Source organism: Dendrobates tinctorius, unplaced genomic scaffold, assembly GCF_039654945.1.
Source record: "Dendrobates tinctorius isolate UK_male_01 unplaced genomic scaffold, ASM3965494v1 ptg000114l, whole genome shotgun sequence".
NCBI classification, from domain to species: Eukaryota; Metazoa; Chordata; class Amphibia; order Anura; family Dendrobatidae; genus Dendrobates; species Dendrobates tinctorius.
In genome coordinates this window covers 11,303,525-11,880,240 of record NW_027361782.1, presented here as the reverse complement: position 1 = coordinate 11,880,240, position 576,716 = coordinate 11,303,525, and the positions used below count along the sequence as shown (strand labels likewise).

Sequence of the window (576,716 nt, the reverse complement as noted above, 5' to 3'; positions counted from 1 at the left end):
AGTCCGGCAGCAGGTTGCTGGACGTCGCCGTCTGTCCTGCGGTAGCACAGACCTTTTGTTGCCGCCCAGGGCAGTGATGGCCTCCAGCAGCTTCTGGTGTTTCCGCTTCGCATCCTCGTCATCCTGCGGAAAGGAAAGAAAGTCGTCACACAAGTCCACTGACCCCCGGAGGGTCTCGTGGTTCAGAATGACAGATTATTGAAATTTTACGGCTACACTCTATGTAATGGAACAAGGAAAAGCATCTCCATGTTGAATTAATGGGAGCGAGGGTCACTGCGTTATCTGATAATCCGGAATAGGCCCCCAGACACCTCAGGATGGAGACGTACAGTCAGGGCTAGGAGCGCCCCCAGCAGACAGAGTGCGGCTCACATGTCTGACCACACATCGGTGTCCGTACCTCGTCCTCGCTGGCGCTCACAGGCTGCTCCGTCACAAACAGATCCTCCTCGTCTACGGATAGGATGCTGCAAAACATGGCGACACTTCCGATCAATAATAGCGGGGTCCAGGGTGAGACCCCCAACACACACCATTCAGGGGTGAGGGTGAGACCCTGGCCCCAACACACACACACCATTCAGGGGTGAGGGTGAGACCCTGGCCCCAACACACACACACCATTCAGGGGTGAGGGTGAGACCCTGGCCCCAACACACACAAACACACACCATTCAGGGGTGAGGGTGAGACCCTGGCCCCAACACACACCATTCAGGGGTGAGGGTGAGACCCTGGCCCCAACACACACACACACACACACACCATTCAGGGGTGAGGGTGAGACCCTGGCCCCAACACACACACACACCATTCAGGGGTGAGGGTGAGACCCTGGCCCCAACACACACACACACACCATTCAGGGGTGAGGGTGAGACCCTGGCCCCAACACACACACACACACCATTCAGGGGTGAGGGTGAGACCCTGGCCCCAACACACACACACACACCATTCAGGGGTGAGGGTGAGACCCTGGCCCCAACACACACACACCATTCAGGGGTGAGGGTGAGACCCTGGCCCCAACACACACACACCATTCAGGGGTGAGGGTGAGACCCTGGCCCCAACACACACACACACCATTCAGGGGTGAGGGTGAGACCCTGGCCCCAACACACACACACACCATTCAGGGGTGAGGGTGAGACCCTGGCCCCAACACACACACACACCATTCAGGGGTGAGGGTGAGACCCTGGCCCCAACACACACACACACCATTCAGGGGTGAGGGTGAGACCCTGGCCCCAACACACACACACACCATTCAGGGGTGAGGGTGAGACCCTGGCCCCAACACACACACACACCATTCAGGGGTGAGGGTGAGACCCTGGCCCCAACACACACACACACCATTCAGGGGTGAGGGTGAGACCCTGGCCCCAACACACACACACACCATTCAGGGGTGAGGGTGAGACCCTGGCCCCAACACACACACACACCATTCAGGGGTGAGGGTGAGACCCTGGCCCCAACACACACACACCATTCAGGGGTAAGGGTGAGACCCTGGCCCCAACACACACACACTATTCAGGGGTGAGGGTGAGACCCTGGCCCCAACACACACACACTATTCAGGGGTGAGGGTGAGACCCTGGCCCCAACACACACACACTATTCAGGGGTGAGGGTGAGACCCTGGCCCCAACACACACACTATTCAGGGGTGAGGGTGAGACCCTGGCCCCAACACACACACTATTCAGGGGTGAGGGTGAGACCATGGCCCCAACACACACACACCATTCAGGGGTGAGGGTGAGATCCCCCCCCCCCCAACACACCATTCAGGGGTGAGGGTGAGACCCCCCCAACACACACACACACCATTGAAGGGTGAGACCCCCCCCAACACACACACACCATTCAAGGGTAAGGGTGAGACCCCCCCCAACACACACCATTCAAGGGTAAGGGTGAGACCCCCCCCAACACACACCATTCAAGGGTGAGACCCCCCCCAACACACACCATTCAAGGGTGAGACCCCCCCCCCAACACACACACACACCATTCAAGGGTGAGACCCCCCCCAACACACACACACCATTCAAGGGTGAGACCCCCCCCAACACACACACACCATTCAAGGGTGAGACCCCCCCCCAACACACACACACCATTCAAGGGTGAGACCCCCCCCCCAACACACACACACCATTCAAGGGTGAGACCCCCCCCCCAACACACACCATTCAAGGGTGAGACCCCCCCCAACACACACACACACCATTCAAGGGTGAGACCCCCCCCAACACACACACACACCATTCAAGGGTGAGACCCCCCCCAACACACACACACCATTCAAGGGTGAGACCCCCCCCAACACACACACACCATTCAAGGGTGAGACCCCCCCCCCCCCCCCAACACACACACACCATTCAAGGGTGAGACCCCCCCCCCAACACACACACACCATTCAAGGGTGAGACCCCCCCCCCCCAACACACACACACCATTCAAGGGTGAGACCCCCCCCCCCCAACACACACACACCATTCAAGGGTGAGACCCCCCCCCCCCCAACACACACACACCATTCAAGGGTGAGACCCCCCCCCCCCCCCAACACACACACACCATTCAAGGGTGAGACCCCCCCCCCCCCCAACACACACACACCATTCAAGGGTGAGACCCCCCCCCCCCAACACACACACACCATTCAAGGGTGAGACCCCCCCAACACACACACACACCATTCAAGGGTGAGACCCCCCCCCCCAACACACACACCATTCAAGGGTGAGACCCCCCCCCCAACACACACACACCATTGAGGGGTGAGGGCGAGACCCCCAACATACACACACCATTCAAGGATGAGACCCCCAACACACACCATTGAGGGGTGACGCTCACACACCCTGCCCCCCTACTACACCACAAGTCATAGAATCTTAGTCCCAACACCCCCCGGACCTGCTTCGTTTCTGCGCTTCTGTCGCAGCCGCTCGCTTTTTCTTCCTAGTCGGGTTCATTTCTCCTGTGCGACAACACGTGCACCTCACGCCGTAAAGCGCTTCCGCTTCCTGATCTGCCAGGATTGTCGCGATACCCACGGCATGCTGCCCTCACTGTGCCGCGCACCACGTGACCACGAGTCGCGCGTGCGCGTACACACAAGAGCGTGAGAGGCTATGCTAAGACCGCGCGGGGGCGCCAAGAAGCAGTGAGAACAGCGCTCGTCATTCCATAACAGGCCGGTAGAGGGCGCTGATGTCACGCGGAGGAGAAGTCCATAGACTCTGATGCAAATGAATTCTGAAATAAATCCTGTTCACATTGAACGTTTTCTGCAGTAAATAAATGTGATTTATCCTCTGATAATTGATGATCTGAACATTACACGACTCCTCTGCGTCCAGGAAAATCCGAGAGCAGAGCACAAGATAAACAGACATGTTGCGGGCTGGAAAGACGCATCGCATGTCCGTTTATGCAGGGATGTCACAGACGTCTCTGAACTCATAGTGGAGATTGGATTTCTTGACATCCCATCCACTATGCTGTAACATCTGGACGCTGCGGATTGGACGCTGTGGATGTACACAGCGTCCAACCTGCAGCATTTACTGACCGTGGGAACATACCGTAAGTGTATTATTATCAAGATAAATGTACCCGTACGATGTATTGGGTGCGGTGATGGTTCAGTGATCACAGAGGAATCATCTGCATTCAAAAGCCGGCAGCGCTGCCGATTCCTGACCGTGGGGACGTAGCCTTATACTGTGGAGCACGGTGTATATAAGCGGCTCAGCTCGGTCACACGGCGTCTGGAGATGTGCGATTTTTCACGTGCAGACACAACGGCCTCCATTGATCCTGCTATCTGACCACTGAATCTGCTCCCCGAGGCCTCTGGATCCTCCAGTCATTGGTGGAAGTTTATCACAATTTTTTTTAATGTTTGAACTTTCTGTTTAAAAGTTTAAAATGTATAAAACTAAATGTTTTGTGTATTTTTTAGAACTTCCTAAATTTTTACTGATCAGCGGTAGTAGCGTAGTTACTGGGGGGCAGAGGGGGCCGTTGCGCTGGGCCCAGTCACATGCAGGGGCCCACTGGGAGACATGGCCAGTATCTGAGGCGACAGGGAGAGATTAGCACAATGCCAGCTCCCCTGCCTGACAGACTGCACAGCGGCAGGTTGTAGAGCCTCTCTGTGCAGTGTAAGATGCTGCTATCTCACCGGAGGAACAGCTGCCGGCCAGTATTAGTATAAGAAGGTATAGCAATGGCACAGACAGACTGCCTGCAAACTTCATGGTGAGTGGGGATGGAATTTATTAAATTCATCCACCTTAGGCATGTCATGGTCACTGTGGGATGAATGTGAGAGGATGGGGGTATTGTGGGGGAGGGGGTACAGAGGACAGGGGGTGAATGTGAGAGGATGGGAGTATTGAGAGTGAGGGGGACAGAGCACTGAGGGTGTATGTGAGAGGATGGGAGTATTGTGGGGGAGGGGGTACAGGGCACTGGGGGTGAATGTGAAAGGATGGGGGTATTGTGAGGCAGGGGGGACAGAGAACTTGGGATGAATGTGAGAGGATGGGGTATTGTGAGGCAGGGGGTGAATGTGAGAGGATGGGGGTATTGTGGGGGAGGGGGTACAGGGCACTGGGGGTGAATGTGAAAGGATGGGGGTACTGTGATGCAGGGGGGACAGAGCACTTGGGGTGAATGTGAGAGGATGGGGTATTGTGAGGCAGGGGGTGAATGTGAGATGATGGGGTATTGTGAGGCAGGGGGGAAAGGGCACAGGGGATGAATGTGAGGCAGTGGGTACAGGGCACAGGGGGTGAATGTGAGAGGATGGGGGTATTGTGAGGCAGGGGGGACAGGGCACAGGGGTTGAATGTGAGAGGATGGGGGTATTGTGAGGGGGGACAGGGCACAGGGGGTGAATGTGAGAGGATGGGGGTATTGTGAGGCAGTGGGTACAGGGACAGGGGGTGAATGTGAGAGGATCGGGGTACTGTGAGGCAGCAGGGACAGGGCACAGGGGGTGAATGTGAGAGGATGGGGGTATTGTGAGACAGTGGGTACAGGGACGGGGTGAATGTGAGAGGATCGGGGTACTGTGAGGCAGCAGGGACAGGGCACAGCATGTGAATGTGAGAGGATGGGGGTATTGTGAGGCAGCAGGGACAGGGCATAGGGGGTGAATGTGAGAAGATTGGGTACTGTGAGGCGGGGGACAGGGCACAGGGGTAAATGTGAGAGGATGGGAGATTGTGGGGGGGGGCAGAGCACTGGGGATATTGTGGGGGAGGGGGACAGAGCACTGGGGGTGAATGTGAGAGGATGGGGGTATTGTGGGGGAGGGGGACAGAGAACTGGGGGTGAATGTGAGAGGATGGGGGTATTGTGGGGTCAGGGGGACAGAGCACTGAGGGGTGCATGTGAGAGGATGGGCTGTTGGGGTGTGGGAGGGGGACAGGGGGGAGGTCGGGGGCTTTTCTTTACTAGTGAGCTCATTAATACTTTAATAATAGATTAATGTTTCAGTGTTAGTATAACAAGATATCACAAGGGCACAGACAGACGGCCGTATAACTCATGCGAGGATCACACCACAATCCTCAGACTGGCTGGTACTGCTCCTGATATGAGTGTGATGGATTGCTATGCAGCTGTCACACTCAGGTGTGGAGAGCTGACAGTCAGTCCGAGGATTGCGATGCGATACTCGCACAAAAAATACGTCCGTCTGTCTGACCCCTAACAAGTATAAACATACAGTAACCATGAGCTGCATTCTATTTAATAATTTAATTATAAGCAAATTATTATAAAGTTATTAAAGGCTTGGGATAATTGTTTGCAGTCACTCTGAGGCTGTGTGCACACGTAGCATTTTTTTTTCGAGTTTTTAAGCGTTTTTACCGACAAAAACGCTTAAAAAAAGTTTACAAGAAGCATCCCATTCATTTTAATGAATTCTGCACTTTTTGTGCATATTGATGTGTTTTTTTCAGCGAAAAAAACGCATCGCGTTAAAAAGCGCAGGATACTCATTAATTTTGCGGAAAAATGCGCATTTCCAACTGTTTTCTATGAGACTGGGGACGCGCGGAAAAAAACGCATAAAAAAACACGTGTTTTCTGGGAAGGAGTCTGGTTTTCTGTCAGGAATTTTCTGCATACATGTGCAAATACCCTGAGCCTACAGACTGCAAAATCATGATATGGTGCACCTGCTGTCATGAGATCCCAAGACCACTGGTGCGATCAGGCGGTCATGTGACCACGATTGCTATTTGCACGTGTTGACTAGATTAGTTTGACTTCACTCTATAAAAGATAATTGGAAGAAGCCGAACCGGTCATCACACCACCCCCTGCTCACATCAGCGATGCTGGGGCCATTAATACTGTACATAGGGGGACTCAGTTAAATATTAAGTGGCCATTTAAGAAGCATTACTATTTATAGGGGCACCAGTAGGGTAACTACCGGGTGGCAGATGGTGCTGAGGCGGCTTTCAGTCAGTGCCGGGGTGAGGTTACAGCCGCCACTCTCTATACACAGAGCGGTGACTGAAACCGTGCCAGTGCAACACCTGTGATTGGAAGAGCAAGACTGCCAGGAGGAATAAAGTTAATTTACTCCCTGCAGAGGGGCTCTCAGTGCAGGCGCCACACGGTGTCAGATCGCTATTAACTATTACACTATGTATTGGAGAAGCAGTGGGGACATCATTCTATGTATAGGGGAACTCTGGGGGACATCATACTGTATATAAGGGAGCTGTGTTCCTACCATACTGTGTATAGGGGAGCTGTGGGATCATCATACGGTGTATAGGGGAGCTGTGGGATCAACATACTATGTATAGGGGAGCTGTGGGCCCATCATACTGTATAAAAGGGAGCTGTGGGCCTACCATACTGTGTATAGGGGAACTGTGGGATTATCATACTGTCATACTGTGTATAAGGGCGCTGTGGGATCATCATACTGTGTATAGGCGCTGTGGGATTATCATACGGTGTATAGGGGAGCTGTGGGATCATCATACTGTGTATAAGGGAGCTGTGGGCCCATAATTCTGTGTATAGGGGAGCTGTGGGATCATCATATAGAGTAGAGGGGAGCTGTGGGTCCAGCATACTGTATATAGAGGAATTATACATGGGGAACTCAGGGTACATTATTAAATGTTAAGTGGGCTCTTAAACATTATTGTTATAAGGGCTCTCAGTATTGTGACCATCACAGTTGCACATGGAGTATTGTTACCACGGCTGGTTGGGTGCGGAAAATCTCCAGGAGTGGACCCTCTGGATCGTGGCACCGAGGGGCCCCAGGCGAGCTGCCAGGTGGAGCCGACCCCTATACAGGGATCGCTAGGAGCAGGCCCAGGGATTCGGGAACCACAATAGCCAGTACAGAGAGGGGCGGCTCAGAGTGGACTGGAGTAGGAACACGAGACTGTAGGAGATAGGACCAGAGTGGGGTTGCGGGACTGGAGCATAGACAGCAGGACGGAGCAGGATAACTGGTGACAGGACCGGAGTAGGACTGCGGGACTGGAGCCTAGACAGCAAGACGGAGCAGGAACGCGGGAGGCAGGACTGGAGTAGGACTGCTGGGCTGGAGCATAGATAGCAGGACAGAGCAGGAACACGGGAGGTAGGACTGGAGTAGGACGGCAGGGCTGGAGCGTATATAGCAGGACGGAGCAGGAACACAAGAGGTAGGACTGGAGTAGGACGGCAGTGCTGCAGCATAGATAGCAGGAAGGAACAGGAACCATGGAGTACAGGACTGTGAGACTGCGGCAGGAACCATGGAGTACAGGACTGTGAGACTGCGGCAGGAACCACGGAGTACGGGACTGAGAGACTGCGGCAGCAACACGAGGAAGCAGGACCTAGTGTGCTAGCAAACACAACGATCAGGCACCTCCCTCAAAGCAGGACAGCCTGATATTCCCCTGTCTGGACTGCCATTGGTCCAGTGGTGCTTCCGGGTCAGGGCATTGCCGGAGCATAAGTGACAGGAGGGAGACGCGGCCGCGGCCTATGGCGCATGCGCATTGCATGCAGAGACGCCGTCGGTCGCGGACCTGTCAGAAGGGACCATCGTGGATGTCGGACAGCAGGGGGCTGTGGCGCGGGAGCGGAGGCCCGGTGAGTATGCAGTGGCAGCGTGACAGTACCCCCTCCCCTAAGCCGCCCTCCCCTGAGGTTAGCAAAGAATCTCTTGATGATACGGGGAGCATTGATATTCTCCCGAGGCTCCCAGGATCTCTCCTCAGGACCAAAGCCCTTCCAATCAATAAGAGAAAGGGTCCTACCTCTAACCTTTTTCATGCCGATAATGTCCTCCATCTCAAAGATATTATCGGCACCAACCGGCTGAGAAACAGAATCAGACACGGAGTGGAAGCGGTTCAGTACCACAGGTTTCAGGAGAGAGACGTGGAAGGTGTTCGGGACCCGGAGCGAAGCAGGCAACCTCAATTTGTAGGAGACTTCATCAACACGTCCAAGAATTTCAAACGGACTGATGTAGTGTGGACCCAATTTGTAAGAGGGCAGTTTCAAGCGGATAAATTTGGATGAGAGCCAGACTTTGTCCCCGATGTGATACGGTGGGGAGTCCAATCTCTTTTTGTCGGCATAATTTTTCATCCGGTCAGCGGCCCTCTTGAGTGACGTGTTGGTCTCAGCTCAGATCTTGGAAAATTCAGAGGACAAGACGTTGGCCACGGGTACCTCGGAGGCAGGGGTTACCGGAAGGGGAACACCAGGATGTCTACCAAACACAATGAAAAACGGAGACTTGGCCGAGGACTCGCTATTATGGTTGTTATAGGCGAATTCTGCCCAGTCGTTCTGGTGGGTGTTGGAGAAATGGCGCAGGTACCCAGTCAACGTCTGGTTGGTACGCTCCACCTGTCCGTTGGACTGTGGATGGTTGGCAGAGGAGTAGTCGAGGGAAACGTTCATGAGCTTACAAAGTGCCCGCCAGAACTTGGAGGTGAACTGAACCCCCCGGTCAGACAAAATACGTTGCGGTAGTCTATGGAGTCTGAAGATCTGGTGGATAAAAACTTTGGCCAACTCAGGAGCCGAAGGGAGACCGGACAGAGGGATGAAATGGGACATCTTAGAGAAACAGTCCACCACCACCAGGATGACTGTACAGCCAGAAAAACGGGGTAGGTCGGTGATGAAATCCATGGCTATGTGTTCCCAAGGAACCGCAGGGACAGGCAACGGGAGCAATATACCGGATGGAAGTCATTGCGGCACTTTGTTCTTAGCACAGGAGGGACAAAAGGCCACAAAATCAAGCACATCTTCGCGAAGCGTCGGCCACCAGTAGTGATGCGTGATAAGGGCAAGTGTCTTCTTGGTTCCGGCATGACCGGCCAATCTGGAAGAGTGTCCCCATAGAAGGACCTTTCGCTTGAGATTTTCAGGCACAAGGGTCTTGCCGGGGGGTGGAGAAAGCCAGTTCACTGGAGCCACCGTGATGATTTTAGTGGGCTCAATAATGTGCGAAGGTTCTTCCACTGTTTCGATTGGCTGAAAGACCCTGGATAGGGCGTCGGCCTTGGTGTTCTTGTTGCCGGGGCGAAAGCGGAGCTCGAAGTCAAATCGGGCAAAAAATAAGGACTATCTGGCCTGACGAGGATTGAGTCTCTGGGCAGACTGGAGATAGGCCAAGTTCTTGTGGTCAGAGAAGATTACAAAAGGATGGACAGCCACCTCCAGGAGATGACGCCATTCTTCCAGGGCCAATTTTATGGCCAACAGCTCACGGTTGCCGATTGAGTAGTTGCACTCAGATGGAGAGAAGGCCTTCGAGAAGAAGCCACAGAGATGCAGACGACCAGAGGCGGATATCTGGGACAGTACTGCCCCGGCACCTGTTGAAGAAACGTCCACCTCGAGTACAAAGGGTTGGTTGCTTTCAGGATGGTGCAACACCGGAGCTGTGGAGAAAGCCCATTTTAGGGTCTGGAAGGCCTCCTCTGCCTCAGCAGTCCAAGAATTGGGAGCTGTCCCCTTACGAGTGAGGGCGGAAATTGGTTTGGTAAAAGCAGAAAAGTGAGAAATGAATTGCCTGTAATAATTGGCAAATCCGAGAAACCGTTGTATCGCTCTTACTCCAACGGGGCGAGGCCATTTGAGAATTGCAGTTAGTTTCTCGGGATCCATCCTTAATCCAGTGTCTGAGATTATGTATCCCAGAAGCGGCAGAGAGGTTTGCTCAAACAAACATTTCTCAATCTTGGCGTACAGGCGATTCTCCTGAAGACGCTGTAACACCAGGCGAGCACTCTTTCTGTGGGATGCGAGATCCGGAGAGAAGATGAGAATATCATCTAAGTACCCGACCACACAGGAGTACAAGAGGTCCCGGAAGATGTCATTGACGAACTCTTGAAACACCGCAGGAGCATTGCAGAGACCAAAGGGCATGGCCAGGTACTCATAATGGCCGTCTTAAGTTTTGAAAGCCGTCTTCCACTCGTCGCCAGCGGGAATTCAGACCAGATTATAAGCTCCCCTAAGGTCTAACTTGGAGAAGACCGGAGCCCCTCTGAGACGGTCAAACAGCTCCGGAATGAGTGGAAGAGGATACCTGTTCTTGATGGTGATCTCATTCAAGCCCCAATGCACGGCCGTAGAGATCCGTCCTTTTTCTTGTCGAAGAAAAACCCGGCTCCCACGGGTGAAGAGGACTTCCATATAAAACCTTTGGCGAGGTTCTCCCGGATGTACTCGGACATGGCTAAGGTCTCTGCAGGAGAGAGAGGGTAGATTCTGCCCCTAGGAGGGGTCGAACCAGGGATTAGCTTGATTGGGCAGTCAAAAGACCTGTGTGGAGGAAGAACCTCCGCTTCCTTCTTATCAAAGACATCAGCATAGGAACTGTAGGCTGAAGGAAGGCCCGCAAGGTCAGGAGGTGGCCGAGGAGCAGCCGCAAGACGGACTGGAGTCAGGCAGCGAGCTTGGCATGGGTGGCCCCAGCGGATTACCTCCCCTAAAGATCAGACTAGGCAGGGCCGCCATCAGGGCATTACTGCCCTGACTGGCGTATGGGGTCCGCATCGGGCCCCGTCTCATCTGCTCAGCGGGCCCCTATGACACGCTAAACCGGGCCCTTAATGGCGCAGCGCTGCGGCAACTGAATGCTATTGACATGCGGGCCCGTCGGCCCGCACGTCAATAGTTAACAGCCACCAGCCAATCGGAGGCTGGCAGCTGATGTCAGCCACAGCACGCCCGTCGCCGGCGTCTGACATCACGATCAGTCGCCGGCGAGTGCGTGCTTCAGCAGCGTGGAGGAAGCGCGAGCGTCGCCGCTGGAGTGCGGCCAGGTAAGAACTTTTTTTTTTTTTTAATTGAAAGCGGCGATCCAGGGGGCCCAGGACAGAATGCTGGACATGATGAGGCAGATTGCTGGACAGGATGGCAGAATGCTGGACATGATGAGGCAGAATGCTGGACATAATGGGGGCAGAATGCTGGACATAATGGGGGCAGATTGCAGACATATTGGGGCAGATTGCTGGACATGATGGGGCAGAATGCTGGACATGATGGGGCAGAATGTGGGACATAATGGGGGCAGAATGCTGGACATGATGGGGCAGAATGCAGACATGGGGGCAGAATGCAAGACATGATGGGGGCAGAATGTGACAGTGAGACACAGGAGGGGGCAGAATGGACACGAGGCAGAATGTGACAGTGAGACACAGGAGGTGGCAGAATGTGAGGCACTGGGGCAGAATGTGGCAGTAAGACACAGGAGGGGGCAGAATGTGGCAGTAAGACACAGGAAGGGTGCAGGATCATGGGGCAGGATGGATACAATGGAGACAGATGGGGAGATCATATGGGGCACAATGGATACTCATGAGGGCGGGATGGGAGAACATATGGCTGAAGCCAGAATGGGGAATATTATTACCATAGGGGCTAATTAAGGGATATTATTACTGCAGCAATGTCTTTATTTTATTTTTTGAGTATACTGTTTTAAATGGGGGGATGGTCCTGTTACTGTGTAGAGTGACACTATGTCGCCTTTTTTTCTTCATGTGATGTAATGTAGAAGTTGGGAAAAAAATAAGTAATGTGTTCTGCAAGCGGAGCTCTAGATAACTGTGCTATTTCCTGCAGAGACGAGTCCTAGCTGGAAGACGTGATGGACATGATAGCGCAGATTGCTGGACATGATGGGGCAGAATGCTGGACATGATGGGGCAGATTGCTGGACATGATGGGGCAGAATGCTGGACATGATGGGGCAGAATGCTGGACATAATGGGGGCAGAATGCTGGACATAATGGGGGCAGATTGCAGACATAATGGGGCAGAATGCTGGACATGATGGGGCAGATTGCTGGACACGATGGGGCAGAATGCTGGATGTAATGGGGGCAGAATGCTGGATATGATGGGGCAGAATGCTGGACATGATGGGGCAGAATGCTGGACATGATGGGGCAGAATGCTGGACATGATGGGGCAGATTGCTGGACATGATGGCAGAATGCTGGACATGATGGGGCAGATTGCTGGACATGATGGGGCAGATTGCTGGACATGATGGGGCAGAATGCTGAACATGATGGGGGCAGAATGCTGGACATGATGGGGGCAGAATGCTGAACATGATGGGGGCAGAATTCTGGACATGATGGGGCAGAATGCTAGACATGATGGGGACAGAATGCTGGACATGATGGGGGCAGAATGCTGGACATGATGGGGGCAGAATTGTTATGAATGAGTCACCGGAGGAGGAAAAAACAAAAAGGAAGCTAAGCCCAGAAAACCGGAGAGATTGGTAACTAGCGGATTGCAGACCCCTGATCCTATCCACGACAACTAGCAGTAGCCGTGGAGCGTGCCTACGGTGGTCCTAGACGCCTTGTCACGGCCGGAGATTTAAATAAGCCTAAAGAAAGAAAGGGAAAATCTAAACTGCCCCAGAGCAGACCCCAAAGCAATAGACAGCCCCCAAGATGTATTGTCGGTGAAACAAGATGAAAACACAGACACAGATAGAAAAATAGGCTGAGCAAACGATGGGGCCCTCACTAACTAGAAAGGACAGGTAAGAAAAGCTGCTGTCTGCAATCACGCAAAAAACCCTGCCAAAAAAATGTCCAACATGTCTGATAGAAAAAGGCCCTGAAGTCGCTAGACTTCAAATCACTATATCAGCACTCAGGTATATTCTGAAGACAGAGCAAAAGAGATCAACTGATCAGAGACAAAATGGGAATTCAGCCCAGTCCCAGCCAGGGCTGGCTGAACACAAAAACTAAGTAAACCAGACAAAACTCATATGAACAATAGCAGAGAAAACTTAGCTTTAGAAAGGCAGGAACCAAACTGGAAACCAGAAGCCACAGTCAGGAAAAATCAGCAAGAAACTAGGGAGTCGGCTGCCTTAAATCCAATCAGAAACTCCTGATGTCCAATCACAGTCCTCTTCCTCAGGTGGCCGGTCTCTGCCATTTAGATCAGCTTCATTACCTCCCTTAACCAACAGAGGGTGTCCAGAGAGAGAACTCACTACTCCTCTGTGAGCACAGCCAGCTCCATAACCCTCACCAGAAGCCAGAGGCAAACCCGAAAATGAGCTCACAACACAGAATGCTGGACATGATGGGGCAGATTGCTGGACATAATGGGGGCAGATTGCTGGACATGATGGGGGCAGATTGCTGGACATGATGGGGGCAGATTGCTGGACATGATGGGGGCAGATTGCTGGACATGATGGGGGCAGAATGCTGGACATGATGGGGGCAGAATGCAAGACATGATGGGGCAGAATGTGACAGTGAGACACAGGAGGTGGCAGAATGTGAGGCACTGGGGCAGAATGTGGCAGTAAGACACAGGAGGGGGCAGAATGTGGCAGTAAGACACAGGAAGGGTGCAGGATCATGGGGCAGGATGGATACAATGGAGACAGATGGGGAGATCATATGGGGCACAATGGATACGCATGAGGGTGGGATGGGAGAACATATGGCTGAAGCCAGTATGGGGAATATTATTACCATAGGGCCTAATTAAGGGATATTATTACTGCAGAGATGTCTTTATTTCATTTTTTGAGTATACTGTTTTAAATGGGGGGATGGTCCTGTTACTGTGTAGAGTGACACTATGTCGCCTTTTTTTCTTCATGTGATGTAATGTAGAAGTTGGGAAAAAAATAAGTAATGTGTTCTGCAAGCGGAGCTCTAGATAACTGTGTTATTTCCTGCAGAGACAAGTCCTGGCTGGAAGACGTGATGGCGGTCTGTGCTGGATGAAAGATGAAAAGCAAAGATGAAGGACTTCACCTAGATACATCACTGGCGAGTTAGTGTGTTACCTATACACTGACACTATATACTGTATTCTATATACAGAGGTCCTGTGTATAATGTCACCAGCGATCACTGTATTACCTGTACATTATATACAGAGCTCCTGTGTATAATGTCATTGATCACTGTATTACCTGTACACAGACACTGCATACTAAGTACAGATCTCCTGTGTATAATGGCACTTATGGTGATGGTATTGTGTTTTTTTATTACTGATCAGCATTGTAGTATTCAGTCACTATGTGGTGGTAATATGTGGTCTGGACATGGTGTTGTGGTATTTGTCCCTTGTATGTGCTATTATTTGGTCACTTTATGGTGGTAATATGTGGTCTGATCATGGTGCGGTGGTATTTGTTCTTTGTATGTGATATTCGGTCAATATGGTAGTAATATGTGGTCTGGCCATGGTGTGGCGGTATTTGTTCCTTGTATGTGGTATTATAGGTCACTATGTGGTGGTAATATGTGGTCTGGACATGGTGCGATGGTATTTGTCCCTTGCATGTGATATTATTGGTCATTTTAAAAATTGAAAAATAAATAAAAATATACTGTACCTAAATTGTATTGCATATTTTAACAAATATTTAATGGGTTACAGTAGAGTAGGGCTCAGCCAAAAGAGTCTAAAGTGTTGTGATGGCAGCTTAAAAAATCTTTTGTCCAAAGCAAAAGCTGCCGGCTATATGTGTGATCTGGTGATGGGAACTGTTAATGTGTGATTGGTGAGAAGTGGAGTTTTTCCAAGAGAGCGGTGGGACTGTGGACAGTTTGAGGAGTGGAGGCGGGGCTGGGGTGGAGCCTGAGCGGAGTCTAAAGTTGGCCCCGAAAATAATGCCAGTGTGGGGCCCCAAAATTCCTAGTGGCAGCCCTGAGTCTAGGACTGGCTGATGAGTCCTTTACCAAGGGAGACCGAGTAGAATCGCATGGGAGAGCTTGGGCAAAATGTTGAAAGCTATCTTCTCTCGATGTAAGGCTCCGACTTGTAACTCCACTTCCTCAGTGACCAAGGTGACAGTCTCCTGTAGTGGTTTGCCATCCACTGCGGCAATCAGGCGAGGATAACATAGGGTAACCATGGGAATTTGGTACTTGTCCACCTCATCACGCCGGATGAAGTTACCTGCCGAGCCCGAATCCACGTAGGCCACCTCGGACCCACGTCTCTGCCCTGAAACCACAAGAACAGAAATGGAAAGAGGTTGAGAGGAATCAATAGCACCTAGGGAGGCCTCTCTTACCTGACCTAGGTCGAGGAGTTTCCCGGTCTCACAGGACAGGTGCGGACAAAATGAGACGAACCCCCGTAATAGAGGCATAAGCCTTGGGCCCGTCTCTACCCTCCGACGCAACTCGGCCAATTTGAGGCGATCCACCTGCATGGGTTCGACTGAGGAGGGAGAAGGGGACCCGGCTGGATGGGGACTAGCGGACTGGTTGGAAAGGGAAGGCGGTCTAGTAGACCTCCTGTCTCTCGCTGATTCCCGGGCGCTCTCCTGGAAGCGCAGGTCGATGCAGGTGGCCAGTAAGATGAGGTCCTCTAGGGTGTTCAGGGTATCCTGACCCTCGAGTTCATCCTTTATTCTGCTCGAAAGACCGTGCCAGAATGCCCCCACCAATGCCACGTTATTCCAACCCAGTTCAGAGGAGAGAGTGCGAAAGCGGATAGCATACTGCCCGACCGTGAGGGAACCATGATGAAGGTTAAAAAGCGATTTGGTAAGGGAGGCTAACCGACCCAGCTCATCGAAAACCCTGCGAAAAGTATCCAAAAAGACTGGAAGACTCGAGACAATGGGGTCATCCTGTTTTCAGAGAGGGTTCAGCCAGGACAAGGAATCTCCCTCCAGGTGGGACATAATGAAGGCCACTTTGGCCCTGTCAGAGGGATATTGCTGAGGCAACCGTTCAAAATGGAGGCTACACTGATTTAAGAACCCCCTGCAGAGCTTGGGATCGCCACTAAACGGAGGCGGTTTGGCAATGCGGGGCATCAGGAGAGTTGTAGGCACGGAAGGCGGAGTCGGGGTCGTGGCGGCAGACTGAAGGACCGACAAACGGAGGCTATATAACTCAAAATATGGGCTTGAGTCTCCCGTTGCTGGCCCAGCTCCTGTTGAAGATTGGCTAGTTGAGTGGTATTTCCAGGATCAGCCACCTGCAAGGCCGACAAACGGGTGTCCATAGACTTCATGACAGACATGATGCGTCCCTGATTCTCCTGTAAAAAGAGCAACTCCTTTTGGGCAGCAGCAGAAGTACCGGCGGAGTCCATGGCCTGATCGTACTGTTACCACGGCTGGTTGGGTGGGAAAATCTCCAGGAGCGGACCCTCTGGATCATGGCACTGAGGGGCCCCGGGCGAGCTGCCAGGTGGAGCCGACCCCTATACAGGGATCATTAGGAGCAGGCCCAGGGGTTCGGGAACCACAATAGCTGGTACTGAGAGGGGCGGCTCAGAGTGGACTGGAGTAAGAGCACGAGACTGTAGGAGATAGGACCAGAGTGGGGTTGCGGGACTGGAACATAGACAGCAGGACGGAGCAGGATAACTGGAGACAGGAATGCGGGATTGGAGCCTGGACAGCAAGACACAGCTGGAACGCGGGAGGCAGGACTGGAGTAGGACTGCTGGTCTGGAGCATAGATAGCAGGACGAAGCAGGAACATGGGAGGTAGAACTGGAGTAGGATGGCAGGGCTGGAGCGTAGATAGCAGAACAGAGCAGGAACACGGGAGGCAGGACTGGAGTAGGACGGCAGGGCTGGAGCATAGATAACAGGAAGGAACAGGAACCACGGAGTACAGGACTATGAGACTGTGGCAGGAACCACGGAGTACAGGACTGTGAGACTGCGGCAGGAACCACAGAGTACGGGACTGAGAGACTGCGGCAGGAACATGAGGAAGCAGGACCTAGTGTGCTAGCAAACACAACGATCAGGCACCTCCCTCAAAGGAGGACAGCCTGATATGCCCCTGTCTGGACTGCCATTGGTCCAGTGGTGCTTCTGGGTCAGGGCATTACCGGAGCATAAGTGACAGGAGGGAGGCGCGGCCTATGGTGCATGTGCATTGCATGCAGAGACGCCGTCGGCCGCGGACCTGTCAGAAAGGACCGCCGTGGATGTCGGAGTGGAGGCCGGGTGAGTATGCAGTGGCGGCGTGACAAGTAGTATTGCTTTTTTGGGACAAAATTTGGAGGGCACATGCACAGAAAGTTAATATTTTCTAGGGGACAATTTTACCATCTAGAGAGCACAAAGGAGGCATTATTACGATGTAAGGGGCACAATGGTGGCATTACTATGTGGGGCAGTAAGAGGAGCTCTGTTTTTGTACCACACAGCAAGTGCAGTAATAGGGACACATACAGCAGCAGCAGCTCAGTATTGGGGTATCAGCAAGATGCGGAGTTTGTGCAGGTTGGGAATAGATTTGCACATGGAAACATGAGAAGCAATGGGATGAAACTGAAAGGGAGAAGTTACAGATTAGATATTAGAAAACCTTTTTTGACAGTGAGGGCGAGAAATGAGTGGAACAGGCTGCCACGAAAGGTGGTGAGTTCTCCTTCAATGGAATTGTTCACACAGAGGCTGAACAGACATCTGTCTGATATGGTTTAGTGAATCTTGCATTGAGCAGGGGGTTGGACACGATGATCCTGGAGGTCCCTTCCAACTCGAACATTCTAGGATTTCATGATTCTACATGTGATCAGTGCTGGAAATGTGAGAAGACAGATGTGTCTTTGTTGTAATCTCTGCAGATGGGTTCTGGATGCAGAAGTCGACATGTCGGTTTGGGCCAGATGGAAAAGATGGAAAAAGTGAATGACTCCACCAGAAAGAACGTCAGCAGTCAGTCACCATCTATAACTGTGCAGTAATCTCTATATGTCCTGCAGAACTGGTATCTTCCACTATATGTCACGATAAGGTGGTAATATCAGTGCTGGTCTTTGTATAGACTTTTATTTTCAATAACAGGGCGGTCATCTCCTGAGGTTCCCCTATACCACCATAGTTATAATCATGATTACCTGGTTAGGAGCCACAGGCGGACACAGACAGAAAGGCCCCTGTGCAAGAACAATATATGATCCCTTTGCAGCCCAAGAGCTCCTAAAAATGCAAAATTGCTTCTTGCTTCTTCGGGGGGGTGTGAAGAAGCAAGAAGCAAAATGCGCGTAGGGGGTCCCGCAGTCCACACTACAGATAGGTTGGTACTTGTTTATACACTTATCATCGACTCTGAGGCATTTATATATCTCTGGCTCTCTTCCCTCCAGTATCTATTGTTTTTTTTCATATTGGCTGACTGTCTTTCTACCTGCGGTTATCAGATTCCTACTTGAGGATTATTTATATATTATATATACTATATATTATAAATAAAATTTCTGCGACCGCTTTTTATGCACTATGCACTTTATGGAAGATACTGTGTGCCGCTCAATGGCGGATCTTAATAGGGGCGGATGGGGCGGTCGCCCCGGGCTCAAGGTTTTTTGGGGGCCGGGGGCCCAGGGGCAGGGGCGGGCTGGGCCGGGTGGCAGAGAGGTAAATGCCACCCGGACCGCTCCCCCAGCACCTGTACAGGGCCGGCCGTGCCCTGTGCTGTGACGCCGCCGGCAGCATACAGCCGCCCGCGTCACATTCTATGAGGGGCCGGGAGCTGTGCACGGCCGTCACCTTGACGGCTGCTCAGCTCCGGCTCCCTCCGGCTGTACTTCCGGGTCAGATGTCGGGCTTGCGCAATGACATCATCGTGCACGCGCCGACATGTCCCGGAGGATGCTGAAAGCAGAGGTGCTGCTGGGGAGCGAGCCGGCTGTGAGGTAAGTATGGGGAACTTTTTTTATTTTTTTTTATTTATTAAATGAATTAAATGGGGGAGGGGGTGAGTGGGGGCTGTACACAATGAAGGGGGGTGACTGGGGCTGTACATGATGAAGGGGGGGTGACTGGGGCCTGTATATGATGAAGGGGGGTGACTGGGGGCTGTACACAATGAAGGGGGGTGACTGGGGCCTGTATATGATGAAGGGGGGTGACTGGGGCCTGTATATGATGAAGGGGGGTGACTGGGGGCTGTATATGATGAAGGGGGGGTGACTGGGGCCTGTATATGATGAAGGGGGGTGACTGGGGCCTGTATATGATGACGGGGGTGACTGGGGGCTGTATATGATGAAGGGGGGTGAGTGGGGGCTGTATATGATGAAGGGGGGTGAGTGGGGGCTGTATATGATGAAGGGGGGGTGACTGGGGGCTGTATATGATGACGGGGGTGTGACTGGGGGCTGTATATGATGAAGGGGGGTGAGTGGCGGCTGTATATGATGAAGGGGGGTGACTGGGGGCTGTATATGATGAAGGGGGTGACTGGGGGCTGTATATGATGAAGGGGGGTGACTGGGGGCTGTATATGTTGAAGGGGGGTGACTGGGGGCTGTATATGATGGGGGGGTGACTGGGGGCTGTATATGATGAAGGGGGGTGACTGGGGGCTGTATATGATCAAGGGGGGTGACTGGGGGCTGTATGTGATGAAGGGGGGTGACTGGGGGCTGTATATGATGAAGGGGGGTGACTGGGGCCTGTATATGATGACGGGGGGGTGACTGGGGGCTGTATATGATGACGGGGGGTGACTGGGGTTGTACAGGATGAAGGGGGTGAGTGGGGGCTTCACAGGATGAAGGGGGGATGAGTGGGGGCTTCACATGATGAAGGGGGGTGAGTGGGGCTGCATATGATGAAGGGGGGGTGAGTGGGGCTGCACATGATGAAGTGGGGGGTGAGTGGGGCTACACATGATGAAGTGGGGGATAAGTGGGGCTGCACATGATGAAGTGGGGGATAAGTGGGGCTGCACATGATGAAGTGGGGGATAAGGGGGACTGCACATGATGAATTAAGGGGTAAGTGGGACTGCACATGATGAATTAAGGGGTAAGTGGGACTGCACATGATGAATTAAGGGGTAAGTGGGACTGCACATGATGAATTGGGGGTAAGGGGAACTGCACATGATGAATTAAGGGGTAAGAGGGACTGAACATGATGAATTGGGGGTAAGAGGGACTGAACATGATGAATTGGGGGTAAGGGGCACTGCACATGAAGTGGGGGTAAGGGGGACTGCACATGATGTGGGGGTAAAATTAACTGCACATGATGATGGGGGAGTGGGGCTGCACATGAAGTTGGGGGGGAAGGGGACTGCACATGATGAAATGGAAGGGGGGATAAGGGGCTGCAAATGATGAAGCGGCACTGCAGATGAAGTGAGTGGGTGATAGGGGACTGCAATGGATGAAGTAAGGGGACTTCAAATTAAAGTGGGGACATTAAAGTGGATCCCCTATGGCCAAGATCACGTTGGGCGATTTTGTGCGTATTGGCCGTAGGCCTACAGCTTATGTGCAACGTCTTTTTAGGCCATGTCCACACGTGGTGGAATGGTGGCGGGTTTTCCATATGGACCCGCAGCAAACCAAGTGCTGCGGTCCGTACGGCTGTCAATTCCCGCACGGGGACCGCAGCGCTCAGGTGGGAAGGGGGGTACAGGGGCCCAGGTTTTATGAACAGCCCCGGGCCCATAGTCCACTTAATCCGCCACTGGTGCCGCTGCATCTAAAGGATAATTAAGAGGGAGTCGGTTCTTTCATTTGCCTTTGTTTAGATAATACTATTTGTACCATTATCCTAATCTATGTGTGGTAACTGGGTGTCGCTTATTCCCTTATTTTGTATTCTCTGTACCAATTTTTCTACATATTGTATTTTAGTCTATTAAGTATAATAAAAAAATCTTATATTTTATCTATTGCTCTTGATTCCATTTTTTTCTTTGGTCTGTGTAAAGCACAGGTCGAGCAGCGGCACAGAGCACAGGTCGAGCAGCGGCACAGCACAAGTCGAGCAACATTACAGGTCAGACAGTGGCACAGAGCACAGGTCATGCAGCAGCACAATGCATAGGTCGGGCAGTGCTACAAAGTAAAGGTCGGCAGCGGCAGTGAGCCTAGGTCGGACATTGGCACAGAGCACAGGTCACACAGCAGCATAGAGCACATGTCGGCCAGTGGCACAGGTCATGCAGCAGCACAGAGCACAGGCCGGGCAGTGCTGCAATGCACATGTCGAGCAGCGGCACGGAGCACAGGTCGAGCAGTGGCACAGAGCACAGGCTGAGTAGCACTACAAAGCACAGGTTGAGCAGCGGCACAGAGCACAGGTCAGACAATGCTACAGAGCACAGGTTGAGCAGCAGCACAGCACAGGTCGAACAACGCTACAGAGTACAGGTCAAGCAGTGGCACAGAGCACAGTTTAAGCAGCGGTACAGGTCGAGTAGAGGCAAAGAGCACAGGTTGAGCAGTGGAACAGCACAGGTCAAACAACATTACAGAGCACAGGTCGGACAGTGGCACAGAGCACAGGTCACGAAACAGCACAGAACACAAGTCGGGCAGTGCTGCACAGCACAGGTCAAGCAGCGACACAGAGCACAGTTTAAGCAGCGCACAGCACAGGTCGAACATTACAGAGCACAGGTCGGACAGTGGCACAGAGCACAGGTCATGCAGCAGCACAGTGCATAGGTCGGGCAATGCTACAAAGCACAGGTCGGCAGTTGTAGTGAGCACAAGTCAAACAGTGACACAGAGCACAGTTCACGAAAGAGCACAGAAAACATGTCGGACAATGGTACAAAGCACAGGTTGAGCAGTGGCATGAAGCACAGGCCGAGCAGCGCTACAAAGCGGCATATAGCACAGGTCGAGCAGCGGCACAGAACACAGGGCAGACAGCACTACAGAACACAGGGCAAGCAGAGGCAAAGAGCACAGATTGAGCAGCGGCAAAGCACAGGTCAAACAACGTTACAGAGCACAGGTTGGATGGTAACACAGAGCACAGGTCATGCAGCAGCACAGTGCATAGGTCAGACAGTGCTACAAAGCACAGGTAGGCAGTGGCAGTGAGCATAGGTCAGACAGTGGCATAGAGCACAGGTCAGGCAGTGGCACAGGTTATGCAGCACAGAGCACAGGTCGAGCAGCGCTACAAAGCACAGGTCAAGCAGCAGCACAGAATACAGGTCAGAGAGCGGCACAGGTCGGACAGTTGCGCAAAGCACTTGTCGGCAGCAGTAATGAGCACAGGTCGTTCAGCGACACAGAGCACAGTTCGGGCAGCCTAACATTGTACTATTAATCAGAGCCCAAACCTCCAGTCCTCATTGCAGTTGTAACAACCCTGCTGGCATCGCTGCATGGCCTCCCGCCCCCACTCACCAACATACTCACTGCTCCAGGTCATGCTGTGATTTCTCTCTGCCGCCAGCTCCTTGCCTTGTCTCCTGACTGCAGTGTTCATGTTTCCTGACTGTGTGTATAGGGGGTCGGTGTCTGAACTCTCTGCTTCTTATGGAGTCAGGGTGCACCTGGCTAATGTGTCCCTGACCAATTACCTAGAGCCTTCTACTATTTAGGGCTGCCCCACCCACTGAACCTTGCCTGTGCAATGTCTAAACTCAGTTTTTTTGCTGCTGAGTAAGCCAGGTCCTGTTCTGTGTTTCACCTTCTTTGGAGGCTACACACTTAGCTTTGTCTTGTGCCTGTCTGTCTGCCCTCCAGGAGGCAGAATATCCTGGTCTCTGTGCTATAACTCCTGACCTTGTCTTGCCTAGTACTTCCGTCCGCCCTCCAGGAGGCAGAATATCCTGGTCCTTGAGTTTTTGTTCCTGTACCTTGTCTGAACTCTGTCCAACCCCTGCCTCCTTGTCTTTGGCTTCTTTCCCTGCATTGTCTTTCCCTGTGTCCTCCCTGTCCATGTTCTGCACCCTTGCAGCTCTGCCTGCTCTGCAACCTTGCAGCTCTGCCTGCTCTGCGCCCTTGCGGCTCTGCCTGCTCTGCGTCTTTGCGGCTCTGCCTACTCTGCGCCCTTGCAGCTCTGCCTGCTCTGCACCCTGGCAGCTCTGCCTGCTCTGCACCCTGGCAGCTCTGCCTGCTCTGCATCCTTGCAGATCTGCCTGCTCTGCATCCTTGCAGCTCCGCCTGCTCTGCACTCGTGCAGCTCCGCCTGCTCCGCTCTCTTGCAGCTCCGCCTGCTCTGCACCCTTGCAGCTCTGCCTGCTCTGTACCCTTGTAGCTCTGCCTACTCCACACTCCTGTGGCTCTGCCTACTCAGCACTCCTGCGGCTCTGCTCCTAACCTGCTTTGTCATACTCCACTCTTTCCTGTCAATACCCATACCTGCTACTTCTGTGTGAACAGGTCCAAACCTGTTCTGTCATACTCCACTCCTTCCTGCCTATACCGGTACCTGCACCTGCTGTGTGAACAGGCCCCTACCTGTTCCATCTCATACCACCCCAGCCTGCCCTGTGTCAGTCCGTGCCAGCCTGCCCTGTGTCTCAAACTGTGCCTGCTTGACCTGTGTCTCAAGCCGTGCCTGCTTGCCCTGTGTCTCAAGCCGTGCCTGCCTGCCCTGTGTCTCAGCCGTGCCTGCCTGGGTACCAGCCGTGCCTGCCTGCCAGTCGCACCTGTCCAAGTGCCTTGTCCCTGAGTGGGATCAGCAGCTACAGCCAGACACCACCCTGGAGTGGCACCTGGCAGCTACCTGCCGCACAAGCCTGACCTCACCAGAGGCTCCAGCAAAGACCGAGGTAGCTGTCGTAGTCACACCCCTTCCAGGGTAGTCTGGATTGTGGCACAGTGGGGCCACAACCCCCTGGCTTGTGCCAACTTGCCAAGGCGCAAGCGTGACAGCAGTGATCAGAACACAGTGGTCACAAAATCATTCTTCAACGCTCAGAAAACTAGCTCAGCTCTGCTCAGTCAGTGTAAAGCCTCATTCAGATGCCTGCTACATATAAGGCTTTACTTCTACATCTGCACAGTTCATCAGAAGAGACGACTTTGTCCTGTGCTATGTCCATTGAAGTTTATTGTTGAGATTGCAGTAACCCCTGACAAAGTCAACTCTTCTGATGCGCTCTGCGGACGCAGGAGTAAGCGTCATTCAGACATCCGTGCATCACAGACTGAGGCTTTACACCCAGGGAGAAGATAGTCTAAAGTTAACCTGTGTGATACAGTGATCAGCTAACAGTATTGGTGCTGCCTGCTGTCCTTGGGATCAACATGCGATCCCCAATGATGCCTCTACACTGTGTTACTAAACTTCATTCTCCATTATCCTGTTGCGAACATGAAGAGGGCACAGGGCTGGTTTGTTGTGGGCTGGAATTAAGTTCCTTGTGCCCTGAAACCTCTCTTCTAAACAGGGGTCAGGCAGATGTTGGGTGCTGTGGAGTTTTTTCTTTACTCACTGTTCCTTCAAGGGTTCTTCCTACCTCCTCGTCCATGGGATCAGGTCCGGCTGTACCTTCAGACCAGACAGGAGACTGTGGGTTTGGGATAACAGGTTTGGCTTTACTGTGCATTTCGGTTACATAGGGCTGCAGCATACAGAATAAGATAGAGTCCCTGTTTAGTGATGTCCCTTTATTTGCTGTCCTACCAGTCTTCATCTCTGTCCTGCCTGACTTGTCCCTAGCCAAGTGTTCTTGCTGACCCTAGGCAGGACCCGTTTTAGGCAAAGTGGAGCCCTAGGCAAAAGTTTAAAATGGAGCCCCAAATGCTAACATATTTCACATCACACAGAAGCATTTCGGTTGTATTTATGTGCGCTGACTTCAGGCCACTAAACGAGTGTGATCGACATTATTGAAGTCGCTCGACACTTGTTTCCCGGCCTTTTTTCACAGGCTGAGAAATAATAATGGGACAAAACAATCACTAATAGATCAATCTGTCCCCATATAGTATCATGTTTCCACCGGGCGATGTGCTGCTGATTACAATGATTTTTATTCCGGTATAAACAATCTAATCACTCTATGAATATGCAGCATTTTGCTTGATTAGTATAATACACCCCATAGTCCTCCATATAGTATAATGTGCACCACAGTCCTCCATATTGTATAATGCACACCCCATAATCCTCCATATAATATAAAGTACCCCACAGTCCTCCATATAGTATAATACACTCCCTTTAGTCCTCCATATAGTATAATACACTCCCTATAGTCCTCAATATAGTATAATACACTCCCTATAGTCCTCTTTATAGTAAAATACACTCCTCAGTCCTCCATATAGTATAATACACTCCTCAGTCCTCCATATAGTACAATACACTCCTCATAGTCCTCCATTTATTAAAATATACTCCTCAGTTCTCCATATAGTATAATACACTTCTCATAGTCATCCACATATTAAAATACACTCAGTCCTCCATATAGTATAATACACTCCTCAGTCCTCCATATACAGCACTGGCAAAAATTAAGAGACCACTTCCAAATGTTTAGTTTGTCTAATTTTTCTCTTCATAGGTATATTTTTGAGTAAAATGTAAATTGTTCTTTTAGTCTACAAATTTCTGACAATATGTCTCCAAATTTACAAGCAATAAATTTAGTATTTTTTTCTGAAAATGAGAAATGGTCAAATTTAAAAAAAAAAAAAAAAAAAAAAAAAAAACAGTGCTTTCAGACCTCAAATAATGCAAAGAAAACAAATTCATAATCATTTAGAAGCAACAATACTAATGTTTTGACTCAGGAAGAGTTCATAAATCAATATTTTGTGGAATAACCATGATTTTTAATCACAGCTTTCATGCGTCTTGGCATACTTGCTACCAGTCTTTCACACTGCTTCTAGTATAAAAATTTAAGCAGTTCTTCTTTGTTTGATGACTTGTGACTATCCATCATCCTCTTAATTACATTCCACAGGTTTTCAATGTGGTTCAGGTCTGGAGAATGGGCTGCCCATGACAGGGTTTTGATGTGGTGGTCTCTTAATTTTTGACAGAGCTGTAGCATATTATACTCCTCATTCCTCCGTATAGTATAATACACTCCTCAGTAATCCATATAGTATAATACTCTCCTCAAAGTCCTTCATATATTAACATACTCAGTCCTCCATATAGTATAATACACTACTCAGTCCTCCATATATTATAATACACTTCTCATAGTCCTCCATATATTAAAATATACTCCTCAGTCGTCCAGAATACACTCCTCATAGTGCTCCATATAGTATAATGCACCCCATAATCCTCCATGTAGTACAATTCACTTCCCTTAGTATAATGCACCCCTTAGTTCTTCATATAGTATAATGTATTCCTCATAGTCCTCGATACAGTATAATGCAGCCCCCATATACTATAATGCAGCCACCCCACTGAGAATAATGCAGCCACCCCTCAGAATATAATGTAGCCCCATCAGAGTATAATGCAGCCCCGCCACACAATATAATGTAGCACCCCATAGAAAATAATGCAGCCTGCCTCATATAGTATAATGCAGCCCCTCCATAGAATATAATGTAGCTCCCTCAGAGAGTATAATGCAGGCCCCCATAGAATATAATGTAGCTCCCTCATAAGGTATAATGCAGTCCCCCATAGAATATTATGCAGCCCCCTCATATAGTAAAATGGAGCCCCCCATAGAATATAATGTAGCCCCCCACATAATGTAATGGAGCCCCCCGATATAGTATAATGCAGCCCCCCAAAGACAATGTAGCCCCCTCATATAGTATAATGTAGCCCCCTCATAGAGTATAATGAAGCCATAATGTAACCCCCATAGAATACAATATAGCCCCCTCTTATAGTATAATGTAGCACCCTCACAGAGTATGATGCAGGTCCCCCTCATAGAATATAATACAGCTCCCCCTTAGAATATAATGTAAACCCCACAGAATATAATACAGCCAACCTACCCATAAAATATAATGTAGCCCCATCATAGAGTATAATGCAACCCCCCTCAGAATACAATACAGCCCCCCATAAAATATAATTCAGCCCCACAGTCCAGTACTCACTCACTAATTAAAAAAAAAACACACACACAATCCTCACCTCTCATTCCCTGCGATGCTCCCGGCTCGGCTCCGGCCTCAGCAGCTGCACTGCCCGGCAAACAGTGGGTGTGTAAGGGAGGGACAGGACTGTAGTCGTGACCTGTATTCTGGTGGTAGCTGCGGCCAGTCCTTCCCCTACATGAAACAATACTCTTCTCTTCGGCATACCTGCATCTCCAGATTCAACTTCACCCAGGCACTTCCCAGGTCATAACGGTCCCTCTTCTAGGTGACCCCCATCAATGGAGACACAGTCCAAGACAACTTTAACACTTTCTTCACTTAGGATTTCGCACGTTACATCCACAGTTGGTACATCATAACATTTGCCTGCTTCTTCATCTTTCCCTGGCTTGTTGTCACTTCTGTGCAGTACACGCCTGGACCTGGTAAGACATGCAGTGGCCATGGGTAGCGTGGGCTATAATGACTTAACGTTACGTGGCTGCAGAGTTGTCTGGGCCTATAGCCTATGTGAACACTCGGGCGCCCTCACCCTGTCTCTCTAAACCACTCTTCATCACTAACCCTAACTCTCAGTAGCCCCTCCTATAATTAACCCTCTATGAACATCCTATCAGGCCTAATCAACATAATTACACCTACCCGGTATTTGGGGAAACTATGTACTAAGAGTGCCCTCCTCTACTGTCCCAAGAAGGATACACTAACTTTCCCTAACTGTACATGTACAAAGGACACATAATATATATATGCAATGCTATAATACAGGAATACAAAGCAATATATAACAGTCTTCTATATAATGGTAACACATTCAATTAGCAATATGATAAGCAATGAGCGGTAATACATAATTATACATGTAGCAGTACCGCAGGCAATCATGAAACACATCTGTAAACATCAAGAACCGGAAGACAATCAGCAGGAAGGGAAACATGAAAAACATTATATCTTACCCCCTTACACTCCTCTTTTCCTTGAATTTGGTCATCCTCGACCAAGGCTCGATACAAAAACCATCAATAATAAAAACTGCAAGAAAACCACAAGTCATTTGGTTTAATATAAGCTGCGTCCAATACGCACCGCAGTCCATGGTGCACACGTACCACTCCAAGTTCTCAGTCTTTTAGGAATGCAATGATAGGTAGCACTAGGAGAGATGCTCCCCCTTCCTTTGAGGGGAGTACAGACTTTCCAGAGGTCTTCGGTTAAAGAAACAGTCTCTCCATTTTCCAGCAGAATGGGCGCAACAGGTGCAACAAAAAAAAACAAGAGTCCATAGGCTACATATATCCTGCCTAGCTCGCAGTCCTCTATGCCGAGATCGCACACATACAGCAGCCCTACCCTGCCCCAGGCTCTATTTGATTATGCACCTGTGTCTGGACCTGTTTCACCCTTCATCTGTGGTTGCTGGTTTGGCAGTGTGGAGGTTAGATGTGAAATGTCCATGTCCGGACCTGGTCAGCCTTTATCTGTGCTCGCCCTTTCTGGCACCATGGGAGTGATTCAGAAACTCTTTAGTTACATTTTGTACTTAATGTAGTCTTGCTTTTAATACATTTAGGAGGCCGTAATGGCACAGCGAATATTAAAAACGTAGAGTAGGACTGCCCCATATGAGAATGCCTTGTTGTGGTGGGGTGGCTCAAAGAATTGATCAATTGTTTGCTACATGTCTCATTTTAAAGTACAGTAAGAAATCAATATGTGCATATGCACTTTACGTATTCCGTTCTGACCATAGGCAGCTGTGGCTTCTCCCCTTTTTTATTTGATATTGGTTTGTGGCTGACCACCACTGTTTGCTGTGTGCGCTGGGTTATACATGCCTTTCTTTCTGTCTTTATTGTGATTGATCTAGGCTGCTGTACACACATACAGCAGCCCCACCCCGCCCCAGGCTCTATTTGATTATGCACCTGTGTCTGGGCCTGTTTCACCCTTCATCTGCTGTTGCTGGTTGACAATGTGGAGGTTAGATGTGAAATGTCCATGTCCGGACCTGGTCAGCCTTTATCTGCGCCCGCCCTTTCTGGCGCCATGGGAGTGATTCAGAAACGCTTCACGTACATTTTGTATTTAATGTGGTCTTGCTTTTAATACATTTAAGAGGCCGTAATGTCACAGCGGATATTAAAAACGTAGAGAAGGATTGCCCCATATGAGAATGCCTTGCCATGGCTGGGTGGCTCAAAGAATTGATCAATTGTTTGCTAAATGTCTCATTTTAAAGTACAGTTAGAAATCAATATGTGCATATGCACTTTATGTATTGCGTTCTGACCATAGGCAGTGATGGCTTCTCCCCTTTTTTTATTCAGTATCATAGTAGTTATATTCTTGTACGTAGGGACTGTATTATAGTAACATAGTAACATAGTTATTATTAAGGTTGAAGGAAGACTTTAAGTCCATCTAGTTCAACCCATATCCTATCCTAACTTGCCCTAACATGTTGATCCAGAGGAAGGCAAAAAAAAACCATGTGGCAAACAGTAAGCTTCACATTGGGAAAAAAAATTCCTTCCCGACTCCACTTACGGCAATCAGACTAGCTCCCTGGATCAATGCAATATCAAGAAAACTACTGTATATACCCTGTAATATTATACTTTTCAAGAAAGGCATCCAGGCCCTTCTTAAATTTTAGTAGGGAATCACTCATTACAACATCATATGGCAGAGAGTTCCATAGTCTCACTGCTCTTACAGTAAAGAATCCGCGCCTGTGAGTATGCTTAAACCTTCTTTCCTCCAGACGTAGAGGATGCCCCCTTGTCCCCGTCACAGGTCTAAGAGTAAAAATATCATTAGAAAGGCCTTTGTATTGTCCCCCCATATATTTATACATTGTAATAAGATCACCCCTAAGCCTTTGATTTTCCAAACAAAATAACCCCAAGTGTAATAACCTGTCTTGGTATGGCAAACCTCCCAGTTCCCTAAATAACCTTGGTCGCTCTTCTCTGCACCCGCTCCAGTTCAGCTATGTCTTTATTATGCACCGGAGACCAGAACTGTACACAGTATTCTAAGTGTGGTCGCACTAGTGACTTATATAGAGGTAAAATTATGTTCTCCTCATGAGCATCTATGTCTCTTTTAATGCATCCCATTATTTTTTTTGCCTTTGCAGCAGCTGCCTGACACTGGCCACTAAATGTGAGTTTGTCGTCCACCCATACACCCAGGTCTTTTTCAGTGACAGTTGTGCCCAGTGTTTTACAGATAAGCACATAATTATACATCTTGTTTGTTCTACCCAAGTGCATGACCTTACATTTATCCCCATTAAAGCTCATTTGCCATTTATCAGCCCAAGCTTCTAGTTTACATAAATCCTCCTGTAATATAAAATTGTCCTCCTCTGTATTGATTACCCTGCAGTAGTTATTATAGTAGTTATTATAGTAGTTATATTCTTTGTAGTGCAGGGGAGTTGGTGCAGTGCGACAAACAGGCAGTGACCACAGGAAAGTTCAAAAAACAAATTCTCTTTAATGTTCAGTGTACTCACAAAACAGAAAACAAATGGTATCCTCCGGATCGTAGCCGGAAACAAGACAGTCTGTATCCGTATCCTGTTGCCGTGGGCGACTGCACCGCCGAGTATGCTAAGGTGTGCCAGGGCTCCGTGTTGCTTCACACAGGCTGAAACTTTGCAGAGCCACCTGCTCTGCAGTTTGCAAACCACGACTGATACATCCAACCCTTGCTGCAGGGTTTATTCAACGAACCTGTGGCCATGGGCCACTTGGAAGACCTAGCCGGGAGGAAGCGGACCATCCCACTACCATCCAGTAGTATGCTCCAAAAGTAAAAGCCCATGGAAGGTTTTTTTAAATCTGTATTGGGCAAATAACTTGTCCAAGATGAACACTTACTTTTATTTTGCATTGCAATCACAGTTATGCCTGTTAGGGTGCATAGGAGAGAGGAATAATTTCTAAGAGAATCCTTGAAGGGCTATCCATAAGGTTCCCTGTTGTACCTACGTTCTATTTGTTACACAAGGTCCATAAGGATCCTATTTCACCCCCGGGACGTCCTATTGTCTCTGGCATAGGAGGGCTATGCGACCCAATATGTAAATTTATAGAATATTATTTAAAACCACAGGTTGAGACTTTGCCCTCCTATGTCAGAGACACAACGGACGTCCTGAGACGTGTAGATGGCTTGTTTCTCGAACCAGATATGCTACTTGTGGTAGCAGATGTAGAGTCTTTGTATACGAGTATGTCTCATGAGGATGGGATACGAGCTACTCAATTCTATCTCGAAGCAAGTAATTTGGATGTTGACCTGAGGGAACTGGTGTTGGAGTTGTTGCGATTCATTCTCACCCATAATTTTTTTACATTCAAAGACAGATATTATTTACAAACACGTGGTACCGCAATGGGAGCGGCGTGTGCGCCCTCGTATGCAAACCTCTTTCTCGGTTTTTGGAAGAGGGGTTTGTTTTGCGATGGAGCACATGTGTGGGGAGGAGGACCCCCATATAGTGTTTGGGCCGGAACCAAGGGGACCGCCATCAGAGTTATTGAAGGAATCACATCAGGGGGATTACAAAGGGAGACATGCGACTGAGGTTGTCAGGGCAACAGGGGGCGGGGCTAGGGTAAAAGGAGCAAGGGACGCGCTGAAGTGGCAGTTGGGGAAGAGAGCGAGTGAAGGCAGGATGCAGGGTGACTTGCAGGGGCACCGAGAGGAGCCTGCGAGGAAAGAGCTGGACATTTACCGACAAGAGAGACGTGAGAGACTGTTCCCAGAGACTGCTCCCCGCTCCCGTTCTGAGAGAAGCATCCCCGCTACCCCTCGCCTTGGCGAGAGAGGAACCTTACCTCAGGTTGTGGCCGTGAGTACCCGAAACCAGGTCACAGAGGCCTGGGCACTTCCCCCCAGCCTTCCCCCATCACGCCGACACGGCCGTCACCGGCCTGAAGATACGCCACCTCGTCACAGGCGAGATTAAAGGCTCGCTACCCTGGCTTTGGGAGAGACTCTTTGATAACAGACGGCTACAGGTCATCTGGGGAACTGCGTCACCACCGCGCGCCACCTCCATCATTTTCTTCAGGGCCTGTTGCGCCCCAACGGCATCGCTTTCTTCAGGGCCTGTTGCGCCCCAGCGGCAGCGCTTTCTTCAGGGCCTGTTGCGCCCCAGCGGCAGCGTTTCCTTCAGGGCCTGTTGCGCCCCATTGGCAGCGTTTCCTTCAGGGCCTGTTGCGCCCCAGCGGCAGCGCTTTCTTCAGGGCCTGTTGCGCCCCAGCGGCAGCGTTTCCTTCAGGGCCTGCTGCGCCCCAGCAGAAGCGCTTTCTTCAGGGCCTGTTGCGCCCCAACGGCCTCGCTTTCTTCAGGGCCTGTTGCGCCCCAATGGCATCGCTTTCTTCAGGGCCTGTTGCGCCCCAACGGTATTGCTTTCTTCAGGGCCTGTTGCGCCCCACCGTCATCACTTTCTTCAGGGCCTGTTGAGCCCCATTCCTTCCTGGGGAAGCGAGACTTCAGGACAGCTGCCTCAGCGACCTCAACGCAGCCACGCTCACGAAACAAGCAGTCCCTGGAAGGCTAAGTGGCTTTAGAATTTGAATAAGATTGTTGAGTCCCTGCGTGGACTGTTTGTTTGGTTCACAATTGTATGTTTCTTCAAACAAGCCCAGTGGCTAAAACTAGATAAAAATTATTTTGCAAACCATCAGTCGTCTAGTGTCTCGTCATGGCATCCTGCGAACCTGCTCAACCCTACACTTGGCGTAGTTGGCAGGATGCAGTCTCCGAGCATAGACGGTGGTGGTGCAGGTCAGGGGGAAGCTGTAGACTCTGTAAATAATGAGGGCCCCTGTACTAGCATTTCATTGGGGGCCATGCTGAACAACCTGCCTAGATTCTCCGGCTCCAATACTATGCTATGGAGCTGGACAGAGCGAATGCGGGGGCTCTTTCGGATGCACCCAATGATCCCTGACCTGGAAGCTGAAGTGGCACTCATGGCCCTAGATGGGGAGGTGTGGAGGTCAGTGATGTTGAAACCTCCGGGGCACCGCAACACTTTTAAAAAGGTGTTGCAGATAGTGGAACAGACCCACGGGGACCCCACTAATGTGGGAGAGTTAAGGACCCGTCTGTTTAGCCGGATGCAGGCAGAGGGGGAGACGATTACTCAGTATATGAATGTGCTCCAAGAATTGCATATGGCTATTGAAAGAAAAGATGGGGTAGGGGTAGGACCTGTTGACATTACCCTACGTGACCTAATGGTGACTGGACTGCGAGATCCACTGATAAAACAGGCATTACGGGAACAGATCAGAATGAATCCCCAAATAGACTTTTCAGAAGTGGGAAGTCAGGCACGGGTTCGGGAGCAAGAGCAGGGGATGCCGGTCCCCGTGGGGAAGGTCCGAGGTGTGGAGGCCTCCTCGAACACAGTTGAGGAACCTCAGTGGGTGTAGGAGATGAAGCGAGAATTGAAAAATATTAAGAGCTAGTTGGCTGAAGTAAAGAGAAGAACCGAACCGGAGACTGGACGACCCAGTGTTAATCCCGGTCCCTGGGGATCACGTTCTCCGCGGGGTGGTCTATCTATACCGGCCCGGTGTTATGAGTGTGGAGAACCAGGCCACTTCGCCCGAGAGTGTCCACGGCGTGGGAGATAACCACCCCGGCGGCCATTAAACTAAAGGGCTCCGGGCTGGGGGGACGCCGCTCGGAGCCGAAAACCACAACTAGGGGTGGTGGAAGTCCCGAAGATTTGGTAGCAAAGTGTCCGGTAGTTTGGGCAGAAGTAGAGGGCCGGGTCGTCCGGTGTCTGGTGGACACGGGGTCACAAGTAACCACTATGCCCGCAGCGTACTTTCAACGAAACTTTCCGGAGGCAGCAAGGCCTCAGTGGGGGCCCATGATTAGACTAGTAGCCGCTAACCAACTGCCGGTCCCGGTTGCCGGGGTAGTGTGGGTGCAGATGACGTTGTGCGGTAAACCCCTCGGCCGCAGAGGTGTGGTGCTGACTCAAGGAGAAGCTGATCAACGACACCCCGTCACCCTAGGCATGAATATTTTAAAAGAGTTTGGTAACCTGTTGCTTAATGATCCCACGCAAAAGACACTGAAGCAGTGGGGTTCTCGCACAGCTCAGGGACAGGTATTCCAGCAGCTGGTGCGAGGTGCGCGGGTGCATCGGGACTGCCAGGAGGGTGAGGCTCTGGGCAAGGTCATCACGTCAGCGGCACCCCTGCTTGTGCTGCCTCCTGGACAGACAGTGGTGGCCCTGCCAATTCGGGCCCCAATACCTTTAGAGGGCGTAGAGGTGCAGGTGGAGTCGTGTCACTCAGAGCACTTACCTCCTGGCATACTGGTGGCTAGAGTTGAGCGATACCGTCCGATACTTCAAAGTATCGTATCGGATGGTATCGGCCGATCTTTAAAAAAAGTATCGGTATCGCCGATTCCGATACCGGAAGTCCCATTCAAGTCTATGGGACTTCCGGTATCGGAATAAGAAAAACCCTTTCCTGCCCTTGTACAGCCTCTCTGGGGTCTGTACGGGCCTTTCGGGGGGCTGTGCCGGCCTGCCAGGGGGTCTGTGCAGGCTCCGGTGGTCTGTGCCGGCCTGCCGGGGGGCTGTGCCGGCCTGCCGGTGGTCTGTGCAGGCTCCGGTGGGCTGTGCCGGCCTGCCGGGGGGCTGTGCCGGCCTGCCGGGGGGCTGTGCAGGCTCCGGGGGGCTGTGCCGGCCTGCCGGGGGGCTGTGCCGGCCTGCCGGTGGTCTGTGCAGGCTCCGGGGGGCTGTGCCGGCCTGCCGGGGGGCTGTGCCGGCCTGCCGGTGGTCTGTGCAGGCTTCGGGGGTCTGTGCAGGCATCGTCCGATGGGACTACAAGTCCCATCGGGCGATGCCTGCTACCATGACAGTGATTGACACATTAGCCAATGATGGGACAGTAATAGTCCTATCATCCGGCTAATGTGTTGAATGTAAAAAAAAAAAAAAAAAAAAAAAAAAAAATTACATGCTACATACATACAACATGCATACTACATACATGCTACATTCATACTACATACTACATACATGCTACATTCATACTACATAAATACTACATGCAACATACATACTACATATATACTACATACATACTACATATATACTACATGCATGCTACATACATACTGCATGCTACATACATACTACATGCTACATACATACTACATGCTACATACATACCACATATATACTACATACATACTACATGCATGCTACATGCATGCTACATGCTACATACATAACACATATATACTACATGCATGCTACATACATAGTACATGCTACATGCATGCTACATACATACTACATGCTACATACTACATATATACTACATGCATGCTACATACATACTACATGCTACATACTACATATATACTACATGCATGCTACATACATACTACATGCTACATACATACTACATATATACTACATGCATGCTACATACATACTACATGCTACATACATACTACATATATACTACATGCATGCTACATACATACTACATGCTACATACATACTACGTATATACTACATGCATGCTACATACATACTACATGCTACATACATACTACATACATACTACATACATACTACATACATACTACATATATACTACATGCATGCTACATACATACTACATGCTACATACATACTACATATATACTACATACATACTACATACATACTACATGCATGCTACATACATACTACATACATACTACATGCTACATACATACCACATACATACTACATACATACTACATGCTACATACATTCATACATATATACTACATGCATGCTACATACATACTACATATATACTACATGCATGCTACATACATACTGCATGCTACATGCATGCTACATACATACTACATACATACTACATGCTACATACATACCACATATATACTACATACATACAATACATTCATACAATACATACATAGACATACAGTACATATAACATAGAGTAACATACTTACCAATACTTGTCACATTGTTCCCCGAAGCCATTGTCTTTTCCGGAATAAATATTAACATAACAAACCACAAAAATACTCACCCACGATCCGAAGCAGTCCACGAGTGTGTCCCACGACGATCTTGGGTAGAGAACTGCAGCATCAGCTGATGCTGCCGTTCTCTACGGGCTGCAGGAATCCAATGACGGAAGGTAGGTATCCTTCCGCACTGTATTCCTCCGCCACTTAAAAAAAAAAAAGTCCCTAGTCTCACTTTATGCCATTGCTGTGTGGGAAATTCCCACACAGCAATGGCATAAAGTGAGACTAGGGACTTTTTTTTTTTAAGTGGCGGAGGAATACAGTGCGGAAGGATACCTACCTTCCGTCATTGGATTCCTGCAGCCCGTAGAGAACGGCAGCATCATCTGATGCTGCAGTTCTCTACCCAAGATCGTCGTGGGACACACTCGTGGACTGCTTCGGATCGTGGGTGAGTATTTTTGTGGTTTGTTATGTTAATATTTATTCCGGAAAAGACAATGGCTTCGGGGAACAATGTGACAAGTATTGGTAAGTATGTTACTCTATGTTATATGTACTGTATGTCTATGTATGTATTGTATGAATGTATTGTATGTATGTAGTATATATGTGGTATGTATGTAGCATGTAGTATGTATGTAGTATGTATGTAGCATGCAGTATGTATGTAGCATGCATGTAGTATATATGTAGTATGTATGTAGCATGCATGTAGTATATATGTAGTATGTATGTAGCATGCATGTAGTATATATGTAGTATGTATGTAGCATGTATGTAGTATGTATGTGGTATGTATGTAGCATGTAGTATGTATGTAGCATGCATGTAGTATATATGTAGTATGTATGTAGCATGTAGTATGTATGTAGTATGTATGTAGTATGTATGTGGTATGTATGTAGCATGTAGTATGTATGTAGCATGCATGTAGTATGTATATAGTATGTATGTAGTATGCATGTAGTATGCATGTAGTATGTATGTAGCATGTATGTGGTATGTATGTGGTATGTATGTAGCATGTAGTATGTATGTAGCATGCATGTAGTATGTATGTAGCATGCATGTAGTATATATGTAGTATGTAGTATGTATGTAGCATGTATGTGGTATGTATGTAGCATGTAGTATGTATGTAGCATGCATGTAGTATATATGTAGTATGTAGTATGTATGTAGTATGTATGTGGTATGTATGTAGCATGTAGTATGTATGTAGCATGCATGTAGCATGTATGTAGTATGTATGTAGTATGTATGTAGCATGCAGCATGTATGTAGCATGTATGTAGTATGTGTGTAGTATATATGTAGTATGTATGTAGCATGTAGTATGTATGTAGCATGTAGTATGTATGTAGTATTTTTTTTTTTTAACATTTAACACATTAGCCGGATGATGGGACTACTACTGTCCCATCATTGGCTAATGTGTCAATCACTGTCATGGTAGCAGGCATCGCCCGATGGGACTTGTAGTCCCATCGGACGATGCTTGCACAGACCCCCGGACATCAGCACAGCCCCCCGGCAGGCCGGCACAGCCCCCCGGCAGGCCGGTACAGACCCCCACAGGGTGCACAGACCACCGGCAGGCCGGCACAGCCCCCCGGCAGGCCGGTACAGACCCCCACAGGGTGCACAGACCACCGGCAGGCCGGCACAGCCCCCCGGCAGGCCGGTACAGACCCCCACAGGGTGCACAGACCACCGGCAGGCCGGCACAGCCCCCCGGCAGGCCGGTACAGACCCCGGGCAGTCCACACAGCCCCCCGGCAGGCTGGCACAGCCCCCCGGCAGGCCGGCAGAGACCCCCGGAAGGCCCGAAATGACGGCGCATCATGATGCGCACACACCGCGCATCATGATGACGTCAGGCCGTCAATCAACTGAACTTCCGATTCCGATGCCGAATTCCGATATTGAAAAAATATCGGAAGTCGGTATCGGAATTCCGATACAGCAAGTATCGGCCGATACCCGATACTTGCGGTATCGGAATGCTCAACACTACTGGTGGCCCGTTCCCTCGCTACGGTGCGAAAAGGAACCATCCTGGTCCGCTGCGTTAACCTTGAAGACTGAGATACCATTCTGAAAGCACGGACTGTACTGGCAAAACTAGTAAAGCCTTTAGAAGAAGTGCTGCCCGCTCCTGCAGTTCAATTACGAGTACACCCCGAGGATCCTTGGAAGGTAACAATACGAACCTTACAGGCCCAAGAAGTCTCGACGCAAGAGAAGGGCCGAAATATTTTGGAGCAGATGCGGGCCGAGCTTTCTGGACTAACTGCGGCCCAACTTTCACAAGTAAAAGCATTGCTGGGACAGTACCATGAAGTTTTTGCTAGCCATGAGGACGACTTTGGGTGTACCACCGCCATCACTCATGAGATCCCCACAGCAGGAGCGGCCCGTATCCGAGAACGATATCGACAGATCCCGCCACAACTCTATCAAGAGGTGAAAACTTTGCTGGCTCAGATGCTGCAAAAAGGGGTGATACGGGAAAGTCAAAGCCCTTGGGCGGCCCCCATCGTGTTGGTCCGGAAGAAAGATGGTACACTACGATTCTGTGTGGATTATCGTAAATTGAATGCTTGCACTATTAAAGACTCATACCCACTGCCCCGCATAGAAGAATCTCTGTCTGCATTGGGCAAAGCAACATATTTTTCGACCCTGGACTTGGCCAGTGGATACTGGCAGGTGCCCATGTCAGAAGAGGACAGAGCTAAGACGGCGTTCATAATGCCCATGGGACTGTTTGAGTTTAATCGTATGCCATTCGGGCTGGCCAACGCCCCCGGGACCTTTCAGCGATTGATGGAGCGATGTCTAGGGGATCTCAATTTTGAGGCCACGTTGATCTACCTGGACGACATCATTGTCTATGCTGCCTCCTTCGAGGACCACCTGAAGCGGTTAGGACAGGTACTCAGCCGGCTGCAAAAGTACGGGTTGAAGGTGAAGCCTCAGAAATGCCACCTATTTCACTCTCAGATTGAGTATCTGGGTCATGTCGTTTCGGCAGAGGGTGTGAGGCTATCCCGGGAGAAGGTTGCTGCTATCCAGGAATGGCCTACCCCCGAGACGGTGAAAGACGTGCGGGCTTTTCTGGGGTTAGCTGGATATTACCGTCGTTTCGTAAAGAATTTTGCATGTCGAGCTCGAGCCCTGCATTACCTGCTGAAGGGGGCTCCCGCTGGGGCCAATGGGCGAAAAATCCAGTGGCAACACCCTCAGGAGAAGGCCTTCCGAGATCTCAAGGCTGCACTCTCGGGTGCCCCAGTGTTGGCTTATGCGGATTTCTCTCAGCCGTTCATCCTGCACACTGACGGGAGTCTTCACGGGCTAGGGGCTGTGTTGTCACAGGTTCAGGATGGCCGGGAGAGGGTGATCGCTTATGGAAGCCGTTCACTCCATGACTCTGAGCGTAACCCTGACAATTACAGCTCTTTTAAGCTCGAGTTCCTCGCAGTGGTGTGGGCTATGACGGAGAGATTCGCAGAGTACCTAGCGGGCTCCGAGGTGGTAGTGCGAACTGACAACAACCGACTGGCTCATTTGGAAAACGCCAAGTTGGGGGCTTTGGAGCAGCGATGGGTGGCCCGAATGGCGAAGTACAATTACAAGATTATTTACAAAAGAGGGGCCGAGAATGTTCATGCAGATGCTCTCTCCAGGATACGACATACAACTCCCGGACAGAATCGAGACGAAGAATTAGAAGGAGAGGAAATACCGTTCGCTCTTACCACTGCCGTGCTCACCAATGTTGATGCAAAAGTAACTTCCCCAGAGGCCCACAGGGGCATCCTGGAACAATCTCGGGATAAGTGGATACAACACCAACAAGAAGATGAATAAGTTGGACTTCTCCGGACATGGGTCGCCGCTGGTCAATTACCCACTGATACCCAACGACAAACTTTGACCCAAGACCTGTCGCTGATGCTGCGACAATGGGAGAGACTGATTATCCGAAAGGGACTACTGTACCATAAAATCACTTCGCAAACAACCTCAACGACTGTTTGGCAGGTGGTTACGCCCGGAGCCCAACTACACGAACTGGCTCGAGAGGCTCACGAAAAAGGGGCCCACTTTGGAGTCAAAAAGACTTTGCAATGGTTACAACAGAAAGTTTATCACCCACGCTTGTCGGCTGTTGTGGACGAAGTTTGCCATACCTGCCGCTTATGTGAATTGGCCAAACCGCCAGCTCAGAGGGCCGCAACACAGACGATTGTGACTTCAGCACCCTTTGAGCTCCTGACGGTGGATTATCTGCACATTGGTCCCGCATTCCAGGGATACGAACATTGCCTCGTCATGGTGGATCATTTCACCAAGTTCGCTGTGGTCACCCCTACTCGAGACCAGACCGCGGAGTCAGCTGCCTCCGCAATTTGCAGAAACTTTATACAAGTGTACGGCTGTCCTCAACGTATACATTCCGACCAGGGAGCATGTTTTTTGGGGAAAGTTATGGAGGAACTACATCATCTTTATGGGATTGATAAATCCCGGACCACACCATATCACCCGCAAGGGAATGGGGCTTGTGAGCGTTTTAATTGGACATTGATTCAAATGCTACGCACTCTGGAGAGTGACAAGAGAGCTCGTTGGCCTGAATATGTTTCTGAATTAGTATGGGTTTATAATAATCGGGTACATCGAGTTACGGGCTATACTCCTTATTTCCTGCTGTTCGGACGAGAGGGTAAAGGGATCACGGAGGTAGAGTTGGACCGCGAAGAGCCTCGGCCCTGGACCGGAGTGTCGTCTTGGGTCCGAAATCATCGCCACAGGCTGCAAACTCTTCACCGAATTGTACATACCAAACTTCAAGACTGGGAACACCCAGGGAAGAATACAACCTCCCCTCCCCATCTCCAAAGCGGGGACCATGTGCTTGTACTAGATCAACGCCCCCAGAATAAACTGGAGTCACGTTGGGAAGAGAGTCCTTATCGGGTACTACGCCGTATCCATCCAGAAGGACCTGTGTACGAAATACGGCCCGAGCAGGATGAAACACTGCCCACCCGCATTGTGCATCGTAATATGTTACGCCCGTGTATTTCCACCGACCCGAAGCAACTGGAACCTGTCCCGAAGACATCCGAACCGGAGTCCATATGCTGGGACTCGGACGACGAGGATTTCCCTCCAGTTCCCAAGGGCCCTTCACCCAATAATGAGCCAGTTGACACAATTAACCCACCGGCATCATGCAGCCCACCGACGTCCACCCCCCAGAAGATTCCACCGCAATCAAACTTAGACGCTCCGAGCGGTCAACAGCCGGCAAATCCCCCCGAACAGTATGAACAAGACCAGTTCGTATGGCAACGAATATTGACACCTTTACAGGCCAATCTCAATAGACTAACTCCCTCTCCCGAGGACTGGCGAGCTTACAGGGTGGGGGAATGTGGGGAGGAGGACCCCCATATAGTGTTTGGGCCGGAACCAAGGAGACCGCCATCAGAGTTATTGAAGGAATCACATCAGGGGGATTACAAAGGGAGACATGTGACTGAGGTTGTCAGGGCAACAGGGGGCGGGGCTAGGGTAAAAGGAGCAGGGGACGCGCTGAAGTGGCAGTTGGGGAAGAGAGCGAGTGAAGGCAGGATGCAGGGTGACTTGCAGGGGCACTGAGAGGAGCCTGCGAGGAAAAAGCTGGACATTTACCGACAAGAGAGACGTGAGAGACTGTTCCCAGAGACTGCTCCCCGCTCCCGTTCTGAGAGAAGCATCCCCGCTACCCCTCGCCTTGGCGAGTGAGGAACCTTACCTCAGGTTGTGGCCGTGAGTACCCGAAACCAGGTCACAGAGGCCTGGGCACTTCCCCCCCAGCCTTCCCCCATCACGCCAACCCGGCCGTCACCGGCCTGAAGATACGCCACCTCGTCACAGGCGAGATAAAAGGCTCGCTACCCTGGCTTTGGGAGAGACTCCTTGATAACGGACGGCTACAGGTCATCTGGGGAACTGCGTCATCACCGCGTGCCACCTCCATCATTTTCTTCAGGGCCTGTTGCGCCCCAACGGCATAGCTTTCTTCAGAGCCTGTTGCGCCCCAGCGGCAGCGCTTTCTTCAGGGCCTCTTGCGCCCCAGCGGCAGCGTTTCCTTCAGGGCCTGTTGCGCCCCAGCGGCAGCGCTTTCTTCAGGGCCTGTTGCGCCCCAACGGCCTTGCTTTCTTCAGGGCCTGTTGCGCCCCAACGGCATCGCTTTCTTCAGGGCTTGTTGCGCCCCAATGGTATTGCTTTCTTCAGGGTCTGTTGCGCCCCACCGTCATCACTTTCTTCAGGGCCTGTTGAGCCCCATTCCTTCCTGGGGAAGCGAGACTTCAGGACAGCTGCCTCATCGACCTCAACGCAGCCACGCTCACGAAACAAGCAGTCCCTAGAAGGCTAAGTGGCTTTAGAATTTGAATAAGATTGTTGAGTCCCTGCATGGACTGTTTGTTTGGTTCACAATTGTATGTTTCTTCAAACAAGCCCAGTGGCTAAAACTAGATAAAAGTTATTTTGCAAACCATCAGTCGTCTAGTGTCTCGTCACTGCATCCTGCGAACCTGCTCAACCCTACACATGCCTCTCCCAATATACTTGGATGGTTTCGCTTTATAGACGATATATTGTTTATATGGCAGGGTACCATTGATGAGTTACATTCGTTTATGGGGGGGTCTGAATCGCAACGACTCCAACATCAGACTTACCTATAATTTCCATCATGAGAAGATATCTTTTTTAGACATTGAACTCAGGGTGCACTCTGATGGTTCTGTTTATACGGATATGTTTCGCAAAGAAACTGCGGTCAATGCATTACTACACGCCTCGTCTGCACACTTGAGTTCAACAATTAATGCTATCCCAGTAGGCCAATTTCTCCGGGCTCGGAGGATTTGTTCATCAGATGTTTTATTTGAGCGACAGGCCATTGATCTTGGGGACAGATTCAAAGAGCGTGGGTACAGCAGGCGGAGCATCAAGAGAGGTTACTCTAGAGCGAAGAAATCCGAGAGAAGGGATCTTTTAGTCCCACGGAATAAGAAAAAGGAATGTGATGCTGGGATAAGCTTTATTTCCACATTAAACCAACAGTGGGAAACCATGCGGGCGATTTTAAAAAAACACTGGCCGATACTTATGACAGACCAAACTCTTAGTAAAAATTTACCAGTGGTGCCTCTGATGACGGCCCGTCGTAGTCGAAATCTTAAAGACATGCTAGTTAATAGTCACTATGTGACTAGATCTCCAACTTTATTTGGAAATGAAGATAGGAGGAAGGGGTTTTTTCCATGTAAAAATTGTCTGGCATGTAAGAACCATGTACGGGCCACATCACTCACATCTTCGGACGGCTCTAAGACTTTTAATATCAACGTGTTTATTACATGTACAACTACACATGTTGTATATTATGCAAAGTGTACTTGTAATTTAATATATGTAGGGTTAACATCACGAGAGTTACGAGTAAGGACACGTGAACATGTCAGGGACATTACAGCCGCTCGTGATGTGGATGATGTTAGTGGGCTTAAATCGCTTCCCCGGCATTTTAAATTGAGACTGTATCCATTTGGGTATCAGACGTGGGGATGCAGTGCGACTCCTTACGCAGAGAGAATGCAAATGGATTGCAGTTCTGGATACTGTAGCACCAAAGGGCTTAAATGAGCAAATTAATTTCTCCTCCTTTTTATAATATTTGTGTTTTTTTGGATTTATTTTATTTTGTATGTTTTGTGTCTCTTGTAGTTATTTGTCATATGAGAATGAGTACCTGTGAGTATCCTCCCTTTTGGACCCCTTGACATCTAGCAACTGGATCAGGAAGAAGATTTTCTCAAATGCTGGAGCGTCTGGATCATATATTCATGACTTTTTTATATATAATTAAAATATAGTTTTGCACTTTATATTGTATTATTCACTTTTCCCATGTGTTTGAACATATGGTATTACACAGTATAACACAGTGTATGTGATTATTCCAATCTCTTGGAATGATTTTAGCACTATAGTATCTTTATAACTATAAATATATTTTTCTCACGGTTTATTTTTATACACCTACTTCACATTTTTTCACTTATTTATTTGTGGAATAGTTTTGTAAAAAGATTTTTCCACACATATTGTGGTGTTTTTTACTTTTAGTCATTTGTGCATATATTAGATTTTTTATTTCATGTTCATATGGATCTGGATGTCATTCATGGTGCATTAGTGCGTTTATATTATTCCTAGAGTTTAATATTGTACACTTTGTTCATTAGTGCATATGGTTTTGCACTGGGACTGTCAGTGTGCAATGTTGTGAGTTCATTTTTCCCTTCACCATTGAGGTCTGATGAACTCCCTCCTCTAGTGAAGGAAGGTAGTGAGACTGATTACCAAACACCTGGGCAGCTAGATGATGACTGGGTGGCTGGAATTGAGGACTGGATATAAGGCTGCCGATGCCCTTCTTCCTGGCTGGTGATTTTCCTGCTGGATTCTTGGAGACCAGTCTGATTCCTGCATCTCAAAGCTAAGTTTTTCTGCTCTGCTTTGTACTCTTCAGTTTTGTATTTTGTTTTGCCTTGTTTTTTGGGAGTTCTGCCATCCCCGGCCGGGGGTGAGCTGAATTCCATTTTTGTCTCTGATCTGTTGATATTTTGCTCTGTCTTCAGAATATACCTGAGTGCTGATATAGTCTTTTGAAGCCTAGCGACTTCAGGGCCTGTTTTTCCTATCAGTCGGTTGGCTCATTTTGATAGGGTTTTTGCGGATGGCAGACAGCAGCTTTCCTATCCTGTCCTATGTAGTTAGCTTGGGCCCCATCATTTGCTCAACCTATCTTTCCATGTGTGTTAGTGTTTTCATCTTGCTTCACCGTCATTATATGTTGGGGGCAGCCTATTGCTTTGGGGTCTGCTCTGGGGCAGTTTAGTTTTTCCCCTTTCTGTCTTTAGGCTATATAGTTCTCTGGCTGTGATCGAGGGGTCTAGGGCACCGTAGGAACCCCCCACGGCTACTGCTAGTTGTTGTGGATAGGTTCAGGGGTCTGCAATCCGATAGCTGCCAACCTCTCTGGTTTTTCTGGACTTAGCTGGTATTTTGTTTTTTCCTCCTTCGGTGACTCATCATAACAGTGCAAATTCTTTATACTGTTACCTGACATGCGCCCTTTAATTATGTTATCAGGTTTATTTGGTAAATCGCACCTTGAGATTGTCAGAGCTCATGTCCCGAGACGATCGGCGCGTCATTTCCAGGCGCCGCTATGCAGTGTGGGCGCTCTGGTGACGTCACCCGTTGTCTTGGTGACCTGTATTTTGAGATTGTCGGTGCGCATGTCTCTTGTATAGAGATGACCGGCGTGTTATCTCCGGCGCCGCCTAATGACGTGGGCGGTTCAGTGACATCACCAGTTGTTCTGGGTGAAATGCACCGCCATATTGGCGCTGTCTGCTGACGCGAGTTCCGGGTCCTATCATGATGACATGCGCCGTTTATGTTGATTCTCTACAGCTGCGGTGGGGTGATATAAGGGAGAGTGGGACAGAACATACCATCACAGCCCCCTGACGAAGCCCACGCGAAACGCGCATAGAGGCTACACGTGCGACATACTTATCAGCTGTGGGAAGCGATTTTGAATGGTTTCTATTTATGTGGCCTCCAAGTTGAGATTTTGAGCTATTATGCTGTGACGGAATATTACTGAGAGGGGGTCACTTTGTGGGACGCCTTGGATATTTTAGATTAAGACTTGAAGCACTGGCACTTTATTTATATCTATATATCCATTATACACTACTCCATTGCTATTAGTATTGCTGCATGTGTGTTTTTTCTGCACCTGAATTCTTCATCATATGGAGCTCTATAATTATGTGACCCGTCTTTATGTGTTTCTTGTTTAAAATCATGAGTCTTTGAAAATAAAACTATTTTAATTATTCTTTTTGGTGGATGTCTTTACTCCAAGTGGTTTTGTATACAAGTTATTGGGAGTTATTCCACAGTTAGTGCATGTTATGGGGTGGTCACCACGGGTCAGGGCCACCTATAATTATATGTTCACTGCCCTTGAAATTTTGTTTGCTATTATCATTGTCTGTGTTTTCACAGTTTCCATCTTAGGACAGATGGACTTTCGCGAGCGCGAGAAAGCGTGGCGCACACAATTCGACAGAGTATTTGATGAGGGCTCAGGTGCTGTTAATGATTGTAAATCCAAAAATGGCGGAGAACTTTTTAAAAAATATAAAGAATTGTTGCTCAAAAGAGCCCGGTTATGGTGGAATAAAGCATTCCTGGAAAAATACATCACGTGTGGTCTGATTCCGAGAGGACTAAGAGTTCAAGTCTTCCCTTCCTTTCCTGTTAATGAGGAGGTTTTTATTAAATCATGGGAAGATGCAGCATCATTGTGTTCAAAAACATTTATGGAATTATTAGCGAAATCTAATCAATTAAAAATGGATGAACTTGATGAAGAACTCAAGACAGTTCAGGATGAGATGAATCAACAACGCACTCCTGAGGAAGTGTTGAGATATAAAAATGAATTGGATGTGGAGTCACTTAAATGGGAGGAGATAGTGCAAAATAAGACAAAGAAATATCAGCGTAATGTAGCTGATTCACAAAATGGCCAGATGTACAGGTGGAATAATAAAAACAATTCAGCTTTTAGATCACGGTCTAGAACACGTTCTGTTTCCTTCTCATCAGTCTCATCGACTGAGGAAAGGCCTCAGGGTTCTGATCACTCAAAAATTCCGTGGGACAGAAGAGACTTTTTCAAGGACCCTCGTTCGGGTAGTTTTAGGAGTAATCCTAAACGTAAAAATCTATCCTCTCCTCCTGCTGATAAAAAAGCTAAAACTAATGCTCTACAGGTAATTAATCTATCATCACATGTTTTGACTAAAACACAGATAGAAGTCCTTGAGTTGGGTTTATCTTTTTCTCCATGTAACAATTTTAATTTTTTCACAGCACTAAAGGATTTACATCTATTTTCTCGTAAGCTGGTGTTGAAAAAGCTTCACTCCAGAAATTCTGATGATGTGGGAGGGGTAATAACAGAACAAGAGGCCCTGGAAATATTGGAGGAATTGGAAAGAGAATCTACTACCGGTATTTCAGGTATCTCTTTTCCTCAGATCTGCCCTAGATCTACCACATTTCCCCTTTTGTCTATTTGTCCACAGGTAGAGGTCTTCACACGATTGGTGATTGAGGATTTCCGGAAAGTTAAGAATAGTAGAACTAGAGATAATTTGACGTATCAACAGAGAAAGGCTCTGAATGATTTGAAAAAACTTGGTGATGTAGTAATCAAACCAGCGGACAAGGGGGGGAATGTGGTGGTCTGGCCGGTAGAGAAATATGAGAGGGAAGCATTTAAACAACTTAAAAATAAAGATACGTATGCTCAGTTGTCAACAAACCCACTTACTTCCTTTAAAAGCGCATTAATGAGTATTTTGGAAATTCCACAGGAGAGAGGAATAATTTCTAAGAGAATCCTTGAAGGGCTATCCTTAAGGATCCCTGTTGTACATACGATCTACTTGTTACCCAAGGTCCACAAGGATCCTATTTCACCCCCGGGACGTCCTATTTTCTCTGGCATAGGAGGGCTATGCGACCCAATATGTAAATTTATAGAATATTATTTAAAACCACAGGTTGAGACTTTGCCCTCCTATGTCAGAGACACAACGGAGGTCCTGAGACGTGTAGATGGCTTGTCTCTCGAACCAGATATGCTACTTGTGGTAGCAGATGTAGAGTCTTTGTATATGAGTATATCTCATGAGGATGGGATAAGAGCTACTCAATTCTATCTCGAAGAAAGTAATTTGGATGCTGACCTGAGGGAACTGGTGTTGGAGTTGTTGCGATTCATTCTCACCCATAATTTTTTTACATTCAAAGACAGATATTATTTACAAACGCGTGGTACCGCAATGGGAGCGGCGTGTGTGCCCTCGTATGCAAACCTCTTTCTCGGTTTTTGGGAGAGGGGTTTGTTTTGCGATGGCGCACATGCCTCTCCCAATATACTTGGATGGTTTCGCTTTATAGACGATATATTGTTTATATGGCAGGGTACCATTGATGAGTTACATTCGTTTATGGGGGGTCTGAATCGCAACGACGCCAACATCAGACTTACCTATAATTTCCATCATGAGAAGATATCTTTTTTAGACATTGAACTCAGGGTGCACTCTGATGGTTCTGTTTATACGGATATGTTTTGCAAAGAAACTGCGGTCAATGCATTACTACACAACTCGTCTGTACACTTGAGTTCAACAATTAATGCTATCCCAGTAGGCCAATTTCTCCGGGCTCGGAGGATTTGTTCATCAGATGTTTTATTTGAGCGACAGGCCATTGATCTTAGGGACAGATTCAAAGAGCGTGGGTACAGCAGGCGGAGCATCAAGAGAGGTTACTCTAGAGCGAAGAAGTCCGAGAGAAGGGATCTTTTAGTCCCACGGAATAAGAAAAAGGAATGTGATGCTGGGATAAGGTTTATTTCCACATTAAACCAACAGTGGGAAACCATGCGGGTGATTTTAAAAAAACACTGGCCGATACTTATGACAGACCAAACTCTTAGTAAAAATTTACCAGTGGTGCCTCTGATGACGGCCCGTCGTAGTCGAAATCTTAAAGATATGCTAGTTAATAGTCACTATGTGACTAGATCTCCAACTTTATTTGGAAATGAAGGTAGGAGGAAGGGTTTTTTTCCATGTAAAAATTGTCTGGCATGTAAGAACCATGTACGGGCCACATCACTCACATCTTCGGACGCTCTAAGACTTTTAATATCAACGTGTTTATTACATGTACAACTACACATGTATATTATGCAAAGTGTAGTTGTAATTTAATATATGTAGGGTTAACATCACGAGAGTTACGAGTAAGGACACGTGAACACGTTAGGGACATTACAGCCGCTCGTGATGTGGATGATGTTAGTGGGCTTAAATCGCTTCCCCAGCATTTTAAATTGAGACATAACTGTAATCCAAATGATCTGAAGGTATATGGGATTGACTGTATCCATTTGGGTATCAGAGGTGGGGATGCAGTGCGACTCCATACGCAGAGAGAATGCAAATGGATTGAAGTTCTGGATACTGTAGCACCAAAGGGCTTAAATGAGCAAATTAGTTTCTCCTCCTTTTTATAATATTTGTGTTTTTTTGGATTTATTTTTATTTTGTATGTTTTGTGTCTCTTGTAGTTATTTGTCATATGAGAATGAGTACCTGTAAGTATCCTCCCTTTTGGACCCCTTGACATCTAGCAACTGGATCAGGAAGAAGATTTTCTCAAATGCTGGAGCGTCTGGATCATATATTCATGACTTTTTTTTATATATAATTAACATATAGTTTTGCACTTTATATTGTATTATTCACTTTTCCCATGTCTTTGAACATATGGTATTACACAGTATTGCACAGTGTATGTGATTATTCCAATCTCTTGGAATGATTTTAGCACTATAGTATCTTTATAACTATAAATATATTTTTCTCACGGTTTATTTTTATACACCTACTTCACATTTTTTCACTTATTTATTTGTGGAATAGTTTTGTAAAAAGATTTTTCCCACACATATTGTGGTGTTTTTTACTTTTAGTCATTTGTGCATATATTTGATTTCTTATTTCATGTTCATATGGATCTGGATGTCATTCATGGTGCATTAGTGCGTTTATATTATTCCTAGAGTTTAATATTGTACACTTTGTTCATTAGTGCATATGGTTTTGCACTGGGACTGTCAGTGTGCAAATTCTTTATACTGTTACCTGACATGCGCCTTTTAATTATGTTATCGGGTTTATTTGGTATATCGCACCTTGAGATTGTCAGAGCGCATGTCCCGAGACGATCGGCGCGTCATTTCCAGGCGCCGCTATGCAGTGTGGGCGTTCTGGTGACGTCACCCGTTGTCTTGGTGACCTGTATCTTGAGATTGTCAGTGCGCATGTCTCTTGTATAGCGATGACCGGCGCGTTATCTCCGGCGCCACCTAATGACGTGGGCGGTTCAGTGACGTCATCAGTTGTTCTGGGTGAACCGCACCGCCATATTGGCGCCGTCTGCTGACGCGTGTTCCGGGTCCTATCATGTTGACATGCGCCGTTTATGATGATTCTCTACAGCTGCAGTGGGGTGATATAAGGGAGAGTGGGACAGAACATACCATCACAGCCCCCTGACGAAGCCCACGCGAAACGTGCGTAGGGGCTACACGTGCGACATACTTATCAGCTATGGGTAAGCGACTTTGAGTGGTTTCTATTTATGTGGCCTCCAAGTTGAGATTTTGAGCTATTATGCTGTGACGGAATATTACTGAGAGGGGGTCACTTTGTGGGACGCCTTGGATATTTTAGATTAAGACTTGAAGCACTGGCACTTTATTTATATCTATATATCCATTATACACTTTTTACTCCATTGCTATTAGTATTGCTGCATCTGTGTTTTTTCTGCACCTGAATTCTTCATCATATGGAGCTCTATAATTATGTGACCCGTCTTTATGTGTTTCTTGTTTAAAATCATTAGTCTTTGAGAATAAAACTATTTTAATTATTCTTTTTGGTGGATGTCTTTACTCCAAGTGGTTTTGTATACTACGGCACACATGTTATGAAGAATCCAGAAGAGACTTTGATTTCTTTAAGAATTCTTGTTGAATGCATACAAACAGCAGCAGGTAAAAAAGACTTTCTTCAGATAGGCTGAAAGCAGATGTGCTTCTAATGAAGCCAAGATGGAGAATGAGACACAGGGGGAAGAAGAAGGAAGTGACATCACACCCAGAAGAGGGAGACAGAAGGGACAAACTTGATGGAAAGGGAGGATTTCAGCTATGCAAAACACAGGAACACATAGCAACAGTAAACAATATGAGAGACTGCAATACAGCATTTAAAATGCACAGGACAGTCTGTAAAATGTCTCATTCATAGGATAAAACAGCACCACTCCTAGGCCTACCTCTGAGGCATCTGTTTGCACAATGAAGGTTTTCTTGAAGTTGGGGCTGATGAGGACGAGCTGTCCACACAATGCCAACTTCAGGGACTGGAATGCTTCCTCCACTTGAGGATTCCACCTGATCATAACCAATTTCTTACTTTTAACAGGTCAGTCAGGGGTGCTGATCTCCCCGCAAAATTGGGTATAAACTGGTGGTAGTACCCAATGATGCCGAGGAACTCTTTTACCTGCTTGGTGCGTAAAGGCTTTGGCCAGTTTTGGTTGGCCTCAATCTTGCTTATTTGGAGTTTAATAATCCCGTGGCCAATCACATATCCTAAGTACCGGGCTTCAGTGAGTCCCACAGCACATTTTCTCCGTGATTCTGAGAGACTCCAGTACTACTTGTACCTGGGATAGGTGGGTATTCCAGTCAACACTAAAGATGACTATGTTATCTAAATATGCCAACACATATTTCTGATGTGGCTCTTAACACTACGCAACATCAAAAAACTGACCGTCACATCCAAACACAGATTGGGTCTGAACAGGTGCCTACCTAGTGTCGCCAACTCAAATATAATCAAACAAATAAGGCAGAACTCTGTAGCTCTATAGCATGCAAAAATGAAATATGAAAATTGAATTGCATTACTGCACTAGAAATATGAAAAATTGAGAATGCTTAGCGCCTAAATTAGCCAATTCTTGTGGCAGCTCTAACAGGATGTCCGTCAGCCTCTGGAATGTGGCTGGAGTCCCATATAATCCAAAAGACAGGACGACATAGTGGTAGAGACCCCCTGGTGTTATAAAAGTGGTCTTTATTTCGCTGATTCTGTCAGTGGGACCTGCCAGTAACCTTTAGTGAGATCGAGCATGGTGAAGTACTGGGCCTACCCTAGTCTCCCAATTAGCTCGTCCACCCGGGGCATTGGATAATGGCCAAATTTTGACACCTCATTTAATTTTCTGAAGTTATTGCAAAATCATAATAACCCATCTGGCTTTGGTATTAGCACAGTGGGGCTAGCCCACTCACTCCGGGACTCCTCGATGACTCCCAACGGAAGCATTTGCTTCACTTCAGCCGCGATGGCTTGCCTCCGGGCTTCTGGCACTCGGTACGATTTCATCCGTAGGCTCAGTGACAATGTCATGCTGTATCACCGAGGTCTGCCCCGGCAGCTCTGAGAATACATCTGTATTCCGTTGCACCAGAACCCAAGCCTCCCATAGGTCGCATCCTTGGCCGGTGACAGAGGGTTCCCTGTTGGTACGACCGGAGTCGCCTCCATAACTAAACATTACCGGTCCTTCCAGGCTTTTAGCTGGTTTACAAGGTACAGTTGTTCATGTTTCCTCTTTCCGGGTTGGTACATGCTAAAATTCACTTCTCCCACCTTCCCTGTATCTCATATGGCCCTTGCCACTTGGCCATGAGTTTACTATCTGTGATGGGAGGTATTACCAATGCCTGGTCTCCTTCTTTAAAGTTCATGACTATGGCCAGGGCCGGCGTTAGCGGCAGGCAGACTAGGCAGCTGCCTAGGGTCCATGCTTCCCCAGGGGCCCCAAGCCAGTGGCGTGCCACTAATAGTGGAACACCACACAGCTGATATGGGGCCCATGAGTTAGGGGGGGCTAGCCCGGTGCCAGCTGAAGCCCCCCCACCCCACCATGTGCCGCATTCAACTGTATCATCATCACAGACACCGATACAGTTGAAACCAATGATAAAGGAGAGAGTGTCAGCTGACGCTCCTTCCCCTCTGCCTCTGACACTGCAGGTGCTCGATGACGTCACTTCATCACGGAACCGCTGTGTGCCGTACTACATGAAGGACTATGGGGATGCATTATACTATATGGTGAACTATGAGGAGTGTAATATACTATATAGAGGACTATGAGGAATGTATTATACTATATGGAGGACTGAGGAGTGTATTATACTATATGGAGGACTGAGGGGTGTATTTTTATATATGGACGACTATGAGGAGTGTATTATACTATATGGAGGACTATGGGGATAGTATTATACTATGTGGAGGACTATAGGGCACATTAAATTATATGGAGGACTATGGCGTGTGCATTATACTATATGGAGGACTATGGGGTGCATTATACTAAACAAGCAAAATGCTGCTTATTCATTGAGTATTTGGCTTGTTTATGCCAGAATAAAAATTATTGTTCTCAGCAGCACATCGCCCAGTGAAAACTGCAGATATGCTGCTGATAACATGATGATACTGTATTGGGATAGATTAATTGATTAGTGAATGTTCTGTCCCCATCATTATTACTCAGCCTTTGTAAAGAGGCCGGGAGTTGGCTCCTGTTCCCACATCTCCTTAGCTAGGTCCAGCAGTCCCCTCCGATGCCTGCCATACAATAGCTCAAATGGGGAAAAACCTGTGGACGCCTGTGGTACTTCACGGAAAGTGAACATTACATAGGGCAACAGCATGTCCCAATCCCTCCCATCCTTGGAGACCACCTTTTTGACCATGGCTTTGAGAGTATTGTTAAACCTCTCTACTAACCCGTCGGTCTGTGGGTGGTACACCGACGTGCATAGCTGTTTGATCCGGAGCAGCTTACATAGCTCCTTTATCATCTTGGACATAAAAGGAGTCCCCTGATCTGTAAGGATCTCATTCAGTAGCCCAAGGCGACAAAACATTGCAAATAGTTTGGAGCAGGGCTGCCACTAGGAATTTCGGGCCCCATACTTGCAAAATTTTCAGCGCCCCCTTGAGACTCCGCCCAGGCTTTCCCTCAGCCCCGCCTCCAACCCTCGAACTGTCCACAGTCCCACCGCTCTCTCTTGGAAAAACTCCACTTCTCACCAATCACTCATTAACAGTTCCCATCACCACATCATACATATAGCCAGCAGCTTTTGTTTTGGCCAAAAGATTTTTTTTAATCTGCCTGCCACGACGACAAAGTAGACTCTTTTGGCCAGGCTCTACTCTATTCTAACCTATTAAACAGTTGTTAAAATATGCAATACAATTTAGGTATATTTTTATTTATAAATACTACCACACCATGACCAGACACCATATTATCACCACATAGTGACCAATAATACCATCTGCAAGGAACAAATACCGCCACTCCTTGTCCAGACCATATATTACTACCACAGTGACCGAATAATAGCACATACAAGGAACAAATACCACCACACCATGTCCACACCACAAATTACCAACACAGTGACCAAATAATATCACATACATATAAGGGACAAATACCACCATACAATGTCCAGACCACATATTACCACCACATTGTGACCAACTACATACAAGGAACAAATACCAACACAACATGACCAGATCACATATTACCACCACACAGCGACCGAATAATAGCACATACAAGGAACAAATACCGCCACACCATGGCTGGACAACATATTACCATCACATTGTGACTGAATAGTACAATACTGATCATTAATAAAAAAAATACTATCACAATAAGTGCCATTATACATAGGACATCTGTACTTAGTATGCAGTGTCTGTGTACAGGTAATAAAGTGATCACCGGTAACATTATACACAGGAGCTCTGTATATAGTGAAAGTGTACAGGTACTACAGTGATCACCGGTAACATTATACACAGGACCTCTGTATACAGTATACAGTGTATAGTGTCAGTGTACAGGTAACACACTGACTTGTGCTGTTCCATCTAAAGTTATGATTATGTGCTTTATGGATTGTGTTATGTTACCATTCTTTGTGTTCAGTTTTGTATTTGGTCTGCTGCCACCTGCTGTCCTTTTTCTGTATAGCAGACTGCAGCTAATGAATTTTAGTACATGCCTTCCATTTCCAGGTCAGGTGACTCCTTCTCTTCCTGCCGGTGGCCATTATTAGTTTCATGCTCTCTGGGAGAGACACGCTTACCAGGCTGTGAAAGGCATCAGTTTTTTACCATAATTTTACATACAAATCCGTTGCTCACCTTGCTGCATTTTGCTGTACCACCTTGGTCGTTATACCTGCATTTCTGGAGAAGTACTGCTGTCACGTTCCCTGTCCTGAGTGACACGGCCAGCAGGCCGGTAACTGATACAACAGGACGCGGCACGTGTAATTGTCCTATGTGACGTGGCCCGCAGGCCGGTAACTAATACAATAATACAAGGAAATAGGGAAAACCTGGGTAACAATAACAATGGTGGCCCTGCGCTAGGGAATGGGGAAGTGGAGGCCTCCTGCACTCCCATGAGACAGTGTCTCTACACTCCTAACGTTCCCTAGGCCGGTTCCACACCGGGCGCCGATCAGGAACCTAAAAACCCTGACTCGCCCTGCACCTAAACCCTCACTAGGGAATTGGTCGGTGCGGAAACTAATCCCACCACTGCACTAAACACACATAAGGAAAAGTGACAAAGCAGGGGAACACCACTTAGCTTTGCTCTGCTGCTAACGCTCCCAGCAACAGAGCCCACCACCTGTGTGCATCTTTTCCTCCACCGAGTCCAACATCTGGGTGCACTGTCCAGCAACGGATCTTTTCAGCACCATTGTGCAGCCTTGGAGCAAACAGAGTCCACACCTGCGTGCAGCTGTCCCGAAACAGAGTCAAGCAAATGAGTCCAATTTTCTGCCAAAGAGTCCAACATTTTGAGTCCAGCTTTCCGCAACCGAGTCCAGCATTCTGAGTGCAGCTCTACACCATAGCTGCCTCTCCACCAAGCAATGCCAGCCCTCCTTGCAGACACCATAGCTGACACTCCACCAATCCATGCCAGCCCTACTTGCAGACACCATAGCTGCTACTCCAGTACTCTGACTGGGCAGCCAGTGACTCTCCTTCAGCTCCATTCTTTACCCAGGCTTGCTTGCAAATGAGAAACTTATCACCAACAGTGATTAACACACCTGATACTCTCTTATAGAGCTATCACACCTGTTACATAATTACGTGCACAAACTAAGGTAACCAAAGTGCAATGACCCTAATGGCCACCGGGGGCAAAACCACCTTTGGCACACAGCCAAGGGAAAAAAAAGGTTACTTTATGCATTTAATCTGTCAGATCCAACCTGGATCGTGACAACTGCATTACCAATCATACACTTTATGTCCAGATTTCCAATAAACAAGTCTGGACTTCACAATATCTGGTGTGTATCATCTCTCCGGACGCATGAACAGCAAAACAGCAACAATGGTCCTGTCTGCTCTGCATTGAGGAAACGGAAGGTAGGAATCTCTCCCAACCCCAATCAACTACACCTCCATTCACCTCATGTGGGGACAGAACATGACTCACCAGTGACGTCTCTAGCAGAAGTCCTTCATCTTTGCGTTTCTTTTTAGTCCAGCGCAGACCACCATCACTTCTTTCAGCCAGGACTCGTCTTTGCATAAAATAACACAGAGCACCACTTCCAGAGCACATTCCCTATTTTTTCCCTTTCTCCTACACTGCACATCTGAATAGATGTTCACCCACCATTAATATATAATTGGCTATTATGCAACCCACCATTCCAAATATAAATTATAATCCGCCACTGTACCCCCACTATCTGTACATAGCCACTTTCTCCAGTTAATATATAAATTAATTAGCTTCAGTATTCTTTCCCCCAATTCATTACCAGTCACTTTATCCTCAATGCCCCCATGTACCTCCCACTCTAACTCATACCCCAATTCATTATAGTTACATGCCCCTTCCGCCCCATTTCAATGTCATGTCTTCTCTCTCCCACCCTCTATTCATCATCAACTGCTCTTCCCCACATTCAATACATCAATTACTCCCCACCCTCAAAATTCATCATTATTTGTTCTCTCCACTCCCTGCCTTCAATTCACCATTTGCTCTCCCCACCCCCACCTTCAATTCAATTGCTGTCCCCCATACCTCACACTCACTTCATTTGCAGTCCCCATCACCCCCACTTCATCATTTGCAGTCCACCTTACTTCATCATTTACAGTTCCCTTCCCCCTTCACTACATCTGCAGTCCCCCTTACTTCATCATTTGCAGCCCACTATCATTTCATCATGTGCAGTACCCCCTCAAACACACTTCATCACCTGCAGTCCCCATAACACCCACATCATCATTTGCAGTCCCCATCACCCCCACTTCATCATTTGCAGTCCCTATCACCCCCACTTCATAATTTGCAGTCCCCATCACCCCCACTTCATCATTTACATTCCCCCTTACTTCATCATTTGAGCCCCCTATCATTTCATCATGTGCAGTACCCCGTCAAACACACTTCATCATCTGCAATCTCAGTCCCCCCTCCACACCCATTTAAAAAACAAAAACGTTTTTATACTTACTGGGGTGTCTAGTATTTTCAGCAGTGAACAGCTAGAATGTATGGGCTAGAGTCAGGACCTGCCGGGAGCCCATACATTCTAGCGCATTCACTACTTAGACGGCTAGAATGTATGGGCTGTAGTCAGCTTCTTTTCCTTTAGTAAGCTGTTGATCCTCCAGCAATATACGATGACTCGTGTCCACAAAAACAGCTGCAATTTTATTTTCTAATAGCAGTGTCTAGCTCCATTTCATTGAAGCAGCAATGCCATCTGTGATTAAAGGGAATCTGCTACCTATTTTTTCGACTATTAGCTGCCGACACCTCCATCAGGGGGTTATCTACAGCATTCTGTAATGCTGTAGATAAGCCCCCGATGTAACCTGAAAGATAAGAAAAATGAGTTATATTATACTCACCCAGGGGAGGTCCAGTTTTGGTCCGATGAGTGTCGCGATCCGGTCGGGCGCCTCCCATCTTCTAACGGTGATGTCCTCTTCTTTGCTTCCCATCATGGCTCCTGCGCAGGTGCACTGCTCTGCCCTGTTGAGGGCCCTGCAGAGTAATGTAGAGTGTGCAGGCCCCGGGGAGATGTCAAATTAAGGACGAACTGGCGGGTCGGGCTACTCCAACCTCCCTAGAAGATTTAATCTCTCTGGCCACACGTATTGACCTACGCTTCCAGGAGCGTTCCCGGGAGTCCGTTCAGAAGAGGAGGTACAATCGTCCGGTTTCGTCCACCAATAGATCTCTCAGCCCGTGGTCTTAGGCGTCCTCTTCTGTTCCCGCGCCTGAACCTATGCAGGTGGATCAGGTCAAAATGGCGGATCAGCGTCGGAAAGAGAGGGTTGCACAATTCCTTTGTCTTTATTGTGGTAGTGCCTTGCACTTACTCCGTTCCTGCCCCGTGCGGTTGGGAAACTCCTCCACCTAGGTCAGGTAGGAGAGGCCTCCCTGGGTGTGTGTGATTCCTCTCTACCCTTAACCATGTCTGTCCAGATAATTTCTATGAATAGTCGCTACTCTGAGTTGGCTTGACCTCCGTAGGGCCTACAACTTGGTCCGTATCGGTGCCGAAGATGAGTGGAAGACCGCATTCAACATGTGGGATGAGCACTACGAATAATTGATCATGCCCTTTGGCCTCTGCAATGCTCCCGCAGTGTTCCAGGAGTTCATAAATGACGTCTTCCGGGATCTCTTGTATTCCTGTGTTGTGGTGTACCTCGACGACATTCTCGTTTTTTCTCCGGGACTGCCGTCCCATAGACGGAATGTTTGTCAAGTGTTATTATGTCTGCGAGAGAACATTCTCTATGCCAAGTTCGAGAAGTGTATCTTCGAGCAGATATCCTTGCCTTTTTTGGGGTATATCATCTCTGACTACAGTTTAAAGATGGCTCCCGAGAAGGTGTCCGCCATTCTCAACTGGCCTTGACCCCTCGAGGTGAAGGCCATTCAAAGTTTCCTTGGTTTCACAAACTATTAATTACAAGCAGTTCATGCCCCACTTCTCCTCGTTGACAATACACCTCTCGCCACTTATCCACAAGAAAGCTGATCCCAGTGTTTGGTTTGCGGAGGCTGAGGATGCCTTTCTGACTCTGAAGCAAGTCTTCACACGAGTGCCGGTACTTCATCGCCCAGACGCTAACAGACCATTAATTTTCGAGGTGGATGCCTCCTCCATGGGGCTATGCTGTCCCAGAGGTCATTGTCCAATTGATTGATCATTTGCGGATTCTTCTCCAAGGCATTCTTTACTTCGGAATGCAATTATTCCATCGGTGACAGAGAACTACTGGCCATCAAGTTAGCATTGGAGGAGTGGCGGTATCTTCTGGAAGGCACGGTACATCCCTTCATAATTTTCACCGACCACAAGAATGTGGTTTACATTCAATCGACCCAAAGACTCAACCCTCGGCAAGCCCGGTGGTCCCTGATTTTCGCTTTACCTTCTGGGATGTCTGCTCGGGGAGGCTGAATTGAAAGCACTCGCTGAGGAATGTACAATGGAGGAACATTTACTGATAGTGCCACGCATTCGGCATTTTCCATGATTGCAGTCCCTTATGGAAGAGCAGAAAGTTTGTTGGTTCCTCTGGTAAGCCCATTAAAAATGCAGAATTGGTGGCCCAGCTTCTCAGAGCATTGGAGCTGCCTAAAAAATGTTGCTATAGTGAAAGTGCAAGCTCACACTAAAGAGCGCACAAAGGAAGACGACGGTAATAACCGAGCTGATATTGCAGCCAAGGTTGCTGCTTTGTTCCCTCTTCCCGCAGGAACATACACTGTACATGTGTCGGGGAGGTGGATCTTCAATTACTCCAGAGCCTGCAAGAACAGGCCTCTGCATCAGAAAAGGCAGAATGGCAAAGGCATACAGGTGCGAAGGAAGAAGATGGTGTCACAATCTGGTTCAGGTTGGAGCCAGTGTTATTGCAACCACTAGAGGGAGCAAGGCAGGAAGCGTAGTCAGGTGAAGCCGAAAGTCAGTACACTGGATAAACAATACTTTAGCAATGGAGCAGGCAGATAACGAAGTCAGAGGAAAAGCCAGAAGTAGGTACACGGGATCAGCGATACTTAGCAGATGGAGCAGGCGGATAACGAAGTCAGAGGAAAAGCCAGATGTCGGTACACAGGATCAGCGATACTTAGCAGATGGAGCAGGCGGATAACGAAGTCAGAGGAAAAGCCAGAAGTCGGTACACGGGATCAGCAATACTTAGCAGATGGAGCAGCTGCAGCAGAAGGAGCTTGACTACAGGCTGGAAGCACAATAATCACGCAGTGAGGAAGTGTACTGGCTGAGGTTATATAGGGTGGGCAATTAGCAATCAATGGGCCAATTAGGAGAGCACAGGGTGGAGCTGATCAAGAACAAGAATCACTGGTATCTGGTTTCGCATGGGATCTTCCAAGCAGCCGCATAGCTCAGATGGCTGAGCTGCTGGCCAGCAGACAAGAGGTTCCAGGTTCGATTCCTGACAGTACTCCCCTCCTTCCAGGATGACCTCTGGACATCTCAGGGGCTGGCTTGTCTGGATACCTCTGATGGAAGATTCTTGTTAGCCTAGAAGCATGAACATTTTCCTCCGGTTCCCATGAGTTTTCTTCTGGTTCTTCTGGAGGAGGCTGAGTTCTTCCTGGAAATGGATTTTCACAGAATGGTTTGAGCAGAGATACATGAAACACTGGGTGAATCTTAAGACTGCTGGGAAGTTCCAACCGGAAAGCAACTTTGTTAATTTGTGCAGCAATTTGGAAGGGTCCTATGAATTTTTGTCCCAATTTAGAAGATGGCACGTGTGTTTTTAGGTTTTTAGTGGACAACCAAACCTTGTCATCCACGTGCAGATTAGGAGGTTCTCTACGGTGTTTATTTGCTGCTTTTTTATAGTCTTCTTGGGCCTTTTGCAATATCTCAATTAATTTCTCCTGGGATACCTTTAATCTGTTGAGTCGGTCAGCAACAGCAGGGGTAGAAGTTTCAAAAGGAAGATTAGGAATACATACTGGATGCAAGCCATAGTTAGCATAAAAAGGACTTTGGGCTGTAGAGCTGTGTTTAGCGTTGTTATAGGCAAATTCCGCTGTTGGTAAATAGTCCACCCAATCATCTTGAAGATATGAAATGAAGCAGCGGAGGTATTGCTCGAGAGTCTGGTTCGTCCTCTCCGTCTGGCCATTTGATTGCAGATGGAAAGACGTAGAAAGATTCACAGTGACTCCCAGGGCTGTACAGAAGCTTTTCCAGAATTTCGATGTGAACTGCACCCCTCTGTCGGAGACTACATTATCAGGAGTCCCATGCAGCTTAAAAACCTCTTTGATCATTAACTCAGCAGTTTGTTCCGCAGTAGGAATTCTTTTAGTTGGGATGAAATGGGCCATCTTTGTGAGTCGGTCTACCACAACGAGAATCACAGTCATCTTTTTAGATGGAGGTAGATCCACGATGAAATCCATTGAGATTGATCCCCAAGGTCTGGATGGAACTGGAAGAGGTTGTAGAAGTCCTAAAGGAGAGGAACGTGGTGTCTTGTTACGTGCACATGTTACACAGGAGGACACATATTTTTTCACATCCCTTCATTGCCCAGGCCACCAAAAGGAACGAAGTAGTAGTTCTTGGGTTTTCATGACTCCGGGGTGTCCTGCAAGCTTAGAATCATGGACTAATTTGAGGACTTCGAGTCTCACCGATTCTGGGATATAAACCCTGTGGTTCAGCATCCAAAATCCCTTCTTGAAAAAAAAATTGACATCTTTAGGAGGATGGTTAAGAAAAGGGTCGTTGTGGTAGCCATTTTTAATCTGAGCAAAAAAAACTTTAGAGTCCAATTGTCACGGGGGCTTAGTTCAACTAAGGCTGAAATACCCGGGTCCCCTGTGGTGTCCCTTTTACTAGGGGAAACCCTGTCTGACCCTCAACCCAGGGTTTTTGCTGAAGGTGCAAATGCCTGAGCCTCCGACCTTTCCTTATCTCCTGCTCAGCCCTGCACTTAACCCTCCACCCTCCACCCAGTGAGGAGTCACACCACCAAAGCTCCCACACAAATAATGACAGACAGGGAGAGCTTAAACTGCACTGCGCCGCACACACACAGGAATAAACAGTAATGTGAACAGGGCACAACTAAACACAAATATGGGAAGGAGAAAGGATAACGACGGATCATACGACACCAGATATGAATCTCTCTCTCTTGAACACCTCCACTCCAGACCGGAACCACTTGGTATGAAACACAAGCTATAATCGGCGACGCCCATATGCCAGTATGACTATTTAAAGACCGTGGGCGTGACTAACCTTCCAACCTGGTCTCCAGCAGGATTAACCCCCGAGAGCCTGAAGATCAAACCGGCGCCACTGAGGCTATAGTGGCTGGAGGTGGAACTACCTCTGCCTGCCGGATGCTGTGGTGTGAACAGCGTCCGACATGACACCAATATTCCCAAAAAATTTTTGGGGCCCAGAATAGTACTGTCAGTATTAGAACTCTCCTGAGGTTCAGAACAAATCCTGGACAGGGCGTCAGCTTTGCCATTTCTCGAACCAGGCCGATAGGAAATTACAAAATTAAATCTTGAGAAAAACAAGGCCCACCGTGCCTGTCTTGCAGACAGTCTTCTTGCTGTGCGTAAAAACTCTAGATTTTTGTGGTCAGTGAGGACGGTCACCGGATGACTGGCACCTTCCAGGAGATGTCTCCACTCGGAGAAGGCGACTTTTATGGCTAAAAGTTCTTTATTCCCAATGTCGTAGTTCTTTTCCGCCGGTGACATGGTATGAGAAAGAAATGCGCATGGATGAAGCTGCATCTTATCTCCAACTCGCTGAGACAGAATGGCTCCCACTGCAAAATCCGAGGCATCCACTTCAACAACAAATGGCAGTTCCGGATTTGGATGGACTAGTAGTGGTGCGGAAGTAAAAAGATTTTTTAATTTGTCAAAAGCCTCCTGTGCCTCTGTAGACCAAAAAAAAACTTGGGTTTTCTTGGTTAGCAAGGTGATTGGCAGAATAATTTTTGAAAAGTTTTTAATGAATCTTCTGTAGAAGTTGGCGAAGCCAATGAAGCGCTGAACGTCTTTCAAATTCTTTGGGGGTGGCCAATCCACCACAGCATTGATCTTACCAGGATCCATGCTCAGACCTTCTGGGGAGATGACATATCCTAAAAATTGGATCGTGGGTTGTTCGAATTCACATTTCTCAAGTTTTATGTAGAGATGATTCTCCTGTAGACGTTCCAAGACTAACTGGACTTGCCTGCGATGCTCCTCCAAGGTATCTGAAAATATAAGAATGTCATCGAGATAAACAACAACAAATTGATCCAAAAAATCTCGAAACACATCATTAATGAAGTGCTGAAAGGTGGCTGGGGCGTTGCTAAGGCCAAAAGGCATCACTAGGTACTCAAAATGTCCGTATCTTGTTCTGAAGGCGGTCTTCCACTCATCTCCAGGGCGAATCCGTATGAGGTTGTAGGCCCCTCTCAGGTCCAGTTTAGTAAAAATTTTAGCAGAGCGGAGTCTTTCTAATAACTCTGGAATTAACGGAAGTGGGTAGCGATTTTTTACGGTAATTTTATTAATTTCCCCGTAATCGATACATGGCCGCAGAGTTGAGTCTTTCTTTTCAACAAAGAATAAGGGTGCCCCAGCTGGAGATGTAGAAGGTCGGATGAAGCCTTTCTCTAAGTTTTCATCCAGATACTCTCTCAGTACCTTCAGTTCTGGTTCAGAGAGATTGTAAATTCGCCCGAATGGAATAGTTGTTCCAGGAAGCAGCTCGATGGGGCAGTCATACGGACGATGTGGAGGCAATTGATCAGCTTTTTTCTTGCTGCAGACATCAGAAAATTGTTGGTATTGTGGTGGTAGTTTATCTTCCTTCGTATGAGAAATCTCAGATACTTGGATTTGTTTAGGAACAGGTGGATCACTATGGCAATTGTTCTTACAGTATTCTGAAGGGAAGGTAATGGTCCTTGAAGCCCAGTTGATAGAGGGGTTATGAGTTGAGAACCAGGGAACTCCTAGGATAACGGGAAATTTTGGAGAGGAAATCAGATGGAAACTGACAGTTTCGTGATGATCAGGTTCCATACAAATCTCAAGTTCAATCGTCTCATGAGTAACAGGTCCAGAAGATAAGGGTGATCCGTCCACCGTTTCCATTTCGATTGGTATGGATTTAGTTCTGCTTGAAATATTATTATCCAATGTGAATTTTAAGTCCATAAAATTCCCTCCTGCTCCAGAATCTAACAAGGCCGAACATCGTACTGTTTGGTTGCCCATTATGACCTGAATGGGAATGACAAAATGAGATGATGATGCACACATCTTGTTTTTCTCCTGCGTTACTGATGAAATCTTCTGCATACTAGGATATGGCTGTTGGGAGAGGTCTGTATCGCTTGCAGTCATGTCGCTTATGAAGGCTATAGTCCTTTTATTAGGACAATTGATGGCGAAATGACCTGAGCCCCCACAATAGAGACATAAATTTTCAGCCCGTCGCCTCTGCTTTTCTTGTGCTGAGAGCGGTTTTCGAATAACATCGATTTGCATCGGTTCAGACACACTTTGTGTCTTTTGTTCATGGTTAGACGAAGAGAAAGAAAAGGCAGGGTTATTTTCCAGTACTCGAAGTCTCTCCTTTCTCCGCTCGGTGAGCCTCTGGTCTATTCGAACACATAGGTGAATAAAGTCTTCCAACTGATCAGGGGTTTCGCCCCTGGCAAGCTCATCCTTTACTGACTCTGATAATCCTCGTCGAAACTGACTTCTCTGGGCCGCTGAGTTCCATGTGGTGTCGGCCACCCAGCGACGGAACTCTGATGTATATTCAGCGACCGAGCGTCGTCCTTGGCGTAAATTATGCAATTTGGTTTCTGCTGTGGCACAACGGTTTGGATCATCAAAAACTTGATTCATAGCTGTGATGAAGGAATCTAAGTTATTAAGGATGTCATAGTTCTTTTCCACATATGGTGAGGCCCATGCAAGAGCTTCATCAGTCAGGAGATTAATCAAAAAAAATACTTTCTTCCTATCGCTGGTAAATGGAGCAGGTTGCATTTGGAAGTATATCCGGCATTGGTTGAGGAATCCTCGGTACTGCTGACGATCCCCACTGAATTTTGCAGGCAGCGGCATTCGTGCGTTTGATTCTGGGCTTGAATTGCGCATGTCAAGAAGTTGCCTTTGTAGTTCAATTATTTCCTTTTGTTGGCCTGATACTACTGTTTGTAGCTTAGAATATTTTTCTTGGTAAGTGGTACAAAAACTTTGAAGTTCAGAAACTTGTTTTGTCAGGGTGGCTACAACAGACTCCATTTTGGCGCGTGATTATTCTGTCACGATCTGGTTCAGGTTGGAGCCAGTGTTATTGCAACCACTAGAGGGAGCAAGGCAGGAAGCGTAGTCAGGTGAAGCCGAAAGTCAGTACACTGGATAAGCAATACTTTAGCAATGGAGCAGGCAGATAACGAAGTCAGAGGAAAAGCCAGAAGTCGGTACACGGGATCAGCGATACTTAGCAGATGGAGCAGGCGGATAACGAAGTCAGAGGAAAAGCCAGAAGTCGGTACACAGGATCAGCGATACTTAGCAGATGGAGCAGGCGGATAACGAAGTCAGAGGAAAAGCCAGAAGTCGGTACACGGGATCAGCGATACTTAGCAGATGGAGCAGCTGCAGCAGCAGCAGCAGGAGAAGGAGCTTGACTACAAGCTGGAAGCACAATAATCACGCAATGAGGAAGAGTACTGGCTGAGGTTATATAGGGTGGGCAATTAGCAATCAATGGGCCAATTAGGAGAGCACAGGGTGGAGCTGTTCAAGAACAAGAATCACTGGTATCTGGTTTCGCATGGGATCTTCCAAGCAGCCGCATAGCTCAGATGGCTGAGCTGCTGGCCAGCAGACAAGAGGTTCCTGACAGATGGATTGTGGAGAGCGGACGGTAAGTATTGCTTGCCTAGGGCATTGTTCCCTATGGTCAGGGGCTGGCTGGCACTTTTCAGCCTGGGGGCAATCACAAGCAGGTGGCCCTCCAGTTGCGGTGCTTTTGCCCTCCTTATCTCTGGCCGCTGCATTAAAGCAGCAGAGATAATAGGCTTTAACAATAGGCTGGTACATAAAGTAGATATGGGAACAGAACGGAGCTAGCTACATATATATGGGAGCAGAACCAAGTTTGCTGCCTACATAGATACTGTAACAGAAGCAAGCTGACTACATAGACACGAGACCGGAACCAAGATTGCTATGTAGACAAGGAAACTGACTGGAGCTTACTACAGAGATATGGGAGCAGAACCAAGCTTACTACAGAGAAATGGGAAAAGAGCGGAGCTTACTACTACAGAGATATGGAAGCAGACCAGAGCTTACTACAGAGATATGGGAGCAGAACCAAGCTTGCTGCCTACATAGATACTGTAAGAGAAGCAAGCTGACTACAGAGATATGGAAGCAGAACCGAGCTTACTACAGAGATATGGGAACAGAACAGAGCTTACTACAGAGCTATGGAAGCAGAACCAAGCTTACTACAGAAATAAAGGAGAACTGAGCTTACTACAGAGATAAGGGAGCAGAACCGAGTTTACAACAGAGGTAAGGGAGCAGAATCGAGCTTACTACAGAGATATGGGAGGAGAACCAAGCTTGCTGCCTACATAGATACTGTAACAGAAGGAAGCTGACTACAGAGGAATGGAAGCAGAACAGAGTTTACTACAGAGCTATGGAAGCAGAACCGAGCTTACTAAAGAAATAAAGGAGTAGAACCGAGCTTACTACAGAGATAAAGGAGCAGAACCGAGTTTACAACAGAGATAAGGGAGCAGAATCGAGCTTACTACAGAGATATGGGAGCAGAACCAAGCTTACTACAGAGATATGGGAGCAGAACGGAGCTTACTCCAGAGATATGGGAGCAGAACCGAGCTTACTAGAGAGATAAGGAAGCAGAACAGAGCTTACTACAGAGTTAAGGAAGCAGAACTGAGCTTACTATGTCAACTACAAGATACAGAAACAGAACCAAGCTTATGGCATACATATTGAACCAGAATCTAGATTACTACATCCATACAGTATCAGAACCAAGGTTACTGCTTAGATATGGTACCATAACTGAGCTTACTTACAAACATACAACTCTAGAAACACGGACATTTAAATACACAATATGGCAGGGGCATTGCCAGGGTCCTTAAAGCTCAAGGGCCCAAGCCCCAAAAAGCATGTCTCCCCATAAGACCAACCTTTAGCCATTTAAAATAGCATGTATATATAATTACAGTATACCACTGTTGCTACCCAAAAACACACAATGCAAAGACCAATATCATCAATATTACTACTATAAAAGGCCAAAACAATACGTCTGCACAATGCCCACTACCATCACCACCACACCGCGAATACATAATATAATATGACCATTACCTCTACATAACAAAACACTTTAATCAGACCAATGACACCACCATACACCCTCTACTACATAATGACCGAAACACATTAAGCTGTTACTAAATAAATAAAAAAACAGCTACTAAAAAGAGCACTAGTCCCACCTTACAGGAACCGTATATTGGTAGATACTAGTCCTGCAGAACACATACATGATTACAGTCAGGGCTGCCACTAGGAATTTCGGGGCCCCATACTGGCAAAATTTTCAGGACCCCTTGAGACTCCACCCAGGCACCACCCCAGTTCTGCCTCCACACCTCGAGCCTGCCACAGTCCCACCGCCCGCTCTTGGAAAAACTCATCTTCTACACCACATCCTCAATCTATTAACAGTTCCCAGCAAACACCAGATCACATACATAACCAGAAGCTTTTGTTTTAGCCAAAAGAATTTTTAAGCCACCACCACAACAAGGTAGACTCTTTTGGCCGGGCCATATTCTACTCTTACTTATTAAACATTTCCTAAAATATCCAATACTCTTTTTAGGTTTATTTTTATTTATTTTTCTTTAAGGGAATGAGTCGCATATATTTTTTAGAATGACCATTAATACCACATACAAGGGCCAAAAACTGTCACACCATGACAAGACCATATATTACCACCACATAGCGACCGAATAATACCATATATAAGGAACAAATACCTCCATACCATGTCCAGGCCACATATTACCATCACATAGTGCCAAATAATACCACATACAGGGAGAAATACCGCCACACCATAACCAGATCACATACTACCACCATATAGTGACCGAATACTACAATACAGATCATTAATAAAAAAATACACAACACTAATGCCATTATACACAGGAGCTTTGTATACAGTGTACAGGTAATACAGAGCTCATCAGTGACATTATTCACAGGAGCTCTGTATACAGTGTCAGTGTCCAGGGAATACAGTGATTACCTGTGACATTATACACAGACGCTCTGTATATAGTGCACAGTGAACAGGTTATAGTGTCAGTGTACAGGTAGCACACTGACTCACCAGTGACATCTCCAGCTGAAGTCCCTCATCTTTGCTTTTCTTTTTTATGCAGGGCAGACCACCATCATTTCTTTCAGCCAGGACTCGTCTCTGCATAAAATAACACAAAGTTACCTTGAGCACGGCTTCCAGAGCACATTCCCCATTTTTCCCCTTTCTTCTACACTACACATCTAAATACAGACGTGCACCCACCATTAATATATAATAATCCACCATTCCAAATATAAATTATAATTCACCACTGCGCCCCCACCAACATTAATAGCAATTTCCCCACCTAATAAATATATACATTAATTAGCCCCTGTACTCTTCCTCCAATTCATTACCAGCCACTGCATCCTCAATGTCCCCCCCACTATGTGCCTCCCGCTCCCCCAATTCATTATATTTATATGCCCCTTCCGCCCCAATTCATTGTCATGTTTTTCTTTCCCACCCTCTATTCATTATCAACTGCTCTACCCCACATTCAATACATAATTTACTCCCATCACCCTGAAAATTCATTATTTGCTCCCCCCAGGTCCTCATTTGTTCTCCCCATCCCCCACCTTCAATTCAATTGCTGTCCTCGTCCCTCATTTCATCATTTGCAGTCCCCCTTCCCCCTCTCTTCATCATTTGCAGTCCCCCTTCCCCCTCTCTTCATCATTTGCAGTCCCCCTTACCCCCTCACTTCATCATTTGCAGTCCCCCATTCTCCCCCCACTTTATGTGCAGTCCCCTTTCGTTCATGTGCAGTCCCCTATCCCCTCCCTCACATCATTATATGCAGCCCCCCTCCGTCATTTGCAGCCCCTTCCAACATTTGCAAGCCCCATTCCATAATTTGCAAATTGCAGCACCCCCCTTCATCATTTGCATCCCCCCTTTCATCATTTTCAGCACCCCCTCCATCATTTGTAGCCCCCCTTCATCATTGGCAGCCCCGCTGTCATCATTGGCAACACCCCCTCCATCATTTGCAGCACTCCTCTCCATCATTGGCAGCACCCCCCTCCATCATTGGCAGCACTCCCCTCCATCATTGGCAGCACCCCCCTCCATCATTTGCACTGCAGCCCCCCTCCATCATTGGCAGCCCCCTCTATCATTTGCAGCCCCACTATCATTTCCAGCACCCCTCCATCATTTGCTGACCTGCTCCATCATTTCCAGCACCCCCTCCATCATTTGCAGCCCCCTCCATCATTTGCAGCACCTCCTCCTCATTTGCAGCCCCCTCCATCATTTGCAGCACCTCCTCCATCATTTGCAGGCCCGTTCCATTATTTGCAGCCCCCTCCATCATTTGCAGCACCTCCTCCATCATTTGCAGCCCCCTCCATCATTGGCAGCCACCTCCATCATTTGCAGCCCCACTTTTTCATTCCAGCACCTCCTCCATCATTTGCAGCCCCCTCCATCATTTGCAGCCCCCTCCATCATTTGGAGCACCCCCTCCATCATTTCCATCACCCCTCCATCATTTGCAGGCCTGCTCCATCATTTCCAACACCCCCTCCATCATTTGCAGCCCCCTGTATAATTTGCAGCCCCCTGCATCATTTGTAGCCCCTCCATCATTGGCAGCCCCCTCCATCATTTGCAGCCCCACTTTATCATTTCCAGCACCCCCTCCATCATTTGCAGCCCCCTCCATAATTTGCAGCACCCCTCTATCACTTGCAACCCCACTATCATTTCCAGCTCCCCCCCATCATTTCCAGCACCTCCGGCTCCTCCATCATTTGCTGGCCTGCTCCATCATTTCCAGCACCTCCTCCATCATTTGCTGGCCTGATCCATCATTTCCAGCACCCCCTCCATCATTTGCAGCCCCCTCCATCATTTTCAGCACCTCCTCCATCATTTGCAGACCCGCTCCATCATTTCCAGCACCCCCTCCATCATTTGCAGCCCCCTCCATCATTTGCAGGCCCGCTCCATCATTTGCAGCCCCCTCCATCATTGGCAGCCCCACTTTATCATTTCCAGCACCTCCTCCATCATTTGCAGCACCCCCTCCATCATTTACAGGCCCCTCCATCATTTGCAGCCCCCCTCCATCATTTCCAGCACCCCCTCCATCATTTGCAGGCCTGCTCCATCATTTCCAGCACCCCCTCCATCATTTGCAGCCCCCTGTATAATTTGCAGCCCCCTGCATCATTTGCAGCCCCCTCCATCATTTGCAGCCCCCTCCATCATTTGCAGCACCCCCTCCATCATCTGCAGCCCCCTCCATTATTTCCAGCACCCCATCCATCATTTGCAGCCCCCTGCATCATTTGCAGGCCCCTGCATCATTTCCTCCATTATTTGCAGCCCTCTCCACCATTGGCAGCCCCCCTTTCTTCATTTGCAGCCCCCTCCACCATTGTCAGCCCACCTCCATCATTTGCAGCCCCCCTTTCATCATTTGCAGCCCCCTCACCCATTTAATTAATTTGATAAAGAAGAAAAATGTTTTTCATACTTACGTCACCAGTGATCCCCAGCAGGCACAGCTGCAGCTCCTCTTGTCATGGCAGAGGCTGTACCTGGAAGGAGCCCATACGTTGTATCATTTTCAGCAGTGAATCAGCTAGACTGTATGGGCTGTAGTCAGGACCTGCAAGGAGCCCCTACATTCTAGCTACAGCCATGTCACATGACCAGAAGTCCAGGGAGGGTGGAGGGAGAAAGTCGGAGCTGCGCAGCTGTCAAGGTAAGACAGCTATGCACAGCTCAGAGAAAGCTGTCGGCCCACGTGTGCGCCTGGGGGAGCGGCCCGGGGGGCATATGCCTCCCTGCCACCTGGCCCAGCCCGCCCCTGCCTATGGTGTGCTCCCTCTCCCACGGATTAACACATCAATCCAAAGATGGAATGGTAAGGCTAGTTTCACACTTGCTTTTTTTTGCAGCGCGTTTTTCCCGCAAAAAAACGCATTGAAAAAACGCATACATAAGCATACAACTGCTGCGTTTTTTTCAAGCATTTTTATGAGCATGCATGAAAAAAACGCAGCGTTTTTATGCGTTTGTATGCGTTTTTAGCGCGTTTTTACCGCGTTTGCGTTTTTTTCCAACATTTTTAGGTGGCCCCTCACACTACCCAAACCATGACTTTACTAACCCTAACCCTGACCCTAACCCTAACCCTAACCCTGACCCTAACCCTAACCCTAACCCTGACCCTAACCCTTAACCAAATCATACTTAACCCTAACCCAAACCCTAAACCCTAACTAACCCTAACCCTAACCCTAACCCTGACCCTAACCCTAACCCTAACCCTGACCCTAACCCTAACCCTAACCCTAACCCTGACCCTAACCCTAACCCTAACCCTGACCCTAACCCTTAACAAAACCATACTTAACCCTAACCCTGACCCTAACCCTAACCCTAACCCTAACCCTAACCCTAATCCTGACCCTAACCCTGACCCTAACCCTAACCCTAACCCTGACCCTAACCCTTAACAAAACCATACTTAACCCTAATCCTGACCCTAACCCTGACCCTAATCCTTAACAAAACCATACTTAACCCTAATCCTGACCCTAACCCTGACCCTAACCCTAACCCTAACCCTAACCCTGACCCTAACCCTAACCCTAACCCTAACCCTGACCCTAACCCTTAACAAAACCATACTTAACCCTAATCCTGACCCTAACCCTGACCCTAATCCTTAACAAAACCATACTTAACCCTAATCCTGACCCTAACCCTGACCCTAACCCTAACCCTAACCCTAACCCTGACCCTAACCCTAACCCTAACCCTAACCCTGACCCTAACCCTTAACAAAACCATACTTAACCCTAATCCTGACCCTAACCATGACCCTAATCCTTAACAAAACCATACTTAACCCTAACCCTGACCCTAACCCTAACCCTAACCCTGACCCTGACCCTAACCCTAACCCTAACCCTGACCCTGACCATAACCCTAACCCTAAACCCCCTTAACTAACCCTAACTCTAACCCAAACCCCTAAATTCCATGGTTTAAAAAAAAAAACGCATATGCAAAAAAACGCATACATGAGCATGCCAGTGCGCACATATGCGCATCCATAGGCTATAATGGCCATTTTTAGCGCAAAACGTGCGCATATGTGCGCATGCGCTTTTTTGCAGGGCCAAAAAATGCAACATGCTGCGTCTGGAAAATCCCAACGCACACCCCAAAAAAACGCAGCGCATGAAAATCGCATACATGCGCTGACCAGCACCCATGTTAAATATAGGGGAAAAAACGCATGCGCAGGTGTGCGTTTTTTTCCAGCGCTAAAAAACGCAAATGTGAAACCAGCCTAAGCAAGGTAAAAACAAGTTGGGTTGCACCAGGGTTCCATTATGCTGCTGCAAAATTTGTACAGGGATGTGTAATCTGCGCATGCCATAATGTAGGAAAAACGGTGAAGGTGCCACCAAAGTGCACCCCCAGGCCATTGTACCCTTTTCAGCGACTGCAGATTGACTTCATTCAGCTTCCAAGAGTAGGCAACTATGAATACGTGCTGGTATGTGTGGATCTTTTCTCCAATTGGCCAAAGGCATGGCCCTGTGCTCATGCAAATGCACGCACTGTGGTTAAAAAGCTAATGTCAGAAGTCGTTTGCAGATTTGGAGTGCCAGAGGTAATTGAAAGTGACCGAGGTAGACATTTCATGTCACAGGTGTGCCAAGGAATCACCCGAGCCTTACGGATGGAGCAATCATTTCACACTCCCGATCATCCTCAGAGCAGTGGCAGGGTGGAAAGGATAAATGATAAACTGAAATTGAAAATAAAAAAAGCAATGGCAGAAACAGGTAAACCATGGACTGAGTGTCTTCCCCTTGCATTGTACACTGTAAGGGTAACTCCCAACAAAAAGACAAGTTTGAGTCCATATGAGGTATTGTTTGGGAGTCCTCCCAAGACAGGATTGTACTTTCCTCAGCAGATGCAGGCCTCTCATTCAAATATGACTGCCTATGTGGGTGCATTGCAACAGGTGTTGCAGCAAATTCATACGCGTGTTTTCAGTTCCCTTCCAGATCCGACCTCCTTATCAGGCTTGCATGACCTTAATCCTGGAGAGTGGGTGGTAACGCAAAAGCACCTGAGAAAAAGTCTAGATCCTCACTTTGAAGGACCCTACCAAGTCCAGCTGATCACGCCCACATCTGTTAAGCTGGTTGGAAAGTCTGCCTGGATTCACGGATCTCACTGCAAGAGATTTTACAAGAACTAAAGGAGAATGGAATTTGGGAAGTGCTATCCATTCTTGCTTCTCACTGTGATTATCTTTTCAATGTAAAAAAGATAATGATGTCTTCGAACCATGGGATAGTGATGTGTCAAAACATTGGGCTAATAAATTTGTCCAGTACCATAACTATATTGCCCAGGCCAGAAATCTATCCAATTGCTGGATTTGTTCACATGCCCCAATTGCTGCAAAAACTATGCAGTATTTTGTAACTCCATTGACAGAGAGAGAGGCAGTTCACGTAGATGGAGAGACCAGAGAAGGTCAGTATGGAGATGGAGCTGCTGAGATGTCTAGAAGTATAAATACTGACCCAGAATGCCAGTCATTACGATATTATAGGGCAGTCAGTACAGATTTAGACAACTCTTGGTGTCTTTACACTGCCACTACCCAGTTGGTTTCAATAGCAATAGCTTTCCTTAATGAATTTCAGTTTATAAACATAGTATGTGGGAGCAATGCATTTAGGTGGATTCCTAAAGGAGCTGAAGGTGCATGTACACTGGCTAGATTAGAGCCAGCCACCTGGGTATGGAATGAGAATGACTTTCCTTATAAAAAATTCCCTAGCCACATAATAATAATAATCTTTATTTTTATATAGCGCTAACATATTCCGCAGCGCTTTACAGTTTTGCACATATTTTCATCACTGTCCCTGATGGGGCTCACAATCTAAATTCCCTATCAGTATGTCTTTGGGAGGAAACCGGCGTGCCCAGAGGAAACCCACACAAACACAGGGAGAACATACAAACTCCTTGCAGATGTTGTCCTTTGTGGGATTCGAACCGAGGACTCCTGCGCTGTAGTGCTAATCACTGAACCACCGTGCTGCCCATGATAGCGAAACGTAGTGCACCCTCTCCATAGCCACCCAAACATTTAATGCACACTCCATGGTATCTTAAAACTGGGATGGTCCTCACTGGACCTCTGGGAGTTATGTTCGGAACTCTAAGAAATGCTCAGATGATAGAAGAATTGGGTGATATCTTTGATAATGTGACTATTTATTTGATGCCATTAATGAAGAATCTGCATATATGAGACAGCTCATAGTCATAACAAACCAGCACTCTGTGGTGCTTGACTATCTCACAGCATCTCAAGGGGGATTCTGTCAGGTAGTGGGACCCGCCTGCTGTCACCATATAGATCCGTCCGGACTGATGACAGTCACTCATGACATAGAACAAGCTAGGCTGATAAAGGAAGGAATACAGAAAGTTAATTCCCTAGATGACCTGCCCCTCCCTGAATGGCTCGCATGGTTAAATCCTTTGAATTTGTTTAAAGGAATAGGCGGATGAATATCGGGTGTAATTCATTTCCTAATTCACGCAGTTTTTGTGATATTGATCATTGCAGTGATGATAAAGTTATTTGTTATGGTTATAAAGTTCTCGGTTCTAATTGTAAATATTTTCCAGGTAAACATAAAGCTAGAATCAATACTGACTCTGATATAAAGCAAACCCAAGTGATGACTACCTTCATAACCACTGTTCAGCGTGAATGTATATTCTGCAACAAGCAAACTTCAGTATACTTGGCTGATTGTATGCATTGTGGAAAACCGCTGGTCTGAACAAAGACAAAGACTCTACAAAGAACTACAACAATGAAGATTTATATGCATTATGGATTTTTGAAATGATTAACACTTGTATCTATATTGTAACTATATGTATCACAATAAGTATGTATTCACCATATACAGTATATATCTTATTAACATATTGCACACAAGACAGACATTACTCCCTTAATAAAATCTGTACTCCTCTGAGATAGGGCAAATCAGTAGAAGTGAAACAGGGAAAGGAGGTCTGATTCTCAAGTATAATCTGAATGGATGCACAACAAAGCTGGTATCCCATGATATACATAGGATAAGCCATGTATTTTGTGAAGTAGGGTTATCTTGCAGGCCTCAGAAAAAGGCAGGGTGAGATAGAAGGTAGACAGAATGATAAAAAGAGGGGAGTTGTTAAAGAAATGGTTAATCTTAGTTCTCTGAAGCCTAGAAAAATATCAGAAAAACAAGTCTTCGTATCCCATGACACCATTTTAATTGTTATCATCTGTCTACGTGGTTAGATGCTTCTGCCAGTGGTCAGTTCCAAATTCCCTTCATCTATATTTGAATAATGTCTAAATATGCCGAGGCCAAGTATCTTCTTGGCCAAAAAGCACTAACAGGATATGGTTCCACGAATTGTTAAATTGACCTAAGGGAAATGCCAAAACCCCCACATATTCCCGTCACCTCCAATTAAAATAATCTCATAACTCATGACATAGTTGACATATCATTATATAACTTATCTTTCTTGCCAATTATTGTACAACCGTATCTGTATTTTGCCAATTGTTACACAATGTTACGAAATTGTCCATACTTGTCCATTTCCTCTTCTGGTTTACTATAAAAGATCAAGCCTGCCCCTTTAATAAAGGAGATTTACTTGATAGACAAGCAACCTGTGTCTCTCGTTTTATTTCTCCCAATCCTAGGTACCTAGGCAAAAGCTCCTCCTGAGCTATACCCGAGGAGACATAGAAATCCCTTCTCCGACACCAGTGATACTCACCTTGCTTCTCGCCAGCTCTTCCGGGTCCTCAGCCACGCTGGGGATCCCACTCTGCACGCATGCGCTAGGCCGCTTAGGTTGCGGTCGCACGAACTCCCGACTTCTTTATGATGCTGGGATGTACTGACCCAGAAGCGCTGTCCTGCCTGGGCTGTGTCTTCAGGGGATATCAGGTCGCTTCCTGCTAGAGGAAGTGCCTGATTATTATTGTGCCTTTCAGTGCCTTCTCTAGGTCCTCTTAGGTTTCTGTACGTCAGGTCCCTGTACCTCTCAGGGTACTGTCCCCTCCGGTACCTTCATCGTTATTCTGTCTTTGTTCTATGCTCTGTCTATGTACTCTTCCAGTGCATGCTCTGCTCGGCTCTGTTCCTGTACGCTTCCAGTGCGTGCTCTGCTCTGTCCCTGTACGTTTCCAGTGCGTGCTCTGCTCTGTCCCTGTACGCTTCCAGTGCATGCTCTGCTCGGCTCTGTCCCTGTATGCTTCCAGTGTGTGCTCTGCTCTGCTTTGTCCCTGTATGCTTCCAGTGCGTGTTCTGCTCTGTCCCTGTACGCTTCCAGCGCGTGCTCTGCTCCGTCCCTGTACATTTCCAGTGCATGCTCTGCTCCATCCAGGATCCAGTACCCACTGTGTGAACCATGCCGTGTCCTGATTCCCGGGTCTCTCTGTGGCTGCTCTGCCCCATCTGGTTCTCAGTGAGTACCCTGATTCTTCGCAATGTCCTCGAGCCGCCCCTCTGGCACTAGCTATTGTGGTGTACCTCCCTCCCAGGCTTGTCCCTAACGGTCCCTGTATAGGGGTTGGTTCCACCTGGCCAGCTCGTCTGGGATCAGTCGTCACCACGATCCAGTGGGTCCACACCAGGAATCATAACAGTTATAGTAGTTATTTTGTTGTACATAGGGGACATATTAGAGTAGTTATATTCTTGTACATAGGGGCAGTATTATAGTAGTTATATTCCTGTACATAGGAGCAGTATTATAGTAGTTATATTCTTGTACATAGGAGCAGTATTATAGTAGTTATATTCTTGTACATAGGGGGCAGTATTATAGTAGTTATATTCTTGTACATAGGGGCAGTATTATAGTAGTTATATTCTTGTACATAGGGGCAGTATTATACTAGTTATATTCTTGTACATAGGAGCAGTATTATATTAGTTATATTCTTCTACATAGGAGCAGTATTATAGTAGTTATATTCTTGTACATAGGAGCAGTGTTATAGTAGTTATATTCTTGTACATAGGAGCAGTATTATATTAGTTATATTCTTCTACATAGGAGCAGTATTATAGTAGTTATGTTCTTGTACATAGGAGCAGTGTTATAGTAGTTATATTCTTGTACATAGGGGCATGATTATAGTGGTTATATTCTTTTACATAGGGGCAGTATTATAGTAGTTATATTCTTGTACATAGAGGGCAGTATTATACTAGTTATATTCTTGTACATAGGGGCAGCATTATATTAGTTATATTCTTCTACATAGGAGCAGTATTATAGTAGTTATATTCTTGTACATAGGAGCAGTATTATAGTAGTTATATTCTTGTACATAGGAACAGTATTATAGTAGTTATATTCTTGTACATAGGAGGGCAGTATTATAGTAGTTATATTCTTGTACATAGGAACAGTATTATAGTAGTTATATTCTTGTACATAGGAGGGCAGTATTATAGTAGTTATATTCTTGTACATCTGTGTAATAGAAGTGACTTGTGCTGTACTGTAATTCAGAATGTTCCGGTGCCAGAGACTGAGTCACTGCTCGGTTTTCTCACAATCATCATTCTGCATTTAGAAATCCTTTAGTGCTGCACTGCAGGGTATAGAAGGAAGTTACTTCTAGAGGTTGTCCACTACTTTTTAATTGATGATCTATGCTTAGGATAGATCATCAATGTCGGATTGGCTGGAGTCCGGCACTTAGCAATTAGCTGGTATAAGGTGTTAGGGTCGGCGGCCGCCGGCCAGAACTGCTCAATTTTTGAGCTGCTCCGTTTTCTGATAGTGGCTGCGGCAGGGTACTGCACATCCACCTATAAATCAAATAAATAAGAGGCGGATGTGTAGCACTTGGCCGCAGTCACTCTCACAGGAAGGAGCAGCTCTGTAATTCAGCATTTCCGACTGATGACCTATCCTTAAGATAGGTCATCAATTATAAAGTAGTGGACAACCCCTTTAAATATCAGTTGGGCAATGTAGGAATATTGTTGTCATTTCTGCAGTTTGATTTGGATCTTTTTGATTAATGAATAGAATTAAAGAATTATAGTAAAGACTGACACAAATACATAATGAACAGGAGAGGGAGTGTAACCCTAAGGGTATGCTTCCGCGGTCTGGATTACATCAGGATTAGCTGCGGATTGAACGTTGCGTACAGCCACAGCGTTTAATCCGCAGCATCTAGATGTTACATCATAGTGGAGGGGTGACATGTGCTGTACTAAGGCCTCTTTCACACTTCAGTTGTTTGACGTCAGTCAAAATCCGCCGTTTTTAGAAAAAAATGGATCCGCCTTTTTTTGGCGGATCCGCCTTTTTCCCCATAGATTTAGCTGCGGATTTTGACGGATGGTCGTCCGTTGCATCCTTTTTTTGACGGATTCGTCATAATTTTGGCGTCCGCTGTGTGGAGTGGACAGACAAGGAAACGTTTTTTGTCGCTGCCCGCCATGCGTTATAATGGACGCCTATGGGCGACGGCTCCGGTGCAAACCGTTAATTGACAGAATCCGCCAACGGATTCCGCTTTTTTATACTGAGCATGCCCAGAAGAATTTCCTTTCATGAAATTTAACCCCAAAACCCGTTCTGGCAGCAACAATATCTCTCTCTCTCTCTCTCCTTTTCCAGAGTCCTATTGCTTTAAATTTCAAACATTGGTGGCTGAAGCGGATCCGCCAAAAAATGGATCCGGTGCATCCGCTTGTTGGATCCGTTTTTTTACACTTTGTCGGATTTCAACTGACGTCAAACAACTGAAATGTGAAAGAGGCCTAAAACGCGGGTGACACATCCACGAATCCGGACATGAGGCGCGTCTTTATAGAACGCAGCATGTCTATTTATAAATAAATAAATAATACAGTCTATGTATAGGATGCAGTGATTCCGCATGTGTTCAATGAACACTTGCGTAATCACCGCGCGAACAACAGGGGGCGGCGCTTTGAGTGGAGCGGGCTTTCCGCTGAGTCCAAAGCACAGGGATTCCGGACCGTAGAAACACACCCAAACACATTTGTGATCCAATGCATGTAGAGAACTGGGTGACTATCTTTGGGGTCTGCTTCAGCTTCTGTCACTGGGGACAGCATGTGCAGAATATGGGTTTCCTTTACGTGTATTTTTTTTTTTCATTTTATATCTTTTTGGCAGGAAACCTTAAGTTTTTAGAAAAAGATCTATGATACAAGACGCTCATATGTCCTATAAGTGATTTCTCCCGCACTGCGTGATGACTGCCGGATACGATAACCTTCTGTGCTCCTTAACCTCCGGACAATGTAGCCGCATCAATAAAAGACTCTAATAATCGTCAGTCTTCCCAGCCCCTTTATAGTAAATCACAAGGCGCAGGGACTGAAGTTTCAATTAGTTTTTTTCAATGAGATTTTGCCACAATGAAACGTTCATCTCATTTTTCATTCTAGATTCCTTCATGTGGCGTCCGGACGTCCATCACAGTGAAGCCGTAATTAACTGCGGTGAAGAATTTCAATAAATCAAATGCACAAAGATCTTTTCTCTGGTGTTAAGTGAGGATTTCATGTGCGGATTAGAAGGTCGATGAGATTGGAGGACACTTAGGAAAGAAACAGGTTCTAGGATGACTTCAATGGGACATGTCGGTACAGGGAGCGCTGCTACCATGGCGGGATTTTTACATGATTATAAGACTTTAAAATTAATGAGACAGGCTACACAAATATTGTAAACGTACACAATATTCGCTTAAGAAGCTTTTCCATATTTGCAATTCCTATAGCAACCTTTTTCCATAGAAAATACTGTGCGTGACCTCATCCTGCTATACCGCTATACAACTCCACCATAAAATTCCACCAAACCCTTCCCAAACTCTGCAAGACCACATGCTACTATACAGGTCTACCATAAAATACCGTCAAACAATTCCCAAACTCTGCATGACCAAATGCTGCTATACAGCTCTACCATAAAATACTGCCAAACCCTTCCCAAACTTTGCATGACCACATGCTGCCGTACATCTCTTCCATAATATGCCACCAAATCCTTCCCAAACACTGCATGACCAAATGCCGCTATATAGCTCTACCATAAAATACCACCAAACACTGCATGACCACATGCCGCTATACAGCTCTACCATAAAATACTGCCAAACCCTTCCCAAACACTGCATGACCACATAAAAGGACAATAAAAAATTATATCAGAGACAGAGCTATTTTAGACAGAAGATTGGGTGCCACAAGGAAAATCAAGTATGATATTGCAGGTGCAGTATAGTTATGGAGAGCCTAGTAAGAGGTCCTGTATAGTAACATAGTAACATAGTTAGTAAGGCCGAAAAAAGACATTTGCCCATCCAGTTCAGCCTATATTCCATCAGAATAAATCCCCAGATCTATGTCCTTCTAAAGAACCTAATAACTGTAAAATACAATATTGTTATGCTCCAGGACGACATCCAGGCCTCTCTTGAACCCCTCGACTGAGTTCACCATCACCACCTCCTCAGGCAAGGAATTCCAGATTCTCACTGCCCTAACAGTAAAGAATCCTCTTCTATGCTGGTGGAAAAACCTTTTCTCCTCCAGACGCAGAGAATGCCCCCTTGTGACCGTCACATTCCTTGGTATAAACAGATCCTCGGAGAGATATTTGTATTGTATCCTTATATACTTATTCATGGTTATTAGATAGCCCCTCCGTCTTCTTTTTTCTAGACTAAATAATCCTAATTTTGCTAATCTCTCAGGGTATTGTAGTTCCCCCATCCCCTTTATTAATTTTGTTGCCCTCCTTTGTACTCTCTCTAGTTCCATTATATCCTTCCTGACCACTGGTGCCCAAAACTGTACACAGTACTCCATGTGCAGTCTAACTAGGAATTTGTACAGAGGCAGTAAAATGCTCTCATCATGTGCATCCAGACCTCTTTTAATGCACCCCATGATCCTGTTTGCCTTGGCAGCCGCTGCCTGGCACTGGCTGCTCCAGGTAGGTTAATCATTAACCAGGATCCCCAAGTCCTTCTCCATGTCAGATTTACCCATTGGGTTCCCGTTCAGTGTGTAATGGTGATATTGATTCCTTCTTCCCATGTGTGTATAACTTTACATTTATCATTGTTAAACCGCATCTGCCACCTTTCGGCCCAAGCTTCCAACTTATCCAGATCCATCTGTAGCAGAATACTATCTTCTCTTGTATTGACTGCTTTAAATATCATCTGCAAATATCGATATTTTACTGTGCAACCCTTCTACCAGATCGTTAATAAATATGTTGAAAGAAGAAGTCCCAACACCGACCCCTGCGGTACCCCACTGGTCACAGCAACCCAGTTAGAGAATATACCATTTATAACCACCCTCTGCTTTCTATCACTAAGTCAGTTACTTACCCATTTACACACATTTTCCCCCAGACCCAGCATTCCCATTTTGTGTACCAACCTCTTGTGTGGCACGGTATCAAACATTTTTGAAAAATCAAGATATTCCACATGCAATGACTCACCTTGGTTCAGTCTATAGCTTACCTCTTCATGAAATTTGAATAGATTGGTTTGACAGGAGTGATTCCTCATAAACCCATGCTGATATGGCGCTAAACAGTTAATCTCATTGAGATAATCCAGAATAACATCCCTCAGAAACCCTTCAAATATTTTACCAACAATAGAGGTTAGACTTACTGGCCTATAAATTCCAGGTTCACTTTTAGAGCCCTTTTTGAATATTGGTACCACATTTGCTATGTACCAGTCCTGTGGAACAGACCCCATCGCTATAGAGTCTCTAAATATAAGAAATAATGGTTTGTCTATTACATTACTTAGTTCTCTTAGTACTCGTGGGTGTATGCCATCCGGACCCGGAGATTTATCTATCTTAATCTTATTTAGCCACTTTCGCACCTCTTCTTGGGGTAGATTGGTGAACCTTAATAAAAGGTTTTCTTTGCATTTCACCTAGCATTTCATTTTCCACCGTGAATTCCGTGGAGAAGAAGGTGTTTAATATATTAGCTTTTTCCTCGTCATCTACAACCATTCTTTCCTCACAATTTTTTAAGGGACCTACACTTTCACTATTGATTCTTTTGCTATTGATATGTTATATAAAGTGACAGTGCACCAAGTCCATTTAACAAACTCAGAAAGACTCATGCAGCTGTGTTAATGCAAGTAAAATAGTAAGTATTACATGTATTATACATAAATTGCACATTTCATGTGGGCTTCCTCAGAGGGATGTTGTCAGGAAGGCCTCGTGAAATGCTTGTTGGGGCCTTGTGTGCAACACTGCAGGGAAAATGGGTAAGAGCAACTACCTCTTGTGAAGCTCATGCTGCGGTAGTCAATGCTTATTTGCTTTAACACTGTGATTTATGTATGATACATGTATTACTTACTTTTTTACTTGCATTGACACAGCTGCATGAGTCTTTCTGAGTTTGTCCTGCGCGGCTGCCAGCGACGGCACTATATGTGTCGTCATTTACACCACCTTTATGGAGTAAACTTTGATGAATTTGTTGGGCTGCCCTCCTGCTAAGCTCTGAATCATTTTCCAAAAATTGAGAAGCCGGCACAAAAATAGCAAAAATGTAAACTGCAGGTTTGTGGAGCAAATCTTTTCATGAATCCGGCCTCTAAAAGTCGCGCCATAAAACAGTAAATCTCCATAGTTCCATTAATGGGGAAAAAAATGTTCTGTCTTCAAATGCAAAAAGTAAAAATTGTTCAGTATTTGACCTGTTTTATATTAACTTTCGATTGTGCTTTGTCCTTATTTTTTTTCCTATGAAAATCTCTACTTGCGGGCAGTGAAGGGACGGTATCTTGCTTACAAAAAGATGTTAAAAATGCCTCTGAAATTATTTAGACACGACAGAATAAAAAAATCATTGACATTTAGTGGATATTGTGCCAGAAAGGTGGCGCCAAATTATTGCACGTCACACAACGCACAGCAATCAGAGTTCAGCTCTGCAGCATTGCGTCCCCTAGTGACTGCAACAATGAATATGAAATACTAGATGGTGGCCCGATTCTAACGCATCGGGTATTCTAGAATATGTATGTAGTTTATTTATGAAGTTTTAATAATAATGCAATAATGCACCCCCCAATCCTGATATGCATGGTCCTCTCACCCCCCAATCCTGATATGCATGGTACCCCTCCCCCCCATCCTGGTATGCATGGTCCCCTCACCCCCCAATCCTGATATGCATGGTCCCCTCACCCCCCAATCCTGATATGCATGGTCCCCTCACCCTCTTTCCTGGTAAGCATGGTCCCCTCACCCCCCTTTCCTGGTATGCATGGTCCCCCTCAACCCCCTTTCCTGGTATGCATGGTCCCCCTCACCCCCCTTTCCTGGTATGCATGGTCCCCTCACCCCCCAATCCTGATATGCACGGTTCTCTCACCCCCCAATCCTGATATGCATGGTATCCCTCACCCCCCAATCCTGGTAAGCATGGTCCCCTCACCCTCCGATCCTGGAATGCATGGTCCTCTCACCCCCCAAACCTGGTATGCATGGTCCTCTCACTCCTCTTTCCTGGTAAGCATGGTCCCCTCACCCCCCTTTCCTGGTATGCATGGTCCTCCTCACCCCCCTTTCCAGGTATGCATGGTCCCGTCACCCCTCTTTCCTGGTATGCATGGTCCCCCTCACCCCCCTTTCCTGGAATGCATGGTCCCCTCACCCCCCTTTCCTGGTATGTATGGTCACCCTCACCCCCCTTTCCTGGTATACATGGTCACCCTCACCCCCCTATCCTGGTATGCATGGTGCCCTCACCCCCCAATCCTGGTATGCATGGTCACCCTCACCCCCCAAACCTGGTATGCATGGTCACCCTCACCCCCCTATCCTGGTAAGCATGGTCCCCTCACCCCCCTTTCCTGGTATGCATGGTCTTCCTCACCCCCCTTTCCAGGTATGCATGGTCCCGTCACCCCTCTTTCCTGGTATGCATGGTCCCCCTCACCCCCCTTTCCTGGAATGCATGGTCCCCTTACCCCCCTTTCCTGGTATGCATGGTCACCCTCACCCCCCTTTCCTGGTATGCATGGTCCCCTCACCCCCCTTTCCTGATATGCATGGTCCCCTCACCTTCCTTTCCTGGTATACATGGTCACCCTCACCCCCCTATCCTGGTATGCATGGTGCCCTCACCCCCCAGTCCTGGTATGTATGGTCACCCTCACCCCCCTTTCCTGGTATGCGTGGTCCTAAAAAATAGTTATATACTGACCTTCCGACAGCTCGCAATCTCCACTCCATGCCCCCGCCTCGCGGTCCCAGTAATGCTTTGCGCGAAACACCGCTGATGACGTCGCGCTCTCGCGAGAGTGACGTCATCTCCGGTCTAAGATGCAAGGCATTACTGGGACCGCGATGCCGGGCACGTGGAAAGGAGATTGCGGGCCGTCGGAAGGAGAGTATAACTTTTTTTATTTTAATTCTATTTTTTACATATGCGCTGCACATCGACTGTGCCTGGCGGCCGTGACCTATCAGCAGCTGGCGCAGCTTACTGTTACAAACAGCTGCGCCTGTCGCTGATTGGTCGCGGCCGCTAGGCCGCGACCAATCAGCGCCGCGGGATTTCGGTTACAGACAGACAGACATGATAAGACGATTATATATATAGATAATAAAAAAAGTGACATTTTTCTCCATTGGATACAGCTCCTTCTCTATCTTTAAGGGATTGATGACCTTTAGTAAAAAAATATAGTAATATTAATAATTTAAGGGGCACCTCAGCAGCTCTTTCTTCCTAGAAATCTACTATTTTACATGATAAATTGGCCACTAGGTGTCAGTATTTTTGTGCTGTACTACAGAAGTGTTATTACTAGCTGTTGTTAATACATTCCTGCAATACTTTAATTTTTCTGAATTTCTAATTTTAGATGATTATTCTCGCTTTCTCCTCGCCTATTTTGCCTGATATAGATTTTACTCTACTTTTCGCTTTATTCAGCAAGAAGTGTGATTTCAGCTCCTGCTGCGCTCATTATTCTACAGTGTATGTAATATCGTGAGCAGTAGGACTAATTTACCCATTTGGTCAGGTCAGTTAGCTTTATAAGAGCCTCCCACATTGTTACACGTGACATAATATACAATGTATCAGCAGGTAGCTGGAGGCTGATTCACACGTTTGATTCAGTGTTTCCAGTTTAAAAATATCCAAACTATCGGCTTCGCCCCACATGGAGACATGACTGCAAAGTGGACACACAATGGAAAAATGTGTCAAACTGGCTTCTCCTGGAACATATTTACAAAGCTTGAAAATGTCACAGAACAGGCAGGAAGACTCGCTCGATCTCGTCTCCAGGTTCAATCACGTAGGTAATGATGGCGTTAACTTCATGGTAATCAGCTGTGATTTATTCCATTCCTTGCATCGCGTTTATAGGAAACTAGCTGAAGAGCCCGGTGTTGCCTGGGCATAGTATCCAACTGTGGTTAGTTATAACAAATTATAATGATTATATTGCACATAGAAATTTAATCCTATCCTGTGTGATACTGACTGCTGAGCCGTGTATCTATTCCTATCCTGTGTGATACTGACTGCTGAGCCGTGTATCTATTCCTATCCTGTGTGATACTGACTGCTGAGCTGAGTATCTAATCCTATTCTGTGTGATACTGTCTGCTGAGTTGTGTATCTAATCCTATCCTGTGTGATACTGACTGCTGAGCCGTGTATTTATTCCTATCCTGTGTGATACTGACTGCTGAGCTGTGTATCTAATCCTATCCTGTGTGAAACTGACTGCTGATTTGTGTATCTAATCCTATCCTGTGTGATACAGTCTGCTGAACCGTGTATCTAATCTTATCTTGTGTGATACTGTCTGCTGAGCTATGTATCTAATCCTATCCTGTGTGATACTGACTGCTGAGCCGTGTATCTAATCTTATCCTGTGTGATACTGTCTGCTGAGCTATGTATCTAATCCTATCCTGTGTGATACTGACTGCTGAGCCGTGTATCTAATCCTATCCTGTGTGATACTGTCTGCTGAGCCATGTATCTAGTCCTCTCCTGTGTGATACTGACTGCTGAGCCGTGTATCTAATCCTATCCTGTGTGATACTGGGCTCCCCCTGCAATCTGTGTCAGAGGGTGGTCTGTGTTGGCACGGTAATAAATTGTGTTATTTCCAGCTTTACAGAAGGACGATAACACCATAGAAATGATAAGAATAATAGGCCTCAGTTACCACAACTGTCTACAAAGAAAACTGTTGCTGATAGCAGCCAATCACAGCTCATTTGTCATCTTTTAAACAGCTCTGGGACAGCGTGGCGAGTTTTGAGTGGCGACTTTTGTGTTTCGACTTTTATGTGGCGAGGTTGGTGTATGTGTGGTGAAATGTGTGCTGAGGCTGGTATATGTGTTGAAGCACGTGGTAGTGTGTGGCGCATTTTGTGTGTGTGTTCATATCCCCGTGTGTGGTGAGTATCCCATGTCAGGGCCCCACCTTAGCAACTGTACGGTGTATACTCTTTGGCGCCATCACTCTCATTCTTTAAGTCCCCCTTGTTTCACATCTGGCAGCTGTCAATTTGCCTCCAACACTTTTCCTTTCACTTGTTCTCCATTATGTAGATAGGGGCAAAATTGTTTGGTGAATTGGAATGTGCGGGGTTAAAATTTCACCTCACAACATAGCCTATGATGTTCTCAGGGTCCAGACGTGTGACTGTGCCAAATTTTGTGGCTGTAGCTACGACGGTGCAGATGTCAATACATACATACACTTTTTCCCCATTATGTAGATAGGGGCAAAATTGTTTGGTGAATTGGAACGTGCGGGGTTAAAATTTTATCTCACAGCATAGCCTATGACGCTCTCGGGGTCCAGACGTGTGACAGTGCAAAATTTTGTGGCTGTAGCTGCGACGGTGCGGATGCCAATCCCGGACATACATACATACCCACATTGAGCTTTATATATTAGAATAAGTCATTGGTGTCAGATATTAAAGGGAATCTGTCACCCCTTTTTTTGGCTTTGCAGCTGCTGGGATAGACATCGGGGGCTTATCTACAGCATTCTGTAATGCTGTAGCTAAGCCTCCGATGTAATCTGAAAGAGAAGAAAACACGTTATTTTATACTCACCGAGGTGGGCGGTCCGGTCTGATGGGTGTCGCCGTCCTGTCCGGCGCCTCCCTTCTTCATGCGATGACGTTCTCTTCTCCCATCCTGTAATGGCTCCGGCGCAGGCGCATTGCTCTGCCCTGTTGAGGGCAGAGCAGAGTCCTGCAGTGCGCAGGCGTCGGGAGAGGTCTGGCGCCTGCGCACTCCAGAATTCTGCTCTGCCCTCAACAGGGCAGAGCAATGAGCCTGCGCCGCAGCCATTTCAGGACGGGAGAAGAGGACGTCAGCACATGAAGTAGGGAGGCGCCGGACCGGACCGCAACACCCATCGGACCAGACCTCCCACCTCGGTGAGTATAATATAACGTGTTTTTCTTCTCTTTCAGGTTACATCGGGGCTTATCTACAGCATTACAGAATGCTGTAGATAAGCCCCCGATGTCTATGCCAGCAGCTAATACGGGACAGAAAGGGTGACAGATTCCCTTTAATACTTCAAGTAAGTGTAATTAAATTATCACAATCAAATAGTTTGAAGATTACAACAGTAAAATTGCTGGATATGTGCCAGATTATTAAATACAATAGATTATCAGATCAGGAACACCAGGGGCCCAAATTAAAATGTAACCACAAAATTGTGCTGTGAAGCTTTTATCATGCTGCCACAAATGGAAAAGTGCCAGATTATTGGAGTATGGGGATTATCAGAATTCACTGCAGTTTCGAAGGGGTGTACTTAAATCTAGATGTGGGTGCGGAGTGGTGGCAAGTAGCCCAAGATTAACCAAATTGTGGATCAGAGATAGGCCTGACTGGCTCACATAATGGATCTGGTCCTTTTATAGTGAACTTGGCTCCTCTGGACTAGACCCGGTTCCTCTGTGGCAGTGTAAAATGGTTGAGAGCGGTAATCATGGCCGAGCTGCTGTCCGGTTACGCTCTAGTACTTTACAGGAAAATTTTGTCCCAGTCGCAGTGTGATGTCAAGTGTGGGGTACATGATTACATCACACTCACTTGTAGGCCGCAGGCCTCTGTTGCCTCCATCTTCAGGAGCCGCCGCGGACAACTCAGGGGCACCATGTTCATTTTAACAAAAAAAGTTTACTGGACAGTTTAAGTTCATCAGATTGTAACATGTGCTAAAGGGCACAACATTTCTTGTTCCTTACTTCCTTAGCACAACACATGTTCATCCCTACCATCTGTTCCTCCTGTACTATCCCTATGCCCACTAATTTCATCAGCCCCGGGGGTTTACTGTCCATACTCACAGGCCACCCGGAATACATCACCTTCCCTTCACATAGCCCCGCGTCCCTCTTCCCTTTGTGTCAGAGTATACAAGGCACACTATTGCCCCTATGCTGGGCCTTGAGCTCCTGACATTGCTGGAATGTCCAGACAAAATTCAAGTACAGCCTCCCACGATCTCGATCCACAGGTCCATACTGGCCCTAGCAGTCCACTGTACTTTATCTTGGCTTTGTAACTGTACTTCCCTGAGTCACTACCAGGAAGTGCCTGCTCTTCACTAGCATTAGCTCCCTTCCACTGTGGGCTAGCCCCCCAACATTATTTATACCTTATCTTGTACCTTCAGCTATCTATAGTTACTTTCCATTAACAGACTGCATTAAGTCTATTATCCTTATCTATATGCTATATACACACTATCCATATTATATTTTACATTGCTATATTGACAGTACTTTTAAAACTCTATTTCACACTACACACTAGATACACAGAAACGTATGACACTATTCACATTACATAATAATGACGTGATTGGTATCTTCAAGGGCAGGAACATGACAGTCACTGTCCACACCCTCACATTCCTCTCCTCTTTGAACATAGTCGTCCTCGACCATTCTGGAACCTGCAACACAATAACGTGTTTCTCAAACACATAAAACCAGAGGTCTCTTTCTCCAGGGCTATAAAGTGCCCATCGCCGGAAATGCATTGACCCCACAATACGTAGTCCCAGTTCTTTTATCCAGTATGCCAACATAATAACAACAGCCCAACAGTCCACAGGCACACATCAAGTTCTACTCCTACACAATGCTTAGATTAGGTGGTCCTCGGTTAAACAGCAGAACTGATGTCCATCTGAGTCCATGTTTCCTTTAAAACAGTGGCTCTTAAGCCCAAACAACAATGGCTCATCATCATCAATCCATGAGTACAGTCTTGGAATGTCCCTCATCAAACCTGAAGATGAGGACTCAGTTCACAAAGATCTGACCTGGCTGGAACATTGGTTTGTCTGTTTCCTCCTCTCCCCCTTTTAATGCACAACAGTCTCTTTAATTTGCACAGTGCCGCCTCCTGTGTCAGACTCGCAGTCCCTCGGAGTTGAGTTCATATTGGCAATGTGCACAGTCCATTGGGACAAGGGTTTCGGTCCCTTTGACAGTCCACAGTCCCTCAATGCCGCAGGGGGAAATGCAAATGTGTAAAACAAACTGGGGAAGGGAAACACAAAACCTCTTCGGCCATACTGGCCAACACAGGAGATCCCAGCCATTGTTCACTGTTGGACCTTCTGCCACAGGATCGCAGAACAGTTTCTCTTCTGTATGCAACTAGCACAACTGCCTGTTTACAAAGCAGACTCCTCTTTTCTTTTCTGATTTCAGACATTTGAATTTTCTCCTTAATATTCAAGGAACCCTGGAGACCGCCTCCATCTGCTCCATGGAGCTTGATTCCAAAGCGACTGGTCCTCTAGTGGCCCGACCTTGGGTATGGCCGCAGCTCCAGACATATAGAAGTGGGCTACGGCACCCTGCATTATTTGTACCATTGCCTGCTCTTGAGTGGGAGGTGGGGACCCCAGGGACCATCAGATGTCCTGGAGGTGGTAGGTTATACTGAGCCACCTCTATGACTCTCCCAGGCCTTTCCATTCTGTAGGAAAGGCTCATCAGTCTCTTTTCCTTCCCGGATCATGCCTACACTGTACCACTGCTGACATCCCTCCATCTTCAAGAAGGTGACATTGATACCGGCCGTCAATTCTGCAGCCTTCGGGGTAATTGCTCCACATTGACCACCCATTGGTTGAAGGGAATATGATGGTGAGTCCAAAATTCATCTATAAACCCCAACTTGCGCTGAGGGTCATAGGTGACAACTTCTCACTGGGAGGCCAGCTCACAATAATTAGTAGCTAGCAGACCTACTAGCATGTAACCGGCTCTGGTTCAGGTCTGTCTTCTCTCCTCTGTCCAGCCCAAGCACCTTAAGTCGCTCAACAGCTGGTGAATCCTGGGTCTCCCGTCCTCAGGAACCCTGTTGGTGAAGGCCGCGTCCTTGCTTCGGGCCTTGGCTGCCCAGCGACATCGATCAGCTATGGTCCGTAAGCTCCTGCTCCCTCTGCTGCTGCACCAGCCTTCTCCGCTTCCTGCATTCTTCCCATCACACCTTTGAAGCCTCGTTGGACTCCGCCATTGTCTTACCCTGCTGCGCCTTCGCCGACTCCTTACCCACAAATGACGTCATCTCTTCTGGCTTCTCAGACCCATCATGGTTCCACCTCTTCCTGTTTGGTGCTACTTCCGGCACACCTGTCTGTTTCTTCAGAGTCTGCGCCTTTGCTTTCTCGGTTTGCTCCAATGGGCATGGTTTCTTTTTCTTCTGCAGCGCCCATTGGGGTTGGGCACCGCTCACTACAGGCTCATCTCTCCCGCCAAGCCACTTCACCGGCCAGACGGATTTTTGTGCCTTTTAGATCTGTCGACACTCATGATAGATGGAGCTTTCTCTGCCTTGTGGGCACCATCCGCCATCTTGGGCCCATCTGCAGTTGCGATCTTTGCTTTCACCGGATCCCTCCCCCCATGCATTGTCTTCATTATGCATGGCTGGATCCTGCCAATAATGCCAAATGTACAGTGGCCGAGAGCGTTAGTCATGACTAAGCTGCTGTCCGGTTACGCTCTGGCACTTTACAGGAAAACCGTGTACCAGTCCCAGTGGCCTACCAGGTGTAGGGTGCATCACACTCTGCCTCCAGGCCTCTATCTTTAAGAGGTGTTGCACACAACTCAGGGGACACCAAGTTCACCTTAACAAGAAAATTTTTGCTGGACAGTCCAAGTTCATCAGATTGTAACATGTGGGATAAGGCACAACAGTTCTTGTTCCTTACTTCCTTAGCACAAATCTTCAGCTCTACCATCCGTTCCTTGTGAAAAATCACTATGCCCACTGGCTCCATCAGCCCCAGGGATTTCCTATCCAGTTCAGCAGTACATCCGGGACCCATCACCTTAGCTTCACAAGGCTTTTTTGTCCCTCTTTCCTTCTACAGCAGAGGACACGAGGTGCCCTATAGCTCCTTTGCCGGGCCTTGAGCTCCTAACGTTACTGTAATGTTTGCACTCGATTCTAATACAGCCTCCCACTGCCATGAGCAGTAGGGACATGCTGGCCCTAGCAGTCCACTGTACTTTAACTTGGCCTTGTAACTCCACTTCCCTATCTGAGTCACTACCAGGAAGTGCCTGCCTTTCACTAGCACTAGCCCCCTCCTACTCTGGACCAGACCCCAAACATTAACTGTATCTTATCATGTACCTTCAGCTGACTGTAGTTACTTTCCTATAACAGATTGTACTAAGCCTATTGTCCTTATCCTTATACTTTGGTATGTAAAAGTTTGGGCACCCCTGGTCAATATTACTGTTATTGTGAATAGTTAAGCAAGTTGAAGATTAAATGATTTCTAAAAGGTCTGAAGTTACAGATGACACATTTCCTTTATATTTTAGGCAAAAAACACATTGCCAAAAAAGTTAAAGAGAACACTAAAATTCCACATCCTAGATATCACCGAATGAAATATTCCAGTTGCAAATCTTTATTCGTTACATAGTGCAATACATTGAGAACAATAAAACATAAAAATGATCAATGTAAATCACAATTTTTATCCCATGGAGATCTGGATTTGGAACGATGCACAAAATCAATGTGTGGAAAATCAAATTAAAGGCTGATCCAACTTCTGTGTAAATGACTAAAGACAGGGAGATGATTCTTAGTAGTGTATGTGGCCTACACGTGCCTCTATGACTTCCCTACAACACATGGCGATGCTCCTGATGAAGTGGTGGATGTTCTTCTGAGTGATCTCCTCCTAGACCTGGATTAAAGCATCAGTCAACTCCTGGACAGTCTGTGGTACAATGTGGTGTTGGTGGATGGAACAAGACATGATGTCTCAGATGTGCTACATTGGATTCAGGTGTGGGAACGGGCAGGCCAGTCCATAGCATCAATGCCTTCATCATGAAAGAACTGCTGACACACTTCAGTCACATGAGGTCTAGCTTTGTCATGCATCAGAAGGAACCCAGGGCCCAGTGCACCTGCATATGGTCTCACAATGGGTCTGAGGATTTCATCCCGGTACCTAATGGCAGTCAGGATACCTCTGGCTAGCACATGGAGGACTGTATGACCCTCCAAAGAAATGCCTCCCCTGACCATTACTGACCCACTACCAAACTGGTCATACTGGTGGATGATGGAGGCAGCAGAACGTTCTCCATTGGGTCTCCAGACTCTGTCACGTCTGTCACATGTGTTCAGTGTGATCTTGCCAGTGTCAAATCTGCCAATCTTGGTGTCCTCTGGCAAATGACAATCACTCGGCACGGGGTTGGGCTGTAAGCTCAACACCCATTTGTGGACATCAGGCCCTCATACCACCCTCATGGAGTCTGTTTCTGGCAGTGTGAGCAGAAACATGGATGTTAGTGGCCACTGGAGATTATTTTGCAGGGCTCTGGCACTGCTCCTCCTGTTCCTCCTTGCATAAAGGAGGTAATGGTCCTACTGCTGGATTGTTGCCCTCCTAAGGCCCCCTCCGTGTCTCCTGGTATAATGGCCTGTCTCCTGGTATCTGCTCCATGCTCTGGACACTGTGCTGACAGACACAGCTAACCTTCCTACCACAGCTCATATTGATGTGCCATCATGGATGAGCTGCACTACCTAAGCAACTTCTGTGGGTTGTAGACACCACCTCATGCTACTGAACAGTACCTCTAAGGATGAGAGCATTCACACTACTGAGCATCACTTCCTTGTCTGGAGGCATTTCCACTGAAGTTGGAGCAGGCTATGTGCACACGCTGCGGTTCCGCTGTGGTTTTGGCTGCTGCGGATCTGCAGCAGTTCTGCAGACAGTGTACAGTAGCATGTAAATCTATGTGATTTACATTCTGCTGTGCACATGCGGATTTTTAACAGCGGAAAAGCTGCGGTTTTGAATCCGCAGAAAGAAATGACATGTGACTTCTTTTCTGCGGATTCTGCTGAGGTTTACCATCTCCTCCATTGTAGAGATGATAAACCGCAGAGAAAATCGCAGGTCATATTACCTGCGGTTTTACCTGCGGTTCCGCAGATACAAATCTGCAGACCAATCCGCAGCGTGTGCACATAGCCTAAGTCTGTATTTTGATTTTCCACTTTGACTTTAAGTACCATTCCACATCCAGACCTCCATGGGATATTAATTGTGATTTACATTGATTACTTTTATGTTTTATTGTTCTCAACGTATTCCACTATGTAATGAATAAAGATTTGCAACTGGAATATTTCATTCAGCGATATCTAGGATGTGGGATTTTAGTGTTTCCTTTATTTTTTGAGCAGTGTGTATACAGTTGTGTGAAAAAGTATTTACCCCCAATATTGTGGGAATATCCCTTCAAAGCTGTGCACTCTGGGAAGGAAGCAGTCAACTCAATTCCCCTGTACCTGCTATCAGTAGGGGATGGGAATGTTAACCCTGTAGATTCTAGAATACACAGTTTAACCTGGACAGTGCATTTTAGGGTGCAAAGGACAAGGGAACACCACAGTGGAGAGTGCCACCATCACTAATCATAAATGATGAAACCGGTAACTGAGCGCAATGTGATGGAAACTATGAGTTATTATCCCTGACGTCGGTGTCACTGGTCCTGGGACAGACTGCGGTCTAGAACTGTGTGCTTGATCTGCAGGCTTTGACATTGATCGCCTACCCTAGGGAAAGGTCATCAGTATCAGATCGGTGGGTCGAGCATGCGGCCCCCTGCCCATCAGCTGTTTGCAGATCTGCTGATGACTAAATGTAAATATTAAAGAAAGCAGGGTAGCAGAGCGCCCCACATTGTGTAGTGTCCGTTCTTGCTACTGCAGCTCAGCTCCCATTGGAGCAAGTAGGCGCTAAGCGGCAGCACTGACAATGGCCACTACACAGTGTGCGGTGCTCTGCTGTTCTGGGTCATATAATGCTCATATCCAGTGGCTCCAGAGCTGCAGTCTGCTGACAGTGAGGATGTCAGGTGAAGGATCTCATATAATGAAACACAGGACGGGGTATTCCCATAAGTGATGGAATATCGCTGAATAGAGGGGACATAGCACTGAGGGTCTTACAGGTAGCAATACACTATCATTTTATTAGATGAGAATACTCCTTTAATGAGGGTAAAGTTAATCCAGTACATCAGGAGTGGGTGGTCTGCTCCCTCCTTCGCTGGTTTCGTCTTGAATGCTGAGATCTGAACCAATAATTTCCCCGACAGATTCCAATATTTCACATTATCAAGAGCCACAGCAACCACAGATGGCGGCCATCCTGGAGATATTCTATAGTGAGTGACATCTATCAACAAGTCTAATATGTGCTAGAAGCGAGGTGCTTGCAGCGGACAGTCAGCTCTTGGGCCCAGGTGAGGTGCCTCTAGTGGACTGTCAGCTCTTGGGCCCAAGTGAGGTGCCTGCAGCAGACTGTCTGGTCTTGCGCCCAGGTGAGGTGCCTGCAGCGGACTGTCAGCTCTTGGGCCCAGGTGAGGTGCCTGCAGTCGACTGTCAGCTCTTGGGCCCAGTTGAGGTGCCTGCAGTGGACTGTCAGGTCTTGGGCCCAGGTGAGGTGCCTGCATCTGTCAGCTCTGGCCCCAGGTGAGGTGCCTGCAGCGGACTGTCAGGTCTTGGGCCCAGCTGAGAACGTGCATGCATCAGGCTGTCAGCTCTTAAGATCAGCACAGGTGCTTGCTGCGGACTGTCAGCTCTTGGGATCAGCACAGGTGCCTGCAGCAGACTGTCAGCTCTTGGGCCCAAGTGAGGTGCCTGCATCGGATTGTCAGCTCTTGGGCCCAGGTGAGGTGCCTGCAGTGGACTGTCAGGTCTTGGGCCCAGCACGTGCCTGCAGTCGACTGTCAGCTCTTGAGCCCAGATGAGGTGCCTGCAGCGGACTGTCAGCTCTTGGGCCCAAGTGAGGTGCCTGCATCGCACTGTCAGCTCTTGGGCTCAGGTGAGGTGCCTGAAGCGGACTGTAAGCTCTTGGGCCCAGCACAGGTGACTGCAGTCGACTGTCAGCTCTTGGGCCCAGGTGAGGTGCCTGCATCTGACTGTCCGCTCTTGGGCCCAGTTTAGGTGCCTGCAGTGGACTGTCAGGTCTTGGGCCCAGGCGAGGTGCCTGCACCGGACTGTCAGCTCTGGGCCCAGGTGAGGTGCCTGCAGCGGACTGTCAGGTCTTGGGCCCAGGTGAGGACGTGCATGCATCGGGCTGTCAGCTCTTAGGATCAGCACAGGTGGTTGCAGCGGACTGTCAGCTCTTGGGATCAGCACAAGTGCCTGCAGCAGGCTGTCAGCTCTTGGGCCCAGCACAGGTGCCTGCAGTGGACTGTAAGCTCTTGGGCCCAGGTGTGGTTCCTGCAGCAGACCGTCAGCTCTTGGGACCAGCACAGGTGCCTGCAGCGGACTGTCAGCTCTTATGCCCAGGTGAGGTACCTGCAGTGGACTGTCAGCTCCTGGGCCAGCACAGGTGCCTGCAGCGGACTGTCAGCTCTTGGGCCAGCACAGGTGCCTGCAGTGGACTGTCAGCTCTTGGGCCAGCACAGCTGCCTGCAGTGGTATGTCAGCTCTTGGGCCAGCACAGCTGCCTGCAGTGGTATGTCAGCTCTTGGGCCAGCACAGGTGCCTGCAGTGGACTGTCAGCTCTTGGGCCCAGCACAGGAGGTGCCTGTGAGTCTCCCTCCCAGGGCTGTGGGGTACTCGGTACCGGGCCGGTCTATTAAAGGGGAATGTCACAGCAGCGGTGACCCGGTCCGTGGCCCTGGGCGCCCATGTAAAACGGATTAAGTGATGGAATAAAGTTTATGAGTGGATGATTCATGACGCCACCTGTGGTGTTCGGCAATGAAGATGTTAAGCCGACGCTGCAGACAGATCCTCTGGGACAGATGGTGTGGTGCAGCAATGACGTTGTGGCCCTCCACAGGTAGGGCTGTAGTCCCAGGGCAGTGAGGATAGGTGTTGAGGAAGAGGGTGTAGTGTCTGGCACAGAGATGTAGCAGTGCTGACAGGGTTGCAGGAAGAAGGCAAGGACACAACAGGGTGCAGTTTCTTTACCTTTATTTTGCTTGGCAAATGCAGTCCAGGGTCCAGATTACAGATGGCACAGGAGCTGGCTAGCCTGGAAGCAACTTAGGAATCTCTCTATGCAGATGGGTTGTGTATTCTCCTTCCTAGCGCTTATTTTTAGGTACTTGCAGTACTGTGTTACACTGAAGTTCCACTTGCTTATTCTCTTTAGAACTCCCTCGTATGGCAGACAGCTGTAGCCTTCCTCTTCTGGCTCACACGTCACTGTTGTGCCTCCGAGTCTCATGTGGGAATAGAGCATTTACAGCTTCCTATTCCTCCGGTTTCTGTTGCAGGACCATCAGTGTCCGTACAGCCTTGGAGACCGGGCTCCAGATCATGAGCTATAGCTGGGAATGAGCCTGAACTCTCTGCTCAATCTCCCAGCTCCTCTCCTCCACATCCACACACATTGCCCTCCTCACATGAACTCCCAAATCTTCCTTCCTGGCCCCCAGAGAGTAGCTCCTCCCCCAGGTTTGGTTCAGAGCTCCCTCTGCTGACCTGGAATGGAAACTGTGTTGTGTGTTGTGGTTAACTGCCAGAGAGATCCCTTATTGCTTCCAAGCATGACATCACACTCTCTAGGAGGAAGGCAATGCCACAGTGGCGACCATACTCCTGGGGGCACCACATTCCCCCCTAGTGCAATTCAGTACTCCCGGACTGAAGAAAAACATGTAAACATATAAACAATTATAAATATAACAAGATTTCCAAAAGTGAAAAATACAAAAACCAAAGCTCAAAAATAGTCCTGATGACGATAAGTCCAAGCGTCAATGTCCATGGTGCAATTCCTGAGCAAGTTGGTAAACTATTTACAAGTAGAGTTTTGACCACATATAGTCCTGTGGTCCAATTGTCCATTGAAACAAAATAAAATAACCAAAAAGTCTTACTGAGTCTCTGTAGGCACAAAACTTGAAACGTTGCATATTTACAGATTGATATTTACAAAACTTATCTATATGCGGAACCTTAGGGGTGGAATACCTTGGGTATTACGGACAGACCTACGTAGCACTGGTGCGGGTAAACTGGGTAGTAGCCATCTGCGAACTCTTAGACTCACTATGGGCATGACAGATTCACCACTGGCAGGGCAAAGGTTCTCTGACTCCACTGCTGGTGTAGCATCCGCTGCCTGAACTTCCTGATTTTCAGAGTTCTCTTGAGTCTCTGCTACTTCAGTTGCAGTAAGCTGGGGAAAGATTAGGACAGGAACTACGATGGCTTGATCCTTTCTTGTCCAGTTTGCAGGAAATTCTCCGAGTACAGTGCTGACCTTTTCTTCTTCTTCCTCTATGGGCTGAAGGTTGTTTTGTTCTTCCATCCTTTCCTTTAGCTGGTCAGGGCACAATTTCAGATGATCCCTCAATACTGCTGATGAGGTTTCTCCTCCATCCTTACTGATAAGGCACACTTTGGTGTTGTCGAAATTTGATGGTAACACGGTGTAGGGTTCAGCTTCCCATTGGTCATCCAATTTATGCATCCTTCTTTTCCTCTTTAGGACTTGTTCTCCTGGTGACAAGGGAACTGCAGGTGCATGTTGATTGTAGTTCTTTTCTTGTTTTTGTCTCGCCTGAGCTAGACTCTTTTCTACACACTCTTGTACTCTACGGTACTGCTGCTGCCGCTCCGTATCCCAGTCAGCATCTGGTGATGTCACTTCAGGTGTCAGGACTCCCATATCCAAATCAATAGGCAGCTTGCCAGGCCTCGCTCTCATTAGGTAGGCTGGAGTGCAGTTGGTGAAATTCACAGGAATGTGATTGTAGAGGTCTACCAGATCTGGCAACTTCTCTGGCCACAGATTCCTCTCTTCCAAAGGCAAGGTCTTCAGTAGGTCGATCACCACCTGATTCATCTTTTCACACATGCCATTGGTCTGTGGATGGTACGGTGTTGTCCTGATCTTCTTGCAACCGTACAAGTTACAGAATTCCTGGAACACTTCTGCCTCAAAGGCTGGACCTTGATCTGTAAGCACTCACTCGGGATATGCATGTGGTCGACAAAAGTGCTGTTGGAATGCTCTGGCTGCTGTCCTGGCTGTTTGATCCTTGACAGGCACGACTACCAGGAATCTCGAGTAGTGGTCAATGATGGTAAGAGCATAAACATAGCCTGAACGGCTTGGGACCAGGGCGACCAACTCAAGTGGTTGTTTGGTTATTATTGGCTGCAAAGGAGCTCGCTGACTGTTACGGTCCTTTCTACGCAGGTTACATTGTCCACACTCCCGGCACCAATTTTCAATGGCCTTCCTCATACCAGCCCAGTAGAATCTCTCTCGGAGCAAGACCTCCAACTTCTTCCATCCGAAGTGTCCAGCTCCATTGTGGTATGCTTCCCAGACCATTGATGCCTCCCTCTTTGGGACTACCACTTGCCAGACCAGCTCATGAGTGCGGGCATTGATACTCCTCGGACACAGCTTTCCCTCATAGATGAACATCCGGCCTCTTTCCTTCCACAACTGCTGGGTTTCTTCAGGAGCATCTGGATCTGGGCGTGAGTCAGCTTGTGACAGTAGCTCCTTTACGAGGTGGACTGCGGGGTCGCTATCCTGCGTTTCTGCCCAGTCATGATGAGGCAATGGATTTAGGGTGGCCTCTTTCACGATAGACCATCTGTTTCTCACTCCTTGGGCACATTGGGCCGCAATTGGCCGGTGGAAGGCAGGTAACTCTATTTCTTCGAGTGCCTCAGGGTCTTCTCCTGCATCTGGCAGATTGGGCATTCTGGACAGCGCATCAGCATTGGCATTCTTGTGCCCCGCTCGGTACTTGATGGTGAATTCATAGTTAGACAGCCGGGCCATCCATCGCTGCTTCAGTGCACCTAGTTTTTCAGTTTCCAAGTGAATCAACGGGTTATTGTCCGTGAAGATGGTAAACTTGGCTGAAGCTAGGTAATGCTTGAATCGTTCAGTCACAGCCCAGACTATGGCGAGGAACTCCAGTTTGAAGGAACTGTAGTTGTCAGGATTCCTTTCAGTGGGACGAAGCTTCCTGCTGGCGTAGGAGATCACTCTTTCTTTGCCATTCTGTACCTGTGACAGTACTGCTCCCAGTCCCACGTTGCTGGCATCAGTATACAGAACAAATGGTTGGTCATAATCTGGGTAGGCCAGAACTTCATCTCCTGTGAGAGCCATCTTCAGTCGAGTGAAGGACCTCTCCAGTTCCTCATTCCATTCAAATGTAGGACTCTTCTTCCTGGCTTTCTTGGGCTGGCCCACTAGAAGATTTTGCATAGGGGTGGCTATCTCAGTGAAGCCTTTGATGAACCTTCGGTAGTAGCCTACCAACCCGAGGAATTGACGTACCTCATGGAGGTTGCTGGGCTTCTGCCAGTCTCGGATGACAGTGACTTTGTCTGGATCCGGTGCCACAACTTCTGCACTCACTACATGACCGAGGTACTGTACCTTAGGCTTCAGGAGGTGGCATTTGGATGGCTTCACTTTCAGGCCAAAGTTGGACAAGGCCTCAAACACCTCAGCCAGGTGCTTCAGATGGTCTTCATAAGCCTTGGAGAAAACAATTACATCATCAAGGTACAACAGGACTGTCTCGAAGTTCTTGTGTCCAAGACAGCACTCCATTAGCCGTTGAAATGTCCCTGGGGCGGTGCTCAGCCCGAATGGCATGTAGTTGAACTCGCAGAGACCCATTGGTGTGGTAAATGCTGTTTTCTCCTTGTCTGCCTCTGCCACGGGAACCTGCCAATACCCACTAGTGAGATCTAAGGTGGAAAAATAGTTAGCAGTTTTAAGTGCAGCTAATGACTCTTCAAATCTGGGTAATGGGTAGGCATCTTTATGTGTAATGCTGTTAATTTTTCTGTAATCAACACACATTCTCATGGGACCATCCTTCTTTTTCACAAAGACTATTGGGGCTGCCCAGGGGCTACAACTATCTCTGATTACCCCAGCTTCCTTCATTTCCCGTAACATACTATTGGCACATTGGTATTGTGTTGAGGGTATAGGCCGGTACCTTTCTTTAATGGGTGGATGATCTCCAGTGGGCATATGGTGCTGAACCCCTTTTGCCTTCCCAAAGTCTTGGGGGTGTTTACTGAATACCCGCTCATACTCCTGAGTCACTCGGTAAACCCCACTCTTTTGGTATGAAGGGGTGGAGTCAGTTCCCACCTGCAGCTGCTGACACCACTCCTCCAGCTTCTTTACAGAGCCATTGTCCTCCACCTGGTCAGATGAGACCAAGGGCTCTGCTGCCCGTATTGCATTGTTACTGACAGTAAGCAGCTTAGCAACTGTGGCATACCGAGGTATTGTGGCCTCCTCCTCCCCACAATTCAAGGGGCGGACAGGTACTCTCCCTTTGCGGACACCAACTACCCCTCTGGCTGTCAGGACAGTGGGCCGGCTATCAGAGTACACTGGCTCTTCCAATGCTTGGTAATCTTTTCCTCTGAGGCCTATGGCTGCCCGACACGAAATCAACATTTCACATCTGGGGGGGTATCGCAATGGGGAAAGAATCACTCACTCTGACGCTGCCAATTTCTCCGCCAGACAGTTCTACCTGCTGTCTTTTCATCAGTGCCTTGATCTCCTTCTGCAGGACTCGTTGTTCACTGGAACCAGCAGTCTTGGCCACCTGTTGCAACAAAACAATAACCTCGGCAAGACAATTTTCAGTCACATTAGTACCTAAATTCATCATTGGGTTACATTCTCGTCGATCAATGTCTACAACTATCACACCTTAAGATTTTAACTCTACTCGCCCCACTTTAATGGTAATCTCTTTACATCCTACTTGCGGCAAAGACTAACCATTGCTGGCAACTACTGTCAGTTCATCACTTGGGCCACGGGTAAGTTCAGAGTCAGCCCAATACCGCTTGTAAAGGATATATGGCATAGTTGTCACCCGAGAGCCAGTGTCCAGCAAAGTGTTCATGGAGATGCCGTCAATCACCACTGGGAAGACCGGTTGCCCTCCAACATACTTGGCTCGCCAGTTCTTTGGGCCTTGTGGTCCTACTCCTGGGGGTTGGCCCTCTGCCCCAGGGGTTGCTCATTTAAATAACAGAACCTTGCAATGTGGCCTGCCTTGTGGCAGTGACGACAGATGGGACGTCGGTCCAGGTCATAGCAATCGTTGTCTCTCCCTCGGTGTGGCGGGATCCTCTTCTTCCGTAGCCATGGGACATCCTCTGGACTGGAAGCCAGCTGGATCTTCTCCTTTGATGACACCTGCAGGGACTGCACAGTTTTGGCAAGTGCAGCCATATTTTTGGTCAGCTCCTGGACCCGAAGACGCAGTTCGGCAGAAGGGTCTTTGTCCAAAGTCTCTGCATCAGCCTCCACAGGGCTGAGAGGGAAAGATGCTGCTTCTTGATGGTATGTGATCGCTGGGCGCCTAAGGGGCACTGGATGGCTGACATTTGGTTCATGCAGCACCCGAATAGCCCTGTCTTTGAAGTCTGCAAAGTTTAGGTCAGGGTTTTGTAGGGCTATGATGCGCAGCTGTGCTCTGTGGGTACTGGATAGGAGGCCCTCAATAAATTGCTCCTTTAACAGTCTGTCTCCATCTTTCACACTGTCTGGGTCAATCTGCTTTATGGCTCGCAGCGCCTCCTGTAGGTTAAGTGCATAGTCCCGTATACTGTCCTGCACTCTCTGCTTACACCCAAAGAATCTCATTTTTATTTCAGCTGCAGTGCGAGTGTCAAAGGTGCTTTTCAGCTTAGCCAGGATCTTTTTAACAGTCTCTTTATCAGTGTCCTGCCAGGCTTTTACTTCCCTCTGTGCTGCACCAGTTAGCTGCCCAATAAGGATGTTCACTTTTTGGTTTTCAGACAGAGGATACACCTCAAACAAACTGCACAGTCTCTCTTTAAATTCACTCAGAGTATGTGACTCACCTGAGCACTGCGATAGCCAGGCCGCTCCCGGTATATAGGGAATAGACAGCGGCATTATGGGGACTGCTGCGGTGGGCGCTGATTCTTGTGGCGCTGTGGAGGCAGCGCTGGCTGCTGGATGCAGCGGCGCTATGGGAGCCGCAGCTGCGCTGGGCCCTGCAGCTTGTGGCACTGTGGGGTTTGCAGTGGTGTCCACCGCTGCGTCTGCTCTTGCTTCATTCTCTTCCCCCCCTAGATAACGTTGGCCAGGCCCTGGGTTGCGCTGGCTTACCGGTTGCCGCCTTGCAGGCTGGATGATCGGGGGATGCCGGGACTGCAGGCCTCGGCTTCTCGCGCGCTAGCCTCTTCCCGCGCTGCACTTTACTTTTTTCGCGCTCTCCGGCTGGCTCCACCCATGACAGCCCGCCCCTTTGGTTTCCCGTGCGTGCCAAGCAGCGGGGTAATGGCGGCGATGGCGCCGACAGTCTGTGGCACACAACACAGTCTCTGGCACACAGGATCGGGGGACACCGGGCTCCGTTAATCCTGTTTGCCAAAGTGGGTCGCCCTCCCAGGGCTGTGGGGTACTCGGTACCGGGCCGGTCTATCAAAGGGGAATGTCACAGCAGCGGTGACCCGGTCTGTGGCCCTGGGCGCCCATGTAAAAGGGATTAAGTGATGGAATAAAGTTTATAAGTGGATGATTCGTGACGCCACCTGTGGTGTTCGGCAATGAAGATGTTAAGCCGACGCTGCAGACAGATCCTCTGGGACAGATGGTGTGGTGCAGCAATGACGTTGTGGCCCTCCACAGGTAGGGCTGTAGTCCCAGGGCAGTGAGGATAGGTGTTGAGGAAGAGGGTGTAGTGTCTGGCACAGAGATGTAGCAGTGCTGACAGGGTTGCAGGAAGAAGGCAAGGACACAACAGGGTGCAGTTTCTTTACCTTTATTTTGCTTGGCAAATGCAGTCCAGGGTCCAGATTACAGATGGCACAGGAGCTGGCTAGCCTGGAAGCAACTTAGGAATCTCTCTATGCAGATGGGTTGTGTAGTTTCCTTCCTAGCGCTTATTTTTAGGTACTTGCAGTACTGTGTTACACTGAAGTTCCACTTGCTTATTCTCTTTAGAACTCCCTCGTATGGCAGACAGCTGTAGCCTTCCTCTTCTGGCTCACATGTCACTGTTGTAGCTCCTCCCCCAGGATTGGTTCAGAGCTCCCTCTGCTGACCTGGAATGGAAACTGTGCTGTGCTTAACTGCCAGAGAGATCCCTTATTGCTTCCAAGCATGACATCACACTCCCTAGGAGGAAGGCAATGCCACAGTGGCGACCATACTCCTGGGGGTGCCACACCTGCACCGGACTGTCAGCTCTTGGGCCCAGCACAGAAGGTGCCTGCAGCGGACTGTCAGCTCTTGGGCCCAGCACAGGTAACTGCAGCGGACTGTCAGCTCTTGGGCCCAGCACAGGTGCCTGCAGTGGACTGTCAGGTCTTGGGCCCAGCACAGGTGCCTGCAGCGGACTGTCAGGTCTTGGGCCCAGCACAGGTGCCTGCAGTGGATTGTCAGCTCTTGGGCCCAAAGAATCTAATTTTTATTTCAGCTGCAGTGCGAGTGTCAAAGGTGCTTTTCAGCTTAGCCAGGATCTTTTTAACAGTCTCTTTATCAGTGTCCTGCCAGGCCTTTACTTCCCTCTGTGCTGCACCAGTTAGCTGCCCAATAAGGATGTTCACTTTGCTACAGGTGCCTGCAGTGGACTGTTAGCTTTTGGGATCAGCACAGGTGCCTGCAGCAGACCGTCAGCTCTTGGGCCCAAGTGAGGTGCCTGCATCGGACTGTCAGCTCTTGGGCCCAGGTGAGGTGCCTGCAGCGGACTGTCAGCTCTTGGGCCCAGGTAAGGTGCCTGCAGCGGATTGTCAGGTCTTGGGCCCAGGTGAGGTGCCTGCAGCGGACTGTCAGCTCATGGGCCCAGCACAAGTGCCTGCAGTCGACTGTCAGCTCTTGAGCCCAGATGAGGTGCCTGCAACGGACTGTCAGCTCTTGGGCCCAGGTGAGGTGCATGCATAGTACTGTTAGCTCTTGGGCCCAGGTGAAGTGCCTGCAGCGGACTGTCACCTCTTGGGCCCAGCACAGAAGGTGCCTGCAGCGGACTGTCAGCTCTTGTGCCCAGCACAGCTGCCAGCAGCGGGCTGTCAGCAGGCCCAAGTGAGGTGCCTGCATTGGACTGTCAGCTCTTGTGCCCAGGTGAGGTGCCTGCATTGGACTGTCAGCTCGTGGGCCAGGTGAGGTGCCTGCAGCGGACTGTCAGCTCTTGGGCCCAAGTGAGGTGCCTGCAGCGGACTGTCAGCTCTTGGGCCCAAGTGAGGTGCCTGCAGCGGACTGTCAGCTCTTGGGCCCAAGTGAGGTGCCTGCAGCGGACTGTCAGCTCTTGGGCCCAAGTGAGGTGCCTGCATCGGACTGTCAGCTCTTGGGCCCAGGTGAGGTGCCTGCAGCGGGCTGTCAACTCTTGGGCCCAGCACAGGTGCCTGCAGCAGACTGTCAGCTATTGGGCCCCGCACAGCTGCCAGCAGAAGACTGTCAGCTCTTGGGCCAGCACAGGTGCCTGCTTGGGCCAGCACAGGTGCCTGCAGTGGACTGTCAGCTCTTGGGCCCAGGTGAGGTACCTGCAGTCGACTGTCAGCTCCTGGGCCAGCACAGGTGCCTGCAGCTGCCTGTACGCTGCTCCCTCTTCTTTTCTCTGCACTGTTTACATTCTTCTTATCATTTCTGGACGAGACTTTGACTAGAAGATACCATGAAACAGCTTCGGCTCTAGGACCCAGCAGCCTGATTGGGTTGACAGACTGGCACAATACTCAGCCAATCAGGATGCAGAATCTGGATAAGGGGTGGGTAGTATATACAAGTCCGACCAATAGACTAAGCGTCATTCGCCAGATCGTGACGTCAGAGGTAGCGAAATTAAAGAAGCCGAGATTGCCCGGCGTGAGGACAAGCCCGCTGAGCAGAATGGCCCTTATCATAGAATAGTGGCCCCGGAAGGACTGCGGGCGGGGGCCCCAGCGCTGAGCAATCCGCTCTGGATGCGGAGCAGCTCTGGAAGGAGCAGGACCTGCAGGTGAGGGGATGTGAGACATTGCAGCCTCACACCAGATGATACATTGTCACAGGGCAGAGTGATACATTGTATCAGGACTGAGGCGCAGGGTGTGTGCGGAGTCTGAGGCCCAGAGACCGAAGGAGATCTGCCAACCAGACTGGGGGAGTGACTGGATCCTGAGCAGAGGTCAGAGGGAGGTGCGGCAGTGTATAGCATGGCGGAGATCTTTGGGGGTCAGCAATGTTCAGCATGGGGGAGATCTATTGGGGGGGGGGGGGGTGTTCACTGTAGAACATGGGGGACGATCACGTTACAATACAATGTGTGGGAGGGGGTAATTACAGTACAGCGTGGGGGAGATCTGTGGGGGTGTGATCACTGTTCATTGCGGGGGAGATCTATGGGGGTGATCACTACAACGTGGGGGGAGATCTATGGGGGTGATCACTACAACGTGGGGGGAGATCGGTAGGGGGTGATCACTACAACGTGGGGGGAGATCGGTAGGGGGTGATCACTACAACGTGGGGGGAGATCGGTAGGGGGTGATCACTACAACGTGGGGGGAGATCGGTAGGGGGTGATCACTACAACGTGGGGGGAGATCGGTAGGGGGTGATCACTACAACGTGGGGGGAGATCGGTAGGGGGTGATCACTACAACGTGGGGGGAGATCGGTAGGGAGTGATCACTACAACGTGGGGGGAGATCGGTAGGGAGTGATCACTACAACGTGGGGGGAGATCGGTAGGGAGTGATCACTACAACGTGGGGGGAGATCGGTAGGGAGTGATCACTACAACGTGGGGGGAGACCTGTAGGGGGTCGGCAGTGTGAAGCATGGGGTGAGCTATAAGGGTCAGCATTGTACAAAAAGGGGGGTATCTATAGGGGTCATCAGTTTACATCATGGGGGTCAGCAATGTACAGCATGGGGGAGAGCTATAGTGTGGGGGTCAGCAATGTACAAGATCAGGGAGATTTATGGGGGGGTTAACAAAATTCAGCATGGGAGTGAGCAGTGTACAGCATAGGGGAGTATACGGGGGTCAGCATTATACAGAATCAGGTGATCTATGGGGATCAGCTGTGTACAGCATGGGGATGATCTATGAGTGATCAGAAATATGCAAGATCAGGAAGCCCTATGTTGGGGGTGGGCAGTGTACAGTATGGGGGAGATCTCTAATGGGAAAGGGTTTGGCATCAGTGGTGTCCGGTGTGGGGCTGTTTATCCCTTATTCATGGAGGGTGGGTCATATATAGGAACTGGGGATCATGTACAAGGCCGGGCAGTAAGCAGTATATAACATAGGGATATGCTCTGTTTATTGTGTGTGGTCTTACACTTGGGCTGACTACAAGCCATAATACACCACAGTACTATACTCTGTTCTTGAAGGGTCATATATAGGGGCTGGCAGTATATAACATAGGGATATTCTCTGTTTATGGGGTTGGGGACATAGACGGTGCTGACTACAATCCGTAATACACCACAGTGCTATGCTCTAGTCTTGGGGTTCATATACAGGGACATTCTATGGGGGATCGTTTACAAGGCCTGGCAGTAAGCAGTATACAGATCATAGACAATGTATTAGCGGGGGGGTCTTTCTTTCTCTGTTGTGGGTGGTAGTAGATCACATCCAGTGTGTGTGGATGCAACCATGCTTTACTTCGGCGGGGGTTAGCAGATCACATAGAGGATGCCAGCACAGGGGAGCCATGCTGTGTCTCTGGATGTTGAGCTGTGACAAAGGGATGGGGTGGGCCATCTCTGTTGTGGAGGCTTCCTCCCCCACCCCTGTAGCACAGGATCTCTCATGCATTGTGCTAGGCTTTGCTCCAGACATGGGGCTTGGGTGTCTGGACGGATCAGGGCTGGATGTGGTGCTGGTCCAGGCCCAGCTGTGCTTCTGTGCACCAGACCTCGCTGCGCCATGAGGGGAGTGGTGGTCTCGCATGCATTTCTAGGAGAGTGGTGGATGTTTGATGGATAGTGGAAAATGGATGTCATGGTGTCTGTTCCTCTGTGTAATGAGAGGTCACTTCATGTATGAATGCAGTAAGGACGGGGTGGAACTATATGTTTAGCACAGGGACTAATCTTTCTTATGCCACAAAGGGTAAATGCAAATCCTAATAAACAAATCTGTCCTGCAGGAGCCCCCAGTTATATGTTCAGGGTCTTGCCCCTTCCTTCGCACAGTGGCTGGTGGACATTGTGCTGATGCCAGTGCCTGAATGTGTTGACAGCAGTTATGGGCAACCGGCTGAGTATACACAAAGAGCAGTGCCAGTATACAGCAGCCTGGCATGCTACCGAGGACACTGCAGCCATGAAGGGCATGCAACAGGCACATACAGGACTGCGTCTGCTCCTGGGGGCCCATGTGACGGCTATCCTGTGCATTCACCCCCAGCCGCCTCTCATAATAAAGGAGCCGTCATCGAGAACTGATCGACATATTCATAGATCTGATGGGTAGAGCCGACCGCTGGTTCTTCTCAGATATACTGTACTTGTCTCTTTTCCATGTGTATGTTATAGAGGAGGGTATATTGGGGTCTCTGAGGACAAGGAGGGTCCACACCTCCTTGTGTATGTTATTAAGGAGGGTGTATTGGGGTCTCTGAGAACAAGGCGGGTCCACACCTCCATGTGTATGTTATTAAGGAGGGTATATTGGGGTCTCTGAGGACAAGGAGGGTCCACACCTCCTTGTGTATGTTATTAAGGAGGGTGTATTGGGGTCTCTGAGGACAAGGCGGGTCCACACCTCCATGTGTATGTTATTAAGGAGGGTATATTGGGGTCTCTGAGGACAAGGAGGGTCCACACCTCCATGTGTATGTTATTAAGAAGGGTATATTGGGGTCTCTGAGGACAAGGAGGGTCCACACCTCCTTGTGTATGTTATTAAGGAGGGTGTATTGGGGTCTCTGAGGACAAGGCGGGTCCACACCTCCATGTGTATGTTATTAAGGAGGGTATATTGGGGTCTCTGAGGACAAGGAGGGTCCACACCTCCATGTGTATGTTATTAAGGAGGGTATATTGGGGTCTCTGAGGACAAGGAGGGTCCACACCTCCATGTGTATGTTATTAAGGAGGGTGTATTGGGGTCTCTGAGGATAAGGCGGGTCCACACCTCCATGTGTATGTTATTAAGGAGGGTATATTGGGGTCTCTGAGGACAAGGAGGGTCCACACCTCCATGTGTATGTTATTAAGGAGGGTGTATTGGGGTCTCTGAGGACAAGGAGGGTCCACACGTCCACGTTTATCCAGAGTCCTTTGTCAGGTCTCTGGAGTATTGTGTGTCCCATGAGAACTACGTCACCATTTTGCATCGATCATAGGAATGACATTTATGGGCTTTTCCATGACCATGCCATACTCTCCTCTTCTGTCCGCAGCCGCACTGCTGAGGTCCATGCTGATCTCTTCCTGCAGAGATCACATACTGTACATCATTCATATAGCTGCTGCCAATCACTCATCTCAGTGGCATCGATGGCATGTGACCACACAAGACAGCGATTGGCTGCAGTGGTCATAAGAATAATGTATAGCATGTGATCTCTGCAGGCAGTAAGTAGGACCACAGTGGACTCCCAGAGCTGCACCACTGGCGCAGAGATGGTTAGAAGAGATGATTATCGCTTATCTTTGTATTTATCTTATTCCCTTTTCTTGGCCACATCTTTGAGTCTCAGATTGTGATCGGCCTAAAGTGCTGGGTACCATGATGGGCTGGGGAACGAGGGGGACCTGCACCCACCATCCGCCATTTATTTACAATCCTGGTGTTTTTCTCACTCCCTCATACACCCGAACCTCCCCATCCTCGGGGGCCAAGGACCATTTGGAGTAATGAGCTGTTGGGTTTGAGCAGAAAGCGCCACAAATAAAAATACAACGTGCTGGATATGTTAGTGCAGCATTGAGAAATGAGGAGCAAATCACCAGGGGCAACATACTGTTTCTGCCCTGTAGGATATAGGCATATAGTGTGGTCTGTGTGCCCACTCTTCTGTGGATCATGTATTGTCGGAGTCATGGAGGGTTGATGTCCGGAGGAGGCACTAGGCCCCGTCTGCAATTGTCCCTGGACAATGTCATAGCTCAAGAAAGAGGAGCATCGAAATTTCTTTGGGGGCTCCCGAACCTCTATTGTACATCCCAGCCTATTTCCCCTGAAGTCTTTCGTACAAATCCTTCCAATAATTCATGTTTTTGCAGCTGTATAAGCCCAGGATTTGGGATTTGAAGTGCAGATAGATGTTGGACCGGAGGCACTGAGATGCGCCAGCCTCTAGATGGGCACAGCCTTCTATATGAGAAACGTGGCATCAGGGTCCTGGCACTTTAATTCCATCGGTCAGGAGCTTGTTATCTCCCCCATACATGGCCCAGTTGTCAGATCACACAATCTAATTGGGTCATGTATGGCCTCAAGGTGTTCATACACATAACATGCGGCTCAACAAGGAATGTAATCCTGCTGATGGTGATGTCGATAACATAGAGCGCCGATGTCTAAATAGTATATATATTTCATTTACAGCAGATATTGCATCTACACACCCATGATAAAATGTCAGGGTTCTGTCATGTAAAAGAAAATAATTTCAGAACTTTTCCACCTTTTAATGTCGCCAATAAAATGTGCAAATTCATCAATTATTTCACCTTAAAATCGTTTTAAGGGGAAATAAACATGACCAAGCCACAATAATGTGGTTGCATAAGTGTGAACACCCTCTTATAATCGGGGCTGTGGTTGTGCCCAGAATCAGCCAATCACATTCCCCCATGTTACATAGTAGTCAGCGCTCAGCCGCCGTCATTTACAGTGATTCTGATTAACCCCAGACAAAGTGTCACTGCTCTATGGACAGGAACATGTCAGGAAAATCCTCCTAAACAGCTGACAACACAGCAAAGGATCTCATTATGGAGAGTTTCCAGTCAGAAGAAGGTACAAGAAAATGTCCCAGGCATCAGGTCTCCCATATAGCACTGTGAAGACGTCCTCCTGAAGGAGCTGAAATCTGGCACAACAGTGATATTACCTAGAACTGGATGTCTGTCAAAAATCAAAGAAAATTGGTTCAGGAGGCTGCCAAGAGACTGACAACAACATTAAAGGAGCTGCAGGAATTTCTGGCCAGTCGTGGCTGTGTAAAGCCTTCATATTTCTGGCCTGTGGGCAGGATGCAACATGGGAAACAAGCAAGCCCAGCTTCTCCAAAGGAGGATGTAAGTTCTGGAACGGCCCGGACCTGACCCCGATCTGTGGTGACTTGAAGAGGGCACTGAACGCAGGCTATTCCCCCACAATCTGACAGATGTGGAGCTGCTGCAAGGAGGTCTCGGCAAAGATAACAATAATAATTTATAGCTCCAACATGTTTCGTGTTCCAAATACCACCAATTGTAGATGTGCCCGACCCAAAAATACTGAACGCTGCCAGAAATTCACAACAAAAGATTAGTGTTTCAATTGAATTGTACAGATTATGGGCGACATTAAGGGTGTGTGCACACGCTGCGGATTTTGCTGCCGTTCTGCAGTGGATTTGGCCACTGCGGATCTGCAGCAGTTTTTGCTGCGGTGTACAGTACCATAATATCCTATGGATATTAAAATCCGCAGTGCAGATGGTGCGGATTTTTCCGCGCGGTTTCTAAACCACAGAAAGAATTGGCGTGTCAATTCTTTCTGCGGATTCCGCTGCAGTTTGCAATCTCCATTGTGGAGATGAAAAACCGCAGGCTAATCCGCAGGTCCTTTGACCTGCAGATTTACCTGCGGATTTTACAAAATCGCGCGGCCAAATCCGCACCCCATTCCGCAGCGTGTGCACATACCCTAAAGGTGGTGTCCAGACTGAGGCTACACTGTATGTGACTGCAGACTTGTGATCACGCACCGCGTGCTGCGAGGATTCTCTGGAGCTGGCGTTCATGTGACCATAAGAATGCGATTTCCATACTCCCGACCACATTCTAGCCTTGCTCAACACACTTCCTTTGAGCGAGGTCACGTATGCATTATCTGCAAGTGACCGCATAAATGAAAACACTTGCAGTCACGCACCCGGCGCCGGGGAATCCTCACCGAGTAATGCACATGCTGTGAGGGTTCACAAGTCTGCAGTTACGTAGAGTGCAAAATGGAAGCCTAAAGCCAGACAACCCCATTAAAGTTGGAAAAAAGCTCTGAAATGATTCTTTGTAGGATTTTTTTTTTTTTTACATGACAAAAATTTGGTACTTTATTAGGGGTGTGTAGACTTTTTATCAACTGAATATAAAATTTACTTAAAGATTGGTCTACTATATACGTATAGGATGTAATTCATAATCAGTCATGTTTACTCCAGAGCTGCACTCACTATACTGCTGGGGCAGTCACTGTGTACATACATTACATTACTGATCCTGAGTTACATCTTGTATTATACTCCAGATCTGCACTCGCTATTCTGCTGGTGCGGTCACTGTGTACATACATTACATTACTGATCCTGAGTTACATCTTGTATTATACTCCAGAGCTGCACTCACTATTCTGCTGGTGCAGTCACTGTGTACATACATTACATTACTGATCCTGAGTTACATCCTGTATTATACTCCAGAGCTGCTCTCACTATTCTGCTGGTGCAGTCACTGTGTACATACATTACATTACTGATCCTGAGTTACATCCTGTATTATACTCCAGATCTGCACTCGCTATTCTGCTGGGGCAGTCACTGTGTACATACATTACATTTCTGGTCCTGAATTACATCCTGCATTATACCCTAGAGCTGTGCTCACTATTCTGCTGGTGCAGTCACTGTGTACATACATTACTGATCCTGAGTTACATCCTGTATTATGCTTCAGAGCTGCACTCACTATTCTGCTGGTGCAGTCACTGTGTACATACATTACATTACTGATCCTGAGTTACAAACTGAATTATACTCCAGAGCTGCACTCACTATTCTGCTGGTGCAGTCACTGTGTACATACATTACATTGCTGATCCTGAGTTACATCCTGTATTATACCCCAGAGCTGCACTCACCATTCTGCTGGTGCAGCCACTGTGTACATACATTACATTACTGATCCTGAGTTACATCCTGTATTATACTCCAGAGCTGCACTCCCTATTCTGCTGGTGCAGTCACTGTGTACACCCATTCCTTATCTAGGCTGTAGTGTTCTTTGCTGCAGCACTAAGCTCTAAGTGACTTTGGGGCCTGAATTCACAACTTGTGTGTTCCTGGTTTTGTCGGTTGTGTGCACTTTGCATTGTAGGACGGATTCCGCACGTATAGTCAGGACATATACTACAATCTGAGTCAATGGTCCAGCTTTCCCTGCTTGTTCAGTGTCTGCACAGATCTTAAGTGTGCAGCCCAGGTTGAGTTTACCATTGTGTTCCTCATTGTGGAGGTGTCTTGGTCTGTACATGTATCAGATGGTGATTGACAACCACTATTGACAGAAATCCTTTAGGAGTTGTCACACATTATGTTGTGAAGCCACATTGCAGACTGCAGCTTTCCAGCCATCACTGCTTCCTTTCCTTCTGCTCTGTCAGTCTTCACTGTAGATCATTCATGAATCAGGAGGCCCAGGATGAACAACTCTGTATCTTATTGGCGTGCTGAATATACATTGTTATTTATGTGATTGCTGTGAGTTTGGGACACACTGGTCTCCTGGAATTTATCCTCGTGTAATCTGCCTTTGCCCGTCCTCGGGCTCCGCTCCTCGTATTCTGATTTTTGATCATTAATCTAGAAGCCTGGAGTTCCAGCTCTGGAGCGTTAATGAGCCTCCGCCTGAGATGCTTCTGTCTCCTACTTCATGCCTGGGAAGTTCTCATGTGTTACTACCGGATACAATGCATCTCCTTATAATTCCCTGTCATTCCTCAGGAGAGAGCTGCCGGTGTCTGCGGAGAGGCGGAAATGGAGGCCACAAATCCTGCCCCAACCCAGTAGCACCACAAAGCCCAAACAGCCCTATCACTGTCCATATCCTCAACAACCCGGGCTCTAAGGATGTTAACATGTATCAACATGTCAGAGCCCCAAATAATAATAATAATAATAATAATAATAATTTTATTTCTATAGCGCCGACATATTCCGCAGCACTTTACATTTCAGAGGGGATTTGTATAGACAATAGACATTACAGCATAACAATAATCACATACAGTAGATTATAACAAATACCAAGAGGAATGAGGGCCCTGCTCGCAAGCTTACAGTCTATGAGGAAAGAGGTAGACACGAAAGGTGGGTGGTAACAGTTGCTTTTATTGTTTGGACCATCCCTAGTGTAAGAATCGGGTGTTCCTGTTACTGCATGAACCAGTTAACAGTCTAAATATGTAACGTTCCTGACACAGAGGGCTATTAACTGCAAAAAGCATGTGAGAACAAAATGCGGTCCAAAGAGCTGGAAGTTAAAGGGTTTGTCCAGAATTACAGACATGTGGCTGGTTTCCTCTGAAAATGGCGCCATCTCTGTCTGCAGACTGTGTCTGTTACCGCAGCTCAGCTCCATTGAAGGGCATTGAGTAAAACTGCAGTACCACACAAAACCTACAAACATGAGTGGCACTGTTTTTGGAAGAGAGTTGTCATGTTTTCTTTTTAATCCCGGACAACCCCTTTTAAGTAACAGTGTTCCCGCTTTTGGGTGCAGGGCTTTGGGTGAAGTTCTCCATCATTTCTCTACCCTAAATTCATTGCAGACAATTATTTATGAAGGTCGAACCCAGAATGCAGATAAGGCCTCATTCACATGTCTGTTTTTTTGCATCGGTGTCTGTCCGCTCCTACGTCTGTATTACAAGTTCTACTACAAGATTGACGCCTTTTCTGTGTTTTGGAGATGCTCCTGGTAAAAAAAAAAAAAAAAAAAGTCTGAAAAAAGCCTACAATGTAGTGTGATATACGGATCTGTGATGTATAGAGGGAAATATACAACGGGGGAGAGTGCTGCTCCCCAGGGGGGACTGGGGTGGATGTATGGTGCGACGCGAGCACTGGCGCTGGGGGACTGTAGGGTGGGCCCAAGGGGGACTGTGGTGGGCGGGTTAGTGCTGGCTCTTCAGTTTCTGGAAGTGACATGCTTCTGTCAGCTTCTCCCATTATGGCACCTACATGACTCTTTTGATGATTCTTCCTAGTCTCTGGACTTTTTCTTTGCCTCTGCTGGTGTCCGCGAACATTTTTTCCTCATGTGTTTCTATGCGTCTGTGATCACAGATTAGTTGTGGAGATTTCCGGGATTGAATATCCGTTTCTCCACTACATTACAGATGAGTGACACTGTTTCACAATTTTGGCAATAAATCTGCTCTGTGTGTACGCCGCCTAACTGGATGCGGTGTAACAGGCCACAGTATACCCCGACTCCAGACTATAACCGGGGATAAAGCTGCCCGAGCCGTTTCATACACCCTTGAGATTAGCAGTGTTACAGTTGTGGCCAAAAGTATTGACACCCCTGCAATTCTGTCAGATAATACTCAGTTTCTTCCTGAAAATGATTGCAATCACAAATTCTTTGGTATTATTATCTTCATTTAATTTGTCTTAAATGAAAAAACACAAACGAGAATAAAGCAAAACATTGATTATTTCACACAAAACTCCAAAAATGGGCCAGACAAAAGTATTGGCACCCTCAGCCTAATACTTGGTTGCACAACCTTTAGCCAAAATAACTGCGACCAACCGCTTCCGGTAACCATCAATGAGTTTCTTACAATGCTCTGCTGGAATTTTAGACCATTCTTTGGCAAACTACTCCAGGTCCCTGATATTAGAAGGGTGCCTTCTCCAAACTGCCATTTTTAGATCTCTCCACAGGTGTTCTATGGGATTCAGGTCTGGACTCATTGCTGGCCACCTTAGAAGTCTCCAGTGCTTTCTCTCAAACCATTTTCTAGTGCTTTTTGAAGTGTGTTTTGGGTCATTGTCCTGCTGGAAGACCCATGACCTCTGGGGGAGACCCAGCTTTCTCACACTGGGCCCTACATTATGCTGCGTCTGTGCTCATTTGTACTTTGCTTTTATGATCCATTGTATTAGGAAATGTGGGCACCATGTTTATGGAAATACCAAGGCGGCACATCGCCCTCTGCACTGTGGGATCCGCTAGATTCCCGAAGGCTTATGGCATCCAGAGTTCGCTCTTTTATTTTAATTTTTTTTAATTTTTTTTTTTTTTTTTTTTTTTTTTTTTAACTGTGGTGTGAAGTGGAATCTGAAATGACGCATTAAGAGCAGAAACAGCGGGCGAACACGGGTGACGGGCAGAGATGAAGTTTAGTACTGTTACTCTGTGGCAATAGACCAGGAGGGTGATTCATTAATTATTAGTATTGATTTACCTATTTACCGTACTTTGTTTTGCATTTTCATAGCGGAAAAGCTTCTCCAGTAATCAGCACATGACTTTTCCAATAAAGTTTTATAAAATCTGGGATTAAGGCGCAAACATGAAGTCTCCTAAAGATGTCCCAAATTTGTGATTTGTGGTTATATATCAGCTGAAGGGAGCTCCGAAAAAGACAGAAAAGTTACAAACTCGGATTAACATCTTTAATTGCGCTGAATTCTTAAAGTTAATTCTAATCTCAAATACTGACATGTGACCTAGATCTAGAAATCTGCCCCTGAGCGGCGGTATCAGGAAGAAATAGAGAGAAGAGCTGTATAGGACACATAAAAACAAATGGCTGCCCCCAAAAAAGAATGCTGAATTTTGGTGCGGCTACCTGCAGAAATAAACATGGCAGGATTAAAAAACAACAAAAAAAAAAACATTTCTGCACATGACAACATAGCTGAAGGCTATGTTCACATATTGCGCTTTTGCTGATTTTTTTTTTTTTTAATGCAAATTTTAAAGTGTGTTTTCCAGTATCAGCAAAAGCTATGAGATTCCAGAAATCTCTTGCACACACATTGGTTTTTTTTTTTTCCTGACTGAATTGGAAAGCTCCTGCACTTTTGGGAACTGCAGCCTGTCACTTCTTCCAGAGATTTTCCACCCATAGAAAGGAAGTTGCATCATGTGTGTTTTTTTTTTTTGGGGGGGGGGGGGGGCACTAAACTTTATCAGTGCCCACAAGAGACAATAAAAACGCAGCAAAACAGGCTTTTTGTAAGCTGCTTCTCTACTGCTAAGAGAGCAGGTTTTGCCTGCAGAAAAAAGCGCAGCAAAAATGCATTGTGTGAACATAACCTAATAGTGACTGATCAATTTTGGGTTTTGCTGGGTCTCATTGGACCAGGAATGGCCTCCTACATCGCGGTCGGTGTCGGACCTGAGGGTCCCATTGACATTAGATGTTTTTGGAAGCCGTTGATTATCTAATATGTGTTTGGTAGAAGCAGAGAGTTGTGCTTTGTCTTGTGATCTTTCTTGGTTCTGTACAGACATTGCTTCCATATGTTCTGTCCATGACGTTGTTGTTTTCATGTGTTGCTTCCACGCAGAGCAATCAACCCAAGTAGGGTGGGGGATGGAAGGGTGGGCACGTAAATCCGCTAAAGGGAATCTCATGATTTATTGTCATGTGAGAAGTTCTGATACTTTGTTTCAATTCTTTACCACGTCAATTTCCTAAGGCTATGTGCACACGGAGTTTTTTGGCTCTGCGGAATTTGCCTGCGGTTTCACGCCTCGTAATGGATGAGGTGTGAAACCGCAGCGTTTCTGCACAAAAGAATTGACATGCTGCGGATTGTAAACCGCAGCAAAACCGCGCAGAAAAATCCGCAGCATGTGCACTGCGTTTTCCAGTTTACCATTGAAAACAATGGTACTGTACAACGCACCTAAATCTGCTGCGGACCCGCAGCAGAGTCCGCACCGTGTGCACCAGGGCTGTTGAGTCGGTAAGCCAAACCTGCGACTCCGACTCCACAACTCCGACTCCCACGTATATTGCTTATATTTAAGTGAAAAATTTATTGTAGTACAATGTGAACATCAGACATTTAATCATTTCTATGATCCAATAATCAAGATATTTAGAAAGAACATAATATCTATTTATTGGAATACAACTTTAGAACACAAACTGTAATAAATTGTAAATATGTAATATCGATTACATACATATGGTACAGACCAAAGTTTGGACACCCCTTCTCATTCAAAGAGTTTTCTTTATTTTCATGGCTATGAAAATTGTAGATTCACTCTGAAGGCATCAAAACAATGAGTTACCACATGTGGAATTATATAATTAACAAAAAAGTGTGAAACAACTGAAAATATGTCTTATATTCTAGGTTCTTCAAAGTAGCCACCTTTTGCTTTGATTACTACTTTGCACACTCTTGGCATTCTCTTGATGACCTTCAAGAGGTAGTCACCGGAAATGGTCTTCCAACAGTCCTGAAGGAGTTCCCAGAGATGCTTAGCACTTGTTGGCCCTTTTGCCTTCACTCTGCGGTCCAGCTCACCCCAAACCATCTCGATTGGGTTCAGGTCTGGTGACTGTGGAGGCCAGGTCATCTGGCGTAGCACCCCATCACTCTCCTTCTTGGTCAAATAGCCCTTACACAGCCTGGAGGTGTGTTTGGGGTCATTGTCCTGTTGAAAAATAAATGATGGTCCAACTAAACACAAACTGGATGGAATAGCATGCCGCTGCAAGATGCTGTGGTAGCCATGCTGGTTCAGTATGCCTTCAATTTTGAATAAATCCCCAACAGTGTCACCAGCAAAGCACCCCCACACCATCACACTTCCTCCTCCATGCTTCATGGTGGGAACCAGGCATGTAGAGTCCATCCGTTCACCTTTTCTGCGTCGCACAAAGACATGGTGGTTGGAGCCAAAGATCTCAAATTTGGACTCGTCAGACCAAAGCACAGATTTCCACTGGTCTAATGTCCATTCCTTGTGTTCTTTAGCCCAAACAAGTCTCTTCTGCTTGTTGCCTGTCCTTAGCAGTGATTTTGTAGCAGCTATTTTACCATGAAGGCCTGCTGCACAAAGTCTCCTCTTAACAGTTGCTGTAGAGATGTGTCTGTTGCTAGAACTCTGTGTGGCATTGACCTGGTCTCTAATCTGAGCTGCTGTTAACCTGCGATTTCTGAGGCTGGTGACTAGGATGAACTTATCCTCCGCAGCAGAGGTGACTCTTGGTCTTCCTTTCCTGGGGCGGTCCTCATGTGAGCCAGTTTCTTTGTAGCGCTTGATGTTTTTTGCCACTGTACTTGGGGACACTTTCAAAGGTTTCCCAATTTTTCGGACTGACTAACTTTCATTTCTTTAAAGTAATGATGGCCACTCGTTTTTCCTTACTCAGCTGCTTTTTTCTTGCCATAATACAAATTCTAACAGTCTATTCAGTAGGACTATCACCTGTGTATCCACCAGACTTCTGCACAACACAACTGATGGTCAAAACCCCATTTATAAGGCAAGAAATCCAAACCTGACAGGGCACACCTGTGAAGTGAAAACCATTTCCGGTGACTACCTCTTGAAGCTCATCAAGAGAATGCCAAGAGTGTGCAAAGCAGAAATCAAAGCAAAAGGTGGCTACTTTGAAGAACCTAGAATATAAGACACAGTATTTTCAGTTGTTTCACACTTTTTTGTTAATTATATAATTCCACATGTGTTAATTCATAGTTTTGATGCCTTCAGAGTGAATCGACAATTTTCATAGTTATGAAAATAAAGAACACTCTTTAGAATCATAGAATCGTAGAGTTGGAAGGGATCTCCTGGGCCATCTGGTCCAACCCCCTGCTCAAAGCAGGATTCGCTAAATCATCCCAGATGTCTGTCCAGCCTCTGTTTGAAGACTTCCATTGAAGGAGAACTCACCACTTCTCGTGGCAGCCTGTTCCACTCATTGATCACTCTAACTGTCAAAAAGTTTTTTCTAATATCTAATCTGTGTCTCTTCCCATTCAGTTTCATCCCATTGCTTCTAGTCTTTCCTTGTGCAAATGAGAATAAAGTTGATCCTTCTACAATGTGACAGCCCTTTAGATATTTGTAGACAGCTATTAAGTCTCCTCTCAGTCTTCTCTTTTGCAAACTAAACATTCCCAAATCCTGCAACCTTTCCTCATAAGACAGGGTTTGCAGACCGGTCACCATTCTGGTCGCTCTTTTCTGAACTTGCTCCAGTTTGTTGATGTCTTTTTTAAAATGTGGTGCCCAAAACTGGACACAATATTCCAGATGAGGTCTGACCAAAGAGGAGTAGAGGGAAATAATGACTTCACGTGATCTAGACTGTATGCTTCTGTTAATACATCCTAGAATTGCATTTGCCTTTTTTGCTGCTGCATCACACTGTTGACTCATATTCAGTCTGTGATCTATTAGTATACCCAAGTCTTTTTCACATGTGCTGTCACTTAGCCCTATTCCTCCCATTCTATATATGCTTTTTTCATTTTTATTGCCCAGATGTAGTACTTTGCATTTCTCCCTGTTAAAAACCATTCTGTTAGTTGCTGCCCACTTCTCCAGTTTATTTAAATCTTTTTGAATCCTCTCTCTCTCTTCTCTAGTATTAGCTATCCCTTCTAGCTTTGTGTCATCAGCAAATTTAATCAGTTTGCCCTCAATTCCTTCATCTAAATCGTTGATAAAGATGTTGAACAATACAGGGCCCAGGACAGAGCCCTGTGGTACCCCACTTGAGACATTCTTCCAACTGGATGTGCAGCCATTTACGACCACTCTTTGGGTCCGATCACTAAGCCAGTTATGAATCCACCTAACAGTTGCCTTGTCCATTCCATACTTAGTCATTTTTTCAATAAGGATTGTATGAGAGACTTTGTCAAATGCTTTGCTGAAGTCAAGATATACTATATCTACAGCATTTCCTTGATCCACCCAATCAGTGATACCGTCATAGAAGGAAATTAAGTTAGTCTGACATGACTTATTAGTTACAAACCCATGCTGACTCTGTTTAATCACTTCATTCTTATCCAGGTATTGACATACATGTTGTTTAATAATTTGTTCAAAGATCTTTCCTGGTATAGAAGTCAGACTCACCGGCCTATAGTTGCCTGGGTCCACCTTCTTCCCCTTTTTGAAGATAGGAACAACATTTGCTCTTCTCCAGTCTTCTGGCACTTCTCCTGTTCTCCAAGAATTTTCAAAGATTATGGAGAGGGGTTCAAAAATTTCTTCTGCTATCTCCTTTGAGAAGGTGTGTCCAAACTTTTGGTCTGTACTGTATGTATGTGTGTGTATGTATGTGTGTGTATATATATATATATATATATATATATATATATATATATATATATATATATATATATATATATATATATATATATATACAGTGCCTACAAGTAGTATTCAACCCCCTGCAGATTTAGCAGGTTTACACATTCGGAATTAACTTGGCATTGTGACATTTGGACTGTAGATCAGCCTGGAAGTGTGAAATGCACTGCAGCAAAAAAGAATGTTATTTCTTTGTTTAAATTTTTTTTTTAAATTGTGAAAAGTTTATTCAGAGGGTCATTTATTATTCAACCCCTCAAACCACCAGAATTCTGTTTGGTTCCCCTAAAGTATTAAGAAGTATTTCAGGCACAAAGAACAATGAGCTTCACATGTTTGGATTAATTATCTCTTTTTCCAGCCTTTTCTGACTATTTAAGACCCTCCCCAAACTTGTGAACAGCACTCATACATGGTCAACATGGGAAAGACAAAGGAGCATTACAAGGCCATCAGATCTTCCTGGAGCTCCTTCCTTGTTGTCCTTGGGTTAGCCTTGACTCTTCGGACAAGCCTGGCCTCGGCACGGGAGGAAACTTTCAAAGGCTGTCCAGGCCGTGGAAGGCTAACAGTAGTTCCATAAGCCTTCCACTTCCGGATGATGCTCCCAACAGTGGAGACAGGTAGGCCCAACTCCTTGGAAAGGGTTTTGTACCCCTTGCCAGCCTTGTGACCCTCCACGATCTTGTCTCTGATGGCCTTGGAATGCTCCTTTGTCTTTCCCATGTTGACCATGTATGAGTGCTGTTCACAAGTTTGGGGACGGTCTTAAATAGTCAGAAAAGGCTGGAAAAAGAGATAATTAATCCAAACATGTGAAGCTCATTGTTCTTTGTGCCTGAAATACTTCTTAATACTTTAGGGGAACCAAACAGAATTCTGGTGGTTTGAGGGGTTGAATAATAAATGACCCTCTGAATAAACTTTTCACAATTTAAAAAAATATTAAACAAAGAAATAACATTCTTTTTTGCTGCAGTGCATTTCACACTTCCAGGCTGATCTACAGTCCAAATGTCACAATGCCAAGTTAATTCCGAATGTGTAAACCTGCTAAATCTGCAGGGGGTTGAATACTACTTGTAGGCACTGTATAGTCTACACATGACGATTTAATTGTTGAACAGAGAGTGGATAGAAGCTGTTCATATGGCGGTTGGTGCTTCATTTGGGGACTCTGAAGCGACGTCCTGAAGGGAGTAGTTGGAATGAGGAGTGTCCCGGGTGAGAGGGATCGGATGAAATTTTCAATGCGTGGGATCGAATACTCTTATCATAAAGATCCTGGATTTTAGGCAGGGGGGAACCTATAATTCTCTCTGCTGTTCTGAAAGTCCTTTGTAAGCGGAGTTTGTCATGCGCAGTGGCTCCCCCATACCAGACTATCAGAGAGGAACAAATCACAGATCTGATGACAGCATTAAAGAATAAGATCAGCAGATTCTTAGACAAACCATATCTTTTCAGCTGACGCAGGAAGAACATCCTCTGTTGTGCTTTTCTTATAACAGCATCCACGTTTTTCCCCCATTTAAGATCATGAGAGATGATAACACCAAGGAATTTGGTCTCTGTGACCCTAAGAACCACTTCGTCATGGATGTAGATTGGAAGTATCTCATGTTGATCTTTCCTAAAATCCACAACCATCTCAGCAGTTTTTTTAGTGTTGAGTACAAGATTATTGGCTTTACACCAGTCACATATTCTATCCACCTCACTCCGATACAAGTCTTCAGCATTTCCCCTGATGAGACCAATCAGTGTCATATCATCGGCAAATTTCAAGATTTTTACTGAGTCTGCTAAAGAGATGCGTATAAGTATGGGGGACCCCTTCTGTCACCCCCACCCATACGGGTCACATAGTGCTCCCCCAGACTTGTGTACTTTACAGTGTGAATATGTTGCTGCGGTGCTGATTTCTAGCTGTGAGCGCTTTCTCTGCAGTTAATTCTGCTTTTATAACTGGCCGCTCATTTCCCTCCTGTCCGTGACGATGCAGCCGGCTATGTTTTTTCCATTTAGGAATCCATTACTCTCGCTGAAACCTGAGTCCAGATCCTACGTCTAATTTCCACAGCGTAGATAAATATTTAGTCAGCGCCGGCCGAGGCTCGGTGCACCGTGTGTCAATAAACCACAGTCAGCCTGTACTGGGCCAAAGTAAGACGCCAATAACGAACCCTCCGAGCCACACATGTAGGGGACAGCAAATCTGTATCTGGGGATACCCCCCTAATTCCACCGGTATACGGGGATTATGGTGCCAACAATGTCAGAAGGGTTTTATGACGTTTATGGAACTGATTAAGAATATGACTTTGTTTTTTCCAGACTGGCCCTAGTGTCTGAGATATTTAATAGTTACAGTAGAACTCCGGCTTCAGAAAGTGGCAAAATAATAATTCTATGGGATGTTTCATTACCGAAGACATGAAAGAGTCATAAGACCAAAAGCGATTGCATCTGTGATCACACAAAGGTCGCATTGGGGGACGGCATTCTCTAGTTGAGCCTTAGTTGACCTCTTAAAAGGGGCTGTAAAATGTCGTTGCCAAAATGTTTCTCTTTACCAATTTGATCTGTAAGAAAAACTTTCCAAAATGCAGAAGTTGTGAGGTTCCTCTAACTAAACCCACCAATCTGCACCACTGGGACCTGAACATCTAGAACTATGGCTGCTCGTGGGATCAGACTCGCTGTCACTCAGCTTTCTGCTCTTCCTGATTTACCACTTTTCCAATACACGATCGGGCTAGAAGTATACAGCCAGAGTAAGGAAGAGAACCAGAATATCAAATCAATGAATATTTATTAGAACACATGTATAAAAACATGTAAAAAATAATGACAACATACAGAGTGCCTTGTAAAGAAAGGGGGACGCCACTATTCCGACTGGGGCTAGAGTTGGGGTAAAGATGTGATACGCTAAATTCTGACCCCCTCATAATAGTCACAGCAAAACCTAATTAATGAAATCCATAGTATAATAATCAGCAATGATTGATGGTGGGGAATAGAATGCTAGCAGTGTGAACTGACACCTGAAACCTGCTACAGATATGACCGAGGGCAACAACCAACTATAGTTTACGGCACATCAAATATCCAAATGCAAAGCATAATTACAGCTATAAACAATGTCTGTGAGGAAAAAGATCCTGAAAAGGATACGTTATTACAAAGAAGCTGCAAAACCCAGGTTTTCATTAAGATACTGTGGACTGAGAATACCTAAGCAATAGATAATCTGCTCTCCATTTGTTCAAGGATTTGGCCAATTTCCCCACCACAAAATCCCAGGATGACCTGATCAATAACTAATGTGATAAGACCACTTCAATTACAACTGTGAAACCATTCAAAATGTTAATGCTAATATATGTACACAGTGACTGCATCGGCAGAATAGTGAGTGCAGCTCTGGAGTATAATACAGGAGGTAACTAAGGATCAGTAATGTAATGTATGTACACAGTGACTGCACCAGCAGAATAGTGAGTGCAGCTCTGGGGAATAATACAGGATGTAACTCAGGATCAGTAATGTAATGTATGTACACAGTGACTGCACCAAGCAGAATAGTGAGTGCAGCTCTGGAGTATAATACAGGATGTAACTCAGGATCAGTAATGTAATATATGTACACAGTGACTGCACCAGCAGAATAGTGAGTGAAGCTCTAGGGCATAATACAGGATATAACTCAGGATCAGTAATGTAATGTATGTACGCAGTGACTGCACCAGCAGAATAGTGAGTCCAGCTCTGGAATATCATACAGGATATAACTCAGGATCAGTAATGTTTGTACACAGTGACTGCACCAGCAGAATAGTGAGTGCAGCTCTAGGGCATAATACAGGATATAACTAATGCAAGATAAATGATGTAGGATAAATATAGTTACAGTATAATACAGGGTAAATGTAATGTTTCGTAGGCATAAATAAATACATTATTATCTGATTGTAACGAGAATCTGGTTAAAGCTGTAACCAAAGAGCCTCGAGAAAATGACTGAAGTGGATGATGAGTCGTATCCCAGCGCCGTGCTGGCGGACAATATAATTCTGTGGTTTACAGGTGAATTTGTAGGTTCAGGACTTTTGGTTTGTTGCACTATTCCAGCTGTTGTAGACTAATAGGCCTCACATTACACAAATACTGAGGAACTTTCATATATTTTTGGTTTTTGCTGCTCTCACATTGCAGCCTTGTGTTATACTGGACTTGAGTCACATTCAGAGCTGAAATTATAATTCTTGCTATCTAATGTCTGTAGGTGGCCTGGGATGTAATGGGGACAATAATTATGGGGATTTTCCTGGATGTTGACTCCTGCCTCGTTTGGTACATAATGAAGTGATCTGCTGATTTCTGACCCGAGCATGGAGCTAAGTTTTACCGTAGAGTGCCGCCATGTTATCTGTACTAATTCCTGCAGAGCATCGTGCTGCAGTCGTTTTTCATGCTGCTGGCGGTCATCGTGCTTCTGGCGGCTGCAGGTTCCTTCTCTCATCGCTTGTTCATAAAGCTTGATCAGATCTGTTCTGTGACATTCCTTGGGAGTGACGGGCAGGCGGCACCCGTGTTGTGCACAGTATGGCAGCAGGCTCAACTCGTCCACCCACATCTTTATCAGATGTGAGATCGCTATTCTAAAGATAGAAACATCCAAGAGTTTACTGACATACTTCAGAGAACTCCAAAAAGCTGCTGTTACCAGCGAGGCAGGTTTAACGGTCCAGAGACGCATTATAGCTCTCAGGGCTCACTGTATTGTGGTTTATATAGAATTATTAGTGGTAGATGTGGCAGCCAAAGGAAAACACCTGGTCGTCAATGACTGCAAAGTCCTGTGTGACCTGTGACTGGTGGGCTAGTTGGCTACAGTTGCATTATATTGTGTGCTGACGATCGATCACATAGGTAATCTGTAGATACAATGTTACAATGTGTCACAGCGATCTGACTGTGGATTGAGGGGGGCCTGCCGGTGTGCAGGGCGCCGGGCGAAATAGTCTCACTGGGCTCCTCTAATTCATGATGCACAGATAAGAAATATAAGTATAGTACAATGCCAAAGATTTCACTTCTTTATATTACATGGGTGTTAGCTATTGTAAATTCTACAATAGGTCAGAAATCGGATAGTGTAGTCCTCAGTACAGTATTATGAGTACCACATAGTTCTCCATACAGAATAATGAGCCCCATATATTGCTCCATATAGAATAGGTCCCATATAATGTTCCATACACTATATGGTGGGCTCCATATAATGCCCCATATATTACTCCATATATAATGGGTACCATATAATGCTCCATACAGTATAGCATAGGCCCTATAGAGTATAAGGCTATGTGCACACGCTGAGGATTGGTCTGTGGATTTGTATCTGCGGAACCGCAGGTAAAACTGCAGGTAAAATGACCTGCGGTTTTACCTGTGGATTGGCCTGTGGTTTTGCCCTGCGGTTTATCTCTACAATGGAGGAGAAGCCGCAGAAAGGAAGTGACATGTCATTTCTTTCTGCGGATTCAAAACCGCAGCTTTTCCGCAGTTAAAAATCCACAGCATGTGCACAGCAGATTGTAAATCTCAGACTTACATGCTACTGTACACTGTCTGCAGAACTGCTGCAGTTCTGCTCCGGCCAAAACCGCAGCGGATCTGCAGGAAAAACCACAGCGTGTGCACTTTAGCCTAAAGAGCCCCATATAATGGGCCCCATATAATGCTTCATATATAATGGACCCCATATATGATGCTTCAGTATATGATGGGTCTATATAATGCTCCATATATAATGGGCTCCATATATAATGCCCTGGGGAGTGTATGATGCTCCAGTCAGTGTATAATGGGCCCCATATATGATGCTCGTGTATGATGGGCCCATATATGATGCTCCAGTGTATGACAGGCCGCATATATGATGTATACGGAGTGAACCCCATCATACTATGCACTCAGTTGTTATATACCCATACTAGCTCCACTACGAACTCAGGCTATCACATCTTCCAGTCTTCCTCTAACGTTCAAAGCATCTGGATCAGCATCCGATAGAAGCGCTCACAGGTCCCATTCACTTAACGGTGGTAAGGAATAGTTCTTGACTTCTCGATCTGGTATAAATGGTTCAACTCTTCGATCACTCGGCCCTGGAAGTGTGGCACCCCAGAGCCGGTTGCCATAGAGACACTGCCTCCCTCTAAGGGGTGATGTCATGCCTGGAGGCAGGATGGGGGTCCCCATGCCAGGTAACACAGTGTACATGACAATTCCTGCTGCAGGCCAGAAAGAGGAGCTTCCTTATAAATTCTGGCCAGCAGGTGGGGTTAGTGAGTCAGTAAAAGACAGCTGAGAGAGTAAACAAGAGAGTTGTCATGGAAACAGGAGCAGTTGGGGCTAATGACAAGACAGTTAGAGACAGGGGGAGTTGGTCTGTGGAGTGGGAAGGGACAGGAGCAGAGACAAGGGGCTCTGGGGAACTAAAATTGCGTATAGCTGACCCCAGAGCAAAGCGCTGATAAAAAGGGACACTAGAGTCCTTGGCTGGGCAGGAGCTGTATGCCCTGACAGCCAAATCTGGAGTGCAGGGGACTGCTAGTTCCTTGGCCACACTGAACACCTGAAAGTACGGTAGCATACCAAGAGCCCGGGGCTGACAGTGAAAAGGACAGTGCCCGTGATATAGGCTCACGCTGTCTGCCATACAGGTTAGCAATCATCACGCAGGAGAGGGCCGCAGCTTAGCTACAAGCAGCAGGGACCCAAAAACAGAACGCAGAAGGAAGGTCCCCAACCACACTTGGCAGGGTGGATCCCCTGAATGCCTCCAGGCGAGCCGGACTCAATCCATCATCTGTATGTGGTACCCCAGATTGCATTTTCGTTCATGTAAAAGGTAAAGAAAACTGCACCTCTGTGTCCTTCATTTTTCCTCTGCACCCCAACGTTCACCACCATCTGAAAAATCCAATATATTTGCCCTGGGGCCCTGCTCTACCCATGGGGAGCTGAACCATCTTTGCTGTGTCACCATCAGCCCCAGTGGACCAAAACTGCAGCGTCGTCCACCCATTGCATAACACCACGGGTGGCGTCACGACCAAACACCACATAATTATCCTCTCTATTTTTACTGGACGCCCAGGGCCACGGACCGGGTCACTGACATCCCCTTTAAAGTACCTGACCGGCCCGGTACCGAGTAACCTAAGGCCCTGTGGGGTGCTCCAGAAGCAGACGCCTTGATCAGAATGGATCCTTTTTTGGCAACCGTACACGTGGATAAAACCCCGGCAGATAGCCTGCACAGCTGACTCTGCGGTCTGGTCTCTGGTCGGGGTCACCACAGCAAACTTTGTGAAATGGTCGGTCATTAGCAGGCAATGTTCATACCTGAGATGCGCTGGGCCCACAGTCAAGAAATCGATCATCAGAACCTCCAAGGGGTCACGGTGGTCTATATCAGGGCCCGCTGTTCTGGGGGTTTGGCTAGCTCACAGCTCCGACATTGTTGGCAAGCATCCTCCACCGCAGTCCTCAATTGTGGGTGATACACCAGCTTCTGTAACCACTGGAACGTCTTCTCTGGACTGAAGTGAGCCCCTCGCTTTTGGGCCTCCATAGCCACTACTCAGATCAACTTCTCCAGGAGCACTACTTGCTAAGTGACCCTCACTTTTCGTGGCAGCTGTACTCTCCGGTATAGCAATCCAAACAGCGTTTCTCTCTCGCCAGCTGGGGAATTGTTTCAGTGTCAGCCACTGTCGCAGCTGGCCGATTTCCTTATCTGCCTCTTGAAGTCGAACCTAGTCGCCCCGGGGCCGTCCTAACACTTGTTCTTCAGATGCCTCTCTGATCTCTCCCTGCATCGCCACCAGCAATTTGGCAAAGTCTCGGAAGCCAGGAATCAATTCCGCTTATAACTCTTCAACTCGATCACGCTCAGGTCGCTGATAAGTCACCCTAGAGAGAGCGTCAGCATGGGTGTTCTCAGCCCTGGCCCGGTAGGCAATCTTGTACCGATAGTTTGCCATGCGGGCCACCCATCGCTGTTCTAAAGCCCCCAACTTCGCGTTTTCCAGGTGGGCCAGGGGATTATTGTTCATCTGCGCCAGGACCTCCGACCCGGACAAGTACTCTGCGAACTTCTCGGTCATCGCCCATACCAGTGCCAGCAGTTCCAGCGTGAAGGACCTATAATTGTCTGGGTTCCGTTCTTAGTTGTGAAGGGACCGGCTTGCGTAGTCTATCGCTCGCTCCTTTCGTCCCTGCATTTGTGATGAGACTGCCCCCAGGCTATGTAAACTTCTATCAGTGTGAAAAATGAAGGGCTGTGAGAAATCTGCATAGGCGAGTATTGGGGGGCCTCCGTCGGGGCCATTTTCAAGGCTCTGAAGGCTACTTCTTGACTGCTTCCCCATTGAATGGTTCGGTTCTCCTAGCCGGCTGGCACCCCTTTTAGTAGCTCCAGTAATTGGTTTTCAAGGCGGGTGAAATTCTTCACAAATCTTCAGTAGTACTCAGTAAGACCCAGAAATGCCCGAAAGTCTTTCATCGTTGTTGGAGTGAGTCGCTCTTGCACAACCACCACCTTCCCACATGCGGGTCTTACTCCTTCACCGGACACGACATTCCCCAGGTATAAAATCTGTTTGCAAAAGAGATTGCATTTTTGTGGCTTCACCTTCAGGCCGTGGCTATGTAGCCAACTTAGCACTTGTTCCAGTCGCTGGAGATGTTCTTCAAAGGTGGCCGTGTAGACGATGATGTAGTTGAGATAGATTATCGGTACCTCAAAATTCAAGTCCCCCCCCCGGCATCACTCCAAGCGCTGGAACGTCCTGGGGGCATTGGTCAGGCCAAAGGGCTTATGGTTGAACTCGAGTAGTCCCATAGGCAATACGAATGTCGTCTTCGGGTGGTCATGTTCAGCCATGAGCACCTGCCATTACCCATTGACCAGATCGAGGGACGAAAAGTACTTTGCCTTTCCCAATGCAGATAGGGACTCCTCAATTCTTGGCAATGGGTAGGAGTTCCGCACCATACAGACATTCAGTTGTCTATAATCAACGCAGAAATGTAAGGTCCCGTCTTCCAGACCAGAACAATGGGAGCTGCCCACGGACTCTGACATTCCCGTATCGCTCAACTCTGCAACATGTGGGCTAGCATCTCCTTCACTTCTTTATACATCTGGTGAGGTGTCTGTCGGTATTTTTTCCTGAACTGGCGCGGCACACCCCGTAGGGATCTCCTGAGTTTTGGCTTGAGTGCAACCAGAGTCACCTTCATGGCAGGCAAAGACCTCTCTATAACTCTCCAGCACATCTTCCACTTACCGCACCTGCTGAGGTGCGTCCCGTCAATTCAGCTCTTATCTGCTCTAAGATCCTACGACCCTCCTTTGTCACTGGGATCCCTGCCTGGCAACACAATGTGACTGCTAGTTTCCAGGGATCTTTGCGCACAGCAGCCAATTGTACTGCCTCAGGTCGCACCAACATTTCTGACGTTCCCGGGATCTGGGCCACTTCGCTCTTGAGTGAAAGGGTGAGACTGTCTTCCCCCAAGTTGACACACCGCACTACAATGTTGCTATCGTGGACTGTGGCTAGCATCCAGGCTACGAGAAGTACAGAGGGTACCTATTCCATTGATATCACTGAATATGCACTTTCACCCCTTCAAAAGGTGTACAAGCTCATACTGGTAACGTGGGTGGTAGGGTAAGTTTGGCAGCTGCAGAAACCATCACCTTCCCCAAGACTTTCCCTTCACCCTATGTTTCCAGAGCTTGGGTATCTCGGATCAGTTGCTGGAACACCTTCCGTTGAGGGGTTTGCAGGCTCCACTGGTTCAGAAAGGTCCCTCGTGTCTCATTGGACATTGGGGCGGCGGCGGAACATAAACACTTGGTCAAAATTGTTGGTAACCCTCGTTTAATGACAGAAAAACCCACAATGGTCACAGAAATAACTTGAATCTGACAAAAGTAATAATAAACCAAAAATCTATGAAAATTAACATATGAATCAGACTTCTGCACCTCTCGACAGGTATTTTGGCACACTCCTCAAGAGCAAACTGTTCCAGTTGTCTCTTGTTTGAAGGTTGCGTTTTCTAGACGGCATGTTTCAGGTCTTTCCAAATATGCTCAATACGATTTAGGTCAGGGCTCATAGAAGGCCACTTCAGGATAGTCCAATGTTTTCCTCTTAGCCATTCTTGGGTGTTTTTAGCTGTGTGTTTTGGGTCATTATCCTGTTGCAAGACCCATGCAGTGCGACTGAGACCAAGCTTTCTGACACTGGGCAGCACATTTCTCTCTAGAATCCCTTGATAGTCTTGAGATTACATTGTACCCTGCATGGATTCTAGACACTCTGTGCCAGATGCAGCAAAGTAGCCCCAGAGCATAACAGCCTCCTCCATGTTTCACAGTAGGGACAGTGTTCTTTTCTTCATATGCTTCATTTTTCCTGCTGTGAGCATAGAGCTGATGTGGCTTGTCAACATGTAGTTTGGCAAATTCCAGTCTGGCATTTTTATGATATTTTTTTTTTTTTTCCAACATATGATCCATCTCTTTGATTTTTGTCTTCAATTTTCCTCCTGCTGCCACATCCAGGGGGGTTGGCTACAGTGCCATGGAGCTTAAATTTCTGAATAATATGTGCAACTGTAGTCACAGTAATATCAAACTGCTTGGAGATGGTCTTATAACTTTTACCTTTAACATGTTTGTACAATTTTCCTTCTAATCTCCTGTGACAACTCTTTCCTGCGCTTCCTCTGGTCCATGTTGAGTGTGATACACACCATGTCACCAAACAGCACCGTATCTGTAGCCTTGGGGTGCATTTGCAACATGCTCTTAACCCTCTCGGTCCAGTCCTACAGCATCATATTACTCCTCTTGAATTTTGGGAGATTGCTGAGCATGGCCCCTAATTGCAAGCTAGAACTTGGGCCACTCATAATGGACTGGTCTGCAGTGTCTGAAATAATCACTTGTTTAATAGGTTCAGGGATAACCTCCTCGCAGGGAGCAACAGGGAATAAACAAGGTGAAGGCTGAGGAGTACAAAGGGAAAAAAATGACTCAAGGTGGCAGTTTATAAATGCCAATTTTCACTTAGCGTAACTCAGATGTCTTTCTCTAGTCCAGGGTTGGATGGCTCGCTGCCGGCTGAGGACAGTGCTGAGTTCTTCAGGCTTCCCTGTTTAACAAGTCGGTCTTATTTCTGGCGGCAGCGGGCGGTCACTCTAGTCCGTTATGCTGCAGCACTGACTCCTTTCCCACACAAACCCTCTTATACCTCCCTGGCTCTCCACGACCCCTCTACACAAGTCAAGGGTCTTCTCCATTCTCAATCTCCTTCCCCCACTGCAGCAGTGGGCCGGAACCCAGCAGTTCCGGACCCTGTACCTTCTCAGCACCCACAGCCTCCTTCTCCTCTACACCTGCACCAGCAGAATAGTGAGTGCAGCTCTGGGGTATAATAAGGGAGTGTTTCCAGAGTTAACACTTATGGAAAGAATTTGTATGCTATCAGGTAGACCCGCCAGAATTTAATTCCTTTGGTATCATATTTAGTTTGATATCTGGCTTTCGGCATCTGATATTATTATTATTATTTTATTTTTTTTTTCTCTTTTTTTTACTTGGAAGTTGATGTAATATATTTTTTAGAGGCATAAGGCAGTGAGGTGTAAAGTTACCCAGCACAGAAGATGTTAGTGTCCCAGTAATGACACTGCAGCAATGAGCGCGGTGATTATGTAATGGAGGCGCACTCTGGTCGCTCGCGGCTCCTTGTCCTTTGTGACCTTTATACTTTTGTTCCAGTTAGTTAATATGAAGGATTCTGTTTTATTTGTACATTTTTAGTTACTTTCTGGTAATATTTTCGCTTTCTGTACTCAAGAGACAGAGCTTGAAATGAGATAATCAAAATGTTCAGTTATTTCTGACAATGTAACTATGACCTGAAACCGCTCAGCGTTCCTGAGTCATTATTACAGTAAGTGTGAGCCGCATGGAGGACACATCGGAGGATGGGAAATGCCTCAGTGAAACCTTGTGTCCACTGCTCATCAATGCTTCTCATTTAAAGGGACTGTCTGATCTTGAACAACCCCTTTAACATCAGCACCACCATGAGCAATGCACTAATCCACATGGGCTGATTTTTGCTTAGTAAAGTTGCCTTCATTTGCTCTATTCTGAAAAAGTAATGTAAGATGGAGTCCTTCAGAATGCCAGACGTGGCTGCTAATTAGTGGGTCGGTGCTGGAGCTACCTCAGGTGGGGGACGGGTGGCTTCTGAGAAAGTGGCCCCCTCTATGACATCCATAACCCCTTAACAGGTCATATAGAATGGGGTTGGCAGGATGACTCCTCTATAGAGAATGTAATATGTATTGGAGGTTAGAGACCCCAACGGCACAAGTTGGTGGAGAAAAAAATCCTCTACTGGACCTTCAGAACCTCTTCCGGTTGTTCGTGTCTCCTAGATGTTGGTCGACGTTTCCTCCTGTGATTCTACCTCAACCAGAAGAGGAATCCAGGAGACTGGTGTGAGACTTGCACCTGTATGTATATAAGAGCAGAGGGGAGCTGTAGGTTGGGGGTATGTGTGTCTATACAGAACTGTGGAAAAGTTTTAGGCGGGTGTTGAAGAAATGCTACAAAGTACAAACAACTTTAAACTTTAGAAATGTTTTTAGTTTAAAATTTAAAATAAAAATTTGGTCGTTACAGTTGTGATAATTTCCTGAGGAATATGTGCTGACACTTTGAAACTCATTTTAATAGAATAAAAACCACATGTTTGACTAAATCGCTGAGATTTGACGTCTTCTGTACACAGCATCGCGGGGCAACATCCACAAATTATCCCCATCTTCATCTATATACAGGGTGGTCCAAAAGTAGGTGGACAGAAAATAACATTTATTTTGATATATATTTACTAACACAAGCATAACATTGACAATTAAATTTTATTCTGAACAATAATACAAAAGCCCTTAAATTTTATCAACGCAGGTGCTCAAACTGTTTTCCATCACAGTGTGCACAGCTTTGAAGTCTGCCTCGTACGCTTCGACAAACATTTTTGCACAAGTCTCTTTGGGTATTAAATTCTTAAAATGCATCTCTTATGTAATTTTTCAAATCACTGACACTTTTTGGTTTTCTACTATAAACTTTGTCCTTGAGAACTCCCTAAAAGAGAAAATCCATTGGGGTCAAGACTGAATCTGATTGGTTGCTAAGGGCAACTGAGTCAGTTTCACTTTACACCATGTTTGGTAAAGCTCCCCCTTCATAACCCTATTACACATACTGTCCACCTACGTTTGGACCACCCTGTATATAAAATTGAATGTATATATGTGTATCACCAACCAATCACGAAGCATCTTTCATTTCACCAGAGCTGTTTAAAGAAGCTGAGCTGTGATTGGTTGCTATGACCAACAGTTTTCCCACTCGACAACACCTCAGCAGACACTGACATGGTGGGAGAAATCTAGCATCCCCGGGAACATAAGCTCCCAGCCATTGTCTGCCCCCCAGCAGGAGCAGAGAGCACATGACAGAAATGAATCCCCCTCCCTGCCCATATACACATCACACATCCTCCATCCCATTAAAGGGATCTCCGGTATGGAAGTTAGGGCAAATCCCTCAGCGCTCTGATACTGACCCCAGGCCTCTCTTAAAGGGATCCTCAGTATGGAAATTAGGACCATTCCACTCAGCGCTGTGGTTCTGACACCAGGGTGTCTTAAAGGGATCATTGGTATGGAAGTTAGGGCAATTCCACTAAGCGCTCTGGTTCTTACCCCAGGCTCCTCTTAAAGGGATTCCTGGTACGGAAGTGAGGGCAAATCCACTCTGCGCTTTGGTACTGACCCCAGGCTCTTAAAAGTATGGAAGTCAGGGCAGTTGCCTTCAAATGCTCTGGTACTGACCCCAGGCTCTCTTAAAGGGACCCCCGGTATGGAAGTTAGGACCGTTCCACTCAGCGCTGTGGTTCTGACCCCAGGATTCTATTAAAGGGATCATTGGTATGCAAGTCAGGGCAAATCCACTCTGCGCTCTGCTTCTGACCCCAGCCTCTTAAAGGGATCATTGGTATGGAAGTTAGGGCAATTACACTCAGTGCTCTGGTTCTGACCCCAGGCCCCTCTTAAAGGGATCCCCAGTATGGAAGTGAGGGAAAATTCATCTGCCCTTTGGCACTGACCCTTGGTCTCAAAGGGATCTCCGTTACTAAGCGCTCTGTTTCTGACCCCAGACTGATGGGATGATGTGGGATATTGGGGGTAGTAGTCCGGTGGCTCTGAATGACGGGACGATGTGGGATATTAGGGGTAGTAGACCGGTAGCTCTGAATGACGGGACGATGTGGGATATTAGGGGTAGTAGACCGGTAGCTCTGAATGACGGGACGATGTGGGATATTAGGGGTAGTAGACCGGTAGCTCTGAATGACGGGATGATGTGGGATATTATCAGCATCTGGTGACCACTCGTCGCCTCCATCATCAGTATCTGGTGAAAATGTTATTAGCAGAAACATCTGAGGGAAGCTTAATGTGCAGATATAGTGCGGCCACCATCTCTTTGATATGCACACGCAGCTATCGGTGCTGGGCTGTGTTTACCGCCGCCAGTTACAGTATAGTGAGTGGGGAGTTTAGCCTCTGTACATACCCGCATGACTGAAAGCCTTCAGAGAAATAATTTCATTTTCATACGGCAGCCATACTTTCAGGCAGGCGGCAAGGCAGAATTGTAACTATTTACCTGCAGATTAATAAATATATATAATCTATCTCTCAGAAGAAGTGCTTAAGGGAAAAAGAATATATATAGATGCTGGTGGCAATCTTAGTTCCAACCTGAACAATCACAAACTAAAAAGGCATGAGTGAGGGTAAAAACCTGACATCACTGAACAGGTTATATACTGCAGGGTAATTCTCCCTGAATTATAGCTTAAAAAAAAAAAAAAAAAAAAAAAAAAAAAAAAAAAAAAAATCAAATTGCAGCCTGTGAACGGCTGTGCAGAGTAGCCGCAATAGTAAATGCACAAGTCAGAGAGCGGTGCCTGTAAAGATAATGCGATGCGAAGTCCTCACTCCAGTAAGCGGTGCAAATTAAAATAGAGCTTTTTGCTCCAGCGCTTCCCTGAGGAAGAAGACAGTTAGTCTTTGAAACATGTTGGAAAGTCCATTGGTCCCCGCCGCTACCACCAGCAAGTGAAACCGACGTGGTCATGTGTTGACTCACATCACGAAGGTCCTGTATACCTGGAGCAGCTCACAGACGCCGGGAGCACGAGAGGCCGCTCACGTCTGCTCCACAGCTGGAGGTACACTGACAGCAGGCTGCCACCGGCCAGGGCAGCCCCTGTAACTCGTCTATACCCCAGTGTACAAACCCCCCCCCCCCCCCTCTTTTTCCAAGCGCTGCAGCAAAAAGCGCTATTTTAACCTGCCCCGCTTAATGCGATGCGAAGTCCTCACTCCAGTATCTTTACAGGTACCGCTCTCTGACTTGTGCATTTACTATTGCGGCTACTCTGCACAGCCGTTCACAGGCTGCAATTTGACTTTGACTTTTTTTTTTTTTTTTTAAAGCTACTATCAGGGAGAATTACCCTGCAGTATATAACCTGTTCAGTGATTTCAGGTTTTTACCCTCACTCATGCCTTTTTAGTTTGTGATTGTTCAGGTTGGAACTAAGATTGCCCCCAGCATCTATATATATTCTTTTTCCCTTAAGCACATCTTTTGAGGTCTTACAATTGACTATTACTAATTGCTATTTTCTCGCTACTATTCCCTCCTCTTTGAGTGTTCCAAGCGCACACTAATATTATTAGTTATTTTACCTTATTTGTTTGACACCCTTGTGACAGGTGTCTTAGTGTTTGCTGCTGGAATTACACTCATACACAAGCGCCACTGAATATATATATATATATATATATATATATATATATATATATATATATAATATACACTCACTGGCCACTTTATTAGGTACACCATGCTAGTAAGGGGTTGGACCCCCTTTTGCCTTCAGAACTGCCTCAATTCTTCGTGGCAGAGATTCAACAAGGTGCTGGAAGCATTCCTCAGAGATTTTGGACCATATTGACATGATGGCATCACACAGTTGGCGCAGATTTGTCGGCTGCACATCCCTGATGCGAATCTCCCGTTCCACCACATCCCAAAGATGCTCTATTGGATTGAGATCTGGTGACTGAGGAGGCCATTTGAGTACAGTAAACTCATTGTCATGTTCAAGAAACCAATCTGAGATGATTCGAGCTTTATGACATGGCGCATTATCCTGCTGAAAGTAGCCATCAGATGTTGGGTACATTGTGGTCATAAAGGGATGGACATGGTCAGCAACAATACTCAGGTAGGCTGTGGCGTTGCAACGATGCTCAATTGGTACCAAGGGGCCCAAAGAGTGCCCAGAAAAAATTCCCCACACCATGACACCACCACCACCAGCCTGAACCGTTGATACAAGGCAGGATGGATCCATGCTTTCATGTTGTTTACGCCAAATTCTGACCCTACCATCCGAATGTCGCAGCAGAAATCGAGACTCATCAGACCAGGCAACGTTTTTCCAATCTTCTACTGTCCAATTTCGATGAGCTTGTGCAAATTGTAGCCTCAGTTTCCTGTTCTTAGCTGAGAGGAGTGGTACCCAGTGTGGTCTTCTGCTGCTGTAGCCCATCTGCCTCAAAGTTCGACGCACTGTGCGTTCAGAGATGCTCTTCTGCCTACCTTGGTTGTAACGGGTGGCAATTTGAGTCACTGTTGCCTTTCTATCAGCTTGAACCAGTCTGCCCATTCTCCTCTGACCTCTGGCATCAACATGGCATTTCCGGCCACAGAACTGCCGCTCACTGGATTTTTTTTCTTTTTCGGACCATTCTCTGTAAACACTAGAGATGGTTGTGCGTGAAAATCCCAGTAGATCAGCAGTTTCTGAAATTCTCAGACCAGCCCTTCTGGCACCAACAATCATGCCACGTTCAAAGGCACTCAAATCACCTTTCTTCCCCATACTGATGCTCGGTTTGAACTGCAGGAGATTGTCTTGACCATGTCTACATGCCTAAATGCACTGAGTTGCCGCCATGTGATTGGCTGATTAGAAATTAAGTCTTAACACACAGTTGGACAGGTGTACCTAATAAAGTGGCCAGTGAGTGTATATTATAGCATTTTCCAAAGTGGCAGGTTTTTCCTAAAAAGGTGAGGTTGTAGCGACAAGTCATACACCTGAGAGAGGTAGTTATACTGCATCAGCAAAGCATTTCCCAACAAACTGGGGCCTCAAGATGTGCTTCTCAAGCTTTTTTGAATGCATCAGAAAATGGTCAATGTTGAAGATAGCAGTGGTCAGCCAAGCAGATGAGACACATCATTAGGCCGGGATCACACTACCGTGTGTGATGTGAGAAATCTAGAAATACATGCAGCTGCAGCTCCAGTCCTGAGTGTCGCTGGCAGTACTGGGTGTTGATGCGAGAGACTCGTGCGAGTTTCTCGCATCACACACGGTAGTGTGATCCCGGCCTTAATCTCCATTCATTATCAGTACATGCCCAGTTGTACCATACGCTCAGAACTGGCAGCGACCAGTAGTACCCAGCTACAACATCTATTATTCTGGTCAGAAGTCCTCTTCATGGAAGAATTGTGGTCAAAAACCAGACATGAGAGATGGAAACCACATGTGACTCCACTCTACGAAAACCAAGGGACTGAGGTGCAGATGCAATGTCAGCAGCCTCTGGACTGAGGAGTAAAATCAGCATATGTAGTTGTGCATTTGGTCAGGCTTAGAGTTGAGCGATACCGTCCGATACTTCAAAGTATCGGATCGGAATGTATCGGCCGATCTTTAAAAAAAGTATCGGTATCGCCGATTCCGATACCGGAAGTCCCATTCAAGTCTATGGGACTTCCGGTATCGGAATAAGAAAAACCCTGTTTTTGCCATGTACAGCCTCTCTGGGGTCTGTACGGGCCTTTCGGGGGGCTGTGCCGGCCTGCCAGGGGGTCTGTGCAGGCTCCGGTGGTCTGTGCCGGCCTGCCGGGGGGCTGTGCCGGCCTGCCGGTGGTCTGTGCAGGCTCCGGTGGGCTGTGCCGGCCTGCCGGGGGGCTGTGCCGGCCTGCCGGTGGTCTGTGCAGGCTCCGGGGGGCTGTGCCGGCCTGCCGGTGGTCTGTGGAGGCTCCGGGGGGCTGTGCCGGCCTGCTACCATGCCTGCTACCATGACAGTGATTGACACATTAGCCAATGATGGGACAGTAGTAGTCCCATCATCCGGCTAATGTGTTGAATGTAAAAAAAAAATAAAAAAAAAAATTACATGCTACATACATACAACATGCATACTACATACATGCTACATTCATACTACATACTACATACATGCTACATTCATACTACATAAATACTACATACATACTACATATATACTACATGCATGCTACATACATACAACATGCATACTACATTCATACTACATAAATACTACATGCAACATACATACTACATATATACTACATACATACTACATGCATGCTACATACATACTGCATGCTACATACATACTACATGCATGCTACATACATACTGCATGCTACATACATACTGCATGCTACATACATACTGCATGCTACATACATACTGCATGCTACATACATACTGCATGCTACATACATACTGCATGCTACATACATACTGCATGCTACATACATACTGCATGCTACATACATACTGCATGCTACATACATACTGCATGCTACATACATACTGCATGCTACATACATACTGCATGCTACATGCATACTGCATGCTACATACATACTGCATGCTACATGCATGCTACATGCATGCTACATGCATGCTACATGCATGCTACATGCATGCTACATGCATGCTACATACAATACATTCATACAATACATTCATACAATACATACATAGACATACAGTACATATAACATAGAGTAACATACTTACCAATACTTGTCACATTGTTCCCCGAAGCCATTGTCTTTTCCGGAATAAATATTAACATAACAAACCACAAAAATACTCACCCACGATCCGAAGCAGTCCACGAGTGTGTCCCACGACGATCTTGGGTAGAGAACTGCAGCATCAGCTGATGCTGCCGTTCTCTACGGGCTGCAGGAATCCAATGACGGAAGGTAGGTATCCTTCCGCACTGTATTCCTCCGCCACTTAAAAAAAAAAAAAAAAGTCCCTAGTCTCACTTTATGCCATTGCTGTGTGGGAATTTCCCACGCAGCAATGGCATAAAGTGAGACTAGGGCCTTTTTTTTTTTTTTTAAGTGGCGGAGGAATACAGTGCGGAAGGATACCTACCTTCCGTCATTGGATTCCTGCAGCCCGTAGAGAACGGCAGCATCATCTGATGCTGCAGTTCTCTACCCAAGATCGTCGTGGGACACACTCGTGGACTGCTTCGGATCGTGGGTGAGTATTTTTGTGGTTTATGTTAATATTTATTCCGGAAAAGACAATGGCTTCGGGGAACAATGTGACAAGTATTGGTAAGTATGTTACTCTATGTTATATGTACTGTATGTCTATGTATGTATTGTATGAATGTATTGTATGTAGTATGTATGTAGTATATATGTGGTATGTATGTAGCATGTAGTATGTATGTAGCATGCATGTAGTATGTATGTAGCATGCATGTAGTATATATGTAGTATGTATGTAGCATGTAGTATGTATGTAGCATGCATGTAGTATGTGTGTAGTATGTATGTAGTATGTATGTAGCATGTAGTATATATGTAGCATGTATGTATGTAGCATGTAGTATGTATGTAGTATGTATGTAGTATGTATGTAGCATGTAGTATGTAGCATGCATGTAGTATATATGTAGTATGTATGTAGCATGCATGTAGTATGTATGTAGTATTTAACACATTAGCCGGATGATGGGACTACTACTGTCCCATCATTGGCTAATGTGTCAATCACTGTCATGGTAGCAGGCATCGCCAGATGGGACTTGTAGTCCCATCGGACGATGCTTGCACAGACCCCCGGACATCAGCACAGCCCCCCGGCAGGCCGGTACAGACCCCCACAGGGTGCACAGACCACCGGCAGGCCGGCACAGCCCCCCGGCAGGCCGGTTCAGACCCCCACAGGGTGCACAGACCACCGGCAGGCCGGCACAGCCCCCCGGCAGGCCGGTACAGACCCCGGGCAGTCCACACAGCCCCCCGGCAGGCCGGCAGAGACCCCCGGAAGGCCTGAAATGACGGCGCATCATGATGCGCACACACCGCGCATCATGATGACGTCAGGCTGTCAATCAACTTTGAACTTCCGATTCCGATGCCGAATTCCGATATTGAAAAAATATCGGAAGTCGGTATCGGAATTCCGATACAGCAAGTATCGGCCGATACCCGATACTTGCGGTATCAGAATGCTCAACACTAGTCAGGCTTAATGGTGTACTCACTAATGAAAAATCGTGGCAGACCATGGCCCACCATGTAATATCAGGCGTCTGACTGGCTCTAAATTTATTCTGCAGCCGGACCCCCATCGTCATTATGAACGAGGATTCTTGAAGGTGGTGATCCGGCCATGTAAGACTTTAAAGGGATTGTACTTTCACTGGGATCTTAGGGTGAAGAGCAGCCCTTGTAAATTCTTTGGTTTTATCAGACTCCAGTCACAACCAAAGCTGCACTCGGTATTCTCCTTCTCGGTTAGCTGTTGAACCATGTTTGAATTTCCATATGATGTTTCCGGCTCCGCGGCGCTTCATCCCATTACCTTCACAAACCATAAAGGAGCTCAGTCTCTGGTTTCTTTCTTAGCTTCAAACCGGTGCCTTTTTGTTCTTAACGAGCAAGCAGCTCCAAATCATCTTCAGATCTTCTGCAGAATAACCTTTTGAGGAGCAACGGGATCATCTGGCAGCAATAATAACCTCTGCCACGGATTCTTAAAAGGAGAAGAAGTGGGCGGCCGACATTCCTCCATTGTGGGCTCCACATGTGCCGGCTGACCTATTTTCTCTGCTCATTGTGCAGATTGGCAGGTTAAAAAAAAAAGTAAAAATAACCGTTCTGATGTGAATTCTGCCCGATGTGCAGAGGAACCAATCGTCTGATACGTGGCATCAGCGCTACTATGGAAATGGTGCCATAAAACGGCGGATTTATGACAATTTCTATAACCAATGTCACCTTTATACCATCTGATGTATCGTTAGTATTAATGTGATGTGAGAGGTATTATAGGCTCCGAAACGGATCGCACAGAGTAAAACAAAGGCTGCTGGAACGGTAATACGCTGATCACATATGTATATATTACTCGTATAGCGGGGCGGTACAACAAATATGTCGTTAAAGTAATGGAAATGTGCAGAGCAATCCATCAAGTTAGTGCAAAAGTTCATAAAAATCATAAATGTCTGGATATTAATGGTGAAAACTGAGCACAGAATAAAACCTGAACTACAGTATCCAAAATTGTCTAGTGATAAAGATTTTCATGTTTAAGTTTGTATGAAGAAAGGACTAAAGTTTGTAAACTTTTTTTTTTTTTTTTTTTCTTTTCTGTATGTTTGTGGAATCTTATCTCAGAAGATAAAGGTTTATGTTGTTAGAATATAACTACAATAATACTGCTCCTATGTACAAGAATGTAACTACAATAATACTGCTCCTATGTACAAGAATATAACTGCTATAATACTGCTACTATGTACAAGAATATAACTACTATAATAATACTTCCCCCTATGTACAAGAATATAACTACTATAATACTGCTCCTATATACAAGAATATAACTACTATAATACTGCCCCTTATGTACAAGAATATAACTACTATAATACTGCCCCCTACGTATAAGAATATAACTACTATAATACTGCCCCTATGTACAAGGATATAACTGCTATAATACTTCCCCTATGTACAAGAATATAACTGCTATAATACTTCTCCTATCTACAAGAATATAACTACTATAATACTGCCCCCTATGTACAAGAATATATCTAGTATAATACTGCCCCTATGTACAAGAATATAAGGCTACGGCCACACTATCAGTATTTAGTCAGTAATTCACATCAGTATTTGTAAGCCAAAACCCCGAGTGTGTGAAACATGCAGAATTGGTGCACAGGTTTCTATTATACCTTGTCCTCTGATTGTTGCTCACCTGGTTTTGGCTTACAAATGCTGAGGAAAATACTGAACAAATACTGATAGTGTGGCCGTAGCCTAACTACTATAATACTTCTCCTATGTACAAGAATATAACTACTATAATACTGCCCTCTTTGTACAATAATATAACTACTATAATACTGCTCCCTATGTACAAGAATATAACTACTATAATACTGCTCCCTATATACAGGAATATAACTACTATAATACTGCCCCTGTGTACACGAATATAACTACTATAATACTGCCCCTATGTACAAGAATATAACTACTATAATACTGCTCTTATTTACATGTTTATAAATACTATAATAATGTCCTTACCCCCTGTGTACTACACTATGTTTGTGCCTCCTGTCCTAGTATTAGTTTGTACAGGGCCATTGATTTCTTCTATAGGACTCCACATTCTCCCTTTGTGCTCTGGTAAGTGAAGGACACAGGTTGTAACTTTTGTTGCATTTTTCTCACTTGTCCTTTATATAGGAAGTTCTTTCGTCTAATATGATGCTCGTCTCGGCTTGGTCCGTGGGGAAGAGCCTTGGATAGCAAATCAAAAAGGATTTAAAGTCCCGGATTGTTGGAGTCGATCCCTGTGCATCGGTGGCACCATGTCTGTCATGATGGTGAGGAAGAAGGTGACTCGTAAATGGGAGAAGCTTCCAGGGAAAAATACATTCTGCTGTGATGGCCGGGTGATGATGGCAAGACAGAAGGGGATCTTCTACTTGACGCTCATTCTCATCCTGGGGACGTGTTCACTCTTCTTTGCTTTCGAGTAAGTGTCGCTTTAATTTTGCTTGATGTTGGACCTGAATAATAAATTCTCACCTCCTCATCTGCATCCACAATCCGGCCGCTCAGTGTGGGGACTTGGGATGAGCGCGGCTGTTCCTCTAGGGAAGGACCTGGGTAAAATTATCACTGGCGACATTTACTGAAGGCTGCTTGCACTGGTATAAACATTTTTGCTGCATTTTTTTTTTTTTTTTTTCTTTTTAAGGCATCTTGGCAGTTAAACTCTACATTCAAAATATTCGTCTAGCTATGGATTACGTGTGCGCTTTGTCTACAGCACGTGCTTAAATAAGTTTGTTTTAGTGAAAAAAAAAAAAAATGCTTCAAAAACGTTGTTGCATTTAATGCACTTTTTTTTTTTTTTTTACCTTCTCGTTTTTTATGGGTGGTAAAATGCTGCAAAAAAGAACTGACCTGCAGATTCAACAAAAAAAAATCGCAGTTCTAAAATAAAATAAAAAAAATCCATGGATGTGCACAAAATCTCTTAGCTCTTCCTAATACTTAAAAAAAAAAAAAAAAATGGCAATGACTTCAGGACGGGTCATCAGTAGTGTTGAGCATTCCGATACTGCAAATATTGGGTATCGGCCGATATTCGATGTATTGGAATTCCGATACCGAGTACCAATATTTTTTTCAATACCGGAATCGGAAGTCCCCATAATGCAATGAGCCACTGTTGTGGCTGTGATTGGCTGCTGAAATGATGTCATCATGATGCGCGGTCTGTGCGGGCCTGCCGGGGGTCTGTGCGGGCCTGCCGGGGGTCTGTGCGGGCCTGCCGGGGGTCTGTGCGGGCCTGCCGGGGGTCTGTGCGGGCCTGCCGGGGGTCTGTGCGGGCCTGCCGGGGGTCTTGTGTGTGTGTGTGTGTGTGTGTGCAGGCATCGTCCAATGGGACTACAAGTCCCATCGGGCGATGCCTGCTACAAGGACAGTGATTGACACATTAGCCAATGATGGGACAGTAGTAGTCCCATCATCCAGCTAATGTGTTGAATGTAAAACAACTAAAAAAAATATATATACATACATACTACATACATGCTACAGACATACAGTACATACTTCATTCATACTACATGCTATAGACATACAGTACATTCATACTACATGCTACAGACATACAGTACTTTCATACTACATTCATACTACATGCTACAGACATACACTACATTCATACTACATATACACTACATTCATACAACGTACATACATTCAACATGCTACAGACATACAGTGCATACTACATTCATACTACATATACACTACATTCATACAACGTACATTCATGCTACATTCATACTACATTCAACATGCTACAGACATACAGTGCATACTACATTCATACATACACTCACTGGCCACTTTATTAGGTACACCATGCTAGTAAGGGGTTGGACCCCCTTTTGCCTTCAGAACTGCCTCAATTCTTCGTGGCAGAGATTCAACAAGGTGCTGGAAGCATTCCTCAGAGATTTGGGACCATATTGACATGATGGCATCACACAGTTGGCGCAGATTTGTCGGCTGCACATCCCTGATGCGAATCTCCCGTTCCACCACATCCCAAAGATGCTCTATTGGATTGAGATCTGGTGACTGAGGAGGCCATTTGAGTACAGTAAACTCATTGTCATGTTCAAGAAACCAATCTGAGATGATTCGAGCTTTATGACATGGCGCATTATCCTGCTGAAAGTAGCCATCAGATGTTGGGTACATTGTGGTCATAAAGGGATGGACATGGTCAGCAACAATACTCAGGTAGGCTGTGGCGTTGCAACGATGCTCAATTGGTACCAAGGGGCCCAAAGAGTGCCCAGAAAAAATTCCCCACACCATGACACCACCACCACCAGCCTGAACCGTTGATACAAGGCAGGATGGATCCATGCTTTCATGTTGTTTACGCCAAATTCTGACCCTACCATCCGAATGTCGCAGCAGAAATCGAGACTCATCAGACCAGGCAACGTTTTTCCAATCTTCTACTGTCCAATTTCGATGAGCTTGTGCAAATTTTAGCCTCAGTTTCCTGTTCTTAGCTGAGAGGAGTGGTACCCAGTGTGGTCTTCTGCTGCTGTAGCCCATCTGCCTCAAAGTTCGACGCACTGTGCGTTCAGAGATGCTCTTCTGCCTACCTTGGTTGTAACGGGTGGCAATTTGAGTCACTGTTGCCTTTCTATCAGCTCGAACCAGTCTGCCCATTCTCCTCTGACCTCTGGCATCAACATGGCATTTCCGGCCACAGAACTGCCGCTCACTGGATTTTTTTTCTTTTTCGGACCATTCTCTGTAAACCCTAGAGATGGTTGTGCGTGAAAATCCCAGTAGATCAGCAGTTTCTGAAATTCTCAGACCAGCCCTTCTGGCACCAACAATCATGCCACGTTCAAAGGCACTCAAATCACCTTTCTTCCCCATACTGATGCTCGGTTTGAACTGCAGGAGATTGTCTTGACCATGTCTACATGCCTAAATGCACTGAGTTGCCGCCATGTGATTGGCTGATTAGAAATTAAGTCTTAACACACAGTTGGACAGGTGTACCTAATAAAGTGGCCAGTGAGTGTATATACTACATTCATACAGCATACATACATACAACATGCTACAGACATACAACATACATACTACATACAACATTCATACAATACATACATATAGACATACAGTACATATAACATAGAGTACATACTCACCATCACTTGTCACATTGTTCCCTGAAGCCAGTGTCCTCTATGAAAAAAATAAGAAAATAACAAACAAGCCATATACTCCCTGATCCGCAAAAATCCACGTGTCCCACGCCGATTTCCTGTGGAGAACAGCAGCATCAGCTGATGCGACCGCTCTCTCCGGGGCTCCAGGAATCCGATGACGGGAGGTAGGTATTCATCCGCACTGTATTCCTCCGCCACTGTAAAAAAAATAGTCCCTCGTCTCACTTTATGGCAAAAGCTGCGTGGGAGCTTTTTCACACAGCAATGCCAAAAGTGAGACCAGGGACTATTTTTTTTTTTTTTTTTTTTTTTTACAGTGGCGGAAGGATACCTACCTCCCGTCATTGGATTCCTGGAGCCATGTAGAGAGCGGTCGCATCAGCTGATGCTGCTGTTCTCCACGGGAAATCGGCGTGGGACACTCGTGGATTTCTGCGGATCAGGGAGTATATGGCTTGTTTGTTATTTTCATATTTTTTCATAGATGACACTGGCTTCGGGTAACAATGTGACAAGTATTGGTGAGTATGTACTCTGTTATATGTATTGTATGTATGTTGTATGTCTGTAGCATGTTGTATGTATATATGTTGTATGAATGTAGTATGTATGTAGTAAGAATGTGGTATGTATGGTTTGTTTTTTTTTCTTTTTACATTCAACACATTTAGCTGGATGATCTGACTACTACTGTCCCATCATTGGCTAATGTGTCAATCACTGTCATTGTAGCGGGCATCGCCCGATGGGGCATGTAGTCCCATCGGACGATGCCTGTGCAGACCCCCGGCAGCCGGCACAGACTTCCTATCTTGTTGTATCTGCATCGGTTTCGGGAGCAATTTTTGGCCAGTGACTGCCTGGACGGATTATTGGGTGTTATATGATGACCGCAGATTGGTGACTGTTTCCGATCTTTCCTGTACAGATGTCGCTATTTGGCCGTACAGCTGTCACCGGCGATCCCCGTGTTTGCAGCCGTCCTCTTCCTCTTTTCCATGGCCACATTACTACGGACCAGCTTCAGTGACCCCGGAGTAATACCCCGAGCGTTGCCAGACGAAGCTGCTTTTATTGAAATGGAGATCGGTGAGTCTCAATGTTTCTAAGTTTCCATATAACCGAACATTCCACACGTTCTGCCTTTTTTTTTTTTTTTTGCCTTAATTCACTTGGAAGCTTAAATGGTGCTACTATAATCTGTAGGATGTAAAAAGCAAAAAACACAAATATCCTGAACTAAAATGTAAAAAATATACTGCAAATAACACTGGTCAACAGCATTTTTGGTGCCAAAGATATTTCATCGAATTTAGGGTATTTTTGGGGTGCTGATTCTGAATATGTCATCAGTTTTGCCAGATTGGCTCAAGTTTTTGAGATTTTTGGTATCTTATTTATAGCACTTGTTGGTAAATGCGACGCATCATCTCATTAATTTCTTTGGATTAGTACTTGAACTGAGCAGTTCTCAATATAGTTTTGTGTTAATTAGTGTTCTAAAAGTTTGTTCATAGCTTGATTTTTGCACTAACTTTATGTTGTTGTCTGTTTTCCAGTGAAAAGCATGAACTCATCAAGAAGAAGTTGTCTTAACGATCCAGACTCATTCTGTTACATTTGTGGTGAATACACACTGCCAAAACATAGAAGAAACATAACAGACTTCGTAAAAAAAGTGTATTTTGCCTATTTTGGGGTTATGCTTGGGGACCAAGACAAGTTTTGGGCACCACACATAGTGTGCAAAGCATGTATCGAATTATTACGAAAATGGAGCAAAGGACAAAGAAAAAGCTTCAAATTTGGTGTTCCAATGGTGTGGAGAGAGCCAAAAAATCATCATGATGACTGTTATTTATGGTAAACACAGGTACAGGCACATCTTCACAATGAGGGACAGGCCTTCTTGCAGATTCCATGTTACTCCCATTTTCGTTTCTTATGCTTATTGAATCCTTGCACTTGCACTGCACAGAAATAACAGTCATCATGATGATTTTTTGGCTCTCTCCACACCATTGGAACACCAAATTTGAAGCTTTTTCTTTGTCCTTTGCTCCATTTTCGTAATAATTCGATACATGCTTTGCACACTATGTGTGGTGCCCAAAACTTGTCTTGGTCCCCAAGCATAACCCCAAAATAGGCAAAATACACTTTTTTTACGAAGTGTGTTATGTTTCTTCTATGTTTTGGCAGTGTATATTCACCACAAATGTAACAGAATGAGTCTGGATCGTTAAGACAACTTCTTCATGATGAGTTCATGCTTTTCACTGGAAAACAGACAACAACATAAAGTTAGTGCAAAAATCAAGCTATGAACAAACTTTTAGAACACTAATTAACACAAAACTATATTGAGAACTGCTCAGTTCAAGTACTAATCCAAAGAAATTAATGAGATGATGCGTCGCATTTACCAACAAGTGCTATAAATAAGATACCAAAAATCTCAAAAACTTGAGCCAATCTGGCAAAACTGATGACATATTCAGAATCAGCACCCCAAAAATACCCCAAATTCATTAAAATATTTTGGACACCAGAAAAAAAATTTTTTTTCGTTGACCTGTGATAATGCATAAAGGTAGTAATAGTAATAAGGGTATTTAGTAAACATAATTTTGATCAAAATAATGTGCAAGCCATCCCGCCACGTCACGGCAACCCTTGTGGGACAGTCCCTACTCTAGTATTTAAAACCTTATCACTTGCCAAGTGGCGTGAATGTGAATAAGGGTCGAGCGGCTGAACCACTAGTAACAGCTTAGGCCAGACTGGATGGCTTTCCCAGCTCAGAAAAAGGGCGGTCACACCCATATATGCACTGAATGCACAATGAAATGAATAAAAAACAAATCTGAACTGAGAAAAGTAAGTTAATGTGTATGCACAATGTAAGTGCATATTTACACATGACCATTAACCAGAGAAAACAAAAAGCAAAAAACACAAATATCCTGAACTAAAAGTAAAAGATATACTGCAAATAATGCATAAAGGTAATAATAATAATAAGGGTATTTAGTAAACATAATTTTGATCAAAATAATGTGCAAGCCATCCCGCCACGTCACGGGATGGCTTGCACATTATTATTTGTTTTTTAATCTGTAGGATGTGTCTGGTAATGTAGCTGTGCCCCTACTCGCATGTATGAGGCTGCGAGGCCGAACCAGACAAAACCCAAGTCTGTGCAGCACAGAGAGGCAGTGTCCTGTATAACAGATGAAGTGTCTGTGACCACTCCAGTGAAGCTATAGGTTTACATTGTTTTCACATGTGATGCTGGAGTGTTGACCGCGCTTCCAAAATATCCATATCTAAGAATGGAATAGTAAAATTTCAAGGTGTTTTCCAGGACTTTAAAAGTTACTGTATTTTTGCCATTCACTAAAAGTAGAAAATCTGCCACTATACTGGTGGTTCTGCCAGTTCTGTCCTGCAGTGATGTGCCGTATATAAGCATAGGTGACTGCTGCAGCTAATCGCTGGTCTTGGCTGTCTCGTATCACATTATTACTGGGGTCACTGATTGGCTGCAGCAGTCATATGTGCATGAGATCACCAGTGTTTAGTTCGTTCCCCAATCCATATCTTACAATTTGGTTATAACCCTTTAAAGATATAAAAGATTTATTAAACTTTTAAAAGGAAAAAAAAAATATTGATCAGAATCAGTACAAAAAATGGAAGGATCCAGCGATGTCGGGTGTCGGTTAAAAACAAATATTGTCAAAATGGCATTAACCCTTTCGCACCAGAGCCTGTTTTTGCCTTCGTGACGGGCCAATTTTTTAAATTCTGACCAGTGTCACTTTGAGGTCATAACTCTAGAACGCTTCAACGGATCCTGCAGATTCTGACATTGTTTTCTCGCGACATATTGTACTTCATGATAGTGGTAAAATTTCTTAGATATGACTTGTGCTTATTTGTAAAAAAAAAAAAAAAAAAAAAAAAAAAAAAAAAATCGAAATTGCAATTTTCAAACTTTCAATTTTATGCCCTTAAATAAGAGTCATATCGCACAAAATAGTTAATAAATGACATTTCCCACATGTCTACTTTACATCTGCACAAATTTGGAAACATAATTTTTTTTTTTTTTGTTAGGAAGCTATAAGAGTTAAAAGTTGACCAGCGATTTCTCATTTTTACAACAAAATTTACAAAACCATTTTTTTTTTTTAGGGACCACCTCACATTTGAAGTGAATTTGGGGGTCAATATGACAGAAAATACCCAAAAGTGATACCATTATAAAAACTGCACCACTCAATGTACTCAAAACCACATTCAAGAAGTTTACTAACTCTTCAGGTGCTTCACATGAATGAATGGAATGTGGAAGGAAAAAATAAACATTTAACTTTTTTCACAAACATTTTACTTCAGAACCATTTTTTTTATTCTCACAAGTGTAAAAAGAACCACAACATTTTTTGTGCAATTTCTCCCGAATACATCGATACCCCATATGTGGGGCTAAACCACTGTTTGGGCACACGGCACAGCTCAGAAAGGAACTTTTTCAATGCAGAATTGGCTGGAATTGAGATCGGACGCCATGTCGCATTTGGAGAGCCCCTGATGTGCCCAAACAGTGGAATCCCCCCCCCCCCCCACAAGTGACCCCATTTTGGAAACTAGACCCCTTAAGGAACTTATCTAGATGTGTGGTGAGCACTTTAAACCCTCAAGTGCTTCACAGAAGTTTATAACGTAGAGCCATGAAAGTTAAAAAATGATTTTTTTTTTTCCACAAAAATGATCTTTTAGCCCCCAATTTTTTATTTTCACAAGGGTAACAGGAGAAAAGTTGTTGTCCAATTTGTCCTGAGTACGCTGGTATCCCATATGTGGGAGAAAACTACTGTTTGGGCGCACGGTGGGGCTCGGAAGGGAAATAGTGACGTTCTGGAATGCAGACTTTGATGGAATGGTCTGCGGGAGTCATGTTGCGTTTGCAGAGCCCCTGATGTAACTAAACAGTGGAAACCCCCAATTCTATTTCCAACCTTAACCCCAACACACCCCTAACCCTAATCCCAACCATAACCCTAGCCCTAACCTGCATACCTGCTTTTTTTTTTTTTTTTTTTGTGACAAGATCGTTGCCCTGCGATCTGATTCATAGTAACGCCACTTCTCCCCTGATCTCGCACTGACAGGAGATCAGAGGAGAAGCCGCGTTACGGTGTGACAAGATCGCTGCAATCTAGTCACACAGTAACGCTATTTTTCCTCTGATCTCTTGTCAGTGCCAGATCAGAGGAGAAGTCGCGTTACATTGAGTCAGATCGCCGGGAAACAAGCAGCTTTCCCAGCGAGCTCTCTCATTGGCTGCTGTGATGCTGACATCATCAGGACCTGAACCAATCAGGTCTCGATGAGGTCGGGGGTCGCAGCAAGCATTGTGCGCCGGGATCCCTGCATTATAAGGCATGTGGGGGTCCTGGGGGGCACAAAACCGCCGACAGCAGATAAACGTCGGGGCTGCACAAAGCCCAGCAAGCGCCGATGTTTTTCTACAGTTGGCGGTCAGGAAGCGGTTAAAATATTCTCAGGCACATAATGTCTGGCAACACTGCATGGAAACACAGATCTACGCGTTTCGACGCAAGGTCTTTATCAAGATCACATCTTGATAAAGACCTTAAGTCGAAACGCGTAGATCTGTTTCCATGCAGTGTTGCCAGACATTATGTGCCTGAGAATATTTCAATGCCATTTTGACATCGCTGGATCCTTCCATTTTTTTGTACTGATGTTTCCTTAAGCTCACTTGGATCCCTGCAGGGCGTTGGCTGATGGTGAGACAAGCTGCACATAGCAGAAAGGTGAGCTGACTTCAACATTTTTTTTTTTTCTTTGATCGGAATCCTGTTAAAGCTTCAGCAGAAGCTCTGCCACCAATTGCGTCTGCCAAATTCAAAACCAGGAAATTGCAGGTAATCAGCGTTGGGGCGACTTTATCTAAGTTGTCTGGAGGATTCAGTTATCCAAATTTTTTTTATTTTTTATTAATGGCCTTTTCTTAAAGGGATTTTCCACTGCTTTCCTTTAAATATGGAAATATGCGAACTTAAAAAAAATAAAATAAAAAAAATGGGCACGTACTCCTCTGTGGATTCCCCCAACACTCCTTTGTCCTGTTAACCTGTCCTCCATCTGTCTCCTTTCCTTCTCTTCCAGCATGGTTGGGGTCTGATCACTGAAGCCAATCACTGGCCACAGAAGTGACGTTGGTTGCTGCTGTGGCCAAGATTGTCTGCAGTGGTCACCCACTGATAATCAAGTCCCCTTTTTGGGCCACATCTTTTCCAACCCCCTCTTTGTGAGTGTTATTGCTCAGGCTCCATCTAATGAGGAATATCTCGGCATCATGCACAAGAACCATATGTTGACAGGCCCAATATTGCTGGAATTGTCCTGGTTTTTCAAAAACAATCCAGGCAATGTGTGGTTTCCTGAGTCAGAAAAGGCTCAGGGTTTCCACCGACCTCGTCCACTAGCATGTAGTATTGGGTGGGGTTCAGGCGCTGACTGATATGGAGGTTGTGTATTGCCTGGATATTTGCTAACTCTTAAAGTCCATGAGGTCTCCTCTGTCATGGAGGAGCATTGAAGCATGGCTTTGGTGAACCACAACCTTGGGACAGGCCATCGCTCTGTGGTTGATGGGGCTCTGATCTCTGCACCTTCTTCGGCCGCTGTATGTAGTGGTGGTGGAACTCGTGCAAGCGCAGCAACCTTTGCATTGTTCACATTGCTCCAAAACTTCTGATCTCCAGGTGCAGAGTCGGACCAGCACCATAGTCAGAGGATTGATGATCCATGTTGTGATCCCATCTTCTGCATCTGTGTCAAACGGATGGAAAAACTGATACATGCATACATACATACAGCACCTGTCTGTTTATGTAGCCGGACAAAAATGTTGTGTAGACGCAGGACACGGATTGCTCGTTATATCAGTTTTTCATCTGGTTTCATCCCATCTTTTATTTCGTTTCAGATTGATGACTTCTGAATTTGTGGACTCAGCGTCCAGGATCCCAATATTGATGACTAATCCTTTGATTATCACGGTGGTCCAACTCCCTCACCCAGTTATCAGGTGTATGAGGGGTCAGTGATGCTCGGCATTCCTCCTGCTTGGTGCATTTAGATCAGTGGGGCGATATCCGACCGTATCGTGCAGTCGTTCTCGCTGTTCTGAGACATCGCACGTGACCGGCTCATCAGGTTGTTGCTGCCATTCACCCCATTGATACGTTTTTGGCCCCGTGCCTCGTGATTATCACCCGCTGCAGATTTCATTATTTGGTAGTAACACGTCTGTGATGATTTAATCACCTTCACTTCACGGCTCCAAAGCGGAGAATAATAGGAACGTGGCCTTGTGGAAGGCGCGGTGCATGTGAGGAGGGAACGAGATCAACCAGATGGAAGTTGAGATCTTTCTAATCTTATTTTTATCGTTCGCTGGTCACAATTTACAGTCTGGTGAAAGGACGGCAGCTGAGGACGCCGATGATTCACTCGAGTCTTCTGGTTGTAGATAATGATGATGTTTAGGTGGGAGGGTCTCAGAGGAAACTGCACATTATAAAAGAGAGCCAATTATTTATTCTAGTAGTTGTTTTTACCTTTTTATTTAATTATTAGACTGGTTCATTTGCATGGTGATCCTGGGCTCTGACCTGTAATGTCTTACTCGGCATCACTCTCACGACATTAGTGGAATGGTTCCCACTGCCATTAGGAGTAGAACATGAAATGACTTGATTTTCAGGGGGACGTCCTCGCCGTGGTCTGGAAATCTGGTGATCGATGCTGCAGTGATGTCCTGAGGAAGCCACGCTTTGTGGCGATACGCGTGGGGTTCTTCTCCCTCCACATACTATGACGTGACCGGGTGACTCTTTCCCAGATTCCAACAGGTCTACAACATCTGCAAGGAGTTTGCATCATGTTCTCCCCATATTTGTGTGGGTTTCCTCCCACACTCCAAAGACATATTGATAGGAAATTTAGATTGGGAACCCCAATGGGGACAGCGATGATGATGTCTGTATAGCTCTGTGGAATTAAGAGTGTTGTTTAGGTGCAAAAAATAATTAACTTTCAATTTGTTGCAGTCCAGATTTTGTAGGTTTCACGGATTATGTTACCTTTCATGATTCTTCAGTAAGCTGATGAATGTTTTGAGGGTTCTTGGCCTCATGTGACTCCTCTGTTTTCTGTCCTATGCTCATCTTTATGGAGCAGCATATAAAATCCTAGAATGTTAGCATTGGAAGGGACCTCTGGGGTCATCATGTCCAACCCCCCCGCTCAAAGCAGGACTCGCTAAACCATCTCAGACAGATGTCTATCCAGCCTCTGTTTGAAGACTTCCATTGAAGGAGAACTCGCCACCTCTCGTGGCAGCCTGTTCCACTCATTGATCACCCTCTCTCAGTTTTTTCTAATATGTAACCTGTATATTCTCCCTTTCAGTGTCATTCCATTGCTTCTCATGTTTTCATGTGCAAATGAAAATAAGGATGATCCCTCTACACTTTGACAGTCTCCTCTAAAGTCGTCTTCTTTTTTCGCAGCTAAACATTCCCAGATACTTTAAACGTTCCCCATAGGACTTGCTTTGCAGTCCGCTCACCATCCTGGTTGCTCTTCTTTGAACTTGCTCCAGTTTTTTTCTATGTCTTTTTTTAAATGTGGTGCCCAGAACTAGACACAGTATTCCAGATGAAGTCTGATCAAAGAGGAGTAGAGGAGGATAATTACTTCACGTGATCTAGACTCTATGCTTCTCTTAATACTTACCAGAACTGTTAGCCTTTTTTGCTGCTGCATCACACTGCTGACTCATGTGCAGTCTGTGATCTATACCCAAGTCTTTCACACGTGCTGTTGCTTAGTTCTATTCCTCCCATTCTGTAGATGTAATTTTCGTTTTTCTTGCCCAGATGTAGAATCTTGCATTTCTCCCTGTTAAATACCATTCTATTAGTTGCTGCCCATTGTTCAAGCTTATCTAGAGCCTTCTGAACCCTTTCTGTCTTCTCAAATGTTAGCTATCCTTCCTAGCTTTGCATTGTCTGTAAATTTGATCAGTTTACCTTCAGTTCCCTTATCTAGAACATTTATAAAAATGTTGAACACTGGGGCCAGGACTGAGCCTTGTGATACCCCACTTGTAACACTGGGGCCAGGACTGAGCCTTGTGATACCCCACTTGTAACACTGGGGCCAGGACTGAGCCTTGTGATACCCCACTTGAAACACTGGGGCCAGGACAGAGCCTTGCGGTACCCCACATGAGACATTCTTCCAATTGGATGTGCAACCATTTATCACCACTCTGAGTGCAATCACTGAGCCAGTTATGAATCCACCTAGCCGTAGCCTTGTCAACCTCATTTTTGGACATTTTTTCAATAAGGACTTCTTTATCAAATGCATTGCTGAAGTCGAGATATACTATAACTGCTGCATTTCCCTGATCCACCTAGACAGTGATTCCATCATAGAAGGAAATTAGATTAGTCTGGCATGACTTGTTTGCTACAAACCCAACCTGGCTCTGGTTAATCACTTAATTCTTATCCAGGTACTTGCATACATGCTGTTTAATAATTTGTTGACAGATCTTTCCTGGTATAGAAGTACGGCTCACTGGCCTGTAATTTCCTTGCTCTATCTTCTTTCCTTTTTTGAAGATGAGGACAATATGTTCCCTTCTCCAATCTTCTGGGACTTCTGTTTTCCAGTATATTTTAGAGATTCTGGCTAGTAGTTCTTCAATTTTCGTGTATCTTTCAGTACCCTAGGATGTAATTAATCTGGACCAGGAGATGTAAATTCATGTGCATTAGCTCAGTGTTCTCTCACCATCTCTCTGTTTTATGGATAGTGTGGATTATTTTTTTTCTTTCAATGGCACAGTGAAGATCAGTTGTTGATACCTTTGCTTTCTTAGAGAACACAAAATAGGAATTTAACAGTTGAACCTTCTCAACATTATTTTTGATCACTTCACTTTTTTTTATCCTATAGCATCTGTGAATTTTCTTTTGCTTTTTACGTACCCACAAAATCCTTTTTTTACTGCTTTTGGCCTCCCTTACAAGCTTCACTTCATTACTGGCTTTAGCTCTTCTTAGGCCGGGATCACACAGGCGAGAAACTCAGACTAGTCTCGCATCTTTATACCCGGCACTGCCGCCGGCACTCGGGAGCGGTCCGTGCGGCTGCATAGAAATACATAGAGCTGCAGACTCCGCTCTCGAGTGCCGGCGGCAGTGCCAGGTATTAAGATGCAAGACTCATCCGAGTTTCTCGCATGTGTGATCTTACTCTTGCCCTGCTTTCCTTGCAGATAGCAATATATTCTTCAGGTATGCCCTCCTCTTTCCATTTAATATACATTTCTTTTTTCCTTTTTAACAAGTGATTAAGTTCTGTGTTCATCCATCTTGGTCTCTTTAAAATGCTTTCAATTTTTCCTTGTTTTCAGGATTGTTACTAATTGGGCGGTGAGAATTTCATTTAGCACATGCCCGTCCTGTGCTTGGTCGGAGGGCAGAGAATTATGCGACAATTAAGGTTGCGGGGTCTGACACTTCATCTAAGGCTGGGGTCAGACTTACGAGAAACTTGGAGTCTCGCACGTCAATACCCGGCACTCGGACCGCAGTGTGCGGCTGCATGTATTTCTATGCAGCTGAGCGCTCCGGTCCTGAGTGCCGGTTATTGATGTGTGAGACTTGTCTGAGTTTCTCGCAAGTCTGACCCTGGCATTAGGATGAGATTATAAAGATTTTTTTTTTTTTTTTTTTTTTTTTTGAATTGACTCAAAATCCATATTGAAATAAGAAATAAAACCTAACTCTTCATATCCGCTTGTAATAAGCTGCAAATTACATCCAATGAGGAGATTGCAGCTCAGACCTGATGGAACAGGGAACATTGTTTTTTTTTTCTACACATAGTTAATGCATAGAAGAAAGGTTGTCCTGTCAATTCCTTGGCAAGTTTTCTGTTCAACATTTTTAGCAAAACAGGTGCGTTTTTTGTTCCAGATTTTGATTTCTATATTTCTTTATGTTATGTAAATGAGACCAAAATCCTCGCACTATTGCTAGACCCCACTTCAAGTTTAAAAAAAAAAAACTGGTCAAAAATGCACAGAAACACTGCATCAAAACCTGAAAAGCTGCATGTTCACACAAGCTGAAAAATCTGTTTTTGCAGGTGAAGGGTTGGGACAATGACAGATTAGGGTATTTAGAAAGTTGTGGGCATTTTTTACTTTTTCTGTATTAAACCAATATGGAAATGGAACAAAATGAACTTTTAATAAATATGAAGTAGGTTTGTCTGGTACTGCAGCTCCGCACCACTGAGCTGGGATGCAGCCTGTGGATGGATGTGGAACTCTTTGGGCAAGAAAGCAGCCATGTTTTTCTAGTCTTGTTCCTCCTCTGAATGCATCATCTGGCTTTAAGATGGGGGGACATCACTATCAATGCTCATTCTGTTATTTCCGTCCCCTGTATAATCTGTATATACACTGTAGATGAAATTTCTGATTTCTGGAAATAGCCGATAAGTGTTTGGGTGCCCGCGGTGACGTCAGCAGTGTTCTCCTCCTGTGGGACCAGTCACTGGATTAATACAAGAGTTGCACAGCAGATGACGCCAGAAAAGCGGGAATATAAGCTCTCCACATATCAGGAAATATTGTATGGAGCAGTAAAGGGCAGAGCAACAGACTGTGAATCCTGAATATTCAGTCAGACCCCCTCCTCTGATTCGTGTTTCGCATTTACCGCTTCACCTGGGGCATCAAATTGCCTACATTGTTTTGTCCATACAATCTTTTCCCCATGCAGGTAACTTATATTTCTGCTGTCTTACTGTTGTGTATTTATATAGTTTAATCCGATCATTGTTTTTATTGCATTACTTTTTGCTCCTCTCCACTTCCTTCTGGAGGATTATCTAGGTTTGGTGCTAGTGAAGGACTTGCTCCCATATATCAGGTTATAATTGTGCGTACACTGACAATGAACGTCCGGCAGGTTTCTAGAATACAGCAGCACCTTTGCGTTGGGCTTTAATTATCTTATCCCCATACCATAGTTTCCAGTATGATTCCTGCACATTATCTTCCTTACAAATTGAAGTTGTGTCTTGTCGGCCGTTTCCCAGTGACTTGCAGGTGACGTGTTGCTGTGCAGCTCCTGCCTCAGGAGTGCTGCGGTTTTCCTGCTCCGCTGATCCGGGTCATCCAGAAGGAAGGTTTGATATCGTTTAATTTGGTAACAGGGCCACCTGCTGGATAAATGTAGGCAGTGCAGCAATTGAAAGAAAATTCTTTATAGCAGGAATTCTCAAGCCTGGATCTCACCATCTGCAGTGGAAATCAGTGGTACAATAACAAAAAATAGCTAGATATTGCTAATTCTGAGATTTCTGCAGCCGTAGAAAGGGCTCTGCTAGGCCATAATGTTTGTAAAATAGAAGAGCATTTTTTTTATTCTGGGCATCCCCTTTAAATTATTTGCCTAGGCACTGCCAACAAGAACCTGTCTATTAGTGAGAGATAATACAACTTCATGGTGTATCTTCACTGTTCATGTATGTGGTAAGCAGGCATGTATGGATGTAGGAAGCGTGCACGTATGTGAGTGGTGAGCATGTATGGTGTATGTAGTGTCTGTGTATGCACATATGCGAGTGGTGAGCATCCATGAATGGTGTGGGTATTGTCTGTGTGTGCATCCATGTCTGTGGTGAGCGTGTGGGTAGTGATTGTATGTGCACATACACACGTGGTCAAAATTGTTGGTAACCCTCGTTTAATGACAGAAAAACCCACAATGGTCACAGAAATAACTTGAACCTGATAAAAGTAATGATAAATAAAAAATCTATGAAAATGAATAAATGAAAGTCAGATATTGCTTTTCAACCATGCGTCCACAGAATTTTAAAAAAAAAAAATCTCATGAAATAGGCCTGGACAGAAATGATGGTACCCCTGAAAATAATGTGACAAAAGGGACATGTTAAATCAAGGTATGTCCATTAATTAGCACCACAGGTGTCTACAATCTTGGAATCAGGGAATGGGCCTGTATAGAGGGCGACAGATACTCACTGTGCTGTTTGGTGACATGGTGTGTATCACACTCAGCATGGACCAGAGGAAGCGATGGAAAGAGTTGTCTCAGGAGATTAGAACATAAATTATAGACACACATGTTAAACTTATAAGTTATAAGACCATCTCCAAGCAGCTGGATGTTCCTGTGACTACAGTTGCACAAATTATTCAGACGTTTAAGCTCCATGGGACTGTAGCTAACCTCCCTGTGGCCGCAGGAGGAAAAGTGATGACAAATCAAAGAGAAGGATAATACGAATGGTAACAAAAGAGCCCAGAAAAACATCTAAACAGATTAAAGGTGAACTTCAAGCTCAAGGAACATAGGTGTCAGATCGCACCATCTGTCATTGTATGAGCCTAAGTGGACTTCATGGGAGACAACCAAGGAGGACACCATTGTTGAAAAAAAAAATCATAAAGGCAGACTGGAATTTGCCAAATTACTTGATGACAAACCACAAAGCTTCTGGGAGAATGTCCTATGGACAGATGAGACAAAAATGGAGCATTTTGGCAAGGCACATCAGCTGTATGTTCACAGACAGAAGAATGAAGCATATCAGGAAAAGAACACTGTCCTTACTGTAAAACATGGAGGAGGCTTTATGTTCTGGGGCTGCTTTGCTGCATCTGGCACAGGGTGTCTAGAATCTGTGCAGGGTACAATGAAACCTCAAGACTATCAAGGGATTCTAGAGAGAAATGGTGCTGCCCAGTGTCAGAAAGCTTGGTCTCAGACTCAGTTGCAGGTCATGGGTCTTGCAACAGGATAATGACCCAAAACACACAGCTAAAAACACCCAAGAATGACTAAGAGGACAAGATTAGACTATTCTGAAGTGGCCTTCTATGAGCCCTTACCTAAATCCTATTGAGCATTTTCGGAAAGGGCTGAAACATGCCGTCTGGAAATGGCAACCTTCAAACAAGAGACAACTGGAGCAGTTTACTCTTGAAGAGTGGGACATATACCTGTCGAGAAGTGCAGAAATCTCATTGACAGTTACAGAAATCGTTTGATTGCAGTGATTGCCTCAAAAGGTTGTGCAACAAAATATTAAATTAAGGGTACTGTCATTTCTGTCCAGGCCTATTTCATGAGTTTTAGTTTTTTAAAAATTCTGTGGAAGCATGGCTGAAAAGCAATGTCTGACTTTCATTTATTCATTTTCATAAGATTTTTTTCAAGTTATTTCTGTCACCACTGTGGGTTTTTCTGTCATTAAACGAGGGGTACCAACAATTTTGACCACGTGTGTAAGTGAGTGGCGAGCATGCATGCATGGTGTGGGTGGTGTCCGTGTGTGCATCCATGCCTGTGGTGAGCGTGTGGGTATTATCCGTGTACTGTGCGCACATGTTAGTGGAGAGCATGCATGTATGGTGTGGGTAGTGTCCATGTGCATCCATGTCAGTGCTGAGCATTATAACCATGGACACCTTTATTGTGTGGGAAAAATCCTTATAATCAGGGTCGGACTGGCCATCTGGCAATTCTGGCAAATGCCAGAAGGGCCTGTCTGGTCATGGGTTGCCTTGTCTGCTATGTTGTTAACAGAACCGGTGTTCTCAAGATACCCAGACTGCTAAGAGTTGTGACGGAGCACAAAGTCACTGACTCTATCACTTACCCCAGCAGGCCACGGGTATCATTAAAAATATTGGTCTTGTAGTAAATCTTTCTTTCCTCTATCCAGGGTAATATTAGTAATGTATCCCATCTGTTGCTCTGGGACAGTGACAGCATGGGCCTGTGTGACTTCAAATCCCAGGGCTGAATTTTAGCCCCAGTCCGTACCTGCTTATAATTTAGTATCTTTTCGTATTTCAGAGGCAGCCAATGGGAGCGTGCCGCAGGGTCAGAGGCCGCCTCCTCGCATTAAGAACGTCCAGATCAACAATCAGATCGTGAAGCTGAAATATTGTTACACCTGCAAAATCTTCCGTCCTCCTCGCGCCTCTCACTGCAGCATCTGCGATAACTGTGTGGGTGAGTAACTGCATGTGGGGGGATACATTGTACGTCACTGCCAGCATCAGCTGTGGAACTACAAGTCCCAGCCCTGGCCCTTAGTGGTAAGAAAGCTTACAGCCAGGATTCTGCTCTTTTTCCAGAGCGATTCGACCACCACTGTCCGTGGGTGGGGAACTGTGTCGGGAAGAGGAATTATCGCTACTTCTACCTCTTCATCCTGTCCTTGTCTCTGCTTACAATTTACATCTTCACCTTCAACATCGTCTACGTCGCCCTCAGTGAGTCCCGGCTCCTCCGCGCTTTGGTTTTATGGTATAGAATCAATGTCACCAGGAAGTGATAGTCATGTATCACACTCGGGATTAGATACAGTGAGGCAGGGAGTATCCTGCATTGTGAGGTTAGATACACATCTCAGCAGACCATATCATGCAGGATAGGATTAGATACACTGCTCAGCAGACCAAATAATACATGGTGGGATTGGGTACACAGCTCAGCAGACTGTATCATACATGGTGGGATTGGATGCACAGCTCAGCAGACCGTATCATACATGGTGGGATTAGATACAGAGCTCAGTAGACCGTATCATACATGGTGGGATTAGATGCAGAGCTCAGTAGACCGTATCATACATGGTGGGATTGGATACACAGTTCAGCAGACCGTATCATACATGGTGGGATCGGATACACAGCTCAGCAGACCGTATCATACATGGTGGGATTAGATACAGAGCTCAGTAGACCGTATCATACATGGTGGGATTGGATACACAGTTCAGCAGACCGTATCATACATGGTGGGATTGGATACACAGCTCAGCAGACCGTATCATACATGGTGGGATTGGATACAGAGCTCAGTAGACTGTATCATACATGGTGGGATTGGATACAGAGCTCAGTAGACCGTATCATACATGGTGGGATTGGATACAGAGCTCAGTAGATCGTATCATACATGGTGGGATTGGATACACAGCTCAGCAGTCAGTATCACATGATGGGCTGTTCTCGTGGTTGGGTTTTGCCCTTGATTTGCTTTGTTGCCCTTGAACAAGTGTTTTTTTTCTAACTTTTTATTTAAGATTCTTTAAAAATTGGCTTCCTGAATACGCTGAAAGAAAGTCCGGGGACATATCCTTCAGAGATCTGCGCGGCTCGTCCGTGATATGGAGGGACAGGAACATTGTGCGTTTTGCTGTTACGGATCGAGCTCCAGTGTGCTTGTAATATGTATAGATGCATTTACATGAAGACCCCTCCATAATTCTCCACTGTATGATATAGATCGCCTGTCCCCAGGATAAGTGTCTGATCTGAGACCCCCACTGATCAATAAGGGAGGGGGTCTTCTGACTGCAGTGATTGATGGGGCCGTCGCCATGTGAGCTTCCTACAGAACTGATTGCAGTAGCTGAATACAGTGATCCTGGCCATCAGGGACCAGCGGTGCATGGATGATAGTCCGCTGTGGCAGTACCCCTATAGGCGTTACATGGCGCCCCAATAGTTGTTCGTGAATCACATGGGCACGCAGGACCTTGCAGAGCGAGGCAATAACTGGTCCGTCTGCACATGAGGAATTGTATTAGATCTCCAGCAACTTGTACGTTATGTTTGTTCTGTCCTCCCCCCCTCCCCCCCTCCAATCTATTTTCCGTTCCACTATCCCGTTTTGTGCATTTGTGGCATGTCCGCAGCATACGCCATGAATGATACAAGCTCATCCTACAGCTGAGACGCCATCCATCATCAAGGAGAAGTGGTGTCTCATCTGACGCTGATCTTTATTGCAGCATGCCCACCCCTCCACTGCCCCCATTATTAATATATAGATGTTTGTGATGGGACATAAAGCAGCTCCTGATACAGGAATGACTTCTTCTGTATGGATGGAGACCTGGGGGCTGTTACTCGGCCTGTGCGCCCCTTTGTGTCGCTCTGCTGATCGAACATTATAGGGTCCTCTCTGTTGTCACAAAATAGCGGCAGAGCCCGATGCAGGCAGAGACCACCCCACTGCTCTGCTCCCACTGCTGAGGGTTTGTTACATTGATGATCAGCGGTAATTCTGTATCCAGTTTCCAGTCCACATTTGCGTCTCTGCTCCTTAACTCTTCGTGCACTGTCCTGGAAGTCTTCATCTGCTTCTTCACCCTCTGGTCTGTGGTAGGACTTACTGGATTCCACACGTTCCTGGTGTCTCTGAACCAGACGACCAATGAGGATGTGAGTACAGAGCGGCTACATTGTTTGCTTTTCATTGTTACATTTGTTTCTATTTATTTATGTAAATCTCAGTAGTTGTCCTTTAACCCCTTAGTGACAGAGCCAAATTTTAAAAATCTGACCAGTGTCACTTTATGTGGTAATAACTCTGGAACGCTTTGACAAGTTTGAGTGATTTTGAGATTGTTTTTTTTTCGTGACAAATTATACTTTATGATCATGGTAAATTTAGGTTGATATGTTTTGTGTTTCTTTATAAAAATATCAGAAATTTCACAAATGTAAAAAAAATTGGCAATTTTCAAACTTTGATTATTCCTTTTAATTCACATAGTCATACCATAGCAAAACATTAATAAATAATATTTCCCACATGCCTGCTTTACTTCAGCACCATTTGTAAAATGGTATTTTATTTTGTTAGCCTTTTAGGAGGTTGAAACATGTAGCAGTAATTTTTCATTATTTTTTCATGGAAATTTACTAAATTATTTTTTTTAGGGACCTATCCAGGTTTGAAGTGACTTTGGGGGTCGTGTATATTGGAAAAACCCCAAAAGTGATAGCATTTTAAAAACAGCACCCCCTGACATACTGAAAACTGCTGTCAGGTAGTTTATTAACACTTTAGGTGCTTTTCAGGAATTAATACAAAATGGCATGATAGAGTTGATTATTACCACCTAAATGTCGCTGACTTTTGAACAGGTCAGTGTAGCCGGCAGACTCTAAGGACGCTATTTACTCATGAATTGCCATGGCAAACATCAGGCCCACACAATCATTATCTCAGCGTGCCAATGGGGATGAAGAGGGAGAAGCCACACTCTTTTAAACATTTATATGATAGTCACTATTGACAGCAGCATCTAAGGGGTTAAATAGATATGGACGGTGCCAACAGTGATTGTGGTTGATGCAGCAAGTTGTCAGCTATAGTTTACAGCCGACAGATGCTGGATGGTCACCTGTATGGGGATGATGTTCTCTTATAGGTCAGTTAAAAGACGTATTCACGGTCATTAAGGGGTTAAACCTTCCTGTCCTGGGTAATATGCCTCAGTCTGACTCCAGAAGTCTCTTACTGCAACTCTCCCTTCTTTATTGCATTTAATATTTTATTACATCAGTATAAATATTCTGCAACATTCTCTGGGAGAAGCACAAAGTGCAAAGTCAGAAGTTGCAAGGTACTGAAATTGCCAATATTTTTCAACATGTATTGATGAATTTATGGCGAAACCTAATAAGGGTATGGGCATACGTTGCGGATTTTGCTGCAGATCCACAGGCATTGTAAAGTACAATGCAAATCAATGGGATTTCAAAACCGCAGCGCGCTTGCTGCGGATTTGCTGCAGTTTTAAATCCGCAGCATGTCAATTCTTTCTTTGGATTCTGCAGCGGTTTGACACCTGTTCCATTGTCCAGGTGTTAAACCGCAGGGGAAAACCGCAGGCAAATCCGCAGATAAACCGCAGGTCACTTTACCTGCGGTTTTACCTGCAAATCCGCGCTGGAAAATCCGCACTGTGTGTACTCACCCTTATCCCATCTGTAGAGATGAGCAGAAGACGTCTCGGTAATGCTGTGACCCAAAGAATCTCGCACATGGAGGATCCACCCCTCTATCTATCATATCCTCCTGATTGGATAATAGTGATCCTTAGCTGACATCGCGGATGATTTAATGAATTACTATTCCCCAAAAAATTAAGTTTTCCTTTTTCCCCATAACTTTCTGATTTCTGGGTGTCCAACCACTGGAACCCCCAATGAACCCAAGATTGTTGCTCTGCAACCCACAGAAAGGTGCTCTGCATCCCTGTCCTGAGTCAAGCAGACATGCACATGCTCTGCCTCTGCTCCATTCACTGTCTACAGGACTGATTGGGGGAAAAAGCTGAGTGCTGTACTTGGCAGTCCCATAGTCAATGAAATCTGCAGAGTTAGACCAGAAATGCACATGCTCGATTCAGGATAGGGTTGCACAGCCAAGATATCTGGTATTCAGAGCCGCAATCACAGGATGGGGGGGATCCCAATGGTCAGACCCCCAGTAATCCGCACGTTATATCTTATCCCTTAGATAAAAGTATAACTTTAACATCTTGAGGACAACCCTTTAAGCACCGGGATGTGCTGGAGAAGTGCTCCAGGCTCTGCGCTGTACATCTTCTAGTGGCAGTGTCTGGTATTGCAGGTCTGAGCTGTAACACGAGGCACAACCCAAGTGTCCAGCATCGTGTGTGCTCAACACCCCATTAATCTCTGATGGATGGGGTGGCGGGAGTCGGACCCCCCCCCCCCCCCCCCCCATCAATCTGAATTGATATGAAAGATAGAATTTTCATTGTAAATAGTCTAAATGAGAGAAAAAAAATTTATACATACACAATGTTGTGTTTTTTTTTTGTTTTTTGTTTTTTTTTCTACGTAGATTAAAGGATCCTGGACTGGTAAAAACCGTGTCCAAAACCCATATAACCACGGGAACCTAATGAAGAATTGCTGTGAGGTGTTATGTGGTCCAGTCCAGCCGAGGTACAGAACCAGTATAATGAAGTGATATTTGTAACAAATATGTCGCAGGGTTTCCTAATAAAAATAATATTGCAAAGCTTACAATGGGCTTCACCCACATTCTGTGCTGATTAGAGGGGTTTCCAGGGCTGAGATATTGAAGCAATGGTAGGTTGGCACCCGGCACCGCCACGATCAGCTGTTAGGATGTCCCGCGGCAGCCGAAATATTCAGATCTTAAAGGGTTTGTCCCCTGCTGGTGTCACCCCTTGTAAAATGAACAGAACACATAGTCTCCTCCTGCACACGCGCGTTCCAGCAGCCAACGTGATTGCCAGGATAATGGCCGAATACTGAAGCTGGAGAAGCTTCACAGTCAGACTTCTGATGGGGAAAGTATCAGATCTGCACGATAAGTGCTGTAACAACCAGATCTCCATACCTTAATGCTGTCTCCTCTGCAGTGTGCTGGACAGACGAGGGATCCTCCAGGAGCCGCTGGTCCTTCCAGGACAATCAGAGCCAGAGAACAGCAGCAGCGCGCAGCGAGATCCCGTAAGTACGAGTCGCCAGCAAAGCGCAGTCATGTTTCTAATGCTACACAAGTGACCAGACAAAGGCTGGTGTGACGGGTCTAGAATTATAAATGAGTACGAGGGGAACCATGCTGAACGATGAAGCCTTTCAGAAAATACAGAAAGTATAGAAATAGTTATTTGTATTATTTTGAAGTGTGGGAAGCCAGAATGTGGCACTTCAACACTACAGTGTAGCAGGATGGATGGAAAAAATGGCAGGAATACAGAACATAAAGAGATTCACAGGCAACAGACGGGTAAGGGTGTGTGCACACGCTGCGGATTGATCGGCGCGGATTTTGCAAAATCCGCAGGTCAAAAGACCTGCGGTTTATCCTGCGGTTTTGCCCTGCGGTTTATCACCTCTCAATGGAGGAGATGGCAAACCGCAGCGGAATCCGCAGGAAGAATTTACATGTCAATTCTTTCTGCGGATTAGAAACCGCAGCAAATCCGCACGGAAAAATCCACACCGTCTGCACTGCAGTTTCCATTTCCCATAGGATATTATGGTACTGTACACCGCAGCATAAACTGCTGCGGATCCACAGGGCCAAAACCGCTGCGGATCCGCAGCAGAATCCGCAGCGTGTGCACACACCCTAACAGTACAACTGATCAATATTTGAAGAGAGGATTAATAATCTCTTATAACAAGTGTTTTATAAATATAGATTCTGATTAATCAACAAACTGCAAATGCTACTTATTGCCGGTCACATCTCATCTACCTACAGAGGAAAGTCAAAATCTAATCAAAGGTATCAACTTAGATCTGTAGGTAGAGAGTGAGTTACCTGCAGCCGGATGTGGTGCTGATCCCCGACGCGCATTACTTTCATCTGTTGTATTGACTCCTAAATAGGAGTTCCATGAGTTCACCGCGGCACATATATTTAGTTGTTTACTTGATCCATTTATTCTGTTATATTATATGTACAGCTGGTATAACCTGATCATCTCCTGTATATAATTACATGTGTACAGCCAGCTTAACCTGGGCATCTCCTGTTTATAATTATACATGTATAGCTGATATAACCTGGGTATCTCCTGTATATAATTAATTATATATCAGCTATTCATGTATAATTATATACAGGAGATGCCCAGGTTATACCAGCTGTACATACAGTACACACCTTCTCATTCAAAGAGTTTTCTTTATTTTCATGACTATGAAAATTGTAGATTCACGCTGAAGGCATCAAAACTATGAATTAACACATGTGGAATTATATTAACAAAAAAGTGTGAAACAACTGAAAATACTGTGTCTTATGTTCTAGGTTCTTCAAAGTAGCCACCTTTTGCTTTGATTATTGCTTTGCACACTCTTGGCATTCTCTTGATGAGCTTCAAAATGTAGTCACCGGAAATGGTTTTCACTTCACAGGTGTGCCCTGTCAGGTTTAATAAGTGGGATTTCTTGCCTTATAAATGGGGTTGGGACCATCAGTTGTGTTGTGCAGAAGTCTGGTGGATACACAGCTGATAGTCCTACTGAATAGACTGTTAGCTGCTTTTTTTCTTGCCATAATACAAATTCTAAGTAAAGAAAAATGAGTGGCCATCATTACTTTAAGAAATGAAGGTCAGTCAGTCCAAAAAATTGGGAAAACTTTGAAAGTGTCCCGAAGTGCAGTGGCAAAAACCATCAAGCGCTACAAAGAAACTGGCTCACATGAGGACCGCCCCAGGAAAGGAAGACCACCTCTGCTGCGGAGGATAAGTTCATCCGAGTCACCAGCCTCAGACATCGCAGGTTAACAGCAGCTCAGATTAGAGACCAGGTCAATGCCACAGAGTTCTAGCAGCAGACACATCTCTACAACAACTGTTAGAATCATAGAATCGTAGAGTTGGAAGGGACCTCCTGGGCCATCTGGTCCAACCCCCTGCTCAAAGCAGGATTCGCTAAATCATCCCAGTCAGATGTCTGTCCAGCCTCTGTTTGAAGACTTCCATTGAAGGAGAACTCACCACTTCTCGTGGCAGCCTGTTCCACTCATTGATCACTCTGTCAAAAAGTTTTTTCTAATATCTAATCTGTGTCTCTTCCCATTCAGTTTCATCCCATTGCTTCTAGTCTTTCCTTGTGCAAATGAGAATAAAGTTGATCCTTCTACAATGTGACAGCCCTTTAGATATTTGTAGACAGCTATTAAGTCTCCTCTCAGTCTTCTCTTTTGCAAACTAAACATTCCCAAATCCTGCAACCTTTCCTCATAAGACAGGGTTTGCAGACCGGTCACCATTCTGGTCGCTCTTTTCTGAACTTGCTCCAGTTTGTTGATGTCTTTTTTTTAAAATGTGGTGCCCAAAACTGGACACAATATTCCAGATGAGGTCTGACCAAAGAGGAGTAGAGGGAAATAATGACTTCACGTGATCTAGACTGTATGCTTCTGTTAATACATCCTAGAATTGCATTAACAGTAGCATACAGTCTAGATCACGTGAAGTCATTATTTCCCTAAGAGGAGACTTTGTGCAGCAGGCCTTCATGGTAAAATAGCTGCTAGGAAACGACTGCTAAGGACAGGCAACAAGCAGAGGAGACTTGTTTGGGCTAAAGAACACAAGGAATGGACATTAGACCAGTGGAAATCTATGCTTTGGTCTGATGAGTCCAAATTCGAGATCTTTGGTTTCAACCACCGTGTCTTTGTGCGATGCAGAAAAGGTGAACGGATGGACTATACATGCCTGGTTCCCACCGTGAAGCATGGAGGAGGAGGTGTGGGGGTGCTTTGCTGGTCACACTGTTGGGGATTTATCCAAAATTGAAGGCATACTGAAGCAGCATGGCTACCACAGCATCTTGCAGCGGCATGCTATTCCATCCGGTTTGTGTTTTTAGTTGGACTATCATTTATTTTTCAACAGGACAATGACCCCAAACACACCTCCAGGCTGTGTAAGGGCTATTTGACCAAGAAGGAGAGTGATGGGGTGCTACGCCAGATGACCTGGCCTCCACAGTCACCAGACCTGAACCGAGTCGAGATGGTTTGGGGTGAGCTGAACCGCAGGGTGAAGGCAAAAGGGCCAACAAGTGCTAAGCATCTCTGGGAACTCCTTCAAGACTGTTGGAAGACCATTTCTGGTGAGTTGAAGCTCATCAAGAGAATGCCAAGAGTGTGCAAAGAAGTAATCAAAGCAAAAGGTGGCTACTTTGAAGAACCTAGAATATAAGACATATTTTCAGTTTTGTCACACTTTTTTGTTAATTATATAATTCCACATGTGTTATTTCATAGTTTTGATGCCTTCAAAGTGAATGTACAATTTTTATAGTCATGAAAATAAAGAAAACTCTTTGAATGAGAAGGTGTGTCCAAACTTTTGGTCTGTACTGTACATAATTATATACAGAAGATGCCCGGGTTATACCAGCTGTACATACATAATTATATACAGGAGATGCCCAGGTTATACCGGCTGTACATACAGTATATATTTATATACAGGAGATGCCCAGGTTATACCGGCTGTACATATATAATTATATACAGGAGATGCCCAGGTTATACCAGCTGTACATGTATAATTATTCGGGATGAGCAAATCTCTATAGCGCTTACCGAATAGCTGCATTGGGAACCCAGATACCTGGAGCGCTCCCAATAAACAGCTGTTCGGCGTTGCAGCTGCATGTGTCATGGCTGTGTGATAGTCACAACAAACAGGCTCTCCATGCATGGGTTGTGACTGTGAAACCGCCACGACACATGCAGCTGGGGCTGTTATCTGAAGCTATTCACTCATCACTAATAATTATATACAGGTTATGCCCAGGTTATACCAGCTGTACATGTATAATTATTAGTGATGAGCGACTATACTCGTTGCTCGGGTTTTTCCGAGCATGCTCGGGGTGTCCTCCGAGTATTTTGGCGTGCTTGGATATTTAGATTTCGTTGTCTCATGTGCAATGTTTGTGACTGCTGGACAGGCTGAATACATGTAGGGAATTCCGACATGTATTCAGCCTGTCCAGCAGCCGCAAATCTTGCAGCTGATATGATGAAAACGAAATCTCCGAGCACGCCAAAATACTTGGCGATCACCCGAGCATGCCCGTCAAAACCCGAGCAACGAGTATAGTCGCTCATCACTAATAATAGAACCGAATTTCAGATTTGCATCCTAATTAGCCAAAGCAAGAGATCCATCTAGTGAACTTAAAAGAGTAATCTTTAATTACAATATTAAAAAAAAATGTATGAAAAACACAAAGTATAAAAGATTACAACAGATAATATCAGGATGTCCAGTAGAGGGAACCCCAATCCACTACTATTACTATACCTAATATTCTATACATCCCTGAATAGGAATCTAAAAAAAATGGATATAAGTGGGATATAGAAAATGATTAAGGCCAAGTGACCATACAATAAACAAAATAATATAGTGAGTAATATCCCACCTATGTGTATTAAAAAAGCCTAGCCTCCTAAATGCATGAGCAGAAATGGCTATGTCCTCATGATACGTGCAGATACAGGTCTGAAAGCAATGAGCAGAAAAAATCTGCCAATTGTAAACTCCCACAGGCTATATCCTATATAGTGTTGTAACAGACCTATGAAATACAATAGTTAGACAATATGAACAGCACAATCAAAATGTCGCATGGAAGCAAGCAATGCTAACCTGAAAGAAGGAGTAGATGTGATGTCCCCCCTCACCCTGACGAATGTTTCGCTTTAAGCCACTTCCGGGGGCATACTTCTGTGTATAATTATATATGTACGGCCGGTATAACCTGGGTCTCTTCTGTATATAATTGTACTGTATATGTACAGCTGGTATAACCTGGGTATCTTCTGTATATAACTATATATATATATGTACAGCTGGTATAACCTGGGCATCTTCTCCTGTATATAATTATACAGGTACAGCTGGTACAACCTGGGAACCTTCTCTGTATCAGTATATACTGCAGACCATGCACATTGGCTGATGTCTTGGCTCCTATCTTCTTAGGTTTCCTCGGTTCCTTTGATGCCCAGTGACTCTCCAGTAAAGCCCGTTGCACCTGATGGGCACACAGATGTCAACGCCCTGGAAATGGCCATTCAGTTCCCCAAAGAATCAGATTGCAATCAGGAGAAGTAGATGTACGTACCAGGAAATCTCTCACTGAAGGAAGATTAATGTGACAAATCCGTGGAAGCAGCCGCTGGCCGCCTACGCCATTTTTCTTTAGTATTTACTTGTGTTAATTCTGGAGGTGATATCTCATGAGATGAAGATTCATCTTTACTAGTCTGGGAAGAAAAAGCGCTCTATGGAATAATAATAAAGAAAACAATAAAAAAGACTTCTGGTGCTAGTGAAACACGCCAATGACATTACCTGCAAGTGCGCGTCGTGGTGCAAAGCCACAGTCCAGCATCAGGTCTCCTCCATGGGAGCTGGTTCTTCAAACTGTTCCTACAATCATATTATGCACCCCCTGGACGAATAGTGGACAATATGGCTGGACATTAACGGGACCGTCTATAGGGGCAAGTAAGTGTCATGTGATTGGCACCTGATCTATAAAAAAAAAAAAAAAAATATGCATTGCTTTTTATTTAATTTGCCATGCCGAAGACTGGAAGGATGAAGCTTCTGGTAAAGCCAAACTCTGTCTGCACTTCTTCCTGGAGGATTTGTGACCATGTTCTGATGACACGGACTTGTCTGATTCTGAAGACCCCGATCATCTGTCGCTCCACCTGTAGTCGCAGGGCCCATCCCCCACTCCATTCACCAGCCATGACGTAGATGTTTGTTCACGTGGTGTCAGGTCATTCTTCTCCAGATCATTTATTTCCAAACTGTAGAGTTATTGTTCTAGCGATGACCAGAATGATGGTTTTGGGCCCCGTAGAGGAGCTGCCATTCGTCTATATTGTTCTTCAGAAGACCTTATAAAATGCCCTCAAGATGACCATTAAAATCAGAACTAACAATGTATTCTATGGCCTTACAAAATGTAGAATAATGGAAGAATTTTTTAAGTTATTTATTTGTTTTTTTTTTTGTGTTTTTTTTGTCTTCATCTTCTTTTCCCTTTTTTATTTAAATAATTTCTCTGGACCGCTAGTAGAGAACATTTATGGACGCCTGAAGAGTATTTCCAAGTTTTGTTTCTTGCCTATTGATTTTCCTTGACTGCAAAAATAAAACTCTCTCTGAGATTAATTTGGGGAAAGGCGGTCGTTCTCCCTGTGACCTCCATGTATATTGGACTTTCCCCGCCCCAGCCTGGACGCCTGTGGCTTTTTCCTCTACATCACGGCACTGATTCACCTCACTCATCTCGATCCTGCTTGTGAAGGATCCGTTCATTATTTCACTTGCATTTCTTTATTTTATATATTTTTGTTTTATCCTTGGATTTGGCTTTTCATTTGTGGAAATCCTATAAAATCCCAGGAAAACCTGTGGAATATATGACATTACGCCCCCAGAATCGGCTTTTGTAGTCCCTAGGGTTCAGGACATTAGTCTCTTGCTGGTTTTTCTTATGCAGTTACGACTGTATGGAGGGGTCTTTTCACAATTTTTTTAATGGCTGGGAAAGATTAAAAATGTGGGTGTTTTCGAGCCACCTTCCCCAGTCTGCACTTTGGGGGCTTTTGGATAAGTCCAGTGCACCCCTGAAATCTACAGACAGGTCTGTCCTGTACTCTTTAGGACCAGGGCATCATGTCAATTTGTGCTGTGTCTTAACTGCAGCAACATAGGGCGCATTTATTCATATTTATGCTTATTTCATGCACTTGTAGAAAGTGTGATAAGCGCGGTGTGTAGAAACATTGTAGCAATGCCACTCTCCATCTCTTCGTACCATACGTCGGGGTGGACTGACCACTGACTCTAATCTGCAAGCACTGGGGGAGCCTGCTCTCATACTGGATTGTTCCTCCGTCTTCAGTGGTCTGGCTATAGACTCATCTGCCAAGGGTCTGCAGATAATATCTCGTGTTTGGCCAGCTATAGAAACTAGTCAGTGTTCTCTTCCAACAAGTCATTGGAACGTTAAAGATGGAGTCTCCGTATGGGGAATGTTCATATCTTAACATTATACCATTACATATAACCAGTTTAGTCTTCTGTACATACATTGCATAAGCGGAGTTACATGTATTTTTTTTTTACTCCAGAGCTGAATTCACATTTTTTCTAGATAGGGATCGCACACTTTAACTTTCCCTTTTCCTCACTGTATGAAGCCTGGTGTGAAGTTAACTCGTTCCAGACATTGAACTAAAAGGTATTTAGGGTTCTGCTTTGAAGCGGCAGAACTGTGAATGCAGCTCTGGAGTAGAATACATAGCATACACTAAGGATCTGGATGGAGTTCAAAGGTGGATGTGTCCTTATCTCAGATCTGTGTGTCTATGGCTGATATAAAGGAAAATCTGCTTTCTAGTCCCCTATCCTGCCCATTAGAGACAGCAGGAGGACCGCCCCTCCTCCTGACATCCACCAATGTGTTAAATCTTCATGGTATTGCCATTTATTGTGTTGTATGCATCCAATGCCGGTATAATCTATGTTATGATCCCCGGCCCGCGAGACTCTATTCATGCTAGTGTGAAGGGTTGGTTTTTGTTCCTTCTCTCAGGTATTTTGTTCCATGAGTTGATCTTGAACCTTTATGGAGCACTTATGTTCAGGGTTCCCTCCTGCATCTTTTGGGGAGATGGAGGGGTGTGAGGCGCCATCATTGATTACACTTTCCGCTGTGCCATCTCCAACCGTTCACTGCGTCATGACCTGAAAGGATAAGGGCTTTGTAAGACTATACACGTCCATATGTAATATTCACCCTGTGCAAAAACTGCTACTGGCCGCAATCCGGAATCCAATGATCCGATCGTACGATAACAGCAAAAAGCTATTTTATTGACTGAATAAAGAAATGGCTAAAAAGGTGTGCGGCTCCATTATTCTGCGGCTTCACATGGATGATGATGGTTACATAAGTAAAATAATCCCCAAAAAAGGCTAATCAACAAAGCTCATCCATAATTACTGAATACCCCAAAACAAGAATGGACAAAAGAGCAAATAATAGAAAAATGATATTCAAATTTTATTAGTATATAATAACATATAGATAAAACAATTTGACTTAAAATGTAAGGACAAAGTAATTGACAACACCTAAGTACCACATCCAAGCAGGCTTGGTATACTTGTTCAAAAATTTTTTTTTAGCCAAAAATAGTATATAGACCCATGTAGAGTGGAGAAAGGGGCAAAGAAAACGCCCAAATCATTGTAACCACAGGGTTCTGTATTGGGCCCCCTACTGTTTAATATGTTTATTAATGATCTAGTGGATGGCTTAGACAGTAAAATATCAGTATTTGCAGATGATACAAAACTATGTAAGGTAGTTAACACAAAGGAGGACAGTTTGCAACTACAGACAGATTTGAGTAAATTGGAGAATTGGGCTGAAAAATGGCAAATGAGGTTTAACACAGATAAGTGTAAGGTTATGCACATGGGAAGGAGAAACAGATGCTACAATTACTTACTAAATGGGAAACTGCTGGGGAAATCAGACATGGAAAAAGACTTAGGCATCTTTGCTAATAAGAAGCTAAATTGGAGTGCCCAGTGTCAGGCAGCTGCCACCAAAGCAAATAGGGTCATGGGATGCATTAGAAGAGGTCTGGGGACACGAGATGAAAACATAATTCTCCCTCTGTACAAATCACTCGTCAGACCACACTTGGAGTATTGTGTGCAATTTTGGACGACGGTGCTCAAGAAAGACATTACTGAACTTGAAAGGGTTCAAAGGCGGGCTACTAAAATGATAAATGGAGTTGGTTCACTACAATACGCAGAAAGGTTATCAAAATTAGGTCTATTTACTAAAGAGAAGACTTAGGGGAGACTTAATATATATGTATAAGTATATCAGAGGGCAATACAGAGATCTCTTAAATGAACTGTTTGTACCAAGGACTGTGACAAGAACAAGGGGGCATTCTCTTTGTTTGGAGGAAAGACAATTTCTGCACCAGAATAGAAGAGGGTTCTTCACGGTAAGAGCACTGAGGCTCTGGAATTCTCTTCCTGAGGAAGTGGTGATGGCCAACTCACTGAATGAATTTAAGAAAGGAATGGATGCTTTTCTTATGAGTAACAGTATAGAAGGTTATGAATAACAGAATATTATAGGTAGATGGTTGACCCAGCTTAGGGGAAGGAATTTTTTTCCCTATGGAGAAAATTGGCTTCTATTCTGTGGGGTTTTTTTTTTTTTGCCTTCCCCAGGATCAACAATGCAGAACAGCTGCACTAAAAATAGGCTGAACTAGATGGACATAAGGTCTTCCTTCAAAACTATGTAACATATTGGTACATATTAGAATCCATAACACACTCTCCCCACTGAAAATTCTAATAATACTCATATAAAGTGCAAATGCAATAAAAAGTGGTCACAACACAGACCTACTTAAAAAAAAAAAAACTTTTGTGCATAAAGATGAGGAGAGGTTTCTTAATAACAAGTGTACATTTATAAAACCACTACATTATTACAGGACATTACCCAAGTCTAGATAAATATTAAGGTCATGTGACCAACCATACTTTAGATATAATGGCAAAGACCAACCTTAGGACTCTCAATTCTAAATATTCTTGGGTCTAAATACTATTTCCGGATAAAAAAAAATTTTGATCAAGTATACCAGCCTGCTTGGATGTGGTACTTGGTTGTCACTAATTCCCTTGTTCTTACATTTTAAGTCAAATTGTTTTATCTATATGTTATTATGTACTAATAAAATTTGATTATCATTTTCTATTATTTGCTCTTTTGTCCATTCTTGTTTTGGGGTATTGGTTACATAAGCAGCCTGAACAAGACAGGGTGAGGTCTCCAAGTACAGAAGAGAAGAAAAAGGTTTATGGCTTCTTCATGGGCAAATTGTGCTAGAACCGTACATAAAATGAGGGAAAAGGAAAGTCAACTCACCGGTATGCTGTACACCTTGTTCGTGGACCTCTTCTGCACGGAATCGCCCCAGTCTAGGGCGTAGTCAGAATAGCAAGGAAAAAAAAGAGGGTTGTCTCCAGTGAGGAATAACTCCACTTGTAAGGTAAAAAAAAAACCTTAACTTTTAAAGGGAATCTGTCACCCCATTTTTGGACTCTCAGCTGCCGGCACCGCCATCAGGGGCTTATCTACAGCATTCTGTAATGCTGTAGATAATATTTAATATGTAAATTAAAAGGACTAAATAATATGTGGCACCCAAATGTGATTTAAGATATCGATAAAAGATAAGTTGGTGGTTGAACTCTCAAAAGAAAGGAAACCACCTGAATGCATCAAACAGGATGTAAAATGTTACCTAATGGTATATAACAGGCAACAGAGTATCCAAAGGATACAGCATTGATTAACAGATCAGCACACAATGCCGTAGCCAATTGCACACATATATTCATACCTAGACAAAGAAAAAAAAACATAAATTTATGGCCACAAAAATGACAATAGATGAGATATGAATAAAAAAGGAACAATCTCACCAGATTAAAGGAAGGGCCTTGAGTCGCCAAGGATTCTCTGTATAATCACAGGAAGGTAGCGATGGGAAGACAATACCCTGTGAAATCCCTAAAACGCTAACCATTATCTGATCCCCAAACTCCCGCCGTGACGAGGGCAGTCCACAGCTCACCCTATATTGCACATGCCCTGCACTTTCCCTTAGGGGGATGTCCCAACGCGTTTCATCCAAGTAACTCCTCCGGGGACTAACTTGTTATAAAGTGCCATAGTGCTATAACTCGAGAGACATGAATCCTCCTACTCTCAATGCTGTCTGCAGAGAGTGGAGGAAAAAGGGCATATTTGTATTATCACTTCATGTGAGATAACACAGAATCATTATCACCTGTCGCCGCAATCAATTACCTCATGTGCAACACACATTCACTCCCCATATCAGTATGAATGGTCATGCTCTGCTGGCGTTCCGGTAGTCCACCATTGATCAATTTCACTTCCGACCTGTGGAACGCATGCCAGCAAAAGTGAACGCCCACTAAGGCGCGAGCCCCGCCTCCAGTGATGTCCACACACGGAGCGCACCAAAGAGGTATGCCCCTCTTCTGGTGACGTCCACCGACGGACCACACAAGAAAGCTCTGCCCCACTTCCGGTGATGTCTACTAGCGGAGCTCACCAAGGAGATATGCCCCACTTCCGGTCAATGAAACATGTGCCGACAAGTGTAGCCTCCATGGCGCATCAAGAAAATGTGCCCCACTTCTGGTGACATCCACCAGCGGAGCACACCAAAAAGATGTGCCCCACATCCGGTCAGTGGAGCATGCGCTGCCAAATGCAGCCTCTGGAGCTCACCAAAGAGATGCCCCACTTCCGGTGATGTCCACTCACGGAGCACACCAAAAAGATGTACTCTACTTATAATCAGCAGAACATACGCTGACAATATAGCCTCATATGACTTCCAATACCGTCACCCTGTTAAGTGTACAGTATCATCAACACAAGTCGGAGGACAGTGGTCCGTACACTATATATGGAAAGTCAAAAGGAGGGATTTATACATAATGCATGATGTAATATAGGGAATCAGAATTCCAGGGGGGGGGGGGGAAGAGAGTGTATGCACATAGGGACAATTAAGCAAATGGCAACAAGGAATATATGTATAATTATATATATATATATATATATATATATATACACTCACTGGCCACTTTATTAGGTACACCTGTCCAACTGTGTGTTAAGACTTAATTTCTAATCAGCCAATCACATGGCGGCAACTCAGTGCATTTAGGCATGTAGACATGGTCAAGACAATCTCCTGCAGTTCAAACCGAGCATCAGTATGGGGAAGAAAGGTGATTTGAGTGCCTTTGAACGTGGCATGATTGTTGGTGCCAGAAGGGCTGGTCTGAGTATTTCAGAAACTGCTGATCTACTGGGATTTTCACGCACAACCATCTCTAGGGTTTACAGAGAATGGTCCGAAAAAGAAAAAAAATCCAGTGAGCGGCAGTTCTGTGGCCGGAAATGCCTTGTTGATGCCAGAGGTCAGAGGAGAATGGGCAGACTGGTTCGAGCTGATAGAAAGGCAACAGTGACTCAAATTGCCACCCGTTACAACCAAGGTAGGCAGAAGAGCATCTCTGAACGCACAGTGCGTCGAACTTTGAGGCAGATGGGCTACAGCAGCAGAAGACCACACTGGGTACCACTCCTCTCAGCTAAGAACAGGAAACTGAGGCTACAATTTGCACAAGCTCATCGAAATTGGACAGTAGAAGATTGGAAAAACGTTGCCTGGTCTGATGAGTCTCGATTTCTGCTGCGACATTCGGATGGTAGGGTCAGAATTTGGCGTAAACAACATGAAAGCATGGATCCATCCTGCCTTGTATCAACGGTTCAGGCTGGTGGTGGTGGTGTCATGGTGTGGGGAATTTTTTCTTGGCACTCTTTGGGCCCCTTGGTACCAATTGAGCATCGTTGCAACGCCACAGCCTACCTGAGTATTGTTGCTGACCATGTCCATCCCTTTATGACCACAATGTACCCAACATCTGATGGCTACTTTCAGCAGGATAATGCGCCATGTCATAAAGCTCGAATCATCTCAGATTGGTTTCTTGAACATGACAATGAGTTCACTGTACTCAAATGGCCTCCTCAGTCACCAGATCTCAATCCAATAGAGCATCTTTGGGATGTGGTGGAACGGGAGATTCGCATCAGGGATGTGCAGCCGACAAATCTGCGCCAACTGTGTGATGCCATCATGTCAATATGGTCCAAAATCTCTGAGGAATGCTTCCAGCACCTTGTTGAATCTCTGCCACGAAGAATTGAGGCAGTTCTGAAGGCAAAAGGGGGTCCAACCCGTTACTAGCATGGTGTACCTAATAAAGTGGCCAGTGAGTGTGTGTATGTATATATATATATATATATATATATATATATATATATGTATATATATATGCAAATCCTGATATCAGGTGACAAAAAGAGATTCAGGCAAAATATCAATTTTATGCGGTGGGTAATAAAGAACGGAAGAAGGAAGGGGAAGGAATTCAAATAAAACAGCTAAAAATGATCTGGTCATTGAGGCCCTTAGGTGTAACCGTACCTAAGTAGAAAATCCATTTGGCCTCACGTTGTAAAAGCAACTGATCCCAGTTGTCCCCTCTCTGAGGTTTAAATACCCTATCAATGGCAGTAAAGTTGAGGTGTGTAATTTGACCATCGTGTAGACCATGAATATGTCTTGAAATTGGAGTGTCCCTTTTATGTGTTACATCACCAACGTGCTCACCAATCCTCCTCCTAAATTCAAGGATTGTTTTTCCCACATACTCGAGTCCACATTTGCAAGTAACTTTATAAATGACACCCTTAGTGCTACAATTCATAAAATGTTTGATGGAATAGTTTTTTCCAGTTACATTACTCACAGAACTCCTACCTATGCCAATGTGTTGGCAAGCAACACAATGGCCACCTTTGTGGCAAGTTAGGATAGGATATGGATTGAACTAGATGGACTTAAAGTCTTCCTTCAACCTTAATAACTATGTTACTATGTAACCCACGACATCACTATGGAGCCATGTTTTGGTAACAGGAGTAGAAAAGTGACTATGCACAAGTCTGTCATTTAGAGACCATGCTTTTTTGTAAGTGATTTTAGGATAGTCACTCAAATAGGGAGAAATGTCCTTGTCCATCTGTAGGACAGACCAATGTTTTTTAATGATGTTCCTCGCAGGAATTGCACTATTATCATATGTGGTGATGAATCTAAGGGTATCATTCTCCAAAGATTTCTTATTATTGGGGTTCAATAATTCAGATCGCATACAATCCTTAGCTCCTCGGTGAGCTTGTTTTAACACGTTTTTGGGATAACCCCTATCCAGGAATCTATCCCTCAAGTCTCAAGTGACAATCCTAAAATCACTTACAAAAAAAGCACGGTCTCTAAATGACAGACTTGTGCATAGTCACTTTTCTACTCCTGTTACCAAAACATGGCTCCATAGTGATGTCGTGGGTTGCCACAAATGTGGCCATTGTGTTGCTTGCCAACACATTGGCGTAGGTAAGAGTTTTGTGAGTAATGTAACTGGAAAAAGCTATTCCATCAAACATTTTATGAATTGTAGCACTAAGGGTGTCATTTATAAAGTTACTTGCAAATGTGGACTCGAGTATGTGGGAAAAACAATCCGTGAATTTAGGAGGAGGATTAGTGAGCACATTGGTGATGTAACACATAAAAGGGACACTCCAATTTCAAGACATATTCATGGTCTACACGATGGTCAAATTACACACCTCAACTTTACTGCCATTGATAGGGTATTTAAACCTCAGAGAGGGGGCAACTGGGATCAGTTGCTTTTACAACATGAGGCCAAATGGATTTTCTACTTAGATATGGTTACACCTAAGGGCCTCAATGACCAGATCAATTAAAGCTGTTTTATTTGAATTCCTTCCCCTTCCTTCTTCCCTTCTTTATTACCCACCGTATAAAATTGATATTTTGCCTGAATCTCTTTTTGTAACCTGATATCAGGATTTGCATATATATATATATGTGTATAATTATCCATATATTCCTTGTTGCCATTTGCTTAATTGTCCCTATGTGCATACACTCTCTTCCCCCCCCCCCCCTGGAATTCTAATCCCCTATATTACATCATGCATTATGTATAAATCCCTCCTTTTGACTTCCCATATATAGTGTATGGACCACTGTCCTCCGACTTGTGTTGATGATACTGTACACTTAACAGGGTGACGGTATTGGAAGTCATATGAGGCTATATTGTCAGCGTATATTCTGATTATAAGTAGGGTACATCTTTTTGGTGTGCTCCATGAGTGGACGTCACCGGAAGTGGGACATCTCTTTGGTGCGCTCCAGAGGCTGCTTTTGGCAGCGCATGCTCCACTGACCGGATGTGGGGCACATCTTTTTGGTGTGTTCCGCTGGTGGATGTCACCAGAAGTGGGGCACATCTTAGTGCGCCATGGAGTCTACACTTGTCGGCGCATGTTTCGCTGACCGGAAGTGGGGCATATCTCCTTGGTGAGCTCCGCTAGTAGACATCACCGGAAGTGGGGCAGAGCTTCCTTGTGCGGTCCGTCGGTGGACGTCACCGGAAGTTGGGCCTACCTCTTTGGTACGGTCCGTGTGTGGACATCACTGGAGGCGGGGCTCGCGCCTTAGTGGGCGTTCACTTTTGCTGGCATGCGTTCCACAGGTCGGAAGTGAAATTGATCAATGGTGGACGACCGGAGCGCCAGCAGAGCATGACCATTCATACTGATATGGGGAGTGAATATGTGTGTAATGGTTAGCCTTTTAGGGATTTGATAGAGTATTGTCTTCCCATCGCTACCTTCCTGTGATTATACAGAGAATCCTTGGAGACTCCCGGCCCTTCATTTAATCTGGTGAGATTGTTCCTTTTTTATTCATATCTCATCTACTGTCATTTTTGTGACCATAAATTTATGTTTTTTTTCTTTGTCTAGGTATGAATATATGTGTGCAATTGGCTACGGCATTGTGTGCTGATCTGTTAATTAATGCTGTATCCTTTGGATAATCTGTTGCCTGTTATGTACCATTAGGTAACATTTTACATCCTGTTTGATGCATTCAGGTGGTTTCCTTTCTTTTGAGAGTTCAATCACCAACTTAGCATCTTTTATTGATATCTTAAATCACATTTGGGTGACACATATTAATTATTTAGTCCTTTTAATTTACATATTAAAAGTTACGTTTTAATTCCACCAATTGTTTTATATATATGTAGGGAAGGTGACCTGTAGGACGGACTTGTCAGAATAGAGAAAGAAAGGTTTGCACAGTTTAGACAGGTGTCAGTTATTACAGTGGGGAAACAGCTAGGAAAGTGTAGTGGACGTGCAGTACCTTGGGTTAACTATTAGAGGGCAGGGAGGAGTGTGAGCATAGGACTTGACATCAGCTTAGGGCTTAAGAAACCGTTGGTCATGGGGGGCGGAGTTAGAGGGAAGCGGGAATGATATAAATTTGACAGGAGGGTTCCAGAAAGTTCCTGTCCCCAGGGGGAGCTCCAGTGACAGGAGGACTACGACAGTTTGTGCACTGTGAGGAAAACTAAACCAGGGGGACTGAGGAGAGAGAAAGTCAGGGGGGTGATCCTGACACAAAAGTACCGCAGCATAGACGAGGCACCGAGGTAAAGCATACCGTATTGGGAGAGACGACTGATCAGTAAAAGTACTGTTGGTTTACGGGCCTAAGGCGGCCACAGTAACGGGTCTGACAGGAGCGTTGAAGAGTGAAGAGGGGACGGTGCGTATATGTACGTCCCCGGTGTAAAGTACGGTGTGCGTGAAGCGGCCCTGGAAACGGAGGGCCGATAAGTGAAGTGAAGTGAATTTAAGTGCGGTGTACTTCGGAGGCCGTCAGGCGGACGGCAAGAGAATAAACTTGGACCTGTTGTACCCGACACTTGCCTCCATCGTGTCTCTGTTATGTCTCTGCATGGTAAGAGAGGGACCACCCCCCAGTCTGGCCCTACGACCCTACACTTGGCGTAGTCGGCAGGATCAACGCCGCTAATACAATATCTTCTGCGGCAGGCCTGCCTCTGAGGAATGGACACGGACTTGGACTGCATTGTGTGGATTATAAACCCCTGTGGATTACAAATTACCAACCTGTGGATTACAAATTGGGAGCGCTGTGGCGCATCTGCGTTGCCAGCAGAGGATCCGGGGCAGTACCAGGTCCGGAGCTAGATGGCGGTCCTACTTCAGCGCAGAGGAGAGATCTAGGTGTTTGCCGTTGTTCCCAATGGAATGGGGCCCCCTCCTACGTATCCCTGGGGACAGCAATATGTACCAGGAGGCCAACGCCCCCACATACTGGACCCTGATATGTACCGGGAGGCCGACGCCCCCACATACTGGACCCTGAAAGGTGGGTGGAAAGGCCTGCTGATGCCCCACCCCATAGAAGGAGTGGCATAGAGGAAAATTTTGGCTGTCTGGCGCCATTCGAGTGCTTCCCAGTGGACGATATGCGGCGCTGTGGATGTCGGGGCATCGGGCGCCTGGAGTGGCGGTGGTGCCGGGAGGTCGAGTCACATCAGAAAACGTCTTCCTCAGAGTCACGGGCAGGAAGCTGGATGCTGAGCGGAGAAGTGGAACCTTTGCGGAGCCAGCGGGAGCGGCCACTGAAGATACCAGCAGGGAACCTGCCCGCGGAGCTCCTGAGCCTGGAGGCTAGCCCCGTCGGATTGCGGGGTGAAGAGTGGAGACTGCAGGAGGAGCTGCACAATAACGTGATGAAGGCCACAGTGCCGGGGAAGGTAAGAGTTCCCCCAGCCCCATCAGTGGCTCCGCAGGCGGCCCCCACCATGCAGCCGCAGCACGCAGCATCTTGTACCACTGAGAGCCTGACCAGGGAAGGTCCTACCGTCTACACGGAGCTAAGGCTAGTTTCACACTAGCGTTTATTCCACGCAGCACACAGCGCCGCTAAGCCCCACCCCCTGCCGGCTCCCTGCCTGCCCCATCCAGTCATTGCTGCCTGCTATCGCACATGGACGCTTTCAATCTGCGCACCCTATCTTTAGCATAGGGTGCGCAGATCGTGTGCTGGCCGTGCGCTAGTAGGATTTTGGCGTGCGCTGCGCATTTTTGAAGGTGCGCCGAGCGCGCCGAAATGCAACATGCTGCGTTCGACGCACACGGTCGCACCTTCAAAAGTGCGCAGCGCACGCCAAAATCCTACTAGTGCACAGCCAGCGCACGATCTGCGCACCCTATGCTAAAGATAGGGTGCGCAGATCGCAAGCGTCCATGTGCGATAGTAGGCGGCGATGACCAAATGGGGCGGGCAGGGGGCGGGGCTTAGCGGGGCCATGTGCTTTGTGGAATAAACGCTAGTGTGAACCTAGCCTAAGCGAGGCCTCCGCTCCCGACCCCGAGCAATCCTGCCCGGTGTCGCCGGTGCGGAGCCTGCCGCCAGAAGACGCTGTTGTGGTATCTCTGCTGATAGCGACCTCATCTCTGAAAGTGGCCGCTGCTCCGGCTCAGTCTGAAGTTCCAGGTGCGGCCTACCCCGCGGCCACAGCTATGCCGGTGTTGGAGCCGTCTGAGGCCTATTTGTCAAGCCCTGTGGCCCAGTCTTCGGAGAACATGGCTGTCCCTGGTTGTCACCCGGCCCCAGCGGCTGCTGGGCTGTCGACATCACCAGCCGCCTCTGCCCTGTTTTTGTCCCTGGCTAAGTCTCGACCACTGGACTCCCGGGCTCACACCGGACCCTCCGTTTGGGTCGCAGAAGTGGTGAAAAAGAAGAAAGCCAGAGAGCAGGAAGTGTGGAACTTGCTTCATACAAAGGGGGAGGTTGGCATGGTGGTGACATGATCTATGGGACGGCTCGTGTATACAAATATACCCAAGGGGTATGGGTTCATACGCGATCTGGCTACCGGCCAGAAGGTTTATCTTAATGTGGCCTCTGTTCATCACGGCCGGGCTCTACACGAGGGGGACTTGGTGTCGTACTACAAAGAGTACTGTCCCCGCGGCTACTACACGGTAGCTGTGATTGCTGAGTCCAAAGGTCACGAGCCCCCATAGAAAGAACTCACAGGACACTCCTTACATCCCGGGAGCTCCACGGCTGTGGGGCCCCTTGCTGCCGGCCACTAGGAGGTGGCTTGAACTTTCGAAATTTCATTGCACCGTTGTGCAAATCACAAGGACAGTTTGCATCCAAGTTAATGAAAAAAAAAAGTTTAATATAAAAATTGAAGTTTTTGTGTGTTAATCCTGACAAAAGCGGGGATGTAAGGATAGAGGAAGTGTCCATGTTAAAGGAAGGGGGAGAAGGAGAAAATCTGTTATGTTTATGTTATTTATATGTTGGTTTTAACAAGCAATAGAAAAAAGAAAAAAAAATGTAAAAAATGGGGTACTTGTGATATTATAGAGTTGTTTTGATGTATGATATGCACAAGAAAATGCACAGGTCCGGGTAAGAGAGGGTCTGAGCGACCAAAGGGAAATGTGAGATCCAAAGGGGTCTATGTGTTGAGAAGGTCTGGGAGACCGAGACGCCGACCATGACGTGTAACCAAAAGAAAGGCAAAGAGATGGAAGACGTGAGAAAGACAGTCGTCCTAGGTCAGGTCCCTGACACCACGGACACCCCAGAAGGAAGAAGGCGGACGCCGACAAGATCTGGTAGGTGTAAGGCCTCGATCATGGCGTACCGGATAGTGGAAGGTGACAGAAGGGGAGAGTAGGGGAAGGTACACGCCGGAAAGAGAATCCAACCCAATTTGAAAGACGTCATGTGGCGTGTGCGCTGGCGAGTAGCAGTAGGCTGCTCGGAGCATGGTGCTCCTGGTTTGGTTCGGCCCCCGCAGGTAGTGGGTTTGGCCCAACAGCTGGTCCAACAACAGAAGGTAGGGTAAGCTTCAGAACGACGAAGGCAGGGATTACGATTGTCGAGGATGACAATAGACAAAGGAAGGGGGAGTGTAGGGAAGGTGACCTGAAGGACAGACTTGTCAGAATAGAGAAAGGAAGGTTTGCACAGTTTAGAAAGGTGTCAGTTATTACAGTGGGGAAACAGCTAGGAAAGTGTAGTGGACGTGCAGTACCTTGGGTTGACCATTAGAGGGCAGGGAGGAGTGTGAGCATGGGACTTGACATCAGCTTAGGGCTTAAGAAACGTTGGTCATGCAGGGTGGAGTTAGAGGGAAGCGGGAATGATATAAATTTGACAGGAGGGTTCCAGAAAGTTCCAGTCCCCAGGGGGAGCTCCAGTGACAGGAGGACTATGACAGTTTGTGCACTGTGAGGAAAACTAAACCAGGGGGACAGAGGAGAGAGAAAGTCAGGGGGGTGGTCCCGACACAAAAGTACCATAGCATAGACGAGGCACCGAGGTAAAGCATACCGTATTGGGAGAGACGACTGATCAGTAAAAGTACTGTTGGTTTACGGGCCTAAGGCGGCCACAGTGACGGATCTGACAGGAGCGTCAAAGAGTGAAGAGGGGACGGTGCGTATATGTACGTCCCCGGTGTAAAGTACGGTGTGCGTGAAGCGGCCCTGGAAACGGAGGGCCGATAAGTGAAGTGATGTAAAGTGAAGTGAATTGAAGTGCGTGTACTTCGGAGGCCATCAGGCGGACGGCAAGAGAATAAACTTGGACCTGTTGTACCTGACACTTGCCTCCATCGTGTCTCTGTTACGTCTCTGCGCGGTAAGAGAGGGACCACCCCCCAGTCCGGCCCTACGACCCTACATATATATATATATACATTTTTTTGGGTGAGATTTGAATTGTTTCAATTTTGACAGAAATTGTCCCTTGCTTTATTGATAAGCCCCCGATGTAACCTGAAAGATAAGAAAAATGAGTTATACTCACCCAGGGGCGGTCCGGGTCCGGTTTTGGTCCGACGGGTGTCGCAGTCCGGCACCTCCCATCTTGTAGTGATGTCCACTTCTTTGCTTTCCATCGCAGCTCAGGCGCACTGTTCTGCCCTGTTGAGGGCAGAGCAGAGTCCTGCAGTGCGCAGGCACCGGACCAGGTCAGAGAGGTCCAGCGCCTGCGCACTGCAGTACTTTACTCTGCCCTCAACAGGGCAGAAAAAGTATGCCTGCGCCAGAGCCGCGACCGAGGATGAGGAAGAGGATGTCATCACTACAAGATGGGAGGCGCCGGACCGCGACACCGCACGAACTAAAGCCGGACCCGGGTGAGTATAATCTAACTCGTTTTTCTTATCTTTCAGGTTACATCAGGTGCTTATCTACAGCATTACAGAATGCTGTAGATAAGCCCCTGATGTCGGTGCCAGCAGCTGATAGTCCAAAAATAGGGTGACAGATCCCCTTTAATAGAATCCGCGAAAATCATGTAACCAGTGTAGGTAACAATACCAGATAGTCCACAAATATAAAACCATCTGGTATTGTTACCTACACTGGTTACATGATTTTAGTGGATTCTAATAAAAGAATTGTGCATGGTTTCTCTTTAGTTTTCAGAAAAAGGCTGTGCATTTTTTTTCTTGTTTTTTTTCTCTTTTTAAAGTGTGTATGAGGTATATGTATGTATATTGATGTGCGTGTATACGTATATATACAGTGGGTACGGAAAGTATTCAGACCCCATTAAATTTTTCACTCTTTGTTTCACTGCAGCCATTTGCTAAATTCAAAAAAGTTAATTTTTTTTCTATATGTACACTGTGCACCGCATCATGACTGGAAAAAAAACCAGAAAGGTAGAAATTTTTGCAAATTTATTAAAAAAGAAAAACTGAAATATCACGTGGTCATAAGTATTCACACCCTTTGCTCACTTTTGAGTAGAAGCAACCTTTTGAGCTAGTACAGCCATGAGTCTTCTTGGGAATGAAGCAACAAGTTTTTCACACCTGGATTTGGTGATCCTCTGCCATTCTTCCTTGCAGATCCTCTCCAGTTCCGTCAGGTTCGAGGGTGAACTTTGGTGGACAGCCATTTTTAGGTCTCTCTAGCGATGCTCAAATGGGTTTAGGTCAGGGCACTGGCTGGACCAGTCAAGAATGGTCACAGAGTTTTCTTTGTTATTTTAGCTGTGTGCTTAGGGTCATTGTCTTGTTGAAAGGTGAACCATTGGCCAAGTCTGAGATCCAGAGCACTCTGGAAGAGGTTTTCATCCAGGATATATATCTGTACTTTGCCGCATTCATGTTTCCTTCAATTGCAACCAGTCATCCTGTCCTTGCAGCTGAAAAACACCCCCATAGCATGATGCTGCCACCACCATGTTTCACGGATGGGATTGTATTGGGCAGGTGATGAGCAGTGCCTGGTTTTCTCCACACAATCCACTTAGAATTATCACCAGAAAGTTGTATCTTCGTCTCATCAGACCAGAGAATCTTCTCATAGTCTGGGAGTCCTTCATGTGTTTTTTAGCACACTCTATGCGGGCTTTCATGTCTTGTACCAAGTAGAGGCTTCCGTCGGGTCACTCTGCCATAAAGGCCCAGCTGGTGGAGGGCTGCAGTTGACTTTGTGGAACTTTCTTCTATCTCCTTACTGCATCTGTGGAGCTCAGCCACAGGGATCTTGGTGTTCTTTTTTTTACCTCTCTCACCAAGGCTCTTCTCCCATGATTGCTCAGTTTGGCCAGGTCTAGGAAGACTTCTAGTGGTCCCAAACTTTTTCCATTTAAGGATTATGAAGGCCACTGTGCTCTTAGGAACCTTGAATTCTGCAGAAATTCTTTGTAGCCTTGGCCAGATGTGTGCCTTGCCACAATTCTGTCTCTGAGCTCCTTGGCCAGTTCCTTTGACCTCATGATTCTCATTTGGTCTGACATGCACTGTGAGCTGTGAGGTCTTATATAGACAGGTGTGTGCCTTTCCAAATCATGTCCTATCAGTTTAATAAAACACAGCTGGACTCCAATGAAGGAGTAGAACCATCTCAAGGAGGATCACAAGGAAACTGACAGCATGTGTCTTAAATATGGGTGTCTGAGCAATGGCTCTGAATACTTATGATCATTTGATATTTCAGTTTTTCTTTTTTAATAAATTTGCAAAAATTTCTACATTTGTATTTTTTTCATGCCAGATGAGGTGCAGACTATACATTAATGAGAAAAAAATGAACTTTTTTGACTATACCAAATGGCTGCAATGAAAAGTGAAAAATTTAAAGGGGTCTGAATACTTTCCGTACCCACTGTATACACACAGGTTCTTCTCATAAAATTAGAGCTTCATTAAGTTAAATTATTTCAGATCTTCAATACAAAAAGTGAAACTCCTATATAGAGTCATTACAGAGTGATCTAATTCACGTGTTTATTTCTGTTAATGTTGATGATTATGGCTTACAGACAACGAAAACCCAAAAGTCATTATCTCAGTAAATTAGAATAATTAGCAAAAAACACCTGCAAAGGCTTCCTAAGCGTTTATAAAGGTCCCTTACTTTCACAGTTCAGTTATTTTACGTCAGTCATGATCTGTCGCAGATTGTGAAAAACTAATGCGACGGATCTGTTTTTTAAAAGCCAGCAATTCAGTGTGCTGTACACTGACATGAATCAAAATATATCTATTCTTTCTTTGGTGTTTTAACCTGTCAGAGGCATGCTCAGTTAAAAAAACCGGATCCGTCGCCGACATACGTCATTTGACAGATGACGATGGATCCTGTGCCCATAGGCTTTCATTCTATCAAACGATTTTTCGAAGTATACAAAAAACGTTGCTTTGTGCGTCGCGTCCGACCGCCTGACAAAAATTTTTTCAGCGGATACAGCTAACGACGGACGAAACGTGAGGCAATCCGTCGCTAATACAAGTCTATGAGAAAAAATCGGAGCCAGCAGCATCAGTCACCGGATCCGTTTTTTTCAAAAAATGACGGATTGTGACCGATGGCAAAAAACTGATATGTGAAAGGGGCCTTAATCTGTTTCAGTAGCTCCACAGTCTTGGGGAAGACTCCTGACTTGACAGATGTCCAGAAGGCAGTCACTGACACACTCCACAAGGAGGGTAAGTCACAAAAGGCTATTGCTAAAGAAGCTGGCTGTTCACAGAGCGCCAGGGTGCTGTATCCAAGCATATTAATGGAAAGTCTTGAAAGGATTGTTAAGAAAAGGCCATTCAAAAATTTGAGGGAGATTCACAAGGAGTGGATTGCTGCTGGAGTCATTGCTTCAAGAGTCGTCCCTCACAGACATTCTCAGGACATGGGCTACAAGTGTCACATTCCTTGTGTCAAACTACTCATGACCAATAGACCATGCCAGAAGTGTCTTACCTGGCCCAAGGAGAAAAAGAACTGCAATGTTGCTCAGTGGTCCAAGGTGGTATCCTCAGATGAAAGTAAATTTTGCATTTCATTTGTAAATCAAGGTCCCAGAGTCTGGAGGAAGAGTGGAGAGGCCACAATCCAATCTGCTGGAGGTCTAGTGTGAAGTTTCCACAATCAGTCACGGTTTGGGGGGCCATGTCATCTGCTGGTGTAGATCCACTGTGTTTTATCAAGACCAAAGTCAGCACAAACTTCTACCAGGAAATTTTAGAGCCCTTCATGCTTCCCTCTGCCGACAAGCGTTTTGGAGATGGAAATGTCATTCTCCAGCAGGACTTCATACCTGTCCCTGTAACGGGGGCCAGGGTGGTAGTCCTGGTGAGGGGCTTCTGCATTCCCTGGCACCCCGACATGATGATATAGTATCTTGTCAGTTGTGTGACATGTGTAAAATGCCAGTCACTCACTTGTACATTAGAGTCCTCCTCAGGTGGCAACATCCTGATGTTCTTTAGGATCATACAATAATTCAGAGTCCCAGTTCATTTTTAACATAACAACTTTACTTAGCTCATCCAGTTTAGTCACAGACACTGCACAGCAATCTTCGTACATCATGGAAATTCCTTTCCCTGAACTGTCCCTGGTTCTTCCTGTCACCACTTGTTCCCGTACCGTATCCTCCTGTAGCGCAGCTCCCTGAGTAGCCGAACTAGCTCCTTCCTGATTTTCCCCATCCATTTTCCCCATCATTGGCGAAACTAAAGGATGCCACTGCCAATTCTTCTCAGACCGCAAGTCTTGGACTTTCCGGAACTTTCCAGAAAGCCTAGCTTCTGTCTCCCTCATGCTGCTTTGATTCACTCATGGTCTTGTGTCTTTCCACCCGTAGATCCTGGACTGATGAGCTTCTGTCATATTCACAGTTTCTTTCCACAAGCTAAGGATATGTGCACACGCTGGGGATTCTGCTGCGGATCCGCAGCGGTTTTTGCCCTGCGGATCCGCAGCAGTTTCTGCTGTGGTGTACAGTACCATTATAATCTATGAAAAACAAAAAACGCTGTGCACATGCTGCAGATTTTTCTGCGGGTTCAAATCCGCAGCATGTCAATTCTTTGTGCGGAATCCGCAGCGGTTTCACACCTGCTCCAGGGCTAATCCGCAGGCTAATCCTCAGGGCTTTTGACCTGCGGATTTTGCAAAATTTGTAGACTAATCCGCAGCATATGAACATAGCCTAAAGGCCCTTTTACATTTAGCGATGCACCAGCGATCGGACCAGCGATACGACCCGGTCAGGATCGCTGGTGCGTCGCTAAATGATCACTAGTGAGCTTTCATACAGAAAGATCTCACAGCGATGCAGCAGCGACGCAGCGGACGATACTCACCTTTCACACACAGCGATCCTGACGTCCTCCCGCCCGCCTCCACGCGTCGCTCGTCGTCACAGCAGGAAGCCCAGCAGGAAGCAGACGAGGAGAAATGGAGCCGCCCGATCTCGCGCGATCAGCGATGGACAGCGGAGGAGCCGGTTGGAGGTAAGTATCACACATAGCGATATCGCTAGCAATATCACTATAACGTCACAAAATCAGTGACATTTTAGCGATATTGCTAGCGATATCGCTATGTGTAAAACCCCCTTAACAGTTCTCCATCCTACTCATTACTAACTACCTCAGTAACACTTCTCCAGCTCCTCCCACTAGCCATTCCCTATTGGCTTAAATAGTTCTGATCCTAACTCAATCTAATCTCCTAATCTACAGTTCCCCCCACTGTTCTAAATCCTATATTATGCCTTATCAATACTAAACCTTAAGGCCCTTTTACATTTAGCGATGCACCAGCGATACGACCCGGTCAGGATCACTGGTGCATCGCTAAATGATCGCTAGTAAGCTTTCATACAGAAAGATCTCACAGCGATGCAGCGCACGATACTTACCTTTCACACACAGCGATCCAGACGACCTCCCGCCCGGGTCCAGCGTCACTCGTCTCACACAGCAGGAAGCAGACGATGAGAAATGGAGCCGGACATTCTCGCGCGATCAGCGACGGAGCCGGTCGGAGGTAAGTATCACACATAGCGATATCGCTATAACGTCACAAAATCAGTGACGTTTTAGCAATATCGCTATGTGAAAAACCCCCTTAACTCTATAACTGTATCTCCCTATCTCTAACTCATAAAGATATATGTAACTGTTAGGCGTCAGATTCCTGCAGCTGCACAGCAGGAATCCAGAGCCATACATCCAGCGGTCTCCTATTCCTCTCCGACCACTCAGGGACCTGCACAGCAATCTTGGCGATCCAGGCACCCTGCTCAGACCAGCTCTCTGGGTATGGATGTTGCTGCCACCTCTGGACCAGCAATGGTAGAGCAACCTGCTTTGCAGGAAACCACTCCAGATGCTAAGTCCTCTCGCCGTGCTACTGGGCATGCCCACGAGACGATCTCCCAGTGGAGATCGGGGGTCACGTGCTCAGGTCCTTGTCCTGATCCGATTGGCACATCTCAGAGGTCTGGAAGGTCCCGGAAGCGCATGGCTATAAAAGGCCCGCATGGCCACTCAGCCATGCGCTAGTATAGGCTATACTTGCTAGATGTGTAAATGGTGATGGATGTATGATTCTGGTGACTGTCTCATTTGAAACCCCTTCCCTCTGATATTATGCATGTGGATAGGGAATTAGAGTTATAGTCAGCGCCAGTCAGTGGCAAGCCATACGCCACAGTGCATACCGCACCGCTACACTAGCAGTCATCTGCCCCGTCCTGAGTGACACGGCCAGCAAGCCGGTATCTAATACAACAGGACGCGGCACGTGTAATTGTCCTGTGTGACGTGGCCCGCAGGCCGGTAACTAATACAACAAGACACAGGGGATAGGGAAAACCTGGGTAACAATAACAATGCTGGCCCTGCGATAGGGAACGTGGACACCTTCTGCACTCTCCTGAGTAAGTGTCTCTACACTCCTAATGTTCCCTAGGCCGGTTCCGCACCGGGCGACGATCTGGAACCTAAAAACCCTGACTCGCCCTGCACCTAAACCCTCACTAGGGAAATGGTCGGTGCGGAAACTAATCCGACCACTGCACTAAACACACATAAGGAAAAGTGACAAAACAGGGGAACACCACTTAGCTTTGCTCTGTTGCTTACGCTCCCAGCAACAGAGCCCACCACCTGCGTGAATCTTTTCCTCCAACCAGATCCAACACCATAATGCAGCCTTGGAGCAAACAAAGTCCACCACCTGCGTGCAGCTGTCCAGAAACAAAGTCCAGCAAATGAGTCCAGCTTTTCTGCCAAAGAGTCCAACATTTTGAGACCAGCATCCTGAGTGCAGCTCTACCCAATAGCTGCCACTCCACCAAGCAATGCCAGCCCTCCTTGCAGACACCACAGCTGACACTCCACCAAACCATGCCAGCCCTCCTTGCAGACAACAGAGCTGCGACTCCAGCACTCTGACTGGGCTGCCCGGGACTCTCGTTCAGCTCCATCCTTCACCCAGGCTTGCTTACAAATGAGGAACTATCACCAACAGTGATTGACACACCAGACACTCTTTTATAGAGCAATCACATCTGTTACATAATCACGTGCACAGAATCAAAGGAACCAGAGTGCAATGACCCTAATGGTCAACGGGGGGGAAGCTACAAGTGAAACCACCACAGTGCAATGACCCTAATGGCCACGGGGGCAAAACCACCTTTGGCACACAGCCAAAGGAAAAAAAAAAGGTTACTTTGTGCATTTAATCTGTCAGATCCAACCTGGATCATGACACTAGCGTCCGATAGTGTGATGCCTCACGGCACTGTCGTACAGCGGCAGTAGTTACCGCCACGCTGCAGTTAGCAGCACTTACTGGCGTCCGCAGTAGCGACACAGCACGCACGGTAAGTCAGGACGGACACCAACCTCAGCCTTGGGCCGTGTCCTGTGACCATATACCGTGTGTGAATGCCAGATGAGACCTGTGAAGCTAACAGGCTCGGCGTTTATGCTTTATTTGTACTAAAGCGCCTCTGCGAGTTTAACAGAGTTCACTCTGCGCACCTCGTTTGACGTTTAACCCGAGCGCAGTATACCACCATATACAGTTGTGGCCAAAAGTATTGACACCACTCCTATTCTATCAGATAATACTCAGTTTCTTCCTGAAAATGGTTGCAAACACAAATTCTTTGGTATTATTATGTTCATTTAATTTGTCTTAAATGAAAAAACACAAAAAGAATTGTCCTAAAGCCAAATTGGATATAATTCCACACCAAACATAAAAAAGAGGGTGGACAAATGTATTGGCACTGTTCGAAAAATCATGTGATGCTTTTCTAATTTGTGTAACTAACAGCACCTGTAACTTACCTGTGGCACCTAACAGGTGTTGGCAATAGCTAAATCACACTTGCAGCCAGTTGACATGGATTAAAGTTGACTCAACCTCTGTCCTGTGTCCTTTTGTGTACCACATTGAGCATGGAGAAAAGAAAGAAGACCAAAGAACTGTCTGAGGACTTGAGAAACCAAATTGTGAGGAAGCATGAGCAATCTCAAGGCTACAAGTTCATCTCCAAAGACCTGAATGTTCCTGTGTCTACCGTGCGCAGTGTCATCAAGAAGTTTATAGCCCATGGCACTGTGGCTAACCTTCCTAGATGTGGACGGAAAAGAAAAATTGACAAGAGATTTCAACGCAAGATTGTGCGGATGTTGGTAAAGAACCCCGACTAACATCTAAACAAGTTCAAGCTGCTCTGCAGTCCGAGGGTACAACAGTGTCAACCCGTACTATCCGTCGACGTCTGAATGAAAAGGGACTGTATGGTAGGAGACCCAGGAAGACCCCACTTCTTACCCCGAGACATAAAAAAGCCAGGCTGGAGTTTGCCAAAACTTACCTGAAAAAGCCTAAAACGTTTTGGAAGAATGTTCTCTGGTCAGATGAGACAAAAGTAGAGCTTTTTGGGCAAAGGCATCAACATAGAGTTTACAGGAGAAAAAAAAGAGGCATTCAAAGAAAAGAACACGGTCCCTTACAGTCAAACATGGCGGAGGTTCCCTGATGTTTTGGGGTTGCTTTCCTGCCTCTGCACTGGACTGCTTGACCGTGTGCATGGTATTATGAAGTCTGAAGACTACCAACAAATTTTACAGCATAATGTAGGGCCCAGTGTGAGAAAGCTGGGTCTCCCTCAGAGGTCATGGGTCTTCCAGCAGGACAATGATCCAAAACACACTTCAAAAAGCACTAGAAAATGGATTGAGAGAAAGCACTGGAGACTTCTAAGGTGGCCAGCAATGAGTCCAGACGTGAATCCCATAGAACACCTGTGGAGAGATCTAAAAATGGCAGTTTGGAGAAGGCACCCTTCTAATATCAGGGACCTGGAGCAGTTTGCCAAAGAAGAATGGTCTAAAATTCCAGCAGAGCATTGTAAGAAACTCATTGATGGTTACCGGAAGTGGTTGGTCGCAGTTATTTTGGCTAAAGGTTGTGCAACCAAATATTAGGCTGAGGGTGTCAATACTTTTGTCTGGCCCATTTTTGGAGTTTTGTGTGAAATGATCAATGTTTTGCTTTTTGCTTCATTCTCTTTTGTGCTTTTTCATTTAAGACAAATTAAATGAAGATAATAATACCAAAGAATTTGTGTTTGCAATCATTTTCAGGAAGAAACTGAGTATTATCTGACAGAATTGCAGGGGTGTCAATACTTTTGGCCACAACTGTAGCTAGTATGCCATTACTCAGCAGCGGTTGTTACACCTACTGCACTGTGGACCCCGGGCGGCGAACGCACTTTCTATTATTTATATTTAGTGTGTTCCGCCGTCCCTAACAGTAACTTACACAATACATGAACACAAGTACATTGTTTAACATATTAAAACATAATAAAACAATATCACATGACACATCATATTACATATAAAACGTATCCGCTTTACTAGGAAAGTATGCAAAGGAATGCAGGGCATAAGCTAGTCCCCAGTACACCCCTTACATATGCACTGCCAAAAGTACCAATACCTGGATTATAAACAACAGTATCACTGTGCCTGATTTGCCAGCAAACTCGCCTGACCTTAACCCCATAGAGAATCTATGGTTTAATATCAGGAGGAAGATGAGAGACACCAGACCACACAATGCAGATGAGCTGAAGGCTGCTATCAAAGCAACCTGGGCATCCATAATACCACAGCAGTGCCACAGGCAGATCGCCTACATGCCACACCGCATTGATGCAGTAATTGATGCCAAAGGAGCCCTGACCAAGTATTGCGTGCAATTACTGAATATACATTTCAGTAGGCCAACATTTTGGATTTTATAATCATTTTCAAGCTGGTGTTATAAAGTATTCTAATTTACTGAGATAATGACTTTTGGGTTTTCATTGGCTGTAAGCCATGGTCATCAACATTAACAGAATTAAACACGTGAAATAGATCACTCTGTAATGACTCTATATAATATGAGTTTCACTTTTTATATTGAAGAACTGAAATAAGTTAACTTGTTGATGATATACACTGCTCAAAAAAATAAAGGGAACACTTAAACAACAAAATACAACTCCAAGTAAATCAAACTTCTGTGAAATCAAACTCACCACTTTGATTGTCAAACAGTGTTGCTTTCTATTTCACATGCTGTTGTGCAAATGGAATAGACAACAGATGGAAATGTCCTCATGGATGGTCTGAGTAAAAAGACAGTAAAAAGACCCAAAAGAAAAGAGCACCAGGCCCTAACGTGTAACTAAATCTGCCGGACACCTCATAAAGCTCAATAGTATAGAACAGTGATGGTGAGTATCATAACACATAACTTTTAATATCTATAATTAAAATTACAAAGTCAGTTTTATGATACTCACCATTACTGTACTGTAAAAAATGCTAGAGTAGAGTTGAGCGAAACCGGTCGGTCAAATTCAAAAATAGCCGACATTCGCTAAAGTCGGGTTTCGCCGATCGAAACCCGACCATAGCGTGAGGTCGGCCAGCGCCTTTTCTCAGACAATGATGGAGGACGCACACTGTGGGCAACGCGATGACATGCGCAACGGCCACCACCATCTTAGAGAAGGGCATTGAAGTGATTGGCTGGCTTTGTGTGGCGTCACTGTGGGTATAAAAGGCCGTGACCGCCAACCGCCATCTTACTTCTGCTGATCTTACAATAGGGAGAGGTGCTGTTGCTGATTCTGAATAGGGAGAGCGTTAGGCAGGGAAGAAGAAAAAAAAAATTGCTTCTGCTGATAGCACTTTTCACTGTACAGTTAGTGTGCAGTGAAAGGGGAGGATTTTTGCTGTGTGCAGCAGCGCTGGTGGTGATTAGGCTGCCTTTTAAGGCTACCTGATAGCTGCATTGCTGTGTGCACACTGCTGTTCAAACTGCTTTTTTCAAAACACTCCAAATTTTCATATTTTGTCCTGGTGAGTTACCGAGTGTTCATTTTTTCACACACCGTATAGCGGTGTACGCTCCTCACACACTACTGTGTACCGGCTGGTATCACGGACAAATAGAAGCTATCTGGGTGTGACTCTGGAAAAACAAGCCGTGGAGATTTTCCATTTTTCCAGTCCTACACCTTATAGAGCTGTCCGCTTTTCAAACAGTGAAGTTATCTATGTGTGACTCTGGAAAAAAAAAGTCGAGGAGATTTTCCATTTTTCCAGACCTACACCATATAGAGCTGTCCGCTTTTCAAACAGTGAAGCTATCTATGTGTGACTCTGGAAAAAAAAGCAGAGGAGATTTTCCATTTTTCCAGACCTACACCTTATAGAGATGTCCGCTTTTCAAACAGTGAAGCTATCTGTGTGTGACTCTGGAAAAAAAAGCAGAGGAGATTTTCCATTTTTCCAGACCTACACCTTATAGAGCTGTCCGCTTTTCAAACAGTGAAGCTATCTGTGTGTGACTCTGGAAAAAAAAGCCGAGGAGATTTTCCATTTTTCCAGACCTACACCTTGGACAACTGTCCGCTTTTCAAACAGTTTTGTATATCTGCTGTTCTATTACGGTCAAAACTAGACAGAGACAGCGTGTGTCAGTCCGTATAAAAATAGACAGAGATTGACAATTTTCCATACACACATCGTATAGCGGTGTACGCTCCTCACACACTACCGTGTACCGCCTTGTATCACGGACAAATAGAAGCTATCTGTGTGTGACTCTGGAAAAACAAGCCGAGGAGATTTTCCATTTTTCCAGACCTACACCTTATAGAGCTGTCTGCTTTTCAAACAGTTTCGTATATCTGCTGTTTGATTACGGTCAAAACTAGACAGAGACAGCGTGTGTCAGTCCATATAGAAATAGACGGAGATTGACAATTTTCCATACAGACACCGTATAGCGGTGTCTCAGGTGAAACTCAGGTGCCCCTTCCTGCATACTATACCACCTTACACGGTGACACAGATGAAGGTAAAGAGGAAGGTGCAGATGACTTTGAAGAGGAGGTGATGGATGACCCAGTTCTTGACCCGGATTGGCATCCATTGGGGGAGGAGGGTGACGCTGGCAATAGTTCAGATAAGAAGGATCCACAGGAGGCATTGACATCTCAGCAGCAGTTATCTGGCAGGCCCGTAGCTGTCCAAAAACGTGGACCAAAAACTAAAAGAGTTGCAGGACAGCTTGGCCAGACGGTCAACTTAGCACAGCGTGCAAGGCCAGAAAATGTATACCATAGCAGGAAGAGTGCAGTGTGGCACTTCTTTGTCCAAAATCCTAATGATGAGGCAAAGGTTACCTGTAAGATGTGCGGAAGGACCTTTAGCCAAGGTAAACAACTCAGAAATTTGAATACCAGTTGCATGCTTAGACATTTAATCAACATGCACTTGCAAGCGTGGACGGAATACAAAACCTCAGGTAGCACATGTGCATCTGGTCCGACTGAAGGTAGCCAGCAACGCTCCATCACTTCCCCCACTGTAAGACCACCGCCACCGTTAAGCACACCACCAGCACTAAATGTGGAAGTGTCGTCGCAAGGCCAAAGCACTCAGGGAATCACAATGGTTTTGCAACACAACACTGAATCTAGGCCATCACCACCAATACCATCACCAATCCCCTCTCACTCCGTCCGGTCCACCGCTACTTCCCCCATATGCAGCTCTCCAGTCCAGCTCACCCTACCAGACACTCTGAGTAGGACAAGAAAGTACTCATCCCCTTATCTGCGTACACTGTGCTTGAATGCCTACATTGCCAAACTAATCTCATTAGAGATGATGCCCTACCGTTTGGTTGAAAGCGAAGCTTTCCACGAGCTCATAGCCTACGCTGTCCCACGCTATGACCTACCCAGTCGGCACTTCTTTTCTCGCAAAGCCATCCCTGCCCTCCATCGGCATGTGAAAGAACGCATTGTCCATGCACTAAAACAGTCAGTGAGTGGAAAGGTGCACCTCACAACAGATGCATGGACCAGTAGATATGGCCAAGGCCGTTATGTGTCCATTACTGCGCACTGGGTTAATGTGGTGGATGCAGGCTCCACAGGAAACAGTGGCGGTGGAACAGTGCTGCCTAGCCCACGGTATAGGAAACAGTTGGCTGTAGGCTTTCGACCCTCTGCCTCCATCAGCGACAGCTCATCCACAGAGCGCAGTCGCACGAGCACTCCATCCGCAACTGGCAGTGTTGCACACGAGGTGTTCCACTATCAAACAGTTGTGGTAAGCATCAGCAGGCTGTGTTAAAGATGATACCTTTGGGCAACAACAGACACACCGCGGAGGTACTGGCCGACTACTTGCAGCACCAAACTGAGTCATGGCTGGGCAGTCTACATCTTGAGGCAGGCAAGGTAGTCAGTGATAACGGCCGTAATTTTGTGGCAGCCATAGCCCGTGCAACACTCACACACATACCTTGCCTGGCTCACACTTTGAACCTGGTGGTGCAGTGCTTCCTTAATAATTATCAGGAGTCAACATCCCTGCTACATAAGGTGCGAAGACTGTGCTCGCACATCCGTTGCTCAAACGACCACTCCACTCATATGCAGAAGCTGCAGCGATTGCTCCACCTCCCCAAGCACCGCCTAATCATAGACGTTGCAACAAGGTGGAACTCCACCCTGCACATGGTTGAGAGGCTGTGCAAACAGAGACAGGCTGTAATGCATTTGTGGGAGGATATACGGGCAGGAAGTTTGAGGGAAGACATGGAATTGTCGGGTGTGCAGTGGTCAAAGCTGAAATACCTCTGTAAAGACCTTCAGTGTTTTGAGGAATGCAAACGGCTGGTAAGCGCAGACGACACCATCATAAGCATGAGCATCCCACTTATGTGTCTGCTCATGCAAAGTTTGACGCACATTAAGGATCAGGCATCTGCAGCAGAGGAGGAGGAGGGAAGCCTTGCTGACAGTCAGCCATTGTCTGGTCAGGGTACTGTCCTTGACGAGGTGGAGGAAGAAGAGGAATAGGAGGATGAGGGGGATGATTATTTTGCGTAGGAGGATGCTTGGCATTCCAAGGTCAGGTACAGTGTTTGCGCGTGACTGTATGGATGTGGATTTGCCAGAAAGTGCTCCTCTGCCCAGCAGTGGCAGTGCAGCATTGACACCTGGAACGTTGGCCCACATGTGCGATTATGCCTTGTGGATCCTAAAAAGGGACCCCCACATTGCCAAAATGATGAGGGATGACGACTACTGGCTGGCCAGCATCCTCTATCCATGCTACAAAGGCAAATTACACAACATCATGCCACAGGAGAACCTAGAGATAATATTGGCTAACAAACAAGCAACTCTGGTAAACCGTTTGTTTGAGGCTTTCCCAGCACACAGCAGCGGTGCTGGTTCTCCCATGAGCCGTAGTGGGCACAATGGAAGAGGTGTTCGTGGTGCACACAGCCAAAGTGGCGTTGGAGACAGGGGTTTAATGACCATGTTGTGGAATGATTTCTCAAGTACCGCTCACAAGACTGCTAATACTGCATCGATTAAAAGTGACAGGAGACAGCAGTTGTCAACTATGGTTACAAACTACTTCTCCTCCCATATCGATGTTCTCCCTCACAGGTCATTCCCCTTTGACTATTGGGCCTCTAAACTGGACACCTGGCCTGAATTGGCACAATAAGCCTTACAGGAGCTCGCTTGCCCTGCTGCTAGTTGTTACACCTGGTCCCCGTCCTGGCGCTGCGCCCAGGTATGCCACTGTTTCACATGGCCCCCGTCCTGGCAATGCATCAAGGCCTGCCGCTGCTCTCCGTTCTGGGCACTCACCTCGAGCCTCACATGCTGCCCTTAGGCAGCAGCCGGCCTCCTCTGGATCTCTTGCTGCTGCTCAGTGTTCTGGCCTCCCTCCTGCCTCCTCCTCCTAGCGTCCTGTGAGGAGATCTGCAGCTAAGGCTATTGGGGCACGCCCGCCCGCTCTCTTGCCTTCTTAAAGGGGCGCGTGCATTATTCAAAAAGGCAATTAACCAATGGCAGCGCACTGGCTGCTATTTCTGGCCTCTCCTCCATAGGGAGAGCGCCGGAGCAATGAGTATCTATCATTGCTACATCCGGTTCTCATGCTAACCTGTCTGCGCTGCGTCTGTAGTCTCTGTGCATTGTCTAATGCTCTCTGTCTTCACAGCATATCAGTATCCTGTGTTACCTGGTTATATCTGCAACCATCTGGGCCTAAACCATCCCATTCCGCCAACAGCCATCCGAGTCCAAGGACTGTGTGAAGGTCACTGGAACCGACTCTTTACCAAGTACCTGGATCCAGGACCTGTCTCATTACGGACGCTGCTGTAACTTTTGTTATCCCTTTTGGTCCTGCTGGGACAGCTGCCACGTGTTCGGGGTCTAACTGGAGGTAGCACCTGTGTCCTCTGGGTAATCCATTCTGGCCCTGCCTGAGGGGCTTTACTAAGGGTACCCGGGGTTCACTAGTCACACCCCCTTCAGAGCCCCCAAACCGTGGTCCCGAGGTTCCACTTAAAAAAAAAAAACAAATGTGAATTTCACCATCTCTGCCTCCGCTTCCATGCGTTACACTAGTGTTTTATCTGAAAAAGTCTTCAGGGCTGCTGGATCAATCCTGACAGAAAAAAGGACCCGTATGTTGACCCAAAATGTTGATGATCTAACCTTCATTAAAATGAACCATGCATGGGTTTCAAAGGATTTTGTCCCACTTTCCCCTGATGACACATAGGTTGCCAGAAAACTGCCTCGCTTTTGTCCTCCTCTTCCTCGGACTTACCCAATTCTGCCCTTTGCAGCAGCTGAATGTCCAGCCAACACATCAACGTATGCCATTTTTTAAACCTTCCTAAGTGGGCTGCCCACCCACCCCCCAATGGCTGGAGACAACACCTGGTGCACCCGGGCAAGAGCCGATGCTCTGAACAGGTGGATGGGCCCACTGATGGCCGACGGCACTGGCACAGGGCCTCTCATAGTACAATGCAGTGTCTCTGATGTTGGGGGGGCCCACTCGCTGTCAGACACACCAGCATACTATGAGGGGCCCTGTGCCAGTACCGTCGACCACGAGTGTGCCACCCCTGCTTGGTCATGGCCACAGCTCTTGCAAGTTGCAATACTTACCTCTCCCTGCTCCACTGCTGTGTAGCCTGGGCAGATAAATCCTTCACAGGGACGGCCACTAGAAATTTTGTGTGTTGATCGATGATGGTTAAGATGTAGCTATGGCCTGTCCTGCTGGCCTCTACCTTCAGATGATCAATGGCTACCATTTGTAATGGACGTCAACTTACAAGCGGATGCAGTGGTGCTTTATGATCACCTTTCACAGTTGTGATAGTCACAGACGTATGACAATCCTGCCACCATTTTTCAATGTCTCCTCTCATGCCAATCCAATAGAATCGCCTACGGCCTGTGGCTTCTGTCTTTTGCACTCCAAAATGACCAGACACATCATGATAGGCAGTGAGAATCATGTCTACATCTCTCCCTGTGATCACAATTTGATGGAGACGACTAACGGTGATGTGATCCACGCTACTGCGATAAAGCAATCCTTTCTTCACAAAGAACCGTTTTCGCTGTCTCCACGGACACAGTAATTGAGGGTCTGTATCGCCTATGCAACATCTACAGGGAGGTTTTCCCAAATTTCTGCTAACACTCGACTTTCCGTCTGTACTTGTATCCATGTAGTTTCCAGTAGCGGAGAGTCTGGACTGGCTTACTGAGATTGAAATATATACGAAGATTTAAAAGTACCACAACACTGTATACTGTTGTACGCTTTGACTACCTTTCCCTTTTTCTACTTTTTAAATTCTGGTGTAATACATAGTGAGCCTATGAGTGTCTGTGTCTGACTACGGAAATATATACGGAAATTTAAAATTACCCCTAGACTGGATACACCTGGTGTGTGCTGATACAGTACCTTTGTTCAAAATTTTGTATTACGTTATCATCCATAGTGAGTGAGCGTGTGTGGTTTACGCCTTCTATATATACGGTGAATCGGAGATGCCAATTTTTACCCTATACTCGATACAGCTTGTATCTTGTTATACAGTACCTTTGTTTGACATTTAGCATTAAGGTCAAATCCATACTGAGTAAGCGACTGAGAGTGACTACGGGACTATGTATACAAAGATTTCAATTGTACCCTATAATATACAGTATATACTTGCTATCTTACTATCCAGTACCTTTTTTACATTTTTTATTATGGTCAAACCCAGACTGAATGAGCGTCTGAGGGTGACTCCGGAAGTATATACCGATATTTCAAATTTGGCCAACACTGTATACAGCTGTACGCTTCTGATACAGTAACCTTTTTAGCTATTTAGATTCTGGTGCAATCCATAATGAGCCTGTGAACGTCTGTCTGTTACTCCGGCATTATATTAGGAGCTTTAATATTACCCCAACACTGTATACAGTTGTACGCTTGTGTTACATTACCCATTAACAGCTTTTCATATTCTTGTGTAATCCATACTGGGCCTGAGAGCGTTTGTGTCTACACTATACTATATATACCTTGTATCTGGTGATAATGTACCCTTTTTCAACTTTTTATTTTAAAGGGCAAACCATACTGAGCCTGTGAGCATCTGTGTATGACTCATGAAATATATACGGAGATTTACTGTTATCCCTAGACTGTATAGAGCTGTACGCTTCTGATACAGTACCATATATCTGCTGGTATTTTGGGTCCTTTTTCCAAAACATGAGGAAGTATGGTGGAAGAAGACGTGGACGTGGGGGGCCACCTGGTACTGATGGTGGTGGTGGTGCATCTGCTGGTAGTGCCAAAAACACAATAGCAGCTAAGGCAGGAGGTGTTGAGCCTACTGTCACGCCGTGCCGATGTACTCACCCAGCCTTTGCTCCCACGCCACAGCCCCTCGCCGCCCGACAGCCACGGCGGTCACCTCTGACAGGCGCGCGGCCGACGGCGTCTCTGCATGCAATGCACATGTGCCATGGGCCGCGGCCGCACCTCCCTTATGCTTTTTGTGCTCCAGCTATGCCCTGACCCGGAAGCACCCCCTGACCAGTGGCAGACCAGACAGGGGCATATCAGGCCACTTCCCCCTGAGGGAGGTGCCTGATCGTTGTGTTTCCTAGCACACTGGGCCCCGCTTCTTTGTGTGTTCTCTGCAGTCTCACAGTCCCGTTCTCGTGTGTTTCCTGCAGCAGCCTTGCAATCCTGCTATCCGTGTCTCCTGCTGCACTTCGTCCCACTCCAGTTCTGCCTCCGGTGCTCCTGTTCCATCCGGATCCAGTCCCTCCGTCCTATTCCAGTCCTGCCTCCGGTGTTCCTGTTCCATCCTGCTCCAGTCCTTCCGTCTTACTCCAGTCCTGCCTTCAGTGTTCCTGTTCCATCCTGCTCCAGTCCTTCCGTCCTACTCCAGTGCTGCCTCCGGTGTTCCTGTTCCATCCTGCTCCAGTCCTTACGTCCTACTCCAGTCCTGCCTCCGGTGTTCCTGTTCCATCCTGCTCCAGTCCTTCCATTCTACTCCAATCCTGTCTCCTGTGTTCCTGCTCCACCCATCCCTCCACGTTCCAGTCTACAGTCTTACTCCACTCCTGTCTCCTGTGTTCCAGCTCTGTCCCGTCATCTACACTTCAGTCCCACACTCCTACTCCAGTCCATCCTGAGCCACCTCTCTCGGTACCGGCTACCATGGTACTCGAATCCCCGGGCCTGCTCCTAACGGTCCCTGTATAGGGGTCGGTTCCACCTGGCAGCTCGCCCGGGGCCCCTCGGTGCCACAGCCCAGAGGGTCCACTCCTGGAGATTCCGGCTCCAGACCAGCCACGCTAACACCTGCGTCATGGTGTAGCTCTGGAAGGCTTGTAAGGCTCCGTTTTCTGGGGGTAGGTAGACTGCTTTTAAAGCCGGAGCATCAGGAACTGTTTTTGGCTTACATTGCTGAAACAGCCTCCAGCTCTATCGCCTCCACTTTTGAAGTTTAAAAAAATGCAAGCACTGAGTCGTAAGTGCAGGCTTCTGGTCAGGAGCAACCCCTTTCCTTGTGTCCTTTACCCACACCAAAAGTGAAGGATGCGGCTGCATACACTTCAGATTACTCCATGGAGCTCTTTTCACATACCATGCCTGGGTTAATGAAAAATGGGGCCCATCATATACTGGAGCATTCCAGATTGGGGACATCAGACACTGGAGCAGCATTTACGGGGCCCATTATACAATGGAGCATTAGAAATGGAGTCATTATATATGGAGCATTATTAGGGCCCATCATACACTGGAGCATCATCCATGAGGCCCATCATATACTGGAGCATTCCAAATGGGGCAGATCAGACACTGGAGCAGCATCTATGGGGCACATTATACACTGGAGCATTAGAAATGGGGCCCATTATATATGGAGCATTATTTGGGACCATAACACACTGGAGCATTGTCCATGGGGACCATCATATACTGTAGCATTATGTGGAGCTCATCATATACTGTATGGAACATTATAGGTGACCAATTATTCTGTATGGAGAAATATATGGAGCTCATTATTCTGTATGGCGCACAATGTGGTGGCCATAATACTGTATGGAGTAATATACTGTCCTTTTTTTTTGAGCTATTGTAAAATTTAAAATAGATCAGTCATGTCATGTAAGCAGTGAAGTATTTGTCATTGTACTATACTTTTTTTCTGTGCCGTATCGGAGCATCATGAATTGTGGTATGTGTTAAAGGGGCGCACTGACATTCTTTGGCCCATGGCACACGAAAACCTGCCGCCAGCCCCTACCCCCCACAACTTTAGCCAAATAAGCCCCAGTTTTCAATGTGTAACTATTATTATGAAGTAAATTAAGGTCGACAAGCGTCAGTTATAAGAATTTATGTTTTTGGCATTGAAATGGCACTGTAGGTGTGTTTACTGTCCTTCACTCCCTGCCGACTTTGCTTCCCCATTGACTTGCATTGGGTTTCGTGTTTCAGTCGGACCCCGACTTTTCCCTATAGTCGGCCGATTTCGTGCGACCCGACGTTTGCAAAAGTCGGGTTTCATGAAACCCGACTTGGCCCTAAAAAAGGCAAAGTCACTCATCTCTACTACAGAGTAAGAAGCTTCCGACATCGAATGGTGAATAGATTATTTTTATCAACTGACAAGATACAAAGTGACTGAAGAAAAGAGAAATGTAAAGCAGGAGTTAGTGATGGCCCCTCGCCTCCATCATCAGTATCTAGTGCCTGCCCCTCGCCTCCATCATCCTCAGTATCTGGTGACCATCCATCAATTGCAAAATGCAAATAAATTTATATAATTTATGAAATGTGATTTTCTGGATTTAATTTTTGATATTCTCTCAATGTTAAAATTAACCCTTAAAATTATAGACTGTTCATGTCTTTATCATTGGGCAAACTTACAAAATCAGCAAGGGATCAAATACTTACCGTATTTTCTTCACTGTACATTGACATAAAGTGAATCATCAGAAGCATTAGAAAACATAATCATCATCTTTATTCTTAGGTAGAAATAGAAAGTAACAATTTACTGACATTGTACATCTGCTACAGAATGTTCGTAAATACACAATGTATCTGTATCTAGAAGAAAAGAAATATGTTTGATAAGAAAGGAAAACATTGAAGGAAATGTCTAATCAGAAATATTTCTACTTGTAAAGCTTTATATGCGCAGGTTATATTTTGTATGGAAGATGATCTAGTCTTCAGCCTGACCTGGTGTGTTCTCATACTGTCTCCTGTATCAGTACAGCCTCATTTATTTTGACTTTGAGATGCTTTTTATGGTGAATCAAAACTGGCCAAACTGTAAACCCATCAGACATCAGATCATGTTCCTCTAATTCCAAGAAATTTAGTAAAATTACATAATAATGTTATTTGAACTTTTGGATGAAAATTGGGTCAACCGAGTTAATTTTTTTCGTCATTTTATGCAATTTCTCCTGAGATGAGGTCAAAACTAGAACCTTCTGTCTTGGCCTCCTCATGACTGCATTAATATGAGTGTTAACATACATGATCTAGGAGAGCGTATTTCAGAAAAGTCCGTGACTACTGGTGGTCAAGAGCCCGCAGCCATGCTCTGTCTAAGGCAAATAACCATGGGCACTGGACACTTGTGACCTCAGTGATGGAGATGTCACATGCTGTCTCTTTTGGTACAGGATAACATTAATGGGGTTACCCAAGATTTAAAAAAATGCAGTAATAGCAATATATGAGTTAAAACCATAAAGTAGGCATTATTACCTAATAAGCCCCTCCCCCACTGTCAGTCACTCCAGCATTTAGTGGTCCCTGCCGGAACTGAAGCGATATCATCACATCCGTCATTCATGACTGACTTCTTTGTAGGTGCACTGTACATTCCAGCATGTCTGCTGAGGTCAGTTACTGGATGCAGCAGTCACATGAGTTTCTCTTCTTCCTCGAGAGGTTTTACTTTATGTGAATGCAGCTCAGACCTGGAGCAGGACCGCAGGACCAGGAACAGTCAATACAAAAACAGCCACAATATCAAAAATATATAAAATAAACCTATAAAAGACGACACACAACGATCCGGACCACATTCTGTGAATTCTGTTTGTTCTTCACATCCTAGCGTTTTATATCCTCAGGACAAAAATATTTTTCTTTGATGTTTCCTCGCTCTTTGATTCCTCTGAGTGGTTGACTAAAAAGCTCATGGTCGCAGGTATCATCCGTCTTGGCTGGTGACTTCTGCCGGCAGCTCGGTCTCTAGATGCTTCTTGATAATTGAGTCGTCTATGGACAATCCTTGAAAGTTCTGCTCTGTGTTGTTGATGTCAGACTCGTCTCTGTTGTTCTCTAGGTTCTCCGGTCCCTCGTAGCAGCCAGAGTCTCGGGGAAGGTGGCAATCTTGACTCACGGATGATGTCTCGGCTACCTCGTCATGTTCGCTGCCGGCTGCAAGAAGCAAATTATCAGTCAAGAAAGTTTCTAACCTTTCAGATTCAGTAAAAATAAGAGCTCAATTCTCCTAGGAAAAATATTTAGTAGTCTATCCTTTTAGCCTCTTAATTTCCTTTCTTTTTTTTTGCATCCATTAAGGCGCCTCATGCAACAGAGATGTGACGTAAGACCTACGAGGTGGGTTTTACTCGGTGGAAAAGGTGTTGAAGAAAGGGAGATGCCTGGAAAAACAGGCTTCCTGCTTCTACAGAGAGCAGAGAAAAGAGAAAAATCATCTGGGTTGAAAGGCAAAATGAGCAATTGTAAGTTCACAGTGCTGTATAATGTGATGACTGCAGTATATTAAGGGGATAAACATGGTGATGGGAGAAGGATGAGGAGGGTGAAGAGGGGAGGAGGGAGAGGAGGAAGAAGAGGATGAGGAGAAAGAAAAGAAGGATGAGGAGGAGGAGGATGGCTTCCTTTACTATATCTGCACTCCTGCTCTTATACTGCACAGTTATCATTTACGTAAAAAAAGTGAGACCCCAAAAACATATTACTAAGGATTTTAATATGTACACTGACCTATAGCAGGGCCGCCATCAAGGCATTACTGCCCTGACTGGCGTATGGGATGGAGACTCGGGACAGAATGCAGACACAGGGCAGGATGGAAACACAGGGGGCAGGATGGAGACACAGGGGGCAGGATGGAGATACATGGTGCAGGATAGGAGAACATATGGCTGGAGCCAGAAATGAGACACACCGGGGCCAGGTTGGGGGATATTATTACCCTAGGGGCTAATTAAGGGATATTATTACTGCAGTGATATATTTATTTTATTTTTTTGAGGATGCTGTTTTAAATGGGGGAGGTGGTCCTGTTACTGTGCAGAGCGACACAATGTCACTTTTTTTCTTCATCTGGTGTAGTTTAGAAGTTGGGAAAAAATTAAGTAATGTGTTCTGCAAGCAGTGCTCTAGATAACTGTGTTATTTCCTGCAGAGACGAGCCCTGGCGGAAGAAGTGATGGCAGTCTGTGCCAGATGAAAAAGAAAAGCGAAGATGAAGGACTTCACCTAGAGGCGTCACTGGTGAGTCAGTGTGTTGCCTGTACAATGACACTATACACTGTATACTATATACAGCAGTCCTGTGTACAATATCACCAGTGATCACAGTATTACCTTTACACTGACACTATATACAGTGCTTCTGTGTATAATGTCATTGATCACTGTAACACAAAACCGTTTAGCACAGCTATAAAGTGGTGGTGCAACAAGTAGGATCCTAGTCCGTAATCATATGAATATAGAAACTTGGCACACACAGTATGTATGATCTCCCTCTTTTGAGCATTATGCAAATGACAGCAGTACAATACATAGTACTGTGATGAAGGTCAATGTGACTGAAAACGTCTATACTGTATGTACTGTATATTAAAAAATCATTTTTTCACTGGAAATCAGTGTGTGCCAAGTTTCTATATTCATTGATCACTTTAAAACCTGTACAATATATACAGCACTCGTGTGAATAATGTCACTGTTGATCACTATATTACCTATACACTAATACTGTATACAAAGCTCCTGTGTATAATGTCACTGCATACTAAGTACAGATTTCCTGTGTATAATGGCACTTATGCTGGTATTAGTATTGCAGGTTTTTTTTATTAATGATCAATATTGTAGTGTTCAATCACTAAGTGGTGGTAATATGTTGTCCGGCCATGGTGTGGTGGTATTTCTTCCTTGTATGTGCTATTATTTGGTCAATATGTGGTGGTAATATGTGGTCTGGTCATGGTGTGGTGGTATTTGTCACTGGTATGTGATATTGTTCGGTCACTGTGGTGGTAATATGTTGTCTGGTCATGGTGTGGTGGTATTTGTTCCTTGTATGTGCTATTATTTGGTCAATATGTGGTGGTAATATGTGGTCTGGTCATGGTGTGGTGGTATTTGTCACTGGTATGTGATATTGTTCGGTCACTGTGGTGGTAATATGTTGTCTGGTCAGGGTGTGGTGGTATTTGTTCCTTGTATGTGGTATTATAGGTCACTATGTGGTGGTAATGATGCCTGGTCTTGGTGCGGTGGTATTATTCCCTTGTATGTGATATTATTGGTAATTTTAAAATTTGAAAAATAAATAAACATATACCTAAATTGTATTGGATATTTCAACAAATGTTTAATAGGTTAGAGTAGAGTAGGGCCCGGCCAATGGCGTCTACCTTGTCATGGTGGCGGCTTAAAAAATCTTTTGGCCAAAACAAAAGTTGCTGGCTATATGTGTGATTTGGTGATGGGAACTGTTAATGTGTGATTTGTAATAAGTGGATTTTTTCCAAGATAGAGCAGTGGGACTGTGGACAGTTCGAGGGTTGGAGGCGGGGCTGAGGGGAAGCCTGGACGGAGTCTCAAGGGGGCCGTGAAAATGTTGCCAGTATGGGAACCCCGAAATTCCTAGTGGCAGCCCTGACCTACAGTGATAACTACTTTCATTCAGGACCGATTGCTCTGGCAACAGATGAGGCTATGATAACTTATAATTTTGACCACCTTACAGCTGGTGATACCAAAATAGACCCCTGACCCCATCCGGCCTCTAAACCCTCTATCATCCTTCTTTGCTTCCATCCCATTGTTTCCACCATCATCCTATGTCCTGTCCTTCTTAGCTTCCATCCCATTGTTTCCCTCATCATCCTATGTCCTGTCCTTCTTTGCTTCCATCCCATTGTTTCCCCCATCATCCTATGTCCTGTCCTTCTTTGCTTCCATCCCATTGTTGCCTCCATCATCCTATGTCCTGTCCTTCTTTGCTACCATCCCATTATTGCCTCCATCATCCTATGTCCTGTCCTACTTTGCTTCCATCCCATTGTTTCCTCCCTCAACCTATGTCCTGTCCTTCTTTGCTTCCATTCCATTGTTGCCTCAATCACCCTATGTTGGGTCCTACTTTGATTCCATTCCATTGTTTCCTCCCTCATTCTATGTCCTGTGCTTCTTTGCTTCCATCCCATTGTTTTCTCAATGAACATGAAATGCAACTTCTCTACGTGCATCACATAATGTTTCCTTACTGTCATAGTCCAGCAGGAATTCCGCGGCGGTGAGGAGCTTGACCACGTGCTGCGGGTCTGTTATATTCAGTTCCACTAGATGACTCTCTGTCAAGTCCTTAAAATCTTCAGTCGTCTGGTAGCCGTTGAGCATGAGGGTTGCAATATGTTCCTATTGATAAAATAACATAACATGAAGATAATCCTAGACACAATGCAATACCTAACGATGGGAGATGGGACAGCTGCAGAAGATTAGAGCAGCACGGTGATAACGAGTGAGGGATGCAAGTCTCCATCATGACTCTATCATACATGAACCAGCCAAGATACAAAAAAGCACAGCGTGGAATGCAATCCCAAAAAACAGGAAGAATCCCATGCCTGAGCCTGAAAGCTGATGTCTTAAGTGGGTAGAAACCTATAGGGTCCATTGAGAAATAGCTCCTTATCTTTGACAAGCCCTGACACTATGACCCTGAATGTCCATAGGGACCACAATAGCTAAGAGGGAACATACTGATATATGTTGAGTTATGGGCTGCCCAAAATCATTAGAAGGGGGATCCCAATTTGGATTTCTGGTATGGACTCCACTTTCCTATATGTGCATATGAACATTTCTTTTAAAGGGTAACACAAACGTAAAGGAATATTCCAGTCTGTGCAAGTAATCACCTGTCCACTAGACGGTTAGATCGGTGTGAATGTGACTGGTGGGACCCAGAATGATCACCAGAACGGTGAGAACAAGACTTCAGCAATGAGGGGGCGAATGGGTTATCGGGATGTGCAAGCACCCTGCCATTCCTTTAGAGTCTCTGGTGCAAAAGATAAGAAGATACCCAAGAACTGCATTACTCTCGGCTATCAGAGAAGGAGAGGCAAAGCAGACATTCAACTGCTCTTGGATGTGGCTTTGTGACCCGTAGAGGATGAGGGACAAAATTCCCCCATTCTGGTGTTCAGCAAGGTGTAACGAACACCGACCTGACAGTCACGACCTATTGATTGGATAGGTAACACCTTACTCTCCTAAAAATAAGCATGAAGGAGGTGAAGTCTGACCTGCATGTTAATCCGTTCCAGCAGTTCCTGTAGACTCTTTGGCTGGGATTTTTTGTTCCGTCCATGTGTGCGGACTCTTTTTGGGTGAACAGTTTCTTCAGGAAGAATATCAACATAGATGAACTTGAAAGATCCAACCTTGTTCTTTAGCATTCCCGTCCAGGTGCCAACGGGCGGCTTCTCAATGATATCGATGATGTCTCCCACCTGAAGACCATAGAAGACAAGTCAGCCCTGTCCAGTAATGTGATAAGATCTCTCAGAACTGTCACATGCCTCTGTATGAACTGGTGACTCCACGGGCGAGGTCGACACGGCTGCTCCCCACCGTCCCTTACTTATCAGTTCCCACCTCCATCAGTTCCCACCTTCTCCCTCGACTTTCTCCTTCTTGTCTAATTCTCCTGAACCCCGCCTGTCCCATCCAAATATTTACTAAAGACTTGGAGTCCGAGTCGTTGTTGCATTTGCTTCTTTTTTTGTCAAGTTTTTGTTTTTCAAATATTTTTAATTTGCACCAAATTCTTCTCTTAATTTCTGCTTTTTCTAAAGTCTATTTCATATGTGATAACTTTTTTTTTTTTTTTTTTTAATTCTGCACGAGGTTTGGGGTTTCCAGATGTTTTCAGCTGATTCATCAATTTGGACTATTAAAAAAAGTCACAACATTTATCACTCAAATATCTCCAGTCCTCCCCATCCTCTACCCTTCCCCCTCCTGGTGTGATCTGATATATACCTGAAAGTTTTGCACAAATGTCACAACTTTTTTTATTCTGCTCAAAATTCATGAACTCAGTGCATTGTCTTGAAGAATTTGGCACAAAAATATCAATAACTAAATCAACATAAAAGATAGAGAAGTTACTTAATAATGCAAATGATGAATTGGACTCTTTTGTATCAATTAAAAGGGACTAACATGGAATCCCCCTTCCCAATAAGCAGACGATGCAGCTCATTAGCTCATTTTATTATGTTCATAACTTCTCCCAACTTAGGGTCTTTTACCCTCTATAACCCCTAGCATGCAGCAGGAGTGAGATTTATTGAATTGCGGCACTGAATAATTGCCTTATAATATAAGGATTTTCCCTACAGGTAACTGTCATGTCTGTGGCACCCAGAGACGTGGCATGGGGTGCACCGCTGCACCCTGCTGAGAACAGAACACGCTCCACATCCTGTTGTGGTGGACGTGTGCATCCTGCCTATCTGGTCTGCTGCAGTAATAGACGCCGTTCAGTCATTAGGGGTCTTGTTTCCTTCATGACATTCCTTTATAACACCCATATTATTTATTACGGCATATTCTCTATTTTGCTGCATTCTTACTCTGAGCTTCAGAGAATCCTTCTCATAAGGACTTGGTGTGAAATCTGTATGGACTTTTGCTTTTCCACAAAATGGACCAGTATAGGGAGGAGCAAGGTTCTCCATATTGATGCTGTCTCTATTACTGAGCGATAAAGGGCTGCACAGCTCGCTGCCTGGAGAGACACACAGAGAAGGAAGGGTTAATAGCGGCTCATTATAACACAACAGCATTTCTATAGCACCATACAGAGACACAAGAGCAATCACTGAATGATGAAGTTACATACGCTTTGTGTTTTGGGGTACAGATATTGGGGTTCCTTGGCTTTCAGTTTCTACCAGAGATTTTGTGTTCGCTTGGACTTCAGAAATGATCTCGGACACCGATCCAGGGATCATTCTGTACATTCACATCTACTGATTCTCCAAATCCAGAACTGATGAGGCCATGGCAGCCCTGCGCTTGATCAGGACACGTCACATCCACTGCTGGACTATGCAGAGGATACAGAGCTGGTGAAGCCATGACAGCCCTGCGCCTGATCGGGATATGTCACATCCACTGCTAGACTGTGCAGAGGTTACAGAACTGGTGAAGCCATGGCAGCCCTGCATCTGATCGGAACACATCACATCCACTGCTGCACTGTGCAGAGGTTACAGAACTGATGAGGCCATGGCAGCCCTGCGCCTGATCGGGACACATCACATCCACTGCTGCACTGTGCAGAGGATACAGAACTGATGAGGCCATGGCAGCCCTGTGCCTGATCGGGACACAACACTTCCACTGCTGCACTGTGCAGAGGATACAGAACTGATGAGGCCATGGCAGCCCTGCGCCTGATCGGGACACGTCACATCCACTGCTGCACTGTGCAGAGGATACAGAACTGATGAGGCCATGGCAGCCCTGTGCCTGATCGGGACACAACACTTCCACTGCTGCACTGTGCAGAGGATACAGAACTGATGAGGCCATGGCAGCCCTGCACCTGATCGGGACACATCACATCCACTGCTGCATTGTGCAGAGGATACAGAACTGATGAGGCCATGGCAGCCCTGCGCTTGATCAGGACACGTCACATCCACTGCTGGACTATGCAGAGGATACAGAGCTGGTGAAGCCATGACAGCCCTGCACCTGATCGGGACACGTCACATTCACTGCTGCACTGTGCAGAGGATACAGAACTGATGAGGCCATGGCAGTCCCTGCGCCTGATCGGGACACATCACATCCACAGCTGCACTGTGCAGAGGATACAGAACTGATGAGGCCATGGCAGCCCTGCGCCTGATCGGGACACATCACATCCACTGCTGCACTGTGCAGAGGATACAGAACTGATGAGGCCATGGCAGCCCTGTGCCTGATCGGGACACAACACTTCCACTGCTGCACTGTGCAGAGGATACAGAACTGATGAGGCCATGGCAGCCCTGCACCTGATCGGGACACGTCACATCCACTGCTGCACTGTGCAGAGGATACAGAACTGATGAGGCCATGGCAGTCCCTGCGCCTGATTGGGTACACGTCACATCCACTGCTGCACTGTGTAGAGGATACAGAACTGATGAGGCCATGGCAGCCCTGCGCCTGATTGGGACACATCACATCCACTGCTGCATTGTGCAGAGGATACAGAACTGATGAGGCCATGGCAGCCCTGCGCCTGATCGGGACACATCACATCCACTGCTGCACTGTGCAGAGGATACAGAACTGATGAGGCCATGGCAGCCCTGCGCCTGATCGGGACAAGTCACATCCACTGCTGCACTGTGCAGAGGATACAGAACTGATGAGGCCATGGCAGCCCTGCGCCTGATCGGGACACATCACATCCACTGCTGCACTGTGCAGAGGATACAGAACTGATGAGGCCATGGCAGCCCTGTGCCTGATCGGGACACATCACATCCACTGCTGCACTGTGCAGAGGATACAGAACTGATGAGGCCATTGCAGCCCTGCGCCTTATCGGGACACATCACATCCACTGCTGCACTGTGCAGAGGATACAGAACTGATGAGGCCATGGCAGCCCTGTGCCTGATCGGGACACATCACATCCACAGCTGCACTGTGCAGAGGATACAGAACTGATGAGGCCATTGCAGCCCTGCGCCTTATCGGGACACATCACATCCACTGCTGCACTGTGCAGAGGATACAGAACTGGAAGCAAAGACGCCACAGAAATTTTATTTCCGCTTTATTCCACTATCACATCATGTGTTCAGTTCAACATGATGAATTTGGTGGAAAGTCATCTTTCAATAAGGAAATGTGAAATCCAAACTCTATCCTGAAGGATGATTGGAATTGTATATAGTATGAGGATTATTGCACCTAATGATTGGAATATTTGATATAGAAAATGTACTGAACTCACCACTAGAAGTCTGCCTGCTGACTGATGTGTGATGGTGGTCCTCAGGATCTGAGAAATTTCTTGGAAAGCTTCTGTCCATGCTCCCATCTGGGGAATCTGGTGACATAGACCCTTGTTCTCCATGTTCTCCCTACAACAGAAAATATCTAAAATGCATAAAAATGTGAACAGTTTATATACAAATAAAAGAAAGATAAATGGAAGGCACAAATATTTATGTTTAAAATTTCTCTATACAGGGAACTCCCCCTAGTGGTGGTTGCCGACAGGTCTTATCATGTATCTCTGTATACAGGGAGCTCCCCCTAGTGGTGGCTGCAGCAAGAATCTTATCATGTATCTCTGCATTCATGGAGCTCTCCCTAGTGGTGGCTGCAGATAGGATCTCATCATGTATCTCTGTATACAGGGAGCTCCCCCTAGTGGTGGCTGCAGACAGGATATTATCATGTATCTCTGTATACAAGGAGCTCCCCCCAATGGCGGCTGCAGGCAGAATCTTATGTATTTCTGTATACAGGGAGCTCCCCCTAGTGGTGGCTGCAGACAGGATATTATCATGTATCTCTGTATACAAGGAGCTCCCCCCAATGGCGGCTGCAGGCAGAATCTTATGTATTTCTGTATACAGGGAGCTCCCCCTAGTGGTGGCTGCAGACAGGATCTTATAATGTATCTCTGTATACAGGGAGCTCCCGCTTGTGGTGGCTGCATACAGGATCTTATCATGTATCTCTGTATCCAGGGAGCTCCACCTTGTGGTGGCTGCAAACAGAATCTTATCATGCATCTCTGTATACAGGGAGCTCCCCCTAGTGGTGGCTGCAGACAGGATCTTATTCTGTTTCTCTATATACAAGGAGCTCCCACTAGTGGTGGCTGCAGATAGGTCTTAACATGTATCTCTGTATACAAGGAGCTCCTCCTAGTGGTGGCTGCAGACAGGATCTTATCATGTATCTCTGTATACAGGGAGCTCCCCCTAGTAATGGCTGCAAACAGAATCTTATCATGTATTTCTGTATACAGGGAGCTCCCCCTAGTAATGGCTGCAAACAGAATCTTATCATGTATCTCTGTAAACAGAGAGCTCCCCCTAGTGGTGGCTGCATACAGAATCTTATCATATATCTCTATATACAGGGAGCTCCCCCTAGTGGTAGCTACATACAGAAAGAATCTTATGTATCTCTCTGTACAGGGAGCTCCCCCTAGTGGTGGTTGCAGACAGGATCTCATCATTTATCTCTGTATACAGGGAGCTCCCCCTAGTGGTGGCTGCAGACAGAATCTTATCATGTATCTCTGTATACAGGGAACTTCCCCTAGTGGTGGTTGGAGACAGGATCTCATCATATATCTCTGTATACAGGGAGCTCCCCCTAGTGGTTGCTACAGACAGGATCTTATCATGTATCTCTGCATACAGGGAGCTCCTCCTAGTGGTAGCTACATACAGAAAGAATCTTATGTATTTCTGTGTGCAGGGAGCTCCTCTTAGTGGTGGCTGTAGGTATATAGACTACTATTATATACCTTTCTGCAGAGTATTTGGATCTTTATATAGGAATAAAATGAACTCTGTCCCTATTAAGATATATTAAACAATTATGGAGTTCCATAATTTTGATGTACTGTATGTGAATGGATATCAAGGTTACCCTATTATCCACAGCACAATTCAGAAGAGCCCGATTCTTGGGGTAAGAAACTGAGTGAGAGGGTGCTGATCCAGGATGGTCTCATAATAACCTTTGAATTCGATCTTTTCTTACTTTTGACTCCGCAAAAACTCTCACTGTTTCTCTTATTCATTCTCGTCTCGACTATTGTAACTCTCTTCTAATCGGTCTCCCTCTTACCAAACTCTCCCCCCTCCAATCTGTCTTGAATGCTGCAGCCAGGATCATATTCCTCGCCAATCGTTACACCGATGCCTCTACCTTGTGCCAGTCATTACACTGGCTACCCATCCACTCCAGAATCCAGTACAAACTTATTACCCTCACCCACAAAGCTCTCCATGGCTCAGCACCACCCTACATCTCCTCCCTCGTTTCAGTATACCACCCTACCCGTGGCCTCCATTCTGCTGATGACCTGAGGTTAGCATCCTCAATAATCAGAACCTCCCACTCCTGTCTCCAAGACTATACACGTGCTGCGCCAATTCTTTGGAATGCACTTCCCAGGTCAATACGACTAGTCCCCAATCCCTACAATTATAAGCGTTCCCTGAAAATGCATTTATTCAGACTGGCCTACTGCCTCAACACATTAACCTAATCTATCCCTGTGTGGCACAGCCAAAAGTTTTACCATAACCAGGTTCCCCGCATCATGTTCCCACATGCTTTATGCATCCATTAGCCCTCTGTGTCCGTACTGTTACACACTTAACATTATGGCTGGTCCGAACAATGAAGGCAATTGTTACCACCCACCTTTCGTGTCTACCTCTTTCCTCATAGACTGTAAGCTTGCGAGCAGGGCCCTCATTCCTCTTGGTATCTGTTATGATCTATGTGATTATCGTTATGCTGTAATGTCTATTGTCTGTACAAGTCCCCTCTGAAATGTAAAGTGCTGCAGAATATGTCGGCGCTATAGAAATAACATTTATTATTATTATTGATTTTGATGGTCATATGACCATGGTTATGAGGCTGATCTCTATTAATGATTAAATACAGGAAAGGACAATTGGGGCTGCATCATCACAACTTACAGTTCATTCACTCATCTTATTCTCACCATTTCATCAGCCATCGCCTTTATCATAACTTTTCCTGACTTTCTGTTCATTGTTCGAGATATAACGGCTCGCCATTTCTTGCTAAACTTGCCTCCGCTAGTTTTACCTTCTTCTGCTACTTGGGCATCAGATGGATTCTCATTTTCAGGAATCTACAGTGAATAAAAGAAATGAATAATTTGGATTATAGAATGTTTAGTATGAAGAGCGGGAAACAGTTGGATAATATAGTGTAGATGAGCCTGACTCAAAATCCCTTCCTGAGGCTGTTGTCACATGATGCCTGCAGCCACCACTAGAGGGAGCGCATTGCAGACAGAGTTACTACTGTATCTATGAGAAACGCGTGTACCAGCCATATAAGTGGAACTCAGCAGATGGGGGTCTTAGGGAATGTTTCCATGGTCAGTAAACCCTGCGAGTTGGACGCTGCGTACAGCAGCAGTGTCAAACCCACAGTGGCAAGATGTTACAGCATAGTGAAGGGGATTTCAAGAAATCCCATCTCCACTATGTGTGTAGGGACGCCTCCGGCATCCCTGCATAAGCGGACATGTGGCACGTATTTATTGACCGCAACATGTCTATTTATCTCGCGGATACGCTCAGTCCCCGCAAGATAAAGTCACCCATACAATGTAATGGGACACGGTGATTCCGCACGGTTCAATGAACACGAAGAATCACCTGCGTTCAAAAGCCGGCAGTACTTTGGAAGGAAAGGACATGTTCTGCATCCAAAGTGCTGCCAATTACTGACTGTGGAAACATACCCTTACTAAAAATCCTGCCATGGGTCCTTCTAACGTCTCACACAGTCTGCGACCTGTTTTGGGGCTTTTGACTGTTAGGGTGTGTGCACATGTTGCAGATTTGCTTGCAGAATTTTCTGCACAGAATCTGCACCTCTTGGCAGAAAACGCAGTTAAAAATCTGCACGTTTTTGATGCATTTTTTATGCAGATTTTCATGCAGTTTTTTCATTTGGATTGTATGCGTTTTTGTAAGCTAAATAAAGATATGTCATTTATAAAAAAAAAAAAAAAAAAAGAAGATTTGTGATGTAATTTCTGGTCCAACCACCTTTTTTACATTTGTCCAACCCCCACTCCATTACACACACAGATAGATAGATAGATGCTGCACAATATAGACAAAAAGAATACAGCAGCACATGTGCATGAATCTAGGCCATGTGAAAACACAGAAAAACATTAAAACCATTCAATTTAGATAATAATCCTCAAAAATATTTTTTTCAAAAATTTTTTTAAACTTACAGTAAGATGAAAATGAAGGTTCTTAGTGCACAAATTGGCCAATTCATGTAAGCCCATCAACCATGGCAAGGTGACCTCCCCCTGATGGGTCCCTGCTCTACCGTACATGAGCCACTTCTGGGCCACCAGCCTACAATTTTGGACAAACATGTCACTACCGGGCTAAGCCTACAATTTATGGGTAGGTAAAGCTGAGTATATCTAAATTGAATGGTTTTAATGTTTTTCTGTGTTTTCATATGGCCTAGATTCTTGCACATGTGCTGCTGTGTTCTTTTTGTCTAGATAGATAGATATGGGATAGATAGATAGATAGATATGGGATAGATAGAATATCTGACGACCACACATGGCTAAATAACGATGTATATGGCCGGATTAACACGCCTATCATCAATTACCACATAGAATCATAGAAAAACGATGATCAAAAAGCAATAGTCTCATAAAAAATATTTTTTATTAGAATATTATTAAAATTCATATAGCCAAATATCCAGCAGGTGGGATTGCACAAAAACACTTGTCACTCACAATACTCGTACGACGCACAAGGGCCAACAGAGACAGCTGTATGTTAAGTAATCAATCAATCCATGATTGTCACGTGCCCCGTCCTGTGTGACACGGCCAGCAGGCCGGTAACTAATACAACAGGACATGGCACGTGTAATTGTCCAGTGTGACGCGACCCGCAGGCCGGTAACTAATACAAGCAGACAAGGGGTAGGGAAACATTTACAACAGTAGGCCCTGCGATAGGGAACGGGGGATGTGGAGACCTCCTGCACTCCCCTGAGTCAGTGTCCCTAACACTCCTAACGTTCCCTATGCTGGTTCCGCACTGGGCACCGATCACGAACTTGTCGCCCTAGCACACCCTACACCTATCCCTTACTAGGGAGCTGGGTGGTGCAGGCACTGGCCCCACCGCTGTACTAACACCAACATGAGGAAAAGTGACAAACAGGGAAACAATTAGCTTTGCTCTGATGCACTTGCTCCAGGCAACGGAGTCCAACACCTGAGTGCATCTTCCTCCCACCGTGTCCAACATCTGGGTGCAGCTGTCCAGCAACAGAGTCCAGCATCTGAGTGCAGCTTCCAGCAAAAGAGTCCAGCAACTGAGTGCAGCTGTCCAGCAACGGAGTCCAGTACCTGAGTGCAGCTTCCAGCAAAAGAGTCCAGCAACTGAGTGCAGCTTTACACCATAGCTGCCACTCCACCAAGCTTTGCAAGAATTCTTCACTGACACCATAGCTGCCACTCCACCATGCTTTACACAAACTCCTCGCTGACACCATAGAGTCCAGCACCTGAGTGCAGCTTCCAGCAAAAAAAGAGTCCAGCAACTGAGTGAAGCTCTACACCATACCCGGTGTCAAAGAGAGGCTCTCCCTATTAACCCCTGCACCATCTGATACAAATCCGGAATACACCATGACAGTACCCCTCTTTCAACGGGGGGCCTCCGGACCCCCAGGCCTCCCCAGATATCGCGCATGATATGCCCTAACCAGACGATCTGCGTGTACTGACCTGGCCAGTACCCATGATCGATCCTCTGGACCATACCCCTTCCAATGGATGAGATACTGCAGAGAACCATGAACCCATCGAGATTGCACAATGTTTTGTACCTCAAATTCCAGATGGCCGTCCACCGAAACGGGGGGCGGTAAAGGTGTGGGTTCTTCCCTTACCGAGCCTACGGGTTTGAGTAACGATCTATGAAAAACGTTATGCAGCTTCAAAAAAGGCGGAAGGAGCAAGCGATAGGCCACTGGGTTAATCACTTCCGTAATTACATAGGGACCAATGAATTTGGGACCCAGCTTTGCGGACGGCAGTTTTAAAGTTATGTTTCGAGTCAAGAGCCATACCTTATCCCCACAATGTAGGGTCTGACCCAGATCTCTCTTATTATCAGCAAAGTGTTTGTACTTTTCCTGCGCCTTCTCAATACTTGCTCGAACCTTAGCCCATAGAACACCAATCTGTCTGACCAAATCTTCGGCCCCCGGACAGTTTGAATCCAAACGAGAAAACTCACCAAAATGCGGATTTAATCCCAGATTAATGAAAAAAGGAGACCTACCAGCAGATTGATTAATCCGATTATTAAAAGTTTACTCTGCCAAGGGCAATGCGTCGCACCAGTCATCTTGCAATGTTGAAGTCAAACACCGGAGGATTTGTTCCAATGACTGATTGGTGCGCTCTGTTTGTCCATTGCTCTCCGGATGGTATGCTGAGGAGAAAGACAGAGAAATCCCCAACTTCCTACAAAAAGTTTGCCAAAATTTTGCTACAAATTGTGTCCCCCTATCGGACACTATATTAGTAGGTACCCCATGGAGACGAATAATTTGAGAAAGAAAATGTTTTGAAAAAACCTCAGCTGAGGGTAGTTTGGCCATGGGTACGAAATGTGCCATCTTTGAGAATCTATCCACGACTACCCAGACCACCATATTACCCCGGGATGGAGGGAGATTGGTGATGAAGTCCATGGACAGATGAGTGCATGGTCTTCTCGGAATTGGTAAAGGTACCAATTCCCTGGCTGGCCGGAGATGAGAGCTCTTAGAATGGGCGCAAACCCCACAGGCTGTGACATATTCCTTAATTTTTATAGACATAGATGGCCACCAAAACACTCTTTTCACTGCCTCACATGTGGCCGCAATACCTGGGTGAGCCCCCAACTTAGAGTCATGAAATTCTCGTAACAATTCGGAACATAGATGCTGTGGTACAAACAATCGATGAGGAGGCTTAGCCCTGGGAGCTAAAGATTGAGCCCCCACAATCTCCCGCTCTAATTCTGACGATAACTCTGCAATAACCACCCCGGGTTGAAGAATGGATGACGGTGGCTCGGGGGCAGACAATGGTTCAAAACTTTGTGACAAAGCATCTGTCTTCACGTTCTTAGATCCAGGCCGGAACGTAATAGAGAACCGGAACTGAGAAAAAAAAAAGTGACCACCGGGCCTGTCTGGGAGTCAATCTTTTCGGTGTTTTAATGTACTCCAGATTTTTGTGGTCACTGATGACCGTAATTGGATGTTCTTCTCCCTCCAAAAAGTGCCTCCATTCTTCAAACGCTAGTTTTATTGCCAGGAGCTCCCTATTTCCCACATTGTAATTTCTCTCCGCTGGAGAGAATTTTTTGGAAAGAAATGCACAGGGTCTGAGATTGGTCAGAGTAGCTGGTCCCTGAGACAACACAGCCCCGACCCTTACCTCGGAAGCATCGACCTCCACCACAAAAGGCAGGGATGGATCAGGTTGTATCAGTATCGGCGCGGACATAGAACAATTCTTTAAAACCAAAAAGGATTGTTTGGCCGGGAGAGACCAATTCTTGATATTGGCCCCTTTATATGTGAGATCGGTGAGGGGTTTCACTATCTGTGAAAAGCCCTTAATAAATCTTCGATAATAATTTGCGAACCCCAAAAAGCCCTGAAGACCCTTTAGGTACTGGCGTTGAACCCACTCTGCAATAGCCTGCACCTTTTTGGGATCCATCCGAAACCCCTGTGGAGAAATTATAAACCCTAAAAAGGTTAGCTCCTGAACAAAGAATGTACACTTTTCCAATTTGACAAACAATTGATTTTCTCTCATGTGATAAATGAGAGTGTTCATCAGGTAAATAAATCAAAATATCGTCCAAATAAATGACAACAAAGCGACCAATTAGGTCCATGAATATTACATTGATGAAGTTTTGAAAAACTGCTGGAGCATTAGCGAGACCAAACGGCATCACAAGGTTTTCAAATAACCCCTCCGTGGTGAGAAAAGCCGTTTTCCATTCATCCCCCTCTTTTATTTGTATCAAATTATACGACCCCTAAGATCTAGTTTAGAGAACCACTTTGCCCCTGAGAGTTGGTTACACAGATCTGGAATCAGGGGTAAAGGATATGCATTCTTGATGGTAATCTTGTTGAGTTCCCGAAAGTCGAGGCAGGGACGCAGGCTACCATCTCTCTTTTTGACAAAGAAGAACCCTGCAGCTACCGGGGAAACTGAAGGTCTAATATGACCTTTACGGAGGCTTTCTGCTATATAATCTTTCATTGCCAGACGCTCGGGTCCTGACAAATTAAACAGACGGGCTTTAGGTAATTTGGCCCAAGGGATCAGGTCAATGGTGCAATCGTATGGCCTGTGTGGGGGTAACGCCTCGGCCTCACTTTCGGAGAACACGTCCTCAAACTCCTTCAGGTATTCCGGAATATCCTCCAGATCAAAAAGAAGACTCAAAGACAGGTTTTGCAGGGGAAACACAACACACAGTTTTATAGGAACAGTCAATACAATCCGGGCCCCATTTAATAATTATTCTCTTCTCCCAGTCAATTACTGGGTTGTGCCGTTGAAGCCACGGCATACCCAACACCAACCTTTCGGGCAGATTGTCCATCACAAAACATCTCATGTCCTCAACATGGGAGGAACCAACCTGTAACATGAAATTATTGGTAACATAACAGATACCCGAACGGGTGAGAGGGGAAGAGTCAATGGCTACGATTTTCAGGGGGGTCTCCAACCTGACTGTCCCTACCTTGACCCTGGAGATGGTGCTGGAACTGATTAAGTTCAGGGATGAACCGCAGTCCACCAAGGCTGTAGAAATAAAACGGTTACTGTCTACCACCAGTTCGATATTAAACAAAAGCTTAGGGCATGAGGAAGTAAGTACCTGAGGGACTGGGCAGCCTCCTCGGTCACTACCCAGACCTAGTAGTTTCCCGACGGCTTGGCAGAGGCCGGACAAGACGGACCGTCTCTCCTCCAGTGTCCTGATTCCCCGCAGTAGAAACATAGTTGTTTATCCCGCCGACGTCTCCTCTCCTTTTCTCTGATCGAGGTGGCGCCAATTTCCATGTTCATAGAGCTGGCCTCCACCTCCTTGCTTCCAGAGAACAGAGATATTTCGGTGTGCCTCACTCCTCTGGCTCTCAGCCGGCGATCCATCCGTACCGCCTGGATCATGGCCTCGTCCAGATTATCGGGAGGCGGGTGCAAGGCCAGGGAGTCCTGAAGGCGTTCTGACAGACCTCTACGAAACAGTCCCCGGAGTGCTGCATCATTTCAAGTAACTTTGGCTGACCATCGCCGAAACTCCGCACAGAACCACTCCGCAGAGTGTCGACCCTGACGTGCACTCATCACCATGTCCTCCGCCAGGCGTACTCTGTCAGGTTTGTCATAAATACGGCCCAAGGCCTCAAAAAACGCATCTACAGTCATACGTTCAGGTGCTGTATGTGCTAATGAAAATGCCCAAGCTTGAGGGGCACCCCACAGCAAGTAAATCACTACCCCCACCCTTTGAAATTCTCCCCCAGACAAACGGGGCCTCAGGGAGAAGAACAATTTGCATCCCTCCCGAAATGCCCTGAACTCCTTTTTGTCTCCGGAAAAGAAATCAGGTAATTTAACCGGAGACTCAGGAGACGAGAGGGACACCTCTATGCTCTCAGGAGCCATAGCCCCTTGCACTGTACTAACCAGCTGTTGCTGAGTGTGGGCCAGGCTGCGTTGTTCCACATTCATCTTTTGGAACATTTGTGAGAGCTGTTTCACTTGCCTGCACTGGATCCATGACTATAGTAAAAGCCCCTCTATACACACACCCATCTGGTAAGAAGAAAGGAAAAGAACGGTATCGGTCGGTTAAAATGTCATGCTCACCAGTGGTTGTTGTCAGGAGTAGCGTGAAAGGCGAGTGTCAGCGGGCCCCGAAGCTGCTGAGACTCCAGGGGAGGGTACTCTTGGTGAATGGGCAGAGGTGCTGTATCTGCGATCAGAAGTCCGGACACAGGACCTGCGGGAGAGGAGGAGCGACGGAGAGACGCTCAGTGCCCGCAGGACCTTCCACCATGTGACTGCGCGTCAGAGGCGGGGGCGGGCCTTAGCCCCCGGGACGCAGCGGTGATAGTCAGGGGACTAGACCACACAGGGGCTGAGAAGAAGTGATAGTCAAACAAAGCAGGGGTTCATACACAGATCTAGCAGCGCCATACAGAATCAGAGTGGCAGAGAATAGTCCGGTGAAGCACAGGGTCAGACACGGGTCAGGCAACGCAGTACAATATCAGAATGAGAGAGAGCAGTCAGGGGAAGCAGAGGGTCATACACAGGTTGAGCAGAACAGTACCAAATCAGAAACCGGGAGACGTAAACCAAGTCCAAAACAGATCAAATACCAATCAACGTACAAGAACAGGCGAGAGGCACTATCGATGCAGGGTCGAGCACACTCAGGTTAGGAGTATAACCGACAGGGAGGGGTGCTCACCTGAAGCTATAAAAACCCTCCCTGGCGTCAAAGAGAGGCTCTCCCTATTAACCCCTGCACCATCTGATCCAAATCCTGAATACACCATGACAGATCCTGCATGGATCATGACAATAGGGTGCCGATGGAATACTCACACATAATACAAAAAGTAAGTCAGTATTATCTTATCAATCTAATATATCACTGGTTTAAAAAGTGGATAGCGCTACACAGGACTGTCACCTATAATATTACAGGGACCATACCACATATGTGATCTTAATAGGACGGCCAAATGATACCATATGGGCCAAAAAATTGTCCGCTAATAGAGCTAGCTTCACAGCTCAGTGGCTGCCCCACTTAAATACAAGGGATGAAAATTCAAACCTGCACACCCCACTTTAACCCATTATTCCCCTACTTGTTCCCCATCTAATACACTATATCGGTACAATTACCTTCAAGGTATGGGGATGCAGAGTGCTGTCACCTCCTGGACCTGCGCGTCCGCCCCGACGCGCGTTTCGGACACCTTTCTTGAGAAAGAATGCAACCCCTCCATCGGCACACGATCCTACACCCTAATAGTGAGTGCTATTCAATGTGTATGTCTCGCTCTATCCACAAATAAGAAATCTTGCACACGGAGACATCAAAGCAACATGATACTCAAAGGTTTAATTCCAAAGAGAGTAACAGTCTATTTAATGGCGTTTTCTCCAAATGCAAAATGACAGAGGGGTTATACACCCTGCAACATTTAACACAATACCAGTAACCTGCTACATCCGCCCTACTACCCACTGATTCCTGCCACATCTCTTTGATGTAGAAGCAGTAAAAAAGACAAGTTGTGAGAGCAGAGCAGGTCTCATTGGAAATACGTGGAGCTCTTGTGCAAGCTTGATGGCTGATCACCATTGTGCAACCGCCACAGGTTCAGATGCAATAGAAATTACTAAATTTGCCAGAAAAACAAGTTTTCTGCAGAACAATGATGTGCCAACATGTAGTAGAGCTCACAAGTAGCAGTGCAGCAGAGCTCACACATAGAACAAGTAATATATCACAGCAGTTGTAGTTTAGCAGAGCTCACATGTAGCAGTTGCAGTGCAGAGATATAGATGCTTCTCACAAAATTAGAATATGACCAAAAAGTTAATTTATTTCAGTTCTTCAATACAAAAAGAGAAGCTCATATATTATATAGAGTCATTATAAACAGAGTGATCTATTTCACGTGTTTATTTCTGTTAATGTTGATGATTATGGCTTACAGCCAATGAAACCCAAAAGTCATTATCTCAGTAAATTAGAATACTTTATAACAGCAGCTTGAAAAATGATTTTAAAATCTGAAATGTCGTCCTACTGAAATGTATGTTCAGTAAATGCACTCAATACTTGGTCGGGGCTCCTTTTGCATCAATTACTGCATCAATGAGGCATGGCATGGAGGTGATCAGCCTGTTGCACTGCTAAGGTGTTATGGAAGCTCAGGTTGCTTTGATAGCAGCCTTCAGCTCATATGTGTGAGCAGGTGACATGGTGTAAGCCATAATCATCAACATTAACAAAAATAAACACGTGAAATAGATCACTCTGTTTGTAATGACTATCTAATATATGAGTTTCACTTTTTGTATTGAAGAACTGAAATAAATTAACTTTTTGATGATATTCTAATTTTGTGAGATGCACCTGTATCACATGTAGCAGTGCAACAGAGCAGACATTTAGCTGTAATAGAGAGCAGAGCTCATATATACTGTAGCAGTAGCAGTGCAGCAGAGCTCATATTTAGCCTTAATAGTGCTGAAAAGTTCACACATGTATCAATAGTAGTGCATCAGAGCTCATATATAGTTGCAATAGTGCAGCAGAGCTCACTTGTAGCAGTAATACCACAGCAGAGCAGCAATAGTGCGCAGAGCTCACTTGTAGCAGTAATAGTGCGCAGAGCTCACTTGTAGCAGTAAAAGTGCAGCAGAGCTCACTTTTAGCAGTAATTGTGCAACTGAGCTCACGTGTAGCAGTAATAGTGTAGCAGAGCTCACATGTAGCAGAAAGAGTGCAGCAGAGCAGACTTGTAGCAATAATAGTGATGCAGAGCTCATATGTAACATTAATAGTGCATCAGAGCTTCTTCAATTACTGCATCAATGCGGCATGGCATGGAGGCAATCAGCCTGTGGCATTGTTGAGGTGTTATGGAAGCCCAGGTTGCTTTGATAGCAGCCTTCAGCTCATATGTGTGAGCAGGCGACATGGTGTAAGCCAAATTCATCAACATTAACAGAAATAAACACGTGAAATAGATCACTCTGTTTGTAATGACTATCTAATATGAGTTTCACATTTTGTATTGAAGAACTGAAATAAATTAACTTTTTGATGATATTCTAATTTTGTGAGATGCACCTGTATCACATGTAGCAGTGAAGCAGAGCTGACATTTAGCTGTAATAGAGAGCAGAGCTCATATATAGCAGTAGCAGTGCAGCAGAGCTCATATTTAGCCGTAATAGTGCTGCAAAGTTCAAACAAAGCAGCAGAGCTCACATGTGATAGTAGCAGGGCAGCATAGCTCACAAGTAGTAGCAGCAGTACAGCAGACCTCACATGTAGCAGTAATAGTGCTGCAGAACTCACATTTAGGAGTTGTAGTGCAGCAGAGCTGACATGTATCAATAGTAGTGCACCAGAGCTCATACATAGTTGCAATAGTGCAGCAGAGCTCATAGTACAGCAGAGCTTCAAAGTAGCAGTAATAGTGCGCAGAGCTCACTTGTAGCAGTAAAAGTGCAGCAGAGCTCACTTTTAGAAGTAATTGTGCAACAGAGCTCACTTGTAGCAGTAATAGTGCAGCAGAACCTACGTTTAGCAGTAATAGTACAGCAGAGCTCACTTGTAATAGTGCAGCAGAGGTCACATATAGCAGTAAGAGTGCAGCGGAGCTGACGTGTAGCAATAATTGTGCAGCAGAGCTCATATGTAGCAATAATAGTGCAACAGAGCTTCTACATAGAAGCAATAGTGCCGCAGAGCTCTGTAGCAATAGTAGTGTAGCAGAGGTCACATGTAGCAGTAATAGTGCAGCAGAGCTCATATGTAGCAATAATAGTGCACCAGAGCTTATACATAGAAGCAATAGTGCCGCAGAGCTCACTTGTGGCAGCAATAGTGCAGCAGAGCCTACATGTAGCAGCAATAGTGCCGCAGAAGTCACTTGTAGCAGTAGTAGTGGAGTGCCCGCCAGGGCAGTGGGAATACTCGGTACTGGGCCACTTCTTAAAGGGGCAGTGTCACAGTGGCGGTGACCCGATCCGTGGCCCTGGGCATCCAATAAAAGGGGAATATTTTCAAGGGATGAAAATAGTTTGTAATAAGTGTTCGTGACGCCACCTGTGGTTTCTGGTCGGAGGTGACCAGCGCTGCAGTGCAGATCCCCTGGAACTGATGGTGTGATGCAGTAGAGCTGGAGTAGCCCTCCACTGACAAAGCTGTTGTCCCAGGGCAGTGGTTGTGAAGATGTAATGTTTGAGGATGATAGATGTAGCAGTGTTGAGTGAGTGTCAAGGAAAGAATTCAGAGGAGACAGCTGGGTGCAGTTCCAAAGATATACTCACAGCCTGTCTGCAGTACAGATGCCCATTTGGTGCCATGTCTTTCAGGTGAGGGGCAAAGTCAACTCCCATGCAGATGGAGCACACCTTTCCAACACTCCCTTCAGTATATGCCTTTCCTGGCCATCTCACTGTGTTGCTTTCTCACCTCTTCCTATGCAACACCTCACAGTCAGAGTCCCAGGCCAGCAGCCACGGACCTTATAGGATAATGTGCTCAGTTCGTTTCCTTGCTCCCTTTTGGTTGCCTTTCTGGTGAAAATAACTGTGGTTAGTGGCTGTGGCCCCTAAAGTTGCCACAGCTGTCAGCTTGCTAGCTGAATCCTGTTGTCCACTCCACTAGGATAGGGGCCAAGACCCTTCTGCAACCTGATCCCTCCATGTGACGGCAATCAGCGTGAAATGAGCCCCATGGGTGGCCTATGCCCAGTCCGTGCCTCTGGGATCCCTTCCCTCTATAGGGAGCTTCCATTGGTATCTACTCCTTCCAGCAGCTCCTCTATCAGAATCCTTCCACTTCTTCCCCTGAGGGAACTGTCCTAACTTCTGTTCTCCTGCTCTAACCATCAAGCTCCACCCTCCTCCCAACACCCTTTACTATCCAGCAGGGATGAGATCATCCTCTCTTAGAGTACATCCAGGGTGCTCTGCTATACTGTTTGTGTTGGATGTAGGTGTAAAATTGCAGTCAGGTGCCTCCACCTTACCTGGGAGGTGGGTTACTACACCTCTGGATGAGGTGCAGTACCTCTGTGGCGACTGAACCCTCAGGGACACCACAGTAGTGCAGCAGAGCTCAGATGTAACAGTAGTTGTGCAGCAGAGCTCACTTGTAGCAGTAATAGTGCAGCAGAGGCTACATGTAGCAATAATAGTGCACAGAGGTCACTTGTAGCAGTAATAGTACAGCAGAGCTCATATGTAACAGTAGTAGTGCAGCAAAGCTCACTTGTAGCAGTAATAGTGCAGCAGAGCTCACTTGTAGCAGTAATAGTGCAGCAGAGCTCACTTGTAGCAGTAATAGTGCAGCAGGGCTCTCTTGTAGCAGTAATAGTACAGCAGGGCTCACTTGTAGCAGTAATAGTGCAGCAGAGCTCATTTGTAGCAGTAATAGTGCAGCAGAGCTCACTTGTAGCAGTAATAGTGCAGCAGGGCTCACTTGTAGCAGTAATAGTGCAGCATGGCTCTCTTGTAGCAGTAATAGTGCAGCAGAGCTCACTTGTAGCAGTAATAGTGCAGCAGAGCTCACTTGTAGCAGTAATAGTGCAGCATAGCTCTCTTGTAGCAGTAATAGTGCAGCAGAGCTCACTTGTAGCAGTAGTAGTGCAGCAGAGCTCACTTGTAGCAGTAATAGTGCAGCAGATCTCACTTGCAGCAGTAATAGTGTGCAGCGCTCAGTTGTAGCAGAAATACTGCAGCATAGCTCTCTTGTAGCAGTGATCGTGCAGCAGAGCTCACTTGTAGCAGTAATAGTGCAGCAGATCTCACTTGCAACAGTAATAGTATGCAGATCTCACTTGTAGCAGTAATAGTGCAGCAGAGATCACTTGTAGCAGTAATAGTGCAGCAGAGCTCACATGTAACAGTAGTTGTACAGAAGAGCTCACTTGTAGCACTAATAGTGCGCAGAGCTCACTTGTAGCAGTAATAGTGCAGCAGAGCTCACATGTAACAGTAGTTGTGCAGAAGAGCTCACTTGTAGCAGTAATAGTGCAGCAGAGCTCACTAGTAGCAGTAATAGTGCAGCAGAGCTCACTTGTAGCAGTAATAGTCAAGCAGAGCTCACTTGTAGCAGTAATAGTGCAGCAGAGCTCACATGTAACAGTAGTTGTGCAGAAGAGCTCACTTGTAGCAGTAATAGTGCAGCAGAGCTCACATGTAGCAGTAATAGTGCTGCAGAGCTCACATGTAAGTGTTGTGCAGAAGAGCGCACTTGTAGCAGTAATAGTCAAGCAGAGCTCACTTGTAGCAGTAATAGTGCAGCAGAGCTCACATGTAACAGTAGTTGTGCAGAAGAGCTCACTTGTAGCAGTAATAGTGCAGCAGAGCTCACTTGTAGCAGTAATAGTGCAGCAGGGCTCACTTGTAGCAGTAATAGTGCAGCAGGGCTCACTTGTAGCAGTAATAGTGCAGCAGAGCTCACTTGTAGCAGTAATAGTGCAGCAGAGCTCACATGTAACAGTAGTTGTGCTGAAGAGCTCACTTGCAGCAGTAATAGTGAAGCAGAGCTCACATGTAACAGTAGTTGTACAGAAGAGCTCACTTGTAGCACTAATAGTGCGCAGAGCTCACTTGTAGCAGTAATAGTGCAGCATAGCTCTCTTGTAGCAGTAATAGTGCAGCAGAGCTCACTAGCAGCAGTAATAGTGCAGCAGAGCTCACTTGTAGCAGTAATAGTCAAGCAGAGCTCACTTGTAGCAGTAATAGTGCAGCAGAGCTCACATGTAACAGTAGTTGTGCAGAAGAGCTCACTTGTAGCAGTAATAGTGCAGCAGAGCTCACTTGTAGCAGTAATAGTGCAGCAGTGCTCACTTGTAGCAGTAATAGTGCAGCAGGGCTCACTTGTAGCAGTAATAGTGCAGCAGAGCTCACTTGTAGCAGTAATAGTGCAGCAGAGCTCACATGTAACAGTAGTTGTGCTGAAGAGCTCACTTGCAGCAGTAATAGTGAAGCAGAGCTCACATGTAACAGTAGTTGTACAGAAGAGCTCACTTGTAGCACTAATAGTGCGCAGAGCTCACTTGTAGCAGTAATAGTGCAGCATAGCTCTCTTGTAGCAGTAATAGTGCAGCAGAGCTCACTAGTAGCAGTAATAGTGCAGCAGAGCTCACTTGTAGCAGTAATAGTCAAGCAGAGCTCACTTGTAGCAGTAATAGTGCAGCAGAGCTCACATGTAACAGTAGTTGTGCAGAAGAGCTCACTTGTAGCAGTAATAGTGCAGCAGAGCTCACTTGTAGCAGTAATAGTGCAGCAGTGCTCACTTGTAGCAGTAATAGTGCAGCAGGGCTCACTTGTAGCAGTAATAGTGCAGCAGAGCTCACTTGTAGCAGTAATAGTGCAGCAGAGCTCACATGTAACAGTAGTTGTGCTGAAGAGCTCACTTGCAGCAGTAATAGTGAAGCAGAGCTCACATGTAACAGTAGTTGTACAGAAGAGCTCACTTGTAGCACTAATAGTGTGCAGAGCTCACTTGTAGCAGTAATAGTGCAGCATAGCTCTCTTGTAGCAGTAATAGTGCAGCAGAGCTCACTTGTAGCAGTAATAGTGCAGCAGAGCTCACATGTAACAGTAGTTGTGCTGAAGAGCTCACTTGCAGCAGTAATAGTGAAGCAGAGCTCACATGTAACAGTAGTTGTACAGAAGAGCTCACTTGTAGCACTAATAGTGCGCAGAGCTCACTTGTAGCACTAATAGTGCGCAGAGCTCACTTGTAGCAGTAATAGTGCAGCATAGCGCTCTTGTAGCAGTAATAGTGCAGCAGAGCTCACATGTAACAGTAATAGTGCAGCAGAGCTTACTTGTAGCAGTAATAGTGCAGCAGAGCAGACTTGTAGCAGTAATAGTGCAGCAGGGCTCACTTGTAGCAGTAATAGTGCAGCAGGGCTCACTTGTAGCAGTAATAGTGCAGCAGAGCTCACTTGTAGCAGTAATAGTGCAGCAGAGCTCACATGTAACAGTAGTTGTGCTGAAGAGCTCACTTGCAGCAGTAATAGTGAAGCAAAGCTCACATGTAACAGTAGTTGTACAGAAGAGCTCACTTGTAGCACTAATAGTGCGCAGAGCTCACTTGTAGCAGTAATAGTGCAGCATAGCGCTCTTGTAGCAGTAATAGTGCAGCAGAGCTCACATGTAACAGTAATAGTGCAGCAGAGCTTACTTGTAGCAGTAATAGTCAAGCAGAGCTCACTTGCAGCAGTAATAGTGAAGCAGAGCTCACATGTAACAGTAGTTGTACAGAAGAGCTCACTTGTAGCACTAATAGTGCGCAGAGCTCAATTGTAGCAGTAATAGTGCAGCAGAGCTCACATGTAACAGTAATAGTGCAGCAGAGCTTACTTGTAGCAGTAATAGTGCAGCAGAGCTCACATGTAACAGTAATAGTGCAGCAGAGCTTACTTGTAGCAGTAATAGTGCAGCAGAGCAGACTTGTAGCAGTAATAGTGCAGCAGGGCTCACTTGTAGCAGTAATAGTGCAGCAGAGCTCACTTGTAGCAGTAATAGTGCAGCAGAGCTCACATGTAACAGTAGTTGTGCTGAAGAGCTCACTTGCAGCAGTAATAGTGAAGCAGAGCTCACATGTAACAGTAGTTGTACAGAAGAGCTCACTTGTAGCACTAATAGTGCGCAGAGCTCACTTGTAGCAGTAATAGTGCAGCATAGCGCTCTTGTAGCAGTAATAGTGCAGCAGAGCTCACATGTAACAGTAATAGTGCAGCAGAGCTTACTTGTAGCAGTAATAGTCAAGCAGAGCTCACTTGCAGCAGTAATAGTGAAGCAGAGCTCACATGTAACAGTAGTTGTACAGAAGAGCTCACTTGTAGCACTAATAGTGCGCAGAGCTCAATTGTAGCAGTAATAGTGCAGCAGAGCTCACATGTAACAGTAGTTGTACAGAAGAGCTCACTTGTAGCAGTAATAGTGCAGCAGAAAGATTGCAGTATGAAATTGTTGTTGCAGCTTTAGAGATGTTTTTTTTCCTCTTGCACCCTGGTGAGCATTCTAATTTCAGTAAAAGCACAATCATTTTCTAAGAAGTGGAGTACCAGCTGGGGTCCTGGGGACGCTCATCAATGTACAGCCCATGTAATACATTCTCATTCTCTGCTTTTGTCCTGAGGACCAGATTCATCTAATCTAAAAGCAAATGTCTGCAGATTTCTCCTGAATTAGTTCCAATCTAAAAGAAAAATACAATTAAACAAACTGGATAATATTCTAATATTTACTGCTGAGCTGAGTAGTAATCTCGTATCACCGGCCAGGGAAACCCCTGCTGGACCATCATCTTTACCTGATGTGATCACATGATCTGATCAGTTTGTTGATGGAAAAACCCATCTGGTGACCCCCAGTATCTGAGGCCACAGGTTATGGGCTGATGGTTTCTGTTTTATACCTTTCGAGAACTCTTCTGTAAATAAAGAAAACTTTCCACCGCTCATTTCTAAATGCAATATGCAATATCACACTGGTAAATTAAAAAAATGCTAAATAATTTTAAAAGTATCACGCTTGCATCTTACAGCAACATTTTCCTCTTTTGAGTCAGAAAGCCTATAAATGAAGCTGCGGCATCCTGTGCTTATGTGATACTTCAGAAATTATATCACCTGATAGCAAAAAAAGAGGAAGTCGATGTCATTTTGCTGAAGTGTGACAAGATGCAGTCAGTGGAACATACAATGATCTGCTGCTAGTATATTATGTATATATATATGTGTGAGTGGAAAAAATACTGCAGGGTAAAAAGCTTCATACATAGAAGTGTTAATAATGGTTTATTTCTACCAATAAACAAAATACAAAGTGAGCGGAGAAAAGAGAAATGTAACTCCATCGGTATCTGATGACCAATCGCCTCCTCCATAATTAGTATTTGAAGACATAACGTCACCTCCATCATCAGTGTCTGATGACTGCCCGTCACCTCCATCATCAGTATCTGGTGACTGACCAATGCCTCCATCATCAGTATCTGATGACCGCCCGTCGCCTCCATCATCAGTATCTGGTGACTGCCTGTCGCCTCCATCATCAGTATCTGGTGACAGCCCGTCATCTCCATCATCAGTATCTGGTGACCGCCCATCGCCTCCATCATTAGTATCTGGTGCCCACCCATCATTAGTGTCTGGTGACCGTCCATCGCCTTCATCATCAGTATCTGGTGACCGCTTGCCACCTCCATCATCAGTATCTGGTGACCGCTCATCGCCGCCATCATCAGTATCTGATGACCGCCCATCGCCTCCATCATCAGTATCTGGTGACTGCCTGTTGCCTACATCATCAGTATCTGGTGACCGCCCATCGCCTCCATCATCAGTATCTGGTGACCATCCATTGTCTACATCATCAGTATCTGGTGACCATCCGTCACCTCCATCAGTATCTGGTGACTGCCTGTCGCCTCCATCATCAGTATCTGGTGACCGCAAGTTGCCTCCATCATTAGAATCTGGTGACCGCAAGTCACCTCCATCATCAGTATCTGGTGACTGCCCATTGCCTCCATCATCAGTATCTGATGACCGCCCGTCACCTCCATCATTAGTATCTAGTGACCGTCCGTCGCCTCAATCATCAGTATCTGGTGACTGCTCATCACCTCCATCATCAGTGTCTGGTGACTGCCCGTCACCTTCATCACCTCTTCTCGTCACTTGTACTTATAGTTTACGGATCTTGGTAGGACTTCTGTCTGGCCGGATCATCACCTCCAGGACTCCTCGTTATTAATGACATTGGCTGAGTGTTGGGTATTGTTGTCCGAATGCACAATAAATCTGGAGGTGATCAGATGCCTCCTGCTGGTTTTACATGAAGGGTAATTATCTGCCAGGACTTCTCAGCATTGAGGCAGGGCCGGCGTTAGGGGCAGGCAGCCCAGGCAGCTGCCTAGGGCCCCCGCTCCCCCAGGGGCCACCAGCTTGCAGCACATCATGCAGCCCCTATGGGGCCTGTGAGGCAGGGGGGCCCGCCTGCCCCCAGCGCCGACTCCCCCTGCCACCACATTGAACTATACCGGCGTCATAGATGCTGGTACAGTTCAAAGCAATGATGGAGGAGAGCGCGTCAGCTGACGCTCCCTCTCCCATCATTCCCTGCTCTTCCTCTGACACTGCGGGTGCGTGATGACGTCATCGCGCACTCTCTGTGTACCAGGCAGAGCAGTCGATGAGACAGGAGCTGGGAGCAGCGAGGGCACAAGGAGAGGTGAGGATAGTGTTTTTTTATAATGTAACAGTGAGTACTGGACTGTGGGGCCATCCTCGGGGGGATGTGCTATATACTATGTGGGGCTGTACTATATACCATGGTGCTGTGCTGAATACCATGTGGGGCTGTGCTATATATCATGATGCTGTGCTGTATACCATGTGGGGCTGAGCTATATGCCATTTGGGTCTGTGCTATATGCCATGGTGCTGTGCTTTATACCTTGTGGGGCTGTACTATATACCATGGTGCTGTGCTGTATACCATGTGGGGCTGTGCTATATACCATGATGCTGTGCTGTATACCATGTGGGGCTGAGCTATATACCATGTGGGGCTGTGCTATTTACCATGCTGCTGTGCTGTATACCATGTGGGGCTGTGCTATTTACCATGGTGCTGTGCTGTATACAATGTGGGTCTGTGCTATATGCCATGTGTTGCTGTGCTATATACCATATGGGCTATGCTATATACCATGTTGTGCTGTGCTATATACCATGTGGGGCTGTGTTATATACTATGTGGGCTGTGTTATATACCATGTGGGCTGTGTTATATACTATGCAGCTGTGCTATATACTATGTGGGCTGTGTTATATACTATGTGGGCTGTGTTATATACTATGTGGCTGTGTTATATACCATGGGGGGTACATTATATTCTATGGGGGAGGCTGTGTTATATAATATGGGGGACTACATTATTTTCTATGGGAGGTGGGCTGTATTATATTCTATTCGGGGCTACATTATGTTCTATGGGGGGTTGTATTATATTATATTCTATGGGGGGTGATTGCACCATACTCTGAGGGGGCTACATTATACTATATGAGGAGGCTACATTGTATTCTATGGTGGGCTGCATTATATTCTATGGGGGCTAGATTATATTCTATGGGGGCTTCATTATACTTTATGAGGGGGCTACATAATATTCTATTGGGGCTGCATTATGCTATATGAGGAGGGCTACACTGTATTCTATGGAGGTGCTACATTACACTATATGAGGGGCTGCATTATATTCTATGGGGGTTGTATTATACTCTATGAGGGGCTGCCATATAGTCTATGGAGGAGCTGCATTATATTCTATGGGGGGTTACATTATATTCTGTGGGGTGGCAGCATTATACTATAAGGGGTGGCTGCATTATATTCTATGGGGGGGTTACATTACATTGCATGGTGGGGCTGCATTATACTCTGTGGGGTGGCTGCATTATGCTCTCTGGGGTGGCTGCATTATACTATATCGAGGACTGTGGGGAATGCATTATACTATGTGAAAAACTATGGGGTGCATTATACTATGGGAAGTGAATTGTACTACATAGATGACTGGCGGAGTATTATACTATATGGAGCACTATGAGGAGTGCATTATACTATATGGAGGACTGAGCAGTGTATTTTAATATATGGAGGACTAGAAGGGGTGTATTATATTATATGGAGGACTGAGTTTATTTTAATATAAGGAGGGCTATGTGGAGTGTATTATACTATATGGAGGACTATGAGGAGTGTATTATACTATATGGAGGACTATGGGGCACATTATATACATTATATTATATGGAGGACTATAGGGAGTGTATTATACTATATGGAGGACTATGGGGTGTAAACTGTCGAAGTGCTGTTGATAACATGATACTGTATGGGGACAGATTGATCCATTAGTGATTGTTCTGTCTCCATCATTGTTATTCAGACGGTGGAAAGAGGCCGGGAAACAAGTGTTGAACGACTTCAATATTGTAGATCACACTCATTTAGCGGCCTGAACTCAGCACATGTGAATACAATCGAAATGCTTCTGTGTGATGTGCAATATGTTAGCATTTGGGACCCCATTTAAACTTTGTCTAGGGTCCCACTTTGCCTAAAACTGGCCCTGCTTTGAGGATACCACTATTCCTGACTAAATCCACAACTCCGTTTCCTGAAATTCAGCCCGAGATCTGCAGGACCATCCACCGTGTGTCACAGTTCCTGCAGACCCTCGCTGATGTGCCGCTCTCCTGCAAACCCTCGCTGATGTGCCGCTCTTTAGCTTCCAGAAACAATCTCCCTCTGTTACAGCCGAATACTCCACATTTTATTCCTCAGTCTAGTGACCTGCTGGCATTTTTCTGCTCCCCAAGTCCGTGTTTTCGTGCTCAGGTGAGTCAATTGCCTTTGTTTCCATGTGGAAGGTTTTTGACGAGAATTCTTCTTCCACTATTTCTGGCCAGGCTTCTCTGAACAGTAGATGGTGCAGCTGGTACTGCTGGTCGCTGCCAGTTCTGAGCTGATGGCTCTGCTGGACATCTTCTGATTTCAAAGAGAAGTACATGATGTGTCTTATCTGCTGCGCTAAGTTTCCTTGGCCGACCACTGCACCATCTGTCCTCAGCTTTTCTCATTTCTTGGTGTCCTCAATGCTGAGGAATCCAGGCAGACACTGACCCATCATGTAATATCATCAGGAGGCATCTGATCAGCTCAAAATTTATTCTGCATCTGGACAACGACCCCCAGCATCCAGCCAGTGTCATTAAGGAGGAGTCCTGGGAGTGATGGATTTACATTTCTCTTTTCTGCATGCTCTTTGCATTTTCTTAATTAATAAAAGTAAACAATTAATTCTTCTATGTTTGAAAACATTTTACTCTGCAGCATTTTCCACACCTGCATAAAACTTTAGCAGGGAACTGTATATATCTAATATATAAAGCTCAAATATGTGTATGTATGTATGTGTGTATGTATGTGTGTATGTCCGGGATTGGCATCCGCACCGTCGCAGCTACAGCCACCAAATATGGCAGTCACCCGTCTGGACCCCGAGAGCGTCATAGGCTATGTTGTGAGGTGAAATTCACCAAACAATTTTGCCCCTATCTACATAATGGGGAAAAAGTGTGTGTGTATCAAGCCTCGCCCCTCATTATGATGTCACAATGGTTGCCATGGCGACGCTGATGTCATCATAGGTTGCAAGCCCCGCCGCTCACTATGATGTCATAATGGTTGACTATGGGATGGAGGATGTGTGATGGGTATATGGGCACTGGTCTATGGGATGGAGGATGTGTGATGGGTATATGGGCACTCGACTATGGGATGGTGAATATGTATGATGGGTATATGGGCATGGGACTATGGGATGGAGGATGTGTGATGGGTATATGGGTACTCAACTATGGGATGGAGGATATGTATGATGGGTATATGGGCACGGGCCTATGGGATCGTGGATATGTATGATGGGCATATGGGCACGAGGATATGTATGATGGGTATATGGGCATGGGACTATGGGATGGAGGATGTATGATGGGTATATGGGCACGGGCCTATGGGATGGAGGATATGTATGATGGGTATATGGGCACGGGACTATGGGATGGAGGATAATTATAATTTGCTATAACTAACCACAGTTAGTTACTATGCCCGGGCAGCGCCGGGCTCTTCAGCTAGTTACTTATATAAGTAGATCATTAATATTCCACAGCACATACAGAGAAAAGGCAGAGAAGAAACAATGAACCTCATGACCCTAATCAAAATACAAGTGTCTCGGCCAATGACCCAAGGGGCAAATAATAAAGTAATGAAGAAAGTATTTTGGGTGGTTCCCCTTTAAAATCAATTTAGTCCTAAAGGGAGTTTGTAAGCTCAAAATAATTGTCCAAATCAAGCATAGTAGCTCCTAACCCAACAATTCAGTACACCTTTCATCTACTTGTGTTCCCTCTCTTTGTTGAGGTGGTTGCACAAAAGTAGATTTACAGAAGCACTGAACGGCTCTACTCCACCATGAGCAACCCCAGCTACTGTGCTTGGTTTGGACAGTCATTTTTTACTGACCGACTATATATTTTGTTTCACTCAGTCTTGTGATTCACATAGTTATGGGATATATGAAGTCTCTGTAAAATAGAGATAATCTGTGATCAGGAGATGAGGACTCACATCATTCTCCAGGTTGAATTCCTTGTCGCACACCGGAGAGCTGCTCTTCGATTTCCCAAAGTCCTTAAAACTACTGGAACGTTGTAATGACAGCTAAAGAGGAATGGGGAACAAAGAAAGGAAATTACAAATTTGCATTTATTCTCCAGACCATGACTTGTGAAAATCCAAAAACTAACACATCATAGAAGAGTCTTACATTTTTTAATCCATAGAGTTTACCTCTAAGGCCGGGGTCACACTAGCGTATGGCATCCGATACGAGAGCTAATGACCTTCGGCTCCTGCTCTGCTGCGAGTGGCAGCCGAGTGTCATGCGACTGTGCTCCGAGTATCTCGCACAGAGAGGATTGGAGCACAGCTGTGGAGGAGACAGAGAAACTAATTTCCCCATCTCCTCCATTACCGATATCCGAGTGATGTGCGCTGGGTCGCTCACACCCATAGACTTATATGGTTGCGAGTGCGCCGAGACTCGGCCGAGTGTCGGTGACAATCGCAGCATTTCACTCGCACGTAGAATAAAGCCGAGAAAAAAACGATGATGGGAGCTGCCCCATAGATGAATACTGGTCCGAGTGCTATGCGATGTTTTATCACATAGCACTCGTCCGTATTCATCGCTAGTGTGATGCCGGCCTTAAAGTTATAATCTGTTATTATTGACATTTTTGTAACTATTTTGAAAAATGTTTTTGTTTCATGTCTTATAATAAAGTGCAAACATTTTATCAAAAATTAGACTTTATCTGTAGAGTGGTGAAAAAAGTTTAATGGGGTAAATAGATTTCCACATCTCTGTACAAATCTAATATTACCGTCCTAGACAGGGGTGGATTAAGGGTAGCCAGGGCCCCGGTCATGTGACGGGGTCGGGAAGTCACTAGTTTTCATGACGCATACGGTGCGTCAAGGGGCGGGAAGGGGTTAAATACTGAGGTAAAAAAACTCTGCAAATCCGCAACAAGTGCACGAGGCCTCACAAATACTGAGGTAAAAAACACCAAATGCTCAGCGTGTCCCTGAGGCCTTACAAATACTGAGTGAAAAACTCACCAAATACTCAGCGTGTGCACGAAGCCTTATAAATACTGAGGTAAAAACTCACCAAATACTCAGCATGTGCATGAGGCCTTACAAATACTGGAAGGCTCTTCCACCCAACATCTAGTCCTGACTCACCTGTACTTAACATTGAAACCAGCTAATAGTCTGCAATCACCTGCTGACCTGGACCCATGACCTGTCAGAAAAGTTACTTCACATGAGTCACACAGAGGCTTCTGCTTCATGAAGTTCCCCAGATAGAAGAAGCAGCCTCCGATGTGCAGCCTGTGGCCGGATACACAGGAAGAGATGCTCCTCGTCACAGGCTGTGCCAAAATGTCAGCAGAGGGGATAACGCCACAGACAAGTCGCCATCTCCTCACACACTGGACACGACGCTGCATCTGGCGACGAACAAGCGCACATTGCGCAATGCTAGTCATATTCCAGATGTTCAGCATGTGGAGGACCAAGGGGGGAGAAAAAAGACCCCAGGATTGGAACAGGAGCATGGGAAAGTGGACGGCGGTCGGAGGGGCAGGGTTTATATAGGGGTCGGAGTAAGTAAATAAATATATATGTGGGCAGCGCACACATGCACAATCCTCAGGTTGTATAACTTTCCACTGTTCAAAATATTTCTCTCAGTAGGCCAAGAAAGAAATGTGGCAGGAATAAAGTACACCTCATAGTAACTTATGTGTGAGGCAGAGGTGACAAGACCCGCCATCTCGTGCCCACCTTACTAGAGGTGCCCACTGCCCACATATAACAAAGTTGATGGAAACAGATGACTTCCACTATGATGATTGGTTACCAGCCGCCCGACCACACCCATTTCACAACTAGTCACACCCACGTCCACGCCACACCCATTTAGCACTGCTGATCACACTGACTGGTACTGAGGGCACACTGACTGGTACTGAGGAAAAGAAAGAAAGAACAGAGATAGAGGGAAAAAAGAAAAAGGAGAGAGAAAGAAAGAACAGAGAGAAAGAAAGAAAGAGAAAAACAGAGAGAGAAAGGAAGAAAGAACAGAGAGAGAAAAAAAGAAAGAGGGGAAAGAAAGAAAGAACAGAGAGGGAGAGAGAAAGAAAGAACAGAGAGAAAGAAAGAAAGAAAGAAAGAAAGAAAGAGGGGAAAGAAAGAACAGAGAGAGAAAAAAAGAAATAAAGAAAGAAAGGGGAAAGAAAGAAAGAATAGAGAGGGAGAGAGAAAGAAAGAGGGGAAAGAAGGAACAAAGAGAGAAAGAAAGAGGTGAAAGAAAGAACAAAGAGAACAAAAGAAAGAAAGGGGAAAGAACAGAGAGGGACTAAAGATTTTTTAAGCCACCACCATAACAGGGTAGACACTTTTGGCCGGGCTCTACTTTACTGTAACCTATTAAATATTTGTTAAAATATGCAATACACTTTAGGTAAATTTTTATTTATTTTTCAATTTTTAAAATGACCAATAATATCACATACAAGGAACAAATACCGCTACACCATGTCCAGACCACATATTACCACCACATAGTGACCTATAATACCACATACAAGGAACAAATACCACCGCACCATGACCAGACCACATATTACCACCACAAAGTGACTAAATAATAGCACATGCAAGGGAAAAATAACACCGCACCATGCCCAGACCACATATTACCACCACTTGGTGACTGAATACTACAATACTGATCATTAATAAAAAAAAAACATAATACTATCACCACAAGTGGCATTATACACAGGAGATCTGTATTTAGTATGCAGTGTCTGTGTACAGGTAATTAAGTGATCAATGACATTATACACAGGAGCTCTGTATATAATGTACAGGTAACACAGTGATCACTGGTGACATTATACACAGGACCTCTGTATATATAGTATACAATGTATAGTGTCAGTGTACAGGTAACACACTAACTCACCAGTGATGTCTCTAGGTGAAGTCCTTCATCCTTGCTTTTCATTCATCCAGCACAGACCGCATCACGTCTTCCAGCCACGGCTCGTCTCTGCAGGAAATAACACAGTTATCTAGAGCTCCGCTTGCAGAACACATTACTTAATTTTTCCCAACTTCTACACTACACCACATGAAGAAAAAAAGGCGACATAGTGTCACTCTGCACAGTAACAGGACCGCCCCCCATTTAAAACAATATCCTCAAAAAATTAAATACATCACTGCAGTAATAATATCCCTTAATTAGCCCCTATGGTAATACTATCCCCCATCCTGACCCCCATGTGTCTCATTCCTGGCTTTAGCCATATGTTCTCCCATCCCGCCCTCATGAGTATCCATTCTTCCCCATATGATCTCCATCGCATCCATCCTGCCCCATGATCCTGTGCGATCTGTCTCCATCTGTCTCCAACCCTGCCCCATCTGTCTCCAATCATGCCCTGTATCTCCATTCTGCCCCCATGTCCAGCATTCTGCCCCCATGTCCAGCATTCTGCCCCCAGTCTCCAGCATTCTGCCCCCAGTCTCCAGCATTCTGCCCCAGTCTCCAGCATTCTGCCCCAGTCTCCAGCATTCTGCCCCATGTCAAGCATTCTGCCCCAGTCTACAGCATCCTGCCCCATGTTCAGCATTCTGCCCCAGTCTCCAGCATTCTGCCCCAGTCTCCAGCATTCTGCCCCATGTCCTGCATTCTGCCCCAGTCTACAGCATTCTGCCCCATGTCCAGCATTCTGCCCCAGTCTCCAGCACTCTGCCCCAGTCCAGCATTCTGCTCCGGGCCCCCCAGATCGCCCCTGTAAAAAAAAACAATAAAAAAAATCAAAAACAAGTTCTTCTTACCTGGCCGCGCTCCAGCGGCGGGCGAGGCTCCGTCCCTCCAAGCTGCTGAAGCGTGCTCTAACCGGCAACTGACACTGACGTCAGACGCCGGCGAGGTGCACGCTGCGGCTGACGTCAGCTGCCAACCTCCGATTGGCTGGCGGCTGTTAACTATTGACGTGCTGGCTGGCGGGCCCGCATGTCAATAGCATTTAGCTGCTGCCCGCAACTCCGCGCTAAGGGCCTGGTTTACCTGCCGGTAGGGGCCCGGTGAGCAGAGGAGACCGGGCCCGATGCGGCCCCCTCTGCCCACCGGGCCCCATACGTCAGTCAGGGCAGTAATGCCCTGATGGCGGCACTGCCCAGCACACTAATACAGTCCAGTTAGTGAGAGTCCTATTCTCTACCCACGGTTCCGCTTCCTCTTTCCTCTTAAGTAGAGTTGAGCGACTTTTGTTTTTTTAGGGTCGCGTTTCGTTTCGTGAAACCCGACTTTTCCAAAAGTCGGGTCGAGCAAGATCGTCCGATTATAGGGAAAAGTCGGGGTCGTCCCGAAACACGAAACCCAATGTAAGTCAATGGGGAATAAAAGTCGGCAGTGAGAGGAGGACAGGAAACACACCTACAGTGCCCATTTGAATGCCAAAAGCATCAATTCTTCTTACTTAAGCTTGTCAACCTTAATTAACTTCATAATATAAGTTACGCACTGAAAAATGGGGGTTATTTGGCTAAAGTTGTGGGGGGGGGAGGGCTGGCTGCAGGTTTTCATGTGCCCTGGGCGAAAGAGCGCCCCTTTAACACATACCACAACTCATCATGCTCCGATACGGCAGATAAATAGCGGTATAGTACAATGAAAAATACCTCACTTTTTACATCTCATGACGAGGCCCATCTATTTCTCCATACAGAATCATTGGTCCCATATAATGTTTGAAACAGTATATGATGAGCTCCACATAATGCTACAGTATATGTTGGTCCCCATGGATGAAGCTCCACTGTCTTATGGGCCCAAATAATGCTCCAAACATAATGGGCCCCATTTCTAATGCTCTAGTGTATAATGGGCCCTGTAAATGCTGCTCCAGTGTCTGATGTCCACCTTTGGAATGTTCCAGTGTATGGTGGGCCCCATCTATCATTCTCCAGAGTATAGTGCTCCCCAAAAATTGCTGTCCCAACATTGAAAACAATCAAATAAGTCTCCTCGCTAGGGAATCCCTGTACTTGTCTGGACAGGTGCTGTAGCTTGCTTAACAGCTCGCCAGCCGTTCTCACGCCCAGTATGGATTGCACGTGATTGCATAAAGGTTAGAAAGGGTACCGTATCCCTGGATAACATGTATGGATAGCGTACACATTCAAAATATATGTCTCAGGAGGCAGGCTCAGACGGTGTCAGGCCCAGTATGGATTGCACGTGATTGCACAAAGGTTAGAAAGGGTACCGTATCCCTGGATAACATGTATGGATAGCGTACACATTCAAAATATATGACTCAGGAGGCAGGCTCAGACGGTGTCAGGCACAGTATGGATTGCACGTGATTGCACAAAGGTTAGAAAGGGTACCGTATCCCCGGATAACATGTATGGATAGCGTACACATTCAAAATATATGTCTCAGGAGGCAGGCTCAGACGGTGTTAGGCCCAGTATGGATTGCACGTGATTGCACAAAGGTTAGAAAGGGTACCGTATCCCCGGATAACATGTATGGATAGCGTACACATTCAAAATATATGTCTCAGGAGGCAGGCTCAGACGGTGTTAGGCCCAGTATGGATTGCACGTGATTGCACAAAGGTTAGAAAGGGTACCGTATCCCCGGATAACATGTATGGATAGCGTACACATTCAAAATATATGTCTCAGGAGGCAGGCTCAGACGGTGTTAGGCCCAGTATGGATTGCACGTGATTGCACAAAGGTTAGAAAGGGTACCGTATCCCCGGATAACATGTATGGATAGCGTACACATTCAAAATATATGTCTCAGGAGGCAGGCTCAGACGGTGTCAGGCACAGTATGGATTTGACGGCCCAGATTACACAGCGGAGGAGCAGGGAGAGGTAAAGATTGCAAATGCTGGGGCCCTGCCCAAGCAAGGGGGGCCCACTCGTGGGCGTCGGTACTGGCACTGGGCCCCTCATAGTACAGCGGTGTGTCTGACGGCGGGTGTGCACCACCACCGTCAGAGACACTTGATTGCACTATGAGGGACCCTGTGCCAGTGCCCGCGCCCAAGAGTCGGCCTACCCACCTGTCCAGGGCAACGGCACTCGCACGGTGTTGTGTGCTAGGTGGTGACCCCGGCCATGGGGGGGGAGGCAGCACAGTTAGGGAGTTTTAGAAAGTGGCATATGTTGATGTTGGACATTCAGCTGATGCAAAAGGCGAAATAGGTGAAGTACCAGGAAGAGGTGGACCAAAGCAAGCCATTTTTCTGTCACCCTATGTGTCATCAGGGGAAGGTGGGACAAAATCCTTGGAAACCCATGCGTGGTTCATTTTAATGAAGGTTAGATCATCCACATTTTGGGTTGACAGACGGGTCCTTTTTTCTGTCAGGATTGATCCAGCTGCACTGAAGACTCTTTCCGATAGCACACTTGCAGCTGGGCAAGCGAGCTCCTGTAAGGCATATTGGGCCAATTCAGGCCAGGTGTTTATTAGCCAATATTAGGTCAAGGTTCTCCTGTGGCATGTTTTGTAATTTGCCTTTATAGCGTGGATCCAGGATGCTGGCCAACCAGTAGTCGTCATCGTTCATCATTTTGGCAATGCGGGGGTCCCTTTTTAGGATCCGCAAGGCATAATCTGACATGTGGGCCAATGTTCCCGGTGTCAATGATGCACTGCGAGTGCTGGGTGGAGGAGCACTTTCTGGCAAATTCACATCCCTCCAGTCACGCACAAACCCTGTACCAGACCTTGCCACGCCAACATTTTCACTTGCCCCACGAGATGCATCCTCCTCCCCTAAGTAATCATCCCCATCATCCTCCTCCTCCTCCTCTTCTTCCTCCACCTCGTCCAGGAGAGGTCCCTGAGCAGACAATGGCTGAATGTCATCAAGGATTCCCTCCTCCTCTTCCTCCTCATCAACATTGGCTGCAGACGCCTGCTCCTTAAGGTGCGTCAAAGTTTGCATGAGCAGACGCATAAGTGGGATGCTCATGCTTAGGATGGCGTCATCTGCACTAACCAGCCGTGTGCATTCCTCAAAACACTGAAGGACTTTACAAAGGTCTTTCAGCTTCGACCACTGCACGCCTGTCAACTCCATGTCTGCTCTCAAAGTGCCTGGCCGTGTATCCTCCCACAAATGCATTATGGCCTGCCTCTGCTCGCACAGCCGCTCCACCATGTGCAGGGTGGAGTTCCACCTTGTTGCAATGTCGATAATGAGGCGGTGGTTGGGAAGGTGGAGCAATCGCTGCAGCTTCTGCATACGAACGGAGTGTACAGGCGACCGGCGGATGTGCGCGCACAGTCTTCGCACCTTCTGGAGCAGGGCTGTTAACTCCGGATAATTTTTGAGGAAGCACTGCACCACCAGGTTCAAGGTGTGAGCCAAGCAAGGTATGTGGCTGAGTTTTGAAAGGGCTATGGCTGCCACAAAATTACGCCCGTTATCACTAACTACCTTGCCTGCCTCAAGATGTACACTGTCCAGCCATGACTCAGTTTGTCGCTTCAAGTACTCGGCCAGCACCTCGGCGGTGTGTCTGTCGCCCAAACACATCATCTGCAACACAGCCTGCTGACGCTTTCCACTAGCTGCTCGATAGGGGGACACATCGTGTGCAACAGTGGCAGCTGCAGATGGAGTGCTCGTACGACTGCGCTCTGTGGACGAGCTTTCGCTTCTGGAGGAGGAGGAGGAGGGTCGAACGCCTACAGCCAACTGTTTCCTATACCGTGGGCTAGGCAGCACTGTCCCACCACCGCTGTCCCCTGTGGACCCTGCATCCACCACATTAACCCAGTGCGCAGTGATGGACACGTAACGGCCCTGGCCATGCCGACTGGACCATGCATCAGTTGTGAGGTGCACCTTTCCGCTCACTGACTGCTTGAGTGCATGGACAATGCGGTCTTTCACATGATGGTGGAGGGCTGGGATGGCTTTGCGAGAGAAGAAGTGGCGACTGGGTAGGTCATAGCGTGGTACTGCATAGGCCATGAGTTCGCGGAAAGCTGTGCTTTCCACCAACCGAAAGGGCATCATCTCAAACGAGATTAGTTTGGCAATGTGGGCGTTCAAACCCAGTGTACGCGGATGAGAGACTGAGTACTTTCTTGACCTACTCATAGTGTCTGGGAGGGTGAGCTGGACTTGAGAGCTGCATATGGTGGAAGTAGCGGTGGACAGGGCGGACTGAGAGAGGGTTGATGATGGTGATGGAGTTGGTGTTCTTTCTGATGGCCTAGAATCAGTCTTTCGTTGATATAACAGTGGGATTCCCTGACTGCTGTGGCCTTGCAACGACACCTCAACATTTGCTGCTGTGCTAACCGGTGGGCTTACAGTGGGGGAAACAATGTAGCGTTGCTGACTACCTTCGTTGTGATCAGTTGCACATGTGGCACTTGAGGTTTGGTGTTGTGTCCACGCTTGCAAGTGCATGCTGGTTAAATGTCTAAGCATGCAACTGGTATTCAAATTTTTCAGATTTTTCCCTCGGCTAAAGGTCTTTGCGCACTTCTTACAGATAACCTTGGCCTGATCATGAGGATTTTGTTCAAAAAAGTGCCACACTGCACTCTTCCTACTTTGGCAGACATTTTGCGGCCTAGCACGCTGTGATCTTTTGACCCTCTGGACAAGCTGTCCAGCAACTCTTTTGATGTTTGGAACCTGTCTTTGGAGTGCTCCGGGACTGCCAGATAACAGCTGTTGCGATGTGGATGTCTGCTGTGGATGCTCCTCATCTGAGCTATTGGAACCAGCACCCTCTTTTCCCAATGGATGCCAATCTGGGTCAACAACTGGGTCATCCATCACCTCCTCTTCTATGTCATGTGCACCTTTCTCTGTGTCACCGTGTATGGTGGTATAGTGTGCGGGAAGGGGCACCTGAGTCTCATCAGGGTCAAAATCTGGCTCTGTACACTGCGAGGACAATGTAGTGCTCTGAGTGAATGTACCAGCAGAATCATCCATCAGCGGCTGTGCATCAGTGCACTCCATGTCAGATTCATCTTGGCCTGGGTAATTCACCATTTGACTTGATAATCCAGGCATGGTATGTGAAAACAGCTCCATGGAGTAATCAGTAGTATGGCCTGCGTCATCCTTCAATCTTGGTTGGGGTGAAGGACACAAGGAAAGGTGTGGTTCATGAACATGAGCCTCCAATGACGACTCAGTGCTTTTACTTTTTACAACTGAAGAAGAGGAGGCGATAGAGCTGGAGGCTGAGTCAGCAATGTAAGACAAAACTTTTTCCTGATGCTCTGCCTTTAAAAGCGGTTTGCCAACTCCTAGAAAACTAAGCGTTCGAGGCCTTATGTAGACAGACGATGACGCAGGGCCAGCACCTCCTGCATTCGGTCCTATTTTGCTCTTGCCACTACCATCAGATCCACCACCAACACCATCATTACCAGCTGCCAACCCCCGCCCAATTCCACGGCCTCTTCCACCAGCCTTCCTCATTTTTGGTAGAAATGTAGACAAAATCCAACAAACTATATAGTAATGTAAAACAAGGTACAAGGTGTCTATAGGACAGGGGAGATTTAGAATTTCTGCACACACTTGTGGACAGTGGACACTTTTGGATTGTGTGAGGCCCACTGATATCTGAGCGCTATGTGACACGCTCGATGGCACAGCTGCCTGTGACCAAAGTGACGAGAGGATAATGGAGATTTTGAATCTCTGCGCACACTTTTGGACACTGGACACTTGTGGATTGTGTGAGGCCCACTGATATCTGAGCGCTATGTGACACGCTCGATGGCACAGCTGCCTGTGACCAAAGTGACGAGAGGATAATGGAGATTTTGAATCTCTGCGCACACTTTTGGACACTGGACACTTGTGGATTGTGTGAGGCCCACTGATATCTGAGCGCTATGTGACACGCTCGATGGCACAGCTGCCTGTGACCAAAGTGACGAGAGGATAATGGAGATTTTGAATCTCTGCGCACACTTTTGGACACTGGACACTTGTGGATTGTGTGAGGCCCACTGATATCTGAGCGCTATGTGACACGCTCGATGGCACAGCTGCCTGTGACCAAAGTGACGAGAGGATAATGGAGATTTTGAATCTCTGCGCACACTTTTGGACACTGGACACTTGTGGATTGTGTGAGGCCCACTGATATCTGAGCGCTATGTGACACGCTCGATGGCACAGCTGCCTGTGACCAAAGTGACGAGAGGATAATGGAGATTTTGAATCTCTGCGCACACTTTTGGACACTGGACACTTGTGGATTGTGTGAGGCCCACTGATATCTGAGCGCTATGTGACACGCTCGATGGCACAGCTGCCTGTGACCAAAGTGACGAGAGGATAATGGAGATTTTGAATCTCTGCGCACACTTTTGGACACTGGACACTTGTGGATTGTGTGAGGCCCACTGATATCTGAGCACTATGTGACACGCTCGATGGCACAGCTGCCTGTGACCAAAGTGATGAGAGGATAATGGAGATTTTGAATCTCTGCGCACACTTTTGGACACTGGACACTTGTGGATTGTGTGAGGCCCACTGATATCTGAGCGCTATGTGACACGCTCGATGGCACAGCTGCCTGTGACCAAAGTGATGAGAGGATAATGGAGATTTTGAATCTCTGCGCACACTTTTGGACACTGGACACTTGTGGATTGTGTGAGGCCCACTGATATCTGAGCGCTATGTGACACGCTCGATGGCACAGCTGTGACAAAAGTGACTAGAGGATAAGGGATATTGGATTGCTTTTAAAAAAGCAGTTTGCGGAGCAGTGGGTAAACAGCAATGCCAGCGTGTCAGGAAGCCTTAAAAGGCAGCCCAACAACCAACACCACTGATACACCACTATATAGCCTCCCCTTGCACTGCACACACAGTGACTTGTGTGTTGTGCAGGCCAAATCGCTAGCAGCAGAAGCAGTTTTTTTGTCTTCTTCGCTGCCTAACGCTCTCCCTACAGAATCAGCAGCAACCTCTCCCTATACTAAGATCGGCAGAAGTAAGATGGCGGTCGGCGTGCACGCCCTTTTATACCCCCTGTGACGCCCACCAAAGCAAGCCAATCACTTGCATGCCCTTCTGAAAGATGGTGGTGACCCGTGCCTAGGTCATCACGTTGCCCACAGTGTCCGTGGATCCTGATTGGCTGAAAAAGAGCGCAAAACAAACTTTTGAAACGCGACTTTGGCGCGTAAGTCGCCGACCTCGTGGCCGACCTCATCCTAGGGTCGGGTTTCGTTTCATGAAACCCGACTTTGCCAAAAGTCGGTGACTTTTGAATTTTTTCGACCCGTTTCGCTCAACTCTACTCTTAAGGGAACTAATCAGCCAAAATAGTCGGTACTTAGCTTCTCTGCTTGCTGACGTCTTGGAACTCCTGCCCAGAGCACTCTCTTCATTTCCTGTTTCCTGTTCTGTCCTGGCCAGTTATCTCTCTTACTTTTAAACCGGGGCCGTACTGCAATGTATCCTTTCCCAGGATCCCTCTCAGTGCAACACTCTGTCCTTCTGTCACATTTGCTTTCTTTGCTTAGCATCACGCTATCCACTGCCTCGGTCTCCACTCACTTTGGGGACACCCAACTCATGCAGCTCTGCTGATCCCATGGCTCAAGCTGAGGCTTTTGTTTGCCTGATCCAGACCTTCACGGATGAGGTCACCGAGTTGCGGACTCAGGTGGTGCAGCAGTTTCAGCAGCTGTCGGGGAGTACTTGGTCTCAACTCATGTTCAGGCTCAACCAGAACCCAAAATATCTCTCCCTGACAGGTTCTCTATAAGGAGAGATACACTTTTGGTCTTTATTGAAGTCTGCAAGTTTTATTTCAGGCTTTGCCCTCCTTCCTCAGGGAGTGAGGAACAGCGTGTGGGGATTATTGTCTCCCTTCTCAAGGGTGATCCCCAGGCCTTCTCCCTGCTGACCGATTCACCATCTTAACGGTCAGTAAAATCAAGCAGAAGGGCTGGCCGGCTGAGGAGTACTGCTCAAAGTTTCGGAGATGGGCCACTAACATGCAGTTGAATGACCTTGCTCTTAGGAGCCATTTTTGTCAGGGTCTGTCAGCTAGGCTTCAGGATACTCTGGTGCAGTAAGCTACTCTTGGGCCATTGGAGGCTGCCATGGCCCTTGCTATACGGGTAGATAAACACCTCAGGGAGAGATGTAAGAAGATGAGCCAGAGGTTTTCTATGCACTTTAGGGCCGGAACTATCACGACTGTCACCACTGTTGCCGAGGGACGACTTATCCAAGTGGAGAGGACCTTTGCACTGGACGGTAGGGGGCGTGGGGGAGATAAAAGGGACTGAGTGCGGGAACAGGGGAGATTTGGCGGGAAGGCGACACAAGGACAAAGTGAAGGTTGACTCCCTCCCCACTGTTCTGACCGCGAACGTCGCACGTGGCATGTCTGAACATTGAATGAGCAACTACCTTCTCTTCCTCAGATGGCAACAAAAATTACAAAATTACCCAGTCCATTACATGCTCAACCAAGGCAGTCGTATATTATGCCCGCTGTCCTTGTGAAAAAATTTACTTGGGCCTTACTCACTAGGGCCTTAAAAATACGGGTTAGAGCGCATGTACGGGACATTCTTGCTGCCAAAGAGGAGATATGTGTAGATCATCTTCGCACATTACTGAGACATTTTAAGTTGCACCATCAATGCGACCCCAAGGGGCTAAAGTTAGAGGCATTGATAGACTCCTTCTAGATATTAGAGGAGGGGAAGTGAGTCGACCTCTAGCATGGATAGAGACCTAGAGACCAAATGGATTTGGACTTTGAAGACCATGTATCCACATGGTTTGAATGAAACCTGCAGTTTTGTTCCATTTCTGTAATATGTCTGGGTCAATTTTTATCTCACCTTGTTTTTAATTTATTAATTTTAATTCATTCTATTTGTAGAGCATACCTTTGTGTTTCTCATGGGATCATCCTTGATAAGTAATAATACGGATTGGAAAATCATAAAATCGTGGGATGGACATTCGATTGGATTTTTCAACACAAGCGTCATCTTTTCATAAATATAAATATGTATGGTCATGTGATGTACAAATATTCCCCTTTTTGGTGTTTATAGTTATGGATCTATTATTGTTCTAGTCTAAACTGGGATTTATTTGTGATAGTCCCGGTAATATCCAACAATTGGTCAATGTGGGATTTTATACATTCTTTTGACTTAACCCCTTACCTACAATTGACGTAATATTCCGTCCATGTGACCATGGACCTAATTACCATGGACGGAATATTACGTCATCGCGATCAGCGGCGCCCACGTGGTGAGCGCCGCTGATCACGGCCGAGTGTCAGCTAATTATCATAGCTGACACCCGGCACAATGTGTCAGGGGCGGTCACGGACCGCCCCCGACACGTTAACCCCTTGCACACCGCGATCAAACGCGATCGCGGTGTACCGGGGGTTAAAGGGAAGCATCGGCAGGGAGGGGGCTCCCTCCGTGCTTCCCTGAGCCCCCCACGGCAGCGCAATGTGCAGCGCTGCTGCGGGGGGCTCCTTTCCTCCAGGCCCCCGAATCCAAGATGGCGACGGGGGCCTTCAGGGGCCTGAGGAAGCTGGCGTTATAAACTTCTGTGAAGCACTTGGGGGTTCAAAGTGCTCTCCACACATCTAGATAAGCTCCGTGGGGGGTCTAGTTTCCAAAATGGGGTCACTTGTGGGGAGTTTCAATAGTTTAGGTACATCAGGGGCTCTCCAAACGCACATGACACCAGCATACCAATCCATCAAAGTCTGCATTCCAAAACGTCACTACTTCCCTTCCGAGCCCCGACGTGTGCCCATACAGTAGTTTTCTCCCACATATGAGGTATCAGCGTACTCAGGACAAATTGGACAACAACTTTTGGGGTCCAATTTCTCCTGTTACCCTTGGGAAAATAAAAAAAATGGGGACTAAAAGATGATGTTTGTTGAAAAAATACGATATTTTTATTTTCACGCCCGGTCGTTATAAACTTCTGTGAAGCACTGGGGGGTTCAAAGTGCTCACCACACATCTAGATAAGTTCATTAGGGGGTCTAGTTTCCAAAATGGGGTCACTTGTGGGGGGTTTCCACTGTTTAGGTACATCAGGGGCTCTCCAAAAGCACATGACACCCGCAGACCAATCCATCAAAGTCTGCATTCCAAAACGTCACTACTTCCCTTCCGAGCCCCGACGTGTGCCCATACAGTAGTTTTCTCCCACATATGAGGTATCAGCGTACTCGAGACAAATTGGACAACAGCTTTTGGGGTCCAATTTCTCCTGTTACCCTTGGGAAAATAAAAAAATGGGGACTAAAAGATCATGTTTGTGGAAAAAATACGATTTTTTTATTTTCACGCCCGGACGTTATAAACTTCAGTGAAGCACTGGGGGTTCAAAGTGCTCACCACACATCTAGATAAGTTCCTTGGGGGGTCTAGTTTCCAAAATGGTGTCATTTGTGGGGGGTTTCTACTGTTTTGGTACATCAGGGGCTTTCCTAACGCGACATGGTGTCCGATCTCAATTCCAGCCAAAAACGTCAAATGGCGCTGCTTCCCTTCCGAGCTCTGCCATGCGCCCAAATAGTGGTTTACACCCACATGTGGGGTGTCAGCGTACTCAGGATAAATTGCACAATATCTTTTAGGGTCCTGTTACTTTTGGAAAAATAAGAATTGAGGGAGAAAAGATCATTTTTGTGGAAAAAATATGATTTTTTAATTGTACTGCTGTACGTTATAAACTTCTGTGAAGCCCTTGGGGGTTCAAAGTTCTCACCACACATCTAGATAAGTTCCTTGGGGGGTCTAGATTCCAAAATGGTGTCATTTGTGGGGGGTTTCCACTGTTTTGGTACATCAGGGGTTTTCCAATCGCGACATGGTGTCCGATCTCAATTCTAGCCAAAAACGTCAAATGGCGCTGCTTCCCTTCCGAGCTCTGCTATGCGCCCAAATAGTCATTTACACCCACATATGGGGCATCATCGTACTCAGGACAAATTGCACAATAACTTTTAGGGTCCTGTTACCCTTGGAAAAATAAAAATTGGGGGTGAAAAGATCATTTTTGTGGAAAAAATATGATTTTTTAATTGTACCGCTGTACGTTATAAACTTCTGTGAAGCCCTTGTGGGTTCAAAGTTCTCACCACATATCTAGATAAGTTCCTTGGGGGGTCTAGTTTCCAAAATGGGGTCACTTGGGGGGTTTCCACTGTTTAGGTACATCAGGGGCTCTCCAAACGCGACATGGCGTCCGATCTGAATTCCAGCCAATTTTGCATTGAAAAAGTCAAACAGCGCTCCTTCCCTACTGAGGTCTGCCATGCGCCGAAACAGTGGTTACCCCCCACATATCAGGTATCAGCGTACTCAGGACAAATTGCACAATAACTTTTGCAGTCCAATTTCTCCTGTTACCCTTGGTAAAATAAAGAAAATTGAACCTGAAGTATTTTTTTTGTGAAAAAAAGTTAAATGTTCATTTTTTTTTTAATATTCAAAAAATTCCTGTGACGCACCTAAAGGGTTAATAAACTTCTTGAATGTGGTTTTAAGCACCTTAAGGGGTGCAGTTTTTAGAATGGTGTCACTTTTGGGTATTTTCTATCATATAGACCCCTCAAAGTGGCTTCAAATGTGAAGTGGTCCCTAAAAATAAAATGGTGTTGCAAAAATGAGAAATCGCTGGTCAATTTTTAACCCTTATAACTTCCTAACAAAAAAAAATTTTGGTTCCAAAATTGTGCTGATGTAAAGTAAACATGTGGGAAATGTTATGTATTAAGTTTTTTGTGTGCCGTATCGCTGTGATTTAAGGGCATAAAAATTCAAAGTTGGAAAATTGCGAAATTTTCAAAATTTTCGCCAAATTTCCGTTTTTTTCACAAATAAACGCAAGTTATTTGAATGCAATTTTACCACTACCATGAAGTACAATATGTCACGAGAAAACAATGTCAGATTCACCGGGATCCATGAAAGCGTTCCAGAGTTATGACCTCATAAAGGTACAGTGGTCAGAATTGTAAAAATTGGCCCGGGAGTTAACGTGCAAACCACCCTTGGTAGTGAAGGGGTTAATGTAACAACTTCTCAAATATGGTATATGATATATTCTTCTGACTTTATATAACTTTATATGTACAGGCTATTATCTACATAGTCCAATAGGGGCGATATATATGGCTTTGTTAGGACTTACTGCCACATTTAATAACTCGCCGCTATTAAGTATTATAATAGTATGTTTCTTTGCGGGCTGATTATATGACTATGCTTGGGGTTTAACTCCACTAGAGGTTATTTATTGTCTATGGCTTTTGTATGATCCAATAAGAGTTATCTGTATGTCCATAATTGTCACCAATTCCGTTATCATCTGTTATATCACTATCCTCTGTTTGGGGAATGGCTGATTATGATTTTATATGTATTACCATATAAGGCTACTACTATGTTAGGATAAGGTCTGGCATTAACGCTCCCACTATGCGATTCTTTTTGCTGTATTAAAAGCCTATAATATATAAAGCTCCCTACTGTGGCCTATGTTGTCTTTGGCTGCCCAGGGTGTCCGCTGTGCGCACGCGCCCGCCGGGCGAATTCTGGGGCATCGCTGGATGCGGCATTCTGTGCCGGGTCCCGGTCATGTGATCCAGCCCTGTCTGCGTCAGACATGGGCGGGCCTGGGGCTCGGCATTCTGCCGCGTCGCGCGGTTCCCCAGAGCTGCCTTGTCTGTGCAGTGTGCGGCGCCATAGCGAGACACTTTCGGGACACCCTTTAGGGGAATCAACACATATTTGTTGATATGGGATATGTGTGTTATGGAGTGATCAGAGGGGAGGTTCATATTGAGAGCTTGTGTGATTGGTTAGATGGACAGGATAATCCTCCCATTATTCAAATTAGGCACATCCCCATCTGTTAATCTATTGGCCCCTTTGGATTTGGGGCGTTGACATATTTGGCCATAGTCGGTCATACGACCAGTCAGAGCTCATTTAAGTTAACAGGATTTGTGATATGACTTCCTATTGGAGTGGTCCCAATATAAAGGTATGCTCCTGCTGGTGTGATACCAACCCCCAGAAGAAGGCTGAACGCTGAAACGTGCATTGGAGCTGGCACCATCACCCACAGGAGGTGAAGCTTATTTCTACACTGCATGTACTACTTGTATAGGACTGGTGACTTTTTTGGTATGGAGTTTTTATGTCTTAGTGACACTCTCTCACGGCTGCTTAGCAGTTGAAGAGTGATTACTGGTGTTCTTTGGATATGTGCAGCCTCTTACCACTTTGAATGTGGGTTGTGGTGACCTATTTTGAGTTTCCCACTTTTTAACCTTGTAAGTTATGTATGACTTTGCTATTTAATAAAGATTTGTATATTTTTGTGATTTTGGGTTCATATGTTTTTTTTTTCAGATGCACATTCTAGTTCCCTGCAGATTGCCTTACCATCGGAGAGCGTTCTGACTAAGCTGCCCCCGGATGTTCCCATACCGGTCCAGTCCTTATCGCTTGCAGATAAAGATAATTCTACTTGCTCTGATCATAGCGAGCCCATTAGAAATTCGCACACTGCCATGGCCTGCGAGCCTGCAAGCTGCTCGTGTTTAGCGACATCCCAGAGGAATCAACAAAAGAGACTGTTCCCACATACCAATGTACTCAAGTCAAGCAAGCCCGGATACATTGGCATGGTAGGGAGACAGTGCATTTCATTACTATGCAACAGAGCCAGAGACATTATCCACGGACTACGACGCCGGTGGGAGATATTCCAGCCTCTCCCCAACAAGAATTTCAAGCGATAAGTTACCTCTTTGTATACCCCTTCCCCCAAATATTGTGTTTTTGTGCAAATTCTGTTGTTGCGCTCAGTGTTCGTGCGCCATTTCGTCATTGAATTCATCTCCCTGTGCGGAGTATCCCTTGTACGTCAATAACCTGTTTAATGTAAACTCTGTTAACCCCTTCTCTGCCTCCTCCTCTTCCCTGCATCCAGCGAACTTCACTTTCGGTACCTTTACAGAGACATACACATAATCTACCCCATGTTGTTCTTTCTAGGGAGGATAACAAACTGGTGCAGACGGACGAACCTATGCAGGTGGGAGGAGTCTCCTCTCAAACGGGTTGCCTGCGGTTCGCTGTGCGATGGAGGCATGTTCTTTCTGTGGTCAGACTGGTTATTACGTCAATATCTGCCCAGCTCGCTCCAAAGCACGTTCTCCATCACAAAAGCCACGTTCCCCTGGTCGTGTGGAGGGAGGCAACTACAGAGTATACATTTCCTCCACCTTTACGTCTCAGTTTACCATACCGGCTGAAGTGGTGGTTGGTGGGGATGCTTAGACCATACCGGTGCTTGTGTAGAGTGGAACTGGAGTCAATTTGGTGGAGTCTCATTTTGTTCAGACCCATGGTCTGATCGGTAGGACACTGGTGAAGCCCATTACCATTCGGACTATTGATTCTATTCCTGTCAGCCAGAGGAGTGTGACCCAAGTCATAGATAATATTAACCTGCGTATACGGACTCTTCATGAGGAGTCCCTGTCGTGCTACGTCTTGGAGAGTATGCCAACTCCCATTGTCTTAGGCCTTCCCTGGCTGAAGAGACACAATCTGGTCATAGATTGGTGGTCCAGGGAAATAGTTAGCTGGGACCAGTCTTGTAAAGACTGCTGCCTGGGAGCTACTGTCTCTGCCGTCCTTCTCAAACCTACCTCTTCTCTGGTTGAGGCAGCTAAGGTGCTACCAGTGAGTAGGAGCAGGATTCAACCCTCACCACAAGTAAACCCTGAGTATCGAGGTCCTCCCAGGAAGAGTGATCAGGGGAGGGTGGCGGTTCCCCCTAAATATAGTGAGACTATGAGTTTGGTGACATGGGGGTATTCCTCTGTTGTCGGTTCCTCAAGGAGATTACAATCTGTTGGCAAATGTACTCGTGTAAATAAACGTCAGGTCCGAAAGTGTGTGTAAATGAGTACGTGTGGGTGTCCACTAAAGACATCAAGTGGAAGTATAAATCTGGGACCTGGAGTTCTAGGGTGATTGGGTGTATCCAGTGTTGGCCATTCTCAGCCCTAGGACCTTCCAGTTGGAGTTACCCCTAGTAATGCAGGTTCAGAACGTATTCCATAGGTCGTCGCTCTGGAGATTTGTTGCGCCTCCAGAGCCTACATTATTTCCGTCATCATCGGACTACGATTGCCATAAATCTGAGGATCAGTTGACTGTGGAAGTGAATCCTAGTGGATCGAGGAGTCCTCACCGTCTATCATTTCCGGTGAAGTCTGGGGTTGAGGGTCCAGAGGCCCCTCGTTGAAAGAAGTGTACTGTCATGATTCAGGTTTGGATTCGTGGCAGCTGATTCTTCTATAATTTAAATGTATCTTTTTTCCTTTCAGGCCAGCAAGGGTTAATGTCAATTTCCTTGGGACAGTTGTTGAGTTGTTGGTCAGCTTATGTGGGTGGTGACCACTTCCACTATCCTTTAAAAAGTCAATTGATGCATAAACTGACTGTTGGTGATAGAGTTATTCTATGGAGACCAGCCCTGCAGTTGCAGCTCTCTGATGTCACCTCTGAATCTGCTTCTTCTGTGGATTTTGGGGTCCTGTTTCCATGTCCTCTGCAGTGTGGAGCTTGGCAGTGGAGTCTGGAAGCTAAGTGTTGTGTTTTTACCTTGTTTGTCTCGTGCTTCTCACTACCCCCTGTGTAGTACCATCTAAAATGGTGAGGCTAGCGCCCTTGCCGGCCAGTGCGGTAGCTAGAGCATTGTGAGGTGACAGTTAGGGACGAGGTACATAACAGCGGCAGGGGGAAGGACCCACTTAGGGCGCTAGAGGAGTTCAGGGACATGATCAGGAGATGCCCCCGTCCATCATTCCCTATTGTTAGGGCCTTTCTCTTCCCTTTATCATTCCGTTGTGTGTGTATTGTTCTGTCTGCTGGAATGTACTCTGTTGGGTCGTGACATGCATTATACTAGATGCATACATATTCGCATGCATTATATTAAATGGAAGATTATTCGGTGCATTATACTATATGGAGGAATATGGAGAGTGCATTATACTGTATTGAGGACTATGGGGTGTATTAAATTATATAGAGGACTATGGGGAGTGCATTACACTGTATTGAAGACTATGAGGAGTGCTTTATACTATATGGATGACTATGGGGTGCATGATATTATAAGTAGAAATTTGGGGCGTGCATTATACTATATGGAGGAGTATGGGAAGTGCATTATACTGTATGAAGGACTATGGGGAGTTCATTATACTATATGGAGGACTAAGCACTGAAATATACTATATGAAAGACTTTGGGGAGTGCATTATACTATATGGAGGACTATGGGAAGCACATTATACTATATGAAGACTATGGAGAGTGCATTATACTATAATGAGGACTATGAGGAGTGCATTATACTATATGCATGACTATTGGGGTGCCTTATATTATATGGAAGAGTATAGGGTGCATTATACTATATAGAGGACTATGGGGTGTGCACTTTATGGAGGACTATGTGGAGTGTAGTATACTATGTGAAGGGCAATGAGGGTGAATTTTGCTATACGGAGGACTATGGGGAGTTCATTATACTGTATTGAGGACTATTGGGTGTATTATACTATATGGAGTACTGTGGGGATTGGAATATACTATATGGAGGACTATGGGGAGTACATTATACTATATGGAGGACTTTGGTGGTATGCTATATTGAGGACAATGAGGTGTGCATTATGTTATATGGTTGACTATGGGAAAGCATGATATTAGGCTAGTTTCACACTAGCGTATGGAGAAGCTGCGGAGGGATGAGTACTTCCTCCTTGTAGCTCCGTCCACAGCCGCACCTCCTACGGTCAGCTTCGCCTCCATCGGCAAGCGGCCTGCATAACCTATCTTTAGCAATGGGTACGCAGGCCATGCCAATCTATGCGGATGCCTCCACATGCATTGTTTTGACGGTGCGGCGACCGCACCAAACTGCAACACGTTGCATTCGGCGCAGGTTGGTCAACATTTTTATAAATGATCTAGATAAGGGAACTGAAGGTAAGCTAATCAAATTTGCAGACAAATCAAAGCTAGGAGTGATAGCTAACACTAGAGAACACAGAGAAAGGATTCAGAAGGATCTAGATAAGCTTGAATAATGGGCAGTGGCTAACAGAATGGTATTTAATAGGGAGAAATGCAAGATTCTACATCTGGGCAAGAAAAACAAAAAATTACATCAATAGAATGGAAGGAATAGATCTAAGCAACAGCACATGTGAAAAAGACTTGGGTATACTAATAGATCACAGACTGCACATGAGTCAACAGTGTGATGCAAAAAAGGCAAACACAGTTCTAGGTGGTTTTAAGAGAAGCATAGAGTCTAGATCACATGAGGTAATTATCCCCCTCTACGCCTCCTTGGTCAGGCTTCATCTGGAATACTGTGTCTAGTTCAGGGCACCACATTTTTAAAAAAGACATTGAAAAACTGGAGCAAGTTCAGAGAAGAGCTACCAGGATGGTGAGCGGACTGCAAAGTATGTCCTACAAGGCTAAAGGATTTGGAAATGTTTAGCTTGCAAAAAGAAGGTTAAGAGGAGACTTAATAGCTGCCTACAAATATCTGAAGGGATGTCACAGTGTAGAGGGATCATCATTATTTTCATTTGCACATGTAAACACGAGAAGCAATGGGATGAAACTGAAAGGGAGAAGATAGAGATTAGATATTAGAAAAAACTTTTTGACAGTGAGGGTGATCAATGAGTGGAACAAGCTGCCATGAGATGTAGTAAGTTCTCCTTCAATGGAAGTCTTCAAACAGAGGCTGGACAGACATCTGTCTGAGATGGTTTAGTGACTCCTGCATTGAGCTGGGGGTTGGACATAATGACCCTTGAGGTCCCTTCCAACTCTATCATTATATGATCCTATGATATGGAGGACATTGGGGAGTGCATTATACTATATGGAGGACTACGGGGAGTGCATTATACTGTATGGAGGAATCTGGGGAGTGCATTATACTATATGGAGGACTATTGGAAAGTGTATTATAGTATATGGAAGACTATTAGGAGTGAAGTATACTATATTCAGGACTATAGGGTGCATTATACTATATGGAAAAGCTATGTGGTTGCCACTATAATATTATACTGTATCCAACAATTATACTTATGAAGGTTTGTATGAGGTCCATCATACTGCATGGTGGGCTCTGTGGGGGCAATTAAACTGTTTGGAGGGTTAGTGGGGCCATTACACATTGTAGAGAAGTGCGGTGGCCTTTATGCTTTATTTAGGTCCATTATACCGCCTGAAGGACTGTATCGGGTCACGGGGGATCATACTGTGTTGGGGTCACCATACTTTGCCAGGGGATTTGAGGTGGGGTACAGTAGGGTCATCATACTGTGTATGTGAAGGGTACTGTGGAAGACCTCACTAGTGCTTTTTGAGTGCAATGAAAAGTAAATCTAGGGCTTCAGTAGGAGTAAAATTACTTTGTAAAGGCTGCAAAGTGAAATATGCTCTTCTGTGACCAAGCCAAATTTTTTTTTTTTGGGAGGGAGGACAATTAGAACTTCTGCCATGGGACCCCTTGATTTGTATGTATTCACCTGTCCGCTTGTGCAGTCACTTTGTACATATAGTACTGTCACGATTCCTCCGCTCAGAGAATGATTGCTATGTTGTATTAGGGAAACTAGCTTGCTGAGCTGTTTGTGTCTTGATTGACAGCTTGGCTGTCCAATACTGTGATGTTCTTGCTGGGCTGTCTGTGCATTGATTGACAGCTCTGCAGTCCAATCTGTGATTAGGAGGTGCGGGACTTTCTGCAGGTGTTCAGTATTATGGTGATTGCCCAGCTATTTAACTGAGCTGTCTGCCCCTGATCCCTGCCAGACGTAGTTTGTGCTTCTTGGTGACTGTTAGCCTGATTCTGTTGCTCTGAGTTCTGATCTTCTGCTACCTGACCCTTTGGACCATGTTCTGATTATCCCTTTGTCTTGTCCTTCGGCTTTTCATCTGCTGTCTCTTGTTATTGACCCTGGACTGTGACCTGACATACGCCTTTGTCTTTTCCCTTGGTTATCTATGTACTCCCTTGGTATTGACCATGTAACATCTGACTCTTCTGCCTCACGGCCTGTCCGTGAGTGCTGACTAGCATTACAAGTACATTACTTATGTGACAAGTGGAAGCTGCATTAATGATTTAGAATCATCCTGCAACTAGAGGTGCTAAACTGGGTACAGGAGACAAGGAGTGGTTAGCACAGCCCCAGAGGATTGTGGGAAAGTTGCTGTTGTGGTAGTTGTAAAGTAGTGATGGGCAGTTCGGCTTTTTGGTGATCCAGCTCTCATGGCTCCGCTCACCAAAAAGAGCCGGATCTTTTTGGATCCTAAATGGATCCCTACTGCATACGTGTTCAGCCGTCCGAAACTCTGCCCACCTATTGCATAAACCCTGCCTACTTTCTAGGAACCAATTAAATTGCTGAGTGGGTGGAGTTTTGTTTGGGTGGGCGGAGTTACGTCTGCCGAACATCGGGATTTTATGCCCAGTGAGAGCCATTCAGGGATTTTAGTGGCTCTCACTGGGGTGCCGGCTCCCATCTTTCACAGCAGGGAGCTGGCTCTTTGTGTCGGATCATTCGTGAACGACACATCACTGTTGTAAAGTCCAGGACCTGTGTAGAGTCGGTGGCCGAGCTGGGGGGGTGGTCCCTCATCATACCGCGCAGAGATGAACAGAGACAAATAGAGGCCATTTTCGGGTACAACAGGTCCAAGTTTAATCGTGCTCTCGCCGTCCAACTGACGGCCCTCACATTACAACACAGTACCTCACTCATGGCCCTCCGTGTCCAGGGCCGCTTCACACACCGTGTTTTTCGCCTGGGACGTATATATACGTCCTGTCCCTTTTTCCTTGCTGACACACTGACAGCTTCCGACACTATGGCTGCCATAGGCCTAATCACCGACAGTCCTTTCACTGGTCAAACGTCGTCCTTAACACGGTATGCCTACTCTCTTTTACTCGCCTCTGTTGCGGTATTCCTGTCAGGACCACCCCCCCGACGTTCTCTCTCCTCAGTTCCCCTGGTTTGGATTCTCCTCACAGCGCACAGACTGTCGTAGTCCTCCTGTCACTGGAGCTCCCCCTGGGGACTGGAACTTTCTGGAACCCTCCCTCAGTATTTATAGCATTCCCAGTCCCCTGTCACTGTAACTCCGCCCCCCCATGACCAACGGTTTCTAAAGCCCTAAGCTGATGTCAAGTCCTTTGCTCACACTCCTCCCTGCCATCTAATGGTCAACCCAAGGTACTGCACGTCCACTACACTTTCCTAGCTGTTTCCCCATTGTAGTAACTGTCACCTGTCTAAACTGTGCAAACCTATCTTTCTCTATTCTGACAGGTCCGTCAGGTCACCTTCCCTACACCTGCATGAAGAAGCAATGTCAGAGAGAGTCTCCTGCTAGGCAGAACTTAGATAGGCTACCAAAACCAGTTCTTTCAAGGACGTGACTGCTGGAAGCATAGAGGCAGTCAGGACAGCCAAGAGCAATCATTGTAGCCTCAAGTTAAGAGTTTGGGAGAGAGCAGACAGCACCGGACTCATCGCCCCCCACCTCACTGCATGATGAAGGTATAGTGCTACTCTATATAAAAACATTGTGTGTGAAGAGAAATTGTCTGTAAACAGACATTCATATATGTTTGCTGGAAGCATTATAGAAAGAGAATTGCTTCTATGTGATGGAAAGAAGCCTGATTAACACTTTATAATCAATCTGTGTTTGGAACAGTGTTATAGCTGCTTCCCCAAAGGCTGTTACCTCACATCCACTATGAAATATTCTGGTTAATGGTCGCCCTGAGTAAAATTTCTTCAAGATTCCAGTTCCAAATAATTCATGTTCCTTTGTCCTGCCTCCATATGCTGAGTGGCAGACATGCAATGCTTATCCATTACTGATCCTGAGTTATATCTTGTATTATATTCCAAAGCTGCGCTCACTATTCTGCTGGTGAAGTCACTGTGTACATATATTACATTACTGATCCTGAGTTACATCCTGTATTATACTCCAGAGCTGCACTCACTATTCTGCTGGTGCAGTCACTGTGTACATACATTACATTACTGATCCTAAGTTACATCCTGTTTTACACTCCAGAGCTGCACTCACTATTCTGCTGGTGCAGTCACTGTGTACATATATTACATTACTGATCCTGAGTTACATCCTGTATTATACTCCAGAGCTGCACTCACTATTCTGCTGGTGCAGTCACTGTGTACATACATTACATTACTGATCCTAAGTTACATCCTGTTTTACACTCCAGAGCTGCACTCACTATTCTGTTGGTGCAGTCACTGTGTACATACATTACATTACTGATCCTGCACTGATCCTAAGTTACATCCTGTATTATACTCCAGAGCTGCACTCACTATTCTGTTGGTGCAGTCACTGTGTACATACATTACATTACTGATCCTGCACTGATCCTAAGTTACATCCTGTATTATACTCCAGAGCTGCACTCACTATTCTGCTGGTGCAGTCACTGTGTACATACATTACATTACTGATCCTAAGTTACATCCTGTTTTACGCTCCAGAGCTGCACTCACTATTCTGTTGGTGCAGTCACTGTGTACATACAGTGGGGCAAAAAAGTATTTAGTCAGTCAGCAATAGTGCAAGTTCCACCACTTAAAAAGATGAGAGGCGTCTGTAATTTACATCATAGGTAGACCTCAACTATGGGAGACAAACTGAGAAAAAAAAATCCAGAAAATCACATTGTCTGTTTTTTTTTCATTTTATTTGCATATTATGGTGGAAAATAAGTATTTGGTCAGAAACAAAATTTCATCTCAATACTTTGTGATATATCCTTTGTTGGCAATGACAGAGGTCAAACGTTTTCTGTAAGTCTTCACAAGGTTGCCACACACTGTTGTTGGTATGTTGGCCCATTCCTCCATGCAGATCTCCTCTAGAGCAGTGATGTTTTTGGCTTTTCGCTTGGCAACACAGACTTTCAACTCCCTCCAAAGGTTTTCTATAGGGTTGAGATCTGGAGACTGGCTAGGCCACTCCAGGACCTTGAAATGCTTCATACAAAGCCACTCCTTCGTTGCCCTGGTGGTGTGCTTTGGATCATTGTCATGTTGAAAGACCCAGCCACGTTTCATCTTCAATGCCCTTGCTGATGGAAGGAGGTTTGCACTCAAAATCTCACGAGACATGGCCCCATTCATTCTTTCGTGTACCCGGATCAGTCGTCCTGGCCCCTTTGCAGAGAAACAGCCCCAAAGCATGATGTTTCCACCACCATGCTTTACAGTAGGTATGGTGTTTGATGGATGCAACTCAGTATTCTTTTTCCTCCAAACACGACAAGTTGTGTTTCTACCAAACAGTTCCAGTTTGGTTTCATCAGACCATAGGACATTCTCCCAAAACTCCTCTGGATCATCCAAATGCTCTCTAGCAAACTTCAGACGGGCCCGGACATGTACAGGCTTAAGCAGTGGGACACGTCTGGCACTGCAGGATCTGAGTCCATGGTGGTGTAGTGTGTTACTTATAGTAGGCCTTGTTACATTGGTCCCAGCTCTCTGCAGTTCATTCACTAGGTCCCCCCGCATGGTTCTGGGATTTTTGCTCACCGTTCTTGTGATCATTCTGACCCCACGGGGTGGGATTTTGCGTGGAGCACCAGATCGAGGGAGATTATCAGTGGTCTTGTATGTCTTCCATTTTCTAATTATTGCTCCCACAGTTGATTTCTTCACTCCAAGCTGGTTGGCTATTGCAGATTCAGTCTTCCCAGCCTGGTGCAGGGCTACAATTTTGTTTCTGGTGTCCTTTGACAGCTCTTTGGTCTTCACCATAGTGGAGTTTGGAGTCAGACTGTTTGAGGGTGTGCACAGGTGTCTTTTTATACTGATAACAAGTTTAAACAGGTGCCATTACTACAGGTAATGAGTGGAGGAAAGAGGAGACTCTTAAAGAAGAAGTTACAGGTCTGTGAGAGCCAGAAATCTTGTTTGCTTGTTTCTGACCAAATACTTTTTTTCCACCATAATATGCAAATAAAATGAAAAAAAAAACAGACAATGTGATTTTCTGGATTTTTTTTTCTCAGTTTGTCTCCCATAGTTGAGGTCTACCTATGATGTAAATTACAGACGCCTCTCATCTTTTTAAGTGGTGGAACTTGCACTATTGCTGACTGACTAAATACTTTTTTGCCCCACTGTACATTATATTACTGATCCTGAGTTACATCCTGTATTATACTCCAGAGCTGCACTCACTATTCTGCTGGTGCAGTCACTGTGTACATACATTACATTATTGATCCTGAGTTACATCCTGTATTATACCCCAGAGCTGCACTCACTATTCTGCTGGTGAAGTCACTGTGTACATACATCACTGATCCTGAGTGACATTCTGTATCTGTATTATTCCTCAGAGCTGCACTCACTATTCTTTCAGTACTGATTCAGAGTTATAACCTGTTTGTGTCACCTTATCTCGCACTTTTATTGTAATTTTTGCTCTGTGTATACATGTTGTGCTGTTACTGCAGAATTTTTTGACTACAACAAATGTTACTGTTATAAACAAATTAAAGAGTTTTCAGCAGGGTCGGAAGGCTGGAGCCACATGGAGCGTTGTGGGAAGCTGCACATCTCCTATGCAACACCTCGAACCAATCAGTGTGATGACAGCCAGTGCCAAGAGGTTCAGGAGCAGAGAGACCTTTCTGCCTGGGAGCAATTATGGGCTTGTTCTGCTGGAAGGTATTTGAGTCCTGCTACAAGAGAGGCAGGGGGACCCGAGGCTTTTGAAGTGGTAAACTAAAGGCCAGGAGACATTCCATTACTTTTTGAGGATGCTGAGAAGGAAGTTCACCTGATGAGCAATTCAATAAAGGGAGGAGCAGTTCAGCTTCTCCACGAAGTGCTCCATGGCAGAGATACCCCTGCATATATTCTAGTCTTCAGGCTCGGACTGGCCCATAGGGTAATGGGGAATCCCCCGGTGGGCCTCAACCCCACTGTATGGGCAGTACTTGGCATAATTCACTTGATTCACTCTGTACATAAAAAAGCAGCATTCCATCATTCAGTAACCAAACTACCCAGTTTATAATTATACTAGCTGAAGAGCCCGGTGCTGCCCTGGCATAGTAACTGTGGTTAGTTATAGCAAATTATAATTATCCTCCATCCATAGGCCCGTGCCCATAAACCCATCATACATATTCTCCATCCCATAGTCCCGTGCCCATATACCCATCACACATCCTCCATCCCATCGGCCCATGCCCATATACCCATCATACATATCCACGATCCCATAGGCCCGTGCCCATATACCCATCATACAGGTCAGGTGAAAGGTGACCTCATCAGTAGAGTTGAGCGATACCGTCCGATACTTCAAAGTATCGTATCGGATGGTATCGGCCGATCTTTAAAAAAAGTATCGGTATCGCCGATTCCGATACCGGAAGTCCCATTCAAGTCTATGGGACTTCCGGTATCGGAATAAGAAAAACCCTTTCCTGCCCTTGTACAGCCTCTCTGGGGTCTGTACGGGCCTTTCGGGGGGCTGTGCCGGCCTGCCAGGGGGTCTGTGCAGGCTCCGGTGGTCTGTGCCGGCCTGCCGGTGGTCTGTGCAGGCTCCGGGGGGCTGTGCCGGCCTGCCGGGGGGCTGTGCCGGCCTGCCGGGGGGCTGTGCAGGCTCCGGGGGGCTGTGCCGGCCTGCCGGGGGGCTGTGCCGGCCTGCCGGGGGGCTGTGCCGGCCTGCCGGTGGTCTGTGCAGGCTCCGGGGGTCTGTGCAGGCATCGTCCGATGGGACTACAAGTCCCATCGGGCGATGCCTGCTACCATGACAGTGATTGACACATTAGCCAATGATGGGACTGTAGTAGTCCCATCATCCGGCTAATGTGTTAAATGTAAAAAAAAAAAAAAAAAAAAAAAAAATTACATGCTACATACATACAACATGCATACTACATACATGCTACATTCATACTACATACTACATACATGCTACATTCATACTACATAAATACTACATGCAACATACATACTACATATATACTACATGCATGCTACATACATACTGCATGCTACATACATACCACATATATACTACATACATACTACATGCATGCTACATGCATGCTACATGCTACATACATAACACATATATACTACATGCATGCTACATACATACTACATGCTACATACTACATGCATGCTACATACATACTACATGCTACATACTACATATATACTACATGCATGCTACATACATACTACATGCTACATACATACTACATATATACTACATGCATGCTACATACATACTACATGCTACATACTACATGCATGCTACATACATACTACATGCTACATACTACATATATACTACATGCATGCTACATACATACTACATGCTACATACATACTACATATATACTACATGCATGCTACATACATACTACATGCTACATACATACTACATATATACTACATGCATGCTACATACTACATGCTACATACATACTACATATATACTACATTCATACTACATATATACTACATACATACTACATACATACTACATGCATGCTACATACATACTACATGCATGCTACATACATACTACATGCATACCACATATATACTACATACATACAATACATTCATACAATACATACATAGACATACAGTACATATAACATAGAGTAACATACTTACCAATACTTGTCACATTGTTCCCCGAAGCCATTGTCTTTTCCGGGATAAATATTAACATAACAAACCACAAAAATACTCACCCACGATCCGAAGCAGTCCACGAGTGTGTCCCACGACGATCTTGGGTAGAGAACTGCAGCATCAGATGATGCTGCCGTTCTCTACGGGCTGCAGGAATCCAATGACGGAAGGTAGGTATCCTTCCGCACTGTATTCCTCCGCCACTTAAAAAAAAAAAAGTCCCTAGTCTCACTTTATGCCATTGCTGTGTGGGAAATTCCCACACAGCAATGGCATAAAGTGAGACTAGGGACTTTTTTTTTTTAAGTGGCGGAGGAATACAGTGCGGAAGGATACCTACCTTCCGTCATTGGATTCCTGCAGCCCGTAGAGAACGGCAGCATCATCTGATGCTGCAGTTCTCTACCCAAGATCGTCGTGGGACACACTCGTGGACTGCTTCGGATCGTGGGTGAGTATTTTTATGGTTTGTTATGTTAATATTTATCCCGGAAAAGACAATGGCTTCAGGGAACAATGTGACAAGTATTGGTAAGTATGTTACTCTATGTTATATGTACTGTATGTCTATGTATGTATTGTATGAATGTATTGTATGTATGTAGTATGTATGTAGTATGTATGTAGCATGCAGTATGTATGTAGCATGTATGTAGTATGTATGTAGTATATATGTAGTATGTATGTAGCATGTAGTATGTATGTAGCATGCATGTAGTATATATGTAGTATGTATGTAGTATGTATGTAGCATGCAGTATGTATGTAGCATGTATGTAGTATGTATGTAGTATATATGTAGTATGTATGTAGCATGCATGTAGTATGTATGTAGTATGTATGTAGCATGCAGTATGTATGTAGCATGTATGTAGTATGTATGTAGTATATATGTAGTATGTATGTAGCATGCATGTAGTATGTATGTAGCATGCATGTAGTATGTATGTAGTATTTTTTTTTTTTTTTTTTTTTTTTAACATTTAACACATTAGCCGGATGATGGGACTACTACTGTCCCATCATTGGCTAATGTGTCAATCACTGTCATGGTAGCAGGCATCGCCCGATGGGACTTGTAGTCCCATCGGACGATGCTTGCACAGACCCCCGGACATCAGCACAGCCCCCCGGCAGGCCGGCACAGCCCCCCGGCAGGCCGGTACAGACCCCCACAGGGTGCACAGACCACCGACAGGCCGGCACAGCCCCCCGGCAGGCCGGTACAGACCCCGGGCAGTCCACACAGCCCCCCGGCAGGCCGGCACAGCCCCCCGGCAGGCCGGCAGAGACCCCCGGAAGGCCCGAAATGACGGCGCATCATGATGCGCACACACCGCGCATCATGATGACGTCAGGCCGTCAATCAACTGAACTTCCGATTCCGATGCCGAATTCCGATATTGAAAAAATATCGGAAGTCGGTATCGGAATTCCGATACAGCAAGTATCGGCCGATACCCGATACTTGCGGTATCGGAATGCTCAACACTACTCATCAGGTAAAAGGTGGGCCCCCCACAGTCAATATTACAGGTGGGCCCCTAGCACCCCAGTCCGACACTGCTAGTCCTACATATGTATTTTCTGCAAGCATAGTCTGTAAAATAAAATGTGTCCCTTTAAGTGGAGCTCAGTGTGATTCTATAGAATGATGATGATAAAATGATACTATGTAACACTTGTGGCGCTCCAGCTCTACAGTCAGTGCTGCTTTGGTTTCCTCCAGAGTGTAGAGTGCGGTTTATTCTTCTCACTTCTGGGAAGGTTGCTGAAGTCTCCTATTCTCTGGTCTATAGATGTCATTTACAGATATGAGATATTATTACCCCTTGTCTCCCCACACCGGCTGCACGCCGCCTGCACTCTGCACGGCTCGGCAGGAAGCATATTTACACATTGTGAAAAGCTGTGAGGAAGTGACACCAACAACATCAGGCTCTGAGTGAAAAGACAAGCAAATTATGACCAAAAAAAAAATAGTTTTAGGTTTTATTTTTTTTTCCATTAAATGTAAAGACTTTTCTGCAGATATTGAAATGTAAATAATTTTCGTCTAGACAGGTGGAAGGAAGTTATTGCCCTTTCTTTATCGGTAAAAGATAAAATCAACCGTGATAGAACACTATGAGACGGAAAATTAGCAAAATGTAAATATTTGTTATACATTAATGAAAAGAAAAAAAAAGATTTGTGAAAGGTCAATGAATTCTATCCAAAAAGGGAAAAAGTGTGTCCCATAATATTCATAGCAGAATAATAGATGCAATACTATATTAAAGGGAACCTGTTATGATAGAGTCACCGTAGGAGGCAGACACAAAAATAGAAGCTACGTCCAGAAAACCAGAGAAGTTGGCAACTATCAGATTGCAGACCCCTGAACCTATCAACACAACTAGCAGTAGCCGTGGGGGGTTCCTACGGAGCCCTAGACCCCTCGATCACAGCCGGAAAGATAAATAGCCTAAAGACAGAAAAGGAAATCTAAACTGCCCCAAGCAGACCCCAAAGCAAAAGGCAGCCCCCCACATATAATGACGGTGAAGCAAGAAGAAAGAACACAACACAGACAGAAAGATAGACTGAGCAAAGACGGGTCCCAAGCTAACTATATAGGAAAGGACAGGAAGGCTGCTGTCTGCAATCTGTGAAAAACCCTATGAAAATAAGAGCCAACAGACTGACAGTGAAAAAGGCCCTGAAGACGCTAGGCTTCAAAAAGCTATGTCAGTACTCAGGAATATTCTGAAGACAGAGCAACCGGCAAAAGGAGATTCAGCTCACCCCAGCAGGGAATAGCAGAATCCAGAAAAGCAAGGCAAACAAAAACAAAACACAAATGCTAAAAGGCAAAGCAGAAAACTTAGCTTTAGAGGTGCAGGAATCAGACTGGTTTCCTAGAAGTCCACAGAGAAATCACCCGCAGGGCAGAAGGGCGTCGGCAGCCTTATATCCAGTCCGTGACTCCACTCAGCCAGTCATCATCATTAGACTCAGGTGCCTGATAATCAGGCTCACTACCTTCCTTCACCAGAATAGGGAGTTCACCAAACCTCAGTGACGAAGGGGAAAATGAACTCACAACAGGAACCTATCCAGTCTCACAAGCCTCCATATGACCCTATAACAATTTACAGCCATAATCCAGATGTTCAACCCTGTCCATTGACTCTCAATACTGCTTTTGAGATGTTCACAAAACAGCTTTTCTTGCAGGATATTCAATCTATTTCTGATGGGTCTCTGACTTCCACAGAACAGTCTGGCAGGGACCCCACTTGCTCAGGGGACCCCAGCCAGTGGAGTGCTGCTAATAGGGGCCTGAGAGTCAGGGGGGCCCGGTGCCAGCACCACCTCCACCCAGACCCCGTATCCACCTATATCAGCATCATAGATGCCAATACACTTGAAAGCAATAATAGAGGAGAGTTTTTCAGCTGATGCTCCCTCTCCCATCATTCCTGCTCTGCATCTGAAGAAGCCGGCGCAATAACGTCACTTTATCGCACACTACACTGCTGAGGAGATGCACTACAAACCGGAGCAGCAGAGGAATGGGGAAAGGTGAGTATTGTATTTTTTTTTTAATTACATTGTGGTGGCCATAACACTGGAGCAATATGTACTCTGTGAGGTCACATTGTACTCTGTCATGGACTATAGGCTGTGTATTATACAGTCTGTAATATATTGGGGCTGTATTATTCTGTATTTAGAACTATGGGGGTGCATTAAACTCTATGGAGGACTATGGGAAATGCATTATACTGTATGGAGGACTATGAGGAGGGCATTATACTGTATGGAGGACTATGGGGAGGGTATTATACTATGGGAAGTGCATTATACTATATGGAGGACTATGGGGAGGTCATTATACTGTGTGGAGGACTATGGGGAGTGTATTATACTATAAGGAGGACTATGGTGCACATTATCCTATATGGAAGACTATGGAGTATGCAATATGCTATATGGAGGACTATGGGTTATGCAATATGCTACATGGAGGACTATGGGGTGCATTATACTATGTGTAAGACTGTGGGGTGCATTATACTAAACAAGCAAAATGCTGCCTATTCATTAAGTGATTGGATTGTTTATGCCGGAAAAGAAATCATTGTTCTCAGCAGCACATCGCCAGGTGAAAACTGCAGATGTGCTGCTGATAACAGGATACTGTATGTGGACAGATTGATCTACTAGTGATCATTCTGTGCCTGTCATTCTTTTTTCAGCTGGTGTAAAAAGGTCGGGAAACAAGCATCAAACAACTTCAATATTGTTGTTTGCGCTCGTTTAACGGCCTGAACTCAGCACAGGTAAATATAATCTAAGTGTTTCTGGGTGATGGTGCACTATGTGAGCATTTGGGGCCCCATTTTGAACTTTTGACCAGAACCACACTTTGTCTAAAACTGATCCTGCCTGAGCATGTGCAGTGAAGCTGGGCGAACTGTCTCTGGCACATGCCCAGAAAAGCATGGTGGTGCCCTATCCAGCCCATTCGACAGCCACATCAGTACTAGAAGGGAAAACAGATGGATTCTCGAGAATTTGATTGCTGGAGAGATGGCATAAAGCGCTAAGTAAGTCAATCACGTCTAAGTGATGGCAAAAATATTGTTTTTCCAGACAAACTGGACAGTGTGGGACATCATTAGTGAGGTAATTGTAGAGGAACTGACGGGTTTAATCTAACTACCTCTCTCAATGTACAGTACAGATAGATTACAAGTAGCGTCCTTTCTTCCAGGCAAACAAGTTCATTACTTGCCCCTTGGCTGCTGCAATAATGGTATGGTGAACATCCATGGTAATTATGCTACTACTTTTCTATAGTCTTTACCTTTATATTATCAGTCATTCCTGTATCAGGTTGTCTTTAATAAACATTCTCTTGTCCCCAGAAGACCCCAACCCCGTCATCTGATTCCTTATCTATGTTCGCACCTTCCTATTTATCTTCATCATCTCTTGTGCACCGCAAGCAAATCAGATGTGGTGACTAATAATGGTAAATGTCATATCTTCTACTGAAAGAGCTGAAAACTGCAGAAACCAGGCTAAAAACCCCACACGATATCTAAACGCAGACTTGAACCCTCCAGATACCAGATGACTAGAGTTGAGCGATACCGTCCGATACTTCAAAGTATCGTATCGGATGGTATCGGCCGATCTTTAAAAAAAGTATCGGTATCGCCGATTCCGATACCGGAAGTCCCATTCAAGTCTATGGGACTTCCGGTATCGGAATAAGAAAAACCCTTTCCTGCCCTTGTACAGCCTCTCTGGGGTCTGTACGGGCCTTTCGGGGGGCTGTGCCGGCCTGCCAGGGGGTCTGTGCAGGCTCCGGTGGTCTGTGCCGGCCTGCCGGTGGTCTGTGCAGGCTCCGGGGGGCTGTGCCGGCCTGCCGGGGGGCTGTGCCGGCCTGCCGGGGGGCTGTGCCGGCCTGCCGGGGGGCTGTGCAGGCTCCGGGGGGCTGTGCCGGCCTGCCGGGGGGCTGTGCCGGCCTGCCGGGGGGCTGTGCCGGCCTGCCGGTGGTCTGTGCAGGCTCCGGGGGTCTGTGCAGGCATCGTCCGATGGGACTACAAGTCCCATCGGGCGATGCCTGCTACCATGACAGTGATTGACACATTAGCCAATGATGGGACAGTAGTAGTCCCATCATTCGGCTAATGTGTTAAATGTAAAAAAAAAAAAAAAAAATTACATGCTACATACATACAACATGCATACTACATACATGCTACATTCATACTACATACTACATACATGCTACATTCATACTACATAAATACTACATGCAACATACATACTACATATATACTACATGCATGCTACATACATACTGCATGCTACATACATACCACATATATACTACATACATACTACATGCATGCTACATGCATGCTACATGCTACATACATAACACATATATACTACATGCATGCTACATACATACTACATGCTACATACTACATGCATGCTACATACATACTACATGCTACATACTACATATATACTACATGCATGCTACATACATACTACATGCTACATACATACTACATATATACTACATGCATGCTACATACATACTACATGCTACATACTACATGCATGCTACATACATACTACATGCTACATACTACATATATACTACATGCATGCTACATACATACTACATGCTACATACATACTACATATATACTACATGCATGCTACATACATACTACATGCTACATACATACTACATATATACTACATGCATGCTACATACTACATGCTACATACATACTACATATATACTACATTCATACTACATACTACATATATACTACATACATACTACATACATACTACATGCATGCTACATACATACTACATGCATGCTACATACATACTACATGCATACCACATATATACTACATACATACAATACATTCATACAATACATACATAGACATACAGTACATATAACATAGAGTAACATACTTACCAATACTTGTCACATTGTTCCCCGAAGCCATTGTCTTTTCCGGGATAAATATTAACATAACAAACCACAAAAATACTCACCCACGATCCGAAGCAGTCCACGAGTGTGTCCCACGACGATCTTGGGTAGAGAACTGCAGCATCAGATGATGCTGCCGCTCTCTACGGGCTGCAGGAATCCAATGACGGAAGGTAGGTATCCTTCCGCACTGTATTCCTCCGCCACTTAAAAAAAAAAAAGTCCCTAGTCTCACTTTATGCCATTGCAGCAATGGCATAAAGTGAGACTAGGGACTTTTTTTTTTTAAGTGGCGGAGGAATACAGTGCGGAAGGATACCTACCTTCCGTCATTGGATTCCTGCAGCCCGTAGAGAACGGCAGCATCATCTGATGCTGCAGTTCTCTACCCAAGATCGTCGTGGGACACACTCGTGGACTGCTTCGGATCGTGGGTGAGTATTTTTATGGTTTGTTATGTTAATATTTATCCCGGAAAAGACAATGGCTTCGGGGAACAATGTGACAAGTATTGGTAAGTATGTTACTCTATGTTATATGTACTGTATGTCTATGTATGTATTGTATGAATGTATTGTATGTATGTAGTATGTATGTAGTATGTATGTAGCATGCAGTATGTATGTAGCATGTATGTAGTATGTATGTAGTATATATGTAGTATGTATGTAGCATGTAGTATGTATGTAGCATGCATGTAGTATATATGTAGTATGTATGTAGCATGCATGTAGTATGTATGTAGTATGTATGTAGTATGTATGTAGCATGCAGTATGTATGTAGCATGTATGTAGTATGTATGTAGTATATATGTAGTATGTATGTAGCATGTATGTAGCATGTATGTAGTATGTATGTAGCATGCAGTATGTATGTAGCATGTATGTAGTATGTATGTAGTATATATGTAGTATGTATGTAGCATGCATGTAGTATGTATGTAGTATGTATGTAGCATGCAGTATGTATGTAGCATGTATGTAGTATGTATGTAGTATATATGTAGTATGTATGTAGCATGCATGTAGTATGTATGTAGCATGCATGTAGTATGTATGTAGTATTTTTTTTTTTTTTTTTTTTTTTTTTTTAACATTTAACACATTAGCCGGATGATGGGACTACTACTGTCCCATCATTGGCTAATGTGTCAATCACTGTCATGGTAGCAGGCATCGCCCGATGGGACTTGTAGTCCCATCGGACGATGCTTGCACAGACCCCCGGACATCAGCACAGCCCCCCGGCAGGCCGGCACAGCCCCCCGGCAGGCCGGTACAGACCCCCACAGGGTGCACAGACCACCGGCAGGCCGGCACAGCCCCCCGGCAGGCCGGTACAGACCCCGGGCAGTCCACACAGCCCCCCGGCAGGCCGGCACAGCCCCCCGGCAGGCCGGCAGAGACCCCCGGAAGGCCCGAAATGACGGCGCATCATGATGCGCACACACCGCGCATCATGATGACGTCAGGCCGTCAATCAACTGAACTTCCGATTCCGATGCCGAATTCCGATATTGAAAAAATATCGGAAGTCGGTATCGGAATTCCGATACAGCAAGTATCGGCCGATACCCGATACTTGCGGTATCGGAATGCTCAACACTACAGATGACACAGGGAGGTGTGGTTTACATTTATTTTGGTGTCCTCTCTCTTTATTGTCCTCTCCTGGTTACATTGTTGATAGTTGTCTCCAGTAATCAGTGTTTTCTGACAGATTCACTACTTTACTTCTAGCTTCTTCCCATCCTCTTATCTCCTGTAATATTTGCTACATGTAGTCAAGGAATTGGTCACTGGACTTCTTTCTGCTGTACAGGAGACTGACTCCCAGGACCAAAGACTTGTGAGGTTTACAGTAAAACAGATTAATTCCCATTCAGCAGGACATAAGGAGAAAATGATATTTGGCAGAAAACAAGCACGCCAGGGGGAAAGGTGCTACAAGATGGCACATGAGGATTAAAATACACATCCTCAAGAACGTCATATTAGAGGTGTCTTTGTAGAGGTGTTATTTCAGGTACCTCCCCTGAAGACCCATTTCTGTGCCAATCCAAGTGGAAAGACATATTTGGTCACACTGGGATATTTTTTTGCGATAATTTAAAGGAGCCTCACAATCTATTGTGGTACATTTTTGTTATTATTTTTGCTTCTACTTTATAAAACTACAAAACAAAACATGCTTAAATATCTTATTAGAAGCTATGCAGAAATAACTGCAGGTCTAAAAAAAACCTCAACTCGCTGTGTTTGGAGGAAGAGAAATGCTACCTATGACCCAAAGAACACTGTCCCCACTGTCAAGCATGTAGGTGGAAACATTATGTTTTGGGGGTGTTTCTCTGCAAAGAGCACAGGACTACTTCACAACATCAATTGGAGATTGGATGAGCCATGTACCTTAAAATCCTGAGGGACAACCTCCTTTCCTCCACCAGGACATTAAAAATGGGTCATGGCTGGGTCTTCCAGCAAGACAATGACCCAAAGCATACAGCCAAGGCAACAAAGGAGTAGTTCAAAAAGAAGCACATAAAGGTCATGGAGTGGCCTAGCCAGTCTACAGATCTTAATCCCATAGAATACTTATGGAGGGTGATTAAGCTCTGAGCTGCCAAGCGACAGCCTCAAAATCTTAATGATTTAGAGATGATCTGCCAAGAGGAGTGGACCCAAATATCTCCTAACATGGGCGCAAATCCAAAAAATGCCTGACTGCTGTACTTGCCAAAAAAGGTTTTGCCACCAAGTATTAAGTCTTGTTTGCCAGAGGAATCAAATATTTATTTCTCAATGCAAAATGCAAATAAATTTGTATAATTTATATAATTTGATTATTTGGATTTTATTTTTGATATTCTATCTCTCAATGTTAAAATTAACCTATCCTTAAAATTATAGACTGTTTATGTTTTTGTCAGAGGGCAAACTTACAAAATCAGCAAGGGATCAAATAATTATTTCCTTCACTGTAAGTAATTATACACATGACGTAGGAGTGGTTCACAGGCACTGTTTTCTGTGTGGTAAAACATAACCCTGCCTGTTTTATCACAGTAGCAAGTGCTACTGCCGCATCTCCGGTCACCAGAACTCATCATAAATCAAGTCAGTAAGATAGGAGCTCCGGCTGCCACTGAGATCATACAGTATGCTACTAACATGATTTATGATGCACTAAGAGAGCTGAAGATGTGGCAGAAGCACTCTCTCCTGTGATAAAACAGGCAGGGTAATGTTTTACCTCACAGAAAGCAGCAGCTGAGACCTCCAGCTGTCCTGTCTGTAAATGCTTTTGTGATCATTCCCTGGACAGGAGCTGTGGTATGTGAGACCATGAACTAGAGCAGGTTTGCATGGCTGGTCACAGCCATTACATAATAGATAATAGATAGCAAGGGCACATTTATTACATTATTTAAGCACTGGAACATTTTTTAGCACATTTAATTGTGGAACTTATTGCACCAATATCAATTTATTAAAATCGACCTTATTTGTCAGACAACCCCTTTAAGATAATAGAGACTTCTAGGATTTCTGCAGCATTGTTGATGTGAAGGACGAACGTGAATGCATAGTCATCTTTCATAAATAATTTATAGGCTAGTTTCAGACAGATATCATGGGGGCACTATGGAGTTCTGTGATATCCAGCTAAGCAACACTGAAAAAGGGAGTGGCTTATCGGAAAAACCATTGCCTTAATATGCAGCACTGTGCACTAAAAATTTGCACCAAAATTGTAGTATAAAGTAATATGCTGTGGGTATGGAAAGTATTCAGACCCCTATAAATTTTTCACTCTTTGTTTCATTGCAGCCATTTGGTAAATTCAAAAAAGTTCATTTTTTTCTCATTAATGTATACTCTGTATTCAGACCATTTGCTCAGTATTGAGTAGAAGCACCCTTTTGAGCTAGTACAGCCATGAGTCTTCTTGGGAATGATGTGTGACACCCCAGAGTCCGGTTGTCACAGTGACATTGCCTCCCTCTAAGAGGTGAAGTCATGACCGGAGGCAGGAGGGGGGCCCCCATGCCAGGTAACACAGATTACATGACAATTCCTGCTGCAGGTCAGAAAGGGGAGCTTTCTTATGGGGTATAGCTGACCCCAGAGAGAATCGCTGATATAGAAAAAGGACGCCAGAGTCCTAGGCTGAATAGGAGCTGTATGCCCTGATCGCTGAATCTGGAAGTACAGGGGACTGCTAGTTCCTTGGCGACATTGAACACCTGAAGGCACGGCAGCAGATCAAGAGCCCGGGGCTGACAGTGGAAAGGACAGTACCTGTAATATAGGCTCACGCTGTCAGCCATATAGGTTAGAAACTATCACACAAGAGAGAGGGTCGCAGCTTAGTTACAAACAGCAGGGACCCGAGAATAAAGCGCAGAAGGAAGGTCCCAAACCCCACATGGTAGGGTGGATCCCCTGAATGCCTCCAGGCGAGCCGGACTCAATCCATCACCTGAATGTGCAACGACTTGCAAGTAAAAGGTAAAGAAAGCTGCACCTTTCTGTGTCCTTCTATTATTTCTTTGCACCCCAACATTCACCGCCATCTGAACAATTAATCAAATATATCTTTGCCCTGGGGCCCCCGCTCTACCCGTGGGGAGCTGAACCATTCTTTGCTGCGTCACCATCAGCCCCAGAGGACCAAAACCGCAGCGTCGGCCATTCATTGCCGAACACCACGGGTGGTGTCACACTTCAACATCACACAACTTTCCTCCGTTTTATTACTGGACACCCAGGGCCACGGATCGGGTCACTGCCACAGTGACATCCCCCATTGAAGTCAACGGGCCCAGTACCGAGTAACCTAAGGCCCTGCGTGGGGCCTTCAGTTTTTCACACCTGGATTTGGGGATCCTCTGCCATTCTTCCCTGCAGATCCTCTCCAGTCCTGTCGGGTTGCATGGTGAACGTTGGTGGACAGCCATTTTCAGGTCTCCCCAGAGCTGCTCAATTGGGTTTAGGTCAGGGCTCTGGCTGGGCCATTCAAGAATGGTCACAGAGTTGTTCTGAAGCCACTCCTTTGCTATTTTAGTTGTGTGCTTAGGCTCATTGTCTTGTTTGAAGGTGAACCTTTGGCCAAGCCTGAGGTCCAGAGCACTCTGGAAGAGGTTTCATTCAGGATATATCTGTACTTGGTGGCATTCATGTTTCCTTCAATGGCAACCAGTTGTCCTGTCACTGCAGCTGAAAAACACCCCCATAACATGATGCTGCCACCACCATGTTTCACTGTTGGGATTTTATTGGCAGGTGATGAGCAATGCCTGGTTTTCTCCACACATACCGCTTAGAATTATCAACAAAAAGTTCTATCTTCGTCTCATCAGACCAGAGAATCTTATTTCTCATAGTCTGGGAGTCCTTCATGTGTTTTTTAGCAAACTCTATGCCGGCTTTTATATGTCTTGCACGGAGGAGAGGCTTCCGTCGGGTCACTCTTACATAAAGGCCAGACAGGTGAAGGGCTGCAGTGATATTTGACTTTGAGGAACTTTCTTCCATCTCCTTACTGCATCTGTGGAGCTCCTTACTGCACTGTGAGCTGTGAGGTCTTATATAGACAGGTGTGTGCCTTTACAAATCAAGTCCTATCAGTTTAATTAAACAGCTAGACTCCAATGAAGGAGTAGAACCATCTCAAGGAGGATCACAAGGAAATGGACAGCATGTGACATAAATATGAGTGTCTGAGCAAAGGGTCTGAATACTTAAGTCCATGTGATATTTCGTTTTTCTATTTTAATAAATTTGCAAAAAGTTCCACATTTCTGTTTTTTTTTCCCGAAAAGACGGAGTGCGGAGTGTACATTAATGAGAATAAATTAACTTTTTTGAATTTACCAAATGGATGCAATGAAACAGAGTGAAAAATTAAAAAATTTAAAGGGGTCTGAATACTTTCCTATCCACTGTTTACCATGCTGTTTGCCACAGTTTCTGTTTTGGATAGTTGACTAAGTAACTCTTTAGTGGCTGCCTTCATTATTAAATGTACAGAAAATGTTTCTTTACTCTGTAACTAATGTGTCCTGTTCTGACTGCAGGTCATGTTGATGTGATGTCATCACTGCGGTTTTTTTGCCTCAATGTTCAGAAATCACTGTTAAAATTGCATTTTGGGGAAAAAAGAACTCAGTGTGAACAAAGCTGTAGTATAGAATTATACTCCAATCACATCAAGGCTCTGCTACCTGCTTAGTACCAGACTGCAGTATCTAATCCTGTAACTGTCAGCTAAACTCCTGCACTGTGCGCTACACTGCAGCAGAGCTGTGAATGCAGCTCCCGGTGGCTTCTGAACTGAAGTCAATTCTTTTCACAGTGACTTATTTTATCGGTTTCTTTTTCTCTTGTATTGTGATGGCCGTCATGATTTCTCATTAATAACAGGTAGCAACTTCATTCCAGAGAATAGGACAATTGCGGTTTTATAAGAGATCAGGGAGAAAAAATGTCGCCATAATGTTGTCTAGATCCCCGAGATAAGATTGGCCTGTGCATCCGGGGATTATACCGGGGTCTCAACCCTACACGTGGTATCAAGCTCTGCAATGGGGTATCCAAGCCAAGATCTGGGGGCTGCATATATTTTACATGTCTAAGCTGTGACCTTCTAAATATATTCATCTATGTACAGGTGACCCCTAGAATCTCAGCCTTGGGCACGGGGATAAAAGTGTAAATGATAATGTTTGATTACATTTTATTCACCTTTGTTTGAATGTAATTTGTAATAATTACAAAACGCAAAGTGACCTATGCATGCTGTCCGCCGAGAGGAGAGCGCAGCAGCTGAAACCCCCGGACCCTGACCGATATCAGGCTCACAGAGGAAACCACTCATCTTATGGGATCTCCACCCTGGCCCCAATACCAGTAGTGAAGAGGGTCTGAGACTGAGACCCACGATAAGACTAGATACACAGCTCATCAGATGGTATCACACATGATGAGATTAGATACACATTTAAGCAGATAGCATCAGTCAGAACAGTATTAGATGCACAGCTCAGCAGACAGTATTACACATGATAGGATTAGATACATTAGGTTACCAGTTCTCCTTTGTTGGAAATTACTTACAATAAAACTCCAGCACTTTGAGTTACACAGCGCTGTGCAGTCGCCAGATGACGGGCCTAATACACAACTCTGCTACATCTGTGCAGGTGGTACAAGCTTCTGCGCGTTGTGGACACATCACCCATACAGTACACACACATTATACTGCGTCCATGCTGCTTCCTACCTTCTTCTTCTGCGACGGGTCCTTGTCGGAGGCGTTGGACGGTTTCCGCCGTAACATCTCTGATTGATAGATACAATGTATCGATGTATCAGGACTGGAGGTCGCTGGCACTTGTGCACTTTGCTTTGGAAGGATATAAATCATGCAACACATTACAGGAAGCCGGGTCACATGACCTGCCCAAAAAGTTACTTCTCGCTCACAATGTCACCGCAGGCCGAGACCTGTAAATGAGGAAGGAAACCGCAGCAGCAATAAACGCCCCCAGAAGGGACTGCAGCACAAAGAAGAAAGCTCCTATACTGCAATATGGTGGGAATGTCACCCAAGAACCTGGACCCCAAACTGACAGCAGTGGACTGTGTGATAATGAGGGGCTGGGACCAGGTGTTTTGGTGCCTGAAATGAAGCCGATGGAGCCCCACCACCCCTCAAGCAAAGGAATATGTCAGAGTCTAAGTTTACAGGGCCCCTGGACAGGACTCCTTTCTGTTAACTGCACCTTTAACCCAATCCCACCTCTACCCTCCCTTATTCTCCCTTCTTTTGAAATCCACTCTGCCTGCATCTAATCTCCCTCCAACCTCCAAGTGACAGTCATATACGGACCTACGGGCCCGGTCACTGCCTACATTGATCAATTCTCCACCTGGCTTCTTCACTTTCTCTCTGATGACATTCCCACCATCATCATGGGTGACTTCCACATCTCTACTGATACCCTTCAGTCAGCAGCCTCCAAACTCCTGTCGCTCACTTCATCTTTTAGACTTACTCAGTGGTCCTCCTCAGCCACCCACACAGATGGACTTTCATTAGACCTGGTCTTCACCTGTCTCTGCTCTCTCTTCACAACCTCTCCTCTCCCTCTGGCCACCATCTACTCACATTCTCATCCCTGTCCTCCTCATCTGTCACCCATGTCCATCAACTAGCGCATCCCTGCAGAAACCTCGCACACCAAGACACCCACACACTCTGTGACTCTATTCTACCACTGGTGTCCATATCCTCACTCCACAACACAGACATTGCCACTGCTTTCTACAATGCCACTCTCGCATCAGTGATTGACGTGTTCGCCCCTCTCGCTCATGACAAAGTGCGACGTATCAGTAGACAACCCTGGCACAATAGCATTACTAAAGAGTTCCGGCAAGTGTCCAGGGTTTTGGAGCGGCATTGGAAGAAAACACATTCACAAAATTATTTCACTGCACTCAAACAAGGAACACTTGCTTTCAAATCTGCCCTCACCTGTGCTAAACAGGCCTACTTCACATCCCTCATATCCTCCTTATCCTACAACCCCAAACAGTTGTTCAACACTTTTAACTCCCTCTTGTGCCCTCCACTGCCCCCTCCGACCTCCCTCATCTCTGCTGAGGACTTTACTATGAACTTCAAAAATAAGATTGACCAAACAAGGCAAGTCTTTATTGTTCGACCACCACAACACCTTTGTATACCAGACCAATGCCCTTACCCCATAACCTCTCTCTCCAACAACAATGAAGAGCTTACTCGTCTCCTCTCCAGATTACACCTCTCCACTTGTGCTCTCAACCCTATCCCATCCCACCTCCTCCCTAACCTCATCACCACACTTATCCCATCCCACCTACTCCCCAACCTCACCACCACACTTATTCCTTCCCTAACCCATCTCTTCAGCCTATCACTAACTTCTGGCACCTTCCCTTCTGCTTTCAAACATGCCAGAATCACGCCTATCCGTAAAAAGCCATCCCTCGACCCAACCGCCATGTCCAGCTATTGCCCCATATTGCTGCTCCTATTAGCTTCCAAGCTCCTTGAGCATCACGTCCACGCTGAACTTTCCTCCCACCTCTCATCTAATTCGCTCTTTGACAACCTACAATCCGTCTTTCATCCCTACCATTCCAATGAAAGTGCCCTGACCAAAATTACCATAGCCAAAGCTAACAGACAATTCTCTATACTCCTCCTTCTAGACCCGTCCTCTGCCCTTGACACAGTTGACCACTGCCTCCTACAACAGAGCCTCTCTTCCTTCAGTGTCAAAGACATTGCCCTATCCTGGATCTCCTCATACTTTACCAACCGCACATTCAGCGTCTCCCACTCCCACACTACCTCCTCATCCTGCCATCTCTGTGTCGCTGTCGCCCAAGGCTCTGACCTAGGACCTCTTCTCTTCTCAATCTATACTCTTGGTCTGGGACAACTCATAAAGTCCCATGGCTTCCAGTACCACCTATACGCTGATGACTCTCACATCTACCTCTCTGGCCCAGACGTCTCCTCTCTGCTGTCCAGAATCTTGGAGTGTCTATCAGCCATATCCTCCTCCTTCTCCTCTCGCTTCCTCAAGCTCAATGTGGACACATCTGAACTCATCATCTTTACTCCATCTCATGTATCTTCCCTACCTGATCTATCTATCACAATAAATGACATCACACTTTCCCCTGTACCGGCAGTCCGCTGCCTCAGAGTAACCCTTGATTCTGCCCTGTTCTTCACACCACACATCCAAGCTCTCGCCACCTCCTGTCGCCTCCAGCTCAAAAATATTTCCAGAATCCGTCCTTTCCTCAACCCTCAATCTACTAAAATGCTTGTGCATGCCCTAATCATCTCCTGCCTCGATTACTGCAACATCCTCCTCTGTGGCCTCCCTGATAACACTCTTGCATCTCTCCAGTTCATCCTTATCTCTGCTGCCTGACTAGTTAATTTCACTCTTCATTACTCCTCCGCTTCTTCCCAATACAAATCTCTTCACTGGCTCCCATTCCTTTAGCGTACCCAATTCACACTACTAACACTGACCTACAAAGCTGTCCATAACATTTCTCCTCCATATATCTCTGAACTAATCTCCGGAAATCTTCCCTCAGGTAATCTCCAGTCCTCCCAAGATCTCCTTCACTCCTCCACACTTGTACGTTCCTCACCCAATCGCCTCCAAGACTTCTCTTGAATATCCCCCATCCCCTGGAATTCTTTGCCTCAACATGTCCGATTATCCACCATATTCGGCTTTTTCGACTGGAACTTGAAAACCCATCACTTCAATACAGTTACAACCTGCAGTGACCCCGCTGCCACCTTACCATCACCGGAGCTACCACCTCACCACCACCGGAGCTGCTGCAACCCCCCAACCTACTGTCTTCTTCCCCATCATCCTATAGACTGTAAGCCCACGGGGGGGGCCGGGTCCTCTCCCTTCTGTATCCATCTGTTATTGTCGGATTGTATCTTATATCTGTATTTTGTATGTAACCCCTTCTCATGTACAGACCATGGAATCAGTAGTGATATATAAATAATAATAATACCTCACTGGCTGCTTGTCAGTTCTCAGGAGCTGACTTTTCCATATATTTCTATGGAGTGTGGAGGAGGCTGGCCTCATGGGATGCCTTCCTGTGGAGTCCACTGCAGCTACTAATATATTCACTAATGCAATATTTTTATGCACAAACAATAAAGCACAGACCACATGTGATTCTTCACCAGTATTTATTATGTAAGACGTCCTGAGTAGTCCCTCCCATTCATACCACGAGGTGCGATGTACAAGGTGCCCCTTGCCTCGCTGCAGAGATCACAGGCTGATGAATGTCTGCACCCCTTTAGTGTTTATTAATAGTGACGGTCACATGATGCCAGTGCACGGGATGGCGGCATTATCTCACACTGTGGTCACCTGTATGCACAGGCTGGTGATGGAGCTTACAATGAGGATGCCAATGGAGGCTGCGATGGCGGCTCCATGTGACAGGGGCTTAGTGTTTGCCTCCAGCCATCTGAATGCCTCGTGACGCTCTTGTTTTTGTAATACGGGTCCTAGAATTCTTCGGATCTTCTCATAATGTTTGTCTACATGTTGAATCTACAGAAGAAAACAAAATGTGTGATGTGGACTTCTCTATCACTAATGCCCTCACCATATGAGCAGTGTCCCAAACCAGGGGCGGACAAATCATCGGTGCAATCTGTGTGACCGCCCAGGGGCCTGAGAGGTCAGGGGACCACATCCACCTCCAAACCAGGGGCAGACAAATCATCGGTGCAATCTGTGTGACCGCCCAGGGGCCTGAGAGGTCAGGGGACCACATCCACCTCCAAACCAGGGGCGGACAAATCATCAGTGCAATCTGTGTGACCGCCCAGGGGCCTGAGAGGTCAGGGGACCACATCCACCTCCAAACCAGGGGCAGACATATCATTGGTGCAATCTGGGTGACTACACAGGGGCCTGAGAGGTCAGGGGGCCACATCCACCTCCAACGCAGGGGCACTTATCTGTTTGTGTCCACCCATGCCCCAAACACTGCCTTTAACTATAGGACCTCAGATCATAATGGTATTATCCCTGCCTTAATCGAGCCCTCAAACTATCTGATCACTGCGCCCAATGGTATAATCAGTGCTGCAAACATTGCTTTTAACTGTCTGGGTATTTCTGCTAATGGTATAATTACTGTCATGTACATTGCCTTTAAATGTCACCTCTCAATGATATGATCAATACCCCCAAATTTCATTTAACTATGCGAGCACAGCCCCTCAGGGTATAAATCAGTGACCCTTACAGTGCCTTTACCCATCTGCCTGATGCCCACAGTGCTGTGATCTGTGCCCAAGCACTACAGTCCCTGCTTCAGTCATGTGAACACTGCCATAATGGTGGAGTAGGACCAACACTATTATCACTGCCTCAGACTACTGCCACATGCACCAGTCCATGCCCCAGTTATCAGCACTCCAGACCAATGCCCACTGACTAATGCTCTCCACCATCTGGCCCAAGCCCATGTGGTATAATTAACTCTTCCAACACTACAACCAGTTTGCCACCAGTCTTATAATTGTCCCAGTGGTGAATCTATGGATCTACATGGGGGATCAGTGATCACAAGGCTGTGACTGATGCAGCCACATGGGATCACTGACCAAGATCTCATCTGGGCGAGAAACACATGGGAATGACACCGGGACTCGGCAGCGCCCTCTGCCAGGAATCAATGGTGTCCGCAGGGTGCTGTGCCAGGAATCCTGCTCTTATATCGGTTGTGTTCACTACTCACCTGCACATCGGTCATTATGCTCGTGTCAATCAACTTTCTGTCGTATGGGACTAAGGTCACAGTCTCAAATGTGAGATACTTCTCCCCTCCAAAAATGTTCTGTAGCCAGAGAGAAAGAAGGAGGTAATGAGAAGGGGAGAAGTGAGACAACATAAAGGGTTAATCATCCTTCTACAATCCAGTGTTACTATGTAACAAAGTGTATCATAAACACTGGAGAAATGGTAAACACAAAGTTATCCTCATCTCTACAAAATGGAGTAAACAATCTGCCCTCTAGTGGCGATGGTCACATACGACAAGCAGGAGAAATACCAGTCTAGATGCCAGTTCACACATTATACATAGCCCCAAAAGTGTCCTGCAGGAGAAATACCAGTCTAGATGCCAGTTCACACATTATACATAGCCCCAAAAGTGTCCTGCATGGAACATGTCCTCCCTCTGTGCACATAGATTTCTGCTAGACACTATGAATGCCTCTAACATAGAAATGACGATTTGTTTTTGTCCACTGGGATTAGGGACTGTCAACCAAGGTTAAGATAGGGGGAAATACTCCATGTACAGCACTACGGAGCAGGTTGGTGCTATATGAAAACTGAGATTGGAAATAACATCTGTTCTCTCACTTTCTAGTTCACACTTGCTCCATATTCTGTGAGGTCGATAATTACATTTCCCACCACTTTCTCGCTGTGTCTAGGGCAGCCAGCAAGGGCATTACTGCCCTTACTGACATATTGAGCCTAATGAGCAGAGAGGGGCTCCCGCCGCTCCCTAAGTTGTGCTCACTGGGCCTATCAGAAGGATCCTGCCGCTTCACTATCTGACCGCACATCCTCCGACGCACGATCAGTTAAAATCTTTTGCCGTACAGGAGGTTCTACCCACACGGCAACAGTTAACAGCCGTCAGCCAATCATAGGCCGGCAGCTGACGTCAGCGTGCAAGTCGTCAACGTATGATGTCACTGTCATGCGCTGGTGTGGGGAGGAGGACTCCCAGACAATGAATGGGCAGGTACCCAGCGGACCGCCTTCAGGGTTCCTGAGGGAACGATACTGGGAGGACAGTAAAAGGAAAGACTTGACTGAAGTTGTCAGGGAAACAGGGGGCGGGGCAAGCTTAAAGGGAGGAGGGGGCGCGCTGAAGTGGCAGTTGACAGAGAGCCGGACAACAAACAGGGAGCCGTGTGAGACAGAGAGAACCGAGGGAGCGGACGGTGTGTTGTGGAGAGACCGACAGTGGCCTGTGAAAGGAAAACTGCGAACTCACCGACACGTGAGACTTGAGAGCCGTTCACCGGCGGCCGCTCCCCTCATACGGTCGCATACAGCTGCCCCCGCTGTTTCCCGCCCTGTTGTGACAGGTCCACGACCTCCACTGACCACTGCGACGACAGACCATTCCTTGACAGAGGTCAGAACACTGCCCCCTGCCTTCTCCCACAGCTGCGGCCCTGTCATCACCGGGCCCAGGAGGCGCCACTTCGCTACAGGCGGCAAGAGAGGCCCTCGTCCGGTTGGCTAAGGGGCCTCAGGCAGAGGTTAGTGAACGGCTATATTTAGAGACTGCGTCATAACTCCGCGGTGGGACGAGAGCCGCAAGGAGACGCCTGCAGAGCCCCACCGGCATCGTTTCTTCAGGGCCTGTTGTGCCCCACTGGCATTGTTTCTTCAGGGCCTGTTGTGCCCCACTGGCATTGTTTCTTCAGGGCCTGCAGCGCCCCACCGGCATCGTTTCTTCATGGCCTTTTGTTCCCCACTGGCATTGTTTCTTCAGGGCCTGTTGTGCCCCACTGGCATTGTTTCTTCAGGGCCTGTTGCATCCCACCGTCATCGTTTCTTCAGGGCCTGTTGTGCCCCGCCGGCATCGATTCTTCAGGGCCTGTTGTGCCCCACCGGCATCGTTTCCTCAGGGCCTGTTGCGTCCCACCGGCATCGTTTCTTCAGGGCCTGTTGTGCCCCACCGGTATCGTCTCTTCAGGGCCTGTCGAGCCCAGTTTCGTCCCGGAATATCGAGGCGTCAAGGCAGCCGCATCAGCGATCTCAACGCGGCCACGCTTGTGATCCTAATTGACCCCCTGGAAGGATAAGTTGAATATAGGAGCTAAGGACCTGTAGTTTGGTCATACGTGGCCTATAGCACCCGGGCAAACCGGGTTAACCGCATTGCAATAAGAAAGTGTTGGTAGGATTGTTGAGTCCCTGCGTGGACTAGTTGTTGGTAAAGCTTTTGGTTTGCTCAAAATAGCCCCAGCGGCTACAGTTTATAAAAGTTTATTCCACAAACCATACTCTGTCTCGTGTCTCGTCACTGCATCCTGCGAACCTGCTGAACCCTACACTTGGCATAGTCGGCAGGATGCAGTCTCCGAGCACAGACAGTGGTGCCCCAGATCAGGGTAGAGCTGTAAACTCTACAAATGATGAGAGTCCCCATACCAGCATATCATTGGGGGCCATGCTGAACAACCTGCCTAGATTTTCTGGCTCCAATACTATGTTATGGAGCTGGATAGAGCGGATGCGGGGGCTCTTTCGGATGCACCCAATGACCCCTGATCTGGAGGCCGAGGTGGAACTCATGGCACTGGACGGGGAGGCGCGGAGGTCAGTGATGTTGAAACCTCCGGGGCACCGCAACACTTTTGAAAAAGTGTTACAGATAGTAAAACAGACCCATGAGGTCCCTACTAATGTGGGAGAGTTAAGAACCCGTTTGTTTAGTCGGATGCAAATAGAGGGGGAGACGATCACAGAGTATATGAATGTCCTTCAAGAATTGCATACGGCTATAGAAAGATAGGATGGGGTAGGGGCAGGACCTGTTGACATTACCCTATGTGACCTACTGGTGACTGGTTTGCGAGATCCATTAGTCAAACAGGCACTGCAGGAACAGATCAGAATGAATCCCCGAATAGATTTTTCAGAGGTGGGGAGTCAGGCACATGCTCGAGAGCAGGAGCAGGGGATGGCGGTCCTCGTGGGGAAAGTCCGAGGTGTGGAGGCCTCCGTGAGTGTAGTCGAGGAGCCTCAGTGGGTGGAAGAGATGAAGCAAGAGCTGAAGAGTATTCAGGGCGAGTTGGCCGAAGTAAAGAGAAGAACCGGGACTGGACAACCTAGCTTCAACACCGGCTCTTGGAGATCGCGCTCCCCGCGGGGTGGTCAGTCTACACAGGCCCGGTGTTTTGAGTGTGGAGAACCAGGCCACTTTGCCCGAGAGTGTCTGCGGCATGGGAGATACCCACTCCGGCGGCCATTAAACTAAAGAGCTCCGGGCTGGGGGGACGGCGCTCGGAGCCGAAAACCACAACTAGGGGTGGTGGAAGTCCTGAAGATTTGGTAGCAAAATGTCCGGTGGTTTGAGCAGAACTGGAGGGCCGGGCCGTCCGGTGCCTGGTGGACACGGGGTCACAAGTAACCACTATGCCCGCAACGTACTTTCAACAGAACTTCCCGGAAGCAGCAAGGCCTCAGTGGGGGCCCGTGATCAGACTAGTAGCTGCCAACCAACTGCCGGTCCCAGTTGCCGGGGTGGTGTGGGTGCAAGTGACGCTGTGCGGTAAATCCCTTGGTCGCAGATGGGTGGTACTGACTCAAGGAGAAGCTGATAAGCAACACCCCATCACCCTAGGCATGAATGTTCTACGAGAGTTCGGCAACCTACTGCTCAATGACCCTACACAGAGGATACTGAAGCAGTGGGGTTCTCACACAGCCCAAAGACAAGTATTCCAGCGGCTGGGGCGGGGAGTACGGGTACATCAGGACGACCAGGAAGGCGAGGCTTTGGGTAAGGTCATCACGCCAGCGACTCCCCTGCTTGCGTTACCTCCTGGACAGACTGTGGTGGCCCTGCCCATTCGAGCCCCGTTACCCTTGGAGGGCGTGGAGGTGCAGGTGGAGCAGTGTCACTCGGAGCGCTTACCTCCTGGCATACTGGTGGCCCGTTCCCTGGCTACCGTGCAAAAAGGAGCCGTCCTGGTACGCTGCGTTAACCTTGAAGACTGAGACACCATTCTGAAAGCACTGACTGTACTGGCCAAACTAGTAAGGCCTTTAGAAGAGGTGCTGCCAGCTCCGGCGGTTCAATTACGAGTACACCCCGAGGATCCTTGGGAAGTAACAATACGAACCTTACAGGCCCACGAAGTCTCGGCCCAAGAGAAGGGCCGAAATATTTTGGAGCAGATGCGGGCCGAGCTTTCTGGGTTAACTGCAGCCCAACTCGCACAGATAAAAACATTGTTGGGACAGTACCATGAAGTATTTGCTAGTCATGAAGACGATTTTGGGTGTACCACCGCCATCACTCAAGAAATCCCCACAGCAGGAGTGGCCCCTATCCGGGAATGATATCGACAGATTCCGCCACAACTCTATCAAGAGGTGAAAACGTTGCTGGCCCAAATGCTGCGAAAGGGGGTGATACGGGAAAGTCAAAGCCCCTGGGCGGCCCCAATCGTGTTGGTCCGGAAGAAAGATGGTACACTATGATTCTGTGTGGATTATCGTAAACTGAATGCTTGCACTATTAAGGACTCATACCGCTGCCCCGCATAGAAGAATCCCTGTCCGCCTTGGGGAAGGCAACATATTTTTCGACCCTGGACTTGGCCAGTGGGTACTGGCAGGTGCCCATGTCAGAAGAAGATAGGGCCAAGACGGCGTTCATATTGCCCATGGGACTGTTTGAGTTCAATCGGATGCCGTTTGGGCTGGCCAACGCCCCCGGGACCTTTCAGCGATTGATGGAGGGATGTCTGGGAGATCTCAATTTTGAGGCCACGTGATGATCTAGCTGGATGACATCATTGTCTATGCCGCCACCTTCGAGGACCACCTGAAGCGGTTGGGACAGGTACTCAGCCGGTTGCAAAAGTACGGGTTGAAGGTGAAGCCTCAGAAATGCCACCTATTTCGCTCTCAGATTGAGTATCTGGGTCATGTCGTTTCAGCAGAGGGTGTGAGGCCATCCCAGGAAAAGGTTGCTGCTATCCAGGAATGGCCTACCCCCCGAGATGGTGAAAGATGTGCGGGCTTTTCTGGGGTTAGCCGGATATTACCGTCGCTTCGTAAATAATTTTGCACGTCGAGCTCGAGCCCTGCACGACCTACTGAAGGGGGCTCCCGCTGGGGCCAATGGGCGAAAAATCCAGTGGCAATACCCTCAGGAAGAGGCCTTCCGAAACCTCAAGGCTGCACTCTCAGATGCCCCAGTGTTGGCTTATGCGGATTTCTCTCAACCGTTGCACACTGACGGGAGTCTTCACGGGCTGGGGGCTGTGTTGTCACAGGTTCAGGATGGCCGGGAGAGGGTGATCGCATATGGAAGCCGCTCTCTCCATGACTCCGAGCATAACCCTGACAATTACAGCTCTTTTAAGCTTGAGCTCCTCGCAGTGGTGTGGGCTATGACGAAGAGATTCGCGGAGTACCTAGCGGGCTCCGAGGTGGTAGTGCGAACTGACAACAACCCGCTGGCACATCTGGAAAATGCCTAATTGGGGGCTCTGGAACAACGATCGGTGGCCTGGATGGCGAAGTACAATTATAAGATTATCTACAAAAGAGGGGCCGAGAATGTCCATGCAGACGCCCTCTCCAGGATTCGACATACAACTCCAGGGCAAAATCGAGACGAAGAATTGGAAGGGGAGGAAATCCCGTTCGCTCTCACTGCTACCGTGCTCACAACTGACAATAAAAAGATATCTTCATCTGAGACCCCAAAGGGCATACTGGAACAATCCCGGGATAAGTGGATACAGCAGCAGCAAGAAGACGAAGAGGTTGGTCTTCTCAGGACATGGGTCGCCGCCGGGCAATTACCCACTGACTCTCAACGGCAAAATTTGCCTCAGGACCAGTTGCTTATGCTGCGACAATGGGAGAGGTTGGTTATCCGAAAGGGATTATTGCATCGTAAAATAACATCACAAACAACCTCGATGACGGTTTGGCAAGTGGTTACGCCAGGAGTCCAACTTCACGTATTGGCTCGGGAGGCTCACAAAAAGGGGCCCATTTCAGAACAAGAAAACCTTTGCAATGGCAGCAACAGAAAGCTTACCTCCCGCGCTTGCTGGCTGTTGTGGACGAAATTTGCCGGACCTACCGGTTGTGTGAATTAGCCAAACCGCCCGCTCAGCGAGCCGCAACACAGACTATTGTGATCTCAGTGCCGCTTGAGCTCCTGACGGTGGATTATTTGACCATTGGGCCCGCATTCCAGGGATACGAACACTGTGTCGTTATGGTAGATCATTTCACTAAGTTCGCTGTGGTCACCCCCACTCGGGATCAGACCGCAGAGTCTGCTGCCTCCGCAATTTGTAGAAACTTTATACAAGTATATGGCTGTCCTCAATGAATACATTCTGATCAGGGAGCATGTTTTTTGGGAAAAGTCATGGAAGAACTACATCACCTCTATGGAACTGACAAATCCCGGACCACACCGTATCACCCGCAAGGAAATGGGGCTTGTGAACGATTTAATCGGACATTAATTCAGATGTTGCGCACTCTGGAGAGTGACAAGAAGGCCCGTTGGCCCGAATATGTTTCCGAATTAGTTTGGGTCTATAACAATAGGGTACATCGAGTGACTGGTTATACCCCCTATTCCCTGTTGTTTGGGCGAGAAGGTAAAGGGATCACGGAGGTGGAGTTAGACCCCGAAGAACCTCAGCCCTGGACTGGAGTGTCGTCTTGGGTCCGAAATCATCGTCATCGGCTGCAAACTCTTCACCGAATTGTACACACCAAGCTCCGAGACTGGGAGCACCCAGGGAAGAATACAACCCTGCCTCCTCACCTCCAAAGCGGGGACCGGGTGCTTGTGCTAGATCAACGCCCCCAAAACAAACTGGAGCCATGTTGGGAAGAAAGTCCTTATCGGGTCTTACGCCGTATCCATCCAGACGGACCGGTGTATGAAATACGACCTGAAGAGGATGAAACACTGCCCGCTCGTGTTGTGCATCATAATATGTTACGCCCATGTACTTCCTCCGACCCGAAGCAACCAGAGCCTGCCCTGTCGACATCTGAACCGTCTTCTGTATGTTGGGACCCAGACGACAACGAAGATTGTCTCCCGGGACCCGGAGGCCCTCCACCCAGTAATGAACCATCTGACACAATTAGCCCGCTCGCACCAGCCAGCCCACCGATGTCCACCACCGCAGACGACTCTACCCCAGTTGAACTTGGACGCTCCGAGCGGTCAACAGCCGGCAAACCCCCCGAATGATATGAGCAAGATCAATTCGTATGGCAACGAACATTGAAACCCCTACATACCGAGCTCAATAGACTAAGGCCCTCGCCCGAGGACTGGCGAGCTTACAGGGTGGGAGAGTGTGGGAAGGAGGACTCCCAGACAATGAATGGGCAGGTACCCAGGGGACCACCTTCAGGGTTCATGAGGGAACGATACTGGGAGGACAGTAAAAAGAAAGACTTGACTGAAGTTGTCAGGGAAACAGGGGGCGGGGCAAGCTTAAAGGGAGGAGGGGGCGCGCTGAAGTGGCAGTTGACAGGGAGCCGGACGACAGGAAGCCGGGTGAGACAGAGAGAACCGAGGGAGCGGACGGTGTGTTGTGGAGAGACCGACAGGGGCCTGTGAAAGGAAAACTGCAGACTCACCGACACGTGAGACTTGAGAGCCGTTCACCGGCGGCCGCTCCCCTCATACGGTCGCATACAGCCGCCCCTGCTGTTTCCCGTCCTGTTGTGACAGGTCCACGACCTCCACTGACCACTGCGATGACAGACCATTCCATGACAGAGGTCAGGACACTGCCCCTTGCCTTCTCCCACAGCTGCGGCCCTGTCATCACCGGGCCCAGGAGGCGCCACCTCACTACAAGCGGCAGGAGAGGCCCCCGTCCGGTTGGCTAAGGTGCCTCAGGCAGAGGTTAGTGAACGGCTATATTTAGAGACTGCGTCATAACTCTGCGGTGGGACAAGAGCCGCAAGGAGACGCCTGCAGCGCCCCACCGGCATCGTTTCTTCAGGGCCTGTTGCGCCCCACCGGCATCGTTTCTTCAGGGCCTGTTGCGCCCCACCGGCATCGTTTCTTCAGGGCCTGTTGCGCCCCACCGGCATCGTTTCTTCAGGGCCTGTTGGGCCCCACCGGTTTCGTTTCTTCAGGGCCTGTTGGGCCCCACCGCCATCGTTTCTTCAGGGCCTGTTGCACCCCACCGGCATCGTTTCTTCAGGGCCTGTTGCGCCCCACCGGCATTGTTTCTTCAGGGCCTGTTGCGCCCCACCAGCATCGTTTCTTCAGGGCCTGTTGCTCCCCAATGTCATAGTTTCTTCAGGGCCTGTTGTGCCCCACCGACATCGCCTCTTCAGGGCCTGTTGTGCCCCACCGGCATCGCCTCTTCAGGGCCTGTTGTGCCCCACCGGTATCATCTCTTCAGGGCCTGTCGAGCCCAGTTCCGTCCCGGAATATCGAGGCTTCAAGGCAGCTGCATCAGCGATCTCAACGCGGCCACGCTTGTGATCCTAACAGACCCCCTGGAAGGATAAGCTGAATATAGGAGCAAAGGACCCGTAGTTTGGTCATATGTGGCCTATAGCACCCGGGCAAACCGGGTTAATCGCATTGCAATAAGAAAGTGTTGGTAGGATTGTTGAGTCCCTGCGTGGACTAGTTGTTGTTAAAGCTTTTGGTTTGCTCAAGATAGCCCCAGCGGCTACAGTTTATAAAAGTTTATTCCACAAACCATACTCTGTCTCGTGTCTCGTCACTGCATCCTGCGAACCTGCTGAACCCTTCACTGGAACGACACTGCATGCCTCAGCCGAATCTTAGGTGAGGACATCACTGGAGCTTGGCCAGGTAAGGAAAAACTTTTTTTTGTAAAGCTGTGGTATAGGGTATATTATACTGGTATGGGGGTGCATTATACCACTATGGGGGGGAGAAGGGAAAGGGGATGCATTATACTATGGGGTGTATTATACTGCTATGGGTGCATTATACTATAGGGCTGCTGCATCATACTCATCATACTATGGGGTGCATTATACTCCTATGGGGCTGCTGCATTATACTCCTATGGGGCTGCTGCATTATAATGCTCTGTAGGTGCATTATACTACTATGTGAGTGCATTATACTATATATGACTATGGGGTACTTTATACAATTATAGATGACTATGGGGGCAATATGGAGAGACATGAGGCAGAATGGTAGGACACGTGGGGTCCAGAATGTGGGATATTATTACTGTAGGGGCTAATTAAAGGATATTATTTTTGTTACTGTGCAGGGCAATACAGTTGCTTTTTTTCTTCATCTGGCATAGTGTAGAGGTTGAGGAAAATTGGGGATTGTGCTCTAGATAACTTATTTTCTACAGAGTCAAGTACTGGCTGGAAGAAATGATGGCGCTGGATGAAGATGAAAAGCAAAGATGAAGGACTTCAACTAGCGACGCCACCGATGAGTCAGTGTGTTACCTGAACACTGACACTATACACTGTATTCTATATACAGAGCTCCTTTGTATATTACTGGTGATCACTGTATTACCTGTACACTGACACTATATACAGAGCTCCTGTGTATAATGTCACCAGTGATCACTGTATTACCTGTACACAGACACTTTATATGAAGTACATATCTCCTGTGTATAATGGCACTTATGGTAATATTAGTATTGTGTTTTTTTTATTAATGATCAGTATTGTAGTATTCGGTACCTATACTGTATGGTGGTAATATGTGATCTGGTCATGGTGTGGCGGTTTTTGTTACTTGTATGTGGTATTTTTCAGTCACCATGTGGTGGTAATATGTGGTCCTGCCATGGTGTGGCGGCATTTGTTCCTTGTATGCGCTATTATTCGGTCACTGTGGTGGTAATATGTGGTCTGGTCATGGTGGGGTGGTATTTGTCCCTTGTATGTGATATTATTGGTCATTTTAAAAATTTAAAAATTACTAAAAATATACCTAATGTAGGGGTTGTACTAACTCAGGTGAGATGGGAGGAAAACAGGAGGCACGTTCCTTTAAAAGTTCATGTGGGTTTATTGCTTCATAAACTCCAGAAGCAGAAAAAGAAAGTAAACAGTCTTTAGATCAGGCAAAACAAAGCAACAATATCCATAGCAGGGCTCTGCTCCTTCAGGCCTGTGGTCACGCAGGCTTGATTAGTGTTCAGTATTCAGTCTCGGTCTGGAGCCAAACACACAGACCATGTGCCAAACAGCCTCCATTATATAGGCTGCAACCACACCCAGATGTGAGGTATGTGGGTAGCCAGACCTGCCCGTCTCATAGCTACCCACAACCCAGGGTCAGGTGCAACAAACGACCCTCTTAGCACTTTTATGCACTAGAGAAAATATTCTGGGTTACATCAAAGAGAAAAGCCATCTCTGTGCACATACCTCCCATCGACTATGACACCATTAGCCACACTAAATACCTCCCCTCTCTGCCTAAAGCAATGGCGCTTGGCCTTTTTCGTCTACCAGACAAGGGATTCTTGAGAAGGCATCGGCATTACCATGTAGCTTCCCTGCTCTATGCTCTGCATGGAAGTTGAAATCTTGCAGGGCTAAGAATCAGCAGGTGACCCTATCATTTTTTCCCGTTTGTTTCCCTCAACCATCTGAGTGGGGCATGGTTGGATACCAACCTAAACTTACATCCTGAAAGATAGTACCATAATGTGTCCACCGCGCACTTTATGGCCAAACACTCCTTCTCTACAACCGAGTAATTCCTCTCAAATGAGGATAGCTTCCTACTCAGGTAGAGAACAGGATGCTCCTCCCCGTATATCTCCTGGGAAAGGACTGCTCCTATCCTGACATCTGAGGCATCTGTTTGAAGGATAGACTCTTTGTTAAAGTCAGGGGCAACCAGAACTGGTTGCATACACAGGGCCCCTTTCATTTCTTTAAATGCCTTTTCTGCCTCTACAGACCATTTGACCATTACCGATTTCGTTTCCTTAAGGAGGTCTGACAGGGTCGCGGCCATCATGGCGAAGTTCAGGATGAACCTCCTGTAGTATCCCACAATCCCCAGGAAGGCTCTAACTTGCTTCTTGGATAACAGTCTTGGCCATGTTTGAATTGCCTCCACTATACTGATCTGAGGTTTTATCTCACCTCGATCCACTACATACCCCAGGTACTTGGCTTCTTCTTTCCCCAAGGCACACTTCTTCAGGTTTATTGTAAACTCTGCCTTCCTTAGAGCATCAAACGCCACTTAGACCTTTTCCAGATGACTTTCCCAGTCCGGGCTAAAGATAACAATATCGTCCAGGTATGCAGCGGCGTATTGCTTATGGGGGGCAAGGATTCTATCCATAGCTCTCTGGAAGGTCGCCGGAGCCCCCTGCAGTCCAAACGGCATCCAGACATACTGGAAGCATCCGTCCGGCGTAGAAAATGCAGTCTTCTCCTTGGCTTCCTGTGCCATGGGGATCTGCCAATATCCCTTTGTCAAATCAAAGATAGTTATGTGCCTTGCGGGCTCAAATCTTTCGATTTGCTCATCACCGCGTGGCATGGGGTAGGCATCGAACTTGGAGAACTCATTCAACTTCCGATAATCATTGCAAAACCTTCATTCACCATCGTATTTTGGGACCAGGACAATTGGACTCAACCAAACACTCTTGGACTCCTCAATGGCCTTGAGTTTTAACATGCACTCGACCTCTTTGGAGATCACTTCTCGACGGGCCTCCAAAATCCGATAAGGCTTCACATTTATGTGCACATGTGGCACTGTCAGAACTTCGTGTTCTATAACCTTCGTGCACCCCGGCAATTCGGAGAACAGGTCCCTGTTCCTCTGGAGCAACTCCCGCCACTGCTGTTATTGGGCCTTCGACAATGTCTCAGCTATGGCAACACCTCCAACCTCACCTTCTGGAGTCTCAGCCGGCTCTCTGTCTTGCCATGGCTTGAAGAGGTTGACATGGTAGACCTGATATGGTTTCTGTCTTCCTGGTTGATGAATCTTATAGCTTACATCACCAAGCTTCTCCACCACCTCATATGGCCCCTGCCATTTGGCCAAGAACTTGCTTTCCACCTTCGGAATTAGCACAAGAATTCGGTCTCCCCGACTGAATTGCCTCACTCTGACTGACCAGTTGTAGACCCTGGCCTGAGCTTCTTGTGCTTGGAGCAGGTGTCTTTTTACGATGGGCATCACCTTCGCAATTCTCTGCTGCATCAGTGCCATGTGCTCAATGATGCTTCGGTGGGGCGTGATTTTTCCGTCCTTTTCTATAGCTTTAATCAGCATGCTTTTCAGTGTTTTATTGAACCTTTTCGACAAGGCCATCTGTCTGAGGATGGTACACTGAAGTCCTCAACTGGGAGAGTTGCAGGATCTTGCATAACTCCTTCATCACCTTACTCATAAAAGGTTTTCCCTGTTCAGTCCGGATCTACTTTGGTAAACCTGTACGGGAAAAGACATGGACCAATTCACGGGCTATACTTTTTGCAGAGCAGTTTCTCAGAGGAATTGCTTCAGGGTAGCGAGTGGCAGGGGCGTAACTCCAGCAGTCGCAGAGGTCGCAGCTGCGATGGAACCCAGACTGCTCAGAGGCCCGTCCGTCCAGCAATAGTGAAGGAGAAGGACCCAACCATCATGTGACCCCGGAGGGAGGCGTCATCACAGGTCCTCCAGATACATGGGGGATGATGGATTGAATGCGGTCATGTGATCCAACCTTGTGACCTGGAGAGAGGAGTGTCAGGCACACGTCACCGCAGGTCCTTCAGCCGCACCGAAGAGAAGGACGGGCCGAAGTGATGTCCCCCCGGGACAGTATAACAAAGTAAAAAAAAAAAAAGTGTAAAAATAATTTATAAAAAAAAAAAAAAAAAAAAAAAAAAAAATCGCTAAATAAATAAAGAAATATTCACTAATAAATTCATTTTTTGGAAATAAAAAAAACAAAACAATAAAAGTACACATATTTAGTATCGCCGCGTCCATAACGACCAGCCCTATAAAAATGTCCCATTAGTTAACCCCTTTAGCAAACCTCTTAAAAAATAAAAATAAAAAACAAAGCAAAAAATAATGTTTTATTATCATACTGCCGAACAAAAAGTGCAAAAACGCGCGATAAAAAAGACGCATATAAATATCCATGGTACCGCTGAAAACGTCATTTTGTCCCTCAAAAAATGAGCCACCACACAGCGTCATCAGCGAAAAAAAAAAAAAGTTATAGCTCGCAGAATAAAGCGATGCAAAAATAATTATTTTTTATATAAAATTGTTTTCATTGCATAAAAGTGCCAAAACATAAAAAAAGACATAAATGAGGTATCGCTGTAATCGTACTGACCCGAAGAATAAAACTGCCTTATCAATTTTACCGCGCGCGGAACGGTGTAAACGCACCCCCCAAAAGAAATTCTTGAAATGTTGGTTTTTGTTCATCCTGCGTCCCAAAAATCGGAATAAAAAGCAATCAAAAAATGTCACGTGCCCAAAAATGATACCAATAAAAACGTCAATTCGTCCCGCAAAAAATAAGACCTCACATGACTCGGTGGGCCAAAATATGGAAAAATTATAGCTCTCAAAATGTGGTGATGCAAAAACTATTTTTACAATAAAAAGCGTCTTTTAACGTGTGACAGATCAAACCCCCCTTTATCACCCCCTTAGTTAGGGGAAAAATAATAAAATGAAAAAAAAAGTATTTATTTCCATTTTCCCATTAGGATTAGGGATAGGACTAGGGATAGCACTAGGGTTACGGCTAGGGTTAGGTCTGAGATTAGGGTTAGGGGTGTGTTGGGGTTAGGGTTGGAGTTAGAATTGGGGGGTTTCCACTGTTTAGGCACATCAGGTGCTCTCCAAACGCAACATGGCGTCTGATCTCAATTCCAGCCAATTCTGCATTGAAAAAGTCAAATGGTGCTCCTTCCTTTCCAAGCTCTGCCATGTGCCCAGACAGTGTTTTACCCCCACATATGGGGTATCAGCCTACTCAGGACAAATTGGAAACAACTTTTGGGGTTACCCTTAGGAAAATAAAAAATTGGGGACTAAAATATCATGTTTGTGGAAAAAATATGATTTTTTTATTTTCACACCCGGGCATTATAAACTTCTGTGAAGCACTGGGGGGTTCAAAGTGCTCACCACACATCTAGATAAGTTCCATAGGGCGTCTAGTTTCCAAAATGGGGTCACTTGTGGGGGGTTTCCACTGTTTATGTACATCAGGGGCTCTCCAAAGGCAACATGACACCCGCAGAACATTCCATCAAAGTCTGCATTCCAAAACGTCACTACTTCCCATCCGAGCCCCGACGTGTGCCCATACAGTAGTTTTCTCCCACATATGGGGTATCAGCATACTCAGGACAAATTGGACAACAACTTTTTGGGGTCCAATTTCTCCTGTTACCCTTGGTAAAATAAAAGAATTGGGGACTAAAAGATCATGTTTGTGGAAAAAATATGATTTTTTTATTTTCTCGCCCGGGCGTTATAAACTTCTGTGAAGCACTGGGGGGGGGGTTCAAAGTGCTCACCACACATCTAGATAAGTTCCTTAGGGGGTCTAGTTTCCAAAATGGCCTCACTTGTGGGGGGTTTCCACTATTTAGGCATATCAGGGGCTTTCCAAACGTGGCATGGCGTCCAATCCCAATTCCAGCCAAAAAAGTCAAATGGCGCTGCTTCCCTTCCGAGCTCTGCCTTGCGCCCAAATAGTGGTTTACCACCACATGTGAAGTATCAGTGTACTCAGGACAAATTGCACAATAACTATTAGGGTCCTGTTACCCTTGGGAAAATAAAAATTGAGGGTGAAAAGATTATTTTTGTGGAAAAAATGTGATTTTTTAATTTTACGACTGTACGTTATAAACTTCTGTGAAGCCCTTGTGGGTTCAAAGTTCTCACCACATATCTAGATAAGTTCCTTGGGGGGTCTAGTTTCCAAAATGGGGTCACTTGTGCGGGGTTTTCACTGTTTAGGTACATCAGGGGCTCTCCAAACGTGACATGGCGTCCAATCTGAATTCCAGCCAATTTTGCATTGAAAAAGTCAAACGGCGCTCCTTCCCTTCTGAGCTCTGCCATGCGCCGAAACAGTGGTTACACACCACATATCAGGTATCAGCGTACTCAGGACAAATTGCACAATAACTTTTGCAGTCCAATTTCTCCTGTTACCCTTGGTAAAATAAAAAAATTGGACCTGAAGTAATTTTTTTGTGAAAAAAAGTTAAATGTTCATTTTTTTTTAAACATTAAAAAAATTCCTGTGAAGCACCTGAAAGGTGAATAAACTTCTTGAATATGGTTTTGAGCACCTTGAGGGGTGCAGTTTTTAGGATGGTGCCACTTTTGGGTATTTTCTAACATATTGACCCCTCAAAGTGACTTCAAATGTGATGTGGTCCCTAAAATTAAAATGGTGTTGCAAAAATGAGAAATCGCTGGTCAACTTTTAACCCTTATAACTTCCTAACAAAAAAAAATTTTGGTTCCAAAATTGTGCTGATGTAAAGTAAACATGTGGGAAATGTTACTTAAGTTTTTTGTGTGCCATTTCTCTGTGATTTAAGGGCATAAAAATTCAAAGTTGGAAAATTGTGAAATTTTCAAAATTTTCACCAATTTTCCATTTTTTTCACAAATAAACACAAGTTATTTGAATGAAATTTTACCACTAACATGAAGTACAATATGTCTCGAGAAAATAATGTCAGAATCAGTGGGATCCATGGAAACGTTTCAGAGTTATTACTTCATAAAGGGACAGTGGTCAGAATTGTAAAAATTGGCCCGTTCATGAATGTGCAAACCACCCTTGGGGGTAAAGGGGTTAAAGGCTTCTTTCAGAGTTGAGTCCCTATGTTGGGTAGTCCCAAAATTCTCACCTGTCACTCCAGAATGTCAGACACAGGGGACACTTCCTCCTTATCCCCCACAAGGACACAAAAGGGAAACCCGTCTGGTTCTGGGTGTGGTGATACCTTATTAGGGTTCACTGGTTGCCTATTTGCACCAGCGACTTCAGAACCATTCCCCTAAAGATCCCAAAATAAACAAAAGTCCCGACCTATAATTATAGGGTGCAACAAGTCCCGAATGACGCCGACCTCATGGAACTCAGTATTGTGGACCATTTCAATGTCCACTCTGGCCATAGGGTAGTCCTTTGCATCACCATGCATGCACCGAACGGCGACCTTTTTCCCCGGGATCAGTTTGAAAGGAAAAGTGGCCCTCACAAGTGTCACTAAACTTCTGGAGTCTAGCAGTGCCGTTATGGAAAATACAGCAGAAAAAAGGGCCACACCACTTACCTGCCCAGGTCTTTGAACAAATGCACTATAGGATGCAGCCAGCCCATATAGCAAAGATATTGCAAAACACAGGTGCAAAATACTAAATAGCCACTCACCACCTACCCATTCATGGAGGGGGTGACTGCTTAGTATACATTTGCACAATAAAGGCCTGAATAGGGCACTGTTAACATGTAGGTAATGCATAGTGTCTGGTTCTCAGCCTATTGGTCATGCCCCTACTATTCGATTAGGCGGGCTGGCCAGCACTCTCTAAATGCCTCCCATGTGAACACCCCTGTATACAAGACCCAAAGTGCTGGGCTTAGCTGCACCCTGAAAAATAAAGTGCACAAAATACATATAAATATGTGAGGTATTGGTCAATATTTTGGCCAAGATGCAAGTTCGCAACCCAACGTCAAGGACATACGCTTGCGAGTCCTATCACTAGACTAATAGCAAAGCCACAAAAGAGGACTAAAAATCCTCCAAAAATTCAAAAATACAGCAGAAAAAGGGCAGCACCACTTACCTGCCAATGTATTTGAACAAATGCAGTACAGGATGCAGCCAGCCCATATAGCAAAAATGCTGCAAACAGGTGCAAAATACTTGATGCTAGACAGTACAGGAATTTACAGGAGCTGGTGGCTTTTTGCCAAGAAAAGTGGGCAGCTTTACCATCTGAGAAAATAAAGAACCTCATCCACAACTACCACTAAAGACTTCAAGCTGTCATTAATGGTAGAGGGGGCAATACACTGTATTAAGAAATGAGGTATGTGAACTTTTGATCAGGGTCATTTGGGTGCTTTGGGTTGTCATTATGATTTCAAAAGAGAAAACACAGTAGTTTGACAATAAATGGATTCCCCCAACCACTAACCATGAGTGGAGAAAAAGTTTTGGTGTTATCATTAATATTCTCTAAAAAAAAAAAAAAGGCCAAGAAACCAAAAATTCTGCTGGGGTATGTAAACTTTTGAGCACAACTGTATATCTATTCTATGTGTATTTATTGCATGTAATCTGTCTATTCTATCCTGTCTGCTCCCGTGTGCAGCAGATGAATTGTCGGATTTTCATTTATCACGCGCTGTGAGTCAGAAAGGCATGCAGGCATCTTCTCCATGCTGTTCCCATTTAGTTTTAGCTTTTTCCCATCCCTTTCAGCTTTTTTTCAGGCCCCCAGACCTGTTTGTTGGGTCCAGCAGAAAAATATTTGACTTTCCCATTGACTTGCATTGGATTCATTACGAATACACGGATATTAGAAATAATTTGTGCTGATTTTCCCGAATCCGAATATTTCACTATTCGCTCATCACTACAGGTGATGTCTGCACCGGATGGCGCACAGTTTAGTGCAACAGGAGATTTTACATTGGATGGGAACAAGAGGCCTGAGCGATGAGGCATGGCTGCCAGCATCAGCCCCATCCTCCTCCATACGACTCATGATGGTGGAACAAGTTGGGGAGGCTCAGGTTTAGGTCTTAAACCTCTTCAAGCTCTGACTATAAGGCCAGGTTCGGATGTATGTATTTCATGGTCTACAGTGGCCAGACCGTCCGCGGGTCTCGTAACCTGAACTAACAGGCTCATACTGCATGTGTCTACGAGGCCGTAAGTTCAAGTCAATGCAACCACTGCGGCCTGTATACAGACAGCAGCATACCCCCTCTGAACGAAGCAACAGAGAGAGAGATTTCAATGGGGTTCGAGTTTTGGTTCAATTTTGGGTGCTGCTCTGGTACCAAACTTTACAAGAAAATTAGAGTCGGGTACCAGAACCGGGACTTCCACAGGTCCGCTCATCCGTACTTAATAGTTATGCATTCTTTGTCAGATACAACTCTTATATACTCCGTGCCCTTATATTATTCTACATAGCGAAAAAATAGATAAAAAAGGGATGTAAAAAGGAAACCTTGGTCTCTGCTTCCACCACCACAGCAATATCCTCAATACGAATCCCAAAACTTCCATCATGATAGTAGCCGGGTTCTAGGAAACAAAAGGAAAGATATAGTGAAGGTGGGAGGATGAGAAGGCTGCAGTCTTAGAGTCACCACCCATTGTATCCACAAAAGCTCAACCAAAAAGCTGCGGTTAAGGTATAAGACCCAGTGTAATAGTACCGGCCAAAACGCCGCCATAATAGAGCCGGCCACGGCGCCCCTGTAATAGAGCCGGCCACGGCGCCCCCATGTAATAAAGCCGGCCACGGTGCCCCCGTGTAATAGAGCTGGCCACGGCGCCCCCGTGTAATAGAGTCAGCCACGACGCCCCCGTGTAATAGAGTCGGCCACAACGCCTCTGTAATGGTGCCGGCCACAGCGCCCATGAAATAGTGCCACCCATAGCGCCCCTGTAATAGAGCCATCCATAGTGCCCCTGTAATAGCGCCAGCCACAGCGCCTCTTGTATAATCACCGACCAATAACATCCCTGATGTGCTTGATGGAGACAAGTCCGGAGACGCTGCAGCCGCGAGAGCAGGTTTAGGCCACACAGGTGTTCACAGTAGTGCGAGGGACATGAGACCTGATATAGTCGTGTTGAAAATGGCAGCAACGAAATCAATGTATCCCGAGCTGTTAGTGACCTGGAATGAAGATTAGAGGGGTCCGGCTATCGGAAATTATGACCCCCCACCACACCATAATCCCGGGAGTAGGGCCAGTGTGACGTTCCCTTATGAAGGCCTCTTCATGGCGTTGCCCATGTTTTTTTCACACCAATCTCCGGTTATTATTGCATCAAAAACACAAGTTAGACTCAATCCTGAAGAGGACGGACCGCCACTCGAGCCTCCATTGCCGTCTTGCTCTGCACATGGTGGCCTTTGAAATCTATAGTGTGAAGTCAATGGAGCAGCTACAGCCGGACGTTCGACTTATAGCCATGATTTTGTGCAGACGCCTCTTGACGCATTGTGTAGACACTGACTCCTTGAGCTCGGCAGGGCCGGATTTAAGAGGTGGGTGGCCCTGGGCCCATTTTGGAGGGAGGCCCATTTTTCAAGGTGTTGCAATATGTAATGCAAAAACACAAAATGAAACTAATGCAAGTTTATTTAAAAAAATCATTTACGCAGAGTAATTGAGGTAAAATCATTTAATTTTTTACAATCCAGGCACTTTCCTTGATTTTCATGCTGCAAAATCACTAATGATGTCACTAAAGTCCAATTCACGCAGTAGATCTGACTCGATGCTCATGATGCTCATGCCAAATTTACAAGTTGTTCCTGTTTCATGGATGTCCTTAATCGGTTTTCAACTAATTTGAGTTTTGAGAAGTAATGCTCACCACTGCAATTTGTTACCATCAAAATTAGATATATCTTTAGAGCTATCCCAATATTTGGGAACGTGTCCTGCCCAACCTTTACCATGATAATCTTGTACATGTAAAGTTCAGTGCTGATATCTTTTCGCTCCTCATCAGTGAATAAATTGGCAAATGTTACAAACTGACATAGTTCATGGATAAATATAATGTCCAAGTGATCTGAATAAGACCCGAGAAGTTGCTCTGCTGTGGCCTTAAGCTCGTCTGAAGACAGTTCTTTCAGATGGCTAAAAAAAGCTAAATTTGCTTGATATATCTTTATATGCTTGAAGACGTTGGTCAAGAGAAGCGATAAACTGATCAATGATAGGCAAGAAAGTTTCTGTTCTGTATTTTTCAGAAGGGCTGAGTTGTACTTCTTCCATATGGCTATAATCCAATGGATTGTGACACACGTTTCGTCGCCTGTGTCGAGTTATCGTCTGAACATACTCATACCAGACAGCTCTTCGCCTTGCTTCTCATAAATTTTGAAGGAGTCACGATTTGATGCAACATAGTTTTTTAAGCTGGTCAGTGTTTAGATCGAGTTTTGCGTGTTGTAGATTTTTACTAGTATCATCTGTTCTTTGCAGGATATCATTCCATAAGGTGGTGTTAATACTAATTTCAAGCTGATTTACTTGTCTTAACAGTCCTTCTGCTTCACACCGTGCACAGCTTTTTTCTTCGAAGTCATCAGCAATCTGTTTAACTACATCTTTAATCTGCTGATAGTCATGCTTAAGGGCTTTAGTAGCATCAGCTCTGCAGGACCAACGCATTGTTGTGTCACATTTGAGAGTCAATGCTGTTGCTGAGTCAATATTTTTCAAAGCCTCAGTCAGGAGCTGATGCTGATGCATTGAAACTGTGAAGAAGAGGAACAGCTTTTCAAGGAAGTCAAAAAAATGTACAGCGCTCGAGCAGCTTTCCACAGCATTTTTAGTAACCAGATTTAAAGAGTTTGCCATACAAGGAATCCAGGATGCCAGATTGTTCTTCTCTCTCACTTTGGCTTGCAGGCCGTTGTATTTGCCATTTATTGCATTGTCATAACTTTGACCACTGCAATTTCCCAGGTCTAGGTCATGTCTTTTCAAAAATTCCAACAAGGTATTGAACATGTCTTGGGCGCCATGGCTTTTGTTTGTCATGATTGTTACAAAGCGTTCCACAGGGCCATCTTTCTCCGTATACCTCAATACAAGGGTAAGTTGGTCAAAGTGAGCTGCATAGGGTGTGGAGTCCAAAGATATGGAGTAGTATTTTGATTTGTTAACTCGAGAAATAATTTCCCTGAGGACTTGTTCGCCCATTACATTGATATCTTCCATTATTGTAGATGACAGGTAGTTTGTATGACCCTTGCAGCAATTGGCTTGAGTTTTGATATGCTGTGTAAGAAATTCGTCGTACTTGGCGATGAGTTCAAGAATGCCCAGAAAGTTTCCATTTCTAGGTGATCCAACCAATTCATTATCTCCTCTAAATGCTAAGCTACACTCGGCAATAAACTGAATAACATTTACTACTCGTTTCAATACTGACCTCCAATAATGCTCCTGAGCCTCGACCTATTGTCTTAGCTCCGTATCAATTAGCCCAATCGCTTTTAACCTCATATTGAAAGCAATTGTAGAGTTCAGATGTTCCGCTGACTGCTCATGACTTTTTATACGTTCTTGTGAATGTTTCCAATCACAGAATCCATTAGATGAAAGCTGAGAAGACTCAGATGCTGTAATAAAGCTCATCAATCTGCACATGAAGCAGTAAATGCATCCTTTAGAGGGAGAGAAGCATAACAAATTCCTCGTTATGACTTCTCCATTATGATTTTGATGACGGAAAGGCCCAAGTGTGCACATTCTTGGAATATTGCAGTCCTTTCTAGGTTGCTGAACCGAATGTGCAATGAACAAACTTTCATCACAGTGCTGGATTGTTGATATACCCCTTTTCAGCCATTAATCTCACATCTGTTCTGAAATAATGGATGGCCAAAGTCCAATGTCATCGTCCTCTGGTGGGCCCTCAACTTCACCATCTTCATAGGACGTGCCACTATCAGTCTCCTTTTCTTTGTGTTCTTCAGTTGTACACATTACTACTTCAGCCTTTTCTTTGCCAGGATCAACAACCTTTTCCACTGAAGCATTGTCAGGTTGATCAGATTCTACAAGGTCATTACTCCATTCCGACACTTTCCTTGAATGAACAGTGAAGAACTCGTCCAATTTTCTTGTCTTCGCTATCTCTTCTGTTGATTTCATTGTTGCTTCTTTTGACTTACATCTTTTAGAAGCCCCAGACTCCCAAATTCTTGTGCGATGTCTTTGCCGATCTCATTTACGATTGTCCATGATGGTAATCAAAAAGTAATAAAATGACTTTGTCAACCCTTGAAGTCCTGAAAGGGAATTAAAGATTAAAATACTGTATGTATATATGTATGTACTGTATATTGTAGAAATTTGGGCTGTCTATATCAAAGACTGCTGCTGGGCTCTATATGTCAGAGGCTGCTGCTTTGCTGTATATGTATGAGAGGCTTCTGTTGGGCTGTATATGTATGAGAGGCTTCTGTTGGGCTGTATATGTATGAGAGGCTTCTGCTGGGCTGTATATATATATGAGGGACTGCTGCTGGACTGTGTATATATATATACACACTGTATATACAGTATATGAGGGGCTGCTGCAGGGCTTTATATATATGAGGGGCTGCTGCTGGACTGTATATATATATATATATATATATATATATATATATATATACAGTATATATATATATATATATATATATATATATAGACACACACTGTATATACAGTATATGAGCGGCTGCTGCCGGGCTGTATATATCAGAGGTTGTTTACCTGTATATATCAGAGGCTGTTGCTGTGCTGGCTGTATATAGAATAGAGGCTGAGGTGCTGTATAAAGTGTATACACAGCACTAAACTGTAAACAGGTCTACACTATATACATACAGTATACACAGACACACTGTAATGCAGGATATAGTGTGGAGCTGTACATACAGCATGGTACTGTGTAGGACAGGAGCTGCAAGAAAGATACACAGACAGACACACACACACACACAGACAGAGATCATACTCACCCACCGCGACACTGTGAAGACTGAACTACTTCCCCTCTGGATCTTCTTCAGTGACTGAAGATCCATTCCAGTGAAGTCCTGCCGCGCTCCACGGTGGAAAATCATCTTCTCGCGCCGACATCATGGCTCCGCCTCCTTCCTCAAAGGTAGCTGAACAAACTTTCATCTGATCTAATCCGAGGTAGCGATCATATAGCTGAATAGGTAGCGCCCAAAAGCTTCTGTTAGGATCGGAGAATGCTGCCGCATGCCATAAGACTAAGAATTAGGTACAGGGTACTAAGGAAGTCTGGTTAGCCATGTCAGTGGATGCTGACGCAGGTCAGGTGCCATGACTGTGCCGCTCTGCGCCAGCCACTGAGATGTAGGACTGTAGCCAGGTCCCTACACTTTCAATAGTTTCTCTTTTGTTAAATGTTCCTTATCATTAGAAACGGTTTCCAGCAAAGAGACGTGTATGTTACATGTTTTGAGATATTTATCCCTTTATTGGTGGAAGTCCCCCACTTGGTGGGTGGCCCAGGGCCTGGGCCCCCCCCTAAATCTGGGCCTGCAATATCTGATTTTACTGGGAGAACAAAGGATCACAGTGCACCATCCTTGAAACCTGACGTTTTGCCCCTGCAGGTTCGCCTCTGTGCACCTCTAGCTTTGTCATTATTCTCCAAACATCAGGGACACGTAATGCTGATCGGAGCTGCCACCTCTGCCGACACTGCGATCTGGCGGACTGATAACCAGACCTCTCAGGCTTCTGTCCCTCTCAGTCTGTGACAAGTGGCGATGCCTGGCACATAGAGAACCGGAGGAAGTGCACGATCCTCCCACAGGACAGGGAAAAATTTACAGATTTCACGTGGATACAAAAAAATTGTGCCTTCTATCCGGCTCTTATGTTCCTCCCACTTGTCATAGATTGGAGCAAAATCCTGTATTGTGTGATCATTTGCAGATCTTAGTGACACCAGCTTCATCCTTGCATGGTCTCACAGCTCGTCCTTTGTGCGGCTACTTCAGTGTTGAGGAGTGTATCATAGCCTGCTGGGCACCGGGCCCCCATATATATCCAGGACAAAGAGTAACCACCTGCAGTAAAAGTCGGCGATCAGAGGCTGGACTCACCGATAGATGTGAACATGCCTTTTGTCAGAGGGATGTTGTTGGTCTGAAGTCCGACAGGCCCTAAAATATCCAGGAATATGGAGAAATAGAAACATTGGAAAGAAGAGGACAGAGCCCGAGTCACAATAGTTATTAATGCACAAGTAGCAATATAAATATTATACAGAGTAACAAACTACCAAGAAGTCGTCCACATGGAGCGTTTGTGTTTTTCCATCTTTTTGGCAGCCCAAAAAATGCAGCAAAAAAGAAGTCTATCAAAAGCTACGCAAAAAAAAAAAAATTAAAATGCAGAGCATTTCAGCCATAGTCTGTCTCTCACAAAAAAAGCATGAAAAACACGACATGTGAATCTATCCTAACTGCTCCCTCCACGCCGCTGTTCCCAGGGGTTCACTTACATTCATGGACAGCAAAGAAGTTTCCAATCCCGTGTCCGGTGCCGTGGCCAAAGTTCAATCCCACCTCCCATAGTGCTTGTCTGGCTATCGATTCAATGGCTCTGCCTGAAAATAAGAAAGGAACAAGCATCCGTCACACTACCTGGGGTGGGGTGGATTGTTTTCGGTCACCATTGTGAGAGCAGGAGTTATTTAACTGCCCTGACTCCATTTTGGTTATTCTACGTGCATCTACTTGCTTTCCAAGAAAGGAGTCTGTGTATGCTGTGAGATAAGAAATATCTTTGTCTAAGGGACTAAAGGGCCTTTTACACATAGCGATATCGCTAAAGCGTCACTGATTTTGTAACGCAACAGTGATATCGCTAGCGATCTCGCTACATGTGACACTTACCTCCGACCGGCTCCCTCGCTGGATATCACTGATCGCGCGAGAACATCCTGGGCCGTTTTCTTCTCGTTGGCGTCCCACTGGCGCCGACGAGCGACGCATGGATGCAGGCGGAAGTCGTCATCATCGCTGCGTGTGACATGTAAGAACGACCGCTGCTATGTCGCTGGTGAGATCTGCCTGTTTGGCAGCTCACTAGCGACCATTTAGCGATGCACCAGCGATCCTGACCGGGTTGTATCGTTGTCCGGATCGCCGCTGCATCGCTAAATGTAACGGGACCTTTAGATATAAGAGGGAAGTAAAAGTCAAGAAGTAGAGCCACGTGCAAGAACTTTAAGACACACCTTAACTTTAGCCCATGAGATGTATGTGAGCTAATGCCAGCACTTATGTAGCAATAAACTGAGCCAATTATATTGTACAATGTGTGTTCAGTAAAAACCTATATAATCCCTGACCGCTGATGTAATAAACAGACTTCTGCTTAGGTACATAAGTATCTGGTGGTACTTCTCTCCTGTACATACTTGGGTTTTACTATTTAATTTGGAGCAGGCACAGCATCTCAGAACATTACGTGGCAACAACACTATCAAATACTTTTAAGGTCAAATACAAAAAAATAGATTCGAAGATATTAAAGGGAAATTCTATTAAATTATTTATCATCCGAACTTAAAGGAATATTTAGCAGGAAACATTTATGATTATTAGGACCCCTACAGGGCCAGGTACTTGTTAATAATGGCGACCAGCAACAACAACGACGTGGTCTCTGCTCTGTGGGTGATGGGCTAGTCACTGAGAATGGCCTTGCTCTATATTTATGCATTGGTTCACCATTTCTGATATATTACCAGATACTACACCCCCCCGCTCTGCACTATAGAAGGGGACATGTCGATACTCTCCGTTACTTAAGGTCAGAGTCATTGCAGCAATGAGATCCTCTGGACATCAGGATGACAATGGTAACAAAACCCACAGAATGTAATAAAATGAAGATACCGGCAGTGCGAGGCGGGAACACCAGTCTGCTCAGCTCGATATTCCCCATGAGGACACGTGTATAAGCCTCCTATAGGACAGAGATAACACAGAAGTCAGAGGTTGGAGTCCTCCAACATTAGGAAGCAAGGCATCCAGCTTATCTAAGGCTGGGTGCTCATGGAGGTGTTTTTTTTTTTTTGAGGCCGTCAGTAATGATGAGTTTTATAGAAGAAACTTCTTCAGACATCTTCTCCAATCAGTCGTTTATTAATACCTGAAGTAAAAAAAAATGCTGAAAAGATGAAATGTGACAGAGTGGTTTTATAGTAGAAATGAATTGGAAGAGTCTTTGAAGAGTTTTTTTAAGCAATTTTTAAGGCGGCCCCACTCCCAAAAATTTTTTTCAAAAACCTCCATGTGCACATAGTCTTTTAGCTACATGAGATATTATAGAATCGATTTGTTCAGACAGACCCTCTTGGGTGTGGGGGACACAGTACAAGTAGTGACACAGGGAGCTGCAGTCACAACATCCTGAGTTCACCATTTTTGCCAAGTTTTCCAATAATATCATTGTTAGGGCTCATACTAATTTGCGAGAAAAATGGAAGATAGCAATCCGATTAAAAAAAAAAAAAAAATCTGATTACACTCTGACCAATGATAATCTATGACTCCCTGCTCATCTGCAATGTTTTTTTCAGCTCAGATTGGGCATTCTGCAATTGTCCTTGTATCTCAGATGAGATTCATCAATGCAAGTCATGGGTGTAAAAAAAAAAATTAAAAAATTGCACGTCACTCAGACCATGCGAGTGCTGTCCGATTTTTTATCCACTCATGTCCTTGAATACCCCACATTTCAGCAGCCACATATAGCGTCAGACTAGAATATATATATACACATAGGATAGATAGACAGATAGATAGATAGATAGATAGATAAATGCCAGTGACAAGTACAATTAGTACAGTGTGTGTGCAGCTTACTGTACATGTATTTAATTAATAAATATAGTATTTTCTGAAAAAAAATGGCATGGCTTCCCCTGACATTTTATTAACTAGCAAACGGAAAGCTTTAGCTTATATTGGTTATTAAAATGGGGGACCCCTCCCCCCAAAAAAGTGATGTAGGGTTTTCCCATAATTAATAACCAGCCTAGGAAGGGGCCATGGATATTGGCCTCCTCCCAGACTAAAAACATCAGCTGTTAGCTGCCCCAGAAATGGCACATTCATAAAATGCACCAACTCTGGCACCAACTTAGCCTCACTCTGCCCTGATGTGTTGACAAGTGGGGTGATAGTATTGGGGTTGATATCATCTTTGTATTGTCCGCTGACATCAAGCCCAAAGGTTACACCAGCATTACTACACTAGTCAAATTGTCCAAAAAATAGCACCAAGAATAAAGTCCTTTAAATGATAATTGGAGTTGGTTCACTACAATACCCAGAAAGGTTATCAAAATTATTTCTATTTACTCTAGAAAAGAGAAGACTTAGGGGAGACCTAATATATATGTACAAGTATATCAGAGGGCAATACAGAGATCTCTCCAATGAACTGTTTGTACCAAGGACTGTGACAAGAACAAGGGGACATTCTCTTCGTTTGGAGGAAAGACAATTTCTGCACCAGCATAGAAGAGGGTTCTTCATGGTAAGAGCAGTGAGGCTCTGGAATTCTCTTCCTGAGGAAGTGGTGATGGCCAACTCACTGAATGAATTTAAGAAAGGAATGGATGCTTTTCTTGTGAGTAACAGTATAGAAGGTTACGAATAACATAATATTATAGGTAGATGGTTGACCCAGCTTAGGGGGAGGAATTTTTTTCCCTATGGAGAAAATTGGCTTCTACTCTGTGGGTTTTTTGCCTTCCCCAGGATCAACAATGCAGAACAGCTGCACTAAAAGTAGGCTGAACTAGATGAACATAAGGTCTTCCTTCAGCCTTCAAAACTATGTTACTATGTTAGTATGTAAAAGATGACAAAAACTCCTTTATAGACTTTTAATTAACCAAAATCAGTTATACTTATCTTACACCAATCCACTGAAGCCAATGTCCCCTGTAAAATAATTAAAATAAACATCCATATTCCTCACCTGTCTGCCGAGAAGATAATAATCCAAATGGCCCGTTATGCATCTAGATCTGCTACATCTAGATGGCAGGCTGCATTGTTGCATGATGCGACTACACAGCCTGCCATCTAGCACAGACACTAAGCTGTGCATGCTTGCTCAGCTCACTCCCTCACGGTGATGTGACAAAGTTGAGTGGAGTTCGTATCCAATGAACTCGTTTCACCTCACTGACATCACTATGAGCATGAGAAAGTTCTCACGATAGCAGTGCCATTAGAAAGGTCATCGAGCTTAAGAGTCAGGTCAACTCAATGACGTCAGAATGAACGCCGAACTCTGATAACCTTTCCGATGGCACCATGAGCGTGAGAACTTTCTCATGCTGGTGGTGACATCAGTGAGGTGAAACGAGTTCATTGGATATGAACTTTACTCAACTTTAGCATGTCACTGCAAGGTACTGAGCTGAGCAAGCACACGCAACTCAGTGTCTCTACTTGATGGCAGGCTATATAGTCACATCATGCAACAATGCAGCCTGCCAGCTAGATGTATCAGATCTAGATGAGTTCCTGGCCAATTGGATTATTATCTTCTCGGTGGACAGGTGAGGAATATGGTTGTTTATTATTTTAATTTATTTTACATGGGACTTTAGCTGCTGTGAACTGGGCATAAGATGAGTATAAGTGTTTTTGGTTAATTAAGATTCATTAAAGGAGTAGGTGTCATTTGTTAAAATAAAGGACTTTATTCTGGGTGTTATTTTTTTTATAATATCACTATGGGGTTGGTAATGGGGTTGTCTTATAGAAGCCTCTCCATTACTAATCTTTGGGCTTGATATCACCTGACTATACAAAGGTGACATCAACCCCAATACTATCACCTGACTTGCCATCGCACCAGGTGAAGTAGGAAGAGAGGAGGCTAATTGCAAGATTTGGTGCATCTTATGGATTTCTGGGGGGGGGCTTGGAGATTATGTTTTTAGTCTGGGACAGAGCCAATATTCATGGCCCCTTCCTAGGCTATTAATATCAGCCCGCAGCTATCTGCCTAGCCTTTGCTGGTTACCAATTACAGGGGGACCTATACGCCATTATTTCTTTGGGGTTTTTCATTCGAATAACCAGTAAAGGTTAAGTATACAGCTGTGTGCTGATATTAATAGCCTGGGAAGCTCCATGGCTATTACCAACTTCCCTGACGACAAATATCAGCCCCAGCTGTCTACTTTCCCTCTGCTGGTTAATAAAATTTTGGGGGATCCTACGCCATTTTTTTTTCAGAAATATTTTTTTTTAATAATAAAACACATATACAGAAAGCTGCACATACACTGTACTAATTATATACGTGACTGAAATCTTTATAACTATTTTTGTATCCATCTATTCTATATATATCTTGAAGAATATTTCCTGTCTAAACGACAGAGAATCACTTTATGAAAAAGCTCTAGTCAAAATTGCATAGCAATCAGATTGCATTTGCATATAAATTGGATATCATTCGGATGTTAGGTGCTATAAAAACAAAAAAAACAAACAAAAAAAACACAAAACAGTGTATTCACAAGAAAAAGTCCCACTTTTCTGGACCGATATCGGACCGATTTTTTATGGTGATGGGTATGAGCTCTTAGCCTCAGACTTTATAGCGTGACAGGAGGAAACCCTGAGCACGACATAAAGACGATCACATAATCTCTAGGACCGGATGGTGTCGCCTGAATCTTCCCTGAATCCTCATTGTGGTTAATCTCACAAAGAACAAACATTTCACCTTTTCAAAGTCCGTCGGCGTCCCCCAGTGCACCGTCCTGGTGATGTCCGTGGTCCCATCACTGAAAACCAGATGAAAAATAATAGCTTTACAGAGTAAATGTTATTACTGAGTGTCAGGTTCTACCATTACTACCAGTATAATGGCTGAGACTATAATTACTAATGTTACTAATTTTAGAGCTGGAATTACAGCTACAAGCGGTCACTCTGCGGCTGATGTTACTACAATTATTACTACTGTTACTGCTCATGCACCGACCATGACTACGATCATCTATTACAGGGGTGAGGAACCTCAGGCCCACAGGCCATTTACGGCCCTCGATGATCTTCTATCAGGCCCAGGATCGGACTGGCCCACTGGGAAACCGGAGAATCCTCCGGTGGGTCCCCCCGACCAGCACCACAACTCTTGCCCCCTTCATTTGCCTGCTTTGCCCTGTATTCCATACACGGAGTGGCCGCCTGCACTGCTCTGCAGCAAGTGATGTGATGTGAGTGCATTCTCATACCCTGTTGCTGCCGGTTTCTATTGTTCTCACTGCGCTCACCACTCTCCGCTGCGGAGTGATCGATGAGATCAATAGAAGCGGGCAGGAGCAACTGATGAGAAAGCACTCACTTCACATCACTTGTTGCTGAGCAGCGCAGATGGCCCGCCGGCACCGGGTATGGAATAACATACTCACAGCAAAGCCAGCAGCACAGACCTTGAGACTGCACACACAGCACAGGAGCATCTACAACGGAGTTGATTTTTGGAGGGAATGATGTCACCGGAAGGGACAGGGCCTTCTTCAGTCCAATGAAGACCAAAGAGCAGGAAGTTGCGATGTGCTCAGGCTGCTTGAGAGAAGGGAAATGAGGCTGCATCATGAAGCCATGTGAGGAGAGGACTGAGGTGCTGCACAATGGACCCTTATACAGATGGGAATGAGGACCAGGGACTCCGTGTGAGTGATCTGAGGATGTATTTTGGAAAGGGTTAATGTAACTTTAATGGGGCTGCGTAAGGAAGATGATGATGAGGGGCTGTGTGGAGAAAGTGGAACGATGGGTTGTTTGTAGAAAGTGGGGGGGGGGAACCTCTCGGTGCAGTGGTGAGTTCACTGCAGTTCACCTGGAGAAATTTCTCAAAGTAAACTGTGGTGAACTCTCTGACCTCAGCGCTGCACTGTGAGACTTTTTCACGGTGCTAGCTGTGATCTCACCGAGGTCACCTCAGTTCAGCTTGGCTGATAAAACAGCCTCAGTGATGGGCGGTAACCTCAATGCTGTCACCGCTGCTCACGGATACAGCTCATTCATCAGTGGTTTTCAGCCTGGACGGATGCATCCATTACTAATCCATGGGCTTGATGTTACCGGATAATACAAAGGTGACATCAACCCCACAAATATGAACTCCACTTGCTACCACTACAGGGCAAGTGGGAAGATCCGGGCAAAGCACCAGAATTGGTGCATCTAATACATGGACCTTTTCTGGGTGGCTGTGGGCTGCTGTTTTTATGCTGGGAGGGGAAATTTCAATGACCCCTTACCAGCCTGAGAATACCAGCCCCCCAGCTGTCAGCTTTAGCAAGGCTGGTTGTCAGAAATGGGGGAGATCTCACATTGTATTTTACAATTATTTAAATAATTTAAAAAAACGGAGTGGGGACCACTCTATTCTTGATAACCAGCCATGCTAATGCTGACAGCTGAGGGTTGGAGCCCCCAGCTGTCAGTTTTGCCTCACTGGTTATCAAAAATACAGGGGAACCCATGCCGTTTTTTTTTCTAATTATTTATTTAGCGTGCAGGCTGATGAATACTCCCATCAGCCGCTTCTGCTCTTGCTGTTATTAGCAGCAGCAGGGTAGGCGTAGGCTGATGGGAGCAGTAGTTCCATTAGCCGATGCCAGTGACTGGAGGTAAGCATTATACCACTGATCACTGCTGCGGGCTCACGCTGTAATTTGACAGCGTGTTAATTGTGGCTGTCTGACCGGCGGTAATGATTTTACAGCTGATCAGAAGCAGTGTTTGCAGCGTGGTCATACACAAGACAGTATGGCAAACACTGGATGTTCGGGCCCCCATTCAAGTGAATGGGATCCGGGTACTATTCTGGTACCTGAACCCAAATTTTTTTTAACTGCTCGGCTAGACCAGAACATCCAGGGGTCCTTGCATCTCTAATCATGTGTCTAGTGTGTGTGACTGGTGTGTGTATGTCATGTGTCTAGTGTGTTTGACTGGTATATGTATGTCATGTGTCTAGTGTGTGTGAGTGGTGTGCATGTGTCCTGTGTCTAGCATGTGACTGGTGTTCCTGTGTCTAGCGTGTGACTGGTGTGCCTGGCTCTAGCCTGTGACTGGTGTGCCTGTACTGTGTCTAGCTTGTGACTGGTGTGCCTGTGTCTAGCATGTTACTGGTGTGCATCTGTCCTGTGTCTAGCGTGAGTGGTGTGTAAATTTTCCTATAGCAATATTGCATTTCCAATTTTCTAAAATTCCATTATGTACATATGTATTTATTTTACTTATATAGCGCCATTAAATCCACAGACATTATTGGCGCTGTCCCAGATGGGGCTCACAATCTACATTCCCTATTAGTATGTCTTTGGAGTGTGAGGAAACCGGAGAACCCAGAGGAAACCCACGCAACCACGGGGAGAACATACAAACTCCTTGCAGATGTTGTCCTTGGTGGGATTTGAACCCAAGACCATAATATAGCACTTACCTATTTTCTATGGCAGTAATGCAGTTCCAATTTTCTAGATGTGCCATTCTAAACAATCCAGAGAGCAGCTTTATATTTTCTTAGTACTGTTGTGTATGTATTCTAGCATGTGACTGGTGTGTATGTGTCATGTGTCTAGTGTGTGTATGTGGCACATGTCTAATTAATACAATCTTTCTGTGCTTATGAAATATCATTGTTCTCAGCAGCACTTGTCTTGTTTACACAAAATTATCTGCTTCCGATAAGGATGTTTTTAAATCAAGCATATAAATCATTGCACCCAACAAATGAGCGTTTTGATTGTTTGGACAGGTACATAGTGGGAAAACATTCCCTGATTATCAGCTTGACAAGATGGAAGCTAAGGGAAGACTCTGCAGCTAGTACCCATTAGGCCTGGTGGGCCCAAACCACTCCAGTCTGACACTGATCAGGCCCCCGGGCAGATTCTCAGGAACAGCATTCTTGGGCAGGGAGCTGTATTTTGATTGCCACCAGCTCATTCATTTCTTCTTGCTCTGTTAGCACACACACACAGTGATCACTACTGAACACTGAAGGGTATGCAATGAAAGATCACGTCCTGACACCAGTGCCAGAGTCAGGATGTAGTTTGTGGGCGGAGTCTGTGCAGCCCCCGAAGGATGGTATAAATATCCAAATGGCCCTTGGCAGAAATAAGATTCCCCACCCCTGATCTATTACAATATTTGTACTGTTGCGATTTCTGATATCACCATCACTGCAATTATTTTTACTACTAATACTACTCCTATAATTACTAGTTACATTAACGGAATACTACTATTATTCCTACTACTAATGATATTACTGCTAGTATTATAACTACTACTAGTGATGCTACTACTACATAACGACTATTACTACTACTACTCATGATACTACTATTATTACTACTTTTCCTGCTAGTACACTTACTTTTGTGTTTCTACCACTTAAGTCACGTTCACACACTCAGTATCTGGTCAGTATTTTACATCAGTATTTGTAACCAGGAGGGTGATAATACAGAAGTCCTGACATGGCGGAGCCCCCCGTTGTGTGACCCTAGCAGTCTCCTCTCCCATGGCGAGTACTCACTAGTATTGCCCCCCGGAGTCCACCAGATACATCTCTTTTGCACTGAGTTTACGGTCGGTCTGATTATCTGGTCTGAAAAATATGAAGACGATTTCTGACATCAGGATTTTATTAATACATTGTGTCGATTACATCTAGTGATTAATAAGATGCTAAACAGGAACCTCCTGAAACACAGGACGCAGCCATCACAGAGGCAGTACTGCAGCATATGGCGGTACTAGGGGAGTAACTGAGCACAACCTGATGGGACCCCGCTGGTCTCCATCCTTGTGATTCCACTGTTGCATCGGTGATGGACAATTCTGGTGACTTCTTCATTCCTATGTGGATTCCCCATAAATAAAATACTATTTTATACATTTTCTGATAAAAGTTTCACAATTGATCTGTCATTATTACATGTGTCTGCTGTTACCTGTAGTGCGGCAGAGCGGCGTTGAGGCCTCCAGCAGAAATCGTTCCAAAACTGGGTCCTTTAAAATGTTCTTGCAGCCTGAAGATAGAAAATGACATTTTTTATGTTCTTTCTGTGCGGTGAATCCTCAGTGCAGAGTTTTCCACATGTGCCATCTATGAGCGTCGGCTTCTTCCTGAGATGCAGATGACGCAGCAGAGCTGCGTGCAGGGAGTTGCGGTTGTCTGTCGGTGCAACGCTGGAGCTCAGCTCCTTTACCTCTAATAGTGGATGTGAGCACCACCCGCGGCACATCGCCTGTTGCAGGACGTTTTCCGTTCTCTCCTATTAGAGTGCAGCCTTCGCATCATGTGATCAATGCCGTTTTTTAGCGCCGCTTCCCTAATTATCAAGAACACTTACGCTCGCAGCCCGTCGACATAACTCGCTCCACTTATCTCGGTCACCATGCCTTTTGGCACGTTGTTCTCCAGCCACAGTAAGTATTCGACAACAGCCACAGCATCACGGATCTAAAGATATTAATAAAAAGTAATACAAAGTGTGGAATTACTGTAAAAGGTTTATGTCATTTCAAAACATTTTCCACAAATCAATTCTACAAGCAAATATAAGATACTCTGTAATACACATTAAATCTGCTTCTTTTTCCACTTATGAGCCACTTCTCCACTTGTTCCACCTCCAGGACTCATCATTCACTCTGAAATACAGCTGAAGTTCATCTACTTTATGATACTCCTACCACTTGTACTACTGGCACCTATTAATATTTCTACTACTAGTACAGGCAGCCAGCTCATTGATGGCTCAGATTACAGCTGCCTATTAAAGTCTGGGTGGTGCAAAGTGAGAGACAACACCAGAGAGATACTATAAAACAACAACACAGTTCCCTGTGTAAGTGTTTTCTCTCACTTCAGAGCTGCATTAAGAGCTACACTACTCAGTCCTGCTGTATAATGTTTTATTTTACTTCAGAGCTGGATTCACATCTACCCTGCTAAATTCTATGTAATGTCCTCCATGCTGATATTCCCCTTTAGTAAGTATTTTATGTCAGTACAGCAAAGATTGATAGCTACACATTTAGTACTGTGCGGTATAATGTCCTCCATACTGCTGCTTTCTGGTGAATGTTTTTTCTCACCCCACTGCTGGATTTGAATTTACACTGCTCAATACCACTGTGCAATGTTTCAGCTTTCTAGTAAGTGTTTACCCTCACTGTAGTGCTAGATTCACATTTATACTGCTCAGTACTACTACATAACCTCCTCTATGCTGCTGCTACTCCTGAATATGTGCTACAGAGACAGGGGAGCAGGAATCCCTCAAGTCTGTCAGCTCATATCCACCCACTAGCTTACAAGCAACTGAACATTAGAGACAGAGTCTGCAGGGGGGAAAACTGGTGAAATGCAAGATACAGGTCACATAATTTCCAGAATTCGTGTTATTCTTCATGTACACACTGGACAGCTTATTCTGATCAGAGAGGACCACGGGTCAAAAGCTGAATCGTGGCCCCAACTGCTCACACAGGCGTCCTCAATGATTCCTCATGGGGTCAGTCTGAGCCTGGGAAGGGGTTGACTTCTACTTAATGTCAGCAAGGCATTGAGCGCAGCTCAGGGCAGCACAGTTACCGTGTACAGGATGCCAGTGACGAGCGTAGCTCCGGATGACAATTATCCTCCACAGCCGCCTTATTATACGAGTCACACAGTAAAATTCTCCCACGGACGCGGATTTTACTTACGTGACATTGCTTTAATAATTCCTGCTCCTTCTCCGTTTTCACAGCTTTTGTCATCAATATGGGAGAATAATTCTCAGACACAAGTTTACTCTAGGAGAAATACATCTGAAGGTTGGAAACGCGTCTCAATATTTGTATCATAATTCTATCACATTTGTACAGTAATTTCCATTCTGAGAGGAGCCCTCGCTACATCTGCTAATGACAGACGTGGGACATTGATTTGTATTTAGGCGGGTGAAAATCTCCGGGCCGTACCAAAGGGTCACTGACGCACGTGGATGTTTGAGAGGACGATTTTATGGATTTCTCAAATTTCTGGCATTTACCTTAGGGATAACTTCATAGACTCCGTAGTTGGTGTAACTCGATCCGATCCAGACTTTCACGTTCCCTTTCACGTAATCTGTCACTGTTTCCCGCACTTTATCATAGTCCAGGATCTGAACGCACATCAAGGCTGAGCAATCAGTAGCTAAGTAGGTGCCAACGTCTGGAGGGATCCGGCTGCCATTCACGAATAATCTGCAAGATGTAGGAGTCACTAATGTATCCGGAGGGTCCGGTACCCGTAAGGGGTTGTCCATCTATATATAATTCACCATAATCACTGTTTAGTAAACATTCTGCATCTTTGTAATAGACTTTGTCTTTCCAATCACAACAATTTTCAAGATCACTGATTGCTGTCAATGAATATGAAACTTCTGTTTATTTACGGAGAATGAAAACCTGAGCCCCCACAGGTGTCTCTGACTTCCCGTGATTATCACAGCTGTGGCTTCACTACCTGATGGAGTCGGTGGTCAGCAGGGAGTACGAATAGAAGAACGGATTATATGGAATATCCTGTCCGCGGAGATTGAAAAGCCCTGCGGGAAAAAGTAAAGAACGGGTTCACATAATATTCTGCACTGGGAGTCTCGGGAGCTCTGCAGAAAACCAGAACATACATGTACAGGACAGAAACAATGTATCACTGCTTAATATGAACCTATGGTTTTAAGGGATCTGCAGGATCATGCTGTACAAACAGTGGTAGCAGAGATGAGTTTGTCACTGGGTGCAACATCTGGGGATGAGACATCTAATTCACAACGACATTGTACTAGTGTATTTTAATAAAGTCTGGAAACTTACTTTTTAATCAATTAGTGTCATCTAACAGTCTTGCCGTGTTATTGTGTCTTCTGTATATATTATGGCACGGATTCATATAATTTTGCATCAAATTAAGGTCGCACAATGTTTGAGTAAAAAGTGGCACAATCCTTCCAATCAGCTTCCTCTACAGCTGTATAATAACATGGAAGGATTCTTCTGACAAATTCATCAATTTGGTTTTAAATTTCAAAAACTCACAAATAGGGATGAGCGATATTGCCCGATATCGTATTGGAAATTCCGATATCAATGCAAGTCAATGGGAGAAAAAAATCGGAATTACAAAATGACCACTACAGTGCTATATAATGGATAAAATGGAGGGGAAACACTTCAGGATAATGGGGAAGGAGTTTGCAGAGGCAGAGGAGCAAAAAAAAAATTGCAAGAAAAATGCACAGAGCGAAAGCTATAGCAGGAAAACTGGTCGCCATCTTCTTAACAGCAGTGTTTTTTCTTTGGGTTAGGATTAGTTGGGGTAGTGTTAGGGTTTATGGTTAGTAGAGTAAGGGTTAGGGTAAGGGTTAGGGGTTAGGGTTAGGTAGGGTTAGTAGAGTAAGGGTTTACAGTTAGGGTCATGCTTATAGTTAGTAGGGTTAGGGTTATGGTTAGGGTTAGTAGGGTTAGGGTAAGGGTTAGGGGTTAGGATTAGTAGGGTTAGGGTAAGGGTTAGGTAGGGTTAGTAGAGTAAGGGTTTACAGTTAGGGTTATGCTTATAGTTAGTAGGGTTAGGGTTAGGGGTTAGGGTTAGTTAGGGTTATGGTTAGGGTTAGTAGGGTTAGGGTAAGGGGTTAGGATTAGTAGGGTTAGGGTAAGGGTTAGGGTTAGTAGAGTCAGGGTTTACGGTTAGGGTTATGTTTATAGTTAGTAGGGTTAGGGGTTAGGGTTGGTTAGGGTTAGGATTAGGGGTTAGGGTTAGGTTAAGGATTAGGGGTTAGGGTTAGTAGAGTCAGGGTTTACGGTTAGGGTTATGCTTATAGTTAGTAGGGTTACGGTTAGGGGTTAGGATTAGTAGGGTTAGGGTTATGCTTATGGTTAGTAGGGATTTCCGATTTCCGATGTGAAAAAAATATCGGAATCGGAAATCCGATATCGGAAATTGGCCCGATATTTGCGTTATTTCAATATCGGAAGGCTCATCCCTACTCACAAATGATGAATTTAGACTAAAACGTCTGGAAAAGGAAAAAAGTACAAGACACAATGTGATAAACTAAAAGCAAGAGCAAATTATATAATGAATAGCTAGAAAGACTATAAGGATGCACCATGAAATACTAAGAATGATTACTCTAGAACATTGAAACTGCATTACTGCCATAGAAAATTTAGAAAGAAGGAAAAAAAAAGGTATATAATGAATATGAAATATTAATATGCAAAATTGCTATAAAAAATTACAGTAAAAAAAGAAGGTAATTAGCGCATAGCTTGGCCAATATATGTGAGCCCAACTGCCAATGTCAAGGCATTCTCCACAAGTTGCGTCCCTGTCCTCATATGTCACCTCTCCTGGGCAAAAACAGCCAACAATGTATGGGGCAGGAAGGAACCAGCTAACTACTTAAAATCACCTGTGGCTGATGGGAGTGGGAGTGCAAATGGCCAAAAAGGGTTTGATACAAATAGAGAAAAAGGACCAGCACATCTAGCTATATGTTTTTTGGTTGCCACCTGGTACACTAGATTACCATATATTGGCCAATCTATGCTCTAAGACAGTACACATACATTATATAGCGTTCTTCCTTTTTTCCCCTTTTTCTATGACAGTAATGCAGTTTCAATGTTCTTCTAATCATTGTAATCATTCTTAGTAATTCATGGTGCAACTTTATAGTTTTTTTTATTTATATGGTTATTGGTTGGTACTTGTTCACACTAGCTTAGGCTAGTTTCACACTAGCGTTCTCGGGCGCAGCGTAGGGCCGCCGCTTAGCTCCGCCCCCGGCTGCGCCCCCTCTGGTCAGCTCCTCCTAGGATCGCATGACGTTGCATGCGATCAGCGTACCCTATACTTAGCGTTGGGTATGCTGACCATGCACTGGTTGTGCACTGGTATGATTTTGCTGGCACTGCGCCCTAGTCTACAAAAACGCGCTGTGTTGCATTTTTGTGTGCTGGGCGCAGCGCCAAAACGGTACGCTGATTGCATGCAGCGTCATGCGATCCTAGGAGGAGCTGACAGGAGGGGGCGCGGCCAGGGGCGGAGCTAAGCGGCGGCCCTGCGCCCGAGAACGCTAGTGTGAAACTAGCCTTAGATCTGTTGGTCCTTTTTCTCTATTTGTATCAAACTCCGCTCCGCCCAAAGCCCAGCCCCCTTCTGTATATGCAGTGATTCCGGATGTGTTCATCGAACACATGCTGTAACACTGCATCGCATACATTGTTCTGCCCATTCTGTGCAGCAAGATGTTTTAAGTGCTGTTCCAGCTATGGCAATTAGGTGTCATAGTTGCCTTTCTCTTTCTTATTCATGTGTTTGGTATCTTCTGTTTCCCTAAATGGTTATCTGTTCAGAACCGCCCTTCTTCCTTCCCTGATCAACAACATGTAACCATTTTCAGCCAGTCTCCTGAGTAGCTCACATGTGCTCAGCTCTTTGCAAAACCACTGCTTATACAAGCGGATTCCGGTAAAGTTAATGCAATTATGTGTTATGCATCTGTGTTAGGGCCATAATGAGGCCCCTATGATGTTTGCAATGCATGCTCAGCTTCTGTAATGCTATTTCACTGCATGTTAGTTATATGCATCCTCTGGATATGCATCCTCTTGTCAGTGAGTGCAAGCTGGCAGCCATTAGTTGTTTAGAGATCTCTTTCTCTTTTACTGATGTGTATGTTGTATTGCTCAGCTTCTATATAATGCATGCTACCGAGATAACAGCATCCTGTATCATTGCTACTGTTGTGATATTAACTTGTATTGCTGTGATTACCTGAAAGCATTTGTGTATTGTATATTGTCTACCAGTACTGACATGCTGCAATATCTGTTTCTTATAGTTTTTACCTAAATCATCCATAACTGTGCACAATAATCTCTGATATCATCTACAACTTTGTACAACAATCCCTGATCTCATCTACTACTGTGTTCTACTGTACCATCTGTTATCATCTCTCCTTGTTGTCCATATCATCCCAATAAATAATAGACTTAAGCACCCATACAGTCTTGTTACTGGGAGTGGATGAAAGGTTAAGCCGTATGCTGGAATCCACACAGCGTCATACGTGGAAGAAGGCAGAACATACATAGACCGGATTATTTACCTTGCAGAGACTGAGTGTCTCCGCAAGGTAAAGAGACATGCTGCGTTCTAAAAAGACATGCTGCATCCTCGGTTATTGGATGTGTCACCCGCGTATTAGGACGCATAGTGGAGATGGCATTTCATAAAATTCCCTCCACTATGCTGTAACATCTGAACGCTGCGGCTGTACGCAGTGTTCAATCCGCAGCAAATCTGGTTGTAATACGGCCCGTGGAAACATACATTTAGATCGTGAGCCCCTTCAGGGACAGCGATGCTAATGTGTGCAAAACTGTAAAGCGCTGCGGAATATGTTAGCGCTATATAAAAATAAAGATTATTATTATTTATTACCCTTAGTATTTCATGGTGCAACCGTATAGTTTTTCTAGTTATATGTTTTTGGTTGGCACCTGTTCACACTAGCTTAGCTTAGATTTGCTGGTCCTTTGTCTCTACTTATATAATGAATTCGGCACAAATAATCACTATAAAAACCTGCAGAAAATCATGTCGAATTGATGATGATTCGGCCTTGAAGAATTTTGAGGTTTGAACAAGTTGGGAAATAATGTGAATACCTGGTATAAAGTATTAGTTACAGAATGTTGCCATGGATGGTTCCTTCACTGATTTGTCATGTGCACAAAGCAAATTCAGCTCTGCTACATCTACAGCTCCTGTGACCTATTTGCGTTGATGTGTAATGGGCAGTGAGAAGACGGGACATGCGCTGTCTAAGGAGGCAACTGGCCGATAATTCAGCCCTGATCAGCAGGAGCTAGAGACCCCACTATGTCTTCTGCGGTGAAGCCAATAAGTAATGGTAAATCATTGATTGCCGGACGGTTTCCTGGTGCGGGAATCGGGTTCTCAGATCCACATTGTCTTGTTTTGGAGGCTTCTGGTTATTATATTTTGGGACCGATTTGGGAACGACCCTACAAAACGCTATTAAGACATGAAACATGAGTAGAGGAAGCAGAGGTCCAAAAACCCAACTGAAACACTGAATGGCCCCATGGACTCCCTCTCCCTGCTGTGACCCCATCGCCTCTATGATGGGAGGGTGCGAGCGTTTCCTCTCCTGATGGCGGCACCTACATGCAGTCTCCTCCAGCGCTGACAGCAGGACCGCCGTTGGCTTCTGGGAATGTTGTTCCATTTGTTTCCGGATATCGGTCACTTTTTCCTGCCAGGTGCTGCCTGGAAAAGAATGGAAAAGACAGCGATATGGACAAAAGTCACATCTCATCAAAAAATGGGGTATATCTGCAAAAATCACTGAATAAATCAAAGTGAGGAGACTGGACATTCACCAGCACATAGAACAAACGGCGGACGCCGCGTTCACAGCTCAGACACGCACTGTGCACCTAAGGATCGGAGAGTGGCTATAAGCATTCCATTGCATATTTTTGTGGCTTTTGCTCACACACTCAAGGCGTTCAGTACAATACAGGGTACTTTGATGAAGGTCATAAGACCGAAACGTCATTAACTGTATGTACTATACCTTATTAAAATACCACTTCTCGTGTCCACAACAGACGTGTGTGTGCCAAGTTTATATATCTGGACATTCACTGTAGACCCCAATGCCAAACCCACCCATGGCCCTCGCCTCTATTTGCCATCATACAGACACACGGGGTGGGATTCACCATGGACATAGTAAAATGAGTGGTCACAGTATAGCGGCACATTGTCTGCTCCATTATGGGAAGTGAATCTTCATCTGCATAACAACTGTTCTCTCACTTTCTTCATCAGATTTATAGTTTCTTGTAAAGGGTTGATAGTCACTTGTAGAATCACTACTTCCCATAGGTGGCGCAAGCCTTCACATCCTCTTTCTCTCTGAAAAGGCAATTTGCATGTTTAATTTCCCAGAGGAGCATGCATGGCCTATAAGTCTCCTCACTCTGACATGCTTGTCACTCTCCACAAGGAGAAACGTTACCACATTTTTACGTGTCTTGCTCTAGTGTTGCTGGTTGCAATGGTTTCATCTCACTGCGGCCGCCTGCTGCTTGCTGACGTAGTCAGCTGCTCATGAAACATAGCCTGAGATACATATGGCGGGGACCTGAGGCCGGAGAAGGACGGGGGACCTTTTATACCACCGGCCACACAGTCACATGCAGTCCCAGGGTACCCTGACTACAAGTGGTAGAGAGAAGTGATCCGTCCTAAGGCCACATTCACACACTCAGTATTTGGTCAGTATTTTACATCAGTATTTGTAACCAGGAGGGTGATAATGTAAAATGTAGAGAAAGTGGTGACGGGTTTCTATTAGACTTTTCCTCTCCTGGCTTGGCTTACAAATACTGATGTGAAATACTGACCGTGTGAACACGACCTTTCAGTGAAACAATGATTACACACCGCCGTGTCATTGTGCGCCAGGTGACATGTCAGAATCACTTTGAATCCATGCTGACTATCTCCTTTGATATCTGCATTAAGTCCTGTCTGCACTGATATCTATGGGGGCAATGTTAGTTACATTGTGACGGCACAACTTTCGTTCCTTACCTACAAACCCATTGGGGATGGAGTAGATGTCATTGTCTGGCAGAGCGGGGCGCTGCCTCCCCCACACCTCGTCCACCAGATTAGTGGGAATCGAGCGGAAAATCTTCCCAGAATCCTCTAATAAATCGTTGTATGATTGCCAGTCATCTAGGAAAGACAAGATCAGGTCATCAGGTTTCTTACCCAGGACCCATCGTCTTTTCTAAGCGGCCACAATATACAGGATCTAGTGTAACTCAACAGGGAAAATGTAGAGAAATAAGTGAACCAGACGGCAAATGATCAGGTGGAATCCACAACCTCCTTTTAGCTAAATCTACAATGTTTTGGTGTGATTCTATGGAATTCTATGTGTTCTGCCTATAGATACATTCAGATCTACACCGGAAGCTAAAGTTGCTTCATCTGCATAAGTGCTGAAGAGTACAAGAGACTGCCTCCACACGCTGCACTGTCTTGTCTTCCACAGTCCAGTCCCCATTGTGATCAGTACTTGTAATGTCAGAAAGGTGCACCTCAATAAAGTAACAACATACTGATAGAAAAGAGGAAAGGGTCGAAGCCAATCTCATCCCCATCCTTCAGCTCTTGTAGGATCCAGGATACAACTTCAGAAGCGGAAACTGGATACAAAAGTAACTTATTATAAGACAAACAAAAAGGCAAGAATAATAATAGTGTTAACCACGAATAATAAACAAGGGCATGCAGGTAACACGTAACCCAGAAGAGAGAATATACTGCTATAATAGTGACGGCCAGATACAACATAGGAAAGATTATATAACAACAGTATCAGAATTGTAATCACGAATAAGAAAAACAATAATGATACAGTGGTATTGCTATTATCATTATTACTATTGTTACTATCACTATTATTATCATTATTGTTACTATTATCATTACTATAATTACTATTATTAAAGAATTCATATCCGGTAGATTTGTACAAATCTACAATGTAAATCAGACATTCTGTATTACACGCTGAGATCTCTCCAGACATCGAGCATAATAACATGCGACTCATCAGGAGATACTTCCCAGCCTACTGCCATAAAGCGTCTTGAAACGTTAAATTAGGAGTCGTGCAATTCAAAAGATGTACAAAATCCTGAAGCTTTTGGAAAACTGAGTAAGCTTAGCTTATAGGAGGCATCGACACGTGCCCGCGGCAGAGTCAGTCACAAACGTCCATGGCTGCGGAACATTACATGGCAGCTGAAAGATGCGCCAAATTCATGAACAGTGGAGATAAGCAAAAGCGCAAGACTCGGGGCCGTAGGTCTACAGTATATTTATATATACTCCTCTCTCCCCAGCCCTTACCTTCCCCCACACAACTCATCTCTGGTCCAACGGGCCACTTTAAGATGAAGATGGAAGAAGACCAGAGGACTGAGCGAGGAGTGGTGCACAGGGACAGGTGAGGGTACAGAGAGGTGAATATTCTATTTTATATTTAGTTTTTATTTTTACACTTGTTCTGGCCCTTTTAACATTTCATAAAATAGAGGTCGCCATCTATTCCAGCCACCATTTATCTGAATTTGCCAACGTAAATTGAAACATTTCAATTCAATTTTTTTCCTTAAATTCAAAGCTAATTTGATTTACTATGAATCCATTTTCTCTTTTCATATTAATATTATTATTACCACTAGACTATAATAATAATAAATGACATAAGTCTGAATATAATAATAGCACCATAACTATATAACTACATGGTCAAGAAAACAACGACTCCTCTTTTTTGCACTTCCTGCATCGTTGTTGCATTTAAGATCACTACATATTTTTCACACAGCTTTCCCAGACTCCTGAGTGGCTTTTCTATGTGCGTCCTCTATACCAGCGCATCATTTCCCCATTTCTGATATGGACTTGTAATATTCTCTATGGAGTTACTGACGCGTCTTCTGCAGTTCCCAGTTACAGTCCATCTGCCGCTCTGCCTGGGTCCAGTACCGGCTGTCAGTGAAGACGGCAGCTCTAGTCAGTGTCACCGCAGCAGTACCTGAAACGACAGAACACAGATTTCTGAAGACATCAGGGCAAAGACAAGGTAATTGTAGAGGATCAATTTTTATCGGAACCTTTATTTCTAATTATCAGATAACAACAATCGCTTTAACATTCTAATGTTCTTCCATAAAGATTTTCAAGATCTCTCCTTGCTGTCAGTGAATGTCCACAGTCCACAGATTTGCTCCAGTCTTGTCCAGTCGGAGCTTCTCTGTGCAGACTAAAGAGCTTGGACTGCAGACTCAAAAATATTGTAGCTAGGCAAAGCGGTCAGTGTAAAACCCAAGACGTGGCGGCTTCCGGAGCTGCTGCCAGTGTCAAATACATTATAGGAAACACGTGAATATTGAATTCATCTGTGCAATGTCCAAACAACAGCGTAATAGCCATGCAGGCATTTAAAGGGATATATAATGCCCTATCTGCAGGGGCACACCGCTCCCTTGCCTCTCGGCTTCCTGCTTGCACTGGAGTAGTATGCACCTGATGACGGACATTTCAGACGAGCGGCATGACTGAGCCACTGTCCAATACATTGTAATAAACCTGATCCCCCATCAGATACAATGTAACACAGCCCATCCCCCAACAGATAGAATGTAAAACAGCTGATCCCCCATCAGATACAATGTAATACAGCCGATCCCCCAACACATGCAATGTAATACAGCCGATCCCCCAACAGATACAATGTAATAAAGCCGATCTCCCATCACCATCAGATACAATGTAATAAAGCCGATCGCCCATCAGATACACTGAAATACAGCCGATCCCCCAACAGATACAATGTAATAAAGCCGATCTCCCATCACCATCAGATACAATGTAATAAAGCCGATCGCCCATCAGATACACTGAAATACAGCCGATCCCCCAACAGATACAATGTTATACAGCTGATCCCCCAAACAGATACAATGAAATACAGGCAATCCCCCATCAGATACAATGTTATACAGCCGATCCCAGATCAGATACAATGTTATACAGCCGATCCCCCAAACAGATACAATGAAATACAGGCAATCCCCAATCAGATACAATGTTATACAGGCGATCCCCCATCAGATAATCAGATACAATGTTATACAGCCAATCCCAGATCAGATGCAATGTTATACAACCGATCCCCCATGAGATACAGTGTAATACAGCTGATTCTCCATCAGATACAATGTAATAAAGTTGATCTCCCATCACCATCAGATACAATGTAATAAAGCCGAACCCCCATCAGATACTTTGTAATACAGCCGATCCCCCATCAGATACAGTGTAATACAGCTGATCCCCATCAGACACAATGTAGTAATGTTAGGGCTGGCAGAACGCACCAAATTATAAAGATGGTAATAAGGTGCGTTCGCAGCCCGGGGTCCACCGTGCAGGGGTGGTAACCTGCTGCTCAGTAATGGCGGCTGCTATATGGCGGTATACTATGAAAACACACGCGGGTTATCGTCACCTGGTATGTACGGGAGCGGACTCTGTTGCTTCACAGAGCTGCACTCAGGGCTGTGGAGTCGGTAAGCCAAACCTGCGACTCCGACTCCTCAATTTCCCTTACACCGACTCCGACTCCAACTCCGACTCCACGACTCCGACTCCCACACATATTGCTTATATTTAAGTGAAAAATGTATTGTAGTACAATGTGAACCTCAGACATTTAATCATTTTTATGATCCCATAATCAAGATATTTAGATAGAACAGAATATATATTGGTGTACTACCCGGTTTTCATTCTTTTTGGTACAGATACGATATGGATAGACAGATATGGATAAATGGATAGATAGAGCAGATTTCTAATCTGCTTTTGCTATTGAAAACATTATCTATGAGCTCAAAAACCTTTCAGGTGATGCGGTTTTTAAAAAAGATGATCAGCTTTTGCAGCTGAAAAATGTATCCTCAAAAAACACAGGAAAAACGCTGTGTGTGAATATAGCCTTAGATCAGGAATAGAACAGCCATTTATAGGACATTTCATAACTTTCCCAAATTCCTATGAAAAAATATTCAGCACATCCTGCATTGAATTACTGTACCCAATTTATTATATATTTTAGGAGTCGGAGTCGGTCCATTTTATACCGACTCCAACTCCAACTCCGTCTCAACCAAAATGAGCACCGACTCCGACTCCACGATTCCGACTCCGACTCCACAGCCCTGGCTGCACTACCGCTGAACATAAACGCCGGAGCCTGTTTGTGCTCACAGAGCTCGGCTAAAAGAGCGCACAGTGTACGGCCACAGAACGCTACCCCAAGTACACGGGGTTAGAGTCCCTCTAGGCCCACTGTGCGCGTGGCGTCGCTGCCACGAGCGCCGCTAAAGACGCTTGCAGTGGAGTGTGGAGCACGTGCACTGAGGCGTGCTGGATCACTGGTGAGGACCAATGTCTGACTCAAACCCTGAGCTACCTACACCTAAGCCTGGGCGCTAGCAGGCTAAGCTGCACAACACATGCATACCAAGGGTAGGGGTTTCTTAATGAGTCAGTCACCAGATACATTCATACGTGCATACATCTCTCACACCTTATAGTCTGCAAATACTGTCTATCCTAGCGCATGGGTGAGCGGCCATGCGAACCTTTTATAGCCACGGGCATCCGGGACCTTCCTGGCTTCTTGGATGGGCCAATCCAAACACGAGCAGGACCTGAGCACGTGACCCTCGATCTCCAATGGGAGATCACTCCACAGGCATGCTCAGTGGCCCGACATGTGGACTTAGTCCCTGGAGAATCTCGCTGCTGAGCAGCCTGCATTGTCATAGCTGTGCCAGAGGTGACAGCAGCAAGCAAACCCACAGAGTTGGCCTGGGCAGGCTCCACTGCGGGCAAAGAAGAATGGAAGACCGCTGGGTGCAAGGCTCTGGATTCCTGCTATGCAGTGGCAGGAACCCGACGCCTAACAAGTAAAGCCGATCCCCCATCAGACACATTGAAATACAGCTGATCCCCCATCAGATACAATGTTATACAGTCGATCCCCCATCAGATACGATGTTATACGTCCAATCCCCATCAGATAAAATGTAACATTTGCTGTCGATTCACTTTTTTTCCCCCTCGCTTACAGATAAAGTGCAGATTCATCATGTGTCTGTGAATCATCCACTTACGATGTCCTGGGGTCACTCAGGGAAACTTCCACTGGTGACACTGTACAATAGTAATGAAAGACTAGTGAACTAAGAAACAGGACGATCCTGTCCGGCACCGGCTGCTGGGACCAGATCGACCCCTTCCTGCTCTCTGTCACCACCTACATGGCCATGTTGGGGAGCTTGGTGGTAATATCAGGGGTCCCCACCTGAGTTACAGAGTGCACAGAATCTACAGAGAGTAGTAGTCCACGTATGATGAGGGATGATGGCTATGGGCACAGTTCACAATTTACAGTGAATATATTGTGACGATGACATCCACAATGTCACAATTGGTGTAAATATCGGACACCGTATCGGACACCGTTCACAACATCTGTACAGTTAGTGCAAATGTCGGACACTGTTTACAACGTCTGTTCAGTTGTTGCAAATATCAGACGCCGTCCACAACTTTTGTACAGTTGATGAAAATATTGGACACGATATCAGACACCATTCACAACATCTAAAAAACACAAAAAAAATAAAAATAAAAAACAAATCTGAACTGAGAAAAGTAAGTTAATGTGTATGCACAATGTAAGTGCATATTAACACATGACCATCAACCAGAGAAAACAAAAAGCAAAAAACACAAATATCCTGAACTAAAAAGTAAAAATATATACTGCAAATAATGCATAAAGGTAATAATAATAATAAGGGTATTTAGTAAACATAATTTTGATCAAAATAATGTACAAGCCATCCCGCCACGTCACGGCAACCCTTGTGGGACAGTCCCTACTCTAGTATTTAAAACCTTTTCACTTGCCAAGTGGCGTGAATGTGAATAAGGATCGAGCGGCTGAACCACTTGTAACAGCTTAGGCCAGACTGGATGGCTTTCCCAGCTCAGAAAAAGGGCGGTCACACCCCTATATGCACTGAATGCACAATGAAATGAATAAAAAACAAATCTGAACTGAGACAAGTAAGTTAATGTGTATGCACAATGTAAGTGCATATTAACACATGACCATTAACCAGAGAAAACGAAAAGCAAAAAACACAAATATCCTGAACTAAAAGTAAAAAATATACTGCAAATAATGCATAAAGGTAATAATAATAATAAGGGTATTTAGTAAACATAATTTTGATCAAACATCCACAACATCTGTACAGTTGGTGCAAATATCGGACACCATCCACAATGTCTGTTCAGTTGCTGCAAATATCAGACACCGTTCATAACGTTTGCATAGTTGGTGCAAATATCGACACCGTCCACAACTTTTGTACAGTTGATAAAAATATCGGACACGGTATCATACACCGTCCACAACATCTGTACAGCTGGTGCAAATATCGGACACCATCCACAATGTCTGTTCAGCTGCAAATATCGGACACCGTCCACAATGTCTGCACAGTTGGCGTAAATATCGGACATCGTCCACAACGTCTGTACAGTTGGTGCAAATATCGGACATCGTCCACAATGTCTGTAAAGTTGGTGCAAATATCGGACATCGTCCACAATGTCTGTAAAGTTGGTGCAAATATCGGACACCGTATCGGACACCATGCACAACATCTGCACAGTTGGTGCAAATATCGGACACCTTCCACAACATCTGTACAGTTGATGCAAATATCAGACACTGTCCAAAACGTCTGGACTAGAGATGAACGACTTTGCCTTTTTTAGGGTCGAGTCGGGTTTCATGAAACCCGAGTTTCACAAAAGTCGGGTTGAACGGGAAAAGTTGAAGGCAGATTGAAACACGAAACCCAATTCAAGTCAATGGGGAAGCAAAGTCGGCTGGGAGTGAAGGACAGTAAACACACCTACAGTGCCCATTTCAATGCCAAAAACATAAATTCTTATTACTGAAGCTTGTCAAACTTAATTTACTTCATAATAATAGTTACGCTTTGAAAACTGAGGGTTATTTGGCTAAAGTTGTGGGGGGGTAGGGCTGGCTCCAGGTTTTCGTGTGCCCTGGGCGAAAGAGTGTCAGTGTGCCCCTTTAACACATACCACAACTCATGATGCTCCGATACGGCACAGAAATATAGGTATACAGTTGTGGCCAAAAGTATTGACACCCCTGCAATTCTGTCAGATAATACTCAGTTTCTTCCTGAAAATGATTGCAAACACAAATTCTTTGGTATTATCTTCATTTAATTTGTCTTAAATGAAAAAACACAAAAGAGAATGAAGCAAAAAGCAAAACATTGATCATTTCACACAAAACTCCAAAAATGGGCCAGACAGAAGTATTTGCACCCTCAGCCTAATACTTGGTTGCACAACCTTTAGCCAAAATAACTGCGACCAACCGCTTCCGGTAACCATGAATGAGTTTCTTCCAATGCTTTGCTGGAATTTTAGACCATTCTTCTTTGGCAAACTGCTCCAGGTCCCTGATATTTGAAGGGTGCCTCCTCCAAACTGCCATTTTTAGATCTCTCCACAGGTGTTCTATGGGATTCACGTCTGGACTCATTGCTGGCCACCTTATAAGTCTCCAGTGCTTTCTCTCAAACCATTTTCTAGTGCTTTTTGAAGTGTGTTTTGGGTCATTGTCCTGCTGGAAGACCCATGACCTCTGAGGGAGACCCAGCTTTCTCACACTGGGCCCTATATTATGCTGCAAAATTTGTTGGTAGTCTTCTGACTTCATAATGCCATGCATACGGTTAAGCAGTCCAGTGCCAGAGGCAGCAAAGCAACCCCAAAACATCAGGGAACCTCCGCCATGTTTGACTGTAGGGACCGTATTTTCTTTGAATGCCTCTTTTTTTCTACTGTAAACTCTTATGTTGATGCCTTTGCCCAAAAAGCTCTACTTTTGTCTCATCTGACCAGAGAACATTCTTCCAAAATGTTTTAGGCTTTTTCAGGTAAGTTTTGGCAAACTCCAGCCTGGCTTTTTTATGTCTCTGGGTAAGAAGTGGGGTCTTCCTGGGTCTCTTACCATACAGTCCCTTTTCATTCAGACGCCGACGGATAGTAGGAGTTGACACTGTTGTACCCTTGGACTGCGGGGCAGCTTGAACTTGTTTGGATGTTAGTCGAGGTTCTTTATCCAATATCAGCACATTCTTGCGTTGAAATTTCTTGTCAATTTTTCTTTTCCGTCCACATCTAGGGAGGTTAGCCACAGTGCCATGGGCTTTAAACTTCTTGATGACACTGCGCACGGTAGACACAGGAACATTCAGGTCTTTGGAGATGGACTTGTAGCCTTGAGATTGCTCATGCTTCCTCACAATTTGGTTTCTCAAGTCTTCAGACAGTTCTTTGGTCTTCTTTCTTTTCTCCATGCTCAATGTGGTACACACAAGGACACAGGACAGAGGTTGAGTCAACTTTAATCCATGTCAACTGGCTGCAAGTGTGATTTAGTTATTGCCAACACCTGTTAGGTGTCACAGGTAAGTTACATGTGCTGTTAATTACACAAATTAGAGAAGCATCACATGATTTTTCGAACAGTGCCAATACTTTTGTCCACCCTCTTTTTTATGTTTGGTGTTGAATTATATCCAATTTGGCTTTAGGACAATTCTTTTTGTGTTTTTTCATTTAAGACAAATTAAATGAAGGTAATAATACCAAAGAATTTGTGTTTGCAATCATTTTCAGGAAGAAACTGAGTATTATCTGACAGAATTGCAGGGGTGTCAATACTTTTGGCCACAACTGTAGTACAACGACAAATACTTCACTGCTTACATGACATGACTGATCTATTTTAAATTGTACAATACCTCACAAAAAGGACAGTATATTACTCCATACAGTATTATGGCCACCAAATTGTGCTCCATACAGAATAATGAGCCCCATATATTTATCCATACAGAATAATTGGTCACACATAATGTTCCATACAGTATATGATGAGCTCCACATAATGCTACAGTATATGATGGTCCCTATGGACGATGCTCCAGTGTGTTATGGGCCCAAATAATGCTCCATGTATAATGGCCCCATTTGTAATGCTCCAGTGTATAATGTGCCCCATAGATGTTGCTCCAGTGTCTGATCTGCTCCATTTAGAATGCTCCAGTATATGATGGGCCCCATGGATGATGCTCCAGTGTCTTATGGGCCCAAATAATGCTCCATATATAATGGGCTCCATTTTTAATGCTCCAGTGTATAATGGGCCCCTTAAATGCTGCTCCAGTGTCTGATGTCCCCCCATTTGGTATGCTCCAGTATATGATGGGCCCCATTTTTAATTAACCCAGGCATGGTATGTGAAAAGAGCTCCATGGAGTAATCTGAAGTGTGTGCTGCCACATCCTTCACTTTTGGTGTGGGTGAAGGACACAAGGAAAGGGGTTGCTCCTGACCAGAAGCCTTCACTGACGACTCAGTGCTTGCATTTTTTTAAACTTCAGAAGAGGAGGCGATAGAGCTGGAGGCTGTTTCAGCAATGTAAGCCAAAAACAGTTCCTTTAAACTGCTTTAAACTGCTTTAAAAGCAGTCTACCTACTCCCAGAAAAGGGAGCCTTACAGGTGTTCCAGAGCTACATTATGACACAGGCTCAACACCTCCTGGCTTAGCTGCTATTGTGTTTTTGGCACTACCAGCAGATGCACCACCACCACCATCAGTACCAGGTGGCCCCCCACATCCGCGTCCTCTTCCACCATACTTCCTCATGTTTTGGAAAATGGACCCAAAATGCCAGCAGATATATGGTACTGTATCAGAAGCGTACAGCTCTATACAGACTAGGGATAACAGTAAATCTCCGTATATATTTCATGAGTCATACACAGACGCTCACAGGCTCAGTATGGATTACACAATAAAATAAAAAGTTAAAAAAGGGTACAGATATCACCAGATACAAGTTATATATAGTATAGTGTAAACATTATGAATCTCCGTATATATTTCGGGAGGAAAACACAAACGCTCTCTGCTCATTATGGAGTACACAAGAATATGAAAAGCTGTAAATGGGTAATGTAACACAAGCGAACAGCCGTATACAGTGTTGGGGTAATCTTAAAACTCCAAATATATTTCCAGAGTAACAGACAGACGTTCACAGGCTCATTATGGATTACACCAGAATCTAAATAGCAAAAAAGGTTACTGTATCAGAAGCGTACAGCTGTATACAGTGTTGGCCAAATTTGAAATCTCGGTATATATTTCCGGAGTCACCCTCAGACGCTCACTCAGTCTGGGTTTGACCATAATAAAAAATGTTGTAAAAAGGTACTGGATAACAAGATAGCAAGTATATATATTATAGGGTACAATTGAAATCTCCGTATACATAGTCCCGTAGTCACTCTCAGACGCTTACTTAGTATGGATTTGACTGTAATACTAAATGTCGAACAAAGGTACTGTATAACAAGATACAAGCTGTATCGAGTATAAGGTAAAAATTGGTATCTCCGATTCACCGTATATATAGAAGGCGTAAACCACACACGCTCGCTAACTATGGATGATACCGTAATAAAAAATTTTGAACAAAGGTAATGTATCAGCACATACCAGGTGTATCCAGTCTATGGGTAATTGTAAATTTCCGTCTATACTTCTGGAGTCAGACACACACACTCACAGGCTCACTATGTCTTACACCAGAATTTAAAAAGTAGAAAAAGGGAAACGTATTTGAAGCGTGCAAAAGTATACAGTGTTGTGGTACTTTTAAATCTTCATATATATTTCAATCTCAGTAAGCCAGTCCAGACTCTCCACTACTGGAAACTACATGGATACAAGTACAGACGGAAAGTCGAGTGTTAGCAGAAATTTGGGAATTACTCATCGCAGGAAAACCTCCTGGTAGATGTTGCAGAGGTGATGCAGACCCTCAATTACTGTGTCTGTGGAGACAGCGAAAATGGTTCTTTGTGAAGAAAGTTTTGCTTTATCGCAGTAGCGTGGATCACATCACCGTTACTCGTCTCCATCAAATTGTGATCACAGGGAGAGATGTAGACATGGTCCTCACTGCCTATCATGATGTGTCTGGTCATTTTGGAGTGCAAAAGACAGAAGCCACAGGTTGTAGGCGATTCTATTGGACTGGCATGAGAGGCGACATTGAAAAATGGTGGCAGGAATGTCACACGTCTGTGACTATCACAACTGTGAAAGGTGATTATAAAGCACCACTGCATCCGCTTGTAAATTGACGTCCATTACAAATGGTAGCCATTGATCATCTGAAGGTAGACGCCAGCAGGACAAACCATAGCTACATTTTAACCATCATCGATCAATACATCAAATTTCTAGTGGACGTCCCTGTGAAGGATTTAACTGGCCAGACTACACAGCGGTGGAGCAGGGAGAGGTAAGTATTGAAACTTGCAAGTGCTGTGGCCATGACCAAGCAGGGGGGGCACACTCGTGGGCGACGGTACTGGCACAGGGCCCCTCATAGTACGCTGGTGTTTCTGATGGCGAGTGGGCCCCCCCACCGTCAGAGACACTGTATTGTACTATGAGGGGCCCTGTGCCAGTGCCGTCGACCATCAGTGGGCACATCCACCTGTTCAGAGCAACGGCACTTGCCCGGGTGCGCCAGGTGTTGACCCCAGCCTTTGGGGGGGGTGGGCAGCCCAGTTAGGGAGGTTTAAAAAATGGCATATGTTGATGTGTAGGCTGGATATTCAGCTGCTGCAAATGGCGGAATTGGGCAAGTCCGAGGAAGAGGAGGACAAAAGCGAGGCAGTTTTCTGGCAACCTATGTGTAATCAGGGGAAGGTGGGACAAAATCCTTTGAAACCCATGCATGGTTCATTTTAATGAAGGTTAGATCATCAACATTTTGGGTTGACAGATGGGTCCTTTTTTCTGTCCCGATTGATCCAGCAGCACTGAAGACTTTCAGGTAACACACTAGCAGCAGGGCAAGCGAGCTCCTGTAAGGCACAGTGTGCCAATTCAGGCCAGGTGTCCAGTTTAGAGGCCCAATAGTCAAAGGGGAATGACCTGTGAGGGAGAACATCGATATGGGATGAGAAGTAGTTTGTAACCATAGTTGACAACTGCTGTCTCCTATCACTTGTAATCGATGCAGTATTAGCAATCGTGTGAGCGGTACTTGAGAAATCATTCCACAATATGGTCATTAAACCCCTCTCTCCAACGCCACTTCGGCTGTGTGCACCACGAACACCTCTTCCATTGTGCCCACTACGGCTCGTGGGAGAACCAGCACCGCTGCTCTGTGCTGGGAAAGCCTCAAACAAACGGTTTACCAGAGTTGCTTGTTTTTTAGCCAATATTATCTCTAGGTTCTCCTGTGGCATGATGTTGTGTTATTTGTCTTTGTAGCGTGGATCGAGGATGCTGACCAGCCAGTAGTCGTCATCCTTCATCATTTTGGCAACGCGGGGGTCCCTTTGTAAGATCCGCAAGGAATAATCAAATAATCACACATGTGGGCCAATGTTCCAGGTGTCAATATTGCACTGCCACTGCTGGCAAATCCACATCCCTTCAGTCACGCACAAACACTGTACCTGACCTTGGAACACCATCATTTTCTCTTGCCCCCTGAGAAGCATCCTCCTGCCCAAAATAATCATTCCTCTCCTCCTCCTCTTCTTCCTCCACCTCGTCCAGGACAGTTCCCTGACTAGACAATGGCTGACTGTCAGCAAGGCTTTCCTCCTCCTCCTACTTCTCCTGTTCCTCCTCCGCTGCAGACGCCAGATCTTTAATGTGCATCAAACTTTGCATGAGCAGACGCATAAGTGGGATGCTCATGCTTATGATGGCGTCATCTGCGCTTAGCAGCCGTGTACATTCCTCAAAACACTGAAGGACTTTACAGAGGTCTTTCAGCTTTGACCACTGCACACCCGACAATTCCATGTCTTCCCTCAAACTGCCTGCCCGTGTATCCTCCCACAAATGCATTACAGCCTGCCTCTGTTCGCACAGCCTCTCAACCATGTGCAGGGTGGAGTTCCACCTTGTTGCAACGTCTATGATTAGTCAGTGCTTGGGGACGTGGAGCAATCGCTGCAGCTTCTGCATACGAGTGGAGTGGACGTTTGAGCGACGGATGTGCGAGCACAGTCTTCGCACCTTATGGAGCAGGGATGTTAACTCCGGATAATTATTAAGGAAGCACTACCAGGTTCAAAGTGTGAGCCAGGCAAGGTATGTGTGTGAGTTTTGCACGGGCTATGGCTGCCACAAAATTACGGCCATTATCACTGACTACCTTGCCTGGCTCAAGATGTAGAGTGCCCAGCTATGACTTAGTTTGTCGCTGCAAGTAGTCGGCCAGTACCTCCGCGGAGTGTCTGTTGTCGCCCAAACAGATCATCTTTAACATAGCCTGCTGACGCTTACCACTAGCTGTTCGATAGTGGGACACCTCGTGTACAACACTGCCAGCTGCGGATGGAGTGCGTGCTCTGTGGACGAGCTTTCGCTTATGGAGGAGGAGGGTCGAAAGCCTACAGCCAACTGTTTCCTATACCGTGGGCTAGGCTGCACTGTTCCACCACCGCTGTCCCCTGTGGAGCCTGCATCCACCACATTAACCCAGTGCGCAGTGATGGACACGTAGCGGCCCTGGCCATGCATCTGTTGTGAGGTGCACCTTTTCACTCACTGATTTCTTGAGTGCATGGACAATGCGGTCTTTCACATGCAGGTGGAGGGCTGGGATGACTTTTCAAGAAAAGAAGTGCCGACTGGGTAGGTCATAGCATGAGACTGCGTAGGCAAAGAGCTAGCGTAAAGCTTAGCTTTCAACCAAACGGTAGGGCATCATCTCTAATGAGATTAGTTTGGAAATGTAGGCGTTCAAGCACAGTGTACGTGGATGAGAGGATGAGTACTTTCTTGGCCTACTCAGAGTGTCTGGTAGGGTGAGCTGGACTGGAGAGCTGCATATGAGGGAAGTAGCGGTGGACTGGAAGGAGTGAGAGGCGGTTGGTGATGGTATTGGTGGTGATGGCCTAGATTCAGTGTTGCTTTGCAAAACCATTGTGATTCCCTGAGTGCTTTGGCCTTGCAACAACACCTCAACATTTAGTGCTGGTGGTGTGCTTAATGGTAGCGGTGGTCTTACAGTGGGGGAAGTGATGGAGCGTTGCTGGCTACCTTCAGTCGGAGCAAGTGCACATGTGCTACCTGAGGTTTTGTAGTCCGTCCACGCTTGCAAGTGCATGTTGATTAAATGTCTAAGCATGCAACTGGTATTCAAATTTCTGAGTTGTTTACCTCGGCTAAAGGTCCTTCCGCACTTTTTACAGGTAACCTTTGCCTCATCAGTAGGATTTTGGACAAAGAAGTGCCACACTGCAATCTTCCTACTATGGTATACATTTTCTGGCCTTGCACGCTGTGCTAAGTTGACCATCTGGCCAAGCTGTCCTGCAACTCTTTTAGTTTTTGGTCCATGTTTTTGGACAGCTATGGGCCTGCTAGATAACCGCTGCTGTGATGTCAATGCCTGCTGCGGATCCTTCTCCTTATCTGAACTATTGCCAGAGCCTCCCTCCTCCCCCAATGGATGCAAATCCGGGTCAAGAACTGGGTCATCCATCACCTCCTCTTCAAAGTCATCTGCACCTTCCTCTTTACCTTCCTCTGTGTCACCGTGTAAGGTGGTATAGTATGCGGGAAGGGGCACCTGAGTTTCATCAGGGTCAGATTCTGGCTCAGTAGACTGCACGGGCAATGTAGTGCTCTGAGTCAATGTACCAGCAGAATCATCTAGCAGTGGCTGTGCATCAGTGCACTCCATGTCAGATTCATCTTGGACTGGTGAATTCAGGATTTGACTGGATAACCCAGGCATGGTATGTAAAAAGAGCTCCATAGAGTAATCTGAAGTGTGGGCTGCCGCATCCTTAACTTTTGGTGGGGGTGAAGGACACAAGGAAAGGTGTTTTTCCTGACCAGAACCCTGCACTGACGACTCCGTGGTTGCAGGTTTCGAACGTTCAGAAGAGGAGGCAATAGAGCTGGTGGCTGTTTCGACAATGTACGCTAAAACCTGTTCCTGATACTCCGGCTTTAAAAGTGGTTTTCCTACTCCAAGAAAAGGGAAACTTACAGGCCTTCTTGGGCCAGATGATGACGCAGGCTCAACACCTCCTGCCTTAGCTGCTATTGTGCTTTTGCCAGAACCAGCCGATGCACCACCACCATCAGTACCAGCTGCGCCCCCCTGCCCACGTCTGCGGCCTCTTCCACCACACTTCTTCATGTTTGGGCAAATGTACGAAAAATACCAGCAGAGAGATGGTACTGTTTGAGGAGCGTCCAGCTGTGTAAGGTGTATTAAAAAAATTAAATCTACGTATATATTTTGTTAGTCACTGACGCTCTCCCAGTATGTATTTGACCGTAATCCAACAAGCAGATATACGGAACTGTATAAGAAGTGTACAGCTGTATATGTTTTTTGTGTAACTAACAATCTCCGTATATGCATTTACGGAGTGTCACACACACACGCTGACTCTGTATAGATGTGACTGTAATGCGAACAGCAGATATACAATACTGTTTGAGAATCGGACAGCTCTATACATTGTCTGTATGGAAAATTGTAAATCTCCGTCTATTTTTATACGGAGTGACACACGCTGTCTCTGTATAGTTTCGACCATGATCAAACAGCAGATATACGAAACTGTTTGAAAAGCGGACAGCTCTATAAGGTGTAGGTCTGGAAAAATGGAAAATCTCCTCGGTTTGTTTTTCCAGAGTCACACACAGATAGCTTGTATTTGTGTATTTGTCCGTGATACCAGTCGGTACACAGTAGTGTGTGAGGAGCGTACACTGCTATACGGTGTCTGTATGGAAAATTGTCAGTCTCCGTCTATTTTTATACGGAGTGACACACGCTGTCTCTGTATAGTTTTGACCGTAAGCAAACAGCAGATATACGAAACTGTTTGAAAAGCAGACAGCTCTATAAGGTGTAGGTCTGGAAAAATGGAAAATCTACTCGGTTTGTTTTTCCAGAGTCACACACAGCTTGTATTTGTCCGTGATACCAGCCGGTACACGGTAGTGTGTGAGGAGCGTACACCGCTATACGGTGTCTGTATGGAAAATTGTCAATCTCCGTCTATTTTTATACGGAGTGACACACGCTGTCTCTGTATAGTTTTGACCGTAATCAAACAGCAGATATACGAAACTGTTTGAAAAGCAGACAGCTCTATAAGGTGTAAGTCTGGAAAAATGGAAAATCTACTCGGTTTGTTTTTCCAGAGTCACACACAGATAGCTTGTATTTGTCCGTGATACCAGCCGGCACACGGTAGTGTGTGAGGAGCGTACACCGCTATACGGTGTGTGAAAAAATGAATGCTCGGTAACTCACTAGAAAAAAATAATAAAAGTTGGAGTGCTTTGAAAAAATCAGTTTGAACAGCAGTGTGCACACAGCAATGCAGCTATCAGGTAGCCTTAAAAGGCAGCTTAATCACCACCAGCGCTGCTGCACACAACAAAAATCCTGCCCTTTCACTGCACACTAACTGTACAGTGAAAAGCGCTATCAGCAGAAGCAATTTTTTTTCTTCTTCCCTGCCTAACGCTCTCCCTTATTCAGAATCAGCAGCAGCACCTCTCCCTAGTCTAAAATCGGCAGATGTAAGATGGCGGTCGGTGGTCACGGCCTTTTATAGCAACTGTGACGCCACACAAAATCAGCCAATCACTTCAATGCCCTTCTCTAAGATGGTGGTGGCCGCTGCCCATGTCATCGCGTTGCCCACAGTGTGCGTCCTCCATCATTGGCTGAGAAAAGGCACCGAAAGCATTATTTGAAACGCGACTTTGGCGCTCGGCTCGGCAACCTCATGGCCGACCTCATGCTATGGTCGGGTTTCGATCGGCGAAACCCGACTTTAGCTAAAGTCGGCAATTTTTTAATTTGACTGACCCGTTTCGCTCAACTCTAGTCTGGACACTTGGTGCAAATATCGGACACCATCCACAATGCCTATACAGTTGGTGCAAATATCGGACATCGTCCACAACGCCTGTACAGTTGGTGCAAATATCAGACACCATATCGGACACCGTCCACAACGCCTGCTCAGTTGGTACAAATATCGGACACTGTCCACAACGTCTGTACAGTTCGTGCACTTTCCACCATTTCCGCTGACTGGTAAATTCTGGCATTGTACAGATGAATCCCTCATTGTAAAGCACTGAAGATCCTGTACCTGAGGATCCGGTGAAGCCGGTCAGCCATTGTCTTCGTTGCTCACGGACAGCGGTGTATTCTCCCTGATTATACAATGGAAAATGAAATTAGAAAGAAAACAACGTCCACATCTGCGGGGAGTCATCCTACATGGAGCAGATACTCTAGCCGGATGTGACCTTCCTATTATCTCCAATCACATCCTTACATCTTGACTCCTGTTACATGCAGCTCTGTCCTCCCTAGAATCATAACATAGATGGACAAGTTTACTGCTCACACAAGTGATGTATCTCCTTAAATACTCTGTGCTGGTGGGGACCCTAGATGAACATAGAAACTGTTCTCCTTAAACACTCTTTGCTGTTGGGAACTCCACCTATTCAGCTGTGAAACTTGGAACCACTTACCCCCCCCACATTATCAGTACACTAATTTCCTGAAATAGGCTGTGTTACTGTGGGTTCTACTCCTTCCTTTGTGTAATGCTTTCATCTCCTGCTTCTCCACTAAGTTACACTCAGTCAGTGACCCAACATTAAAATTACATTGTTTCCCCTATTGCTCCATCATCATCATCATCATCTACTAATCACTCAGGAGACATTGACTTATTCCTCACCAGGTGCGGGTCGGTAGCTGGAATAATATAAGCTGAGATGTTGTTCATCCTCATTTGTTGGCGAAGGTTGTTCAGGTCTTCAGTGGAGATTTTTGCAGTTGGTGGAACAAACTGGATAAGAAATAGAGAGGGAAAAACAAATCAGTGATGTCAGCGGTAGACACGGAGACTGCGCAGAGTCCCCGCCTGACCTGAGGTAAACTCAGGAGCGTGGGAAAAGGTTCAGAAACTTTCCCACGCTAATCAGTTTATCTCCAGTCAGCCGGGGCGCCTGCGCAGACAGGTTTCCATTCATTTCTCATAGGTTTACAGCCGGGCCGGTAGCATTAGCACATCTCCCAGTTGTAAACTATTTAACCCCTTAAGATGGATTGCAGCAGGGGACATGACTGAATGGCGGAAAGGTATGGATATTGTTGCTTTTTTTAAAAAAAAATTATTACAGGAGAGTGATGGCTTCAGTTGGATTGGCTGTGTAATAAATTTGGTCAAAAACTGTGTGTCATTATTTCATTAAAATATTTTCAAACTAATGTCTGTGTATTTTTTAACCATTTTTATACTATTGGATTAATAATGGATTTGTGTCTTATTGACACCTCTCCATTATTAACCCAGCTTAATGTCACCTTTCAGTTGTAAGGTGACATTAACCCCTTATTAAGCTATATGTCACCGCTAAAGGCAGTGGGAATAGAGAGGCTAAGTGTCAGGAAAGGCGCATCTGTACGATGCGCCTTTTCTGGGGTGGCTGGGGGTAGATGTTTGTAGCCGGGGGGGGCAATAACCATGGTCCCTCACTAGGCTATTAATATCTGCCCTCAGTCACTAGCTTTCCCTCTCTGGCAGAGAAAATTGCGCAGGAGCCCACGCAACTTTTTTTAATGAATGTACCCGTTAATTTAACACCTCCCAAATTTTACACACATACACTAATCTAATTATTAGTCAAAGAGATATATAAATCTAAATGAAATGAAATGGTTTACTGTATGTAAACCATGTGTCATTTCATGTTGGGTTCTGTAATGATTTTACAGACGCCGGCAATTGAATTTTAGCCGATTCTACTATATATATATCTCTGAAATATATATACTGCTCAAAAAAAATAAAGGGAAAACATCCTAGTACATTGTGTTGTTTAAGTGTTCCCTTTATTTTTTGAGCAATATATATAGATATACATATAGATATGTGTGTGTGTCAGTGACACTGAATATATATATATATATATATATATATATATATATACACACACCTATACTATGTGTATACATGTATTCTCTCTATTCTTTATTAACCTGTCAGTGTGATTTTACAGTATTACAGTATAGCGCACTGAATTGCCGGCTTTTCTAAAGGACACCGGTGTGTATTTCTTGCAAGTGACACGTATGGTCCGTGTGTAATCCGTTTTTTTCTTGCACCCATAGACTTGCATTGGGGAGTCTCGGGCGTAATACGGTGGAAATCGCAGCATGCTGCAATTTCTCTCACACGTATAAAATGTGCGAGAAGAAACGGATAATGGAAGCTGCTCCATAGATTAACATTGGGACGAGTGCTATGTGAGAAAAAAAAAAATCGCCCGTATTTCTCGCTAGTGTGTCTCCGGCCTAACTAGGCAACCGGGAAATGAGATACTAGGCTCTTACTGGGGGGATGGCAGAGCAGTTCCTTATGGTCGGGTCTCGGGGCTGCGGGGCTCCTCCAGTTATTCCTGAAAGACATATTGAATAGAAATTGGAAAAAATCAGAAAACATAAAAGAGAAGTAAAAGATTGTTGAGTAGGAACAAAAATGTTCATTTCCACCAGCTACTGTCTGGGGGTTTCAGCAGCTCATTGTGGGAAGAGGCAGCCGAAGAGCTGTGAACCAAAGTGAAGGAAAAAGTTGGTCCAGCTTTGGTAAGCGATGGTATCCTCATTATTTGTTGTGTACCCCCCTACTACTCCTCCACCATAGAGGATGTTTGTTTCCTGTATTTTGTATTTTTGAATTTTCCTAATGATTATTAATTCTTCTGGAATAAAGACTTCATGATTGCAACCACGTCTCCATGAACTGTGGCTCAGAAGCTGGATCAACTTTTTCCTTCCCTGTGTCTAACGCCGTGCGGTGGCGTGGAATGCGGGCTTCTGTGCAGATCGAGCTACATTGAAGGGTGAGCTGCTTTTTTCCTTTTTTAGATTCTCTGTAAGTTAACCAAAGTGATCAACCCCTTTAATAAGTTACTGAATTACACAATGGCTCAGCTGCAAGATCAGGACTGTACAGCACCTCAGCCTTAAAGGGGCGTTACTTATTGCGCAGTGAAAGGATCTATAACTCTCTAGGATCCGGTGTGTTTTGTTCCTTCCAAGATCTCGGCTTGCTGTTGTAAATAAGAACATTCTTGTTCCCATGTAGAGACTAGAGAGGAGAACAGCCTGAACCTGGCAGTTGATACATTCTACCACATGCAGCGGCAGCTTGTATCCGACGGCGGCTATAGGATTTTGGACATTTGAGGGAACCCGGCTTTATATGCGGGGGGCCAATGACTGGACAGCTATTGTGATGGTGGGGCCAATTTTTCCTTCTCTTTTTTCCCTGGGGTGCGTCTGAAGGGTTAACAGCGGGTTTCCCTTACCTCATGGTATGCGTTCATTGAACGATAAGGGTCCCTTCCGTATCCGGGTTTTTTCTACTCGCAGGGGTATAAATTGGAGGGCTGGAGGTCTCTCAGCATCTTTGACCCCTGGATCGAGAGCGGAAGGTGCCACTTTGAGGTGTGTGCAGGGATGGCCGCATGGAAGGCCGAGATTAGGGAAAGAATAGGCAAGGAGGGTCTTGAGTGGATAGCAGCGTTAAGGCAGGAGCCGGCGGCAGTTACAATGCAGCCAAATGCAGCACCGGGCGACCGGCGTTTGTGGCGTGAGTCCCACCCCCTGGAACGGTGGAGCCCGATGCCTGCTCAGCCTGGCCATGGGTGGCACAGCCGCATCTGTTAGTGCAACGCAGGCAACTTCTGAAGAGACGGGAGGTTTGCCTGTGGTCCTGCCCCCCATGAGTGAGAGGAAAAAAAGGGGCAGGAAAGTAAAAAAGCACTGCCGCCCTGTGTCTCGCTGCTCTGTTCTGAGGGGGTGTCTGATCTCACATCAGCCCTCAGCTGCTATTGGGCATAGTGAGGGAGCGGGCTTATCGGCAGCTCATACTGAGATACGGGGGGGGGGGAATATAATAGCCGCAGCAATGGGAGGTGCTAATTCCTCTGCTAATGAGGAGGCGAGGAACAATAGGGCGGATGAGGGACAATATAGTGCTGCACAGCAGCAAAGGGTAGATTATCAGAAGCAGTAGTGTAGCTACCGGGGGGGGCAGAGGGGGCGGTGGCCCCGGGCCCCGCGCTTTGATGGGGCCCACTCGAGCTATGCTATGTAACTATATCGGCGTGCAGATCGCGCCGATACAATTATATGCTGCAGCAGGGAGTGAGTCATGTGACCGCTCTTCTGCAGAGGAGAGGGGGAGGGGAGGTCACTCACCCAATCCTGGCTGAGCGCGCTCTCCTTGAAAGCTCTCTGCTGCAGAGAAGTCATCAGCTCCAGCAGCAGCCTGGACGCAGGGGCCTCTGCCTGTGAGCTGAGTTCACTGTCTGCTCTGCACTTGATTGCTTTTGACTGAGAGGAGCCTGAAAGCTGAGGAGTGTGCTGCTCCAGGACCAGTGGCCACTGCACACAGCATGTGGATTGATGAGTATCTATGTTAATTACTATTTGAAGTGTCTAATCTGTTGCTTTGGATATATACATACAACTTACTGCTATTTGGGTGTAATATTCATTACATGATGCTCTCCTTACGTGTTACATAGTTTTCAGGCACTTTGTAGCGGTCACTGATGCGCTATATGGCGATGCTTTGTCTTGGCCTGGGAATTTACTGCACTTTTGGACTGAGAGAAAACCAGGAAAAATGCAAACTAGAGATCGCACTTCTGGCTGCAGTCATTGAGCTGTGCAGAGAAAGCGGCGCATCCTCCCTGGCAGGCAGAGGGAGGGTTAAACCAGTGTATCGATCACCTTATCTCGGCTGTTTGTGCTGGCGTGTAATTATTAACCTACCTGTTACCAGGCTGACAGCAAGTCCTAGAGGATTAGGGTATGTGCACACGTTGTGGATTACTCTCCGGATTTTTCCGCACGGATGTGGGCAAATCCACAGGTCAATCCGCAGGTTAAATGACCTGCGTTTTACCTGCGGATTTAGTGCAGATTTTGTGCGGATTTCCCCTTCGTTTTTACACCTGTGGATTCCTATAATGGAGCAGGTGTCAAAACGCTGCGGATTCCGCACAAAGAATTGACATACTGCAGATTTAAATCTGCAGAAAATCTGCAGCATGTGCACTGTGTTTTTCATTTCTCATAGACTGTACTGTACAATACAGCAGAAACTGCTGCGGATCCGCAGGACCAAATCCACTGCGGATCCGCAGCAAAATCCGCAACGTGTGCACACACCCTAACTAGTGTTTGCTGCTCCCAGAGAGCTCCTACTGGGAAGTTAAGTCTGGCACTTGTAGTGCCACAGCAGCAGTTAGTGCTTGATGACAAATAGCTGTGGAATAGTGTTTTTCTATACAGCGATTGTTAGTGGCATGGACATTTTACTAGTGTGATATAATATATTAGTATCAGTAATGCAGGTGACTTATTGTTGGAGTGAATCCTACAATGTGGTGAGCTATAGGGGGGAGGGAGGTCACCCCGGGACCAGCGCTTTGAGGGGACCCACCCACAGCACGCCGATAGTGTTACATTCTGTGGCAGATCAGGCAGAATCAATCTCCCTGCTCTGCCACCCGGCCGCTATGGGGCCCGTGAGCAGGTGCAGGGGCCCTGTGCCAGCAGTGGGTCCCCACCTGTCATTGCAAAATCAACTGTTAGCTTGATGCCCTTTCAGCTGACTACATTGATGAGAGAAGGAGCATTACGCTCCCTCTCCCATCATCCCCCTCTCATCAGCTTCTGATGTCACTAACGCCAACACTGACAAGGGGTCGCAATGACGTCACTACTCGGAGCCTACAGTCCGGAGATGTGCGGGAGCTCGCCAGCAGTGAAAAAACCAGGAGGAAAGGTGAGTTTTGGATTTATTTTTTATGAGGCTGCCTATGGGGTGCATTATATAAAGGGCTGCATTATTCTATAGGGTCTGCCTATGGGGAGTGCATTATACTATATTGAGGACTATAGTGAACTTGTCTGGCACATTATACTATATGGAGGCTATCTAGTGGGCCATCATACAGTGTGGAGATTACAGTGTTGGAGCTATCAAACAATTTGGGGAATAATAAGCGGTCAGTATATATACAGTGAGGGAGGATTAGACTGTGTATAAGAGAGCATCATACAGTGTATAGGGGAGCTGTACAGGGGGGAGACTCATGACATTATTAAATGTAAAGTGGGCACTTATTGTTATAGGGAACTCATGTAACTGTGACTGTCAAAGGGGCACAAATGGCGCTAATACTTTCTAGGGGACAAAATATGGGCACTGTTTTCGAGAGTTGCTTTAGAATTTAGAGGGCACAGAGAACCACACAGCAGGTACAGTTAAAGGGACACATACAGCAGCAGCAGCTAAGCATTGGGGTATCAGCAGGGTAAGGAGTTTGTGCAGGTACGGAGTAGTCCCATTGGTGACAGTGCTGAAAATATGAGACATGAAATGAATCTTTGTTGTAATCTCTGCAGACGAGTCCTGGCTGGAAGAAGTTGTCATGTTGGTCTGGGCCAGATGGAAAAGTGAACGATTCCATCAGAAAGAACGTCAGCTGTAAGTTACCATCTGTAACTGTGCTGTGATCTCTTATACTGTATGTTGTGTAGGACAGGTATCTACCACTCACTATATGGCGGTAATATCAATATTGGTCTTTATTTAGAAATTATATTCAGCAACAGCGCGGTCCTCTGCTGAGGTTCTCCTCCACTATTATTGTGCGTCACCAAGTTGCAATCAAGGTTACCTACCTGGTTGGGGGCAAACTCAGAAGTTTCGCCCCCTCCTGAACCAAAACCCTAGCTACGCCTCTGATCAGAAGATATGGCTAGTAAAAAGAACCAAGAATTAAATAATCAGCAGCTGGTTCCTATGCCTCCATTGCTGGACACAATAACTGTGCAGCCCGTTCAACCACAAATGCTGCAAAATTTACAGCCGCAGTCGTTGCCCCCTATGTCCTTTACCTCACAGGCCGTCACCCTTCTGCCAGCAATGGTGGCACCTTCAATTGCGGTGGGTTCAGGCATTACCTCACAAGCAGGTGGGGTGGTGTTGTCCCCGACGCAGAATCAGTCCCAATTGGGATTAACATTAGCGGATACAGCAGTAAATTCAGCCTTTGCCAGTAATTTGGGAGCATGGAGTCTCCCACAACAGCAGGGTGTGCTGACTGCCCCCTCGGTGGGTTTAGCCCCTGCAGGTGTAGCTACTAGGGAAATTTCTGTTGAACCATTGAGCCGTAGGAGCGGGGAAAGAAGGAGACGTAGAAGGTCTTCGTTCTCTTCCTCTGACTCTGAAAGGGTCGGTTAGATGAGGATGAGATCTGGGTCCAGGTGCAGTCGTCACTCAAGATCCTCACGTTATCATTCATCACCTTCATCGGGGTCTCGAGGCAGGAGTCGGGCATCGACTCATCAGGCAGATCGGATCCGGCAGGAGCAGCGGAGGGTGCACGAGGCAGAAGAGGCTGCAGGTCAATCGACAATTCCTGTTCCTGAGGCGTCGAGTGGTGAGTTTACTTATGCGGGAAACTGGGCGGGCTCGGGGGAAAGATTTGTGACCTTGGATAATTTAAGGCATATTTTGGAAGGGAAAAAATTGGTACTGAACCCGAAATTGCTATCCGGAGAAAAGGTGTCCAAGCATCCATCTCCATCTTTGAGATCAGATATTCATAGGGATGTATTTTATTGCGGTATAGCTCTGTTAGGTGCCCAATTAGAACAAGAGACTATAGAAAAAATTTGGGCAAATGATTAGATATTTGGTCACTTTTGTCTCCGGAACAAAGCAAAGTTGACCGCGAGCAGCGGCAGACGGACAGGCCGTATGAGCGGCGACCAAAAGTTGCGAAAACGATTAATAACTGGCTTCAAGCCTTTTTTGTATTAGGTTGTGTTATGGGTAAGAAGCATCCGGAGCGTTGCTCAGAGTTGTTTCTCTACATGCATACTATTTATAACTCATATAAGACGCATGGTGGGGCAGCGTGGTGGAGATATGATGAGGATTTTCGTCGGCAGTTAGCCATTAACCCGCTGTTGGGTTGGGGGTAAAAGCTTCGGGTTCTTGGTTGAGGCTCATGATGTCTCAGAAGAGCAGTCAGCCCTTTCATTCCAGGGCCCCTAGCCAACAACCTGGTTCGGGGCCAGTCGTCATACCTAGGGCGGGAACCTGTTGGTTGTTCAACGACGGTCACTGCAGGTTTTATGGCCTATGCAAGTATAAGCAAGAGTGCTCATTATGTGGTGGTTTGCATGCAGCCACAAAATGCCCACGTAGCATCACAAAAGGTTTATTTGCCAGGGCAACGCCATAACAAGATAGCAAAGACTCCGGTGAAAATCACCGCGATGGAGCCATGGTTAAGCAGGCACCCCAATGAAGTAGCAGCGGCGCGATTAAGAGTGGGTTTCAAATATGGTTTTTTCATACCATTCAAGTTTTCTGATCTATCATCGCTTTCGTCAAATTTGAAGTCGGCCAGGGAGCTTCCGCTGGTTTTGGCACAAAAAATAGGGAAGGAAGCGTCATTAGGTCGTATGGTGGGGCCATTTGTTTCACCCCCCTTTTCAAATTTCATTGTTTCTCCCTTAGGAATTGTCCCCAAAAAGTGCCCCGAGAGTTTAGGCTGATCCATCATCTATCGCACCCGAAAGGTGTGGTATATGCGTCTTTTGATCAGGCGGTAAAGTTGGTACGCCAAGCAGGGTGCGGGGCTTTATTGGCCAAGTCGGACATTGCATCTGCTTTTCGTCTCTTACCTGTTCACCCCGATTGCCACCATTTATTGGGTTGTTTTGTTGATGGTGAGTATTATTATAACACTTGTCTTCCAATGGGTTGTGCCATTTCATGCAGGTATTTTGAGATATTCAGCAGTTTTTTGGAATGGATTACGAAGATTGAGGCTGGGTCGCAGTGGATTACGCATTATTTGGATGATTTTTTGTTTGAAGTGAGGGGAGGAGGACTCCCAGGCAGTGACGGGCAGGTACCCAGGGGACCGCCATCAGGGTTCCTGAGGGAACGATACTGGGAGGACAGTAAAGGAATTGACTTGACTGAAGTTGACAGGGAAACAGGGGGCGGGGCAAGGATAAAAGGAGCAGGGGGCGCGCTGAACTGGCTGTTGAGAGAGAGTGGGACAGGAGGCAGGAAGCCGGGTGACTTGAAGGGACACCAACAGGAGCCTGTGAGGAGGATACTGGGCACTCACCGACAAGGGAAAAGGGAGATACTTCTACCGGAGGCCGCTTCCCGCCCCCGTTCGTCGAAAGCCACGCCCGCCGCCCCCCGCCTTGGTGAGACAGATCCCTCACCTCAGGACGCGGCTGTGACGACACGAAAAACGGCCACAGAGGCCAGGACACTGCCCCCGGCCTTCTCCCACCGCGGCGACCCTGTCATCACCGGCCGCAGGGGACACAACCTCATCCTAGGCGACATTAGAGACCCATTTCCCGGCTAGGGAGGGACTCTTATCAGAGGACAGTTACTGGTCAGTTTGGAACTGCGTCATCGTTTCTTCAGGGCCCGTTGCGCCCCACCGTCATAGTTTCTTCAAGGCCTGTTGCGCCCCACCGTCATCGTTTCTTCAGGGCCTGTTGCGCCCCACCGTCATCGTTTCTTCAGGGCCTGTTGCGCCCCACCGTCATCGTTTCTTCAGGACCTGTTGCGCCCCACCATCATCGTTTCTTCAGGGCCTGTTGCGCCCCACCGTCATAGTTTCTTCAGGGCCTGTTGCGCCCCACCGGCATTGCTTCTTCAAGCACCTGTCAAGCCCTGTTTCATCCCGGAATATCGAGGCGTCAAGGCAGCCACATCAGCGACCTCTATGCGGCCATGCCTGTGATCCTGACAGACCCCTGGAAAGATAAGTTTACTATAGGAGATAAGGACCCCCAGTTTGGTCATACATGGCCTATAGCACCCGGGCAAACCGGGTTAGTCACATTTACAATAAGAAAGTGTTGTTAGGTTTGTTGAGTCACTGCGTGGACTGGTTGTTGCTAACACCTTTTGTTTGCTCAAAATAGTCCAGCGGCTACAGTTTATTAAAGTTTATTCCACAAACCACACTCAGTCTCGTGTCTCGTCAGTGCATCCTGCGAACCTGCTCGAACCCTACAGTAGGCCCAGCTGAGTCGGATGTCTGCGGCAAAGTTTTGGGAGCTAATGAGTACTTTTGGAGCTCCGCTAAATGAGGAGAAAACGGTTGGTCCGGTCTCCTGCCTCTCTTTTCTAGGGATACAGATTGACACGTTTGAGATGGTGTTTCGTTTACCTATTGAAAAAATTTAAAAGTTAGTGGATTTGATTGATGGTTTCCTATCGCAAAAAAAAGTGACGTTGGTCAGATGCAATCTCTTTTGGGCTTGTTGGCTTTTGCATGTAGGGTAATGCCGATGGGCAGAATTTTCAGAATTTTTTCTCGACGTTTGGCGATGGCTACACGGGGTGTTAAGCTCCCTCACCACAGAGTTCGTCTGGGCCTTCCGTTGTTGGAAGATTTAAGGGTCTGGAGGAGTTTTTTGTTCAAATACAGTATAACGGTTGTACCTGTTTTCAAGATGAAGAAAAGTCTTGTCAAGAGATATCATTGCTTGCGGATGCGGCTGGTTCTACAGGTTTTGGGGTCATATTTTGTAGCCAGTGGTGCACGGAAAAGTGGCCAAGGAAATGGGTGAGAAATGAGTAGACAAAAAATGTTACTCTGCTGGAGCTTTTTCCATTGGTTGTGGCTGTGGGTATATGGGGGGAGCAGTTGCGGAACTCTCGCATTTGCTTTTGGACCAACAATGAAAGTGTGGTTCACGCGCTTAATCACTTTCGTCATCTTCCATTCCGGTTATAAAGCTGATTTGGTTCCTTGTATTAAAATGTCTGCATTGGAATATTTGCGAATAGCACTAGTGTATCCACTCCTCTTATATTATTTTAGCAGCCAATGGATAGGAATAATTATAAAATATAACTTTTATTAAATTAATATAAAATCTCAAAGTGCAAGGTGCTCAGGTTAAACAGACAAACAAATAGAGAAAAAAGAAAAAAGCTGGTGGCTCCAACACTGATCATCACTTCTAATGCATCCCAAACATATAATCACTCATTGGGTGCCATGAATTAATCCTGTGCGGCCAAACCACTCCAAAAACATAGGATACACAAATATCGAGAAATATCTCTATGCTTCACATTAAATATTTTAACCACCTGCCAACACAGTTTATATAGTTATTCTCTTATTGAGAGTGCATGCCCAACCGTCTTATAGTATCAAAAATTCACTTTCAGACTTGGCACACCAATACTACCCTCATCATAAAGAGTTACATCTAATTGTTTGGGCAGATTATATCCAAACTACTGCCACATAGTACCAAACAGTTTTCCACCACACAGCTTCAATTCCTGCATTTGCTGCAGGTTCTAGTTATCATACAATACACAAAATATTATTGACATAATCCTTATAAAAGTGTGTCATCTTTGAGATATACAATTCCACTTACCAACGTGTGTTCCCTTCTTCAGGGTCTTACTCCCACATGTATGCATGTATCCACATATCCTTCATCAAATGCCTTCTGTTTTTTTATGAGGGCACTATTATGACACTAGACCAATGATATAAAAACGGAACGATCTCACCAAAATAGCAGGGTTACATTCTGATTTGTTACCATCCCCATGGTTGGTGAGCACGATACCCCTGTCCCCCGACGCGTTTCATCAAATCTCATCAGGGGAGTTGACTAGGGTCATCTCTGTGGTGTATCACGGGTAGCCGGTATGTGTTCAAACCGACACACTTGGATTCGCGGCGGATACTGTGTCCACTTGTTATATAGAACCACGTGGGACGGCCGCAGGTGCCTCCTTGCAGTATTGGTGTCTCCCTTAAAGCCCAGTCACTAAGAGCTCACAGTACAACTTATTGTACATTGATGGAGGTCCTAGACCGAAAAGTCTGTATGTATGTACTGCAATTCATTAAAACCACCTTTCTGCATCAGAATCTTTTGGTGTGTGCCCAGTCTATATAAATTGAAGTTCACGGATTGGGATCCTACTTGTGCACCACCTCCGGTTACCAGGGTTGTGCCAACGGTTTTGTTCTAATACTGAGATAATTCCCAGACTGGTGTGGAGTGGGGCTCGAGATTTGGCTGGGATTGAAAGGGCACGAAGAGCCGTAAATCAACAATTATCTCGTTTTGTGCACTTTAAGCGTGGTATTGTTGTGAGGCATAGGCAGCTAGAGGGTAATAATGCCAGGCTCTTGCGTGCGGATGGGGTGCATTTAACGGATGTTGGGCTGGATATTTTCCTGTAAGGATTGCGGGATGGTATTGAGGAGGCGTTGTTTTCCTTGGGTGGGGGGTCATAGCTCTGTGGAGTTGTCGCTGTTCCGTGGCGGAAGAGCAAGACTGGGTAACATGTGCCGGGAGTCCGGTGGCTTATCCTCACAATCTTCTGATGGTTAATATGAGAGCTGCGACCTTACCCCTCCAACAATGGGTGTTATAAAAGAAGAGAGTTGGTTGTAAATGGTTACTCTCCAATAAAGTTGTTTTCTTCTGAATTGTGTTTAACAAGTGTTTTGTTGCGTGGGGAAAAAAAAGAGAGGAGTAAGTTTCGTAAGGTATGGACAGTCTGAGGGAACCCGGCTTTATATGCGGGGGGCCAATGACTGGACAGCTATTGTGATGGTGGTGGCAGTTTTTCCTTCTCTTTTTTCCCTGGGGCGCGTCTGAAGGGTTAACAGCGGGTTTCCCTTACCCCATGGTATGTGTTCATTGGACGATAAGGGTCCCTTCCAGTTCCGGGTTTTTTCTCCTCGCAGGGGTATAAATTGGAGGGCTGGAGGTCTCCCAGCCTCTTTGACCCTTGGATCGAGAGCGGCCCACCCTCCCTCCCATTTGGTTTGATTAATTCATGGCTATTGATTTGGTGTTGTTCTGTTTTCTATTGATGATGAAAGTCGCAGAGGTGGCGGAAGAGCAAGACTGGGTAACATGTGCCGGGAGTCCGGTGGCATATCCCCACAATCTTCTGATGGTTAATATGAGAGCTGCGACCTTACCCCTCCAACAATTGGTGTTATAAAGAAGAGAGTTGTTTGTAAATGGTTACTCTCCAATAAAGTTGTTTTCTTCTGAATTGTGTTTGACAAGTGTTTTGTTGCGCCAGGGAAGAAAGAGAGGAGTAAGTTTCGTAAGATATAGACAGTCTAGGTTTAGCTATGAGCCGCTGCCAGGTTTCATAACAAAACACTTTAATAGCGACAGTGTACTGCCCGATGCCAGGGACTGGCAGGTCTCTCACTCCATGTGTGTACATGAGAGACCTGTCACTCCAAGGGGCAGGGGGGACAAGTCACCAGGGACCCCCCCGGCTGACAAATCTCCCATGCAGCTTGGTCCCTGGTGGCTCTTAAACTATGTTTTTTTCTGAGACTCCGCAGCGCCTCATAGATCAACAAAAATGTCTGAAATCATTCAGCCAGTGTCTGACACATGCTGCTCGTGGATCAGGCACACGTATCCGCTGTCTGGATCCCTTTAATAGGTCTAAGGCCACATTCATATGTTCAGTATGTTACCTCAGTATTTGTAGCCAAAACCAAGAGTGAAACAATCAGAGGAAAAGTCTAATAGAAACACATCACTTCTGTATTATCACCCACTCCATGGGCGGACATACTGACGGTTCAGCCGTTGCAATGCACGGGGGCCCAGAGGTGGAAGGGGGCCCCTGAGTGTACTGTCCATAGCAGCAGAGTATTATTATTATTATTTATTGTTAGAGCGCCATTTATTCCATGGCGCTTTACATGTAAGGAGGGGTACACATAATAAAAACAAGTACAATAATGTTAAACAATACAGGTCATAACTGGTACAAGAGGAGAGAGGACCCTGCCCACGAAGGCTCACAATCTACAAGGGATGGGTGAGAATACAGTAGGCGAGGGTAGAGCTGGTCATGCAGCAGTTTGGTCGATCGGTGGGTACTGCAGGTTATAGGCTTGTCAGAAGAGGTGGGTCTTCAGGCTCTTTTTGAAGGTTTCGCTGGTAGGTGAGAGTCTGATATGTTGTGGTAGAAAGTTCCAGAGTAGGGGTGATGCGCAAGAGAAATCTTGTATGCGATTGTGGGAAGAGGAGATAAGAGGGGAGTAGAGAAGGAGATCTTGTGAGGATCGGAGGTTGCATGCAGGAAAGTACCGGGAGACGAGGTCACAGATGTATGGAGGAGACAGGTTGTGAATGGCTTTGTATGTCATGGTTAGGGTTTTGTACTGGAGTCTCTGGGCAATGGGGAGCCAGGGAAGGGAGTGACAGAGGGGAGAAGCTGGGGAATAGTGGGGGGACAGGTGGATTAGTCAGGTAGCAGAGTTTAGAATAGATTGGAGGGGTGCGAGAGTGTTCGAGGGGAGGCCACAGAGCAGGAGGTTGCAGTAGTCAAGGCGAGAGATGATGAGGGCATGGACTAAGGTTTTTGCAGATTTTTGGTTGAGGAATGAACGGATTAGTGAAATATTTTTGAGTTGAAGTCGGCAGGAAGTGGAAAGGGCTTGGATATGTGGTTTGAAGGAGAGATCAGCGTCAAGGATTACCCCGAGGCAGCGAGCTTGTGGGACTGGGGAGAGTGGGCAGCCATTTACTGTAATGGATAGGTTCGTTGGGGGGGTCACGTGAGATGGGGGAAAGATGATGAATTCTGTTTTGACCATGTTAAGTTTCAGAAATCTAGCGGAGAAGAAGGATGAAATAGTGGACAGACATTGAGGGATTCTGATTAGTAGGGAGGTGATATCTGGTCCAGAGATGTAGATCTGTGTGTCATCAGCATAGAGATGATACTGAAAGCCATGAGATTCTATGAGCTGTCCCAGGCCAAAGGTGTAAATGGAGAAGAGCAGGGGTCCTAGGACTGAACCTTGTGGGACTCCGACAGATAGGGGGCGAGGTGAGGAGGTGGTGTGTGAGTGGGAGACGCTGAATGTCTGGTCTGTTAGGTATGATGAGATCCAGGATAGGGCCAAGTCTGTGATGCCAAGGGATGAGAGGGTCTGTAATATTAGGGAATGGTCCACTGTGTCAAAGGAAGCCGACAGGTCCAGGAGGAGGAGGACAGAGTAGTGTCACTTGCTTTTGGCGGTTAAGAGGTCATTGGTGACTTTAGTAAGGGCAGTTTCAGTGGAGTGGTGTGACCGGAAGCCAGATTGTAAGCGGTCGAAGAGGGAGCAAGAAGAGAGATGGGGGGACAGTTCAAGGTAGACGTTTTGTTCCAGTAGCTTGGAGGCATAGGGGAGAAGTGATATAGGGCGATATCTAGATACAGAGGATGGGTCAAGAGAGGGCTTTTTGAGGATAGGTGTGATGGAGGCATGTTTAAAGCTTGAGGGGAAAACACCAGTTGTTAGTGATAGGTTGAAGAGATGGGTTAGGGTTGGGATGAAGACTGTGGTGAGGTTTGGGATGAAGTGGGATGGGATCGGGTCAAGTGCACAGGTGGTGAGATGTGATCTTGAGAGTAGAGTGGAGAGTCGATCATCTGTAATGGTGGAGAAGTTGGTTTTGAAGGTGGAGGGCTGGGAAGTCGGGAGGAAGGGCTCTGGGGGTTGTTGACTAAAACTGTCTCTGATGTTATCAATCTTCTGCTTGAAAAATGAGGCAAAGTCTTCAGCTGAGATGAGTGGGGAGGGAGGAGGTGCTGGGGGACGGAGGAGAGAATTGAAGGTGTTGAATAACTGTTTAGGGTTGTGAGACAGGGAGGATATGAGAGATGAGAAGTAGGTTTGTTTAGCTGTGGCGAGTGTGGTCTTGAAAGTAGTGAGGGACTGTTTGAATGCGATGAAGTGCTCGTTGGAGTGGGATCTTTTCCATCTGCGCTCAGCAGCCCTGGAAGCTCGCCTCAGTTCTTTGGTCAGGCTGGTGTGCCAGGGCTGTCTGTTGATTTTGCAAGCTTTGGTATGTGTAAGTGGGGCAGCAGATTCCAAAGCTACAGCTATTGTGGTGTTATATAGAGCAGCAGCGTCATCCGCATTGTGTAAGGAACTTATATCTGTGAGAGGGAGGAGGGATTCAGAGAATGAGTGTAGGTCAAGGTGTTTAAGATTTCTGCGAGGGTGTGAAAGTTTATGGGGTGGGTATTGTAGACATGGAGTGGAGAGGGAAGAGAATGTGAGAAGGTTATGGTCAGAGAGAGGAAGAGGTGAGTTAGATAGGTTAGATAGGGAGCAGAGGCGGGTGAAGATGAGGTCCAGTGTGTGGCCATCTTTGTGGGTGGCTGTAGAAGACCATTGAGTGAGGCCAAAGGAGGAAGAGAGAGATAGAAGTCTTGTGGCAGCTGAGAGGGAAGTGTCAATGGGGATGTTGAAGTCACCCATGATGATAGTAGGGATGTCCGCGGAAAGGAAATGAAGTAGCCAGGTGGTGAAGTGGTCAAAGAAGGTGGTGGCTGGCCCTGGGGGGTGGTAGATGACAGCCAGTTGGAGGTTGGAGGTGGAGTAGATGCGCACAGAGTGCACCTCAAAGGAAGGGAGGGTAACATAGGGTGGCAGTGGGATTGGGGTGAAGGAGCAGGTATCTGCCAGGATAAAACCAACTCCTCCGCCATGTTTGCTGCTGGGGCAGGGGGTGTGAGAAAGGTGGAAGCCACCATATGAAAGTGCAGCAGGAGAGGCTGTGTCAGAAGGGGTGAGCCAGGTTTCGGTGATGGCGAGGAAGGAAAGTTTGGTAGTAACAAAAAGATCATGGATGTAGGAAAGCTTGTTGCAGACAGAGCGAGCGTTCCACAGAGCTCCTGTTAGTGGGACTGGGGAAGCGGGGGCAGGGTGAAAGGGTATAAGGTTGGAGTGGTTACGGAAGGTTGTGAGAGAGCATGGATGGGAGGAAAAAATGACTGTGGGAATGTGGTGAGGAGGACCAGGATTTGGAGAGATATCACCAGCAGTGAGAAGGAGCAGAGAAAGTGTTAGCAGGTGGGATCAGGAGAGGGCATGAGGGGGCTGTCTGTGTTTGGAGACAGAGGATTGTGTTAAGGAATAGTTTTGAGGAGGAGGTGAGGTGGATGGGGAGGATTGAAGAAGAGATGAACAGTTCTTTACTAGTAGTAGGGATTAGGGGAATTAGCAGAAAGTGAAGGATTATAGGGGTGAAAGTGAAAACAAACAGAAACATTGTTTACAGTGGCTGTTTACAGTTACCTTCAGTTCCCTTCTGGTTCAATTCTGGTTTTAATTCTAAAATTTATCTTCACACTTCTAGGACACACTTATAGGAATCACACTGCAGACTGAAGAGTATGCAGCCACTATGGGGCCAGAGTCTAGATTGCGGGTGGCGTGAGTGCAAGGGGCCCGGTATTATGCAGCATCAGCCCGTTTCACTTCCTGCTGTAATCTGAATACCAGAGCAGGGGAGAGAGCGGCGCGGGAGAGCAGGAGTTCAAAAAGGGGTGTGTCATGCAGGGAGAGACACTGACCAATGTACGCTTTCCTCACCAGACTGAGGAGAGTGCTCACTGGCTGTCGTCTGTCCTCCTGCATGGCGCGTCCCAATGGTGAGTACTCACTGGTTGTCAGGGGCCCGGGCCACACAGCACACAGGGGACTGCACTGCAGTGGAAGAAGAGCAGGACTTACAGTGTGTACTGTATTCTGCTTCCTCCACTGTGCTATTCTAGGCAGGCTGCAGCATCTAGGAGCACAGGTCAGGTGAAGAAGCTCCCTGCACAGGACATCTCACAGAGAGGAGGTCGGGGGAGGTGAGCTCCCTGCACTGGAGAGCTCTGCAGCAGCAGGGAGCTGAAATCCTCTGTGCTCTGTGTCCCCATCCCCCACAGTGGGCCCTGCAGTGGTCTCCAGGCTCCAGCTTATCTCTGCACTATGTGGCCGACCTCCATGGCTCATCTGAACAGAACACCTGAGGTTGTAGATTATTATGTGTGTGTATATTTACATATGTGTGTGTACAGTATATGTATGTGTGTGTGAATGTATGTGTGTATTTGTGTATGTATGATATATGTGTATGTATGTACGTGCAGTATATGTGTGTCCATGTATGGTATACTGTATGTGTGTATGTATATATAGTGTATGTCTATGTGCATGTATGCCACGATCCACTTTCCCTATGCCATGGACTTGTATAGCCCCATCCTGGGTCTGCCCCCATCCACCCTCCCTATGCCATGGACTTCTATAGCCCCCATCCTGGATCTGCCCCCATCCACCTTCCCTATGCCATGGACTTCTATAGCCCCATCCTGGGTCTTCCCCCATCCACCCTCCCTATGCCATGGACTTGAATAGCCCCATCCTGGATCTGCCCCCATCCACCTTTCCTTCAGTCCCTACACAACATCCCTACAGTCCCTATTCCCTTTTGTACACTTGCTTTGGCAAAACTAATGTGTATTTAGTCCTACTAATAAAGCTTCTTTGAAGTCTGTGTATGTACAGTATATGTGTGTATGTATATATGGTGTATGTCTATGTGCATGTATGTACGGTATATGTGTATGTAGAGACTATATGTTTATAAAAGTGTGTGTATGTACGGTATATGTGTATACTATGTGTATATAAGTGTGTGTGTATGTATGGTATAGTTATGTACAGTGTATGTATCTATGGTATGTATATGTGTATATGTATGATATATCTGTGTATATGTATGTATGGTATATGTATGTACTGTATATATGTGTTTGTGTGTATGTATGGTGTATGTATCTATGGTATGTGTGTGTATGTATGATATCTCTGTATATGCATGTATGGTGTATGTATGTGTTATGAGTGGCGGAAGATATTAAATAAAAAATAAATAAAGTGCCTTCGACACTCGGGGTCCACCATGCGGTGGATGGAATAACCGCTGCTAAAAGAGGCAGAGCACTAAGGCGGTAATGTGCACAGGATTTTAGCTGCACCCAGTGCACTGAAGCAGACTCTGTTATATGCACAGAGCTGCCAACAAAAGCATAAATAACACTGAGTCTGTACAGGGTCACAGACTTCCAGCGATGCAGATATGGTATTAAAGGTCACAAAAGTAGCCTTAAACACCAGGACTACTCCTTCTAGACCTACCGTAAACATAGGATGCGGAACATCACAACTGCGAACGCCCGACAGGCTGCAACCGCAGCACGGCGTGAACTGAGCCGCAGAGAAAGCACCACTATGCTGCAAGTGCGATGCAGGACGCTAGCTGCTGGCAAAGATGAAGCTTGAGCGCGCTGGCGCTAATACTGGCTGAAGCCCAAACACTCACACAGACGTATTATCAGAGGGAAGGGGTTCTTAATAAGTCAGTCACCAGTCCAAGCATCCATCACCATACATACAGCAGCCGTATGAAAATACTAGCGCATGGCGGAATGGCCATGCGCACTTTTTATAGCGTACGGGACCTGCCGGAAATCTCCAGGTCTCCAAAAGGAGCCAATAGGATCCGGAGCAGGACCTGAGCAACTGACTCCTGAACTCCAATGGGAGCTCGTCCCGTGAGCATGCTCAGAAGATGGCACAAAGGACTTAGCCTCTGGAGATAAATGTGAGAATCTGGATTCCTGCATAGGCATGGTAGAAACCAGATTCCTAACATTACCCCCCTCCCTGAGCCTTCCGAGCCACCGGCCTGTACCCGATAGTGGCGTAGGTTTTAGGCTCGCTAGGAAGCGAGCCTGGTGTCCTGGGAGATGACACGGTAACCCGGGACACGTGGAAGGCCTCAGCGGAGGCCAGGTTTCAAAAGGGACACCTGAGAGACAGCAGGAGCGGGAGTTACAGTAGGACGCCGCCGTGTGTCGACGGTCGTCATCACACTCTGCCTAGGGAGGCTAAGCTGAGCACATGAGGTGCAGGCCTGAATGAACCTCTTGACGTCCCGAGCCCTGTGCGGCCACCAATATGCACCAGCCAACAGTTTCGTGGTCTGCATATAGCCACGATGGCTGTGCGCATTGGACGCGTGTGCCCACGCGAGAATCTTAGGCCTCAAATGAGGAGGGGCAAAGGTCTCGTCAACTGGCATGGAATCCGACGATTGCAGAGCGCTGTCCCCCTGAGAGGCAGCGTGTAACCGGTAACAACCGCAAACGGACTCCTGAGCCAGACGTGTATTAGCATAGGCACGAGACACCTCCATGGGCTCTGGGGGTAGAACCTCTGGTTCAGGCAGCTCCAGAGGCTCAAAAAATTCGGGAGCCGGAATACCTCTCCGTTTGGAGTGTGCACACTCCAAACCACGCTCTGAAAAACGGAGGTCAATCCGCGAGGAGATAGATATTAACTCCTCCAAGCTGGTGGGAATCTCTCTCGTGGAGAGAGCATCCTTGACATCCTCCGCTAATCCTCTCCAGAATACTGGGATGAGAGCTTTGTCGGACCACTCCAACTCGGACGCCAATGTCCGAAAACGGACGGCATATTGGCTAACCGAGAGGGATCCCTGGGACAGAGCGAGGAGCTGTAGAGAGGTGTCGTGTGTAACCCGTGGACCGACAAAACACCTGCCTGATAGCTGTTAGCAGATGAGCTGCGGTCCGAATATCCAGGTCACCACGCTCCCATAACGGCGTAGTCCATTCTAGAGCCTTGCCCGACAGTAGGGATATGATAAATGCCGCCTTGACCGGTTCCGTGGGGAATTGCGCAGCCAGCAGCTCCAGATGAATTGAGCATAGGCTGATAAAACCCCTACAGGAGGCGCCATCACCGGAAAATTTTTTGGGCAACGGGAGGCGGGTAACTGTTGGCGCGAGGGTAGACAAGGACATGCACGCAACCGCATCAGTTAGAGCCTTGACAGCAGCATCAGTGGCCTGTGCAGCGGAGAGAGCCCTCTCAAGAGTAACCAACTGGTTCTCAAGCTGCCGTATGCACTATGTAAGTTGCTGCTGATCTGCCATCTCTTAGCCAGACCCTGGCGCTAGTATTATGTTATGAGTGGCGGAAGACACTAAATAAAAAATAAATAAAGTGCCTTCGGCACTCGGGGTCCACCGTGCGGTGGATGGAATAACCGCTGCTAAAAGAGGCAGAGCACTAAGGTGGTAATGTGCACAGGGTTTTAGCTGCACCTAGTGCACTGAAGCAGACTCTGTTATATGCACAGAGCTGCCAACAAAAGCATAAATAATGCCGAGTCTGTACAGGGTCACAGACTTCCAGCGATGCAGATACGGTATTAAAGGTCACAGAAGTAGCCTTAAACACCAGGACTACTCCTTCTAGACCTACCGTAAACATAGGATGCGGAACGTCGCAACTGCAAACGCCTGACAGGCTGCAACCTCAGGACGGCGTGAACTGAGCCGCAGAGAAAGCACCGCTATGCTGCAAGCGCGATGCAGGACGCTAGCTGCTGGCAAAGATGAAGCTTGAGCGCGCTGGCGCTAATACTGGCTGAAGCCCAAACACTCACACAGATGTATTATCAGAGGGAAGGGCTTCTTAATAAGTCAGTCACCAGTCCACGCATCCATCACCATACACACCGCAGCAGTATGAAAATACTAGCACATGGCGGAACGACCATGCGCACTTTTTATAGCGTACGGGACCTGCCGGAACTCTCCAGGTCTCCAAAAGGAGCCAATAGGATCCGGAGCAGTACCTGAGCACCTGAGTCCTGAACTCCAATGGGAGCTCGTCCCGTGAGCATGCTCAGAAGATGGCACAAAGGACTTAGCCTCTGGAGATAAATGTGAGAATCTGGATTCCTGCATAGGCATGGTAGAAACCAGATTCCTAACAGTATGTACTGTATATAAGTGTTTGTCTGAGGGTATGTATGGTGTATGTATGTATGTTATGTGTATGTGTGTATGCATGTACAGTATATGTGTGTATGTGGTGTTTGTATGTGTATGCATGTACAGTATGTGTATCTGTGTGTGTGTATGTACGGTATATGTATGTGCGATGTATGTGTGATCCAGCAGATCATGGATAACTTGCTGATTACTGGTGATTCAACTACTGAGCCCCCAGCTCTATTCATTATCTATAGAGTTGCTGAGCACTGCGCTCGGCTATTTCCATCAGTTCCATAGACAATGAATAGAGCAGAAACCAGATGGTACAGGCACCAGACATAAAATGTAACATATACATTGTTGGGCTCTGCCACGAGGAGTCGCTCTGCACACTTTCCGTCATGTGCCAACTAAAGTGTCAGCCATGTCTGCAGTGTTCTAGTCACTGACGTAGCGGACACTAGTTGTCACCTGACTGCAAGACTGACTGCCCTGGAGCCAGCAGAACTGCATGATAACGGATATATATTTATGTATTACACACAGTATATATATATCCATCTCAGTGAAAAAATATAAATAAATATATTCTTTAGATGTGTGGGGGCCCAAATATAACTTTTGCTATTGGGTCTTTTGATTGCTACGTACGCCCCTGCTTGCAGGGCAGTAATAATGAGGGCAATCTGCCTTGTTTCTCGGAGCCTGAGGCTCCAGGGGTCTAATTGCCAGATTGCTCTCATCTTAAGAAACGTAGCGGGCAGGGAGGGGGGACCCAGACACATTTCTTGCACAGGGGCCCCCAAGCTGTCAGTGTCCGCCCCTGACCCACTCCAAAAACTGAGTGTGTGAACGTGGCCTAACCACTGATGGTGTGTGTCTAGTACACCGTGAGCAAAATTATTAGGCAAGTTGTAATTGAGAGGATTCTTTTTTATTATTGAACAACAACTATGTTCTCAATCAACCCAAAAGACTCATAGATATCAAAGCTTAATATTTTTGGAAGTTGAGAGTGGGTTTTTTTTTTTTTAGATTTGGCTATCTTAGGAGGATATCTGTTTGTGCAGGTAACTATTACTGTGCAGAATTATTAGGCAGCGTAATAAAAACGTAAACCAATATAATAACACAAAATGTAGAAATAAACATTTCTGACATTCAAAAACAAAACAAAAAAAATCAGTGACCAATATAGCCACCTTTCTTTACGATGACACTCACCTTCCTTCTGTCCATAGATTCTGTCAGTTGCTTGATCTGTTTGCGATTAACATTGCGTGCAGCAGCCACCACTGCCTCCCAGACACTGTTTGGAGAGGTGTGCTGTTTTCCCTCCCTGTTGATCTCACATTTTATGAGGGACCACAGATTCTCTATGGGGTTCAGATCAGGTGAACAAGGGGGCCATGTCATTATTTTTTCTTCTTTTAGACCTTTAATGGCCAGCCACGCTGTGGAGTATTTGGATGCATGTGATGGAGCATTGGCCTGCATGAAAATCATGTTTTTCTTGAACAATACCGACTTCTTCCTGTACCACTGCTTGAAGAAGGTGTCTTCCAGAAACTGGCAGTAGGTCTGGGAGTTGAGCTTCACTCCATCCTCAACCCGAAAAGGTCCCACAAGTTCATCTTTGATGATACCAGCCCACACCAGTACCCCACCTCCACCTTGCTGGCGTCTGAGTCGGAGTGGAGCTCTCTGCCCTTTACTGATCCAGCCTTGGGCCCATCCATCTGGCCAATCGAGAGTCACTCTGATTTCATCAGTCCATAAAACCTTAGAAAAATCAGTCTTAAGATATTTCTTGGCCCAGTCTTGACGTTTTATCTTATGTTTCTTGTTCAGAGGTGGTCGTTTTCCAGCCTTCCTTACCTTGGCCATGTCCCTGAGTATGGCACACCTTGAGCTTTTTGATACTCCAGTAAAGTTGCAGCTCTGAAATATGGCAAAACTGGTGGCAAATGACATCTTGGCAGCTTCACGCTTGATTTTCCTCAATTCATGCGCAGTTATTTTGCGCCTTTTTTTATCAACACGCTTTTTGCGACCCTGTTGGCTATTTGCCATGAAACGCTTGATTGTTCAGTGATCACGCTTCAAAAGTTTGGCATTTTCAAGACTGCTGCATCCCTCTGCAAGACATCTCACAATTTTTGACTTTTCAGAGTCCGTCAAATCTTTCTTCTAACCCATATTGCCAAAGGAAAGGAAGTTGCCTAATAATTAAGCACACCTTATATAGGGTGTTGATGTCATTAGACCACACCCCTCCTCATTACAGAGAGAGACACTGAACAAATCCCTGACCATATTTTGCTGCAATGTATCAGTGCAGGTAAGGCTACTTTCACACTAGCGTCTCCTCGAGCTGCCGAGGGATGCACACGGCCGCCGTGAAGCTCTGCCAACGGCTGCGCCTCCTCCTGTTAGCGCTGCCTATGGGCGCATGACGCTGCATGCGACCTGCGTACCCTATCTTTAGCATTGGGCACGCAGGCCGTGCGCAGATATGCGTTTGCTGCCGCATGCTTCCTTTTGACGGTGCGCCAAGCGCACCAAAATGCAACACGGTGCGTTTGGCGCAGGTCGGCGCACCGTCAAAAGAAAGCAGGCAAACACATACCTGCGCACGGCCTGCGTACCCAATGCTAAAGATAGGGAACACAGGTCGCATGCAGTGTCATGCGCCCTTAGGCTGAGCTGACCGGAGGCGGTGCGGCCGTGGGCAGAGCTTCATGGCGGCCATGCGCATCCCTCTGCAGCTCCAGGATACGCTAGTGTGAAAGTAGCCTAAAATGGATCAGTGTCTACTACTTCACTCATCCAGACTCCTTAGTTCACAAAGAATTGTCTAGACTGGATACAATTGGAACAAACCCTCAGCTACAAGAGATACTGAATAAATACAAGTTTTCAGCCTCAATATGTCATCACGTGCCTCCACTCAGTGACAGTGCTCATCCAGATGTAATATTTTTGGTGTAATTTGGAGTAATTGTTACACATGATTTAAAGTAGAAGTGATAAAACAGGAATAAAATGTGCAAACAGAAAATGGGGTCAAGATCTGTTCCAATTCCAGCACAGCAGCTCCGCTGTCAGCTCTACAACGATTGCTCCCAATTATATTAGAAGCGGGCAGAATCTAGAATTACAGGAAGATGTAAAATACTTTGCTACAATTCTTCTCCATTTTCTAAATCACTGCTTGATGTTTTTGAATGAGAACACGTTCAATCCTACACAAAACTAGTTCTGCTCTCAGCTGAGAAGTGGACCCAGTTGTACGCAGCTCATCAGCTGCACAGATCTGTTAGTTTGCTGCAATGTATCAGTCAGGACGCCACAGTGTTTTCTGTTTATGTAGGAGATAATTTGTAGGGAATGGTATAAGGCAGACCTGGGTAAAGTCCGGCCCTCTGGCTGTTCCAGTCCGGCCCGCGGACCGAGACACCAAGGCACGATGGCCCACCAATCAGCATGTCAAACAGCTGATGCAATGGCGTCATGTATACTGTGGAGAGTCAGCGCGTTGGAGACAGAAGCACAGCAGAGTGCCATGGGAACGTAAAGATGAGTATCTTTTTTTTAAAATTTATTTATGTTTATGAGATGTTTGGCTGCACATAGGGAGGCTATATGGGTCTTATCATGTTCATGGGGAGGTGGACATGGAGAGGCTATATGGGTCTTATGGACACGGGGAGGCTATATGGGTCTTATGGACATGGGGAGGCTATATGGGACTTATGGAAATGGGGAGGCTATATGGGTCTTATGGACATGGGGAGGCTATATGGGTCTTATGGACATGGGGAGGCTATATGGGTCTTATGGACATGGGGAGGCTATATGGGTCTTATGGACATGGGGAGGCTATATGAGTCTTATGGACATGGGGAGGCTATGGGGATCTTGACATGGGGAAGCTATGGAAGTATTGACATGGGTAGAGGCTGCGTGGGCCTCATATGCTGGCCATGGGGAGATCGTGTGGGGCTCAAATATTGGACATGGGGAGGCCATGTTGGCCTCAGGCTGGACATGGGGAGGCTGTGTGGGGCTCATATGCTTTACATGGGGAGACTGGGGCTCATATGCTGGACATGGGGAGGCTGTGTGGGCCTCAGATGCTGTCCCTGGGGAGGCTGTATGGGCTTCATGCTGTCCCTGGGGAGGCTGTGTGGGCCTCAGACGTTGGCCCTGGGGAGGGTGTGTGGGCCTCAGACGTTGACCCCGGGGAGGCTGTGTGGGCCTCAGACGTTGGCCCTGGGGAGGCTGTGTGGGCCTCAGACGTTGGCCCTGGGGAGGCTGTGTGGGCCTCAGATGTTAGCCCTGGGTAGGCTGTGTGGGCCTCAGACGTTGGCCCTGGGTAGGCTGTGTGGGCCTCAGACGTTGGCCCTGGGGAGGCTGTGTGGGGCTCAGATGTTGGCCCTGGGGAGGCTGTGTGGGCCTCAGATGCAGGACATGGGGAGGCTGTGTTGGCCTCAGATGCTGGACATGGGGAGGCCATGTTGGCCTCATGCTGGACATGGGGAGGCTGCGTGGGCTCATATGCTTTACATGGGGAGACTGGAGTGCATATGCTGGACATGGGGAGGCTGTGTGGGCCTCAGACGCTAGCCCTGGGTAGGCTGTGTGGGCCTCAGATGCTGTCCCTGGGGAGGCTGTGTGGGCCTCAGACACTGGCCCTGGGGAGGCTGTGTGGGCCTCAGATGCAGGACATGGGGAGGCTGTGTGGGCCTCAGAGGCTGGCCCTGGGTAGGCTGTGTGGGCCTCAGAGGCTGGCCCTGGGGAGGCTGTGTGGACTTCAGATGCAGGACATGGGGAGGCTGTGTTGGCCTCAGATGCTGGACATGGGGAGGCTGTATTGGCCTCAGATGCTGGACATGGGGAGGCTGTGTTGGCCTCATGCTGGACATGGGGAGGCTGCGTGGGCTCATATGCTTTACATGGGGAGACTGGGCCTCATATGCTTGACATGGGGAGGCTGTGTGGACCTCAGACGTTGGCCCTGGGGAGGCTGTGTGGGCCTCAGATGTTGGCCCTGGGGAGGCTGTGTGGGCCTCAGAGGCTGGCCCTGGGGAGGCTGTGTTGGCCTCAGATGCTGAACATGGGGAGGTTGTGTGGGCTTCAGATGCAGGACATGGGAAGGCTGTGTTGGCCTCAGATGCTGGACATGGGGAGGCCATGTTGGCCTCATGCTGGACATGGGGAGGCTGCGTGGGCTCATATGCTTTACATGGGGAGACTGGAGTGCATATGCTGGACATGGGGAGGCTGTGTGGGCCTCAGACGCTAGCCCTGGGTAGGCTGTGTGGGCCTCAGATGCTGTCCCTGGGGAGGCTGTGTGGGCCTCAGACACTGGCCCTGGGGAGGCTGTGGGCCTCAGATGTTGGCCCTGGGGAGGCTGTGTGGGCCTCAGACGTTGGCCCTGGGGAGGCTGTGTGGGCCTCAGAGGCTGGCCCTGGGGAGGCTGTGTGGGCCTCAGAGGCTGGCCCTGGGGAGGCTGTGTGGGCCTCAGAGGCTGGCCCTGGGAAGGCTGTGTGGGCCTCAGAGGCTGGCCCTGGGAAGGCTGTGTTGGCCTCAGATGCTGGACATGGGGAGGCTGTGTTGACCTCAGATGCTGGACATGGGGAGGCTGTGTTAGCCTCATGCTGGACATAGGGAGGCTGCGTGGGCTCATATGCTTTACATGGGGAGACTGGGCCTCATATGCTTGACATGGGGAGGCTGTGTGGGCCTCAGACGTTGGCCCTGGGAGGTTGTGTGGGCCTCAGACACTGGCTCTGGGGACCCTGTGTGGGCCTCAGAGGCTGACCCTGGGGAGGCTGTGTGGGCCTCAGATGCTGGACATGGGGAGGTTGTGTGGGCTTCAGATGCTGGACATGGGGAGGCTGTGTTGGCTTCAGATGCTGGACATGGGGAGGCTGTGTTGGCCTCAGATGCTGGACATGGGGAGGCTGTGTTGGCCTCAGATGCTGGACATGGGGAGGCTGTGTTGGCCTCAGATGCTGGAGATGGGGAGGCTGTGTTGGCCTCAGATGCTGGACATGGGGTGTTGGCCTCAGATGCAGGACATGGGGAGGCTGTGTTGGCTTCAGATGCTTTACATGGGGAGACTGTGTTGGCCTCAGATGCTGGACATGGGGAGGCTGTGCTGGCCTCAGATGCTGGCCATGGGGAGGCTGTGTTGGCCTCAGATGCTGGAGATGGGGAGGCCGTGTTGGCCTCAGATGCTGGACATGGGGTGTTGGCCTCAGATGCAGGACATGGGGAGGCTGTGTTGGCTTCAGATGCTGGACATGGGGAGCCAGTGTTGGCCTCATACGATATATTAAAGGGGCTGTATTCGGGTTCAAATGGTACATATGGGGATGTTAGCATCCTTAATTCTATTTAATATTAAGTGATATAATTGATTGTAATATAATTAATATAATAATTATAATTAATATGTTGAGATTATTGTTGAGTAGAATTAATTTCAGCCTATTGGTTTGGCCCTCCATAACAGTCATTGTCTCTCGTGTGGCCCCTCGAGAAAATTAATTGCCCACCCCTGATTTAAGGCATTTATTGATGTAGCAGAGCTGCGTTCATTGTGCACTGGTCACATTCTCAGAGTACAGATTATATAGATAAAAATAATTGCAGTCCCATGTAACATTACAGGCAACACAATGTGCTACCATAAATGACACCCTCAGCTCTGCTACACCTGGACTTCAGTACCTAAGGCAAAGTATGTACAACTTCTTGTAGAAAAATCACAAATATTAACATTTCCTGAGAGATTAATCGCTGTTCGCCTGCTGATATCCTAGTGTGCCAAATGACAGAATAAGGCTGGTTTCACATTTGCGTTTTTTAGCGCTGGAAAAAAACGCTAACCTGCGCATGCGGTTTTTCCCCTATATTTAACATGGGTGCGCATACCTGCGCGCTTGTAAGCGCATGTATGCGATTTTCATGCGCTGCGTTTTTTTGGGGTGTGCGATTGGATTTTCCAGACGCATCATGTTGCATTTTTTGGCCCTGCAAAAAAGCGCATGCGCACATATGCGCACGTTTTGCGCTAAAAATGGCCATTATAGCCTATGGATGCGCATATGTGCGCACTGGCATGCTCATGTAAGCGTTTTTTTGCATATGCGTTTTTTTTTTTAAACAAGGAATTTAGGGGTTTGAGATAGAGTTAGGGTTAGTTAAGGGGGTTTAGGGTTAGGGTTAGGGTCAGGGTCAGGGTTAGGGTTGGGTTTTGGGTCAGGGTTAGGGTTTAGTATGGTTTGGTTAAGGGTTAGGGTCAGGGTTAGGGTCAGGATTAGGGTTAAGTATGGTTTTGTTAAGGGTTAGGGTCAGGGTTAGGGTTAGGGTTAGGGTCAGGGTTAGGGTTAGGGTCGGGGTTAGGGTTAAGTATGGTTTTGTTAAGGATTAGGGTCAGGGTTAGGGTCAGGATTAGGGTTAAGTATGGTTTGGTTAAGGGTTAGGGTCAGGGTTAGGGTTAGGGTTAGGGTTAGGGTCAGGGTTAGGGTTAGGGTTAGGGTCAGGGTTAGGGTTAGGGTCAGGGTTAGGGTTAGGGTCAGGGTTAGGGTTAAGTATGGTTTTGTTAAGGATTAGGGTCAGGGTTAGGGTCAGGATTAGGGTTAAGTATGGTTTGGTTAAGGGTTAGGGTCAGGGTTAGGGTTAGGGTTAGGGTCAGGATTAGGGTTAGGGTTAGGGTTAGGGTTAGGGTTAGGGTCAGGGTTAGGGTTAAGTATGGTTTTGTTAAGGGTTAGGGTCAGGGTTAGGGTTAGGGTTAGGGTCAGGGTTAGGGTTAGGGTTAGGGTTAGGGTCAGGGTTAGGGTCAGGGTTAGGGTTAGGGTTAGGGTTAGTTAGGGTTTAGGGTTTGGGTTAGGGTTAAGTATGATTTGGTTAAGGGTTAGGGTCAGGGTTAGGGTTAGGGTCAGGGTTAGGGTTAGGGTTGGGGTCAGGGTTAGGGTTAGTAAAGTCATGGTTTGGGTAGTGTGAGGGGCCACCTAAAAATGTTGGAAAAAAACGCAAACGCGGTAAAAACGCGCTAAAAACGCATACAAACGCATAAAAACGCTGCGTTTTTTTCATGCATGCTTATAAAAATGCTTGAAAAAAACGCAGCAGTTGTATGCTTATGTATGCGTTTTTTCAATGCGTTTTTTTGCGGGAAAAACGCGCTGCAAAAAAAAGCAAGTGTGAAACTAGCCTTAGCTCTCCTATACTTGTAGAGGAGTTTTGCAATTGTCTAGCTGTAAAAGATAAGGAGGTAGGAAAGTTTTAGTTCCATGTAAAATCGCAAATAATGCATAATCATATTATCATGAGCAACACCAAAAGACAAACCCACCTCTGCTGCACCTGAGCATAAAGACAAGGGTATGAGCACCTACCACAATGGATGAAAAGGGTGAGGCTGAGGGTCCAGAGGGCTACCATTATTCCGTGATGGGACCTGCAGTTGGAGAGAGTGACAGAAAGAGAGAAAGACAGAGGTTATAAAGTCCCAGCTGTAGATTATAAACTTATCTGTCACCGCTGCCATTCTGCCTCCTCAGCCCATCCCAGAACTGTGCAGTACCTCCCAGCAGGGAAGCAGCCCACCCATCCGTGCCATCCCCACCTGCGTCCTGACCCGTCACCCCCAAAGGAAGTCGCCTCTAAAGTCAAATTATGAGGATATTCACATAGAATCAACATCGCAGCGCAGCGCAGCGCAGCGCAGCGCAGCGCAGAGAGGTGTTTGTCATGAGGGCAACTCATGGTGATGAACTATGTTATCTGTGGTGTTACATGGGACTGCAGGTGACATCTACATTATCTGTACTTAGGAGTTATCATTGTGTTATTGTGTTATCTGTGATGTTACATAGGACTGCAGGTGACATCTACTACATTATCTGTAGTCAGAGAGTTATCACTGTGTTATCTGTGGTGTTACATAGGACTGCAAGTGACATCCACTACATTATCTGTAGTCAGAGAATTATCACTGTGTTATCTGTGGTGTTACATAGGACTGCTGGTGATATCTACCACATTATCTGTAGTCAGAATTATCACTGTGTTATCTGTGGTGTTACATAGGACTGCAGGCGACATCTGCTACATTTTCTGTACTCAGAGTTATCTCTGTTATCTATGGTGTTACATAGGACTGCAGGTGACCTCTCCTACATTACTACATACTGATTTTTGTTTATAAATACTGATGTAAAATACTGAAGGTGTGAACATGACCTTACTGTGGAGAAGTAGGAGGACGCTCTGTTAGGACACGCTGCTCTGAATAACGAGTAGTCCCACGTGTGATAATAGCTTTTATTGACGCATATCAGGTTTATATCGAACCCTTCCTGCACACTGAGCTGTAGCTACTTGTAATATCACCACCATGTATCGTCTCCTTATTCACAGCATCGCAGTCCGTCACAACGTCGACCTCCTGCCGCTCCTCCATCTGCACGCAGAAGATCCTCTCTCTACAGATGTGACGGCGGCAGCTGAATAATCTGGGGCATTTATTACGGTTGTGCCATACACAGCCAATCAGGTGACAAAACCCCTCCCTCCCCGATTTCTCTTATGTGATACATTATTACCCCATGTGCGCTTGTCTCCTTGTAACATGACCTTAGTGACATATTCAGCTCTGCTACATTTCATTCTTTTTGGTATTTATTTAATGTCTATAAAAATAATTTAACTTGTTACAAAGTTCAAAGGTCCCCTATGAGGAGACAGAAGACAGTTAGCAGCGAGTGACTGATTAACGCTAATTACTGCTGCCCTGATGATACAGATAAGATGACGTGTGAGGTGACCATAAAGCGCCGGTGCTGTGCTGGGGTATAGCGTAATCATTACTGGGGTCATCCGATCCTGCGAGATAATGGCGGGCACTGCTGCATTTGTTTATGGGGAATCTATCTAAACATGGTAGTTGGTTAAAGAGTAACTCCGCTGCTAAACAGATGAGGAGGACAATGCCCCAGCCATGCTTCTCTTACACCTGTCATATCTACTGCTCCAGTAACATCCAGAGCTGAATTCACAACTCTGCCATTAAATTCTTATATTCCCATAACAGCCGGCAAAAGTAACAATTATGTGTAACAAATATCCTTTTGATCCACATCAAAAGCTGCACTCACAATTCTGCAGTAAAGTTAATGTATAGAGGTGTATCCTCCAGCCACACCCAGAGCTGCATTTATTATAATCCGCTGTGATCACAACATTGCACACAGCTCCCCGGCCTCAAGCATGCTATAGGTGCTGCACGGCTACTGGATTGACAGTTCAGTCCATCATGTATTGTGTGAGTAGAGAAGACCTCGCTTTGAGTGTGACTAGAGACGGTGTTATTCATTGTATGTGAGTGGAGGAGACATCATTGGAGATTTACTAAGCACAATGCACCAGAATTCTTGCTGATTTCTTACTTCCCACAGTAAGGCCACATTCACATTTTCAGTATTTCATATCAGTATTTGTTACCTGGAGGGTGATAAATACAGAAGCGGTGACGTGTTTCTATCAGACATTTCCTCTGATTGTTCCTCTCCTGGTTTTTGCTTATACTGATGGAAAATACTGACCACGTACTTATAGTGTGAAAGTGGCCTTAGGCCTCTTTCACACATCAGGTTTTCGCCGTCAGGCGCGATCCGGCGCTTTTGACAAAAACCGGATCCGGCGAAATGGAATGCCGGCCCCGGTTTCCCCCCCATTGACTTGCATTAGAGCCGGATTGAGCCGGATGGCCATGTGTTTCATCCGATTTTCGCCGGATCCGGCAATGTGACGCGATCCGGCGTCTGGAAAAAACGGCTACTGTAACGTTTTTTGTCTCCGGCGAAAAAGCCGGACACGCCGGATCCGGCGTGTCCGGCTTTTTCATACAATGAAAGCCTATGAGCGCCGCAATGCGCCTGATCCGGCGACAGCCGGATCCGGTTTTTTTGGTCTGAGCATGCTCAGTAGCTCTGCCCACAAGACATATGTAAAAGCAAGACAGTGGGACCCTCAGCCACACCCAACATGCCACCCAAGCCAAGAACCAGGAGCAGGAGAAGGCAGCAGACATCTGCAGCAGCACCATCAGCACCACCCCAAATGGAGCAGCATGCTGAACAACGGGAGGGGAGTCCAGCAGCAGATGAGAGACGGTAATTATCAAATCGCCCATTCCTCCAAACTAGGGCTATGGAATATCAAGATATTCATTGGCCCTTTGTTTCTCTTTATTCAACAGCCGCCCAATAGATGCAGCAGCAGCAGCAATGGCAGCAGCTGGAACACCACCCACAGGCATGGAGTCTGGCCAGCAGGAAGAGAGCACATCATCTTCTGGGAGCCCTCCCTCGCATCGTCAGCGTTTGACGGTAAGTTTTTATTTCCAAAATCCATCATCTCTGTAATATATGTCTATTCATTGCCTTTTATTTCAAAACAGGAATCACAAGATGAAGAGGAGCTCCCAGAAGAAGAAGGAAGGGGTGGACAGACACTTGGAGTGGGCTCACAATTGGTAAGTTTTTTGCATCAAACGCAGAAACACAACATCACACTACACACAACACATAGAAAACAATGTTCTGCAGACCACACACAGCAAACAAATGCCTACATCCAAAGACATAACATTTTTTCTTTTCTTCTCTAGTCTTCCCAATCTGGTGCTCGGCCAAGAGGTCCTCGCAGTGCCTCCCAGGGTCGTCGGCGACAGCAACGCGGCGGTCACCAGCGTGTAAGTATAAATATTTTTGCTTTGTTTTTTTGCACTTTTTATTTCATTTCTTTTGTGGAGGCTAATTATGTTATTTTTGTCTTTTTCTTTAACAGCCTTCACAGCGTGCTCCCGACTCTGACGGTGAGGATGGAGGAATCGATGTGGACCACCTCATCGATCTCGTCAGAGAAAGGGAGCCGCTCTGGAATATGGCTGACCGCCGCCACGCTGACCTTATCATTACCCGACGACTCTGGGAGGAAATCTGTTCGCTCCTTGTGGACCGCTGGGAGGACCTCGAAGCTCGGGCCCAGATTAAAGAGCGTAAGTATATACAGTACCGGTTGCTTGATTTAAACCAGTGTTTCCCGAACTCCAGTCCTCGTGGTCCCCACGGATCATGTGTTCAGGATTTCTATTTACTTTGGAAATCCTGAAAACATGACCCCTGGGGACCATGAGGACTGGAGTTTGGGAAACACTGATGTTGTATACTAACCACTTTGTCCTTTCTCGTTTCAGGGGAGAGAATTGTGAAGTGGTGGCGGTCTGTGTGGGATCGTTTCAAGAAGGAGTTCAATAAAGAGATGCGGGCCCCGAGTGGATCTGGAGGACGCAGGAGCAAGTACAAGTACGCACGAGCCCTGTCGTTCCTTCGGGATACAATGCTCACCAGAAGCTAAATATTACACACCACATGTGACAAAAAAATGTTTAGATGTAACTTTTTTTTTTCAGCCAGGGCCATACCATGTCACTATTTTAATTGGGTTTTTTTCTCTTTATTCCACAGCACGGTGAGCAGCACTCGGGAGCCTGCACGATTGGACCCTTCTGAGGCGATCCCTGAGGAGACCGGCACCGAGGGACACTTCGACCGCCCCGGTACATCTGCACCTTCCCAGCCTTCCCACACATTCGACCCATCTGTCCCATCCACCAGCACAGGAGCATCGTGGCCGCCTACATTACATGAAGCTGCTGGTGAGGAGATCGCTTTCCCTTTACCCCACCCTTCTGCCCCTGCCACCTCTAGTACACCTGCGGGTACTGGGCGGCAGCGGCAGAGGGGTCAGGAAAAGAGTTATGCGCCAGAGTTCTTGCATCTGAATGCATCTTTCCAGAACTATCTAAAAGTCTTGTCAGAGCAAATCTCCGCAGGCTTTCAGCAGATCAACTCCAGCATTCTGGAGGTGAAGACACTTCTGCAAACCATGCATTCAGAAGCAAGATCTTCGCCAAACCACACCTTTTTCAGGTCTGTTGTGGAGCGCATGGCAACACTATCTCCTACCCAGCAGATGCATGTAATGCATTCGTGCCACGGTGCTCTACAGCAGGTTACATCCCAACCTCCACCTCCCACCACTGTAGTTCCTCCACCTGCACCCCCTCCAGCCACTTTCCATCCTCCCCCTCCTATTACATCTGCACCCCCTCCAGCCACTTTCCATCCTCCCCCTCCTATTACATACCAGCAACCTCCCCAGTACCAGCAACCTCCCCAGTACCAGACATCTCCCCACTTCCAGCAACCTGCCCCGTACCAAACTCCTTCCCCGTACCAAACTCCTTCCCCATACAACTTTCCATCAGCATCATCTGCTCCTACAGTCCCTGCCCAACCCTCCACTCCACCGCCCACCACCTCTTCTGCCTCCCACATGTCCACCCATTCTGTAGCTTTTTCCACACCATCACCTCTAACTGTTCCTTCCCCACCACGATCCCAGTCCTCTCTCCACACTCCCATTGTCGAAGTGTCCCGCAGCCCCTCCAGCAGTATTTCCATCCCACACTACACAGATTTATGATGTGTTTTGTAATAAAAATGCCCAGTTGGTTTCAAACCTTTATTAAAAAAGTTTTTTTAACTTTAAAAACAGTTTACAAAAAAAAAATATTTTAAATAAAAGTTAAATTATTGTTTACACTGGTTGTCTGTCATTTCTTTTTGCGGCGAAATATGTTTAAAAAAAAGGTTAAATACAGGGTATTTAAAAGGTAAAAAGGTATTCAAAACCAGGTATATAACTGTGGGTAAATTTTAGCTTTTTGCCACAGTTGTGTTCCTGGTTGTGTTTGCAGCAAAGTATTTCACCTAAAAAGTTGTGTTTATTGTTGGTGATTTCCTAACAATGTACACAACTTTTGTTAAAAGGTGAAATACTTTGCATAAAACACAACCAGGTACACACCTGTGGCCTAAAGCTAAAAATAGAGACCATGACAAGATAGCCAACTTTGGTTGGCAAAGGTATATACTGTTGGTACAGAAGGTACACAAGTTTGGTTAGGGCACAAATCTTTCACACTCTGTCATCCTGCCAGTGTACTCTGCCTTGAGGTGACATAAAGTATAGTGCAAAATTGTCCCTCATTACTGAAACCGTCACAGAACTTCTAGTGGTAATGTCATGGTAATCTTGCAAGGTTGTTTCTTCAGAGGTGTCCTCAATGGAAATGGGTTCCTTGCAGATAACAAAATTGTGGAGTACCACGCAAGCTTTGATCACCTCGTCAACAGTTTCTGTCTTGAGGTTGATCGCAGTCAATAGGACCCGCCATTTGGCTGTCAGAATACCAAAGGTACATTCAACCATTCTTCTTGCTCTTGTGAGGCGGTAATTAAAAATGCGTTTTGGTCTTGTCAATCCTCTGCTAGAGTACAGTTTCAAAAGGTGTTCTGACAGCTGGATGGCTTCATCCCCTACACAGACAAATGGCATAGGTGGATCAGATGTTTGCGGCAGCGATCTAGGTGGTGGGAACTGGAAGGTGTTTCCATACAGTTTACGCCCCATGGCAGACAGTTTGAAAACTTGAGAGCCATTGGAGCGGCCATTGGCCCCAATATCAACAGCAATAAATTTGTATTCCGCGTTAGCGATGGCCATGAGGACAATTGAAAAATATTTCTTGTAATTGAAATATTCCGATCCCGATCCGGCTGGCTTTACGATGCGGATATGTTTCCCGTCCACAGCGCCCAAGCAGTTGGGAAACTGACATATCTGTTGAAACTTGTCAGCAATTTCAAACCACCTCTCTGTTGTGGGCTCTGGTAAAAACTCTTCAGCTAAGGAGTCCCACAGTGCACGGCATGTGTACTTCACTATTCCAGATATGGTGGAAATCCCGAGTCTGTACTGGAAATGCAGTGACGAAAGGGATTCTCCAGTTGCAAGAAATCTGTGGGGAATTAAAAAACAATAAATTAGTTTTAAATCACAGCATTACATACCAAAACTGAGCTATAACACTTGGAGATACAAACTACCACCAACAAGATTGCAGTGAAAGTGTGCTCTGATGCGATCACATCCAATAAATGTGGCTTACCTTAAAGTCACCATCAGACGCTCTGCGGGTGAAACAGAGAAGCGGCAATAGGTGTCCGCTTTTCTTATGAGGTGTGCAATGCGCTCCACCAAGTAATCAAAATTCTCCATTTTCATCCGAACATATCCAAAAAATTTATCCGGGTTTCGTCGAAGGTCCATGCAGAGTGTAGAATAGACCCCACGCGTCATTCTCTTGGCTGTGATGGGGTGGATCCACAAACGTCGTCTACGATGCCTGATGCGCTGCTGTCTCGCTCTCTCCTTCTCCAGAACAATCACCCTCAAACGATTCGCCTCCGCTATAAAATCTGCCAAATTCTTCAAAATATTTCCAATCACAACATCCATCTTCGCCAGTAACTTGCTCTTCTCTCCAACCTGCACTTTCTTCTCTACAACCTGTCAAAGAAGGGCTGTAGGAACACGCTATATATAGTTTTCCAGTAGCCAATCCCGTTCGGAAGGCCACAAGGGTCAATTTTAAAAACCGGATCCGGCGTAATCCGTCGAAAAACGGATGAACCGGATGAGACGGATCCGGTTTTGTCTGTCAAGAACAAGACGGATCCGGCAGAAAACCGGATCCGTCACATCAGGTTTTACAAAACATTTGCCGGATCCGGCGTTCCGGCACGACGCCGGATCGCGCCTGACGCCGAAAACCTGATGTGTGAAAGTAGCCTTATTCTGATGACACTTTCACTAGTTGCAATAAGCATCTAGAAAATGGTACAATGTGACAGATCATTAATGGCGTGCATCATCTTTTAGATGAAAAATATTTAAAAAGTGCAGGAGAGAAATGTCGTCTCTATGACACAACGTGCCAGTTTATGTGGACGCTCCACAGATCTGATCGATGGGAAGCAGCCCCATTCATGCAGACAGGAGGAGGGTTCCTGACATGTGACTCGGCGTGTGTCAGTAACTCATCACAAGTCATATACCTGAGTGGGTCTCCGGCCGTCCCCTGGGGTCAGATGTGATGGCGTCCTCATCCCGATCGCTCGGTTTCTATGTATCAGACGCTTTCTTTTCATTGGCTGAGGTGGTGATTCTCGCTGTCGGACAGAGGGATCCTCAGTAACAAGGACCTAGTGTTGGCACCGCTCAGCTCAGTCTGTGAGGGGAATGTCTTGGGCAAAGTTGAACTAAGGCCACACACGACACATATTTACTGGTTTAAGGGTTAATTCTCACATTAACTCCATCTGTACCAGTAGCAAAAGGTCAACACAGAAGACCCCAAACCTGCAAATAATATCTTTAGACATCTGTGAATAATGAAGAGGAGTAATGTCAGATGATATCGCGAGACATCGCTGTAATCCAGAAATACAGGAAATCTAACATCTGAGTGATGATTCAGAGAGCTGCTGCAGAACTTCTTTTAGCACAACATCATTGGCCGACATGAAGCTGCAGCTGATGCAGTTTGCATTGACGAGAGCTGCATTATGGAAGGAGCAGCATTCACAGCAGCACAGAATGTGGCCAGGCTCAGACCAACGCAAGTAAAATCGTTCTTCATCCAGAAAAACTGATGATTTTTCAGCTGTGTGCCATCCATGAGTCTGTGTGCCATCATGAGTATATGTGCCGCCAAGAGTCTGTGTGCCATCCATAAGTCGGTGTGCCATTGTGCCATCATGAATCTGTGTGCCATCCATGAGTCTGTGCCATCATGAGTCTGTTTGCCATTGTGCCATCATAAGTCTGTGCCATCATGAGTCTGTGTGTCATCCATGAGTCTGTGTGCCATTCATGAGTCTGTGTCATCCATGAGTCTGTGTGCCATCATGAGTACATGCCATTTATGAGACTGTGTGTCATCTATGAGTCTGCGTGCCATCAATGAGACTGTGTGTCATACATGAGTCTGTGTGCCATCATGAGTCTATGTGCCACCAAGAGTCTGTGTGCCATCCATGGGTGTCTGCCATCCATGAGTCTGTGTCATTCATGAGTCTGTGTGCCATCATGAGTCTGTGTGCCATCCATGAGTACATGCCATCTATGAGACTGTGTGTCATCTATGAGTCTGCGTGCCATCTATGAGACTGTGTGCCATCATGAGTCTATGTGCCACCAAGAGTCTGTGTGCCATCCATGGGTGTGTACCATTCATTAGTCTGTGTGCCATTGAGCCATCATGAGTCTGTCATTCATGAGTCTGTGTGCCATCATGAGTCTGTGTGTTATCCATGAGTCTGTATGCCATCATGAGTCTGTGTTATCCATGAGTCTGTATGCCATCATGAGTCTGTGTGCCATCATCAGTCTGTGTGTCATCCATGAGTCTGTGTGTCATCCATGAGTCTGTGTGTCATCCATGAGTCTGTGTGCCATCTGTGTCATCCATGAGTCTGTCATCTATGAGTCTGTGTGCCATCATGAGTCTGTGTGTCATCTATGAGACTGCCATCATGAGTCTGTGTGTCGTCCATGAGTCTGTGTGTCATCCATGAGTCTGTGTGCCATCATGAGTCTGTGTGTCATCCATGAGTCTGTGTGCCATCATGAGTCTGTGTGTTATCCATGAGTCTGTATGCCATCATGAGTCTGTGTTATCCATGAGTCTGTATGCCATCATGAGTCTGTGTGCCATCATGAGTCTGTCATCCATGAGTCTGTGTGTCATCATGAGTCTGTCATCCATGAGTCTGTGTGCTATCATGAGTCTGTATGCCATCATGAGTCTGTGTCATCCATGAGTCTGTGTGCCATCATGAGTCTGTGCACCATCATGAGTCTGTGCACCATCATGAGTCTGTGTGCCATCTTGAGTACATGCCATTTATGAGACTGTGTGTCATCTATGAGTCTGCGTGCCATCTATGAGACTGTGTGTCATACATGAGTCTGTGTGCCATCATGAGTCTATGTGCCACCAAGAGTCTGTGTGCCATGCATGGGTGTCTGCCATCCATGAGTCTGTGTCATTCATGAGTCTGTGTGCCATCATGAGTCTGTGTGCCATCCATGAGTACATGCCATCTATGAGACTGTGTGTCATCTATGAGTCTGCGTGCCATCTATGAGACTGTGTGCCATCATGAGTCTATGTGCCACCAAGAGTCTGTGTACCATCCATGGGTGTGTACCATTCATTAGTCTGTGTGCCACTGAGCCATCATGAGTCTGTCATTCATGAGTCTGTGTGCCATCATGAGTCTGTGTGTTATCCATGAGTCTGTATGCCATCATGAGTCTGTGTTATCCATGAGTCTGTATGACATCATGAGTCTGTGTGCCATCATCAGTCTGTGTGTCATCCATGAGTCTGTGTGTCATCCATGAGTCTGTGTGTCATCCATGAGTCTGCGTGCCATCTGTGTCATCCATGAGTCTATGTCATCTATGAGTCTGTGTGCCATCATGAGTCTGTGTGTCATCTATGAGACTGCCATCATGAGTCTGTGTGTCGTCCATGAGTCTGTGTGTCATCCATGAGTCTGTGTGCCATCATGAGTCTGTGTGTCATCCATGAGTCTGTGTGCCATCATGAGTCTGTGTGTTATCCATGAGTCTGTATGCCATCATGAGTCTGTGTTATCCATGAGTCTGTATGCCATCATGAGTCTGTGTGCCATCATGAGTCTGTGTGTCATCTATGAGACTGCCATCATGAGTCTGTGTGTCGTCCATGAGTCTGTGTGTCATCCATGAGTCTGTGTGCCATCATGAGTCTGTGTGTCATCCATGAGTCTGTGTGCCATCATGAGTCTGTGTGTTATCCATGAGTCTGTATGCCATCATGAGTCTGTGTTATCCATGAGTCTGTATGCCATCATGAGTCTGTGTGCCATCATCAGTCTGTGTGTCATCCATGAGTCTGTGTGTCATCCATGAGTCTGTGTGTCATCCATGAGTCTGCGTGCCATCTGTGTCATCCATGAGTCTATGTTATCTATGAGTCTGTGTGCCATCATGAGTCTGTGTGTCATCTATGAGACTGCCATCATGAGTGTGTGTGTCGTCCATGAGTCTGTGTGTCATCCATGAGTCTGTGTGCCATCATGAGTCTGTGTGTCATCCATGAGTCTGTGTGCCATCATGAGTCTGTGTGTTATCCATGAGTCTGTATGCCATCATGAGTCTGTGTTATCCATGAGTCTGTATGCCATCATGAGTCTGTGTGCCATCATGAGTCTGTCATCCATGAGTCTGTGTGTCATCATGAGTCTGTCATCCATGAGTCTGTGTGCTATCATGAGTCTGTATGCCATCATGAGCCTGTGTCATCCATGAGACTGTTTGCCATCATGAGTCTGTGCACCATCATGAGTCTGTGCGCCATCATGAGTCTGTGTGCCATCTTGAGTCTGTGTGGTATCCATGAGTCTGTGCCATCTGTGTGTCATCTATGAGTCTACGTGTCATCTATGAGTCTGCGTGTCATCCATGAGTCTGCTTGTCATCCATGAGTCTGCGTGTCATCCATGAGTCTGTGTGTCATCATGAGTCTGTCATCCCTGAGTCTGTGTGCCATCATGAGTCTGTATGCCATCATGAGTCTGTGTCATCCATGAGTCTGTGTGCCATCATGAGTCTGTGTGCCATCATGAGTCTGTGTGTTATCCATGAGTCTGTGCCATCTGCGTGTCATCTATGAGTCTGCGTGTCATCCATGAGTCTGCTTGTCATCCATGAGTCTGCGTGTCATCCATGAGTCTGTGTGTCATCATGAGTCTGTCATCCATGAGTCTGTGTGCCATCATGAGTCTGTGTCATCCATGAGTCTGTGTGCCATCATGAGTCTGTGCGCCATCATGAGTCTGTGTGTTATCCATGAGTCTGTGCCATCTGTGTGTCATCTATGAGTCTGCGTGTCATCTATGAGTCTGCGTGTCATCCATGAGTCTGCGTGTCATCCATGAGTCTGTGTGTCATCATGAGTCTGTCATCCATGAGTCTGTGCGCCATCATGAGTCTGTGTGTCATCATGAGTCTGTGTTATCCATGAGTCTGTGTGCCATCTGTGTGTCATCTATGAGTCTGCGTGTCATCTATGAGTCTGCATGTCATCCATGAGTCTGCGTGTCATCCATGAGTCTGCGTGTCATCCATGAATCTGTGTGTCATCTATGAGTCTGTGTGTCATCCATGAGTCTGTGTGCCATCATGAGTCTGTGCCATCATGAGTCTGTGTGCCATCATGAGTCTGTGTGTCATCCATGAGTCTGTGTGCCATCATGAGTACATGCCATTTATGAGACTGTGTGTCATCTATGAGTCTGCGTGCCATCTAGGAGACTGTGTGTCATCCATGAGTCTGTGTGCCATCATGAGTCTATGTGCCACCGAGAGTCTGTGTGCCATCCATGGGTGCGTGCCATCCATGAGTCTGTGTGACATTGTGCCATAATGAGTCTGTGTGTCATCTATAAGTCTGTATCATCTATGAATCTGTGTCATCCATAAGTCTGTTTGTCATGCATAAGTCTGTGAGCCATCATGAGTCTGTATGCCATCATGAGTCTGTGTGTCATCCATGAGTCTATGTGCCATCATGAGTCTGTGTGTCATCCATGAGTCTGTGCGCCATCACGAGTGCGCCATCATGAGTTTGTGAGTCATCCATGAGTCTGTGTGCCATCATGAGTCTGTGTGTCATCTATGAGTCTGCGTGCCATCTATGAGACTGTGTGCCATCATAAGTCTGCGTGTCATCCATGAGTCTGTGTGTCATCCATGAGTCTGTGTGTCATCCATGAGTCTGTGTGTCATCCATGAGTCTGTGTGCCATCATGAGTCTGTGCGCCATCATGAGTCTGTGTCATCCATGAGTCTGTGTGTCATCATGAGTCTGTTTGTCATCCATGAGTCTGTGTGCCATCCATTAGTCTGTGTGCCATTGTAAGAGGGTGAACTGTGATTACACCAGGAGAGCACTAGGACCCTGTGGTGTTTGCCTGCTGCAGCTAAGAGCAGGTGCTGTGTGTGCTGGGGCCCAGTGTCGGCTGTCTAGAGCTGTAAGGAAGCTTTCAGAATCAGAGAGACTGCCCAGAGAGACTGTGTGTGTAGAGTGTGTGTGTAGCAGCTTGTGAGAAACAAGGAGACTGAACGCTGTAAGAAACTGTTTACTGCAACCCCTTCATCTTGGGAGCCTGAGACCTTGCTGTGGAACAAAGACTGAGCGTTCCTGCGAGCTGTGTGACTGTGGAGCTCTGTGAAGTCCCTGTTGTGATGAGCTGAGAAGCAATATTGGACAGACATTTTATACAGAAACAGGCGTATTGCTTCTAGGAGAATTCGTGAGGACTACTGGAGGAGAGACGGCATATTGAGGCCAAAGAACTATAAGTCCCCAGCGTTTGGGCTTGGCACCGGCCGACAAGACAAGGAACCTTGTGTTGCAACTGATTGACACCGAAGATTTGGGACTGGCTGCAGGCGATGCAATCTATATGCCAGAGAGGAGACTCACCTCAGGTTAAAGGTACCATAGTCATAGATACCCAGGTATCCCTAGTTGTAGCGCTTAAGGACCTTTGTATTATATTTATATGTACTGTTATTGTAGGTTTGTGTACATTATACTCAGTGTGCCATTCCAGGGGGTCCCTTGATATCACTACATTCGATTTACACCTGTTCTCTGAGTACCTGAATTGACCTTTCTGATAGGTAAATTTATTTCAAATCCCTGTGTAATACACTCTTCAGGGAACCTTGGTTTGGTATATTGATTTCAGCTCTGGCTGAGTGAGAGTACTGTATAAGGATATTCAATCTGTTTCTTCCATATACTAAGTTCTACTTTATCTGCTGTTTGAGTAAAGACACTTTTGGGATTTCTGCCTCAATCTCAGTTTGTGACTCACTGGATCTTTTTCGGACCTATGGTCATTACCCCATCATGAGTCTGTGGGTGAAACAGTACACAGAAAATGCACACTAAACACTTTTCAGAGAGAGGAGTCAAGAAATGAAATGTGTAAACTTATGAGTTTGTAGCTCCTAGATGGAGGGAGAATGGAAGAGTCCTCGATGGAGGCGAAGGTGTCGCGAGATAGCATTGAAACGGTCCCGGATGAAGTTAGTGCATAGTCTCTGTCCTGAAATGGTGCTCCTTGGCTTTTCCCGGCGAAGTCTCTCAGTCCTGGTACATGATGGAGAACAGGTAAAACACTCTAGCACTGAGCGCGTAGTGTGAGATCCCAATGCGCAGGCCTCCGATGCGCCCTTGCATACAGGGTGGTGATGGGGCTCAGCGGTGATGTGCGTGTCGGACCTAGTGGGGACATCGGTCTGCGAGGGCAGCTATGGACCTCAGTCTCAGGTAATGAAAGGTCAAGTAACGCACAATCAGTGTGTGTGGCGGAGGGAAGGCGGTAGACCTGAATGTAAGCTGTGTCAGGCATTGTGGAGACAGTCAACCTCCCTTTGGGTCAGCTCTCCTCCCGCCAAAAGCGCACGCTTCCTTCCTTTTATAACTGACCCGCCCCTTAAAGTCAGATGCTCAGGTCTGTCCAGGTCAGAAAAGTTTCCCCCCAGCAACAATGGTGACAGACCCGACAGTTCCAGCCCAGAGACGTGTGAAGTAGCCCTAGCCCGGTCCCTCCTCCTACATGGCAGTTTCAGTGGAATGGTGTGGTCTGAAGTCAGATTGTAAGTGGTCAAAGAGGGAGCAAGAGGAGAGGTGGGAGGACAGTTCAAAATGGACGTGTTGTTCCTGTAGTTTGGAGGCACAGGGGAGAAGTAATAGGTGGTGATTGATATACACAGGATTGGCAAAGGTTGGGCTTTTTGAGGATGGGTGTGATCGAGGCATGTATGAATCATGAGGGCAAGACACCACTTGTTAGTGACAGGTTGAAGAGGTGGGTTAGGCTTGTGATGAAGACAGTGGTAAGGTTTGGAATTAGGTGGGAATGGATTGGGTCAAGTTCACAGGTGGTGAGACATGATTTGGAGACTAAAGAGGAACGTTGATCTTCCGTGATGGTGAAGTTAGTTTTGGAGCAGGAGAGTTGAGTACTTATGAGGAGGGGCTGTGGGGACTTTAAGCAAAAGCTTTGCTGCCTTACGTTGTCAATCTTCTGTTTGAAGAATGTAAGTTCCCCCCCGCAAAAAGCAAACAGAAATAAAGGTGGGGTCCCATGGCCATGCGGGCCGTGTTTTTATTAAGTTTCTCATCATAAAAGGTTAAAATAAGGCCAAGGTCAGGTGGTATCGGTTGGGAACCGGTTTTAACTGGTTATGTTTTATTTTGGATGGCGCCGTTTTAAGCGGGCTATGATTGGAGGAAAGGCATTTTGGTGTTCTTTTTTATAATACATAAGGCCAGGTGTGAGCCGTTATCACCTCAGTCAGCGACTTACACTCAAGATAAGATTCTTCTGAAAATATGGAAGCCCTCCTCCAACAATTGCTGACAAGGGCCAGTGAGGAGGATGGTGTGGACTGGCTGAAGAACTGTCTAGCTATGAAACCTACTTCGGCAGTATCTGGCGCTACCCCCATTACCTCAAAACCGCGCTCCCAGTCTCAGCCGCTAGCTCAACATTCTCCATTCACAGCAGCTTCGGCGTCCAGCGGAAGAAAGAGGTGTCCTCCAGTGGCTTATTCCCCGTCCTCATCTCCTCAGCGTTCCAGGACGTCCCGTCGCGAGAGAAGCAGAGAATCCCACTGCCCATCGGCTAGCAAATCTCGCAGCCCAGCGCGGGATTCTAGTCGGCGTCATCAACAAGGCTGTTTCCGCCGGCAGGGCAGAAGGGCGCCGCGGTCATAAAAGCACCGCGGCGCCCATGAGAAAGAATGCCCCGGCGCCTTCAGTACAAGCGCTGCCAGAGCAACTGGAGGCATCTTCCGAGGAAGAAGAGGACTCGGCAGCTGCAGGATCTTCTCAGCGGTGCTCGCCCAACATGGAGGGCTCGAGCACTACCTGCGCTCCGCCGCAATCGTCGTCAAACAGCAATCCCAGGAAGGGTGAGAGCTTAAATGTGTCCATGTCTGTTCAGGATTTAAAGAAAATGTTTAGGAATGCATTGGCAGAGGCATTAAGCGGAACTATTCCTCCCATGTCACAGCCTTTAGAGAGATCAGGTTTTGATATGTCTATTGACACTGGATCTGAGAGAGGCGCCTTGCCAAAAAACACGTTTAAGGAAGCCTTTACATGTGAGCTATCCCCATTAGGCTTCCATTTAAGTTCAACCACAAAAGATCTTATCTGGCAGGGTAATTATGTTGATTTATTCTCCCTTCTGCCACGTAGGGAGCTTCCGAATAAATTGGATAGGAAGGATGATAAATTGGATTTACATGAAAGCAAGCGGGTATCTCCAAAGTCATTTAACAATTGGTTACAGGCATTTTCAATTTATTCTGCCATCCTCTGAGAAAAATACCCTAACTTGTGCAGTAAATTGTTTCAGCATTTAGATATCATCCTTGAGGCATACAGAAATTTTGGAGGTTTAGCATTGCTTCATTACGACGAAGCATTTAGGCAGAAATTAGCTGTTCATCCTCAAGTGACATGGGAGGTTAAAGATGTTGGATTATGGTTAAACCTAATGCTTCCTCAGAGGCAGCCCTTTTCTAGACAATTCACAAACCAAGCTATTAAAAAAGGGGTTTGTTTCGCATTTAATGAATCCTTTTGCAAATGGAGCCACAATTGTAAGTTCAGACATGAATGTTGGTTTTGTGGCAATTCACACCCCTCAGCAAAATGTTTTAAAAAACAATCCTCACAGCAATCCACGGTCAATGATCTTAACTCAGAAAGCTCCGACTCCAGTGAATCTGGAAAACATGTTGTTTTGGCTAAATACTTACCCAAACAAGGAGAGTAGTAAAATGTTAATAAAGGGTTTTTCTTTTGGTTTTCATGTTCCTCCTTTTAATGGCATGGGTTGCGAGATAGTTGGTAATTTACCTTCTTTAAAATTTCACAATGATATAGCCAAAGAGAAAATCCACAGTGAATTAGGGTTAGGCAGGTTTGCTGGCCCTTTCACGTCTCCTCCATTTGAGAATTTCAGGGTCTCTCCTTTAGGCATTGTCCCCAAAAAAGAACCAGGCTCCTTTAGATTGATTCACCATTTATCATACCTGTACGGTAATTCATTAAATGACCAGGTCGATAGTTCACTATGTTCCGTCAGCTATGCCTCATTTGACACTGCCATTGATATGTTGAAAAAATTCGGTCTTAATGCTCTGATGGCTAAGTTGGATATCAAATCCGCATTCAGGCTCCTTCCAGTTCATCCTGAAGGTTTTAATTCCTTAGGATTCTATTTTAATGGCAATTTTTTCTTTGACAAATGCCTGCCAATGGGTTTTTCTCTGTCGTGCTACTACTTTGAAAATTTTTCCTCTTTTCTACATTGGGTTTTAGAAAAGAATCGCAGCAATGTCGGTATTTTACATTATTTGGACAATTTTTTACTGGTTGGCCCATCTAATACATTGGACTGCTCTCAAGCTCTTTTTAGCTTTATTAGCTTGTGCGAGAATTTTGGAGTTCCAGTTGCCCATGAAAAGACAGTTTTGCCATGTAGATGTATTGAATTCTTAAGGGCCTTTTACATTTAGCGATGCACCAGCGATCCGACCAGCGATACGACCCGGTCAGGATCGCTGGTGCATGGCTAAATGATCGCTAGTGAGCTTCCACACAGGAAGATCTCACAGAGATGCAGCAGCAATGCAGCGGACGATACCTTTCACACACAGCGATCCAGACGTCCTCCCGCCCGCCTCCAGCGTCGCTCGTCTCACACAGCAGGAAGCCCAGCAGGAAGCAGACGATGAGAAATGGAGCCGCCCGATCTCGCGCGATCAGCGATGGACAGCGGGGGAGCTGGTCGGAGGTAAGTATCACACATAGCGATATCGCTAGCGATATCGCTATAACGTCACAAAATCAGTGACGTTTTAGCGATATTGCTAGCGATATCGCTATGTGTAAAACCCCCTTTAGGCATAACCTTAGATTCTACTGTAATGGAATCAAGGCTTCCTCCTGATAAGGTAGCTAAGCTTCACAGCTCTTTAGTAAATTTTGCCAGCAAAGATAAGATTACTTTAAAAAATCTACAATCGTTATTGGGTCTACTCAATTTTGCAACTAGGGTTATTCCAACAGGCAGGCCATTTTCCAGATGCCTTTACGAAGCTTTGAAAGGATTATCATCTCCAAATTCTCATGTCAGGATTTGTTCTGACCTTAAGAAGGATGCCAAGATTTGGCTAAGATTTCTGGCATATTTCAATGGAAAGTCTTGTTGGCAATCGAATTTTATTTCAGCAGATAATTTTCTGTTGTGAGTTCATTTTCCCCTTCACCGTTGATGTCTGATGAACTCCCTCTGCTGGTGAAGAGAGGTAGTGAAATTGATTGGAAGGGAAGAACATGTCATGTGAACAGGTGGAGCCTGATTGGACACCCGGAATCACTGAGTGGATATAAGGCAGCCGACGCCCTACAGGGGTGCTGGTGATCCTTTCTGCTCTGAGCTCTTGCAGACCAGTTCAGTACCTGTCTTCTGAAAGCTAAGTATTTGCTCTCTTATTTTTCCATGAGATATTGTCTGTTTACTTAGTGTTTGTGTTCTGCCTGCCCTTGTTGGTACAGGCTGAGCTCCATTTTTGTCTCTGGTCAAGTTGATCTTTTGCTCAGTCTTCAGAATATACCTGAGTGCTGATTTAGTGTTTTTTGTTGTGAGTTCATTTTCCCCTTCATTACTGAGGCCCGAGGAACTCCCTCTTCTGGTAAAGAAAGGTAGTGAGCCTGATTGTCAAACACCTGAGGCTGATGATTGTGACTGGCTGAGTGGAGTTACGGACTGGATATAATGCTGCCGACACCCTTCTGCCCTGCGGGTGATTTCTCTGTGGGATCCTTGGAGACCAGTCTGAATTCCTGCTCCTCCAAAGCTAAGTTTGCTGCTCGGCCTTTTGCTTTTGTGCTTTGACTTTGTTTTTGCATTGTTTTTCTGGATTTCTGCCATTCCCTGCTGGGGTGTGCTGAATTCATTTAGCTCTGTCTTCTGAAAATGCCTGAGTGCTGATTCAGTTTTTGAAGCCTAGCTGCTTCAGGGCCTTTTTCATATCAGCTGGTTGGCTTATGTCTTTGATAGGGTTGTGGCAGATTGCAGACAGCAGCCTTCTTTTCTTTTCCTATCTAGGTAGTTTTGGGGCCCCGTCTTTGCTCAGTCTATCTTTCTGTCTTTGTTAGTATTTTCATCTTGCTTCACCGTCATTATATGTTGGGGGCTGCCTATTGCTTTGGGGTCTGCTCTGGGGCAGTTTAGATTTCCCCTTTCTTTCTTTAGGCCTAAGTATTTCTCCGGCTGTGATCGAGGGGTCTAGGGCATCGTAGGAACCCCCCACGGCTACTGCTAGTTGTGTTGATAGGTTCAGGGGTCTGCAATCTGATAGTTGCCAACTTCTCTGGTTTTCTGGACTTAGCTTGTATTTCTGCTTTTGCCTCCTACGGTGACTCATTCATAACAGAATCTCCCGCCATACCGCAGATTCTAGGGTACTCAATAGCAGGAAAGAATTGTAAAAAAAAAAAAAAAAAAAGTGTGTATAGTTTTTCCTCTATGTCTCTGAGGCCGTAGGGGGAATTTTTTTTTTTCTCTCAATGGAGATAAAGCAATTGTCTGATCGTGTGGAGCAGCTCGCTGCGGAAGTGCGGGGAATTTCCGCCTACCTTGCTCATTCACATGCTGCTGAACCAAAGATTCCTACACCTGATGTATTTTTTGGGGATCGGTCTAAATTTTTGAATTTCAAAAATAATTGTAAATTATTTTTTGCCTTGAAGCCTAACTCGTCAGGGAGCTCCGTGCAGCAGGTTAAAATTGTCATCTCTTTGCAGCGTGGCGATCCCCAGGATTGGGCGTTTTCTTTGAAACCAGATGATCCTATTCTGACTAATGTGAACGCATTCTTTCAAGCTTTGGGGTTGTTGTATGACGAACCTAATGCCATTGATCAGGCTGAAAAGACCCTGCTGGCATTGAGCCAGGGTCGTGATTCTGCAGAATTGTACTGTCAAAAATTCCGAAAGTGGGCAGTACTTACTACCTGGAATGATAATGCCTTGGCTGCTCTCTTTTGGAAGGGGTTGTCAGAAGCCATAAAAGATACTATGGTGGGATTTCCTGTTCCCTCTGGTCTTGACGATTCTATGTCATTAGCCATTCAGGTTGATCGGCGTTTGCGCGAACGCAAAGCTGCATGAGAGGTGTTGCCACCTGTTGAACAAATGTCTGAACCTATGCAATGTGATAGAGTTTTTTCCAGAGAGCAGCGTCAGGAGTTCAGAAGGCGTAATAAGTTGTGTTTTTTCTGTGGAGATGCCTCGCATATTATTTCTGTCTGTCCCAAACGAGAGAAACGCTTTGCACACACGTTTTCTGTTGGGGGTGCTCAACCTAAGTTTCTTCTGGCTATTACTCTGATCTGCTCCCTATCCACATTTTCCGCCAAGGCGTTTGTGGATTCGGGAGCAGCCCTAAACCTAATGGACTTGGATTTTGCTAAACGTTGTGGATTTCCGATGACACCTCTGCAGACGCCTATCCCTTTGAGGGGAATTGATGCTACTCCTTTGGCTAAAAATAAACCCCATTTTTGGACCCAGGTGGTAATGCGGGTCGCCCCAGACCATCAAGAAAATTGCAGATTTCTGGTGTTGCATAATCTGCATGATACTGTTGTTCTGGGGTTTCCCTGGTTACAGATTCATAATCCAGTTTTGGATAGGAAATCTGTGTCTGTGGTGAGTTGGGGTTGTCGGTGTGCCTTTAGTGAGGCTCCGGTGTTTTCCACCTCTCCTCAGTCGCATGATGTTCCTGATTATTTGGCGGACTTTTATGATGTATTTAGTGAGAATGAGTCTGCGTCTCTGCCTCCTCATAGGAGTTATGACTGTGCTATTGAACTGAGCCCGGGGTGTAAATTTCCCAAGGGTCGGCTCTTCAATTTATCTGTACCCGAGCACGAGGCTATGCGATCCTATATTAAGGAGGCGTCGGAGAAGGGTCATATTAGACCATCCTTGTCACCCTTGGGTGCCGGTTTTTTTTTTGTAGCCAAAAAGGATGGATCATTAAGACCTTGTATGATTATCGTGCCCTCAACAAAATTACTGTTAAATATCAGTATCCGTTACCCCTGATTTCTGATCTATTCTCCAGAGTTAAAGGTGCTTGCTGGTTTACCAAGCTTGACCTCAGGGGGGCGTATAATCTTATTCGCATTAAGCATGGGGATGAATGGAAGACGGCGTTTAATACTCCGGAGGGACATTTTGAGTACCTGGTGATGCCTTTTGGGCTCACTAATGCCCCTTCTGTCTTCCAGTGCTTCATGAACGATATTTTCCGAGATATTGTCGATAAATTTTTGATTATCTATCTGGATGATATTTTGATCTTCTCCAAGGATTGGGATTCTCATGTGGAACATATTCGGACTGTGTTCCGGATCTTGAGGGAGAATTCCCTGTATGTCAAGGGATCTAAATGCCTTTTTGGAGTACAGAGGATTTCTTTTTTGGGATTTATTTTGTCCCCGTCAACTATTGAAATCGACCCGGCCAAGGTACAGGCCATTCACGATTGGGTTCAGCCCACTTCTTTGAAGGCCCTCCAGAAGTTTTTGGGTTTTGCTAATTTTTATCGGAAATTTATAGCAAAATTTTCTAGTATTGCCAAGCCATTGACTGATTTGACTAAAAAGGGTGCTGATGTGTTAAATTGGTCTCCGGAGGTTGTTTCTTCCTTTCAGGAGTTGAAGCGAAGATTCACCTCCGCCCCGGTTTTGCGGCAACCTGATGTCTCACTTCCATTCCAGGTAGAGGTGGATGCTTCTGAGATTGGTGCAGGAGCTGTTTTGTCCCAAAAGGATCCTGTAACATCTAAAATGAATCCCTGTGCTTTCTTTTCCCGAAAGTTCTCTCCATCTGAACGTAACTATGATGTGGGGAATAGGGAACTGTTGGCCATGAAATGGGCATTTGAGGAGTGGAGACATTAGTTGGAGGGAGCTAAGCATCAAGTCGTGGTCCTCACTGACCACAAGAATTTGATTTACCTAGAGTCGGCTAAGCGCTTGAACCCTAGACAGGCTAGGTGGGCCTTGTTTTTTACACGTTTTGATTTTGTGGTTTCTTTTCTTCCTGGAACAAAGAATGTCAAGGCAGACGCCCTCTCTAGGAGCTTCCTTGCTGATTCTCCTGTGGTGACCAAGCCTGCTACCATCTTAAGGGCATGTCACACTAAGAGATATCGCTAGCAATATCGCTATAACTAGTGACGTTATAGCGATATTGCTAGCGATATCTCTGTGTCTGATACTTACCAGCGACCGGCTCCCCCGCTGGTTATCGCTGATCGCGCGAGAACGTTCAGGACTGTTTCTCGTCGTCAGCTTCCTGCGGCGCTTCCTGCTGTGAGGACGAGCGACGCGTGGAGCCGGGCGGGAGGACGCAGGATCGCCTGGTGTGACAGGTAAGTAGCGACCCCCGTCCCCAGCGATGTCGCTAGTGAGATCTGCCTGTGTGGCAGCTCACTAGCGACCACTTAGCGATGTACCAGCGATCCTGACCGCGTCATATCGCTGGTCGGGATCGCTGGTACATCGCTAAGTGTGACAGTACCTTTAGGCGAAGGGGTAGTTCTTTCTGCCATCTCGCCCGATTTGAGACGTGGTCTGGAAGAGTTCCAGGAGGACAAACCTGAGCGTTGTCCCAGTGGAAAGTTGTATGTTCCTGACCAGTGGAAGAAGAGAGTGATGTCTGAAGTTCATTGCTCTGCTTTGGCTGGTCATCCAGGTATTTTTGGTACTAGAGATCTGGTGAGTCGTTTTTTTTGGTGGCCCTCCTTGTCTCGTGATGTCAGGAATTTTGTGCAGTCCTGTGGGACGTGCTCCCGGTCTAAATCCTGTTCTCGCTCTAGTGGGTTGTTGATGCCTTTGCCTGTCCCCAAGAGGCCATGGACCCATATTTCAATGGATTTCATCTCTGATATGCCTGTCTCTCAGAGGATGACTGTTATTTGGGTGATTTGTGATAGGTTCTCTAAGATGGTTCATCTTGTACCACTCCCTAAGTTGCCGTCTTCCTCTGAGTTGGTTCCCCTGTTTTTACAACAGGTGGTTCGTTTGCACGGGATTCCTGAGAACATTGTATCTGACAGAGGAGTGCAGTTTGTGTCTAGGTTTTGGAGAACTTTCTGTTCCAGGCTGGGAATTCAGTTGTCCTTCTCCTCTGCTTTTCACCCTCAGACCAATGGGCAGACAGAGAGAACAAACCAGACCTTGGAGTCATATTTGAGATGTTTTATTTCTGCTGATCAGGATGATTGGGTTTCATTTTTGCCCTTGGCCGAATTTGCTTTGAATAATAGAGCTAGTTCTGCCACTTTGATGTCACCTTTTTTTTGTAACTTTGGGTTTCATCCTCGATTTTCTTCAGGGCAGGTGGAGCCCTCTGCCTGCCCAGGTGTTGACACTGTGGTGGAGAGAATGCACCAGATCTGGGACCAAGTGGTGGATAAGTTATCTCTCTCCCAGGAGAAGGCCCAGCGGTTTTCCAACCGACATAGGACCATTGGTCCCCAGTTTAAGGTTGGTGATATGGTGTGGTTATCATCAAAAAATATTGCTATGAAGGTGGCTTCTCCTAAGTTTAAGTCTAGATTTATTGGACCTTACAAGATTGTGGAGATTATTAATCCGGTCTCTTTTCGTTTGGCTCTTCCTGTCACATTTAAAATCCATAATGTGTTCCATAAATCTTTGTTAAAGAGGTTTGTTGAACCTGTTGTTCCGGGGGTGGCACCTCCAGACCCTGTATTGGTTGAAGGTAACATGGAGTATGAGGTAGAGAAAGTACTGGATTCCCGTCTGGCTAGATGGAGACTCCAGTATTTGGTTAAATGGAAGGGTTATGGTCAGGAGGATAATTCCTGGGTCTCCGCCTCTGATATTCATGCCAAACGATTGGTGCGTGCCTTTCATCGGGCTCACCCTGATCGCCCTGGTGGCATAGTTGAGGGTTCGGTGACCCCTCCTCAAGGGGGAGGTACTGTTGTGAGTTCATTCTCCCCTTCATTACTGAGGCCCGAGGAACTCCCTCTTCTGGTAAAGAAAGGTAGTGAGCCTGATTGTCAAACACCTGAGGCTGATGATTGTGACTGGCTGAGTGGAGTTACGGACTGGATATAATGCTGCCGACGCCCTTCTGCCCTGCGGGTGATTTCTCTGTGGGATCCTTGGAGACCAGTCTGAATTCCTGCTCCTCCAAAGCTAAGTTTGCTGCTCGGCCTTTTGCTTTTGTGCTTTGACTTTGTTTTTGCTTTGTTTTTCTGGATTTCTGCCATTCCCTGCTGGGGTGTGCTGAATTCATTTAGCTCTGTCTTCTGAAAATACCTGAGTGCTGATTCAGTTTTTGAAGCCTAGCTGCTTCAGGGCCTTTTTCATATCAGCTGGTTGGCTTATGTCTTTGATAGGGTTGTGGCAGATTGCAGACAGCAGCCTTCCTGTCCTTTCCTATCTAGGTAGTTTTGGGGCCCCGTCTTTGCTCAGTCTATCTTTCTGTCTGTGTTAGTATTTTCATCTTGCTTCACCGTCATTATATGTTGGGGGCTGCCTATTGCTTTGGGGTCTGCTCTGGGGCAGTTTAGATTTCCCCTTTCTTTCTTTAGGCCTACGTATTTCTCCGGCTGTGATCGAGGGGTCTAGGGCATCGTAGGAACCCCCCACAGCTACTGCTAGTTGTGTTGATAGGTTCAGGGGTCTGCAATCTGATAGTTGCCAACTTCTCTGGTTTTCTGGACTTAGCTTGTATTTCTGCTTTTGCCTCCTACGGTGACTCATTCTTAACAGTTTTTGAAGTCTAGTGACTTCAGGGCCTTTTTTCTATCAGACGTGTTGGACATTATTTTGGCAGAATTTTTGCGGATTGCAGCCTGCATCTTTTCTGTCCTTTCCTATTTAGTTAGTTGGGCCCCATCATTTGCTCAACCTGTCTTTCTGTCTGTGTTTGTGTTTTCATCTGCTTTTCACCGACAATACATGTTGGGGGCTGTCTATTGCTTTGGGGTCTGTTCTGGGGCAGTTTAGATTTCACCTTTCTTTCTTTAGGCTTATTTAGTTCTCCGGCTGTGAACGAGGGGTCTAGGGCACCATAGGAATCCCCCACGGCTACTGTTAGTTTTGTGAATAGGATCAGGGGTCTGCAATCCGATAGCTACCAACTTCTCCGGTTTTCTTAGCTTGTATTTTTGTTTTTTCCTCTTTCGGTGACTCATTCATAACAGAATCACCAGCCATACCGCAGATTCTAGGGTACTCAATAGCAGGAAAGAATTGTAAAAAAAAAGAAAAAAAAAAAAAGTGTCAGAATTTTTTTTTTTTGTTTTTGTGTATATTTTTTCCTCTATGTCTTTGAGGCCATAGGGGGAATTTTTTTTCTTCTCAATGGAGATGAAGCAATTGTCTGATCGTGTGGAGCAGCTCGCTGCTGAAGTGCGGGGAATTTCTGCCTATCTTGCTCATTCACATGTTGCTGAACCAAAGATCCCTACTCCTGATGTGTTTTTTGGGGATCGGTCTAAATTTTTGAACTTTAAGAATAATTGTAAATTATTTTTTGCCTTGAAGCCTAACTCATCAGGGAGCTCCGCGCAGCAGGTTAAAATTGTCATCTCTTTGCTGCACGGCGATCCTCAGTATTGGGCGTTTTCTTTGAAACCTGATGATCCTATTCTAGCTAATGTGAACGCATTTTTTCAAGCCTTAGGGCTGTTGTATGATGAACCTAATGCTATTGATCAGGCTGAAAAGGCCCTGTTGGCATTGAGCCAGGGTCAGGATTCTGCAGAGTTGTACTGTCAAAAATTCCGAAAGTGGGCAGTCCTTACTACTTGGAATGATGGTGCCTTGGCAGCTCTCTTTCGGAAGGGTTTGTCAGAAACCGTAAAAGATACTATGGTGGGATTTCCTGTTCCCTCTGGTCTTGACGATTCTATGTCATTAGCCATTCAGGTTGATCGGCGTTTGCGCGAACGCAAACCTGCACGAGAGGTATTGCCACCTGTTGAACAAATGTCTGAACCTATGCAATGTGATAGAGTTTTGTCTAGGGCACAACGTCAGGAGTAGAGAAGGCATAATAAGCTGTGTTTTTTCTGTGGAGATGCCTTGCATATTATTTCTGTCTGCCCTAAACGAGAGAGACGTTTTGCACACACATTTGCTGTGGGCGGTGTTCAACCTAAGTTTCTTCTGGCAGTTACTCTGATCTGCTCCCTGTCCACATTTTCTGCTAAGGCTTTTGTGGATTCGGGAGCAGCTCTGAACCTGATGGACTTGGATTTTGCTAAACGTTGTGGATTTCCTATGACACCTCTGCGGACGCCTATCCCTTTGAGGGGTATTGATGCTACTCCTTTGGCAAAGAATAAACCTCAGTTTTGGACCCAGGTGGTAATGCGGGTCGCCCCAGATCATCAAGAAAATTGCAGATTCTTGGTGTTGCATAATCTGCTTGATACCATTGTTCTGGGGTTTCCCTGGTTACAAATCCATAATCCAGTTTTGGATTGGAAATCTGTGTCTGTGGTGAGTTGGGGTTGTCGGTGTGCCCTTAGTGACGCTCCTGTTTTCTCCACCTCTCCCCAGTCGCATGATGTTCCTGACTATTTGGCTGATTTTTATGATGTATTTAGTGAGAATGAGTCTGCGTCTTTGCCTCCTCATGGGAGTTATGACTGTGCAATTGAGCTGAGCCCTGGGTGTAAATTTCCCAAGGGTCGACTTTTCAATTTATCTGTACCCGAGCACGAGGCTATGCGATCCTATATTAAGGAGTCGCTGGAGAAGGGTCATATTAGACCATCCTCTTCACCCTTAGGTGCTGGGTTTTTTTTCGTGGCCAAGAAGGATGGTTCATTAAGGCCTTGTATTGACTATCGTTCCCTCAACAAAATTACTGTTAAATATCAGTACCCGTTACCCCTGATTTCTGATCTATTCTCTAGAGTTAAAGTTGCTTGCTGGTTTACCAAGCTTGACCTCAGGGGGGCGTATAATCTTATTCGCATTAAGCAAGGGGATGAATGGAAGACGGCGTTTAATACTCCAGAGGGACATTTTGAGTACCTGGTGATGCCTTTTGGGCTCACTAATGCCCCTTCTCTCTTCCAGTGCTTCATGAATGATATTTTCCGAGACTTTGTGGATAAATTTTTGATTATCTATCTGCATGATATTTTGATCTTTTCCAAGGATTGGGACTCTCATGTGGAACATGTTCGGACTGTGTTCCGGATTTTGAGGGAGAATTCCTGTATGTCAAGGGATCGAAATGCCTTTTTGGGGTACAGAGGATTTCATTTTTGGGATTTATTTTGTCTCCGTCAACTATTGAAATGGACCCGGCCAAGGTACAGGCCATTTATGATTGGGTTCAGCCCACTTCTTTGAAGGCCCTCCAGAAGTTTTTGGGTTTTGCTAATCTTTATCATAAATTTATAGCTAATTTTTCTGGTATTGCCAAACCATTGACTGATTTGACTAAGAAGGGTGCTGATGTGCTGAATTGGTCTCCGGAGGCTGTTTCTTCCTTTCAGGAGCTGAAGCGAAGGTTCACTTCTGCTCCGGTTTTGCGGCAACCTGATGTCTCAGGCGTTTCAGGTAGAGGTGGAAGCTTCTGAGATTGGTGCAGGAGCTGTTTTGTCCCAAAAAGATCCGGTAACATCTAAGATGAATCCCTGTGCTTTCTTTTCCCAAAAGTTCTCCCCATCTGAACGTAACTATGATGTGGGGAATCGGGAACTGTTAGCCATGAAATGGGCATTTGAAGAGTGAAGACATTGGTTGGAGGGAGCTAAACATCAAGTCGTGGTCCTTACTGACCACAAGAATTTGATTTACCTGGAGTCGGCCAAACGCTTGAATCCTAGACAGGCTAGGTGGGCCTTGTTTTTCACACGTTTTGATTTTGTGGTCTCTTTTCTTCCGGGCACTAAGAATTTCAAGGCAGACGCCCTCTCTAGGAGTTTCCTTGCTGATTCTCCTGTTATGACCAAGCCTGCTACCATCTTAGGTGAGGGGGTAGTTCTTTCTGCCATCTCGCCCGATTTGAGACGTGCTCTGGAAGAGTTTCAGGAGGACAAACCTGAGCGTTGTCCCATTGGAAAATTGTATGTTCCTGACCAGTGGAGGAAGAGAGTGATGTCTGAAGTTCATTGCTCTGCATTGGCTGGTCATCCAGGTATTTTTGGTACTAGAGATTTGGTGAGTCGGTCTTTTTGGTGGCCCGCCTTGTCTCGTGATGTCAGGAGTTTTGTGCAGTCCTGTGGGACTTGATCCTGGTCTAAACCTTGTTCTCGCTCTAGTGGGTTGCTGATGCCTTTGCCGGTGCCCAGGAGGCCATGGACCCATATTTCAATGGATTTTATCTCTGATATGACTGTCTCTCAGAGAATGACTGTTATTTGGGTGATTTGTGATAGATTCTCTAAGATGGTCCATCTTGTACCACTCCCTAAGTTGCCATCTTCCTCAGAGTTGGTGCCCTTGTTTTTGCAGCAGGTGGTTTGCTTGCACGGGATTCCTGAGAACATTGTATCTGACAGAGGAGTTCAGTTTATTTCTAGATTTTGGAGGACTTTCTGTTCCAAGCTGGGAATTCAGTTGTCTTTCTCCTCTGCGTTTCACCCTCAGAGCAATGGGCAGACGGAGAGAACAAACCATACTTTGGAGTCGTATTTGAGATGTTTTATTTCTGCTGATCAGGATGATTGGGTTTCATTTTTGCCCTTGGCTGAATTTGCTTTAAATAATAGAGCTAGTTCTGCCACTTTGATGTCACCTTTTTTTTGTAACTTTGGGTTTCATCCTCGATTCTCTTCAGGGCAGGTGGAGTCTTCTGCCTGCCCAGGTGTTGACACTGTGGTGGAGAGAATGCACCAGATCTGGGACCAAGTGGTGGATAGGTTGTCTCTCTCCCAGGAAAAGGCCCAGCGGTTTTCCAACAGTCATAGGACCATTGGTCCCCAGTTTAAGGTGGGTGATATGGTTTGGTTGTCATCAAAGAATATCTCTATGAAGGTGGCTTCTCCAAAGTTTAAACCTAGAATTATTGGACCTTACAAGATTTTGGAGATTCTTAATCCTGTCTCTTGTCGATTGGCTCTTCCTGTTACATTTAAGATCCATAATGTGTTTCATAAGTCTCTGTTAAAGAGGTTTGTTGAGCCAGTAGTTCCTGTGGTGGCACCTCCTGACCCTGTATTGGTGGAAGGTAATGTGGAATATGAGGTTGAGAAGATACTGGATTCTCACCTGGCTAGACGGAGACTCCAGTATTTGGTTAAATGGAAGGGTTATGGCCAGGAGGATAATTCTTGGGTCCCTGCATCCGATATTCATGCCAAAAGATTGGTTCGTGCTGTTCATCGGGCCCATCCTGATCGTCCTAGTGGCGTGGATCAGGGTTCGGTGACCCCTCCTCAAGGGGGAGGTACTGTTGTGAGTTCATTTTCCCCTTCACCGTTGATGTCTGATGAACTCCCTCTGCTGGTGAAGAGAGGTAGTGAAATTGATTGGGTTGGGAAGAACCTGTCATCTGAACAGGTGGAGCCTGATTGGACACCCGGAATCACTGAGTGGATATAAGGCAGCCGAGGCCCTACAGGGGTGCTGGTGATCCTTTCTGCTCTGAGCTCTTGCAAACCAGTTCTGTTGTGAGTTCATTTTCCCCTTCATTACTGAGGCCCGAGGAACTCAATCTTCTGGTAAAGAAAGGTAGTGAGCCTGATTGTCAAACACCTGAGGCTGATGATTGTGACTGGCTGAGTGGAGTTACGGACTGGATATAATGCTGCCGACGCCCTTCTGCCCTGCGGGAGATTTCTCTGTGGGATCCTTGGAGACCAGTCTGAATTCCTGCTCCTCCAAAGCTAAGTTTGCTGCTCGGCCTTTTGCTTTTGTGCTTTGACTTTGTTTTTGCTTTGTTTTTCTGGATTTCTGCCATTCCCTGCTGGGGTGTGCTGAATTCATTTAGCTCTGTCTTCTGAAAATACCTGAGTGCTGATTCAGTTTTTGAAGCCTAGCTGCTTCAGGGCCTTTTTCATATCAGCTGGTTGGCTTATTTCTTTGATAGGGTTTTGGCAGATTGCAGACAGCAGCCTTCCTGTCCTTTCCTATCTAGGTAGTTTTGGGGCCCCGTCTTTGCTCAGTCTACCTTTCTGTCTGTGTTAGTATTTTCATCTTGCTTCACCGTCATTATATGTTGGGGGCTGCCTATTGCTTTGAGGTCTGCTCTGGGGCAGTTTAGATTTCCCCTTTCTTTCTTTAGGCCTATGTATGTCTCCGGCTGTGATCGAGGGGTCTAGGGCATCGTAGGAACCCCCCACGGCTACTGCTAGTTGTGTTGATAGGTTCAGGGGTCTGCAGTCTGATAGTTGCCAACTTCTCTGGTTTTCTGGACTTAGCTTGTATTTCTGCTTTTGCCTCCTACGGTGACTCATTCATAACACAGTTCAGTACCTGTCTTCTGAAAGCTAAGTATTTGCTCTCTTATTTTTCCATGAGATATTGTCTGTTTACTTAGTGTTTGTGTTCTGCCTGCCCTTGTTGGTACAGGCTGAGCTCCATTTTTGTCTTTGGTCAAGTTGATCTTTTGCTCAGTCTGCAGAATATACCTGAGTGCTGATATAGTGTTTTTGAAGTCTAGTGACTTCAGGGCCTTTTTTCTATCAGACGTGTTGGACATTATTTTGGCAGAATTTTTCGGGGTTGCAGCCAGCATCTTTTCTGTCCTTTCCTATTTAGTTAGTTGGGCCCCATCGTTTGCTCAACCTGTCTTTCTGTCTGTGTTTGTGTTTTCACCTGCTTTTCACCCACAATACATGTTGGGGGCTGTCTATTGCTTTGGGGTCTGCTCTGGGGCAGTTTAGATTTCCCCTTTCTTTCTTTAGGCTTATTTAGTTCTCCGGCTGTGAACGAGGGGTCTAGGGCACCGTAGGAACCCCCCACAGTTACTGTTAGTTGTGTGAATAGGATCAGGGGTCTGCAATCTGATAGCTACGAACCTCTCCTGTTTTCTGGACTTAGCTTGTATTTTTGTTTTTTCCTCCTTCGGTGACTCATTCATAACAATTTTCCTTTTAATTTGTCTGTTAACAATTCGGAAGGATGCGCAATTTTATTTAACTCTCATTGGACTGTCCACTACCTTGGATTTCTATCGGGGTAGATAAAAATAACTTGGCATTAGAATTAATTGCAGTCCTCATGGGCATCTTCTTATGGGGATCCTTTCTTCAGAACTCCAGGATCATCTTATTGTCAGAAAATCAAGGCTTCCTCATGTCCATCAACACCCTGTCTTCTAAAAATAAATGGGCTGCAGAAATCTTAAGGCAATTAACATTACTGTGCTTGAAATTTAATATCTGGCTCAAGGCAAATTTGGGGGCTAGTCGTTGGAAGGTAGCGACTGATTCTTTATTATCAAATCAGCAATTGATATTTTACCAACAGGTTCCAAATGCAGATCTTGAGGCAACCCCCTGCCCTCAGGAATTTTGGGACTTTGTACAGATCTGATTCCTCATTTTATTCAACAGTCACTATCTCAGAGATCATGGACCGAGTATTCGGCTGCATGGATGCAATGGATTAATTTTTGGAGCATTTTTCGACTAAATCCAAAAACCTCCAACCAACTATCTGGCCTAAAATTTACGGAATACCTAGTAAATAAAGGCTTATCTTACTCAGCAGTGAATAAATCAATTTATGGAGTATCATTTTTTCTAAAAATTTTCAGGTGTCAGCCTCTATCCTCCTTTTTCTCTGTGGAACAGTTCCTAAAAGGTATTAGAAAAAATAATTTTACACCAGACTCAAGATGCCCGATTTCCCATTCATTGTGGAAGGACCTTTGTGTTTCTCTGCATAAGGTCTGCTCTAGCTCTTATGAAGCATTATTGTTTTCTGCTGCGTTTTTAATCGCATTTTTCGGAGCTCTTCGTATCGGCGAATTGGTGTCTCCAAAAAAGACTGATATATGGTTTATTGTTTTCTGATATCAAGATATATGACGATTTCTTAATTTTATTCATAAGAAAATCAAAAACAGATCAGACAGGTAGAGGTTGCAGAATTAAAATTAACAGTTTTCCCGACCTGTCTATTTGCCCGGTGGATAATTTTAAAAAATGGTTCCGTTTTATACCAGAATCCGCAGGCCCTGTATTTTTACACTTAGATTTTTCTCCTGTTACCAATTTTCAATTTAATTTTTTATTGAAGAAATGTTTGCAAATTCTTGGTAAAGAGCACCTAAAAATTACCTCCCATTCATTCAAAATCGGGGCCGCTACGGAAGCGGCCAGGGCTGGCCTATCAAATTCAAAAATCAAAAAATTGGGCAGATGGGAGTCATCAAGGTATAAAATATATATTCGTCATAATTTATATGATTACTAATATTTTATTTAAATTTCAGGCCCGTTGGTTGTTTGTATTATCGGCCATTCTTTTGTCTATTGGGCCCAGAAGAGGGCTAAACTTCGTTATTATTCAGAGAACTTGTCTTTGAGCCCTGCTTTGATTCAAATATTCTGGCACAGCATGCGTGGAATGAAATGGTCAAGTTTTATCTTAGAGTTTAAGAAATGTTCTAACTTATTTCCCTTACCTGACTTAGTATTATTCCATGTTGGGGGTATCGATCTAGGGAAAATGAGAACGCTGGATCTGCTAGCCATAATGAGATCGGATGTATCATTTTTGAGACGATCCTTTCCGAATACAGCCTTCATTTTCTCAGAGATCGTCCCAAGATTGCTTTGGAAGAGAAATGGTTCTCAATTTTTGAATAAAATTTGTATACGTATTAATAGGAGTTTACAAAAATTTCTACCTCTAATTAACGGTTTTTCATTCAGACACGTGGAACTTGAGGGATTTATTCCGGGCCTGTACAGGCAGGATTTGACTCACCTATCGGACATAGGCCTGGACATTTTTAATTTAGACTTACCGTCGATGGTTGAAAGGTGGCTGTCTATGTGGATGAGCAGGGCCATGTCTCTATGAGCCCTGGCTCTTGGGAAAATCGCCCGATAAGGGGTGGATTGTTTCTTGGTTTTGGTAATATCAGGTATTTATATGGTTGTATTTATTAATGGATTTAAATATTTATTTATATTAACCCAAAATAAACGCATGACCACTTTTCATCCACGATTAATGTCTCAGTTGTCGTTTATTTACCTTTGAATTCATATCGGTCATGTATGGCCATGTAAGTCCCCCCCCCCGCAAAAAGCATACAGAAATAAAGGGGGGTCCCATGGCCATGCGGGCCGTGTTTTTATTAAGTCTCTCATCATAAAAGGTTAAAACAAGGCCAAGGTCAGGTGGTATCGGTTGGGAACCGTTTTAACTGGTTATGTTTTATTTTGGATGGCGCCGCTTTAAACGGGCTATGATAGGACGAAAGGCATTTTGGCAGTCTTTTTTATAATATATAAGGCCAGGTGTGAGCCGTTATCACCTCAGTCAGCGACTTACACTCAAGATAAGAAGATTCTCCCTCCCTCCCCCCCTGTTTCAATCGAATGTCGTGTGGTTTATTGTGGGAAAATCGCCCGATAAGGGGCGGATTGTTTCTTGGTTTTGGTAATATCGGGTATTTATATGGTTGTATTTATTAATGGATTTTAATATTTATTTATATTAACCCAAAATATATGCACGGCCACTTTTCATCCACGATTAATTTCTCAGTTGTCGTTTATTTATCTTTGAATTCATATCGGTCATGTATGGCCATGAGGCGAAGTCTCCAGCTGAGATGAGAGATGAGAGGGAGGTGGAGCTGGGGACGGAGGAGAGAACTGAAAGTACAGAAAAGCTGTTTAAAGTTGTGAAACAGATATGACATGAGGGATGAGAAGTCGGTTTGTTTTGCTGCAATGAGCTGCTACTCCGCTCCCTTTCTTTGGCAGACGCATAGCGATAAGCCTTGCTGATGAGGCCCAGAAAGAGCATGTACTCAAGTGGATGGCAAGTGCTGCATCAAGTAGCCTCTCCTGCTCTTCCTCCACCTTAAAATCACACACATACAGTCCCCAGTGGTGATTTTTTTTTCTTTGAAACACAGGAAGGAAGACAATAGGCACTAACCGATAAGTGAAAGTGTGCAGGCGCCGCCATTTTGATTAAGTGACATGATTTTTTTCAAATACACACAGTATATTCATTATGCAAATTAGGGGCCAAGGCAGTGAGGGATCAGTGACCTGTCAGCAGTCTGCATTATGACTATATAATCAGAGCACACATACACCAGCCCTGCCTTAGGGCACGAGAATCTCATTAACACAGAACTGAAAATAAAGATTAAGGCTATGTGCACACGTTGCGGAAAAATCCACGCGGATTAGCTGCAGGTTCATTTCCGCAGCAGGTCAATTCTTTGAGCGGTTCTGCAGCGTTTCTGCACCCATTGACTTGCATTGATCCGCAGCCAAACCGCAGTTCTCAAAAAGATCTGCGGCTTTGCTGTGGATGAAATGCTGCAGATCGGGAGGGGGGAAGAGTGGGGGCAGAGTGAGGGCAGTGATTGTGTGCATGTATGGTGTGTGGGCGGTGACTATGTGTGTGCGGGCTGTGTGCGGGGGTCTGCGGGGCTCATCGGGCTGTCCGGGCGTCTGGCGGGGCCTGTGCGATGGTCATTGGGATGTGAGGCTGTGTATGTATGTATGCATGCATGTATGTGTGTGTATGTGTATGCAGGCATCGTCCCATCGGACGATGCCTGCTACCCTGACAGTGATTGACACATTAGCCAATGATGGGACAGAAGTAGTCCCATCATCCGGCTAATGTGTTGAATGTAAAAAAAAAAAAACAACAACATACAACATATAACATACATATAACATACAGAACATACAACATACAGTTGTGGCCAAAAGTATTGACACCCCTGCAATTTTGTCAGATAATACTCAGTTTCTTCCTGAAAATGATTGCAAACACAAATTCTTTGGTATTATTATCTTCATTTAATTTGTCTTAAATGAAAAAAACACAAAAAGAATTGTCCTAAAGCCAAATTGGATACAATTCCACACCGAACATAAAAAAGAGGGTGGACAAAAGTATTGGCACTGTTCGAAAAATCATGTGATGCTTCTCTAATTTGTGTAATTAACAGCACCTGTAACTTACCTGTGGCACCTAACAGGTGTTGGCAATAATAACTAAATCACACTTGCAGCCAGTTGACATGGATTAAAGTTGACTCAACCTCTGTCCTGTGTCCTTGTGTGTACCACATTGAGCATGGAGAAAAGAAAGAAGACCAAAGAACTGTCTGAGGACTTGAGAAACCAAATTGTGAGGAAGCATGAGCAATCTCAAGGCTACAAGTCCATCTCCAAAGACCTGAATGTTCCTGTGTCTACCGTGCGCAGTGTCATCAAGAAGTTTAAAGCCCATGGCACTGTGGCTAGCCTCCCTAGATTTGGATGGAAAAGAAAAATTGAAAAGAGATTTCAATGCAAGATTGTGCGGATGTTGGATAAAGAACCTCGACTAACATCCAAACAAGTTCAAGCTGCCCTGCAGCCCGAGGGTATAACAGTGTCAACCCGTACTATATGTCGGTGTCTGAATGAAAAGGGACTGTATGGTAAGAGACCCAGGAAGACCCCACTTCTTAGCCCGAGACATAAAAAAGCCAGGCTGGAGTTTGCCAAAACTTACCTGAAAAAGCCTAAAACATTTTGGAAGAAAGTTCTCTGGTCAGATGAGACAAAAGTAGAGCTTTTTGGGCAAAGGCATCAACATAGAGTTTACAGGAGAAAAAAAGAGGCATTCAAAGAAAAAAACACGGTCCCTACAGTCAAACATGGCGGAGGTTCCCTGATGTTTTGAGGTTGCTTTGCTGCTTCTGGCACTGGACTGCTTGACCGTGTGCATGGCATTATGACGTCTGAAGACTACCAACAAATTTTGCAGCATAATGTAGGGCCCAGTGTGAGAAAGCTGGGTCTCCCTCAGAGGTCATGGGTCTTCTAGCAGGACAATGACCCAAAACACACTTCAAAAAGCACTAGAAAATGGTTTGAGAGAAAGCACTGGAGACTTCTAAGGTGGCCAGCAATGAGTCCAGACCTGAATCCCATAGAACACCTGTGGAGAGATCTAAAAATAGCAGTTGGGAGAAGGCACCCTTCAAATATCAGGGACCTGGAGCAGTTTGCCAAAGAAGAATGGTCTAAAATTCCAGCAGAGCATTGTAAGAAACTCATTGATGGTTACCGGAAGCGGTTGGTCGCAGTTATTTTGGCTAAAGGTTGTGCAACCAAGTATTAGGCTGAGGGTGCCAATACTTTTGTCTGGCCCATTTTTGGAGTTTTGTGTGAAATGATCAAAGTTTAGCTTTTTGCTTCATTCTCTTTTGTGTTTTTTCATTTAAGACAAATTAAATGAAGATAATAATACCAAAGAATTTGTGATTGCAATCATTTTCAGGAAGAAACTGAGTATTATCTGTCAAAATTGCAGGGGTGTCAATACTTTTGGCCACAACTGTATAACACACAGAACATGCATATAACATACAGAACATACATATAACATACAGAACATACAACATATAAGATACAGAACATACAACATATAAGATACAGAACATACAACATACAGAACATATAACATACATATAAGATACAGAACATACATATAACATACAGAACATACAACATACAGAACATACATGTAACATACAGAACATATAACATACAACAAATAACATAGACTACGTACTCACCGCACACACCTTGGTCTCCAAAGCCATCGATCTCCTGTAATAAATATAAAATAATAATACAACCTATATTTACCTTTCCGTCGTAGTCCAATTAATATCGAGGGTCCCACGACGATCTCCCGTGGAGAACAGCCGCATCAGCTTATGCGACCGCTCTCCAGGGGCTCCAGCACTGAAATGACAGGAGAAGGTAATCCTCCGCGATATATGTCCCTCCGCTGGGAAAGAGGTCCTGTAACCCTAGCCCTAACCCTATCTCTAACCCTATCTATCCATCTTTCTATCCTTCCATCCATCTATCCTTCCATCCATCTATCTATGTGTGTAATGGAGTGTGGGTTGGACCAATGTAAATGAGGAGGTTGGACAGAAATAACATCACAAATCTTTTTTTTTTTGTTAAATAACATATCTTTATTTAGCTTACAAAAACGCAGACAAATCCGCAGGAAAAACTGCACTGAAAAACCGCATCAAATCCGTGGCAAAAACGCATCAAAAACGCACATGCGTTTTCTGCCAAGAGCTGCGTTTTTTGTGCAGAAAAATCCGTGGGAGAATCCGCAACGTGTGCACATAGCCTAAGCAGCAACAAGACAGATTTCAATAACCAAGGTATCATTTTATTCAGTATAACGGCGCCGACCTGACAATGTGTGTAGGTTACTGTGCACAATCCTGCTCACAGGTTCCCTTTAAGCAAGAAATACTGCTTCAAGCCCTGTCCAGTGCTTAAGGCTATGTGCCCACATAGTGTTTTTGATGCAGAATATTCCTGAGTGGAAACACACACCCTCTTCCCGGGAAAACGCATGCGGTTTATGAAGCAATTTCGTAAGTGTTTTTGACGCTTTTGTTAAGCGTTTTAGCATGTGTTTTCCTAAGCGTTTTTGCAATACAATTGAATGTATGCGGAATCGCGTGCGTTTCTGCAAAATTAATGAACATGCTGTGTTTTTTCCGCTTAGCATTTCCGCAGCGCAAAAAAACGCACCATTAGCACAACATGTGCGTTTTCCATTATAATTAATTGGATGCTTTTCTTAAGTGTTTCCGCAGCAGAAATGCTGGTCTAAAAGCGCTGCGGAAACGCTTAAAAAACGCTACGTGGGCACACAGCCTAAATGTGGCATGGTTTAAGGACCACACTATTAGCGCTAAGAATTTATATTGTGAAATGTGGACTCCTGGCTGGGGCACAATAGCAGCTCAAAATAATGAAAAGATGAAGTGTGACCTGCTTTATGTAGCACAGAGGTAACAGAAAAAATTAGATGTGTTACCGTGGACGAGCCTATGATACAGCAGAATCTGAACAGGAAGAATTAAAACCCTGATGTGGTCAACTTTCTGTAGCACGGTAATAACAGAGCAAATTAATATTTCATCATGTGTACCCTTGTATGAATAACAATATCTGCAGAAAAGAAGGAAAAGATGAAGTGTAGTCTGCTTTAGGCAACACGATAGTGAGAAAACCTATTTCGATTTTATCATGTGTACCCCTGTTTGGAGAACAATATCAACACCCAAAAACTTCAAACTGAAATCTGGCCTGCTGTACACGTTACTAACAGAAGAAAGTTTTTTTGTTTTTTTTTATACTGTGGATGAGGCCTGTATACAATAGAATATATGCTCCAAAAAAATTCAAAATCACATCTAGCTTGCTGTTTCATGTTTATCACAGAAAAAAAAATTAAAACTTTTTTTTTTTTTTTTTACTCTGCATGAGCTCTGCACACAGCTGAATTTCACCGCCACTAAATGACGAGGTGGGATATGGCGTGCTGAATCACATTTGTAACAGAAAAACATTTTTTTTTACTCTGCAATAGCTCTGCACACAGATGGCCACTAAATGGGATACAGCAGGCTGTTTAACATTTAACTTGTGAAAAAACATTATTTAGAATGCTATGCTCATGCATGGAGCACTATAGAAGCAGTGCACAACACACTTATAGGACATGTGCCCTGGCGGCTTTGTCTGTGGACCTCAGTAATGGCCCCACAAAAAAAAACAATTCCGGAAGTTAAATTTTACAGACACACTGGACACTGTCTAGCTGTACTATCTGACTGATATACAACCACCTAACTAACTAGCTAAAATCTATCAGCAAACAGTGCCAGAGTCAGGAGCGGCCTCTGTGCGCCGTTATAATGACAAGCAAAATGGGGCAAAAACAAGATGTCCGCTATTTATATGGAGACGGACACGTGATTTCAGCAGCCAATGACACAAGTCGTAGTGTCAGGACATTGTGGGTGTTTCCTGCGCCCTGATTGGCTAGTCGCAATGTGCACATATAAAGTTAGGAAAAAAAATGGCTGCTGTGCTTACAAGAACGCTGCGCCTCTGAGCTCTGCAAACCCCCTCCCCTCATCAAACACGTGCCAAACTCTCATGATACACCACCATTATCGTTGCTAAAGAGCTGAAAATTATTTAGCGTCAAAGAAAATATTTTTGTGCACTTTTAACCAATTTTTCCGATTTTATAAAATTTTGCTTGTGTTTCTGATCACAAATCTGAATGTGCCATAACTGTGCCAAATTTATGTTTGGCGATCGTTTTCCGAACAAATTCGCTTATGACTAGTCATTACTCATAACAAAACATCAAAACTTACTGCAAATAAAGTTAAACAATTTCGTATTCCATCTCGACTATTAGCCATTAGAACCGCTGATGTTAAACAGACCCACCCCATAATATTACCAAACAATTAAAAAATATGTTACTCATTAGTGTTGAGCGATACCAGCCGATACTGAAAAATATCGTATCGGAATGGATCGGCCGATCTAAAAAAGTATTGGGTATCGCCGATTCCGATCCCGAAAGTCCCATTCAAGTCAATGGGACAGAAATATCGGAATTGAAAAAACCCCTCTCTTGCCTTGTACAGCCTGTTCGGGAGGGGGGAAGAGTGTGGGCGGTGCGTGGGCGGACACTGTGCGTGTCTGTGTGTGCGGGCGGGGTCTGTATGGGCCTCTCGGTGGTCTATACGGGCCTCTCGGGGGGCCTGTGTCGGCCTGTCGGTGGTCTGTATGGGCCTCTCGAGGGCCTGTGCCGGCCTGCCGGGGGCCTGTGCCGGCTGCCGGTGGTCTGTATGGGCCTCTCGGGGGCCTGTGCCGGCCTGCCAGGGGCCTGTGCCGGCTGCCGGTGGTCTGTATGGGCCTCAGGGGCCTGTGCCGGCCTGTCAGGGGCCTGTGCGGCTGTCGGTGGTCTGTATGGGCCTCTCGGGGGCCTGTGCCGGCCTGCCGGGGGCCTGTGCCGGCTGCTGGTGGTCTGTAGGGGCCTCTCGGGGGCCTGTGCCGGCCTGCCGGGGGCCTGTGCCGGCTGCTGGTGGTCTGTATGGGCCTCTCGGGGGCCTGTGCCGGCTGTCGGTGGTCTGTACGGGTCTGCCGGGGGTCTTGTGTGTGTGCAGGCATCGTCCGATGGGACTACAAGTCCCATCGGGGCGATGCCTGCTACACTGACAGTGATTGACACATTAGCCAATGATGGGACAGTAGTAGTCCCATCATCCGGCTAATGTGTTGAATGTAAAAAAAAACCCCAAAAAAAACATAATACATACATACTACATACATATATACTACATACATACTACATATATACATACTACATACATACTACATACATACAACTACATACATACTACATATATACTACATTCATACAACATACATACATACTACATATATACATACTACATACATACTACATACATACATACTACATACATACTACATATATGCAACATTCATACAACATGCATACATACATGCTACATATATACAACATACATATATGCTACATACATGCTACATATATACTACATTCATGCAACATTTATACTACATACAACATACATACATAGTACATACAAACTACATACTGTACATACTACATTCATACAACATACATATATACTACATACATACATACAACATGCTACAGACATACAACATACATACTGCATACAATACATTCATACAATACATACATAGACATACAGTACATATAACACAGAGTACATACTCACCATTACTTGTCACTTTGATCCCCAAAGCCAGTGTCATCTAAGGAAAAATATGAAAATAACAAACCACCAAATACTCCCTGATCCGCAGAAATCCACGAGTGAGTGTCCCACGCCGATCTTCCGTGGAGAGCAGCAGCATCAGCTGATGCGACCGCTCTCTACCGGGCTCAGGAATCAAGTGTCAGGAGGTAGGTATCCTTCCACACTGTATTCCTCCGCCACTGTAAAAAAATAGTCCCTGGTCTCACTTTATGGCAAATGCTGCGTGGGAACTTTTTCACACAGCAATGCCAAAAGTGAGACTAGGAACTATTTTTTTAACAGTGGCGGAGGAATACAGTGCGGAAGGATACCTACCTCCCGACACTGGATTCCTTGAGCCCCTAGAGAGCGGTCGCATCAGCTAATGCTGCTGCTCTCCACGGGAGATTGGCGTGGGACACGCGTGGATTTCTGCGGATCAGGGAGTATATGGCTTGTTTGTTATTTTCATATTTTTCCTTAGATGACACTGGCTTCGGGGAACAATGTGACAAGTATTGGTGAGTATGTACTCTGTGTTATATGTACTGTATGTCTATGTATGTATTGTATGAATGTATGTATGTTGTATGCATGCAGTATGTAGTATGTATGTATGTTGTAATCTGTAGCATGTTGTATGTATGTAGTATGTATGTAGCATGTATGTAGTATATATGTATGTTGCATGAATGTAGTATATATGTAGCATGTATGTAGTATGTATGTATGTTGTATGTAGTATATATGTATGTTGTATGAATGTAGTATATATGTAGCATGTATGTAGTATATATGTATGTTTTATATATGTAGCATGTATGTATGTTGTATATATGTAGTATGTATGTAGCATGTATGTAGCATGTATGTAATATGTATGTTGTATGAATGTAGTATGTATGTAGTATGTATATATGTAGTATGTATATATGTAGCATGTATGTAGTATGTATGTAGTATATATGTATGTTGTATGTATGTAGTATGTATGTATGTAGTATGTATATAGTATGTATGTAGTATGTATATATGTAGTATGTATGTAGTATATATATGTTGTATGAATGTAGTATGTATGTAGTATGTATATATGTAGCATGTATGTAGTATGTATGTAGTATATATGTATGTATATAGTATGTATATATGTAGTATGTATGTAGTATATATGTATGTTGTATGAATGTAGTATGTATATATGTAGTATGTATGTAGCATGTATGTAGTATGTATGTAGTATATATGCATGATGTATGTATGTAGTATGTACTGTATATAGTATGTATGTAGTATATATGTATGTTGTATGTATGTATTATGTTTTTTTTGTTTTTTTACATTCAACACATTAGCCGGATGATGGGACTACTACTGTCCCATCATTGGCTAATGTGTCAATCACTGTCAGTGTAGCAGGCATCGCCCAATGGGACTTGTAGTCCCATCGGACGATGCCTGCACACACCCAAGACCCCCGGCAGGCCCGCACAGACCACCGGCAGCCAGCATAAGCCCCCAGGCATGTCCGTACAGACCCCAGGCAGCCCGCACAGACCCCCGGCAGGCCCGCACAGACCACCGGCAGCCGGCACAGGCACCCGGCAGTCAGCACAGACCCCCGAGAGGCACGCACAGACCACCGGCAGCCGGCACAGGCACCCGGCAGGCCCGTACAGACCACCGGCAGCCGGCACAGGCCCCCGAGAGGCCCGTACAGACCACCGTCAGTCGGCACAGACCGCGCATCATGATGCGCACAGACCGTGCATCATGATGACGTCATTTCAGCAGCCAATCACAGCCATGCCAATAGTTAACATGCCTAACAGGATGTGCCCACACTTCTGAGGATTCCCATTGGCTGAATCAAATCGAGCAGGCTGATAGCTTTATGGGAACTTCCGATTCCGGTATCCGATACGAAAAAAGTATCGGAAGTCAGTATCGGAATTCCGATACAGCTAATATCGGCTGATACCCGATACTTGCGGTATCGGAAAGCTCAGCACTACTCATTATTATATAATTTAAGTAAAGAACCTAATATCGATCAACCCAAACGTGACAATGTAAACCATTTTCTTTCTCATACTGATTTACCACATTTACACCCAGATCAGCTTAATGTGTTTAACTCACCCTTTCGGTGGATGAAGCAACCTCCGTAATATCGAACTGAAAAGATAACAAGTCAATAGGAATAAGAGAGATGGGGGCACCAATCTAAAGCTTTTATACGTGTCAATAAATATGGTTAAGTAGACTTAATTCCTCCCATAAGAGGTGTGGTGAGTTTTATATTAATTGCGTTTTCTGAAACCAATGTTGGATCATTCATACTTAATAATAAGTCAATCTCTGAGATTGTTGCTGCATCTCCAGGTTGCAAACCCTATCGGGTGCAAATTGTTACTTGTTTCAGGTATCTTTTGGTTTTGTTGCAGATTTATTAACAACTTATGTAAATGTATCTTACATGTTGCTTTACACTAATCAATTTTGAACTCAGTAAAATTAAATTCTGGCAGACAGACGTTCAGTCCCTCACTCAGTACCTTCAGGGGGTGCTGGGTCAAATTAATTACTTCTTTTTTGGGTGTATTGATTACTGCTTCCTCAAGGTGACATGTTTCCTTTTGGTGCCTGCGGTACCATGCCAGCATTTGCCTCCTTGTCTTGCCCGCTTCCTAAGGAATGTTTTTGAAATGAATATATCTACAACATTCAGAACCCATATTAGTAATATCTCGGTGCATACCATCGGTACGTAGGTGATATATTTCTTATATAGGCAGGTACAGAAGTAGGTTTTTTAAAAACTTTGTAGAATATTTAAATAAAGAGAACATGGTTAATGTGAAATCTACGTTCCAATTTGGAGACACAGTATTAGGATTTCTTAGATGTTAATTTGAATATAGAAGAAGGTAGGATAACTACAAAAACTTTTAAAAAACCCACGGCTTCCAATATGTTACTCCATTATGATAGTTCCATCCGGTACATACTGTGACAGAGTCACTGGCATAATATGTGACGGGAGATACGTGTCACTGTGCATACTGCAGTCAGTGAAGGAAAACTAGTGTGTTTTTTCCTCCAGCACACTAAGTGCTGAGAGGGTTAATAGAAACCTATGCTATGAGCTGGATATAGTGGACCTCCATAAAGCCAGTGGGTGGAGGTCCACCGTATCTCCACATGCAGAGTCCCGCAAGGACCTGTGTGAGGTCAAGGTCATGTGACCATCAGATTACAAACCGCTGCACGACCAGCTCTACCCTCGCCTACTGTATCCTCACCCATCCCTTGTAGACTGTGAGCCCTCGCTGGGCAGGGTCCTCTCTCCTCCTGTACCAGTCGTGACTTGTATTGTTTAAAATTACTGTACTTGCATGTATTATGTATACCCCTCCTCACATGTAAAGCGCCATGGAATAAATGGCGCTATAATAATAAATAATAATAATAATAATAATAAATACCTGGCCATGAGAGTCAGTGACTCTTGCGTATTGGGAGAGCAGGAACTCCCACATAGCTCCTGGAAGAGCTAAGGACTGTGCGGGAAAACTGCATGTGAATCCTACAGGGAATTGACTCATAAGGACTGTGCGGGATAACGGCAGGTGAACCCTGAGGGAATGGTCTCATAAGGACTGTGCGGGATAACGGCAGGTGAACCCTGAGGGAAAGGACTCATAAGGACTGTGCGGGATAACTGCAGGTGAACCCTGAGGGAATGGTCTCATAAGGACTGTGCGGGATAACTGCAGGTGAACCCTAGGGGAATGGTCTCATAAGGACTGTGCGGGATAACTGAAGGTGAACCCTGAGGGAATGGTCTCATAAGGACTGTGCGGGATAACGGCAGGTGAACCCTGAGGGAATGGTCTCATAAGGACTGTGCGGGATAACTGCAGGTCAACCCTGAGGGAATGGTCTCATAAGGACTGTGCGGGATAACGGCAGGTGAACCCTGAGGGAATGGTCTCATAAGGACTGTGCGGGATAACGGCAGGTGAACCCTGAGGGAATGGTCTCATAAGGACTGTGCGGGATAACGGCAGGTCAACCCTGAGGGAAAGGACTCATAAGAACTGTGTTTTTGCTTGTTTTACCGTTATGCCAGCAAGGCTCTGTTTATTTTGCTGAACCCTGCCAAGAATTCTGCTATCCCTAATAAACCAGCAGGTGATTCTCTGCCAGAACGGTTCCTGTGTCTACCTGAGGAAGCAGCCAGGTGAGACAACCCCTTATGAGGAGTTTGCCTTACAGCCAGTGCCTGAGGTTAAAGAAAATAAATAGCAGTGATTAAGGATTCCTTAAGGGCCTGTCACACTAAGCGATATCGCTAGCAATATCGCTATAACGTCACTGGTTTTGTGACACAGCAGCGATATCGCTGTGTCTGATACTTACCTCCGACCGCTCCCCCACTGGTTATCGCTGATCACGCGAGAACGGCCTGGGCCGTTTCTCGTCGTCTGCTTCCTGCTGTGACGACGAGCGACGCGTGGACGCGGACGGGAGGACGTCTTCATCGCCGCGTCTGACAGGTAACGACCGCCGACCGCTGCTATGTCGCTGGTGAGATCTGCCTGTGTGGCAGCTCACTAGCGACCACTTAGCGATGTACCAGCGATCCTGACCGCGTCATATCGCTGGTCGGGATCACTGGTGCATCGCTAAGTGTAACGGGACCTTTAGTCAAGCTGAAGAATTAACCAAAGGTTTATTAAAAAGAGGTTACCCCATGGTGGTATTAAAAGAAGCAAAAAAACAAAGCTACAGAAAAAACTCAAAGATGATCTAGCTAGAAAATCAAGAGATAGAGTGTCAAATAAACCCCATATAATAAAAGATATATCTTCAGCTTTAAACACAATCCCAATATGAACTTGATAAAAAAAACACGATAAGGAGAATCTGGCACTTTATTTAAAGTGATAAAGATCAAGCAGAGATAGCAAGAAATTAACCCGTTGTGTAGACAGGAGAAGTCACAATGTCAGGGATCCGCTGGTACATAAAAGGCTTCAATCGAATAAATGGAAATCCACTTGGTTAGAAGATAATAATCTGGTAGGTAATTATCGGTGCGGCAATTGTGCCTTTTGTCAGTTACACAAAACAGGTAAAAATCTAAAAATAGGTGACGCATAAAGGGAATGAACTGATAACATATCGCAATAAAAAATGTAGTGTACACAATATTCTGCCCCTGCCAAATCTTCTACATTGGTAAAACATTAAGACCAATGTGATTTAGATTCAGAGAACTTTATCACTCACTTACTACAAAAAGGGGTCTTTAAGAACTATCAAACATATTCATGGTTTTCATAATACAGATCCTAATATTTTAAGATTTGCTGGCATCGAACACATGAGTTACCCCACACAAGGAGGTGAGTGTAATAGATTGCCCTACAAAGAGAAGCAAAGTGGATACTAGATACAGACGCACATATGACAAATTAGACATGTCTGTGTGGTTATGAATCTGCTCTGAATTCTTTTAACCAATTGTGTTGTTTATGTCGTATCACCTACAGTGTTAAACCATTCCCTCACCCACGTATTATTATGGACCCATAGAAGCGCAAGCTGTGCGCGAAACAGCCATAGTCCATCAGGTCTGTTGTCTGTTCTCAAAAAACTCCTTATAAAGAAATAAAGGACTTACATTATTGAAAAAACTTCCACAAATATATCTTTTGAACTAACTCACAGTCTTGGGAACAATTTACTTCTTAAATTCCTTATTAGTTGGGTGTTATGGAATATTAGCTTCCCCCCAAGTAAGGATTACCCCTTGTCAGAATAATTGTTATCTTTTAGCCAGTTATAATGTATGTTTCAGCTTTCATTATTTTGAGTCCCGTGGTAGCTATGTCTTTCAGATGACCCTTTTCTTTCCTCTTTTTTTTCTTTCCTTTCCCTTACCCCCTATCATCCCTCCCCTTCCTTCCTCATCCCTCTGCCCTTTACCTTAAATTTCTCAGCTGAGTCACTTACCTCCCTCTTTATTTCCTTTCTCAGGTAGATGGGTTGACATATTTGACTCTTGATGTTACTTTTTTTGTAATCTTATGTTTATTGCATCTCATGTTTATTTTATTTTTGCTAAAGTGAATATCTCCCTCCCCTTTCCCTACATTGTAAAAAATCCTTTAATAATGGAAAATGTGATACAAATGCATATAACCAAATTTACCAAACAGGTGCAGAAAATCTACAACATCAAAAACTCAGCAAATACTCATCGTGGGAACGTAGCTTAATGTTCTCGTCTGAACGGGCTCTAACTCAGGACAGGAGTGAGACAATGTTGTGATTTGTCCAGGCACATTGTGAACATTTAGGGTTAATGACGGGGGATGTGATTGGATTGTAGCCATAGTTGTGTTTTGCTGCTGCTTTATAGCCAGGAATAGGATGATCTGCACAGCGACCTCTGACCCCGCAGCCGTAAAGCCACCAAGAGATGATGGGTCACCCAGGACAAAGCTCCTGCAATGTGTAACACAACAGCTCCAGAGTATCTATACATCCAGTGTATGTGGTAACAGCTCCAGAGTGTGTATAGAGGATAGGAAAAGTTGACACACCCCAGGAGATTGTCATGTCAGAACTGTTTCCTCGCATTTAATCTGTATAAATTAATTGGGAAACAAACTGAAATCATTTCAGGTGGAAAACTAATAATGAAGAAGTAACTAATTCTTTGTTGCAGTCCCCTGTAACTTTCTGGCAGCGTTCAGTCTTTTTGGGTTGGCATCTACCAGCGTGGTATATCTAGAATTGGTGGTCTTTGCTGCCTTCTCCTTGCAGCAGTGCCACAACTGTCATCTCCTGATTGTCACAAGAGATTGTCTCTTAGGCTCAGCCATTCCAGAGCATCCATCATTTTCTGGAGAAGCCACTCTTTAGGTGATAGGAAATCACTTAGGGTCATTGTCCACTGAAAGGTGAAATTCCTCCTCGTTTCAACTTTTTAACAGGCCGAAGGTTCTGATGCAAAATTGTTTGATATTTGTTTGTCCCATAATTCCCTCTCCCTTTACTAAAGCTACAGTTCCAGCTGCTGAAAAACAGCCCAGAGCATCACGCTGCCTCCACCATGCCGCACTATGGAGATGGTGAGCTTCTGGTGATAACCCCTCGATTAGTGATGAGCGAGCATGCTCGGATTAGGTGTTATCCGAACCTGCTTATGTCCTAATCAAGTATTTTCATAGAACAGCAAGAAAAAAACAGAACATATTAATGTGCATACCAGAGTAATCAACAATCTTTCGAAACATGTAAGATAAAGAACTGCTCTCAGACAGACCTCCCCATAGATGGCACGAAAAACCCATATAGTACATGTATCTATAATGAAGCAATTCCGGAGAAAGTGATAACAAAGAACCCGGCGGGGAAAAAAAACAAACCAATCACAAAGTGAACATAAGTAGACATAAATAGGAACCCGCAGACTCTGACTATACAGAGATGCCCAGAGAAGTGATCCACAGGTAAAACCGATTATTATGTTATCATATGTAGGGAATGCATAATATTAGTGCCAATTCTGCACAGGTATTGCCGCAAAACTATAATATATGCACAATTGGCAGTAATGTTATGCATTCCCTACGTATGATAACATAATAATCGCATTTAATTGGTTTTACCTGTGGATCACTTCTCTGGGCATCTCTGTATATTCAGAGTCTGCGGGCTCCTATATATGTCCACTTACAGTCATGGCCAAAAGTATTGACACCCCTGCAATTCTGTCAGATAATACTCAGTTTCTTCCTGAAAATGATTGCAAACACAAATTCTTTGGTATTATTATCTTCATTTAATTTGTCTTAAATGAAAAAACACAAAAAGAATTGTCCTAAAGCCAAATTGGATATAATTCCACACCAAACATAACAAAGAGGGTGGACAAAAGTATTGGCACTGTTCGAAAAATCATGTGATGCTTCTCTAATTTGTGTAATTAACAGCACCTATAACTTACCTGTGGCACCTAAAAGGTGTTGGCAATAACTAAATCACACTTGCAGCCAGTTGACATGGATTAAAGTTGACTCAACCTCTGTCCTGTGTCCTTGTGTGTACCACATTGAGCATGGAGAAAAGAAAGACCAAAGAACTGTCTGAGGACTTGAGAAACCAAATTGTGAGGAAGCATGAGCAATCTCAAGGCTACAAGTCCATCTCCAAAGACCTGAATGTTCCTGTGTCTACCGTGTGCAATGTCATCAAGAAGTTTAAAGCCCACGGCACTGTGGCTAACCTCCCTAGATGTGGCCGGAAAAGAAAAATTGACAAGAGATTTCAACGCAAGATTGTGCGGATGTTGGATAAAGAACCTCCACTAACATCCAAACAAGTTCAAGCTGCCCTGCAGTCCGAGGGTACAACGGTGTCAACCCGTACTATCCGTCGGCATCTGAATGAAAAGGGACTGTATGGTAGGAGACCCAGGAAGACTCCACTTCTTACCCCGAGACATAAAAAAGCCAGGCTGGAGTTTGCCAAAACTTACCTGAAAAAGCCTAAAACATTTTGGAAGAATGTTCTCTGGTGAGATGAGACAAAAGTAGAGCTTTTAGGGCAAAAGCATCAACATAGAGTTTACAGGAGAAAAAAGAGGCATTCAAAGAAAAGTACACGGTCCCTACAGTCAAACATGGCGGAGGTTCCCTGATGTTTTGGGGTTGCTTTGCTGCCTCTGGCACTGGACTGCTTGACCGTGTGCATGGCATTATGAAGTCAGAAGACTACCAACAAATTTTGCAGCATAATTTAGGGCCCAGTGTGAGAAAGCTGGGTCTCCCTCAGAGGTCATGGGTCTTCCAGCAGGACAATAACCCAAAACACACTTCAAAAAGCACTAGAAAATGGTTTGAGAGAAAGCACTGGAGACTTCTAAGGTGGCCAGCAATGAGTCCAGACCTGAATCCCATAGAACACCTGTGGAGACATCTAAAAATGGCAGTTTGGAGAAGGCACCCTTCAAATATCAGGGACCTGGAGTAGTTTGCCAAAGAAGAATGGTCTAAAATTCCAGCAGAGCATTGTAAGAAACTCATTGATGGTTACCGGAAGCGGTTGGTCGCAGTTATTTTGGCTAAAGGTTGTGCAACCAAGTATTAGGCTGAGGGTGCCAATACTTTTGTCCGGCCCATTTTTGGAGTTTTGTGTAAAATGATCAATGTTTTGCTTTTTGCTTCATTCTCTTTTGTGTTTTTTCATTTAAGACAAATTAAATGAAGATAATAATACCAAAGAATTTGTGTTTGCAATCATTTTCAGGAAGAAACTGAATATTATCTGACAGAATTGCAGGGGTGTCAATACTTTTGGCCATGACTGTATGCTCACTTTATGATTAGTCCCCCCCCCCCACCCCCGCCAGGTTCTTTGTTATTATTTTATCTGGAATTCTTTCATGATAGATACATGTACTATTTAGGGTTTATTGTATCATCAATGGAAGGTCTGTCTGAGAGCAGTTCTTGATTTTACATGTTTTTAACCCCTTAACGACCAGGAGTATTTTTGGTTTTGCATTTTCATTTTTCCCTCCCCTTCTTTCCAGAGCCATAACTTTTTTATTTTTCCATCAATATGGGCATGTGAGGGCTTGTTTTTTGAAGGACAAGTTGTACTTTTGAACGAAACCATTGGTTTTATCATGTCGTGTACTACAAAAAGTGAAAAAAATTCCAAGTGCGGTGAAATTGCAAAAAAAAGTGCAATCCCACACTTGTTGTTTGCTTGGCTTTTTTGCTAGGTTCACTAAATGCTAAAAGTGACCTGCCTTTATGATTCTCCAGGTCATTGTGAGTTCATAGACACCAAACATCTATTTTTTATCTAAGTGGTGAAAAAAAATTCCAAAGTTTGTGGAAAAAAAGAGCCATATTCCGAGACCCGTAGCGTCTCCATTTTTCGTGATCTGGGGTCGGGTGAGGGCTTACTTTTTCATGCTGAGCTGACATTTTTAATGATACCACGATTGTGCAGATACGTTCTTTTGATCGCCCGTTATTGCTTTTTAATGCAGTGTCACAGCGACCAAAAAAACGTTATTCTGGCGCTTGATTTTTTTTCTCGCTTCGCCGTTTAGCGATCGGGTTAATCCCTTTTTTATTGATTGGGCGATTCTGAACTTGGCAATCCAAATAGATGTATGTGTGATTTTTTTTTTTTACTGTTTTATTTTGAATGCGGCGGAAGGGGGGTGATTTGAACTTTTATATTTATCTTTTAAAACATTTTTTTTAAATTTTGTCATGCTTCAATAGCCTCCATGGGAGGCTAGAAACTGCCATAACGAGATCAGCTCTGCTACATATACAGTCATGGCCAAAAGTTTAGAGAATGACACAAATATTATATTTTCACATGATCTACTGCCCTCTGGTTTTTATGTGTGTTTGTCAGATGTTTTTATCACATACAGAAATATAATTGCAATCATATTATGAGTAACAAAAGGTTATATTGACAGTTAGAATGAGTTAATGCAGCAAGTCAATATTTGCAGTGTTGACCCTTCTTCTTCAGGACCTCAGCAATTCTCCCTGGCATGCTCTCAATCAACTTCTGGATCAAATCCTGACTGATAGCAGTCCATTCTAGCAAAATCAATGCTTTTATTTTGTCTGAATTTGAAGGTTTTTGTTTGTCCACCCGTCTCTTGATGAATGACCACAAGTTCTCAATGGGATTAAGATCTGGGGAGTTTCCAGGCCATGGTCCCAAAATCTCTATGTTTTGTTCCCTGAGCCATTTAGTTATCACCTTTGCTTTATGGCAAGGTGCTCCATCATGTTGAAAAAGGCATTGTTGATCGTCAAACTGCTCTTGGACGGTTGGGAGAAGTTGCTCTTGGAGGACATTCTGGTACCATTCTTTATTCATGGCTGTGTTTTTAGGAAAGACTGAGAGAGAGCCCATTCCCTTGGCTGAGAAGCAACCCCACACATGAATGGTTTCAGGATGCTTGACAGTTGGCATGAGACAAGACTGGTGGTAGCACTCACCTGGTCTTCTCCAAATAAGCCGTTTTCCAGATGTCCCAAACAATCGAAAAGGGGATTCATCAGAGAAAATGACTTTACCCCAGTCCTCAGCAGTCCACTCCCTGTACCTCTTGCAGAATATCAGTCTGTCCATGATGTTTTTTCTGGAGACAAGTGGCTTCTTTGCTGCCCTCCTTGAGACCAGGCCTTGCTCCAAGAGTCTCCGCCTCACAGTGCGTGCAGATGCACTCACACCTGCCTGCTGCCATTCCTGAGCAAGCTCTGCACTGCTGGTAGCCCGATCCCGCAGCTGAAATACTTTTAAGAGACGGTCCTGGCGCTTGCTGGTCTTTCTTGGGCGCCCTGGAGCCTCTTTGGCAACAAGAGAACCTCTCTCCTTGAAGTTCTTGATGATGCGATAGATTGTTGACTGAGGTGCAATCTTTCTAGCTGTGATACTCTTCCTTGTTAGGCCATTTTTGTGCAGTGCAATGATGACTGCACGTGTTTCTTTAGAGATAACCATGGTTAACAGAAGAGAAACAATGATGCCAAGCACCAGCCTCCTTTTAAAGTGTCCAGTGGTGTCATTTTTACTTAATCATGACAGATTGATCTCCAGCCCTGTCCTCATCAACACCCACACCTGTGTTAATGGAGGAATCACTGAAACGATGTTAGCTGGTCCTTTTAAGGCAGGGCTGCAATGATGTTGAAATGTGTTTTGGGGGATAAAGTTAATTTTCTAGGCAAATATTGACTTTGCAAGTAATTGCTGTTAAGCTGATCACTCTTTATAACATTCTGGAGTATATGCAAATTGCCATTAGAAAAAATGAAGCAGTAGACTTTGTAAAAATTAATATTTGTGTCATTCTCTAAACTTTTGGCCATGACTGTAGGTGTGTTACGCGGGGCTTAGGTCAAAGAAGGCTGAAATACCCGGGGCCCCTGCGGAGTCCCTCCAACTAGGGAAAACCCTGTCTGACCCTCAACCCAGGGTTTTTGCTAATGGTGCAAATGCCTGAGCCTCCAACCTTTCCTTATCTCCTGCTCAGCCCTAAGCTGAACCCTCCACCCTCTACCCAGTGAGTCGTCAAACCACCAAAGCCCACACAGTAATGACAGACAGGGAGAACTTAAACCGCACCGCGCCGCATACACACAGGACAATACCGTAATGTGAACAGGGCAAAACAAAACACAAATATAGGAAGGCGAAAAGGTAACAACGGATCATACGCCACCAGCTACGAATTTCTCTCTCCAACACCTCCTCTCCAGACTGGAACCACTTGGCATAAAACACAAGCTATAATCGGCGACGCCCATAGGCCAGCACGACTATTTAAAGACCGTGGGCGTGACCAAACATCCCACCTGATTTCCAGCTTGATTAACCCCCGATAAGCTGAGTAAAATCAAGCCGGCGCCACTGAGGCTATAGTGGACGGAGATGGAACTACCGCTGCCTGCCAGATGCTGTGGTGTGAATAGCGTCCGACATGACAGTACCCCGTCTTCTACGATGGACCCCAGGGCCCTCAAGACTCATAGGACCCGGCTTGTCCGGATGACGGTGGTGAAACGAACTGACCAGCCGATCCGCATGTATGTCCGTGGCTGGTACCCAAGACCTCTCCTCCGGACCATACCCCTGCCAGTGTACCAAATACTGAAGAGTACGGCGCAGTACTCGAGAGTCCACCACCTTGGAGACTTCAAACTCTAAATCGCCATCCACCATGACTGGAGGTGGCATCGGCGTCGTTTCCACAGAGTCTACCACCTTTTTCAATAAAGCCCTGTGAAACACGTTGTGTATCTTGTATACCGCAGGAAGTTCCAACCGATAAGCAACCGGGTTAATGATGAAAGCAATCTTAAAAGGGCCAATAAACCTTGGACCCAATTTCAATGATGGAATTTTGAGTTTTATGTTTTTAGTAGCTAACCACACCCAATCACCCACACACAGGTCCGGACCTGGCATGCGTCTAGCGTCAGCCACTCGTTTGTACCTTGCACTCATGCTCAGCACGCGCTGTTTCACACTCCTCCAAACCGATGATAGTTGAACTCCTAGCTGGTCCTCCTCCGGGACGCCCCCAGAGCCACCCTGACGCAAGGCACAAAATTGAGGATGGTGCCCGTAAACACAAAAGAACGGAGACTCTCCCGATGATTCTTGGCGGTGATTATTTAACGCGAACTCGGCCAAGGGAAGGAATGTCGACCACTCCTCTTGGTTGTCAGACACAAAACATCGCAAATACTGCTCCAGATTTTGGTTCATGTGCTCAGTTTGACCATTTGACTGCGGATGAAACGCCGACAAATGAGACAACTTGATCCCCAATCGTGAGCAAAAAGCTTTCCAAAACTTCGCCACAAACTGGGTACCCCTATCAGACACTATGTCCGACGGAACTCCGTGTAGTCTGACCACCTCCTGCAAAAAACCTGAGCCAACGTCTTCGCATTGGGCAAGGAAGGCAACGACACAAAATGCGCCATCTTCGAAAATCGATCAACCACCACCAGGATGACCGTGTTCCTCGCCGAGGCAGGCAAGTCCGTGATAAAGTCCATGGAGATTTCTGTCCATGGCCTACTAGGTACCCCCAGAGGCTGTAGAGTGCCAGCAGGACGGGATCTGGGCGACTTGGCCCTGGCGCACGTGATGCAAGCTGCCACGAACGAGACCACGTCCTGCCGGATCTTTGGCCACCAGAAGCGGCGCGATACCAGCTCCAAGGTGCCCTTAACCCCTGGATGACCGGCCTGGACAGAGTCGTGGTGTTCCCCCAACACCTTAAGACGAAGATGAAGGGGTACGAATGACTTGCTAGCAGGAAGTCCTGGCGGTACCTCCTCCTGGACCTCGGCAATCTCCGCCTCTACCTCAGTCGTGAGAGCCGAAACCACTACACCTTCCTGGAGGATGGGTACCGGATCTTCCCGAGGTTCTCCCCCCGGAAAACACCTGGACAAGGCATCCGCCTTGGTGTTTTTAGCCCCAGGACGGTAGGTCACCAGAAAGTTAAATCGTGTAAAAAAACAATGCCCAGCGAGCCTGCCTGGGAGACAGATGCTTGGCCGACTCCAGATAGAGCAGGTTTTTATGGTCGGTGATGACTGTGACCTGGTGGACCGCCCCCTCCAAGAAGTGTCGCCATTCCTCAAAAGCCAATTTGATGGCCAACAACTCCCTGTTGCCGATATCGTAATTCCGTTCGGCAGGCGACAGCTTCTTGGAGAAGTAGGCGCATGGACGCATATTGCTCAAGGACGAGCCCTGTGACAGTACTTGCCCCCACTCCCACCTCAGACGCATCAACCTCCACAGTAAAAGGTTTAGATACGTCTGGTTGCACCAGAATGGGGGCTGAAGCAAAACGGTTTTTCAGAAGCTCAAATGCACGCACGGCAACCTCAGACCAGATAGCGAGATTGGTACCTTTTCTCGTCATGTCCGTGAGCGGTTTGGCTATGGTAGAAAAATTCTTAATAAACTTCCTATAATAGTTGGCAAACCCAAGGAACCTCTGGAGCGCTTTTAGATTATCAGGCCGTTCCCATCGCAGCACCGCTTGCACCTTCGCGGCGTCCATTTTAAACCCTGCAGCGGACACAATATATCCCAAAAAAGGCAACTCCTGAACAAAAAATACGCATTTTTCAAGTTTAGCATAGAGCTTATTCTCACGGAGCAACTGTAACACCTGCCTGACATGCTCTAAATGAGTGTCCCGGTCGCTCGAATAAATGAGGATATCATCCAGGTACACAATCACAAATTTCCCCAGCACATGAGCGAATACATCATTTATGAAATGTTGGAAAACAGCAGGCGCGGTTGTCAACCCAAATGGCATAACTAGGCTTTCAAAATGACCCTCAGGGGTATTAAATGCCGTCTTCCACTCATCCCCCTGACGGACCCTTATGAGGTTATACGCCCCCCTGAGGTTAAGTTTGGAAAACCACTTCGCACCCGCCACCTGGTTGAACAAATCAGGGATCAGAGGCATCGGGTAGGGATCACGGACCATAATCTGGTTTAACTCCCGGAAATCCAGACACGGGCGTAACCCCCCATCTTTCTTCTTAATGAAGAAAAACCCCGCTGCTACAGGCGAGGATGAAGGCCGGATGTGCCCTTTACTTAGACTCTCCGCGATGTAGTCTTTAAGAGCTTGTCTCTCCGGACCAGAAATACTAAACATCCTAGCCTTTGGCAATTTGGCCCCGGGTTTTAACCTAATCACACAGTCATAGGTTCGATGTGGAGGTAGTTCTGAGCAACCCCTCTCAGAGAATAAGTCCGCAAAATCCAGCAATGCCTCCGGAAGGCTGGACTTCACGGCGGACACACATGTGGCCAAGCAATTTTCCTGGCAGAAACCACTCCACTGGGCGATGTCCTGGGTTCTCCAGTCAATCACCGGGTTGTGCTTGGACAACCATGGGAAACCCAGGACCATTTGTGCTGGGAGATTATTGAGTACCCTGCATGTAACCCACTCAGAATGTAGGACCCCAATGTGGAGTTTAACCTCCGCTACAAACTCAGTAATCTCCCCCTGTGGGAGGGGAGCGGCATTAATGGTAACCACGCGAATAGGATGAGGGAGTTTTTCGATCTTAAAACCGGCCGTGCGTGCAAACTCCTCATCCATGAGATTGGTGGTGGAACCGCTATCCACAAACACAGATATTGGTAGCTCTCTGCCCGCAATAATAACCCTGGCAGGGAGCATACATTGAGATATCATCATGGAGGATATGCATACGCTCAGTTGGGCCTCCTCCATACCCTCTGAGCTTACCAGTTTTCCACCGGTGCGACTTTCTTAGGTAGCACAGGACAAGCATTTACATAATGATCTCTTTTACCACAGTAAAAACATGCTCCTTGCTTCCTGAACCCAGGAACGTGACGCTTAACATGTGATACCCCAGCGATTTGCATAGGTTCCGTGGGCTCACCTGCAGAAACCACACTTGCACCCCTGCTTTCCCCCAGGGGCAGTGTCTCCTGCGCCCCCTAGCGCAAACGGTGATCAATACGAATAACCAAACTCACGGCAGACTCAGGAGTCTCACACACCAGTAGGGCCTGTTTAACTCTTCCTGAAACCCCATGAATAAACTGACTCCGCAGCGCTGGGTCGTTCCACTGTGTGTCTACTGCCCTACGGCGAAATTCTGAACAATAGTCTTCCGCCATACGTTCCCCCTGACGGAGGGCGCGGATTTTAGATTCCGTTAGAGCCAATCTGTCGGGATCATCATAAATGAGCCCGAGTGCTGAAAAAACATTCTCAACCGAATGAAACGTAGCAGAGTCAGCTGGTAAGGAAAACGCCCATGCTTGGGGGTCCCCACTCAGTAAGGATAACACCAGACCCACCCACTGAGCCTCATTACCTGAGGAGACAGGGCGCATGCGAAAGTATAACTTGCAGGCCTCCCGAAAGATGACAAATTTGCTGCGTTCCCCAGCAAATCGTTCAGGCAGCGGAATCTTCGGCTCTGCACCTGCACCTGCAGAAGCCGCTTGCACATTAGCTACAACCAGGCCCTGCTGCTGAACTGCCCCCTTCAACTCGGTGACCTGTAAGGACAGCGCCGCCAACTGGCGGTTTATGGAAGTCATGGAATCCATGGACTACCCAAATATTGTGGGCCGATTATAATGTTACGCGGGGCTTAGGTCAAAGAAGGCTGAAATACCCGGGGCCCCTGCGGAGTCCCTCCAACTAGGGAAAACCCTGTCAGACCCTCAACCCAGGGTTTTTGCTAATGGTGCAAATGCCTGAGCCTCCAACCTTTCCTTATCTCCTGCTCAGCCCTAAACTGAACCCTCCACCCTCCACCCAGTGAGTCGGCAAACCACCAAAGCCCACACAGTAATGACAGACAGGGAGAACTTAAACCGCGCCGCATACACACAGGACAATACCGTAATGTGAACAGGGCAAAACAAAACACAAATATAGGAAGGCGAAAAGGTAACAACGGATCAAACGCCACCAGCTACGAATTTCTCTCTCCAACACCTCCTCTCCAGACCGGAACCACTTGGCATAAAACACAAGCTATAATCGGCGACGCCCATAGGCCAGCACGACTATTTAAAGACCGTGGACGTGACGAAACATCCCACCTGATTTTCAGCTAGATTAACCCCCGATAAGCTGAGTAAAATCAAGCCGGCGCCACTGAGGCTATAGTGGACGGAGATGGAACTACTGCTGCCTGCCAGACGCTGTGGTGTGAATAGCGTCCGACATGACAAGGTGATGAGCAGATCGCCTATATGTAGCAGAATTACTGCATTGTTATGAGCGCCAACCACCAGGTGGCACTCATAGCAATGCGGCATCAACAACCATAGAGGTCTCCAGGAGACCTTTGGTTGTTATGCCAACGCATCGCTGACCCCAGATCACGTGACGGGGGTCAGTGATGCACGCATTTCCAGCCGCGCATGTTAAATGCCTCTGTCAGCATTTGACAGCGGCGTTTAACTAGTTCATATGTGCAGGTGGATCTCGATTCCATCTGTGCCTATTGCAGGCACATGTCAGCTGTTCAAAACAGCTGACATGTCCCGGCTTTGATGCAGGCTCATCGCCGGAGCCCTCATCAAAGCAGGGGACACGTCCAATGACGGCTATAAACATTAGCACCCAGCCTTCGGCTTTCCCTCTGCTGGTTACGAAAATTGCGTAGAAGCCCACACCATTTTTTTTCCCAAAAATAATCTTTTATTAAATACATGTACAGTAAGCTGCACACACTGTACTAATTGCATTTGTCACTGACATCTATATATTGTATTTGTATTTACTGTACGTAATCCATCTCTTCTATCCTGTTGGCGCCTGCAGTGATTTTACAGTACATGGAAGATGAATTGACAGCTTTTTTTTTCTATCTATGTAATATACAGTATATACATATATATGTGTGTCACTGACATCTATATATCTATGTATTCTATGTGTATATATCTATTCTATTTTGACACTCTGTGATTTTACTGTACGTGGCAGATGAATATCAGTGTATAAAAATCAGACGGCACTGGCATGGTCCGAGTGCTGTGTGATTTATTTTTTCTTGCACCCGTTGACTTCTATTGCAGGATGCGATCCGATTTCCGATTACAATTGCAGCATGCTGCAAGATTTTGCCAGTCCGATCGTGGACTGGAAAACAAAGCGCAGATGAACTCACAATGATAGAATAACATTGGACCGAATGCAATCTGATTTTTTTTTTTTATCGGATTGCATTCGTCTGATTTCATTGCAAGTGGAAATGAGCCCTTAGGCCGAATTTCTTTTTGTCTTTTCTTCAGTTTTTGAGGAGCGTACAGTTCTCGGTAATGTCACTGCTGTACCATACTTCATCCCCTTCCTGATGACGTCTTCACAGCGTCCTTGGTAGATCAGAGGCCTTGCTGTTTTTTTGTACCTTCTCCTGATTGATAACTTTCCACAGTGATATCCTTTGCTGTGTTTATGGAGCAGAAAATGTCAGGAAAATCCTCCTAGAGCAGCGACATTTTCTGTGGGGTTAATCAGAATCACTGTAAATAATGGCAGCCGAGCACTGACTACTATCATGAGGGGAATGTGATCGGCTGAACATGACCACAGCCCTTGATTTCTACATGGGCCTCCTGCTCTCTGCACACATGTGCTGTTTACCATGTCCTAGTTTCTGAAGTCATTTTTCCTTTGTGGTTGATGTCAGTTATTTGCCATTAATGTATCCATGTGTTGTCAGATGTTTGATACATTTGTTGCATCCTTAGATTTATCACTTGTGTCTACACTTTATGTCCCTCATCCTACTGGAGTAAGAACTGCAGCTTTTTGCTCTGCCTACAGCCATGCCCATGTACGTGGCGGACCATCTCCCCGTCTCTCAGCCCCATGCTTATTTTTTTATACAAAATTGCAAAAGTCTTAAAATTTCAACAAAATGTTCAACTTTTTGACACCAGAAAACTAATGAAGCATCTTGATATCTTCCCCAATAGATGTCTCTGCCCTTGGAACATCCAATCCATAAAGAGCAGCCCCTGATATCTAGGCTGGGAGACTACATTTTCCACACCCTGAGGGTCTCTAGCTTTATTCTCTCCTCTATTATTAAAGGGAATCTGTCACCCCATTTTTGACCTATAAGATGTGGCCAAAGCCATCAGGGGCTTATTTACATCATTCTATAATGCTGTAGATAAACCCCAGATGTAACCTGAAAGATAAGAAAAATAAGTTAGATCACCCTGGCGTCCGGTCTGGTCCGATGGGTGTCACGGTCCGATGCCTCCCATCTTCTAGCGATGACGCCCTCCTTACTTCTGCCGCGGCTCCTGCGCAGGCGTACTTTATCTGCCCTGTTGAGAGCAGAGTAAAGTACTGCAGTGAGCAGGCGCCGGACCTCTCTGACCTTTCCTGGCGCCTGCGCACTTTGCTCTGCCCTCAACAGTGCAGATAAAGTATGCCTGCGCAGGAGCCGCGGCAGAAGTAAGGAGGAGGACGTCATCTCTAGAAGATGGGAGGCTCCGGACTGCAACACCCATCGGACCGGACCGGATCCCCGGGTGAGTATAATCTAACTTGTTTTTCTATTTCAGGTTACATCGGGGGCTTATCTACAGCATTACAGAATGCTGTAGATAAGCCCCTGATGGCTGTGGCCGCAGCTTATAGGCCAGAAATAGGGTGACAGATTCCCTTTAAAGGGGTTCTCCAGTGAAAACAAGTATAATCTATTGAAATGATGGGTGATAAGTTATTGATCGTTGGGTCTGACAGCTGGGACCAGCACTAATCACCAGTAGGGGGCACTTTTACCCCCATTAGGATGCATCTGCAGTGCACACCACTGACCGCTGCTCCGTTCTTTCCTAGTAGGTCTGCTGTAATAACCAGGCGCTGTACTAGGCAGCTCCATGGACCATGAATGGAGCCGAGGTGGAGCATGAGCAGGCCCGGATTGGCAATAAAACCAACCGGGCATTTTCCCGCTGGGCCGCTGTCATGTGGGCCGCGGGCGGCAGCGCCCCATCATCTGGCCGCTTGCCAGCTGCTGCGGCCACTGTTGCTCCTGCCGCCGGCCCTCTGCGCGGCGGTGATAGATTCAAGTTCCTCCCGCACTGCAGGGAGATAAGCCGCCACGCCCCCCCACGCACCCCATACCCCCCCCGCAGCCACTCACAGCGTCTGCTCGCTCTGCAGCCACTCACTTGCCTGCTCGCTCTGTTCGCATGACATGTGATGAGGTCACAGGAGGGGAGGAGTCAGGGGGTCACATGATCAGGAGCCTTTGTCCAGACCCCCGATCATGTCACCCCTGACTCCGCCCCTCCTGTGACCTCATCACAGGTCCTGTGCGCTCAGCCTTGCCTCTACCGTCTGCAAGACTCTGCTTTACTGTTGTCATGGTGCTGGTTGAGGTAAGTATGTGTGGGGTCAGGATTTACAGTGTGGATGTAGCAGAGCTGTGTGTGTATGAGGTGTACGGAGCGGAGCCGTGTGTGTATGAGGTGTACGGAGCGGAGCCGTGGGTGTACGAGGTGTACGGAGCGGAGCCGCGTGTGTATGAGGTGTACGGAGCGGAGCCGCGTGTGTGCGAGGTGTACGGAGCGGAGCCGTGTGTGTGCGAGGTGTACGGAGCGGAGCCGTGTGTGTACGAGGTGTACGGAGCGGAGCCGCGTCTGTATGAGGTGTACGGAGCGGAGCCGCGTGTGTACGAGGTGTACGGAGCGGAGCCGCGTGTGTGCGAGGTGTACGGAGCAGAGCCGTGTGTGTACGAGGTGTATGGAGCGGAGCCGTGTGTACGAGGTGTATGGAGCGGAGCCGTGTGTACGAGGTGTACGGAGAGGAGCCGTGTGTGTACGAGGTGTACGGAGAGGAGCCGTGTGTGTACGAGGTGTACGGAGAGGAGCCGTGTGTGTACGAGGTGTACGGAGAGGAGCTGTGTGTATCAGGTGTACGGAGAGGAGCCGCGTGTGTACGAGGTGTACGAAGAGGAGCCGTGTGTACGAGGTGTACGGAGCGGAGCCGTGTGTGTGTACGAGGTGGAGCCGCGCGTGTACGAGGTATACGGAGAGGAGCCGTGTGTGTATGAGGTGTACGGAGCGGAGCCCTGTGTGTACGAGGTGTACGGAGCGGAGCCGTGTGTGTACGAGGTGTACGGAGCGGAGCCGCGTGTGTACGAGGTGTACGGAGCGGAGCCGCGTGTGTACGAGGTGTACGGAGCAGAGCCGTGTGTGTACGAGGTGTATGGAGCGGAGCCGCGTCTGTATGAGGTGTACGGAGCGGAGCCGCGTGTGTACGAGGTGTACGGAGCGGAGCCGCGTGTGTGCGAGGTGTACGGAGCAGAGCCGTGTGTGTACGAGGTGTACGGAGCGGAGCCGTGTGTACGAGATGTACGGAGAGGAGCCGTGTGTACGAGGTGTACGGAGCGGAGCCGTGTGTACGAGGTGTACGGAGAGGAGCCGTGTGTATCAGGTGTACGGAGAGGAGCCGCGTGTGTACGAGGTGTACGGAGCGGAGCCGTGTGTACGAGGTGTACGGAGAGGAGCCGTGTGTATCAGGCGTACGGAGAGGAGCCGTGTGTGTACGAGGTGTACGGAGCGGAGCCGTGTGTACGAGGTGTACGGAGCGGAGCCGTGTGTACGAGGTGTACGGAGAGGAGCCGTGTGTATCAGGTGTACGGAGAGGAGCCGCGTGTGTACGAGGTGCACGGAGCGGAGTCGTGTGTGTACGAGGTGTACGGAGCGGAGCCGTGTGTACGAGGTGTACGGAGAGGAGCTGTGTGTATAAGGTGTACGGAGAGGAGCCGCGTGTGTACGAGGTGTACGGAGAGGAGCCGTGTGTACGAGGTGTACGGAGCGGAGCCGTGTGTGTGTACGAGGTGGAGCCGCGCGTGTACGAGGTGTACGGAGAGGAGCCGTGTGTGTATGAGGTGTACGGAGCGGAGCCCTGTGTGTACGAGATGTACGCAGAGGAGCCACGCGTGTACGAGGTGTACGGAGAAGAGCCGTGTGTACGAGGTGTACGGAGAGGAGCCGTGTGTATACGAGGTGGACAGAGTGGAGCCGTGTGTGTACGGGATGTACGGAGCGGAGCCAAGTGTGTACAAAGCATACGAAGCGTGCTTTTCCCACGGACACAGGAGTACACGGCGGAGCCCCGAGGAGCATTTTAAAACACACACATGACGTTCCACCTGAAGTGATGTGCTGGAAGCTGATCGGAAATGAGATAATTTCTTGAGGAGATTGTGACGGAACCAGGAATGCTTCAGATCCATCACAGTGTCCTCCTCCGACAGCGCAGACAGCAGGATCGCCTTGGAATCGGGGATGCCGGCCATGTGAGCGGATCATGATAGGTCCTGCACCGGGAGGCTCAGGTGGGCATTACAATGGGAGCCGGGCTGCTATAGTATCTTTGTAGAATCTTTCTTTCTTTCTTTCTTTCTTTCTTTCTTTCTTTCTTTCTTTCTTTCTCTCTTTTTCTTTCTCTCTCTGTTCTTTCTTTCTCTCTCTGTTCTTTCTTCCCCTCTTTCTTTCTTTTTCTTTCCTCTCTTTCTCTCTGTTCTTTCTTTCTTTTCTTTACTTCTTTCTTTCTCTCTCTGTTCTTTCTCTGTCTCTCTCTGTTCTTTCTTTCTTTCCCCTCTTTCTTTCTCTCTCTGTTCTTTCTCTGTCTCTCACTGTTCTTTCTTTGTCTCTCACTGTTCTTTCTTTCTTTCCCCTTTCTTTCTCGCTCTCTCTGTTTTCTTTTTTCTCTCTCTCTCTGTTTTCTCTCTTCCTTAGTGGCAGTCAGTGTGCCCATAATGCCAGCCACTGTGCCCTCAGTACCAGTCAGTGTGATCAGCAGTGCTAAATGGGTGCGATTAGGTGTGGACATGGGTGTGACTATTTGTGAAATGGGTGTGGCTGGGCGTGGCCAAAATTTGCAGCGACGTGCTGCGCACGCCGCAGTCTTTGTCCATCTTTCCCTTCTTCAAAACTTGGGAGGTATGATAGGGGTGGCTGTGACCAGGGGGTCTGGTTGCCCAATAGAGAGCAGTTCTGCCAGGAATTCTGTAATCATGCATACAAAAGGGGACAGAGATTTGGGAGGAGTACTGTACCTAAAAGCAATAAATAGGCCGGAGCTGAAATACTGGGCACAGCTATGACTACATGCAGGCCCGGATTATAGGAGGGGCAGGCGGGGCTTCAGCCCCGGGGCCCCCACCACAAGAGCTTCTAAGGGGGCCCCCACCACTGGGCAGCGACCGCCAACGCAGCGCGAGGATAAATATTAGACGCCGTCAGTGAATAGCAGGAACGGAGCGGCCGGCAAGGGTCCGTCCTGCTTCCTGCCCGGAGGCCGCGCTTCCTGTTTTCACACGTCATCATTCAGCGGCCGCTGCTGTGTGAGGGAGGAAGCGCTGGCGATGCTGCGGAGGACAGGTGAGAGGAGAGAGGTGGTGTCTTGTGTGTGTATGTATGTGTGTATCAGTGTACGTATGTATGTATGTATGTCTGTGTGTGTGTATATCTGTGTGTATGATGGAGCAGGCAGAGGCAGTGATGGGACATGGGAGTGATGGTCTAGAAGGCAATGATGGGGGTGATGGAGCAGGCAGTGATGGGGGTGATGGAGCAGGCAGTGATGGGGGTGATGGAGCAGGCAGTGATGGGGTGATGGAGCAGGCAGTGATGGGGGTGATGGAGAAGGCAGTGATGGGGTGATGGAGCAGACAATGATGGGGGTGATGGAGAAGGCAGTGATGGGGTGATGGAGCAGGCAATGAGGGGAGTGATGGGGGTGATGGAGCAGGCAATGATGGGGTGATGGAGCAGACAATTATGGGAGTGATGGAGCAGGCAGTGATGGGGTGATGGAGCAGACAATGATGGGAGTTATGGGGTGATGGAGCAGGCAATGATGGGGGTGATGGAGCAGGCAGTGATGGGGTGATGGAGAAGGCAGTGATGGGGTGATGGAGCAGGCAATGATGGGGTGATGGAGCAGGCAGTGATGGGGTGATGGAGCAGACAATGATGGGGGTGATGGAGAAGGCAGTGATGGGGTGATGGAGCAGGCAATGAGGGGAGTGATGGGGGTGATGGAGCAGGCAATGATGGGGTGATGGAGCAGACAATTATGGGAGTGATGGAGCAGGCAGTGATGGGGTGATGGAGCAGACAATGATGGGAGTTATGGGGTGATGGAGCAGGCAATGATGGGGGTGATGGAGCAGGCAGTGATGGGGTGATGGAGAAGGCAGTGATGGGGTGATGGAGCAGGCAATGATGGGGGTGATGGAGCAGGCAGTGATGGGGTGATGGAGCAGACAATGATGGGGGTGATGGAGAAGGCAGTGATGGGGTGATGGAGAACGCAGTGATGGGGTGATGGAGAAGGCAATGATGGGAGTGATGGCGTGATGGAGCAGGCAATGATGGGGGTGATGGAGCAGACAATGATGGGAGTGATGGGGTGATGGAGCAGGCAATGATGGGAGTGATGGGGAGAAAGCAGTGATGGGGTGATGGAGAAGGCAGTGATGGGGAGAAGACAATGATGGGGTGATGGTCGAGAGGGCAATCATGGGGTGGTGGGTGAGAATGCAATGATGGTGGTGGTGGAAAGGGCAATAAATGGGGGTGGTGGAGGAGGAGGAAATGATGGAGGTGGTGGAATGGGCAATGATGGGAGTGGTGGGGGAGAAAGCAAAGATAGTGGTGGAGAAGAAAATGATGGAGGTGGGGGAGAGGACAATAATGGGATGCGAGGGGAGGAGGACAATGAGGGGTGTGGGGGATTGGGATGGGAGGAAGGGGGACTCCCGGACTTATAATGGCCTTAGGAACAGGGGGAGGTGGAGGAAGACATTATCGCTTATTATGTCTAACACAGTCCCTTAGTATATAGTGTACTCACTAATTCTGTATAACACCATCCTTAGTTACATAGTTTCCTCTTTTATTATGTATAACACCATCCCTTATTACGTACCATCCTCTCTAGTTATATATGATGCCGTCCCTGTATAAAATGGTGCTAAAGGACCCTTTCAAGAGTACATTCCCAAATATTGAAATTCTTTTGAGAATGTATTTGGTCTTGATGGTAACCAATTGCAGTGGAGAGAGATCATTCTCCAAAATGAAGCTAATTAAAAACAGACTTCGCAGTACAATGGGCCAGGAACGTCTATCCCACCTTTGCTTGTTAAGTATTGAACATGACATTCTTGAAGAGCTAGACTTTTCAGATCTGATTCAAGAATTTGCTATGAAAAAATCAAGAAAAGTTCACCTCTAAGTTTCCAGTACTTTGGCCTTCCTAAATGTTCCAAAAGGTTTGTAAAACTATGCTCACATTGTGATCAAATATGATATGTACATCCTTAAAAGCTCAGATATGGTATGCTGTAGAGCAGTCAGAAGCAGGGGAGACAGCACAACCCCTTTAATCACTTTAGCATAAGTAAAAACATGCGTTTAACCCCTTCTTTTTTTTTCAGTTCCGTTTATGTTTAATACATTATGGGTGTTCTGTTCGTGGCATCAAATCTGTTATCATACATCTTGGATTACCTGGATATATACATCTTAAATTATACATGGAGAATAACTGTTAGGTAAGCAAAGCTGCAAAGTTCTAGTCTGCTCATATATCCATTCCATTCTAATGATGATTATGTTAACTTTTTATAATTTTCATTTCCTTATAGCATACAAGTTGTGTTTTGAGGTTACTACAAGAATCATTGGATGTTTGATGGATAGAGTTCATATGATCCTTCTCAACGTACTCTATTTCATTATATGATGGGTAAGTGAAATTTTTAAGGCACATATAAAAATTTTTGCATTTAATGCTGGTACTAATGTTGACATTTTACTTATTCTTTGTGTTAATTTTCCCCTGGAGCTCTGCAATCTGATGACAGACATGTGTTGGATACAGAGATTTGACAGGGGGGTGGTAAAACTTAGTTGTCAATTTATTCACGACTTTCTAAGAGGTATTACAGAAAAAGTACAATTCAGAGTTATGGGAAAAGATGCTTTGAAATTGTTATATTATGTGGAAAGCAAGAGAGCCAGACAAAATCATACATCATTGTGGGAAAAAATACAGTAAAGCTTGTAATGTATACATTTATTTAAGCTTTTATCTGTACACACTTTTATATAAAGCATGTTTTCGATCGCTAACACCTCCCCCTTGTACTCGGAGATGCTCACAGGCACATTAAGACAGGTGATATATCCTCCTTCAGCCAACAGACCTGTATTCAAAGAATGCTTCTTTTTCTTCTCTTACTATAGGAGAGCAAGCCACTACTCTGGAGATAATACAATAGAGAGCATATTGTTATACAGTAGTTAGCAACAATTGCTGCCGGTGAAAACTTTCCCTTTCTGCATTTTTATTATTCCTTGACTGTCTTAACATTGGGTTCAATAAAAAAAAATGTGAGTAACTCTTTCTGTCTATAATTGGACTGCTTTGAGTTATCCTGGACTGTATCTCTATTGTAGTACTGTAAATCTGAATGTGGCAGAACAAGAGGATAAGATTAGATTGTACATCTGAGTGCTACAGTTCGCGCTCTACTGTTATGGCTAAAATGTTAATGATATGGGGGCCCCCACCAGATTTTCTGCCCAGGGGCCCCCACCAACCTTAATCCGGCCCTGACTACATGTTATATAGTCGTGTTAATCTCTCACTTCTTGTAAACTACAAGTGTACAAAGATATTATATAGTCACCATGTGACTAGTGGGCCTGTGTAACTTCAAATGCCAGGGCTGAATTTTAGTCCCAGTCCGGCCCTGAGCATGAGCACTGCAGATCCATTCTAATGGGGGTAATAGTGCCCCCTACTGGCAAGCTTGATTTCTCCAGACAACACCTCTAAGTTTCATCCAGATAATGATTGGTGAACTTTTCAATGATTAACAAACCTGTGAGGCAAAGTTTATGTCAGGAGAGCTGACAGCGGCCACAGGAAGATATATAAGCGAGACATGCCATAATACGCTGTTATATCAGCTGTTCCCTATACAAAAATGGCAACGTGAGCGCAGTCGCCATCATATCGATCCCTTACCCTACCGGGGTCTCCAGCTCTGCGCAGTGGCTGCCACCTTGTGGTTAGACTTGATTATGACACGATAGAATCCTCCAACTGAGAAACGTGCGAGATAATATTTAATGACAACAGTGAATCTCTACAGAAGGTACAAAACTGACAAGATTCCATGCTTAAGTTATGGAAAGTTATACTGCAAACAGCAAACAACGTTACTGAAGAGACAGGAACCTATTTCAGAAGACAAACTGCATACATCACATTACGTAGTATACCTGATGAAGCTGGAATAGATACTTTGTAAATCCACATTAGAATGGCTGCATAATCCTGATATTAAAATGCATTATAACTGATCCTCTAAAAATGCTGGTGAAACAACTTTAAAAATGGATTATACAGTCCTTCATAGTAAGTACATCAGCCTCATCAGGTCTAAGATCTGTGCAGTAATGTGACAGATCTGCTTTTTCAATGTCTTTACACTTAAAATTGTTATTAATAGGCTGTAATTCATAGACGATAAAGTTCTGTTAGAATAGGGGGTGAGGCCATCTCCTCAGTGCACCCATCTCCACAGTGCACCCATCTCCCCAGAGTGTACCCATCTCCCCAGTGCAGCCATCTCCCCAGTGCAGCCATCTCCCCAGTGCAGCCATCTCATTGCACCTATCCCCTTAGTGCACCCATTTCCCCAGTACAGCCATCTCCCCAGTTCAGCCATCTCCTTAGTGCACCCATCTCCCCAGTGCAGCCATCTCCCCAGTGCAGCCATCTCTTCTGTGCACCTGTTTCCCCAGTGCACCTATCTCCTCAGTGCAGCCATCTTCCCAGTGCAGCCACCTCCCCAGTGCAGCCATCTCCCCAGTGCAGCCATCTCCCCAGTGCAACCATCTCCTCAGTGCAGCCATCTCCTCAGTGCACCTATCTCCCTAGTGCAGCCGTCTTCTCAGTGCAGCCTTCTCCTCAGTGTAGCCATCTCCCCAGTGCAGCCATCTCCCTACTGCAGCCATCTCCTCAGTGCACCCGTCTCCCTAGTGCAGCCATCTCTTCAGTGCACACATCTCCCTAGCGCAGCCATCTCCTCAGTGCAGCCATGTCCCCAGTGCAGCCATCTCCCCAGTGCAACCATCTCCTCAGTGCAGCCATCTCCTCAGTGCACCTATCTCCCTAGTGCAGCCGTCTTCTCAGTGCAGCCTTCTCCTCAGTGTAGCCATCTCCCCAGTGCAGCCATCTCCCTACTGCAGCCATCTCCTCAGTGCAGCCATCTCCCCAGTGCAGCCATCTCCCTACTGCAGCCATCTCCTCAGTGCACCCGTCTCCCTAGTGCAGCCATCTCTTCAGTGCACACATCTCCCTAGCGCAGCCATCTCCTCAGTGCAGCCATGTCCCCAGTGCAGCCATTTCCGAAGTGCAGCCATTTCCGCAGTGCAGCCATCTCCCCAGTGCAGCCATCTCCCTAGTGCAGCCATCTCCTCAGTGCAGCTATCTTCCCAGTGCAGGCTCCGCTCATTCCCCCCCCAGAACTCATTCCCCCCGGGCGCTCATTCTCCCCCCTGTTTGCATGGCTCTGGGCTCATTCTCCCCCCTGTATGCATGGCTCTGGGCTCATTCTCCCCCCCCCCTGTATGCATGGCTCTGGGCTCATTCTCCCCCCGTATGCATGGTTCTGGGCTCATTCTCCCCCTGTATGAATGGCTCTGGGCTCAGTCCCCCCCTGTATGCATGGCACTGTGCTCAGTCTCCCCCTCGTATGCATGGCTCTGGGCTCATTGTCCCCCCCCGTATGCATGGCTCTAGGCTCATTCTCCCCCCCTGTATGCATGGCTCTGGGCTTAGTTCCCCCCCCCATATGCATGGCTCTGGGCTCAGTTTCCCCCCATGCATGGCTCTGGGCTCATTCTCCCCCCATGCATGGCTCTGGGCTCATTCTCCCCCCCATGCATGGCTCTGGGCTCCGTCTCCCCCCCATGCATGGCTCTGGGCTCAGTCTCCCCCCGTATGCATGGCTCCGGGTTCAGTCTCCCCCCCATTCATGGCTCTGGGCTCAGTCCCCCCCACCATGCATGGCTCTGGGCTCTGTCTCCCCCCACTTATCCATGGCTCTGGGCTCAGTCTCCCTCCCATGCATGGCTCTCTGGGCCCATTCTCCCCTCCCCCCCCCACGGGCTCACCTGAATCCTCTGTGTCGCACAGTCCCTGCACGTATAAATTGTTTACCTCCTGCCGGCATGCTTCTTCCGGTGCGCGCGGTCACGTGGTACCGCTCCTTAAGGTCATGAATATGGACGCCACACCTATTGGAGTGGCATCCATGTTCATTACTGTAATGAGCGGTACCACGTGACCTCGCGCACAGGAAGAAGCATGCCGGCGCCAGAGATCATCGGCGCTTCAGGCACCGCTGGAGCCAGAGGAGGTGAGTATAATGTCATCGAGGGAGGGGGGAGGAGGGACGAGGGAGGGGGAAGGAGGGATGAGGGAGGAGGGATGGACCGACCCGGACAAAAAAAAAAAAATATTGCTCAGGTGCCGCCCCCCTGCAGAGTCCCGCCCTAGGTACGGACCCACGAGAGCCTAGTGGCAAATACGGCCCTGCATAGCATAGTATTCTGAAGAGTCACCAGAAATTTTGTTGGCAGTGGTGTAACTTGAGGTTCGGAGGCCCCAGTGCAAATCCCTAACAGGGCCCCAAATATCAGAGGTCTTTAATAGTATTGGCCTCCTCTGAGCTGAAGTGCCAGAGACTGTACTTGTACCCCCTGCACCAACAGGTACTCCCGAGTCCTGAGCTACATAACTAGATGTAAAAAGGCAGAATGTAAAACTCCAGGATCCTCACCGATCATCGGCCATTAATCCGGGGATATTAGAGAAGTCCACTGCCAGGATTCCACTGCCACCTCATAACTACAACATGTTCCATGTAGAGGTTTCTAAATTTGGGTGTATGCATACTAAGTCTATTTCCTGAGTTTTGGGAGTGGAAAGTAATTTTGTGAGTTTTTGAGGAGGATTTGTAGAGTTTCTGCTCTAAAATCTTAGCAAAAAAACTCAGTGTGCTCCACCCTTATACTATGTGTACCTGGCGTACTTCAAATGAGTTTTCTCAGGTGAAGCCTCTGCAAGAACCTGCTGGCAGATACTTTGCTGATGCAACTCCGTCTGCGCTGTCATTCTTGCAGTTGCTCTGGTGCTGGTGTCTTTTACTCCGTACATTTAAGTGTAGAGAGTGGGCAGCTTCGAAGCAGAAAACCCCAGAACAATGAGCTGGTCACTTCTTTTAACCAATTGATGGTTTCAGAGTCCAGAAAAAGTCAGCAACGTCACATAAGATGGAAATTTTAATGCAATTCATACAGTATATCATACATTTCATGTTTGCATGCTATAGTGCTACAGAGTGCTACTTTATTGGTTTGTCATATATGGAGATGGCTACTCTTAGTTAGCACCTGTTCACACCTGATTTCTGTTTGGAAGTGCCGGTCAGTCTTTTGATATTTGTACACTTTAGCTCCCGTCACACATAGCGACGCACCAGCGATCCCGACAACAATATGACCTGGTCAGGATCGCTGGTGTGTCGCTACATGATCTCTCGTGAGTTGCCAAACAGGCAGATCTCACCAGCAATCAGAACCAGTGATGACGCGGGTACAAGCGCGCACGTCGCTTAGTTACCTGCTGTGTACTTTGGATACCAGCTTGCTCGCGCTGGGAGCTGGTATCCAAGGAAAACAGTGGGTAACTAAGCATGCACGGCACTTAGAAATCCGCTGTTTACCTTGGATACCAGCTACCAGCGCTAGCACGCTGGTATCCAAGGTACACAGCGGGTAACTAAGTGATGCACGTGCTTAGTTACCCTCAGTTTACCTTGGATACCAGCTCCCAGCGTCTGCTTACAGCGCTGGGAGCTCGCTGATCGATGGTCTCCCGCTGCCACAAGCAGTGATCCGTGCAGGCCAGCGGGAGACTAAAAAAATGTCCTTGACATTAGAGCACAATCAGCAATACCCGGCGGGGGGGGCGGTCGCTGATACGTGTCACACACAGCGAGATCGCTGGTGAATTCACTGTTGCATCACAAAACTTGTGACTCAGCAGCGATCTCGCTGTGTGTGACGGGGGCTTTAGGCTCTCTGATTGAGCACTCCACCCCTCAGCCTCAGGTGGTTTTAAGTACAGCAGGATCCTGCCTTCCCATAGAAATTTAAAAAAAAATAAAACACAAAAAATTGAGCTTGGTTTGAGTTGCTATACATGCAGCACATAAATGCTTGTTCAAATTGGCCATAAAGTGTAGGGAGGAGGGCCCCCCGCAGAGTGTCCGGGCCGGAACCAAGGAGACCACCATCTATGTTCCTAAGGGAACTGTACCCGGGGAACGGAGGAGGAAGGTGGACGGCTGAAAGTGACAGGACAGCAAGGGGATGGGCGAGTTTAAAAGGGGCAGGGAGCGCACAAGGAAGTCAGCAGAATGGCAGACACGGAGCAAGAGACTGTGGGGGCATGAGAGAGCCAGAGTGACAAACAGTGACCAGAGAGGAAACCAGCAACAGAGGGGAGATTTACAGTGGCCTTTGGGGAGGAGGCGCCGAGCTTACCGACAAGAGACTGTCGCTTCACTCCAGTTTGGTGTCACGACCTGCCCACGGTCGTCCGCGGCCATTGCCGCTGTGCTCCAGCCCATTGTGGCCTTTCCGCTGCCTCTCTCGGCCGCTGCCGCTTCACTCCAGCCCGCAGTTGCGGCCTGCCCGCTGCCATCCGCGGACGCTGCCGCCCCGCTTCAGCCTGCGGCTGCGGCCTGTCCATCACCGCCCACAGCTGCCATCACCCCGCTGCAGTTGGCGGTTGGTAGGGCGTGCACGTGGCCTACCAACCGCCACTCCTGGTAACTGCAACACACCCCTGCTCGGGGACTGGAGTCTCCCTGAACCTGCTAACGAGCAGAACCCTGCTGTCTTTACAGGGGGTTACCTCATCAAAGGACTCACCCAGGGCCTGTTGTGCCCCACCCCTCCTTGGCGCTGGGGCACCCGAAGACTACGCCAGATCTTCAGCAGCTGGGCCCAGCGGCTGCGACGCTAAAGCAGCTTCATCAGAGACGCCGAGGGACGTCAGGACGGTTAAGTGACACTATAGGAAATAAGGACCCGTAGTCGGCCATACCGCGGCCCTATAGTAACTGGCCTTTGCTGGGTTATTCGTGTTCTCTTTAATAGTGTTTGGTTGCACTGAGTCCCTGCGAGGACAATTGTTGTTATTTTGTTTGGGTTGTTTAGTATAGCCCTAGCGGCTTCAATTTATAAAAGCTACTTCTCAAAGTACAACTCAGTCTCGCGTCTCGTCACTGCATCCTGCGTACCTGCTATTACCTACATTTGGCGTAGTCGGCAGGATGCAGTCTCCGAGCTCGGACAACAACACCCCAGACCAGGGCAGGGCCATGAACTCAACAGATAATGAGGACGCCCATTCCAGCATTTCGTTGGGGGCTATGCTGATCAACCTGCCTAGGTTTTCCGGCTCCAATACCATGCTATGGAGCTGGACAGAGCGAATGCGGGGACTCTTTCGGATGCACCCGATGACTCCTGACCTGGAAGCCGAAGTAGCTCTCATGGCATTAGACGGGGAGGCTCGGAAATTCAGTAATGTTGAGGCCCCTGGGACACCGCAACACCTTTGATAGAGTTTTACAGATTTTAGAACAGACCCATGGGGACCCAACCAACGTGGGAGAGTTAAGGGCCCGGTTGTTCAGTCGGATGCAGGGGGAGACCATCATCCAGTATATGAATGTCCTCCAAGAGTTACACACGGCCATCGAAAGGAAGGACGACGTAGGGGTAGGACCTATTGACATTACACTACGCGACCTGTTGGTGACTGGACTGCGGGACCCGTTAATAAAGCAGGCATTACGGGAGCAGGTCAGAATGAACCCACGTATGGACTTTTCAGAGGTGGGAAGTCAAGCACGCGCTCGAGAACAGGAGCAGGGAATGGCGGTCCCCGTGGGGAAGGTCCGGAGTGTGGAGGCTTCCGTGAACGCAGTTGAGGAGCCTCAATGGGTAGAGATGAAACAAGAGTTGAAGAACATCAAGGGCGAGTTGGCCAAAGTGAAAAGAAGGACTGAGTCCGGGACTCGATGGCCTAGTTTCAATCCTGGTTCCTGGGGGCCCCTCTCCACCTGGGGCGGTCGGTCGTCGCAGACCCGGTGCTATGAGTGCGGGGAGCCGGAACTCTTCGCCCGAGAGTGTCCGTGGCGTGGGAGATACCCACCCGGCGGCCATTAAACTAGAGGGCTCCGGGCTGGGGAGATGCCGCTCGGAGCCAGAAACCACGATTAGGGGTGGTGGAAGTCCCGAAGATTTGGTCACAAACTGTCCGGTGGTATGGGCAGAAGTCGAGGGCCGTGCCAAGTAACAACTATGCCTGCAACTTATTTCGCAGATCCCTGCCGCTCTCTTGCCACAGCCCTTACTTTGGGACTCTGAAAAATTGTCCTCTTTCCATATACCTTGACACTCCTATTGAGTATGGTTTGAGAAAGACCTAGGTATAGGTCGAAACGTAACCGTGTAATACTCATGTTTGGAATCTGATCTCTGTTTGCGGTGTTTTTTCACTTTTTTTGATTTATTGAAAAAAAATAAATAAAAATCATAATAATTCCTTTAATGACTCTGATGCAAGTGACATTCAATTTTGAGTGCGACTGTCTACCCGTTGACGGCAACTTATTTCCGGCTGAATTTCCCCGAGGCAGCGAGACCCCAGTGGGGGCCCATGATCAGACTGGTAGCCACCAATCAACTACCGGTCCCTGTTGCCGGGGTGGTGTGGGTACAGGTGACGTTGTGCGGAAAATCCCTCAGCCGCAGAGGAGTGGTTCTGACCCAAGGGGAAACCAATAAGCAGCATCCAGTCATTGTGGGCATGAACATACTGTGGGAGTTCGGCAATCTGCTCCTCAGTGATCCCACGCATGAGATCCTGAAGCAGTGGGGTTCCAGCACAGCCCAAGGACAGGTATTCCAGCAGTTGGTGCGGGAAGCGCGAGTACATCCGGACTGTCAGGAGGGCGAGGCTCTGGGCAAAGTCATCGTGCCAGCGGCTCCCCTGCTTGTACTGCCCCCTGGGCAGACGGTGATGGCCCAGCCAATTCGAGCCTCGATACCCTTGGAGGGCATAGAGATGCAGGTGGAGCCATGCTACTCGGAGCGCTTGCCTCCTGGCATACTGGTGGCTCGCTCCCTGACCACAGTGCAGAAGAGGACCGTCCTGGTGCGCTGCGTCAACCTTGAAGACCAAGACATCGTCCCGAAGCCCTGGACCGAACTGTCCAAGCTAGTAAGGCCTTTGGAAGAAGTGCTGCCGGCCGCTGCGGTCCAATTGAGAGTGCAATCCGAGGATCCTTGGGCAGTGACTATCTGGACTCTACAAGCTGCCGAGATCTCAACTCAGGAGAAGGGTCGAAACATCCTGGAACAAATGCGAGCCAAGCTCTCCGGTCTAACTTCAGCCCAGCTTTCACAGATAAAAACACTGCTTGGACAGTACCACAAGGTATTTGCTAGTTACGAGGAAGATTTTGGATGTACCACCGCCATCACCCATGGAATTCCCATGGCAGGAGCGGCCCCCATCCGCGTACGATATCGGCAGATTCCTCCACAGCTCTACCAAGAGGTGAAAACTTTACTGGCTCAAATGCTACGAAAGGGAGTTATCCGAGAAAGCCAAAGCCCCTGGGCGACTCCCATGATGTTGGTCCGCAAAAAGGATGGCACTCCACGGTTCTGCATGGACTATCGAAAGATGAACGCCTGTACAATCAAAGACTTGTACCCACTACCCTGTATAGAAGAATCCTTGTCTGCCTTGGGGAAGGTGACGTACTTTTCGACTTTGGACCTGGCCAGTGGGTACTGTCAGGTGCCCATGTCAGAAGAAGACAGGGCTAAGACAGCATTCATACTTCCCATGGGACTATTTGAGTTCAATCGGATGCCATTCGGACTGGCCAACGCCCTGGGAACCTTTCAGCGGTTGATGGAGCGGTGTCTGGGGGATCTCAATTTCAAGGCCATGTTAATATACCTAGACAATATTATCTGTGCTGCCACATTTGAGGACCACCTGAGGCGGTTGGGGCAGGTACTCGGCTGGCTGCAAAAGTACCGGTTGAAGGTAAAACCCCAGAAATGCCACCTATTTCGCACCCAGATCAAATATTTGGGGCATACCGTCTCGGCGGAAGGTGTAAGACCGTCCCAGGAAAAGGTTGCTGTCATCCAGGGGTGGCCTACCCCCGAGACGATAAAAGAAGTGCGGGCCTTCCTGGGGTTGGCCGGATACTACTGTCGTTTCGTAAAGAATTTTGCTTGTCGAGCCCGATCCCTGCACGACCTGATGAAAGGGGCTCCCGCTGGGGCAAATGGATGGAAAATCCAGTGGTAACAACCCCAAGCAGAGGCTTTCCAAAACCTTAAGGCTGCACTCTCTGGTGCCCCGGTGTTAGCTTATCCGGATTTCTCGCAACCGTTCATCCTGCACACTGACAGGAGTCTCTATGGGCTAGGGGCTGTGTTGTCACAAGTTCAATATCGCCGGGAGAGAGTGATCGCGTATGGAAGACGCTCACTTCATGATTCTGAGCACAACCCTGACAATTACAGCTCCTTTAAGCTCGAGCTCCTCGCAGTAGTGTGGGCCATGACAGAGCGGTTCGCAGAGTACCTGGCGAGCTCCGAAGTGGTGGTGCGGACCGACAACCCGCTGGCCCATTTGGAGAACGCCAAACTGGGGGCTCTGGAACAAAGGTGGGTGGCCCAAATGGCTAAATTCAACTATAAGATCATCTATAAAAGAGGGGCCGAAAATGTAACGCTGACGCCCTCTCCAGGATCCGACATACAACTCCAGGGAAGAGTCGAGATAACGAACTTGAAGAGGAAGAGATACCATTCGCCCTCACTGCCGCCGTGCTCATGGCTGCCACCCAGAAAGTATCCTCCTCAGAAACCCTAAGGGGCATGCTGGAGCAATCCCGTGATAAATGGATCCAACAGCAGGAAGAAGACGAAGAAATTGGACCCCTCCGGCTATGGGTAGCTGCTGGCAAACTGCCCACTGACTCACAAAGACAGACTTTGACTCAGGACATGTCGCTGATGTTACGACAATGGGAAAGTTTGGTTATCAGAAAGGGACTATTGTATCATAAAACGACATCACGGACAACATCTATTACGATTTGGCAGGTAGTTGCGCCCGGAGCCCAATTCAACGAACTGGCTCGAGAGGCCCACGAAAAAGGGGCTCATTTCGGAGCTCAAAAGACCTTGCAATAGTTGCAGCAGATAATTTACCATCCACGCTTGCATGCTGTTGTGGACGAGACATGCCGGGCCTGCCGCCTATGCGAATTAGCCAAACCGCCCGCCCAGCGAGCCCCAGTACAAACAATAGTGACCTCAGCGCCTCTCGAGCTTCTGACGGTGGATTACCTGACCATTGGTCCCACATTCCAGGGGTACGAATACTGCCTCGTCATGGTAGACAATTTCAAACAGTTCGCTGTGGTCACTCCCACTCGAGACCAAACAACGGAGTCGGCCGCCTCCGCAATTTGTAGAAACTTCATACAAGTGTACGGCTGCCCTCAACGTATACATTCTGACCAAGGAGCCTGTTTTTTGGGAAAAATTATGGAGGAGCTACACCGTCTCTACTGTATTGACAAATCCCAGACCACGCCATACCACCCGCAGGGAAACGGGGCCTGCAAATGATTTAATCGGACAGTAATCTAAATGTTGTATACTCTGGATAGTGACAAGAAGGCCCGTTGGACCGAATATGTCCCTGAAATAGTATCGGTTTATAACAACCGGGTGCACCGAGTTACCGGCTATACCCCCTACTCCCTGCTTTTCGGACGAGAAGGCAAAGGGATCACGGAGGTAGAGTTGGACCCAGAGGAGCCCCAGCCCTGGACTGGGGTATCATCATGGGTACGAAATCACCGACACCGGCTGCAAACTCTCCATCGAATTATTCATACCAAACTCCAAGACTTACAACACCCAGGAAGAAATCTATCTCCACCTCCCAACTTCCAAATCGGAGATCGAGTACTCGTACTAGACCAACGTCCCCAGAACAAATTAGAGTCACGCTGGGAAGAGAGTCCCTACCAAGTTCTACGCCGTATAAACCCTGAAGGACCTGTATACAAAATACGACCCGAGAAAGGCGGAACACTGCCCACTCGCATTGTGCACCGTAATATGTTATGCCCATGTACTTCCACCGACCCGGTACAACCTGAACCTACTCCTCAGGTCTCTGAACCATTGCCAGTGGTCTGGGACCTGGATGACGAAGACTTCCCCACGATATCCATGGGCTCTCCACTCAATGACAACTCAACTGACCCAATTAGCCTGCCCGAACCAGCTAGCCCACCACCGTCCACCACTCCAGAAGACTCCACCCAAGTCGAACGGCTGGCAAACCCCCAGAACGATATGAACAGGACCAGTTCATATGGCAACAAAAACTGACATCTCCGCAGACCAACCCAAGTGTACTATTGCCCTCGCCCGAGGACTGGCGAGCATACAGGATGGGGGAGTGTAGGGAGGAGGGCCCCCGCAGAGTGTCCGGGCCGGAACCAAGGGGACCGCCATCTAGGTTCCTAAGGGAACTGTACCCGGGGAACAGAGGAGGAAGGTGGATGGCTGAGAGTGACATTACAGCAAGGGGAGGGGCGAGTATAAAAGGGGCAGGGAGCGCACAAGGGAGTCAGTTGGCAGACACAGAGAAAGAGACTGTGGAGGTGTGAGAGAGCCAGAGCGACAAACAGTGACCAGAGAGGAGACCAGCAACAGAGGGGAGATTTACAGTGGCCTTTGGGGAAGAGGCGCCGAGCTTACCGACAAGAGACTGTCGCTTCGCTCCAATCCGGGGTCACGACCTGCCCACGGTCATCCGCGGCCGTTGCCGCTGTGCTCCAGCCCGTTGCGGCCTGTCCGCTGCCTCTCGCGGCCGCTGCCGCTTCACTCCAGCCCGCGGTTGCGGCCTGCCCGCTGCCGCCCGCGGATGCTGCCGCCCCACTTCAGCCCGCGGCTGCGGCCTGTCCATCACCGCCCACAGCTGCCATCACCTCGCTGCAGTCGGCAGTTGGGGCCTGCTTCTCGCCAACAGAGAGACTCTTTGCCCAGCCCCAGGGCGTGCACGTGGCCTACCAACCGCCACTCCTGGTAACTGCAACACACCCCTGCTCGGGGACTGGAGTCTCCCTGAACCCACTAACAAGCGGAACCCCGCTGTCTTTACAGGGGGTTACCTCATCAAAGGACACACCCAGGGCCTGTTGTGCCCCAACCCCTCCTGGGCGCTGGGGTGCCCGAAGACTACAACAGATCCTCAGCAGCTGGGCCCAGCGGCTGCGACGCCAAAGCAGCTTCATCAGAGACGCCGAGGGACGTCAGGACGGATAAGTGACACTATAGGAAATAAGGACCCATAGTCGGCCATACCGCGGCCCTATAGTAACCGGCCTTTGCCGGGTTATTCGTGTTCTCTTTAATAGTGTTTGGTTGTACTGAGTCCCTGCGAGGACAATTGTTGTTATTTTGTTTTGGTTGCTTAGTATAGCCCTAGCGGCTTCAATTTATAAAAGTTACTTCTCAAAGTACAATTCAGTCTCGCGTCTAGTCACTGCATCCTGCGTACCTGCTATTAACTACAAAAGCATAAAAAATCTACAAGAAGCAAAATAATCCCTGCTGTAACTAAATAAGTAAAACGCAAAAGTGCATTTAACCCTACTGTTATGTTCGGTCAAAAATGACCATTGTTGAACTTTGATATTTTTAAAAAAATTCATTATGCGGTTCTGAAACTTGTGGTTACTTCTATTTTCCTAATTTGAGTTCTTTCTAAGGGTCCTTTTTTTTTTTTTGGTTTAGTTTTGGCGCCACATTTTTTTTTACACTTGTACTGTTCCGGTCAAAAATGACCGATTAGCATTTTATGCTAATTTCAGCCATTTTTTGATTAAAACAAATGAGTTATAATTTCTTTTGAGACTATTTATTGCATCTACTATTGTTTATGAAGTAAACAGTTGCTTTAGGTGCAGATTTGCACATGCTTTCAGTACAAACCATACGCATTGGCTTTCAGTACAGTTCTGTGCAATTTTTTTTCTCTGTATGTTATTTACCCTGCTTTTATACCCTGATTTACTGAAAAAAACTGATTTTTTTTAAATTATTTTTACTATTTTTTTCAAAATGTTTGCACGCATTTTATACTAAAGTTAATTTTAGTTATAGTTAGTTATAGTTGTTATAGTAATAGTAGTAGTTGTTTTAGTTAGTTAAGCGCAAATTTGTAATTTCTGTGCAGAATTCAATAAGCCCTTGTAACCTTTATAAACACAAAATAAATAAAAAAATTGATTTTTTTACGTATTTTTTTTTTATAATGACCAACCATGTTCACATACAGTATAATAATGCAACAGGTATTCAAAAAATTTTTTTAAGTAGCTAAAACAGCATTTTAATAGGTCCGGTCAAAAATGACCGAAGCAGTACAAGTGTATAGTGGAAACAAACAGAACAGCAGGGTTAAATAATACAGGGTTCTTATTAACACAGTTTTTTATCAAAAATAGCATAAAAGCCATCCCGCCGTCGGCAAGGTGACCCTGATCGGGACAGTCCTACACTGTCTAAACCAGTGGTCCCCAACCTTTCTGACCTTGAAAGCCATATTCAGCTTATAGAGAGAGTCGTGAGCCACTTTCAGCACTGAGAGAGGGTCGTGAGCCACATGCAGCTCCTGCCCCCTTCAAAGTAGTGTCAACCAAGGCCCCCATTACAGGTATAATGATAACCAAAGCTTTTCCACAGACATCACTCCAAAGCAGTACACTGAGATCCAGGGGTTGTTCCCACAATTACCCCCATTCAGTATTCTCCCATAAAGGACTCCCAACACACTGTCACATCAAGCTTTGAGCACCTTCTCTCACAGGTAGTATCATCCTCCAGCGTACCATACCCAAAACATCTCTAAACACCAGTAAATGTGTAACCAGATCTGTTCTTCTGTGCAGGGGTACTCACAAAATTCACCATTGTGAGATGTACTTTTCATACCTGTTTGCTAGACCTGGACCTAATGCACCAAGCTGGACAGCCGTGAGCCATAATTCATGGGACCACAAGCCACATGTGGCTCCCGAGCTACAGGTTGGGGACCCCTGGTCTAAACTGTCTAATGTTAAAAACCTTACTATGTGTCAGAGTTGACCTCAGTGTGTGAATAAGGGCTGACAAAGGACCTGGTCCCAACCTGTGGACACCAGCCTGGGGAAGCTTTTAAATGTAATTTCCAGCTCAAGTGAGGGAAGCTACACCCCGGCTTGCACAGAATGCAAAAATACAGAGAAAAAAACACAAAAATGCAGCACATAAATACATGTTTACATTGGCTATTAATCATACAAAAGATTATGTACTGCATGTATACCAACTGAAAGCAAGCTCAACTTCTGTTTTTTCTTTTGGGTTTTTGCATTTTGTGCAAACCAAGGCATGGTCTTCTTTCCCATATAAATGTAGGCTATTAGCCCATGAGAGATTTCACATCGGCACGTTCCCAGCAGAGAGAATCGCCTTATCGTGGCTGCCAGGTACACATGAATTGGCCAATTTGTGCACTAGGCATTCCCAATTTTTTCAATTTTCTAGAGCAGTAATTCAGTTCATACATGATATATTTCATGCTGTGCGCTGCAGAGTGCAGCTGTGTTTGTTGGTTATAAGATGGGACATGAGCACAATGTGATACTTACATCGTTGCGCACTAGTGCACTTTATCAGCACTTTTGCAGCAGATGGACAGAATCTTCCTGAAAAAGACGCTGTGTGAACAGAGCATTACATAGATTTGCTGCCAAAATATCTGCCTGAAAAATAAACGTGTGTTTTGAGCTTTTTTTCAGGCAGAAACACTTGAAAAATTAACACTTTGCTTCCACTCTGGAAACAAACATATAAGAAACCAGCATCGTCTGTGCGGTGGGAACGATCTGTCATTGAAATCAATAGGAAATCACAGGATGTTTGAAGCATTTTGATATTTAGTAGCAGAATCTGCTCCTCTTTGAGCGCTGTCACACCCCAGGTTGTGCTATACTATAGGGCGTCCAGCAGATGGCAGTACAAGTTCATACTGTGTGCCATAATTTGTAGACACAGATGAGATTTGTGCAGCTGACAGCATTTCCCACACACAGACCCACACATGACTGAAACATACAGTGGGGTCCGCAGTAATATAAGGAGCAGATATATGTTATACAGGGTCTTGCTACCCCTGCTGCACCCTGCATCTTTGCCCATGGAGGACTCCTGAGCCACAGTGCCATCCTGGCTATGCAGCATTGAGCTCCACTTCTATCATTCCCATTTTTTTGGTCATCCAGAAAATAAAGTCTACTTCATTACTGATAAGCAGAGCTCTGTCCACCCTGCACCTACTGCTGCCTTCAGGCGGCCATGATTCTCCCTTTTCTTTCCTCATTTCCACCATATAGAAGTCCATGGGGGCTTTCTAGGGGATCAGTGTGGGCATGGATTAGACAGGTGAGGAGGAAACCATCATCCCTGGTGGTACTGTGGGGAAGGTGACCTGACGGATGGACTTGTCAGTAAGAAGAAGGGATGGTTTGTGCACTGTAGGCGTATGTTTGTAATTACACTAGGGAAACAGCTGGGAAAAGTGTAGATTGAGTGCAGTATCTTGGGTTGACCACAAGATGGCAGGGGAGAGTGTGAGTCCAGGACTTGACAGCAGCTTATGGCTAGAGAAACCTTTGGGGGGTGAAGTTATAGGGAACCGGGAAAGTTATAAATAGGACAGGAGGGTTCCAGAAAGTTCCAGTCCCGGGAGGAGCTCAAGAGGAGAGGAGTCGGTGACAGAGTGTGTGATGTGTGGAGAGCTTAACTAGAGGGACTGAGGAGAAGGCAAGTCAGGGGGTGGCCCCGACACGAAGAACCGCAGAACAACAGACGAGGCCCCGGGGGGTACCAAATTGACGACGACCTCTGACCGGTGAAGTGCTGGCGATGGAAAGGCCTAGGGCAGCCCCTGTGGTTGAGCTGTAAAGAAACGTCACTATGATAGAAGTGCAGGTACCCGGGCCTGAATACGGAGAGCTGTGGAAGTGCTGTGGTGTATTGCTGAGGTTGTCAGGAAGGCGGCCAATAAACTCGGACCTGTTGTACCTAAAATCTGCCTCCGTCTCGTGTCTTTATCGTCTGTTCGCGGTGAGCAGGGGACCACCCCCCAGTCCGGCCCACCCTACTACATTTGGCGTAGTCGCCAAGATAGCCGCCACCAATACTTCAACTTCAGTGGCAAGCCTGCGACAGAGGAAGACAAAAAGACTTGAGCTGCCTAACTTGTGGATTACAAATTTGGGAGTTGGTTTCTGTCACCAGTGGAACCAGAGCGGTATAAGAACTGGAAAAATGGCTGTGGCGATTTGGCGAGAAAAGAAAGAGACACAGGCGTTTACAATTGAACTGGATGATCCGGGGCTATATCAAACCCGCCCCTGGGGGGAGCAGTGTTCAATTGAAGGAAACCGCCCCCTCATGTTAGACCCTGGAAGATGGGTGGAGAAGCCGACCACCGCCCCTCCCAAGAACGGGAGAGGCCTGGGTGGAGAGACCTGCTGCAGCTGTTTGGCGCCATTCAGCTACTGGACACCGGACAGAATGAGATGCTGCAGCTGTCGTGGTATCGGACGCCTGGAATGGCGATGGTGCCAGGAAGTGGAGACTCGTCGGGAGACCTGCCCAGGGAGCCTCCCCGCAGAACTGTCAGGCCTGGAGGCCGGCCCTGCCTGACGGCGGGGTAAAAACCAACGGCTGGGGAAGGAGCGGTGGGAAAGCCTGCTGGGAACCGCGGTGGCTGGGATGGTGAGCATGTCCCCGGCCCCGCCGGCAGCACCCCAGGCAAACCCCGTCCCCACGTTCCATGTACCAGACAGACCTCGGGGCCCTGACACCGGCCCTCGGCCTCCCCGCCCGACACACCACACTGCTCTGTCTCCCGCTCTGGACGACGGCGTGGCCCCCACCAAGCTGACTGCCGCTACATCGGCCCCACTCCCGGTCACTGCTGTAATCGGGCCGTCAGCCGCCACGGTTGACTCACCGGGGTCTGTGGTCGCTGCTCCACCTGCGGCCCTGCCTGCGGTTGATTTGACGGAGCCCGTGGCCACCTTGGTGCCAGCTGCGGACTCCCCCGCGGCCCCGCCGACTTTACTGTCAAAGCCGGCTGCGGCCTACTCACCACCGGAGCCTGCGGCCACTTCTGCCCCGCCCTTGATCTCGACCGCTGCCTGCCCACAGGACTCTGCGGCCTACACCGGACCCTTCGCTTGGGTTGCGGAGGTCATTGAGAAAAAGAAGGCCAGAGAGTGAGAGATCTGGGGGCTGATTCATGAGAAAGGGGAGGCTGGCATGGCGGTTCCACGTTCCATTGGGCGGCTGGTGCACACGAACAAGAAGAAAAGTTATGGATTCATACGGGACCTCGCCACTGGTCAAAAGGCGTATCTGAATGTGGCGTCCATCCGTCATGGCCGGGCTCTGCAGGAAGGAGACTGGGTCTCTTATTACAAGAGTACTGCCCCCGAGGCTACTACGCCGTTGCAGTGATCGCTTGTCCTGAAGACTACGTGCCCCTGTAAAAGGACTCACATAGACACCCCAAGAGTCCCGGGACTTCACGGCTGTGGAGTCCCTTGCTGAGTTGGCGGAACACCGGCTGTCAGGAGATGGCCCGGACTACCGGGTTTTCGATGCAACATTGTGCAGTTCATAGGACAGTTCGTCCATGTTAAGAGAAATTTTTTTTTGTGTTGAAAGATGTTTTCTCCTGACACAGCGGGGACGCATACGGGGAAGTACTTATGTCGAAGGAAGGGGGAGTATGCCTGTTTTGTTTTTATGTTGGTATAAAGAAAAAGTAAAAGAAAAAAAGGGTTACTTATGCTATTAGAAAGTTGGTTTAATGTATAATATGCATAAGAAATATGCAACAGGTCCCGGGTAGGGGGTCTGTGTGACAGAGGGTCTGTGTGACCGAGACACTGACCATGACTTGTTTTAAAGTGAAGGATAAAGAGACGGAAGATATGGAATCAGACAGTGGTCCCAACCCAGGTCCCTGACACCACGGACACCCCAGGAGAATAGGCGGACGCTGACAATGACCTGGTAGGCGTAAGGCCTTGGTCATGGCGTTCTGGACAGTTGAGGGTGACAGAAGGGGAGAGTAGTGAGAGGTACACGCCATAGAGAAATCCGGGTGTACCTAGCCCAACTGGAAAGAAGTTGTCATGTGGCATGCGCGCCGGTGAGTAGCAGTAGGCTGCTCCGAGCATGGTGCTTCCGGTTTGGTTCGGCCCCCAGTGTATGGTGGGTTTGGCCCAACAACCGGTCCGACAACAGACAGTAGGAAAGCTTCAGAACGACGAAGGTAGGGAATACGATTGTCGAGGATGACAATAGATGAAGGGAGAGTGTGGGGACGGTGACCTGACGGACTGACTTGTCAGTAAGAAGAAGGGATGGTTTGTGTAGGCGTATGTTTGTAATTACACTAGGGAAACAGCTGGGAAAAGTGTAGATTGAGTGCAGTATCTTGGGTTGACCACAAGATGGCAGGGGAGAGTGTGAGTCCAGGACTTGACAGCAGCTTATGGCTAGAGAAACCGTTGGTCATGGGGGGGTGGAGTTACAGGGAACCGGGAAAGTTATAAATTTGACAGGAGGGTTTCAGAAAGTTCCAGTCCTCGGGAGGAGCTCAAGAGACAAGAAGTCTGTGACAAATTGTGTGTTGTGAGGAGAGCTAAACCAGGGGACTGAGGAGGAAAGAAGTCAGGGGGAACCAGGAAAGTTATAAATAGGACAGGAGGGTTCCAGAAAGTTCCAGTCCCGGGAGGAGCTCAACAGGAGAGGAGTCGGTAACGGAGTGTGTGCTGTGTGGAGAGCTTAACTAGGGGGACTGAGGAGAAGGGAAGTCAGGGGTGGCCCCGACACGAAGAACCGCAGAACAGAACAGACGAGGCCCCGGGGGGTACTAAATTGATGACGACCTCTGACCGGTGAAGTGCTGGCGGTGGAAAGGCCTAGGGCAGCCCCAGTGGTTGAGCCATAAAGAAACGTCACTATGACAGAAGAGAAGTGCAGGTACCCTGGCCTGAATACGGAGAGCTGTGGAAGTGCTGCTGTGTATTGCTGAGGTTGTCAGGAAGACGGCCAATAAACTCAGACCTGTTGTACCTAAAATCTGCCTCCGTCTCGTGTCTTTATCGTCTGTTCGCGGTGAGCAGGGGACCACCCCCCAGTCCGGCCCACCCTACTACATTACAGGAGACCACGGCCGCACAGCAGACATAAGGACAACCTCAGGTATCAGTGTAATAAAGGCAGAGCATGTCTGGGGTTAATAGATCTATTACAATGGGGTCCGGACAATCCTCTGTGATCTCCCTTCTCCACCAATCTCCCTCCTGTCCTGATAGTAAAGGTATCAGGGAGGAGTTCAGTTAAATTATTGATTTCGCGGAATAAATTCCTGCACTGCCATATACGATTAAGGAGCAAACAATTCATAAAAGGGTTGATGGTTTATTCACAATCTCAACGCGTTTCGAAGTACAGGACTTCTTCCTCAGGAGATAATATGAGGAAGAAGTCCTGTACTTCGAAACGCGTTGAGATTGTGAATAAACCATCAACCCTTTTATGAATTGTTTTCTCCTTAATCATATACGGCAGCGCAGGAATTTATTCCACGAAATCTCCAGTCATTTAACTATGATTATGATCACTAGTTTGACCTGTGGATCTGCGGCAGCTGATAGATGATTCTATGTGCCTCTAATTCTCACATATCAGGTGAGTGCAGTCTGACTACTATTTCTAACATATCCGTCGGATAAGACCTTATTTGGCACTTCTTTCTCCAGTGTGAATTATAGGGAGGAGTACAGGGGATTCGGATCAGAGAGAACTGCGACAAATGAATCTTCAGCCCTGAGAAGTATTAGTTCCCATTCACTGACAACAGACAGAGATCTTGAGAACTGTGCAGATCCAGACACAAGGAATTTCGGGAAATTGGAAACTTTTTGTTTTAAAAAAGTTAAAAATATTTCCGGAAAACCAGAAATGTCCATGAAAGCTAAATGTTCCCTGCCCTTCATGAAAGGATGATCCAGGACCCCTGAATGGTGAAACAGCTGGGCGATCGCTGCAGCACGTGAGCGGGTGGATTGATCACTGCATCATGGCCCTGGGAGGATGATTGACAGCCGCTATGGGAGCCTGTGTGCCAGGATGTAGGAATATACCCAGGAGAAGGAGATGTCCTACGGAAGCATCCTGTGCCGCCCGCTCAGCACTATCCATCACTTCCCCAAAGACCACTATTACAGACCATCATGATATAAGCTTGACCTACATTACCTGACCGCTCTTTATCTTGTACATTTCCTCTGGAGTTAAACCACAAATCCATTAAATGCAAAGACGCATGAAATGGTCAAATGTGCTGCAGCCGACAGCGCATTACTCCATCCAGCAGCAATTCACGGGGTAGAAGGGTCCCTGATGCCTCCGGTTCCTTGTGTCAACATTATACATATTTTATGGCTTTTCCTATCTCGGTGTTTCATGGCCGAAAGTGCGACGCCGTCTCCATGATGTGCACAGAAATGGATGACGCTGTTCTGTAACTCCAACTCCAGAACTGAGCTTTTCTCATCTTGGCCAGGAGACACCAACATGAGACTGTTCAGAGTAATCTGTCCTATGTGAACAGGAGGATTAACACTATTTCTGGACTTTATTTACTACTTGTATCTTGAAATTTCCCCCTCTATAAAGCTTAGCTGTGATATTCAGTTGTCTCTGAGCTGCCGTGATGTTTCCCATACACAGCACACACAGACATGGAGAATTCCTGCTCTCCTGTATACAATAAAGTTTCAGCAGCAGCAGGGAGGATATTATACACTGCACTAAGCAGTGTAGCTGTGATATTCAGTTGTCTCTGAGCTGCCATGATGTCTCCCATACACAGCACACACAGACATGGAGGTTTCCTGCTCTCCTGTACACAGTAATGGTTCAGCAGCAGGGAGGATATTATAAACTGCACTAAGCAGTGTAGCTGTGATATTCAGTTGTCTCTGAGCTGCCATGATGTCTCCCATACACAGCACACACAGACATGGGGGATTCCTGCTCCGCTGTATACAGTAAAGGTTCATCAACAGCAGGGAGGACATTATACTCAGTACTGAGCAGTGTTGCTGTGATATTCAGTTGTCTCTGAGCTGCCATGATGTCTCTCATACACAACACACACAGACATGGAGGATTCCTGCTCTCCTGTATAGAGTAAAGGTTCAGCAGCAGCAGGGAGGACATTATACTCAGTACTGAGCAGTGTTGCTGTGATATTCAGTTGTCTCTGAGCTGCCATGATGTCTCCCATACACAACACACACAGACATGGAAGATTCTTGCTCTCCTGTATACAGTAAAGGTTCAGCAACAGCACGGAGGACATTATACACTGCACTAAGCAGTGGAGCTGTGATTTTCAGTTCTCTCTGAGATGCAATCATGTCTCCCTTACACGACACACACAGACAGTAATGACGCTAAACGGTTCAGAAGAAGTCCTTGAATGGCTGATGTCACATATCACTGCTGCCCCCTTCTGTCAGACATGCAATCTGCCATTAAGCTGTAAAAATGTGTGAGTGAAAAAACGGGATTAATTCTTGGGCCCCATGTGAGCGTTGCGCCAACATCGCTCCCCTGCGCAGCATGTGTGAGGTTCACCATCCATGAGAATGACCCGCGTCAGGGGATTATGACACATGAGATGCATGTAGGGGCCTCGCAAATGCACAAATATCAATGGAATGGCTGAAAAGTGTAAAAATACTAATAAATATAATATACCTGAGCCCTAAAATCTGCCAGAAAGCAGAAGATAAGTAGTGGAGAAACAAATGAGTTAATTCTGAAGAAAGGATGAAAGATGCAAATCCGAGTATAAGGGGTTTATTCCTCAATGCGTTTCGCTGTATAAAACTCCTTCTTCAGGACATCTATTATCACGGTCGTCCTGAAGAAGTTTTATAATTCGAAACACCTTGAATCATATTCCACTTATACTCAGATTGGCATCCTTCATCCTTTCTTCTATGGCAGCGCAAAATTAACTCATTAGTTTTTCCATTACTTACTGCAGCAGCCCCAAGCGTCACTAGTGGTTGTGTGCACAAGGCCCGACCGTGGGAGCACAGCTGAGCAATTCTACTAACATTATTTTGTCCCTTTCCAGTCCTTTCTCCTTCAGAAAGCAGAGGATCTCGTCTAAGAACTGTAAGCAGCATCCAGCAGAACTGTGAATGCAGCTCTGGATGTAACTGGAGTATGAGACAGAAGGGAATTCATGATGTAGTTGCAGTCTAGCATTAGCAGAGCTGAGTTTGTCTGCTGGTTGTCACAGGACCAGAAAGTTCTGGTTTATGTCCGATCAATATCATATGAACTAATAAAATGAATCAGCTGATTCGCTGATTGATCAATCAATGATAATTATTTCTTCTTTTCGGTAACCTGAGTCTGCAGACCCCGGCCGGCGGCCATCACCAGGCGACAGCTCCGTGTATATATTTACATCAGAACATGTGGAGATTGTTGCTGCGGCTCCGGCTCGAGTGTTTCTCGTTTACTGGAGGAATTAAATCCCATTCGTTACAGTCGTATACAATGTATCCGATTCGGCAGAAAACAATAACATACAGATGTAGCAGAGCTGAGAGTTGTAGTGTTATACAATGTGTCACTGACTGTTTCTGCTGGAAACCTGGAAAAGATACAGATGTAGCAGAGCTGAGTGTGCCAAGCATTTGTTACTGAGCAGAGTTGCTTTTATAATTTGTCAGGACTCTCAATGGTATCTTGATATCTTATGATTTTACATAGGACTGCAGGAAAACGACTGCACTATTTTAGAAGAATCGTATTTTTGTATAAGTTGCGGATCTTTGCAGAAATGACTGATTCTGTGCTGGGCGGAGGTGGACGGCTTGGTGCACATCACATTGTGCCCACTGTTGGGTGCACACATTCAGGTGGTATAATATGTGCATTTCGGAGGTATCCATCCACCACAGGGACCCACTGTAAAGAAACATATATACTTTTTTTGCCGCTTCCTTCCATATAGAAAAATGCCACATGTAGTATTTTGCTATACAGATACGCAGACACACACGGGTCAGATGGAAGCTGTGAGAACGCACTTATGGCCTCCGCCTGACTAATGGTCGCCTATGGGAATGTTACAGTATATGCCAGATAAAGCTCCTGACTTTTACTGCAGGTGAATAGAGCAGACGCCGGGTGCTCTGAGCCATCTCATGTGCAGACGGCAAGCAGCACTGTGTGATTGATGTGTGATTGACAGCTCCGCTCTCAGGTCCTGGATCATCGCAGTCCTGTGCCGGGAGATTACAGCGAATGTCAGCACGGAACAATATAATACTCCCAGACGTGGGAATCATATCGTGCGGTATCTCAGGCTGTGAGCACAAACAGCAGCCACGAATACAGAGACATTGCACTCATACACGTAGCCTGGGAGGACACACATACACTTCCATGGGGCCCTGCTGTTATTCCATATTCCCCTGAATTCATGGAGCTGCACTTTGTTCCAGTTTGCTCTTCCGGTGCCATATTGTGGAACAATTCCTCCACATCAGGCACAGAGCACTACGTGGCAGCACGGAGCGCCAATAACTTCATAGAGCAGAGATGTCGCCATCTCGATGCCACTTATCTTATCATAAAGGATAAGGATGCACAACCAACCGGCTATGGAGGCCTCCTGTATCTTATATCTTATGTTTTTGATACAATTATATCTATTCTACATGGATAATAATAATAATAATAAATGTTATTTCTATAGCGCCGACATATTCCGCAGCACTTTACATTTCAGAGGGGATTTGTACAGACAATAGACATTACAGCATAACAATAATCACATAGATCATAACAGATACCAAGAGGAATGAGGGCCCTGCTCGCAAGCTTACAATCTATGAGGAAAGAGGTAGACACGAAAGGTGGGTGGTAACAATTGCCCTGATTCTTTGGACCAGCCATAATGTTAAGTGTGTAACAGTACAGACACAGAGGGCTAATGGATGCATAAAGCATGTGGGAACATGATGCGGGGAACCTGGTTATGGTAAAACTTTTGACTGTGCCACACAGGGATAGTTAGGTTCATGTGTTGAGGCAATAGGCCAGTCTGACTAAATCAGTTTTCAGGGCACGCTTAAAATTGTAGGGATTGGGGACTAATCGTATTGACCTGGGAAGTGCATTCCAAAGAATTGGCGCAGCACGTGTATAGCCTTGGAGACGGGAGTGGGAGGTTCTGATTATTGAGGATGATAACCTCAGGTCATCAGCAGAATGGAGGGCATGGGTAGGGTGGTAGACTGAAATGAGGGAGGAGATGTAGGGTGGTGCTGATCCATGGAGAGCTTTGTGGGTGCGGGTAATAAGTTTGGACTGGACTCTGGAGTGGATGGGTAGCCAGTGTAATGACTGGCACAAGGTAGAGGCATTGGTGTAACGATTGGCAAGGAATATGATCCTGGCTGCAGCATTCAAGACAGATTGGGGAAGGTAGAGTTTGGTAAGAGGGAAACTGATTAGAAGAGAGTTACAATAGTCGAGACGAGAATGAATAAGAGAAACAGTAAGTCTAAGTGCACACGTACCGGAACTCTCGCGGAAATTAACGCGAGAATTCCGGAATTCCGTTCCGCGGGAAAATCTTATTTTAAATTCCCGCGATTTTTGCGCGGAAAAACTAGCATTTTGCAAGCGTATTTAGCTTGCAGAATGCTAGCGTTTTCCAAGCGATCTGTAGCATCGCTTGGAGAACTGATTGACAGGTTGGTCACACTCGTCAAACATAGTGTTTGACGAGTGTGACCAACTTTTTACTACTGAGGCCGCCTATGCAGCATCAGTGGTAAAAGATAGAATGTAAAAAAAAATTAAAAATGGTGTTATTCTTACCTTCTGACGTCCCGCGCATCCGTTCCCAGTAATCCTTTGCGAAAATGCCCACGATGACGTCCGTTCTCGCGGGATCGCGATGTCTCGCGGTAATTCGCGATGACGTCGTGCAAATGACCGTGAGACTTCACGATCCCGCGAGAACGGACGCCATCGTGGGCATTTTCGCAAAGGCTTACTGGGAACGAGAGCATGGAGAGAGGCGGGAATGCTGCGCGGGACGCCGGAAGGTAAGAATAACAATATTTTTTATTTTAAATTCTATTTTTTACAGGGATATGGTACCCAAAGCCCGGAGGACAGTCTCCTCTCCTCCGGACCGTGGGTATCATCCACAACTGTTCTGCTTACTTTCCGCATGGTGTGCACTGCCACATGCGGGAGGTAAGCGGAACAATGCATTCCTATGGGTGCGGGATTGCCGCGATTCCGCCAATTAATGAGCATGCTGCGTTTTTTACCGCGAAGCGGTTCAGCCGCGGTAAAAACCGCAGCATTAGCACAGTATTGCGGAATCCCATAGGAATGCATGGGATGCTTATTTTTCGCGTTTTCGCGGCAAAATCGCATGGTTAAAACCGCCGCGGAAACACGAAAAAAACGCCACGTGTGAACTCAGCCTAAGAGTTTTTGCGGAATCAAAAGTAAGAAAAGGTCAAATTCTAGAAATGTTTTTGAGGTGCAGATAACGAGCGAGCTAGTGATCGGATGTGGGGGGCGAATGAAAGTTCAGAGTCAAGTATGACCCCAAGACAGCGGGCATGTTGCTGGTGGAGTAATAGTGGAACCACACACGGAAATGGCAATGTCGGGTATAGGTACATTAGTAGTGGGAGGAAACACAAGGAGTTCAGTCTTTGACAGGTTCAGTTCCGAATATAGTGAGGACATGATGTTAGACACAGCGTTTAGACAATCGCCGGTGTTTTCTAGAAAGGCTGGCGTGATGTCAGGACAAGAAGGGTATAATTGGGTGTCATCAGCATAGAGATGGTACTGGAAACCAAATCTACTGATTGTTTGACCAATAGCGGCGGTGTACAAAGAGAAGAGAAGGGGGCTTAGGACTGATCCTTGAGGAACCCCAACAGTAATGGGAAGATGAGAGGAGGAGGAACCAGCAAAAGATACAGTAAAGGAGTGATCAGAGAGATAGGAGGAGAACCAGGAGAGAACGGTGTCCTTGATGCCAATGGAACGGAGCATAGTGAGGAGGAGCTGAAGATCCACAGTGTCGAATGCTGCAGAGAGATCCAAGAGAATTAGCATGGAGTAGTGACCATTAGATTTAGCTGTTAGTAGATCATTAGAGACTTTAGTGAGGGCCATTTCAGTAGAGTGTAAAGAGCGGAAACCAGATTGGACAGGGTCGAGAAGAGAGTTATCAGAGAGATAGCGGATCAGACGGGAGTGGACCAAGCGTTCCAGGAGTTTAGAGATGAAGGGAAGATTAGAGACAGGTCTATAGTTTGTGGCACAGTTTTGGTCGAGGGATGGTTTTTTAAGTAGTGGATGTATGATGGCATGCTTAAATGAGGAGGGAAAGATACATAAAATGTAACAAAGAAGTTTTCCAGGATTTAAGCTTCTAAATCTAAGTTCCCATTCACTGACTGCAAGCAATGATCTTGAAAATGGCGACAAACTGAAACATTGGGCAATGAATCTTTATGCGTCCAGTAAACCCCATCAGATTTAGTGTGGCACATGGCTGCAAGGCATTGCCAAGGTAACTTTCCATAGAGCGGCAGGCACTGGTCCAGCTGGCACAGAGTATGTTGGTTTATAGAGACATAAGACTGTAGAGAGCGGCGAGGTCTGCGCTGTCCGGGGGCCACAGAAAAGCTGCATTATTTCCCTATTCAGGATGCAGCAGGATTCGGCTATAATGGATGCAGCGGGGGCGGCAGGTACCACATCATTGAGCGAGGATTGATGGTGGCACCACGGACGTGCACAGATGCTGAATGAATTGCTGCTGTTGTCCTTCGCTGGGCAATGACAATTAAGCAGAACTCTGAATAGACTCCTGAAGAATGGCTGACATCTCAGGGGGAAACATAAGGCCCAAATCTTGCAGAGGATGCAGATAGCTGTGTCCAGAAACATTTCCCTTAGAGATGAGGAAGTTTACTTCAGGTGAATTTCATTTTCCTCAAATTTTACCCAAAAGTTGCTTTGGGCGAATTCAGCTAAATGGCATCCTCTGCTGTCATCTTCACCCTGTGCCGGGGCCTCCACCATTGTGCTGACCTCTGCGGTCACCCAAGGTGCTGTCTAGTCTTCGGGTGATGCGTATCGTGACGTCTCGACTTGTGCCACAATGTCACCGAAAGCCTCAGTGCAGAGTAAAGATCCCCAAAGAAGACGTCAGACGCAGCAGGCCAGAGGAAGTAAAGGCTGAAGGACGGGCTATGGCCCTGGTGGCACAAGAAAGCGCTAAGGCGAGTAGTCATTTGTTTTATTCTCAGTTGGCGGAGAGACCCATGAATAGAATCACATCAAAGAACTTCAGTGCAAATCACTTCCAATCTGCCAAATTTGTACCTCAGCAAATGTTCTCATTTCTCCTTCTGCGGAATGGCAGTTATTGGTTATTATTGACACCATGAACCTTGAGGGTAAAGCACATACTCTCCTGTAAGACCCTTACCTGCGGATTAGAAATGCCAGGTGCTCCCTGCGGTCTCTGATACGTTGCATTGTAGCAATTTGTGACCGTCACCATGACTCCCATCTTCTCAGAAATACCACATGGGCAACTTCATGAGAACCCAGTTGGGATAGGAAGGCAAAGCACCCATATTATGGGTGCTCTTGCTGGGCTCTCCATACATACTATTTACCTACAGAACATTAATAGTAAAGATACAAATTCAAAAAGCCTCAAGAACACAATAATCACCAGTCATCCAGCTAAGTGTCTCCTCTCTGCCCCATAGTCAGGCTCTGCATTATGTACCCCAAATGTAAGGACCCCATACCCTCATGGAATGCAGATGTTGTCCCGCTGGGCACCCAGACATGTCTCCAATCTCCTTTACATGAAATGAACTGCAAAAAAACAAAAAATGATGCAAAAAACAATTTATTCGGTGGTTTAACTTTAAGGGATGTGCTCCCAAAGGGTCCATTCATAGTGCATGTGTGCAGAAGATAAGACTGTTTGTTTTTTGTGCCATATACCTGGGGCCAGATAGAGATTCTGGGTGCTAGAGGAGAGAGTCCAGCACGTTCCAATTATTTACACGGATTTACCTTTGGGTTTAGGTCTTAACCCAGAACAAAAGGAAAAGCTTGAAGGCAACAGAAGAACAACATCCTCACACATTCCGTATTTATGTGCTTACCTTCGTGGTAATCAGATCATATTCTCCCTCCACCAATGAGAAGCTTCTCACTTTCTGCATCTGGTTAAAGTTCATTGGAGAAGGTCTGACCTCACAACTCAAAATAAAATTCAATTAGCGCCCTCCCAGACGTGCGGCATTCCTGAGTGTAGCCAAGTCACAGGAGAACATTGTCCAAACAGCACAAATTATTATCATTCTGTTAGGAAAATAATCAACAAAAGCAAAATTCAAAACATTTCGTTGAAATTCAAATGTTACAAATTTCAACAAAAAACAAAATTCTACATCTTCAACAAATGGATTTAAAAATGGAAACGGAACTTCAACAAAAGCAAAAGTACAAAATGTAGAAATAATTCCCGCCTGCGGATAATGACGCTCATGGCCATAAAGACACGGTGACCGTATTACAATAGATTCCACTTAAGGGGGTTTTACACTAAGCGATATCGCTAGCAATATCGCTAAAACGTCACTGGTTTTGTGACGTTATAGCGATATTGCTAGCGATATCGCTATGTGTGATACTTACCAACGACCAGCTCCCCCGCTGTCCATCGCTGATCGCGCGAGAATGTCCGGCTCCATTTCTCGTCGTCAGCTTCCTGCTGTGAGACGAGCGACGTATGGAGGCGGGCGGGAGGACGTCAGGATCGCTGTGTGTGAAAGGTGAGTATCGTGCGCTGCGTCGCTGATGCATCGCTGTGAGATCTTTCTGTATGAAAGCTCACTAGCGATCATTTAGCGATGCACCAGCGATCCTGACCGGGTCGGATCGCTGGTCGGATCGCTGGTGCATCGCTAAATGTAAAAGGGCCTTTACATTGTACATCTGGATGTTTGATCAGTTAAAGCATAACAGTTTTACAAATGTCATTTCCACAATTTATCAGGTTGGTGAATTTGGATTGTTTTGGTGATTTTGTTGTGAGCAGCTTTTATAATAATGAGCTCATCTGTAGGATCCACAACTACCCCCAAGTTTGAAGTTTATTTCAACTGGAAACTCTCATTTTGATTTCTACTTGCCCATTAGTGTGGTGATGGCGAGGCCCGGCTGCCACCATGGACTTCAACTTCATGCAGGGAAATCATTTGGATACATGATTGCTGTGAGATCTCTGGAGTGAAGACCACCTTTTGTATTTCATTTCCGATTTATTGGGAGAAATCCTTAGGGGACCCCAAAATAGGAAGTCCTAACAAATAAGTCCCTGCTCGACATATCACACAATCAAAATAGTTTGTTCTTCTAAACCAGTGTTTCCCAAACCCCTTCCTCACAGCCCTCACACGCCATGTTTTCAGGATTCCCTCAGTATTGCACAGGTGGGAGAACCTGGGCCAGTTTCTGATTCCATAATAACAATTCCATCACTTGTGCAGTACTGAGGAAATCCTGAAAACCTGGCGTGTTGGGGCCGTGAGGATGGGAGTTCAAGAAAAACACTGCTCTAAGGCTTTCCAAACATATTATTCAGTCTTTGATGGTGGATTCCCATGAGATCTGCTGTTAATCTTATGTGTATGGGGAGATCCTGATCCTGGTCCCCAATTTTTTTTTCCCATTGCAGCCTCCGTTCTGTTTTAGCATGGCTGCTCCTCTTTCTCCCCCAGACATAAGTGGCTCCACATCATTTGGTGACAGCTGGGATTTGAAAAAACTCTGATACCTATTTTTTAATTCTTTTGATATCACCAAAGTCTACAGCGACTGCCGCATCTAAGGCCTCTTTCACACATCCGTCTGTCACCATCAGTCAAAATCCGACGTTTTGCTAAAAAAACGGATCCGTCATTTTTCTTGGCGGATCCGTTTTTTTCCCATTGAGTTGCATTACCGGCGGATCTTGATGGATGGTCATCCATTGAATCCATTTTTATACGGATCCGCCAAAATTTTGGCGTCTGCCGACTTGCCCGGACGGACAATGAAACGTTTTTTTGGCCGGCTGGATCCGCATTTTAAAGTGCGCATGCCCGGAGGAATTGACTCAGCCGGAAATTTAACCCTAAAGTCGGTTCTGGGCGGCTGAAAAAAAAATTCTCTCTCTACCTCATCCGGATCCATCAAAATGACGGTCTGGTTTCACCCACTCCGCATTGGTAGCTGTCAGTAGCAGGAGTAGGAAGCAGCGCGTGGTGCTACATTTTAGATGAGTGAGAAGTTCTAGACTGGTAGATAAAGTGAAGTGCTCCTTCTCCTCTCTAGTCATTTGGTGTGGCTCAGTGGGGTATTAATTGCAGCTGGTGGCTAAGCAAAAAGCCAGAGACCTGACAGCGCTCTATGATGGGCAATAATGCCTTGGTATACTGAGGACACCAAACAGTAAAAACAGCAATCAAGAGATAACATTGTGAAGTCTTATATAAGAGCTATAAAATAATTGTAGTTTTAAAAAGTGCATTAAAAATTATTGACATAAATAAAATAGAAAACAAATTTTTTTTTTCAAACATTACAAAGGAAAAAGTAAATAATATCGGCACCTTCACAACAATGTAAAAAACACTAAAACACCTGATGACTCCCACCTAAAAAATAATAATATCAAAACACCCCCAAAATGTATCTATATGTATCTATCAAACAATCTGACTTGTCCCTAAAGAGCAAGCTGGAAAAATATTAACGTTCCAGTGCTGGGAATGTTGTGACCCAGACACAATAATGTCCTGTGTTCCCCAATGCCAAAATAGGCTGAGCCTTAAAGGGGTTAATCTGATGCTAATGAGTGGGAATTCCTAACGATATCATGCGTCTGGCAGGAACCCAGTGGTCGCCACCGCAGAAAAGAGACGGGGCACAAATCCGTCAGGAATCTGGGTCATGGGCCGGAGTCCATCAGACCTAGAAACACCGGGAAATACGGAAAAGCTTCACCCCGATCTGCTGGGATCCAGACCTCTTATTTTAGGCACCAGACATAATAATGATGGGGTTATAATAAGTTTGTAGCCTCCCGATAAACTGTGTTGTCGTCTCTGGATTGATTCTATGGTTTTAATTCATTGCACAAAAATATTGGAAAAAAAATGGATCCAAATGTGGAGGATACGATCGATGCTATGACCACATCATTCCAATGCCAAGAGTCGTGGATCACATGTGTGAGCTGGCCGTACTCCATGAGGGCAAGCCACGAGATCTGGTGTAAAACTATATGAATCTTCGCCACATTATTACTGAATGTGGAGTTGCCTTAAAAATGAGCCACTTCTTGGGGTCTTCTCATCAGTCTCAGCCAGCTTCGCCAAATGGGCCGAAGTGGAGGTTGAACAGGGTGTGGTTACACCTGCTTCATGATGAGCCGTGGCAGCGTACCTTACGCCATAAATCTTCCTCCGGTCTGTGGTTCTCACTGAAATAAGATTAGGGGAACACAACTCTTTTAGGATGTACCTGATTCATTAAGAGGCATGTATCTCCTAATAGATTTGGGACCACCATGGACACTCATCACGGTCAGCATGAATATTGCCAGTCTTGAGGAATTGTGGCCAGGGGATTCCCATATACTTCACCTGTGCATTCCACATAGACACAATCAGCAGCACTAATTTGCAGCAACTCCAGTAAAAGTGTCTGGTATTTGCTGTGGAATTCTTGAAAAAAAAACTGAAGTAATTAATATAATCTTTAGGTCCCTAAGAAAGTCATAAACAGAGGCTGGGGATGGATATTGACACCAAGATTCCTGAATATTGATGGTTGTCTTAATTTTCAATGGAAAGTTACTGTCACAATCCATCTTTGGATCTAGACTCCCATATTAAAACCTTTTTCCTTTCCGGCCATCGGGGGTTAATGTCAGTTTTTCCCCCCTGGTGGCCGCTGGTGTTACTGCATGTTTAGTTAGCCTGCTGGTGAGTTGCCCCCCCCGGTAGCCGCTGGTATTACTGCATTGTGATTAATTATCTATGCAGGTGGAAACCGCTCCCACCTTCCTACATAAGCTCACCAGGTGCACCAGCTAACCATTGGTGATATTGTTCCTCTTTGGAGACCAACCAAGCTGGAGTTCAGGAGCTGACAGAGTTCTGTGGTGCTTCAGTTGTATGCTGTTTACAAGTGGCTATCTCTGCTCTCCTGGAGCATTGCAGCAGAGCAAGCTAAGTCTTGTGTTTTAGTTTATTTAACCCCGAGGTGTCTGTATTACCTTTTTCCTGTTTTTTGGTGCAGTTTACTTTATTCCCTGTCTCACGTCCTGGGGAGGGGGTTGGGGGTTTAGCTCAGGGCTAAACAGGAGAAAGGGACAGGTCGGGGACTTGGGCCTCACTACCATCAAGTGTACCCCCAAGTTAAGGAAAGTCAGGGCACCCTCTTTAGCCTTAGGGGCAGTTCAGGGGCCATGGTTCCACACCTCCTGCTTTCCCCTACTGCCCCGTGACAGTTACATGTTCTGTCATTTTCCTTCTCTGGTAGTGAAAGAGAAATTGCTGCAAACATTTTGGATTCTTTGCGGCAGACTCCAGGAAGATTCCCTATAATCAGTACGTGTTCCCGAATCCAGGGCTCATCATCTACGCCGGTCACGTCTCTCCCCATCGAAGCATAGTGAATTGATTTCACAGAGCTCTGACGCTGTGTAAACTCAATATTTCCAGAGGTTCTGGAAAATTGCTGACAATTGTAAAATTAATTCTCCACAAAATACATTAAAGTGTTTATTTTACACAATTTATGCAAATCAAGGTTAATCATTGCTAAATGCAAAGTTCTGCAGCTCTGGAATATAATTGTGTTTCACTTACCATATTTAATTACAGGATAATATATTTTATCATAACTGATACATTGTGGCAAACATTCTGGATATCAGTAACTTGTTGTGTTTAGCTAATGGAGGATTGTCCAAACCAGGAGGACTTGGAGGAAAACGTCAACTAGGAGAAGTATGATGTCTGTCCAGGTTTTAAGTCTGGAAATAAAAAAAAAACAACAGCACTGACAATGAAGGATAAAGCACAAAGTAAACTGGAAAGTTGTAGAATGTTTCATTGATAAACTCCAAATCCATTAAGAGCAAAGTTTGTTTGTCCGCTGATCTCAGGGGATAGTGGGGGGCAACACAACATCCCCTTTAAGTGTTGATTGTATCATTATAAACCAACATTTCACAATACTTTCTAAGCATAATTCCTAGTTAATAACACATTTTTAACTAGATCTTGTACAACTCTGAAATCACAGAGGACTGAAGGGGTTTTCTCCCATATGCTGTTCAAGAGTGCATGATCCTCAGCCCTCAGGCTTCATATTTGTGCTCGCTCACCCTGGCATATAATACGGAGGAGTGCAATGTGACAAAACACTGCATTCTGACCAATGTTAGTAAATGCAAATCACTACTCACCAAGTCGATGGGTGTGAGAAAAAAAACTGCAAGGCACACGGACCATGTACACGACATCCGATTTTTCATTTAATCTCAAAAGAAACCCGACGTTTCATCAGCCAAGTGCAATAAATTTACATGCTGAGCCATCAGAATTGAGAGATAGAATAGATAAATAGATCATAGAATCGTAGAGTTGGAAGGGACCTCCTGGCTATCTGGTCCAACCCCCTGCTCAAAGCAGGATTCGCTAAATCATCCCAGACAGATGTCTGTCCAGTCTCTGTTTGAAGACTTCTATTGAAGGAGAACTCACCACCTCTTGTGGCAGCCTGTTCCACTCATTGATCACTCTAACTGTCAAAAAGTTTTTTTTCTAATATCTAATCTGTGTCTCCTCCCATTCAGTTTCATCCCATTGCTTCTAGTCTTTCCTTGTGCAAATGAGAATAAAGATGATCCTTCTACAATGTGACAGCCCTTGAGATATTTGTAGACAGCTATTAAGTCTCCTCTCAGTCTTCACTTTTGCAAGCTAAATATTCCCAAATCCTGCAACCTTTCCTCATAAGACATGGTTTGCAGACCGGTTACCATTCTGGTCGCTCTTTTCTGAACTTGCTCCAGTTTGTTGATGTCTTTTTTAAAATGTGGCGCCCAAAACTGGACACAGTATTCCAGATGAGGTCTGACCAAAGAGGAGTAGAGGCCAATAATGACTTCACGTGATCTAGACTGTATGCTTCTGTTTATACATCCTAGAATTGCATTTGCCTTTTTTGCTGCTGCATCACACTGTTGACTCATATTCACTCTGTGATCTATTAGTATACCCAAGTCTTTTTCACATATGCTGTTGCTTAGCCCTATTCCTCCCATTTTGTATATGCTTTTTTCATTTTTATTGCCAAGATGTAGTACTTTGCATTTTTCCCTTTTAAAAACCATTCTGTTAGTTGCTGCCCATTGCTCTAGTTTATTTATATCTCTTTGAATCCTCTCTCTTCTCTAATATTAGCTATCCCTCCTAGCTTTGTGTCATCAGCAAATTTAATCAGTTTACCCTCAATTCCTTCATCTAAATCATTGATTAAGATGTTGAACAATACAGGGCCCAGGACAGAGCCCTGTGGTACCCCACTTGAGACATTCTTCCAACAGGATGTGCAGCCATTTATGACCACTCTTTGGGTCCGATCACTAAGCCAGTTATGAATCCACCTAACAGTTGCCTTGTCCACTCCATACTTAGCCATTTTTTCAATAAGGATTGTGTGAGATACTTTGTCAAATGCTTTGTTAAAGTCAAGATATACTATATCTACAGCATTTTCCTGATCCACCCAATCAGTGATTCTGTCATAGAAGGAAATTAAGTTAGTCTGACATGACTTATTAGTTACAAACCCATGCTGACTCTGTTTAATCACTTAATTCTTGTCCAGGTACTTACACACATGTGGTTTAATAATTTGCTCAAAGATCTTTCCTGGTATAGAAGTCTCACTCACCGGCCTATAGTTGACTGGGTCCACCTTCTTCCCCTGTTTGAAGATAGGAACAACATTTGCTCTTCTCCAGTCTTCTGAGACTTCTCCTGTTCTCCAAGAATTTTCAAAGATTATGGAGAGGGGTTCAAAAATTTCTTCTGCTATCTCCTTCAGAACTCTGGGGTGTAATTCATCTGGACCTGGATACTTGAATTCATTTAGGTTAGCTAAGTGTTTCCTCACTAACTTTCTGTTTATAGATATCCTGGATTCTTCTATTCCCTTAATAGGACAGTGAAGAACCATTAATGTTACATTTACTTTCTGAGAGAAAACAGATGCAAAATAGGAATTTAAAAGTTCGGCCTTCTCAACATCCTGTCTTACCATTTCATAATTTTCATCTTGTAAAAATCCTATAGCATCTTTGACTTTTCTTTTACTTTTGACATATCCCCAAAATCCTTTATTATTGCTTTTGACATCTCTTGCAAGCCTCAATTCATTGTCAGCTTTAGATAATCTGATTTGTTCCCTGCAATTTCTGCAGACAGCATTATACGCTTCTTTAGATATGCCTCCCTCTTTCCATTTTATAAACATTTCTTTATCAATAGATGGATAAATATCAATAGATAGATAAATAGATTAGATATATAGCTAGAGCTACTGTATATATTTTTTACGTCACAAGCCCCCTACATATAATAAACTAACACCCTTTAGTGCCTTTAATGTGGCAATAAAGGGTGATTACTGATTAGTAGTGATGGGCAAGCACCAAAATGCTCGGGTGCTCGTTTGTCGGGTCAAGTAAATTGGAATATTCGGGTACTCGACCCGAGCAACAAGCCCAATATAAGTCTATGGGGAACGCGAGCATTTTTACCTCAATCCCCCCCCCAGTGGTTTGCAGATGGATTAATAATTGCTGAAATTGATGGAAACAGTGCTCAAATGACATAGGAACATCATGGGGAAGACCTCTGGAAGAATTTCTGACTCCTAGGTCACTGCTGTGAACAATGTTGTCAGAGTCTTACACCACTTTTGCAGACTCACAATAAAAAATAAAAAAACGAAACCAAAATGAATTTTCCTGGGAAACATATTAAGGAACATCCTTTCCAGGGTGAGGACTTGAACAGATGCTTCTCACAAAATTAGAATATTGTCAAAAAGTTCATTTATTTCAGTTCTTCAATAGAAAAAGTGAAACTCATATCATTGTAAACAAAGTGATCTATTTCAAGTGTTTATTTCTGTTAATGTTGATGATTATGGCTGACAGCCAATGAAAACTCAAAAGTCATTATCTCAGTAAATTAGAATAATATAATATAAAAAACACCTGTAAAGGCTTCCTAAGCATTTAGAAAGGTCCCATAACCTAACTGTTTCAGTAGGCTCCACAATCATGGGGAAGACTGCTGACTTGACAGATGTCCAGAAGGCAGTCATTGACACACTCCACAAGGAGAGTAAGCCACAAATGGTCGTTGCTAAAGAAGCTGGCTGTTCACAGAGTGCTGTATCCAAGTATATTAATAGAAAGTAGACTGGAAGGAAAAAGTGTGTTAGAAAAAGGTGTACAAGCAACAGGGATAACCGCAGCCATGAAAGGATTGTTAAGAAAAGGCCATTCAAAAATTCACAAGGAGTGGACTGTGGCTGGAGTCATTGCTTCAAGAGCCACCACACACTCACACGTGTCCAGGACATGGGCTACAAGTGTCGCATTCTTTGTGTCAAGCCACTCATGACCAATATACAACCCCAGAAGCGTCTTACCTGGGCCAAACAGAAAAAAAACTGAACTGTTGCTTAGTGGTCCAAGGTGTTGTTTTCACATGAAATTTTGCATTTCATTTGGAAATCAATGTCCCAGAGTCCGGAGGAAGAGTGGAGAGGCACACAATCCAAGCTGCTGGAGGTCTAGTGTGAAGTTTCCACAATCATTGATAGTTTGGGGAGCCATGTCATCTGCTGGTGTAGGTCCACTGTGTTTTATCAAGACCAAAGTCATGCAGCCGTCTACCAGGGAATTTTAGAGCACTCCATGCTTCCCTCTGCCGACAAGCTTATTAGAGATGGAAATTTCATTCTCCAGCAGGACTTGGCACCTGTCCACACTGCCAAAAGTACCTGGCTTACAAACAACAGTATCACTGTGCTTGATTGGCCAGCAAACTCGCCTGAACTTAACCCATAGAGAATCTATGGGGTATTGTCAAGAGGAAGATAAGAGTCACCAGACTTCCATAACACCTCAGCCGTGCCACAGGCTGATTGCCCCATGCCACGCCGCATTGATGTAGTAACTGATGCCAAAGGAGTTCTGTCTAAGTATTGAGTGCATTTACTGAACATACATTTCAGTAGGCCAACATTTCAGTTATTAAAATCATTTTTCAAGCTGGTGTTATAAAGTATTCTAATTTACTGAGATACTTTTGGGTTTTCATTGGCTGTAAGCCATAATCATCAACATTAACAGAAATAAACACGTGAAATACATCACTCTGTTTGTAATGACTCTATATAATATATGATTTCACTCTTTGTATTGAAGAACTGAAATAAATTAACTTTTTCATGATATTCTGATTTTATGAGAAGCACCTGTATATAAGGCAAAATAGACAACCTAAAACAAAAATGCTCCTCCACACCTTGGACTATGTTGACACGTAATGTTTTTCAACTTTAGCATTGCTTTCAACCAAGAAAAATGCCAAGACATTCACTGGGAAATGTTATTGTAACATTTTACAACCTTATCTGGCCATGTGATGTGTGACACATCATCAGACACATCCTGTTTCATTTATGAAGGAGGGACTCTGAAAATCATAAAGCCTATTTTTATAGGGCCATCAGGCGGTCTTTACTATTCTTACAGGGCCAGCAGTCGACCCTCACTATTCTTAGAGAGCCATCAGCCGGTTATGCTTTGCTGTTCTCATTATTAAACAGTGGGTCTCCTAGTCTCCTATACTGTTATTGCATATGCAGTGAGTGGCATGGCAGCCCAAAATTTGGATGCATCCCAATAACCCTTTGAAGAGACATACAGGAGGGCCTCCTGAAAACAATGTTCCCATTATTAGGAAGTGGGTCTCCCATAGTGTTTGCCTATGCAGTGAATGCAAGGGCTGCCAAACATTTGGAGGCACTCCAATGCCCCTTGGAAGAGATGTGGAGAATGGCTTCATCCAAAAATGTTCCCATTAGAAAGGAGCGGTCTCCTATACTTGTAATGCCCATGCACTTAGTGTATGGGCTGACTAACATTTACCCCTGCGGGGTATACATGAACATATTGTATACCAATTTTTTTTAAAGGCATCATAAACACGCTTTAAAAAAATTGTGTGGGTGTTGCATCACGAACCACGGTCACCCTGGTGATATGGTGGTGGAGAATGAGGATGAGGAGAAGGAGGAGGACAACAGCAAATAGCTAAAATCAGGAAGCACATACCCATGTGTGGGTGTGAAGAGGTGCATGGGAATAGACCTCCCAAAAAAAGACACTATATTTAAGTTTATGTTACGCTGCTATCATTTGGTGGTGTTGAGAAGTCTGGCCCAATCCAGCCCTTGTTCATTTTTATAGGAGTCAGCCTGTCAGCATTTTCAGTTGACAGGCGGATGCGCTTATCAGTTATAATACCACTAGCGGCACTAAATACCCGCTGTGACAAAATGCTAGCGGCAGGGCAGCCCAGGACCTCCAAGGCGTAGAGAGTTAGTTCATGCCACTTGTCCAGCTTGGATACCCAATAATTAAAAGGCACAGAGGAATCATGGAGAACATTGGTACAGTTAGCAAGGTACTCCTCAGCATCTTCCAAAACTTTGCAATCCCTGTGGCCTCAGGGCCAGTGTGATGGGAGGGTCTGACCCCTGCCTCTGCTGGATTGGGGTTGTGCCTCTCTCGCCTGTACTCCTTGGTTGTCCAATGATCTTTGACCTCTGCCACCAGCATTTTCAGATGGGAATTTTTTAAATAATTCTGCAACAAGAACCTTCTGGTACTGCCCCATTTTAGTAGACCTGTCCGCCTCGGGAATAAGAGATAGAAAGTTCTCCTTGTAGTATGGGTCTAGATGTGTCACCAACCAGTAATGACTGTCACGCAAAATTTGGAGAACACGAGGGTCACCGGAAAGGCAGCATAACATAAACTCAGCCATGTGTGCCAGACTGCTAACAGGCAAGACTTCCGTGTCCTCACCAAGAGGATGACTTACCATGCTCTCCTCCTCTTCCTCTCTGTCCTCAGGCCATCCACGCTGAACAGAGGGTATGACAGTTGTGCAGGTAGTACCGTCTATAGCGCATGAAACTAGCTCCTGTTCTTCCTCCTCCTCCTTCTCCTCTTCCTCATTGTCACCCAATCCACTTTAGGATGAGATGAGGCTGGGCTGTGTGTAATCACCCTGTATGGTTCCTTGCTCCATCTCATCGTGCCCCGCCTGCAATGCATCCTCTTTGATTGTGAGCAGAGAACATTTCAGAACACAGAGAAGCGGGCTAATTATGGCATCTCACAATTTTAGTGGAGTCCTCAAAGTTTAGGAGGATGGTACATATGTCTGACATCCATGTCCACCGCTGAGGTCTTATATGTGAAATCTGAACTGAATTCCGACGGCCTTGTTGATGCTGGTAGTCAACAACTGCCCTCTTCTGCTCACAAATCCTTTCCAACATCTGCAGTGTAGAGTTCCAACGTGTGGGGAAGCACGGCAAGGACGACGCAAGCTGTAGCTGACTTTCTAAAATGGGTACACAGGCAGCTTACTTTGACAAGCAGGTCTGGCAGCTCCAGGTAGGTAAAGCACATGGGCTAGGCATGGAACGTGTGTCAGCTCGCCTCAGAGCCGCCAACAGATTCCGGCCATTGTCACACATGACCATGCCTGGCTATAGGTTCAGCAGTGTCAGCCACAGATCTGCCTGCTCTTTCAGAGCTGTCCACAACTCTTCAGTATTGTGCGGTTTGTCACTAAGTTTATTAGCTTCAGCACAGCCTGTTGCCACTTGGCTGAGGCAGTGCTGCAGTGCTTCCAGCTTGTGACTGATGTGGTCATTTAGGAGATGGAGGCTGAAGAGGAGGAGAAGGATGAGGTGCAGGAGCTGTAGACCATGGGGGCCGCCCTGATTGACCTAGGGCCCACAATCCATGGCATCAGGAGGACGTGTTCCATCCCAAGGTCCGACTGGGTCCTGGCTTCCACTATGTTAACTCAGTGTACAGTCAGCGAGATGTACCATCCCTGCCCACAAGCACTTGTAGACTTGTCCGTGATTAGGTGGACTTTGCCAGTAACAGCATTGTTGAGGGCACGGCTAATGTTGTGGGACACATGCAATGTGTAATGCGGGGATGGCACACCAGGAAAAATAGTGGCGGCTGGGGACCAAGCACAGCGGAAAGCTTCCGTCTCCACGAGCCTAAAAGGCAATATTTCGAGCGCAAGCAGTCTCGAAATCTGTGAATTTAGTAGTGTGGCCTGTGGGGCGTTAGCTGCATATTTGCTCTTGCATTCCAAGGACTGGGGTATGGACAACTAAACGCTGCATTGGGATAAGGACGTGGACGTGCTTGCTGATGGTGCTAGTTGAATGTGTGCAACGACATGTGTAGGGCAGGAGGCATCATCGCATGCACCATGGAGAGGGGAACACACAAGCAGAAATGGAGCAAATAATCCATAAAAAAAGCAAAAACTAAATATAAATCTTGCTTTTATTAGTACAAAAAGTGTAAGACAAATATCTTCACATAATATTACAATCTAGGACAGAGACATGAGACACAGGTCAGAATGCACCAAAGTTGGAATACGACGTGCTGCCAAAAATGAGCACCCAGCATCGGAATAAGGCTGAAATGACCCTAAGGGCCCCACATATAACTCCAAAATTGTATCTTGTCTCCAAAACGACAGTCACTTAGTAACCAAAGCAAATGGGAGGAATCTCGTGGGGTCCAAACCCTCTCACCCATTAAGTATCCCCATACATGCAGCTAGGAGTAGCCCTAACTAAATCCTGAAAAAATGCAAACCTGTCTAGTACCGACAGAGTAAAGGGGAGTGGATAGGGAGGTGGAAAAGCAAGGGAGGGGAGTTTCAACCATTACCTGTGCTAGTGTCCATTGGCAAGCGCATACCCCTACGCGCGTTAGCTTTCTCGGGGGTCTTGATACCATGGGTGTCCCTCCAGACCTCCTTAAATAGTGCTCCAGTGTGTTCTAGTTATTTGGGAGCTCCATAGGAAAGTATTTCCCATTTATATCCTGGTGTGACACCAGGAATAATTGCCATAGAGAATATGTATTCTGTACTTGAAATCAAGTTATTTACTATAGACAGGGGATTTTATTGCACGCAGAACAGCGGAAGAACCAGTGGTGTCACCCTGCAGACACTGTTCCTGAACCCTGGGGTTCGGCCCACAAAGTCGGGTGCTTTGCTGCCATGTGCCTGATCATGCTGGTGGTGGTCAGGCTGGTAGTTTTGCTACCCCTGCTGATGTTGGCCTGGCAGGTGGTACAAATGGCCTTTTTTGGGGTTATCGGCAGAGTCTTTAAAAAACAACCTGTAAGATAGTGCTTACTGCATGTGTTGGGGGACACTCGCTTGGCAATGGAATGAAGGCACACAGGCATGTTTTCTCACAAAACAGTCTATGCGGTTTATTATGCACCTCATAAACTTCTGTAGGCCATGTTACACATCACAGACCTCACATAGTCCATAGCACTTCGTATACGGCTTTGAATCATGGTCCCTAAACACGCCAGACTTCTCTTTGTCCATTTACCGTAGACGACCGCATGCCGAACAGTTCATTAACATCCACGGAACACAGCATGCACCAACAGTCTGTTCCAATGGTAGATTGTTGTGAATTCTCTTGCTCGGAGTTCTGAGCCGAAGCTCCTTCTGCTCCCTCTGGTGGTTGCTGAGAGTAGTGGAGCTGGCCAGGTGGATGGAAGTTCCCCACCTGACGACAAAAATTGGAAGCCTGGGATTACTGGCTGGGAGCATATAATTGAGCTGGCTGCTCTTGGAGGTTGCTGGTGATTTCCTCGATGTGCATTTGGAGCTCTTTTGTCCCCTGCCTGATCTGCATGGTTCAGCTAAGTGATTCTTTTGCTAATCCTTTGCATCTACTGTAATTTGGTTGTTTTTTTTGCTTTCTGTTTTGCTGCTAGGGTTCAGCGTGCTCCCTGCTGGGGGAAGCACTGGGCCCTGCGTCATATGTTAGTATCTTTTTGCTTGCTGCCAGTTTATACCAGAGTGCTGATCTAGCGGGGGTGAGATCGTGTGACCTCAGGTTTTTGTATATATCAGAAGTGTTGGACGTTTTCAGGGTTTTGTGCGTGATTACAGACAGTATCTTTTCTGTCCTGTCCTGTCTAGACAGCTTGGGCCCCACCGTTTGCTTAGTCTGTTCTCGGCCTGTGTTTGTGTCTCATCTTGTCTCACCGACAATATATATTTGGGGGCTGTCTATTCCTTTGGGGATCTGCTCTGGGGCAGTTTATATTTCATCTTTCTGTCTTTAGGCTTAGTTAGTACTCCGGCTGTGACAAAGCATCTAGGGACCGTAGGAACGCTCCACGGCTACTGCTAGTTGTGTGGATAGGATCAGGGGTCTGCAATCCGCTTAGTTACCAACCTCTCTGGTCTTCTGGTGGCTTAGCCTGTTCCTGCCATCCTTCTCAGTGATCCATTCATAACAGCAGATACTTGTCTGCCCTTACTACAACCCCCTTGTCTGGAGTTACTTTACAGGAGCTCCTGCTCCACATACCGACTCCTCGTCAGTCCTAGCTTCTGGGGAAGCTGCCTAACTGGGATCACTGTCCCAGATGATGACTTATACCACAGGCCAAACCCGACAGTCCAGAGCCTCAGAAGCTTCCCCACCACAGTTAGCCATCACAGGCTCTGCAAGTACATGGTCTCACACTATGCTATTCAGGAATCCAGTCCACCTGCAGGACCTTCCAAAACAGAGACCTTCCAGGTCCACGGTCTCTCTATGTGCTATTCCGGAATCCAGTCCACTCATTGGACCTTCCAACACAGAGACCTTCCAGGTACACGGCCTCATCATGTGCTCTTCAGGAAATCCGTCCACTCATAGGACCTTCCAACACACAGACCTGACCTCTTGCAGGACCTTACAACCTATACCATATGACCCAAACCATGGTCACATTATGCAGCTGAAACCACCCCCATAGGTGAGAAGTGTGTGGTTAGCCAGTCCCACCTAGCTCTCTGGATAACCCTGTAAGCCCCCCCTAATATAAACAAAAACAAGGCTTATGGAACTACAGGTCCCAGAGCAAGATTTCAGGCTAACAGCGCAGAGGATCTCCTCGACACCTACCAGCCATTTACAACAATGCCGGCCACTGTCTCACAAACCAGACTCGAGGAGATCTAACAGTTGGACTGGCAACTTATGTCGTGTTGGTGTTACAGGGAACGGTTGCCTGCCTTCTGTCTGCAGCCACCACACTGCTTCTTCCTGCCTGTTGGGGTGCTACGCCTCCCTCCCCCTGTATGCTGCTGTCCTCGCTCTGCATGTCCTCCTGACAGCTTGGGTCATTTACTATATCATCCACCACCTTGTCTTCCACTTCCGCACCCTGGTGCTCCTCTTGACTTTCTGGCAATTGTGTCTCATCATCGTCCACCTCTTATGACACTTTCAGACCATCACCTTCGTGTGACCGTGGCTGCTCAAATATTTGGGCATCGCTATATTCGATCTCCTCTTGCTTCGCTTCAAGTGGACCAGACGAGAGGCCCGAATCTATAAATGGAAAAGTGAACAGCTTTTCAGAGTGTCCAAGTGTGGGATCCGTTGTCTCCGGGCACTCGGCATGGTGGAAGGAAGGAGGATCAGGTTGAGGAATATGCGGTCCAGACTCATGGCTACTGAGACTTGATCATGTGGAAGACAGGATGGTGGTGGTGGCAGCAAAGTGACTGGAAGCATTATCCGCTATCCAACCAACAACCTTTTGAAACTGCTCTGGGTTCAATAGTGGTGTGCTGCGGTCCCCTTGTAATTTGCACAGGAAGGTCGGGCGAGAAGATGTGGGTGTTTATTGTGGCACAATTTCAGCTTGCCACAGCCTCGGACTCGGCCTTTGCATGCACCATCACCATCACGTCAAATTCCCCGTCCCTTGCCACTCACTTTGCCTATTTTAAATGGAGGACAATATTTTCCATGTTCACTACAAATGGCTGAATTTGGAGTAAACTTACAGCTCTGTCAAAAATTAAGAGACCACTTCCAAATGTTAGTTTGTCTAATTTTTCTCTTTAGAGGTATATTTTTGAGTAAAATGTAAATTGCTCTTTTAGTCTACAAACTCCTTACAACATATCTCCGAATTTCCAAGCAAAAAATTTTGTATTTCTTTTCTGGCAAAGAAAAATGGTCAAAATTAAAAAAAAAACCTCAGTGGTTTCAGACCTCGAATAATGCAAAGAAAACAAGTTCATAATCATTTAGAAAAAAACAATACTATTGTTTTAACTCAGGAAGAGTTCTGAAATCAATATTTTGTGGAATAACCGTGATTTTTAAAAACAGCTTTCATGTGTCATGGCATGCTTGCCACCAGTCTTTCACACTGCTTCTGGCGCAAAAATTTAAGCAGTTCTTCTTTGATGGCTAGTGCCTATCCATCATCCTCTTGATTACATTCCAGAGGTTTTCAATGGGGTTCAGGTAGGGAGAATGGGCTGCCCATGACAGGGTTTTGATGTGGTGGTCTCTTATTTTTTGCCAGAGCTGTATATGTGATCTGTGTGATGGACAAGCCACAGTTTTAAATAGCTGGCCTGTAGGTAACTATTTTTACCAGAAAACTGCTGTCAATAACTTCGCTAAAACACTGCAACAAAATTTAAAGGGAGGCCAGAAATGGCAGAATTTTGAGCGCGCTTTTTATCTCTGATCCGTGTGACGGACAAACCACATTTTTACATAGCTGGCCTGTAGGTAACTATTTTTACCAGCAAACTGGTGTCAATAACTTTGCTAACACACTGCAACAAAGTTTAAAGGGACGCCAGAAATTGCAGAATTTTGAGCGCACTTTCTATCTCTGATCCGTGAGATGGACAAACCACAATTTTAAATAGCTGGATTTTTAGAGCTGTAATTTGCAAAGGATCTGTCTGTATTCTGCAATGTGAACAAGCAAATGTAGCAGAAAAATGGTGTTCTCTGGATTGCTTTTTAAGAAAATAATCAAGATTAAGATCCCCAAAACATTATTCCTGGCCCCTGATACCTTGGGCTATGTCTAGAAATATCTGTAATAGCAGCAGCACACTGAACTGGAATGGACCCTCATGCTATATGCACTGAAGTCTGCCACATACACTGCATGCCTGCCTAGCACTGATATCTATGCAGCTGTATTAGTCGTTTAGAAGGACTGTTAGTTGAGATGGATATGTGTATAATATATGGTATACCCACACTAAGTAAGACCCAAGCCAATCTCTTCCTAGCTCAGCAGCAACTCTCCCTACACTGCCTGATTCCATAGTATATTGTGATGAGCATGGCGGTGCCAGGTCTGATATAGACCTAATGACGCTGTGCGGCCAGCCAATCACTGTAATGCCACAAAGAACATGGCTGCGGCATTACAGTGTGTGGCAGACAATCGCTGCATGTTCGTTGGATCTCTAAAGAGTACCAAAAGTGCAGGGCGGGGACCCAAGGTCCCGACGAGCAACTCCAGAAGTACTCGGCGAGCATCCCGAGTAGTGGCGAGCATGCTCGCTCATCACTTGTGATTAGCCTTATTTCACCTATTAAATAAATAAATAATTAAAAAAAGATGATGAGGAGGCCCCACCCCCCTATTTTTAATAACCAGCAAAGAGAAAGAAGACAGCTGAGGGCTTATATTATTAGGCTTGGAAGGGTCAGATAACCATGGACCTTCCCAGACTCTTAATATCAGTCACAGCTGTGTGCTTTGTCTTTGCTGGCTATCAAAAATTGGGGGACATTAAAAATAAATGACTTGGGGTCTGACCCATTTTTGATAACTAGCAAAGGCAACACAGAAAATTGTGGGCTATTATTAATAGTCTGAGAAGGTTCTTTATTATCTGACTGTTACCAGTAGAGTTGAGTGACTTTTGGTTTTTTAGGGTCGCGTTTCATTTCGTGAAACCCGACTTTTCCAAAAGTCGGGTCGAGCAAGATCGTCCGATTATAGGGAAAAGTCAGGGTCGTCCCGAAACACGAAACCCAATGTAAGTCAATGGGGAATAAAAGTCAGCAGTGAGAGGAGGACAGGAAACACACCTACAGTGCCCATTTGAATGCCAAAAGCATCAATTCTTCTTACTTAAGCTTGTCAACCTTAATTAACTTCATAATACAAGTTACGCACTGAAAAATGGGGGTTATTTGGCTAAAGTTGTGGGGGGGGAGGGCTGGCTGCAGGTTTTCATGTGCCCTGGGCGAAAGAGCGCCCCTTTAACACATACCACAACTCATCATGCTCCGATACGGCAGAGAAATAGCGGTATAGTACAATGAAAAATACCTCACTTTTTACATCTCATGACGAGGCCCATCTATTTCTCCATACAGAATCATTGGTCCCATATAATGTTTGAAACAGTATATGATGAGCTCCACATAATGCTACAGTATATGTTGGTCCCCATGGATGAAGCTCCACTGTCTTATGGGCCCAAATAATGCTCCAAACATAATGGGCCCCATTTCTAATGCTCTAGTGTATAATGGGCCCTGTAAATGCTGCTCCAGTGTCTGATGTCCACCTTTGGAATGTTCCAGTGTATGGTGGGCCCCATCTATCATTCTCCAGAGTATAGTGCTCCCCAAAAATTGCTGTCCCAACATTGAAAACAATCAAATAAGTCTCCTCGCTAGGGAATCCCTGTACTTGTCTGGACTCCTCGTCGTCCCCATCTTCCAGCTCACTGCACAGTATTTCAACTTTGCAAGTGCTGTGATCCTGAGAAAGCAGGGGGGGCCCACTCGTTGGCGACGGCACTGGCACAGGGCCCCTTATAGTACGGTGGTGTGTCTGATGGTGGGTGGGCCGAACCTGCACTTTCATCTGCAGCTTCCTCTTTGTCACCGTGTAAGATGGAACTGTATATGGGAAGGGTAACCTGAGTTTCATCAGGGTCAGATTCAGGTCGTGTAGCGTGCGAGGGGAATGTAGTGGTCTGAGTCAATGTACCAGCAGATTCATCGAGCAGTGGCTGGGCATCAGTGCACTTGTGTCGCCCCCAGGAGTACGGTCGCCACAGTGGCATTACCTTCTTCCTAGGGAGTGTGATGTCATGCTTGGGAGCAACGAAGGATCTCTCTAGCAGGTTAACTGATTGGGCGGCGTTATTCCCACGAGTCATGACCCTCCAAACAGCGTTCATGAAGGCAAAGTGTTTGTTTTACGTGGGCAGTATGGTTGCAAAGCTGAACCTTAAAGGAATGTCCAGAAGGGCACCACCAGGAGTGGAGCCTACGGTTAAATTCGACTCCACCTGGGAAACCTCAACCATGCCAGCTACAGAACAGATGCACACATTGCAAGCTTAATTCCGTTAACGAACGAGACTCCGTCATGCCCCGCGGTCCGAGTCCAGCTTACTAGAGGGACACGTGAGGCTCTGGCACATGAGATTGGCCAATAACTGGTGTGTCATGCCCTTACATGTCCGTGGCTGCATGTGCGCTACACTGAAAAGGCCAGCGTTTGTCGCTTACAGGTGCAGATAACCCGCTGAACAACGTTAGTGATGGGGATCACTGATTACAATTATTACCCGCGAACAATGATTTCCCAGTAAGTGCAGGTCAACCGCAGTTCCGGAATTAGGCCTAACCGTCATGCCTGAAAAAATGAAAAACTTACGTGTGCAAACCACAGGTGCTGTAGCTTGCTTAACAGCTCGCCAGCCGTTCTCACGCCCAGTATGGATTACACGTGATTGCACAAAGGTGAGAAAGGGTACCGTATCCCCAGATAACATGTATGGATAGCGTACACATTCAAAATATATGTCTATACATCAGGAGGCAGGCTCAGACGGTGTTAGGCCCAGTATGGATTGCACGTGATTGCACAAAGGTTAGAAAGAGTACCGTTTCCCCGGATAAGATGTATGGATAGCGTACACATTCAAAATATATGTCTATACATCAGGAGGCAGGCTCAGACGATGTTAGGCCCAGTATGGATTGCACGTGATTGCACAAAGGTTAGAAAGGGTACCGTATCCCCAGATAACATGTATGGATAGCGTACACATTCAAAATATATGTCTATACATTAGGAGGCAGGCTCAGATGGTGTTAGGCCCAGTATGGATTGCACGTGATTGCACAAAGGTTAGAAAGGGTACCGTATCCCCAGATAACATGTATGGATAGCGTACACATTCAAAATATATGTCTACACATCAGGAGGCAGGCTCAGACGGTGTTAGGCCCAGTATGGATTGCACGTGATTGCACAAAGGTTAGAAAGGGTACCGTATCCCCAGATAACATGTATGGATAGCGTACACATTCAAAATATATGTCTATACATCAGGAGGCAGGCTCAGACGGTGTTAGGCCCAGAATGGATTGCACGTGATTGCACAAAGGTTAGAAAGGGTACCGTATCCCCAGATAACATGTATGGATAGCGTACACATTCAAAATATATGTCTATACATCAGGAGGCAGGCTCAGACGGTGTTAGGCCCAGTATGGATTGCACAAAGGTTAGAAAGGGTACCGTATCCCCGGATAACATGTATGGATAGCGTACACATTCAAAATATATGTCTATACATCAGGAGGCAGGCTCAGACGGTGTTAGGCCCAGTATGGATTGCACGTGATTGCACAAAGGTTAGAAAGGGTACCGTATCCCCGGATAACATGTATGGATAGCATACACATTCAAAATATATGTCTATACATCAGGAGGCAGGCTCAGACGGTGTTAGGCCCAGTATGGATTGCACGTGATTGCACAAAGGTTAGAAAGGGTACCGTATCCCCAGATAACATGTATGGATAGCGTACACATTCAAAATATATGTCTATACATCAGGAGGCAGGCTCAGACGGTGTCAGGCACAGTATGGATTTGACGGCCCAGACTACACAGCGGAGGAGCAGGGAGAGGTAAAGATTGCAAATGCTGGGGCCCTGCCCAAGCAAGGGGGGCCCACTCGTGGGCGTCGGTACTGGCACAGGGCCCCTCATAGTACGGCGGTGTGTCTGACGGCGGGTGTGCACCACCACCGTCAGAGACACTTGATTGCACTATGAAGGACCCTGTGCCAGTGCCCGCGCCCAAGAGTCAGCCTACCCACCTGTCCAGGGCAACGGCACTCGCACGGTGTCGTGCGCTAGGTGGTGACCTCGGCCATGGGGGGGGCAGCACAGTTAGGGAGTTTTAGAAAGTGGCATATGTTGATGTTGGACATTCAGCTGATGCAAAAGGTGAAATAGGTCAAGTCCCAGGAAGAGGTGGACCAAAGCAAGCCATTTTTCTGTCACCCTATGTGTCATCAGGGGAAGGTGGGACAAAATCCTTGGAAACCCATGCGTGGTTCATTTTAATGAAGGTTAGATCATCCACATTTTGGGTTGACAGACGGGTCCTTTTTTCTGTCAGGATTGATCCAGCTGCACTGAAGACTCTTTCCGATAGCACACTTGCAGCTGGGCAAGCGAGCTCCTGTAAGGCATATTGTGCCAATTCAGGCCAGGTGTCCAGTTTAGTGGCCCAATAGTCAAAGGGGAATGACCTGTGTGGGAGAACATCGATATGGGAGGAAAAGTAGTTTGTAACCATAGTTGACAACTGCTGTCTCCTGTCACTTTCCATCGATGCAGTATTACCAGTTGTGTGAGCGGTACTTGAAAAATCAGTCCACAACATTGTCATGAAACCCCTGTCTCCAACGCCACTTCTGCTGTGTGCACCACGAACACCTCTGCCAAGCTGCCCCCGGCCCGTACGGCTCGTGTGAGAACCATCACCGCTGCTGTGTGCTGGGAATGCCTCAAGCAACCGATTTACCAGAGTTGCTTGTTTATTAGCCAATATTAGGTCAAGGTTCTCCTGTGGCATGATGTTTTGTAATTTGCCTTTATAGCGTGGATCCAGGATGCTGGCCAACCAGTAGTCGTCATCGTTCATCATTTTGGCAATGCGTGGGTCCCTTTTTAGGATCTGCAAGGCATAATCTGACATGTGGGCCAATGTTCCCGGTGTCAATGATGCACTGCGAGTGCTGGTTGGAGGAGCACTTTCTGGCAAATCCACATCCCTCCAGTCACACACAAACCCTGTACCAGACCTTGCCACGCCAACATTTTCACTTGCCCCACGAGATGCATCCTCCTCCCCTAAGTAATCATCCCCATCATCCTCCTCCTCCTCCTCTTCTTCTTCCACCTCGTCCAGGAGAGGTCCCTGAGCAGACAATGGCTGAATGTCATCAAGGATTCCCTCCTCCTCTTCCTCCTCATCAACATTGGCTGCAGACGCCTGCTCCTTAAGGTGCGTCAAAGTTTGCATGAGCAGACGCATAAGTGGGATGCTCATGCTTAGGATGGCGTCGTCTGCGCTTACCAGCCGTGTGCATTCCTCAAAACACTGAAGGACTTTACAGAGGTCTTTCAGCTTCGACCACTGCACACCTGTCAACTCCATGTCTGCTCTCAAAGTGCCTGGCCGTGTATCCTCCCACAAATGCATTATGGCCTGCCTCTGCTCGCACAGCCGCTCCACCATGTGCAGGGTGGAGTTCCACCTTGTTGCAATGTCGATAATGAGGTGGTGGTTGGGAAGGTGGAGCAATCGCTGCAGCTTCTGCATACGAACGGAGTGTACAGGCGACCGGCGGATGTGCGCGCACAGTCTTCGCACCTTCTGGAGCAGGGCTGTTAACTCCGGATAATTTTTGAGGAAGCACTGCACCACCAGGTTCAAGGTGTGAGCCAAGCAAGGTATATGGCTGAGTTTTGAAAGGGCTATGGCTGCCACAAAATTACGGCCGTTATCACTAACTACCTTGCCTGCCTCAAGATGTACACTGCCCAGCCATGACTCAGTTTGTCGCTTCAAGTACTCGGCCAGCACCTCGGCGGTGTGTCTGTTGCCCAAACACATCATCTGCAACACAGCCTGCTGACGCTTTCCACTAGCTGCTCGATAGGGGGACACATCGTGTGCAACAGTGGCAGCTGCAGATGGAGTGCTCGTACGACTGCGCTCTGTGGACGAGCTTTCGCTTCTGGAGGAGGAGGAGGGTCGAACGCCTACAGCCAACTGTTTCCTATACCGTGGGCTAGGCAGCACTGTCCCACCACCGCTGTCCCCTGTGGACCCTGCATCCACCACATTAACCCAGTGCGCAGTGATGGACACGTAACGGCCCTGGCCATGCCGACTTGACCATGCATCAGTTGTGAGGTGCACCTTTCCGCTCACTGACTGCTTGAGTGCATGGACAATGCGGTCTTTCACATGATGGTGGAGGGCTGGGATGGCTTTGCGAGAGAAGAAGTGGCGACTGGGTAGGTCATAGCGTGGTACTGCATATGCCATGAGTTCGCGGAAAGCTGTGCTTTCCACCAATCGAAAGGGCATCATCTCAAACGAGATTAGTTTGGCAATGTGGGCGTTCAAACCCAGTGTACGCGGATGAGAGACTGAGTACTTTCTTGACCTACTCATAGTGTCTGGGAGGGTGAGCTGGACTTGAGAGCTGCATATGGTGGAAGTAGCGGTGGACAGGGCGGACTGAGAGAGGGTTGATGATGGTGATGGAGTTGGTGTTCTTTCTGATGGCCTAGAATCAGTCTTTCGTTGATATAACAGTGGGATTCCCTGACTGCTGTGGCCTTGCAACGACACCTCAACATTTGCTGCTGTGCTAACCGGTGGGCTTACAGTGGGGGAAACAATGTAGCGTTGCTGACTACCTTCGTTGTGATCAGTTGCACATGTGGCACTTGAGGTTTGGTGTTGTGTCCACGCTTGCAAGTGCATGCTGGTTAAATGTCTAAGCATGCAACTGGTATTCAAATTTTTCAGATTTTTCCCTCGGCTAAAGGTCTTTGCGCACTTCTTACAGATAACCTTGGCCTGATCATGAGGATTTTGGTCAAAAAAGTGCCACACTGCACTCTTCCTACTTTGGCAGACATTTTGCGGCCTAGCACGCTGTGATCTTTTGACCCTCTGGACAAGCTGTCCAGCAACTCTTTTGATGTTTGGAACCTGTCTTTGGAGTGCTCCGGGCCTGCCAGATAACAGCTGTTGCGATGTCGATGTCTGCTGTGGATGCTCCTCATCTGAGCTATTGGAAGCAGCACCCTCTTCCCCCAATGGATGCCAATCTGGGTCAACAACTGGGTCATCCATCACCTCCTCTTCTATGTCATGTGCACCTTCCTCTGTGTCACCGTGTATGGTGGTATAGTGTGCGGGAAGGGGCACCTGAGTCTCATCAGGGTCAGAATCTGGCTCTGTACACTGCGAGGACAATGTAGTGCTCTGAGTGAATGTACCAGCAGAATCATCCATCAGCGGCTGTGCATCAGTGCACTCCATGTCAGATTCATCTTGGCCTGGGTAATTCACCATTTGACTTGATAATCCAGGCATGGTATGTGAAAACAGCTCCATGGAGTAATCAGTAGTATGGCCTGCGTCATCCTTCAATCTTGGTTGGGGTGAAGGACACAAGGAAAGGTGTGGTTCATGAACATGAGCCTCCAATGACGACTCAGTGCTTTTACTTTTTACAACTGAAGAAGAGGAGGCGATAGAGCTGGAGGCTGAGTCAGCAATGTAAGACAAAACTTTTTCCTGATGCTCTGGCTTTAAAAGCGGTTTGCCAACTCCTAGAAAACTAAGCGTTCGAGGCCTTATGTAGCCAGACGATGACGCAGGCTCAACACCTCCTGCATTCGGTCCTATTTTGCTCTTGCCACTACCATCAGATCCACCACCAACACCATCATTACCAGCTGCCAACCCCCGCCCGATTCCATGGCCTCTTCCACCAGCCTTCCTCATTTTTGGTAGAAATGTAGACAAAATCCAATAAACTATATAGTAATGTAAAACAAGGTACAAGGTGTCTATAGGACAGGGGAGATTTTGAATTTCTGCAGACACTTGTGGACACTGGACACTTTTGGATTGTGTGAGGCCCACTGATATCTGAGCGCTATGTCACAGGCTCGATGGCACAGCTGTGACAAAAGTGACGTGAGGATAAGGGAGATTTTGAATTTCTGCAGACACTTGTGGACACTGGACACTTTTGGATTGTGTGAGGGCCACTGATATCTGAGCGCTATGTCACAGGCTCGATGGCACAGCTGTGACAAAAGTGACGAGAGGATAAGGGAGATTTTGAATTTCTGCACACACTTGTGGACACTGGACACTTTTGGATTGTGTGAGACCCAATGAATATCTGAGCGCTATGTGACAGGCTCGATGGCACAGCTGTGACCAAAGTGACTAGAGGATAAAGGAGATTTTGAATTTCTGCACACACTTGTGGACACTGGACACTTTTGGATTGTGTGAGACCCAATGAATATCTGAGCGCTATGTGACAGGCTCGATGGCACAGCTGTGACCAAAGTGACTAGAGGATAAGGGAGATTTTGAATTTCTGCACACACTTGTGGACACTGGAAACTTTTGGATTGTGTGAGGCCCAATGAATATCTGAGCGCTATGTGACAGGCTCGATGGCACAGCTGTGACCAAAGTGACAAGAGGATAAGGGAGATTTTGAATTTCTGCACACACTTGTGGACACTGGACACTTTTGGATTGTGTGAGGCCCAATGAATATCTGAGCGCTATGTGACAGGCTTGATGGCACAGCTGTGACCAAAGTGACTAGAGGATAAGGGAGATTTTGAATTTCTGCAGACACTTGTGGACACTGGACACTTTTGGATTGTGTGAGGCCCAATGAATATCTGAGCGCTATGTGACAGGCTCGATGGCACAGCTGTGACCAAAGTGACTAGAGGATAAGGGAGATTTTGAATTTCTGCAGACACTTGTGGACACTAGACACTTTTGGATTGTGTGAGGCCCACTGATATCTGAGCGCTATGTCACAGGCTCGATGGCACAGCTGTGACAAAAGTGACGAGAGGATAAGGGAGATTTTGACTTTCTGCACACACTTGTGGACACTGGACACTTTTGGATTGTGTGAGACCCAATGAATATCTGAGCGCTATGTGACAGGCTCGATGGCACAGCTGTGACCAAAGTGACTAGAGGATAAGGGAGATTTTGAATTTCTGCACACACTTGTGGACACTGGACACTTTTGGATTGTGTGAGGCCCAATGAATATCTGAGCTCTATGTGACAGGCTCGATGGCACAGCTGTGACCAAAGTGACTAGAGGATAAGGGAGATTTTGAATTTCTGCACACACTTGTGGACACTGGACACTTTTGGATTGTGTGAGGGCCACTGATATCTGAGCGCTATGTCACAGGCTCGATGGCACAGCTGTGACAAAAGTGACGAGAGGATAAGGGAGATTTTGAATTTCTGCACACACTTGTGGACACTGGACACTTTTGGATTGTGTGAGACCCAATGAATATCTGAGCGCTATGTGACAGGCTCGATGGCACAGTTGTGACCAAAGTGACTAGAAGATAAGGGAGATTTTGAATTTCTGCACACACTTGTGGACACTGGACACTTTTGGATTGTGTGAGGCCCAATGAATATCTGAGCGCTATGTGACAGGCTCGATGGCACAGCTGTGACCAAAGTGACTAGAGGATAAGGGAGATTTTGAATTTCTGCACACACTTGTGGACACTGGACACTTTTGGATTGTGTGAGACCCAATGAATATCTGAGCGCTATGTGACAGGCTCGATGGCACAGCTGTGACCAAAGTGACTAGAGGATAAGGGAGATTTTGAATTTCTGCACACACTTGTGGACACTGGACACTTTTGGATTGTGTGAGGCCCAATGAATATCTCAGCGCTATGTGACAGGCTCGATGGCACAGCTGTGACCAAAGTGACAAGAGGATAAGGGAGATTTTGAATTTCTGCACACACTTGTGGACACTGGACACTTTTGGATTGTGTGAGGCCCAATGAATATCTGAGCGCTATGTGACAGGCTCGATGGCACAGCTGTGACCAAAGTGACTAGAGGATAAGGTAGATTTTGAATTTCTGCACACACTTGTGGACACTGGACACTTTTGGATTGTGTGAGGCCCAATGAATATCTGAGCGCTATGTGACAGGCTCGATGGCACAGCTGTGACCAAAGTGACTAGAGGATAAGGGAGATTTTGAATTTCTGCAGACACTTGTGGACACTAGACACTTTTGGATTGTGTGAGGCCCACTGATATCTGAGCGCTATGTCACAGGCTCGATGGCACAGCTGTGACAAAAGTGACGAGAGGATAAGGGAGATTTTGACTTTCTGCACACACTTGTGGACACTGGACACTTTTGGATTGTGTGAGACCCAATGAATATCTGAGCGCTATGTGACAGGCTCGATGGCACAGCTGTGACCAAAGTGACTAGAGGATAAGGGAGATTTTGAATTTCTGCACACACTTGTGGACACTGGACACTTTTGGATTGTGTGAGGCCCAATGAATATCTGAGCTCTATGTGACAGGCTCGATGGCACAGCTGTGACCAAAGTGACTAGAGGATAAGGGAGATTTTGAATTTCTGCACACACTTGTGGACACTGGACACTTATGGATTGTGTGAGGCCCAATGAATATCTGAGCGCTATGTGACAGGCTCGATGGCACAGCTGTGACCAAAGTGACTAGAGGATAAGGGAGATTTTGAATTTCTGCAGACACTTGTGGACACTGGACACTTTTGGATTGTGTGAGGGCCACTGATATCTGAGCGCTATGTCACAGGCTCGATGGCACAGCTGTGACAAAAGTGACGAGAGGATAAGGGAGATTTTGAATTTCTGCACACACTTGTGGACACTGGACACTTTTGGATTGTGTGAGACCCAATGAATATCTGAGCGCTATGTGACAGGCTCGATGGCACAGCTGTGACCAAAGTGACTAGAGGATAAGGGAGATTTTGAATTTCTGCACACACTTGTGGACACTGGACACTTTTGGATTGTGTGAGGCCTAATGAATATCTGAGCGCTATGTGACAGGCTCGATGGCACAGCTGTGACCAAAGTGACTAGAGGATAAGGGAGATTTTGAATTTCTGCACACACTTGTGGACACTGGACACTTTTGGATTGTGTGAGACCCAATGAATATCTGAGCGCTATGTGACAGGCTCGATGGCACAGCTGTGACCAAAGTGACTAGAGGATAAGGGAGATTTTGAATTTCTGCACACACTTGTGGACACTGGAAACTTTTGGATTGTGTGAGGCCCAATGAATATCTGAGCGCTATGTGACAGGCTCGATGGCACAGCTGTGACCAAAGTGACAAGAATTTAAGGGAGATTTTGAATTTCTGCACACACTTGTGGACACTGGACACTTTTGGATTGTGTGAGGCCCAATGAATATCTGAGCGCTATGTGACAGGCTCGATGGCACAGCTGTGACCAAAGTGACTAGAGGATAAGGGAGATTTTGAATTTCTGCAGACACTTGTGGACACTGGACACTTTTGGATTGTGTGAGGCCCAATGAATATCTGAGCGCTATGTGACAGGCTCGATGGCACAGCTGTGACCAAAGTGACTAGAGGATAAGGGAGATTTTGAATTTCTGCACACACTTGTGGACACTGGACACTTTTGGATTGTGTGAGGCCCAATGAATATCTGAGCGCTATGTGACAGGCTCGATGGCACAGCTGTGACCAAAGTGACTAGAGGATAAGGGAGATTTTGAATTTCTGCACACACTTGTGGACACTGGACACTTTTGGATTGTGTGAGGCCCAATGAATATCTGAGCGCTATGTGACAGGCTCGATGGCACAGCTGTGACCAAAGTGACTAGAGGATAAGGGAGATTTTGAATTTCTGCAGACACTTGTGGACACTAGACACTTTTGGATTGTGTGAGGCCCACTGATATCTGAGCGCTATGTCACAGGCTCGATGGCACAGCTGTGACAAAAGTGACGAGAGGATAAGGGAGATTTTGAATTTCTGCACACACTTGTGGACACTGGACACTTTTGGATTGTGTGAGACCCAATGAATATCTGAGCGCTATGTGACAGGCTCGATGGCACAGCTGTGACCAAAGTGACTAGAGGATAAGGGAGATTTTGAATTTCTGCACACACTTGTGGACACTGGACACTTTTGGATTGTGTGAGGCCCAATGAATATCTGAGCGCTATGTGACAGGCTCGATGGCACAGCTGTGACCAAAGTGACTAGAGGATAAGGGAGATTTTGAATTTCTGCACACACTTGTGGACACTGGACACTTATGGATTGTGTGAGGCCCAATGAATATCTGAGCGCTATGTGACAGGCTCGATGGCACAGCTGTGACCAAAGTGACTAGAGGATAAGGGAGATTTTGAATTTCTGCACACACTTGTGGACACTGGACACTTTTGGATTGTGTGAGGCCCAATGAATATCTGAGCGCTATGTGACAGGCTCGATGGCACAGCTGTGACCAAAGTGACTAGAGGATAAGGGAGATTTTGAATTTCTGCACACACTTGTGGACACTGGACACTTTTGGATTGTGTGAGGCCCAATGGATATCTGAGCGCTATGTGACAGGCTCGATGGCACAGCTGTGACCAAAGTGACGAGAGGATAAGGGAGATTTTGAATTTCTGCACACACTTGTGGACACTGGACACTTTTGGATTGTGTGAGACCCAATGAATATCTGAGCGCTATGTGACAGGCTCGATGGCACAGCTGTGACCAAAGTGACTAGAGGATAAGGGAGATTTTGAATTTCTGCACACACTTGTGGACACTGGACACTTTTGGATTGTGTGAGGCCCAATGAATATCTGAGCTCTATGTGACAGGCTCGATGGCACAGCTGTGACCAAAGTGACTAGAGGATAAGGGAGATTTTGAATTTCTGCACACACTTGTGGACACTGGACACTTTTGGATTGTGTGAGGGCCACTGATATCTGAGCGCTATGTCACAGGCTCGATGGCACAGCTGTGACAAAAGTGACGAGAGGATAAGGGAGATTTTGAATTTCTGCACACACTTGTGGACACTGGACACTTTTGGATTGTGTGAGACCCAATGAATATCTGAGCGCTATGTGACAGGCTCGATGGCACAGCTGTGACCAAAGTGACTAGAAGATAAGGGAGATTTTGAATTTCTGCACACACTTGTGGACACTGGACACTTTTGGATTGTGTGAGGCCCAATGAATATCTGAGCGCTATGTGACAGGCTCGATGGCACAGCTGTGACCAAAGTGACTAGAGGATAAGGGAGATTTTGAATTTCTGCACACACTTGTGGACACTGGACACTTTTGGATTGTGTGAGACCCAATGAATATCTGAGCGCTATGTGACAGGCTCGATGGCACAGCTGTGACCAAAGTGACTAGAGGATAAGGGAGATTTTGAATTTCTGCACACACTTGTGGACACTGGACACTTTTGGATTGTGTGAGGCCCAATGAATATCTCAGCGCTATGTGACAGGCTCGATGGCACAGCTGTGACCAAAGTGACAAGAGGATAAGGGAGATTTTGAATTTCTGCACACACTTGTGGACACTGGACACTTTTGGATTGTGTGAGGCCCAATGAATATCTGAGCGCTATGTGACAGGCTCGATGGCACAGCTGTGACCAAAGTGACTAGAGGATAAGGTAGATTTTGAATTTCTGCACACACTTGTGGACACTGGACACTTTTGGATTGTGTGAGGCCCAATGAATATCTGAGCGCTATGTGACAGGCTCGATGGCACAGCTGTGACCAAAGTGACTAGAGGATAAGGGAGATTTTGAATTTCTGCAGACACTTGTGGACACTAGACACTTTTGGATTGTGTGAGGCCCACTGATATCTGAGCGCTATGTCACAGGCTCGATGGCACAGCTGTGACAAAAGTGACGAGAGGATAAGGGAGATTTTGACTTTCTGCACACACTTGTGGACACTGGACACTTTTGGATTGTGTGAGACCCAATGAATATCTGAGCGCTATGTGACAGGCTCGATGGCACAGCTGTGACCAAAGTGACTAGAGGATAAGGGAGATTTTGAATTTCTGCACACACTTGTGGACACTGGACACTTTTGGATTGTGTGAGGCCCAATGAATATCTGAGCTCTATGTGACAGGCTCGATGGCACAGCTGTGACCAAAGTGACTAGAGGATAAGGGAGATTTTGAATTTCTGCACACACTTGTGGACACTGGACACTTATGGATTGTGTGAGGCCCAATGAATATCTGAGCGCTATGTGACAGGCTCGATGGCACAGCTGTGACCAAAGTGACTAGAGGATAAGGGAGATTTTGAATTTCTGCAGACACTTGTGGACACTGGACACTTTTGGATTGTGTGAGGGCCACTGATATCTGAGCGCTATGTCACAGGCTCGATGGCACAGCTGTGACAAAAGTGACGAGAGGATAAGGGAGATTTTGAATTTCTGCACACACTTGTGGACACTGGACACTTTTGGATTGTGTGAGACCCAATGAATATCTGAGCGCTATGTGACAGGCTCGATGGCACAGCTGTGACCAAAGTGACTAGAGGATAAGGGAGATTTTGAATTTCTGCACACACTTGTGGACACTGGACACTTTTGGATTGTGTGAGGCCTAATGAATATCTGAGCGCTATGTGACAGGCTCGATGGCACAGCTGTGACCAAAGTGACTAGAGGATAAGGGAGATTTTGAATTTCTGCACACACTTGTGGACACTGGACACTTTTGGATTGTGTGAGACCCAATGAATATCTGAGCGCTATGTGACAGGCTCGATGGCACAGCTGTGACCAAAGTGACTAGAGGATAAGGGAGATTTTGAATTTCTGCACACACTTGTGGACACTGGAAACTTTTGGATTGTGTGAGGCCCAATGAATATCTGAGCGCTATGTGACAGGCTCGATGGCACAGCTGTGACCAAAGTGACAAGAATTTAAGGGAGATTTTGAATTTCTGCACACACTTGTGGACACTGGACACTTTTGGATTGTGTGAGGCCCAATGAATATCTGAGCGCTATGTGACAGGCTCGATGGCACAGCTGTGACCAAAGTGACTAGAGGATAAGGGAGATTTTGAATTTCTGCAGACACTTGTGGACACTGGACACTTTTGGATTGTGTGAGGCCCAATGAATATCTGAGCGCTATGTGACAGGCTCGATGGCACAGCTGTGACCAAAGTGACTAGAGGATAAGGGAGATTTTGAATTTCTGCACACACTTGTGGACACTGGACACTTTTGGATTGTGTGAGGCCCAATGAATATCTGAGCGCTATGTGACAGGCTCGATGGCACAGCTGTGACCAAAGTGACTAGAGGATAAGGGAGATTTTGAATTTCTGCACACACTTGTGGACACTGGACACTTTTGGATTGTGTGAGGCCCAATGAATATCTGAGCGCTATGTGACAGGCTCGATGGCACAGCTGTGACCAAAGTGACTAGAGGATAAGGGAGATTTTGAATTTCTGCAGACACTTGTGGACACTAGACACTTTTGGATTGTGTGAGGCCCACTGATATCTGAGCGCTATGTCACAGGCTCGATGGCACAGCTGTGACAAAAGTGACGAGAGGATAAGGGAGATTTTGAATTTCTGCACACACTTGTGGACACTGGACACTTTTGGATTGTGTGAGACCCAATGAATATCTGAGCGCTATGTGACAGGCTCGATGGCACAGCTGTGACCAAAGTGACTAGAGGATAAGGGAGATTTTGAATTTCTGCACACACTTGTGGACACTGGACACTTTTGGATTGTGTGAGGCCCAATGAATATCTGAGCGCTATGTGACAGGCTCGATGGCACAGCTGTGACCAAAGTGACTAGAGGATAAGGGAGATTTTGAATTTCTGCACACACTTGTGGACACTGGACACTTATGGATTGTGTGAGGCCCAATGAATATCTGAGCGCTATGTGACAGGCTCGATGGCACAGCTGTGACCAAAGTGACTAGAGGATAAGGGAGATTTTGAATTTCTGCACACACTTGTGGACACTGGACACTTTTGGATTGTGTGAGGCCCAATGAATATCTGAGCGCTATGTGACAGGCTCGATGGCACAGCTGTGACCAAAGTGACTAGAGGATAAGGGAGATTTTGAATTTCTGCACACACTTGTGGACACTGGACACTTTTGGATTGTGTGAGGCCCAATGGATATCTGAGCGCTATGTGACAGGCTCGATGGCACAGCTGTGACCAAAGTGACTAGAGGATAAGGGAGATTTTGAATTTCTGCACACACTTGTGGACACTGGACACTTTTGGATTGTGTGAGGCCCATTGAATATCTGAGCGCTATGTGACAGGCTCGATGGCACTGCTGTGACCAAAGTGACTAGAGGATAAGGGAGATTTTGAATTTCTGCAGACACTTGTGGACACTGGACACTTTTGGATTGTGTGAGGACCACTGATATCTGAGCGCTATGTCACAGGCTCGATGGCACAGCTGTGACAAAAGTGATGAGAGGATAAGGGAGATTTTGAATTTCTGCACACACTTGTGGACACTGGACACTTTTGGATTGTGTGAGACCCAATGAATATCTGAGCGCTATGTGACAGGCTCGATGGCACAGCTGTGACCAAAGTGACTAGAGGATAAGGGAGATTTTGAATTTCTGAACACACTTGTGGACACTGGACACTTTTGGATTGTGTGAGGCCCAATGAATATCTGAGTGCTATGTGACAGGCTCGATGGCACAGCTGTGACCAAAGTGACTAGAGGATAAGGGAGATTTTAAATTTCTGCACACACTTGTGGACACTGGATACTTTTGGATTGTGTGAGGCCCAATGAATATCTGAGCGCTATGTGACAGGCTCGATGGCACAGCTGTGACCAAAGTGACTAGAGGATAAGGGAGATTTTGAATTTCTGCACACACTTGTGGACACTGGACACTTTTGGATTGTGTGAGGCCCAATGAATATCTGAGCGCTATGTGACAGGCTCGATGGCACAGCTGTGACCAAAGTGACTAGAGGATAAGGGAGATTTTGAATTTCTGCACACACTTGTGGACACTGGACACTTTTGGATTGTGTGAGGCCCAATGAATATCTGAGCGCTATGTGACAGGCTCGATGGCACTGCTGTGACCAAAGTGACTAGAGGATAAGGGAGATTTTGAATTTCTGCACACACTTGTGGACACTGGACACTTTTGTATTGTGTGAGGCCCAATGAATATCTGAGCGCTATGTGACAGGCTCGATGGCACAGCTGTGACCAAAGTGACTAGAGGATAAGGGAGATTTTGAATTTCTGCACACACATGTGGACGCTGGACACTTTTGGATTGTGTGAGGCCCAATGAATATCTGAGCGCTATGTGACAGGCTCGATGGCACAGCTGTGACCAAAGTGACTAGAGGATAAGGGGGATTTTGAATTTCTGCAGACACTTGTGGACACTGGACACTTTTGGATTGTGTGAGGCCCAATGAATATCTGAGCGCTATGTGACAGGCTCGATGGCACAGCTGTGACCAAAGTGACTAGAGGATAAGGGAGATTTTGAATTTCTGCACACACATGTGGACGCTGGACACTTTTGGATTGTGTGAGGCCCAATGAATATCTGAGCGCTATGTGACAGGCTCGATGGCACAGCTGTGACCAAAGTGACTAGAGGATAAGGGAGATTTTGAATTTCTGCAGACACTTGTGGACACTGGACACTTTTGGATTGTGTGAGGCCCACTGATATCTGAGCGCTATGTCACAGGCTCGATGGCACAGCTGTGACAAAAGTGACGAGAGGATAAGGGAGATTTTGAATTTCTGCACACACTTGTGGACACTGGACACTTTTGGATTGTGTGAGACCCAATGAATATCTGAGCGCTATGTGACAGGCTCGATGGCACAGCTGTGACCAAAGTGACTAGAGGATAAGGGAGATTTTGAATTTCTGCACACACTTGTGGACACTGGACACTTTTGAATTGTGTGAGGCCCAATGAATATCTGAGCGCTATGTGACAGGCTCGATGGCACAGCTGTGACCAAAGTGACTAGAGGATAAGGGAGATTTTGAATTTCTGCACACACTTGTGGACACTGGACACTTTTGGATTGTGTGAGGCCCAATGAATATCTGAGCGCTATGTGACAGGCTCGATGGCACAGCTGTGACCAAAGTGACTAGAGGATAAGGGAGATTTTGAATTTCTGCACACACTTGTGGACACTGGACACTTTTGGATTGTGTGAGGCCCAATGAATATCTGAGCGCTATGTGACAGGCTCGATGGCACAGCTGTGACCAAAGTTACTAGAGGATAAGGGAGATTTTGAATTTCTGCACACACTTGTGGACACTGGACACTTTTGGATTGTGTGAGGCCCATTGAATATCTGAGCGCTATGTGACAGGCTCGATGGCACAGCTGTGACCAAAGTGACTAGAGGATAAGGGAGATTTTGAATTTCTGCAGACACTTGTGGACACTGGACACTTTTGGATTGTGTGAGGACCACTGATATCTGAGCGCTATGTCACAGGCTCGATGGCACAGCTGTGACAAAAGTGATGAGAGGATAAGGGAGATTTTGAATTTCTGCACACACTTGTGGACACTGGACACTTTTGGATTGTGTGAGACCCAATGAATTTCTGAGCGCTATGTGACAGGCTCGATGGCACAGCTGTGACCAAAGTGACTAGAGGATAAGGGAGATTTTGAATTTCTGAACACACTTGTGGACACTGGACACTTTTGGATTGTGTGAGGCCCAATGAATATCTGAGTGCTATGTGACAGGCTCGATGGCACAGCTGTGACCAAAGTGACTAGAGGATAAGGGAGATTTTAAATTTCTGCACACACTTGTGGACACTGGATACTTTTGGATTGTGTGAGGCCCAATGAATATCTGAGCGCTATGTGACAGGCTCGATGGCACAGCTGTGACCAAAGTGACTAGAGGATAAGGGAGATTTTGAATTTCTGCACACACTTGTGGACACTGGACACTTTTGGATTGTGTGAGGCCCAATGAATATCTGAGCGCTATGTGACAGGCTCGATGGCACAGCTGTGACCAAAGTGACTAGAGGATAAGGGAGATTTTGAATTTCTGCACACACTTGTGGACACTGGACACTTTTGTATTGTGTGAGGCCCAATGAATATCTGAGCGCTATGTGACAGGCTCGATGGCACAGCTGTGACCAAAGTGACTAGAGGATAAGGGAGATTTTGAATTTCTGCACACACATGTGGACGCTGGACACTTTTGGATTGTGTGAGGCCCAATGAATATCTGAGCGCTATGTGACAGGCTCGATGGCACAGCTGTGACCAAAGTGACTAGAGGATAAGGGGGATTTTGAATTTCTGCAGACACTTGTGGACACTGGACACTTTTGGATTGTGTGAGGCCCAATGAATATCTGAGCGCTATGTGACAGGCTCGATGGCACAGCTGTGACCAAAGTGACTAGAGGATAAGGGAGATTTTGAATTTCTGCACACACATGTGGACGCTGGACACTTTTGGATTGTGTGAGGCCCAATGAATATCTGAGCGCTATGTGACAGGCTCGATGGCACAGCTGTGACCAAAGTGACTAGAGGATAAGGGAGATTTTGAATTTCTGCAGACACTTTTGGACACTGGACACTTTTGGATTGTGTGAGGCCCACTGATATCTGAGCGCTATGTCACAGGCTCGATGGCACAGCTGTGACAAAAGTGACGAGAGGATAAGGGAGATTTTGAATTTCTGCACACACTTGTGGACACTGGACACTTTTGGATTGTGTGAGACCCAATGAATATCTGAGCGCTATGTGACAGGCTCGATGGCACAGCTGTGACCAAAGTGACTAGAGGATAAGGGAGATTTTGAATTTCTGCACACACTTGTGGACACTGGACACTTTTGAATTGTGTGAGGCCCAATGAATATCTGAGCGCTATGTGACAGGCTCGATGGCACAGCTGTGACCAAAGTGACTAGAGGATAAGGGAGATTTTGAATTTCTGCACACACTTGTGGACACTGGACACTTTTGGATTGTGTGAGGCCCAATGAATATCTGAGCGCTATGTGACAGGCTCGATGGCACAGCTGTGACCAAAGTGACTAGAGGATAAGGGAGATTTTGAATTTCTGCAGACACTTGTGGACACTGGACACTTTTGGATTGTGTGAGGGCCACTGATATCTCAGCGCTATGTCACAGGCTCGATGGCACAGCTGTGACAAAAGTGACGAGACGATAAGGGAGATTTTGAATTTCTGCAGACACTTGTGGACACTGGACACTTTTGGATTGTGTGAGGCCCACTGATATCTGAGCGCTATGTCACAGGCTCGATGGCACAGCTGTGACAAAAGTGACTAGAGGATAAGGGAGATTGGATTGCTTTTAAAAAAGCAGTTTGCAGAGCAGTGGGTAAACAGCAATGCCAGCCTGTCAGGAAGCCTTAAAAGGCAGCCCAACAACCAACACCACTGATACACCACAATATAGCCTCCCCTTGCACTGCACACACAGTGACTGGTGTGTTGTGCAGGCCAAATCGCTAGCAGCAGAAGCAGTTTTTTTTTCTTCTCAGCAGGACAGAAAAAAAAATTGGGATTGCTTTTAAAAAAGCAGTTTGCGGAGCAGTGGGTAAACAGCAATGCAGGAATGTCAGGAAGCCTTAGAAGGCAGCCCAACAACCAACACCACTGATACACCACTATATAGCCTCCCCTTGCACTGCACACACAGTGACTGGTGTGTTGTACAGGCCAAATCGCTAGCAGCAGAAGCAGTTTTTTTTTCTTCTCAGCAGGACAAAAAAAAAAAATTGGGATTGCTTTTAAAAAAGCAGTTTGCGGAGCAGTGGGTAAACAGCAATGCAAGAATGTCAGGAAGCCTTAGAAGGCAGCCCAACAACCAACACCACTGATACACCACTATATAGCCTCCCCTTGCACTGCACACACAGTGACTGGTGTGTTATGCAGGCCAAATCACTAGCAGCAGAAGCAGTTTTTTTGTCTTCTTCCCTGCCTAACGCTCTCCCTACAGAATCAGCAGCAACCTCTCCCTATACTGAGATCGGCAGAAGTAAGATGGCGGTCGGCGTGCACGCCCTTTTATACCCCCTGTGACGCCCACCAAAGCAAGCCAATCACTTGCATGCCCTTCTGAAAGATGGTGGTGACCCCTGCCTATGTCATCACGTTGCCCACAGTGTCCGTGGATCCTGATTGGCTGAAAAAGAGCGCAAAACAAACTTTTGAAACGCGACTTTGGCTCGTAAGTCGCCGACCTCGTGGCCGACCTCATCCTAGGGTCGGGTTTCGTTTCATGAAACCCGACTTTGCCAAAAGTCGGCGACTTTTGAAATTTTTCGACCCGTTTCGCTCAACTCTAGTTACCAGCCTAAAAATGCCAGCCCACTGTCACCCCAAAATTGGTGCATCCATTATATGCGCCTTGCCTCGGCTTTTCTCGATTTCCCTGGAAAATCGGTTTGTGGAGTTGATGTCAGCAACTGTCGCTGACATTAAGCCCTGGGATTACTAATGGAGAGGTTCTGGTCTGACACCCTCATTGCTAACCCTGTAATCTAAACAAATAAACACACAAAGAAAAGTCCTTTATTTGTAAAAATCTCTCACCAACAATCATCCTCATATCATACGGATGCTAGCTGAGAAGAATCACATTGTACTCGCCTTGTACTCGCATGACACTCATCCTACTTTTCTGGATAAACATTTGAGCAATTTTTTATGCACTATTGTGACTCCAACCTTTGCCTAGGAGCGGTGCACTACTCATTGATTGGCAGTCTGGACCTGCTCATGGCTGCACCACTGGCCTGAACTACCCCTCTCCTGTGCTTTCAGCAGAGACAGCTTTACCTCTGCAGCATCAGAGGAGCGCAGGGGCACTGACGCTGGAGGGATCCAGACATCTCCCCAGCTTCAGTGCAGGAATGAAAGCTCAGTAACAAAAAGTTTTCAAGCTCTGCACTTCTTGCCTAACATATCAGACATCACTGTTAGACTGCAGAGGTGGCCAGTAACCTAAACAACAAGCAGCAAGCGTAAAGTGTAGTATTAAAAATTCCTCTGCTCTTGAGAACAGAGTGGATGTACAATAATGTAATAAGCAGGTGCTGGGATGCAGTAACACATAGGCGGACATACCGCCGGATCAACCGGTGCAGTTGCACCGGGACCCAGAGGCTAAATGGGGGCCCCTGCAGGGCAGCTAATAATGAGGGTAATCTGGCCTGTTTCTCTGGGCCCGAGGCTCTGGGGGACCCCAGGCCAGATTGCACTCATGTGCGGCGGGCAGGGAGCGATCCCAGCAGCTCCGCTGCCTACCAGAGAAAATAGCAGCGGAGCTGCAGGGATCCATCCTGCTCCCTGCCCGGTGGCCGTGCTTCCTGTCTCTGGCACAGACAGTAGCGCCGCTGGATGACGTCGCTTGATGATGTCATCATTCAGCTGCCAGCTGTGCCAGAGAAAGGAAGCAGCCGGAGACAGTGATGCCGCGACTGTGGGAGAGTGTGCGGACAGGTGAGAGGTGCTGTGTGTGTGTTTTTTTGTATGTACTTGTGTTGTGTGTGTGTGTAGAGATGAGTGGAGGTGTGTTTGTGTGTGTGTGTGTGTGTGCGTGCGTGCGTAGCGCTGCGGAGGAATGGTGCTGTGTGTGTCTGTGTGTGTAGGTGGAGAAGGCAATGATAGGGGTGATGGGGAGAAGGCAATAATGGGGGTGATGGGGAGAAGGCAATAATGGGGGTAATGGGGAGAAGGCAATAATGGGGGTGATGGAGAAGGCAATGATGAGGGTTATGGAGAAGGCAATGATGGGGTGATGGAGAAGGAAATGATGGGGGTGATGGGGAGAAGGCAATGATGGGGAGAAGGCAATGATGGGGTGATAGAGAAGGCAATAATGGGGATGTGGTGGAGGAGGCAGTGATGGAAGTGGTGGAATGGGCAATGATGGGGTGGGGGAGAAGGCAATGATGGAGATGGGGAGAAGGGAATGATGGTGGTAGTGGAAAAGACAGATGGAATGATGATGAAGGAGGCAATGATGGGGATGTGGAGGGGAAGGCAATGATGGAGGTCATGCAAAGGGCAATGATGGGGTGGTGGGGAAAAAGCAATGATGATGGGTTGTTGGGGGAGATTTCAATGATGGTGGTAGTGGAAAGGGCAATAATGGGGGTGGTGGAGGAGGAGAAAATAATGGAGTTGGTGAAATTGGCAATGATGGGAGTGGTGGGGGAAGAGACAATGGTGGGAGTGGTGGGGAGAATGTAATGATGGTGGTGGTGGAAAGGGCAATATTGGGAATGGTGGGGGAGGAGGAAATGATGGAGGTGGTGGAATGGGCAATGATGGGAGTGGTGGAGGAAGAGACAATGATGGGGTCATGGGGGAGGGTGGTAGAGAGTAGTTCTGGACTTCCCATTCTGGTACAAACGGTGCAGTTATTCCATAACTCATCCTTGGAAGCAGGTTCCTTGATCGTAGTGGATCCTTTTCAGGCAGCCATACACACAGATGAAATCTTGACAGGCAGCTGATTTGGCGGTCTGATCTATAGTTGAAGTTACCACAGCAATCTTGATGAAGCAGTCAGTCATCACCAGACAATGATCGTAGCCAAGATGCACTGGTCCTACAGTCAGGTAGTCAATCATCAATACTTCCAAAGGGGCAGAGGTCACAATGGTCTGTGTTCTGGGGGTTTAGCCAGCTCACAGCTTCTGCATTGTTGACATGCATCTTCCACCGCATTCCTCAGTCGTGGGTGATACACCAATTTCTGTAGCCACCGGAAAGTTTTCTCTGCACCGAAGTGAGTCCCCCCGCTCATGAACCTCGGTAGCCACAATCTTGATTTACTTCTCCGGGAGTACTACTTGCCAAGTGACTCCATCTTCTCGCAACAGCTGTACTTTCCGATAAAACAATTTATCTCTCAAGTAGAGTCTTTCCCATTGTCTCAGAATTCACAGGGCGCCTGAGCACAGCGCATTCCTCTCCCTCGGACTAGGAAATTGTTTCAATGCCACAGCTGGGCAGTCTCTTTGTCCATTTGTTGGAGTTGGATCCAGTCATCTCGGGACCGTCCTGGGACCTGATCTTCAGACTCCTCCTCGATCTGTCCCTGCGTCGCTACCAACAAGGTAGACAGGTTTCAGAAGCCAGGAATCTTTTCTGCCTCAAGCTCCTCATCTCGATCATGGCCAGGATGTTTGTGTGTCACCCTGGAGAGTGTATCGGCATGAGTATTCTTGGTCTTGGCCCAGTAGACAATCTTGTACCGATACATCGCAATGCGGTCAACCCATCGTTGCTCCAGGGCCCCTAGATTTGCATTCTCATGGTGGGCTTAGGGGTTGTTGTCCATCCTCACCAGAACCTCTGATCTTCTGTGAACTTCTCAATCATGGCCCATACCAGGGCCAGCAACTCAAACTTGAAAGAGCTATAATTGTCCGGATTTCACTCTCACTCATGCAGGGACCGGCTCGCGTAGGCTATCACCCTTTCTTTTTCTTCTTGTACCTGCGACAGAGCTGCTCCCAGGCCATGTAGACTCCCATCAGTGGGAAGGATAATTGGCTGTGAAAAATCAACATAAGCGAGTATGGAGTCCTCAATGAGGGACATTTTTAAGGCTTGAAAGGCTTCCTCTTGCCAGTCTCCCCACTGAATGATCTGGTTCTTCGAGCCGGCTGACACTCCCTTCAGCAGTTCCAGCAAGGAGTTCGATATACGGGTGAAGTTTTTCACAAATCGCTGGTAATAGCCAGTAAGCCTTAGGAAAGCCCCTACATCTTTCACCATCTTAGGAGTGGGCCATTCTTGCACAGCCGCCACTTTCTCTCGTGTAGGTCTTACTCCTTCACTCGACACAATATGCCCCAAATACTCAATTTGCTTACAGAAAAGATGACATTTCTGTGGCTTCACCTTCAGGCCATGATTCTGTAACCAGCTCAGCAGTTGCTCTAGTCGTGGTAGGCGCTCCTCAAAGGTGAGTGCTTAGACGATGATGTCATCAAGGTAGACCAAGTAGCTTCAAAATTCAAATCTCTCTAACATCGCTCTCTTAAGCGCTGGAATGTCCCTCGAGCGCTAGTCAGACCAAAGGGCATGCATCTGAACTCGAACAGTCCCATGGGCAATACAAATGCTGTTTTCGGCCAATCATGTTCTGCTATTGGTACCTGCCAGTACCCCAGGCTAGATCAAGGGTGGAAAAATACTTTGTGCCAGGGCAGAGAGGGACTCCTCAATTTCAGGTAACCGATAAGAGTCCCGCACAGTGCAGGCGTTCAGCCGCCTATAATCGACACAGAACCACAGAGTCCTGTCTTTTATTTTCGACTAGCATAATGGGAGCCGCCCACGGACTCTGACTTTCTCGTATTACTCTACTTTTCAGCATATGAGAAAGTATCTCCTTTACCGCCTTGTACATCTGGGGGGAATCTCATGAGCGACGGTCTGAGTGCAACCATAGTTATCTTCTTGGTGGGAAAAAACTTCCTGATAGAGCTCCAGTGCATCCTCTACTTGCTGCACTTGATGAGGTGACAGTCCTGTCAATTCTGCCCGCATCCGCTCTAAAATTCTACGACCTTTTTTCTGGCAGCCAGGCGGAGACTCTGATGTGGTTGTAACTGCTAGAGTACATGGCTCCCCTCGCACAACAGCCAGTTCAGGTGGCATTAGCTTCTCTGGCATGCCCGAGATTTGGGCCATCTCACTCTTGGGTACTTGATACTTTCCGTCCCCAGGTTGACATACCGTACAACAACGTTGCCGTCTTGAACTGTGGCTAGTGTTCGAGCGATGAGCAGTATATGGTCCATCGCTGCTGGCTCAATTTGCACCTCCACTCCCCCCAGAGGAGTATAAGTTCACACTGCCAACGTGAGCACTGTCTGGCCGGGCGAAAAAGAAATCTTTGCAGCCACCGTCACCATCACCTTTCCCAAGACTCTTGCATCTTCTGACGTTTCCTGGGCTTGAGCTGCTTGGATTAGCTTCTGAAACACCTTCTGTTAGGGGGTTCATGGGCTCCATTGGTTCAAAAAGGTCCCTGCGACTCACTAATTAGTTGTCCCATCTCCTTCAGCATGCTCATCTTCAGAGTCATTATGGGTCCACAACCGGCATCTCCTGTGACCATCATGACCCCCTTGCAGCCTACATCCTTCCAGCATACTTTAATTTCCATCCAGATCACTCCTGATTGGCCGCTGTTAAGGCCCTTTTACATTTAGCGATGCACCAGCGATCCGACCGGCGATCCGACCTGGTCAGGATCACTGGTGCATCGCTAAATGATCGCTAGTGAGCTTTCATACCGAAAGATCTCACAGCGATGCAGCAGCGACGCAGCGCACGATACTCACCTTTCACACACAGCGATCCAGACGTCATCCCGCCCACGTCCAGCGTCGCTTGTCTCACACAGCAGGAAGCCCAGCAGGAAGCAGACGACGAGAAATGGAGCCGCCCAATCTCGCGCGATCAGCGATGGACAGCGGGGGAGCCGGTCGGAGGTAAGTATAAAACCAGTGACGTTTTAGCGATATTGCTAGCGATATCGCTATGTGTAAAACCCCCTTTAGTCTTATTACTGGTCCCCAGTCTGGCGACGAGACCTCTGGAAAGTGTTGTCTGAAGTAGGCTTCCAGTGGAGTAGTCACTTGTGACTCGGTGTCGATCAAGCAATGAACAAGCCCGCCCATTCACTTTGGCCCAGACTGTAGGGCTCGCAAAATCTAGATTTTTGGGACTTTCTTCCTTCATCCTTCTTCCCAGCTCTGGGCTGCGTCCCTCATCAAGCAGAGCCTACTAGTTTAACGGCTGCCTCGGTGGGGGCCGTTTCCGGCTCGCATAGGCTCGAGCATAATGTCCAGTCTTCCCACAATAGAAACACATCAATCCCCTTTCAACATCATGAGGTCTCACTCCCTGATGAGACCTGGTAGAAAAGAAAGATCCTGCATCATTTCTGTCTCGGATTGAGGAATCTTCCCTCAGTGGCTCTTGAACCAGAACAGGGTCTCTCCTGAGACTGGACCATTCTCTCCGCATCTCTTGTATCTCTTTACGGATCTCTCTGGCCCACTCCGACTCTGCTGCAGGTGGAGTAGGTACTTCATAGCTATGGACCATCCCTGCCAGGGCTGTCACCCCCTGTTCCTGCTCTCTTACATGCGCCTCCGCCCCCACCTCGAAGAAGGTCATACGTGGGCTAGCACGCAAGCGTTCTCGCAATGCCTGTTTTAACGGTGCATCCCTAAAACCCGACACAAATTGATCCCTGAAAATCATATCAGGGGGCCCCACTCCCCTGATTCGCACATCTTCCCTTTTTGTAATATGCGCATGTACCTCCTGCAACGCGTTGATATATTGCATCACTATCTCCCCTTCTCGCTGGACGTGACCAAATAAATGCATGTGCAACTCTCCAAGATTAGTGGGGTCCCCGTGCATCTCCTCCAAAAACTGGACCACTTTTTCAAATGTATCCCGCTCATGTGTAGGGTGGAACATCACGGAACACCGGGCCTCCCCATCTAGTGCCATTAATGCTATCTCCGCCTGTAACGCAGGGGCCATGGGGTGCATTCGCAGCACGCTCCTGACCCGTTCAGTCCAGTACCACAACATCTTGTTATTTCCTGTGAACTGAGCATTGCCCCCAATGGCACCTGGACCTGGGGGCACCCATAGTGGACTAGTCTGCAGCATCTGTATCCCCGGACAGCATCCTGCCGACTATGACTAATGTAAAGGCCCCATCACACTAAACGATGTCCCAGCGATCCCACCAACGATCCGGCATGATGGGATTGCTGGGACATCGTTAGGCTGATTGCTGGTGAGCTGTCACATAGACAGCCCCAGCGATTAGGGCCAGCGACGCTGGACGCTGGTTTCTAATGTAAACGTCGGGTATCCAGGAGCCGTGCGACTCCTGGATACCCGCTGTTTACCTTGGAAACCGGCGTACACGCTGGTTTCCAAGGTAAACATCAGGTATCTAGGAGCCGTGCGGCTCCTGGATACCCGACGTTTACATTAGAAACCAGCGTCCAGCGTCGCTGATCGCTGGTCTCTCGCTGCCACACGCAGCGATGTGCACTGGCCAGCAGGAGACCAGCGATCGAAAAACGGCCCTGGCCGATGCTGCACGATCAGCAATAACCGGCAGGGGGGCCGGTTGCTGATCCCCGTCACACACAGCGACGGGGCCTTATTAAGCAGGTACTGGGATACAGTAAAGGGCCTGTCACACTAAGAGATATCGCTAGCAATATCACTATAACTAGTGACGTTATAGCGATATTGCTAGCGATATCTCTGTGTCTGATACTTACCAGCGACCCGTGACCCGCTGGTTATCGCTGATCACGCGAGAACGTCCTGGACCGTTTCTCATCGTCTGCTTCCTGCGGCGCTTCCTGCTGTGAGGACGAGCGACGCGTGGAGCCGGGCGGGAGGACGCAGGATCGCCTGGTGTGACAGGTAAGTAGCGATCCCCGTCCCCAGCGATGTCGCTAGTGAGATCTGCCTGTGTGGCAGCTCACTAGCGACCACTTAGTGATGTACCAGCGATCCTGACCGCGTCATATCGCTGGTCGGGATCGCTGGTACATCGCTAAGCGTGACAGTACCTTAACACAAATGCTGCAGAGCAGGGGTCAACTATATTTAATTATTTAACAGTGGGAAAACTCTACACAGGGAGATAGCAGGGTAAACAAAGAGCACAAAGGTAAAACTAAATAAAAGTTGCTAAACTAAACAGTCTCTTTTAACGGTTTCACTTATCATGACTCCGCAGTCTGTCACTCTCTGAAGGCTCCGTGGGTAGCAGAATGCCAGTGGTGTTCGGTGTAATGTCTGCTGGCGTCCTCGCCTATCACATGGTCCTTCTTCTGGCGGCAGTGGGAGGTCCCTGGTTTTGCCCGCTGAACCCCTAGTCCATATATCTGTGGAGTAAAATAGTAGTGCTCTCCACAAGATTGTGTGGGTCTCCTTGAGCAGCTGCCATGACCTGGAGGGCTGCACAGCAATGCTTTGCCCAGCGTGCGCCTCTCTGGATATCAGCCAACATCCGCACGTTCGTACTGTGATGCTCCGTTGATTGCACGCTCTTCTGTGCACCCGCCGGTTTTGGTGAGTCCCTCACAATGCCACCTTTTCTCTTCACGCCGAGGCCTGTCGCTCCATTCACAGTGGTTGCGGTCTGCCCTTCATCGGCGTTCTGCAGGAAGAACTCTTCAGTTGCCGAAAACCATTTTATCTCACACTCACTGGCCATTCCCCCTTCACCCTGGTTACTGGCTCGCTCTGGCTGCAATCTCATTCCCCCCAGGAACAGGAGGTTTGGCCCCAGCAGTTCCGGACCTGACGCTTTAGCAGCCGTAGCAGCCCAGTCCTCCCTTCTACATGAACAACTAAATTGCAATGTTGCTTGTGTTACCAGCGTTTTCACCATTTATGAGATAGAGAAAAAACATTTGAATCATAAAGTTTTTGCATGTTGAGGGCAGGTGCAGATGACTGCAGTTTCAGTCAGAGTGCGATCTATCAAAATATTGAACTCGGACCAATGCTATTCAATGAGGTAATGTAGATGTCCGATTATTTCCTCCTACCGAGTGATCCAAGGTAAAACACTGCAGCATTTGCTTCTGATAATAGCACTCGACCATACAAGTCTATGGGTCAATGAAAAAAAATTGGACCTCACTCAGATGGCATCCAAGTGTAGTCCGACATTTACAGACTGACAGAAAGGAGAAGATGGAGATTTTGTTTTTTTTTAATTTTTCACAACCAAGAAAAACTGATCAATCTCTGATCTGATCTGAGTCTGATTAACATAATCGGACCGTTTTTTTTCACATGAAGAACATGCGTTTGTGTGACCCTAACCTTATTAAAAAAAATGCAAGTAACCAATCTTAACCAAAGGGTGCAGAAGTGCTGCAGAAAATCTGCAACATCAAAGACTCACCAAAAAGCTCATGGTGGGAGCATAGCATATAGGTCGATTTGCTAGTCTGTTTTATTCTTTGTGCCGTTTTTCATTTTTTGCTTTGTGTTTCCTTTTCATTAGTCAGTAATGTTACATTGTTTCTCTTTTGGGCTAAGATGACATTGTAGAAACACTGATTTTACAAATTAAGTAAATCACCATTTTTCATAGCAAACATTGGTCCTGGGAGGATTTCTCATGGTCAAGGAGATGAGAATCCTGGGAAGAATGTGTAATTGAAGATACTATTTACTTACCACATGTTCATCTGGTTTTACTGTATCGATTTCTCCAGTGTCATGTTCTGGTGGTAAGATCTGTGCACAGGTCTCAGGACATGCTGCTCTGCGATGTTTGCATGGGGCTTTGTAAATCCAAGGGGTATAACCCAAATTCCTCTACTACAGATGTAGACTGTGTTTTTTTTGTAGTGGTCTGACCAGCAGGAGACACTTTGCAGAATCCCCTTTTTAACGCTATTCCTACGATCTTGGGCTTTTATGATTTACCATTGTGCCAACATCTGTCCATGCTGTTACATGTAACCATCTTTTCCTATGAAACATTTGAAGGAATTGAGTTTGTAACCAACACCAAATAGAAGAGACAACTGTCAGTGGCCAAGTGTGATGGCCCACAATCGTCCGGCCATTAGCTTTCCGTGGGTGGGCAGAGTTTTTGGTGAGACTTGTGTGGCTGCACCTTAAAGGTGTCAATCACTGACTAACGTTTTCTACCATAGGGAGGAAACAAGACTGAGTAATAAGAAAGGGCAGACGCCAAGAAAAGAGGAAAGGCATTAGTATTTGCATAGTTGTGCGCTAAAATTACTTTTCTCACATTATGATCTGGCCCTGGACTAATGGCAGCCAAACTCATGGTCGACCCATCTGCTTGTTTGATCATAATTCCCTGAATTTAGTAACTTTAAAGTAAAGCGCTAAACTATATAGATATACAGCTCCGGCAAAAATTAAGAGTCCACACTACAGTTTTATAAAAATCAGCTTCTCTACATGCCTGACAGCCATTCCATTCCAGGGTCAGTTGAATTCCAACCGCAGTACACCTCATTCTACTTAATGTGCTTCTGATTAGGTGATCATCTGAACCACCAAATCTTATTTAACAAAGGAAAGTATAAAAAACCCTGCTGTGGTGTTCACAATCCTCTTGCAATAGGACAAGCTGGATGGCAAAACAAGTGCTAGTAATATCCCAAAAGTAATAGGAATGAAAAAATAACTTTTAACCATGCCAAAGGAGTTGAAAAAAAAAGTCTTGAGTGAGGAAAAGGAGGGCTCAATTCTGGCTTTACTAGCAGAGGGATACAATGATCGTCATGTAGCCTCCATCCTTCAAATTTCTAAGAAAGCAGTCCATTACAACAAGGTCAAGCTGCAGACATTGGGGACAAGAAAGCTACAGACAAGCAGAGGGTGAAAACGACTCTCCACTGACTGGGATGACCATCATCTTATTTGAATGTCACTCAGCAACTGCAGGATGACATCAAGTGACCTACAAAAGGAATGGCAAATGACAGCTGGGGTGAAGTGCACGGCAAGAACAGTTCGTAACAGGCCCCTAGAAGCAGGTCTCAAGTCATGTAAAGCTAGAAAAAAGCCTTTCATCAATGAGAAGTATAGGAGAGTCAGGCTGAAGTTTTCAAAGACCATAAGGATTGAATAATAGAGGACTGGAGTAAGGTAATCTTCTCTGATGAGTCTAATTTTCAGCCTTTCTCAACACCTGGTCGTCTAATGGTTAGATGGAGACCTGGAGAGGCGTACAAGCCACAGTGTCTTGCACCCACTGTGAAATTTAGTGGAGGATTGGTGATGATTTGGGGATGCTTCAGAAAGGCTGGAATTGGGCAGATTAATCTTTGTGAAGGACGTATGAATCAAGCCTCATACAAGGTTATCCTGGAAAAAACAGTTGATTCCTTCTGCTCAGGCAATGTTCCCCAACTCTGAGGACTGTTTTTTCCAGCAGTACAATGCGCCACGCCACACAGCTAGGTCAATCAGTGTGTGGATGAAGGACCACCACATGAAATCCCTGTCATGGCCAGCCCAATCTCCAGACATGGACCCCATTGAAAACCTCTGGAATGTAATCAAAAGGAAGATGGATAGTCACAAGCCATCAAAGAAGGACTTCTTACATTTTTGTACCAGGAGTGGCATAAGGTCACCCAAAAGCTGTGTGAAAGACTGGTGGAAAGCATGCCAAGATCTCTTAATATAGAGAGAAATATATATCAATACACTGGTGGTTTAACCAGTATGGCAAAAAATTAGATATCAATAGTATCCCATTGTTAAATACATTAACATCCCATTAAGAACAAGAAGATAAACACAGAACTGCCACAGCGATACTCATCTGTGTTTATCGCCACCTGCCATCAATTGGTTAATGCCTCAACGCGTTTCGCCTGAGTAGGCTCATCAGGAGGCCCGATAGTACGATATTTTGTGTCCCATGACGGTGCAATAGCCAACCGATACTCATCCCAATTCCTCTTTTTAAACCCGCCGCTCGCTCAGATCGAGTGTGCTCCGCCCACTCACGTGACATGGCATCCCCGCATCGCTGGGCGCCTATTGAGGTGTCCCTACTAGGTTACCAATCAGCACTATCCAGTCCCTGGTGATCCAATTGGCTGCCAGGGCTCCTATGCAGCGTCACTTCTGGGTAACCAATCAGGTACCCTCAGACAGGCAATCTCACAGCACTCTCCAATCACTAAGGCTGAGACATTACCAGGTCTGACGTGTATGCAGCGTCACTCCTGAGTAACCAATCAAGTGTCCTCAAACAGGCAGTCTCACAGTTCTCTCCAATCACTGTGGCTGAAACAAACTGCCAGGTCTGACGTGCAGCGCCCACACAAGCGATCCACAGTGTATGCTCCACTCGCCCATATTAAGAATATACGCTTCAAATAATACACCATCGGGTGTATACATCATAGAAGCGACCATTCCATACGGATATTATATTTATTGGTCAGATTGCACACTTCAATCACATAGCAGTTGGAAAGCATGCCAAGACATATGAAAGCTGTGATTAAAAATCATGGTTATTCCACAAAATATTGATTTCTGAACTGAGTTAAAACATTAGTATTGTTATTTCTAAATGATTATGAACTTGTTTTCTTAGCATTATTTGAGGTCTGCAAGCACTGCATTTTTTTGTTATTTTGACCATTTCTCATTTTCTGAAAATAAATACAAAATTTAGTGCTTAGAAATTCGGAGACATGTTGTCAGTAGTTTATAGAATAAAAGAGCAATTTACATTTTACTCAAAAATATACCTATAAAGAGAAAAATCAGACAAATTGAACATTTTGCAGTGGTCTCTTAATTTTTGCCAGAGCTGTATATTATTATTAATTTTGGTAAAATGAATTGCATTTGTTAAATTTTTTTAAATATTGAAACATAATATAGTTAGAAACATAGTAGCGATTTCTGACTCCGTACCATTATTCATCTTTTGGAAGGGTCTTTAGGGATTTACAGAACTTTTCACATCTGTAAAGAAACTGACAACCCCTCAGTGCGCAGAAAATATAATTCTTAGGTCATGTTCACAATTTCAGTATTTGGTCAGTATTTTACTTTCGTATTTGTCAGAACCAGGAGAGGAACAATCATAGGAAAAGTCTTATAGAAACACGTCACCACTTCTGTATTTATCACACACTCCTGGTTACAAATACTGATGTAAAATACTGACCAGTAACTGAACACGAGATTGTCTTTATGCAGAAGGAGGCCGGGGTCAGACTTGCGAGAAACCCGCACGAGTCTCGCATCTCAATACCCGGCACTGACGCCAACACTAGTGACCGAGTGTCGTGACCGGGAAAAAGGGTCAGATTTTCATCAGTTTTTCTCCTATAAGAAAAAAAATGTATCCAACTTCTCCAATGTATGCATCCATGAAAAACACTTGAATCAATATAGGACAAGTCTCCGTGATTTTGTACGGACCACTTAGAATTGGACACAAATGTGAAAATCACTGACCGCACTTATGCGAAAAACTGCCATGTGAATGAGGCCACAAGTTGCTGCTGGGTTTCTCTGGCGGCGATACTTCTCTATAAACACATATAGAATCAGTCTAAATATTTTTCTGTCTTTGCTCCAAGCAAAACATGAAATAAAGAAATGTTTAAATTTTGCATCGATGGCATACACAGAATGCAAGGTGCTTTATACTGAATAGTAAACTCAAGCACGCGTGACCTAAGTTCCCATAAACTTTATAACCATCTATAAACAGAGAATCTGCTCGGTTTTGGCTCCGGCTCTATCAGATATTTTTGCACCCGGCCATGATATCACATCATCTTCACATTCCTCATTGAGAAAAACAACTGCTGATACGAACCAAACAAAAACAAGGGCAAACGCATCGGGAAAGATTCTGCCAGGGACGCAAGACCTTCTGCAAATTGTTATTTTCCGAGTTCAATTTGGAATTTCCTTATTGTGAGGCCGATTTCCTCAAAGACGATGAAGGATTTTTTTCATTTTTTCATCTTCAACATAGATCGAAGAAGAGGAAGCTACATCCTTCTTTTGTGCGTCCGCTGATGGACTTCCGTCACCTGGGAAAGAGATCTAATTATATAGACTGGAGAAAAATGTCATAAACAAACAGGATGCCACGTACGTGGAGAAATCGGGGGGAAGGTGGAAATATTTCATTTTCCTGAATTCCTCAAGTATATGCACAGCGAAGGCTGGGAGATGTCACAAAACTAAAAACAATATCATTGCACCTGTTGTTGCCGATGTAGACGCTGAAAAACATCAGCCGTCCTGAAAATTTGAGTTATAAAAGCCATTAAAAACAGCAGGTGGAAAAAAGTATCGCCCACTCCAGGAACTGCAGCAAGCACCTAAGCAAATATATTGGAGACATCTAAGTGAATGAGTTGTTTTCTAATTATCTTAATGAACAATATTGTATGGCTTTACGGCAGCTGATTGACATTGAGCAATGCTTGCCCTATCTCCAATAAGTCAAATGTCACAGTTACAAATACTGATAATTAACTTTGCCCTGTAACCAGAAAGTCGGTGTAATGTTTTTTTTCCTTGGCTGTCACTAATATGATATGATATGGGAGAAAGTCGTGGAAGCTTCTTCAGTCCCCGGTGTCCTATTGATTTCACAATAATATTGCACAGATGTGAGAAACGTTACTGATACATTTGCACATGTGGGCTGAAGAAACCAAAATACAAAATAAAGGCAGTATTTTTTTAGTTCATGTGATATTTTACAGTTATTAATGTGTATATAGGAAGCGATCTGCGCGGGTCAGATGATCGTCTCGTTATTCCCCAGCTCCGTTATTCTTCGCTTTAATTTGTTTATTTTTATGCCATTTCCTCGCTAAGATTTTTCACTTTCTTTACATAAATATTTTGGGTAGAGTTTACAAACTGCAAATTTTCAGAGTCAGATGTGCAAATTCTAATTTCCTATTTTATAAAAAGTATTTCAAGGGTGATTCCAACTTCATTCATCTTCTGGCTTCATGGAGACTTCACAACATAAAAATCATTATGGGGGGTCCCGAAAACGAGTCCGGTTTCCTCCTTACCAACCCTCAGGGGTCACATACTTTAGTCACCTACGTTGGGGGAACCATCAATGATGTTTATTTTGTTGAATGAAATCTGAGTAAATAGTTACCAATGAGATCAGCAGCTTCTAAAATAGAGCAAGTAGATTTGTGCAGGTCCATCGCCTGGGCCGGTCCTTTGTGGCAGCCGGACTTGGGTAATCTTGGCTTTTTCAGCATCCTCAGCCTGGCATCCTTGCACTTATTAAGCCCCATGATGCCATGTCATTGACCTGTATGTGGGTCGAGCATGCTACAGAAGTTTATTACACCTGGAGGATAGGTTGGGTCAGTAGACCTGTGATTGATCCAGGTGTTGGGAAACACAGACTTCTGATTGCAACCCAATGTTACATTTTCTTTGCATTTCCCCTACAGCAGCCCTTTTAATGCATCCTACATAAAATCCCAAATGGCAGCAATTAGTCTACCAGACTGAATGCATCGGTCTGTACGGTGGATTTGGGTGGCCCGGATCCTAACGTGAGCTTGTAGTGAGCTACGGGTCGGTTCAGTAGTTCTGGCGCCTCCTAGTTTATACAATGGACGTTATTTACTTCCAGATTCCATATAATGACATTGCAGCCGTTTCATAAGATGCTGCTCTATGGTAATACCACACTATGGCGCTATTATCCCCTACAGGCATTGGTTTTATGGAAGAATATGATGTCTTGGAGGAGTTCAATATTAAGGACAGAGCTCCATAATACAGCTCTATAGGGGTTTTGAGAGCCCCCCGAAGGTCTTCAGGAATGTCAGTAATGGCAGCTGAATTCTACTAAATAGATCAAAGAGGAAATGATGAGGAATTTGTTGCTCTACTTTTCTTGTGTCTCAGCTAGAGAGGAGTATCCCCGAATCCCTTGGTACTGGTGAGCAGGTCATAGACGCATGGACAGATCGCTGTAGTGAAGTGTAGGTAGGAACAGCAGAGGCTGATGAGGCAGAGCTGGAACTAGGGCACATGAAAGTGCCAGAGTCTGAATCACGGCAACTGGGGCAGCAGAGATTACTGTTGTAGCATAGTAGGCAAGGCAATTAAACCGAGCTATCTCTGCGATGAGGAAGCAGAATAGGAGAGCTGAGTGGCACAGGTACTCCAGTGTAGCACAGCTGGATAACGATGTAGCTAAGGCTAGTTTCACACTAGCATTTCTTGGAGCTGTGGAGGGATGCACACGGCCGCTGTGAAGCTCCGCCCACGGCCGCACCTCCTCCGGTCAGCTCCGCCTATGGGCGCATGACGCTGCATGCAACCTGCATACCTTATCTTTAGCATTGGATGCGCAGGCCATGAGCAGGTATGCATTTGCTGGTGCATGCGTCCTTTTGACTGTGCGCCAACCTGCGCCAAACGCATTGTGTTGCATTTTGGTGTGATCTGCGCACCGTCAAAAGGATGCATGCGCTGGCAAATGCATACCTGCACACAGCCTGCGTACCCAATGCTAAAGATAGGGTACACAGGTTGCATGCAGTGTCCATAGGCCCATAGGCGGAACTGACCGGAGGAGGTGCGGCCATGGGCGGAGCTTCACGGCGGCCATGCGCATTCTTCCGCAGCTCCAGGAAACGCTAGTGTGAAACTAGCCTAATCAGTGAGGTACCAGAGTAGCAGAACTAAGCTGTACAGATGGTTCAATGTAGCAGAGTTTAAAGGGAACCTGTCATGTGCAAAAATGCTATTATCTTGAAGATAGATGGATGGTTACGGTAATCTGCCAGTTAATGCCTTTCTGAGCCTGCCCGTCACCTGCACTGAGAGCCCCGCTGCCAGGAGGAAATGATTTTTATTCCCCCAGGCAGCCTCTTGCTTCCGTCATAGGGGTGGGCCATCAGAATTTCAGTCACAGCTCAGTGCATAGTGAGCAGCGGCTGTAACTATGCCCCGGCACTGACTGACAGTCAGCTCTACGTTCCTTTTCTCCCAGCATCAGGGCTCTCAGTGCAGATGCCAGGCAGCTCCAGTATGCTATTAACGTGCAGATTTGTAAGGGACAAGTCTGGCCCACATTTACTTCTACTTCCCAAAACATCCTACACAGGGGTCCCTGGGTGTTTGCACGTATGTCTGATCCTGCTGCTGGCACCTTCAGACTAGGTCCTGCCACTCTTTATGAGACACTGGGATCTTTTAACCCCACGATGAAGAAGACAGACAGGTTTTCTGAAAATAAACTCTCGTTTACTAGGTCTGGAATATATACAAAGGACAGCAGAGATAATGCTTAAGTGTTCACATTCAACAGTTTTCAAAAGTGGTGTATTACTAGTGTAGAACATTGCAAACTAATAATAGGCTACACGGGGGGCCCCATCTTTCCAGTACAGGGCCACACAGGTCAATGTGTCATGCTGTGCCTACTGCACTCAAACCGCACTCTGTGAATGGTGTAAGGGAGCTCTCCCAGCTACCACCTTATGGACTCACCCCAGCCTGGTGGATCCCGTATATATTCACTAACATCTCCAGGTCAGGCTAACACTGAGACTTGCTTAAAATTCACTTCCAGTAGGTCCCCAGCCTGCCTGCTCTGAGGTGAGACTGACACCACCGTTACTTGCTGTAAATGTGCTACCTTGCAGGTCAGCTCTTCACACACACACACACCCACGATGATGACCAGAACTGACAGAGGAAGACCTCTCTTCTCTCCAGCTCAACTGAGACAAACTAATCACTAGTGCCCATCTACTCCTCCTCAACTCTGGGCCTGAAGCCGCGGCTCCTGGATACCCGATGTTTACATTAGAAACCAGCGTCCAGCGTCGCTGATCTCTCGCAGCCACTCGCAGCGATGCGTGCTGGCCAGCGGGTGACCAGCGATCAAAAAATGGCCCAGGCCGATCGAGAACGATCAGCAATACCCGGCAGAGGGGCCGGTCGCTGATCCCCGTCACACAAAGCGATCTCGCTGGCGAGATCGCTGTGGCATCACAAAATCAGCGGGGCGGGGCCTTAAGCTCTGTCCACTCCTAACAGGAAACTACCTTCATGAGGATAAAACACACATGAGAGGGTCTTCAGAGAGGATGTCAAACCATCTTCTCCACCTTTACAGATTAACCCAATATCTGCAGGTTGATAGCGATTTTTACATTACAGGTTCTCTTTAAAAAAAATGTATCAGAGCTAACTCAGCAATGGGCCAGAGTTTAAGAGATGAATTGCATAGGAGATTCAATGTACAAGCAGCTTAACAGCTATGTTGTAGAGCTAATTTATTAATGAGGAATTAGCATAGCAAAGTTAGGAACTAATATAGCAGAGCTTGAAATTGTAATAGTAGAGTCAATGAGGAACCAGAGTAACAGAGCTGAACTAGCTACTGTCTCAACTGGTAATTGCGGGCACAAAAAGCTAGCACGAATTCCACATTAGATGATGAACACCTTCTACCTGAAAAGTCATCTGGGGGGTCCTGCTGACTATGCTGGGCTATATGGCCTTAGACAGTAATGTCACAGGAGTGCATCAGGTTGCTGTTGCAACCTAATGCATAGACTTACAAAGGGAGCCAGAAGCAGAGTACGGATCAATGAAAGGTAAGAAACAACTTGATTGTGACAGAGGTGCAAACATTCCCATAATGTACCACGTATACGGGACTACCAATGATGATCCCACAGCGTAAGCACTTACTCCTTTTCTATCTTACCTACAGGAAAACAAGGATACAATTTTCGTACTTAAAAATTAGACTAATAAAAAGCGTGTTAAAAACAGTAAACATTTCGAAAGATGAAGTTTGCAGTTTTGAGGATAATTAGGAACTATAAGAATAAAAATGTCTGAACAATGTTATTTCCAAAGGTAAATTTTCATAACATTAAAAGTTGTTTTTTTTTTAACTTTTATGGCTATTCATGAGACAATTCTATTTAATAGAGTGTGACATTTGTATGTGGTCAGGAGGAAAAATTACATGTATAAAAGTATTAGTATTATAGTTATGAAATAAATATAACTTTAAACTTTCAGACTTTTGGTTATTCATATCCCTTAAAGAGGTTGTCTAGGTTTGGCACAAAAATCTGTGGTCACTTTATGTGACTCTATGTGACTCCTCACCAGAGGCGTATCTAGGCTTTCTGGCACCCGGGGCAAGAATTTGGTTCGGCGCCCCCCCCCCAAAAAAAAGTACATATGTGACTTGCACACTTAGCCATGTAGCCACGAGCTGCTCTCCCTAATACTCTCAATGTTCAGTAAAAAACTGAAAACAGGAAGAGAAGCTCGTTGTCACAAGACTATAACTATGAAAATCGCATATGAGTGAAGTGTCCATGTGATGACTACTGGAACCTGCAGAGCTGAATCCTGACATTGCAGCTTCTGAATTCTCACAACGAATGCACTGCACACATTTAGGATTCTCCCTTGCCGATATACAGTCATGTCAGCACAAGTATGTGATTTGTATAATTCTGGCCACATTCCGACTAGACGTGCCCGGCCTCGCTCTGTTCATTATCATTGAGTGAGGCCACACATGTCTAGTCAGCATGTGACCGCATGTATGTAAATTACCGGCATGAGAGAATCCTGACAGCATTCAGTGAGCACTGTGAGAATTCAGAAGTCTGCAGTCACATAGAATGACTGCAGACTCAGCACAAACCTGGACTACCCCTGTAATGTTCCCAACAAATAAAAACATGAGAATTAGTATCACTAATAATATTTACATCCAGGTACCTTATATATGATGTCGTCTCTGCAGTCATTCTCCTTTTCTTCTTGTCCAGACCCCATGATGAGTTTTCTCATCCACAGCCGTCTCTGCAGACTTCCATCTTCTCCGGTCTTCTGCAGCAAATCTCCACACGATGCCCTTAAAGATAGAAGTGTCATTATAATGCTCCTAAAAAAAAATGTCTGCAATATACTGTCGCCTCACGCTATTCCCCTCCCTCCTCATACTGTCTCCAAATATATTTACCCCCTCACTCTCTATACTGTCTGCTCACACATACCCCTGACTCACCATACTGTGTCTACACATCTGTCATCACCCTCACTCCCCATACTGTGCCCACATACATTCACCCGTTCGCACCCCTTACTGTCTGCACCCATCCCCCATACTGCTTCCTCATATATGCCCTCATACATACTCTTCATTTTGTGTCCTCAAATCTCCCCACACACATTAAATACCATCCCCACTCCAAATTCCCCCCATCCCAAATCCACCACACACATTAAGTAACCCCCATCCCCACTCCAAATCCCCCACACATTAGGTATCCCCCATCCCCACTCAATAATCCCTCGTCCCTACTCCCAAATCCCCCCACACATTAAGTATCCCCCATCCCCACTCAATAATCCCTCGTCCCTACTCCCAAATCCCCCCACACATTATGTACCCCCACTCATTAACCCCCATCCCCACTCATTAACCCCCATTCCCACTAATTAACCCCATCTCCACTCATTAACCCCCATACATTAACCCCCCTACACATTAACCCCCATCTCCACTCATTAACCCCCCACTTATTAACCCCCATCCCCACATTAACCCCCATCTCCACTCATTAACCCCCACACTCATTAACCTCCATCTTCACTCATTAACCCCCCACATTAACCCCAACACTTTAAGGCTGGTTTCACATTAGCGCTTTTTAAGCGCACGCACGGCCGGGGGTAGCTCCGCCGCCGAGCCGGCTCTCTGCCCGGCGTGCCCGCCCCTTGCTTGTAGCGCCGCCTCCTAGCGCACAGCGGCGCCTGCGATCGGCGCACCCTATCTTTAGCATAGGGTGCGCAGATCGTGCGCAGGCCGTGCGCTAGTTGCGCTTTGACCTGCGCTGCGCACTTTTGACGGTGCGCCGTGCGCGCCAAAATCCGAAAAGTTTGATTTTGGCGCGCACGGCGCACCGTCAAAAGTGCGCAGCGCAGGTCAAAGCGCAACTAGCACACGGCCTGCGCACGATCTGTGCACCCTATGCTAAAGATAGGGTGCGCCGATCGCAGGCGCCGCTGTGCGCTAGGAGGCGGCGCTACAAGCAAGGGGCGGGCACGCCGGGCAGAGAGCCGGCTCGGGGGCGGAGCTACCCCCGGCCGTGCGTGCGCTTAAAAAGCGCTAATGTGAAACCAGCCTAACCCCCACGCATTAACCCCCCCACTCATTAACCCCATCCCCACATTAACCCCCATCTCCACATTAACCCCATCCCCACATTAACCCCCATCTCCACTCAATAACCCCCCACTCATTAACACCCATCCCCACATTAAACCCCATCTCCATTCATTAACCCCCCACTCATTAACCCCCATCCCCACTCAATAACCCCCCCACTCAACACCCCCCATCTCCCATCTTCAGTGGTTCTTCAGCTCCACAGAGGAGCACACTTACCACCAGCGTTTGCTCTGGGCGCCGGGGAATGACGTCAGCAGCATGATCACATGACATGATCACGCTGCTGACGTCACTCTGATCTGGCGGTCAGAGCTTCAATTGTACAGGCGTCTGTATAGACGCCAGTACAATTGCTGCCTGGGAGCCGGCACGGCCTCCTTCTCTGTGCCGGCTGTCAGCTTGACAGCCGTCACAGAGAACAGCCGACTCACAGGATGGGGAGCGGCAGAACGCAGCCGCCGGGGGGAGACACTGCGGACCGCTGCATTTTAGGCGGCCCGACTGCGCCCCCCTGCTGGCTGCCCCCGGGGCAACTGCCCCGGCTGCCCCCCCCTGGATACGCCACTGCTCCTCACATCACGCACAGTGTGCTCTGTCAGGATTCTCCGGTACTGGCAGCGATATCGAACAGTCATGTGACCGCATAATTCTGGTCACAGTCAGAAGTCAGCAGTTACATAGAGTGACTACATACTTTCGTGCCAAACCTGGACAACCATTTTAACACAAAACATGTGGGAAAGAAAGGTCTTCTGCTCTAATGAACCACAACAAGGTAAAACAATCATATATTCCAGTAACTGCCCTGATTTCCATGCTCTGTAATTTGCCATCCAGTCTTTTTAAGTGGCTGATTCCCTTTTATTAGTATACTTAATAGTATACTGACAGCACTATAGGTGCAGGGACTTTCCTGCACTAGCATCCTGGTTTCAATTCCAGCTCAAGCACAAACATCTGCTCAAAGTCTAAATGTTGTATGGAGCATGAAAAAACCTGCAATTATTAACAGTAAATTGTTTTAAACACATTTCTTAATGTAGAGAAACTGACTTGTCATTTAGATTGCGCACACTTCTACAACTATTGTTTTCTTATTTTCCAAGTGCATCTAAAATGATACAAATTTCCTGTGGTTTTGTGCATACAGCTTCTATGCAGACCCATGTGTTTCTATTGCTACTGATCTGATGCGCTTTTTATAAATCTAAATTTTAGGAATTTAGAAAAACCAATTATCCAAGGGCCACAACGAAACATCCGACATCTAACAGGCTCCCTCTCGGCTTTCTTTGAGTCATTGATGGGAAATATGTCCTTCATTCCCCATAGCTTTATGACTCAGCAAAACTGACATCTAGAAATCTGGAAAAGTTGAAAGGCAATCCCCGTGATTGCTGATTGCTTGTCACCCAGCTTTCCCAGGATCAGATGTTCAATGTATCAACATCAGTAAACAATGTAACCAAACTAAAAGACATCATGTTTCTCCCATATAAACGATCTAGCCCGCCACATCTCTACATGGATGATCCCAGGGGGTCGGTAATTATCCTCATTAAGTATAACGAGCTACAGTATGGCAGTGACACATCAGGACGGTCAGTGGCCCAGAACCGGCTATTTCCTTCATCTGTACAACGGCTTCCATGACCCAAATCTACTGAGGTCAACGAAGTTGTATCAGAATCACTGGCCCGATATCACCCACAGATCAGGAAAGCAATTCTGCTGTGTAAGCGGAGATGAGGCGGGAAAATCAGGGAAATCCCAGGCACGAGAATTCCCTGAGATGATTTTAGCTAGAATTTCTGCCACCTTCAGATAAAACACAGGCCAATACCCCGGGGGGGAGATCTCAACGTAAAACACATAAGGAGTGATTGGAAACATGTGCCAGGACGGATCACGTGATCTCCATTATCAGACTCGGCCGCCGTATTCCATTGCTACATCTATTGCAGATCTGTTACACTGTATCCCTTATAGGCCGGCCCTGCCGAGGGATTGCTAAGGATTACACAAGTCTAATCCATATCTAATCAGAGAGAAATGCTTGGGAGGAGGACACGTCTTATATAATTGGGCTCGCTGGCCAGGGAAGTAAAAGATGCTGAAATATTACACAGATATGGAGCATGTTACATATGTTATAGTTCTATGGTAATCAGTCGGGAAAATGTAACATTGGATGTAAAACAAATGACAACTAAAGGTTTTTGTCTCTACCTAGTGTGCAGATCAACATAAGAAAGTCCACCAAAATCTTCCAACCGGACGTGGCTTATTGTCAAGACGGCCGTTGAAAACCTTCAAAGTCTTATAATAGCTTTCTTATTTCTAAGCGTGCAACAATTATTTATTCATCAAACTTATGGTTTTTATGGTCAATGAATTCATTTAAACCAACAAATTTTGGCTATGGTATCAAAATGTTGACAGAAGTGAATAATATAGGTACAATACCTCTTATTAGGGCTAAATATGTCGCAGCATTTTGTGGTATTTTTTATTAGCAGAACATATTGTAACTATATAGTAAAAAGGACTATTTGTAATACAAAATAACTATTTGAACTATTTTAAAATTAGGTTATGAAATGATGCAGCAATGTGAGGGTGTAAAAGTCCAAACTTCACTGAATTAGCCCTCATCACTGTCCTCTACTTGTATCTGATTCCCGGTTGTCACAATGTGTAACTTGGCATGATCCACATACAGAACTGCATGGACGTCCGTTTGTTCTGCAGCCACAACTGTTACTACTGCAACCAGTTGTACAATTACAATGTATAATTTTCAGTAGCGTGTCTGGTGCAACATTCATATCGCATAATATTGGTACAAGTTCATCGCCATCGAGATTCCAACCCCAATCCACAGGATTCCTCTCGCTCACCGATCTCATCCGTGTCAAGGTCTGGCAGTACACTCTTAGGCAATGGAATTTGTTAGAAGATCGGAGGAAGATGTTCTGGATGAACAAACGATTTGGCTGTGACCACTTTCTACGTAAGTGTGGTAACACAAGGCTGCCAAAGAATTTGCACCCGAAAATAAGAAGTATCACTTGACTGCCACGACTTACTATATCCGCAGGGTTCTTACCTGGTGAAGTGAATGCATTCGTACAGGAATAAAGGACATGATTAAATTTTAAAAGTTTTTCGAATACTCATTTTTTACCAACACCATAAATAGAATCAGAGAATCATAGAATCATAGAATCGTAGAGTTGGAAGGGACCTCCTGGGCCATCTGGTCCAACCCCCTGCTCAAAGCAGGATTCGCTAAATCATCCCAGTCAGATGTCTGTCCAGCCTCTGTTTGAAGACTTCCATTGAAGGAGAACTCACCACTTCTCGTGGCAGCCTGTTCCACTCATTGATCACTCTAACTGTCAAAAAGTTTTTTCTAATATCTAATCTGTGTCTCCTCCCATTCAGTTTCATCCCATTGCTTCTAGTCTTTCCTTGTGCAAATGAGAATAAAGTTGATCCTTCTACAATGTGACAGCCCTTTAGATATTTGTAGACAGCTATTAAGTCTCCTTTCAGTCTTCTCTTTTGCAAACTAAACATTCCCAAATCCTGCAACCTTTCCTCATAAGACAGGGTTTGCAGACTGGTCACCATTCTGGTTGCTCTTTTCTGAACTTGCTCCAGTTTGTTGATGTCTTTTTTAAAATGTGGGGCCCAAAACTGGACACAATATTCCAGATGAGGTCTGACCAAAGAGGAGTAGAGGGAAATAATGACTTCACGTGATCTAGACTGTATGCTTCTGTTAATACATCCTAGAACTGCATTTGCCTTTTTTGCTGCTGCATCACACTGTTGACTCATATTCAGTCTGTGATCTATTAGTATACCCAAGTCTTTTTCACATGTGCTGTCACTTAGCCCTATTCTTCCCATTCTATATATGCTTTTTTCATTTTTATTGCCCAGATGTAGTACTTTGCATTTCTCCCTGTTAAAAACCATTCTGTTAGTTACTGCCCGCTTCTCCAGTTTATTTAAATCTTTTTGAATCCTCTCTCTCTCTTCTCTAGTATTAGCTATCCCTCCTAGCTTTGTGTCATCAGCAAATTTAATCAGTTTACCCTCAATTCCTTCATCTAAATCGTTGATAAAGATGTTGAACAATACAGGGCCCAGGACAGAGCCCTGTGGTACCCCACTTGAGACATTCTTCCAACTGGATGTGCAGCCATTTACGACCACTCTTTGGGTCCGATCACTAAGCCAGCTATGAATCCACCTAACAGTTGCCTTGTCCATTCCATACTTAGTCATTTTTTCAATAAGGATTGTATGAGAGACTTTGTCAAATGCTTTGCTGAAGTCAAGATATACTATATCTACAGCATTTCCTTGATCCACCCAATCAGTGATACCGTCATAGAAGGAAATTAAGTTAGTCTGACATGACTTATTAGTTACAAACCCATGCTGACTCTGTTTGATCACTTCATTCTTATCCAGGTATTGACTTACATGTTGTTTAATAATTTGTTCAAAGATCTTTCCTGGTATAGAAGTCAGACTCACCGGCCTATAGTTGCCTGGGTCCACCTTCTTCCCCTCAAGAGGTGGAATCACATTCTGTGAATGCATGAATAAACTAGATGTGTATTTCCTGAAGGAAGTACAGATAGTGGTTTGAAATGGTGCCCGGGCTGCCCCTTTAAGAGAGACTTGCCTGCTGCACCTGCAAGACTTTCAACTCAGGATCCGTTTTAACTCTGGGTGCCTCTCAGGGGCCACTTTGGCCTTAGGGTCCGATTTTGTGGGTGTGGCACCTCAGGGTCCGATTTGGTGGGTGGGGCCCCTCAGGGTCCAATTTGGTGGCCGGGTCCCCTCAGGGGCTGATTTGGTGGGTGGGGCCCCTAAGGGTCTGATTTTGTGGCCGGGGCCCCTCAGGGTCTGATTTGGTGGTTGGGGCCCCTCAGGGTCCAATCTTGTGGCCGGGGCCCCTCAGGGTCCGATTTTGTGGGTGGGGCCCCTCAGGGTCTGATTTTGTGGCCGGGGCCCCTCAGGGTCCGATTTGGTGGGTGGGGCCCCTCAGCGTCCGATTTGGTGAGCGGGGCCCCTCAGGGTCCGATTTGGTGAGCGGGGCCCCTCAGGGTCTGATTTGGTGGGCGGGATCTATCAGAGTCCGATTTAGTGGGCGGGGCCCCTCAGGGTCCAATTTGGTGGGCGGGGACCCTCGGGGTCCGATTTGGTGGGCGGGATCCCTCGGGGTCCGATTTGGTGGGCGGGGCCCCTCGGGGTCCGATTTGGTGGGCGGGGACCCTCGGGGTCCGATTTGGTGGGCGGGGACCCTCGGGGTCTGATTTGGTGGGTGGGGCCCCTCGGGGTCCGATTTGGTGAGCGGGGCCACTCTAGGTATGATTTGGTGGGCGGGGCCCCTCAGAGTTCAATTTGGTCAGCGGGGCCCCTCAGGGTCCGATTTTGTGGTTTGGGCCTTTCAGAATCCGATTTGGTGGGCGGGGCCCCTCAGGGACCGATTTTGTGGCCGGGTCCCCTCAGGGTCTGGATTTGTGGGTGGGGCCCCTCAGGGTCCGATTTTGTGGGTGGGGCCCCTCAGAGTCCGATTTTGTGGCTGGGGCCCCTCAGGGTCTGATTTTGTGGCTGAGGCCCCTCAGGGTCCGATTTTGAGGGTGGGGCCCCTCAGGGTCTAATTTGGTGGGTGGGGCCCCTCAGGGTCTGATTTTGTGGCTGGGGCCCCTCAGGGTCTGATTTTGAGGGTGGGGCCCCTCAGGGTCTAATTTGGTGGGCGGGGCCCCTCAGGGTCCGATTTTGAGGGTGGGGCCCCTCAGGGTCCGATTTGGTGGCCGGGGCCCCTCAGGGTCCGATTTTGAGGGTGGGGCCCCTCAGGGTCCGATTTGGTGGGCGGGGCCCCTCAGGGTCCGATTTTGAGGGTGGGGCCCCTCAGGGTCTAATTTGGTGGGCGGGGCCCCTCAGGGTCCGATTTTGTGGCCGGTGCCTCTCAGGGTCCGATTTTGTGGTTGGGGCCCCTCAGGGTCCGATTTTGCGGCCGGAGCCTCTCAGGGTCCGATTTTGTGGTTGGGCCCCTCAGGATCTGATTTTGTGGCCGTGGTCCCTCAGGGTCCGATTTTGTGGCCGGGGTCCCTGAGGGTCCAATTTTGTGGGTGGGGCCCCTCAGGGTCCGATTTTGTGGGTGGGGCCCCTCAGGATCCGATTTTGTGGTTGGGGCCCCTCAGGGTTCAATTTTGTAGGTGGGGTCCCTCAGGGTCCGATTTTGTGGCCGGGAACCTCAGGGTCCGATTTTGTGGCCGGGGCCTGTCAGGGTCCGATTTTGTGGCCGGGGCCCGTCAGGGTTCGATTTTGTGGTTGGAGCCCCTCAGGATCCGATTTTGTGGGTAGGGCCCCTCAGGGTCCGATTTTGTGAGTGGGGCCCCTCAGGGTCCGATGTTGTGGCCGGATCCCCTCAGGGTCCGATTTTGTGGGTGGGGCCCCTCAGGGTCCAATTTTGTGGCCGGGGCCCCTCAGGGTCCAATTTTGTGGGTGGGGCCCCTTAGGGTCCGATTTTGTGGGTGGGCCCCACAGGGTACAATTTGGTGGGCGGGGCCTCTCTGGGTCTGATTTGGTGGGCGGGGTCACTCTGGGTCCGATTTGGTGGGCGGGGCCACTCTGGGTCCGATTTGGTGAGCTGGGCCCCTCAGGGTCTGATTTGGTGGGCGGGATCTATCAGAGTCCGATTTGGTGGGCGGGGCCCCTCAGGGTCCGATTTGGTGGGCGGGGCCCCTCAGGGTCCGATTTGGTGGGCGGGGCCCCTCTGGGTCCGATTTGGTGGGCGAGGCCCCTCGGGGTCCGATTTGGTGGGCGGGGCCCCTCGGGGTCCGATTTGGTGGGCGAGGCCCCTCGGGGTCCGATTTGGTGGGCGGGGCCCCTCGGGGTCCGATTTGGTGGGCGGGGCCCCTCGGGGTCCGATTTGGTGGGCGGGGCCCCTCGGGGTCCGATTTTGTGAGCGGGGCCACTCTAGGTCTGATTTGGTGGGCGGGCCACTCTGGGTCCGATTTGGTGGGCAGGGCCCCTCAGAGTTCAATTTGGTCAGCGTGGACCCTCAGGGTCCGATTCTGTGGGCGGGGCCCCTCAGGGTCCAATTTGGTGGGCGGGGCCCCTCAGGGTCCGATTTGGTGGGAGGGGCCACTTTGGGTCCGATTTTGTGGACGGGGCCCTTCAGGGTCCGATTTGGTGGGTGGGGACACTGAGCCTGATTTTGTGGGTTGGGCCCCTCAGGGTCCGATTTTGTGGCCGGGGCCCCTCAGGGTCCGATTTTGAGGGTGGGGCCCCTCAGGGTCCGATTTGGTGGGCGGGGCCCCTCAGGGTCCGATTTTGAGGGTGGGGCCCCTCAGGGTCTAATTTGGTGGGCGGGGCCCCTCAGGGTCCGATTTTGTGGCCGGTGCCTCTCAGGGTCCGATTTTGTGGTTGGGGCCCCTCAGAGTCCGATTTTGCGGCCGGAGCCTCTCAGGGTCCGATTTTGTGGTTGGGGCCCCTCAGGATCCAATTTTGAGGGTGGGGCCCCTCAGGGTCTAATTTGGTGGGCGGGGCCCCTCAGGGTCCGATTTTGTGGCCGGTGCCTCTCAGGGTCCGATTTTGTGGTTGGGGCCCCTCAGGATCCGATTTTGTGGTTGGGGCCCCTCAGGGTTCAATTTTGTAGGTGGGGTCCCTCAGGGTCCGATTTTGTGGCCGGGGCCCCTCAGGGTCTGATGTTGTGGCCGGATCCCCTCAGGGTCCGATTTTGTGGGTGGGGCCCCTCAGGGTCCAATTTTGTGGCCTGGGCCCCTCAGGGTCCAATTTTGTGGGTGGGGCCCCTTAGGGTCCGATTTTGTGGGTGGGGCCCCTCAGGGTACAATTTGGTGGGCGGGGCCACTCTGGGTCTGATTTGGTGGGCGGGGCCACTCTGGGTCCGATTTGGTGGGCGGGGCCACTCTGGGTCCGATTTGGTGAGCTGGGCCCCTCAGGGTCTGATTTGGTGGGTGGGATCTATCAGAGTCCGATTTGGTGAGCGGGGCCACTCTAGGTCTGATTTGGTGGGCGGGCCACTCTGGGTCCGATTTGGTGGGCGGGGCCCCTCAGAGTTCAATTTGGTCAGCGTGGACCCTCAGGGTCCGATTCTGTGGGTGGGGCCCCTCAGGGTCCAATTTGGTGGGCGGGGCCCCTCAGGGTCCGATTTGGTGGGCGGGGCCACTTTGGGTCCGATTTGGTGGACGGGGCCCTTCAGGGTCCGATTTGGTGGGCGGGGACACTGAGTCTGATTTTGTGGGTTGGGCCCCTCAGGGTCCGATTTTGTGGCCGGGGCCCCTCAGGGTCCGATTTTGTGTCCGGGGCCCCTCAGGGTCCGATTTTGTAGCCGGTGCCTCTCAGGGTCCGATTTTGCGGGTGGGGCCCCTTTGGGTCCCATTTTGCGGGTGGGGCCCCTCAGGGTCCGATTTTGTGGCCGGGGCCCCTTAGGGTCCGATTTTGCGGGTGGGGCCCCTCAGGGTCCAATTTTGTGGCCGGGGCCCCTCAGGGTCCGATTTTGTGGCCGGGGCCCCTCAGGGACCGATTTTGAGGGTGGGGCCCATCAGGGTCTAATTTGGTGGGCGGGGCCCCTCAGGGTCCGATTTTGTGGGTGGGGCCCCTCAGGGTCTGATTTTGTGGGTGGGGACCATCAGAGTCCGATTTTGTGGCTGTGGCCCCTCATGGTCTGATTTTGTGGCTGTGGCCCCTCAGGGTCTGATTTTGTGGGTGGGGCCCCTCAGGGTCTAATTTTGTGGGCGGGGCCCCTCAGGGTCCGATTTTGTGGGTGGGGCCCCTCAGGGTCCGATTTTGTGGGTGGGGCCCCTCAGGGTCAGATTTTGTGGCTGGGGTCCCTCAGGGTCTGATTTTGTGGGTGGGGCCACTCAGGGTCCGATTTGGTGGGCGGGGCCCCTCGGGGTCCGATTTGGTGGGCGAGGCCCCTCGGGGTCCGATTTGGTGGGCGGGGCCCCTCAGGGTCCGATTTGGTGAGCGGGGCCACTCTAGGTCTGATTTGGTGGGCGGTCCACTCTGGGTCCGATTTGGTGGGCGGGGCCCCTCAGAGTTCAATTTGGTCAGCGTGGACCCTCAGGGTCCGATTCTGTGGGTGGGGCCCCTCAGGGTCCAATTTGGTGGGCGGGGCCCCTCAGGGTCCGATTTGGTGGGCGGGGCCACTTTGGGTCCGATTTGGTGGACGGGGCCCTTCAGGGTCCGATTTGGTGGGTGGGGCCCCTTTGGGTCCGATTTTGCGGGTGGGGCCCCTCAGGGTCCGATTTTGTGGCCGGGGCCCCTTAGGGTCCGATTTTGCGGGTGGGGCCCCTCAGGGTCCAATTTTGTGGCCGGGGCCCCTCAGGGTCCGATTTTGTGGCCGGGGCCCCTCAGGGACCGATTTTGAGGGTGGGGCCCATCAGGGTCTAATTTGGTGGGCGGGGCCCCTCAGGGTCCGATTTTGTGGGTGGGGCCCCTCAGGGTCTGATTTTGTGGGTGGGGCCCATCAGAGTCCGATTTTGTGGCTGGGGCCCCTCAGGGTCTGATTTTGTGGCTGGGGTCCCTCAGGGTCTGATTTTGTGGGTGGGGCCCCTCAGGGTCCGATTTTGTGACCGGGGCCCCTCAGGGTCCGATTTTGTGGCCGGGGTCTCTCAGTGTCCGATTTTGTGGCTGGGGCCCCTCAGGGTCTGGATTTGTGGGTGGGGCCCATCAGGGTCCGATTTTGTGGGTGGGGCCCCTCAGGGTCCGATTTTGTGGCTGGGGCCCCTCATGGTCTGATTTTGTGGCTGTGGCCCCTCAGGGTCTGATTTTGAGGGTGGGGCCCCTCAGGGTCTAATTTTGTGGGCGGGGCCCCTCAGGGCTCCGATTTTGTGGGTGGGGCCCCTCAGGGTCAGATTTTGTGGCTGGGGTCCCTCAGGGTCTGATTTTGTGGGTGGGGCCACTCAGGGTCCGATTTTGTGGCCGGGGACCCTTAGGGTCTGATTTTGTGACTGAGGCCCCTCTGAGTTCGATTTTGTGGCCGGGGTCTCTCAGGGTCCGATTTTGTGGGTGGGACCCCTCAGCGACCGATTTTGAGGGTGGGGCCCCTCATGGTCTAATTTGGTGGGCGGGGCCCCTCAGGGTCCGATTTTGTGGGTGGGGTCCCTCATGGTCTGATTTTGTGGGTGGGGCCCCTCAGGTTCTGATTTTGTGGTTGGGGCCCCTCAGGTTCTGATTTTGTGGGTGGGGCCCCTCGGTCCGATTTTGTGGCTGGGTCCCCTCAGGGTCTGGATTTGTGGGTGGGGCCCCTCAGCGACCGATTTTGAGAGTGGGGCCCCTCAGGGTCTAATTTGGTGGGCGGGGCCCATCAGGGTCCGATTTTGTGGGTGGGGTCCCTCATGGTCTGATTTTGTGGGAGGGGCCCCTCAGGTTCTGATTTTGTGGTTGGGGCCCCTCAGGTTCTGATTTTGTGGCTGGGGTCCCTCAGGGTCTGATTTTGTGGGTGGGGCCCCTCAGGGTCCGATTTTGTGACTGGGGCCCCTCAGGGTCTGATTTTGTGGTTGGGGACCCTCAGGGTCCGATTTTGTGGCCGGGGTCTCTCAGGGTCCGATTTTGTGGCCGGGTCCCCTCAGGGTCTGGATTTGTGGCTGGGGCCCCTCAGGGTCTGATTTTGTGGCTGGGGCCCCTCAGGGTCTGATTTTGAGGGTGGGGCCCCTCAGGGTCTAATTTGGTGGGCGGGGCCCCTCAGGGTCTGATTTTGTGGGTGGGGCCCCTCAGGGTCCGATTTCGTGACCGGGGCCCCTGAGGGTCCTATTTTGTGACTGGGGCCCCTCTAAGTTCGATTTTGTGGCCGGGGTCTCTCAGGGTCCGATTTTGTGGCTGGGGCCCCTCAGGGTCTGATTTTGTGGCTGGGGTCCCTCAGGGTCTGATTTTGTGGGTGGGGCCCCTCAGGGTCCGATTTTGTGGCCGGGTCCCCTCAGGGTCCGATTTTGTGGGTGGGGCCCCTCAGGGTCCGATTTTGTGGGTGGGGCCCATCAGAGTCCGATTTTGTGGCTGGGGCCCCTCAGGGTCTGATTTTGTGGCTGGGGTCCCTCAGGGTCTGATTTTGTGGGTGGGGCCCCTCAGGGTCCGATTTTGTGACCGGGGCCCCTCAGGGTCCGATTTTGTGGCCGGGGTCTCTCAGTGTCCGATTTTGTGGCTGGGGCCCCTCAGGGTCTGGATTTGTGGGTGGGGCCCATCAGGGTCCGATTTTGTGGGTGGGGCCCCTCAGGGTCCGATTTTGTGGCTGGGGCCCCTCATGGTCTGATTTTGTGGCTGTGGCCCCTCAGGGTCTGATTTTGAGGGTGGGGCCCCTCAGGGTCTAATTTTGTGGGCGGGGCCCCTCAGGGTCCGATTTTGTGGGTGGGGCCCCTCAGGGCTCCAATTTTGTGGGTGGGGCCCCTCAGGGTCAGATTTTGTGGCTGGGGTCCCTCAGGGTCTGATTTTGTGGGTGGGGCCACTCAGGGTCCGATTTTGTGGCCGGGGCCCCTTAGGGTCTGATTTTGTGACTGAGGCCCCTCTGAGTTCGATTTTGTGGCCGGGGTCTCTCAGGGTCCGATTTTGTGGGTGGGACCCCTCAGCGACTGATTTTGAGGGTGGGGCCCCTCATGGTCTAATTTGGTGGGCGGGGCCCCTCAGGGTCCGATTTTGTGGGTGGGGTCCCTCATGGTCTGATTTTGTGGGTGGGGCCCCTCAGGTTCTGATTTTGTGGTTGGGGCCTCTCAGGTTCTGATTTTGTGGGTGGGGCCCCTCAGGGTCCGATTTTGTGGCTGGGTCCCCTCAGGGTCTGGATTTGTGGGTGGGGCCCCTCAGCGACCGATTTTGAGAGTGGGGCCCCTCAGGGTCTAATTTGGTGGGCGGGGCCCCTCAGGGTCCGATTTTGTGGGTGGGGTCCCTCATGGTCTGATTTTGTGGGAGGGGCCCCTCAGGTTCTGATTTTGTGGTTGGGGCCCCTCAGGTTCTGATTTTGTGGCTGGGGTCCCTCAGGGTCTGATTTTGTGGGTGGGGCCCCTCAGGGTCCGATTTTGTGACTGGGGCCCCTCAGGGTCTGATTTTGTGGTTGGGGACCCTCAGGGTCCGATTTTGTGGCCGGGGTCTCTCAGGGTCCGATTTTGTGGCCGGGTCCCCTCAGGGTCTGGATTTGTGGGTGGGGCCCCTCAGGGTCTGATTTTGTGGGTGGGGCCCCTCAGAGTCCAATTTTGTGGCTGGGGCCCCTCAGGGTCTGATTTTGTGGCTGGGGCCCCTCAGGGTCTGATTTTGAGGGTGGGGCCCCTCAGGGTCTAATTTGGTGGGCGGGGCCCCTCAGGGTCTGATTTTGTGGGTGGGGCCCCTCAGGGTCCGATTTCGTGACCGGGGCCCCTGAGGGTCCTATTTTGTGACTGGGGCCCCTCTAGGTTCGATTTTGTGGCCGGGGTCTCTCAGGGTCCGATTTTGTGGTTGGGGCCCCTCAGGGTCTGATTTTGTGGCCGGGCCCACTCAGGGTCCGATTTTGTGGGTGGGGCCCCTTAGGGTCTGATTTTGTGGGTGGAGCCCCCTGGGTCCATTTTGGTGGACAGGGGCCACTCTGGGTCCAATTTAGTGGGCGGTGCCCCTCATGGTCCGATTTGGTGGGCGGGGCCCCTCATGGTCTGATTTGGTGGGCGGGGCCCCCCTGGGTCCGATTTGGTGGGCGGGGCCCCTCTGGGTCCGATTTGGTGGGCGGGGCCCTTCAGGGTCCGATTTGGTGGGCGGGGCACCTCTGGGTCCGATTTGGTGGGTGGGGCCCTTCAGGGTCCGATTTGGTGGGCGGGGTCAATCTGGGTCCAATTTGGTGGGCGGGGCTCCTCGTGGTCGATTTGGTGGGCGGGGTCAATCTGGGTCCAATTTGGTGGGCGGGGTTCCTCAGGTTCCGATTTGGTGGGCGGGGCCCCTCAGGGTCCGATTTGATGGGCGGGTCCCCTCTGGGTCCGATTTGGTGGGCGGGGCCACTCTGGGTCCGATTTGATGGGCGGGGCCCTTCAGGGTCCGATTTGGTGGGCGGGGTCACTCTGGGTCCGATTTGGTGGGCGGGGCTTCTCAGGGTCTGATTTGGTGGGCGGGGCTCCTCAGGGTCCGATTTGGTGGACGGGGCCCTTCAGGGTCCGATTTGGTGGGCGGGGCCCCTCAGGAGCCGATTTGGTGGGCTGTGCTACTCTGGGTCTGATTTTTTGAGCGGGGCCATACTGGGTCCGATTTGGAGGCTCAGCCTCCGATTTGGAGGCCGGGGTGGTTCAGCCTCCGATTTGGAGGCCGGGGTGGCTCAGTCTCCGATTTGGAGGCCGGGGTCACTCAGCTTTCGATTTGGCGCGCCGGCCCTTTAAGACTCATTTCGGTGCGCTGGCCCTTTAAGAATCACTGAGGCACGTCGGCCCTTTAAGAGCCAGGGTGGCTAACTGGGCTTCTAAATCCACTTTGTCGCACATTCTATCTCAGGGGCATGTGTCATGTGATGAAGCTAGATTTGCATTTGTGCTGTGGGTTTCACTTTAAGAGCTGATATTATGTGGCAGAAGCTCTGTCCTTGGGATGTCATGTGACCTTCGTAGGCGTTGGCATAGTAACTGGGTCTGCCTGCGCATATCAATGAGCTCAACTGCCATTTCAATCGCCTCAGGGCACGTTTTGCCATTTCCCATTGAAAAGCATTGGAGACAGTGCATTCCAATGAAGGGAAAAAAAAATTTCAAACGCAAATTGCTCAAAAACTAAAAATCCGATCGACACGAAAAATACTTAGCACACCTCTCATGGACGCTGGCTTCGAAACAACACCTCAACGGCGTCTGTACGTGTAGCGGTTCGGGCTGTATTAATTGCGGAAATCAACTTAATAATAATAATAAGAAGAAGAAGTTAGCAGCGTTCGGATTACAATATAGTGGTTTTTTCAAACCACTATAATAATGACTGTGGACATAACTCACTTCCGAGAACAGACTTCTAATTATTGGGGTCTCTTGGCTGATTATCTGACTGAAAACACAGTGGTTTGACTTTAGCTTCAGCGTTATATATAGGATAAGAACTAGAGTTGAGCGAAACGGGTCGAAAAAATTCAAAAGTCGCCGACTTTTGGCAAAGTCGGGTTTCATGAAACGAAACCCGACCCTAGGATGAGGTCGGCCACGAGGTCGGCGACTTACGCGCCAAAGTCGCGTTTCAAAAGTTTGTTTTGCGCTCTTTTTCAGCCAATCAGGATCCATGGACACTGTGGGCAACGTGATGACATAGGCACGGGTCACCACCATCTTTCAGAAGGGCATGCAAGTGATTGGCTTGCTTTGGTGGGCGTCACAGGGGGTATAAAAGGGCGTGCACGCCGACCGCCATCTTACTTCTGCCGATCTTAGTATAGGGAGAGGTTGCTGCTGATTCTGTAGGGAGAGCGTTAGGCAGGGGAGAAGACAAAAAAACTGCTTCTGCTGCTAGCGATTTGGCCTGCACAACACACCAGTCACTGTGTGTGCAGTGCAAGGGGAGGCTATATAGTTGTGTATCAGTGGTGTTGGTTGTTGGGCTGCCTTCTAAGGCTTCCTGACACGCTGGCATTGCTGTTTACCCACTGCTCCGCAAACTGCTTTTTTAAAAGCAATCCAATCTCTCTTATCCTCTCGTCACTTTGGTCACAGGCAGCTGTGCCATCGAGCGTGTCACATAGCGCTCAGATATCAGTGGGCCGCACACAATCCACAAGTGTCCACTGTCCAAAAGTGTACGCAGAGATTCAAAATCTCCATTATCCTCTCGTCACTTTGGTCACAGGCAGCTGTGCCATCGAGCCTGTCACATAGCGCTCAGATATCAGTGGGCCGCACACAATCCACAAGTGTCCACTGTCCACAAGTGTACGCAGAGATTCAAAATCTCCATTATCCTCTCGTCACTTTGGTCACAGGCAGCTGTGCCATCGAGCGTGTCACATAGCGCTCAGATATCAGTGGGCCGCACACAATCCACAAGTGTCCAGTGTCAAAAAGTGTACGCAGAGATTCAAAATCTCCATTATCCTCTCGTCACTTTGGTCACAGGCAGCTGTGCCATCGAGCGTGTCACATAGCGCTCAGATATCAGTGGGCCGCACACAATCCACAAGTGTCCAGTGTCCAAAAGTGTACGCAGAGATTCAAAATCTCCATTATCCTCTCGTCACTTTGGTCACAGGCAGCTGTGCCATCGAGCGTGTCACATAGCGCTCAGATATCAGTGGGCCGCACACAATCCACAAGTGTCCAGTGTCAAAAAGTGTACACAGAGATTCAAAATCTCCATTATCCTCTCGTCACTTTGGTCACAGGCAGCTGTGCCATCGAGCGTGTCACATAGCGCTCAGATATCAGTGGGCCGCACACAATCCACAAGTGTCCAGTGTCCAAAAGTGTACGCAGAGATTCAAAATCTCCATTATCCTCTCGTCACTTTGGTCACAGGCAGCTGTGCCATCGAGCGTGTCACATAGCGCTCAGATATCAGTGGGCCGCACACAATCCACAAGTGTCCACTGTCCACAAGTGTACGCAGAGATTCAAAATCTCCATTATCCTCTCGTCACTTTGGTCACAGGCAGCTGTGCCATCGAGCGTGTCACATAGCGCTCAGATAACAGTGGGCCGCACACAATCCACAAGTGTTCAGTGTCCAAAAGTGTACGCAGAGATTCAAAATCTCCATTATCCTCTCGTCACTTTGGTCACAGGCAGCTGTGCCATCGAGCGTGTCACATAGCGCTCAGATATCAGTGGGCCTCACACAATCCACAAGTGTCCAGTGTCCAAAAGTGTATGCAGAGATTCAAAATCTCCATTATCCTCTCGTCACTTTGGTCACAGGCAGCTGTGCCATCGAGCGTGTCACATAGTGCTCAGATATCAGTTGGCCGCACACAATCCACAAGTGTCCACTGTCCACAAGTGTACGCAGAGATTCAAAATCTCCATTATCCTCTCGTCACTTTGGTCACAGGCAGCTGTGCCATCGAGCGTGTCACATAGCGCTCAGATATCAGTGGGCCGCACACAATCCACAAGTGTCCACTGTCCACAAGTGTACGCAGAGATTCAAAATCTCCATTATCCTCTCGTCACTTTGGTCACAGGCAGCTGTGCCATCGAGCGTGTCACATAGCGCTCAGATATCAGTGGGCCGCACACAATCCACAAGTGTCCAGTGTCCAAAAGTATACGCAGAGATTCAAAATCTCCATTATCCTCTCGTCACTTTGGTCACAGGCAGCTGTGCCATCGAGCGTGTCACATAGCGCTCAGATATCAGTGGGCCGCACACAATCCACAAGTGTCCAGTGTCAAAAAGTGTACGCAGAGATTCAAAATCTCCATTATCCTCTCGTCACTTTGGTCACAGGCAGCTGTGCCATCGAGCGTGTCACATAGCGCTCAGATATCAGTGGGCCGCACACAATCCACAAGTGTCCAGTGTCCAAAAGTGTACGCAGAGATTCAAAATCTCCATTATCCTCTCGTCACTTTGGTCACAGGCAGCTGTGCCATCGAGCGTGTCACATAGCGCTCAGATATCAGTGGGCCGCACACAATCCACAAGTGTCCACTGTCCACAAGTGTACGCAGAGATTCAAAATCTCCATTATCCTCTCGTCACTTTGGTCACAGGCAGCTGTGCCATCGAGCGTGTCACATAGCGCTCAGATATCAGTGGGCCGCACACAATCCACAAGTGTCCAGTGTCCAAAAGTGTACGCAGAGATTCAAAATCTCCATTATCCTCTCGTCACTTTGGTCACAGGCAGCTGTGCCATCGAGCGTGTCACATAGCGCTCAGATATCAGTGGGCCGCACACAATCCACAAGTGTCCACTGTCCACAAGTGTACGCAGAGATTCAAAATCTCCATTATCCTCTCGTCACTTTGGTCACAGGCAGCTGTGCCATCGAGCGTGTCACATAGCGCTCAGATATCAGTGGGCCGCACACAATCCACAAGTGTCCACTGTCCACAAGTGTACGCAGAGATTCAAAATCTCCATTATCCTCTCGTCACTTTGGTCACAGGCAGCTGTGCCATCGAGCGTGTCACATAGCGCTCAGATATCAGTGGGCCGCACACAATCCACAAGTGTCCAGTGTCCAAAAGTGTACGCAGAGATTCAAAATCTCCATTATCCTCTCGTCACTTTGGTCACAGGCAGCTGTGCCATCGAGCGTGTCACATAGCGCTCAGATATCAGTGGGCCGCACACAATCCACAAGTGTCCACTGTCCACAAGTGTACGCAGAGATTCAAAATCTCCATTATCCTCTCGTCACTTTGGTCACAGGCAGCTGTGCCATCGAGCGTGTCACATAGCGCTCAGATATCAGTGGGCCGCACACAATCCACAAGTGTCCACTGTCCACAAGTGTACGCAGAGATTCAAAATCTCCATTATCCTCTCGTCACTTTGGTCACAGGCAGCTGTGCCATCGAGCGTGTCACATAGCGCTCAGATATCAGTGGGCCGCACACAATCCACAAGTGTCCAGTGTCCAAAAGTGTGCGCAGAGATTCAAAATCTCCATTATCCTCTCGTCACTTTGGTCACAGGCAGCTGTGCCATCGAGCGTGTCACATAGCGCTCAGATATCAGTGGGCCGCACACAATCCACAAGTGTCCAGTGTCGAAAAGTGTACGCAGAGATTCAAAATCTCCATTATCCTCTCGTCACTTTGGTCACAGGCAGCTGTGCCATCGAGCGTGTCACATAGCGCTCAGATATCAGTGGGCCGCACACAATCCACAAGTGTCCACTGTCCACAAGTGTACGCAGAGATTCAAAATCTCCATTATCCTCTTGTCACTTTGGTCACAGGCAGCTGTGCCATCGAGCCTGTCACATAGCGCTTAGATATCAGTGGGCCGCACACAATCCACAAGTGTCCACTGTCCACAAGTGTGTGCAGAAATTCTAAAACTCCCCTGTCCTATAGACACCTTGTACCTTGTTTTACATTACTATATAGTTTGTTGGATTTTGTCTACATTTCTACCAAAAATGAGGAAGGCTGGTGGAAGAGGCCGTGGAATTGGGCGGGGGTTGGCAGCTGGTAATGATGGTGTTGGTGGTGGATCTGATGGTAGTGGCAAGAGCAAAATAGGACCGAATGCAGGAGGTGCTGACCCTGCGTCATCGTCTGGCTACATAAGGACTCGAACGCTTAGTTTTCTAGGAGTTGGCAAACCGCTTTTAAAGGCAGAGCATCAGGAAAAAGTTTTGTCTTACATTGCTGACTCAGCCTCCAGCTCTATCGCCTCCTCTTCTTCAGTTGTAAAAAGTAAAAGCACTGAGTCGTCATTGGAGGCTCATGTTCATGAACCACACCTTTCCTTGTGTCCTTCACCCCAACCAAGATTGAAGGATGACGCAGGCCATACTACTGATTACTCCATGGAGCTGTTTTCACATACCATGCCTGGATTATCAAGTCAAATGGTGAATTACCCAGGCCAAGATGAATCTGACATGGAGTGCACTGATGCACAGCCGCTGATAGATGATTCTGCTGGTACATTCACTCAGAGCACTACATTGTCCTCGCAGTGTACAGAGCCAGATTTTGACCCTGATGAGACTCAGGTGCCCCTTCCCGCACACTATACCACCATACACGGTGACACAGAGAAAGGTGCACATGACATAGAAGAGGAGGTGATGGATGACCCAGTTGTTGACCCAGATTGGCATCCATTGGGGGAAGAGGGTGCTGCTTCCAATAGCTCAGATGAGGAGCATCCACAGCAGACATCGACATCGCAACAGCTGTTATCTGGCAGGCCCGGAGCACTCCAAAGACAGGTTCCAAACATCAAAAGAGTTGCTGGACAGCTTGTCCAGAGGGTCAAAAGATCACAGCGTGCTAGGCCGCAAAATGTCTGCCAAAGTAGGAAGAGTGCAGTGTGGCAGTTTTTTGAACAAAATCCTCATGATCAGGCCAAGGTTATCTGTAAGAAGTGCGCAAAGACCTTTAGCCGAGGGAAAAATCTGAAAAATTTGAATACCAGTTGCATGCTTAGACATTTAACCAGCATGCACTTGCAAGCGTGGACACAACACCAAACCTCAAGTGCCACATGTGCAACTGATCACAACGAAGGTAGTCAGCAACGCTACATTGTTTCCCCCACTGTAAGCCCACCGGTTAGCACAGCAGCAAATGTTGAGGTGTCGTTGCAAGGCCACAGCAGTCAGGGAATCCCACTGTTATATCAACGAAAGACTGATTCTAGGCCATCAGAAAGAACAACAACTCCATCACCATCATCAACCCTCTCTCAGTCCGCCCTGTCCACCGCTACTTCCACCATATGCAGCTCTCAAGTCCAGCTCACCCTCCCAGACACTATGAGTAGGTCAAGAAAGTACTCAGTCTCTCATCCGCGTACACTGGGTTTGAACGCCCACATTGCCAAACTAATCTCGTTTGAGATGATGCCCTTTCGGTTGGTGGAAAGCACAGCTTTCCGCGAACTCATGGCCTATGCAGTACCACGCTATGACCTACCCAGTCGCCACTTCTTCTCTCGCAAAGCCATCCCAGCCCTCCACCATCATGTGAAAGACCGCATTGTCCATGCACTCAAGCAGTCAGTGAGCGGAAAGGTGCACCTCACAACTGATGCATGGTCCAGTCGGCATGGCCAGGGCCGTTACGTGTCCATCACTGCGCACTGGGTTAATGTGGTGGATGCAGGGTCCACAGGGGACAGCGGTGGTGGGACAGTGCTGCCTAGCCCACGGTATAGGAAACAGTTGGCTGTAGGCGTTCGACCCTCCTCCTCCTCCTCCTCCTCCAGAAGCAACAGCTCGTCCACAGAGCGCAGTCGTACGAGCACTCCATCTGCAGCTGCCACTGTTGCACACGATGTGTCCCCCTATCGAGCAGCTAGTGGAAAGCGTCAGCAGGCTGTGTTGCAGATGATGTGTTTGGGCGACAGACACACCGCCGAGGTGCTGGCCGAGTACTTGAAGCGACAAACTGAGTCATGGCTGGGCAGTGTACATCTTGAGGCAGGCAAGGTAGTTAGTGATAACGGCCGTAATTTTGTGGCAGCCATAGCCCTTTCAAAACTCAGCCACATACCTTGCTTGGCTCACACCTTGAACCTGGTGGTGCAGTGCTTCCTCAAAAATTATCCGGAGTTAACAGCCCTGCTCCAGAAGGTGCGAAGACTGTGCGCGCACATCCGCCGGTGGCCTGTACACTCCGTTCGTATGCAGAAGCTGCAGCGATTGCTCCACCTTCCCAACCACCGCCTCATTATCGACATTGCAACAAGGTGGAACTCCACCCTGCACATGGTGGAGCGGCTGTGCGAGCAGAGGCAGGCCATAATGCATTTGTGGGAGGATACACGGCCAGGCACTTTGAGAGCAGACATGGAGTTGACAGGCGTGCAGTGGTCGAAGCTGAAAGACCTTTGTAAAGTCCTTCAGTGTTTTGAGGAATGCACACGGCTGGTAAGCGCAGACGACGCCATCCTAAGCATGAGCATCCCACTTATGCGTCTGCTCATGCAAACTTTGACGCACCTTAAGGAGCAGGCGTCTGCAGCCAATGTTGATGAGGAGGAAGAGGAGGAGGGAATCCTTGATGACATTCAGCCATTGTCTGCTCAGGGACCTCTCCTGGACGAGGTGGAGGAAGAAGAGGAGGAGGAGGAGGAGAATGATGGGGATGATAACTTAGGGGAGGAGGATGCATCTCGTGGGGCAAGTGAAAATGTTGGCGTGGCAAGGTCTGGTACAGGGTTTGTGCGTGACTGGAGGGATGTGGATTTGCCAGAAAGTGCTCCTCCACCCAGCACTCGCAGTGCATCATTGACACCGGGAACATTGGCCCACATGTCAGATTATGCCTTGCGGATCCTAAAAAGGGACCCCCGCATTGCCAAAATGATGAACGATGACGACTACTGGTTGGCCAGCATCCTGGATCCACGCTATAAAGGCAAATTACAAAACATCATGCCACAGGAGAACCTTGACCTAATATTGGCTAATAAACAAGCAACTCTGGTAAATCGGTTGCTTGAGGCATTCCCAGCACACAGCAGCGGTGATGGTTCTCACACGAGCCGTACGGGCCGGGGGCAGCTTGGCAGAGGTGTTCGTGGTGCACACAGCAGAAGTGGCGTTGGAGACAGGGGTTTCATGACAATGTTGTGGACTGATTTTTCAAATACCGCTCACACAACTGGTAATACTGCATTGATGGAAAGTGACAGGAGACAGCAGTTGTCAACTATGGTTACAAACTACTTTTCCTCCCATATCGATGTTCTCCCACACAGGTCATTCCCCTTTGACTATTGGGCCGCTAAACTGGACACCTGGCCTGAATTGGCACAATATGCCTTACAGGAGCTCGCTTGCCCAGCTGCAAGTGTGCTATCGGAAAGAGTCTTCAGTGCAGCTGGATCAATCCTGACAGAAAAGAGGACCCGTCTGTCAACCCAAAATGTGTATGATCTAACCTTCATTAAAATGAACCACGCATGGGTTTCCAAGGATTTTGTCCCACCTTCCCCTGATGACACATAGGGTGACAGAAAAATGGCTTGCATTGGTCCACCTCTTCCTGGTACTTCACCTATTTCGCCTTTTGCATCAGTTGAATGTCCAACATCAACATATGCCACTTTCTAAAACTCCCTAACTGTGCTGCCTCCCCCCCCATGGCCGGGGTCACCACCTAGCGCATGACACCGTGCGAGTGCCGTTGCCCTGGACAGGTGGGTAGGCCGACTCTTGGGCGCGGGCACTGGCACAGGGTCCCTCATAGTGCAATCAAGTGTCTCTGACGGTGGTGGTGCACACCCGCCGTCAGACACACCGCTGTACTATGAGGGGCCCAGTGCCAGTACCGACGCCCACGAGTGGGCCCCCCTTGCTTGGCCAGGGCCCCAGCATTTGCAATCTTTACCTCTCCCTGCTCCTCCGCTGTGTAATCTGGGCCGTCAAATCCATACTGTGCCTGACACCGTCTGAGCCTGCCTCCTGAGACATATATTTTGAATGTGTACGCTATCAATACATGTTATCCAGGGATACGGTACCCTTTCTAACCTTTGTGCAATGACGTGCAATCCATACTGGGCCTAACACCGTCTGAGCCTGCCTCATGCTGTATAGACATATATTTTGAATGTGTACGCTATCCATACATGTTATCCGGGGATACGGTACCCTTTCTAACCTTTGTGCAATGATGTGCAATCCATACTGGGCCTAACACCGTCTGAGCCTGCCTCATGCTGTATAGACATATATTTTGAATGTGTACGCTATCCATACATGTTATCCGGGGATACGGTACCCCTTCTAACCTTTGTGCAATGACGTGCAATCCATACTGGGCCTAACACCGTCTGAGCCTGCCTCATGCTGTATAGACATATATTTTGAATGTGTACGCTATCCATACATGTTATCCGGGGATACGGTACCCCTTTTAACCTTTGTGCAATGACGTGCAATCCATACTGGGCCTAACACCGTCTGAGCCTGCCTCATGCTGTATAGACATATATTTTGAATGTGTACGCTATCCATACATGTTATCCAGGGATACGGTACCCTTTCTAACCTTTGTGCAATGACGTGCAATCCATACTGGGCCTAACACCGTCTGAGCCTGCCTCATGCTGTATAGACATATATTTTGAATGTGTACGCTATCCATACATGTTATCCGGGGATACGGTACCCCTTCTAACCTTTGTGCAATGACGTGCAATCCATACTGGGCCTAACACCGTCTGAGCCTGCCTCATGCTGTATAGACATATATTTTGAATGTGTACGCTATCCATACATGTTATCCGGGGATACGGTACCCTTTCTAACCTTTGTGCAATGACGTGCAATCCATACTGGGCCTAACACCGTCTGAGCCTGCCTCATGCTGTATAGACATATATTTTGAATGTGTACGCTATCCATACATGTTATCCGGGGATACGGTACCCCTTCTAACCTTTGTGCAATGACGTGCAATCCATACTGGGCCTAACACCGTCTGAGCCTGCCTCATGCTGTATAGACATATATTTTGAATGTGTACGCTATCCATACATGTTATCCGGGGATACGGTACCCCTTCTAACCTTTGTGCAATGACGTGCAATCCATACTGGGCCTAACACCGTCTGAGCCTGCCTCATGCTGTATAGACATATATTTTGAATGTGTACGCTATCCATACATGTTATCCGGGGATACGGTACCCTTTCTAACCTTTGTGCAATGACGTGCAATCCATACTGGGCCTAACACCGTCTGAGCCTGCCTCATGCTGTATAGACATATATTTTGAATGTGTACGCTATCCATACATGTTATCCGGGGATACGGTACCCCTTGTAACCTTTGTGCAATGACGTGCAATCCATACTGGGCCTAACACCGTCTGAGCCTGCCTCATGCTGTATAGACATATATTTTGAATGTGTACGCTATCCATACATGTTATCCGGGGATACGGTACCCCTTCTAACCTTTGTGCAATGACGTGCAATCCATACTGGGCCTAACACCGTCTGAGCCTGCCTCATGCTGTATAGACATATATTTTGAATGTGTACGCTATCCATACATGTTATCCGGGGATACGGTACCCCTTCTAACCTTTGTGCAATGACGTGCAATCCATACTGGGCCTAACACCGTCTGAGCCTGCCTCATGCTGTATAGACATATATTTTGAATGTGTACGCTATCCATACATGTTATCCGGGGATACGGTACCCCTTCTAACCTTTGTGCAATGACGTGCAATCCATACTGGGCCTAACACCGTCTGAGCCTGCCTCATGCTGTATAGACATATATTTTGAATGTGTACGCTATCCATACATGTTATCCGGGGATACGGTACCCCTTCTAACCTTTGTGCAATGACGTGCAATCCATACTGGGCCTAACACCGTCTGAGCCTGCCTCATGCTGTATAGACATATATTTTGAATGTGTACGCTATCCATACATGTTATCCACGGATACGGTACCCTTTCTAACCTTTGTGCAATCACGTGCAATCCATACTGGGCCTACCACCGTCTGAGCCTGCCTCATGCTGTATAGACATATATTTTGAATGTGTACGCTATCCATACATGTTTTCCGGGGATACGGTACCCCTTCTAACCTTTGTGCAATGACGTGCAATCCATACTGGGCCTAACACCGTCTGAGCCTGCCTCATGCTGTATAGACATATATTTTGAATGTGTACGCTATCCATACATGTTATCCGGGGATACGGTACCCCTTCTAACCTTTGTGCAATGACGTGCAATCCATACTGGGCCTAACACCGTCTGAGCCTGCCTCATGCTGTATAGACATATATTTTGAATGTGTACGCTATCCATACATGTTATCCGGGGATACGGTACCCTTTCTAACCTTTGTGCAATGACGTGCAATCCATACTGGGCCTAACACCGTCTGAGCCTGCCTCATGCTGTATAGACATATATTTTGAATGTGTACGCTATCCATACATGTTATCCGGGGATACGGTACCCCTTCTAACCTTTGTGCAATGACGTGCAATCCATACTGGGCCTAACACCGTCTGAGCCTGCCTCATGCTGTATAGACATATATTTTGAATGTGTACGCTATCCATACATGTTATCCAGGGATACGGTACCCTTTTTAACTTTTTTGCAATCACGTGCAATCCATACTGGGCGTGAGAACGGCTGGCGAGCTGTTAAGCAAGCTACAGCACCTGTCCAGACAAGTACAGGGATTCCCTAGCGAGGAGACTTATTTGATTGTTTTCTATGTTGTGACAGCAATTTTTGGGGAGCACTATACTCTGGAGAATGATAGATGGGGCCCACCATACACTGGAACATTCCAAAGGTGGACATCAGACACTGGAGCAGCATTTACAGGGCCCATTATACACTAGAGCATTAGAAATGGGGCCCATTATGTTTGGAGCATTATTTGGGCCCATAAGACAGTGGAGCTTCATCCATGGGGACCAACATATACTGTAGCATTATGTGGAGCTCATCATATACTGTTTCAAACATTATATGGGACCAATGATTTTGTATGGAGAAATAGATGGGCCTCGTCATGAGATGTAAAAAGTGAGGTATTTTTCATTGTACTATACCGCTATTTCTCTGCCGTATCGGAGCATGATGAGTTGTGGTATGTGTTAAAGGGGCGCTCTTTCGCCCAGGGCACATGAAAACCTGCAGCCAGCCCTCCCCCCCCACAAATTTAGCCAAATAACCCCCATTTTTCAGTGCGTAACTTGTATTATGAAGTTAATTAAGGTTGACAAGCTTAAGTAAGAAGAATTGATGCTTTTGGCATTCAAATGGGCACTGTAGGTGTGTTTCCTGTCCTCCTCTCACTGCCGACTTTTATTCCCCATTGACTTACATTGGGTTTCGTGTTTCGGGACGACCCCGACTTTTCCCTATAATCGGACGATCTTGCTCGACCCGACTTTTGGAAAAGTCGGGTTTCACGAAACCAAACGCGACCCTAAAAAACCAAAAGTCGCTCAACTCTAATAAGAACTAACAGGTCAGTATCATCTCCAATGAGCGTGATGAAACGTTCCTGTGCCCTGTTAACTGCGGCCTTTACAATGTCTACGTCAGTGTCACCTTCCGCTTGAAAAACCATTCAGCCTCTCATCACCATTTAATCAGTGATTAATTGATTAGGTGTTATTTTATTTCGTCCAAGTGAAATGAGATCTTACTGCTTCCCTTCAAATTCAGTATCACCTATGGATTACAGCGACCAAAGGGGGCTCAAGGTAACAGAAAAACTGTTACTAAAGGTGCAGGTGTAATATTCAGGTGCTGAGATGCAGAAACACAAATGCTGCAGAACAGAGGTTAGCTATATTTAATTCTTCAATCAAAAGCAATGAACTCCTCGCAGAGTGATGTCAGGGTAAAAAGGATGCAAAAGTAAACTGTATAATGGTTATTAAGCTAAACAATCTGTGTGCTGGTTTGTAATAACCTTTTAGCAGCTGCTCTCCCCCCCCCGGAAAGGGACACAAGCATGCTGGAGTATCAAAACACACTTATAGACATTGTTAAGAGTGGTTTTCCCCAAGACAGCAGTGAAGGCACAAAGTGTGCATCTTAGTTCTAAATGTCCAACTCCGAGAAACGTCAAGGCATCAAGTCAAAAACATTAGCAACAGCAGTGTGAATGGCAAAAGCAGTTTCTGTGAGTCGTTTCACAGATTTTTTTGACCAACCTGATCACCAGCGCCTGACATGTGAATGACTGGAGAGGATGGTGCAGGTGTATCTCCAGCTCAATATCAATGCCATTAGAGTGAGTTTGGAGCCTTTTGCTTTTTGGTCTTCAAAAATGGAAGAGAGACCTGAGCTCGCCTTTCACGCCTTGGAGGTTTTGTCATGCCCGGCAGCCAGCGTTCTCTCAGAATGTGTCTTCAGCGCTGCTGGTGGTGACATGATGGATAAGCGCATCTGGCTGACCCCTGTAAGTGTAGACCGCTGAGCTATCATCAAACTATCATTACGCCTTCATCATTGTGTCACAATGATTAAGGCGGCACGACCGCTGAAACACGTATGATTTTAAATGCATTTAAGCCTGTGACTGTCACTGGTAAAGAACTACCCGTTTTTTGTGTCTCCGGATATAAAGATGGATTTTGGACTTATGTGCTTTTAATGAAAATGGAATAAAAGTTATTTTTTAGGGATATCACCCACGCTGGACTTCTGCTTCATGTTCATACTACTTGCAGCACTGCATGATCCGCGCGGTGGGACTAGAAAGGAGGTGAGCTGATCTTTGTAGCTTCTTTTTTCAGTATTATAGTAGTTATATTCTTGTACATATTGGGCAGTAGTATAGTAGTTATATTATCCTACATAGGATCAATATTATAGTTGTTATATTCTTGTACATAGGGGGCTGTATTATAGTGGTTACATTCTTGTACATAGAGGACAGTAGTATAGTAGTTATATTCTTGTACATAGGAGCAGTATTATAGTAGTTATATTCTTGTACATAGGGGCAGTATTATAGTAGTTATATTCTTGTACATAGGGGCAGTATTATAGTAGTTATATTCTTGTACATAGTGGGCAGTATTATAGCAGTTATATTCTTGTACATAGGAGCAGTATTATAGTAGTTATATTCTTGTACATAGGGTCAGTATTAAAGTAGTTATATTCTTGTACATAGGAGCAGTATTATAGTAGTTATATTCTTGTACATAGGGGCAGTATTATAGTAGTTATATTCTAGTACATAGGAGCAGTATTATAGTAGTTATATTCTTGTACATAGGGGGCAGTATTATAGTAGTTATATTCTTGTACATAGGAGCAGTATTATAGTAGTTATATTCTTGTACATAGAGGCAGTATTATAGTAGTTATATTCTTGTACATAGGGGCAGTATTATAGTAGTTATATTCTTGTACATAGGGGGCAGTATTATAGCAGTTATATTCTTGTACATAGGGGCAGTATTATAGTAGTTATATTCTAGTACATAGGAGCAGTATTATAGTAGTTATATTCTTGTACATAGGAGCAGTATTATAGTAGTTATATTCTTGTAAACAGGGAGCAGTATTATAGTAGTTATATTCTTGTACACAGGGAGCAGTATTAGAGTAGTTATATTCTTGTACATAGGGAGCAGTATTAGAGTAGTTATATTCTTGTACAAGGAGCAGTATTATAGTAGTTATATTCTTGTACATAGGAGCAGTATTATAGTAGTTATATTCTTGTACATAGGGGCAGTATTATAGTAGTTATATTCTTGTACATAGGGGCAGTATTATAGTGGCTATTTTCTTGTACATAGGGGCAGTATTATAGTAGTTATATTATCCTACATAGGATCAATATTATAGTTGTTATATTCTTGTACATAGGGGGCTGTATTATAGTGGTTACATTCTTGTACATAGAGGACAGTAGTATAGTAGTTATATTCTTGTACATAGGAGCAGTATTATAGTAGTTATATTCTTGTACATAGGGGCAGTATTATAGTAGTTATATTTTTGTACATAGGGGCAGTATTATAGTAGTTATATTCTTGTACATAGTGGGCAGTATTATAGCAGTTATATTCTTGTACATAGGAGCAGTATTATAGTAGTTATATTCTTGTACATAGGGTCAGTATTAAAGTAGTTATATTCTTGTACATAGGAGCAGTATTATAGTAGTTATATTCTTGTACATAGGGGCAGTATTATAGTAGTTATATTCTAGTACATAGGAGCAGTATTATAGTAGTTATATTCTTGTACATAGGGGGCAGTATTATAGTAGTTATATTCTTGTACATAGGAGCAGTATTATAGTAGTTATATTCTTGTACATAGAGGCAGTATTATAGTAGTTATATTCTTGTACATAGGGGCAGTATTATAGTAGTTATATTCTTGTACATAGGGGGCAGTATTATAGCAGTTATATTCTTGTACATAGGAGCAGTATTATAGTAGTTATATTCTTGTACATAGGGGCAGTATTATAGTAGTTATATTCTAGTACATAGGAGCAGTATTATAGTAGTTATATTCTTGTACATAGGGGGCAGTATTATAGTAGTTATATTCTTGTACATAGGAGCAGTATTATAGTAGTTATATTCTTGTACACAGGGAGCAGTATTATAGTAGTTATATTCTTGTACACAGGGAGCAGTATTAGAGTAGTTATATTCTTGTACATAGGGAGCAGTATTAGAGTAGTTATATTCTTGTACAAGGAGCAGTATTATAGTAGTTATATTCTTGTACATAGGAGCAGTATTATAGTAGTTATATTCTTGTACATAGGGGCAGTATTATAGTAGTTATATTCTTGTACATAGGGGCAGTATTATAGTGGCTATTTTCTTGTACATAGGGGCAGTATTATAGTAGTTATATTCTTGTACATAGGAGCAGTATTATAGAAGTTATACTCTTGTACATAGGATCAGTACCATATTAGGTGCATTATTATACATAGGAGCAGTATTATGATAGTTATATTTTTCCACATATGTCATAAATGTTGACTTTAGCTGCATCCTCTTAAGTAATTATGTATATTTTGCAGTTACGGTGGTTTTTATTTCACAAGAAACTTTTATAATCTTTGCTTTTCTGGACATGCTCTTACTTCTTGAACTATTGGAGTACAACGTTCTTTGGTTAAAATATGAATTGCACATATCTATCGCAAGGACTTTGTCATTTTTTCTCTGATGGGTTTTCATTGAGTATTCTGCTTTTTTTTTACTTATAGTTCAGATATGCTGATGTTGTCAATTTAATCTCTATGAAATTGCATTTGCTTTCAGTCTTTATGCATGGAGAATTTATGGGGAATTAGGGATATCCAAATTCAGTAGGATCACAGCAAGGGCTGATACTCACTTGCGAGTCTATCGCATGAAAACCTGGCACTGCCGCCGGCACTTTCATCGGAGCATGCGGCTACATGTATTTCTATGCCACCGCATGCTCCGGTCCGAGTGCCGGCAGCAGTGCCAGGTGTTCATGTAAGAGACTCGCACCAGAATTGTGTGAGTCTCTCGCAAGTGAGTATGAGCCCAAATAAAAATTATAATCTAGAGATTCATTTTATCAGATTGTATAAATTGTTCCATCAAGAGAGTGAAGTACAGTCAGTTCTTTCTCGCTCATTCATTGTGGAGAAGATCTTAGCTTCTGTCTTCTTAGTGGAGATCTTCATACACAACTTCCATCTGTGATGCCATTAATACCAAGTCATTAATTTCGATACATTACTAGCTACAATCGAAGCAATGTGTTTTCTTAAAGGGAATCTGTCACCTCATTTTTGGCCTATGAGCTGCGGCCACCGCCATCAGGGGATTATCTACAGCGCAGGCGCCAGACCTCTCTGACCTTTCCTGGCGCCTGCACACTGCAGTACTCTGCTCTGCCCTCAATAGGGCAGATATACGGTAGTACGTCTGTGCAGGAGCCGCAGCAGAAGTAAGGAGGAGGGCGTCATCGCTAGAAGATGGGAGGCTCCGGACCGGACCGCGACACCCACCGGACAGCGCTCCCCCCGGTGAGTATAATCTAACTCGCTTTTCTTATCTTTCAGATTACATCGGGGGCTCATCTACAGCATTACAGAATTCTGTAGATAAGCCCCTGATGGTGGTGGCCGCAGCTCATAGGCCAAAAATGAGGTGACAGGTTCCCTTTAAGGTCCTGTTCTACCCTGTTCGCAGCCTATCTCCTCTATGGCAGTTTCTTTATTGGATCTCAGATTTATATCTTTTTGTCTTTGATAACAATTGTGTCCCAAAGTTCTTGTCAAGCCTAATAAGTTTTATGCAGTTAAACATCCTAATTAATTTTCAAACAAGGGTCTCTGAAATGACCGATGTTTGCAGGAGAGTTTTCTTCCTGAAGTTCTGGCTTTGTCCCTGTATCAGGGGCAATGGCATTGTATGGAGTTATTTGCTTATCTTGTGGTATTTCCCTTCCACTTTACTGCACAGCTGAGAAGGAAACATCTTCCAGAGATTTTTTTAAAATCATTTTGCAAATCTAAGGAGATTTGAGGTTCCTCATTGTTATATTATATCCTACAGTCTTTACAGGATGAAGATCAAGTCGTCTTGGCAGAAGATCTGGCGTGTAACAATGCGTGGTCCTGACTCATTATCACCCTGATAGGTGTGATCCGACACAGAGGAACACATTCCTTATGTAGGAATTTGTGGGGAAGCCTCAGCAGCAGGTGTGCGGCTTAGAAGAGTTGACTACTTTCCTTGTGGATGTTCAAGATGTCTGGCAATACATACAGGAAAAGTTGTGGAAATGGCCGAGCACGTCACATCTGCAGCCTCTCTTATGTTCATCCTGTGGAAATTCTTCCAGAATTAACAACCTGGAATGCGGAAATCATCCGTCACAAATATTTGGTGGGGAGAAGATGACACATGGAACGGCTGCAGGAGGCTATATTTGGCCAATGCACCTAAGAAGTTATGGAACTACAACTCTCAACAGTGCACAAGTACTCTTAAGGCTCATGTTTGTGACACCATGAAATTCTCAATAGAAAACAAATAGATCTGATACAGGGGCAATCACTGATTTTTGCCCCCATGATGAAAAATACAACTTTATACTTTGATTTTTGGGTCGTCTTTGTAAAGTTGAGACAAACAATCAGTAGATTTGGTTTTGAGTACCATCTCTATGCTGATGATACGCAATTATACACTTCTTCTCCTGATATCACGCCTGCATTATTGCAAAAAAAACAGTGATTGTCTTACCACTGTCTCTAACATCATGTCTTCCCTCTATATGAAACTGAACCTGTCAAATACTGAACGCCTTGTGTTTCCTCTCGCTAATAATGTACCTATGCCCGACATTGTAATTTCCGTGTGTGGTTCTACCATTACTCCCCATCATGCCCGCTGTCTTGAGATCATACTTGATTCCGAGCTTTCATTCACCCCCACATCCGATCACTAGCTTGCTCTTGTTATCAGCACCTCAAAAACATTTCTAGAATTCAACTCTTTCTTACTTTCGACTCTGAAAAAACTCTTATTGTATCTCTTATTCATTCTCGTCTGGACTACTGTAACTCGCTACTAATCGGTCTCCCTCTTACCAAACTCTCCCTTCTCCAATCTGTCTTGAATGCTGCAGCCAGGATCATGTTCATCACCAACTGTTACACTGATGCCTCTATATTGTGCCAGTCATTACACTGGCTACCCATCCACTCCAGAATCCAGTATAAACTTATTACTCTCACCCACAAAGCACTCCACAGCTCAGCACCACCGTAATCTCCTCCCTTGTTTCAGTATACCACCCTACCCGCGCCCTCCGTTCTGCTAATGATCTGACGTTAACATCCTCAATAATCAGAACCTCCCACTCCCGTCTCCAAGACTTCTCACGCGCTGCACCAATTTTTTCGAATGCACTACCCAGGTTAATTCAATTAATCCCCAATACCCACAGTTTTAAGCGTGCCCAAAAAATGCATTTGTTCAGACTGGCCTACCGCCTCAATACATTAATCTAACTATCCCCGTGTTGCCCATTCAAAATTTTCACCATAACCAGGTTCCTCGCTTCATGTTCTCACACGCTTTATGCATTTAATAGCCCTCTGTGTCTGTATTGTTGCATACTTAGGCTGATAACCAGTTCATGCAGCATTACATGAACACCCGATTCTTACACTTTGGCTGGTCTGAAAGCAATGGTTACCATCCACCTTTCGTGTCTCCCCTTTTTCCTCATAGACTGTAAGCTTGCGAGCAGGGCCCTCATTCCTCTTAGTTTCTGTTTTGTTCTATGTGTTTATTGTTATGCTGTAATGTCCATTGTCTGTACAAGTCCCCTCTAAAATGTAAAGTGCTGCGGAATATGTCGGCGCTATAGAAATAAAATTATTATTATTATTACATTGGAAATAAAAAGTCTACACGCAAAATTCTACCAATTCTACCATGTCGCCCAGAATGTGAATAAATCTATCGAGTAACAATCTGAAATCATTTTAAGGGGGAAAATAAAAATAACAAAACTACAATAATGTGTTTGCATAAGTGTGAATACCCTCTAACAGAGGATGTGGTTGTGCTCAGAATCAGCAGATCACATTTCTCTCATATTACATAGTAGTCAGTAGAAAGTGTCGCTGCTCTAGGAGGATTTTCTTGACTTTTTCTCGTCTGTAAACAGCTGACAACTCAGCAAAGAATCTCATTGTGGAAAGTGGTCAGTCAAAAGAAGGGTAGAAAAACATTTCTCAAACATTAAATCAACCATGAAGCACTGCGAAGACGTCTTGAAGAAAAGATTTAAAAGTGACACAACAGTGACATTACCTAGAACTGGACAACTCTCAAAAAATTATGAAAAAACAAAAATGTGTGATGAAGGCTGCCAAGGGGATGGCAGCAATATTAAAGGAGCTGCAGGAAGTTCTGGACAGTCCTGGTTGTGTACTGCATGTGACAGCAATCTCCCGTGTTCGTCATATGTCCAGCCTGTGGGGTCGGAGGGCAGGACTGAAGGCATTTCTTACAAAGAAGAACATAAGCCCAGCAATATTTTGTCAAAACTTTCATCAGATCGGCCAAAAGCATGTGGGAAAAATGTTATGTCTGATAATATCAACGTGGAACTTTTTGGCTATAATTACAAAAGGTGCAAATCCATCATTACTCATCATCACAAAATCACCACCCACATAGTGAGGCATGGTGGAGGCTGCAATGTGATTTGGGTGATATTTTTGGAAGCTACAACTGGTGCTTTAGTCAAGGAAAAGGGACCTATGCTCCTATGTTCCTCTGCATTGTACTGATATATCAATTATTTTGGGGGGTGGCATGTAATGCTTCACTTCCTGATCTCGATACATTGCCATAAAACCAATAACAAAAAGCACTTCTTGGTGAGATCACCTGATTCGCAAAGGATTCCTAGAACTGGAACAGTCACAATAACAGTTTATGTATTAGGACCTTTTAAAAAACAAAAAAGACTTTGGCTCATCAAATCTGATGGGTTTCACACTAATCTAAATAATGCTGGGGTTACACATTTGATCCGCTTGTCACCTTAGTGTGTTCCAATCCACTCGCATGAGAGAATTGTATAACAAGTGCGGAGAAGGAGAACTTAATTTCTCCTCCTTCTCCATTGTCTCTGTGTTCGCCATAATCAGACTGTACTTGAATGACATCCAAGTGCAGTCCGATGTTTCAAGCACATCCATAGACTTTGAGTGCACATGATCCGAACATTGGATGCAGCATGCTGTGATTGTTTTCTCATGCCGAATTGGCTAGATTTGCACTGCCGCATAGTATAGCATTGGGCCAAGTGCGATCCAACAAAATATTGGATAGCACATGTTATACGCTCGTCTAAGTGAGCTCCAAAGACGAGATTCTGAATGATGTCTACAGTTTGTTTTATAGTGTAACTAAACTTTAAGCAATTTTTTGATACATTGTAACCTTACAACAGATTATGTCAATGTTTACAATAGGTAAAAATGTGAAGGATAGGGTCACTATGATCTGTAGGGATCAGCTGCAAAGGAGACATCTTAAAAAAATGACAAGGGGTGAGTGAAGCTGCCATACATAGCGGTCAGCTGAGTGATCGTGAGGCTGACAGCTATGCCTCCTGCATCCTCCATACTTAGGAACGCTCGGCTCATCCTAGTGCCGCCATGTGATCTGTGAGAGCTGCTGACAGAATTATCTGGTGGTGGATTATGTTCTGGAGAACATAAGAATCATCACCTGAAACTCAGCATGCCGGATCCTTCTCTCCCCAGACAGCATCTGCTGGGGGGACCGTCTTCAAGTCCCCACACACATTACGCTTTCATCCGACCCTCCAAAATCAGCAGGTTTGGCCGACTTTTATCTAATATGCACATGGCAGTATGAATTGGCAAAAGGGAATTATTGCAACTCCCAGCATCAAAAACAACAGTAAGTGTGGACTTTCGTGTGTCATCTCCAAATCTAAGACACAGAAGCTTAGGGTATGTGCAGACGATCAGCAAACACTGCGGGTTGGATTCTGTGTACTTCTGTATCGTCCAGATGTTATAGAATAGTGGATGGAATTTCAAGAAATCCCATGCCCACTATACATCCACAGATACCGCGGATCACCCGCAGAGATGGACATGCAGCACATCTCTCCACACTGCAGTATGTCTGTTTATCTTGCGGAGATGTAAATTTCACCCATAGAATGTATTGGACGCCGTGCATCCACACAGTTCAGTGATCACATGCGGAGTCACCTGCGCTCAATAGCCGGCAGCGCTTTCAATGCAGCGAACATGCACTGGATCCAAAGCACTGCCAGTTCCTGAAAACAGGAAAACAAAGGAGTCTGGAAGACACAGAGGAGTCTGGTGGAAAACAGAGGAGTCTGGAGGGTACTGTAGCGTCAGCTTGCACCTCCGCGAGGATCCCCTCATCCCAGCATACGGGAACGCCGGCCTACTCACCGCCCCAGCAGCCTCCTTATGTGCTCCCTCCTCCTCTCGGCACACAGTGTTGGGGCGGCATACCTAGTGCGTGTCTAGTTAATATGTGCACTTCCAAGATGTCTCTCAGCCAACGGGAGGCATCTTGTACAAAAGGCAACCTCCCAAATTGGTCAGTGCCTGGGCAAGTCCTATAGTTTGTGTTTGGTGGCTTGTAGTGTATGTGGCCAGGTCCCTGTCCCTAGTCTATTATCACTATTCGGCCAGGATCACACTATCGTGTGTGATGCAAGAAACTCGTACGAGTCTCTCGCATCAACACATGGCACTGCCACCGACACTCAGGAACGGAGCTGCGGCTGCATGTATTTCTATGCAGTCCTGAGTGCCGGCGGCAGTGCCGGGTGTTTATGCGAGAGACTCATGCGAGTTTCTCGTGTCACACACGGTAGTGTGATCCCGGCCTTCCTGTGTTTCCATAGTTTACTATGAAGTTATTCCCGTATCCTGTTTCCCATTAGTCCAGTATAGTTAACCCGTGTTCCTGTCACCACTTTGGCGGCATCCTACTCCCAAACTCTGGTCACGATGCGGCTATGCTAGTGTTCATTGTTCTTGGTCCTAGCGTGGCCAGCTCCAGAACTGTTCCTGATATCTACAGGTCTGAATAAGAACATATCTTCTAAATTCAAACTGTCCCTACAGTCCATCAGTCTCTGTATCCGGTTAGTCAGTGACCTAGGTCATGTGTTCCCGAGTTAGCAGCTACAGTATTGGGAACTACCTATGAGTGGTACCCAGTGACTACCTGCAGCCCAGTCTGTCTCCACCATCAGGAGCTCCAGTGAACACCAGGTAACCACTTAGCTACTCCTCTTTGCAGACAGGTCCGGCCCTGTGGCACAGTGGATCTACGAACCATGTGCGCCACCTGCAGGTGTGACAGTTACAAAGAAATCAGGGGGAGGAGGACAGAGTAGTCTGATGGAGGAGGACACAGGAGTCTGGTGGTGGAGGATAAGAGAGTCTGGGTAGGAGGACAGAGAAGTCTGGAGGCCACAGTGGAGTCTGAAGGAGTCTGGTAGTGGCTTTCTCCTCTCTTTCATTGAAAACACGTAAATGTTTATCCTTGTGTCTGGGGGAGTTGGTGTTCCATATTGCTCAGTTGTGGGAACACTGATGCCGCTGTTGTGGTCAGCCTCACATTTCTCTTGCAGCAGTCTCTGCAGCGGGGATGTTGCATTACATGGAGGTTTGTAGGGTGTGGATAGGTGGTTGTGCCATTTTACAAGTATTATGGGATGCCCTGTCCCTTGGTGATACTGTTCCCTACTCAGGGAGTGCAGGTACAGGTATGAGTTCACCTTTTTGCTCACATAGAGGCAATGAGCTTGATGGTTACAGATTACCACATGAGGCAACAGGTTGACTTGAATAGAAATGGATAATTGGTAGAAATCACAATTGTCCAACACTTTAATGATAACCTGCGATCATCGGTTGATCGTTTCCATTCACTGACAAGCAAAAATAAAAAAAATGAAAAAATGGAAACATGAAGCGGAGAGCAGTAACAGCCTTTAATCTCTTCCCACATGTCTTCTCATCTTGCAATTTTCCATTGACTCTTTTACTTTTCACCTTTCTGTGAAGAATTTGGGACGTTCCCCCAGTAGCATTGGGCTGAGGAAGATAATTCCATTGGTTTTCATAGATTTATTTCTGCCTCTTTTATCCTGTAATTTATAGATCTCTCTGTGATGAAGATGAATCGTCTCCTGTCAGCGCGGGACGTTCCGGATAATTCATTGATTTCTGGACACGGCTGGATGCCAATATTCATCACTGGATGTTTGACTTCAGCGTCCTATACGTCAGCTCTGTTTACCTTGCAGAGGACGAGACATTTATCATCTGTATATACTGCGGAGGTCAATTATAGAAACTGCTGCAGAGAAAACACTGGAAAAAAAGGGCACAAAAAATAGCGGATGAATGAGCGGTGTATGTATATATGATATAGAAGGCAGTTCGAGGGTTAAAACTAGCCAGGACCCGAAGAGCCAAAACCCGGGAGCAAACTCTCTGCCCCAGTGTCATTGATCCATGTATGGTCTGATTATGGCAGAGCTATGAGGGCTCTAAACGGAGCACTGTCAACTTCACCGGGACCACCGGACTGGTGTCATTAGTATGTACCGAGCAGAGTTCAGCAAACCGCACAGGTTTATTTAGGGGGAAATGGGATTTGCATCATATACACTTAGTGCAAATATCCTCTGTATCTACCTCTCCTCTGACCTCCCCATACGTGTCCCATCGTCGTCATTCTCCTCCCAATCATCCGATCAGCTCCTCTTTGTTTTAGTTTCTTCTGGGTCTTCCGCAGAGGTCCGCGACATATCGCATCCCATGAGGCATCTCATTATCACCCACCAGGAAAGAAGAAGAAAGAGGAGCTGATTGGAGGATTGGGCAGGGAGCAGCGACAGGCCAGGTATGGAGAATGGCTGGGGCAGGTGAGTAATAGAGACCACCGTAATATCGATCCAGAATATCCCCCCAGATGAGGGAATATACCCTCATGTAAACCTGGACCAAGAGTTCATTGCTTTTTTATCCCCTTTCAGACCATCAGAATAAGACAATTTGCAAGATTCGCATGAAATGAATCACCCAAAATTTGGATTTGCTTTTATGTGTAAATTTTTAAAATTCAAAATTGATTTGACTTTAGCGAAGAAAATGTTGACTATTTCCAATAAGCATGGATTGTCAGCCACAGAATATAGACACAAATGTTACCATGTGGGAAAGGTCACGTTCACACTTTCAGTATCTGGTCAGTATTTCACATCAGTATTTGTAACCAGGAGGGTGATAATACAGAAGTGGGGACGTGTTTCTATTAGACTTTTCCTCTGATTGTTCCACTCCTGGTTTTGGCTACAATTACTGATGTAAAATACGGACCAATTACTGAACATGTGAATGTAGCTAAATAGAGAGAAACAAAAACAAAAGTAATTATAAAGCTAAAAACCTTTTTGCTATACAATGTGCAAGTTTTCCAAAATATAAAACTGAACAAGCCTCTTATATAGGGGAACATGTCCCCAATATAGAGGAGTATTGTGGTGGTATTAGAGGGGGCAGCCTGATCACACACCTGAAGTGGCCATCCAGGAACAAAGCCCCCAATTATTAGCTCCTCACATTACACTGATTATAGGCATTTCCCCAGTATCAGGTTCGGGCTTCCTCATAAATCCCTGATTGTGGCAATGATCTTTGTTTACTCATTTATCCTAGAAAACAGCCAGACAAATCCTGGAAATGTCCCCAGAATAACACACACTTCAGAGATAAGAGCCCCCCAGCAAACAGTGAACCTGAGGAAAGTGTTATCAGCAGTGTTGTCATAGTAAACACCCCTGAAAGGCCTGTGTCCCTTTATAGAGGGAAAGTCAATAAATGGCCATTAGTGGGATTGGCAGTAAAGTTCACCATGTTTGCAGGCTGCTGAAACACCAAGATAACAGGGAGGCAGAATAAGGGAGTGTTCACATTGAGGGTTTTTAATGAGTTTTCGAAGCAGAAGCTCTTCAACTCTCCAATCGAAACTCGTGGTTTTTTTTAACTCCTCAAGGTTTTGGGAGAATTTCTGATCCAAAAAAAGCAAAAAAAAACCTCAGTGTGAACACACTCTTAAATATGGATTGTTGTACAGAAATATTTTGAAAATCCCACTGCTGCCCTTGGTGCAGTTTTTGAGCTCCTTGTGTATATAGAGTTTTGCTTTTAGACTAGAATCGCTCCTCCTTTGGGGAAGTTTTTGAGGAATTTTTCTTATTGAAGAGCTTTTTTTTCTTGAAGTAGTTTTTTGGGGTTTAGAAAATGCCTTGTTTGGAGCAAATTCCATCAGGAGCTGCTTCAAAGAATTGACATGCACAAAAAAGATTTGACATCTGTTCAACAAAAAAAAAAAAAAAAAAAAACTCAAAAAAACTCCTATGAATTCTTTAACAAAAAAATATAGGAAGAGTTTTCCAAATCTATTGAAGCAGATTTCCAGGAGTGTATCAGAGGAGATCCACTTAACAGAGTTTGCATGAACATAGCTTAAGCCTACATACACACATTGCAGTTAAAGGGAATCTGCCACCCCATTTTAGCCCTATCAGCTACCGGCACCACCATCAGGGGCTTATCTACAGCATTCTGTAATGCTGTAGATAAGCCCCCGATGTAAACTGAAAGATAAGAAAAAAGAGTTAGATTATACGGCGTTCGGGCCAGTCCGATGGGTGTCGTGGTCCGGCGCCTCCCATCTTCATACGATGATGTCCTCCTCCTTGCTTCTCCCTCGGCTCCTGTGCAGGCGTACTTTATCGGCCCTGTTGAGGGCAGTGCAGAGTACTGCAGTGCGCAGGCGCCGGACCTCCCTGACCTTTCCCGGTGCCTGCGCACTGCAATACCTTACTCTGCCTTCAACAGGGCAGATAAAGTACGCCTGCACAGGAGCCGAGTGAGAAGCAAGGAGGAGGACATCATCGTATGAAGATGGGAGGTGCCTGACCGGACTGCGACACCCACTGCACCTGACCCCGCCCCCCAGTGAGTATAATCTAACGTGTTTTTCTTAGCTTTCAGGTTTCATTCGGGGCTTATCTACAGCATTACAGAATGCTGTAGATGAGCCCCTGATGGCGGTGGCAGCAGATTATAGGGCTAAAATGGGGTGACAGATTCCCTTTAATGCACAGGATGAATATTAGCTGCAGATTTTGTTGCAGGAAGTTCTACAACTGTCCCACACATTTGAAACAATCTCATTCTGATTAATGAAACCGATTTACAATAGAACAAATTTTAGTAACAAAATCTTCGTTGCGCAATGCTCATAAGACAGAAGTGGTTCCAGCAAGAAAGGGAAGTATCAATCCATTCTCTCCATGTTCCATTCCTACTGAATCCACTTCTGGCTTTGCCTTGAAAATCTGCACCAAAATTGCAATGTCATGGT

At 46.4% G+C, this 576,716-nt stretch overlaps 4 protein-coding genes across 6 annotated transcripts in view; 1 reads left to right on the top strand and 3 right to left on the bottom strand.

Annotated features, from left to right (window-relative positions):
• The window catches only part of UTP14A (UTP14A small subunit processome component), a 23,032-nt gene extending 19,924 nt beyond the window's left edge, over positions 1-3,108 (bottom strand). The window contains exons 1-3 of the mRNA XM_073589867.1: positions 2,950-3,108; positions 404-470; positions 53-123 (exon numbers count right to left, since the gene is read on the bottom strand). Coding sequence (XP_073445968.1) covers positions 53-123; positions 404-470; positions 2,950-3,008 — 197 coding nt within the window. The 5' untranslated portion in view covers positions 3,009-3,108. The remainder of the gene's footprint in view (positions 1-52; positions 124-403; positions 471-2,949) is intronic.
• A 101,575-nt stretch (positions 3,109-104,683) lies between these two features.
• Positions 104,684-176,144, top strand: ZDHHC9 (zDHHC palmitoyltransferase 9). Of its 2 annotated transcripts, none has more exons than XM_073589866.1 (10): positions 104,684-104,829; positions 144,659-144,950; positions 148,625-148,785; positions 162,720-162,878; positions 163,004-163,141; positions 163,957-164,005; positions 164,998-165,100; positions 167,541-167,644; positions 168,088-168,178; positions 173,200-176,144. In XM_073589866.1, exons 2-10 carry the CDS (start codon positions 144,784-144,786, stop codon positions 173,329-173,331), a joined length of 1,104 nt encoding a protein of 367 aa, XP_073445967.1. In that variant the 5' UTR covers positions 104,684-104,829; positions 144,659-144,783; the 3' UTR covers positions 173,332-176,144. The 2 variants fall into 2 exon arrangements, with proteins under 2 accessions (XP_073445967.1, XP_073445966.1); XM_073589865.1 differs by lacking the exon at positions 104,684-104,829 and adding an exon at positions 106,337-106,516.
• Positions 176,145-209,129: 32,985 nt separating this feature from the next.
• On the bottom strand, positions 209,130-287,380 carry SASH3 (SAM and SH3 domain containing 3). Of its 2 annotated transcripts, XM_073589863.1 has the most exons (8): positions 287,087-287,380; positions 243,338-243,430; positions 221,210-221,362; positions 218,456-218,585; positions 216,069-216,223; positions 214,734-214,940; positions 213,687-213,837; positions 209,130-210,591 (listed from the first exon to the last, which is right to left on the bottom strand). In XM_073589863.1, the coding sequence occupies exons 1-8, from the start codon at positions 287,237-287,239 to the stop codon at positions 210,362-210,364; spliced, it is 1,272 nt and encodes a 423-aa protein (XP_073445964.1). In that variant the 5' UTR covers positions 287,240-287,380; the 3' UTR covers positions 209,130-210,361. The 2 variants fall into 2 exon arrangements, with proteins under 2 accessions (XP_073445964.1, XP_073445965.1); XM_073589864.1 differs by lacking the exons at positions 243,338-243,430; positions 287,087-287,380 and adding an exon at positions 232,430-232,566.
• Positions 287,381-290,582: 3,202 nt separating this feature from the next.
• On the bottom strand, positions 290,583-382,583 carry XPNPEP2 (X-prolyl aminopeptidase 2). The gene is made up of 22 exons (XM_073589861.1): positions 382,429-382,583; positions 382,199-382,260; positions 354,380-354,444; positions 352,722-352,832; positions 352,119-352,182; positions 336,669-336,773; positions 335,287-335,373; positions 334,751-334,897; positions 333,314-333,415; positions 328,577-328,658; positions 328,116-328,311; positions 327,787-327,876; positions 326,427-326,536; positions 326,025-326,102; positions 325,607-325,678; positions 321,767-321,827; positions 317,902-317,971; positions 316,500-316,604; positions 316,099-316,158; positions 310,441-310,517; positions 292,171-292,269; positions 290,583-290,972 (listed from the first exon to the last, which is right to left on the bottom strand). Exons 1-22 carry the CDS (start codon positions 382,566-382,568, stop codon positions 290,772-290,774), a joined length of 2,184 nt encoding a protein of 727 aa, XP_073445962.1. The 5' UTR covers positions 382,569-382,583; the 3' UTR covers positions 290,583-290,771.
• Positions 382,584-576,716: the final 194,133 nt, after the last annotated feature.

Bases quoted from the DNA above. Each gene is read 5' to 3' on its own strand.
- ZDHHC9 (XM_073589866.1), top strand. From the start codon at position 144,784: ATGTCTGTCATGATGGTGAGGAAGAAGGTGACTCGTAAATGGGAGAAG. The intron at 144,951-148,624 runs GTAAGTGTCGCT...TTTCCTGTACAG, and splicing joins TCACTCTTCTTTGCTTTCGA to ATGTCGCTATTTGGCCGTAC. The intron at 148,786-162,719 runs GTGAGTCTCAAT...TTCGTATTTCAG, and splicing joins TTTTATTGAAATGGAGATCG to AGGCAGCCAATGGGAGCGTG.
- XPNPEP2 (XM_073589861.1), bottom strand. From the start codon at position 382,568: ATGAGTTGCCCTCATGACAAACACCTCTCTGCGCTGCGCTGCGCTGCG. The intron at 352,183-352,721 runs GTGAGGAATAAG...TTGTATAATCAG, and splicing joins CAGCTACCGACCCGCACCTG to GGAGAATACACCGCTGTCCG. The intron at 334,898-335,286 runs GTATGTTGTTAC...TGTCTTTCCTAG, and splicing joins CCCTTTCCTCTTTTCTATCA to ATGACTGGCAATCATACAAC.
- SASH3 (XM_073589863.1), bottom strand. From the start codon at position 287,239: ATGTGTTGCATGATTTATATCCTTCCAAAGCAAAGTGCACAAGTGCCA. The intron at 216,224-218,455 runs GTGAGTTCAGTA...GTGTCTCTCCAG, and splicing joins CAGCAGGCAGACTTCTAGTG to GCAGCGAGCTGTGCAGCCCT. The intron at 214,941-216,068 runs GTAAGAATGCAG...TATGGTCTTCAG, and splicing joins AGGATTCTCTGAAGCTCAGA to GTGGGAGACATCATCGATAT.